A 576,716-nucleotide genomic window follows, 5' to 3' on the forward strand; every position below is an offset into this window, starting at 1 on the left:
ATAGCATGGCAGAAAAAAACATTCCCAATGCACTTGCACAATCGCTCCCGAATATCTTAGTATAGGAGTCTGCAACCTTTGGTCTCCAGAGGTTCTGCAACACATCTTCCATCATCCATAAACACAGTCAAAGGTTAAGGATCATGGGCGACGTAGTTCAAAACATCTGTAGAACTGGAGGTTGCAAACCCCTGCAATAGTGCTTTGTGTACTGAAGACCACATTGCAGCCATGCAAATGGTGTTGGGGTGGATTTGACATGATCAGTGTAGCCCCATTTCCTGACCAAACGCCAATTCCCCACTACCCAGTAAATTTGCCTCTTGCAGTTGAGCCTAGACTCTTGTCTGCAAGATTGTAGCTTTTCAGAACACAGAGCACAATGCATGGATGCCTCTGTCCATGTTCTCTTGATTCTTTCCATATTTAACAGGCCTGCCCTGCAAACAAAATGTGACAAACATTACTTACCGATTACTAGTCTTTCCGTGGCTTGTATCTACTTAGAATTATATTGAAACATTGCATAGGCCCCCCATCTAATGTTTGGCTCATCTTGTTTTTTAAAGTCGAAAAACGTGGCGTAGACAGGGGCATCCTATCACACTATCCCCATCCTATGTGTAGGGCTTTTCTGCCCCAGTCTTTTTTTTAAACAATGCTGGCAACTGGTTTAGTTAACATGGAACGTAAAGCGTATTTCAGAGAGAAGTGTGGGCGAGTTCTGAGTATCACGTTTCTTTATGGATGGTGACAAAAGGTGTGTCTACTGGCAAAGCATAAAGATTGCTGACCCTTACTGTGGAAATGGGTATTAGGAAAGGCACCTTGTATGCCAGAGGCGCAATTATGCATTTTAGTATGGATTCAAATGGTGGAAGCATTAGCCTATTTAACAGACTCAAATCATGGCTAGGAGCTAGGCTCTAGTCATCAATCGGTTTGACTCCTTCCATGTAGGTTTTAACTATCTGGACCCAACAACACGACCCCGTTTGTGATGTGATGTATTTCACTTAGGGAAAAAGGACATTTTCGCTGGTTAAGCTGTCCCTTTTAAGGAACCTCTAAACAACATTTTGCGACCCCCATTGTAACCTTTTTGGTAGATGGTCATATGGTAGCCCATATGGCTCATAGGACAGGTGTAAATTTAATCACCACATGTTGGCCTTAGGGTGATCATATCACCCTACATTGGTTTTAAGAGCAGGCTTGTGGCAGCTGTAATTTAGTTTCGGCTTCACCAGTGGTGCAAACCGGCTTGCTGCATTGGTAGCTCAATGTTCCTCATTGGTTATCATTTGGGTATCAATGCATTTCTTTTAAGTCCGCCTGTCTGCCATTTTGTGTTTGGGCAAGTCCTTGGTCTTGAGAAGCCAGGATCTGGGCCTTAAATTGCCATTGTGCACCCATGGGTCTCATTTTGAGTTTAGAACTGCACCCTAGATAGTGGTTTGGGCTGGTTCCGACCAGTTCATCGCCCTAGACAGGCTAATATTCATTATGTGTATGTGGGGGAACCCAGTTATTTGGCTTTATTTTAGGGCCAAACGGATTGGTTGATCAGCATAACCTTTGAGTGCCCTAGTGAGAGATTGTTGGGCTGGCCCAAGCCAGTCCAGTAATCTATGGGTTTATCTAGATGACCCCCCCTGACCCAAATCAGTTCATCCTACCTAACCCCCAGTTGTCCTCTTTGGCTCGATTATGGCTTCTGTGTTGGGACCCTCTCTGAGCCGTTTTATTGCTGCGTTCTCAAAATACTGCCTTGGTGTGGGAGGCTGCTGTCAAACAGTATGGTATTGGGGCACCAGTATCTGATCTCTCCTGTTTGTGATGCCTTGGGTCGGCCGCAGCCTTGATTAATTTGTGGGGCCATTTTCTGCTAGTTGCCTGCTGATCAAGCCCTCAGAACCTGCTTGGTTGGGTTCCTCCGCTCTCCTGGAACTCTGCCGTTTTCACTCACAATCCAAGAAAGGCCAATTCATCTTCTTTTGGGTCCTCTGGGTTGTCGTCGGTCCGGGTTTCAAATCCCTTTGTGACTGGGGCCTTTAAACCACTCTGCAAAAGAAGATCTTGCAGTCAATGGGTTGTTTGACTGTTCCCAAACTGTTTCCGGAACACGCATTTACTCCTGGACTGATGCGTTACTCAAGGTACTTACCTGAAAGGGTCCCTGGGGTAAGAGTGTTTCAGCAGGTCCCCCTCTACCACGTTCTGACAACAGTTGCAGTGGCCCGATACCTGCTTTTTGTCATCTTCCTGGGACATATATTTCATACATGCTGGCCCCTATGCAACAAAAAAGCTGCATTAGAAGATACCAGGACATGATGGGAACCCCTCCATATACAGGACCTACCTTAGGCCATACCAGACGAGGCCTGCTTATGAAAAACTGTACCCATGGTCGGCAGCGTAACAAATAATATTTAGAATGACAATTGTAGCATTTGAAGCTTTCAAAGCGCTCATTGGGCCTAAAGCCCTAAAATAGATGTCTCTTAGCGAGTGTGAGTTTTAAGTTGCTTTTGAATTATGAATATATGTAATATATTTCGAAGCTTGATGATTTATGTGCAAGCATAGCCCTTTGGTTCTGCCACACACAATCACATCCCATTTTATTATTTGCAGAAATAGCAGCTAAGGAAACGGCTGAACAAGCAAGGCTATGAGCGTTCCCCTAGCACAGCACGAAGGTGGTCTTACTCAGCAACAACTCAATGACGTAATCGAGACAAGTAGACTGCAGAGCACCAAGCTATGCTTTGCAGATTCCGTCTTGAGCATCTTGTCCTTGCAGCAACTGTCTCCAAACTAATTAGGCACCTTGCTTGCGTACAATTACATTTTACATTAGAATCTGAAGCATTGTTAGGAAAACGTTTTGAGGAGGAGCCAAGTAAACATGTTTTACTTACATCATAGAACATGAGGAAAGTTAAATGCCCGGGACCATATGGCAGGCAGAGACTGACGCACTGACCATCAGGTGGCACGGGCGCTAATTGGGAAATTACCAGCTGAGCTCTATATAAACCCTATGAAATGCCATTGGGAGAGAGGCTGCCTAACCTCAGATGGGACACGCTACCGAGCTGATGCAAAGACAGCAACATGAACAGGGGATGTTTCACTTTCTTTTGAAGTGTACATCTTAATTTTCTGGCGATTACTGATTTAGGGATGTTTTAATTCGCCGGCATTTATTTCTATTTCAGATAGGTGCTTAGTACACGGATATGTGGTTTCTATTCTTGCATTCATTTTAATGATGATAAATTACTGGTCATGTTTTCTTTCTTTGCAATGATTTAATGAGTTTCATTTTCATTGTTGCATTAAGTTGAATGACACTAGAATGCTAGTTTCCCTATAGTAGAGATGGGACTTGATTAATACACTACAGAAGGGGTTTGTATTCTTGAATGTCATTACATGTAGGCTTGTATTCTGAGAAGTGAAATTGAATTGGTTTCTTTGACCTCAAAAAATGATTAAGCTTTTTCTCATTGAAAAGTGTGGCATTCCCATGTGGGAGTAAACTGAGCAGTTAATAAACTTGTTTTTTTTAGATGTTTTCTGCTCATGAATGTGGCTTGATGAAGGTATTACTTGTACCCTGTGAGAAGGTCTGGTTGATCTGATTTGCTGCAGAATTATTGAAGAAAGCAATGAAATATTTTGCATAATAAAACTTATTCTTATATATACATGCATTCGTAGTCATTTTTGATTTAATGAGCATAACGTTTTAAATGATCATGCCCTTCTGTTTTCTTCACTATTCCCTATTGAAATGTGTGCAGGCTCAGGGAGTTCTTGGGTACAGTGAGCACATGAATACACACTATTCTGAGGAATGTGTAAGGGTTGTACGTGCAATAATGTGTAATGCATATGCATAAGGTTCTGAGGGATCACATGCTTTGAGTTCCTAAGAGGTGAATAAACAAACTTACTGTTCCACTCATGTTTCTACCAAGTGCAGTAGAGCACAGTATGGTGGTGTGTAATCAGACGAGGCAAGAAGTTGTCCGAGTTCTGTTCCAACAACTATTTGCTACAGTTAAGGTGATAGGCTTTTACTGCTAGCATAGCAACAGATGGGGGTCGGTTTCCTTGCCCTACTACAGCCAAAACTCTTAAAATCTAGCACAGTGATGTATTTAAGTGACAATACCTGGGGACGCTGGGTCTTGAACATGGCACTGGAACTCTTCAAGATGGTATCACGATGACAGCCCTGGATCTCTTTGACCAGACAGAGGATAACCTAATAGATTTCTATGGGTTAGAAGATTTATGAAGGGTGTGGCAAAGATGACCACAGAACAGAGTCTATGAGCTCAGGCAACCAGTCTGTTCTCGTCCTCCATCCTCCCCAGGGGTGGCACCCGTCCCACAGAGATAAGAGGAGAGATCTGCAAGTCATCACTGTGTGACCAGGAATGCAGATCGCCATTGAATAAGGAATAAACACTGTAAATCCTAGGTGCATAATGAACTGACCCAAGATGGCCACCAACAACACAGCCACATTGAGAATGCACACGTAACTGGCAGAGGAGTTTCCATGGGCAAATCAAGCATGGGAGAACGCCACACAACCCCTAAAAACAGGAGCAACCACTTCATCAACATCCGCTTTGTCGTTGCAGAGGATTCACACACCAAGCCCTATGATTGAACACCCATAATTGCCAACATGACCCATTCCAATCTGTAGGTGTTTATCCAGTCCTGTTTCTTCCTTTACATTCTGGGATTGTATTTGTGTTATTGGTATAAATCATACCTCACACAAAATAAAAGACACTCTCCATTAAATACAATTCCCAATACGTCAATCCATCTAATGAAAATCTGCACGATACATATTTAAAAACATTGAAATACAACAGTAAGTATGCAATGAAGAAAAACAAAATGTATACATACTACAAATCTAAAAACCTCAACATGCCTCAATTAATTTAAAGATGATCAAGTCAAGTGTAATACTGTATCTAGAATTTCATTTACTTGTCGAAACACAAATTGCAATTTGGAAATTCTTTAAAAAATCGAACCAGGGCAATGATCATTGACTCTTATAATCCATTAATTTATCTCTCCCAACAACTTTGTTTAATGACCGCGGTTGTTGAGTGCACAAACGGTCATTAGAACTGTATCCTAAGGGATGTCAAATGAGGGCATTCCATTACAACAGGGAAGATATTTTCCAAGCAGTTCTTATCACACACTCTACATCTTAACTCGTTGGGCATACCCAATTAGAGGCCTAGGAACTCTAGAGTTGCTAAACAGTTTAACTGAAATTTCAAGTACCAAGTTCTAATCTCCATTCAAAGGAATTATTTCAAATAAGGTCTGATTTCCATCATTGTTGAGTGCCAATAAGATGTATCTCGATATAGTTTAAATCTCATTAGCACCCTGACGGGCAGAGCCAGGCAATCAGGTGGCTAGGAACGCGGGCTGAAACCGGCAATCTCAGCCTGCGTTCAAAGCCACCTGATGGCTGGCTCCCCCTCCTCCATCTTCCTCCCACCCTCCGCCTCACCTTTTTTTCCATTCCCACCCTCCATTTACCTCCTTTTGCGGTGGTGAGTGCCGCCGCAGCCACTCCCTTCCTTTTGGCTCCCGAAGGGCACCAAGGAAAGGGAAGAGGGGCTCCATACGGAACCAAACTTCCCTTTCCATGGCAGCCATCTTTTGGCATTCCCTTCACAGAACGAAAAATGTATTAGTTCCATACCAGCCCTTGGGCCAGGTGCTAATGGCGTTAAGGCACCTGCTCCAAGGGCTGCAACGGGTGGCAACGTCCCGGTGACCTTGTTATAGCCGACGGAACGTTATCACCAATTCCAGCCATTCGAACGGGTGCTTAACGCCACATTCAATCCCTGCCATCCGCAATCTTATCCCACCATCTAATCCGCCTTTATTTACCCATTTTGAGTCATCACCATTGAAACCTACCTCAAGCATAAAGCCTCCACAACACTTTCTAAAATTTCGGATGTATTCATTGGTTTTAGCTCCAATTATCTCAAACAAGATTAGACATAGGCTTGGACTCTCGATATTCTTAACTTTTATATACAACCCAATGCATTTATTCACATACACAGACCACCAGGATTGCAATTCCAATCTTATAATACTAATTGGAATGAATTTGGGTAAACCCAACACTTCTTTCCAGATGCTCCTCTCCAAAACATTTCCCTTTAGTAAAGGATACAAACTCAACTCCATATCAGACCAGAACAGTCACTTTCGTCCGATAGAAATAAATTAGTGGTAACTGTAAAGATACCGGTGGGGATTGTCTGTACTTCTGCTCTCTATATGGTAGAGGAGAGGCACAGAGGACCCCAGCCAAGATTCTCTATAAGGTAGCAATGGACGAGCAATCAAGGCCTAGCTTCTCACGAGGTGATGCAGGTTGGTTCTTAAGTACAGTGTAGTCCCCAAGCCCCCACAAAGGAATGGCCACACACTGTATTACTGAAAACAGTCTTTATATAATTAATATTCAAAGGTATGTACACTATCACAATAACTCACTTTGTACTCAAATCAACAATGGCAAATATATACAGTTCTAAAGTGGTACCACCAATATTATCAGACCTCATTAAAGTGCACTAACTATACTGTTAAAATGTCACACAGATCAATAAAAAAGGAAACCAGCAATAGAGAGAGGAGGGAAAGGAAGATGGTTGAAACAATAGGCAGAATACTGAGTCAGTTACCTAAACACAGTTCTGTGTGGAGATCCCCCCCACCTGGGCAACCTGTAAAATAAATATGTAACACAAGCCCAGTCCATATATTGCTCAATAGTCTTATTTCCTCCTATAATGTTTTTAACCCCCCAATGTACCTGGTAGAGCAGAGTTCTTCGAAGAAGCGTTGATGGATCCTTCTTGAGTGACCCCCTTTCAAGCAGGAGTCACGGATCGTCGAGAGGCGTCGAAAAAAGTGAACTTGGCGTTGACGGCGTCGATGAGAAGTTTGAGGGTGCTGAGACCACGGCGTCGATCCAGGCGGTGTTCGTCGGTGATGTCCTGCGAGGTTGAGGTGTGCGGGGCACCTCTGCGTTTGAAAGTTCTGGACCGCAAAGAGTTTCAGAAGAACTGTGGCCCAGCAAGGGCGTCAAGTCGTCAAAGTCTTTGTGGCCTTCAGGTGGCGGGAAACCCAGCGGCGGATTCTCCTTGGCGCGTAGGCGGCCTTGACTCTCTCCGGCAGGATAAAGCGGTCGTCGGTGCAGACAAGGGAGTCCTTTGATTCAAATGTATTTAGGCAAAGGAGCGGGCGGCTCCGGTCGTCGGCGGCACGGCGTCAAGCGGTCCCCTCTTCTGGGGCAACACGACTTCGACGGGCCTCCAGCGGTTACACAAACCTGCGAACCCTGGTCGACGGCAATGGACTTCGACGGTGGCGAAGTCCGGGTGTTTCACTTCGATCTCCTCAGCGGTCCGGTCTCCGGTCGGCAGCCTTTCAAGGGTCTGACTTCCAGGGAGCTTCGGCGAAGGTCAGCGGTGCTCGATGGTCCCTCGGAGCACGGGAAGAGGGCGCCTTACCAGGTCCTCTCTCGGATCAGTCTTCGACGAATTCGGCAGCTTTCAGATCAGGTCGAAGCAAATGCAACAGCAAGTCTTCTTCCAGCTGGGCGTCGAGGATCAGCAGTTCTAGTTACTCTTCAAGTGTAGACACAGCTTCTGAACAATTTCCAGTGGTGAGAGGTCCCCAGATATACTATTCTGTCTCTCATCCACAATGCTGGGTCACACTGAGAAGCCAATCATACAGAAGGGCATTCATGCAGTCAGCCAGCCAATCAGGCACACAGTGCATTCAGGCCATCCTCCTCCCTCTCAGACACTCACAACAAGGAATGTGGATTGGGACAAGTACCCAGCCATTCAACACTACACACTGCATTCAGGCCAGTTTCGGGCAGGGTTGTCTCAGTCTTTGTCACTCATACCAGAAACCAGACAGCCACAAAAAGAAGTGCATATTGGTCACACACTCCTTTCTCCCAGGTCACACCCATAGGGTGTACCCACAACATACAGTCACTGGGAAGGCTCCAGCCAGTCTGGACTGGACTTCACAACACCACCATACATGGAACTTCCACCCAACAGCCAGTCAGGGGGAAGGGACAGAGTCAGGGCTTCCCAGGACTTTGGGAAAACAAGGTAACAGGCTATAGAAAGCAAGAGGCCACAGGGGCCATCTTGTTTTCTATCAGGAATCAACTGATTCCAATGGTAGGGCCTGGGTATCCCAAAATGGAGGATACTCAGAGCACCTGTCAAATTAAGCATGGAGCTGCCACCAGCCATACCCTGCACCAACAGGTGCCCAAAAACATACATTAGGGGCACAGGGTTGTACCCCCACCCATGGGTGCCATAAGGGTATCCCATGGGCCTGTACACCAAACCAAAAACAGGAAGAGCTGCACTGCCAGGAGTCCCACATGGACTCCTGGCCAGAAAACAATACAGAACACATGAAAAAGGACTACAGGACAAGGACAGGGAGGCCCTGTCCTTCCAATGCATTTCCAGCATCACAGTAACATTGAAAAAAAGCACACAATTTGCTCTTTACTAATTTCATCAATGAGATACAGGCTTTCACTTCTGCCACCATTTTTTCTTTTTGTTTCTTAAGAAATCCTCTTAGAAAACGTGAGTCCCAGGTATGCAAATGATTCCACCTCTTGTATACTTACATTATTTGTGGTCCAAAAATATGGTTTTCTCCACTTATTACTTATCGTCATCATTAGGGATTTCTCTGCATTAATAACCAGTTTATTTTCCAATAAGAAAGTGGCTACCTCATTTAATGACCTCTGTAAGCCTGCAGGTGTGAAATCCAAAAGAATCAAATTATCCGCATAGGCTATGCAGTTGACTCTCAAACTGTTCAATTTAAAGGGAAAAGTGCCCCACTGCATACTCTCATCCCACAAATCTGCTATGTATAGGTTAAAACGTGTTGGTGCAATCACACAACCTTGGTAGACATCACCGCCCACTTGTATTGCACTTGATAAGTTACCCTCACCATTCAGCCGTAGTCTAATCTCATTGTTAGTATACAGCAGTTGAAGCATGTTAGGCAAGCCTTATTAGTACAATAAGTTATGACCTAGGCCCGCGGTCTCAATTTAGTCCATAATCTAACCCTATCGACCTTGTCAAATGCGGAGGAAAGGTTCAGGCTTGCCACATACTATAAACTCACTGTTGCAATGCCAGCTTGTGCCGTACAAGCAGAAACCACGGCTCCACTAATGATGGTACCTATCCCTTTCCTTTACTCAGTCTGTAAGGGATGAAGTCTGTGTATGCTCTACGCCCATTTCGTTAGATCTTTTAACACAAGGTGGACAGAATCTTTGGTGAAATGTCAATGGGAGAAATGGGACGATAACTTACAGGTTACTTACCTGACACCCTTTTTAAAATAGGGACAACAATGGCCTGTCTCCAAGTTACCAGTACAGCTAGAGACGTCACCATCGGAGTAAAGAAATTGTGTAAAATCTCTGCATAGCTCTATATTATTCTTTCAGACTATTTGTCATTCCATCGGGTCCAATAATTAGCAAGCTATTTAAACTTCCTATAGCCAACTTAATATACCTCTGTCAAATTCCGCTTTCCACCAATTTTTTACCTGGAAATTACTGCTTCCACATTACTCATAGAAGAGGAAAAGCAAGTGATCCAGTCTTTCTCCGGTACACAGGTAGATTGAGATTTCACTTGGATTTGGTCTTGGTTATTTAACCTCCACCAGATCTCTTTAGCATCTTTGTTTGCATTAGCATTCCCCGATTGTCCTTTATACAGATCTGGATTTTGTAAAACCGCAACCAGTTTTTGTAACTCTTATTGAGTTCTACATATTTCCTCCTTCTGTGCTTTCCAATCTAACTGTGGAGATAAGATTACCTTCTACATTTCTGCTCTCAAGACACGTTTCTTATAATTTATCATTCCATCAAAGTTCCGACCCTTATTCTCCGCAATTATCTTTTGCTTCCACCCGATTTCTGTAGCTGCCATCTCTTTCAACTTACTCAACATATTAGAAAATGCAGCAAGCGGAAATAGATCGGTTAGACCATTTCACTGTTTTGCAATGTGACTATTCACTTTCGTGGTATTCCTACAAAACTGAGTTAACCGATTCACCACTGTGCTAACCACAACATTCACACAAGCCGATTTAAGTTCATTCTTCTCCCCCACAGACCTACTAAATTTAAATTTCAGCATGGCATGGTCACTCAACTCTGTTTTAAGTACTTCAAAGCTACCAATATCACCGAGGTCTACATTAGGCAGAAAAATATATTCTATTGTTGATGTTGACAATGGCACAAACCAAGTCGGTTGTGGGCTGAATTCTATAGCAAAGTAGGAATTGAGTTGGCTAAATCCCCACCTCGCAAGTAATCGTGCCCAAATTATTCCCCTCTATTTTTTTTCCAGAACCTTTTATTTATATATATTTTCTTATCAGTTCAAATACATCACAATATTAACCAAAGACCAAAAAGAAGTACAATGCAGGCCCCATACGACCCAATGATTCAACTCCATAAGACATTGTGAAACCGTAATAAGTCAATATAACGAGTAATACAATAGAAATCAAAGAAAATAATCCAATAATACATTAAACTATATATAAAGTCCAACGCAACAAACTAACAACAGAAGACATTTTTTTTCCCATCACACTTCACTTTTACTTTCTTTGAGTTTCTCAAAGGGCATTTCAATTTGTGGGCAGGTGAGAGTGAAGTCGCTAGCCACAATTAGAAAACCCTTCTTACTATTACTGGCCAGTCAACTAAAACATTTTCCAACTTATTTACGACTGTGTCTGTTTATCACAAGAACTCTGGTTTCTGTTTTTGCTCTATAATCTACAGTACATGCTACCAAGAGTGCCCCAGTGACCGTCTTAACCTTATTAATAACCAGTCCTTGGACATTTTTGATTGCTGTCAAAAAAGCCCCCATAATATCTTACCCTTTAACGTTTTTTGCCATATTTGCATCAATAATAAAGTCTATGACAGGTATTACATTTAGCCAGGTGTCTTGGATCAATACAATGCCCTATTTAGCAAAAGAACCTCTCATTTTACTGTTTAGAAAACTATTATGTCCTCTTGAATACCAGCATAACATCCTACATTCCTCATTTCCAAATCCCTGCCTTTTCGCAGTGGTGGTCGCCAATTAAGCCCAACTGTCGAGTTCTTGGATAAAGGCCACCTGTCCCCAACTCTGTCGATCAATTGAACATTGGATACTCGTATTCACATTCGTGAACTCAGCTTGTTCTAGGGGAATAGGTTTTAAAACTTCTCTGAAGTATTTCTTCATGACCAACCTGCACCAAAGTTTTAATTCATGATGAGTGAATGTGAACTGCACATTTCCCTACACACTAATCATCAAACCTCTCTACCAATTTTAGATCTGATGAGAAAATGGAAAAGTCTAGGTATAGCTCTGAGCAGAGACAAAATACAAGACCTATTTAATGGAATATCTTGATCGTATTTAAACACTGATTCAAATAACAGTATCCGCGAGTTCTCTGCCATAGCCAGAGATGCTTGCCTAAACTTCATTTGGTTGTTGGCCCTCACAGGCGACTTCTCTGCCTCCAATACCACTCTACCATCTCTCTTTCTCCATTATACCCAGTTCTTAAAATTCCCCATCTCATCAGTTTGGTTCCTGATAACCACTGATACCACAGCCACATCCAAGCCCGCGTCTCTGCGGCCTCTAACACGGCCAAACTCTTTAAAATCTGAAAGGAGCTGGCCAATCCTTTTGCAGTCTCCACCTCTGCCATTTCCACCAGGGCCCTCTGTACGGCTCTGCTCTCACTTCACCACCAAAACTAAGGACGTCCTGTCCCTCCTCTTCCTCTACCTCTCTTGTTCCCCCTCTGGTCCCCTTTCCCTCTCCTCCTTTCTCCTCTTGCTCTCTAACCACACCAAACAATGTTATTAGACATGTCCGATCTATGAAAGTATTGTCCAAGCAGGTGCTCTCCTGCTCCTACAGAACCATTAAGGACCACAATGACACCCTCGCTCCAGCCTTGGCAGATTTCTGCAATCACTCTTTTGCTACTGGAACTTTCCCCTCTACCCTAAAGCACTCCCTTGTGCACCCCCTTCTTAAAAAGCCTTCTGCTGATCCTTCATGTCTGGCAAACTACTGCCTGATCACCATCACTGCTACACTGGGCAAACTTCTGGAAAAGCTGGCCATGTCCCAGCTTACTCTCCACACCTGATCTGTTGGTTGCCTCCATGGCAATCAGTCTGGCTTCAGAGCAGCCAAATGCACGGAAACTGCTCTCCTGAACACCCGTGAAAATCTGCTCACAAACCTCGATTCTACTTGATATCTCCTCTGCCTTTGACACAGTCAATCATGCCATCCTGATCAATCGTCTCCGTGAGAACCTGGGCATCATGGATCAGGCCCTGGCTTGGTTGTCCTCCTTCATCCTAGACTGACCCTCCCAGGTCCAACTTGGGTCCTTTCTCTCCACTGCCTCTCTTTCCACATGGTGTTCTCCTGCCTCGTCCCCTCTCGCGTACCTTCCCGACTGTCTATCCGCGATTCAGGAGTGGTGCACCTCCAACGATCTCTGCTTTAATGCCAGTAAAACAGAGCCTTTTCATTGGGACCCCTGCTCCCACTTTCCCTCTCTCACTCTGGAAGCCCTCTTTGGGCCCTCTTCCTTCACCTTCCTGTGAGGCAAAAAACCTTGCATCATCGACTCCACTCTCTTTCTCCCCTCACATCATGGACCTTGCCAAAAAGGCCCACTACCAGCTGCACCTCCTAAGAGGTATTCTTCCCATTCTCACTTTACCCCTGAAGCTCACCATCTCCAGAGCCCTGGTACTCTCTAGGTACTACTGCAACAGCCTTTTTATTAATCTGCCTTCATCTACTCTCCTCCCTCTGCAACTAATCCAGAACAGGACCGCAAGACTTGTCCTTGGCCTCAGGCCTCAGGCCCAGTGACTATCTCTCCAGCCCTGAAATCTCTATACTGACTCCCGGTGGCTGCAAAGATCAAGTTAAAGACCTGCTGCATCATCCACAAGGCTTTCTGGGGCTGGGGGCCCACACTACGTCCAATTCTCACTTTTTAAACCCCTTCCTTTACGAGCCCTTCGCTCAGCCACCTCCAACTCTCTGAGTGTCAGACGCTTCTCCAGGCAGAGTGGGGGGTAGATCGCCTTTGCAGGTGCCTCCCTCTCAAACTTCAGCCTGACCACATGAAGATCCGGAAATAGCTCAAGACCTTCCTTTTCGCTTCCGCTTTCTCTCTCCCCCCTGCTGACCTACCTGTCTGATGCACTGACTGGTTGCCTGACTAGCCTCAGAGTCTCACTGGGTACCAGGCTCCTCCAGTAGCCCCTGCACTGCCTCCGACCTTTCCACGCACCTAGGGGCTGTATCTGGAACACTACAGTCCCCTGACTTCTTGCACTTACCCAGAGTAGCGCAGCCCTGATTGCACTTCCCCCTTCTCTCCTCCTGGATTTCCTCTTTCCCTTCCCCCTGCACTTTGCTTATCACACTTGCACGATCTGAATGATACAAGGCCCAGTAAGATTGTTTATTTTGTCGTCCCTCAATCTTCCTTGTCTTATCAAGCCTAGAACACATATCGTCCCCGTCTTCCAGCCCACTATTCCTACTTCCAATCTCTCCAATAACTAGGTCTTCAACCTCCTCACTTCTTTACATGGGAGGAAAATCTAATACCCCCCACCCCCCAGCCCCCTTTCTTTTTATCCTCCAGTTCCACTTTTTTCAGGACTGACATCATTGCTATGCCCTGGATTATCATTATGTTCCTCATTACCCATAGTTCTACAAAGTCCAATTGTATTTGTGTATCCATAATTACTATTGTTTGAGACTATGTATTGCTTCCTTTCCTTAGTATATGGCAGCTGTTCTCTATGCTGCGTTGCACGTAAAATATTTCTCGGAAATTCTCGATCCTCCGTTTGTTCCGTTTGCTAACTTATGTTTTGTACCAAAATAGTTTTCTCTTTATGTGTTCCAGGGTGTTGGGAGTCTTCATTTTCCTTCATTAACAATAGTGCTCTTTACATTTCACTCCAAAGATCGTTCCTTTCTATTACTCCAGTTTGTTGCACGATTTCCCTTAATTCAGTCAAAATACTGGTGTTAGATGTTGATTCTAGAACTACTGTATCACACAGTCTAATAAATGGTTGTAGAACTAAATTCAAGGCAGCAAGAGAACTGCTACCTAACTGGGAGGAATCGGGATAGACAGGGTCTCCAGGAAAAGGTAAAGAGGAACAATCCCCCGCTGTTGTGCATTCATGGGCAGTCTCAGCACCAAAATTCCAATCAACCACATCCTCCATATTGCCTGGGATCTCAAACAGGTTGAGAGAGGCAAGAACATCGAAAAAGGTGCCTAGAATATCTACGTCCCTACCCTCATGCCTTATATGAGCAAGGTTTCACAAGTATCGCTGGATAAAGAATTCTGGCATTGAACTGTGTCACAGAAAAATAAGCCTCTCTCAGAAGAAATTAGCCAACACATGTTTCGAGCCTAAGGGCTCTAGAGGTCACCTAAAGTTACATTCAAAGCAAAGTCAGTTTCTGGAATAACAAATCAAATGTACTTCTTGACAAATCATAAACCGATATAAAGAAGTATTGGTAGGCGCTACGTTGTGTAGATGGCACATCTAGAGCCGAATGTCCTTTCAGACTCGACACTCCTCCATAAGTGACGTATTGGCTTGTCCCTCTGCCGGTCTCTCAACGTCACTTAAGACAGGCCCAGGGATTCCAAGGCCCTCATTCATTTCATTCACTGCACCCACTATTGCTGAGTCGGATAGCAATTGGACTGTCTGGCTGTATGTTTTCAATTTGCCCTTCGAAAAAAAATCGGTCATCTTTTCATGCTCCATAATTTTGGCTTTAGTCACCCTGACTGTTGACAGACCCCCAGACTTCAAATTTCGTACTACCTCTTTATCTAGGGGGGAGCAGGTTCAGTACTTCACAGGGATCAGCCGTCAGTTAATGGCAATGATCTTGATGAGGTCGGCTGACATATTGGGCAATCGAGTTGTCACCCGAGTTACATCCTGTAAAATGCTCTCTTGGAATACTGCAGGAATATCTAAAAAAATCTACTAGTTATAGAGTGGAGAGACTTAGAGGGTTCCAACTTTTTCCAGGAAACCTGGCCAAGAGAGCAGGTATTATTGCAAGGCTTTCAGTCCTATCAGATATTAGCCTCCAAGGGTGCAAGGGGACACCCAGGGGGGGCCTCCTATCTGGGTCGATCCATTATTGAACTGGTGTGCAGACTCTAGGCCAACCAATTTGTATGACCTCCAGCATGTGGTAGCGTCTACCAATGATGGCCACTACTATTTATTTTTCAACATATATAACAGGTCAAATGCAAGGTCCATTATTAATATGATCCAAGACCTGGCCAACTGTTATAAGGGTCAGTATCCAAGTAAGACTTGCATTATTGTAGCAGGTGATCTCAGTTTTACTCTATCTGGGAGGATCAGGATGTGGCCTGGGATATCCAGTCTTTGATTACTTTCGCCCAAAAAGGGTCCATAGATAAGCTATAGAAACATCACACATTTTATATTCTCTTGATCGGTGGGCTTGTATTGGGCGGTTTAATAATGATCAGCCAGCTGGCAGGACCTTTATTGGCTCTGGTGTTTCTACTTTGATTAGGTTTTAATTTCTGTAAGAGATTAGAAGAATGCGATTAGCTTTGCGATTGTGACAATAGGCCTCTTCTCTATACGATAGTACGTCTCAATCCAGCTCGTCGGCCCCTTCTAACCAAACATCAAATGTGGAGGAACATGCACAAAAGGCAGTTAAGTGGGCTTAATTAATGGAACTAGACATCAAACCATTTTGCCCCATATTGAAAGAATCTACAACGCCCAATGATTCTTGATGAGTTTGGGGAAATAGTTGCCACTATCTTTCCCGATGTTACTGTTCAGTATAGACTGCAGACACATGGATAGGCTTATACACCAGTTTATTTAAGATGAACAGCAACAGAACCCCAGCACAGCTTCCCCCCCCTTGCAGCTCGCCACCAACTGCTGTGCCTGGAATCAGAATTATAACATGCTGTATGGAGTGTTGGCTACACCACACTCCACACTCAACCAAGATACATCATAACAGTTACCTCTACCAGTTGTTTGGTTAAAAAGCATGCAATTACCAAGGTGGGATGGTACGACGATGATTGCAGAAATGCCAAACAAACATTAGTTGATAGTTTAAATTCGGGTTCGCCAACGGAGAAAGTGATTCTGCGTGCAAATAGAGCACTGTATAATAAGAGTAATTAGATGTAAAAAAAGAGGCGTTTTTTCAATTGCAGCAACAGGCAGAGATGTATATAGACGGGAATGATGGGACGGCAGCATTGGCTTCGATGTATGACTTCCGAAGAAGCAAACGAAAGACAGGTAGTGTTGGAATGCATGGGTGAATATTTGGTGGAGAAATGGAAACAGTTAATTGGGAAATTACCACCGCAGCGATTGTTAGATTTGATTGCATTAGCACGCTGTAGGGAGAGGGATGAAGAAGTGAGAGAACATGTATATGGACTTTTTGAACTTAAAGATGAATTAGATAATGATTATGCCAAAATGTTTGCTACACCTGGGTACAGGAGTAGGGATATCGGGAGAAATAGGAAGGAAACTGTAGAGCCATATATACAACGGCGACATTCAATGTCGTCAGTACAGAGGGGCGACAAATTAAAAGTGTGTATACGAGAAGCGTTTAGATGGATGTCGGATCCCAGTATTCCCACAATGGAGATACACAAAATATTTGATGAATATTCCATGTCCATGAAAAGAAAAGCACTACAGTCGATGGCTGAACATTTATTAGATAAAGATATAAAAAACGATAAGGCCAGCCCACCCGAAATAATGGCAGTATATAGAAGAGCACTAGAGCGAGGGACAGGAGAAACAGCCCTATCGCTGGATCTGGGAATATTGTTACACCTAAGAGAAGGGGGAGGGGCAGTAAGTGGGGCTATTCCTATGAGAGAGGTCCCACCTACCTTTGTGCCCAAAGTAGAGGTTCCCGCAGTGGGCAATGTAGCGGCGCAGGTAACACCAGCCCGTTACACCGGCCAATACGTGCATGTCCCCTTTTCCAGACAGGAGGTGAATAACAAAGCAGACGATTCCTGATATAAGAAAGAATCCTGCAGGGTTTTACAAGGAAGTAGAGTCCTGCCTGCAATCATCCGTGCTTACCATGGGTGACATAGACCTAATATTCCCGGTGATTCTGCCAGCAGACATATGGAAACAAATAAGGAAGGTGGATGACGCAACGGCCTTTGGCGCCACATGGGTGGACTTGATAATAGAAGACAGGAATAAAGCAGTTAGAGGAACACCAGGAGCCAACCTGGTAGCATTACCAGCACGTATAGTGCAGAAATTAAAAGAATTGTCCCAGAGAAAAGAATTCAATGGGACAAATTGACTGCATGTGTACAAGGCAAGGATGAGTTAGCTACAGATTATTTTAATAGATTTGAAGAAGTATTCACAGACTTCAGTGGGCAGGATGTGAGCTCGGAAGCATGAAAGAGGTTATTTGTTGACAAATATGTGAGGGGGTCAAAACTTCCAATCCAGGAGCTGCTAATGACATCAGAGAGTGCATGGCAAGCAAAAACGTTGGGCGAAGTATTACACATGGCCCAATATTATGAGCACAGAGTGACTGCGAGAAAAGAGAAAAGAGAGGGATAGGGTAAATCTGAAAACACGGGTACTACTGCAGCAAGTAGTAGGACATAATAGAGGGAGAGGGAACGCACAAGGGAGGAGTAATTTGAATATGCATGGGGGAACAGTGGGACCAAATCAGTGTGCGTATTGTAAGGAGGAAGGACATTGGCGAGCGCAATGTCCGCATCTACAGAATAGAAGTGGGTCTGGTCCGAGGAGACAGCATAGAGGACACCCAGGAGCGAACGGACCAAATAGGAATAATATGCAGCAGCATCACAATAACGGAGGTAATCAAAACCAAGGCCAAAACCAAAATGCCCCCAAACCAGAGTGAGGGACAGCAAAATCAACAGTATGGAAACCAGAGTGGGGGAAATAGAAGAGGAAAGAGTGGGAACGTTTTCGATACACAGCCAAACACGTATTACAGTAACAGTAATGATTACACATCGGATGATGTGTTATTTCCCCAATAGGACAGCCCAGGACAGGGGTCGGAACCAGTGTCTATCCCTGTGAATCAGGGAGGACCCTACGTAGAAATGAGAGTCGGGAATGAGGAGCACCGCTTTCTTGTAGATACAGGAGCGCAGAAGTGTTCAATAAACCACCACTTGGTTCCGGATATACCACTGTCAGGGCAAAAGAATGTTTCCGTAGGGTTCGCAGGTACACCCGTCATAAATACAGTGTCCAAACCAGTCCCAGTTACAATAGGACCATTTACTGAACATTGTCCTTTCCTTTTAACAGAAAATTGTGGGGAGAACTTGTTGGGATTAAATTTGTTGAAAAAACTAGGTTCTGTAATACATTGCACGGCAGACGGAGTGTTACTAACGATTTGGCCGCACGATGCCCCCGTGTCAGAATTAATGTCCGAAACTTTACCAGGGGAACTAAGTACTAACCTGTATATGGGCAATGCATGACAATGATGTAGGATGCTTAAAGATAGAGCCAGTAAAGTTCATTTTGAAAGAAGGTGTTACCCTACCGCGAATACCCAAATACAGAATTTCGGCTGAAGGTGAAATTAGGGGTAATCGAGGAAATTACAGGCAGTACATGCAACAGCCCGATTCTTCCAGTTTATAAAAAAGGAGGCAATGACGTACCATACCGTTTTATATTTTATTTGCGCGCATTGAACAAGGTAGTAGATCCACAATTTCCTCTAGTGCCAGATGTCACTACAATATTGACAATGATACCTGTTTCAGCAGAATATTTTAGTGTAGTGGATTTGAAAAACGCGTTCTTCAGTATTCCAGTGGACAAGGACAGCAGATATTTGTTCGCGTTCACATTAGGAGGGCGATCATTTACATTTATGCGGATTCCGCAAGGTTACACGGAAAGTCCAAGTATTTACAGTAGAGCATTAAAAGAGCAGCTAGACATGCTAGAATTACCCGTGGGTTGTGTACTCTTGCAATACATAGACGATCTATTATTAGCTGCAGACACAGAGGGGATTTGTAAAGAAAGCACTGTATTACTACTATCACACCTAGCGGCACATGGCCATAAAGCTAGTTTGAAGAAATTTCAATATAATCAAAAAGAGGTGGCCTATTTGGGCTACCTACTTTCGAAAGGAGGGAGAAGACTAACGCCAGAACGCATAGAAAGTATTTCTTGTATGCCTATTCCAAAGACACAAAAAGGAGTCAGAGCCATAATAGGCATGGCTTCATATTGCCGACAATGGATTGGTAATTTTGCGTTAATTGTGAAGCCATTGGTGAAAAAGAAATGGTTCTCCTCTTTCTGCTAATCCTCATTCTGCTGCGCCCTCTTCCTCGTCACCGTACCGCGTTGGAACGCGAGCAAACCAACTCCGAACAAAGCCGCTCACCACACAGTTGTCACAGGGGTGCGTGGGAGCACCCATACGCCAAGCATTGTCAGCAAGCAGCAACGCCAGGTGGGTCACATATTGCCGGTGAGGAGTGCTTAACATCAACATGAGTACAGCGGCAGATCAGGCAACATCCAGCTCGCAACCGCCACCAGCGCCAGCAGTCACAAGATCCACAGCATGGCGCATGCCACCCCCGTTCTCCATGGCGCCCCAAGCAGACAAAGGAGCAAGGTGGGTGGAATGGCTAGAAGACTTCAACAACTTTATTGAGGCTGCTGGGGAAGAAAACTCTCCTCGCTTACGCAGCATGTTCATAAACACAGCAAGGGGGGAGAAATAAAAACATTAATCAAAACCATCCCGCCAACGGAAATTACCGACTTTGATGCCCTCATAGCTGCCCTGAACAAACGCCTTGTCATTGTCCCCAACAGAGACTATGAAAGATATGTTTTCAACCAATGCTCACGGCGCAGCGATGAAACAGTGGATGAATTCCTTACGAGACTCCGCGTCAAAGGTGCACACTGCCAATTTGACGCATTTTCGCTTGATGAAGAGCTTCGACTCAGGGTAATTGAGGGCTGTGTGTCGTCGACACTGCAGAAACAACTTCTAAAGAAACCAGTCGCTATCGAAGAAGTGAGTGAAATGGCACGCATACTCGAACGAGTGGAAAAGCAAGCCACGCACATGGCCAGCAGCGCCACTGGAAAACAGGACAAGAGTGACATAATAGCTGCGATTCACGCTGGAAACTTCAGAAGTTATGACAAACACCAATCCAAGTAACGTATCGACACCACGTATGCAGAGACAATGCTACAGGTGTGGGATGGCATTTCCACACGCGGGATCCTGCCCAGCTCACTCCCAAAAGTGCGGCAATTGCGGCAGGGAAGGCCATTTCCAATCCGTATGCAGGGAAGGAAAACCATTTCCCACCCCGCGTGGGGGTCCAAGCTCGCAGGTAAGGCCAGCCCAAAGATTGTACACAAGCCCACCTCAACAGCCACGGTTCGACCAACAGGGTCCAAGGAGATACGTCTGTGTGGTAGAAGAAGTATATCCAGACGAAGACAGTCAGGAATATGCGCCACAAGGACAAATTGCGCAAATAATTGATGAATATGATGGACCGCCAGTGGCACACTGCGAGCCGTCAACTGAACTTCAGAGAGACTATGAATATGACAATGCATATGATCCATATGTCCATGATGAGTTCGTCAATCTGATAATGGATGAACAGGAAGCCCTGGAGGCACCCAGAATAGCAATAGACATTTGCGACAAACAATTCTGCTTTCTGATTGACTCAGGGGCGACAGTGAATGTCATTGGAGAAAAAGAATTTCAAACACTCTGCAACAAACCAACGCTAAACTCGTCACTGTCTAAAATTTACCAATGGGGTGCAGACACCCCACTGCAGAGTATTGGATCGTTCAAAAGAAGACTTACGTTTGCTGACAAAATTGCCAACAGTGTGATTCATGTCATCAGAAGCCCCACCAAACGACGATGTTTGCTAAGTTACAAGACAGCATCTTGCTTAGGACTAATCAACATACTAGTCCGAGAAGGAGATGTCGTCAGATCGTCGGACGGTCAAGTCACACAGCAAGGACAAGTTCGTGCCATGACGTCCCATGTCAACTCAGTCATCACCAAGGATGACATTGTCAAAGAATTTCTGCAACTGTGTCAAGGCCTAGGCAAAGTTAGGGGCCCACTGATAAAGCTACACATTCAACCGGTTCCACAACACCCGCGCAGGGTAGGATTTCACCTACAAGAGGCAGTGTCAAGGGAGCTAAACCAATTACTGTGAGATGATATCATTGAGCCTGCCACAGGACCGACCCCATGGGTATCCCCCCTTCCAATGGTCCCGAAAGAAGGTGGCCGCCTGAAAGTATGCGTAGACATGCGAGTAGCCAACACTGCCATACAACGGGAGCGATACCCTGGACCCAAGATCGAGGACATGATAGTTCAGCTAAACAAATCAGTCCTCTTCTCCAAACTAGACTTAAACCAGGGATACCATCAGTTGGTACTTCATCCCGGGTCTCGGCCAATTACCACATTTGCATCACATGATGGATTATTCCGCTACAAGAGGCAAAATTTTGGCATCTCCTCGGCGGCCTAAATTTTTCATGAGACTATTCGACAAGTCATACGTCCTGTGAAAGGGACTCTTAATTACAGTGACTTGACAAACCTTCCAAGATAGCCGATGTCAGATCATTTCTAGGGATGGCTGGATACTGTGCTCGGTACATCCCGCACTTTGCTTCCATCACTGAACCCCTCAGGCGCTTGCTCCAAAAAGACGTTCCTTTCACATGGTCCGAGGAATGCCAAGCAGCGTTCGATACCACCAAACACTCCCTGACAAGGCAAGGAAACTGGCATACTTTGACCCTTGAAGGCAAGCGTCCCCAGACAGCACGATCCTCCCCGCAATGAGAGACAATGAAGGACTCTCCCAAGATGGGAATAAGGCCAAGACAGAGTGCGGGTGAGCGTAAATGGGAGTTTATCAATCAGAATAGGGCATGCAAAGAACTCTGCAAACTCCGAGAGCGCTCTGTCTGACAATCGCAAAGACAGGCGTATATATTTACAAAAAACGTCATAAGAACCTACACACTATAGGGGGCACAAGTTCATGGGGATTGGGTGGCGACGACTAACTATAGGTGCTGCTGTGATGTGGTTGGCTTTGGCTGGAAGACGTCACTGGGCAGCCTCGTGGGTTGGGCTGGGCCTGGCAGGGTGGCAGAGTTCATCCAGGCGGTGTTGTGGGGCCATCGCGGCCAGTGGCAGAGATGAATGTCTTCTCCTGACTTATTAGCCCTAGGCCATGCACACCGCAGTCATTCAAGCATTTTTTGGTATTATCTTCTTTAGTAAATCTTACAATAGGTTATACAACAGGTTAATGCAACACAGGAGGAATGCACCTTGTGAGGGGACTGGAGGTAATACGTCAGGGCATGGTTACCAGTGTCCTGTTGACCGGGGCCATAGGTCGAGGGGCTAAGCTTCAGGGCCTGGGACGGGCGGTACATGTCTTTCTGCCTTGTTAGAAGTTGTTATGGATGTTCCGCTGTGTGTTGTCAAAGTGTTGGGTGTCTTGATTGCACAGGGCCATAAGTCTAAGATGGTCCGGTGGGTTGTGAGGTTTACGAGGGGGCGCGTGTGGTCAGGCAGAGGTTTACTGCTGTGCTGTAAATAATGCATGTGGCAGCCGGTGGCCTTGGGTGCTACAGAGGGGGTTACAAATCTATGAAGCGACTCCAGTCTGGTTGGGGGAGGTAACGCGGCGCGGTCTCTGCTCTCATGCCTTGGCAGCCTTCGTAGGGTGGGAGGGGGAATGGCCTTGCACGTATTTCACAAAGGTATCTCCCTCGTGTGTTGCCGTTTTAGGTAAAGACATCACAAACATTTGAACACTCTACAGTACTTATTCAAAACATTTTAAAACATGCATTTCAACTTTGCTGGATGTGTCTCGATTATACCCAGTCTGAACACTGTATTCGTACACTATGTTTTAACAACTACAGTATTTAGTTATGTGCATATACAGTTGCAATAAGTGAGGTAGTAGTCGGGTTGGTGGAGTACATAGGAAATGATTCGCCACTGTACGTGACGGTGGTGGCACATAAGGGGCTTAGACATACACACATGACAAGTGCATTTCTTGCGCATCCTTCACATGAGTTCCACAGTATGGTTACATTTCGTTTTCTCGTGTACTCTAGCAGCATTAGTTTAGTTATGGCGCGAGCCCATGGGGTGTAAGTTTCCCAGTAATACACGTAACAAATAGATTCCTGGTGCGTTCCATTATTATTAGCACCCAACTGCAATGGTGTGGGCTCACCATCGCTTATATCATGGAAGCATGATTTCTTGTAATTCTACATCTTACAGGCTTTTGTACTATAAAGGATTTTGTGGAAGAAAGCATCCTTTGCAAGTAGTCTCAACATTAATATATAAAGATTGTCTGTCATCCAATGACTATTTTACTGTTCTTTTCATTGCTTAGGCCTGCTGGCCGGGTCATGCTGGGAGCGAGGATACACTGCGGGAGGTGAACTGTTACAATGTTAGTGTATTACATTAGCTTATGTCCGTCTTATTCGTGGGAACGTGCTCGCAGCGGATCTGCCAGGGTGCTGCGGCAACAAGGACGACTGAAACCCTCCAAGGGTGGGGGCCGCGCTACAGTGCGCTGAGCTCACACCATCTTTATCAGACAAAATGGTTTCTAGGCCTAGCTAAATTTTAATACATGTGGGCAATTAATACGTGCGGGCAATGTCTCCAGTGGGTGAACCCTCCACCACCTGGGCCCGGGTGGCATGAGGGGACGCCCAAGAGAGCCATAGTCCTCACCTGGGGAGAAAGCGTAGGCGAGGGGGGGTCTTCTTGGACCAGTCCTCCCCTACATTTCCCCCCTTTCGTTACTTAAAGTAACGAATTCTTCAAATCTTCTATCCTCCTACATTCTGCCTCGTTCATCACCGCCTCATCCCATGCAGGAGTTCCTTTGATGGGCATCCATGCTCTGCACACCCCCCTTAAGCTCTCACCTCTCCGGGCGTATTCATCTGGGGTACACATTAGATATATGCACCCACCATCTCCTTCCAAATCTACCCAAACTTCCTCATACCATTCTAGTATACGGGGCTCTTTGATGGTGGTGTGCCACAACTTATCTACAATCTCTTTATCGTGGTACATAGGCACCAGTTGGTACTTGGGCGAGTTATCTATCCCTGTTTGTACTTGTGCTTCTTGCATCGTTTTTATTGTACCGTGTGAGTTGCCCATTGTCACCATCATCATTGCACCATTTGGTACTGCATTAGCACAAACTCGAAGACCCACCTGGCACAGGCAAAAAAGTAGAAGGAGGAACACAACGGCTGGTATTAAAAATTTCACAGTTGTTCCAAGCCATGAGGGAACCCAGGAGAAGATGTTGTCGAACCATGTACTCGCTTCTGCTCCGCCTTCCATTTTCATTTTTTCTCCTAGGTTGTGGACTGCTTCAATCACATGGGACAGGGAGCCATTCTCTGCGTCTTCAGAAGGTACGAAAGTGCAGCAGGCACTTCCTATTTTTCGGCAAACACCACCGTCCATCGCCGTCAATAGGTCCAGGACATACCTGTTTTGCATGGTCATTAGTCGTAAAGCTCTTAGTTCCACTTTGATAATGTTGAATCCTTCTTCAGTGTCGTTCGCCAGCTGAATCAATTCCCAGCGTGTTATCTGGAGCCATTTTGCGTTTGCCCTTGCTTGGACACTTGAGACGAGTGAGGCAAAAAATGTTTCTGCTGAGCTGAATAATCGATATTTGTCTGGGATCTGAGCCAATAGTTCTGATGATGCCTTTGATATGTAATTTGATGCTCGCCTGTTACGGGTCAGCACTTCTTCCTTGTTTCCAGAAGACAGGACATATATTTGTGTCTCTGCAGTTGGTTGAGCCACACTCTGCATGCGTTCCTGCGTCCCATCGACGTGGCTTTCTGGTATCACCATTAGGGCTGAGTGCAGAGTGGCCATCGAGCAGCTGCCACTCCATGACTGGGGGAGGTGTAGGTATGCCTGCTTGCCGCACACCCAGTACGTGTCCATCAGGGCCGCTGTCCCTTTCCTCAGGTCTGGGATGGTGAGGGTCTTGTTGCAGTTCTTGTTTGTTCCCATGGGGGTTCTCCCTTCTCCTTTAAAGCACAGTTTATAGTCCATTTCGCTCTGCAGTTTGAACGGCTTTTCAATGGCAGTTACCCAAGTTAGTTTTGAAATGTGTTCTCTCCATACTGGTGTACAGGTTTCCTCTATCCACTGCAGTTTATCTGGTGCCACACCTCTTAGTGCTTCCGCTTTGCACAGTACTTCTTCATCCTTCCGCTTGTTGTCAGAAAAAAGTGTCCCTTCTATCACAAAAAATGGTTCTTTCAAACATACTACTCCTGCCGTTTTTGGGTAACACGTTTTCTCGTTCTGCAGCATTTGAAAAGTCACTTCGTGTGCCTGGAAGGTGTTCTTAATCCTGCACAGCGTGAGATGAAGGAGACATTGGGCATCCACAATAGGCAACTCTTTGGGTAACAACACTTTGGGTGTACCTGATGCATGGGGGATGAGGGAACAGACATAACAGCTTTCGTTTGTTGTCTGTTTAGCTGTGGCACTCATGTCTGCATACCACTTATTTGTTTGATGGGGGTGTCGTGGGTCTTCCATCTCATCTAGACCTAGCCCATAGTACTCATCGTACTTTCTCCTCCCTGCTTCTCTCTTTCGCCTGTTGTTCTTGTTACTCATGTACTTCCCACCCCCCTGGGCAGTGGACAAACTAGACCCCCCTTTCTCGTTCCCGCCCCCCTTGACCCATTCATCATATAATATTTTGTGCATTTCTAGTAGCTTTTCGTCTTCTTTCCTGACGTTATCTGGCAGGTTGTTTTCTGGGATGGGGGCAAGCTGGCTGGTGGGGGTGTTATACAACCATGATATGGCAGACGGGTTTCGGTCATTGAGACTGTGGGCATTGTAAGTGGATACCCCTGGTGGAGACACTGTGTTGCTCTGTATTCCACCTTGTGGCTTTTCTCTTTGTGAGGTCACAACACTGGATGGTGTGGTATGATACCCCCACACAAGTTTAGTTCCGTCCCATATCAAAAAATCACCTTCCCTGGTATTGACACCTGCAGTTGCATTGGGCCCGGTGGTACTGTTACTTGGTCCAGTAGTGTTGTTACTCCCTCCCCCCTCGTACATCTCGATAGAGATGAACGCTATAAACCAATATGTAACCAGGCCAAACATTATCATAAAAAACAATGTGATGCATACTGATAATCCACACTCATACGAATATCTACATCTCTCATACTAATTCTCTCATTCTACTAATTCTATCCGTTGCAGGCTGCCCGTTAGATGCCATGGAAGCTCCTGTTTGAGATATAAAAGTGCATTAAGTGCATGCATGTAAACGTTTGCTGGCACCATCTGTGCCAATACATTTGACGGGGAATGGAAGCGGGTGGGGATGCGGGGGAGGGGTATTCACAGACAAGGGTATATACAAGCTATAATATTATTATTTAATTAATTACATACCACTCAACAAGATAAAAAAAAGAAATCACACACATTTTTTTTTTTTTTTTTGGAATATCCTTGTCAGTCATTATTTCATTCAATTCCAGTGCTGATATTATTCCATTCAAGTCCAGTGCTGACACACACACTCACGCAAGTCGATATTTAGACATCCTACTCATTTGCATCGTTTGCTGTTGTCTGTGCCTCCTCATCTATCTCCTCGTGTACATTGCTGTATGCTTTTCGTACGTCGGTCAAGTGCACCCAGTACCGCAAGCCCTTTACCTTCACTGCTGTGGGCGTGCAGAATATTACTTCGTATGGGCCATGGAATCGTGGTGCATTCCACCGACGCACAAAGCTTCTAACATAAATTGAGTCACCTGGCATCAGCTGTAGCTGTTGCTCTGGCACCGTGACAGATCCTGTTACGTTTCCCTCTTCTCTAGTGAAGGGTGGGGAGAGTTGCTTTGATATTGCGCGCGCTGCCCTTGTTAATTTTCTTAGATAGTCTGTGAACACATCTCCCAATATTGCGGCGCTTCTGTGAGCATCTGAGTGTTCGCGCAGTGGAGAGTGTGCTGTGTTCATTCGTCTCCCAGTCACGATCTCATGCGGGGACAAATGGTGGTCTTTGCTTGGCTGATTTCTTAGTTCAAATAGCGCTAGGGGTAGACAGTAAATCCAACTTTTCTTCAATGAGAAGCATAGTTTTGATAACCTGCCCTTCAACAGTCCGTTCATCTTTTCCACTACGCCATTACTTTGGGGATGATAAATCGAACACAATTTATGTTTTATACCCAATAACGTGGTAACTTCCTTGAAAAGTTCATTCACAAAGTGAGAGCCGTTGTCTGAGCGAATCACGTCACAAATTCCCCAGCGCGGGAACACTTCCCTTACTAGGAACTTGGCGGCGCTTTTGGCATCAGGTCGCGCACATGGTCCCGCTTCCACCCACCTTGAAAATGGGCACACAACCACGATCATGTACCGCGCGCCATTACACCTTTCCCCCATGTCTGCATAATCTATATGCAGTTCTCTGAAGGGGCCAATGGGTTTTGGAATTGTTCCCCGGAGTGTGCGTAATGTCATTCCTGAGTTGTATATTTGGCATGTTGTACATTCCATTGCCAATCGAGACACATGCTCCTGGAGACAGGGCACAAACCATTCTTCCTGTATTTCTGCTGCAATGTGCTGTTTAGTGTTATGTGCTGGGAAGTGCAGTTGTTGAAATGCAACTTCTAGTAACTGCAGTGGCATTACCACTTTCCCTGAGTTATTTTGCCGCCATAGTAGGTCTGTTCCCGATTGGCTGCATCCCCGTTTTGTCCACGTCAATTTTTCTTCTGCACTCGCTCCTTGCTGTAATTCTAGTATTTGTGATAAGGACATCATGTTGTACCCTTCTGACAGTTCTTCGGTTGTTGTGGTTTTGATCATAAACTCACCTGTGTCGTATTTCTGAAAATAGGAAGCCTCCTTGGCGGCAGCGTCCGCTGCCGCGTTCCCTAAAGACACAACGTCTGAGTTGGATGTATGGGCCTGGCACTTCACTATTGCTACAGCAGTAGGGTTTTGTAGGGCCTCAATTAATTCTTTTAACAATTCTGCATGCTGCACTGGTGTTCCGTCTGCCCGTCTGAATCCCCTACGGCCCCATCTTGCTAGACCTCCCTGTACTGTCGTCGTCATGTAAGCTGAGTCTGTGTATATTGTTACTGCACAGCCCTTTGCTGCGTGTAGTGCTTCTATGAGCGCAATCAGTTCTGCTGCCTGTGCGTAGTAATGCGACGGGAGGCGGTACTGTACTAGTGTTTCAAACTCACCTTCTTCCAATCTCACTACCGCCATGCCAACGTGTTTTTCTCCCGTGTCCATATCAATTGATGCGGATCCATCCACAAAGTACACTTCCCCCTCGCTGAGAGGGTTTTCACACACCACTGTGTCCTCCCCTCCTTCTCCTGTGTGGGTTGCGCAGTCGTGATTTTGCATATCCTCTAATGTGCATTCTTCTGTAATGAATGTGGCGGGGTTTACTGTTTTACATCTCACTATATGGATGTTGGCGCTGGACAATATAATCTCGTATGCTGTTGCCCGCTGTGTGGTCAGTGTGCTTTTTGATCTTTCAAGTATTGCAAATAATGAGTGTTCCACAAACAATGTCACAGGGCACCCCATTACTATTGTGGCACTTTTCTCAATCGCGAATGCGGCTGCTGCGAGTGATTGTTCGCACGCAAAATGACCCTGCATCACGGCATCCAAAGTACCACTATAGTAAGCCAGGGGCTTGTGTCCTAAGGATGTCTTTTGTGTCAGTACTGCTGTCATAAGTGTTCCTTTGCAATGTGAAAATAGGTAAAATTCGCATCCATAATCAGGGTTTGCTAGTACTGGAGCGCTTGAAATTAGCTCTTTCAGTGATTGGAACGATGCGCTCATTTCTTTTGACCATTTTATTTTTACATTCTCCTGTTGTGCTTCTCTCAGTGCTTGTAGGAGGGGCCTGGTGTATGCTGCATAATCTAGTATCCATGCTCGGCAATAATTGCACATCCCCAAAAATTTCTGCATATCTTTCACTGTTGCGGGCTCTCCTACTGACCTTATTGCCTCCACCCTGTCAGGGATTATTCTCTTTCCGTCTTTTGATATGAGCTGTCCCAGGTATAGGACCTCAGTCAGGCAATACTGTAGCTTCTCCCTGTCTACCTTGTACCCTTTGTTGGCTAGTAAAGTCAGGAGCGTTGTTGAATCTTTTCTACATGTTGCTTCGTCTTGTGCACACACCAATAAATCATCCACGTACTGAATAATCGTACTCTCTACTGATAGGTTTCCCAAGTCTTCATGCAATATGCGGTTGAATATGCTCGGGCTCTCACAGTATCCCTGTGGCAGTCTGCAGTGTTCATATCTTTTTCCCCCCAGTGTGAACGCTGTAAGGTATCTACTCTCTTCAGCCAGGGGTATTGAGAAGAATGCGTTTTTCAAGTCCACTACTGTAAAATGTGATGCTGCTTTTGGTATACTGCATAGTATTGATGCCGGGTTCGGGACTAGAGGGAACTCTTTCTGGATTACATCATTGAGGGGGCGTAAGTCCTGTATCATCCTCCAAGATCCCCCTTTCGCTTTTTTGATTGGATAAATACATGTGTTACATGGGGAGTTTGAGGGCACTATTATCCCTTGTATTAGTAGTGCCTTTATCGTTTCTTTTATCCCTTCTTCAGCCTCACGGGACAATGGGTACTGTTTGACTCGGGGTAAGATAGCTCCTTGTTTTAGTTTTATTATCACAGGTTGTACTCCGTGCAACAGCCCTACATCATGGGGGCCTGTTGTCCATAAATTGTTTGGTATTAGCCTCATGTCGTCATCAAAAAATGACGGTGGTGTTCCTACCACTGCCATCAATTGGACGGGGATCTCTCTGGCTTGGATCAAAATGTCACAGGGCATCGCTATTTCCATTACTATCTCACCATCTGCTTCTGTGTCTGAAAAGAGATCCTCATCTGTTACCTCGCGTAGGGCGAGGTTGGCGTTTGTACACAGCACTGTGCGCCACTCACATCCTTCTCTGTCCATTCCAATCACAGCGATCCGTTTCGTTGATACCTGCACAGCGTGCAAATCCAACGACACCACTGATCCTGGTGCTGCGTTTGGACACACTATGCGGCGGAAGAGGAACTCTGCTGGAATCCTCCAATCCATGCTTTTTAGCTCGGGAACTATAAGGGCCAAAGTCTTTAGCCCTTCAACAAACATCTCTTCATTCTGTGGCAGCCCTCGTATTTCCTGTGTGGTTGTGTAGGCTTGCACTACCAACATTGCACGCAAGGGGCATATCCCGGGTGTAGAACACACTATTCCTCCTTCGGTAAATGATATGGTCATGTTAAGTTTACTCATAAGGTCCCTTCCCAGCAAATTTATCGGGGACTGTTCATAATACAGTAAGGGTGCCTTTACAGTCTTGCCCCCTACGGTTACATCTAAAACTTCTGTGTAAGGAACTTCAATTACAGCCCCAGAGAACCCCTGCATCTCTAACTTCCTGTTAGATAACGGGAACCGGCCCTCCCTGACACATGATTTCTCCGCTCCCGAATCAACCATGAATACAAATTGCCCGTCTCCTATCTGCGCCCCTATCAATGGTTCCTCTGCGGCACTGTGGGTGGTAGATAGAACTGGACACGCAAGTGTTCTCTGTGGGCTGTCCTATGCGGGGTGTCTCATCGCCCCCCCTTCATTAAATACATTACCTGAGACCACTGACATGCCGTTGTAAGGTGCTGGTGTGGGGGCCCCGTTTGCTGCTGTCGCGAAAGGGTTGCCTGGTGTATATTGCATACTGTCGTTGTTTTGCATGTTTTGTGGGTGGTTCTGTATTCTATATTGGGGTCCCTGTTGCTGGCCGGCATTACCTTGGCTTGGGTTTCTTAGTTGTTGTGGTCCCATTGGGAGGCCATATGGGCTTCCCGGGTGGGGGTGGCCATATTGTTCTACCTCTTGGAACCCGTTATTGGGTCTGCTTCTGCACTCTAGAATAGTGCCCCCATCGCCCGCAGTTCCAGCAACTTCCTTGTGCACCTCTAGGGCCCTGCCATCCATTTCCTCCCATTCCCCCATACCCCGTTCCGCCTCCTCTTCGGCCCCTGTACCCACCTCGTCCCCCTCGAGGGGTCCACTCTTGCCACTGCGGACCTCCACCTTGCTCTTGCTCATTCCACTGCCGCTGTCCTGCTCCCGCCCAATTAGCTGCCATCCTTCCTTGTATTGCTATCAGCCCCTCCTCCTCATCCTCTCCCTCCCTGCTGTGTGGGAGTGCGGCTACTGCCGCTGCGACCTTCACCAATTTTGTCTGTACTAACTTTGCTTCGTCTGCCAATCTTTTCTGAGCTACCTCCCTCTCCCTTTCCTTTATTCGTTTACAATGGTGTACTATTATGCTCTGAATTTCTGGCCATCCCTTTGCTTCAATACCTGCTATCTTGTCAAGCGCTTTCTGCACTTCCTTTGGGAGCCCTCTTTTTATAATGAAGTCAAATAAAGAAGTCGATTGATACCAAGGCGTGCCCGTTTCCGCTCTCCACATCTCTTGGACCCGAAAAATGTAATCCATAGCCTCCTCCCCGTCGTTCATTGTACACTGCATCACGGACTGTAAGTCAGGTGTATCTGGAAATGTTTCACGTAAGGCGTCCCACACCCTAGCCCGTACTGTGTTAAAGGAGGCCCCATCATGGCGGTCGCAATCTAACGTTACTCCCGGGAAACCGGCTTTAACCCATACTCTTTCAGCCTGGTCGCCCACTGCTGATACGAGCAGACTTTTCACATCTCCTACAGCTAGGGGTACTCCAGCAGTATGTTTTTCAAAGGCGTATATCCACTTACTTGCCCCTCCTGATAACGGGGGCAATAGCTTTAATAAGTTGGCTTTGTCCATTTGTGCCCATGGGATATAGTTAGGTCTCCCTCCTCCTCTGTGTATCAACGGGAGCTGTAGCTTCCCTTTCTTTATGGCACCCGGACCCGATGTGGGTGCTGATGCTTCTAGTGATGCCATTTTCCCCACTCTGTTCCTTAGTCGTCCCGACCACTCATCGTCCAGTGTTCTCACTGAACATGTGCCATCCCCCCCTTCGCTTCCCTCTCCCATAGCCATGCTCAACCTGTCACTTTCTTCTAACTCGTCCCTTATATCGCATAGTAATTCCTCTCTATCCCCCATAGGCCTTTCATCATTGTCAGGATCTCCCTCACGTGTCTCTATTTCAATTATTCGGGTTGGTTCTTCCTCAATTCTGAACAGTATCTCACCTTTCTTCCACCCCTCTTCGGCTCTTCTTGTCTCGCCTGGCGCTCTAGACGTGCACCCTGATCTAGTCGCATTAAGTGCTGTTTGTCCGCACATGTCTTTTATTCTTGAGAGCTCATCTTTTGCTATTGAGAGTCTTGACTGTAAATCATCTGTGAGTTTCTCTATGTCCACCCTTTGTGTACTCGCCTGGCCTCGCTCCCTTGTACTTTCATATGGTGGGGGTGCAGTGGGCCGGTGGGGTGTAGTAGTTGTCGGGGGAGGTACATACGTTGGATCACTGTATCCTTCTGCGGGTACAGGTTTTTTTAATATCGGATATAAACTTATTACCTCTACTGGTGGCGCTACACCTGGCACTTCTTTGATATCTTTATGTATCATCAGTGGATTGTCTGTAGTGGATGGGAGATCAGGGTTTGATGCTGGCGCTTTAGGCGGTGGTACCTCTTCAAATAACCGCCAAAGATCTAATATTTCCCTCCTATTCTGCATCTGCTTCCCTCGGTACTTCAAGAAAATGCATGTCATCACCATATCCAGAACGCTTTTGTCAAATGACCCTCCCTCTGGCCATATCTGGGGTAGCCCCTCTCCCTTCAACTCAGTTACCCATTGGTCGTGATATTTCTTAATCCGCTCCGCGTACCCTGGAAGACTTTTACAAATATGTGATAAGGGTGTTTCAGCCCCCATTTCTGTGTGCCCTCCTAGTGCTTATGTGTCTCTGTGTGTCTGCAACTCCAATGTGAATGTAGTATCAATATTATTTTTCGTATTCTACTTCACATTCAATGTTATGCTCGGTTGGGCTTTCCCTCCCTTGGCTGCACAATACAAAACTGACTGTACACAATTTCTACTTTGTTCTCTTTGGGGGACACATACAAGAGCAACCCATCATTTATTTTGACAATATCAACCCGGAAATGAAAAAGCACCCACTCACGTCACTGTATCAACGTTGCCTTCAAAAAGTTTTATCCGGTCACACTTACCATGACCATTTAACAATTATACATTTATAGCCGTTTTACACATTCGCAACATCAAAGTCGTCCTCTGACATATACGAGGTGCACACACCTCTTGGTAGCATTCAATTCACCATTCGAGCTTCCCTCCCTTTCCTCCCTAGCCGGCTGTCCCTGTCCGTCTCACTTAGATAGATGGATGCGCATATGCATATATTTATATATTTAACCTGCTCTCCCCCCTTCTCGTAGGACCCGTTTCTCTTTTACTTTCTTCCCGGGTTCGTGCTGAACTTGTTTTTTTTTTTTTTTTATTATTCTCCCCCTACACTTAAAGAAAAAGAAAAGAAAGAAATAATAGCGAGCACTAATATATTCTCAGTGTCCCCTTTTGCTGAACACTTTTATCTTGTATTTCACTTCGTCATATATTCCCAGTACTAGTCAATATAGCACTATGCGGCGCCGCCTTCCACCCCCTTTCGGAGCTAGGTTCCCGTCACTTCTATCTCTTATTCACCTCGTGATCCTAATGGCCATATGCAAAGAAAAAGAAAAGGAAATTTTATAATAATCTTTAGTATCCCTTCGTATCCCCTTTTCGTTCCCTGTCCTACACTTCTCTCCCCGCTCCCTTTACAATCGCTCACACTCAGTACTCACGTGCCCGTCTTGAACCGATAGTCTCCGAAACTGGGTCCGTCCAGGCAGTGTCGCCGTCAGCTCAACAGTCAGCCCCGACTCCGGCGAGCGGTACTCAAAGGGGATTTTTCAACCGGGATCCCGTACCCTTTCTCTATTGAGTGCGCACTTCTTAGTGTACCGGTCGCCGTTGGCGGGCAGCCTCCCGGAGCCGGCTCACCGTGCGTATCCCTTTTCGACCGGAGATTCTCGTGCCAAAAGGGGACGGTTATAACGAGTTTAGGAAGAAATAATATCACGCTATCGGGGTCACCACTGAAGGCAAGCGTCCCCAGACAGCACGATCCTCCCCGCAATGAGAGACAATGAAGGACTCTCCCAAGATGGGAATAAGGCCAAGACAGAGTGCGGGTGAGCGTAAATGGGAGTTTATCAATCAGAATAGGGCATGCAAAGAACTCTGCAAACTCCGAGAGCGCTCTGTCTGACAATCGCAAAGACAGGCGTATATATTTACAAAAAACGTCATAAGAACCTACACACTATAGGGGGCACAAGTTCATGGGGATTGGGTGGCGACGACTAACTATAGGTGCTGCTGTGATGTGGTTGGCTTTGGCTGGAAGACGTCACTGGGCAGCCTCGTGGGTTGGGCTGGGCCTGGCAGGGTGGCGGAGTTCATCCAGGCGGTGTTGTGGGGCCATCGCGGCCAGTGGCAGAGATGAATGTCTTCTCCTGACTTATTAGCCCTAGGCCATGCACACCGCAGTCATTCAAGCATTTTTTGGTATTATCTTCTTTAGTAAATCTTACAATAGGTTATACAACAGGTTAATGCAACACAGGAGGAATGCACCTTGTGAGGGGACTGGAGGTAATACGTCAGGGCATGGTTACCAGTGTCCTGTTGACCGGGGCCATAGGTCGAGGGGCTAAGCTTCAGGGCCTGGGACGGGCGGTACATGTCTTTCTGCCTTGTTAGAAGTTGTTATGGATGTTCCGCTGTGTGTTGTCAAAGTGTTGGGTGTCTTGATTGCACAGGGCCATAAGTCTAAGATGGTCCGGTGGGTTGTGAGGTTTACGAGGGGGCGCGTGTGGTCAGGCAGAGGTTTACTGCTGTGCTGTAAATAATGCATGTGGCAGGCGGTGGCCTTGGGTGCTACAGAGGGGGTTACAAATCTTTGAAGCGACTCCAGTCTGGTTGGGGGAGGTAACGCAGCGCGGCGCGGTCTCTGCTCTCATGCCTTGGCAGCCTTCGTAGGGTGGGAGGGGGAATGGCCTTGCACGTATTTCACAAAGGTATCTCCCTCGTGTGTTGCCGTTTTAGGTAAAGACATCACAAACATTTGAACACTCTACAGTACTTATTCAAAACATTTTAAAACATGCATTTCAACTTTGCTGGATGTGTCTCGATTATACCCAGTCTGAACACTGTATTCGTACACTATGTTTTAACAACTACAGTATTTAGTTATGTGCATATACAGTTGCAATAAGTGAGGTAGTAGTCGGGTTGGTGGAGTACATAGGAAATGATTCGCCACTGTACGTGACGGTGGTGGCACATAAGGGGCTTAGACATACACACATGACAAGTGCATTTCTTGCGCATCCTTCACATGAGTTCCACAGTATGGTTACATTTCGTTTTCTCGTGTACTCTAGCAGCATTAGTTTAGTTATGGCGCGAGCCCATGGGGTGTAAGTTTCCCAGTAATACACGTAACAAATAGATTCCTGGTGCGTTCCATTATTATTAGCACCCAACTGCAATGGTGTGGGCTCACCATCGCTTATATCATGGAAGCATGATTTCTTGTAATTCTACATCTTACAGGCTTTTGTACTATAAAGGATTTTGTGGAAGAAAGCATCCTTTGCAAGTAGTCTCAACATTAATATATAAAGATTGTCTGTCATCCAATGACTATTTTACTGTTCTTTTCATTGCTTAGGCCTGCTGGCCGGGTCATGCTGGGAGCGAGGATACACTGCGGGAGGTGAACTGTTACAATGTTAGTGTATTACATTAGCTTATGTCCGTCTTATTCGTGGGAACGTGCTCGCAGCGGATCTGCCAGGGTGCTGCGGCAACAAGGACGACTGAAACCCTCCAAGGGTGGGGGCCGCGCTACAGTGCGCTGAGCTCACACCATCTTTATCAGACAAAATGGTTTCTAGGCCTAGCTAAATTTTAATACATGTGGGCAATTAATACGTGCGGGCAATGTCTCCAGTGGGTGAACCCTCCACCACCTGGGCCCGGGTGGCATGAGGGGATGCCCAAGAGAGCCATAGTCCTCACCTGGGGAGAAAGTGTAGGCGAGGGGGGGTCTTCTTGGACCAGTCCTCCCCTACACCCTGCATGGCACACTGAGATAGTGGTAGATGTCAGTACGGTGGGCCTGGGTGCCGTCCTAGCACAAACCAGTGGCCAGGACACTCACCCGAGGCACATTGTGGCATACGCCAGTAGGGCTCTAGCTCCGCCAGAATCTGCATACTCTCAGGCAGAAAAGGAGAGCTTGGCAGCCGTCTGGGCATGCAAACATTTCCATAACTTCATCATTGGCAAAAAGTTCACATTAATCACAGACCATCAAGCCTTGCTATCACTGTTTGGTAATCCTCGCACGAAAATGCCCCCCAGGATTGAGAGATGGGGCATCCGTTTACAGGAGTATGATTTTGATATCATCCACCGACCAGGGGGTGAGCACAACCCTGCAGACTACCTCTCCAGGCACCCGGCGGACAACCACACTCCACGGCAGGGCGACGTGGAATATATAAGTTACGTCACCGCCAATGCACTACCGCCCGCCATATCCATTGAGACTGTCGCCGTAGCGTCAGCAGCAGATCCGTCATTGGCGCTAGCGATCAGTTTGACGAAAAATAACAAATGGAAGGACTTTCGCAGGGCAGTCCAAAACCACCCAGGAGCAAGCCGGGATGAGATGGAGCGTCTGGCGAGAATACACACATAGCTAGCAGTGCAGGACCAGTCCATCCTGCTACGAGGATGCAAGATAGTCATTCCCGCCACACTGCGGGCAGAGGTCATCAAGACGGCGCATGAAGGACATCGGGGAGCGGAGAACACGAAACGGCAGCTAAGATGCAACGCGTGGTTCCCCTTCATGAACGATATGGTCGACTGGTGGGTAAATAACTGTACAGCATGCCAGTGCACAGCAAAACCTGAACTGCCGGTACCACTTAGAATAACCACGATCCCAGAACATCCTTGGGAAAGAGTGGCAGTTGACTTCTATGGTCCACGGGAGGAAGGAGACTACCTACTGTTATTCATTGACGAACACTCAAGATTCCCCATTGTGAAACTCGTCAAGTCAACAGCATTTGCTCACGTCGCAGCCACATTCAATGAAGTCTTCAGCGATTGGGGAATACCAGATGCACTTAAGTCAGAAAATGGGGCTCCTTTCAGTGGTCATGAATTCGGGGTATTCGCAAAGCACATGGGATTCCGCCACCAAAGAGTAACACCAAGATGGCCGCAAGCGAATGGAATGGCGGAAAGGTTCATGGTGTCTATCAAGAAGACCATGCAAAGAGCACGCCTGGAGGGAACTGATCCCCATCAAGCGCTATGTAGAATGTTACGTGACTATCGCAACACGCCTCATGAAGCCACCGCCAGAACTCCTGCGGAGCTCATGATGAAATATCAAGTGAGAACCAGGGTCATCAACAACCCAGCAAGGAAGCCCAAAGTAGACCACGAAATTATCAGAAGAGATGAAGCGGTGAAGGAGAAAGCTTGTGAACAGACTGACAGGAGAAGGAGAGCACGATCCAAAGAATTCCAAATCGGAGATGAAGTGTGGGTACAAAGGGCTGTAACAAAAAAGACAGATTCGCAGTTCGCACTCGAACCGCTTCAAGTAATTGCGGTCAAAGGAACAATGGTAACTGCGACGAATGGAGAACAGGAAGTGACCCGCAACAGCTCAATGTTCAAGCATGTCATGAAAGGTGCAGAGGAGAGACCACTTCACGAAGAACGCGACCCGGAGGATGGAGACATTCAGGATGAAGCCTGGGTTCCCCTCGGATCATAGGTTCAACGCCATGTTTACCCCGAGGAAGACACCGCGAGAGCCGCGAGGCAGACCCCAGAGGAATGTGAGGAGGCCTCCCAGGTTAGTGGAGGAGTGTTAACTATGTTGCCACAAGGCCAAGTTTATGTTATTTAAAAGGACATCTATGAACGTTACTTGAATGGACATTTGTCCAGGGGTGGTGTTACGGGTGAGTGCCGTTTAAGGCAGCTCACTCGTGAGGAGAACGTCATGGGCGGAAGTGACGTACAAGGAGGGAGGAGACTGCCGTGTGAGGCACTTCCAGTTGGGCATCGTAATAAAGAGGTTGCCAACTCCCTACGCTGGTGTCCGTGGATTTCTTTGGGGGATTCCAAGCCCCTACAGTTGCTCCCATGGCCATAACACGACGATTCAACGGTACCGGCTCTTTATGTCATCGCGCCACGGCACCAGGTTGCCTGTGGCAACTCGTAACATTAGGGCACCGGATGCCATGGTAACTGCTTTGTTCCAAGGCAGCGCAGACGTCCAAAAAACTAGCAAGCAAAACTGGCTTCCCCCTCACTTCACACTGAATCCCACGCTTCAGAGTGCACTTTCAATCCAGCACTGTGTCTACTAGGTCAGACACACTGGCTTTTTGCATCCCCTGTAGAAATGTGCATCGAGTTTCACTCAGAGCACGCCAGCCACACCAGATACATAACACGCATATTTGTGGGTTCCCTTTTTCCACAGGCAGCACTGCTATCCACCTCTGAGAACTAGCACTGTCTACACCACTTTCATGGTAAAATAATATTCACTTTTGCAGATAATCGGTAGTTTTCTGAGCACTTTTATGAAGACCTTATTTTCCGTCTGTGGTAGGGAGAGATTACCGTATGACCTGACAAACCATAAAATATCACGCAGCATCCTCCCCAAGGGTCGGCATTTACAACAGACCTGTGGTAAGAGGTACTAAAACATCTACTCTGTTTTTTAATAGTTCACTTGTTAGACCCCATCTATTTTAGTGAGTAGACCATACGCCTAGCCTAACAAAACTCTTTATTAAACGCACCATTATATTGCAGGCGTTTTAGAGGCTCTGTTCCTCGAATCCGCACCCAAATCTGGCCCAACCAGCTTACAGCTTTCATCCAGGCGTCCAGGGATTTTAGCAACCTCCTCTAGCCTTATCCCCAGGTACAGAGTTGTGCTCATGACCATCTATAATCAAGATAGGTTTATGTTAAAGTATTGACTTTCTGTTAAAATCATAACATTTGTGCAATGTTGTGTATTTATAGAGCCCGCTCCGAAGGACACACTGTCCGAAATGCATCGGCAAGGGTATCTGCACCCCAATAACAAAAAATTAAAAATAAAAAGATTTTCACCCACAACATTATGGGTCTATCATTTATTGTAGAAGTCTTGTAAAAAAATGTTGTATTTATTATAATATGCAGTAGTATTTACTACACCTACTGGCGTACCCAGGTCTGGTGACTATCTCACCAGACATTTGCTCTGTATTCTGTGATTCAGTGTAGTATCACTGTAGATGCTTGGCAACATCAGTTTATGAATGATATATTTGCCCATAGCCCTAGGGAAGGGAATCAGCATCGGCTCACTCTTGGGTTGGACGATTTCATCTCAGCCATTAAGTCCCAGACTGGGGAGAGGGCAAGGTTTCTGGTCCTATTCGGGTGCCAATTGATTTGTTTAAAGATGAATTGGACATTTGGTCCAGTACTGTTGAAGTTGTTTTCAGCATGTATTGATCTGCACACAACAACGGAGTTGTGGCTTCAAGCCGAGATTGTGCCAGTTTATAAAAAGAGCAACCGGTGAACTATCAGCAAATAGCACTCTTGGATAGTTCTGGCAAACTTTTTGCCACAGTCATCTTAAAATACATCCAATCATGAGTTGAAGAAAACAACATTACGCTTCAGGCAGAATTTCAACAGAAGAGTATGGTTGATCAAAGTTTTGCTTATACAGAAGAACACAGTTCTGCGCAAAGTTAAATTATATGCCGTCTTGGTCAATCTTAAGACTGCATTTGATGGTGTGGCGGATACTAGCCAAAAGGTACATGCAGCACTGCCTTATGGCCTCCATACAATCACTTTATAGTAACAGGAAGGCGCTCGTTTGCTTTCGACTAGCAGGCGAGGTCACACCACAATTCAATGTTGTAGAGGGGCTGAGACAAGGGTGTGTCCTTGCCCCTCCTGTTTTTGTATTTTCATAGAGGAGGTAATTTTGGCTCCACTTAAGGACTGTCAGGATTCCCGAGGATGGGCCCTGAGAAATGTCATGTGCTCTTCTTCACGGATGACAGTTTTATTGCGAGCGTTGCCCTGGCGTCATTCACAAGGAAGTGTGGAGAGTTGAAGTTGCTCTTAAACATACACAAAACCAAGGCAGTGGCTTTTAACCCAAGATTCGCCAAACAACTGATTGATATAAGGGTAGAAAACTGCAGATGAGAACAGGTCAAGTATGATTATTTGGGGACCCACTTCCATGAGAATGGTTTTGGACAGCACTGCTGGAAAAATCTTGTGCCACTTTGGTAAAAACACACTTTTTTAACCGAAATGGGGGTCAATTAGACCTGCAGTGGAGCTGTGTAAAAGGGAAAGTTGTAACTTTAGCCCTTTTGGGGCAATGTGAACCAGGCAATGCTGGACAAAGTAGAAAATAATTTCTTAAGGACAGCAATGGGAGTAAATTTTTGGTTTGTTTTAGACGCTTCCACGCCTTTCTCCTACCCCGCTCGCCCACTTCCTTCCTTTCGCCTGCCTCTGCTCCTGCCCACCACCCTTCTTATTGGCAGCACAGTCTCCCCTGTGACCTGGAACACCTCTTCTGCAACACTCCTAGTGCAGCCTTGCCGTGGGCAGCCGGCGAGGGTCTAAGGCAGAGGGCCGCTCTTGTCCAAGCAGCTCCACTCAGTGTTCGCCTGGGAAGCCTGCCGCAGTCAACCAGCAGCGACTGATAAGGTAAGTGTGGTGTGGGTGGGCAGTGCAGCATTACTGCACTGCCGTAAAACCCCTCCACTTTTCTTACCCTTACTTGCATCTAGCCTAACTGTGTAGTATTAATTGAGAGCACTGCTAAAGTTTGAAACAGAGTATTTAATTAATTTTGTTGAACATAAGTGAGTTTTACTTTCTAGGCGCTTTTGTTTCCCTTGCTTTGGTCTCCTTGAATCTAGTGTTCTAGTGTTTGTTATCCTCTCTATTGTGTTCCTTAAATCCAGATACACTGTCCAATCACTGTTTGTTTGACTCGAGGTGCTTTGTCGCCGGCTGTGTTCCTTTAAATCTAGGTGTGCTTTATTAAAGCTAGGTGAGTCACCCCCACCCCGTGTTTTTGGATTCTTGGTGCATTTTCCCCGGCTGTCTTTTAAATCTAGGTACATTTTCCGCCATCTCCTTTAATCTAGGTGCACTTTCCCACCTATGTGAGCTTTGAATCCAGGTACATCTTTCCCAAATGACAGACTCCATGCCTCACACCACCAAAATCAGAGCAGCATGCTGGCGCTCCAGAAAGCCTAAGAATGTCCTACCCTGCCAACCTCCACCCTTGCCCTCAACTAGCCCACCACCCATCTTACACGCAGCCCCTAACCCCCTTCAACACTCCCAGTTAAATGCAGCACAACCCCACGTTTCCAACCGCCCCCTTCTCCAGCCCATCTGACCTCAACACAGATCCTGGAGATCTAGAATTGAAAACATTGACCCCCCTAGTCTCTCACCATCTCTCCTGCCCAGCCCCCCCCCCTACGGATTTGCCTCCACTCTCTCATCCCACATCTCCCGCACATCCTGCTCCCGTCCAACTTACACTTCCCATCACTAAGTGCAGCAAAGGCCACCTTGGCCATTACACCGACCTGAATAGCCGCCCCCGCCCCACTCTCCCACACCCCAAGGGCACACAAACAACACAAAAGGAGCATGGCCTCAGCTGCCTTAGTCCCCCACCTCGCTTTTACCATGCTCCTTCCTAGAGATCGCAATCCTTGCACCCCCCCACCATCTACAGCTACCAAATCTCACGACCCGCCCCTACCCTGTCCTAGCTCTATTCATCTCCTCCCCAAAAATCCCTGACCCCATTTGCCCTACTACCACTCCTACGCCCTCCTCTGGACATCCCATCCCTTCCCTTGCTTCCACCCCTCTCCCTGTAGCCCCTTGTTCAACAACACACTCCATGACTCTTCCAGCTCACACCTTTCACCCTTCCAGCTCACCTTTCAGCTCCACACACATACCGACCCCCACTGCTACTAGGAACACCTCCCACCCAAAATCTAAACTGCTTGCTTGCCTACTCATCAACACCAGGTCGATCTCTGAAAACAAATGTAACATCTTTGACTTTATCTCAGGCGAATCTGCATCACTGAGACCTGGTTTGCAGACGACTACGAACCTATTGCAGACAAGGCACCTCCCACCCCTCCCTGCGCTCCTGGATACAAACTGATTGTTCAGAACAGACCCAGAGGAGGGGGGCTAGTCATTCTACACAAACACCAGATTCCAATCCATTTTAAGGACACCTTAGCATGCAGCAGATTAAGAAACTCTGCTTGTGAAATTCCAATTCGTCCCTGCTACCTCCCACAGCTTTCTACTCATATACAGACCCCATTGCTACAACAGGACCTTCGCAGACTCTCTTAGTGATGCACTATCAATTACCTCCATCCAGCATCCTGCTCTCACCATACTAGGAGACAAACATCTGGTTTGACTCCCCCCTCAAACCCTATGACCCGCTCCCTCACAGATAACCTAGAAGCTCTCAACCCGACAACTCAATACAGTCCCCACTCGTACTGCAGGCAACACCCTATATGCAGTTTTCAGCACCACTAACCTCATATCCATGCTGCCTGCCCGCCACCCCCCCTAATCTGGACTGACCACTCCGAAATGTTCTTCTCCCTCACTCCCAGTTCCACATCCCATCATCGCCAACCACTGTGCCCCTCACCTGACTCTGGAATAAAGTCATCATCACCCTGCATCAAGCAAATTCCTCCTCAACTCACTCCCAGTACATTCTCTCTCCAGAAAGGCCCCCCTCCATCAAACTCTTCAATCACTGACTCGCCAGTGTCTTCACCCCCCTCACTCCAACAAAACATTTCTCAGAGACCAGGCCCAACCCCCAAAATGGTACACCACCCACCTCAAATCTATCAAAACTCAAGTACCGACTGGAGCGGACTTGGAGAACCAACTCCACCCGCCCCCCCCCTTCCCCAAAAACAAGACCTCCCTTGCAACACAGAGCTTACCAGTCAGAAATTAGAAAAGCCACACAAAAAAAAACCTACTATGGTAACAGAATCTTGAATCCTCAGAACCCAAGCAAGAACTGCACAGAATTGTATCTGAATTGAAGTTGCCAGGTTGCTCAACCCATCTCCCTCCTAACTCCCCAGCCCTATGTGACGCCTTATCCGAACATGTTTACAACATCACTATTGATAGTGCCATTGTTTCTAAAATAGCAATGATGCCCTCTACCTCTCCGCTCTCCATTCGTCCCCAGTCCCAATTCCCTCCCAATGCCAACCTTCTCCTCTTTCTTCCCCATCTCACATCAGGAGCTCCTCACACTCCTAGCGCAAAGCCGTCTGTCAGGCCTCTCCTGGAGACACATGCCCACCCACACTCCTCAAGAACATCCTAACATCAAGCTGTGCAGGCAGCATTACACGGTCAATCCTTGACCAATCCCGCACCTCTTGAAACTTCCCAAACATCTTCAAAACCTAGATCAAACCCCTCCTCACAAAATCCACGCTCGATCCACTCATTCCGCAGAACTATGGCCCATTTCCCATTTCCAACAAACAATTTATTGCCAAACTACTGGACCACAGAGCATACAAGCAGCTCTGCCTCGTCACAGAAGCCAACAACCTCCTTGAACCAGCCCAATCAGGCTTCAGAACCCTCTTAGGAATGGAGACCTCCCCGGTATCCGTTTGGAATGACTTAAAAAGAACAGCGGGCGTGGAAGTCTGCGCAGTGCTCATCCTTCTTGCCCTCTGTGCCACATTCAATACCATTGACCACACAATACTCCTAGACATACTACACTCCTTAGGAATCAAGGAAACCGCTCTCGCCTGGATCGCCTCCATCTAGAATCACTCGCAAATCTTGTTCCTACCCACTTTCATCATCTCTCGCCCAGTACTGTAAGGGGTTCCTCAGGGAGCATCCTTGTCTCCCCTCCTCTTAAATATCTATTTCCCCTTGTCCCCCCAACAACTTCCACTTCAGTGAAAAACCTTGGATGCACGCTGGACTCGAATGTATCCCTCTCCCAACATCAACTCAGTATCCAGAGCTTGCTTCTTCCACCTATGCATCCTCAGGCGAATCGTCTCATCTACCCACACCAAATCTCTGCCATCCTCACCATCATTCTCTCCTGCTTAGATTATGCAAACAGCCTTTATCTAGGCACACCAGCTTTCCAGCTCAGGAAACTCCAAAGAATCCAAACCACAGCTGCCAGGCTCCTCATTGGACTCTCAACTAGAGAACACATTAGCCATACACTTCTACACTGGCTCCCTATTGATCGACTGAATACCTTTAAAGCCATGTACATCACTCACCGTGCCATCCACAACAGCAGACCCGAATCCCCCAGGATAACCTCCTTCTCCATCCAAGCTCCTACCATCTGGAACTCTTTCCCTCTCCACATCCGCCGCATTGACAACCACCTCGCCTTCAGAAAGGCCCTCAAAACCTGGCTATTCCCTATCACAACTTGAATCCTCCTCTCTTTGCAGTCCCATGACCTTCTCACACATAAGCACTTGACTCAGACTCACCAAAACATCAACAAGTCTCGCTGCAGCAGATATCGGCAGCTTTCCTGTCGGCCCGCCCAACTAAACTCAATCACAACCTATTACGGCAGACAATCACATGTCAGTCCCCAGACTTCCTTCAATCCAACTGGTGCGCTCTGGTTACCAGACAACACCTGACAATCTGAGGGGGACATGTATTTTCAAAACATTTCTATGCACTTTTTCCTTACATTGAAAAGTTTCTGGATAGCCGGGCAGGCCTTGAAATACGCCTTTGGATCACATCCTAACTCCCACCTCGGGTGAATACCTAATGGGCCTGTACTGGTAGATCCTGTCCAATCGAATATCAAAACGGGGCTTGCCCAAACACTCAGAATGTTCGACTAGATGGATCACTGGAGGTAGCAAATGAGCTGCGCCCAGTTGGATTGCGACGATAGGATGTGTTATGCACTTCGATGGATTGTCCCATCTAAAATCGAAGGGGCTTACCCAAGCACTCAGAATGCTCAGTTAGATGGGTCACTAGAGGTAGAAAATGAGGTGCGCCTAGTTGGATTTGAGAGATAGGATATGGTATGCACTAAGATGGATTTTTGAGGGTAGGAATGGTGCATTTGGGCTCGAAATTAACAGCCTTTTCCACCAAGAACAACCGTGTAAGTGACTTCAATTAGCACTCCAACTAATTCAATGCTTAGTATAGGATGCCCAATGGAAGCCCTTATTTATTTATTTTATTTTTTATTTATTTATTTATTTGTAGAGCGCCGAACTGCTCGCAAGCATCGGGGCGCTTACATGAAGGCGTAGACAAATAGTGAAGACAAACAATATACAGGACGATTCATTACATATAGGGGTTGTCCATCAGAGGTCGCAAAGCCTTATCTCGAATTACTTAAAAAAGCAAGGTTTTAAGTTTTTTACGGAACGAAAATAGATTTGATTCCAGTCTAAGGCTAGTCAGAAGTTTGTTCCAGAATGCTGCTGCACGAGTGTGGAAAGCTCTTACTAGACCTAGTTCTTTTTTGAATTTTGGAGTTGTTATCAGTCCCTTGGCTTCAGATCTTAATGTTCTGGTAGGGTTGTAGGGTGCAAGTTTGGTCTTAAGTTAGGCGGGTGCTTTTCCATAAAGGCATTTATGGGTTAGGCACAGGGACTTGAATTGTACGTGGTCTTCCATTTTCAACCAATGTAGGTCGCATCTGGCTACGCTGATGTGATCTCTCCTTGATTTTAGTTTGATGACTCTTATCGCCTGATTTTGAATCAGTTGGTACCTGTGTAAACTTTGCTTGCTGGCACCAGCAAGGAGAGCGTTGCCATAGTCCAAACGTGATAGAATGGTGGCTCTGGCAATAGTGGCGCAATTTATTTCATTGAGAAGGGGTCTCATTGCTTTGAGGAGACAAATGTAGTAGTTGCAGTTTTTGCTGACATACATGGCTTGAGCATCTGCATTGAGTGTAGCTTCCAGCATCATGCCAAGTGTTTTCACTTTACCAACTACTTCAATGCAAGATTCCTTGATTTGAAATGCCTTGTAGTCGGATGTCAGTTTAGCGCGAGCCCGAGTAGATCCAAATACCATTAACTCGGTCTTGTTGCTATTGAGGCACATCCAGTTATTGTTCATCCACTCTTCGATATTCTTGTAGAGGGTGTTCAATTTAATACTGTCTTTAACATAGTCACCGCTCAATTCCATGACTAGCTGAGTATCGTCAGCGTAGTTAGTGAAAAATACTTGAAGTTGTTCTAGTAATTCACACAGGAGGCGTATGTATATATTAAAGAGCAAAGGTGACAAGCTGGCACCCTGGGGAACTCCACACGAGATGTTATGTTCGATTGAGAATTTGTCTCCCCAATGGACGCGTGAAATTCTATTCTCCAGGAAGGAGGCGAGCCAGCTTATTGCTTCTTTAGAGCAGTTTGCAGTTTTGGCTAGTGCTTGTTGTAAGAGATGGTGGTCTAACAGATCAAACGCCACACTTCGGTCTAAAAGTACTAGTAATCCTGTTGTGCCCTTATCCATAATTCCAGCATTTTTGTTTGTAGATCCATCATTGCTGTCATTGCTATGCACTGCTCTAAAACCAGATTGATGTGGATGTAGTAGCTCATTTTTATCTACATATTCCTGTAGTTGAGCTGTAGCTATTTTGTCCATGACCTTAAGGGTGAAGTTGCAGTTGGTAATGGGCCTAAAATTGTTGGGGTCGCGTAGGTCTAAGTTGGGTTTCTTTACCAGTGGAGTAATGGTTACTTATATATTTTTATGTCAAAGTTCTTTAAATCTGGATGATGAACCCTTATATAACGCCCCCTCTTTGGGTCTCCCTGACCTCACTGAGCCAAGAAGTAGGTTTGTTTTGCAAACTAAAAGGTTTATTTGAAGAATTGAACAATATATATATCACACTTTTATGAATAAAATAATATCTCAATAGCACACTTATGAATATGAACGGTAATCAGCAATGGGTATTACAATATCAACAATCTCTTTAATCAGTTAGGAGTAGGAATAGGAGGGATAAGGTAGCAGAGAATACCTTATATGATTCAAGGAAATGCAATGATGGGAAAATGCAACACAGAAATAAACTTGATATGGTTTCAATACAATATGATCACTTTTTCCCCTGTGACCTCTGCGACTACTCACTCCCCCCACTATGCAATATGAAGAGATGGAAATGAGGGCACACAGGTTTCAGGAATACAATCAAGAATGAAGTTCAATCCCAGTTCCCCCAGCAAGCTTACACAGGTCAAAATTGCTTTTGAATGTGATTGCAATGAATGGGAAAATATGATAAAATGATTTTAATTCACTAAAAGGAGATTCAGCACTAGTGAGAGTTACTTTGGATTGGTTCAGGTCAACACAAGCGATGATTCATGAATGATTACCGGATTGAAAACGTAATTCAGCAGTTGAAAACAAGAAACAACTATTCTGACATGTGGTGAAATGGAGCTAAATTGCAATCTGCTGCAACTTTTCCGCGTACGGGAAACGCGATTACAGCAAAACTATATAAGAATATATAATATGGGTTTGTTAGAAAGCTTAGGATTTTAGCTTCAAAACAACAGTTAAATTTCAGTTCTAGGACATGCGGTTCAAAAGTTACAGAGGTTCTTGTGAAGGTAGATTTTTAACACTAAAGAGTCTATGGAGCCGCAAACTACACAACAGCCCAGCCACCTATCCAGAGGCGCCTCTGGATGGTTTGTCTGAACGAGACGATTGCCTTTCTCCAGAAAATATATATATTAGCACTAAGATGATTATTGCTACAATTAACAAGAATTATGTGGAGGAGAGGAGAATTTAGGATAGACAAAACAGGTTCTATAATGCAGTTCTGGACTGATTGAAATGGATGGAATGGGATTACTTAAACTAAGAGATTGGTTATGTACAGTTCTAGACTGGATACTCGCTCCTATGGCTTTGGAATGGAGTGGGCCCCGTCAAAGATCTGGTCAAGTGTTTGGCTGGGATTCTCTCTCGCCACCGGACAGGTCTCAGGCACTCTGGTCTCAGCACGGCACTGCGGTCTGCACGGTCTCTTGGACTGGATCTGACGGGTTCTGGATACAACTCTGCTTTCTGTGTCTGGATCTTGGTTCTAGCACAGGGTCCTTAGCTAGAAGCAGAACAGCTCAGCTAGGCTGTTGGATTTTGGTTGGGCCCCGTGGAAGTTTAGGGGTTAGAAACAGGTTGCAAAAGATTCTGAAGGCCTGCTGAGAAGGGTTCAGCTTGTGGTTTAGGCCGCTTTGCTTCAAGGTTCTAGAGTCTCTGTCTGGATCTTCTTGCAGGGTGCTTTGCCAAGAAATTAGTTGAGTAGTGGAAAAGTGTGTGTGTTCTATCGGTCCTCCGCAGTCCCTATTTATGCATTTCCAAAGTGGGTAGGGAGGCCGATTCTACAATGCCCAACCCTCTAAGGATCTGATAGGTTAGAGGATTTCCTGTCCCCCTGATTGGAGAAAGGAGCAGCGTGTCATCATGTGTCACGTTTATGGTTTAGGGGAAAACACTCCCCTTTGTCTCTGTACAGTATATCTTATTTTTCATAAAACACATATTTACAATACACAACACGTGTTAATATTACATAAATCACGACAGATTAACTAAGGTACATTTCTGTTCAGCTCTCATCTTCCTAAGAGCTTTGGTTCAGAAATGACCACTTTTTGCGCTTTTGGTGGGTTTCTCAATATTAGTTCTGCACCAATTTTGAGACATGCACACCCCATCTGAGCACATTTCTGTACTTTTTCAGGTTCCTGGCATAAACATAGTAGCTACAATATGAATAATGCCGGTGTTTGGTCTCAGAACATCACACAGAGTGCAGCTTAGTGAGCAAATTATTCATTTTACCAATCTCAAAGTTTCACATTTTGGTCAGTTCCGTGCAATTTGTTATAAGAATTTTTCTAAAACATACATGTGCTGTGCTTTCTGAATCCACACAATCGTTTGTCTCCAACTCCAAGGTCTGGGCTGACTCAGAGGTCACATGTCCTTCTTCCTGCTAGCAGTTTGTTGTCTGTCACACCCGAATTAGCATTTTCTATTCAGCCCAAGGATTCCTTTGTCTGCACTGAGAGCAACAGGCCAGGGTGCCACTCCCAGTTCCATTTGACACCAGCCTGTCAATCTCTTAGCCAAGGGCAGGGGGAAGTTCCTTTGTCCAGGGAGAAGGTGTGGAATTCATTTGAACAGTGTGGGAAACTTTTAACTCTGAAACCCAATGTCCAAAAACTGTCTCATCTTATAATACAACTCACATTTTTCACAAATACATCAAACCATTTCTTGCTTCAAGCCTTTTCAAAATATGGTTTTAAATTGTATCCACCTCTTAGGCTTCTGATAGCAAGTATTTCTTTGGCATAGTTCAATGTACAACTTTACACAAAATGGTTTCAAAACGCCAGCTTCTTGTAGAGGTGAGTAACGGTATTACACCCATTTTGACAGGTTTCTTCCAGCAAGCAATCCTCAAAAGTGGACTTTGTTCAGATATAGATACACTTCTGTGGACCTTTTATTTATGTAGATTCTTGCGGGAGAATGATGTTGACCACCCAACAAGGAGGTTGGATCTTTTTGGGTGGTTTGTGAGCCATGATTTGTGCAAATTTTACACCAAATAAAAACAGATTTTTGAAACCACCTCAGTTTCTTTTGCAATGATTTTGTTCTGTGAGCAGCCAAATGATGGGTTTTGGCAGTGGTCTCCTGTGTTACCACTGACATAGGCAAAAGTGGATGGTGGCCTATTTTTCAGGTTTCCACTGCACACTTTCTGGTGATTTCTGGCGAGCAGCATGCTTTCCGGCGGCCATTATGATGTTTCTGCTGCCAGCAATGCACAGTGATGTTGCAGGGCTTGGATTAGTGGGTTAAGACATCCCACAACCGTTTGGAGGCCATAGATCTGAAAGTTCTTAATCTGGTGGCCCAAATGAAGAAAATCTGTTTCCAGTATTGCAAATTCCCTCTCCTGCTCCTTATTAAATTTTATATTGGTAAGGTGGTCCCGATTATTACATTTGGCATGGAATGTAATCTTTTGGCCTTTGATATTGATTGGGGCAAAGTAGAAAGTAAAATCTGGGGAAAAATCCTTACCATACCAAACTGTGTTCCTATTTCCTGTCTAAGGTTTGAGCTGGGCCCTATTTCTCTTGAAGCATGGATGGAGTGGAAATGGGTGTCAATTTATAGGCTTAGTCTGGTCCCTCCAAAACGTTCTTGATATGATGAAGTGCCTTTAGCTCTACATAATTCCACCCATGCGTTCTTGAATAAGTTAAGACTTGGATGCAATGAGACGCTGGTTGCTGCAGATACCAACATTAATATTCTTATCTCAAAACCATTGAAAGCAAAGGAAGCACTCCACCGGATGGATTGGATCAGGAATAGTCAAAATGAGACTGTACATTTGTCATCATCTATGGTAATTGACAAACCGAGATCATGTGTACCTAAATATCTAATGAAATTTCCCGACTCATTTGTCCAGATGGATTTCCTGAGATTAAGACTCAATCTGTTACCGACCAATGAAACTCTGAATGTTCGGTATGCTGAAATGTATCCGACAAATGTTTGTGATAAAAAGGGAGACTAACGTTACGCAAACGATTTGTCATCTTTTCATGGACTGTTCAGGAACTTGGCCTTGTAGATTATTAAAATTTCAAAGATTTGTCCAGGACCCTTACTCACTTGCCTCGGACATGCTTTGGGACAGGTTGATTTCGGGGTCGGAAGTTCTTCTTACGCTGGAAGTGCCCACGCTCTTAAGAACTTCATTTGACTGCTAACAAGGGAATTAAGAATGCTAGACCTTTACCAGATTAGGGGTAAAGGCAAGTCTTTTAGGAAATGACAACTCGATTTACGATTTGCCTTTTTTCTTCATGCTTATGTTATTTGATCCTTTTTTTTTACGGATTCTAAAATTGAACATTTTTAAACAAAGTTTGTGATGTTTGATTTTATGTTGAATTGTGTAAAATTCAATATTTCTTTTTTTGACGTAATGCACAATAAATAATTTTTAAAAAATGGTGCTGCACCAAGATGGCTCTTGGGAATATGAAACAGGACGCATTTACAATGTTTTTAGAGGTGGGAAATCCATCATAGGTCTTATACGAGATCCTTACAATACCTGCAAGGCCATGCCATAGGGCTGGACCAAGACAAGTGCGTAGCCTGGCAATACATCTAATCAACACATGTGGTTCACTTACAGCATTACACCTACATGGTTTAAGCCCACCCATGATGCTCCAGGATTAGCAACCCCCTTTGTACGTATAACTGCTTAGGTTAGCCTTTGGAACACACATTGGTTATATGCTAGTATTCCTTGATATCAGGCTTATTGTATTACTTGGTTAGCGTCTGTAGAACGTGGAAGACATGTAGTAGCTATGGCCATTTAATTTACTTGACCATAGCACTCAGGGAAACCCATTAGCCTGGTCCTTTCCATGGTAGCATGTATGCCTCTACTAGAAGGTGCTCTAGGACAACCAGCCCATCGTCCTTGGAGATTTAGGGTTAGCCGGTCCATAGTGGCAAAAAGAAATCTTGACACAGCAACATCAAATATAAATCCTTCCGAGTTGAAGTTCTTTATAAACGCACCATTTCCATGGACATCTTCCACAGGCACAGCTGCACATCCACACACACTAGAATGCAGCTATTGTATGACAAATTTGGTCTAGCTGGCCACATAACTTTTCAAACTGAAACACCAGACTTGCCTCAACACCTCTGCCATTAGAATACAGCGACAACCTACAACAAATTCAGTCTAATTGGGTACACATCGAGTCTCCTGCACTAGTGCTCGGTCGTGACCACCCTCCGCACCCACGTATGTATGTGACCTCTTGGGCTGCTCACTGGAGCCTAGCCAGCTCTCCTAAGTCCTAATTTTGGCCAAATGCACACATGCATAAGCCTCCTCTCTTAGAACTTTCCCATACCTGGAATTCGGTCCCGGGGGGTGATCCTACCACAAAGCGTCTTTAGGTTACACAAACAGGAAAAGGTGCTATATAAATGACAACTACAATACAATACATCCTCAGGTTATCCTGGGGAACCCCGAATGACAATGCATTACTTACTGTAAAAGCATTTCTGATGGTTGTATTTGCTTAGATTCACATGCTGTGCATAGTCCGACATCCAGTGGTCACTGCAGAGTATTGCATCTTGTTTTCCGTAGTTGAAAAGGGGACGTCGACAAGGCGTGTCTGTAACACTATCCCTATAGTGACGTGCAGTGTACCCACAATCCCTCACGCGTCGTGGTCCCTCTGTTTGTATTTCTTCTACCCTGAGGGAGCCTATTAGACGTGAGTTAGTACAGAAAAGAGAGATAGAAGAAAGTCTATGTTCCTTCCATCCGAGCGGGGAGGAAGGGTGGGCGCATGTGAATCTAAGCAGATACAACCATCAGAAATGCTTTTACGGTAAGTAATGCATTGTCTTCTGATGTGTGTTAATCTGCTTAGAATCACATGCTGTGCATAGACTAGCAAGCAGTATCCAGAGTTGGAGGTGGGTTGTGAGAAGGAACAGTAGAAAAAAGATGTCTTAATACTGCTTGTCTCACCTGGGAATCAGCTCTAGAGTGGGCATCTAGACAGTAGTGTTTTGTAAAGGTGTGAACAGAACTCCAGGTTGCCGCTTTGCAAATGGACTCAAGAGGGACATTTGCAATGAAAGCTATGGAAGCCCCAGTGCTTCGAGTGCAGTGTGCTCTTGGCTTTAAGGGTAGTTCTCTCTTAGCAAGAGAGAAACAGAGAGTGATGCATTGTACAATCCATCTAGAAATAGTGGATTTTGAAACTGTATCTCCTTCTCCTCCTGCTGCCACCGAGACAAAGAACTGATTAGTCTTTCTCAATGCTCTAGTTCTTTCCATATAAAACATCACGGCTCTGCGAACATCCAGTGTTTGCAGGCTCTTCTCACCTAAGTTTGAAGGATTTTGAAAGAACGTTGGTAGTTCTATTGATTGGTTGACATGGAATTTAGAGATACATTTTGGCGCAAACCTAGGATGTGTGCGTAGAACCACCTTATCCTTGTGAACTGTTACAAAGGGGTCTAGTACAGAGAGCGCTTGTAGTTCACTTACTCTCCTAATGGAGGTGATAGCTATTAGAAAAGCAGTCTTAAGAGTGAGGTCTTTAAGTGTTGCTTTGTGCATGGGTTCAAAGGGAGACCCCATGAGCCTGGTTAGTACCACATTTAGGTCCCATCCGGGAGCGGGATTAGCTATGGGAGGGTGGATCCTCTTCACTCCTTCCATGAAGGCTTTAATAACTGGGACTTTCCACCATGACACTAAGTTGGGAAGTGGTGTATGCGGAAAGTGCAGCTAAATGGACTATAATAGAGTTTAACACCAAGCCTGAGTCTAGTAGGTGAGTCAGGTACAGAACAATTTGTGTGGGAGAGCAGTCAAACGGGTTGATGCTCCTTCCCCTACACCAGATGACACATTTTCCATTTGCTAGAATAACAGTGACAAGTGTTGGGCTTTCTAGCCTCCCTGAGAATGTCCATGCATCTCTGCAGGAATTGCAATTGTCCAAATTCTATGATCTCAGGAGCCAGGCTGCTAAATTCATGGTCTGAGGGCATGGATGCAGTGTCCTGCCCTTGTGCTGTGACAACATGTTGTACGGGCAGGGAAGTTTCACTGGAGGAGATAAGGACATATCCATCAAGTGAGCGAACCAAGGCTGTCTGGCCCACATAGGGGCCACCAGTATCATGGTAACTTGTTCCTGGTGCATCTTGTGCACTATCTTGTTGAGAAGGGGAGTCGGGGAGGAAAAGCGTAAACAAATTTCCCTGACCATGGTATCGATAGACCGTTCCCCTTGGATTGGTTCTGGGGGTACCTGGAGGCGTAATCTTGGCATTGGGAGTTCTCCAGAGTTGCAAACAGATCTTTTTCTGGGAATACCCATTGTGTGAAGACGTCGAAGACGATGTCTTCGTGTAACCGTCATTCGTACGCGGAGGGCAGAGGGAAGTCTCTGCTGAGTTTGTCTGCTAGCAGATTGAGTTCCCCTGGTATATGTTGTGACAGTAGGAACATGTGTTTGAGAGCCCACTTCCAGATGTTCGGGGACAGCTTGGACAGTCCTGGAGAGTGAGTGCCCCCTTGCTTGTTGAGGTAGTACATGGCTGTGGTGCTGTCCGTGAGGACCATCACTGTCGTCCCTTGCAGGTGTGCCTGGAAGGCTTTCAGTGCCTTGAACACAGCTAGTAGCTCCAGTAGGTTTATGTGCTTGGATGCTACGCTCAGAGTCCAAACTCTGAGCAGTCTGATGGCATAGGTGAGCCCCCCATCCTGTGAGGGATGAGTCTGTGGTTAGAGTGGCTTCCACTGCGGGGGTGGCGAATGGTTTCCCTATTACCAGGTTTTCCTTCGCCCACCACTGTAGCGAGAGAACCAAGGCCTGCAAGACCACCACTAGATCGTCCCATTGTCCGCTGGCCTGACACCACTGGCTGTTGAGCCACTCTTGCATTGGGCGCATGCGCGCGTGAGGTACCAAATAAATACATGACGCTATCATTCGTAGTAAGCACATTGCTTTGCGTACCATCACCTCTCGACCGGCCACATATTGAGGTATTTGAAACAGCATGTTTTGGACCCTCTCGTTGGAGGGGAAGACAAGCCCGTCCTTTGTTCGAATTAGAGCCCCTAGGAATTGTTTGATCTGGCTGGGGTCTAAAATGGACTTCTTCTCGTTGATGGAGAAGCCCAGTTGAAACAAAAGGTCTACAGTCTTTTGGGTATTTGAGAAGCATGTTTCGTAAGAATCCCCTGTTATGAGCCAATCGTCGAGGTAAGGGTATACTGGGATGGACAACCTGCGCAGGTGGGCCGCTACCACTGTCAGTACCTTCGTGAATACTCTTGGCGCTGATGCTATGCTGAAGGGTAGCACTCTGAACTGGTAGTGTTTGCCCTCTATCATGAACCTGAGGTATTTCCTGTGCGCTGGCAACATTAAAATAGGAGAATATGCATCTTTCATGTCCAGTGTTGTCATGTAATCTCCCTGTGAAAGCAGGGAGATGACCTCCTGTAGAGTCACCATACGAAACTTTTGAGGTTTGACAAATTTGTTCGCTGGGCACAGATCTAGTACAGGGCGCATGGTAAAGTCCTTTTTGGGTACAAGGAAGTACACTGAATAAATACCTTCCGTTACCTGGGATAGAGGCACGACCTCTATAGCTCCTTTTTTTAGTAGTTGGTCCACTTCTTGAAGAAGGATGGCGAGGTGTTCTGGCCACATGCGTCGTCCCCTTGGGGGTCTGTACGTAGTGGGAACTGTTGAATTCTATACAGTAACCGCGGGCTATGGTTGATAGTACCCAGCGGTCTGATGTTATACCCTCCCATGCTAGAAGAAAGGATGTTAACCAGCCCCCGACCGGCGAAGCATGGGAGGGGACCTGAATCTTTGAGTCATTTGGTGTTGGTGGCTTGGGAACCTCTAGGGGTGGGACCCCAACCTCTTCCCTTGTCACGACGTTGTCCTCTTTGTTTGTATTGTCCACTGGTGCCTTGGTTAGAGGACCAGTTACCTACAGAGTATTGCTGCTGCTGTTGCTGCTTGTAACGCTTACCTTAGGCTCCGCGGGAACACCTCTACTACTCTTCTCGGGGTGCGTGGTTCTCTCACTACTTCCCTGTTTAGTGTTCTATGAGCTGAGAATCTGTGGAATTGAACAACCAGTCAAAAGTAGAGTCTAAGATAACTGTGAATGATCTCCTCACCAACCAACACTCCTTCCCACTGAGCTCGCCCTGCTTACCTCTTTTTATGTTTTGATGAACTATCCGTCCTGCATCTGTGCAGGGGCGCAAGTCTTGAAGATGGGATTGAATGTTAGCGGGAAAAGGAACCAACTCGAATGGAAGGGCTAAGGGAGTACTAATGCCTCAGGAGGTAAGTTGTATGCTAGAAAAGGTTCAATGACAGAGACGCTAGGTGCCAAGACCATGAGGAGAAAATCACTTCTAATCTGAAGGGAATGTCACTGAAAACATTTACTCGAGAGAGCTTTGCTCATACACACAATGGTAACAAGACACCTATCAGGCAATGCACCAAGCAAATTATTTTCCTCCTATAACACCAGAGGGACTCAGGGAACCAGCAAGATGGGACTCTAAAATATACTGTATGTTCCTACGTGTGTGTGTGTGTGTGTGTGTGAACAAACCATGTAAAACAAATGAGCTGCTGTGACTAGACTGCCCAACTACGGAATAAACAATTAATGTGCAATACCACAGCCACAGTAAAATTCCTAGTGACGCGAGCGACTAAAATGCTCGCTACTAACCAAAAAGGCTGACTAGAAAACTAGATGCCAAAATAATGCTTCACAAGAAACTGTACTTGCGGTGAGATGAAACACGGGCAGCTTCTCCTGTTAATTCCTCACAGAAGAACGCTCCTCCTCCCCAGACACTCGGAAACTGTGAACTGACGGAATTCAAGTGGGAACTAGGAATCTACAACAAATGTGAACTGAGAGTGACACAGGCACAGGAATTTTCAATGACAAAAGGGAAAACGAAGGGCAAGAAATTCCTGTCAGGAACGAGCTGAGGTAAGCGTCCGCTAACAGCAAGAGGACGCGAAGCGCAGCTCCACCGAGGGGAGGGGCTTAAATACTCGCGGAGCCTGTACTACTGGAATGCTCCGCAGGATTCAAGGACGGCCGCCTGGCGGCCATGTTGAGTAAAGCGGGATAGTCTGAATTACAATTGGCCACTGGGTTCTCCCTGCTCATAGCCCAGGAATGATACACAGCAGCTCAAGACCTTTTGGGGGAAGTTCTATGGAACGGTCCTGTGATCGTGACACTGCTGCTGCTGGCGTTGGCCTCGAAAAAAGCGTTTGTTGCCATAACCACGTTTGTTGGGAGGCCTCGAAATTTGGTCTAGGGTTTTGATGGTGTCAAATTCCTTCTTTGCGGTCTCTAGTGCCTCATCCACCGCCTTACCAAAGAGGTTTGCATCTTCTATAGGTTTGTTAATTAGAGATGCTTGTGTTTCAGGTTTAAAGCCTGAATTACGTAGCCATGCATGGCGTTTGAGGAGGATTCCTTGGACTAGGGAACGGCCAGCCGTTTCTGCAGCATCCAGAGTATTTTCAATGATGCTTTGGTTGACTAAGGTCCCTTCAGTCACCGTGGCTAGAAGCAGAGTACGTAGGGGTTCCAGTATCTCCTCAATGTCCTTACGTAGTTTGCTCCATTGTGCATCTGCGTAACTTGCCAGCAAAGAGGAGTTGTTGGCAATTCTTGCGGAAAAGGCAGCTGAGGCTGTAATCCTCTTTCCTAGGGCATACCATTTTTTATCCTCTTTATCTGGTGGTGCCTCGCTAGTTGACAGCGGGACCTCTGCTCTCTTCCTAGTATTTGTCACCACTAAGGAGTCTGGTATTGAGTGGCCCCTGATGTATAACGGGTCCGATGGAGAAGGACTAAATCATTTTTCTATCCTCGGGTTGACCGCTCTGATCAACGTGGGAGTGGATAGTGAAGGAATAATTTGTCTCTTTATTGAGGCGAGAAGGAGAATGGTTTGGCTGACAGGGGGTTTCTCCTTAATGATCTTTTCTACAAAGTCGATGTCAGGAGAAGTTTTCCCGGTCTCGATCTCGAAATGCGCTGCTGCCTTGCAAAGTAGGTCATTAAAGGTAGGTTGATCGTCTATAGGTGACGTATTCCTAATAGGCGAGTCCTTGGGTGGGGACAGGTTTATGCCGTCATGGTCTGAAAACTCTGATGGGGACTGCCAGTGCTGTGAAGCGCCTTCTTCTGGGTCTTCTCCGAAGCCGCCCCCCCCCATCACCCATATCCGGGTTGTCTTCAAAACCTTCCTCCTCTAGGTTTTGTTCCCCTTCATTGCCTAAGAATTCATCATCCTCCTGAAAGTGGGGGTCCTCTCCAGTGAGGTCATAAATCTACATCCTCTTGGGGGGGATCAAACAGCCTAGGGTACTTGGCCCTGGGATCCTCCTGAGGTCCCTCTCTTGATCTCTTAGGTGTTGGAAGGTTCTGAGTCTCCATAAACCTCTCCATTCTGTCCATACAGAACTGGAGTCTCTCTAGGGTTTCGTGAGGTACCCCAGAGCGGTCTAGGTGGGTAAAAGGGAGGGCCTTCTGTTAAAAAACGCTTCGACCTATCCCATAATGTCGACGAAAGGTTCCCCTCGCCTTCTGAAAAGCTTTCTGGCAGGCTAGGAGTCCCTCTTGACGGAGGGGGCAGTTCCTGCCTTCCTTCTGACCTCTTCGGCGTCTCCCGGGCCTTATGAGCGGTGATCGACATTTCTTTCGCCGTCCGTCTCTGGCTATCGGTGGAAATAATCCGCGCCAGGCTCTCGACAACTAAACTGTCTGTCGAGGGTACCTCCGGCGTCGACGTTACAGGCGTTTAGTGATAGCGTCCTTATCTGGGGGTAGCCAGTCGCTAGTCGCGTTTGCGGTTGTGAGGGTGGCTTAAGACTCTTACGGTCTGAGGAGGCCGCCGGTAAGACCTGCGTCTCCGTTGGCACTAATGGTCTCTTCATCTTCGACGATGAAGAGCCGTGGGTTTATGGGAGTGTTTTCTGTGTGCGTCCTTGTCCCTGGGGTGTTCATAAGCAGGGCGTGAGCCGAGCTTGTCAGGGCCGGGGACAGATGAGGAGCGTGAACGCTTACGACTTCCAAAACGGACGTCGGGTTGTCATATTCCTCGTCACTTTCGGCGGCGGCGGGTGATGAATCAGACCTAGACATGGCGTAGGCTGCCCACCTTTTGACCCTGCAGTCTTTTAAAGTCTTCGGCTTAAGGAGCTGACAGGCCGCACAGCCGTCTTCTTTGTGGTCGAGGGGCAAGCAACGGTTACACGGTTTATGCTCTTCTTTCCAGGTAAACTTGCCTTTGCAACGCGGGCAAAACCTAAAGGGTATCCTCTTCATAGCTGATGAACCGATTGCATCTGACAACCCCCCCGAAGGAAAGGGAGGGGAAAGGGCAAGGCATTCTCAAATAGAAACAATAAATGTTCCACGACCCCACTCTCCCTACTGTATTTGGCCGTCGAACGCCGAACAACCTCCTCTGTCGAAGGCACCGCCGTCGGAGATCTTGATCGGCGGTGAACAGCTTTGCAGCTACGACGCCGAAGGAGGGATGTAAGTAATAATATAAGAAAAGAACGACCAAAGGTCGAATAAAGTTTTTGCAATGTCTATCGAGGAGTTCTGCGTAAAGGCGACCAATATCTGGGCAGAAAAAAACAATCTGAGGGACCTCAACGCGTGAGGGATTGTGGGTACACTGCACGTCATTATAGGGATAGTGTTACAGACACGCCTTGTCGACGTCCCCTTTTCGACTACGAAAAACAAAATACAATACTCTGCAGTGACCACTGGATGTCGGACTATGCACAGCATGTGATTCTAAGCAGATTAACAAACATCAGAAATGAGGATTCACCTTGAAGTGGAGCAATGTCCCATAGGATACATGGCCAATATGAAACATGTGTTCTGATAACGGTTATGGTTGATTGTGTATTGAAACAGTTTAATCCACTTGTTGAGTCTGGAAGGGGGTGTTTACCATGGATGGCACACATTAAGACTTCCCTTTGTGGTTTAGGGGACCGTGATCTCTGGGAGCGACCAGAGCATATTACTAAAGTTAATGCTGGTCACGTGAAGTGCCTGCTCGTGGAGCACTTTAGTAACTGTATGGTGGTAGAGTGCCAACGTTTGAAACTGTGTCAAGGTTATTTGGGGAACAAGCAGGAAAGTCTTTTTTTAAAGAAAATTTTGTAATATTAGATGGAAATTTTAAACGGTTCATCAATTGTATTCTGTATGTACTTTTATGGCTCTGACTTCTCAAATTGTATCTTTTCCACCCTACCACGCATACACAAGGTAGTCTTGTGACCGTATTCCGCAGCACAAATCTTTCACTCCAGTATAATTCTCTAATCAGCTGTCAGGTGTGTCACTTACCTAAATGTTAGGCCGGCTCAGCTTCACTGGTCAAACTGTTTCAACGGCACTTAGCGCCCATAGTGCGTACCAGAGTTTTAAGGTCTCTTTCCTCTTCCTGTTAGCGTGCAGCAGGCTGAGAAAAAAAATAGGAGGGACCACCAGTAGTCAAGAAGATTCTCTTCAGCAAACTATGTCCTCGGTGAACAGAGCAGGAAAAGACGCAACCACAGCCCAACACAACACTGCGTCAATTGCACTTAGCACAGGGATTTGCATTTCAGATTTTTCCTTTATAAAATTCAGACTACAGGTCCCAGAATGCAAAGAAAAAAAACAGGACTGGATAAGTACCTACAGAGTAGAATGGGTCAGGTTATCAACTATGGACATCGCGCTAAGGGGGGTTTCCAGGCAACCCTAGCAGTTAAGCTGCTCTCGGAGGTGGGTGAGGCAATAGCAGGAGAGGGCCGTCCCGTGCCATGGAACACTGGGAAGCCCAGGTGGTTCGCCCATTCCTAGAGGCAGGTGAGGCAGAGGCAGCAGCCGCCAGAGCGCACCAGGAAGCCCTAGTGATTAGCTCGCTCCTGGAGGCTGCAGGTAGAGGGTGCAAGAAAGTGAGGGGAGCCAAGCAGTCAATATATACAGGCCCATGCATGGAATCCTCCCTCACCCACCCTCCACATAAAGAGCTTTTTAGGTGGCATGCAATTGAAGGGACGGCAGTAATTGATATTGCATCGCCACATACAAAAGTGGGCAGGATAAAGAGGCGAAACAAGGCAGCAGAGCAACAAAGGTGAAGAGATGGCAAGTAAAGGACAAGAAGGGAGATGAGGAGCAGAGACGCAAGGTGCTAAAGAGAAAATCTAGAGAAGGAAAAAGTAAGGAGGAAGAATAAATGGTGTACGCCAAAAAGCGACAGCAGCATACGAAAGAAGACAGTCAGGCAGCAACCGAGAGTACCAACAGAAGAGCCAGAATGCCACTACGTGGTATCTAGTCATAGCATCGAATGCCTTATCTAAAAAAAGTGTAGAAAAAAAGCATCTAATGCAGTTTTTTTTTTTTTTTTAAGGTAAAGGGTTTATTTTAATTGTATTGGGTTTTTAAAGGTTAAAAAAAGGGGATTGGGGGACTCCTGCCCCCATTAAAAAAAAAAAAATGCATTTGATGCTTTGGCATTCGTTGCTATGACTATAAACCCACTATGTGCCAGCGGACAACATTCTGCACTATCACAGACGCATCCCCCCAGGACACCTGTGGGACAGGACGCAGGTGGCCAAAAGGAGGCACTAAATGGGGGAAGCACTAACAAAACAAACTTTTTGAGGCTCCCTACTGACCCTCAAGGATGAACAAAAATAAACGCTATGCAAGAAAATGAGGAGGGTAAGAGAAGATCGTTTAACAGCGATTGCAGAACATAGTGAAGGGATTGAGCGTTTAGGGGGCTGGGTAAATGAGCTCTTGAGGAGGGCCACATATAGCCAAACGATCTGGGAACAGAAAATGCGGCCACAGTGAGGATGCTGGAACCAGCGGTGGAAGACTGACAACCTAAGCGTGAAGACTTCAAAAATAGCTCTAAACATGAGAAATATCAGACCACGGCTCAGAGTTGCAGAATAAGAAAGAGTGCAGGATCAACCGACTCCGCTTAAGGATGCAGAGTCAGCAATAGATAGGGTGTCACAGTCTCAAAATTAACCCAGATTGGCCCCAAAAGGATATACTGGTGAAACTCCACAGCTACTCGACGAAAGAAAAAATCCTTGCAATGGCACAGAAAAAAGAGCAATTTTCTTTATTTACGTGCATATGGTTAAACAAACTTTCACACGATTAAAAACACAATAAAAAACATCAAATTAAAAATCATCAAATCACATTTAGATCTCAGTTAAATCTCATTTCTTTTAAATAAACAAGTTAAATAACTCATCGTTTATTAAATTCGTTAAAAAAACAGAGAGAGGGATCCTACAAAACCCTTTCCTAAATGCAGTCATATTATGGACCGCGGAACCCACAATGATCTCACCAACGTGACACCGACTTTAGGGGGTCAGTTTAAATTTTACCAACTGCCATACAGGAAATACAGCAGCCATAACCATCAACGAAGCAGCAGCAAAAATCCTACTCCAACTCTGGTCCGATCGGTAGTCAGTAAAATTGGCATACGCCTTTCCACACAGATGAGTCAGTACCATGCATTGTGCAGGGATATGTTGAGATGTTTCAACATGAGAATTACACAGCCTGCATAGTCGTTCTTCTCAGGGGGTTCCCCCCAGACACCATTATTTACCACAACTGGTAGAACCTCCAACCTTAGGTAAAGAAGGAAGCGTGCAAGTGATGCATAACGGACAATAGTAAAATATTTACTAAGATATTCTGCAAACTCACGCTGATGAGTGTAGCCGACATATTTCTGAGTGCCAGCCAAGTGAGGTAGAGATTGAATTCCATCTATTTTCCTAGTTTTCTCCACATAGCCGGACAGATGGAAATCCAAGGCGGACTCTTGGCAGTTCGCTCAGGCCAATCTCAACGAAGTGGTGACCAACAACAGACGCCATATCCTTAAACCATACAATGCGCGTGCACCTCTGAGCATGTTCAGTCGTTTGGGCAATTAGAGAAGTGCTCCCTACTGCTCTATATCTAATGCTAGCCAAGAAACGACAAACCCACACCTTCCACAATTAAATTAAGGACTGGAGGCCCAACTCCAGTGTAATTGCCTAAACGGGTACCGCCCTGGTAGTCCCATAATGGACCGCAGTATTCTTGCTTCTAACTTTGTCAACCAGGACAGAGCACTTTCCGGATAGGTTTCCAAGGTGTATAAAATAACCAGTGTTATTGAAAGCTTATAGGCCCGGAACATAGCCTCAATCAACTCCCCCTACCCCATGATTATTAATGACCCGCTGGATGGTGCCCTTTTCTCCAAGCCTGCAATGAACCTTTTAGTCAAATGGGTCAGGGGCATGGTAGTCCTAATGTTTATGCCCAGGTATTTATATTTTTTGACCTGTTCTAAGATCAGGTTCCCGAGCCACCTTCTAAAGGATGGCTGACCATATGCTTTTTTCCCCAATGGTTATTATTTTAGATTTATTACCATTTATCCGCAGCATAATGGCCCAAAGCATCCAAGGACCGTTGTAGGCCTATTGCTGTACGGTCCAAGATTTCAATATCATCAGCGTAGACCATGGAATGAATAGCCACATTACCAAAATGAGGTGTGAAGTTATTTACTGTAGTCCGTGTAGGGGCACAATCAGACACAAGGGTTGTAAAACATGGGGGCAAGAACGCACCCATGCTTCAAACCTCTATTTGTGGGAAAAGAGTGGGATAGATATCCTTTTTGAAATAAACAAACCCTAACATGAGTGTAATTATATAGTGATTTAAGAAAATAGGGAATGGGAGGATCAATATCCCACCGCCTCAGCTTATCCCACAACTACTTTGATGAACACTATCGAAAGCGAAAATCTATTAAACGTATATACAGTGTAGACTCTCAAGAAAGCAGTGCATCTGAAATCAGAGTCTGCAAAACCCAAATAGAATGTAATGTGCTGCATTTCTTCCTGAAACCCATCTGGGTCATGTTCGGAAGGTCATTATCTTCCACCCACACTGTTAAAAGGTCCAAGAGCAAAACCGAAACGATCTTTGAACTGCTGTCTAACATGGCCAGCAGTCTGTAGTTTTCCGGCAACTGCCGAGGTTCCTTTTTGTGGACAGGAATTAAAGTTGACTGGTGCCAAGACCGGGGCAGTCCACTCGTCTCACAAATATGGAGAAAAAGTTGGTGCAGGATTGGCCCAAAAAACAAGGGTCACTCTTGATTTATATTAGGTAATTCGTCCGGGCCAACTGCTCTAGAGGATTTTACCTTCATTAAGATATTAACCAAGTCAACCTTCTGGACTTGTTTCCATACCAAGGAGCCAACCAGTGTTTATTAATGGATCACTCGGGGAGTGCGTCTTCATCCCAATACTGTCATTTTACAGGGCTGGCCCAAGCTATTTCAAATACACCTGAAATGTAAATTGCAGTCAAGCCTGCAGGCAAGTTCTTATATGCCAAAACTTACTAGATTCACCTGTCTTAATGAGCTGGTTCACGAATTTCCAACCTACACAGGCTTCTTTGCTGGATCGATGGCCGCAAAGCCAAGCTTTATACTGAGATTTCAGTTTGCTACAGATAATCCTCTTAGTAAGTTCATTCATATTATAGTTTCTCTTGATCGATCGTATAGACATGCTCAGTTCCCTTTTTTTCCCTAAACACACAGACACCAAAAAGGTACCCTGCCCTTATTCAAAAAACCGCTGACATGCATATGACTACGAGCTGTAGGGCCATAAAGCGTTGCCATGTTTTCCAGCTGCCAGTCACAGTCACTCAATGGGTCCCTCCCCGATTTTTCCAAAGTGTCAAGGGCCAAATTAAAATTGGACATATCAGCTGCTGTCCAGCACAATCGATTACCCTGGGTATTTACGGTGGGGTTAAACCATTTTTTCCATGTCCGGAGGTTTAATTATCTGGCATTCAAATTCAAAAATGGCATGAACGCTCACAGAGGGAGTATAGAGAGTTCTGGAAGATAGCTATTAATTACCGGATTCACAAAAATAAAATCAATAAAACTATTGCAAGACCCATTTGATCAGGTAAATATCATTATCTTTTAGGCATCAAAGGTAGCTGATCAAACACTGCCAGCGTTTCATACCATCTTTCACCTCTAAACACCCAAGGTACCCTGGCACCCCCCCTCCCCCCAGGCACACCAGAGAGGGCACGGAAATCTGCATTTAAATCACCAGATACAATAATCTCACCCTTCCGGTGTTGGAGAAGTTAAGGTCTAATGATATCAGAAAGTGAACCACACAATCAAAATTTTAAGTGAGCACCCCGAGGGTCATAAAGCGTAACTGGAGGCGTTAGGGGGAATTTTCGTTTTGGTGCCAATTCCATTTAAACGTAGAGACCCCCAGCTCTTTTTCTTGACTTTTTACTCGAGAGTGAGTGGGAACTTTTTCTCACTCCCCTCATGTGTTTTCCGGACTATGACTTTCTATGTTCCGTACTGTTTTATGGAGTCTGGTAAACTCCATAGGCATCTGCTTTTACACTGACACACACCACCTTTTGTGCAGTGCCACTGAGCAGTCCCTTGGACTTCTCTTAATGTTTAACTATATTTTCTTGGGGGAACCCAAGAATAGTAAGTAGACCCCGGTCGTACTTCACTTTACTTTAATTTACGGGTCCAGCACACACCACCCGATGTGGAGTGCTGGGGGTTTACATAGCAATTCCTATAACACATTCGTCATGTAACATTTTGTTACACTAACTCACTTGAATGGCTGGTGGCAGTTTTTTTTTTTTTTTTTACCTTCCTAGTGACATGTAGCCAAGGGCCGATACCTCAGCTACAGTGCTGCACACAAGGGTGACAACGTTAGATAGAATTGTACGCAGTACCCTCTGGGACCACTACACACAATTAGGACTACAGGTGTTAGCCAAACCAAATAAGTCTGTACCACACTGTTTTTGGTAGCGAGCTGAGCAGCCAGGCTCATCTCAAGAGTGAATGTGAGCAGTACAAGTAGTTACACATAGGACTTTCAATTACAATGGCTCAAGTAGACACTTATACTCAAGGTTTCTTTGTAAAAACACTTAGTAATTTATTACACAATCATTTAGAAAACATTTCACTAGAAGGCAACTTAATATTATATACCCATACACTTCAATACAAAACTGTAAGCTTTTGAGACAGTTTGAGCTCCCCGAAATAGGAGCCAGATGGCAGTTCAGTTACTTAGCAGTGAGCAAAAAGGACAAAAGTAAGTAGAATAGATCACATATACTTTCTAGGCAGTGCAAATAGTTTCAGTTCACCAGAGGAGTTCAATTCAAGTCAATAGGCCAGGCCAAAGTAAATGGACTAGTTGGACTAGTGTTCTGGATACAAAAGAGCAGTTCTGGTATTAAACGGTAAAGTCTTTGCAAAAGTTCTCAGAAGTAGTTTAGACGAAAAAGGATAATTGGTCGGGTCACAAGCTGATTAGGCCTGTAAATTGGGAAAGTTTCACGAACTTTCACCGCGAGAGTGCCATTCTCTCAATCGGGTTGGCACAGTACCTTTGTATGAAGAAACAAATGTTGCTGTAGTCGTGGTTCCTGGCAGGTCCTGCAGATCTCGCTGTTCCTGTGCCTCAGTCCTGGGGACAAGAGGGAGGATGTCGGGGGACTCTGCACTGCACGGGATCGTTGAAGAAAGCAAACAAGATGGAGTCACTTCAGTTCCAGTAGCTGTAGATTCAAGAACACAAATTAGTGTCCCTCTCCCTGGTTAATCCTAACTAGCCTTGAGAATGGTATCCAGGTGTTTTATGAGTTGATTGGTCCCACCAACTCAAAGGAAGAAGCCGTCCTTGAAGGAGCTTCTCTGTCGAATGGAGTTTGGCAATTCGGACCTTCAGCAGGGCTTCACCGGGCAAACCAACAGTCCAGGAGTTGCAGCAGCTGACCTCTTCCAGCTCGTCTTCGGTTCTTTGGTTCCAGTGGTGGACTCTGCTTTCCAGTCCAAGAGACTCGCCTTTGAACAGTTTTCTCCCTTTCATTCCAGCCTAGCTGTCACTCACCCAGGAGGGTGGCTGTCCTTGCCAGATGGTCAGTCAGCCAATCACGCCAGAGTGCATTTGGGTCTCCTAGGAGACTAAGCACAGGGAGTTTCGGGCACCTCCCTCACTTCCTGCCCACCCCAGACACTCGGGCGCCAGAGGGAGTCTTCAGTCCTGAAGCCCGCCAAAGGCACAGAAACAAAATGACCAAACCTGGTTTGGTGCGCAGAGACAAACACTAGACCCTTTCCAAAAAGAAACGGCAAAAAAAGAAGACCGGGCCCTGTTTAAACAAAGGGCTTAAGGCGCCATCTTGAAAAACATGGCTCCCTTGATGTTTAGCTACAGGTGTTCGTGGTCGGGAAAAATCATGGTAGTTCGTTGTAAAACCACTGCCACCAGCCTTTTCAACAGGAAAGGGTCGCATTTGACTGCTACATGAGTATTTAGACCCAGGGGATACTATGTAACCCCTCCAGCACTCCATTGTAAGATGGTGTGTGCTGGGTCTATGACTTTGGAAAGACTAGTAAAGTCAATTTCACTTTACATTCTCTGGGAAACAGTTTATCCCAGAGAAGGTATTTAAACCTTTAGGAAGTCTAAAAGGACATCCCTGTGTCACTGCACTGAAGGTGCTGTGTAACACACATGAAAAGAGGATGCCTATGGAGTTATCTAAAACCCCATAACCAAAAGAAATAAACAGAAAATAGAATTAAAAAAAAGTTCATAGTCCCAAAGTTCAGCAAAAGAGCTGGGGGTCTCTAAGGTAGAGGGAATTAGCACATTTATGAGAATTCTCCCTAACAATTTATCCCAAAATGGCCCGGTCTTTTTGCCATTTCTTGGTAGTTTCTTCTGGGCATTTACTTTGTTTAAATCAGGTTCGAGTCCTTTGTGTGTTTTGCTTTAAGCAGGCATCAGCTCTGAAGTTCGCCCAGGCTCCAGTGTGTATGGAAAGGTATGAAGTGAGGGAGGGTCCCGAAAATTCCCTGTCCTTTGTCTCTAGGTGTGCCTGACTGAAACCAATTCAAATTGGCCATCTGGCTGTCTGGAGGACAACCACCCTGCTGGGTGATATACTAGGGCTGTGAATGAATGGGAACTTGCATAAAAAGCAAGGTTTTTGGGACTAAGAGCGGAGTTGACCACTGGAGGACAACATCCGAAGCACAAGACGAGAGAAGACGCCAGCAGCACCCTCCATGGACCGCAAACTGCTAGTGAAGCTCTGCAGCTGTGCTGACCCAGTTTTCGAATCAACAGGGAAGACCGCGAAGGACAACTTCCTCCCTTAGGCTGGTGAGGCCAACTAGCCGAGAGAAACTATTTCGGCCCAACCCCAACTTGCTGCGACTTTCCAAGGCTGCAGAAGCCCAATACCCAGGGTACCTCAACCACGTGTGAGTGCATTGTCTTCCGAAGTCTAAATCCAGACAGATTTTGTGGGCATCCAGAGGACCCTACAGAAGCAAGAAATCTGCGTCCAGAGTCCCCTCACCAGAGTCCAGGACCGAGGGATCAAGGAAATCCTAACCAGAGCTTTTCGTTGGCACTGAGAAAAAGGCCAACCAACAACATTAGAGAGGCAGAGGGAGGTATAGACCGCCAAGCAATCCCTCAGCAGAAGGGGAAATACCCTCTACACAACAAACCCAATAGACTTGTGGTTTAGGCCATTCGTTATTAAGGGTAAGACATTCACCATTCCTGCCTTACTTAAGCCATCAAAAACAGTTGCATCAACCAGAGTAGTAAAAAAATACATATTTTAATAATTATAATATACAATTAAGAACACCACATGGTGCTAGTGCGCCAAAATTCCATAAAGCAAGTCAGCAAGTCACTGAGAAAAAGGTGCCAAAACCACAAAGACACTGAATCAACGGAAATCCATTGCTGCGGAGTTCCCATCTCTATTGCTGCCGCAGGAGCCCTCCAGACGTCCTCCCTTTCGTCACCACGACCAAGAACATGGGTCTGCTGCATTGCATCTGGAACACACTTCATTTTCAAGGTACTGTGGGGTTTGGGTGATTTTATCCTTTTACCATTTGGGGTCCTTCCTATCTTTGGGAGTGTGATTTACCCCTACACTAAGCTGACTTCAACTTACCTGCATTGGACTTACAGCTTGTGCTTTCTGAAGGTGACTCTTCTTGAGTTGCTGTGATTTCTCTTTTGAACACTGACTATTTAAGAAATTGTTTCCAAGAAGAGCATCAGAACTTTGAATTTGCCCATTGACTTTGGCTGTCCTGGCTCCCTAAAGGCCTCCTTCTGAACCTATTTGCTTTGGCAGTGCTTGTTCCTTTAGAGGTTTTAAATGTTAAACACTCATCCCGTTGGGAGAATCTAACTGCTCTTATAGCCAAGCAGTCTGTTCTGAATTAACCACAACCTTTCTTTCCTTAAAAACTCAATACTGCAAAGGTGATACTATACCGACCTCAAATGAAGTCACCTCCGGGTGCTGGAACATGTCTAACATGAATGAATTACTCACCTGCTTTATTGTTCACTTTTATAATTGCATCCTACCTTGGGATTAACGCTACAGCTAATTACTGCTTTTGAAAGAATGCTTTAAATATCTGTAAAAATAAATAATTTATTATATAACTAAGTGTGTACGTTTTTAATTGGATACTTGTATTTACTGGTTTCATTGCACAGCTCTACAGCTCACATTACCCCTCTTAAGATAAGCCAGGCTGCTCAGTCACACAGTACTACAGGCCTATTTTAAAAGGTGGGTTACCTAATATGTCCTGTGTAGTCCCACACCAGTGGACTGCACTAATTCTTACCAAACAGTAGGTCCTCTACCGAACAAACGGTTCACCAATTCTACACAAAGTACATTATGTGTTTTTATATTCATAATTTCTTTCAAACCTAATGTGTTTCTTGCCCCAATGCAAAGACCACCATTAGGGCGATCAGCTGTTGGTTTCGGAGTGAGGGGAAAAGAGTAGCATAAAACCATCAAGCGTAAAGGGGGCAGTCAACCAAGTTTCTTGGAGAAAATATAAATGTGCATTGTTCAATGTCCCAGATGCCATGTCATTATACAAAAAGGAGTGGTGCCCATGGGTATTCCAGAAGATTAAACCAAAAGGTATTTTCATGATAAATAAGTTGTCATTGAGGAGACCTCAGCACCTTCAACCAGGTCCCAGGTACTCGCTTATTCACCGACCAAAAGGTGGTCTCATCCCTATGAGAGCCAGTCAGAGTTCTTCTGCTCATTTTAACCTCCTTCTCTAAACTCCCAGATGGGTGAAACACAGAAAACTCAAAACCCAAGGCAAAGAATGAATTAGCCTGTTTACAAATACACTCCACCACCATGGGTGAAACCAATGCGGCCACCACCCAATTCGTGATACTGTGATATTTAGGTAGTTCCAAAGCCTCAATATCCTTCGAGGTGATGTTACACAGAGCAGGAACGAAGTGTAATACATCCAACAACCAAGCAAAATTAAGAAAGGGGCTGTAAGCCAATGGGTGTCTCTCGACGATCTTAATATTATTGGCATCCCCATACCAAGAGGGGTCTAAACAAGACGATGGCTGGTCCTTTTTAGAATTAAACAGAGTTCCAGGATGAATAATTAACTGCCTAGGTTGGAACATTCCACTCAGTGGAGAAGCATTCTCTGAGTGACATCACAGCAAAACAACATTGTAATTTCTCAGTGGTAAATACAGGATGTAAACAGGGAATCTCCCCTCCTTTCACCTTTGGGAGATGAGAAGCATCACATAACACACCTCTATCTCTTCAAAACAATAATAACACTCAGAAATTCTATAAAGTGAAACTGTTATTCCCTAACGTTGAAACCTGCATCAAGGGAACACTCGAAATAATCACATTTTGAATGATAACCATTTCAGGCAATACAGATATTATACAGCAATTGTTTATTTGTATAGCGCTTACACTCAAGTGAAGTGCTTCATAGCGCTTCAAGGCGGGAAGGGAACAAGGGGATATCGACGTCATTCTTATGGCTTGAAGACTCTGAATTATCTAACAGCAATAACTAGGATGCGGGGGTGGGAGGAGCATAAGACAAAAAGGTTGGTCCACCTAAGGGAGGGGAGTCAGCAAGGAGATGAGCTAGAGCTAGAAAAGTTGACAGTTTATGAAACATAAGATTGTTGTGATGACACTTAAGTAGCACCCCATGCAAGGAAGATGCAGAAGTGTATGAGACAAAGCGGAATTGGAAGTTGCAAAATTGCAACTTCACCAGAACTGAAAGAGGGAGCCGTCCCCACCTACATCGGTATTCCAACACTGTAGTGCAGGAGGCGTCCCTTTCCACAACTGTAGTGTTTCGGAGATATACAAGCATACATGTTCAAAGTACGTAATGTAGTTAACCAACCACAGCACATTAGCAAGAAATAACAGAATTCGTATAAGTACACAATTTCAGAAGCTGTGCTACCCATACATGAGAATATAATTTGTAGCAATCCAATTTGGTCAACTGGGTACACTTAAATAAGTAGTTGAACCCCATTACCGAACCCAATGGGTGCCACATGTTCATGATGGAAGTAACATATTAACCTTGTTTAGCTGTAAAGGATGGCAATATCATTAAAGTACTTGTCACGTGCGATGACACCAACAACAATCTTCCATAATGATAATCTTTTTTAGCAGTTGGAATGCCTCCAAATTTAAAACTGCCCCTCATTAATACAGTTACCCATTTAAAATACCAAACAGATGGTTCTGGAAATAATATGAACATCACCACAGTACAGTGAAAATGATTTAATGAATAAGAAAATATGATACAATAAAAAAGTGTATTATTGTAAGGTAACTACGGGTGAGGAAGGCATCACAACTTATACCCCAACTGTGTAAACTACAGTTGACCTTGGAGAAGGGTGGTTTGAGGGTGCCTATCAATTGGCCCTGGTGACAAACCCTGACTGAAATTACAAAACCGAATCCAAATGAATGGGTTTGTGCTGAGTCTAGTCATGCTGGTCCCTTGCTGCCTAGAGCTTTGTTGACAACTTTACCAAAGAAATATGGGAAGATTGATCTCTTGACAAGAAGTCTATATTATTCTTGGAAAAGTTTGAATGACTATTTGGGATTTGACGCGTTAAGAGATCCTAATGCCTCTATATGGTTGAATCCAAGTATTAAGCTAGAGGGAAAGACTTTGTTTTGGCTTGATTGGTTCCTAGCAGGTGTCCATTGGTTGGGGGACCTTTTTGATAATGGTAAATGGATGGTGTTAGGGATTTTTGATCAAAATTTGATATTCCGAATTTCAGCTTGACTGATTACCGTAAAATCAAGAAAGCAGTTGGTGAGATCGAATTACAAAAGAAACTTGATGTGGAATTGCGATGGCGTAAGTCAAAAGTGGGCGAGTGTGGACTGGCGAGTCGAGTATATGGTTTGACTGTGGGGGAATATAAAAGTACCGATCAATCGAGGATGGAATAGGGTATGAGAATTGGGTGCGACATTGATGAGGTTCATTGGTCGCGTATGTGTGACAAGAACAAGTTACTCTCTTACCTGGTAACGTTCTTTCGATGGGATGGTCCGCGACGTATTACATATCCATGACAGTAATCACCACAGCTGTGCTGCTTCGGAAAATCATCGGCGTCTACGTCGATGATGTAGATACGCCGTCCTCGAGGACCTCCTCCGACGGCACCAGATATTATAAGTAGGACGCACGACGCCCGTAGCCTCAGTTGTAGTTTTTTCCCCAGAACGTGTGGCACCAATCTTCTCTTAAATGTTAAAGATATTTGTACCGCGCACCGTCACCAACGGAATTGGTACCCAGGCGCTCTGGCGGATCTGTAAATGATAGGATGGGTTGGGGTGGGTTAGTAAGGTGAAGAGGGAGTAGGATAGTGAGAGCAGTGGTGTTCTGTTGGCAGCTTCAACTCTGTAAACACCAGATGCTGAGCTTTGGTGCGGGTATTGGATCGGTGACAGGCCGTGTGTGCTGTTGGTCCGGCTTATGTGTTGTTGCAGTGTTGTGAAGTGCGTGCGGCTTGTTGTGCGAGAGATGGTTGTGCAAGTTTTTTGAGTGAGGTAAGTATGAAGAGTTTGAGCTTATATTGGTTAGTGGGTTACCCGACCTTTGGCATGCTAGCATTTGCAATTCTGTCCCAGTGTGGCACCAGTTGACCCCCACAACTCTCTGGATGTGGCGCAGGCCAATGTTTAGAATTCTATCTGGGTGTGGGCATGCCAACATTCACAGCCCCATCCAGATGCGGCGCAAGCTAACGTCTAGAGATTTGTCCAGGTGTGGGCATGCTATCATTCGCAACCCTATCTGGATGCTACGCAGGCTGGTGTTCACAATTCCAAGTGTGGCACACGCCAACATTCAAGTTTCATCTAGGCGTGGGCTTGCTATCCTTCAATCAACCCCGTCTAGATGCGACGCAGGCCAATGTCCACAATTCTAGGTGTGGCCTGTGCTAGTCTTCAGGTTTCGCATAGGTGCGGGCATGCTAACGTTCGAAGTCCTATCTAGATGCGACGCAAGCTAATATTTCACAAATCTATCTAGGTGTGGGTATGTTGGCATTCAGCTTTCACCTAGGTGTGGGCATGCCAACATTCATGGTCCTATCTAGATGCGGTGCTGGCTGATATTCTCAATTCGGTCTAAATTTAGACATGCTAATATTCACAATTCTATCTAATAGCGGGCATGCTAGCATTCAAAGTCCCCTCTAGATGCGACGCAGGCCAATGTCCACAATTCCATCCAAGTGTGGCCATGCTAATATTCTCAATTCTAAATGAGTCTGCCGGTCTGGATATGGTGCGTCCGGTACACGCGAGTGGGTGAATCACTTGAGGGCTTTCGTCTGGGTCTAAGTATGTGTTCAGTCTCTGGAGCCTTCCTTTTGTGGCTATTTTCCATGATATCTTATGCTCTGTCGATTGGTTAGTTCTTTGGTTTGAGTGTTTGTCCAGATTGAGAGTGGCCGGGATCTGAGTTATTTTCATTGTTGTTTAAATGTCTGTGCATTCTGGTGCGTCTCCATTGTGGTTACCCTGTGAAGAGCCATGATGAGGAGGATTTTCCTGAATGCTAGGTGGTTTGTTGTGTTCCATATATTCTTAGGTAGGTCATTCCAGGTTTTGGGTGCCTGATGGGAGAGAGAGGATCCTCCTACTTTTTTCTGTTGTAGGGTTTTGGTTCCAGGCGTATGTCGGTGCTTGATCTTAGTGTTCTTGTTGGTTGATGTAGGCGTAGTTTGTCGCTTAGGAATTCTGCGCCTTGTTTGTGTATTGCTCTGTGCGTGATGCACATGGACTTGAACTTTATTCGTTGTTTTAGTGGTAGCCAGTGTAGTATTTTTAGCACAGGTGTGATGTGTTCTCTTCGGGGTAGCTTGAGGAGGAGTCTGGCTGCTGCATTTTGTATGCGTTGCAGTTTTTTTTAGAAGTCTTTCGGGCATGCCCAGGTATAGGCTGTTGGCATAGATCAGAGCGATGATGATAAGTGTTTTGTTGGCGAACGACAGGAACGGTAGAATCCTTCTTGCTGCTCGCAGGAGGAAGAAACATTTCTTGATTACCGAGTTTACTTGTGGATCTAGAGTGAGATTGTTATCCATCAGGTCCCCTAGGTTTTTTACAGTTGATGATGGTTCTAGTGTGGTGCCGAGCTCTCTTGGCCAGGGGCTGTTGGGGGATGTAGATTATGTCTCCTCCATTTTTTGAAACGATCATTATCTCCGTTTTGCCAGGGGTGATTTTGAGACGGTCGAGGTTCATCCAGTTGAATATGTCACGAACGCAATTCTCTAGTGTGGCGTTTTCTCCTCGAGTATCTTGTATGTTGAAGATTATTTGAGAATCGTCAGCGTAGTATATCTTCTGCCAGTATGACCACAGAAAGCCTTGCGGAAACGCAAGCTGCAATCGCAAAATAAATTCTGTAGCGGGGTAGGCAGGGAGGGAGCGATATGGAATATGTCGGACGATCCCATCGAAAGAACGTTACCAGGTAAGAGTGTAACTTATTCTTCGAGGGGATTGGGTCCTCCGATGTATTCCATATCTACGACAGACTCCCAAAGCAGTACCAACGTAAGGAGGTGGGAAAAGAATTTAGAATATACAAATTAAGAATGCCCGATCAAATTGCAGAGTAAAGGACCGCCTTGCCAAAGGCCAGATCCTGCCCATGGATGGAATCTAGGGAGTAGTGACGTACAAAAGTATGGACCGAAGCCCAAGTGGCTGCTTCACAGATGATATGAATAGGAACACACCTCTGCAGGGCAGTAGAGGCAGCCATACCCCTAGTAGAATGGGCCCGCAAGCCTACCGGAGGTGCCTTACCCGCCAAGCTGTAACATTCAGAAATTGCCAAGATAATCCATCTAGACAAAGTCTGCTTAGTGACAGCTTGTGCCAAACGCCTTCCAGCGTAACCACTAAAGAGCTGCTCGTCCACTCTGACCCGGTACATGCGTGAAATGTAGAAACTTAAAGCTCTCCTAGGGTCTAACCTATGGAGCCTCTCCTCGTCCTTGCCAGGATGTGGAGGAGGATAAAATGCCGGAAGAATGACCTTATGGCCCAAATGAAATTCCGACACCACCTTCGGAAGAAAAGGACAAACTCTAAGGACAACCCTGTCCTTATGAAACACAGTGAAGGGTGGCTTAACTGAAAGTGCCTCTAACTCACTCACTCTGCGAGCGGAAGTGACCGCAACTAAAAATACAGTGTTAAGAGTTAGCAGTCTCAAAGGGCAAGAATGTAAAGGCTCAAATGGAGCACCCATCAGAAACTTGAGAACAAGGTTCAAATCCCAACCGGGCACCTGGAAAGGTGACGGAGGGAACACATTAGTGAGCCCTTTCAGAAATTGAGAAATTAAAGGAATTTTAAAATAAGAACACTCCTCAGACGAGCACTTAAATATGGACAGCGCCGCCAGGTAACCTTTAACGGTACCCACTTGCAGGCCCTTGTGGGCCAAAGAAAGCAAAAAAGACAGAACCACAGGAATGTCACATGAAAAAGGATCCACATTCTTAACCCTGCACCAGTCGCAGAACTTCCTCCAACGGCAACAGTACAGGGACTTTGTTGCAGGCCGTCTGGCCGAAAGCAACACCTCCATCACGTCTTCAGGGAGGTCCCAATCCTTATACCTCACCCTTTCAGAAGCCAAGCGTGATGGTTGAGGGATCAGACCTCTGGATGGAGAACCTGACCCCCCTCCCGTGAGAGCAGATCGTCTCGGTAGGGAACCGAACCTGCGTAACCTCCGCAGCACTTGCAGGATGACGGGGACCGGAGGAAACGCGTACAGCAGTGGGAAGGACCACTCCACCACGAACACGTCTCCTAAGGCTCCTCTTGGAGGAAATTCCCGCGATCAGAACCTTTCGCACTTCCGGTTGACACTGGAGGCGAAGAGATCCACTTGAGGGGTCCCCCAAAGGATCTCCTGAGCCAGCTCCCACTCGCGAGAGATCGCGCTCTGCCTGCTCAGAGCGTCCGCCATCTCGTTTTCGTCTCCGGCCAGATGGACTGCCGAGATCAAAACTTCCTGCTGGATGGCCCAGAACCAGAGCTGCATCGCCTCCTTGCACAGAGGAAGTGAACCTGCCACCCTTTTTGTTCAGGTAGTGCATGGCCACTGTGTTGTCCATCAGAATCAGGACAGTCTTTCCTCGCACAGTCGGCAGAAAAGCCTTCAGGGCAAGCCCAACAGCCCTCAGCTCCAACAGATTGATATGGAGTCTGGATTCCGAAGACCAACGACCGCTGACTGTCAACTCGTTGGCATGAGCTCCCCATCCCGTGAGGGATGCGTCTATCACGACCGTCTCCTCCGGCCAGGGAAGCCAAAACGGAGCCCCCTTCATCAGATTGCCTTCGACGGCCCACCACATAAGGTCCTGGGCGACCGAGGGCGGCACCTGAACGGGGTCCGACATCCTGCCGGAGGATTGTGACCACTGCATCTTGAGTGCCCACTGCAAAGATCTCATCCGCAGTCGAGCCTCTGACACCAGAAGAATGCAGGATGCCATGAGGCCGAGCAACCTCAAGAACTCAAACGCTGGGAGACTCTGGGCATGTTGAAACATGTGCACCATCTGCTGAATGTGATGAGCCCTCCGATGTACTGGAGCCGCTGAGTTGGTGTCAAGTGGGACTTCTTTAAGTTGAGGGAGAAGCCCAGCTTGTGGAGGGAATGGCAGGTGTCGGACAGATGATCCAGGACTTGCTCGGGAGAGCGCGCCCTGATCAACCAATCGCCCAGGTAGGGGTAGACGTGAATCCCCCCTTTCCTGAGATGCGCTGCCACCACTACCATGAGCTTGGTGAAGACCCTCGGGGCAGAGGTCAATCCGAACTGCAGGACCCGAAACTGAAAGTGCGAGTCGCCAACCGCGAACCTCAGGTACTTCTTGTGCTTTGGATGGATCGGCGCATGAAAATAAGCACCCTTGAGGTCGAGAGACACCAACCAGTCCTGAAGTTGAAGGGCCTGGAGGACTTGAGAAAGAGTAACCATCTTGAACTGGTCCTTCCTGATGAGTTTGTTCAAACCGCGCAAGTCCATGATGGGTCTCAATCCCCAGTCTTTCTTCGAAATCAAAAAATAAGGGGAATACCATCCCTTGTTCCTCTCTGCTACAGGCACCAGTTCTATGGCGCCTTTCTCCAGCAGGGCTTGAATTTCCTGCGCAAGGAGCAGATCCGGACTCTTCAAAGAGAGATTCCCTGGTGGATTGTCGTGAGGCCTCTGCCGAAAGAGAAGACAGTAACCGTGGGCTATGATCTCCAGAACCCAAACATCTGAAGTAATGGCACGTCATTCTACAAGATGCTGCACCAGCCTTCCCCCAACCAGCGAACCATGGGACATGGCCTCATGACTGAGCTGAAGCTGCTGCGGCATTGCCTGAGGGCAAAGAGGCAGCTGCCCGAGCGGCCTTGGCACCTCGAGTACCTTGTTTTCCACCTCTGGCACTCCTACGGTGGCCCCTTTGACTAGCAGCTCCTCTCGCTTTACTAAAGGATGAGTAATAACGAAAGGAACCTCCCCTCCATTGCGGTCCCATAGGACGAAAAGGCAGGAGTTGTCGAACTGCAGTGCTCAACGACTTTGCTGCAGCTTTTGAGGTCTGCAACCTCTCCAGGCTCTCGTCAGCCTTGCTGCCAAAAAGATGTACACCATCAAAGGGCATGTTGAGGACTCTGGCTTGCACATCAGGAGCAAACCCGACTTCCGCAACCATGCAAACCTGCGTATTACGGTGCTCGCTGCCATGGACCGGCTGACGCAATCTGCCATGTCCAGACCCGACTGAACGGCCTCACACATGGCATCCTTGCCATCCTGTACCATAGCAAGAAAACCATCCCATTCGTCCCCTTCAGGAATATGTTCAGCCGCTAAGTAAACAGTTCCACAGAGTGTGCGTGAAACGTGACAAGGCACATACGGAGTTGGCTGCCTGAAGAGCCATACCCCCTGAAGAAAACACTTTCTTCGCCCAACCATCAAAACGCTTGTCCCTATCCCGAGGGATGGTAGGCTACGACGCCTACTTTGCTGGGGCCGTAGTCGCCTGCACCACCAAACTCTCCGGAGTGGGGTGCGTGGTCAAGTAGCAGGGATCGCTACTGGCTGGGCAGTATTTTCGCGGCAAAGACGCCCACTGCCGGGAGACTCTCCGGAGCAGTCCAAGCCGCCGCCACCCTTCTTTGCAGAGCCATATGGAATGGCAGTACCGGGTCAGTTGGCGGACCTTGGTCGAGGATATCAGTCAGGTCATCCTGCAGAAAATCCCCTGGTGGAGCAGACCACCCCAAGTACTCGGTGACCCTCGACATCAGGCACCGGTACGAGGACTCGGCATGGGCGCCAGGCTCAGGCCTACAGAACTCCACCTCCGGAGAGGTGTCCAGACCACTGGCGTCGTGCAGTGACTGATGCAGGTCTTCAATCTGGCTATGACCAGAGATAATCTCGTCTGGCACCGAATCAGGAACCAACCCATCTTCAGAAACCTCATCCACCTCAGAAATATATTCCAGATGGTGGAAAGAGGGCACAGAATAGGGGACAAAGACATTCTTTGCCTTGGCCAGAGCCTTTCTAGGGGGTTCCACCGTGCCACGGGGTACCTCCGACAAAACAGCCTCGAAAGGCATTGGGGCGTCGAGTGAATCGGCGTCGAGCGAGGCACCGACAGCATCGACAGCTTCGAAACAGGCCTCGAGGGCGGAGCCCCGAGTGTGTCCTTCGACAGCCTGGGCGCTGACTACTTCCTCGGAGGTGAAGCCTCGAGAGAGTCCCTCGACGACCTCGGTGCCATAGGCGTCGACGTCTTCTTCGAAGACTTCACAGGTGCACGCAGCCTCGAGCGCATCGAGGACCGGGACCTGGAACGGGCAGGACTAGAACGATTCCCCTTGTCCGAGCGGGAACTTTTCACGTGAATCGTGCCGACCACCCGAGCCCGAAGGCGTACGAGTGGTGTCTCTAGTACGGTCACGCCCGATCCCACTCGGAGGCGCGGACGGACCAGTGCCATGCGATTCAAGAATCGCCAACATTTTCTTACCGAAGGAAGCCCATTCCTCCGGAGTCGCATGCTTGGTGGGATAAGCAACCCACCGACGGGCAGAGTCCGAGGACGGGGAAGGCGACCGATGATGGCGTTTCCGTGTGTGCCTCAAAGAGGCAGAGGAGTGGCGGGACCTATTCCGGGACCGAGACCCCCTAGACTTACGACGACGATGCGGAGAGTCGCCCCTCGAATCGTCCGTCGAAAGCCCAGTGGACCTCGACTTCCGGGGCTTGGACATCTTACCGACCGACAGCTTCTTCTTACACTCCCGCAAGGCCTTGGACGTAAGCGACTAGCAGTCGACACAATCATCGGTGTCGTGGGCCTCCCCGAGGCACCAGAGGCAGGCATCATGCAAGTCTGTCACCAACATCTTGGACCCGCAGTCCCCACACTTCTTGAAGCCCGGACGCGGGGTGGAAGAAGAGGAAGACATCCCGATAAACTTCACAACGAACAGGTTCGAAGAACCGAAAGAACAGAAACTCCAAAGAGTGAAGGCGCACCGAGCACTCCGAAGCGAAAACGTTCGCGGAAAAAAACGGAACTGAGGCTACGGGTGTCGTGCGTCCTACTTATAACATCTGGTGACGTCGGCCATCGGAGGAGGTCCTCGAGGACGGCGTATCAGCGTCATCGTCGCAGGACGCAGAAAGATTTTCCGAAGCAGCTCAGCTGTGGTGATTACTGTCATAGACATGGAATACGTTGTGAGGACCCAATCCCCTCGAACATTAAACTATATTCGTTGAGACTGAATCACAGCAAATTAAGATCATGAGCAGGGTCTACTGGATGCCAGAAAAGTTAGAAAAAAGAGGTATGGCAGACAATTCAGATTTCTGGGCTTGCGTTCATGATACTGGTACATTGGAACATATGCTATGGGACTGCGCCAGAGTAAGAGGTTTTTGGTTCGAATATGGTAGAGTTTGCAAAAATGTTCTTAAGGAACTAGTTACTTATGATTTTGGAACATTGATATTGGGAATGTCGAAATAGAAAGTATATCGTGCCTCCTATTGTAATAAATATATTAATATTGGCCTACACCAAGCTGCTCGAAAGTCGCTTGCGAAAGAAATCTGTGTTGCATGGTCCTGACCTTAAATCCATGTAAGCCGCCATTTTAGGTCAAACCGCCATTTTAGGATTCGTTATGTAAAAGTCACCCTGTGAGCTAAAATGGTGGACAATGTCATTCCACAATACAACATGGCCGTCTTGACCTCTGTACATAGCTAATGTGTAATTTGCCTGCAGGCCACTTGTTGAGGTTGTGAACTGAGACCTTGTCCTTCGTTGACCTATATTGGTATATCTGCAGACACAATTATTGACCAGTTAACACCAAGAATTTGAGATATGCCTGGGAAATTGTCTACCTGCTTTAGGGCATTATTCCGCAGTGATAGACAATCTTTGGAATTTAGCCGTCCCGCACCACAGGAGGGATCGCCGGCATGTACTATGTACTGTAAGCATGGCATTGGAAGTATAGTATTTAATTATATTTGGCACAGACAAACCAGACATGCCTCCGAACTTCAGTGGCCAATCGATGGTAGTTTTGAGATCCCTCATATTGAATATTTGGAGTCAGTCTTGTTAAAGAAAAAGGCGACCTGCAGCATTTGATGTTTTGCAGAATTGGAAAAAAGAAGCGTTGCAACAACTTAAAGGTAGAGAGAAACATGACACCGTCATAAAACGAACACTGAAAAAGTGTTATATGACCAAGACAAACAGTCTGAGGTGACTAAAAATATGGATAGGGCTTTCTCACTTGGAATTCAGAAAATCTATCCTTCTAAAGATCTTCATATTTCTGATGAGTTTATTGACAAAATATTAAATGAACGAAGGCCTGGTGCCTCTGCGCCACCTCCGTATGTTCCTCTTCCCACTGCTGTACCTCTTCCTGCTGTTATTCCTGATCTTCCTGCAGTTCCTATTCCTCCGGTTTTTGTCCCTCCACAGCTCCTCCGCCTCGTTTTTATTGCACCAATTATAGTACCTCCATTGAATTTGCCTGCTCCCTCTCTTACAAGTGGTCCTGAGCAACTTGTAATCGATCGAGGTACAGGAACAACGGTTGTCACTCGCAATACAGTACCGCCGGAGAAGAAACGTGAGTTAATTGCATGGGCTAAGCATTGTATGTAGAAGGATGATCAAGCTAGCGTTTTTGCCACACTTTGTAATACGGATACTTTTCCTGAGAAAAATGTTTTTATTGAAGGTTTAGGGATTCAGTTATGTATAATGGGGGGGAAGATTAAATAATGCGGATGTTCCGCAAAGGTTAAGGGATCTAAACACTCTACCGCTTTCTAGGGACACTGTGGAGAAGGTAAATGAGCATGTCGAGAGGTTATTTGGGTATAGCAAGGAGTTAGAAAAGTTACAAAATGAGGATGATGAAGAGGAAGATATGTATGTACAGAAACGGTTCCTTCCGTGTCGTAAACCGATAGAGGAAATGCAAATTTGTAAAAAAGACGCGATTAGATGGATTTCAGACAAATATCGATAACTCCAGTTGCGGTATATGACACATATAGTCAATATACGTTAGAAATGCAGAGGAAAGTGATACAGGTAATGGTAGAATACCTACAGGATGAATGTGTAAAAAGGAAGATTAGTTGTCCCAGAGTTATTGAGCATTTATAAGAGCTTTTTCACTTGACACTTCGACTGCTTTAGCGCTCGACTTGGCTCTGTTGCTTAGTAAGCATTCGGAGTCGCCCATTTCTCAGTTGCCTATGAGAGAGGTTCCTCTGACATTTGTCCCGAAGGTTGAGGTTGCGGCCGATGCTTTAAATATAGTCGCTGTGAACATTCCTGCTCATTATGTATCACAGTTCGTTCACGTTCCGTTCTCAAGACAGGAAGTGAATACTATTAAGCAATCTATTCCTGATATTAGGAAAAATCCGACAGGGTTCTATAAAGAGATAGAATCCGTTTTGCAGTCCTCAGTTTTCACCTTAGGTGACATTGATTTGTTGTTTCCTGTACTCTTGCCCGTAGATTTATGGAAACAAGTTAGAACTATTGACGATGTACCCGGGTTGGGAGATACATGGGCGAATATAACAACTAGAATCGATGAGGAAAGGCCAGCTGGCAAAAGAGCGCAACAGGTGATATTAACTCTGCCTGATAGAATCGTTGCTAAATTAAAAACCATAATTCCCGAAAAGAGAATTATTTGGGACAAGCTTACGGCCTGTGTCCAAGGAAAGTCTGAAGGTGTTACCGAGTTCTTTAATCGGTTCGAACAGGTATTCTCTGATTTCAGTGGACAAGACTTAGGCACAGAGTCTAGGAAAAGATTATTTGTGGACAGATTTGTACGTGGATTGCTGCCTGAGATCCAGTCACAAATTATGTCTTCTGAGAGCGCTTGGCAGGCGAAATCACAATTATAAGTACTTCACATGGCTCAGTACTACTGTGTCAATAATGAAAAAGATAGGATTGAACAATGGAAAGGCGATTTAAAACCTAAAGTGCTATTGCAGCAAATTGTTAGGGGCCCCAGAGGGGGTAGTTCTCAGGTTAGATGTCAGTATGTCCCGCAGGGGAATGTGCCCTTGGGTCCTGTGAACATTAACCAGTGCGCTTATTGTCGTAGAGAGGGTCATTGGCGAACACAATGCCCCGTCCTTCAACAAAGGTCGAATACATTTGGTAATATGGGTAGGCGATCCAGAGGTCGCCCGGGCCTAGGCGGCCCTGGTAGAGGTCAGTTTACACAGGACCCTCAGCAACCTTTTTAGCAGGACAATCAGACTCCAAGTGTGAACACCAGGAACATATCTGATCATCCTTCCGCTGCATATTTATCTGAAGAGCTTCCTTTTGATGATATTCTGTTTCGTTAGGATTGCCCGAAGCAGGGTTTGGAACCTACACCTATTCCCGTCAATCGGAAAGGTCCCTACGTTGAAATGGTGGTGGGAAATAGGAAACATCCGTTTTTGATAGACACTGGAGCATAGAAGTGTTCCATTGATCCTTCGCGGGTTCCAAACATTCCACTGTCAGGGCAAACCAATGTTTCTGTAGGGTTTTCTGGTACACCAGTTTGTCCAGTTTCTATGCCAGTACCTATTTCTTTGGGTCCCTTTACGGACCAGTGTCCATTTCTGTTGACTTCGGATTGCGGAGAGAACTTGCTGGGGTTGAATTTGTTAAAAGAATTAAATGCAGTGATTTATTGTTCTTCTGATGGAGTGCGCTTGACGATTTCACCACAGCAATTTTCTATCTCGCAATTTTTGACTAGACCTTTGCCTCCAGAATTCATTGATGTACCAGAGAGCTTGTGGGCTGTCAACGACAATGATGTCAGTGTTTTACAGATTGAGCCTGTCAAAATAGCTTTGAAACATGGAATTGAGCTGCCACGCATTCCCCAGTATAAGATTTCGGTTGAGGGCGAGCAAGCTTTGAAATGTATTGTTTCCGATTTTGTGCATCGCGGGGTGATTGAAGACATTTCAGGAAGTTTGCGTAATAGTCCGTTTTTACGTGTACAAGAAAGGCGATAATGTAATTCCATTCCGTTTTAGAATTGATTTACGTGCCATTAATAAAGTTGTGGCACCACAATTTCCAATAGTGCCTGATGTAATGACAATCCTAGCCATGATTCCAGCTACAGCTACTTACTTTAGTGTGTGGACTTAAATAATGCGTTCTTTAGTATTCCTATACACAAGGATAGTAGATATTTGTTCGCGTTCACCTTAGGGGGACGCTAGTTTATATTTACTCGTGCACCTCAAGGGTATACAGAGTCCTAGTATTTATAGTAGGGCTTTGAAAGAACAACTTGATAGCCTTGAATTGAACTTTGCTTCAGTACGTTGACAATTTGCTTCTAGCTGCTGACTCTGAGAGTGCCTGTAAGGAGGGCACTGTGTTATTACTTATTCATCTAGCTAAGCATGGTCACAAAGCTTCGCTTAAAAAATTTAAATATTGCTGTCAGGAGGTCGCCTATTTAGGCTATCTCCTGTCAAAGGAGGGAAGAAGATTGACACCTGAAAGAATAAAACACATTTCTGGCATGTCTGTCCCAAATACACAGAAGGAAGAATTTTTCACTAGTGATCAAACCGATGTTGGCTTTGACGAAGAAGGGCATTTCTTCGCCATTGCCATGGAACGCGGTACACCAGCAGTCGTTTGACTTGCTTAAGACTGCATTATGCTCTGCACCAGTTTTGGGCACACCAAACTGTGAAAAGGCCTTTGTGTTGTTTGTGCATGAATGTGATGGATGTGCTTTGGCTGTATTAACGCAGGAATATGGAGGGAAGAATAGGCTGTGCGGTTACTTTTCTTCCGCCCTTGATCCTGTAGCATGCACTTTGCCAAGATGTTTGCTAGCTGTCGCCACTGCTGCTGCGTCTGTAAAACAGAGTGAGGGAATGGTCCTAGGCCATGATCTAACCCTGATGGTGCCTCACTCTGTAGATGTTCTACTGAACCGAACTCAAACGCAACACCTCACTTCTGCACGGTGACAAGATATGAATTGATCTTGTTTGCTCCTCACATTCAAATTAAGAGGTGTTGTGTCCTTAATCCGGCTGAACTCCTACCTTTTCCGCAAGATACTACTTGCGGCGATGAAGTACCACATGATTGATTGTATACGACCGAACAAGAAACAAAGGGTAGAATTGATTTGAAAGATACTCCTTTGGATAATCCGCCAGGAGAGTTGTTTTGTGACGGCTCCTGTTTTAAACTTCCGGATGGTACATCCACAGCCGCTTATGCAATCACTACATTGAGCACGGTTGTGGAAACTAAGAGAATCACGCATAATTCTGCGCAGGCCGCAGAGATTATAGCATTGACCCGAGCTTGTGAACTTTCCGAAGGGCTTGCAGTAAGGGATACATTACTCACCGTAATCGTATTTCTGATGCTTGTATCTGCTTAGATTCACATGCTGTGCATAGGCCGACATCTAGTGGAAGCTGCACAGTATTAGTTTTGTTTTTCGACGCTTGAAAATGGGCGTTGACACAGGGCGTGCCAGTAATACTATCCCTAGTGTTACGTCCACTGTACCCATGATCTCACGCGTCTAGGACCCTCAGATTGTATTTTTTCCTGACATGAGGTAGCATGAGGAGTAGCGCGAGTACAGATGATCCAAGCAGATAGAAGATAGATAAGACTACAAGCATCCATGCGCCTTCTCTCAGAGGGGAAGGAAGGGTGGGTCGCATGTGAATCTAAGCAGATACAAGCATCAGAAATACGATTACGGTGAGTAATGTATCCCTTCTGAGGCTTGTGGAATCTGCTTAGATCACATGCTGTGCATAGATTAGCGAGCAGTGTTAGAAGGAGGTGGGATTTGAGAAGGGTCATGAGCAAATGTCTTCGAACCGCTTGTCCCACTTGAGTATCTGTCTTGGAATGGGTGTCAATGCAGTAGTGCTGAGTAAAAGTGTGAATAGAGCTCCAAGTAGCTGCTTTGCAAATGGTGTCAAGGGGAACATTTGCAATGAAAGCCAGAGTGACCCCAATGCCTCTTGTCGAGTGGGCTCTGGGAGTAAAAGGCAAAGTTTTGTCAGAAAGAGAGTAACACAACTGGACACAGTTGACAATCCACTTGGATATGGCACCCTTAGAGACGCGATCTCCCTCTTTGCCTGTGGCTACGGAGATGAACAGTTGATCTGTTTTCCTAAGCAGTCCGGTCTTGTTTACGTAGTAAAGGACCGCCCTACGCACATCTAGTGTGTGTAGTTTAACCTCAGCCGAGCTTTGTGGGTTTTGGAAGAAAGCCGGAAGCTCGATGGACTGGTTTACATGGAATTTCGAAATAAATTTAGGTGAGAACCTAGGGTGTGTCCTTAAAACCAGCTTATCCTTATGAATAGTAAAGAAAGGATCCTGCACTGACAGAGCCTGAATTTCACTGACCCTTCTTATGGATGTAATGGCTACTAAGAAGGCAGTCTTATAGGTCAGGTGTTTGAGACTTGTTTTAAGCATGGGCTCGAATGGGGGTGTCCATGAGTTTAGATAGCACCACGTTCAGGTCCCATCCCGGTGGTGGGTTAGATATAGGAGGATGAAGTCTCTTTACTCCCTCCATGAAGGCTTTAACCACGGGTACCTTCCACCACGACACCTTGCTATGTGAGGTGGTGTACGCTGACAGTGCTGCCAGGTGTACCTTTAGTGGGTTGAAAACCAACCCTGCGTCCAGCAGGTGGAGCATGTATGTCACGATTGTGGAAGGAGTGCAATCAACTGGGTTGATTTGTTTATTCTGGCACCAGATAACGAATCTCTTCCATTTGTCTAAGTAGCAATGCCTCGTGTTCGGTTTCCTAGACTCTTTTAGGATGTCCATACACCTCTGTGGTAAATTGAGATGTCCAAACTATGACCTCAGGAGCCATGCTGCTAGGTTCATGGAGTTGGGTAGAGGATGCACCTTCTGACCTTGGTGCTGGGACAAAAGATTGTACCAGCCCGGGAGTTTGATTGGATCGCACTCCGAAAGTCTGCATAGGTGTGGAAACCACGGTGGTCTCGCCCACATGGGAGCAACTAGGACGGGCGTCATCAACTCACTGTTCATCTAGTTCACCACCTTCCTGATGAGGAGTTGGTGGAAAAGCGTACGCAAACATCCCTGACCAGTTAATCCACAGGGCGTTCCCCAGGGAGTCTGGTTGGGGAAACCTGGATGCGAATCCTGGGCACTGTGTTTTCGCTTGTGGCGAATAGGTCTATAGTGGGGAAACCCGACAGAAGAGATCCTCTACGATTTCTGTAGACACCATTCGTGTTCCTCCGGAAGGGGATCTCTGCTCAAAGCGTCCGCTAGAGAATTGAGATCCCCTGGAACATGTTGAGATGACAGAAAGATGTTCCGTCTGAGTGCCCATATCCAAATTTTCTGGGCAAGTCTGGACAGATTTGGCGAACGAGTCCCTCCTTGCTTGTTCAGGTAGAACATGGCTGTCGTGCTGTCCGTCCGGATCTGCACCGACAGGTTCAGTAGGTGGGGCTCGAACGCTTGAAGTGCTCTGAAAACTGCCAGAAGCTCTAGCAGGTTAATGTGATTCTTGGCCACTGTGTGAGACCAGAGACCCTGAGCTGTGTGGTGGAGATGGTGAGCTCCCCATCCTGTCAGGCATGCGTCCGTCCTGACTATTGCCTGTATCTCGGGATCGTAAAAGGGTTTCCCTTTGGATAGATTGTCTCTTGTCCACCAGTGGAGGCTTTGTACAAGTGTTGGCGGAACGACCACTAGATCGTCCCACTGACCACTTGCATGAGACCACAGTTTTGCTAACCATTCTTGCATGGGACGCATGCGCAGGCGCGCGTGGGGGACCAGGTAAATACATGACGCCATCATGCCAGCAAACGCATTGCTTTGCATACTGTTATCTGGCGACCGGTTTGATATTGCAGAATTTGCAGTAGTATATTTCGAATTCTTTCCTTTGAAGGAAAAGCCAACCCCCTCTTGAGTATTTAGAACAGCTCCTAGGAACTGCTTGGAGGTGCTGGGCACCAGACTTGACTTTCTCGTTTATGGAGAAGCCCAATTCGAAGAGGAGGTTGATAGTTCTTTGAATGTTTGTCCTGCAAATTACTGGGGTCTCCCCCGTGATGAGCCAGTCGTCCAGATAAGGGTACACTGGGATTGCCTCCCTGCGTAGGTGTGCCGCCGCCACCGCCAGTACCTTGGTGAATACCCTTGGAGCCGAGGGTATCCCGAAGGGCAGTACCTTGAACTGGTAGTGCTGACTGTCCACCTTGAAGCGCAGATATTTTCTGTGCGCTGGGAATATGGAAATATGAAAATAGGCATCTTTCATATCCAATGTTGCCATGTAATCCCCCTTTTTTAGGAGGGGAATTACCTCTTGGAGAGTAGTCATGCAAAATTTTTGGGGCTCGACATACTTGTTTGCAGGCCGTAAATCCAATACTGGGCGCATTGTCAAATTTTTTTTGGGCACAAGGAAGTAAGTTGAATAAATACCCTTGTTTACCTGGTGTCCTTTGCGAGAAGATTTTCGATCTCTTCGAGTAGGATCTTCTGGTGGTCTAAGGAGTGTATTCTCTGTCGTGGAGGGTGGTTTCGGGGACGCTCTAGGAGTTCTATGCAGTATCCTGCGGACATTGTGGACAGCACCCATCTGTCTGATGTGATCCCTTCCCAAGCTTGGGTGAAGATGGAAATGCGTCCCCCTACTGGGGATGCGCGAGAAGGGACCCTGAATGGAGCGTCACTGTTTTGGTGGAGGCTTGCACCCTCCTTTATTGGGACTGCATCTACCCCTACCACGACTTGTTACCCCTGCCATAACTCTGGGTAGACTGCGGGTTAGTGTTCCATGTAGTACCCTGGCCTTGGGAATAGTTTGAGCCTCTTTGGGAGTTTTGTCCGCGAGGCCGACGAAAATTGCCATTCCCTCTCTGGTGAGGGGGTTTGTTGGTTAGTTGCCCTAGGGACTTGAGTGTCTCGTACTCGTCCTTGGCATTCTTCAGCACGTCCTCGACCGCCTTTCCAAACAATAGATCCTGCTCCACTGGCTTATCTATCAATGATGCTTGGGTCTCGGCCTTGAAACCAGACTGCCGTAGCCAAGCATGCCTCTTGATGACCGTGCTTTCAGCAATTAATCTGCCGGCGTTATCCGCGGCATCAAAGGTTGATTTTAAAATGCAACCTGACATGGCTCTCGCTTCTGCCGAAACTCGTGCCAATTGGCTTTTTTAGGGTTCTGGGACAGAGTCTATGAGAGCCGCCACTTCTTCCCACTGGTGGCAGTTGTAACTAGCCAGCAGGGTGGTGGAGTTGGCAATCCTTGCCTGGTAGGCTCAAGTGGAGGCTACTTTCCTGCCCAAGCCATAAACCTTCTTGCTCTCCTTGTCGGGGGGAGCTTCGGACGATGACAAGGGTGTTCCCGCCCTCTTACGGGTGTTTGTAACAACCAGGGAGTCCGGTTTGAGATGTCCCTTTATGTACAGTGGGTCAGATTGGGCTGCCCTGAAAAGCTTTTCAATTCTGGGGTTTACTGCCCTAGTGAGATTGGGGTTAACAAGGGAAGGGTCTATCCTCCTTTGTATTGACTTAAGGATAGGGATGGCCTGAGCAACAGGTCTCTTTTCTCCCACTAATTCCTCTGCAAAGTCCCTCTCTTCCTGAGCACCTTGGGTGTTAATGTGGATGTGCTGTGCAGCTCTGGACAAGACCTCATTCAGGAGAGGCTGGTTGTCGACAGGGGAGTCGGTAATCGCGGGCTCCTTCTCTACCGGGGAATCTACCCTGTATGTATCTGGGTCGTCCTCCTCCTCCTCCTCCTCCTCCTCTTGGTCCTCATCATCCCCATAATAGCCTGTCCCAGTTTGTTCTTCGAACATGCCCACGTCTGGATCCTCACCAAAGGATGGATCTTCCTGATATTGAGAATAGGGCTGTTTATAGAAGGGGTCTGAAGACTGAGTTGGTGCTTCACCCGGGGCTTCTTACATGGGGGTATTGGATCCTTAGAGCCTGAGGGAATTGACCCTTCTGGGGTATAAGAAAGTGTCCCGGGTTTTTGGCGTAGAAATCTGCCAATGATGACATCCTCGACATTACTCTGTCTATGTCACCACTGGACCATTCCCTTGAACTGGGAATAACTCTTTCCTGGAGTGCTTTCCCTGTTTTATCCTGACTAGACCTACTGGTTTGAACAGGGGTCTTAGGGACAACAGACTGAGATTTGTCCTGACTAGACCTACTGGCCTGAACAGGGGCCTTAGGGACAAGAGACTGAGACTTGTCCGTCTGTTTAGGTGGAGTAGAATGTAGTTTAGGAGTGGAAGTAGGCTGGGACTGTTACCTTCGTTGTTTTCCCCCCTCCCTGCAGGTGGAAGAGTGTTTTCCCGATTTTTGGGACCTAGCAGAGCTTTTTGATGACTGGCGCCGGAAATCGGGGGTAGAGTCCCTGTCTCTGGAGAGTGTAAGGGATTCGGTAGCAGCCTTCACGCTGCCTGTAGACGCCGACTCCTGGAGTGCGGCCTGGGGGTAGAGGTCGGCGTCGTCCTCCGACAACCGAACCTCAGTCACTAAGGGGAGCGAGGCACTCTTAGCAACAGTGGAGGGTTGCCTGGTGTCATGAGGCGATCTTGAACGCGAACGCCCAGAGGACACTGACTCGGTGGACCGTTCTCTACGTGCCTCTTTCCGAGAACTCCACGTGCGCGTCGAGTCTCGGTTGGACCTTTGTTTGCTGGAAGTGGTGTGGGTAGCGCACGTGTCGCCGGGGGTCTTCCCCATAGCTGCCCTGCCGGACAACCTTTCGAGGTCGGGGACTTGCGCTTGGCTGTCCATTGACGCCACATTGCGCTCGCCGTCCGAAAGTACGGCGTCGCTGCCATCGCTGAAGGCACCCTCTGCGGCCATGGCCTCTTGTCACCTGGCATGGTGGGCCCAACGCTTTGTCGAACGGTCCTTAAGGGTCTTCGCTTTAAACCGACTGCACGCTCTGCAATTCACTTCAGGTGGTCCCTCGGCAAGCAGAGGTTACACGTGGCGTGTCAGTCAACCCAAGGATACTTGCGGTTGCACTTGGGGCAAAATTGAAAAGGGGTACCCTCCATACGCACCCTGTGGCAGCGGGCTGGGAGTGTAGGAATATAAGTAATGTACCTATATGAATCAGAGTGTAGGATATGTGCCACCCCCCACTCTCCCTACTTGCAGTGGACTTCCGAGGCCCGGGCCAAGGCCAGAGGCCTTCTGAGGCCCAAATCCGTCGCTGTAGTCAAACGGTCGAATTTTCTCCGATCCGGCGTCGAGTGTCGATGTTCGGAGACTCGACGTATAGGTGGAATAAACAGGGAAATATATAACAATATTTGCAAAATCTGACCAAGTCAGGGAACTCCGCTCAGTGCTTCCGACCAGCATGGCGGAAAAAAACAATCTGAGGGTCCTAGACGCGTGAGGGATCATGGGTACCGTGGACGTCACACTAGGGATAGTATTACTGGCACGCCCTGTGTCGACGCCCATTTTCGGGTTTCGAAAAACAAACTAATACTCCGCAGCTTCCACTAGATGTTGGCCTATGCACAGCATGTGATCTAAGCAGATTCCACAAGCCTCAGAAATATATATACTGATGGTCAGTATGCTTTTGGGGTGGTTCACAACTTTGGGAGACTTTGGTCAGAGAGAGGGTTCCTAACTTCGCATGGCACCAAAATTCAACATGGCTCCCTAATAGTACAACTACTCTCAGTGCTTGCGCTCCCTACTCAGTTAGCAGTTATGAAATGTGCAGCACATCGAAAGATTGTAGATGATATTGGAAAAGGGAATGCTTTCGCTGATCAGATAGCTAGACAAACTGCCATAGATCTCTTCACGGAGATGTAGGTTTCAAGGGAGACTGTAGATGCCTATGTGATGGATGAGGGTGTTGGGTCTGTACGGGATATCCAAGCTGATGCCACAATGGAAGAGTTTAAGAGGTGGGCTGAAGGCTTGGGGAAACTGGATGATGGGTGTTGGGTGGACATGGTCCAAGGGAAATGGCTTTTAACTGACGCCTATGTCATGATGATGGTTGTCATGTTTGTGCCCAGCAGGTTACGAAAATGTTAGAAAAAGTTTGGGCAAATGACAAGATTTCGAAAATTGCCCAGCACTATGTCCAGAACTGCACGATTTGCCTACAATGTGGGAAATGGGGACATCTACTCCAAGGGGAAGTTTTGGGCCACCTTCTATCCCCTTCGAAGTTATTCACTTTGATTTCATTGAAATGGAACGATGCAACAATCTAAAGTATGTCCTTGTGTCATTTGTGCCTTTAGTAAATGGGTTGAGGCTTTCCCTGTTAAAGATGCTACAGCCATGACCATTGCGAAAACCATTGTTAACACAATACTTCCCCCGGTTCGATTTGCTGAGAGTTATCTAGTCGCACAATGTGTCACGCTCACCTGATTCCCACGGAGGCGCAGGTCTGGCTACGAGTGCTGATGCTTCTTCAATGGTGAAGCGCAGGACTCTGAAGATGGACTCACTGGCTCGCAGGAATATTCCCCTTAGTGTCAGGAACGATGAGCTCTCCATCCTGCTTCTGATGCAGGGGCGCGTTGAAACCCAGTTACTTCACTGGATTGAGGTTTGATGGGAGTTCAAATAAGCTTGACTATTCAGGTAAGGCGCTGTAAGAGTTCTGTAGCAAGTTCAAAAGTTCAAGCTTAATAATAATGTTCATTGTCTTATTGCAGCAAGCGCTAACGCTTATGACTTTTTCCCCTTAGGGGCCGGGGTTCGGAATGCCGGAGATATGGCGCCGACCCGAAGTGAAACGTGCAGTTCCAGTAAATGACAGATAAGTTCTGGATGAGCGTTCGGGTAATGTCTTGGCATTCGCTCATTCAATGTCTTTGTCTTTTTACCCCATAGGGGCCGGGGTCCGGAATGCCAGGAAGCGGCAGGACCCGAAATGAAATGGGAATTACCCAACAGGTAAGTCTTAGAAGGAAACTGAGCTTTTCCTATTCCCTTCCTTCTCTCACCTTGTGTTCTTGTCTTTTTCTCTCTAGGCTCTGGGAAGTGGCTGCAGATCTGGATGATCGCTGCTGAAGATGGAGGTGCCCAGGAAAGGTGAGTGAAATGCAGCGCTGCAGCGATCGAAGCGAAATGCTTTTAAAATGATGTCTTCCCTTTCAGGATTGTTGGTGTGATGTCTCCGTGATGCTGCTTTAGCAGGTAAGGTCTTCTTTCTCCCCAATTCTCTCTTAGCAGGTGACCCAGGATGCTGACAGGCATGGCTGAAGTCCAGAAGCAGGAGCTGACACGGTGAGCGTCGAGCTGCGAGGAGCAGAACAACGCGAAGCATGAGTTGCTGATCGGGTGTGGTTTAAATAGCTTTGGAAGAAGTTCCAGGTATGTATCCTTCCACCGATCAGGTATGTATCCTTCCCCAACCACACCCAGGGGAAGTAGTCCCACAGGTAAAGCAGTTCCATTCAGGCCTCAAGAGGGCCTGGATGTAGCAGCATGGTCTGCATCAGGTAAGTGCACATTAAAACACTTGAACACATGTCTAGCTTTATGAGCCTGGCGCCTAAGGCTCCAGGTGCCAGGACTGTGTCCAAAGGGCCCCAGCTTGGGCCCGCTGGCACTTCCCTGGGGGAAATGATGCCTGCCTCTGGGGTTGCTGGGTCGGACCTGGCTCCTTGGAGGTAGGCATCATGACACAATGGTCCACATTTTGTCGTCGCTGTAATTCTACAGATATGTACAGCATTACGAATTGACAAACGGTTCCATTTGGCCAGACATGCTCAGAGCGCCGGACTAGTAGAAAGCCACAACGGTATCATCAAGAACAAGCTCGCCAAGACGTGTGCCGGCACCAAACTAAAATGGCCGGACGCCTTACCGATCGTGTTACTAGCAATGCGTACAACCCCTCAAACCAAGACTGGGCTCTCTCCATTTGAGGTGGTAATGGGGAGACCTGCCAATATCTGGAACCTTCCAAAATGTCCAACTTTAAAGAATGTTGAAAATGTACTACTTTCAGATTATTGTAGCCAATTGACTAAAAACCTGTATTGGATTTATCACCAGGTACGAGAAGCTTTACCTGTGCGATACGAGGGCCCAGGCCACGGCATACGGCCTGGGAGTTGGGTGCTCGTCAAATCATTTGAGCGCATCTCCTGCCTCGCGCCTCGCTGGCGTGGGCCATTCCAAGTCTTGTTGGTCACCCAGACAGCAGTGCAGGTCGCTGGACGAAAGAACTGGATCCACGCGTCGCACATCAAGAAACTTCCTCACCCTGTCCCACACGCTACAGAAGAAACAGAACCCCTCGCACACTACACAAATTTTGCACCCGGAAACGGCGGTTTCAAATTCAGCCCCTTCACTTGCCTCTGACACGTTGCATCCAGCAGGAAGTGAACACATTGTTTCTGGATCAATCGGTACCAGGAAAAGTACGATATAAGCTACGACCATGAAGATAGACTTACGGCACGGTTCGGCTGTGCATTCGGAGAAGGAAAAGAGTCAGAGGGCTTGCTTTTTGCCCAAATTTGAGAAAGGGGATTCTGTTGGCTGGGGTGGTGGAAGGACTAAGAAGTCGCTCGACCGGGAGGTCGCCAACAACAAACTTTGGAGTGTTTGTTTGAAGACTGATGCCCGCCACCGCTACCGCTCGTATGGGACTACAATGGACAAAATGCCTGGGCCCCAAAAACGTATTTCTGTATTCTTATATTTGGTTTTTTAATAGTCGCTGCCTTAGGATTATGGTACCTCAAGGAAACTCACTCTTTAGAACTTTTGTTGCCTACTGAAAGTCCACCCATTGTTCCTACTCCCTTTGTACATTTGCATACTTTATTCCCTCGGGATTCCCAGCACAGACAAAGGTACCACAATAACACTCTACTACTTATCATGAATGCTACACATGCCATTTTTAATAAATCCAACTGCTGGTCTGCTCACATTTACCGCAACACGGAGATAAGGGGCTAGGTTGGTATATTCATCCTTTACAGTTGACAACTGCCTGCTATGCTTCTCTTAGAGCACTGTTCTTTGGCCAATGGAATGATAGCATCTGTGGGAACTTTGATGGCACCAATTTGAATAGTTTTGAGAAACGTGTTTTGACTCACCTGGGATGCTCGCTTTTTGCTAATAGGAGTAAACCGAATGTTGCTTCTATTAGGTCTTCCGATAAACTGTCTCATCCTTTCCAATCTTTGATTTCCTTTAAAATGGCTCCGATAGGCAATAACGATGCCATGCCTCCTTCTTACACTGTTAACCATAGCCCCGATTCAGTTTCTTTTTGCATACAGCGGAATGGAACTGAGTCAATGGGAAATTTTCTAGGTTGTGCCAACGTTGCAAATTTGACTGGGGAGAACACCTTTGTATGTAGGCGAACCCGTCTACTTTGTCTGCGGTAATATAGCATTCCCATGGTTGACCAGGGATTGGCAGGGAACCTGTTATTTAGGGATCCTGTTACCTGGGGTGTTTATAGCTAGTACAAAAGAAGTTTCGAAGGCTCGTCCACGGCGGGATGGGAATGGCGACACCCCAGCACACGTCTTGGGAGATATAGCTAAATCAGTTGTGCCATTTTGGGGTCAGATAGCGAATTCAGAAGATATCAGAAAACTAGCGAGAGTACTGGAGAGAACCATCAACCAGACCACGGACATACTCTATAATATGACATTAGAACAAAAGGCGATAAGATTAGTAGCACTTTAAAATTGAATGGCATTAGATGTCATTCTAGCTGAGCGTGGTGGAGTATGCAAATTAGTGGGGTCCGCTTGCTGTGTTTTCGTACCAGATTCCTCCCCAACTATCTTCAAGGCAATAGAGAATCTGCACGTCCTTAGTTCCGAAGTGCATGTTCCCGAGGGAAACTGGGCTCTGAGCGCTTGGTTCTGGGACTTCTTGCAATCTTGGGGTTGGAAGGTACTTTTGGTCTTATTATTTTGGGAATATTGTTGTTTCTTTGTTCCTGTATTCAGTGTCTGCCTGGTGTTTGATGCTAGGGGGATGTTGCGCACAAGCGATAGGTTTGATAGGACATGAAGTGTCCCAGACAAGACTTCCAAAGAATATGTATTGAAGGATATTTTAGCAAAAGACCTAATGGCAATAGATATTTCCGATAGTGATTCAGGGTGCATGGACAATGATGCATGGAGTTATTTTCAATGAGATCCAAAGTAGTTTTTAGTACTTGGCATAGGCCAAGAGGAGGGTTTGTCCAAACAAAGTATATCGTGCTTCCTATTGTAATAAATATAATATTGGCCTACGCCAAGCTGCTCAAAAGTCGCTTGCGAAAGACATCTGTGTTGCAAGGTCCTGACCTTCAATCCATGTAAGCCGCCATTTTAGGTCAAACCGCCATTTTAGGATTCGTTATGTAAAAGTCACCCTTTGAGCTAAAATGGTGGACGATGTCATTCCAGAATACAACATTACGGTCTTGACCTCTGTACATAGCTAATGTGCAATTTGCCTGCAGGCCACTTGTTGAGGTCGTGAACTGAGACCTTGTCCTTCGTTGACCTATGTGTAGAAGGATTACTCGTGCAATGAAACTAATCCACAAGCATATGTTGCGACAATGTATTCAAATACTGAACGAAGAACATCTGTTTAACTACATTATATTAATGTTTAAGAAGGCCTGCATGGAAAACTTTAGAATACCCAGTTATTGCATACGCTTGTTGATACATGTATTAAAGGCAAACCAGTTATATGCGGTTATTGGAGACTTGGCACGAACCCTAGATTGGACATGTAATAAAAGGAATATTAACCCGAAGTGGGGCTGGACATCGCGCCCACCAAAGGTATAAAAAGCGAATGCATTCTAAGGTACAGCGTCTCTCACTGAACACACTGGAGTTAGTTGTGTTGTACTGAGGGTCGATAGCTATCTGATTTTGCTCTGTTTTTGTAACTGGATTCAGTGTAAAATAAAGTACTTTGTACGTTCCTTTGTAACCCGTGTTCGGTGTATTTCCTTTTGGGGTACTCAGCCTCGATATTTGATTTCTGTTTTCACAGGAAGTGGCAGGCTATTGGAAGATTTTTCTACATGTATGAAAAAATTGATTTTTAGGGGAGCAATGGTTGGAAAAAAATTAATACTTAGAGGCTGGAAGACTGCGATTCCTGTTACCATAGATGTTTGGATTGAGGAAATGCATAATTTGGCAGAAATGGAAAGAACTATATTTCGGAGAGAAAACATTTTCTCTATTTGAAAACATCTGGGGAAGTGTCCTTGAATTGTACTGATTAAATACATGTGATGTGAATCCTGGGGTGGGTGGGAGTACTTCTGTTTAATGTATATATGATAGGTTTCTGTTAAGTTATGTATGGCTTGTGATTACAGATTTGTGCTTTCATTGAAAATATTGTATAAAAAAAAAAAGAAAACATATACCCCATTTTAATTGTTAGAGCAGGAGGCGTCCCAAACCACATTGGTAGGTCTAATGTACTTATAAATGTTATACCATATTATATAAGCACTTCTAGGGAAATTGCAGGGCTAAACCATGAACTTTCAACAATATTAAATTGTATTATTGTACAATAACTACGGGTGAGGAAGACGTCCCAATCTATTCGCGCCCCCCGCCTTTCGCCTGCTGATTCTTTTCTCCATCGGCACCGTGCACCTGACCACCCTCTGTACTCTGGGCCCAGGTATCGGCTCACCCCGGCACCCTCACACACTGCCTCCGGGCCACCCCTTGCACTGGGATCTGTATTTGTACCCATACAGCCCGACCCCTTTTCTTCCTGCACTTATCACACCTACCCAGCCGGCTGCCTTCAACTCAGCACTTGCCACTTGCTGGTTGCACTACCATTGTCAATTGCCCTTATTTTAAACTATTATCGGTTTTTCCTACTCGCTCTGCACTCTCCTTTTCTCCCCCTTCCATGCACTTTTCCCCTCCCCCTCTCCATTCATTTGCGCGTTCTCAATGTCACTGGACCTAGTAAGATCATTGTTTTGTTCTCCCCCGTTCCCCTTCCCTTTGCCTTGTCGCGCTCTGAAACACTTGTGTATGAGCGCGATAGAAATAAAATATCAATACCCAATTTTAAACTTTATAGCAGGAGGCGTCCCAACCACCAGTTTCATGTACTCATAAGTTATAACCTATTATATGAACGCTTTGAAGGAAATTTCAGGGCTAAACTGGTAAATTCCGACACCATAATGCAGGAGGTGTCACGAGTGTTGTTCACGTGTATTTACGTGTATGTATAACATAATGAAAGTGGCAAAAAACGGTAATTGTCAAGTAATGGCGAGATTGCATAGCAATTATGAAGGCAATTTTGCAAAGTAAATCAAACACTATTGCCATAATTGTAACCCTCATCAATGAAGTGATGCATCATATTGCAATTTAAGCAGCAGGAAATGCCAATAAGAAGGCTGAGAACGGAGTCTTTACCGAGCCTCCTCAGAGCGCTCCCGTATCACCTACCCCTCCCATCAGTCATCAATGAAGTGATGCATCATATTGCAATTTAAGCAGCAGGAAATGTGAGTTGTTAACTCCGTTGTGATGTATGCCTTGGGATTCCTTCAACTGGTAAAACTGACACTCATCAGTACCTCTAATCACCTGAAATTCCTCATAGACAAGGTTGTCGGACATGTGTCCTTAGCGAATTGTGCGTCCTTGTCGGCAGCTCATAATGACACCATAATGTGGTGGAGATTACACACAGCAGTAAATGGGGATTCTGAAACAGAATGTGTTGTAACTGCCTAATTTTAGACCACGTTGACAATTGGAAAGCTCAACGAGTTTGCTTACTCACCAGACCAACTTACAGCGAGTCCTAAGCATCTGCCACTTCAGTAATCAATAGGAAACTTCAGAAACTGCTCAGGCTCATGAGGTATAACAAATAGAGAAAACCGCATAAGTTGCGACATCACAGCAAAACAACGTCGTCATTTCTCAGGGAGTAGGTAAATGCAGCATAACACGGTACCCTTCCGTGTTGGAGCTTGGAAGGACTCTGGTGCCTCAGTGTCTGCCTCCACCCCTCTCTCCGTAAGGCCAGACTTCCCGAGGCTCACAGCCCCATCCTTTGAGACGCCACAGCATATACTGCCAGAGCTGGGACTTTTTGGACTTGAATTACTTCCATGCAGTGCTTGGCTTTCAGCATGGTTCAGGGACAAGACAAGCTGAATTTGTAGATACTGGGGTGTGTACCATGGGGAACCGGGAATTTCACGCTGGGCAAAATTTTAATTAAGCGGTCCCAAACATTACATTAATTGTGTTATGCGTTCTCTAATACGACCTGTCCCTAGTTACAACGTGACTGGTGTTGGAGCATAGCTCCACCCTTCCACACCATCGTATTTTGGTGCGGCTACTGGTTCAAGGCCTACCTGGCCTCAAAGAAAGTGGTCAGTGTCATTAACGCTCCAACGCCTGTGACCTTCCCAATGGCGGAAATAAAGGAGAAAAAAATGCTGGCGCCGTGACTGAGGGGCAGTACAGGTACGTATACCCACATTGGGTAGGTTTTATTTTTTTGTATAAACAACTTTTAATACTCTGGATAAAGCACCAGGTGGCAGAATATGGTCAGCATTGACTGTAAACAGATCACAAGCATCAGATAAGTTACAACCGCTGCAGGTATTGTGAACATGATTTGAAAAGTTAGCTCTACCAGTGCAGCTTTGTCTTCCCCAGACAACCTTCACTTTGCTGTTCTCGTTAAGAAACTGAATAATAAAGACTGAACATTAGACTTGGGTATTTTGATGTACACAATTACTGCAGCTCTGTGCAACATCTACAATCAACAAAGAATCATTCAGCCTTTGGAAGTTGGAATAATGACTGGCAGTTGAAAGCAAAAGTTTACAAAATGGATTCTCCAAACCCACCACATTCACAGCGCTTCTGCAAGTCCAATCCACAAACCACACATGCAACAAATCAAACACAGACTCTGGAGGACAAATTGTGCATTCCTTTTATTTAAAAAGTTCTAGTAGTGCTTGTGGCACCTATACAAATAAAAAAAGAAGCAAGTCTTTACAGAAGTCACATACACAGGTATATAGGAGGGCTTGGGACATCTGTCACAGGTCTTCCAGTGTCATGTAGCACTAACGCATCACTACCTGTGCACGGCATGAGATGATGCGAATGGGAGGAAAGAGGGAAATCAGCGCACAGCAGCATTCAACTGCTTAGCAAGTGGAATGTGTACTCCACCCCCTGTCCTCCCAAGATGTGGGATCAATTGATTCAAAGGGCCCCCTCACCCCCTTGTTCCAATGCAATATTACATCATTGTTTTGAGGTTTTATAATTTGTATAAACGGGGTAAGGGTAAAGGAGTTACATCTCCGGGATGTGTACTGAGGGTTTCGTTTACCACGCTGGAGCAGTGTTGGCAAGACGTCTCATACGCCTATAGGGAGGAAAAGAGAAGAGGGGCAACGTAAATGATAAGGAGGATTTTAGACAAACTTTATTTTTACGGATTAAGTGCATGTAAATGGAATTGGGAAAGCTTTTGTTGGAGGGGCCCTCCAGTGAAACAAAAACCACACAATTTATTTTGCAAAATAAGACCTTCTGCACTGCCAGCCACATGACTGTGCACTGTGTCAGCACACACAGCGCCTGACTCAGGCTGCATATTTCTTGCTAACAGCCTCGCAAGGTTTTGTCCAAAGGAGTCATGAGCAGGAAGAATGCAACAGATGCTGTGAAAGTCATATGAATTCATACTCAACAGGTCGATACATGGATAAAACCCTCTAGTTGTGCAGCAGACCGGTCAATTGCAAAAAGTCACATTTTTTACCAAGCTGCCACCACCATCATCACACTCAAAAGCTATTCAGTGTTACAAGCTTACCTCAACAAGCTCCAACAGGAGGGGGCAGAATAAACAACTTTACAGAATGCATGGTTTCTAAGTTAAAGACTTGCTCTGAATTTTGCCCCTCATTCGACAACTCAGATGGGTAAAATCTAGTGGTCTACACTCATTTGGATGCCTGCCTTGAAGAGAGATATGCAGAAAGGTAATCGAACAGAGGTGCGAGACCACCATGACCCGTTGGCAAATCTAACCTCCAATCCTCCGCCACGACGCATTACTTCACGTACAATATGGGAGCAAATCTACTTATCCACTAATGTCCTCAACATGATCAAAAGCTACATTTTTTGTCAGGTACAAAATGTTAATAAATACCCCCCAACCCCCAACCCACCCGCAAATGTATATAAAATCGTTTTAGGTTTCCTCCATAGTTTGGAACCAGTCAAGTATTTCTGAGCCAAGACAATTTTTGGCAAACCATCTAATCTCAAAATACTGTGGCTCTAAAGTGCTTTGAAGCGGTTTGATTGGCAAGGGGAGACAGTTACTTATATATTTTTTTTTAAAAGGCTTAAAAACAGTTTCAAGTTCAAGAAAAAAAGGACGGTGACGTCATTTAACAAAAGAAAATAGCCAACCTCTTACTGGCCCCTACCTAGAAAAAAACGACGGGTGATTTGGCCAACAACTCTAATCCCCTAGTGGGTTTGAAGCACAACCATACTCTTTCAATGTACCTCTTCTTTCAAATCAGCATTCGTCCTGCATGTCACACCAATGACAAGGGTACAGATATGGCCTTTTATAACTAGCACAGTCTCCGAAATAAGGCCACCAAGGATTTGGCAAGAAATATGTGGCCATTGCATCGGTTTACACGCATTCCAGTCAGACGAGCATTTACATCAGGCTGGAACAAGAACCCTGGAATTTAAGCGTTTAGTGCTCAGCTTAAAGGAAAAGAAAGATCGTTGCCATGCATCTATATGTTCTGATACCCCCAAGACCTCACAGAAAGAACGCAACGCTTTGCACAAAATACTCCTTTCCTTACCTTCACAAGACTTCTGTCAGGACACAATTTAACGCACAAGTTGGACCAAATCTGTTGTGCTAGATGCTGTCATTTAGGGAGTGTGAACATACACAAACACGGACACACTTTTTTGCTGGTCAGCCATACCATCACTTTCCACCCACAGGACATGGTACTTTAGGTCATGCTTTTAATGGCAAGGGAAACTGGACCTGGGTCATCCCTTTTCCATGGCAGCAAAAAGACCAATTCACATTAAAAAGAAATCGCAAAAGTGGAATGGGGAGCTCATTTAAGGGAAGCCTCTAAAACTGTCCCTCTACAAACTGGTCAATGTACCTGTGGGGGGAGAAGTGGATTTGGCACGATAAAACTATTACTAAATGTTGGATAACACCCTTCGCCCCACTCACACGCACAGTAATGGCTGCAAGTGGATTTCTATTCATTAATAATGCATGAGCTGCAATTTTTATGATGTAACCTTGTTAACTCCCTAAATCAACCTCTTGCCCAAATGTTAGCAAAGGGTTCAAGCAGCTTGTCTCAATGTGAGACGGAACATACAGGAGAAATTTGGAAACCAAATAAAGGAATGTGTGAGGGGTACAAAACAAAGCAGGATTGGACTGCCACATTTTAAAGGGAAGGAAGGGGGCAGGAAAAGGCAAGGAACAGGCAGGGTTGACTGACGTGCTAATAGACTAGTGCAGCACTGGGAAAAATGCCCAATCCCACCAGCACAAACTTAATACATTGACAATCACTTGCAAGGTGCCATGATAATACTTAGAATACTTAAAAAAAACTTCATCCACAGAAGCAGGACATTTACACAGACACATATATAAATAGAAGGTTCCTTTCGTATTGTGCCGCATCAAGATGAACATCTTGCGAGTTGGCTCTCGAGAGAATAGATGCGGTGCCGTTCTATATTCTACCCCGGCGAGATGCCCGGAAGGAAAAGCGAATGAAACGACGGTGGCACCTGGTGTTTCTGTCCTGGTCACGAATCTTCTTCTCCATCTCGGCATCCGTCAATGTTTCCAGCAAGGGGCACCACTGGTCGGCATCGCCAGTGTTACGGATGGCGATTTCCACCGTAGGCAGCGGATTTTCACTATTGAAAATGGGACAGTCATAGATCAATGGACAAAGAACATTTAACAATCACAAACAGCTTAACATTCATCATATGTCCACTTAAAATTGCACGCATAGCTGTTGTTCAAGGACCCACTAAAGTTTGGGGAATTCAAAGATCAAAGAAAAAAGTATGATTGATTAAGCAATGGGACAATAAAAAACAATTAAAAAGATCATGCCTACCCTGGGTAGCTCTCACTCACTGCTCATCGTCCAGCGTCAAATAATTTATTCTCAGTTTTGTAAACTATTTTTTCTACAGAAAGAAAATAAACCGCAGCCACCTGCAGTTATTCTGGGTTTAAAAAGGTTTGGTAAAAACCTTCCACCGGAAATGGGAAAGTAGTAAAGTTCATTTGAGCCAAGTCACACATTCCACAAAATGCTCCAACTGACAGCCTTGCAAAATGTCAGTCTTGGGTTGATAAAGCTATGCATAAAATCGCCCTGCCCTCGTAGACAAAGACAATTTTGTGGAGAAAAAGGTTTGCATTTCAGTTAATTTGCATACCAACAATGCCTTGCTGTTGTGGCTTAGAACTGGAGGTGAACTTCCACAAGCCGCCCCCCCCTCGGTTTTCCCTCTTCACAAATAGTCTTATGAGCACAAAAACAGCCCGAAAAGCTCAAGACCCCAACTTCATAGAAGCTAAACGTGTCTGCAAAAATGTTGCAGATCAAACGCTTTGTAAAACAATACTCTACAAAAGCCAAGTTGCTGATTTCAAGTCCAAGTTATGGTAACAGCTGCTTGTTGAATGACGCAGAACACTTTTCGTAAACAGTCATAGTTTTCCTGCGCAAGTAAATTCTCTTAAAAATAGTCCCATGACAGCCAAGCTCGATATTTGCACCCATAAATGATTCGGTCTTATAGCTGATAAAGCATTTCCATGGTGACAATCAGGCTAGATAACAGAACCTCAACGGAGTTGCTTTTTTTAATCTTATGCCGATGCAACCTACTGAGGAACCATTGTGCAATGCCACAACATGCCTTAGTGTGCAGCGACAGCACGTGCATGGCATGAGTATCTCCTGGTCCCTGCATCTCGTTATCCAAAAAGCTAACCACATCACTTAATCCCCCTCAAGCCTCGAAGACAAGTGACAGAATATCCAATTAGTCAGCGAGGGGGGGTGTGGTGGTCTCCCAGCCAATAAGGAGGCTGAGAACGCAGTCTTTACCGAGCCTCCTCAGAGCGCTCCCGTATCACCTACCCCTCCCATCCCCATGTTCCACATCTTCAACCCCCATCCACCTCTGCCCCACAACCTTTTCCTGCCTCGTCCCTCCGGCACTGGGAACACTAGTGTTCACAGCGTGTCCCTGGCGCACAAATGGCCGACATGGAAAGGGAGAAGGGACTACCTGTAGTCCCCTTCTCCCAGATACATGGCGGCCATCTTGTTTGTAATTTTTTTCTCGAGTTGATGAACAGTTAATACGCAGTTTCTGAAATCGAGAAAAAATAAACTATTAGTACCCTGGTACAATGTGTCAGGGTACTAATAGCAATGGAACCCTCTGAAGGTGGCAGACCGGTAATGCCCTCCTCCCCCTTTTGGGTTCTGTTGCTTAAAGAACACGCACACAAAAAACAAGCCGGTACAGACCGAAGGATACTTTGGGGGACCACGCATTCCCTCTAGGTCGCAGATTTTACCATCCATTGTGGCTAAAGACAATGCAGAAATTAAACTAGTCCCTATTGTAAATGCAGTCTGTTATATTATGAAAATAGTAAGATCCAACACACAAACAAAAATTCACAAAAGAGCCGAAGTCGACTTAGAGAGTTGCTTGGAGTACTGAGATGTATATTTACTTTATGATTACAGTATGGGGCATCATGCTGGCAATGTATTAAAGTAATTACTTTAACCAGAAATGAGCAATGCATTTCTCTCACTTACTGATGTTCATTTTTTAGGGGTCAGCTGGCTCAGAATAAAATACCACTTGGGCTGCATGCTGTGGGACGTTCTGCTTGGTAGACAATTCACAGGTTTTGCCCCAGCCCCAATGGCGTTTCAGAAGTACACCTCTGCTAGAAATGATGTTTTCCCATAAGCAAGCACTGGTTGGGAGGATATGTGGTTTAGTAACTTATGTCGTAACGTAACCTTAACAAACTCCAGATTAACCAAAACAACGCTACTAGAGCGTCCCTCAACATTCCTAGATCTGCACACATTTCTGAAACCAGGAAGAGCCTACATTGGCTCTCAGTCGCCCAAAGGATATCACTGAAATCCTTGGCCCTTACTTACAAATGCGTAAATAACCAGGCCCCCCCACCTCCATCTACCTAGCCTTGCGATTCGCTCAGCATACTCCAACTCACACACTGCCCCACTATCCCGAGATACAAGCTTCAGACAGCCGGAGGCGCTAGCTTCCCTGTTTTGGCGGCCAAACTCTGGAACACACTGCCTCTTAGCATTAGAACCTTACCCTCACTTAACTTACTCAAACATAAAGCGAAGCTCTGGTTAGTTACTGCATCTGACCAACTGTCTCCACCTCAGTATGCCCTACCTCTATCTCCGGCCAACTTGCACTATTCTTGTATTCTACTGCCTCTGCTCATGCAAATGACTGACTGTAACTGGTAACAGTAACCGCGCCATTCCTTTATGTACTGTCTGAAGATATGCGCCCGGTTGCCCTCGGGGCTGGTGCGCTATACAAATAAAATAAATACAAATGTCAGCAGCTTTGGTTTTTGGTTACTTGGCTTCTAACCATGGCTTTGCTACTAACTTTTGACAAGAGTGGGCACATTTCTTTAGCTCAGTTCCGTTATCTGCCGAATTGGGCATGCTTACAAATAAGCTGAATGCCAATATACAAGTATTACAAATAAATAAAAAATAATAGAGACACCACAGCATCTTATAACGCTTCTATGGTCAATTCGGAATTACAATTGATGTGTGAATATACTCCTTGCTTTGTATTGTGTACTCTTGACAAATATGCCTTGTGGTTTCTCCTCGCAACAAAACCCATTTTTTGTGATATATTACAAATGTTACTTTGCCAGGAATAATCTATGTGGTGTGTGCATCGCTTTAGAAGCACATGCTTTTCATATTTCGTCATCTAGTGACTGGTCGAAGTATTACAAGTTGCTTGGTTATAAAATGTCAAAGTATGTATTAAGAGGGGAAGTGACTAGTTTTTCCATATTGTTTACTCCAAGTCTAACATGCCTATGGAAAACCAATTGGGCACATAGAAGTGTAATGTATTTTGTGGTATGCCCTTCTCCTCCACTTAAGGAAGGTTGAGCGGACGCATGCAATTCAGAACAGATACAAGCACCAGAAAGACTATTGACAGGCAAGTAATGTTGGCCTGCTGAAGTTTGTAAATCGGTTTAGAGCCAGATGGTATGAACAGACTAACGAACAGTGAGTTTATGGAGGTGGGTGGGTTAATGGCATAGCAGAAAAGTTACGTAGCACTGCTTGAACCATATTTCAAACTGCTCATGTGGGTATTCATACAGTAAAGTTTTTCAAATGTCTATACTGAACTCATGTTGCAAATCATGCCAAGATGAACATTAGCATAGAATGCAAGTGTTGCTCCTGTACCTCGAGCAGTGTGCCACTTGGAGCTGTCAAACATTTTGCATGGTGTAGCAATCTTGTATACATCATACAATACATGAGGCAATATTGAATTTAGTCACCAGACTGCCTTCTTGCCCTGTAGAAAAGGACACAGCTATTTTCCATTGTTACTTGGTTTGATCCATGTAGAACATGACACTCTACCAACAGCGAGTGTGTGCAATGATAGTTCTGCCGGTCGTTTGGTTTTGGGGGGGGGGAGGGGGGCGAGCTGGGTATTCAATTTACTGGTTGATGTGAAACTTTGAAATTACCTTTGGTGAGAACTTTGGGTGTCTAAAGACTACCTTCTCTGTGTATTCTTAAAAAAAGGGTCATCTACTGACCAGGCCTGTGACTTGCTCTTCTGCTGTGGATGATGGCAATTAAAAAGGCGATCTTGTATGGGAGGGGTTTAAGCTAGAACTTTCGTATTGGCTGAAATGGTGCTACTAACAGCGAGTACAAGATTGTTTGGATGCTAACTGGGTGGAACATGAGCATCTTGGCGGGTGGATGGAGGGGCGGGCAAGTAGTGCATCCTTTAAAAACTGGAAAAATGGAAGACCTACTTTTACTCAGTATTGGGAAGGAAGAACAAGTTACTTATCTGTAACTGTTGTTCTCCAGCATGGGTCTGGCATGGATTCACATGCTCATTAATATTCGCTGTCAGGCCAGGAACCTCGGTAAAAGAAAAAACAGTTTCACTTTCACTTACAACCTTTCTCTCTCCTATAAACCAATCACTGAGCTTCGAGTCATACTGCCCCCAGCCAATGACTGCCCTCTCCCCAAGCCCCTCCTCTGGCAGCCATCTCCAGATTTGGTAGCATGTAAAATGGCAGTATGACCGAGAAGAGCCGCAGAGGGACAGGAGGGAGGGTTCGCATGCAAATCCATGCCAGACCCACGCTGGAGAACAACAGTTACAGGTAAGTAACTTGTTCTTTCTCCAGCATGGGGTCTGGCATGGATTCACACGCTCATGAATAAAGAATACATAGCAGTACATACACAACCACAAGAGGTGGCAAAGCTCAACAAAAGCAATTACTCTTACTTCCCCACCAGGCTCACCTTCAAGCGAACAGGTTGCGTAACACTGCTTGGCCGACCCTGGACTCCTCAGGAATCCCCGTCGACGCAGTAGAAGCTTGTGAAGGTGTGCATAGACCTCCACGTAGCAGCCCTGCAGATGTCAAGCAGGGGTAGACCAGACAGTACCGCCGTTGTCGTCGCAGCGATCGCTCTGGTAGAATGGGCTCTCGGACGGCCAGGTAGCGGTCAGTTTGCCAACCAGTGACAATGAGTGATGCAGCCGGAGAGCCACCTGAAGATGGAAGCCTGCAACAAGGCCTCCACATGGTTCAAAGGACAAAGTTCACAAAAAGTTGAGATGTCTTCCGGAAACTCTTCATGTGAGCCACATAGAACCTCAGAGAATGAGCCGCATCCAGCAAGTGCAGAGTCCTTTCAGCCGGAGACGAAGGCGTCAGAAAAAACACAGACAACACCGAAGGAATTCCGACGGAACCTTCAGCATGAAGGAGGTGTGTGTCCGCAGCACCCCTCTTGTATCGTGGAAAGTCGGATAAGGTTGCTTGCAGGATAGGGCCTGGATCTCACCCACTTTCCGGGTATAGGCGATAGCCACGAGGAAAGTCGTCTTCCAAGAAAGGTGCTTGATGCATAGGCTCAAAAAGGAGCCCCCCATGAACCTCTTCAGAATCACATTGAGTTCACACACCGGGGTGGGTGCCTTATCCCGGCGGGAACATTCCTTTAAGGAACTCTTCACCAGACCGTTTGACCAAAGCGAAGACCGTCCCAAAGACCTGGTGTAGCGGGGGATTGCTGCCAGATGCACCTTGATGGAGGCATGAGCCAGCCCACCCTGGCCAAAGACAATAAGTATGGAAGGACCTGCAGGGCAGTAACTCTCAGAGGGTTGATCTTCTGTGTCCGGCACCACATCGCAAAGCGCTTCCACTTGTGTCCGTAGCACTGAAGAGTCGACGATCTGGCCGTGGTAACGACCTCCCTGCAGTCCGCCAGAAGCTCGTACCCACCGAACTCTAATGCTGCAGGAGCCAAGCCTTCAGGTTCAGTGGGTCATGATGTAGGATTGCGCCGCCTCCTCTGGTGAGCAGATCCATGACCACTGGCAGCTTTTCTGGTGGTGACGTCGCCAGGCTAAGAATGTCCGGGTACCAAATCTGCCTTGGCCACACCAGGCCGACGAGGATCATCCTGCACCGGCACCGTTTGTGTCGATTGATGACTCGCAGCAGGAGGGACAATGGGGGAAACTGGTACAGGAACAGGCCTTCCCACGGGAATGAGAGTGCGTCTCACATGCTCATCAGCTGGAGGAACCTGCTGGCGAACCTCTGGCATTTGGAGTTTGTTGCCGTAACAAACAGGTCGATCCTGGACCTGTCCCACTTGAGGAAGAGGCTGTTCACTTGATCCTGCCGAAGCACCCACTCGTGGCAAGAGCATAGTTCCCTGTTGAGAGAGTCGGCGATGGTGTTCTTGACTCCCGCCAGGTGAAAAGGAATGAGGAACATTCCCTGGATGACGGCCCAGTGCCACAAATCCTGTGCCTCTGTGGAGAGCGCTGGGGACCTGGTGCACCCCTGCTTCCGGATGTAGAATATTGTGGTGGTATTGTCCGTGAAGACCCTCACCACCTTGCCCTGGAGGGACGGGAGGAACGACTTGAGGGCCCAAAACACTGCCCGCAGCTCCAGGACATTGATGTGGAGGTCCTCCTCCTCTGGTAGCCACAGGCCTCTGGCATGGAGAGGTCCGGTATGAGCTCCCCAGCCCTCCATCCAAGCGTCCGGGGTGATCATCTCCTAGTTAGGAGGGCTCTGGAAATCCGTGCCCCCTGCAATGTTGGAGCGCATGTCCCAGCACCTTATCGCGCTCCTTAACGCTCAACGGAACTCCTCATCAAGGACAATCTGGTCAGTGTAGCTTCCGGACACCTGGATCCAACGAGTGTCCAGGAATTCTGGAAGAGGTCGCATCCGCAACCTGCATAGTCTTATCAGGTAGATACACGACATCATGCCGAGCACCAACTTGATGGTCTGCACCGTGGTGATCTTCAGTGCTTCAGTGCTAACAGCCACTGCACCTTGCCCAGGATGGACGCCATCGAGCTGCCAGGCAGGAGACCGGGTTGAGCCTGGACCCCAAGAACAAAGAGTCTTGCGATGGAATCAAGCAGGGCTTCGGATAGTTTACGGAGAACCCCAGATCCGTCAGCATCCGGACGGTCCTCTCCGTGTGACGGCGATCTCCCTTGACTTGGCACGGATGAGCCAGTCGTCGAGGTATGGATACACATGTATTCCTTGCAGGCGCAGACTGGTGGCAGGCACTTCGTAAAGCCTCTGGGCACAGACTTCAGTCCGAAGGAAAGGGCCTAGAACTGGTAGTGCTTCCCGTGTACGACGAAGCGCAGGAACTTGCAATGTTTTTTATGAAAGGGGACGTGGAAGTATGCGTCCTCTAGATCCAGTGACGACAGAAGTCCCACTCCTCCAGTTGGCCGAGCATGTGCTGCAACGTGACCATCCTGAATTTTTTGGACTTGATGTACGAGTCGTCGTAGATCAAGAATGGGCCTCCAGCCCCCCAGTCTTTTTCTACTAAGTAGTATCTGGAGTAAACTCCGGAGCCGCTTTGGAACCATCTCTATCGCCCCTTTTTTCAACATGGCACGCACCTCCAGCCGCAGACGAGGGGTGGGTTGTTCCTACCGAGCCACCGGTGGTATCCGCAGACCCTTTGATGAAACTCCAAACAGTGTCCGTGGGCAAGAGCGTCCAGCACCCATTGATCGGTGGAGATGTTGCCCCACACGCTGACTAAGTGTGCCAGCTGGCCTCCCACCGGGGTACAGGTTGACTTCTTTGCCGGTTCAACCCTGCTTGGAGGTCTGCACGCCACCGTGGGAGCCTTGACAACGACAACCTCCGAAGGCCTCGGAACGACCCCTGTAAGCCTCTTGGGTCATGGAACGGGAGGACGATCCTCCGCCGAAACCTTTTGATCTGTCCAACTTCCCTCCTGAGGAACGAAAGGATGGGCGGTGCTGTTACAGCATGCCCAGGGCACAGGACGTCTCAGTGTCGTTCTTGATGGCCTGAAGTGATTAATCGATGGCTTTTCCAAAGAGATGGTCTCAGTCGAACGGCTTGTCCAGAACCCTCGTCTGGACTTCCTGCCTAAAGTTGGTGGCCTTCAACAAGCCACGGCGACTGAGGCAGACCCCATTCCCCATTTGGAGGAAACCTGTGTCCCCAATGTCCAGGGCCACAGTGATGGCGTGATCCAATGCAACCTCGCCCTCCTGAAGGATCTCCAGCGCCTCGACCCATTTATCTTCAGGGAGGAATTCCAGTAGCTGGGCCATCTTGTACTAGAACTCCCGGTCGTACCTGGCCAGGATAACTTTTGCTGCCTTGACTGTCATAGCAGCTGAGGACATGACCTTTCTACCCACGGCGTCCAACTTCTTCCCCTCGCTGTATGGGGGAACGGAGGCGGAGGATGACTGGTTGGATGACTTCTTCTGCGCAGCTACTGAGACCACAAGAGTTTGGTGATGGCTGTAACCGTAACACTTGGGTGCAGACTTCGGCACTCAGTATTTCTTCTCCAGCTGATTTCTTTTCACTGGGGCTGACCGAGGAAGGGATTTTTAGCAGTGACAGGCCCTCATCCCAGACGTCGTCCAGGAGGGGCACAACAAGAATGGTTTTCATTTTCGCCTCCCGGCGTTGATAAAGAAAGCCCTCTTTCGTCTCCTCCGGTGTAAGCTGGAAGAGTTCCAATGCGCGGGTGACCATGGAGTGGAATGAAACCACTTTGTCCGGGGGAGAAGTCCTTGGAGGCGGAGTCATGCCGTCGTCGTGTCACTAGGTGGGGTGTGAGGGGACACATGTGGCAGCTGGTGAGGCGGCACAGGGTGCCGCTTCCTTTTCTTTGGCGGTGGTGGGCCCGGTGTCAACGGTGCAGTCGGCATCCTCTTCTGTATCTCAGACACAAGTGTGTGGAGAGTTGAAAGAATGTCCTGTGACAAATCCCTTGGAGGTGGTGGGGTGTGGGGGGTGGGGGGGTATTATAGGGGGGAAAGCAAGCTTGCTGGGCCCAGCGCCTACGTTGTCCCTGCCATTATCGGCGTCGTGTCCCCCGTCGGGGACCTCCTCTACGTTCCAGTCGTCGGTCCCCCTCAATAATCGCCGGGACCGTGTGAACGGAAACCATGTCCTCTTCATCAGAAGAAATATCCGTGCCCTGGAGCACTTCCACCCCCCCCCCCTTCATTGTGCCCTGAGGTGTTGGTCTCTGACTTAGGGACGGCATCCTCTTTTCTGGGGTCTTTTCCACTGGTTTGGCCGAAGCCTCCCACCTGGGTGGAAGAGCCACTCGGCCGCCTTTGGGGCAACCTGGACCGGGTCAGCCACTTCTCGCCTTCGAAAGGGCAGCCGCCACCAACTCGATAGTTGAGGACGATTTAGCCTGCATCACTTGGGCCTTCACGGGCAGGTCAGACAGCTTACTCTGCGGGTTGGCCTGTCCAAAGAAACCTCCCTCCCTTCCTCCTCACCTGGGCCTTCTGTGGAGCTTTCTTCAGGATCCTTCTTCTAGAAGACTTTTGTTTGATGCTTCCCTTCTTGTCTTTTGACGTAAATATGGTCTCTCTCCTCGGGGTGCCACGCTGTCGGTAGGAAGGTCTCCAACAGCGTGGTCTCCCCTGGAGCTAGCCCCCCAAACAGGGAAAAGCCTCCTGGCTGAAAAACCCTGCAAGTCCAAAAAGATCACATTCTGGACGTGCAGTGGACTCGGGGGAAGCAATAACTATGACAAGAAGCCGGGTCCTTCCGAAGGCACAGGCAGAAAGAGCGGTGTGCAGCAGGCCAGAAGATGGTAGCAGTCAGCAGTGGAATAATTTGTAAGAGGAAGAGTCTGCCTTACAAAACTACTCCGATCATTCCAAAGGAAGAACGAGAGACACAGGAGTACAGGGTTTCAGAGAGAGCCAGAGAAGGAAGTTAGGATAGAAAAAAAGGGTCGGAAAAGGAAATCCTCGAGGGCTGGGAGGTAGAAGTGCAGAATGCACACCGAGAGCTAGGGGGACACAGCGAAGGATGAAAGACGCAGCGAAAAAACACCCTAGAGCGAAAAGAGAAGGAGGAAACGAGAAGACAGCACTAGGAGGAACCTGAGAGGCAGAGGGTCCCCACAGAGAAAGGGAAAATAAACACTAGAGGGGTGTTCACAACAAAGGCAGGCTGAGAGCAACGGTACAGGAGACAGCAATTGAGCGTAAGCGCAGAGAAGAATCCAAGGTGCAACGCACCAGACCGCTGTAACTGTCTGTATATGCCGTTTGGCGGCCATCTTGGAAAGAACATCTATACCGTTACCGCAACAACGGTAGAAACATGATGGGACATTCTAATGGTGCCGCCAGCGATCCCAGATCTTCCACAAAGGCATGACAGTATACCCACTCTTTCCTCGGAGGGCTCTCCGGCTTCCCCGGGTGGTGTCTGTGAAACATCCGAATACGAAGAGGGGCATGCATGTTCCTTCTTGGTTCCCATGTACGTTCCGCTTCAGAGTACCCCTTCCAGGGCAGCAAATATTGGAGCACACTTCTCTGATACCTGGAATCCACTAGATGGGAGCCTTCGTATTCTTCTTCAGGTGGAACTGTGACTTCAGGCTTAGGAGCCGTACGTTGGACGGGGTCAGATTTGTATTCCTTCAGCAAGGAAGAGTGGAAAACTGGGTCTATTCTTTTCATGCCTGTCGGAAGCCGAAGACGATAAGCCACCAGATTGATCTGAGCTTGTATAGGAAATGGACCGATGAATCTTGGAGAGAACTTCCCCCTTCTGATCCATCTAGGTAGGAACCTGGTGGACAGCCACACTCTGGTCCCCTTACACCAGGATGGATTCGGCTGTCTATCAGCGGGTGACCTCTTGTATCCCTTCCGGCTTTCCTCCAGCATCTCAATAGCCTGCTTGTGGGTCTGCTTAATGGCTTCAACTACTTGTTCGATAGAAGACACTTTGGTTGGGGTCGACAAATGCAAGGGAAGGTGTGGAGGATGGTACCCATAAGTACACAGAAAAGGGCTCATTCCTATGGCTGTATAAAGCGGGTTATTGTAGGTGAACTCAGCCATATGAAGGAATCTGCTTCACTCGTCTTGTGATGATACCCTGAAGAGAGCTTGCTGGATACCCATCTGTTGACATAGCGAAGACCAAAAGGAAGACGTGAACTGGGATCCAAGGTCTGACAACGGTGGTAGGGAGTCCGTGTAAGCGGACAATGTCTTTCTGGAAAACAGCCGCGGTCTGTGGAGCGGATGGCAGGCCTGGGAGCGGAGAGAAATGGGCTAACTTGAGAAGGAATCCACAGTCACCATGACGGCTGTGAACCCCTCCGAGTTGGGAAGGTCCACAATGAAATCTGTAGAGATGAGAGTCCATTATCGAGACGGCAGCCCTTCTTGCTGTAACAACCCGATGGGCCATGTGTTTTCCCATTGCACATGTGGGACAGACAGAGACGTAGACTGTCACGTCCTTTTGCTTTGTCAGCCACCAGAAGTTTTGGGATAGGAGTTCAGAGGCAGCCTTATGGCCTGCAGAAGGGAGGCTGTGACACCATGCCAAGGCCTGGTCTTGGAGGGTCATGTTCGGAAGATACAAGGCTTGCCCCTTTAAGTAGAGTCCATCCCTTAGTAGAAGAGGACGCTGTAGAGCGTGAGGTAAGACTTCTTGAGCAGTGCCGTCACGGACGTCTTGAAGAAAGGTGTTAACAACGGCGATGAATTATTTGCCTGCAAGCAGCATTTGGCCTCTGTATGGAGAATCTAGTCTTTCTCCGATACTGCGGTACTGTGCATCTGCCCGAGTGTTCTTGCCAGGTATGTAAGTGAGTATGAAGTCGAACTGTGAGAACTAGTATGCCCAGCGGGCACACCAGGTATTCCGACACTCCATTTGTTGGATAATCCGGGGATTCCAGTGATCAGTTCTGACCGAGAAGCGATGTACAGCTCCTTTTAGAAGATGTTGCCACTCTTCGCAGGCCTGATGTATGACAATCAGTTCCTTCTCTATCACAGAGTAGTTTAGTTTGCTGGTGGTTAGCATCCATGCATGATAGACTATAGGATGGTCCAGCCAGTCTTCCCCTTCCTGGAGAAGAACTGCTCCTATTGCTCCATCGGAGGCATCTGTTTCTATCACAAAAGGGAGGCTTTGGTCGGGTTGCTGTAGGATAGGGGCTGTGGTGAAGGCGTTCGAGAAGGACAAAGTCCTGTTCCGACCCAGGATCCCATAGAAAAGGTATGCCTTTCTTTAGGAGAGATGTAAGGGCTAAAACCTTGTCAAATAAATCTGCTATGAATCTTCAATAAAAGTTTGCCAGTCCTAAAAAGCGTTGGATATCTTTCACCGTCTTGGGGGGTAGGCCATCTCACGATTGCCTTGATCTTTTCAGGATTCATCTGTACACCGTTGGCTGAGAGGATATAATCCAGGTAGGATATGGAGGATACCTCGAATAGGCACTTTTCCGGCTTGGCATAGAGATGGTTGTGATGAAGGAGTCGGGACTTCACGAAAATGCCAACGGTGTTCAGCTGTAGAGTAAGAGTACACCAGAATGTCATCCAGATAGACCACTACTCTCACATGCAGCAGGTCAGCAAATAACTTGTCCATAAATCTCTGGAACACGGCAGGGGCGCTGACAAGTCCAAAAAGCATCACAGTATATTCAAAGTGGCCTAGGGGAGTCCCGAATGCAGTTTCCCATTTGTCGTCAGGTCTTATCCTTACCAAATGGTAAGCTCCCCCAAGATCCAACTTGGTGAAAATGGTCGCCCCTGAACCACTTCCAGGATTTCCTTGATCAAAGGCATGGGGTATCGGTCCTTGATGTGTTGGTTCAGGTCACAATAATGTATGCAAGGCCTGAGCTCGGTAGACCTTCGGTATGAAGAAAAGGGATGCCCCAGCTGGTGATTTGGACTCTCTGATAAGCCCAAGCTTTAGGTTGGTGTCCAAGTACTCCTTGAGAGCCTTGCGTTCTGGGATGGACAATGGGTACATTCTGCCGAAGGGGTTTCAATGGCGCAATCTTTGGCTCTGTGAGGAGGAAGGAGGTGATGTGCCTTATCTTCGAATACTTCCCTGAAGTCCTGGTACTGAACGGGCACTGAACCGACAATGACGGAGAACAATCCTCATGTACGCCTTCAAGGGGTACCGGCCGTGGAAGGTTCAAGCAGTGCGCTTGACAATAGGAGTCAAAGGTTACTGTATTGGCTGACCAGTCTATGGAAGGATTGTGGCGACGCAGCCACGGCATCCCCAGATTGATGGGGAAGTGGGCCGCCTTGATGAGGTCAAACACTACTACTTCCTGAGGCTGGAAGATAGTATCCTGAATGGGATGCGTCTCCTTGTTAATAGAACCTGAAGATAGTGGAGAACCATCGACCCCTTCCAACGGAATGGATCTGGTCTGGGGGCGAACAGGAAGTAGATTTTCTTCTGCCCAACTGATGTCGACGAAGTTACCTGCCTCTCCACAATCCAGCATGGCGAGGGCATTCCATTCACGGATGCCAGAGGACAATTTCACCTTCAACACCATTAGACGACAGTCTTCGCGCATCCTAATTGCTTTGGAAAGACTACATGGACCGATAGCGACCACCCCCGACCTATCCCTGTTTAGGTCCGGGGAGCAGCGTTTCCCAGCCACTGTGGCAGAACCTCTGGGCAGTTCCTTAGTAGATGCTTCTGGGAGCCACAGTACATGCATTAGCCAAGCTCCCTCCTTCTCTTCCGTTCTTCAGGGGTCAAGGGACCATGAGCTGCCCGCTCTGCATTGGCTCATCTCCTGAGGCAGTTGGGGGTCGCTCACCAGACGAGGATGGATTGGACAAGGGTAGCAGGGATACACGGTTTCGCCTTCTTTCTAGTCTTCCATGTCCCAGCCGGAACTCCATTTGCAGAGCGAGAGTGACTAACTCCAGGAATGTCTGGGGTTGCGCTGTTCTAGCCAGCTCGTCCTTAATTTCATCGCGGATTGCACGACGGAAAAGCGGCTCTTGTGCTGAATCCGGGCACCCCGCGTTAGCTGCCAAACGCTGAAAGGCAGAGACGTGAGTTTGAACATCTTGGGAGCCCTGATGGAGGTCTAACATGGCCTAGTAGGTTGAAAACTGGACCTCAGGTCTCTCAAACCGGGCTCTAAACTGTGTAATTAAAGGTGTTGCCCAGGACAGGGCATTGCCTGCCAAGTTTGATACCAAAAACCCTACACAGGCTCTGTCCGATTCATAGGCCCGAGGCCAGAAGGTGTAATGCATGAGACAGGCGTCCAGGAATTCCTTTAAGGTCTTCGGGTTGCCAACATACCTTCCAAAGGGCAACGGTAGAGGAGGTATATCACCCCGAGCCCCATCATCCCAGACTGCTATTTGTTGCCTTAATGCTACATTCTCCGAGCGGAGGGTCTGCACCTCCTCTGTCAAACCCTGAATGGAGGTGACCAGATCATGATACTGTTTCAATGAGGCCATAGTGTCCTTTTGGCATTGCACGCGGTCAGAATCTGAAGAAACCTTCCTCCTCACCTGGGTCTTCTGTGGAGCTTTCTTCAGGATCCTTCTTCTAGAAGACTTTTGTTTAATGCTTCCTTTCTGGTCTTTCTTTTGAAGTGAATAAGGTCTCTCTCCTCGGGATTCCACGCTGTCGGTAGGAAGGACCCCAACAGCGTGGTCTCCCCTGGAGCTAGCCCCCCAAACGGGGAAAAGCCTCCTTGCTGAAAAACCCTGCAAGTCCAAAAAGATCCCATTCCAGACGTGCATGGTGTGAGTCGGGGGAAAGCAGTAATGATGACAAGATGCCGGGTCCTTCCGAAGGCGCAGGCAGAAAGAGCGGTGCGCGGCAGTCCAGAAGATGCTAGCAGTCAACAGTGGAAGAACTCGTAAGCGGAAGAGTCTGCCTTGCAAAACTACTCCGATCGTTCCAAAGGAAGAACGAGAGACAGTACGGGGCTCCAGAGAGAGCCAGAGAAGGAAGTTAGAATAGAAAAAAGGGCTGGAAAAGGAAATCCGAGGGCCGGGAGGTACACGTGCAGAATGCACACTGACAACTAGGGAGACACAGCGAAGGATGAAAGACGCGGCGAAGAACGCCATAGCGTGAAAAGAGAAGGAGGAAATGAGAAGGCTGCAGTAGGAGGAACCCGAGAGGCAGAGGGTCCCCACAGTGAAAGGGAAATTACACACTAGAGGGGTGCTCACAACAAAGGCAGGCAGAGCAATGGTACAGGAGACAGCAATGGAGCATAGGCGCACAGAAGAATCCAAGGTGCAATGCATCGTACCGCTGTAACGGTGTACGTATATGCCGATTGACGGCCAAGTTGGAAATAACATCTAGACCTTTACCGCAACACTGGTAGAAACGTGATGGGACATTCTAATGGCGCCGCCAGTAATCCTAGATCTTCCACGAAGGCATGACACCTTCTCTGGTTTCTCTCGCAGCTTCCCAGGGGTAGCAGACTTCCTCTTCGACGAAGAACTGGAATGATGGCTGGAGACGGAGGCCGATGGAGAAATTGAGCGCGGCCGGCTCGTCACGGGACCAGCTTGCGTGGATCCCGACGAAAACGTACTTGCAGTGCTTGGCCTTGTCCTGGGCCCCCACGGATGGGGCACTCTCAAAGGACTTAAAAGCCCGCTCTGACTGCCTGTATCTGGGTGAGGCATGCCCCTGTGAATCACACGGCTAGAGGAATGGCATCGAGCCACGCCGCCAATCTGCTGTGCAGCTCCTTGATGGTGCGCTTTGTAAAGCCAAAACAGATCTCGCAATCCTCCTCCTTGTGCGTCGGGTGAAGACAAAGGCACAGGGAATGAATGTTCGCCACAAAAGCATTCCTCAAACTGCAGCTGTTGCAGAGCTTGAAGAGGGAACCCCCGTCCTCTTCTCCTCCGACATGATCCAGTGTGCAGTGTAGGCCCGATGTCCTATTGGAATCTTCGAAGAAAAAAAAAAAAAAAAAAAAAAAAACACTTGACGATTCGGTCCATGAGGGGCGATGAAAGATGCCGGCAAACAGATCCCTGTTAGTCGGATGAAGAAACGATAGAGTACAGTAGCTCAATCGAACAAAAATAGGAATTTCCTAGCAAAAAAGCACAAAAACGTAGAAAAAGATCTAAGAGCGGAACACAAGGTCTCCCAACACTTGGAGATAAGCCTGGCTGCTCAGTCATACTACCAACTTGTGTAGTACAGGCCTATACCAAAAGGTGGGTTACCTAATAACAAGAGGACAAGTGTGGTGTAGTCTCCCACAGGGTACCTACATCAATTCTTACCCAACACTAAGCTCTTCAAACATTCACATTCCCAGGTAGCTCAAGGGGTACCATCCGTCTTTTTGAGGGTCCTAAACCTCTTCATGTACTGGGAAGGTGTTTTCCAGAATCTGTATATTAATGCCAGTTTTACTGATTCATAATCCTTTCTCTCACTGGAACCCAATTCCATCACAGCCATTTAGGGGGAGCCTAGACAAGAGCCATGGAATTAAATCAATCCCACTTGGAGACCACAGATGTATTCAAACATACCCAGCCAATCCAACACATCAAGTTTAGGTTCATATATACTCACTGCTTCTTTGGGCAGGTGAGGCCTCTGGGACTAGCAAACCTAGAGGACCCTGAAAGGGAAGCAGAATCACGGGACATCTTTCATCTCCATTTCATGTTGCATCTCATTCTCTTAGTTTCACCTCATGATGTTTGGTTTCTGTTAGGCAAAAAATGATGTAGTAACCCTGGGGGAGACTACAACAACTTTGTCCTCTTGGTATTAGGTAACCCACCTATTGGTGTAGGTCTGTACTACACAAGTTGGTAGTGTGACAGACCCATCTCAAGAGGGTTACATGGGAACTGTAGCATCGAAATTAAACAATGGAAGTATCCAAATAATGCTTACACTTATTTTACTGTCAGTTTTAAAAAAAGCATTCTTTCAAAAGGGCAATGTGCAACAATAAAAAAACACTTCAAAATACTTTCTCAGAATGAAGGGAAAGCAAGTAGATATTCTTTAGAGATGCTTCATACACACTTCCTATACCCTGAGGTGACTTCACTAACTAGGACAGTAAAAGGCATGGATATATAACTTTTGTACTGCGGTTGGTAGAAAGGAAAGGTTAAACAGGTTCTCAGAGCATGTGAGCCCTTTTAAATCTCTAATGAAATCTAGATAAAAGCCTTTCCCAGCAATATTAGTTAAAAACCAATGTATCACCTATGAGGGACATTAAGAATCAAAGTCAATGGATTAGAAGAGTCTGCAGGAACCCAGGACAGCCAAAGTCTATGGAGCTGAGGCACTGCTTAGATAGCAAAAAGTTTTGCACAAAGTTGGAGAGTTTTGTTGAAGAAAATCACTGTTGGGTCACAAGCTGTTACACTTGTGAAAGTAATATCTGAAATCAACTCTAGAAAAGCAGCTCCTGCAAGTCTCCACTGAGAAGAGCAGAACTACAAAGAGGTAAGTACCCCAAAGTCAGAACATTACCTTTGGTTAGAAGATGATCCAGCTGATGCAGATCCTGTGTTCTTGGGCCTCAGTCGTGGGGACAAGAGGGAGGACGTCTGGAGGACTCCTGCACCAGCAATTCAAAGCTCAGCGGCAGCTACAGGCATTCTTCAGATCAGCAGCACTTAACGGTTTCAGCGCTCGGTAAACAACATCACTGTGGTTCTTGGACACCGGTTGGGCTTCCTTCAGTCCAGCACTCTGGGTCGTCCTGCTTCGGGAGGGTGCGTGTCCTGACCTAGGTCCTGATGTGACTAGGTTGTAGCCTGCTTGGTGTCTGAGAATTCTCCTTTTTATGCGTTAATTCCCTTCCATCATAGAGACCTCCAGCTCTTTTGCTGCGCTTTAGGACTTTGAATTTTTATCCTGAAGAGAGCTAGACCTTTTTCCCCACTCTCCCATGTATTTTGCATTGATTTGAACCCTGCGTTTCTTTTGGTTTTGGACTGAAACTCCATAGGCATCATCTTTTTGTATTTTGACACACAGCACCATCAGTGAAGTGTCACAGAGCAGTCCTTTGGTATTTCTCTATGGTTTAAATACCTTCTCTTGGATAAACTACTGTTTCCAAGAGTAGTAAAGTGAAACTGACTACTTGCCTTTTTCTCTTTGTAGACCCAGCACACGCACTCTTACATAGAGTGCTGGAGGGGTTACTTAGTATCCCCTTTGTCTACCTTCTTATGTAACATTTTTATGTTACCCTTTCTACAATTAATGGCTGGTGGCAGTTGTTTACTTTTTCCTAACATAATGCGTTTTTACAGCAGGCTGAATCCTCAGCTGCAGTATTGCACCCGTGAGTGCCCATTTTGTCACCATGGCCCAGTCTTCTTTTTTGCCATTCCTTGTTGGAAAGGTCCTTCTTGAGATTTACTCTGCGTGCTAAACCAGGCTTGGACCCTTTGTTCATTTTGTCTTTGACGGGATTCACTGGTGAAGCCCGACTCTTGCTCCAGCGTGTCTGGCAGGGCAGGAAGCAATGGAGGTTCCCGAAACTCCCTATGCTTAGTCTCCTTGGTTATAGGAATGCAGCCAAAGGTGATTGGCCAGCTGGCTGTCCTTGGAGGACAGCCACCCTGCTGTGTGAGGGACAGCTAGGCTGCGAATGATGAGAGAATTGCATAAAAGGTGAGGTCTTTTGCAAGGAAGGCTGTTAGGGAGAATTCTCTGTTAAGGCTAATTTCCCAAACCTAGTGAGTCCCCCAGCAGCTTTGCTGGATTTTTGGGGTTTATTTTTTTCTCCTGCTAAGAGTGAGACTCTTTTTCTCCCACTCTTAGACATGATTTGAGATATCCTTTGACTTTGTAATCTGTTTTATGGGCTATGGGTTCTTTTACTCCATAGGGTTTCATGTGGTTTTTGGTAAGTGTGTTACACAGCACCCTTAGTGCAGTAACACAGGGGTGTCATAGTGACCCCCAAACAGACTCCATACCCTGGAACTGACTACTGTCTCCCAGGGCATGTAAAGTCACCATTGACTTTACTAGTCTTAAATTGGGAACAGAACCAGTACAAACCATCATATTGTGGAAGTACTGGTGGGGGTAATTAGATTGCCCCTGGGTCTGTTTTTCGAGGGGGCACTGTGCAGTCCCCCCTCGTCGAGTTTCTGGCTGGTGGCAGTGGTTACCACGCAAAATATTCCACCGGAATATTTCCTATGGGATTTTCCCATTAATTTTAAACGCACCACTTTTTGGTGCAATGTTAAAGATACCGCCGGGTTATTTATTTAATATTTATTCCCCAGTTGGGTATTTTTGCCAGAACTCGGTGTTTTAAAATGGCGTTTGTGTTCGCCTCTGTGACTCCAACCCAAGTCGAGCCCTTTGTTCCACTTTGGGGAGGCTTCTCCACAGAAGCCTCCAAAAGTGGTGCCACTCTGTCTGGGTCTACAGGATGTGTAGGAGGGGGGGTTTAGGCACCCTGGACTGAGTTGCCGAGGCAACTCAAGTCGCACTCTTGTATGATTGGCCCAGTGGTGAGCCACCCGGCTCACCACGTACCATGTTTGAGTGACAGCTAGGACTGATGAATGGGGGTTTTCTGCATAAAAGCAGGGCTTTGGGGACTGGAACTTCAGAAGTCGCCACAAGAGCAAAGGATCCGAAGAGGGAGAAGCTGAGCCGACCTGCAACGACGACACCACCGGTGGAGCCCTGCTGAAACGCCTCACCACTTTTCCTGACGACAGAGGAGATCTTCATTCCGAGGAGTGTTCTTCCTTTCACTGGTGGGGATAACCAGTTTGCCCGCCTTTTCGCCCTCCCGGGTCACCTCGTGACCGCCTTGCCTGTGCCAAGTACCCCGGCAACCGGGATTCCACAATTTACCACTACCGTGAATAAAAGGGCAGTACCTTTTAACTGGAGAACTCCGCGGCTGGTTTCTTCCCTGGCAGTGCAACGACCTTCAGCTTTCCTCCACGTCCAGATCTTCTCTTCCTCTGGACAACACCGCGACTTGCACCCGCTGCCAGGAACAACTGCCCTCACTGGAGGATCCTCTCCATTTTAAAAGGTACTGTGTCCGCCTAGCCTCACTTGCAACGGTCTGTAAGGGGGTGTCTATTAAATCCTCGACTTACCACCTGGGCTGACCCTAGGCTGGCCAACTGAACTTTTCTGAGCTGAACTAACTCCTTTTTGAACTCTCTGCAAGACTTTTTCAAGCCTCTAAAACTGTGTGATCTTGGGCGCATTGGTGTTCTGCTCTCTCTAAGAGGGAGCCTGGCCTCTGAACTTTTTGCTCACAAGTAGACTTTGACTTTCCTGCCTTGCTGGGTGCTTCTAAAGTATTAGTGTTGTGTGCTTTTCTAATTTCTGCCTTTACCCTCCATTTTTTGATAACTTATTGGAGTGACATCTTCAGTTAAGTGCTCACCTCTGTCTGGAAATAAGTGGTGTTAACTAAGACTTGTCTAATAAGGAATAAGGGATGGATATATATTAATAGTGACTGTGTTTTGAACTTACTTACAATAATAGTGCTGGAGTGTTTCTAGAAGTGTGTCTTTAAATAAATAATTATATACTTTGATACCAAAGCTCTGGTCAGTGTTTGCTTGTGCTACTGTATTTTGGTACCTATCTTGTATACTCTATATACTGTCCAACTCTTCTTGAGAGAAGTTTGGCTGCTCAGCCACAGCTACCAGGTAAATCTGGGTGGTACAGACTGCTACCAATTGGGTTTACTGCCAACACCTGTAGTCCTAAGCCTTTTGCAGTGGTCCTTAAGGGAACTGCACAGGTTTCTGCCTAACAAAGGCACAGTCGACCACTGGACAAAGGAACCGAAGAGGAAACTGGAAGAGAAGCTTGCTGCACCCTCCTGGACCGTTGGTTTGCTCTGTGAAGCCCTGCTGCGGTGCTGAAGCTCCGAATTTCTTATCGACTAGAGAAGCCTGAAAAGGACGACTTCTCCCCTTGGGTTGGTGGGACCAATAGACACCAAGACGAACTTAACTGCAATGCCTCTCTCGGCTGGCTGCATTTCTTTGCTGCTGCAGGAACCGAGTGCCAGGGCACAGTAACACCTGGACGAGTGCATTGCCTTCAAGCCGGACCCGAGCTCCAGGAAGATCCTCTGGATTCCCTCGAAGCAGGACTAACCAAGCATGAGCCGCCTCAGAGTGCTGGACTCCAGTCCACAACGTGGCAAAGAACTGCGGTGGTGCTTTTTGCGAGTAGCTGAAACCGCAAAGTGCAGCTGATCCGAAGTGTGCCCATTGCTGCCGCCGCCCTTCACACCGCAGTGCGGGTGGCCCCAGAGGTCATCCCTCTTGTCCCCATGACTGAGGCCCAGGAACAACAGGATCTGCAGGACTACAACAGCAACAGAAGCCAGCTGGAATGTTTTCTTCAGATTCAAGGTACTGTGTAACTAGGGGTACTTACTTACCTCTTGTGTGTAGCTTGCTTGCTCTTACTGGAGACTTGCATTTGCTGCCCCTTGCAGAGTTGCTTGTATCTTTGCTTCGCACAAGACTCCCAGCTTGTGGCCCAACAGTCATTCTACAACAAAACTCTTTAACATTGTGCAAGACTTTTGTGCGATCTTCAGGAAGTGCATCAGCTCCCCTAGACTTTGCTCAATTGACATTGGCTGTCCTGGCTCCCTGCAGACTCTTCTTACCCTCTGACTTTGTGTAGATCTGTCCCTCCAAAAAGTCATACATACACCTTACTTGTATAGTTGGGAAAGGGTTAACCTGTATTTCATTGGGGGGCTAGGGGAGGGGGGTCTAAAGTGCTTACCTGTTTAAGAAACGTGTTAACCATTGTTTCCTTCCCTAACCTTTGTCATAACTTCTGTAGTGCATTTAAGTGTAAAAAGCGATATATTAATGTCAACAGTATCCTAGCAATTGAAGTCAAATCAGGGTGTAGGATGTGTCTGTATGCCATCCCAAGAGGGTATCTACTTACTTAAAGGAGTGTATTTTTGAAGTGTATTTAAGTGTTGCATATTGCTCCCTTCTAAAGATGGCTTATTTTAAAACTGACTTAAATTAATAAATAATTATTTTAATCAAGACACCTTTAGTATTAGTGTTATTTGAGTACCTGTCACTGAATCTCTATGTTATAACCCTACAGCTCACATTGACCCATTGAGATAAGCCTGGCTGCTCAGTCACTCTACCAACTTATGTAGTACAAGCCTATACCAATGTTGGGTTACCTATTGCAAGCTGGTGTAGTCTCCCACAGGGTTACTACATACAATCTTGCCTGACAGGGACTAGGCTGGCATTTTTGGCTGTGGGCTGATTGCCTGCTGCCCCGCTCTGCGGGGGCCATTGAAGGTTGTGGAGTAATTCAGGGTGTTCGTCAATGAAGTTTATAGAACAGGATATTCTCCTCACGACTAATTGTTCTGCGGTCCATTTGGAAGGAGCTTGGCAGCACGGAGGGAGCAGGAGTAGGTGGAGGTTCTGTGACATGGGTATGTTTATGATGAATAGCCCCTGCAAGAGTGGCTTCAGGGGTAGTGTAATCCCTTCAGTAGACTGACTTTAACTTGGAGCGTCCAAGATTTATGGTTTCGATATTTTGGCCCTTACGGTGTCGGGAATGTGTTTATTTTTTTATTCGCTCAATTTAGAGCTCTTTACGAGGCAGTCGACGCGTGTCAACATCCGGTCACCAGAACCCCATGACTACCCAGATTTAGGCGTAGTGTCAGAAAAGGACTTTAAATGTCTGTTTCGGGGGCCTGTCATGTGGTGATCGTGACGACCCAGAGGACAGGGAATGGTTGGACCTTTCCTTCGACACAGCATGTGGCTTATCGGTCGACGGCATGGTCGACCGTGGGGGGGGGTGTGCTTGGTGTGGTGCGAACAGGTAGTGATTGAGCCGCCGGGTGTCGTCCCCATAGCAGAACCATGATCCTGATCGCCCTCAGCGTCACTTAGGACTTAGGACGCTGCCATTGCTGGAGGCTCCCTCGACGTTCGTGGCGGCCTCGGCCTGCATGGTGTGGTGGGCCCAGCGTTTAGTCTTACAGTCCTTTAAAGTTTTTGCCCGGAACAGTTTGAAAGCCCTGCACTGTTCTTTGGCATGGTCACCAAGGAGGCAAAGGTTACACACTTTGCAAATCCTTCCAGGGAAACTTCCTATTACAGGACGGTCAGAATTTAAAATGTGCGTTTCCCATCGTGTATAAAGGATGGCAGCCTGGCAGAATAAATGGGAGAAAAGGGGAATTTCTCCTAGTGAGACTGGAATATGAACCTCCCCCAGTTATCCCTACTGTGGAGGGCCGAGGCCCGTTGGCAAGTTTGTCGAGATGGGAGTTGCTGTCGTCGACGGATGGTCTGGTCCTTGAAGCCGTTGCCGGATATCTTGCGGTAAACGGTTGTTGAGAGGACAGAAAGAAATACTAAGTTTAAACTTTTAAGAAGTAATGGCGTCAGCCAAGAAGGAACTCCGCGAAATGCATCCTACTACGATGGCGGAAAAAAACAATCTGAGGGGCCTCGACACGTGAAGGACCATGGGTACAGTGGATGTCACACTAGGGATAGTATTACTGGCATGCCCTGTTGACGTCCCTTTTCGAGGTTGTAAAACAAAAAATGGAATACTCCACGGCTACCACTAGATGTTGGTCTATGCATAGCATGTGATCTAAGCAGAGAATATATATATATATATATATATATAGAGCTATATGTAGAGATCAAGATATATAGAGATCTATAGAGGGAGGCGTCTGTTGTGACAACGGCCTGTATCTCTAGATCGCAGAGAAGGGTTTCCCCTTCGTAAGATTCTCTCTTGTCCACCAGCGAAGACTCTGTACTAGTGTTGGCAAAACGACCACTAGATCATCCCACTGACCACTTGCTTGAGACCACTCGCCAACCATTCCTGCATGGGTTGCAGGCGCGCGTGGGGAACCAGGTAAATTGAAGATGCCATCATGCCTAGCAAACGCATAGCTTTGCGGACCCTTATTTGGCGACCGGCCTGATATTGAGGAATTTGCAGCAACACATTTCAAATTCTTTCCTCTGATGGGAAGGCTAACCCATCTTGGGTATTTAGGACAGCTCCTAAGAACTGTTTTAAGGTGCTTGGCACCAGGCTTGACTTTTTCTCGTTGATTGAGAAGCCCAATTGGAAGAGGAGGTTGATTGTTCTTTGGATGTTTAAGCTGCAAATTAGGGGGACTCCGCTGTAATGAGCCAGTCGTCCAGGGTACACTGGGATTGCCTCCCTGCATAGGTGCGCTGCCACTACAGCCAGCACTTGGTGAATACCCTTGGAGCTGAGGCTATTCTGAAGGGCAGCAACCTTGAATTGGTAGTGCTGGTTGTTTACCTTGAAAAAACAAGAATCTTCTGTGCGCTGGGAACATTGAAATATGAAAATAAGCATCTTTCATATCCAATGTTGCCATGTAATCCCCCCTTTTTTAGTAGAGGGATTACCTCTTGTAGTGTATGTGGAATTTTTGTGGTTTGACATACTTGTTTGCAGGGCGTAAATCTCACACTGGGTGCATTGTCAGATATTTTTTTTGGCACAAGGAAGTAGGTTGAATAAATACCCGTTTACCTGGTTGACTGGGAAGTCTTCTATGGCGTCCTTTGCTAGTAGAACGGCGATCTCCTTGAGGAGGATCTTCTGATGTTCCAGCAAGTGTACTCTCTGTCACGGAGGATTGTGGGGGCGCCCTAGCAACTCTATGCAGTATCCTTTGGACACTGTAGACAGCACCCATCTGTCCGAAGTGATCCTCACCCATGTGTGGGTGAAGGTGGAAATGTGCCCCCTACTGGGTATGCATGGGAGGGTACCTGAAGCGGAACATCACTGCTTGTTGGGTGGCGTACCACCTTTGGCGGGGCTGCCTCTACCACTAGCGCGACCCCTCCGTTGCCTTCTGGGGTAGCCCTGTAAGGATTGGGATGGATTGTTCCCCCATGAGGTTCCCCGATTTTGGTAATAGTTTGAACTCCTTTGGCCCCGAAAGTGGCGAAAAATTGTTTCCCCTCTGTCCAGAGGGTTTATTGGTGAGTTTGCTAAGAGATTTTAGGGTCTCTTACTCATCCTTTGCAGTCTTTAAAGCTTCCTCCACTGCCTTGCTGAATAGTACATTCGGCTCCACAGGCATATCCATCAGGGTTGCTTGGGTTTCAGGTTTGAACCCTGACTGCCTTAGCCAAGCGTGACGCTTTCTCACAGTGCCTTTGGCGATTAACCTCCCAGCATTATCTGCTGCATCAAAGTTTGTTTTTAGCATGCAGCCTGATACAGACCTTCCATCTGCTGCCAGTTGAACCAACTGGCTCTTTAAGGGTTCAGGTGCAGAGGATACTAAAGCGGATACCTCCTCCCACTGATGGCAATTGTAGCTTGCCAAAAGGGTGGCGCTGTTGGCAATTCGTGGCCGATAGGCAGAAGTGGAGGCAACCTTTCTACCCAGAGCATATAGTCGTTTACTTTCTTTATCAGGAGGTGCTTCCGAAGAAGCAAGCGGTGCACCTGCCTTCTTTCTGGTGGTTGTTACGACCAGGGAATCAGGCTTTAAATGGCCCCTAATGTACAGGGGAACGGAGGGTGTGGCACATAACAATTTCTCGAATTGCGGATTAACCGCTCAAGTGAGATTCAGGGTTTGCAGCGAGGGATCAATCCTACGCTGGATGGATTTTAACAGAGGGATAGCCTGAGTAATGGCTTTGTTGCCTAGGATTTCTTCAGCGAAATCCATGTCTTCCTGGACACCCTGTGTGTCGATATGAAAATGGGCAACTGCCTTAGCCAGTACCTCATTGAGGAGGGGTTGGTTATCTACAGGCGAGCCATGCACCTCTCTTTAGGAACCAGGGAGTCAATGTTGTAGGCTTCAGCCTCATCCTCCTCCTGGTCCTCATCGCCATAATAAGACGCCCGTCTGGTCATCAACCAATTTAGGTTCCGTTTCATCACAATATGAATCTGGGTGGTAAAGCTCAACCACAAAGTGGTCTGTGACCAAGCCTTGAAACGGGGCATCAGAGTTGAGTTTCTTAGCAGGGGGCCGAGAGGACTCCGGTATTGCCTTGGATCCCGAAGGGACAGAGGTAGGAGGGGTGTTGGAGTAACTATGAAAGTAATTAGGGTCCTTTTCATAAAAGTCAGCCATGAATGACATCCTTCTCATGACCCCATCAAGGTCTACTGAGCTCCATTGTTTAGAGCCAGGAACAACAACAGGTTCTGGTTCCTCATCAGTGCCAATATCCCTGAGCAGTGGGAGAAATTAGTTTACTCTTAGTGGTAGGATCTGAGATCCTGGACTTCCCCGTTGATTTAGGGGCTTTATGCTTCTCTTTATGAACATGGGGTTCTGAAGATGTCTTTTTATGTTCTTTAAGCCCTTTCCCATGAATAGAGGAGGGTTTCCCAGTGTTTTTAGGGGCCTCCGAGGGGTTTGACGCCTTGTGTCGAGTGTCAGAGGTGGGATTCGAAGAGGGACGTCGAATCTCGGGTGTACGGTCAGACATCTCGCGTCTAGCCTGTGGAGGGTAGAGGGCGGAATCGTCATCTGACGATCGGGCCTCAGGGACTGACACCTTTATCAACCGAAGGCGGTTGGGCTTTGTCATGAGGCCAACGGGAACTCCCAGAGGAAAAAGATCTGTTGGACCGCTCTCGGTGTTGTCCGGTGCCGATCGCTGGACACGCGTGTCGAGTCACGGCCGGGGTTGATGTGCTTAGTGGAGGTTGCATGTGTATCACTTTTGCCACCGGGTGTTGTCCCCACAAAGTGGCCACCGGCCAGTGCTTCGGGGTCGGGGGCCTGCGCGCGAGTGTCCGAAGTCACCCCTTTGCCCTTGATTCGGCGGTGTTGCTGCCATCGCTGAATGTCCTCTCCACTTCCATGGCCTCTAGTTGCCTGGCGTAGTGAGCCCAGGGTTTTGTTGAGCCGTCCTTAAGGGTTTTCGGCTTGAAGAGCTTGCAAGCTCGACAGGTAGCCTGGGATGGTCTCGTGGGAGACAGATTGTACGTATTGTGCTTATCCACCCAGGGAAACTTCCCATTACACTTAGGGCAGAATTTGAATGGCGTACTCTCCATATGTAACCAAATGGCAGCGGGCGGGTATATGTACGAAAAGGTGGGAAAGAAGCCTGTATGATCACCTCCCACTCTCCCTACTGTACAGGGCCGAGGCCAGAGACCTTCCAAGGCCCGAAGTCAGACGTGGCAGTCCTCGACGACTGACTTCCTCAATCTTCACCGGCATCGATCTTCAGTGTACGGTGGAAGTGAAAGGGGAAGTATCAACGGTAATTGTTAACTATAAACGGCTAAGCGCCGAAGGAACTCTGCAACATACGTCTGACTAGTATGGCGGAAAAAAAACAATCTAAGGGTTCTACACGCGTGAGGGATCATGGGTACAGGGGATGTCACACTAGGGATAGTATTACTGGCACGTCCTGTTCGACGTCCCTTTTTGAGTTTCAAAAAACAAACTAATACTCTGCAGCTTCCACTAGATGTCGGCCTATGAGAATGCCAGTATTGATCACGAAAGCAAAAGTTATCAAGCACGTTAGCCTCAGATGGCCAACAACTGGGAACATAGGACACTGTTGATGAACAGTTTGATACAAAAGGAGGAATGTAGGTTTTTGATGCAGATTTGTTGACACACAAGTAGAGGTGCAAATATTTGATGGGGAAGTGGGCTATTTAGATACTAAACAGTCACTCTAGAACAGTGGTATTGCACTTTTTTTGCTGAGCCGACCTGGAGTAGGAATGTGGGTTATGGGCTCCCCAGATGCCATATCTGCTTCCGTTTTCTATTCAGTCACGGTACTCCCTATTGGAAGAGGTTTGTAACACCACCCCCTGACATTTGGGCCCGCTAGACCACTGCCCTAGAGAATTATGTAAGAATTTCAAGACACACGAAAGGTTAATGAAACTTCCACCCTAAAGAAATCCCAAGTTTAAAGGGGTTTAAACACCACCTGCGATTGAGCCAGTGAGGTCTGAGCGCAGCAGGTCTCTGGCACTACGCCAATGTACTAGGATTAGAAACTATTATGCAAAGCCCACCAGATTCCCTGGCACAATTCCAGTAATGCAGACATAGAAAGTACATTGCAAGCCCAACATTTTACTGCCAACGTACCTGAAGGCGTAGGTTTTCTGATGCCAGCTCAGCTGCCCACGAATGCTGTATGCGATGGTTGTAACAAACTCTCCACCGAGCCCCAGCTCAGAGCACAACTTCAGGGCAAATTTCTCTGGAGAATTCTCCCTTTCCGACATGTCCCACTCAAATTGGTCCACCAGTGATATGTTTCCAACATGGATATTTAGCTGAAACGAAATCCACAGAAGGTGCCATCACAGGAGGGTTCTGAATACCCCAGATACACGCGTCCTTCAGGTTTTCACATGCACTACAGTTCAAAGCATTTCAAAACATAGAAAAAAACAACAACGACACACAGTGTATCTTGGTGTTCTTAACTATTTGTTTTACTATGCACACTTTTACAGCACTGAATTGTCACTCACCACATCACAGTTGAGGACAATGTTTAATATCCTCAGAAGTAGAACTTAAAAGCCAGCAACCTCAATATCGTCTGCATTATAATTCCAAGCTACTGGTTGCCGATCCTTTGTGCAACTTTTCTCAATTGACTTCAATGGAGCTCCCCAGCATCCCTGCTTTTTGTCTGGATCCTTGCTAATTTTTCAGGGTCAGGGAGGCCCTTTTGTCACTCATCCACTTCACTCATTTATGTTAAGAGGAAAGCCCAGTGTTTACACGATGTGGTAGCTTCCTGTACGATTTGCTGGTTTTTGGACTATATTTTTCCCCTCAGCCTGGCTTAATCTAAAGCCTTACTAGGTGACTGTTAAATGTCCTTCTGACTCCTGTCATAGGGGTACCCCAATGGTGTTCCAGAGAGGGTAACCCCTCTGGTAATCATGCAACTAAGCTGGTGGTGGCTTTTTCTTGGTGTAGTATGGCATTAGGAAAGATTTCTCTTTTAGCAACGTTGCCACCATATCCTATGAACCTCCAAACATTTGCTTTTGAACCCAATCTGAATTCCTACAGGGAAGTGAAGCCTTCAGTTTCACTCCCCTGGCCTTTCGCTCTTTTAGTTATGCAGAAACTGATCAATCCATCAGACTATCAGTACTAGGAAACTAGGTTTCCCTTTTGTGTTTTAACCTTTGGGTAACTTTTTAACAGTGCACACAACTGCTTACAGTGCAGTGGGGATACATTTGTATCACCCTAGTCTTTAACACTTGATTTTCAGTTACCTTTATATGTGCCTAAAGACAAGCTGGTGGCAGCAAACCTATTTCCACAATTTTTTAATTCTTTTTAGTATGCACAGTTGAGTTTACCACATATGGCAACTATATGTAGCTAGTGCCCTAAAATGGGTCATGCCACGAGATATTTCGCGTGCTTTTTGGCCATATTGTTGTCTGGCCTTCTCAGGTCAGGAAATCCCATATAGGTCATGCACTTGCATGGGAAAGGTGCTGCTTTTGTGAGCTAGTGATGCCTGTGTGTGCTTGGACTAGGAAGTGTCCCATTCCACATCCGTGGTGCATGGAAGTCTTGGTGTGTGGCATGAGTGAAACCCACAGTGGTCCCTGATTGGACCACTGCTGGCCGTTTGAATGGTGCAGATCCTTACCATTGGTGGGCTTTAACATGCTTCCAGCCAGGATTTGGGATAAGAGGACTCCTGCAGCAATTTCTTTACACCAGCTTTGGAGCCAAGTATCCTGTGTAGACGAGCAACAGACTGAAGACCCGTGGACTCCTGAAGATACTCACCATCCCTTCCTGCGTTTGGCCTGGTGAAGCCCTACTGGACCACCTGATCCGCGAAGGCCCCAAGTGGGGCTTCAACCCTTGGATTGGTGCGACAATCAGTCTCGACACATTCCTGAGGATCCAGTGGTCCTGAGCAGTCATGTGCCCCTGGACCACCTGGTGGACTGACCAGCTCTCCAGTGGTCAACCTCAGTAGAATCGTTGCTGTTCGAACTCCGGTGGTCGCCAGCTCGTTGTATAAAAGTCGCATTCCTGACGAATTTCAGCCTCCAAGCTTCAAGAGATCTTGCTTTGGAAGGTCTTCACCTGCGACTGAAAGGAAGCCTGCTTTCACCTGTGTGCGGTAGCCGTCGCTGGAACTCACCTTCCCCTGTTTGGGGAAGTATCCTGACGAGGTCTGCATCAATGCCTTCTGCATTTCATCTTCGTAAAGTGTTGCACTCTACTCCTGAAACAGACCGAAGAATCCTTGCAACTGCAGCTACTGGGCACCTCTCACTGGAACCAATGGCGTGAAAACCTACATTCATCGACCCCTCAGTCGACCCACCGGTCATTTGGGAAAAATCGGAGTCCGAAGGTAAGTAATTGCAAACACATCCACTTCCCCCTGTTCTCCTTATAATAAACCTTAGAATAAACTTGATTATATCGCTTTTCGATAGTCGGATCTAAAAGCCTGCATCTAAAAGATAGGAATATTGTTTCATCTAGCTGTAACTTAGTATATTCTGGAATATTTTACGACCAATTAACTACCTTCATCAGTCAAGCTCCCAAAAAGAAGCTTTGTGATTTTTGGCCACAAAGCCCCCATACAACATAGGGATTGGACCAGTAAGGGTATAATTCTTGTGAATGGGTTTCATTCTTTATTTTTTTATTTGATTTAGTTGTCATAACTTTTCAAATTTTTGTCTTACATATTTACATCATACTTTTACTTTAACAAAAATACATACTAATTCAGATTTAATACAAATTTAACATTGATATTCATAAAAATACATTGTTTTCCCTTTAGTCCTATTGCACAAGCATAAATAAAATTCCTAGTTTTTTTTTTCATTACAGTCAATTTCCTGTAAAACAACAACAAAAGAAAGGGACATGTTATAGAGGAGCCAAGATCCCCCTTGTACTCATGGGCTTTGATGACAAATACAGACGGTTTCATTTTAATTATATTTACAGTCAGGTATCACTCTCTGTAGATATTGGACAATTGCTACCTGAACCCTTGAGCGCGTACTTGAAAACAAAATTTGCCACATCTGATCACTCGCCGGTTATCACCCCATCAAAATATCTTGCCTGAATTTCTTTTAGGGCTTCACAGTCTATTCAATGTTGAAGTTTCCCTTTGATGCCGCAACTTACAATGTCTACAGAAACCTTGATCACGAGACAATATTTTTCTTTTGCAAAGTACATCATGTGTTTTCCAGAAATTTAATCTAAACCTTAGGCAACCAGACCGCACTTTTTGTGAGGGGCTTTTCATCAAATAGCTCGCCATGACTCTTAATTTTTCATTCCAAAGAGGAATATGTTGAAGTCTTTATATTGGGCACACTTCTCCAAGTTGTTGGACCAATCTAGCCTATAGATTTTGGTTTTATCCGGGTTCGATATCAACATCTCTATAGGTACATCTGCATCCGCCAATTTATCCAGTAAATGATTTCACCACTCCATCGCAAACAGACCTCTAGATTTAATCAACTGATAGGATATTACTTCTAAAATGGTGTTACTTTTTAAACCCAGAAGACATTTGTGAAGGAATGCGCACTGCTTCCATAATGCATGTGAATACATGGATGGGAGACCAAGCTCATGGCGTATAATAGCAATAGGGACACTATTTGGGAGGTGCAATATCCGTTTCCAATAGGTCGCCTCTAGCACATCTCAATAGGTCCTTTTTTTGGTGTAAATCATTCCACCCCATATAACAGAATTGGGATCACCTTCATTTTATAAAACAATACTATATGGTTTAAGGAGAATTTCCCATTTTTATTTACTAGGACCCGTGATTGTGAAACAAGGTGCTGGAGTTTATTCCTTGCAGCAAGCCCCTCGACCTTCTTGATATTCCCTGATATTTGTAGTGGATCACATTTAATAAATGAGCATCTTGTAAATTCCATATATACCTCGAACTCTTTCCAATCCTCTTGCTACCACATCTCATGATTTGGGATTTTGCAGTGTTAATTTCGAGTTTGTACATACCTCCAACTGAACAAGCATTCGTTGGAGGCCTTGTGGTGTTTGTGATAGCAATACAAGGTCATCTGCATAAAGCAGATGAACAAGTTACTTCTTACCTTGTAACGTTCTTTCGACGGGATGTTCCTCCGACGTATTCCTCATCTTAGATATATCCTTCCAGCTCTGCTGGCCTCGGAAAATTTTTTCTCTCCAGAGGGCGCTGCGCGTCGACGTCCCTCGAGTCGATGACCCTCGACAGCCGCCGTATCGACGCTCGACGTCATCCTGCCTATAAAGGCCGCGCGCAGCGTCCGTTGCTCAGTTCCGTTTTGTAGCCCACAGTATTACTGTTTGGACTAGACTAATCACCCTGAAGGAGCGTAAGCTGCAACAACAAGGGAAGTAAAACTGCGGGGATGGATGGGAGGGTCGATGAGGAATACGTCGGAGGAACATCCCGTCGAAAGAACGTTACAAGGTAAGAAGTAACTTGTTCTTCGAAGGGATTGTGTCCTCCGACGTATTCCTCATCTTAGATAGGCTCCCATAGCAGTATTCTATATTCGGAGGAGGGAGTACTGACTTCACGCTGTCTTCTATTGGTGAATAGAATGCAGTACAGCCCTTCCAAACCTAGTCTCTTGACTAGAGGAGGAATCCAGATTGTAAAAACGTGTAAAGGTATGGACAGACGACCATGTAGCGGCCGCACATATGTCTTTAATCGGCACGCCTCTTTTGAGGGCCGATGAAGCTGCAATACCTCTGGTCGAATGAGCCCTAAGGTTTTGAGGGGGCTCTTTCCCTGCCAGTTTATAACATTCCAGAATGGCTAGAATGATCCATCTGGAAATGGTCTGCTTAGTTATTGGTAACCCCAGCTTGTGACCTGCGTAGCCTACAAACAGCTGGTCTGCCTGTCTTATCCTGGCTAGTCTATTAATGTAAAAACTTAAAACCCTCCTAGGGTCTAGTCTGTGTAACCTCTCTTCCTCTTTCCCCGGGTGAGGAGGAGGATAGAAAGATGGTAGGATAATCTTCTGAGAGATATGGAATTCAGAGACTACTTTTGGGAGGAAATTAGGCTTCACTTGCAGGACAACTTTGTCTTTGTGAAAGATTGTATGAGGGGGTTTACAAGAAAGAGCTTGTAATTCGCTCACCCTTCTAGCAGATGTAAGTGCTATTAATAAAACAGTCTTAAGGGTAAGGAATCTTAACGAACAAGAATGGAGAGGTTCGAAAGGTGTCCCCATCAGGAAAGTTAATACTAAGTTTAAATCCCATAGGGGAACTTGGAATGGTCTTGGGGGATAAACATTGGTTAACCCCTTTAGAAACTGTATTACCAAGGGTAATTTGAAATAGGATGGTTCCTCCGCAGTACGCTTAAAGATAGATAGCGCTGCGAGATAGCCCTTAATGGTGCCAACTTGAAGGCCTGAATTTGCCAAATATAGTAGGAAGGACAAAACCATTGGTGTACCACATGAAAATGGGTCGATATTCTGTTCTCTACACCAGCTGCAAAATCTGTTCCAACGGCAGCGGTATAAAGACTTTGTTGCTGGCCTCCTTGCCGAAAGCAACACCTCCATAACATCATCAGGGAGGTCCCAATCCTTGTACCTCAGCCGTTCAGAAGCCAAGCGTGAAGGTTGAGGGTTTTGATGTCTGGATGGAGAACCTGACCTCCCTTCTGTGAGAGTAGGTTCTCTCTGAGAGGAAGTCGAAATGGAGGGCAGATGGACAAGTCTAGACGGTCCGGGTACCACGTTCTCCTGGCCCAATCCGGGGCAATTAGGATCATGGTTCGCCGGAATCTTCTCAACCTCCTGATCATTTGAGGAATGACAGGGACCGGTGGGAACGCATACAGAAGCGGAAACTCCCAGTCCACTATGAACGCGTCTCCCAGAGCTCCTCTCGGAGGAAATTCCCTTGAGCAGAACAGGTCGCATTTCCTGTTTAGGCTGGTGGCGAACAGATCTACCTGAGGGGTTCCCCAAAGGGCGAAGATCTCTTGAAGGAATTCCTGAGCTAGCTCCCACTCGTGAGAGACTGTGTTCTGCCTGCTCAGAGCGTCCGCTGTCAAGTTCTTCTCTCCGGCTAGGTGAACTGCCGATAGAGAGATTCCTTCTTGGATTGCCCAAAACCAGAGCTGCATCGCCTCTCTGCACAGGGGTAGTGATCCTACGCCTCCTCTTTTGTTGAGGTAATGCATGGCCACCGTGTTGTCCGTCATTATCAGGACGTTCTTCCCTTGTACAACTGGCAGGAAAGCCTTCAACGCAAGTTTGATGGCTCTCAGCTCTAACAGGTTGATGTGTAGTCTGGACTCCGATGGAGACCAACGACCGCTGATGGTCAAGTCGTTGGCGTGGGCTCCCCACCCCGTGAGTGAGGCATCCGTGACTACTGTTATCTCCGGCCAGGGTTGCCAAAACTGTTCTCCTTTCAGAATGTTCTCCTGACAGGCCCACCACTGAAGGTCTCGAGCCACCCTGCCGGGAACCTGAAGAAGATCGGTCATTCTCCCTGAGAATTGTGACCACTGAGTCCTCAGTGCCCACTGGAGGGATCTCATTCTTAGGCGAGCCTCTGGCACAAGGAAAATGCAGGATGCCATGAGGCCTAGCAACCTCAAAAAGTCGAAAGCTGGGAGACGTTGGGCAAGTTGGAACTTGGTAACCATCTGTAGAATATCTTGAGCCCTCACCTCTGGTGGCGAGGCTTTTCCCAGGGAAGTATCCAGGATCGCTCCTATGAACTGGAGTCTCTGCGATGGTATCATTTGAGACTTCTTTAAATTGAGGGAGAAGCCCAGCTTGTGAAGGGAGTAGCATACGTGATTTAGCTGGATCTGAGCTTGCTCCGGAGAAACAGCCCTGATCAGCCAATCGTCCAGGTAGGGGTAGACGTGAATCCCTTCCCTCCTTAGACTTGCCGCCACTACCGACATTAACTTGGTGAAGACCCTCGGGGCGGAGGTCAGCCCAAAAGGCAGTACTCGAAATTGATAGTGAGTTGCCAATTGCGAACCTCAGGTATTTCCTGTGTTTGAGATGGATAGGCACATGGAAATAAGCGTCCTGAAGGTCCAGAGATACCAACCAGTCCTGAAACTGAAGGGCCTGGAGGATCTGAGAAAGAGTGACCATCTTGAATTTGTCTTTCCTGAGGAATTTGTTCAATTCTCGCAAGTCCAAGATGGGTCTCAGTCCTCCGTCTTTCTTTGGAACGAGAAAGTAAGGGGAGTACCAGCCCTTGTTCCTCTCCGCTACAGGTACCGGTTCTATGGCACCTTTCTCTAGCAGGTCTATAATTTCCTGCAAGAGGAGCGGATCTGGAGCTTTCTGAGAGCTGATCCCCGGTGGATGACTCTGAGGTATACGTAGGAAAGGTAGGCAATAACCTTGGGCAACTGTTTCCAATGCCCAAGCATCTGACGTGATAGCCTGCCATACCGTCAGATGTTGAGTCAACCTGCCTCCTACAGGTGTCCTGTGAGGGAAGTCCTCAGAGTGGTTTTGGGGCGGCTGATGCAGATGCCGATGGTAAAGAGGCACCTGCTGTTGCTGCGGCTTTAGAATATCTACCCCGTCCACCTCGGGTAGTTCTTCTTTGACCCCTTTGAGCCGGTCGTCCTCTACCTCTTCCGAATGAGGAGTAGAAGCGAAAGGACTTGCCCCTCGCAGAGGTTCCTGTGGGACGAAAAGGAGTCTGACGGATTGCAGCTCCTAGGGATTTTGCTGCTGCTTTTGAAGTTTGCAGTTTCTCTAAACTGTCATCCGCCTTTTTCCCGAACAAAGAAGAGCCATCAAATGGCATGTTCAAGAGCCTGGCTTGCACATCTGGGGCAAAACCCGACTTTCTCAACCAAGCGAACCGCCTGGTTGATGTACTTGCCGCCATTGCTCTGCTGATACTGTCAGCCGAATCAATGCCCGTCTGGAGGGATTCGCACATAGCGTCTTTACCGTCCTGTAGAATATTCAGGAACGCATCCCTTTCTTCTCCCTCCGGGATGCAGTCAGCCGCTGTAGAAGCACACTCCCAAAGTGTATGGCTGAACCTAGCAAGGGTGCAAGTAGCATTAACAGACTTTAACGCCATGCTACATGCTGAAAAGACTTTCTTAGCCATAGCATCATATTTTTTATCGTCCCTGTCCTGTGGGACAGTAGGATAAGCCGTCTTGACGTCGGTAGAGGATGCTGCTTGTACCACCAGACTTTCTGGGGATGGATGTTTAGACAAGAACTCTGGGTCTGTGGAAGATACCCTGTACTTTGCAGACAGTTTTTTATTTACTGCTGGTATTACATCTGGGGTTTCCCAGTTTGTCATGATCTTTCTCTGAAGAGCTTTATGAAAGGGCACCACTGGATCCTCTTGTGGGCCTTTGTCAAGAATATCCGTGAGGTCATCTTGCTGGAAAGATTGTGAAGGTGTAGACCACCCCATGAACTCTAATTCTGGCCATTAAGGCTCTGTAGGGGGTTTCAGCATGCTCCCCCGGGTCTGGTTTAGCAAAATCCACCTCAGGGGAAGTGTCTAAACCACTTGCCTCATGTAAAGAATCATGAAGATCCTTTAATCTGCGCTCTTCAGAGGAAAATTCCTCTCTAACTGGGGTTACAGGTCCCTGTAACTCATCTTGTTCTGACAAATCACCCTCTTCTAAAATTGAGGATATAGTTCTCAATTGTTCTGAATTAATAAAGGGAGTAAATCCCATTTCCAAGGCAGAGGGTGCTGAACTTGTCATTATTGGCCTCGAAAACGTCGATGTCGTCGACGCCGAAGGCTTCGAGCATGGCCTCGAAAACAGAGGTGGAGGCCTCGAGGACCTCGACAGAATTGGAATTTTACTCGACGCCATCGACGGCCTGGGAATCGTCACTGGATGTGTGGTCATCGTGACTTTTCTCGGCGTCGACGCCGGTGTCGAGGCCGGCGTGGAGTCGACAGACCTGTGTGTCGAAGGTCCCTTCGACAACGGCGTCGAAGACCTCGACGTCGACGGAACCTTCGTCGACGGCGTCGACGGAACCTTCGAGGAAGGTTTGGAGGTCATAGTCCTACTCGAGGGTTCGAGACGCGCTCGAGAGGTTTCTTTCGCCGGGTACTGCGACTCGCGGCGTTTTTGACCTTTGGGTCTTTCGACCAGAGCATCGCTCTCGGCAGTCTTCGAGGGGGTCGAGGCCGCTTTCTCGAAGACGCTCATCATGTTTTTTCTGAATTCCTCCCATTCAGCCCGGGAACTAAGTTTCGTGGGGCAAGGGATTCTTTTTGGCGAAACAGAGGAAGAGGAAGACGGAGAAGGGGATCTTCGACGTTTCCTCTTCGAGTGTTTCGATCTCGAGGAGTGATGAGACCCACTCCGAGATCTGGAGCGTGAATGGTGACGAGGAGACGAATGTCTCGACTTCGTCGAAGAAGAAGCTTTAAAAGTCTTACCTTTCTCCAGCTTCCCCCTACGCTCCTTCAGGGCCTTAGCTGTCATGGACATACAGTCCTCGCACTCCGAACAATGGTGTTCGGCTCCCAAGCACCACAGACAATTTCTGTGAGGATCGGTCAACGACATCTTTTTCCCACAATCTCGACATTTTTTGAAGCCGGATCGAGGGGTTGTCGGTTCCGACGAGGAAGCCATCGAGTAAGATTCGAATAACTTGAAGTAAATATTACTAAGAACTGAGCAACGGTATTCCGAGGCACCGAGTGGCGCGGAAAAACGGAACTGAGCAACGGACGCTGCGCGCGGCCTTTATAGGCAGGATGACGTCGAGCGTCGATACGGCGGCTGTCGAGGGTCATCGACTCGAGGGACGTCGACGCGCAGCGCCCTCTGGAGAGAAAATTTTTTCCGAGGCCAGCAGAGCTGGAAGGATATATCTAAGATGAGGAATACGTCGGAGGACACAATCCCTTCGAAACAGTATTTCCTGGTTACCAAGGCTCGGTGGATCCCCCATATAATCACTGAATACATCCCCCAGGTCTAATATTGGTTTCATTCTACTGCATCACTACTTACCTTTTTTTGTTGTCCAAGTTATGTTTGATAATTGAGTGCTGTTCGCTAGTTTCATTTCCTAGTGCGTTTTTGGACCTAGAATAAATGTTGTATATTTTTGTACTTACTTTGCTAAATTGAATTATTGTGTGCTTCACTATGTGGGCTTGTTGTGGACCCCTACACCCCATTCACAATCCCCTGAGAATAAGCCTTGACCACTGTACACACTTTCCTTGATTGGGTTTGGATAACCTCAGAGTTCACCCGTTCACTATAATGTTAGACCAGAAAAGCAACCCTATAGTCGAATGATACGTATATTATGTTGGCCAGAAGCCAAATCGCATCATGTGACAAACATCGCAATCCTAGAATTGTCAATGTAACCAAAGGGCGTCCATTTTGTGAAATGTCGGCCATTTGCTTTTTTCCTTTCTGTCAAAACGCTTTGCAAAGGTATTCTATGCTTTAAGACTCGCACACCGTGCGAGGCTACGGCTTGAGCGCTGAAATACTAACAGACAGGAATGTCAAACTGCAGAAATACATTGTTTTTCTCTCTCACTAAGTCCTTGAAGTCGAGCAGAAGCTGCATCTAATAAGTAAACCAGGTGCCATGTTGTCGTGCAAGCTCTGTTGTAAAAGGCAGTCAAACATGAAATATATTCTCCTAGTGGTGCTCCTTCGCAGAGAGTGGTATTTTCTGCTTCAGAAATATCTGACCCTTCGCTCATGAGCCGAAACACACAGATAACGTAGTAAGGAATGTTTCCCTGCTAAGAACACGATATCCTTGCCGAGCCAGAGCTCCATGCTCCTCATAACAGAAAGCGGTCTCTGCTAAAATAACTATGTTTAGGCTGAATGAAGACTTGTCATAACGTGTCATATTGTCAATCACTGAACCCTAGCCTGTATGAAATGTATGAGGGTGGGTCGAATTGCTTTAGCAAAGGATATTATATATATTATATATATATATATTATATTATATATTTGCTGTGTGCGTTTTGCTTTTTTGCCTTTTTTCTTACCATCATTAAAACTCGTGTCTTTACATTGATTCGAGTTTGTCATTTTTGGGACCAGCAGTATGTTTGGAAAACGAACCTCGCGTCCAACGTGTCACTTTAGTATATGGTTATTGTGCCTTAGTTTCCATATGCGGTCTTTATGGCCTAGCAAATATGGCGCCCGAACAGAGACCCTCCCACTAATGCTCCATCGTATACGTTTAAGTTCAAGGAAGGCAAAAACGAGTCGAGGACGAAGCCATCGAACCGGGATCGGAAGGTGTTCGGGGCACCCCTGTAGAAGTGATGAGACTCCTCCACAGATCTGTACAGAGCCGATCCCCGATTGACGAGCAGCGCCCAGAGAGCATCAAGGCGAGGGTCCTGAAACGAGCCAGATTGAGCCAGACACGCATTCACGACCATTCTTGGTTGTGTCTGTATACGAGCGAATTGCGTCCTGAGTGACGAATTCGTTGATCAGGTGAGTCGTGCCCTGATTCTTAAACGTCCTGATATTGGTAGAGAGTTGCACTTGCAAGTTCAAACGCCCAGGTTAAGAAAAGGGTAAGAATTAACCATGCCTGAGAAATTGTCTTCCTGTTTTGTGAGTTTTTTTTCACTGCGGTAGACAATCTTTGGAAACTGGCCAGGTCGCGCCACCCGAAGGGTCGACGGCACATGAAAAGTATATCAAGTATGGTATAGGGGCAATAGTGTTTAATGCGATTTGGCATACGCAGACCAGACGTGCATCAGACCTTCAGTGGCCTAATAATGGGAGCTTTTAATTAGCACGTATACGACACCTAAAATCACTATTGCTACGCAAAAAGGCCCGACCTGCAGCGTTCGATGTTCTAAGAGACTGGAGGAAGGAAGCTAATCTCCGTTTGAGAAGTAGGGAGAAACACGCGCGCAGATATAAAACCAAGGCATAAAATAAGCAGTGGCGCATAGCAATTTGCTATGCAATTCTGTCAGTTTGCTACTTAAATTGACACTTGGGTAGCAAAGATAGCTATTTAAGTTGCCCACTTCAATAAAAGCACAGCTCGCCTTGCATTCCTCTCTTCCCCCTCTTTTCTCTGTTCATTTCAAGTCCTAATGGAGAGAACGTGCAGCAGTAATCATCTCCTCCACTCAAGTGCCAAAGGCATGTGTGGGAGTGCTAGGCAAACATTTCTTTTTCAAATAATTGCAAGTCCAAAATAAAATCGGGATGCTACTTTTATTAACCTTTCTATATCCTGTCTGGCAAACACCAGTATGTGTCAACTTTATATATATATTTTTTTTTTAAAAGACAGCCATTCAATTCCATTCCTAAAATGTAGGTTGTTATATAATACATAATTAGAGTATTGCTACTGTAAAACACTGCATCATATCCATGCTTTATAGTAAAGTTTAGGTTAGTCTAAATTTCATCTTGTCGACTAGATTTCATTTTGTTGGGGAAGATGCATCATATTAACGAGCCAACACTTTTGAAAATGTACATGATCACATGATCAAAGGCTTTTGATGGCAAACCTAGTTCTGTGACCTGCAGGTTGCATACATCTTGCAACTTGAGCTCAACCCATGAGCGAGCCCATACTCCTTGACATTCTAAATTATCACCAAGTTGCTTTCTACCAGGTACCCTGAAATTGAGATGGCCACAAACTACAATATTCCATCTAGTTTGGTCAGTTCTTTGCCTACTACGCAATCCACTCTGCCTAGTCTCTTTCTTTCTTCTTACATGATGAAAACACAAAGCAAACTAGATGCCTATGCAAAGTAGTGATCAATAGTTCCATCCAATCTGCACATCTACAGATCTGTTGCAATACCAATCACTGTAGTTAGCCTCCAGAGCTCGCTTTGCTTTATGATAATGATTGCATTATGTATTGCCACCTGCAGGAGACAACTGACAGGATTACCATCCTTGACAGATTCGTCACTCAATTCAGACAGCTCTCCCTCGTCCTCACCTGATTCACTGGAGTGAGTCAGAATATCCTTGTCCCTTCTTCTTGAGCCTCGCTTTTATTTTTTAAGAGGTATGGTCTCCCATGGAGGGAATAGTGCCCATTTCCCTGAGGAAGCCAACAAGAGGAAAAAGGCCAGTCCGGCTAAATAAAAAAAATAAATAAAAAAAACCCTCTTCAGAGCGGGAATCCGATGGTCCGGTGTAGAGCGGATTGATAGATCCTGGTTCCTTCTGAAGTCGATTTGAGATCCTACCGTGGAGTTATATTGCAAGTAGCAGTACACAGAAAGTCCAAACTCTAATTGATCCATTTGGAAATAAATCCAGCCCTCTGAAGAGCAGGACATACAGAAACAGAAGGTTGGATCATGAAAATGGTGGGAAAAGGGAGAACCCGCAGAGACCGGAAGACAGGAGGGAGCTGCGATGCAGAGAGTAGCGCGGATGCTGGACAGTCCAGGTAAGCAATGCAGGAGAAGCCCCTGGGAGAAGCCACGCTGATCGGGACTCGAAGCGTGTGGATGAACGCCAGGAGCGCAGAGGTAGTCCAGTGAAAGGTGAACAAAAGAGGTGCTGTACGAGGACGGTGAGTGGAGAGAGAGCCAGAGAGAAAGATAGCAGCGCCAGCAGGGCTCAGAGGCAACCAGCGAGGAAAACTAAGCGTCTAACCCAAAGGGAATCCAGGGGTTTGCAACGTGCTGACCGCCAGATGCCGACTGGCTAAGGCAGCCCAGCGGCAGCCATGATTTGAGAATGACTAGACCGCAGATCAACAACGGCAAAGAACGTGCACAGTTCAATGGCGTTGTACTTTCAATCAGCTCCACAAGCGCCACTTACGTGACAACAGCTGACAACTGTTTTCAGGGCCTTTTTTATCAGATCTCTTTATTTGTGTCCATTCATGCAGCTAACCTTTTACATTTTACAGACACTCAGCGGTGGCGTGCAAAGTCTTTTCGCCCACTCGCATAGTCGAGAACATTTTATGAAGGGCGAGTAGCATTTGTAAGAGATCTTTTATTTAACATTTACTTTGCAGTAAATGTCAAACAAATGTTTCACTGTGCATGGCTGACCTCTGGGTAGCAGCGTTGTGCCAAACAAAGCAGGTTTGTAGTGACATGCACCATTGTACTCAAATCACATTTTACATGCGTTGTAGTCCATTGCTATGGGTTGAGTGCATTTCTCTTAGGTTGAATAAGGAAACTAAGTTACCCGACCTGCAGGTCTAGCTGAATTTGTAGGAATTTGCAAGGCCGGACTCCTCTAACTAATGTCTTATTTCAGTGGTACGCTAAACTGCTTTATTGTTGCTTATTTCATGTCTTGGGTACAAATAACGTCCGGTAACATTAACAATATTAGTCCAAAATTGCTAATCAAATGCATCCATTTGCTAATGAAGAAATGTTTAATTAGCAAACTCTGCTAATCAATTTTTGAAAACTAATTTTGCCTGGAAAACTAATGTAGAGAAAGCGCTAGACCATGATCAGCATCAGCAGACAGAAGCCATTAGGATCATGGACAGGGCTTTCCAATTAGATGTACAGAAAATATATCCCCAGCATGATTTCCATACATCAGATGAACTAATAAACAAAATATTAAATGAGCGAAGAAATGAACATCAAAGTACTGACCCAGCTGCACCTCCTCCTTATGTACCTCCCATTCCCGTTATTCCATCTGCACCTGCAGTAAGCAGTTAGTCTCCCCCTGTACCTGTGACATTTCCTCTATCTCACGAGTTACGAGCACGAGTTAGCCACTTTAGCAGGTAGTTCTACAGAGATGGGGCCTGCGCAAGGAAGTATTAGACTCGTAATACGATTAGCAAAGGAAGGAAAGAAGAACTGAAAGAATGGGCCGAAACTTATATGGATGAGGACAATGAAGTGGATGTGCAAAGTTCCATATCTGATCATAGAGGCCTTGGTGAACAGCAGGTATTAATAGAATGCATGGGGAATTATCTTGTGAAAATATGGAGTGATTTGACAGATACGCCGATACAAGCGTTGCGTGATTTGGTTCTTTCGAATTTGCGAGATAATGCGATGAAAGTACGAGAACACGTAGGCCGAATATTTGTGTTGAAACGAGAACTTGATCGATTGCATAAAGAATTATTGAAAAAAGATAAACCGCATATGTTGTATGTTTAGCAACGGTTTTTACTACCGTTGACACCTGTTCGTGAAGAGATGCGAATTTGTACGCGAGATGCGCTTAGATGGATTACAGATGCCGCCATTTCCCCAATTGAAGTGCATGATATGTTTAGTCAGTATACACCAGAAATGCAGAGAAAGGTATTACAGGTTATGGTAGAGTACCTACAGGATGAATGCATGAAGAATAAGATATGTTGTCCCGCTGATCTAATGACAATTTATAAAAGAGCATTTTCGCCTGAAATTGGTACGACTGCATTTTCACTTGATTTAGCTTCGTTGCTTAATAGACGAACGAATGTAGAATCGGCTAGTTTGCAATTACCCATGAGCGAGGTGCCTCCCAAGTTTGTCCCAAAAGTAGAGGTTGCTGCCGTTGGAGGAGCTCCAGCCCAAACGATAGACGCTCATTATATCGCACAGTTTGTGTATGTCCCTTTATCTAGGCAAGAGGTAAATACTATAAAGCAGACGATCCATGATATTAGGAAAAATCCGGCAGGATTCTATAAGGAAATTGAATCGGTTTGGAATTCATCTGTTTTTACATTGATTTACTGTTTCCCGTGATTCTTCCTGTAGGCATATGGAAACAGGTTTGAAATTTAAGTGACGCGCCAATGTTAGGTGAAACATGGGAGAATTTGACTACAATTGATAGAGAAAGGCTGGAGAAAAGCCACCACAAGTAATGTTGGCTCTACCATTGCGAATAGTAGAGAAGAACAAGTTACTCTCTTACCTAGTAACGTTCTTTCGATGGGGTGGTCCGACGACGTATTCCATATCTATGACAGTAATCACCACAGCTGTGCTGCTTCGGAAAATATTTCGGTGTCTGCGTCCTGCGTCGATACGCTGCCCTCAAGGGCCTCCGTCACCGGATATTATAAGTAGGACGCACGACGCCCGTAGCCTCAGTTGTCGTTTTTTCCCCAGAACGTGTGGCACCAATCTTCTGCCAGTATGACCACAGAAAGCCTTGCGGAAACAAGCTGCAATCGCATAAGAAATTCTGTAGCTGGGCAGGCAGGGAGGCAGCGATATGGAATACGTCGTCAGACCATCCCATCGAAAGAACGTTACCAGGTAAGAGAGCAACTTGTTCATCGAAGGGATTGGGTCCTCTGACGTATTCCATATCTATGACAGACTCCCAAAGCAGTACCAACGTATGGAGGAGGGAAAAAGAATTTAGAAGATTAAAAAGTAAAGACCCGCCTTGCCAAAGGCCAGATCCTTCCCATGGATAGAATCTAGGGAGTAGTGTCGTACAAAAGTATGGACCGAAGCCCAAGTTGCTGCTTCACAGATGTTATGAATAGGAGCACCCCTTTGCAGGGCAGTAGAGGCAGCCAAACCCCTAGTAGAATGGGCCTGTAAGCCTACCGGAGGGTCCTTAACCGCCAAGCGGCAACATTCAGAAATTGCCAAGATAATCCATCTAGACAAAGTCTGCTTAGTAACAGCTTGTCCCAAACACCTTCTAGCGTAACCTATAAAAAGCTGATCATCCACTCTGTCCCGGGACATGCGTGAAATGTAGAAACTTAAAGCTCTCCTAGGATCCAACCTATGGAGCCTCTCCTCTTCCTTACCAGGATGCGCAGGAGGATAAAATGCCGGAAGAATGACCTTCTGGCTTAAATGAAATTCCGACACCACTTTCGGAAGGAAGGGCGAACTCTAAGGACAACCCTGTCCTTATGACACACAGTGAAGGGTGGCTTAACTGAAAGTGCCTGTAACTCACTCACTCTGCGAGCGGAAGTGATCGCAACAAAAAATACAGTTTTAAGGGTTAACAGTCTCAAAGGACAAGAATGTAAAGGCTCAAATGAGCACCCATTAGGAACTTTAGAACAAGGTTCAAATCCCAACCGGGCACCTGGAAAGGTGACAGTGGGAACACATTAGTGAGCCCTTTCAGAAACTGAGAAATTAAAGGAATTTTGACATAAGAACACTTCTCAGACGAGCGCTTAAATATGGACAGCGGCACCAGGTAGCCTTTAATGGTACCCACTTGCAGGCCCTTGTCGGCTAACGAAAGCAAAAAGGACAGAACCACAGAAAAAAGGATCCACATTCTTAACCCTGCACCAGTCGCAGAACTTCCTCCAACGGCAACGGCACAGGGACTTTGTTGCCGGCCATCTGGCTGAAAGCAACACCCATCACGTCTTCAGGGAGGTCCCAATCCTTATACCTCAACCTTTCAGAAGCCAAGCGTGAAGGTTGAGGGATCTGATCTCTGGATGGAGAACCTGCCCCCCCCCCTTCCGTGAGAACAGATCGTCTCGGTAGGGAAGACTATGTGGAGGGCAGATGGACAACTCAAGAAGGGCCGGGTACCACGCTCTCCGGGCCCATGCCGAAGCAATGAAGATCATCCAGGAACCGAACCTCCGTAACATTCGCAGCACTTGCGGGATGACGGGGACTGGAGGAAACACGTACAGCAGTGGGAAGGACCACTCCACCACAAACGCGTCCCCTAAAGCTCCTCTTGAAGGAAATTCCCGCGAGCAGAACCTTTCGCACTTCCGGTTGACACTGGAGGCGAAGAGGCCCACTTGTGGGGTTCCCCCAAAGGGCGAAGATCTCCAGGAGAATCTCCTGAGCCAGCTCCCACTCGTAGAGATTGTGCTCTGCCTGCACAGAGAATCCGCCGTCTCATTTTCGTCTCCGGCCAGATGAAATGCAGAGATTGAAATTTCCTGCTGGATGGCCCAGAACCAGAGCTGCATCGCCTCCCTGCATAGAGGAAGTGACCCTGCCCCCCCTTTTTGTTGAGGTAGTGCATGGCCACTGTGCTGTCCATCAGAATCAGGACATTCGTTCCTCGCACAGTCGGCAGAAAAGCCTCCAGGGCTAGCCCGACGGCCCTCAGCTCCAAAAGATTGATATGGAGTCTGGACTCCGGAGACCAAGGACCGTTGACTCAACTCGTTGGCATGAGCTCCCCATCCCGTGAGGGATGCGTCCGTCACGATCGTCACCTCCGGCCAGGGTAGCGAAAATGGAGCCCCCCCATCAGATTGCCTTCGACGGCCCACCACAGAAGGTCCTGGGCGACCGAGGGCGGCACCTGAACGGGGTCTGACATCCTGCCGGAGGACTGTGACCACTGCATCTTGAGAGCCCATTGCAGAGATCTCATCCGCGACCTGGCCTCTGGCACCAAAAGATGAGGCTGAGCAACCTCAAGAACTCGAACGCCGGGAGACTCTCGGCATGTTGAAACTTGTGCACCATCTGCTGAATGTGATGAGCCCTCACCTGGGGAGGAAAACACTGCCCCAAGGACATGTCTAGCACTGCTCAGATGTACTGAGCCACTGAGTTGGCGTCAAGTGGGACTTCATTAAGTTGAGGGAGAAGCCCAGCTTGTGAATGGAGTGGCAGATGACGGACAGATGATCCAGGACTTTCTCAGGAGAGCGCGCCCTGATCAACCAATCGTCCAGGTAGGGGTAGACGTGAATCCCCCCTTTCCTGAGATACACTGCCACCACCATGAGCTTGGTGAAGACCCTCGGGGCGGAGGTCAATCCGAACGGCAGGACCTGAAACTGAAAGTGCGAGTCTCCAACCGCGAGCCGCAGGTACTTCTTGTGCTTGGGATAGATCGGCACATGAAAGTAAGCGTCCTTGAGGTCGAGCGACACCAACCAGTTGAAGGGCCTGGAGTACTTGAGAAAGAGTAACCATCTTGAACTTGTCCTTCCTGAGGAGCTTGTTCAAACCGCGCAAGTCCATGATGGGTCTCAATCCCCAGTCTTTCTTCAAAATCAAAAAATAAGGGGAATACCATCCCTTGTTCCTCTCTGCTACAGGCACCAGTTCTATGGCGCCTTTCTCCAGCAGGGATTGTATTTCCTGCGCAAGGAGCGGATCCGGACTCTTCAAAGAGAGATTCCCTGGTGGATTGTCATGAGGCCTCTGCCGGAAAGGTAGACAGTAGCCGTGGGCTATGATCTCCAGAACCCACACATCTGAAGTAATGGCACGCCACTCTACAAGATGCTGCGCCAGCCTTCCCCCAACGGGCGAACCATGGGACATGGCCTCATGACTGAGCTGAAGCGGCTGCGGCAGTGCCTGAGGGCAAAGAGGCAACTGCCCGAGCGGCCTTGGCGCCTCAAGTACCCTATTTTCCACCTCTGGTACTCCTACGGTAGCCCCTTTGACTTGCAGCTCCTTTCGATTTACCAAAGGATGAGTAATATCGAAATGAACCTCCCCTCCATTGCTGTCCCCTAGGACGAAAAGGCAGAGGTTGGCGAACTGCAGCGCTCAACGACTTCGCTGCAGCTTTGGAGGTCTGCAACCTCTCGAGGCTCTTGTCAGCCTTGCTGGCAAAAAGATATTCACCATCAAAGGGCATGTTGAGGAGCCGGGCTTGCACATCAGGAGCAAACCCCGACTTCCGCAACCACGCAAACCTGCGTATTACGCTGCTCGCTGCCATGGACCGGCTGACACAATCTGCCATGTCCAGACCAGACTAAACGGACTCGCACATGGCATCCTTGCCATCCTGCACAATAACAAGAAAATCATCCCGTTCCTTCCCTTCGGGAATATGATCAGTTGCTAACGAAATACAGTTCCACAGAGTGTGCGTGAAACGGGACAAGGCACACAGAGTTGGCTGCCTGTAAAGCCATAGCCCATGAAGAAAACACTTTCTTCGCCCAGCCATCAAACGCTTGTCGTCCCGATCAGGAGGGATGGTAGGGTACGACGCCTGCTTTGCTGGGGCCGTAGCCGCCTGCACCACCAAACTCTCCGGAGTGGGGTGCGTGGTCATGTAGCAGGGGTCGCCATTGGCTGGGCGGTATTTTCACAGCAAAGACTTGCTCACTGCCGGGAGACTCTCCGGAGCAGTCCACGCTGCTGCCACCCTTCTTTGCAAAGCCATATGGAATGGAAGTACCGGGTCAGTTGGTGGACCATGGTCGAGGATATTCGTCAGGTCATCCTGCAGAAAATCCACTGGTGGCGCAGACCACCCCAAGTATTCCGTTACCCTTCACATAAGGCGCCGGTAAGAGGACTCGGCATGGGTGCCAGGCTCAGGCCTACAGAACTCCACCTCTGGAGAGGTGACCAGTCCACAGGCGTCTTGCAATGACTGACGCAGGTCTTCAATCTGGCTATGACCAGACAAAATCTCACCGCATCAGGAACCATCCCTTCCTCAGATCCTTTATCCACCTCATAAATATAATCCAGAGGCTGGAATGAGGGCACAGAAAAAAGGACAAAGACCTTTTTAGCCTTGGCCACAGCCTTTCTAGGGGGTTCCACCGTGCCACGGGGTACCTCCGACAAAACAGCCTCGAAAGACGTCGATGGAATCGACATCGAGCGTGGAGACGATGGCTTTGACAGTCCTCGAGGGCGGAGCCCCCGAGCATGTCCTTTGACAGCCTGGGCTCCGATGGCGTTGACGGCTTCCTCGGAGGCAGAGCCTCGAGAGTCCCTCGACAACCTCGCACCGAAGGCATTGATGTCTTCTTCGAAGACCTCACAGGCTCAGACGGTCTCGAGGGCATCCAGGACCAGGACCTGGAACGGACATGTCTAGAGTGACCATGCTTCTCCGACCGGGACCTCAAAGGCGCCCGGTGAGTCGCAACGACCACTCGAGCCCAAAGGTGTGCGAGTGGTGTCTCTAGCACGGTCACGGCCGGCGTCTTACGACGGCGCGACGGAACGGAGCCCTACGACTGAAAAATCACCATCATCTCCTGCTGAAATTAATCCCATTCGGCGGAGTGGAATGCTTGCTGGGACAAGCAACCTGCCGACAGGCAGATCCTCGGACGAGGACGGGGACAGGGAAGGCGACCGGTGATGGCGCTTCCGTGAGTGCCTCGAAGAGGCAGAGGAACGGCGGGACCTACTTCTGGACCGAGACACACCGGTCTTACGCCGACAATGCGGAGAGTCGCCCCTCGAATCGTCAGTCGAAAGCCCAGTGGATCTCGACTTCCGGGGTTTGGCCACCTTACCTACAGAAAGCTTCTTCTTACGCTCCCGCAAGGCCTTCGATGTAAGCGACTGGCAATCTACACAGTCATCCGTATCGTGGTCCTCACAGAGGCACCAGAGGCAGGCATCATGAGAGTCCGTCAACGACATCTTGGACCCGCAGTACCAACACTTCTTAAAACCCAGCCACGGGGTAGAAGACGACAAAGACATCATGGATCTTCACAAACAAACAGGTTTGAGGGACCGAAAGAACAGAACTCAGAAGAACCGAAGCACGCCGAGATCTCCGAAGCGAACACGTTCGTGGAAAAAACAGAACTGAGGCTACGGGCGTCGTGCGTCCTACTTATGAACATCCAGTGATGTCGGCTCGACGGAGGCCCTCGAGGACAGCGTATCAACGTCATCGACGCAGAAAGATTTTCCGAAGCAGCACAGCTGTGGTGATTACTGTCATAGATATGGTATACGTCAGAGGACCCAATCCCCTCGAAATTGAAAACTGTAGTGCCAGAAAAGAGAATAGTTTGGGATAAATTGACTGCTTGTTTAGACTGTAAAGAGGAAGGAGCGACGGATTATTTTAATCGGTTAGAAATATTTGCAGATTTTAGTGGTCAAGATCCAAGTACTGAACCCGGGAAGAGATTGTTCGTTGATAAGTTTGTGCGAGGGTGGTTACCGAAAATCCAAAGTTTAATAATGACATCTGAAAGTGCATGGCAAGCAAAAACAAAGTGAAGTATTACATATGGCCCAATATTATGAGAATAGGGTAAATTCAGAAAAGGATAAGGAACTAAGGGACAAAGGGAATTTGAAAACAAGAGTAATGTTACAGCAAGTAGCGAACAATAATAGAGGTGGTGGGAACGCACCGTCTAGTGTCCAATTTGCATTAACGTCCAATATGCCAGGGGATCCAATAGGGATTAATCAATGTGCCTATTGTAGACAAGAAGGCCATTGGCGAGCACAGTGCCCGCATATACAGAATAGAAATGGGACTTTTCCCAGAGAAGACAGAATAGAGGTCGTCCGGGAATACAAGGACAGAATAGAAACCAAAAGGCGCCACAATTTCAGGAAAATCAGGGTAACCAGAATCAACAACGAAACAATACAAATGGTGGGAATGTTTTTGACAATCAGTCCAATGCATATTACTTTGGCGACTTTATATCGGACGATGTACTGTTCTACTAGGACAGCCCGAGACAGCGGTTGGAACCAGTATCTATTCCCGTAGACCAGAAAGGGCCCTGCGTAGAAATGAAGGTTGAGAATAGGGAGCACAGTCTCAGTAGGGTTCTCAGGTACACCAGTAATTAGCCCAGTGTCACAACCAGTACCTATAACACTAGGTCCATTCACAGAGTCTTGCCCATTTCTTTTGACGAATAATTGCGGCAAAAATTTGTTGGGATTAAATTGGTTGAAGAAATTGAATTGCGGTCATTTATTGTTCTCCTGATGGACTGTATTTGACAATTTCGCCACCAAAGACTCCTGTATCACAATTTGTATTAAAGCCACTACCGACTGAATTGAGTAAAAGTACCAGCTTGTATATGGGCAGTGAACGACAATGATGTTGGTTGCTTGAAAGTAGAGCCAGTAAAGATTGTTTTGAAAGAAGGAATTACATTGCGCGTATTCCGCAATATAAAATTTCGGTCGAGGGAGAAAAAGCATTTTAATGCATTGTATCAGATTTAATTAAAGGAAACGTAATTGAAGACACTTCTGGTAGTATTTGCAATAGTTAGATTCTTCCGGTTTACAAGAAAGGAGGTAATAATATACCTTACCGTTTTATAATTGATTTACGTGGAGTGAATAAAGTGGTTGATCCGCAATTTCCATTTGTCTGTGACTACAATTTTGACTATGATTCCAGCCTCTGCATCATATTTTAGTGTAATTGATTTGAAAAATTCATTTTTTAGTATCCCAGTGCATCCAGATAGTAGGTATTAGTTTGCTTTTCCACTAGGAGGACGTTAATTTACATTCATACGAATTCCACAGGGCTACACTGAGAGGCCAAGTATTTACAATAGAGCTTTGAAGGAACAACTAGATACGCTTGAATTACCAACAGGTTGCGTATTACTAGAATACATAGATGATTTGTTAATAGCAGCAGACACAGAAGAAATTTGTAAAGAAAGTACAGTTGCATTAGTGACACATTTAGCCGCGCATGGACAAAGCTTCGCTAAAATAATTCCAGTATTGTCGAAAGTAAGTGGCCTACTTGGGCTACCTCGTTTCGAAGGAGGGAAGAAGATTGACACCAGAAGGAATAGAAAGCATCTCCGATACGCCTATTCCAAATACGCCGAAAGAAGTCAGGGCTTTAATTGCCATAGCTTCATATCATACACAGTGGATTGTTAACTTTTCAATGATTGTGAAACCGATAGTGGTATTAACAAGGAAGGATGTTACCTTACCTTTGCCATGTAACATGGAATGTCAAGAAGCATTTGACCTGCTCAAAGCTGCATTGTGTTCAGCTTCATTTTGGGCATGCCAAATTACGACGAGTTTTAAGCTATTTGTGCATGAAAACAATCGATGTGCCTTGGCCGTTTTGACTCAGGCACACGGGGGGATGGGGGGTGGAGGAGAAATGGACCATGCGGCTACTTCTCTTCCACGTTGGATCCTGTTGCATGTGCTTTGCCGCGTTGTTTGCGAGCTGTTGCTCCAGCGTCAGTAAAACAAACGGAGGGAATGGGTTCAGGTCAAGCTTTAACCGCAATGGTACCTCATTCAGTGGACGTTCTTTTAAATAGAACACAGACGCAACATCTCACATCAGCCAGATTAACAAGGTATGAAATTGTTCTATTTGCACCGCATACACAAAGGTGTGCAGTCATATTTTCGAATGTAATATTTTCGAAAGTCAATGTCGAAAATATTAATTCGAAAATAATGTCAATTTTTTTCGAATAATTATGCTATGGTAAGTACTTATATGTATTTTATTAAGCATGTTTGAATTTTTTAAGCATTAACTTCGTAACATACTTTCAATATTAATTATATATTAACATTACAATAAGAATATTGCTAAAGTAGTTTATATATTAACTATACAGTTTAAATATTTATTGTAAATATAACAATGCTAATAAATAAATTATAAATACTAAATAGGTAGCAGTCTTACAATCAGTTTACGTTTTCACCACTAGATGGCGCCATTGTATTACAAATGGGAATGTGCATTTTGTTGATATTTGTTATCGATTTGTACGTAAGGTAGCGTAAGTCTACGTAAGCTTGGGTGCCATTTTTAAAGTCCATTCTAGAAGCGTTTCCGTCGCATTCGGGTCTCGTGTCTTCGTTCCTGGTTCTTTAGGATTTTGATTTTTTTTACCAGATTTCGTGGATGCAATGGATTTTTTCCTCTGGATTTCATGGATGTAATGGATTTTTTTCAGATCTATGGACTTTTTTTGTTGGACTGTTTTTTTTCTTGGGTTTTGTCGGAGTTTCACCTTTTTTTCTTCGCTGGATTAAACTGTTTTTGACTGCACATTGGGACTTTGCTTGGATGTTTTTTTAAATTATTTTATTTTCCTGTGGATGGTTCTGTACTTTGGGATCCTTGGATTTGTTTGGTTGGTGTTTTTGGCTACTGGTGGAATTCGCCATGGCGGATCGTTGATTCTACAAAAACGTGAGTATTTTTAACACTTTAAATTAAATGCTATAGAATCCAGGTACTTTATTTTATTTCATTTACAGATAAGCAAATGGGTATGAGTTGCGAGGGGTGGGGGGGGGTGACTGCGGGGTTTCGGGTGAGGGACGTTCTGGGTGGGGAATCCCCCCCATAAAAACAGTACTATTGATGTCACTTTACATTGGTATGTTAGCATTGTTGGTAGACTTTTTTTCGACTTTTTTTTTCTCGAATAATTGACTTTTCCTGTTATATTGTTGTTATTGTTATTTTGCACTTATATAGCGCCTTATATACCATTGGTATGGTCTGAAGGCGCTGGTAGGTTGAACGCCCTTGGGAACCGAAGTTCAGATCAGTAGAGAGAGAAGGGAGAGTCAAAAGGTGCGTGTGTGCACCGGATATGTGTGCAGCTCGTGCGGTACACGTGTAATAGCTGGTTCTTATCGGTCGGTGTGGTGGTTGAGAGATCAGGAGAATGTGTTCGTTCTGGCAGGATTAATCCGGAACGGATGTGGCTGCGTTAGGCCTGGGGAAAACGCCTGGCTGAGGGTGTGAGACCAGCAGTGTTTACATAGAATGATGTGGAGTAAGCGGCGGATGTTCGTATGAGAACAGTTATACCGAATGGTGTCATAGTATCCCTGTGTTCTAGTTGAGTGGTGATGTAAAGGAGAGAGTAAGCGTGGGGTGTGGTATGAATGGTTATATGCTCTTTCAGTGTGCAAACTTCAAATGCAACTTTCCCAGATAGGGTACTGGGCGAACTTCTAAGTTCTATTTTCCACAGAGAGGCTACTAGGCAAACCTTTAAGTACATTTTTCCATACAGAGGCTATTGGGAGCATTTCTAAACTCAATTCATCAGCGATGCTACTGGGCACACTTCTAAGTGTAACTCTTGCAGAAGTTATTGGGTACACTTCTAAATGCAATTTTCGCACAGCGTCTACTGGGCACATTTCTAAATTCAATTTTCCAGAGAGGTTATTGGCGAACTTCTAAATGCAACTTTCCAGAGTGTCTATTGGATACACTTCTATAATCAACTTTCACAGATGCTATTGGTAGCACTTCTAAATGCAGTTTTCACAGCGTGGCTAATGGGCACACATCAATGCAGCTTTCACAGAGGATATTGGGCGCATATCTAAATTCAGTTTTCCACAGAGAGGCTATTGGGCGCACTATTAAAATCCATTTTCATCGAGGCTATTGGGAGTACTTCTAAATTCAATTTTCCAGTGAGGCTATTGGGAACACTTCCAAATTCAATTTACCAGGCTATTGGGCACACTTCTAAATGTAACTCTTACAGAGGCTAATGGGTACACTTCTAAATTTCATAGAGGGTTATTGGGCACACTTCTAAATGCAACTTTCCAGAGTGTCTATTGGGTACATTTCAAATCCAACTTTCCAGAATGTCTATTGGACACATTTCTAAATGCAATTTTCACAGAGTGGCTATTGGGCACACTTCTAAATGTAACTCTCATGGAGGCTAATGGGTACACCTCTAAATTTCACAGAGGGGTTATTGGGCACACATCTAAATGCAACTTTCACAGAGTGGTTATTGGGAACACTACTAAATTCACAGCGAGGTTATTGGGCACACTTCTAAATGCAACTTTCCCGAGTGGCTATTGGGCACACTTCTAAATGCAACTTTCACAGAGGATCTTGGGCGCACTTCTAAGTTCCATTTGCCAGAGAGGCTATTGGGCACATTTCTAAGATTTACGGAGAGGCTATTGGGCACACTTCTAAATGAGACTTTCACAGAGGATCTTGGGCGCACTTCTAAGTTCCATTTGCCAGAGAGGCTATTGGGCACATTTCTAAGCTTGATGGAGAGGCTGTAGGGCACACTTTCTAAATGCAACTTTCATATGCTAACCTTCACAGTTCCATCTAGATGCGACGCAGGCCAATATTCATAATGCCATCTAAGAGTGGACATGCTTAACTTTCACAATTCCGTCCAGGAGTGGACATGCCAACGTTCACAATTCCATCCAAGAGTGGACATGCTAACCTTCACAGTTCCATCCAAGTGTGGGCATGCTAACATTCACAATTCTATCTAAGAGTGGGCATGCCAACCTTCACAGTTCTATTCAAGTATGGGCATGCTAACTTTCACAATTCGGTCTAGGAGTGGACATGCTAACCTTCACAGTTCCATCTAAGGGTGGGCATGCTAACTTTCACAATTCCATCCAAGTGTGGGCATGCTAACCTTCATAGTTCCGTCCAAGAGTGGACATGCTAACTTTCACATTTCATATGTATATGTTTTCAACTTATTTGTTTGACTTTTTTTTTTAACATTTTTGTATTTCGGCATTATTTTCTCAATATGACGACTATAAACCATATACAAATTAAGAGATGTTGCGCTTTAAATCCGGCCGAGTTAATGCCTCCTCCAAATGAGAAAGGGGATGAAAAACAATTCCCCACATGATTGCTTAATGGTTACTGAACTAGAGACGAAAGAATTGACTTAACTGACACCCCACAGAAAGAGCCAGATGGAGAACTGTTTTGTGATGGTTCTTGTTTTAAATTACAAGATGGCACATCAACTGCTGCTTATGCCAACGCCACACTGAAAACTATTATAGAAAGCAAACAAATCCCATATAACTCAGCACAAGCTGCAGAAGTGATAGCGTTAACAAGAGCATGTGAAATTTCTGCAAACCCCAATGTAAACATATATACTGATAAGTCAGTATGCCTTTGGGGTGGTACACGATTTTTGGTCAATTAGGGGCTAAAAGGGGTTTCCTGACATCACACGGAACCAAAATCCAACATGGCACTTTGATAGTGAAACTGTTGTCAGCACTTGCGCTTCCCAAGCGTTTAGCGATAATGAAATGTGAAGCACAAAGTAACATGTAATGTTGGAAAGGGAAACGCATTTGCAGACAAAATTGCGAAACAAACTGCCACTGATTTACACACAAAAATGTATGTCGAAAGAATAGAAGAAGTACCCTGCATGATAGAAAACGGAATTAACAGTTAAGGAAATGCAAGCAGAAGCTACTGTAGATGAAATAAAAAACTGGTCTGTGGGTCCAGCAGAATTAGATTCCGAGGGTTGTTGGGTGGACAAGCAAAATAACCGATGGATGTTGCCAAATGCCTATGTGATGGCTATGGTTACCATGGCCCACAGTCAGACACATATGTGCTAGAAAAATAATTCAACACCTGGATTCTGTATGGCAGAATCCACATATTAGAAAAACTGCTGAAAGATTGGCTCAGAATTGCATTACTTGTTTACAACATAACATTGAAAGGGAACAGTGACACGAGTAGGTAGTTTTGGCCCAGTCTATGCAATTTGAAGTCATTCACAGAAATGGAGAGGTGCCAAAACTATAAGTATGTCCTCGTGGTGGTCTGCACATTCAGCAAATGGGTAGAGGCCTATACACTGAAAGATTGTACAGCTATGTCCACAGCTAAAGCCATGCTAAAAGAATATTTTCCCCCTATTCGGGCTACCCCGTGTCACATGGTCAGACAATGGCCCGCATTTTATTGTGGCCGTGATATTGTAAATTTGCGCAGGTCTCCAAATTGATAAACAATTCCATTTGGCCAGACACCCGATGAGTGACGGTTTGGTAGAACGCCAAAACGGTATCTTGAAAAACAAGCTAAGCAAAACATGCGCAGTGAGCAATTTGAAATGGCCCGATGCACTGCCCCTTGCTTTACTTTGCATGTGAACAGCTGTACAGGCGAGGACTGGTGTCTCCCCTTACGAGATCGTGATGGGGGGACCAGCAAATGTATGGAACGTACCTCGATCAAAGCAGTTGAATACCCATTACTTATTGATTATTGCCAACAGTTGACTCAAAACTTGTGTTTGATTCATCAGCAGGTGCAGGTGCAGGATGCTCTTCCTGTCAGATATACAGGCCCAGGACATTGTCTGCAGCCTGGAGACTGGGCTTTGGTGAACATTTTTGAAAGAAAATCTTCACTTGCACCACGCTGGACGGGATCATTCCAGGTGCACAGACTACAGTCTGAGTGAATGGCCGCAAGCACTGGATCCACGAAACACACACGAAAAGAGTTCAGTTTCCGTTGCCACATGAGAAAGAGATTGATGATCCGGACGTCGAAAGAAAGACAACTGCACTAGATCACAAATATATCATCGCCAGTTCCCTGTCAGAAGTACTTCCTAAACCCAAGAAAGGTCTGGGGAGATTGTAACAAAGATCGAAAGGCCAACGTTGCCTCAACTTTGTCCGACTGCTGCCTCATCATCATCATCACGCAGTGCATCACAAGTTGGCACTGATCCTGCATCTGGGAATGAGAGTGCATTGTTCATCGATCATATTGTACCTGGAGCTGTAAGGTACAATCTACGTTCACAAAATCGGAAGTGATCAGCTTTTGTTTCGCCTTTGTTCCTAGCTCACGGATGAAGCTGGGAATGGAGGCCTAGGGAAAAGGAGCGTATGAGTTGTATCAAGTTGAAAGCTCTGACACGCGGTTTCCAGCTGCTACCATTGAAAGTGAAGAACCGTTGCAACCTAGCATGGACAAGCGGGGGCAAATGGCACGGACACTATAAAATTGATACTTGCTCTGCACTTTTTGGAGCTCTGTGCAAATTAATATTAGCTTGCTATCATCTATAATCTATTGTATATGTATTTTGTTCACATGTACTGATTAGAGAGGCCACATTTTTGTTTTAGCTTTACTACAGTTTTCTTTTTGTATCTTTCTTGCTTATGGAAAGGAATTTTAAGGTCGATTTTATACTATATTCTGTTGTTAGAAAAAATGTGAAAGGTTGATTGTATCAACCAAACAAATAAAAAAAATTAAAATAAATAAAAAGGCTAGCCTGGACAGGCCTGAACGTTTGTTGCTAACTTGTGTTGCTGTGGAGAACTTTCCCAGACGGACACTGAAAATCTTTTCCTGAGATAAACATTACAGACAATGCCTATATTCACTCCTGCTCCCTCCTGCACCAATGCTGTTGATGATATGGAGATAGAGATTAAGCCTACGCCAAGAAAGACTTGGTTCGGAAAGAATATGCTAATAATTATGATACCGCTTTGCATTTTGATTACACTGATCACAATATTTTGTTTGTTTATTTATTTGGTAATGCGCGCCAAACCTTTAGGTAGCCGGGCGCAACAGTGTACAAGAAATCAAGCTTATTACAATATACAATATTTGGCATGAGTATAAAGAACACAGGCTAAAAAACAAATATATGCAAGAATATATACAAACATATGTACAAGTACAAGGCATATATTGGGATGTCCGAGGCACTCTAGCAAGACTATCTAAACAGATGGATATATAATCAGGTTTATAGGTCAGACTATAAGTCTAGGTATCATATGGGCTAGGTAGGTAGGTGGGGATGCATGCTCGGCTATCTTAGTATGGAGACATACATGGAAGCAGAGGTTTGGTAGGGGCCAAAGTGGGAGTGGGCTGGGTTTTAGTTAGGTTATGTGTCATTGGCCCGCAACCATTTAATTATCTTGCGTCTATATTTAGGTATGGTTGTTCAATTCTGACGTTGAGCGGTAACTTGTTCCAGCAGTAAGCAGCTTTGACAGGAAAACTAGGCCCTCCCGCGGTCGAGCGTTTAAACCTGGGAGTCAGTAGTTTAAAAGGTGTTATCAGATCTCGTAGGTCGCATGGAAGTTTTCCTCGTGGTTTTTTCCATTAGGTACGGGGGGGGCTAGGTTGTTCAGACATTTAGAGGTGAGGGAAGCTGTTTTGAGTAGGATTCTATCTGTTATTTTTAGCCAATTAACCTCTTTCCTGAATTTGGCGACGTGCTCTCTGTGAGGTATGTTTAGTGCTGCTCTCAGGGCATTGTTCTGCAGTCTTTGAATTTTGTCTGTGATTTATTTGTTTGCTCCCGAGCACAGGGCATTGCAATAGTCTAGCCTAGACATGATGAGAGCATTGGCTAGAGTGATGCAGCTAGCACTGGAGAGGTACGGTCTGGATGCGCGGATGAGTTTCCAGGTGTAGGTGGTGGAGGAGGCGAGGGAGTTAACTTGCTTCTTGAGAGTGAGGGAGGAGTCCAGATAGAATCCAAGGGTTTTAACCACAGACATCACCTTGATAGGGTTATCAATGCTGAAGGATGTGTTGTTTGGGCTTAGTTTTTGGATATTGGTTTCAGAGCCTAGGATTAGTATCTCCGTTTTATCGTCATTCAGGCAGAGGCCATGTAAGGCCATCCATGCCTGAATGAGAGTGTATATCTTGTTCACCAAGGCTGAGTCTGCCTCGAAGTCGCCCCAAAAGGGGTATGAGGATCTGGGTGTCGTCTGCGTAATTCGTGTAGGTGACACCCAGTCTGTCCAACTTGTCAAACAAAGGCTTGGTGAAGATGTTGTACATAGTAGGGGAGACACAGGATCCTTGTGGGACACCACAGGTTATTTTGATGGGGTCAGCAGAGTCAGAGGTGGAGAAGACTCGCATAGTGCGATTAGCTAAGTAGGATCGGACCCAAGCTACGGCATCTCCGGTGAAGTTGGCGGCAGATTCGAGGTGGTTGCATAGGACTGCATGGTCCACCAAGTCGAAAGCTGCCGACAAATCCAGGAGGAGGAGCAGGGCTGTTTTTCCATTATCCTTTAGTTCCTCAATTTGTGTCTTGAGGTCTAACAGAGCTGTTTCCGTACCATGGAGTGGGCGGAAGCCGATTTCCGAGAACCAAGCAGGTGGTTAACTTCCAAGTAATCCTGGATTTGTATGTAGGCAGCTCTGTCTAGGATTTTAAGTAGAAATGGCACAGTGGTGATAGGTATGTAGTTGGTGGGGATAGTGGGGTCCAAGGTTTGTTTTTTGAGTAGTGGGAGGACCCATGATTCTTTGAGGTTGGTGGGTACAGTGTTGGATTTGAAGGAGGAGTTTATGAGCTTGGTAATGAAGGGAGCTAAGTCCCTAGCTGCGTCCTTTATTATTTGTGCTGGGCAGGAGTCGCCCTTGCAGTTTTAAGGTTTGAGGGACAGTATTATTTTTTCTGTGTCGATTGTGGAGAGAGTCTTGAATCTGAAGGGTTCGGAAGACTTATTCTCCTGAGGCTGGGGTATTTGTTGGTCCAAGGGTGACAGTGTGGTTTTTTTTTGTTGCAATTTTGCATTAAAGCAAAGAGATTTTATCAGAAAGGGCGTTTTGTATGTTGGTGCACCAAACTTTGTTTTTAGAGGCATTGTCTATAGGTTGAATAGGGGATTCCAGTTCACGGAGGATGGCGAATAACTATTTAGTATTAGAGTTAGCTTTCGCGATCCTGTCGTTAAGTCTTGGTTTTGATTTTTTCCTTTTTGTACAATTTGGCAAATTCAGTTAGGTTATTTTTGTTGTTTTCAGTAGGTGAGTGGCGCCAGATTGTATTCTTAGAGATTTGAGGTGGGGCGTAAACCAGGCATTTAGGTGGGTTTCCTGTTTAGCTTTGCGCAGTTTGATCGGGGCAGTTGCGTCTAGTGCTTTGATCATAGCATCATTGAAAGTATTTCTAGGGCGTCAGGGTTGTTGCTTTCCAATCCAGATAAGGCTGGAAGGAGGAGAGGGATAATATTTTCAGCAGTCATATCCTTCTTGCTTCTGGTCGGGAGAGGGGGAATCATGTTGTTGATTTTGGGGCCAAGGAGATAGAGTGTGGCGGAGAAAGTTATTAGAAAATTATCAGTCCATGTTTGTGGAGCAATATCTGTAATGCTGACATTGCAATTCAGTACAAATACCCAGTCGAGGGTCCTTCCTTTGATGTGGGTACGGGATAGGACTTTTTGATCAAACCCGTGCCCCTTGAGCAGGGCTGCAACTGACTTTGCGCGTTTATTGTCAGTTTCATTAAAGCAGAGGTTGAAGTCTCCCAGCAGTAGGGTTTGTGAATGGTCTTTGGTGTTGTTGGCTATAAGGCTAGTTAGATCGTCTTCGAAAGGTGCCTAGTGGAACAGAAGGTCTATATATCATCAAGTGGATTGAGAGCGTGCGATTATTAGAAAGGGACATTTTGGCTGTGAGTGTTTCACAGGAAGAGTAGGGGACTGATGTGGCAGGTCTGATGGGAAGGGTAGATTTGAAGATGATGGCTAGTCCACCGCCTCTGGCATTTGGCCTGTCAGCTCTGAGAATTTGGTATTTATCGGGCACTGCCAGCATTAGTGCTGGTCCTGCAGCCTCATGAAGCCAATAGGTCCAAGTTGTCATTATTTAGGTTGTCAGCAATTTCTCCGGAGTGGGCCACCACTGATCTCGCGTTAATGAGGGATCCTATTAGCGTTAAAGAGCTATTGGGTTTGGTTGTTTGACACGTTTTAGGTGGTATGGTATCTAGAGTTGTGTGGGTTTTAGTAGAGGTTTGAGCGCCGGTATAGGTGTATTGCTCGACTAATCGAGACACGTTTTTTGGTTGGGTATTGGTGCGTCTATTGGCATTATTCGGATGGTTTCTTACAGGTTCATAGATGCTGGGCAGTCTAGACCTGAGTCTCACGTTTCTATCCTTGGGAGGGCTAGTTTTGATAGTAAAGGCCATTATACTAAATATAGCGGTGGTGAGTATTAGGGTCAGGGAGACTTTGATGAGGCAGGTAGTGGACATTTCTGTCTATGCCAGGAGCATACTGTGTGCTGGCGTCTAGGTATTTTAGTTTGGGTAGCAGATACGTTCAGTATTATGTCTAAGACGCTAATGCCTAAGACACTCATGACTATGGGGTACAGTCAGCTAACATTCAATACATATACATTTAAATTGTAGAAATACAGTGAGGATGTTCAAGCAAGCTGGCATCTAGATTCGGTTTTAGCGCAAGAGGCCTAAAACACTAGTGACTGGAGAGCACAAAAGAGGGCTAAGGCACTAATGACTAGTGGGTACAGTCAGCTAACATTCAATAATTTTAATTGTAGAAATGCAATGAGGATGTTCATACATGTTGACATCTGGTGCGATTTTAGCTCAAAAAGTTTAAAACACTAGGGACTGGGAAGTACAGTGTACAAATATTCAGTACGTTTGTGGTATAGGAATGCGGTGGCATACAAGACCTAGGTGTGCTGACATCTATATATAAAGGTTTCAGGGTGCTAACATCAGAATACAATACTTCAGTTTAGATGGCAAGGCAGGGAGCACACTTATAGTAAGGTTGGATCGAGCGGCACTAGTGGAGCAGATCTCATTCCATGTTTTGTTTAGTCCATGCATTCAGATCGCGAGCGTTTAAAGGAAGGCATTTAAGAGTAGCATTATGAGGCAGAACGTGCAATTAGGTAGCAGGCATCACACAGGGTGTTATTAGGGGGCCTAATTGTACGAGGCAGGTCAGATCATCCTATACTGGTGAGGACACTTGCTGAGGGTAGTTGTTTGGAAGTACCTTGAGTTTTTTTGGTCCGGCGAGCAGAGTAACCGGCCGACGGCTGGGAAGGCGTGGACAGGCAGAAAGCCTTACTGCATCCGGCCTTGTTGCTGGAGGCCGGCAACGCCTGCTGGCTTGTGGATTGGCTGGTGAAAAAGGCAGGCGAGCCAATGGGGCAAGTCTGCAGCCTGGTGGAAGCTCAAGCCAGGAAGTAGCCAGCCTGGAGATTCTGGGCAGCCATCTTGGAATGGCGGTCGTGGCTACACATCAATGCAGAATTTTCGCAATTGCAGGGATAACGCGGATTACAGAGCGTTATGGAATCAAATGCGTCATTTAGCATCACGCGGGATGGTGCGCGTTTAAAGTAGCGCTAATGGCATTATTTTCGGATTTTTGGCGCGGCTAGAGACGAGCACAGGGGCCTACCTCTAATGTGTGGGGGGAAGCTCCTGCTTCTATCCCATGCGGCGGCGGTGCACTGCTCCAGCAGTGTTTGGGGCTCCTGCTCCCTCGATGACTGGTGATGTGTGGATCACAGGCTGGAACAGGAAGAAAGCCTTACTGCATTTTTGGAAACTGTCCATCCCTTAAACTCACTCCTGACCGCTACCAATTCTCCTACCATGAGCAGCCCAGTACATGTGCTCTCATACTCCCTTCACAAGAAGTGAAACATAGAAAAGGTATGATAATATATTATTGTTGATTGTGAATATGACCCATTCTATCCTGAATAGGTCCAATTTGTTGGGTCTGTTCCCATTTACCCCAGCACGGGGAAAGAGGAATGGGTTGGTATGTACATCCTTTGCCATTTAATACCGCCTGTCATGCATCATTAAGAGCGCTACTTTTTGGAAAATGGAATGATACAGTGTCACTGGTCAGTTTGATGGAACAAACAAATTATTATTATTTATTATTTCGTTTATTTGTTTAGTTTTAAAAGAAAATCTTTACAAACATTTTTTGTTGTTAAAATTACATAAGATTACAGGATTACAAATGTTTACAAGCAAACTAAAAACTAAAATTGCAATAATTACATAAGATAGAATTATAAAATTATTCACATTATATCCTACATTACATTAATATAAAATAAATTCTAAAATCCTTGTCACTAAACTCACTTTTCATTCTTACATAGTATTATTAAAACATCGTCATGGTTGTGTCAATTACAGAGCTCTAGTTTTATAATTCTATGATCTTAATATATGTGGGCGTTATGTTTTGACTTAACTGATTAATGTTCTGTAATCATCAGGTTACTGTCCAACTTTACAAACTTATTTTTGATACATTTCCACAGTTGACAAACTTATATGGACGGTCTCCAGATGGGTATTCAAACAATATATCCAAAAGGCATCACTTTTAATATAATCATAATTCTGTACCAGATGTCTTAAGTGTATCATATATTCTGTACTTAATTCAGGGCACTGTAGTAGAACATGTTGAGGAGTTTCCAAGTTGTTAGGCGTTTTACATATTCTGCATATTCTTTCCTCACGTGGGATTTTTTGTTGTGCCCCCATCGTTATTAACAGAGGGAGTTGATTAGTTCTCAAATTTAATCGAAATTGTCTCTGCAGGGTTTGGACATCTTTTTAAGTAGGTTTCTGCTTGTAAATATTTGTGCACAATCCCAGATACAAAATTATAGTTCTTTAATTGTTCTAGGTGTTCATAGTTTTTAGTCCAGTCCCACAATTTAATCTTATTGGTGTAGATCTGTTTCAGAATTGCATATGCAGTCTTTTTTATAGTATAATGGATGCCATTGGATTATGTTGAGGATGTTGTCGCATATGCTTTCAAATGTATCATTCCTTCTGGTTCTGTCATCTAGTAAATCCAGTAGTTCACATTGTGGAGATGTGTATTTTTAGATGCAGCGCTACAGTCTTTATCCAGATCGTACTTTTTAAGGATGTTCAACCTAATTCAAGACTGATATATTGTATAGGTGTACTTGGGCTCAGTTTGAGAAAACGACCCAATACATCTAGCCAGTCAAGTTTTTCCATTGCTAATGCCTCTAGCCCGTATAAAATCATCAGGCTGAAGCATTGTTTATATTGGATTATAATTCCTTCCAACGAGAACCCAGCCGTTTCTTTTGCAAATTTTACGATTAGCTCTGTACGTTTTTTCGTTTTTGTTTATTTTCGATTATATTTTTATAATCTCTGTCATTACTCATGTCTAATCCGAGATACAGATACGAATTCACATATTCTATTGATCCTATTTCAGTTAACATATCTGGATACAAAGCTTTTTTTGTGGAGAATGCCATTATTTTGGTTTTTCCCATGTTTATCTTTAATTTGTTTACTTTTGCGTATTTTATAAGTGATGTAAACATTTCTTTAATCCCATGTATAATTCATTAAGAGCAGGTTGTCAGCATAGATTAGGCATGGTATAGCTTTTCCTCCTCGCTTCGGGCAACAACCATGCACGGGGACTAACCAATCTGGAAGATCTGCCATGTACAAATTGTATAGTAATGCAGCCATCAGACATCCTTGACACACCCCACATGATATATCAATCGGTGCAGTGGTGCTGCCATATATATATATATATAAAATCGTACTCGCGCTTGTGTACCTTGATGTAATTGTTCTATCGTAATCAACCAGTTGGGGCATCCCCATTTCCGTATTTTGTTTCATAGTCTTTTGCGATCAACGCAGTCGAACGCTGCAGCAAAGTCCATGAAAATCACATATAATGTAGTGCCTCTCTGTTGTCTTGTATCACCAATACATGAGTCTAAGACCCTTAGATCATGTGCAGTGCCTGCTCCTGGTCTGAGGCCTGTGTGTAAAATGTGAAATCTCTTTACTATTGGCCCACTCTTGAAGTTTTTGAGAAACAAAAGTAGAGAATTTTCCAGAAGCATCAAGCATTGACAGTAGGCGGTAGTTTTTAGGTAGTCCCCGTGCCCCTTTCTTATATACCGGGAGAATTATTGCCTGTGACCATGTTTTTTGGTATTTGTTGGATCTTACAGACTTTATTAAATAATTCACTTAATATCACTGCCCATTCATGTGAGTTTTGTTTAAATATGGCATTGGCAATTCCGTTGGGGCCGGGGGCTTTTCAATCATTTAATTTTGTGATCGCAGATTTCAGCTTTTTGACAGTGAACTCCATAAGCCATTTTTCATTATTATTTGTAGTTCGATCTTCCATACTATTATTTTGTTTTTGTTGTAAGAAACTTACCCAGATGTTTCCTTGGATGGGGTTCACTGTCAGTTCACGTGTGTCTACTTTGGATTTTGCTAGTTTTGCCCATATATTTTTTGTGTTTTTGCTGGCTAACATTTTAATCATTACTTGCCAATCTTGATTTAGTATGGAGTATTTATGCTTTCTCAACCAGCGTTGGTAATAGCCTCTTATTATCTTTTTTTGTTCAATGTACTGATCGCAATTTAACCAAGATTTTTAGCTTTCGTAGTTTTTTTCTCATTTCCCGTTTTTCATTATGGACTGCCACATCATATGTATACTGGTTTTTCTAGCATAACATATGCTGCTTCATTTTATTTTCACCTGTTTTCTTAGTTAATTCGTAAAATTTGTGTTCTATTTCATCAGCTGATAATTGTTTTATTTCTGACAGTAACTTTTTGCAGAATATTTTAGACTCTTTTTTGATCTTTTCTAAATTGGCTCCTGGCCAGCGAATAGTAGTTCCTGCATGGTTGACAACAATGTTTTTGCATCCACTGGGATAATTCTCATGCAATTGTTTATTGATCTCTAGGATTATCATCTTGTGATCACTATTAGTCATAGGAGTAATTATCAAACTATGTGCTCTTTCAAGAATTTCGTTATTCCCAAAGATGTAATCAAGGGTTGATTCACTGTTTCCCTTCCAGGTATATGCTCTGGGTATATTATCCAGAGTCCTCCCATTCATCATTGAGAGCCCCCATTGTCGCAGAGTCATTATCCATCCATCGCCCTTGTTGTTCCAGATTTTTTGCATCATGATGCTCTTTTTCTTTACATTTTCATATTCTGCACATTCTCTATTGTCATTACATCTTGCATTCATATCTCCTCCTCCTACTACAATCATTTGGTTCTTTAAATTGATGTTCGTTGTTATTAGGGCGCTTTCAATACCATCCTTATCAGTCAGATTTGGAGGTGCATAAACATTTATCACTAGGAGATTCCATGATGTTCCTGATGCTTGATGTTCAAACTCTACAGCCAATATATTTTTATTTTGAGTATCATTTAGCAACTGTTTAGACCCAAGTTTCTGGCTCACTCCAATTAGACCTCCATAGGGTCTTCCCTTCGTGCCTTTACTTGCTAGTACCTGGTATATGTGATATCCCTCCATATACAATGGGCAATCTAGCCAGAGCTCTTGTAACAAATATGTCACAAGTACATAATAAAAGACACTCGGTCACAGGAAAAATTATGTGTTTAAAACCACGGGTATTCCAACTGGCTTGTTTTCCCTCGACTACAATAGAGAGAAGTTTGGATTTGACGGGTTCTGGAACCTCTTGGAGGCCTTCCTGAAGCAGGTTCCACTGATCGTCAGTATAACTTGCCAATAGCATGGTATTATATGCTATCCGCGTAGTGTATGCGGCAGCCGAGGTAACTAGTTTGCCTAGAGCATACAGCCTCTTGGATTCCTTGTCCGGAGGTGCCTCCCCAATGGCAAGGGGTACCCCTTCCCTTTTTAGGGTGGTAGTCACGACCAGAGAGCCGGGGATGGTGTGCCCTCTAATGTATAGAGGGTCGGAAGGAGACGTCCAAAACAATTTTTCCACTCTTGGGTTCACTGCCCGGGTTTGAGCTGGTGATACCAAGGAAGGAGCCAGCCTTTTCTTGATGGAATTAAGGAGTGGGATGGCTTGGCTAGATGGAGGTTTTTCCTCAAGGATGTCCTCTACAAAATCCTGCTCCGGCACAGCCTCTGGAGTAGAGATCTGAAAATGTTCAGCTGCCTTCTTCAACATAGAGTTCAAGGCCATCTGGTCATCTACAGGTGATGCCTGACGAGCTGGGGTGGACGGAGGGGAATGCAGACAAAACATCAGTGTCCTGATCTTGATGTGGCAGTGTCCATGGGTCCGTTCCCTCTTGCTGGGTTTCTTCCCAATTGTCTGTGGCACCCTGCTGCTCTTCATAATTCTGTAGAAATTAAGCTTCTTCCTCTTCACTGTAAATGTCCCTATAGGTGTCCATGTGGACAATGTCTTCGAAGGCTGATCTTCTTGATAGTGAGAAGAAAATTGAGGGTTAGGCTCTCTACGAGACCTTGGGGATGGATGATCAGAAAAACTGATAATTCTCTCCAGCCGATCCATACACCCTTTGAATTTCTCTCTAGTCCATTTGGAAGACCCAAACGGGCCTACGGGTGGAAAAACGTCATCTTCCGCCCCATGGTGCCTAAAAGAGTCTCTTAGGGTGTCGGAACGAGGCTCGTGGCTATCCTCATAAGTATCGTGAGAATCGGGTCCCCAAACCGCATCCAAAGGTTTTTTTTCCGCAGCTTGCCTCATGATTTTAGGCAGAACCGGGATAAGCCCCACTGCCGCCGTAATCCTCTCTACCCCCGAATCGGCACAAGATAATTGCTCTGATGGTCTATTGGTAGGTGCATTACCTTCCACGGTGTTAGAGGGCCTAGTGGTCGGTTTTTCGACTAGAGGCCTAGTCGTAGCTGTCGGGCCTACCGCATCCTTCGGGACCATCGCAGCGTCGGATTTCTGCGCTTCAACATGTGAAGTTTTTGGAGTAGCGCCCTTACTTGTTTTAGATTGCCAGGTCACAAGACGCTGCTGCAGATGCGGGGAAGGCTTTGGATCTGCGTGATCCGAGGAAACCATAGAAATTGTCGGCCGCCCTGTTGGCGCCCTCACCTTTTTCGACGAGGACGTCGAAACCGGTGTAGGGGTTGTATGCTTAGTGAGATGCGTTTGTACGCCCCTGTCGCCGGGTGTTGTCCGTGAAGCGAGACCAGAGTCAGGCCTTAAAGGGACGGGGACGGGCGTGGCAGACCTAGAAGTGTCCACCTCGAGGTCTATCACAATCCGCAACGGATGTTCGGTTATCCGAGGTGCCCCCAGCACTTTCAGCGGGTGTGGCGGTGGGGGAAGGGGGGGTTCCACCCACGACATACCGTAAGTGGCCCACCGCTTTACACGGCTCTCCTTAAGGGTTTTAGGCCAAAGGAGTTTGCAGGCCGCACATCGCTTTTCATCGTGATCTACGGGGAGACAGGCATTGCACGTCCTGTGTTCGTCCTTCCAAGGATATCTGACCCTACACTTAGGGCAGAACCTAAAAGGAGTACTTTCCATAGCCAAAGGGGAAGATGGCCAGACCAAAAGGGTGAAGAGGGGAAAGGAGGAAAGACACTGATAATATGGCCACCCCAACCCACTCTCCCTATTGTAAAGGTCGGCCAGAGGGCCCAACCACGTGGAAAGTCCGCCCGCTGGATTTTAGGCGCCGAATCCCACCGCCGTAGACGAATCCCCTGCAGTCTTCGTCGAAGATGTTCTTGTGACCGAAGTGACTTAACGGGGGAATAACCGACAAGTCGGTATAAGATAAACAATGTCTCTTCTGTAAGAGCTCCGCTATAGGGCGACCAGTTATTGGAGTGGAAAACAACAATCTGAGGGACCTCGGCGCGTGAGGGATTTTGGGTACACTACACTTCACGATAGGGATAGTGTTACAGACACGCCTATGCCGACATCCCCTTTCGGTCCCCGAAAGACAAGATGCAATACTCTGCGGTTACCACTGGATGTCAGACCATATGTACAGCATGTGATTCTAAGCAGATTAACAAGCATCAGAAGTGTGCTTTCCTAACTGTAAGAGTCGGGGGAATGTAGCGGAGCATTGTTTTTCTCCAAATTATGGCATTTTCCCCTACCTAGTTGTTGCCTGACCTGCGCAAGTCCCCCCTTCCTAAACTTGGAATTGTGTCTACTTTTCAGTCCTCCAATTCGGCTTTCCTACCCTTTTCTTCCATTCCCTCCAAGCATGTCTAATTGGCAAAAATGGCCAAAATAGCCTACCTCTCACAAAACTGTTGATAACCACATCAAAATAATTTTCTTTCGTTTCCACTCAACCTGTTCTTGAAAGCCAGACAATTGGGGAATTCAGCACAGCAAACCATTTCTAGCTCTTACAAGGAAATAAAAACACAGGCTTCTTTGTACATCATTTTATTGGCATTTTTTGAAAACACAACATTTTCCCCCTTTTTGGTTACTTCCTTTCACCCCCCTACAGCAACCTAGGATTACTGGGTGGCGTTCCGACCGCCTACATGTGGGGGAAAAAAAAGGGGCCGAATTTGGCCGAGATGTCTCATGTAACAAAAAAGTTACAAGGCATTGAATGGCGACATACCGAAATCACCAAAAAAGGCCTTGGCACTGGAGAGGGGGGTTGGTGGGGGAGACCCATGGCACTTAAAGGGTTAAACAAAAAGGTGTTTTTGCCACCAAATAAAAAATTCCCAATTGTCACCCCTCCTTACACATTGTATTTAAACAAGGGGTGCCCTTGGCCTCAACTGAAAGCCTGCACTCCCTAGACCCACACTTTAAACAGAGGGGTGCTGCATATCACTGGGGCTTGGGTTTTTGGTGTTGGGGAAAGATGTGATTTGAAAAAGTCAAACCAGATGTCTCCAGCATGGCATTGTATAATGTGCAACTTGTTCTGAAATCAAACCTGTACTTGTTTGAAATCTAAATCTTCTTAAGTCATATTTGCCTGTTTTTTTACGGAAAACAACCTCATTGTGTGCTGAGCTTTGTTTTGTGCCACAAAGAAGGTGGCTTGTCTAACATGAACAGAACCTCACTGAACCTATACTTTAAATAGACATTCTTTCTGTACACAGGCCTGGTTCTTGGCTCATTGCTGGAATGGGGGAGTAGCCACGGGGATCTATACGAGTGGGGCGTATATGAATGGTCCTGTATAATTGGGGGTAGGGGGACTATTGCTACAGTATGTAGGTTTTAATATAATCTTGCAGATAGATTTAAGATCAGGCAGAGAAAAAGATTCCCAGACGTGGAATATTTTAGATCATGAAAGGCTTGTTAGGGAGAATGTTAGTTCTGTGCTAAATTCATCCCACCTTAGAGACCCCCAGCTCTTTTGCTGGATTTAGGACAATTTAATTGTAACTCCCGAGTGAGTGGGATATTTTTCTCACACTGTTTTTTTTACCTGATTTGGATTTTGTGTTTTCACTGTTTTTGGACAAACTCCATAGGCATCTGCTTTTTGTATAGTTAGACGGCACTTTCAGTGTAGTGTCATTGAAAAATCCTTTAAATTTCTCTTAAGATTTAAATACCTTTTCTTGGGTGAGCTACAGATCCCAAGAATAGTCAAGTGAAAGTGACTTAACTTAGCTTTTATATTTGTAGGTCCAGTACACACCATCTTAAGTGGAGTGCTAGAGGGTTACTTAGTAGCCCCTCATCCCACTTTCTCATGTAACATTTTTTGTTAACCTCACTACTATAAATGGATAGTGGCTTAATTTTTCCTACAATTGTGCATTTCTACCGCATGCAACCCTCAGCTGCAGTACTGCACCCATGGGTGACAATTTTGTCAAAATGGCCCACCTCTTTTTTCGCCATTTTCTGTTTATGAGGACTTTTGGCTTTTACTCTGTGCGTTGAGACAGGTTCGAGCCCTTTGTGGTGTTTTGCCTTTGGCATGCTTCAGCCCTGAAGCCCGCCCCTGGCTCCAGTGTGTCTGGAAGGACAGGATGTGAGGGAGGGTCCCAGAACTCCCCTGTCCTTTGTCTCTAGGTGTGCCTGATTGAAGCCAGTCCTAATTGGCCAGCTGGCTATTTTGAAAGGACAGCCATCCTGCTGCATGATGACCGCGTAGGCTGTGAATGAACGGGAAATCTTGCTTAAAAGGAGAGGTTCTTGGGACAACAGGCAGAGTCCAACACTGGAAGAAACATCTGAAGAAGAAACCATAAAGAGAAGCCTGCTGCAACCTTGCCCGGTGAAGTCCTGCTGCTGTGCGGACACTTTTCACCTCAACAGAGAAGCTCAGAGGGAACGACTACTCCCCTTGGGTTAGTGGGACCAACTAACCCCGAGACAAACTCCACTTTGGCGCAATGCTCAACTTGCTGTGCCTCTCCGTTGAATGAGGTCGAATGTCCATAGTAGAGTGCAACGTCTGCTGCGGAACGAATCTGACCAAAAGCTCCAGGTGCATCCTAAGGTCCCCCCCATCAGAAGCAGGCAATCCCGATCCAGGGTGCCCTCACAAGAGTGCTGGACTGAGGGAGCAAGGAAAATCCAACCAGTGTCCATTGTTCTGCATCATTGCGGTTTGTGAAGCGCTGAAACTACGAAGTGCAGCTGAAACGAAGAAAACCTGTAGCTGTCGACGACCTTCGAGTACTACCACAGGAGCCCTGCAGATGTCCTCCCTCTTGTCCCCGCAACTGAGGCTCAGGAACCAGGGTCTGCTTGGATGAAGCAAAACAGAATCCAGCTGGGTCCCTTTCTTCTAACCAAAGGTACTTTTTTGTGCTTACCTTCTTGCATTAAGTCATGCTGTCTCACTTGAGATTTACACCTGCTTACGTTCAGTTAATTTCAGCTCCCTTTAACAGCTTGTGTCCCTAAAAGGGATTTTTCTGAACACTCTAACTTTGTCTAAGACTTTTATCCACGAAGTTCATCAGAACTATAAACTGTGTCCAAATGACTTTGGCTGACCTGGCTCCCTAAAAGCACTTCTAAATCCATCGACTTAGGTATTGCTTATCCCTCATAGGTTGTGGCTTGTTAAACACTTACTTCTGGGAAAGGCGTATCTAGACTCCATTGGAGGATTCAGTACATGTTGTGAAAAACTGTTCTAACCTTTTTATTTCTCTTAACCTTTCCTTTCTGCAACCCAGAATCTACAAAGAATATGGGTGTAATATATAAATGCAAATACTATCCTTGTGATTGAAGTCACCTCAGGAGGTAGGAGTAATATATTAAGCATATCTAAAGATTATTCACCGACTTAATTGGTTCTGAAAAGTAATTTCAAAATGTATTTGTATTGATATATGATATGATCTGGCATTTGTAACGCGCCTATACACAAGTGTTCAAGGCGCGACGAGGCAAGGGAGGGGTAACAAAGGGAAGACAGACAACGATCCTACTAGACCAGGTGTCATACAGATCGCGCAAGTGCAGGGGTAGAGAAGGGAAAAGTGCAAGGGGAAAGGGTGAGGGGAAAATGCAGTACAGGGTAGAAGAATGACAAGATAAATAATAAGGGCCAGCTGGTGGCAAGTGCAAGGTAAGTGCAGACAAATGCTGGGAGGGGGGGCTGTAGGGATGCAGAGACAGTCCCGCAGTGCAGGGGTTGCCAGGGAGGCAGTGCAAGGGGATAGTGGCTGGGCCGAGGACCGAGATCGGTGAGAGTGGCCCAGTTGCAGAATCAATGCAGTTTCAGTACGAATTTAGCAGGGGAGAGGGGGGAGAAAGCAGAAGCAAAGAGGAAGGTTTTGAGGTGCTTCCGGAACCGGAGATGGTTCTCCTCAAGTTTCAGGGATGCAGGAAGGCTGTTCCAGAGGGAGGTACCTGCCGCAGAAAGATCTACCCCCCAGATATTGTTACAATCTCTTGCCTTTTAAAAGAATGCTTATTTAAAACTGATGTTAAATAACCATTTATAACAAAGTGTGAGTGTTACTTGGCTACGTGTATTGACGGATTTCATTTGTACAGCTCTACAGCTCACATTTACCCCTCTTGACTGCTCAGTCACACTACCAACTTGTGTAGTATAGACCTATACCAAAAGGTGGGTTACCGAATACCAAGCAGATAAGTCTTGTGTAGTCTCACACAGTGTGACTGCACCAATACATACCTAACAAGCGGCAACATTGTAGAACGAGCGCTGGAACAAACATTATTGAACGCATGTGATGAAAGACTTGAGTAAAGCTAAATGACTGATGAATGTTTGAACTTGAGAAGGAAAGCTACGATACCGTCGACAGTGGTCCGGCACCCTGAATGTGCTCAATCAACTGTCTGTAAGATATCCTCCCAAGAAGTGGTAGAAACGAAAGTGGAAGATTGATCAGAACATTGTACAAAGTGAATCAAAGTAGGCCTGCATGGGTTTGAACAAAGCACATTACACATTCCATAGTCTTTAATTTTGATATCAAGAGGAAACTAGAAATTGAGACTGCATGGTTTGAGCCCGAACAAGGGAGACCAAATGTGAATATTGTGGAAAAGCGATCAGAGCCCAAACGAGGGAGATCCATTGTCCGAGCCCGAAAGAGGCAGACCAAGTGTAAATATTGTGGTAAAAGGGGTGTCCAAGTCTGAAGGAGGGAGACCCATGATGAATACTGAAAGCGTGAACTTGTGCATGTGAAGACCCTGATAAGAGTGGAACTTTCATATTTGTTTGTTACGACAGGCCCTCTGCGACAAGACTGTTTTTGTAAAGGAGACTTTAGCAAAAGCCCTTGATACCTTTGCTTTGAACTGAATCCTCGTGTCAAAGAAGCCATAGTGTGTTGCCTTGCCCAGTCTTGAAAAGGTGGGGAAGGGAAGCCGACCATCCTTAAATTTAGGTTAGATAGGCGTTCAACCAACCCATTAAAGTTTAACACCCTTGAACTGTGATCACTTGCGTCTGTCTTCACTGTTTGATACCATGCCTTCCTTACCACCACCCATTGTAATCTAAACCTGCCTTGGGACATTGGTCCTTGGGGCAAATCTACAAGAGAACAACAGATTGCTTTGCCTTTGTAAAACTAACTTTACGTACCTGCAATACTGAAAGACTTCTGGACTCGGCCATATTGAACCTTTTACCCTGCTTAACTGCCTTTCTTGCTCCACCCCTGGCCACTCGAGGCCCAGTGACCCAGCTAAACACAGACTCACATGAGATAGGGTTGGACTCTTTAAGACCGGCTGGATTTAAGTTATACAAAGTTAAACAAGTTTGGAAAAGTTTGCACATATATTTCAGATGGCTTTACTAAATAGTTTGTTATGAACAATACTATTCTAAAATTACTACAACTGTGGATTATTAGCTAAAGAATAATCCAAAGTGATCTTATATTCTCTTACTGTTTTAAAGTACTTACTTGGCCTATGAATTATCACCTCTGCATTAGTGAATATAATCAATGTCTATCCCAAGTGTATCAGTGTTTTCCTGAACTAAGTGCATCCCACTACAGCCCTCCTCCTTCCTTAGAATAAGCCTGGCTGCTTGCCATTCTACCACACCTTTGTATGGCTCAGGCCTAAACCAAGAAGTGTAACCCTGTTCACTTAAAGTGGGCTTTTCCAAGTTCCGTCACAGACCGCAACTTCTGTAAAACTGTTACGCTAACCTTGCCGCTGCGGTGGCGTTTGGGCACGGTTGCAGCCCTCCCTGAACTTGAATCACCCCCTTCAAGCCTCTCCCTCAGTAGAAAAGCTGTGAGCGGAGGTATGTGGTGATACCGCTCCTGTGAATTATGGAAGATAAGCTCTCCGTCCTGCTACTTCGAGCAGGGAAGCATCGAATGGGATCTAGTTCCTTCTCTGATCCCTGATAAGGATTAGTCCAGTCTAGCTGCGACTGTGCATCTCCTTATGATAAGTCTTTCTTGAGCCCTTATGATGCTGTTCGTTCTCTTTAATGTCTTTATATGTTTCTCCTATTTATGCCCGTAATAGTGTCTCTCTTCTGTTTACTTCCCTTAGATGGAAATGCAGCCTCAATGCAGCTGTGAGAGGAGGCCGGATGGAATATGGATGCTACCGCATTGTTCGACAGCAGGTAAGTGATGGTTTAAGGAAAAGCGCAATGTATGGTGAAGCGCAACCTTAAACTGACTTTTTTCGATGTCTAACCTTGTCTTCTGTTTTTCCTTGCAGGCGCTGCTGTCGACGATGGAGCGCGTCATGCTGCGGTGCCAAGTTGAAGATTTCGGCTTTCCAGAAAGTGTAAAAATGAATACTTGGTTCGCCGAAGAGATGTACCGGTAAGAACAGCTTCCCCCAGTTGGTAAGTATGCTGGCAGGAAGATGGATGTCCAGGAAGCAGGATCTTCAAAGGCAAGTCTGACCTCAGGCGACGGTGAGCGTTACGCTGCTTGCAAGTGCAGAATAACGCAAAGCGTTTGTCTTGAGGATCAGGGCAGCTTATATAGCTGAGATTGTGGGCACGCCCATTAGGGCCGGCTTACCAGCCACACCCTGCCACTCCTAGAGAGTGAGCACGTGCAAAGGCAATCCATTAGCAGCCGCACCCAAGAACACACTTGGGGCTACTAAATGGATGGAATGTTCAAGGTTAATACATCTGAAGTGCTATGTCCATAATAAAAGCCTTTTGGTGTTAAATGGATGTTCTTGTTTACTTTTGTTCATGAGCCAGGCGCCAGGACAGTGTCCACCCAGGTCTCCTATGCATGCGACCCCTGCATGCCTGTGCCCCAGACTTCATGACCATCACAAAAACTCTGCAACAAGGGGAACACTGAACAGAGGCTCAACTCCATGATGGGATAACTGGTGCAGTCCGATTTTGCCTTACAAGTTTATTTCCTGCACTAGAGGTACCAGTCTTGATCTGTTTCTTTCAAGAGGAATCGGGCAATTCAATGAGCTTTATAGAAAAGCAACACATGGTCCTGTTGACATTGACGCTACTGGGATTTATACTGCACATCACTGCCATTTTCATGGAGGGACATAAACATGATGCATATCTGGATTGCTTTTCATTTTAAATGGATTTGGAATTTTGACATAGTTTAATTAAGTGCTCCAAGACATCACCCATAAGTGGAGCCATTCCAGGGGGTGGGGCACCTCCATAATGGGTGTTAGAGCGCCGACATACCAACTTTATGAAGTAGGCTAAATCAGAACACAGTGAAAACCGGAGACCTCACACTGCTACAGCGTGCAGTGAGTACTCCTGGGTTGGCTGTGTTGTGGGGAAACATTTCCCTTGGGCTCATTAACCTAGCTACGCATGGGCAATGAATCCTGCAAGGCGGGGCATTTTGCTTCCCCAGCCTTGCATGGCCCACTGACCATGCAGGCTGAGGTACTGCAAACCTAAATGCTTAGGGGGAGCCTTTGCGCCTCCCCATGCATTAGAAGGGCCTGGGGCGGCCCAGTCCCTGCAGTTCCACTCTGCCCTCCAGGCAGGAAGCATTGATAGGGGTTTAACACAGCTCCCTGCCTGGAAGGTTTGCAGAGAAGGCCTCCCGGAGCAGCTGCAGAGTGAGGGGGAGCCGGTATGATTTTATTTAATTAAAAAATAATGTGTATGTATACGTGCTTGTATGCAAATTATTGTGTTTAGGTGTGAGGGTGTAATGCTTTCGGATGTGTTAGTTAATGAATGCTGCTGATTGCACAAGTATGAAGGGGAATGCTGCTGATAGTAAAAGTGTAGGAATGGGGAATGTATGCAAGTACATTTTTACTTTATTTTAAAAAACAAATCAGTCCTACTCACAAGTAAGTACTGGGACGAGGATGAGAGACATGGAGGTAATGAATGCTGGCGACAGATTAAATGAATGCTGTGGATTGCACACATGTATAAATGGGGAGTGAATGAGAGTGACTTTCTTAAAAGCAAATGAATGTTTGAATGCAAGCAAGAGCTGAACGGTTGCATGGCTGCTTGTGTGATGAATGATATGGCATTTATAACGCGCCTATACACAAGTGTTTGAAGGCGCAACAAGGCAAGGGAGGGGGAACAGAGGGAGACAGACAACGATCTTACTAGGCCAGGTGTCATTCAGATAAATATAAAAAAATACAAAATACGCCAGCTGGTGGCAAGTGCAAGGGTAAGTACAGACATCAGGTGTAAGTGCTGGTAGGGGGACTGTAGGGATACAGAAAAACAGACCCCAAGTGAGGGGGTTGCCAGGGAGGCAGTGCAGGTGTGCAACTGGCGGGGGAGGTGACCTGGGCCCAAGATCAGAGGGTAGCCCGGTAACAAGTGCAGTTTCAGTTTCAGCCAGGAATTCAGCCGGGGAGAGGAGGAGAGAAAGCAGAAGCAAAGAGGAAGGTTTTGAGGTGCTTCCGGAACCAGAGATGGTTCTCCTCAAGTTTCAGGGAGGCTGTTCCAGAGAGAGGCCCCAGCCGAGGAAAGATCTACCACCAACGCGTTGCTTGGAGAAGCGACCGACCCTGAGGGAGTTGGAGGCGGATGAGTGAAGAGCTCGACAAGGAAGATATTTAGGAAGAGAGAGTTGAAGGTATTGAGGCCCCAGAAGGCATTGTGGACAATGCGCAGGGTTTTGAACTTAATCCTCACAGCCATTGGAAGCCAGTGCAGAGATTTAAGTCCTGGAGAGATACGATTCCTGGGCTTGAGGCCAAGGACAAGTCTCGCAGTCCTGTTCTGGATGAGTTGGAGGGCGCAGAATAGAAGCACGCCGATTTAGAAAGAGGCTGTAGTCAAGCCTGAAGAGAACCAGAGTTCTGGAGACAGTGAGCTTCTGGGGGAAGGAGAGGAAAGGAAGAATACCTCTGAGGAGGTGCAGCTGTAGTGTGACTTCTTAGAGACGTCAGATGTGAGGAGAGAAGGAGAGTGTAGAGTCAAAGTTGACCAAGGTTTTTAGCCTCGCAGGTGGGAGCAGGCAGAGGGCCAAAAGAGGCCAGCCAGAAAGTGACAGGAAAGGAGGGAGCGGATGTGCCGATGAGGAGACTCTCAGTCTTACTGGCATTAAGGCAGAGATCATTGGCGGCACACCACTCCTGGATAGCAGACAGAGGAGTGAAGGAAAATAGGTGGATGAAGATAGCCTGAAAATGAACCGAGTGTCATCCGCATAGCACTGGAAGTTGGGGCAGAGAGCGGCAATGCAGGGGGCAAGAAGTGCCAGGTATTGGTTGAAAAGCCAGGGAGAGAGGTTAGACCCCTGAGGAACACCACAGATAGAGAAAGAGGAGAGGAAGGACCCAAGTTGGACCTGACCGGTGATACCTTGTTTATCACGGAGACGGTTGAGCAGGATGGCATGGTTGACCGTGTCAAAGGCAGAAGAGAAATCAAGTAAGATGAGGACACAGGGGGTGTTGGAATCAAGGTTAGAGAGCAGGTCTTCACGGATGTTCAGGAGAGCAGTTTCCCTGCTTCTGGCAGCTCTGAAGCCAGACTGATGATCATGAAGACAACCAACAGATTCAGTATGGAGATTGATTTGAGAGATGTCCAGCTTTTCCAGGAGTTTGCCCAGAAAAGGAGTGATGGAGATCGGGCGACAGCCGGGCAGGACGGGACGGCAGAGAGTTTAGAAGAGGGAGCACAAGGGAGTGCTTCAGGGGGGATGGGAAGTCTCCAGTGGCAAAGGAGTGGATGCATAAGTCGGCCAGAGCAGGAGCTAGGGAGTCAATATGGTCCTTGATGGTTTTGAAGGAACAGGGGTGAACCAGTTTTGACAAGACTTTCATAGAACGGACTCATCTGGGGAGAACAGGGTAAAGGCAGAGAAGGAGGGAGGAGATGAAGAGCAGGGAGTCGAGGGAGGAGGGGGAGAGAAAGAGCAAAAGGACATGATGTCCTGCGTTTTAGAGATGAAATGAGAAGCCAGAGCCGTGCAGAGGGCCTGGGAAGGGACAGGAGAGGTAGAAACGGCAGCAGGATTGTCCAGTTCCTTGCAGATTTTAAAGAGTTTGTCCGAGTTGTTAGATGCCGCAGAGATGCAGGCTTGGATGTGAGCTCTTTTCTTGGTGCAGACAGAGAGCCAGTATTGCCTTTGGAGCAGGCAGCAGGCTAGTTTGTCAGAGATGTACGAGAAGTATGCCATTTCCTCTCAGCAACCCCACACTTGCGTTTGAGGGCGAGTAGGTCTGAGTCGTACCAGGAGTTGCACTTAGTTTTGGGCTTCAAGCGGATCCTCACGACAGGGGCAAGAACATCGAGAATATCAGATATAGCAGAGTGGAGCATGGAAAGGGCTGTGTCAGGGTGTGTGTCAGCCAAAGCGGGGGGTGTGGGAGGGGGTGAAGCAAATTGGCAGCGAAAGCCTCAACTGACACGCGCTTCATGAGTCGGATGAGCGAGAAGGTGGGTGGCTTGGCCTGAGGGGTAGAGAGGGTGAGCTGGGAGGAAAGGAGAACGTGATCACTCCAGGAGAGAGGAGTGGTGAGAGGGATAGAAAGGGGAAGGTCTGAATAGATCAGAACATCCAGAGTGTGCCATGCAGAGTGAGTCGGCCCCGAGGGGAGATTAGAGGGTGAGAGAGCCACAGAGGTCGCAAAAGAGTCCTGAGGAAGGACAAGGAGCATCCAGGTGGATGTTAAAGTCTCCAAGAAGGAGGAGTTGAGTGGTCGAGACCAGGAGGGAAGAGGAGAGCTCCACCCATTTAGAGAGGAAGGAGGAGATCTGACCAGGTGGCCGATAGATAGTAGCCACAGTAAGTGAATGGCTAGGGAGGGGAGTGGGGGGAGGAAAGAGATAGAGAAAGAGAAAGAGAGAAAGAGAGAGAAAGAGAGAAAGAGAGAGAGAAAGAAAAACTGCAGATGAGGCATTTGAAAGAGGAGTAGGCCTGCGTAGGAATAACAGAGGCAGGAATCCACTCAGGAAAGATCAGGCCTTCACCCCTTCTGAACGGTTGGACCTGGGCGCGGAGAGGATTTTGTAGCTGTCAGGGAGGAGAGTGTCAATGCTCGTGACAGAGCTGGCTGTCAGAGGAGTGTTTGACAGCAGAGCGAGAGTTCACAGTGGCAATATGGAGAAGGTTGCCACCCTTTAAAGATTTCCGGGGAGGGGTACGAATCAGAGGTACGCCCTGCGGAGGTGTAGAAGAGGCCCACGGGGTGGGCAGAAGAGGAAGGAGAAAAGGGCAAGGTAGCCAAGGAGGAGGCAGCAGGGGGAGGCAAGGAAGCTGTGGCTGGAAGAGAGGGGGACAGCAGGAGAAGGAAGAAAATTGATGAGGTGCGGGAAGAGTATCAAAGAGGAGAAGAGTGGCCCGAGGGCCTTGGACCAAGACGGTACCGTTCAAGTAAACATTAATGATGACCTTGGAGGAGTGGAAGGAGGCCAGGAGGGCCTCCCATCAGGTGCCACCATTAATGGGAGGAGAAGAGAGGAGAAAGCACAGAGACCATATGAAGAGTCCATAAGTCTGGCGAGGTAACGACAAAGTGGATGTCGGTGAGGGTTTACCTAGAGGAGACACTGGTATAGGTCTCAGTAATAGGGAGTTTAGAGCAAACAAGGCTTCTAAATTACCCCTCTCCTAGTCTACCTTTAGAAGGAGTCAGAAGAAACAAACGCAACTGGATAGATATCTAATTTATCTGTCCAGGTAGTTATGCCAAACAGGTAATCATTAAAAACACATTTTAATCTACATTTAATTCAATACAAAATCGTGCTGTCCAAAAGGCATCACAAACATTTAACAAGAGTTTTCTAAAAAGAACAATTTCAGAAAAAAAAAACAGTCCAGAATTATCACATTTTTATACCAATCTTGACTTGTGTTAGTAGGTGATATTCATAATTCATCACATTGACAACAAAATTTGTTACCAAAAACTAATAATGGCAGGGGAGAACTCTTAATGTACAGCGTCAGTTGAAAGTTCGTTTGAGAAAAAGACAGCTTAGTTTGGGTTGTCTGTGGGATGTCTACATATGCTTCGGCTGAACAAATATTGTCAACACCTTCCCTGGTGTTCCGCTGTTTCTATTATAGCCCTCTTCAGGACGGTATGTAGTTATTGGAGAGTTGACAAAAAAGTTCAATATCGATCCCCGATGTGTCAGATAATTGTTGGAAACTAAGAAATTCATAGGATTGTTTAGGTCGATAAAAACATTTTAAAAGAAACTGAATGGCAATTTTCATTTAGTGTAGAGGTTTTTCTTCTACAAAAGTTTATTCTACTGACCTTTTTTTAATCATAAAGTGGTTAGACTAGAGCATTTGTCATTTGCACCAGGATGTCACTTCCTTCTTGGTGATTGTATTTTGTGCGTTGATGGAAATCCTGTTTTCATGGTTTATTCTGGTTGATAATTACTCAGAGGTTCTTCAAAATAGTTGTGCGGGACCTGTTGTAAGATAGAACCCCCGTTTTATGTTACTGTGCATCTTTTGTTACAAATTTCAGTTGCCTAGAAAATAGTTTTTCTGCATTATCTACTGACCTGCATAGATCCGGCGGACTTTTTGAAGATTGCCGCGACGTTATTTGAGTGGAGATAGGGCTGGAAAGTCCACACTTAAGCGGATTAGAGTTCGAGGGAACTCCCGTCTTGCCTCGCTGCTTCCTCTGTTTTGGAGACACAGAAGGACGATGTTTCAGTTATGTTAAACGATCGCCTCACGAGTGGATATGCACTCGGACGCTTGCGGGCATACACAAAATACCTCGTTTGGAAAAGATTGTGGCCCCAATCTCACTTTTTTACCTCTCTCTTCGCATTCGATCTGTGATGGAGAGATCTTCCGAGATCCTTGTTCTCGAAATGCCGGCGTTCAATCTGAAAGTCCGGCGTTGTTGCTATGTATTGCAGTCGGTCGCTGATGACGTGGGCACGTATTGATGTGCTAGGTTAACTGAAAAAGGACTATTTTATCCTCCATCCGCCATGTTTAATGAGTGGAATAGCATGGGTTTGTCCACACTTGGCTGCAAGGCCGATATTTTTGACGAAGATCTTTTCAAAGAAAGTTCTTAAGGAGGAAGTTCTTTAAAAGAAAATGCCCCATTCCACTGCGGAATTCAAGCCATTCTTTACTGTGTCAAGGTCATAAATCCACTTCTGTTCACATTTGCAAAGTGCCAAATCGCGGTCCCCCCTCTCTTTCATATTTGTATTACTTGGATGATGAACCAGAACATTTCAAATTGTTTATATTTAAAACTTATGTAATGAGCCACCAGTGGTTTGTTTGGAGTTTGATTCCTGATATTACATCCATGTTCTCCAATGCAAGTTTTAATTTGTCTTTTGGTTTTTCCAATATATAACAAATGGCAAGGACACTGGATGGCATACACAACCCATTGTGAAGCACAGTTGGTAAACGTTCTCAAGTGCCAGGGTTTCCCTTTTAGCGTGATGCATTTTAAATTCTTGGTTAGGGAGCATACTGAGCAATTGCTACATTTAAAATGCCCAGTGACCGGGGGGGGGGCGGTCCCAGAGTGTTCGCTGTGTTTCCGTGTTGGTGTTTATTTTTGGGTACGTATGGACTAAGTTGTCTCGTAGGTTGTATTGTCTTTTGAAGGCAAATCTGGGTGGTGCTGGGGTAAAATCTTCTGTTTTGATGATGCGCCAGTTTTTCAAAACTGCTCTCGTAAGTTGTGGCTAATGGGGCTAAAAGTGGTGACACATGTAATTTTATCCACTTTGGTTCTCTCCACCGGATGTATACAAAGGTCACGATTTCTGTTTTTGTCTCTTTTGTATGCCATGTTTATTTGTTTTTTGGGATATCCTCTTTGTTTTAGCCGTCGTTTCAATTGTTTCCCATGGATTTTATAGTCTTCCAGACTGGTGCAGTTTCTCCGGACTCTTAAAAATTGACCTATCGGTAGATTCGCCTTCAGGCTCGCCGGATGGTAGCTTTGAAACTGTAAAAGAGTGTTTTTATCTGTTTCTTTTCTGAAAAGATTGGTGGTTAATGCCCCATCGTTTTGTGTTCTAATTTCTAAATCCAGGAAGGGGATCTTGATGGTATCATGTAATATTGTGAAACTGATGTTACTGTTGCATTGATTGAGCCATTGGTGAAATTCTTCTAGGCGTCTTCTCCATCGTCTCCGCCATAGATTCAATCTTGGAACCCCTATCCATATATGTTGATTGGTTCTTAAGACCCTACGTGTTGGAAATGAAATCTTACATAAAGAACACTACTAGTATGATTAACATTCTGGATAACATTCAGATTGAAAAAGACAACATCTTAGTCACCTTGGATATGGTGGCCCTATATACTAGTATTCCTCAAATAGAATGCCTGCAAGTGCTTGAACAGTACCTTAACCAACGGACTATGAACAGCAAAACTGTCCCCACTGCCTTCATTCTTGAATGCGCAAGATTGGCTTTAATGGAAAACTATTTCCTCTATGAAGAAGTATTCTACAATCAACGACACGGTACCAGTATGGGGGCGACTTTCGCACCAGATATTGCCAATCTGTATATGGACACAATGGAAACTAATTCGATCTACAACCTGAATAATCCGTATAAACAGAACATAAAAGCTTGGCACAGGTGTATAGATGACTGCTTTATGGTATGGAGAGGTTCATCCACTCGCCTAGAGGAATATCACCAGTGGCTCAATCAATGCAACAGTAACATCAGTTTCACAATATTACATGCTACCATCAAGATCCCCTTCCTGGATTTAGAAATTAGAACACAAAACGATGGGACATTAACCACCAATATCTTCAGAAAAGAAACAGATAAAAACACTTACAGTTTCAAAGCTACCATCCGGCGAGCCTGAAGGCGAATCTACCGATAGGTCAATTTCTAAGAGTCCGGAGAAACTGCACCAGTCTGGAAGACTATAAAATCCATGGAAAACAATTGAAACAATGGCTAAAACAAAGAGGATATCCCAAAAAAAACAAATAAACATGGCATACAAAAGAGCCAAAAACAGAAATCGTGACCTTTGTCTACATCCGGTGGAGAGAACCAAAGTGGATAAAATTACATGTGTCACTACTTTTAACCCCATTAGCCACAACTTACGAAAACCAGTTTTGAAAAACTGGCACATCATCAAAACAGAAGATTTTGCCCCAGTACCACCCAGATTTGCCTTCAAAAGACAATACTACCTACGAGACAACTTAGTCCATACGTACCCAAAAATAAACACCAATACGGAAACACAGCGAACACTCTGGGACCAGCCCCCCGTCACTGGGCATTTTAAATGCGGCAATTACTCAGTATGCTCCCTAACCAAGAATTTAAAATGCATCACGCTAAAAGGGAAACCCTGGCACTTGAAAACGTTTACCAACTGTGCTTCACAATGGGTTGTGTATGCCATCCAGTGTCCTTGCCATTTGTTATATATTGGAAAAACCAAAAAGTCAAATTAAAACTCGCATTGGAGAACATGGATGTAATATCAGGAATCAAACTTCAAACAAACCACTCATGGCTCATTACATACGTTTTAAACAAACCATGTGAAATGTTCTGGTTCATCATCCAAGTAGTACAAATATCGAAGAGAGGGGGGGACCGCGATTTGGCACTTTGCAAATGTGAACAGAAGTGGATTTATGACCTTGACACAGTAAAGAATGGCTTGAATTCCGCAGTGGAATGGGGTATTTTCTTTTAAAGAACTTTCTCCTTAAGAACTTTCTTTGAAAAGATCTTCGTCAAAAATATCAGCCTTGCAGCCAAGTGTGGACAAACCCATGCTATTCCACTCATTAAACATGGCGGATGGAGGATAAAATAGTCCTTTTTCAGTTAACCTAGCACATCAATACGTGCCCACGTCATCAGCGACCGACTGCAATACATAGCAACAACGCTGGACTTTCAGATTGAACGCCAGCATTTCGAGAATGAGGATCTCGGAAGATCTCTCTATCACAGATTGAATGCGAAGCGAGAGGTAAAAAATTTAGATTGGGGCCACGATCTTTTCCAAACGAGGTATTTTTTATGCCCGCAAGCGTCCGAGTGCATATCCACTCGTGAGGCGATCGTTTAACATAACTGAAACATCGTCCTTCTGGCTCTCCAAAACAGAGGAAGCAGCGAGGCAAGACGGGAGTTCCCTCGAACTCTAATCCGCTTAAGTGTGGACTTTCCAGCCCCATCTCCACCCAAATAACGGCGTGGCAATCTTCAAAAAGTCTGCCAGATCTATGCAGGCCAGTAGATAACGCAGAATAACTATTTTCTAGGCAACTGAAATTTGTAACAAAAGATGCACAGTAACATAAAACGGGGGTCCTATCTTACAACAGGTCCCGCGCAACTATTTTGAAGAACCTCTGAGTAATTATGAACAAGAATAAACAATGAAAACAGGATTTCCATCAACGCACAAAGGCAATCACCAAGAAGGAAGTGACATCCTGGTGCAAATGACAAATGCTCTAGTCTAACCACTTTATGATTAAAAAAGGTCAGTAGAATAAACTTTTGTAGAAGAAAAACCTCTACACTAAGTGAAAATTGCCATTCAGTTTCTTTTAAAATATGTTTTTATCGACCTAAACAATCCTATGAATTTCTTTCATTTCTTATTTTCCAACAATTATCTGACACATCGGGGATCGATATTGAACTTTGTCAACTCTCCAATAACTACATACCGTCCTGAAGAGGGCTATAATAGAAACAGCGGAACACCAGGGAAGGTGTTGGCGATATTTGTTCAGCCGAAACATATGTAGACATCCCACAGACACCCAAACTAAGCTGTCTTTCTCTCAAACGAACTTTCAACTAACGCTGTACATTAAGAGTTCTCCCCTGCCATTATTAGTTTTTTGTAACAAATTTTGTTGTCAATGTGATGAATTATGAATGTCACCTACTAACACAAGTCAAGATAGGTATAAAAATGCGATCATTCTGGACTGGTTTTTTTTTCTGAAATTGTTCTTTTCATAAAACTCTTCTTAAATGTTTGTGATGCCTTTTGGGCAGCACACAGCACGATTATGTATTGAATTAAATGTAGATTAAAATGTGTTTTTAATGATTACCTGTTTGGCATAACTACCTGGACAGATAAATTAGATATCTATCCAGTTGCGTTTGTTTCTTCTGACTCCTTCTATAGGTAGACTAGGAGAGGGGTAATTTAGCAGCCTTGTTTGCTCTATATACGTGGTCCCTATACTGCTTAAATTCCCCTAAAACAAAATATTTCGGGATCTACCCAATTTTTTCCTCCTCTTCAGGAATAGGGAGGCCTGGGTTGGAGACCAGGATATCATTTTTAAACTTTTTTAAACTGGGTATGAGAATGAGCAAGTGAATTTGGTGTGCATGTGCTTGATGGGCGAGTCACTGAATTCGGCAGGGCGGAGTGAAGGGAGGGGTGCGTGCAGCATTTACACACTGGGCATTTATGATGAAACGAGCATAAATGAGATTACGTGGCTAGACTGGCATTTTGGTGCAGCCACTCTAGCCATTTCATACTATGGCATGGCATTTTTAAGTGGCCATCTACGATAAAGCGCACACAGTGCTATTACGTGTCTAGACCGGCCAACATTACTGCAGCCAGTTTGGACAGGTTTCATTTTAATGTACTTACTTGAGAATACTGCCATATTTTGGCAGAGACAGCTTGGACAGGTTCTCCTTTAATAGCCTTACTGGCATTATGCAAAAAGCAAACACGAGTGTGTTCCTATATGGGAATACTGGCATATATCCGTGCAACTAGCCTGGACACGTATGGGCGCATTCCGCATGAACATGGTTCAATATTGGCATTAATTGTGGTAGAAGACATCATGAAGAATGTGCTGGGAAATGCTCCTGTGCACTGTTGGTGACTTGCCTTTTTTCACAAGTGCCCATACAAAACCGATTGCATATGGTCAGTTTTTACCACATTTTTTTACAGAAAGTGTTGTATAATGCTCCATTTTAGCCCATTATTCTAACTTTGTAAGGATTTTAGGGGAGGAGAGGAAACCTGCCCACCCCAGAACTCCTCAGGCCTGCTCGCTACGCTCCGTCGCTTTCACAAATTTGTGCCAAACATGTATGCCCCTCCAATTTAAAAAAAAAGTCAGCAGACGCCACTGAGCACTTTACTGCAAGTGCTTCTTTTTACAATGCCTTCACAATCAAACTGGATTCACTGCACTACCTTAATTATGACCCGCTGATCAGACTGGTCTTCCAGGATACTGTCCGTCGGGTAGGACTCAATTTGCTGCCTGATGGCTGAAGCAATGGCCGGGACGAAAGTAAGTGGATTCAAATCCAGATCATCACAAAGAATCTCTGCAAACATTTCCGGCGTCATTAGTTTCTCTGAGAGGAGTAGAAAGAAAAGTGAAATGTACATGCTGCAAGAAACTGTACAACCATAACCACAAAATGAAATAATTAAAAGTTAAACCATCCCCAATAACAGTTGTGCAACTTTTGACAGTTTTAAAATGAGCCCAACCTTCCTGGGGTTTAACATTTTTACTCCGAATCCTCACTATGTGCACATGGTGTTCAGAGTATGTGTCAGAATAACTCATTTTGAGAGATGGATACAAAATAGACAAATCAATGTATTGTTTTGGGCTGTGAAAAAAAAAAAAAAAAATACACAATTTCACCTAAAATGTTAATGTTTGGTTTATTAATTACACTCCATGAATGTATAAAGTATTTTTTAAGTAAAAAAAGTTTTACGGCCAATTTACCATACCCAACTTAACAGGCTTTAAAAAACAAAGGGATGGACTTCATTACTCACATTTGATCCCTGACCCCTGTGTCAATTTCCAATTTAATCAGGTATCAATCACCCCTGCCCCAGCTTCCATTAAAATAAAAAAGCCTTTAAATAAAAATGAACAAAATGGAAGAAAAAAGGCACTTATGATATGATGGGTTATTTATAACGCGCTCAATACCCAGAGGTTTCTAAGCGCGGACCCGGAGATTGAACCTGTGGTGCTCGTAAGGCGAGCACATTGCCCCCGAGCTATCCTCCTGAGACAATGCAATATTTCTTCTGAATCATGTCAATCTTCATTCATTTCAGTGACATACGCCTATGTGCAGAGTGTAGCGCGCAGCACACAAGTGAAGGTATTCAATGTTTATGGGCAACAGTACCCAAGTAGAAATAAACAGTGTTTATGAATATCAACGATGATACCGATTGCGAAATACATACATCGGCTACTGAGATGAGGAATAAGTTACTTACCTGTAACTGTTCTGGAGCATGGGTCTGGCATGGATTCACATGCTCATGAATATTCCCAGTCAGGCTGGGAATCGTCGGTAAAGAAAAACGTTTCGGTTTCACTTCTTAATGGTCTTTCTCCTAACAACCAATCACTGGTCTCTGGGTCAGTGTGCCCTCAGCCAATGACTGCCCTCTACCTAAGCCCCTCCCCTGGTAGCCATCTTCCGATTTGGTAGCATGTAAAGTGGCAGTAGGACTAAGAAGAGCCGCAGAGGGGTAGGCGAGAGAGGTCGCATGTGAATCCATGCCAGACCCATGCTGGAGAACCACAGTTACAGGTAAGTAACTTGTTCCTTCTCTGGCATGGATTCACATGCTCATGAATAAAGAATACCTAGCAGTACACACATGCACAACCACAGGAGGTGGCAAGGCTCAACATTAAGCATCTTTTACCTCCTCACCAGGCTCACCTTCAAGCAAACAGGTTGCGCAGCACTGCTTGGCCGACTCTGTACTCCTCGCTGGAATCACTGTCGATGCAGTATAACTTCGTGTAGGTGTGCGTCGACCTCCACGTAGCCGCCCTGCAGATGTCTAGCAGGGGCACACCAGACAGTAACACCGTAGTTGCGGCGATCACTCTGGTCGAATGGGCTCTCGGATGGCCAGGCAACGGCCGGTCTGCCACCCGGTGAAAATGGGTGTTGCAGCCGGAGAGCCACCTGTAAATGGAAGCCTTGAAGAGGGCCTTCCCATAGTTCACAGGGCCAAAGTTCACAAAAAGTTGCGACATCTTCCGAAAATTTTGTGCGGTCCACATAGAACTTCAGCGCTCTAGTCACATCCAGCGAGTGCAAAGTCCTCTCAGCCGGCGACGAAGGCGTTGGGAAGAATACAGGTAACACCAAGGGCTCGTTTAGATGAAAGTCTGACGGCACCTTGGGCATGAAGGAGGGATGCGTCCGTAGCACCACCCTTGTCTCGTGGAATGTCAAATAAGGTGGTTTACAAGAGAGGGCCCGATCTCTCCCCCTCGTCGTGTGGAGGTGATGGCCACAAGAAAAGCTGTTTTCCACGACACAAATTTCAGTTGTGCTGAATGCAGAGGCTCGAACTAAGGACCCATGAGCCTAGTCAGCACCACATTGAGCTCCCACGCCGGGGCCGGAGCCTTCCCCGGCGGGAACGAGCAAAATAGTCCTTTGACAAACTCCTTGACCAAATGATGCGACCATAAGGATGATCGTCCAGGAGATATGGTGTAGCGGGAGATAGCCGGCAGCTGTCATGGCCACCAGTCATGGGGCCATTCCTTTCTCATACCCGGGGTCCCATTGGACCCAGTCCTGGCACCTCTGGCACCAGGCTCATCTTAAAGTGTGCTCTGCACACTCTAGGCCCAGGGCGTGTGCAGCTGTGCAGGGCGTGGCCAAGGATCAGAACTAGAGGGCACGTGCTACAGGCCCAAAGAAGGCCAAGGTGGGGTTGGTAGGCGGAGCTAAAGGGAGGGGCCTGAACCAGCCTATATAAGGCAAGCCCATCCACGTGCCCTTTGCTTCGCGTTATTCTGCTTCCAAGCAGCGGAACGCTCTCCGCTGTACTCACCGCTGCCTCTCTGGATGTTCTCAGCCTCATCCTGAAGATTCTCCCGAGAACGCTTCTTACCTGCAGTCTTCCGCACATCTCTGCGAGAGTCTTCCCTCCAGCTACTCCATCGCTGCAGACACGTCTTACCTCCTGACAGCCGCTCCATCTCCGGACGCGCATCCTGCCTTTTACCAGCCTCAACATCGCTGAGCGCAGCGCACTTCTTACCCGTTGCCAGCCGCTACACTGCTGAGCGCTCCAGTCACTACACCGCAGAGCGCACCTCTCACCTGCAACTCATCGCGGCCTGTGCCGGACTCTTCTGCTTGCCTCCAATCCATCATGATCGGAGTCAGAGACTTCCTTCTGAAATCTTCATCGAGGAACTGGACACCATTCTTCGTCAGTGGCCGACATTATGAGCAGTGCTCCAGATAAGATTTTGAGGTGGGAGTATTTTACGCATGATTTTTCAAATTAGAGCATAAATGCAATTTCAAGAGTAAAAATGAATTTTCTCCTCTGCAAGAGAGTAAAACTTATCCAACACATACGTTATGGGTATGAACACATTTTAAAAGGGTGCATGCTTTATTGTGTTGCTCGCTTAGCTGTCACAGATTTGGTCTTTCAGTTGGAAATTCTTCATCATGCATAAGAAGGCTATGCTGCTGACAAAGGAAATGCTACAGTGCCATCTAGTGGTGGAAAGTATGTTTTTTTAAGGAATCAATCAAAGCGTACACGGTACACAGTACAAAATTAAATGATCCGTATTTGCCATATTTACATGCGTAAAAGGGCAAGATACGCACGTTAACTGGTAAGCTGTCTATGAGGAAACAAGAACAAACAGGTTAGGACTCTCATGCATGGCCCCATAATACAAGAGACTAACGCTCCCTTATAAAGACCATCTTACCGGTCACTGTTGGAACTCCCATCAGCCTCTAAGGTCTCCGGATTCTCTCCGATCCAGATTCTCTTCCAGCACCTATGGAAATGGAACGAGACATTGCAAGAATTACTTTTAAAACGGAATAAACACTTTAATCGAACGAACTATAATCATACCAAAGACTTACCTTATACGTGGATTGGTTGCAGCTGGTCTGGATCAACACCCCCACGGACCAGTGAAGTAGCTTGATCCATTCTACGTGCCCCTGCTAAGGAAAGCAGGACGGATAGCTGTTCATCACAAAATGACAGGTGAGCGTCAATGGGAAAGTGCTTGCCCACCGTATTCTGGCACGAAATGGCTGGGGGGAAGTCACAATACCCCCTCTCCATACTAATTTCCCCTCCTCTTCACGCAGGGGCAACACCCAGCTCCAGAGCCGCAGGTCCATCCGTTCTCAGAAGGGGAAGGTGATTTCGAGGAGCCAGTTCGAGGGAGGGCTCCAACCACGCCCCAATGCCCCCGCGGAAGCCAGGTGAGCCTAACACCAGATGAACTTTGATGGAAGCGTGGGCCAGTCCTGCCTTGGCCAACAACGACAAATATGGAAGCACCTGCGGAGCAGTGACTCGTAGAGGGTCGATCTTCTGGGTACGGCACCAAACGGCGAACCTCTTCCGTTTGTGCCCCTAGCATTTCAGAGTAGACGAAGCTCTGGCCTTGGCAAGCACATCCTTACAATCTGCTGGGAGATCGTAGCCCCCAAACTCTAGTGCTGCAGGAGCCAGGCCTTCAGGTTCATTGATCCCGGGTTGTGGTGCAGAATCCCACCTCCTTCCCTTGCGCGAAGATCTGCGTCCGCCAGAAGCTTGACTGGAGGGTACGCTGACATGTCCAGAAGGTCTGGGTACCATATCTGTCTCGGCCATACCGGTGCGAAGAGGATCATCCTGCACCGGGATAGTCTGAGTTGATTCACTAGTCGAAGCAGCAACGGAAGAACGCATACAGAAACAGGCCGTTCCAGGGGAAAAAGAATGCTTCCCCCATGCTCCCCACCAGGGGAAACCTGCTGGCAAACCTCTGACACTTTGTGTTCGTCGCCGTCGTAAACAGGTCGATCTGCGGATTGCCCCATCTGCGGAACAGGTGATCCATTTGGTCCTGCCGAAGCTCCCACTCGTGGCAAGAGCACAGCTCCCTGCTAAGAGGGTCGGCAATGGTGTTCTTCACTCCTGCCAGATGAAATGGGATGACGAAATGGGGTGAACATCCCCTGGGCTACGGCCCAGTGCCAAAAGTTCCTGCGCCTCTCTGGAGAGCACCAGGGATCTGGATTCCCCCCCTGCTTCCGGATGTAGAACATCGTGGTGGTGGTGTCCGTGAAGACCTGTATCACTCTGCCCTTGAGGGACAGAAGGAAGGACTTGAGAGCCCAAAACACTGACTGCAGCTCCAGCACGTTGGCGTGCAACGATTTCTCCGGCAGCCACAGGCCTCTTCCATGAACTTCCGGAATGAGCTACCCATCCTTCCAGGGAGGCGTCCGTCGTGACCGTCTCCTGATGAGGTGGAGTCTAGAGATCCACACCTACGGATATATGCAATACCCACCACCGTATCGCTCGACAAACTCTCGTCAAGTGTGATCTTGTCCACGAAGAGCCCCCCACTTGTATCCAGCGGTTGCCGAGGAACTCCTGCAGCGGACGAATCCATAGCCTGCACGGTCGAGTAGGGACTTGATGGATCTCACCCTTGCGACCTTCAGCGCCAACAGTCGTCGTGCCTTGCCCACGATGGCCGCGATCCTCTCCTCCGACCTAGGCGCCAGGCACAACACTGTTGAGTCGTGATCCCAGAAACAGTGCGTCCTGCGATGGAGTCAAGCAGGACTTCGCAAAGTTTATCGAGAACCCCATGTCCGTCAGGAGTTGGACTGCCTTAGTCGTGTGGTCGACGGCGATGTCCTTTGAGTTCGCCCGGATGAGCCAGTCGTCCAGATAAGGGTAGACATGGATCCCTCGTAGCCGCAGCTGCGCCACCACCGAAGCCAGGCACATGGTGAAAACCCTTGGAGCCGACTTCAATCCGAAGGGGAGGGCCTTGAACTGGTAGTGTTGCCCTTGAACCACGAAGCACAGGTACTTGCTGTTTGCCTTGTGTGTGGGGATGTGAAAGTAGGCGTCTTCCAAGTCCAGCGACAAGAGGATATCCTCCTCCCCCTCTTCCAGCTGTCCCAACACATGCTGAAGAGTCACCATCTGAAACTTTTGAGACCCGATGTACTTGTTCAGACGGCGGAGTTCTAGGATGGGCCTCCACCCGCTGGTCTTCTTTCTGATAAAGAAAGAGCGAGAGTACAGTCCGGAGTCTCTGGGGGACAAGCTCTATAGCCTGCACTTCCAGTAGAAGCTGAGGGACGTGGTTTTCCTGTCTGGCCACTGGTGGTAGAAGCGTACACTTCCGTTAGAACTCCATAGTGTGCCCGTGGGCCAGAGCGTCTAGCACCCAAAGGTCGGTGGAGATGGTCTTCCACATGCTGACGAAGTTCGCCAGCCAGCCTCCCACCGGAGTGCTCGGGTGAGGGCCCGACGCCACGGCCGGTTCAATCCTGCTTCGCTGTCGGAGTACCGCCTTGGGAGCCTTGGCGATGACGGCAACCTCCGCCAGACTTGGCGCGGCCTCTAAGACTACGGTTGGCCGAAGTACCTCCACCAAATCCTTTGGAAGATCCCTGGGATCTGCTGTCGAAAGGACGGCTGTCATTGTTAAAGCGTGCCCAAGGCATGAGCCGTCTCAGAATCGTTTCAGTATCCGCCTTGATGGTCTGAAGAGACTCGTCCATGGTCTTCCCAAACAAATTGTTCCTGTCGAAGGGCATGTCCAACACCCTCGACTTAACCTCCTGGCGGAAATTCGTGGCCCTCAGCCAACCCCGTCGACGAAGACAAACGCTGTTGCCCATTTGGCAGAACCCCCTGTCGGCGATGTCCGTGCCTACAGTGATGGCATGGTCCGATGCCAACTAGCCTTCATGCAGGATCTACAACGCTTCTGCCCTCTTGTCGTCGGGGAGAAAGTCCAGAAGGGGAGCGAATTTGAACCAAACTCCCTGTCTTAATGCACCACAATGGTGAGGGAGTTGGCTGCCTTGATAGTAGTAGCCGAAGTGATGACTCGCCGTCCCATGGCGTCCAACTTCTTCCCCTCAATGTCGGGGGGGGGAGGGGAGGAGAGAGGAGGAGGTCCTTGAAGAGGACAAGCCCGAAGACTTCTTCCTTGCTGCCGCCAAGACCATGGAGTCCGGAGACAGCAGGGACCTCAAACACCATTTCTTCTCGTACAGGTCCTTCGCCGGGGCTGAGGAAGGGTTCTTCATGAGGGACAGCCCTTCGTCCCAAGAGCAGGAGCGAAAGCACAGTTTTCCTCTTAGCCTCGCGGCGCTGGAATAGGAAAACCTCGTTCTTCTCTTCCGGGACCATTTGGAAAATCTGAGGCCCTGGAGATCATGGCGTGAAGCAATCCAATTTCGTGGGGCGGTGAAGCTCTGACAGTTAGAGATCCCCCAATCCGCCGTCTTCATCCATACCAGTCGTCGCAGTGTCCAGATCCGTATCATCCCTCGGAGCGGGGAGGGTGGTGAAGAGTGGCAAGGAGGAGGCGGGTGCACCATCCTCTTCTTGACTGGAGGTTCCCCAGTCAGGCCAGGCGCCGCAGATGGGGCTGCCGGTGCAAGGGGCATCCTCGTAAGTATCTTCGATCACATCGTGTGTAGTGCCGTGAGAATGTCTACCGAGATGTCTGCCAGTGGTTGTGGAGGTGGTCGCTGAGGCAGCTGAGGTGGAGACGGCAACGGCGTTCGCGGTTTGGGCTGGTCCAAGCACACGTCCTGCTGCTCCTTGTTGGGTCTCGTCATCACCTTCGTTGTCTCCCTCGTCGGGATCCTTCGCGTAGGGTCCGAATTCGACGTACCGTTCCTCCTGGATGGTCCGGAGATTGGAGAGCTGCTCCTCACAGAAGCTATCCGTGCCTTGAAGGGCTACCGTGCACCCCGACAAGGGGAGACAATTTCGGTGAAATAATAGGCCTCATCTGTTCCTGTGTATTTTCGATGGGCTGGAAAGAGGACTCCCTCCAGGCCGGCAGGGATATTCTACCCTTCGAGGTTGTGCTGTGTGTAACCGCTATGCCGCTTTCGCGAGGGACACCACCATGCCTTTGATGGAAGACTGGGCCTTTGCCAGAAGGATTTGGGCCTTCAGGACCTTGGTCGAGTCTGAGGCCTTCCCTTTCGGGGGAGGGACCGAGCCCCACTCCCCTTTGGTCTTCTCGTAGGGCCTGTCCGGGACTTCTCCAAGAGCTTGCCCGGATGGTCTGACTGCCTCTTCTTTGAAGATCCTGAATGCTGGCTCTTGATTGAAGGCGCCGGATATGTCGCACTTGCCGTGGCTGCCGGGGAGCCCGTCACAACGGCGCTCCTGGTGGCAGTGGACCTGCAGTGCTTAACCTTATGTTGGTTCCCCGTGGGAGAGGCGCCCTCAAAGGTCTTAGAAGACCGCTCGGCTTTCTTCTTGTGGCCAGAGGCGGCAATGCTGCTGGGACTCACCCAGAGCAGGGGCCTTGTCCTGTAGCCACTCCTTCAGACGCATGCGCCGATTGTTCATCGTGCGGGGCACCATCTCCTGACAGAACACACAGTCACCCTCCACGTGCGTCTGGTCCAAATGTAGGCAGTAGAGGCACAGGGAGTGCTCGTCATCTAAAAAGATATTCCGCAAGCCGCTGCCTGGGCAAATCTTGAACAGGGGCGTCGAGTCCTTCTCCTCTGCCATGTCCATCGGTGTAGGCCTTGAAGAAGCTTCTGGAATCCTACAAGAAATTCGCCCTTGAGGGGCGCTGAAGCATCCGAAAACGGGTCCCCATTAGTCGGATGGTAGTTCGATGGAGCTTGAGGCTCGATTGACCGGAAAAATAGAGTAAAACTCTTAGAAAAAGCACAACACGCAGTGAGAGCTAATTACGAGGACTCCCACCACTTGAACGTGCAGTAAAGATCTGAAGATGGCTGCCAGGGGAGGGGCTTAGGTAGAGGGCAGTCATTGGCTGGGGGCAGTATGACCCAGAGACTAGTGATTGGTTGTTAGAGAAAGACAGTTCAGAAGTGAAACTAAAACAGATTTTTTCTTTACCGAGGATTCCCAGCCTGACAGAGAATATTCATGAGCATGTGAATCCATGCCAGACCCCATGCTGGACTGGAGAAAGGATTTTTTTTTTTAAACGTATTGTCGCGTTTTGCAGTTTTTACCTTCTCCCAAACCCAATTTGAGCCAAGGTCCCCTCAAGAATAGTTATTTGTACTTTTTATAAAAGAACAATTAAATTGACTCTTTTTAGTATAGCTAGTTAGAGAAATGTAATGTCCCCCCCATTTAACCCGTAGGCACATAGTGTTATGTTCACGTGATTTATACCACACACAGCCATTTTCATGGTCACCAAGGTGCTCAGGCAGATTTGAAAGAAAAAGGGAATGGTGGTTGCTTTTAATTTCAGTAAGGAAAAAAATAAAAATGGTCACTGTGTGTGGATTGCAGCTAGGTGGATTGGGTCAGTGGGCATTGTTCACTTGAGTCAATATGAGATGTGTGTTCTGTAGTATAGGGTGGATTGACAGTGTTGTGATTGTATGGACCTTACAACGAGTTGGGCGTTAGCCCATAAATGCGGCGGTAATGGTGTTACTGCTGCATTTAAGGGTCCGCCCAAACTCCAGTCTGGCGTGTTTACCCCCAGCTTAAAGTTTAAGCTGGTGGTAAACACAGCAGAAAAGAAGTAGTTACTTACCAACTGTAACGTTCTTTCGACTGGACGTTCCTCCCACGTATTCCTTATCTTTGATAAATCCATTTCCAGATTGCTGGACTCCATTTTTATTTCAATAGAGTGTGCTGCACGTCGACATTCCTCGAGTCGGTGTCCTTCGAAGGCCTCCGTAAAGGCGCCAACGTCACCATAGGTATAAATAGTCTCACGCAGCGTCCGTTGCTCCGTTCCGTTTTGAGGTGCTGCATTTGTCCAGGATGAGATAGCTAGTCCCCTTGAAGGAGCGTCAGCTGCAATTATAAGGGAAGTTTTACTGCGGGAAGGATGGGAGGGGCGATAAGGAATACGTGGGAAGAACATCCAGTCGAAAGAACGGTGCAGTCGGTAAGTAACTTGTTCTTCGAATGGCTTGTGTCCTCCCACGTATTCCTCATCTTTGATAGACTCCCAAAGCAGTAATGAAAATTGGAGGTGGGAGTAAAATTAATATGGTCAAAGTGTGCAGAGAGCAATACAGCTTTCCAAAATTTAATCTCCTGGCTAGTGGAGTAATCTAGACTGTAGAATTTGGTAAAGATATGTGCCGACGACCATGTGGCAGCCGCACAGATGTCTTTTTTTGGAACTCCTCTCTGGAGAGCCGACGAGGCTACAATACCCTGGGTTGAATGAGCCCTGAGGTGTTGAGGAGGGTCTTTTCCTGCCAATGTGTAGCACTCTAGAATAGTTAGAATTATCCATCTTGAGATGGTCCGTTTGGTTTTTGTATTTAATTTATTTATTTAAATAGCGAACCTGGGACATCCGGGCGCATCACTTTACATGACAGATTAACAAACATGACATAACAGTAATTTACAGTATAGAAGAAGAAACCCAATTACAGTCATATACAGATTCTGTAGTCTGAGGAGCAGAAAGGCAGAGATAAGCAGGCCCGATCGCAAAACACAAAGTATGTACAGGTAGGTATAAAAACCGTTACTTTACAGGGTATATACATAATCAACTTTATACAGTGAGGCAGAGAGCAGGCTGGTAACTAGAGGGCACGTTAGTGCTGGGAATGGTCTTGGGCAGACAGCCATACTTTGGTCTTGCTCTTGAAAGCAAGGAACAATGGTTCAGCTCTAAGAGTTTGGAAGCGAGTTCCATAGTTTCTCAGCCATGACAGGGAAGCGGACACCTGATCTTTGTAGCTTAGACAATTGGTCTGGGCAGTTCTGAGAGGACTGTTGGAAGTGTGGTAAGCAAATCAGCAGGCCAGGTAGCTGGGCGCTCGGTTGGCGAGGCATTTGTGCGTCAGGGCAAGTGTTTTGAGTTAAACTCTTTGTGATACTGGGAGCCAGTGGAGGCTTGGTGATGGCTAGGCCTAGTTTATGTCCTGCATAACCTACAAAAAACTGGTCTGCTTGCCTAATTCGTATAAGTCTGCTGATGTAAAAACTCAAAGCACGCTTTGGATCCAGCCAGTGTAATCTCTTCCTCTTTCACTGGATGGGGAGGAGGGTAAAATGAAGGCAAGGTTATTTTTTTGCGCGATATGGAATTCTGAGACAATCTTTGGGAGGGAATTAGGCTTCACTTGAAGGACTATCCTTGTGGAATATAGTAAGTGGAGGTTTAAAGCTTGTAGTTCGCTCTCTGTACTGGCAGAAGATATAGCCACTAGGAAAACTTTACTTTCAGTGGCTGTGTCTTGTTTCAGAAATGGCGAAAAAAGAAGACCGGGGACCATTTTAACAAAGAAGGCTCAGCGCCATTTTGAAAAACATGGCTCCACGCGATTTAACGTTACCGGATCTGCGAACAGTTTGCGGTCGGGGTAAATCATGGTAGTTCATTGCAAAACCACTGCCACCAGCCATTCTGAGAGGAAAGGGTAACATAAATGCTACATGAGTAACTGGACACAGGGGATACTAAGTGACCCTCCAGCACCCTATTGTAAGATGGGGTGTGCTGGGTCTAGAAATGTACAAGTGAGGTGAATTTCACTCCACTGCTCTGGGAAACAGTTGATCCCAGAGAAGGTATTTAAACCTTGGGAAATCTGGAAGACTTCCATGTGGCACTGCACTGAAGGTGCTGTGTGACAATTGTAAAAGATGATGCCTATGTAGTTGGTTAGACGCCATAACCAAAAAGAAACCGTGTATAAAATCACTGTAAAATACATGAGTTTGGGGAAAAGGGTCACACACTCTCCAGGTTAAAAAATCAACTCCTCAAAATCCATCAAAGTTGTTAGGGGTCTCTAAGGTTAAGGGAATTAACACATTTGAGAATAATCCCCAACACTGCCATTCGTGCCGACCTCTGCCCGAGGGTCTTCACCAAGCTAATAGCGGTTGTGGCAGCAAGTCTAAGAGCTGTGTTTCGTGGGGCAGGTGGCTCTTTCTGGCGAATTGGAGGCAGAAGAGGAGGGCGATCTCTGGCGCCTCTTCCTGCTGTCTCGATTTAGATGAGTGGTGAGAACCACTACGAGATCTCGAGCAGGAATGTTTTCTCCTTCGACAAGGAGACTAATGTCTCGACTCACCAGAGGACAATTTCGAAGGGGTAGAAGATTTAACAGTCCTACCTTTTTCCAGCTTCCCCCTATGCTCCCTCAAGGCTTTCACCGTCATAAACCTACATTCCTCACACTCAGAGCACGGGTGCTCTGGGCCCAGGCACCATAGGCAGACCCTGTGAGGATAGGTCAAAGACATCTTTTTACCATAACCCAAGCATTTTTTTTAAACCAGATCGGGGCTTCGATGAAGCCGTAGATTGATGTTTTTCTTCACAGAAATTCTATGGTTTTTTTAGATTCTCTGAGGAACCAAGCGTTACATCTCAGAGGTTTATGAAGCACGGAAAAACTGAACTGAGCAACGGACGCTGCGCAAGACTATTTACACCTATGGTGACGTCGGTACCGATACAGAGGCCTTCGAGGGACACCGACTCGAGGGATGCCGACGCGTAGCGCCCTCTACTGAAAAAAAGATTCTGAGGCCAGCAAGCTGGAAATGGATTTATCAAAGATAAATACTTGGGAGGACCCAATCCATTCGAAATGCCAGTTTTCGGTGCAATTACTGCACAGTAATTGCACTGAAAATTCCCCAATGGACCAAATGGGGAACGAGGAGTAACAGTCACCGTGATGAGGCCCAGTGAGATGTTGGTGGAGGTGTTGAGTTTTGCAGTTTGTTGGTGTTTGGGAGTTGTCGTATCAGTGTGCTGGTGTTGTATTTGGTCGGTTTGTGGTATGTGCAGGAGTATTGAGATCATTAGTAGGGTTAATGAGAAAGGGGTGATCCTTGTGTCACTGTTGCGTAGCTTGTTAAAGCTGCAATCTGTTGTGTGACGTTAGGCCTTGCTTTAACCAGTAGACCAGTCTGCTTGTTAACGTGACCTTGAAGTCCCAGGCGGGACCTGGTAATGCATGTTGTACCACTTAATATTGAAGAGGAGCGCTTCTCAGACTATGGCTAGGTGTTTTAGATCTGCAAAATCCATGGTGCGTTTTTCTTGGGATGCGAGTTTGAGTTTTGTTGCAATGCATGAAAAGGCTGATCCACCGTATTTAATTTGCAAATAAGGTTTGTGTTCAAGTATTATGTCATTGCTAGATCTCAGGGTTGATTTTGGTCCATTAGAGATTTTTTACTCTTGTTGGAATTCTGTTTCTTGGCTGTGAATTTCCCTGTGGAAAATGCAGTGTGTTTTTAAACAGATCCTTTTGACTGGTAACCAGTGACGTGCCCTCTTTTGTGGAATCTTAGGAGGAGTCTTGCTGCTGCGTTTTGTATTCATTGCAGTTTTTTTGTCAAAGTAGTTGGCATTCCAATGTAGAGGCTGTTGCCAGAGTCTGGGCATAACAAAGATGGTGTGGGGGAAGGCGAGACAGGGTAATATCCACTGCATAGATGGATAAGTATTTCTTCACTACTGCGTTGATTTGGGGTTCCATTTGTCAGTCGTTCATCAGATTCTTGAGGTTTTTAACTACTTTCAATGTTTCTAGTCCGCTTCCCATTTCACTGGGCCACAGTATATGCTTTTGTATAGAATGGCTATCGGGTGTGATCAATATCGTCAGTTCTGTCCTGTTCGAGTTAAAGGGAGTTGCTGTTCATGCATCCATTTAGAGGTTCTAAGGGTTTGGTCTATGTCCCTGTTGGTATTGATTTTGCAGATGATTTGAATGTCAACCTCATAGTTGTAGCATGTTCCATGACCTATGACAGTCTCATGAGTGATGTCATTTAAATTGTTGCAGAGTAGTGGCGAGAGGGATGAGCCTATGCAACCCCAGAGGTGAGGGAGCAGGATTTCTGTTGTTGCTTAACCCTACGTCTACGATACTTTTGAGGATTGCGTGCTAGACTGTGCCAAGGCTGCTGAAAGGTCCAACATTATCATCAGGCAGAAGTGATGTTGGTAAATCGTTTACCATTCACTTCCAAAGCAAAGAACAAGTTACTTGGCCCTGGTAACATTCTTTTGACTGGATGTTCCTCCCACATGTTCCTCATCTTGGATATTCATATCTCAGCAGCTTTGCTGCGTCAGAAATAATTTCTCGGCAGAGGGCGCTGTACTCGATGCTGTGGTGTCAATGTCCCTCAAGTGTTTCCGTCGACGTCGTCAGCAGTACAAACAGCTCGTGCAGCACCCGTTGGCTTCAGTTCTGTTTCCACATTCCCCTCAATCGAGGAATTAACCAGGCGTACCCCAGACCGCAAGCTCTCAGGAAACGCAGAGTGTAATACATGTAAATTGTACAGCGGGGTAGGCTGGGAGGGGCGATGAGGAATACATGGGAGGAACATCCAGTCGAAAGAAAGTTACCAGGGGTAAGTAACTTGATCTTCAAATGGATTGCGTCCTCCCACGTATTCCTCATCTTTGATGGACTCCCAAAGCAGTGACAATTTGGAGGAGGGAGTACTAATTAATCTAATCCTTAATCGAATGGAGGACTGCCTTTGCAAAAAAGACCTCCTTGAGTGGAAGAGGAGTCCAAGCAGTAATGCTTGACAAATGTATGAATTGGCGACCAAGTAGCCGCTGAGCAGATGTCATTTATAGGGACAACCCCCTGGAGAGCCGCTGAGGTTGCCATGCCCCTTGTGGAAGGAGCTCGAAGCCCTTCCGGCAGTCCTTTCCCGCAAGTCTATAGCATTCTCCAATAGCCAGCATAATGCACCTGGATATGGTTTGTTTAGTCACTGCAAAGCCCAATTTGGGGCCGGAATATCCCCCAAAAAGTTGATCATGGCAAAATGTTGCCATGCTTGCCATATTAAAGCTTCAAACCCTTTTTGGGTCCAGCCTATGCAGCCTCTCTTCCCCTTTGCCTGCATGAGGAGGATAGAAGGTTGGCAGCGTGAACTTCTGCGACAGATGGAAGTCGGAGACTACTTTCGGTTGGAATGATGGTTTTACCCAGAGTTATAGAACATAGTATGAGGATGCTTGCATGAAAGGGCCTGCAACTCACTCACCCTGCAGGCTGATGTTAATGCAACAAGTAGGGCAGTTTTCAAAGTTTAGAGCCTTAACAGGCTTGAATGTAAAGGCTCGAAAGGGATATAAGTTTGAAATTTCAAAATCAGGTTTGTATCCCAAGCCGGGACATTAAACGGAATCGGGGGATACACATTGGTAAGCCCCTTCAGAAATTGAACAATTAAGGGCATTTTGAAATAGGAAACCTCTTCAGAGTAGCGCTTAAAAATGGAAAGCGCCGCCAGATATTTCTTTATGGTCCCAATCTGGAGCCCCACATGGGAAAGGATCCATACTCTTGTCCTTGCACCAGTTACTGAACTTATTCCAACAACACTGGTACCAGGATTTGGTTGCTTGCCTTCTGGCCGAAAGCAATATTTCCATTACGTCATCCGGAAGGTCCCAATCCTTGCATCTCAGCCTTCCAGAAACCGTGCTTGAAGGCCGAGTGTTGGAGGGCAGATGGACATGTCCAGAAGGTCCGCGTACCACGTCCTTCTGACCCAAACCCGGAGCAATTAGGATCATGGATTTCCCAAACTTTCTCAACCTCCTGATGATATGAGGAATAACGGGGACTGGAGGAAATGCATAAAGGAGTGGAAATTCCCAGTCCACCACAAACGCGTCTCCTAGAGCTACTCTTGGGGGGAAATTCCCATGAGCGATACAGTTTACACTTCTGGTTGGTACTGACGCAAACAGATCCACTTGAGGGGTTCCCCAAAGTGTGAAGATCTCCTCAAGGACTTCCTAAGCTTGTTCCTGTTAGGGAGAATTCTCAGAAATGTGCTAATTTCGCTTCAACTAAGAGACCCCCAGCAACTTTGCTGGATTTTGAGGACTTGTGTTCTTTCTCTGGAGAGTGTGTGAGTCGGTTTTCCCCCACTCATGTATTTTGATGTGTGTTTTACTCTTGTGTTCTTTGGTTATGGAGTTTTAGATAACTCCATAGGCATCATCTTTTTATTGTGGTGTCACACAGCACCTTTAGTGCAATGGCACAGGGGTGTCCTTTGGACTTCCCAAGGTTTAAATACCTTCTCTGGGATGAACTACTGTTCCCCAGAGAATGTAGAGTTACATTGACTTTACTAGTCTTTTTAAATTCATAGACCCAGCATACACTATCTTCCATTAGAGTGCTGGAGGGGTTACTTAGTATCACCTATGTCTAAACACTCCTATAGCTGTCAAAAACTACCCTTTCCTATTGAAATGGCTGGTGACAGTGGTTATGTAACAAACTTTCATGATTTTCCCGGTAGCCCAAAAAAAAAAAAAAAATTAAAAATTACAAAAATAAAAATCAGGGCCGCTATGTTTTTCAATATGGCGCCCAAGACCCCTCTGTAAAAACAGACTCTGGTCATCTTTTTTCACCGTTTCGTTGTGGAAAGGTCCTTCTGGTGTTTAACTCTGCGCGCCAAACCAGGTCCTTTTGTTCGTGAGCCTTTGGCGGGCTTCAGGGCTGAAGTCTGCCCATGGCGTCCGAGTGTCTGGGGTGGGCAGGAAATGGGGGAAGTGCCCGAAACTCCCTGTGCTTGGTCTCCTAGGAGACCCAAATGCACTCTGGCATGATTGGCTGGCTGACTGTCCGGAAAGGACAGCCACCCTGCTGAATGAGTGACAGCTAGGCTGGAATGAATGGGAGTAAACTGTTTAAAAGGCGAGTCTACAGGACTGGAAGGCAGAGTCGACCACTGGAAAGAAAGAACCGAAGACTAGCTGAAGAGGACGGCTGCTGTAACCACTGGACCGTTGGTTTGCCCGGTGAAGCCCTGCTCAAACTCTGAATTGCTAGAGCTCCATTCGACAGAGAAGCTCCTTCAAGGACGGCTTCTTCCTTTGAGTTGGTGGGACAAATCAACTCAGCAAACGCCTGGATACCATTCTCAGAGCTGGTTAACGTTAACCAGGGAGAAGGACACCAGTTTGTGTTTGGAAACCACAGCTACTTGAGCTCAAGTGACGCCACCTTGTTTGCTCCGACAACGATCCCGTGCAGGAGTCCACCGACGTCCTCCCTCTTGTCCCCGCACAGGAAGAGAGAGATCTGCAGGAACTGCCAGGAACCAACGTCTTCAGCTATATCTTTTTGCTTCACTTTAAAGGTACTGTGCCATCCGGTTGAGAGATCCTAACTCTCGCGGTGAAAGTTTGTGAAACTTTCCCAATTTACAGGCCTAATCAGCTTGTGACCCAGCATATCTTTATCATCTGAACTACTTCTAAAAACTTTTACAAAGACTTCTCCATCTGTACCAGAACTGTGCTGCCCTATCCAAGAACACTAGACTATTGACTTTGGCCTGGCCTATTGAATTGAACTGACCCTCCTGGTACATTGAACCTTTGCATTATCAAAAAAGTGTTTTTCTAACCCTTTGTACAAACCTATGCTTTTTATTCCTATTAAAAGTACTGAAGTAGCATTTGGCTCCTTTTTCAGGGGAGCTCAAACTGTCCCTACAACTTAGAATTTTGTGCTGTAGTATATTGGTGTTTAATATTAAGTTGATTTCTACTAGTGAATGTCTTCTAAAAGACTGGAAATAAATGTTGAAGTATTTTTACCAAGAAACCTTGAGTGTAAGTGTCTACTTGAACCACTGTGATTGTGATACTTCTGTGTAACTTCAACTGCTCACATTCCCCCTTGAGATAAGCCTGGCTGCTCAGCTCGCTACCAAAAGTGTGTGGTACAGACTTATACCAAAGGTTGGTTTTTGCTTACTCCTGTAGTCCTAATTGTGTGTGGTGTTCCCAGACTACAAAAAGGAGGCCCTAGTCATTCTTACAGTAGATCACCTGAAAGATATGTATAAAGTTAGGAACCTGGCTGTTAAAGGAAAGAAAAAAGAATTGATTGAAAGATTGTTGGAACACCGAAGATTGAGAAATTGGGCTGTAACCCCCAATGTCTCACCACATGTGGATAATGTTGATGAGGAAAATGGTGATGTAGAGTGTAACTTTAATATTATTGAAGAGGCAGAAGAGTCAGATGTGAGTCCCACTGCCCCTCTACCTGCTCTTGGTCCTCAACCTTTAGCCACAGGGACCCTACCAGGTCCAGTACTGAGTCCAGAATGTGTCTCTCTTGAAAAGATGAGACTTGAGTTAGAATTGAAAAGGCTCCAAATTCAAACTGAAAACAAAATCAGGCTCAGAGAAATGGAATTGAATCATGCACTTGAAATGAAGAAATTGTCTCTTGAAAATGGTTCTCTACCAGAGTCTTCTAGGTTTTCCAGTCCTAAGAGGCCTTGCATGCCTAAAGAAGCTGCGAGTATGTATGAGGTGAGACATGATATTTTGGATTGGTTGGCTGCTTTTGAGGGTTTCACAGTGAATCAGTTGATCCCTTGGATTTTGTCTAGGCTCCCTCAGGTTGCAGTTGCAAATGATGCTGTAATGGAGGTGGGGGAACTTGAAAGATTGGAGTATGAAAATGAATAGCTAGATTTGGGAGAACCCCTTCCCAGTACCTGAAGAGGTTTAGGACCCTCAAAAAGCATGATTGTACCCCTTGCGCTACCTGGGTGTGTGAATGTTTGAAAAACTTAGATGGAAATCTATTTTTGTTGGAATCTATTTTTGATGCCTTCTCTCCCGAGCTGAGACAGCATTTGCCTGACTCTAAGGAACTTGATCCAAAGAAGTTAGCAAAAGGTGCTGACTTGTGGGTTGCAAACAGGTCAACTCACAAGGATTCTGGGGCAACTCAGAAGGAGGATGAGGAGAGGCAGCACAAGAAAGATACAAAAGAGAATTCCTATACCTCCAATCCAAAGGAGGACCCCAAACATAAGAAGGGTAAGCCACAAGGGAAACCAAACCAGGCTAGTGAAACCTCTGGTGCCAAACCAGAGGGAGGTCAGCAGAAACCCTCTTTTGTCAAGACATTTGGAAAATGTTATGCTTGTGGGTCTACTGACCATGTGAAAGGGGATCCCAAATGCATGGATAAACCTTCAGGGATGCACACTGTCTCCTTAGCCTTCTCCCCAGAAGAAGAAGTACAAATGGCAAGTGGAAACTTTCACCTACTAGCTGAGGAACCCATGAAAGTCTCAGCCAGTGTTTCTTTAGTGTCCCTGGGTCTGTGGGAAAAACAGAACTTAGATGTCTATAATTCCATCCCAGACAATACTAAAAAGTATTATAAAGACAGTGTTCTTGTCAATGGTCAGGAGACCCCTGCCATTAGAGACACTGGGGCCAGCAGTACTGTAGTGGATGAATCTTTTTTTAAAGTAGAGGATGTTGCTAATGAGGAGAACCATCTCCGGTTCCGGAAGCACCTCAAAACCTTCCTCTTTGCTTCTGCTTTCTCTCTCCCTCTCCCCTGCTAATTCTTCACTAAATTCTGCACTGAATCTGAAACTTGGCCACTCTCACCGACCTCGGTCCTGGGCCCAGCCACTCTCCACTTGCACTGCTTCCCTGGCAACCCCTGCACTGCGGGACTGTTCTCTGTATCCCTACAGCCCCCTCTTCCCAGCACTTGTCTGCACTTGCCACCAGCTGGCCCTATTTATTTATTTATCTATTTATTTCTATTCTACTTACCTTGTACTGCACTTTTCCCTTCCCCCTACCCCTGCACTTGCGCGGTCTGAATGACACCTGGCCTAGTAGGATCGTTGTCTGTCCTCCCCCTGTTTCCCCCCTCCCTGCCTCGTCACGCCTTGAAACACTTGTGTATAGGCGCGTTACAAATGCCATATCATATCATGTCAATGCATCCAAATACCTCACTAAGCTTGCTGGAGGCCCTGTTCAAATGCTTCCACAATTACCAACTCTCATCCAGTGCAATGCCATGACTGTAAAGATACCAGTTAGTGTGCAGAGTGAGGGGACTGTGAGAGTCCTGTTGGGGAATGACTTAAAATCTCTAGGACTTGTATCAAGCACCCCCAGGCCTCCCAGCAAAAGGAAACAGGAGCAGACAAGGAGGGCCAGGGAGAGTACATTAGATGTCTCTGCAGAGGTTGTTGTAGAAGAAACTAGAATACCCAGCCCATAGGAGTTACGGACTGCAATTTCTAAAAAGAAAGAGCCAAAGGGGAAACCCAAGGTCTCCAAGAAGAAACCAGAAATCACTCCTGTGCTTCCAACAAGTACATCCCTGAGACTGTCCAAAGTCACACCTGTGACTACTCCACCAGCTGAGGCCGAGTTTGAGAACCAACCAGGAAAGGTTGAATCAGCTGCTGAGGAATCAGAGCTGGAAGAAGACCTTGCCCCTGTTGGAGATCCGGATCCTAAAGACCATCCTGAGCTGCAGTTTTACTGGCAGAAGGTGGCCCCTGTAGGGCTGACTTCAGCAGAGGTCAAAGAGTGTCCTACTCCTGAAGGTCTTCGCCAACAGGCAGCTTCTTAAGCTGGACGGGCAAGAGCCAGGGAAGCATAGGTTATACTGGGAAGATTGCCTCTTCTACAGTGAACCAACTGAGTCCATCCGAGGGGACTACAGAAGACTTGTAGTGCCTCTAGAGAACAGACTACTGTTCCTACAGTTAGCCCATGAGATCCCTTTGGCTGGTGACTTCAGTTTCAAGAAGACCAAAGAAAGGCTTTCTCTCCATTTCTACTGGCCTAAGTTGGGGTCTGAAGTAGATACATTCTGTAGGAGCTGTCACACCTGTCAGACATTTGGCAAGAGTGGAGCCAAGAATGTGGCACCTTTGTTGCCTCTCCCAGTGGTGGGAGTCCCTTTTGAGAGGGTAGGAATCGACATTGTTGGTCCCCTAGGCCCTCTGACCTCTTCAGGCAACCGATTTATTCTGGTTGTAGTAGACCATGCTACTAGGTATCCTGAAGCCATACCTATGAGGACTGTTACAGCTCAGGTGATTGCTAAAGCCCTACTACTTTGTATTTTTACCAGGGTAGGTTTTCCTAAGGAAGTCATCTCTGGCGGGGGATCTAATTGTATGTCCCACTACATGCAGGCCATGTGGAAGAACTGTGGAGTGACTTCCAAGTTCTCAACTGCCTACCACCCTCAGACGAATGGATTGGTAGAGAGGTTTAACCGTACTATGAAGAGCATGATAGGTGCTTTAGAGGAACCCCTTAGGAGAAAGTGGGACTTCTACTGTCATGCCTTCTCTTTGCGCTTATAGAACGGCCCCTCAGGAGGGAGTTGGATTTAGTCCCTTTGAGCTTCTCTATGGTCATCCAGTTGGAGGTCCATCGGCTCTAATTAAGGAAGGGTTGGAGAGTACACTTTCCCCCAAGCCAGTGAGAGTCACTGACTATCTGTTAGGTCTCTGGAGGAGAATGACAGACATGATGACAGAGGCATCAGATAACTTAAAAGCAGGTCAGGCTCTGGTGAAGCATTGGCATGACCAGAAGGCCACCATGGTTGAGTTTAGTCAAGACCAGCTAGTTTTCGTCATGGTTCCTACAAGGCAGCGGGGCCTTACAGGACAAATGGATAGGACCCTTCAAGATTGTGGGAAAATTTGGAGAGGTCAACTATCTGGTGGACTTAGGCAATCCTAAGAATGCCCCCAGGGTCTTTCACACCAAACGTCTAAAGGCTTATGTCAGCAGACCAGAAGTGGGAGCTTTGCTTCTAGCTTCAGCTCAGGAGGAAGAGAGTGAACCTCTACCTGATCTCAGGGGACAACCTTTAGATGAGAAAATAGAAGGAGTTAATCTCTCTGGTGCATGTGTCCCTATCGCCGGGATGAGTCTTCACCCATAGCACTGCTGGCGACATGCTTGTGGTGGTCAGGAACGGACACTGAGCGCGAGGGCTCCACAGTTAGGTCGATAGCCGTGCCTGCTGACAGATTCCTGGTCGTAGGCGGAGTAGTGACACTCGGCCTGCATTGCGTAGGCAGCCCACCATTTCCTACGCCTGTCTTTCATGGTCTTAGGTCAAAAGAGTTAGCAGGTGTTAAAGTGAGGCTAGTCGTGATAACGCTGCAGACACAGATTGCATCTGCGATGGGTGTCTTTCCATGGGAATTTGCCGCTGCAAGACGGGCAAAATTTAAAAGGCATCCTCTCCATAGCAGAGGGAAACTGCAGCCAGACCAAAGGAAAGGGGTAAAGAAAAGGCAGTCTCAAGAGAAGTCAGTACGAACAGGGCCCCACTCTCCCTACTGTAAAGGGCGGGCCGGATGGACAAAGGCATGTGAAAAACAGTTGCCGAGCAGTCAGGATGGATCGTCGGCAGACAGGCAAACAGCTGTCGAGTAGTCGAAGGCAAGCAAACTGCCAAAGAACAGGAATCAGCAATATAAAACTCTTACAAGCTCTACATTATGTGCGACAGACTAGTTAAGTGGATAAAAACAATCTGGTGGGACCTAAACACGCGAATGATTTTGGGTACACTACACATCACATTAGGGATAGTGTTACAGTCCCGCTCATGTCGGCGTCCCTTTTCGATCTTTCAAAAAAAAAGGATGCAGCAATACTCCACGATTACCACTAGATGTCGGACTATATGCACAGCACGTAATTCTAAGCAGATTCACAAGCATCAGTGGTACAAGACACAGCCTACTCGTCCCAGTGGAACATCAATAATTCATACATATAGAACCAAGTCTAATCCTCCCAGTGAAGACATGCCTCAATGGAGACAAAACTGAGATCAGTCTCATAGGTCCCCAGGAAATCCTGCACAAACTCAACCGAAAATACAGTAACTTCATCATACACAACAGCACCATCCCCGTCTCCTCCTCAGTCAAGACCGTTGGGGTCCATCTAGACTCCACCCTGTCCATGAACAAACAGGTCAGTGCCATTGCCTCTGCCCACACCACTAAACGACATCAAACCATTCCTTTACAACCAAAACTGCCTCTCTATCGCCCAAGCTACCATTGGTGCCAAGCTAGATTACTGTAACCTCCTCCTTGCAGGCACCTCAGCCAAAAACCTTAACCGGCACCAAATTGTCCAGAATAATGCGCTCACAGTCAGCACTTAATATCCCCAATAGAGATCACATCACACAAGCCAGACAAGAAACCCACTGGCTCCCGGTTAAAGAAAGAATTGCATGTCTTATACTGTCTGCCCCCTCTTACCTATCCGAAACAATCAGCAGAGCCACCTCCACACTCCTGAGAAGAACACACCACGCACACCAACTGCGCATCCCGCGCAGCAAAAGGGCTAACGCAGGGGGTATAGGCTTTCCTCACATAGCCCCTAAACTCTGGAACGCCCTACCCAACGACCTCTGTGCTGAAACGTCCCTCACTACCTTTCCAAAAAGGTCTCAAAACTACTCTATTCAATTGACACTCCCACTGCTGCCTGTTGAACTCTGAATCCCCATTGTATTGATCGTAACCAAGTATGTATAGCATAACAGACCATTTGGCAATTAAGCCTGTTTTTTTGCTGGTCTCTAACAGTTATGTTCCCTGTAACCAGATTTGTTTCACCTGTAACAGCGCCACGATGCCTGCGGGCTGTTGCGCGCTTTATAAATGTTAATAAATAAATATATTCGTAGATGGGAGAAAAACAGAGATTCAGTCTACTCGTCCCAGTGAACAAAAGGAACTGAATGAACTGAGTCAACTGAATAAGAACAGTAGAGGACCACAGCATTCAAGTACAAGTGAGGGAAGCAGTAAAGAGACACTGCAAGTTGCCAATAAGGATCAAAACCCATTATGTTCAAGGAAAAAAGGGAAGGTACTAGGAGGTAGAAGAGTCCCCTAGAACTGGTTCAGGAAATCACCAAGGACCATTTAAGAATAGGTTAATGAAGCTGAGAAACTTCGTCCAGGAGAAGGGAGTCATTCTCCTGAACCTCTTGTTGTTTTGTTTAGTGGTAGGGTCAGTACAGATCAGCTTTGGGATAGAGAACGGACAATTGCTTTGGGCGAGCACCAGAGTTTTGCGTTCAGTAGGAAAATCCTTTAGAATAGGAATAGACAGGCCTTTTCTTATAATTTGAATAAAAGAAATACTGTGAAATGCCACCACTTGGTCCGTATCCTTCTCTTGACCTACCACACATACCTGGTTTGTGAAATTTTTCTGGATGTTTTCCTTCAGCCCACTTCAGCTATTTAGTGTATACTGCATACTCATCTGTGTTGTCATCAAAATTGGTAGGCAACCCATTTTGGTGTTTCTAAAACTGCGATGTATATATGATTGATGGTTATTTTATTTACAGTGTTGATTTTACTGTTTAACAAACAGTATATTTGTATACGTACCATAGTGTACCCCTATCCCAACAGATTGTGCGGGCTACATGTACTTCACACCAAGCCCACTCCCACCACACACCCCCTCCTCACCCCCCCATTCTAAGCCTACCTGCTGAGCTATGTTACTATTGCGAGTTGGTCAAGGATTTCAGTGTAATTCAGTAGCACAATTAAGTCGCCTTTTCAGAATCTTCCACAAGAGTAAATCCTGAAAAACACTCTTTTCTACCACAGCTACTTATGACATACAGTTTATGCATTTGACTACTAAAGCAAACCCACCACACGCTAGGTTTATGATAGGTCATGTGGACCGCCAGAGAGGTGGCGGTCCACATGAGGAGGCCAAGGCGAGCAGGGAGGAGGCCCCGTTTAGAAGGCGTGTTGAGAGGCTGGGGTGGGGGATGGTAGGGCAAAAGGGGAGTTATGGGGGCTTCGAACAAAATGATGTACAGCAGCGATGGGAGGGGATAGAGGAACACTAGGGGGTGCAGTGTGAGTTGAGGAGAAGGGGACAGGAAAAAGGGGGGGGGGATTTGTGGGGAACTCCCTCCCTAAATATAAGACAAGTGAAAGGAAGCGAGCAGTGCAAGGCCAGAAGGTGGGTTGGAGGCATTTTGGAGGGGGCAGCAGAAAAGCGGGCATCAACCATTTGGATGGAGTGGGAGGGGGCATAGGGTGTGGACCAAAAGCCCAGTCAACCACCCATGGGTGATAAATAGGACTTTTAAAAGATGTAATAGCAAAGGAGTACAAAATGCTACAATACATTAAAATAAACTAAGCCGGGGGCGTGGCCAGGTGGCAGCAGAGATGGAAGCATAACTCCGGAGCTCCGTGAGTGGAGATAATTCATCCTAGCTTGAACATGTAAATTTAGATGCTGCAATCTTTATACACTTCCCTTCATGTCATCAGCACTGGAGTAATGTTTTAATAATAATTATAGGCTCATTTGCTGCTGCGTATACTCTTACTGTGGTGCCAGTGCGTGCCAGTGCTTGTTGCAGGTGACAGCTTTTGATCCGCGCCTCCTCAGTTGTCATACTGCCCGATTCCTCATGGCATCCAACTGTTGAGTTCACTGAATTATTTATGGCGGAGGCCTGCAGTTATCCAGCTCTGCCTCGAGGAGCCATTAGCGAAGGTGAGAGCTGCGTTCTGTTTGTGACAACGGGTCCAGTTTTCAACAAGACGCTTTCTACAGCTGAGCTGCAGTTCCTCAGTCTCCCTCCAATAACACACGCATGCTGATAAACACCTACACCTTATCTGCTGTGGCAGCTACTTCAAGCTAGCTCGCCGTTTGTGTTGACCAAAGGGGTCCATCTCTTCCTTTCCTCACATGTGGTTTTCTCCTCACGTCACACGGCCTGTCAGTCACTCCAAGCTGCTTCCAGTAGTGAGGCCTACTCAGCACTGACACCGGTGGTGAAATCAAATATTGATTCTTGCACACAATTTGAATTATAAATTCATTTTCCTCAACTTCTACTATACATTAGTACCCGGCGAGGGTCAATCAGAAAGTAACAACCATTCTGATTGGCCCTCACCAGGGATTTACATGACCGGGAATCCCTTGGCCAGGATTCTTATCCTTTGTTCCCGGCGGTGGGCATGGCAGCCTCTCGACCAATAAGGATGTTCAAAACGGGGCAATCCCCGCTCGAGCCTCCACACGGCTGGAGGCTGATATTGTCTCCCGTCGGGGATTCAGGTATGTTTTTTCTTTCTTCCACCGCCCACCCCTCCTGCAAACTATCCCCCCTCACCCCCACCCTTCCAACCCCACTTACCTTCTTTTTTTCTCCTTTTCCGGGAGTAAAAGCGATGGCAACACTTCTGACTAATGCCCTCGGGGCTTATTGCTTAAGTACCTTTACCTCTAAACATGACTAACATTGCTGCAACTGCGCCTTAACTGACAAAACAGCACTACATTTCTGCATGGAAAAAAATCTTTGAGGAAGTTGGCAACATCTGTTCGTCCATTTCTACTCCAGCTCCTCAAACATACAAGATGAAATTAAAGGCTTCAAAAACGACATTACATAGACTGGATGAAGCAGAGGAAAGAGTTGCTTTTGTAGAGAATAGGGTGGAAGGTCTTGAGAACATGCAACTAAGACTTACACAATTAGAGGAGGAAGTCACGGAATTGGAAGACAGAAATCACAGAGAATCTATGGTTCTATGGGATCCCTGAGAATTGGAAGGAGACGACCCCATCAATTTCCTTATCAAATGGATCCCCTCTGTTTTAGGCATCACCTTCTCACCTCTTTTGGAACTGCAACGTGCTCATCGGATAAGACCGCGTTCCACCAACAACAAAACCACTCCTAGACCCTTCATTGCATTCTTCCTAAGACACCAACATGTACGCCAGACTCTTCTTGCGGCCAGGAAGAATTCCCCCACCTTTTTTCAGGGCAACAGAATATTCATCTCTTCTAACTTCTTCAAGATCAACCAAGCCAAGAGGAAACAATTCTTTGAAATGAGATCTCTTTTGAAGTCCCTAGACATCAGATATGGAGTTTTGGATCCTTAGAGGATGATATTTACCATTCCGGATGGCCCTACCAAGGACGTTACGGAACCAAACTATCTTTTCAAATTGCTCCAATCCCTCCCAGCTACACCGATGAATTCAACCTCTCCTGACTCCTCACTCAGTTTCTCTAAGCCGGATCCACACCTACTTTCAGAAAGCCTAAGAATCAACACATCAAGATGACCCCAAAACTTAGCAGAAGTTTTTATTCAATTCCTTTTGATTCCCCTTCTACTTCTATTTAAAGAGATAAATCAAGATCTCCCATTAAAACCACCGATCACATTTTTCCAACTCTTCAATCTTGATTGACATTCTACTTCTAGAGTTTCTCTTCATTATTCTAATATTTCTACTTTTTACCCATTGCCTAACCATTATATTAACATGTAATTGCATCATTTGCTGTTTCATCTGTTCATGCTATTACCTTTTCTCTATATCCTCATCTCCTGCTCGTTGCTCCTTCTTCTCCCTCGGTCCGTCTCTGTACTCTGGTATCCCCCCAATTATTCTGTTGAATGCGTTCAAACTAAACACACTTCGCCTCTTTTTCATTCTATTATGTACATTCCAACACTAATTCTCATCTTACTGGCTCTTCTACATTTCTCCCTCATATGTCCTAACCCCATCCTTTTGTTCCTTCCCTTGTACATTAGTGATACCACTACCTGTGATAATTATTGTTCCATTGCTTTACTAGGTTTAATAAAATCGCATATAGATTAATTTTTATTATACTCTTTGCTTCTGTCATTATCAACCTTTCATTGCAAATGTCTATTAAGGTTATTACGTGGAATGTCAAAGGGTTAAGTCATCCTATTAAGCGCAACAAGATAATTACCCAGCTTAGCAAAACTACAGCTGGTGTTTGTCTCCAGGACACTCATCTGAGCTCCGATAGCGAAAACCTTAAAATGGAAGCCGCTTGGATCAGTCAAACATTCTTTTCCAATGCTCTAGACAAAAAAAGGTGGCGTTTCCATTTTGATCAATAAACACCTCAACTCTAAGTTGCTTAATAAAGAAAAAGATCCTGACGGTCATTGGAACATAATAGAAGCTATTGTTAACAACCTACCGGTACCTATACTTAATATTTATGGTCCTAATGCCCCCAAACCTCCTTTCGGATCTAATTATAATATAAAACTGGCTCATAAGATCCCAGACAGACATATTTTATGTGGTGATATGAACCAGGTTTTTGATTTTACCCTTGATCGCAAATCTACTTCAAATTTTGGGAACTCCAAATCCCTCTCAAATTTCCTCAACTTATTACAAAACCTTAACTTAATTGACTCTTGGCGCTTTTGTCATCCAGATACAAAAGATTATACTTTCTACTCTCCCCCCCTCACCTCCCCACAACCCCTCTCCCCCATCAATCCCTTTCTAGGTAGACAATATTTGTGTTCACTCTTCATTAGCTCCCACTATTATTAATTCAGAATATCGGCCCTATAACCATTTCTGATCATGCTCCTGTTTCTACTACCGTAGATTGGATACCTATAAACAAACTCTCTCCTAGATGGAGATTTAACTTATTTCTACTTAAAGATAAATTCTTCATCGACAAAACAAACTCTTCTTAAAGAATTATTTCGTAACAATCGCCCTGAACTCACCTCCATGCATAATAACTGGGATGCTTTCCAGGCCACCCTTCGTGGGTTTATAATTAATTTCTCCGCCATTAAGAAGCGAGTGTCAGAATCTGGCCAAAATACACTAACATCAATTAAAGATCTTGAAGGGTACTATGCTAACCCTGACCCCAATATTGCAAAAGTTCTTATGAACAAACGCATTGAATTTAACAAACTTAGCACTGATAAAGCCGCTAATTCTATACTGCGTTCTAGATCCAAATTTTACAGTGGATCTAACAAATTAAAGGAAAATGTTAACATCCTATTTAAAATAAAATGAGAGGAAAAATCACTCATTACCCACATTATCTCTTCCGATGGCAACAGACTACCCAATCAAAAAGAAATAAATGCAGCCTTTCTAGAATTTTACTTCAAATCTTTATTCCTTTGATACCTCCATTATGACTTCCGAAATCCACGCCTTTTTTGGAAAAAAATAAAAACATTTCCTTAACCCCTTCAGTGCCAAGGGCGCGATATCTCGTCCTTGGAATTGCATGCGCAGTGCCAAGGACGAGATAGCTTGTCCTTTTTGGCACCTTGTTTTGCAGGGATCGCTCAAAACTGTAATCCAACCCCCGGGCTATGTGAGGGGGAGGTCCCCCCCTCACTGCCAGGGGACTGGATTACCTTCAGTTTCACGTTGGCGTGCGTAAAGCACGTCAGCCTGAAACAAAGTAAAATCACTGCAGCAGCCATTTTCGGCTGCTGCGGTGAAGAAGGCGAGTGCCCTTCTTTGTCAGCCTCGATCTCTGGCTGTATTTCAAGCCGGAGATTGAGGCGGGTATCGTTGGAAAGGGAAGATTCTCCCCCCTTCCAACGATACCCATTGTGTGGCATTGCTGCTCACGGATCGGGCGCAGGGCACGGGATCCGTGGGCAGCAATGTCACTGGATCAAAAGAGATCAGTTTGTGATGCGGCGGGAGGGGGAGCTGCTTACTAGGTAAGCAGCCCACTTCCCCCCTCCCCGTGGCCCCAAAGCATGGGGCCACAGCACTGGAGACCCCTGGGGGCAGATGATCACTGCCTCCAGGGGTGAAAATGAAAAAAAAATATAAAAAACAAAACGAAATCGAGGGAAGGGGGGAGGTGGGAAGGGATTTGGGGCCCTGGAACCCACTGGAGCACCACGGATAGAGGAAAACGTGGTGTCCTTGGAAAGGGGCGATTCTCCACTTTCCAATGACACCATGTATATGACGCATTGCTGGTCACGGATCAGCGCAAAGCGCTCGATCCGTGACCAGCAACCCACTGGACCACCAGGGATACGTTTGTGACGTGGGGGGGAGGAGAGGGAGCTGCTTACTAGGTAAGCAGCCCCCCCCGGCCCCAAAGCATGGGGGCACATATGTGCACAACCCTGGGGGCAGATGGCTGATCATCTGTCCCCAAGGAAGGGGGCAAAAAAAAAAATAGAACGGGGATGGGGGGGGGGGGGGGGGGTGGGGCCTGGGATTTTTTTGCCCCCATGAAATGGTGGTGGCCCTTCCCCTCCCACACCAAGTGGAAAGGGAGGGGCCACCCCTTGTAGCCCTCCCTGGGGGCAGATTTATGCCCCCAGGCAGGAGTACATGAGGTGGCCACCCTATCCAATTGGGGGATGGGGTGAGGGCCACCAGGAATTAGTGTGCTGGCCCCCCCAAAGGATGGGGCCTGCAGGTTAGGCCCCCCCCGGGGGCAGATGGCTGATAAAAAAATAAAGGTGTGGGGACGCGGGAAGGTAGACCATGTGTTGTTGGCGGTGTGTTTCGGTGGGTGGCCAGAGCGAAATGTCTGAGAATTGTCTTTATTTGCAGCCAATTTCAGAGACATTTCCCTGTGTCCACTCACCAAAACACGTTGCCAACAACAGATGTCATACCTTCTCGCGTTCCCACAGGTGTCCTGACGTAAAAAGGTACCTCACATGCGTGGGTGCACCTACCGGGGGTGCAAAAGGAAAAAGGTAACCCGCTGGTAACCCTAAGCCTTTCGCCACAGCACAATTTGTTCATGTGGGCTAGCTACAGATTTGGGCCTAGGGTGTCCAAGCCACCAAGGAAAACTGCGAACCCTATGCATTTCTGAAAAGAGGGCACCAGTAGGACTCCACAGAGGTCCAACTTGCGCAAAGCGAACCAGAATGTTTTACCCAGAAACCCTGACAAAGCGAAAAATCAGAGTTTTTTCGGCACATTTCAGACTTTGCCGGGGCTTCTGGGTAATACATTCTGGGCCGATTTGCGCAAATCATACCTCTGCGGATTCCCACGGGTGTCCTCTTTTCGGAAATGAATGGGTTCCCCATTTTCCTTGGTGCCTTGGACACCCGAGGCCCATATCTGTATGATGTCCCCGTCTGCAGAGTGTGAAATTCAGGTGTGAAAACAGACTTGGGGTTACTTGTGTTTTAGGCTTTCCCCTTTCCGCCCAGGTAGGTGCACCCACACATGTGAGGTACCGTTTTCATCTGGACACCTGTGGGAACGCAGGAAGTTATAACATTTGTTGTGCTTGTGTGGTTTTCATACCGTTTTGACCCATTTGCTGGTGCCCTTTGTCACACAACCCTTTCATTTCCCAAATGTGACCTACATTTAGTCGCAGCTATAGGCACCATACACTTTTGTAACCTGCACAAGTCACCTAACCTTGAAAAGGTCTGCCTGTGCCCTTTCAAAAAATGTATGCTTGCCGTTCCTCACCACATTGGTTTTCCTGATTTACACATGCCAAGTGCGTCTGTTCAGGCCGTGAGCATAAAACTCCTGTGTACCATGGCTCAGTGTTTGGTTTATGGTATTGCTTGTTTTGTAAAACACTACAAAAAATGTGTGCTTTCCTAACTGCAAGAGTCGGGGGAATGTAGCAGAGCATTGCTGTTCTCAAAATTCATAGAAGCCATTGCCGTACCAAGCCAACCATGTCCAACATATACCTTTTTTTTCAGTCATTTTCCCGCTTTTCCCCCAATCTATGGCATTTTCCCCTACCTAGTTGTTGCCTGACCTACGCAAATCACCCCTTCGTAAACTTGGAATTTTGTCTACTTTTCAGAAATATATGCCTTTCTGTCCTCCAATTCGGCTTTCCTACCCTTTTCTTCCATTCCGTCCAAGCATGTCCAATTGGTAAAAACTGGCAAAATCGCCTACCTCTCCCAAAACAGTTGCTAACCACATCAAATATTTTTTTTTCGTTTCCACTCAACCTGTTCTTGAAAGCCAGGAAATTGGGGAATTCAGCACAGCAAACCATTTGTTCCTAGCTCTTACAAGGAAAAAAACACAGGCTTCTTTGTACATCATTTTATTGGCATTTTTTTTTAAAAACCCAACATTTTCGCCCTTTTTGCTTATTTTCTCTCACCCCCCTACAGCAACCTAGGATTCCTGGGTGGCATTACGGCCGCCTACATGTGGGAAAAAAGGAGCTAAATTTGGCCGAGATATCTCATATAACAAAAAAGTTACAAGGCATTGAATGGCCACATACCAAAATCACCAAAAAAGGCCCCGGCACTGGGGGGAAATACCCATGGCACTTAAAGGGTTAAATCCCATCGACCTTTCCCCATATCCTTAGCAGAAGTTAAGCAAGCCATATTAGATCTCAAACCCAATAAAGCTCCAGGTCCCGACGGTTTCACTGTAGACTTTCATAAAACATTTATCGATCCCATTGCTCCAAAACTTTTACAATTATACTTATACTTTATAGAATTTGGTCAAAGCCTTAGTTCCTTTGGCAAGGCACTTCTTGTATTATTCCCTAAAACCAATAAAGATCCTTCTCTTGTTAAAAATTACAGACCCATCTCACTTATCAATTCCGACTAAGATTTTCGCTAAAATCCTGGCTACCCGATTAGAAAAATAACTTTAACGTATTAACCCGGATCAATCTGGCTTTATTAAAGGCTGATATGCTTCATCTAACACAAGACTCTTATTTGATATCCTCTCTCACTCCCAGAATTTGGACAACCTCTTAACGCTAGACGCAGAGGAAGCCTTCGATCGTGTATCCTGGACCTTTATGTTCCATTCCTTAAAATGGCATGGCTTTTCTCCTTATTTTATTAATCTGGTCTGCGTATTATATTCTTCCACTACAACTCGAATTCTCATTAACAATTCTCTCTCCTCTTTTCAAATAAAAAGAGGTACTCGTTAAGGATGACCCCTCTATCACTTATTATTTAACCTCGCCTTAGAACCTCTCCTTCAAAGCATTAGAACCAATTCCAACATCCCAGGTATTTCCATTAATAAAATAGAAATCAAGCAATCTGCATAGGCAGACGACATTCTACTTTATCTTTCTAACCCTGCCTCCTCCATTCAGAATTTAATTTCTACTATTAATGAATTCTCCATTGTCTCAGGTTCTAAATTAAAGGTTGACAAATGTGAGATTATGCTGCCCACTAACGCTTGTAAGCCAACTGATATCCCTTTGTTTGGCATGTCCTGGCAACCCTCACACATCAAATATTTAGGCCTCTACTGCCAAAGATATTCATACCACTATTATCCTTAACACCAACCTCTTAATACATAGAGTAACAAAAATGATCTTGGGATGGTCACCTATCTTGTTGGGGTCGTCTTGATACCATAAAAATGATGATCAGCCCCGCCATCTTCTATTTTTTTTATCTGAGGTCCCTGTAGCAAATCACACTAGTTTCTACAAAAAACAGACACCCTACTTCTTAAATTTCTTTGGAACAATAAAACACCACGTATTGCGGTCAACTAAGACCTCCTAAACCTTTGGGTGGAATTACGTTTCCTAATTTCCAACTGCACCATAAAGCCTCCGCCCTAAAGCAATTAAATCTTTTTTTTAAACTATGAATCCCATCTTGAAAACGGCCCGTTGTGGATCAGTATAGAAGCCAGTATTATTTCCCCCCTCTAATTTCCCATTTCTTAATCACTTCCTCATGGCCTAATGTTACCTCATTTCCTTCTCTGCACTTTTTAAAATCTATTTGGAATAAACTCCCTGCCAACTCTTTCTTTGAAACCAGTATAGGTGATATTTTTCCCTGGTTCAATAAACACAGCTACTCCAGATCTACCATCACTACCATTTATAATTGGTACTCATCAAAAATTAAAACATATCAAACTACTCCACAATTCCTTAGAAATCCCTTTTGCTCTAATATGTACTCACTACAACATCCCTCAATCCGACCTTCCCTTATAGACAACCCTTAACAGCAATAGCAATAACTAAATTACCCAAAAGTCCCCCACCCCATTTCTGACATTTTTTAACCAATAACCCTTCCATTAAGGGAACAAAATGTTATGCATTCCTAAATGATTCCCCCCCCACCCCTCCCAACATATTAAATTTGAGTATTACCAGGCAATGGGAAACTGATTGGAACTTCAGCCTACCTCAGATTTCTGGACCCAAATATGGAAAATGTGTCACTCTACCTTGATAGCTGCTAATCTTACCCAAACCCATGTATTCATGCTACACCGTGCTTCTCTTACACCCCAGCTAATTGCCAGAGATACAAATAACTCATCTAACAATTGCTGTCTTGTCATGAACCCAATGCAGATTTTCTCCATCTAATTTTTTAATGTAAACGCACTACTGCTTTTTGGACTAAAATCTGGTTACGTCTGCAAATGATCTTCCATTTCACGGAACCTTTGTCTCTCGCCAACCTTATGATTGGCTCTATTATTAACACGACCAGAAGACAAATTGAATCTCCTGCATTATTTAACTTATTTGTCAGTATTGCTTTTCACAACATTACATGTAACTGGAAGAATGCTTCAAATAAATATTACAATATCTGGTGGAATTCTATCTGCTCCACCCATCGGATTGAACAATGTCATGCTTTTACTAATAACAGTTTGGTCAAATTTAACAACAACAAATGGAATGTATTTGTTCAGTAACTCAATAACCCTAATTAAGCTATATCAATATTTCATTCGCCGATGTCCCCTCCTGTTTCCTTCCCCATTGTCTTCTGTCGTGTTTTGTTTCCTCCGTCTGTATAACATTAATCAATCTAAAATGTTTTAACTTATATTAAAGGTGATCATCAATCTTTATAACTTTCTGTGCTCCAAAAAAGAGCAAAAGTTAATTTGTTAAAACAAAATATGATTACCATATATTGTTACTAATCTGTTCATGAATTCACTTAATTAAAACTATTAAACAAAAAAAGAATAAACTAAGCCAAAGTTACTCCCAGATAAGAGAAAAAGCTAGCAATAATGGGGATCCAGAAAACGGGGAGATCTAAAAGTCGAGCAATACTTACCATTCATGTTCCATGTGAATGCATCTCGTAGCTTCTGCCCATCAATCTCCATGTCCAGTCGTATTGGAACAAGGACCTCCGGCTGGGAAGCATTTTCGTGAATCACAGCTGGATCATGGTCATCAAAACTTGGGATAAAGAAAGGTATTAAAGAAATGGAAAGCAGAAACCTGAAGCAGTCTGTTAAACCATTTGAGACGGCATAGGATAAATGTACAAGATAGATAACAGGAGAGGCAAATGACCAAACGTTTCTGAAGAATACAAAACAAATTAATCTGAAATATTTGTCACCACGACCTGATCAGTCAACCCTTTAACCGGAATCCAGGGCAACATGCTTTCTAAAAGCATGAAAAGTAACCTTGGGGGAGTCTTGCATATTAAAGCAATAGAAACAGGATGATATACGTGCTTTTCTCTGATCACAGGAGCATGAGGGTCCAACTCTAAAAAATGTACCTTGCAGGGGATCCAGGTGAGAGGCTCTAAAACATTTTTAAGTAACAAAAGTAACAGTTACAGTACGGTTCAAAGGATTTATAAACCAAAGCATCAAGAACCACATTTCAGTCCAATATTGGGTTAGTAGTACTTATTGAGGAGGGAGTTATGAATAAAACCCTTGAAATTAGTCTTTGCTACTAAATTGTAATAGGAAAGTAATCTCTTTGCAAAATCTTAGAACCAGAAACAGGTTCTAAAAAAGCTTTACAAGCATTCACTTAAATGCCCATAGAACAAAAGAAACGAAAGGATAAACCTATCCAATAAATATTTAACAAAACTGATATTTGTCCATTGTTAAGGGCAAATGCTCATATTGTACTTTCGTAAACATGTTTAAGATTGGATAATTGATTTATATTGTATTGGTGAAGATGTCCATACACAGGAGACCCTCTCTGACCACGATGGAGGGGGGTGTGTTTGGGGGAGACCAATCATTTGCCATGGTAAGCTGCTTAATAGTTTAAGACGAGGGAAAGTGTATCAAAATTGCTTTGGCCCAATTATGAAGTGTTCCCTAATGAGACCTTGCCTCCGACTAGCCAACTTGCATAACTTGGGTATGGAGCATTCCATTTAGGATTGCTCAGCAGTTTAGGCGATCGCTGCAGAGACTAGCTAATTACAGGTCGCAGGTTCAAATCCCGAAAGGGCCAACTCAGCCTTTCGAGTGTGGTAAACAAGAATAAACTTAAACTTCAGTTGGGTAATAGTAAATGTATAGAAGGGTAATAATTGTATATCAAAATGTTCTATGCATAGCACACGGAGGAAAGCGCTATATAGATATATAGAGAAATTGTTTGTTGCAAGCAGATCTATTGGTGGGGAACTGTCACATGCGGATGTAAATTCCAATCATTTGAAACGTAGTCTTCTGAAAGGATCCCTACTCGTATTCTATTCTTCTGCAGCATGCACAGCATCACAAAATTAAAATGGCACAATTAACAAACTTTACTGCTAGGACACAAAGTGGTTTACAACAAGTATTTTTGTTTACACCACACACTGCTGTAGTGATGTCCATATAAAAAGGTAGTCTTATGCTGTAGCATTTCAGAATATCATTGAGGGGAAAGGAAAAAAGATGAGACTGAATCATGAGTTTCAAGATTTCCCCAATAAGACACCATTGGTACTACAACAAAGCTAAAGCAGAATGGACTGGGACCACTTGAAGGACAGGGTTCTAGAGAGCAACATTCCTATCCTTGAAGAAGCCTGATACACTGGGGCCGACTATGCATATCACAGTACTCCCATCAAATGCATTTTTAAAGGTTAGCTCTAGCCTGCCTAACAAACTGGAGGGAGCAACAAGATAAAGAGCAGTATCATTAACCACAATCAATTTTGTGATATTTCTGCTGTGGAAATGATAACCTGTATTAAATTGCTAAATGCTTATCCTGTTCAGATCCCATAAAGCACAACATATATTACATAATTTGCGCAAAATACATTGTTGGCTTTTGGATCAGAATGAAAATACCACACTGAAAAGATTGCTCTATGACGATTTTCATGCAGCTAATAAGAAGGAAAGACTGCATCAGTTAACCGCTCAATTAAGGGCAGATAATCCACTTTCCTTTTGGGTGCAAGTGGGTGATGCCAAATGCGGCCAAAGTATTCCCATGGTTTGTTTGCCGTCTCCGTCCTATATAGCATTCCACCAATGAGGTTTTTTGCCAGACCCTTACATGACAGGCTCTGTACCGGCGTAATCATCCAATTATTATGTGCCCGATGCGGTGGGCGGTGGTTATTCCCACCTCTAGAAGCGGAATACAGTTACGAGTTGGCATACATTTGCTGGCAGATACTAAAACATCCCGAAAGAAAAAATCAAGAGTCCCTTTGTGGGCTGTAGAGGGAGTGAAGGCAGGTAGAAAACAGCAACTATTTCACTCTAGTTTTCCTGCTCTGAATATTACTATCTAGTTATAGCTCTTACCACTGTGGGTTGGGCAAGATAGTGGGGGAAATTGAAGTAGTGTAATTCTGCAGAGAGAGAAAGGTTCTGGCCTACAATGCCTGCAAGCATACAAGGGGTAGGTAGCAGCGTTATTAGGAGCGAAGGGCTCAAAATGTACACTTACAAATGGATTTTAATGGGCCAGAAATTGAGGATTTATGGCCATGTGTAATGTCTGCAGATAGAGTGTGAGAGGTCCACAGGGCCAGACCAAGTGTAGGCATGGGAAAGGAACTTGCCAGACAGCTGTCAGGTTATTAACTGCCCATTGATGGTAGCAGGTGCAAAATGTTGCGAGAACCTGGCAGTGCCTGACAAATACCTTATATTTATGCAGAAGCCAACACTGTTGGCTTTGCCACTGCTTGTGTTTAACAGGACTTTGGTGAAGGTTCGCACAGAGTGCTTGCGCTGGATAAGACATTTTTATCACACCAGTAGCGATACAACTCCAATTAAGCTATTAACGCAAAGAAGTCAGCTTTGAAAAATCACTGGCAGACACTAGAGTGCAAAGTTTGATAAGGCTTAATTAAACCAGGCCCATAGAGTTCCCACGAGGAGGTGTTTTGGGCGTGAAGGGGGAGGAACTGGGTGGGAATAGCCACAGAGATTAGCATGGCCATGTACCGTCAACGAGTGGGAAATAACACCTACAAGCTGTGTGGCCCTCATATGCCATTTCTCCCCATCTGTAGTCTGATGCAATAGTTTTGGCTTTTATTTAATTATTGAATATTTGTAAGGCGCCTATACAACAGATGGTGTTTCAAGGTGCCACAAGACAAAAAGGGGCTGGGGGAACAAGGGAGAAGATACAATAATGGTCCTACTAGACCTTGTGATATTCGGATCATGTAAGTCGAGAACAAGAAGTGCGAGGGGGGGGGGAGTGGGGAATGCCAGTCTGTGCAAAAACAAAGTGCTAAGGTGGGAAGGGTGAAGGGCCGAAGTGCAAGTGCTAACAGGAGGACAGAGGGCAGGTGCCAGGCAATACAGGTAACAGCAAGGCAGGGGGGTGGAGGGGGGGGGGTGTAGCCCTGTAGTACTAAGAGGGAACCAGGTAGCCAGTCACTGAAGTAGAAGGAGTTAGCAGGGGAGGGGGGAGCGTGAAGGAGGAGAAAAGGAGTGTCTTGAGGAGCTTCCGGAAATTAAAGGCGATCCGGCTCATGCCAGAAGAGCAGGGAGACCATTTGCAGAGGGAGGCTCCTGCGGAGGAGAGACATCTTTCCCCCACTATTTGCTTGGAGAAGAATCTGATTCACAAGAGTTGGAGCTAACAGACCGGAGGACTCTAGCAAGAGGGTATTTAGGGAGAGAGAGATGGATATAGCGGGGTCGCAGGCTCCAGAAGGCCTTGTGAATGATTCAGAGGGTCTTGAATTTGATCCTAGCAGCAACCGGGAGCCAGTGGAAATAAATTAGGGCTGGAGAGATGTAGTACCTGGGCTTGAGGCCAAGAATAAGTCTTGCAGTCCTATTCTGGATCAGTTGAAGGGGACGAAGGGAGGATGAAGGAAGATTGAGGTAGAGGCTTTTATAATAGTCAAGCCTAGAGCTAATAGCCCAAACGAATTAGGGAATATATGCCAATCGGTAAATGAAACCAAAAAGAAAAACAAAGAAATTATTTTTATTTGCATGTCCACCTTCACAGTGAATCCAGTTGTTCCAATGGCACAAAAGGAAAATTATGACGCAATGTAGGTCAAGTGCTGAGGGGATGGGAATGAGGTAGAGCAAAAGGTCAAAGGAGTTGGGAAGATGAGGAGAGAGGGTGAAGAAAAAGAAAAGTCTGCAGTGTTACACATCTGGGGGACTGCAAATAGTGGTCAGCACTTAAGATTATTAAATAATTATTTTTAAAACCTATTTTTCCGTATTCAATGCAACACTTGAAGTAAACTATGCGCACACCTTTCAGCACCCCAAGCCACACAATTACCCACCACGAATAATGGGGAATAGAAACTACGGAACAGAGTTTGACATTTCCGGCTGGTTGTTAGATCCCAAGACCGATTCTTCCCCTGCCGGCCTATAAGCCTGCTAGATCTCTAGGCCCCTTTTCTTGCCCGCAGATTCAATGCTATACCCTTAACAAGCACTACCCAATGATTATGGTGTTAAAACTGATTTTTAGAATCTCCCCTATCGACAGATTCTGAGAGGCCACCCTATTCTGATGAACAGGATAAACCCCATTGTCTACTGTGCGAAACCAGATAGTGTCTCCCGGTCTAAACCTCGAGGATCCGTTATCCAGATGTCCAGGACACAGCCACTGCTACTGGATCCAGTTCCTGGGGGTGGACCAGTGAGGGAGGTTCACCTGGATGGGGGCGGGGTCCTTGAGGAGTCCGAGTGGGACACCAACGGGTGAGAGGCGGTATCCCCCTTCCTTTGACACCTTTTCCCCCCATCCTCTAACGGAAGACATTCAAAAACACTGCCCCCCTCCCTTTTTGCGACACAAGCACTGTTGCACCACACAATAGACTAATATGCAACCAGTTTACCCGACATGTCCCAACTCGAGGGTCAGGCAATTAACCTGAACTACACACACCAGACGGCCCTTTCCTTTCCCCTAGGGATAAAAGGTGGAGCGAAAAAGCACAGTACGAGCACGGCAGACAGCACGACGAGACGGCTAGTCAAGCGCAGCAGTTCAAGAGAAGGAGAAAGGCGGCAGGAATCGAGAGGGTGGCGAGGAAAGAATTGACCTTGCCCTTTTCGTCCCAGACCTGCAGAACCTTCGTGGAAGGGAGCCTAAAACCGCGAACAATAGCACCAGTGTCGTGAAGCAGATGTTAGCAGTACACAGGGCACGCTTACGCCGATAAGCATGAGCGAGGGAGGCTCCCGCGCCCGTGGTACCAGCCTTGACTCCAGAGAAGCCAAAGGCCAAGCGGTTCATCAGAGCCGGTGAGTCAAGGGGAGAACCGATAAGAAACGGGCTGGTTGAGTGAGCAGCAAAGTGCACGTTTAACAAAGTACTGTAGAAGTGTTGGAGACTAGCTACAAAGGGGAAACCATCACCACATGGGTGCTAAACTAAAGAGACTCTGGTTGATCCCCATCTGAACAAAACTACAATTACCAGAAGGCCATAAAAGGACCAGGGAAATAGGTCAAAGTGGTCATACAGAGGGCCAAGCAAAATCCCTGTACAATCGAAAGACTGATCTACAAGCAGTGTGAAAGAAAGGGAGGTGAATCCCACCAACATTGAACTGTGTAAAAAGGAGAACATTGAAAGTAAATAGGGGTGAGCCACTATCACCCTGATCGAGAGCCACAATAAACCCAGTGAAGGGAGGCTAAAAATCAAGAGGGGTCAGAGGCCGGCACAGGGAATCCAAGGGTGAAAAGTCATCACCCCAAGATTGAGAAAAGTGAAAGCAAAAGATAAGAAACGGCCAGCGTTACCCCGAAGGAGGGATGCCAGAGAAAAGGGTCCGAGCCCAGCAGAGGGAGATCCAGGGGTGAAGCTATCATCCAAACTTCAACTAAGAAAAGAACTGAAATATAAATTAAGGAATACGATATGTGAAGGGTCAGCGCCCAGAAGAGGGGAACCAGGGGCAAAACCATCACCCTATATGAACTGTGGATAACAATTGAGAATGGTCAGTGCCCAGAAGAGGGGAACCCAGGGTTGAACCATCATCACCCTAAAAGAACTTTTATTTGGTTAAAGGAATTTTTGTTTTGTTATTTTTTAAACACCTCACGCACCGAAGGCGAGAGACTTTCAAAGGAAACAAGACTTGGCCATCAACAGTCTTGAGAACTGTACTCCAAGCTCCAAACTTACCCCGTGCTCAAAACGTGGGGAAGGAAGGACTAGGCTACCACATCCCGTCATATTATTGAAGAACTCTTCCTTCTTTTCTTGAGAACTATCCCACACCCCTTTTTGTATTAGCCGTGAGGTTTGACAATAGGTTTCTTATAATAGACCCTTTTATTTTGACACAACGCCACTAGGACTGCCTTATTTTTCATTTGATGGTCGACGCTTGCTCCCATCTTACTTGTAGGTTCAGATTAGGCTTTTGTTCCAACCAACATACAGCATTCATTTATTTATTGCATTTGGTATACGCCCAAATCCAGAGGTATCACGGCGTAGGTTACAGAAAGCTTTACATCTCTGGTTACAGTGAAAGAATAGTTACACAACAAATAGCAGAAAGGTACCAAAAGTATGAATACAGAAGTTCTTAGAGACACAGCAGAAAACTATTTACAGCAGTTGTCGGCACAATTACAGGTCAGGATAGAGCAAATCTAGTCCTAGTCTTTATTAAAAAGCCAGGTGTTTAGGGATTTTTTTGAATCTTCGGTGCAAAGGTTCGATCTCAATGTCACTGGGAGGGAGCTCCAGGTTTTTGGGGCTGAGAACTGAAAGATCCTCCCCCAGCCCTCGTGAGTTTGAAGCGTGGGACACAGAGTTGGGAACTGTTATTAGATCTCAGTGTTCTTGTCGAGGAGTTTGGCGTTACTGTGTTGGTAAGATACACGGGGGCTGACTTGGCTAGGCATTTGTGTGTGATGCAAAGAGTTTTGAAGAGAATTCTTGCCTTAGTGAACTTCCCTTCTAATCTTTGAGATATGGTCAGATTTTTTGATGCCAAGTGCTGCTCTCAGCACTTTGTTTTGTAGGAGTTGTAGTTTTGCGAGGTTTGTGTTGGATGAGACTGGTAATAGCACATTACAGTAATCTAATTTAGACAATATTAGTGCACGGGCGAGAGTAATACAATTTTGTGGGGGCAGGAATTGTCAACTTAGTGTAATTAGCTTGGCAGTGTATGCTTTAGCTGTTGAGTATTGGTATGCTTGGTCAAGGTTAGATTAAAATCTAGGTAAAGACCCAGGGTTTTAACCTGATTGAGAATAGGAATAAGTGTGCCAACAATGGTAATGGAGGAGTAGTCAAGAAATTTGATTTTGGAAGGTGGGCCCACAATGAGGATCTCCGTCTTTTCGTCATTGAGGCAGAGGCTATTGACTGCCATCTAGTTCTGGATAATGGCGTAGATTATTTACTAGAATTGTGTCTTGCTCATGGTTCCCTGTAATGGGGATCAGGATCTGGGTGTCATCAGCGAAATTGGTATGGAACAAGCTACTTACCTGCAACTGTTGTTCTCCAGCATGGGTCTGGCATGGATTCACATGCTCAAGAATATGCCATGTCGTCAGGCTGGGAATCCTCGGTAAAGAAAAAAATCAGTTTGTTTCATTTCTTAACTGTCTTTCCCCTAACAACCAATCACTGAGCTCTGGGTCATACAGCCCCCAGCCAATGACTGCCCTCTACCTAAGCCCCTCCTCTGGCAGCCATCTTCAGATTTGGTAGCACGTAAAGTGGCAGTAGGACCAAGACAAGAGCCGCACAGGGGCAGGCGGGAGGGTGCGCAAGGGAATCCATGCCAGAACCATGCTGGAGAACAACAGTTACAGGTAAGTGACTTGTTCCTTCTCCAGCATGGGGGTCTGGCATGGATTCACATGCTCATGAATAAAGAATACATAGCAGTACACATGCACAACCACAGGAGGTGGCAAGGCTCAACATAAGCATCTCTTGCCTCCTCACCAGGCTCACCTTCAAGTGAACAGGTTGCGCAGCACGGCTTGGCCGACTCTAGACTCCTCCCTGGAATCACTGTCGACACAGTAGAATCTTGTGTAGGTGTGCGTCGACCTCCATGTAGAAGTCCTCCAGATGTCCAGCAGAGGCACACCAGACAGGAACGCCGTAGTTGCAGCAATCGCTCTGGTTGATGGGCTCCCGGACAGCCAGCCAATGGTCGGTTTGCCAACCGGTGACAATGGGTGATGCAGCAGGAGAACCACCTGGAAATGGAAGCCTTGGAGAGGGCCTTCCCATGGATCAAAAGGCCAAAGTTCACAAAAAGTTGCAACGTCTTCCGGAAACTGTTTGTGCGGTCCACGTAGAACTTCAGCGCTCTAGCCACATCCAGCGAGTGCAAAGTCCTTTCAGCCGGCGGCAAAGGCGTCGGAAAAAACACAGGCAACACCAAGGGCTCGTTTACATGAAAGTCTGACGGTACCTTGGGCATGAAGGAGGGGTGTGTCTGCAGCACCACCCTAGTGTTGTTAAAAGTCAAATAAGGTGGATTACAGGACCTGAACCTCACCCACCCGTCGTGCAGAAGTTATGGCCACGAGGAATGCTGTCTTCCACGACAAGAAATTCAGCTGAACTGTATGCATAGGTTCGAATGGAGGACCCATGAGCCTATTCAATACCAGAGGGCTGGAGCCTTCACCGGCGGGAACTGTCAGAAGAGTCCTTTGACAAACTCCTTAACCAGACGGTGTGAACAGAAAGACGACTGTCCCAGAGATCTGGTGTAGCAGGAGATAGCCGACAGATGAACTTTGATGGAGGCATAGACCAGTCCTGCTCTGGCCAACGACAGCAAATATGGTAGTACCCGAGGAGCCGTGACTCGTAGAGGGTCGATCTGTGCACAGCAACAAACGGCGAACCTCTTCCATTTACGTCTAGCATTTTAGAGTAGAATATGCTCTGGCCTTGGCAAGCACCTCCTTGCAGTCTGCTGGGAGATTGTAAACCCCGAACTCCAACGCTGCAGGAGCCAGGCCTTCAGGTTCAGCGATCCTGGTTTGTGGTGCAGAATTGTGCCTCCTTCCCTGGTGAGATGATCTGTGACCACCGGAAGCTTGACTGGAGGGGACGCTGACATGCTGAGAAGGTCCGGGTACCAGATCTGCCTCTGCCACGCTGATGCGACGAGGATTATCCTGCACCGGGACTGCCCGAGTTGATTGATGAGTCGAAGAAGCAACGGAGGGAACACATACAAGAACAGGCCGTCCCAGGGGAATGAGAATGGGTCCCCCATGCTCCCCGGCTGGGAAAACCTGCTGGCGAACCTCCGGCACTTGGTGTTCGTAAGTTCCCACTCGTGGCAAGAGCGCAGCTCCCTGCTGAGAGAGTCGGCGACGGTGTTCTTCACTCCTGCAAGATGAAATGGGATAAGGAACATCCCCTGGGCTATAGCCCAGTGCCATAGGTCCTGCGCTTCCTTGGAGAGTGCCGGGGATCTGGTGCCCCCCTGCTTCCTGATGTAAAACATTGTGGTGGTTTGGTCCATGAAGACCCACAGCACCTTGCCCTTGAGGGACGGAAGGAATGCATGAGGGCCCAAAATACTGCTCGCAGCTCCAGCACGTTGATGTGCAACGTTTTCTCCTTCGACAGCCACAGCCCTCTTGCGTGAAGACTTCCGGTGTGAGCTCCCCAACCTTCCAGGGAGGAGTCTGTCGTGACTGTCTCCTGATGCGGTGGGGTCTGGAAATCCACACATCCGGACAGATGTGAGTGAACTCCCCACCACCTTATCGCTCAACGGAAGCTCTCGTCGAGCGTGATCTTGTCCTGGATGGTTCCCGACACTTGTATCCAACGGTCGCCGAGGAACTCCTGTAGTGGATGCATCCGTAGCCTGCATAGTCTGATAAGGTAGATGCATGATGAAATCATGCCGAGCACCGACTTGATGGTCCTCACTGGGGAGACCTTCAGTGCCAACAGCCGTTGCACCTTGCCCAAGATGGCCGATATCCGTTCCTCCGACGGAGATGCCAGGCATAACACTATTGAGTCGGGATCCCAGAAACAGTGAGTCCTGTGATGGAGTCAAGCAGGACTGCATAGTTCACCGAGAACCTCAGATCCGTCAGTAGGCAGACAGTCCTCGCCGTGTAATAGACGGGAATGTCCCTTGAGCTGGCCCGAATGAGCCAGTCGTCCAAATAAGGGTAGAAGTGGATCCCCTGCAGTCGCAGCTATGCCGCCACCTGCACAAGGCACTTGGTGAAAACCCTTGCTGCCGACTTCAATCCAAAGGGAAGGGCCATGAATTGGTAGTGCTTCCCTTGAACCATGAAGCGCAGAAACTTGTGGTGCCCCTTGTTAAGGGGGATGTGGAAATACGCATCCTCCAAGTCCAGCAACGACAGAAAGTCCCGCTCTTCCAGCTGTACGAGCACGTGCTGAAGAGTGACCATCCAGAATTTTTGGGACTTGATGGAGTTGTTTAGTCGACGGAGGTCGAGAATGGGCCTCCAGCCTCCTTTCTTCTTTTTCACGAGGAAGTACTTCAAGTACACTCTGGAGCTCCGCAGCCGCTTTGGGACGAGCTCCATCGTGCCTTTCCTTAGCATGGCCTGCACCTCCAGCAGCAGCTGAGGAACGTCATTTTCCTGCCAGGCCACGGGTGGAATTCAGGGACACTTCAGATGAAATACCAGGGTGTGTCCGTGGGAGAGAGCGTTCAGTACCCAACGGTCGGTGGAGATGGTCTTCCACGTGCTGACGAAGTTTGCCAGCCAGCCTCCCACTGGGGTGCAACTGTGGGGCCCCGACACCACAGTCGGGTCAATACTGCTTGGCTGTCAAAGGGCCGCCTTGGAAACCCTGGCGACAACGTCCTCCTCCGAAAACCTTGACACTGCCCCGGTTTGTTTCCTGGGCCGAAAAACGGGATGGTTGGCAGTAAGAAGAGAAGCCCCCGCCGAAACCTTTGGAGGATCCTTGGGACTTGCTGCCAACGGGGCGAAAGAATGGCTGTCGCTGTTGACGAGTGCCCAAGGCATGAGCCGTCTGTCCGTTTTGATGAGACTCATCTACAGCCTTCCCGAACAGATTGTCCCTAACGGCATGTCCAAAACCCTCGACTGAACGTCTTGATGAAAATTGGTGGCCTTAAGCCAGCCCAGACGACGAAGGCAAACACGGTTGACTATTTGACAGAACCATGCGTCAGCAATGTCCGTGGCCACCGTGATGGCGTGGTCCGACGCCACTTCGCCTTCCTGCAGAATCTCCAACGCTTCCGACCTCTTGTCGTTGCGGAGGAAGACCAGGATGGGAGCGATCTTGAACCACAGCTCCGGGTCGTAGCGCGTCACGATGCCGAGGGCATTGGCAGCCTTGATGGTAGTCGCTGAGGAGATAACTCGTCGTCCCATGGCATCTAACTTCTTCCCCTCGCTGTTCGGAGGGGTGGATGCCTGCCGAAGAGGCGCCCGAAGACTTCTTGGCTGCTGCTGACACCACAGAGTCCGGCGACGGTTGAGTCCGCAAGCACTTGGGCGCAGAGTCCGGCACCCTGTACTTTTTCTCAAAGCGGTCCCTCTTTACCGGGGCCGTAGAATGGTTCTTCATGAGAGACAAGCCCTCGTCCCAAATTTCAACCAGGAGTGGGATCAAAAGGACAGTCTTTCTCTTCGTTCTCTGGAACGAGCTGGAAGAGCTCCAAAGCCCTGGAGATCATTGCGTGAAATGAGCCCATCTCGTCAGGCGGGGAAGATCTGGGAGGTGGAGACGGGAGGTCCCCCAACCCGCCGTCATCGTCCGTACCCGCCGTCGCCATGTCAGGGTCCGTCTTGTCCCTCAGGGGAGCGTGGGTGTGGGGAGAGGGAGGCGTAGGGTAAGGAGGTGGAGGGTATACCTTCCTTTTCTTGGCCTGTGGCTCCCCAGTCGTCACCGGCACCGCAGGTGGGGCCGCCGGTGTAACAGGTATCCTCCTCTGTATCTTGGAGACCAGAGTATGCAAAGCCAAGAGACTGTGCACTGAGATGTCTCCAGGTGGCCGCTGAGGCTGGGTGTGGCAAATGAGGTGGAGGTAGGACCGGTACCTGGTGCATAGGCTGGGCGCCCAGGCCTTTGTCGCATTGCTGTTCCTCGTCGCCTTCCTAGAAGGTATCCTCGTCGCCTTCGTCACCCTGGTCAGAACCCTCGTTGGGCCTGCTCCGGACGTTCTCCTCCTCCTCCTCCTCCCGGGTGGTTTGGAGGTAGGTGAGCTCCGCCTCTGAGGAGCTTTCCGTACCCTGGAGGACCACTGCACCCCCTGCCCCCCTTCTCTGCCACCATGGTGGATAGTTCGGGGAAGTGACTGGCATCTTCTCTATGGGCCGAAAAGAGGACTTCCTCCTGACCGGGAGGGACACTCTTGCCTTCGAGGTGGTCCTGCGGATCCGCCACGGCAGCCTTCGTGAGAGACGCCACCACCCCCTCGATGGAAGGCTGGGCCTTTGTCGGATGTACCTGGGCCTTCATGGACAGGACCGATCCCTTGTCCTGCTTGGCCTTGGTCGACCCTGCGGCCTTCTCCTTAGGGGGGAGGGTCAGCGCCCCGATCCCTCTTGGACTTCTCTGGAAGGTTGGTCTTCGACTTCTCCTCGAGTTTGCCTGGATGGTCCGACTTCCTCTTGGACGAAGATCCCGAGCGTTGACTGGTGATTGGAGTAGCTGGAGATGCCGTACTCGCCCTGGCCACCAAGGAATCCGTCACAAGGGCGCTCCCGGTGGCAGTGGACTTGCGGTACTTAGCCTTCTGTTGAACCCCCACGGGAGGGGCGCCCTCAAAGGTCTTAGAAGCCTGCTCAGCTTTCCTGGAAACAGGGGAGGCATGCTGCTGGGACCCACCCAGAGCAGGGGCCTTGGCCTGCAGCCACTGTCAGCCACCTATGCCGATCGTTACGCGTGCAAGTCACCATCTCCTGGCAAAACAGTCTTCCTCCACGTGCGTTAGGTACAGGCAGTAAAGGCAATGGGAATGCTTGCCATCCGAGAAGACATTCCGGAAGCCGCAGTCGGAGCAAAGTCTGAACAGGGGGGTTGAATCCTTCTACTCAGACATGGTCCACGCGGCCTCGGCATGAAGAATCTTCTGGAAGCCTCCACAAAGAAACTCGACGAAATTCGCCCTTGAGGGGCGCTGAAGAATCCACAAAAATTGTCCCCGTTAATCGGAAGGTTTATCGATGGAGCACAAAACTCTTCCAAAAAGCGAAAAACACAATAAAAGCTCGAGAGCTCAGCACAAGGACTCCCAACACTTGAACACATTACCCAACCTCTATCTGGTTAGTATGAACAGCAAGACTTGAGACTTAGAGGGCGTGAGAGTGGTGAAGTGCCCAGTTACGCACACAGAGTACTCTTAATGCAAGTTAGGCAAAGTGTACACACATTTGTTATTAATTTAGGCCTTAGAAAACACCATCAATTAAAAACCACAGGTAAGCAACACTAAAACATTCACAACAAATATATAAATATTCCCCTTGGTGTGCTCTGCTCAGAGCATTAACACTTTACTTTTAATCACAAGTGTAGTAAAGCAAGTGAAGAAAGAAAACTAGATAAGTAATCAGGAGACTTTGTTAACCCCTTTCTTCTCATCACATTAGTTCTCAAACGTAATACAAAACCTTAGAACTAAGGTTCGAACCTTAAAATGTCCTTCTCTAGCTAGAAAAGAAAGGGTCTAGACTGAGGTAAGCAAATAGGTGTGCAAACTCACCGCCCTGTACTGAGATTCACCTAGGGTCCACTGTAGGAGTGAAATCCATGGGCTGGATACTCCGGACACTAACTTCGGGACCAACACTTCAGCGACAACCTCAGGGGACACCCAGGTGGTGAGCAGCAATGGCCAATTGAACAGAAGACCCTTGTGGCAAGAACAAAGAGGTTAGTCCTGCAAGGGCACCTCTTCGTGATGGAGAGCTGCAACTTAACTTCAGCGAAAGGCTTCCTGTTCTATGAGCGGAGGATCGGAGTACTCTGGCTAGCCCACAGGATAGTTCCAGGACTGTTCAGAGTTCTTCCAGTGTATGGATCATCGAGCAGAGGTAGGAACTGGTTGTTCCCAGTGGTCATTGGTTTGGGGGGGCTTGGTGTGGGGGTTTGAAGCACTGATGAAGGTGTTCGAGATCTTCAGATAGAGGGCTTTGCCAGCAAGTGAAGAAACAGCTGCTGGCTATCTGCCAATGATGAGCTTCAGGTCTTCAGCTGACTTCTCGTTCTTAGGGATCTAGGCTTCAATAATGATCTGAAGTGTGTCTGTAGGAGTCGTCCTCTTATCCAGGCTAGAGTTGACCCCAAACCACCAATGACAAGGATGTGCACCATTCAAACTGGCAGGGGGCTAGGTCCAATCCTGGATAGCCTCTTGCCCAGCAACTAGACACCTGCCTGCAACATGCAGGCACACAAAGGCCGCCAATTTACCCACGAAAGTTGGAGCTTTCTGTCAAGGGTTTTGACCCATGTTGAATCAATAGACTGGGTAGATGTGGGGATGAGCTGTCGCCGCCCACATTCAAACCAGAATCCAGGAGAACTGCGCAGTTTGCGCACACCAAAATGGTCACCTAATCTGCCACCCACCAGTGCAAAGAAAGATGTTTAAAGCAAAGGCCTAAACCACAAGCTGAGTTCTCTTCAGCAGGCCTCAAAACCAACCAAACTATTCAACAGTCGGGCGAGCTGTTTGAATTCTTTGCCAAGAACTTTTGCAAGAACCTGTAGCAGTATCCAGAAAACAGTGCTGTATCCGGAACCAGAGAGAACCACAGACCAGACCGTTGTGAGCAGAACCGGTGCCTGACAGACCCAGAGAGCAGAGCTGACCCAGATAGCCGGGACTTCAGAACCACCCGCCGGAAGTCCCGTCCAACCTGACCAGACCTTGACGGCTTATTTCAAAAATATAGTGCGAGTACTCACTGTGCCAAAACCAATCTCTTAGCTTAAAATAATCTAATCCAAACTATTTTAACCTATTAGAACTGCCTCCTAGAATCGTGTCATTCTGTCATCTTTAAACCTGAAAACTGTCATCGGTCATTCTGAGCTTTAAAATCCGAACTACCTTTACTAAATCGGACGTATCTCCGGAACAGTTTGTGATAGAAGCGAGAATTAACTTTTATTTTGAAGCTGGGATTCTAAGCTTTCCAACAAGCTCTAAACCGACTTACTACTCCCTACTCATACTCCCTCCGTAATTGCGCTTGACGCACGCGACTAAATTTGCCACGATTTGACATTTTGCTTAATTTCAGCCACGTGTAAAAAGATTTGTCCTTGCTTTCCTTTGCTGAAATTCGTTTGCAACCTGACAATCATTCATAGAGCATTGCTAAAGTGATCCTGAACTAATACAAAGTAGCTGTCACCCACCCTGAACCTCCTATAGGGAATTAAAAGCAATTTTAGCACATTTCCCACTTCATTGTCATCACATTCAAAGCATTTTGGGCCTGTGTTTAAAACTCCTACCTGTTTTCCTCTAAGCTTGCTAGGGGGCAACTCAATTATATTTGATTGCATTCCTGAGAACTGTGTGCTTTCCTTCAATCTCTTTACATTGCATAAAAGAGGGGGGGTGAATTGTCAAAGAAAAGTGATTACATTGTCTTTTGTTGAAGTCATATCAAGTTTATTTACTGTACTGCATTTTCATTCATCATTGCATTGTCCTTGAAGCCATAAAAGCATTCTCAGCTACTTTATCCTCTCTATATCGCATCTAAGCCATCAAAAAGAGTACCACCGTCACATTATCCATTGTTGATCACCATCATCGTCACAAGTGTGCTATCAAATATTAATTTACTATAAAAGTGTGATATATACATAGTTTAATTTTCAAATAAACCTTTTAATTTGCAAAACAAACCTACTTCTTGGCTCAGTGGGGTGAGGGGGATTCTAAGAGAGGGGTGTTATTATAAGGTTGTCATCCAGAGTAAACGAACTGGACATAAAAATACATCAATAAGGGCTTCCATCAGCATCCCAGACTAGGCATTGCCTTAGCTGTAGTGTTGTTGAATTGAAGTCGCTTACAAAGTGGGGGCTCGGAGCCGGGATATTCTGGGTTAGATTTACCATTTGTGCAGCTTAATACAGTGTGCCAACTGACCGGATACACATATCCGGTTAGATCACCAGGCTGTTTTACACTGTGAAAGCACCCCTCGAAGGAACACTCTATGGAAACGGTCGGTTTTGCAAAATAAAATACAAGCTTCTGTAAGTCAGGAAGGAACACAAATTCCAGAATGACGACACTGGTAGACATCAAAATTGCCAGAGAGCACTTCTTACATAAGCTATTAGTGAGAGGTGAATTGACTGAGCAGGGCCAGGATGTGTGGTTGCAGGCAATCACACAACAGGTCACTGCAACTGGAGTGATATCTGGAGAAATCAGGGTCCCTTACATGTGGCCCTGAGTGAACTATACATGGCTCCTAAAGCTAAAGATGAACACGATAAGATGGTTAGGATAGCGGCATATTTCTATCTATATATGGGAGCCATGCAGGACAAATGTGCTGAAGGTCAAGATCTGGCAAATAGGCAACAGATCGCATTAGAGAAGGCCCAATCTGACCTGGTCTCTTCTGAGCAGAGGATGCACAGAAGCCAGGAGTCAGAAAAAGAGAGCAGACAGTATCTCATTAAAATCAAAGAGGACATGTGTATACTGCAACAGGAAAAGTCTGACCCGGATACCAGATTTCTGGCCTTGTAGAAGGAGTACCAAGAAGGTTTGGACTCCCTAATGCAGACCCAGAAAAAGCTGGAGCAACAATTAGATTTCAATAGGGCATGTGCTGAGCAGGTAGTTACCCTGCAAAGCCACCTAGATAGGGAAAAGGCAGAGAGCAATAAACTGATCCTGAAAGACCTGGATACCCAGGCAGAGTTTGATCAGGAGCGTCAGAAAGCTGGTGGCCTTCAAAGGCAAAGTGACGACCTGGCGGCACAGATGCAGACTCTTAGTCAGGAAAGGGACACCTTAGGCCAGGAAGTCTGCCATTTAAAAAGAAAAACTGAAGAAAATCACTTGGCCCTCCAGGGGCTGGGTGACCTCCAAAAAGAGCATCAGAACTTGTTAGGGCACACCAGGAGGGTGGAAGAGGCTCTGGCAAGAAAGGAGCAGGCCAGTAGGGATGGGACTCAGGAGGTAACCCTCCTGCAGCAAAGACTGGCCCAGTACTCCAGGACCAATCAGGAGGCACAGAGAGAGAATGAGGCTCTCTGCCAGCACAATGATAGGCTCCAGCAACAGGTAGCCATGCAGGAGAGACCGATATAGTAAGGCCTTAACTGAGGAACTGAAGGCGCAGGCTCTTGCATTGCAACAGGGAGCAGGGGCGGATAGAGATGAGGTTCGCTGGGAAAGGGATGGCAGATTACTATCCAGCCAAATGTATGGAGCTCATAGGCCAGTATCACCCAGGAATGGATGGGCGGGCATCCGGGTATGGGCACCTAAGTACAGTGCAATTTAGTGGGGAACCCCAGGAGAGTAGGCCCACTGAGGGCATCCTGAAAACCTCTGCCCAGTTAGGTCAGTGGGGGGGGGGGGTACCCATCAAATCCTGGTAGCAAGGAGGGATCTGAAGACTCCTCCGAGCGTCACAGGACACAGGAGACCAGGTCCCCACATTCTGCCAGCTATTCCCAGGCTCGCAGAATCTGGGAAAACCTGGAAGATCAGACGGGCACCTCTGGGAGCAGTGCTTCTGAATCAGAGGATGAATGGACCAGGGTTACCCGAACCAAAAAGGCCAATAAGGTGAAAAGGGCCTTGCTTAAGGACACCTTAAAACAGATTAAGGCAATCGGGAGAGTCATCACGCCTTATCATAAGAACGCCAGGTATTCTGTTTGGGAACACTTGTAGCTCTAGGAGCAAATGGAGACTTTCCATTTGAAGGACAGCAGTAGCTGCATCCAGTACGTCAAATGGACATTCTCCCCTGAATACTCCAGTTTCTTTGCGGGGCTGGAGGACCAAAACCATTCAAGATGGTCCACATATAGGGCGGCCATCTTGAAACCTTTTTCTGTACATAGAAATCCCCAAGAGGCTCGCAAGGCAGCCTACAATTTGCAATGTGGGGAGGATCAGGCCCCCCAAGAATTTGTGCAAGAATTAAAGCATGCCTTTGCGCAGACCACCAAAAGGGTGCGCACGGACAGCAGAGAATTCATCAAAACATTTTTCCATACTCTTACCAAGTACATAATGACCCAGCTCGTGAGCGATTTTCACAAGAAAAGATCTTTAGACTGGGTCATTGAGCAAGCCACCCGGATCTATGAGATGCAGAAGCCCATAGGAAATAAAAGTAACGCGCAGAAAAACCCCAAAACCAACAGCACCCCTGCTGCTGCGGAGGTAAAGGTTGCCCCAGTTTTAGATTTGGAGATGGGGTGGGGGGGCCTAAAAACCTGCCTGCGCAGAATAACTAACACCAGAAGGCCCTTGGGCCAGTCACAGACAGGGAGTCAAGGAGGTAGTCCCACAAATGGGGTCCCTCGCTCCCCTGATTATGTAAGTCCCCGCTACAAGGGAAACCGACCCATCCTGGGTTATGTGTGGACTCCTCCAGCCCAAGGGGGGGGATCCAGCCAAGCGCCTAACCCAGGGAACTTCCCTCCTAACTTCCCCCAGGAGGGCAGAAATTCACCAAATCCAGGGCAGAACTTTTTCCCCAGGTATCCACCCAATTTCCAACCCCAAAACCATCCATCCTTCTTTCCCCAATTCCCTGAGCCCAGACAACCTAATCCGGGAGAGTGGAGGCCAAGGGTGGAGTGGTACCCAAATCTTCCCAACCCAGGGTATTACCAGAGAAGGTATAGCTACCCTTCCCGGGAGCAGCCCAGGGGAGAAAACCGGACTTCGTATCAGCCTGAGCGGGATTCCCAGTTAGAGCGCCAGGTCCAAAACATGGCACGGGATCTGGGTCACATGCTGAGGGCGCAACAGAACCCTCAGATGAGCATGCCACCACAGAATGCCCCAAACTCTGGGCCTGGTGCTCCAGAACAATGACGGGGGCAGAACCCTGATAACCCACCGGTTCCCAGGGAGGAGGCACAAGGGGAAGGGGGGTGTAAAGCCTTGGAGGAAGCTTCCTTCCCAACTTGTAAACAGCCCCTGGAAAACCAAGAACCGGGAACAAAATCTCCTACCCCTGAAAGTCTGCCACCCAAGGAGCAAAGAGGAGGTAGGAGAAACAAAGTACCCAAACAGACCCACTTTGTGGAGGAGGTAAAGGTCTTCCAATTTGAGGGAGAGGGATCCCAAAAGGATCCTGGGAAAAGGATCTTCTCCTTCAGAGATGGGGGAACTCCTCCCAAGGAAAAATGGGTCCCAAGAGATTCCAATCCAAACTGGGTAGATGTGGGGATTGAGCTGTCGCTGCCCATCATCCTATCCCAGAACCAACAAAACCAAAAACCCCTGGTTCAAACCCATCCTGGTGACTGCCTCCCAAAAGGCAGGGGCGGCCCAGAACCCGAAACCATTTCCAGTTGCCAACTTTTTCTTTCAGATTCCCCAGGCTCTCCACATAATTCTGGCCAAATCTATTCGCTAGCAATGTCCAAAACCAGAAAATTAGCCCACCAGTTGTCCAAAAATGTGCATTATCTGTGCCCCCTTGAGGAGGAGGGAAGATACTATGCCCCGGTACAAGTACAGGGGCAGGGTACAATTTCGGCACTGGTGGACACTGGATCCCAAGCTACCCTTCTGTCCAGAAGGACCTTTGATGCACTAAATGTAGGAAGGGGGATAATTACCGTATTCCTCTCACCCCTCTTCCTGGACAACTCCAGAACTTTGACAGTAAGGAAATTCCCGTCGAGGGGACTGCAGATTTGGACATCAAAATTGGGCGACACAAGGTGAAACACCGGGTCATAGTAGTGACTCCAGAGGGCACCCCTCGTTTACTAGGGAATGACCTCCTGAGAAGGCTGTCACCCCTAATAGATTGCGTAAAAAAGGTCCTCTGGACCCAGACTAGCCGACCAATAAAATGAAAACAGAGTGTCAACCATGTTAAACGGCACATGCCACATGGTTGAACAAAAATCTGACCAAGTAGAATTTCACTTCCAGAACAACCAAATTCCAGACGTGACAGTAATAGCAGTAGGGCAACAGACTTCAACCTTCCTTCCAGTTTAAGGTGGTATTCCAAACTGCAAGGAAACACTCAAATTCTTTTCTTATCCACAATCAGACACTCCAACTCCTATAGTCCAGAAAGATGTGAAACCAGCTCAGAGCCTGGCTGATCTTCAGCAAATTGGAGAGCAGTTCATCCCTGTTCAGTTAAATGACGGGAAGGACTCCGTTCTCGCTCGAGTGTGTGTGAACATTGGTAAGAGCTTCATCAGCGAAGCCATGTTCCGCCAACTCCCAAAAGATCCAGCCATTCCCACATTCAAACTGATAGACAAATGGGAAATGGACCTGGAAGCACCTAATTCCAAACATCTCCTGCCAAGCAGGTGTATGCTCAAAATCTCCATTGGCAACAAGAGCATAGTCCATAATTGTTGGGTCGTGCGGGACGTCACTGCCGCCTTTTACTTAGGCAGTGACATTCTCAATCGCTTTGCCATTAGTTTGGACCTAACAAACTTCAAAGCTTGGTCCTGATTAGCGGATAATCCCATGGGCTTTAATGATCCAGAAAAAGCATTTAGGTCCACTCAATTGCTACCTTATGCAGTTGAAATTCAGCTTAAAGAGGAAGTCACCATCCCAGAAAGGACCCGACAATTCTCCCTGGAAGTGAAAGTTAAGACAAAAATTGAAAAACCCTGATGCTTATATTCATCTAAATGCTTCTCTCCAACAGCAAGGGTTGGGGGTAAACCCAACACCATTAGTCAACATAGAACATGACACCATTCCAATAGAGGTGGATAACAGCGACTTAAAGAGTATTACTCTAGCCGCAGGCACCATTATTGGAATGGCGGTTGATGACCGACATTTCTCCATTGATTTAGGATATCAACTGTTAGGCCCAATCCCCAAGGACTGTGTTGACAGTGACAGTGATGACAATACAACACCAGACAGGATCTGTACCCGGCATGGGGGGGGGGGGGGGACTTCCTGGTGTACACTTCTTGCCCTTATGGTAAGGAAGACGTGACTTGTGACTTCAGAAGGGATGAGGTGATTTTCCAGGTCCATGATGGCTGCCTTTCCCACCTGAAGCCTCCAGTCCAAATCAGCACTCTGACCAGGGACTTCTCCACCCAGCGGGAGGAGGCCGCTGAGATAGCCAAACCAGAAGTCTTTCCAGGCTTCAGGCAGATGGTGGAAGAGAGAGTCAACCTAGCTGATGCCTGTGTGACTCTGGAACAGAAGCAAAAGTTGAAACACCTTTTCTTGGATTTCGAAGATCTCTTTGCGGTAGACACATATGACTGTGGTCGCACCGACATCCACACAACAACAATTTCCACGGACCCCGGAATGACTCCAGTGTTTGTGAAGCAATATCGCTTGCCTCTCGCATCCATGGAGTCCCTTACTGAAATAATTAAGAACCTTGAGTCCCGGGGAATAATCCGTCCAGTCCACAGCACTTTCAATATTCCGGTGCTGGGAATATTGAAGCCAAACGGCCAGTGGAGACTCTGCGCCGACCTTAGGGAGCTAAACAAACGGGTCCATACTTCCCGATGGCCTCTGCCCTACATTGACCAAGGGCTGGCCCAGATCCAGGGGTCACAGGTATTCACTGCAATAGACCTGACCAATGGATACTGGACCGTGCCCGTCAGTAGTGAGGACCAATACAAACTGGCTTTTACCTTTGGGGGCCAGCAGTACACGTGGACCCGGACTCCCTTCGGATACCTCAACTCCGGCAATGAATTCAACATTTTCCTACATAAGGCCATGCCCGACCTGGGTGCGAGGGGTAACCTGGCTTATGTAGATGTCCTCATCAAAAGTTCTGTTATGTTCTGACACAGTTAAGGGCCGCCGGAGCAAACCTTTCCTTTCAGAAAGCACAGTGGTGTAGAACCCGTGTTAATTTCTTGGGGCATGAGATTACTCCTCAGGGTCCCTGTCCCCAAGAAAAGAAAGTGGAAGCACTCCAGAAATTGAAGGCTCCCACAACCCTGCGGGAACTAAGGAGCCTCCTTGGACTGACTAATTACAGCAGAAAGTTCATTGAGGGCTACGCAGAGATCACCAGACCTCTGATTCATCTTTTGAAGGGGGTGGAGGGTCAAGTGGGAATGGGGTACAGAACAATCTGAGGCAGTAAGACAACTCAAGAGAAGGCTCTCACAAGCGCCTTGCCTAGCTTACCCGGTCAGAAACAAGGAGTTCTTCCTGGAGACAGGGTTCTCTAATACGTGCTTGACGGCAGTATTATACCAAAAGCATGACAAGGTCAATAAAGTAATCTCCTATGCGAGCAAAACTTTATCCTCTGTGGAGGAAACATTCAACGATTGTGAGAAGGCACTCCTGGCAATGGTGTGGGCATTGAAGAATTACCGCCCGTTCATCCAGGGGGAACACATCATAGTGGAGACTCCACACCAGCCTCTGCAATATCTCCAAAGTGACAGAATCCGGGCCGGAAATGTGAGTAATTCCCAAATTACTTCCTGGATTCTGTCAATGCAAGGCTTTCCTGTGGAGGTCAGATATGGCCAAAACAATAAGAGTCCCCTCGCGCAAGGTCTGGCTGACTTGCATGATTGTGCCAGAGAAAACTGTCTCGAGGACGCAAGTCTAAAAATCAAGGACAACATGGAGGCATACCTTAATTCCCCACACAAAGTCTTTGAAGAAGACAAGTGTGAGGGAATGCCCACTGTCTATGTGGATGGATGCTCTTACCATGTTGACAACAACAGGGAGAAAGAACTGGTGGCCGGCGTAGGGAATGCATGGGTGAAGGAGTTTCCAGAACCCTCCGCTGGGTACAAAATTGGTCCCCGAAGTAGTCAGGTGGCAGAGTTGATGGCTGTGCATCAGGCCATCCTCACTGCTATCCAACATCAACTCCACGAACTGGTCATAATCACAGATTCGGATTATGTACGGAACGGGTTTGTGGAGCACCTGGTTAATTGGAAAACCAGAGGCATGTTATGTGCCAATAACAAACCCTTGAAACATGGGAAGTTAATCCAAAACATTGATGATCTGGTCACCTCGAATGGGATGACCATCTACTGGAAAAAGATCAAGGGTCATTCCAAAAGTAGAGGGACCAGACAAAACTGGAAATGACTTAGCTGATCAGCTGGCCAAAACCGGGGCCATCCAAGGGGATCTAATAGAAATAGAGTCCCTGTTGGGGGAAATCCAGGTCACTGCTATCACTAGGTCCCAGACAAATGCTCACAATGATCTTTCAACTGCACAATGGAGTAAGGATACCCCTGATGCTGATTTAATTAGGGCCAAAAGGGGGATCCAATAATTGGTAAGTTTTACCAACACATTGAGGACCCTGAGAACTTTCCCCTGACGGATACCGATTACATAGGGAAAGAGGACCTCGGAGTGTTGATGAAATGTCCAAAGACGTTCCGAATCCAAGACGGTTTGTTGGTAAGGAAATCCCAAGCTGGCCATGATCAGTGGGTGGTCCCTACCTCATTCCGAAGCCTGATGTTAAGTCATGCCCATGATGCGGCCACCGCCGGTCATAGGGGGTTTCACACAACACTGGAAATCAGGAGAGGTTGCATACTGGCCCCACATGGGGCAGGACCTCGACCAATACTTGAAGGGGTGTCTTGTGTGTGCACAATTTCAGCCAACATCCGGGCGCCTCTCCAAAAGAGGGGGATGACACTGCCATGGTCAGATTGGCAAATCGACTTTGTAGGCCCTGTGATTCGCTCGTCTAGAGGAAACAAGTACATGTTGACGGTTACATGCTTGTTTAACAAGTGGGTGGAATGTCTCCCGGCCCCAAACTGCAAGGCAGAAACAGCAGCTGCCCTGATGATTAACCACATCTTTTCCCGTTTTGGTCTACCTCAAAGGATTGAGTCAGACAGAGGTAGCCATTTCACCAGCGAGGTAATGACAAAGATGTGGGAGATACTGGGGGTCAAAAGGAAGTTAAATATTGCTTACATGCCAGCTTCTTCTGGAGCAGTGGAGAGATACAACTGAACCATTGTGATCATCTTAAAAAAGTTTGTGGCAGATTCTGGGCCAAGTTGGGATATCCGATTACCTCTGGTCCTAATGGCCATCAGATCTACCCCTTCATCTGCAACTAAAATGTCACCATTTGAGTTGATGACCGGACGCAAGATGGTGCTTCCCCAGCATTTGCTCTACAGGACCCAAGAGCAGACACTGATAAATGCCTCCACAACTCATGAGTATGTGGAGAATTTAAGGAAACACCTTCAGCATGCTTTTGCCTATGCTCAGCGGAATCTAGAAAGATCAGCCGATAGCATGAAGACCCACTACGACCTGAAGACCACCATGCAGGAATATACTGTGGGAGACCGGGTTTATTTATACAATTTCCAAAGAAACCAGGCCAAACAGCGAAAAGGTTTGCCTACATGGAAGGGACCGTTTGGAATTATAGACAAAATCTCCCCTGTAGCCTACAAGATACGCATCCCCAAAGGCAGTTTGGCAGAGGGGGAAGATAAGTGGGTCCATATAAATCAGCTAAAGTGTTGACATCCAAGGCACACTCTGCAACAACTGGAGGAATCCTCTGGAATCCCAGAGGGGGCCGCCCCAGATCAATAAAATCTCCAACCCTAAAATATTCCACAGACCAAAAATATAGTAACCTAATGTCAATATTTCCTGTTATATCTTGTTTTTTAAAAATAATACTGCAAAATGTATTCGGATGTATAAAATGTATATGTTCGCCACACCATTAATAGTGGTGGAGAAATGTCCACAAATAGGTATTGCCGCTTTTGCTTTATCATCCTAGGAGAGATGAAACCATGGAGACTGACCAAGGAGAACGATCCGGGGACCGGGAGCAGAGATCCGAGGGGTCCAGGGTACCGCCCAATATTCCCATCAGGACCGGCGAGGAGAACCGATCGATCCAACCAGATGGAGGAAAAGATGCTTAACTGTGCCATCTACGGAATTGGAAGAAGATGATGCAGACATACCAGTGCGTGGATCAAAAACATCCTTTGCACCAGACTCCCCCTCGACTCCAAATCAAAGCAGTCAGGCGGGGGAGCTTGTCAAGGGTTTTGACCCATGTTGAATCAATAAACTGGGTAGATGTGGGGATGAGCTGTCGCCGCCCATTATTCTATCCCAGAACAAACTAAATCAATAGACTGGGTAGATGTGGGGATGAGCTGTTGCCGCCCACATTCACGCCAGAATCCAGGAGAACTGCGCAGTTTGCGCACACCAAAATGGTCACCTAATCTGCCACCCACCAGTGCAAAGAAAGGTGGTTCTGTTCAAAATCCGTTTTTATTGATGTCAAAAAGTTGCTAAAATCATAGGCACAAGACCACTCTAAAGATACAACCTTGTGGGGGGTTCCACATCACCACTCTACTGTAAGGATGCCATCAAAACAATGTTAAGCAAGGATCCTGTACTATCAAGCAAAAGACCACCCTATTGAAATGCATTAATTCAAGACAGATCCCAAAAATGGGTGCAGTACCAGCTTTGTCCACAAACCGGCGCTAGCGGTCTAAACTCTGACAGGAGAACTGCTACTTCAGAAGCTAATCAGCCTCCTGAGACAGCTGGAAACTTCAAAGGCCCGCTGGGTAATTAAAACTCTTAACCACCTGCTGTTCCCAGAGACAATCTGATTGCATTAACAGGCCAAGAGGCTGGGAAACCTTCTCACCTCAGAGACCCACACAACAGCCCAGGAGATCACATGGACATGCTAACCAAAGGCAGAGTGGCCCCCTGGCTGCTGACCTCAGCCGACACAATAGACCCTTGCACTTAATTGGGGTATGTTGATTTTCAGTGTGGACTGTAAACAGAGCCCTGCCTGGGAGAGGAGAGACATGTGGTACTCCCAAGTTTCTGGGGGGTGGGCTCAGACACTTTTGTGGAATCATATTGCAGCAAATATATGTTTAAGTTAAATGCTTCTAAAATATTGTATTAAGCTTACAAAAATGTGCAATTTGGAGAACCTCAATCTAAGAAATGTACCCACAATTCAAGACATGATTCAACTTTGTACCATGTTCTGAAGCGAAACCCCGCTATTTATTGATATTACAGACACCGGGTTTATGCTAGAAACCTAGTAAATTATTGGAATGTGTGTAGAAGGAGGGTGTACATTGGTGTAATTTTTGATACAGATTTAACATATGTAAACCAATTAAAAACGAAGTTAAGTTGTCATTTTTTAATGCAAGCCCCCAGGAAGATAAGAGTCGGACAAGCATGGACCATAAGGAATCTGTAATATGTACATGTAATTTCAACAAATTGTGTATCTGGGAAATATGTATTTGGATCAGAAATAGATGTGTGTGCACATTGACAAGGGGAGTGTCTTTCTGTAAGCCATAAAGATGACACAACCCAGCTCCCCAATCAAGGGAGAGGAGGAGGACGTGGCCAATGATAGATTGCGAGGGGCCGGCTCAGTTATGTCCATGCACACACCCACTTGTAGAACACATAAAAAGAGACTGCTGGGACAGGTAGAGACACTAAATTCCCATTTTCTGCGGAGCACGCTGACGGACGAATTCACATTCAGAACTCCAGAGACCTAGACTGACTCCAGCTAGACAGAGACCAGAACTTGAGAACTCTGACTCCACAATTTAAAGCAATGGCCTAAACCACAAGCTGAGTTCTCTTCAGCAGGCCTCAAAACCAACCAAACTATTCAACAGCCGGGCGAGCTGTTTGAATTCTTTGCCAAGAACTTTTGCAAGAACCTGTAGCAGTATCCAGAAAACAGTGCTGTATCCGGAACCAGAGAGAACCACAGACCAGACCGTTGTGAGCAGAACCGGTGCCTGACAGACCCAGAGAGCAGAGCTGACCCAGATAGCCGGGACTTCAGAACCACCCGCCGGAAGTCCCATCCAACCTGACCAGACCTTGACGGCTTATTTCAAAAATATAGTGCGAGTACTCACTGTGCCAAAACCAATCTCTTAATTTAAAATAATCTAATCCAAACTAATTTAACCTACTAGAACTGCCTCCTAGAATCGTGTCATTCTGTCATCTTTAAACCTGAAAACTGTCATCTGTCATTCTGAGCTTTAAAATTTCAAATCCGAAAAACTACCTTTACTAAATCGTCCGCATCTCCGGAACCGTTTGAGAAGCGAGATTTAACTTTTATTTTGAAGCTGAGATTCTAAGCTTTCCAACAAGCTCTGAACCGACTTGCTACTCCTCATACTCCCTCCGTAATTGCGCTTGACGCACACGACTAAATTTGCCGCGATTTGACATTTTGCTTAATTTCAGCCACGTGTAAAAAGATGTGTCCTTGCTTTCCTTTGCTGAAATTCGTTTGCAACCTGACAATCATTCATAGAGGTTTGCTAAAGTGATCCTGAACTAATACAAAGTAGCTGTCACCCACCCTGAACCTCCTATAGGGAATTAAAAGCAATTTTAGCACATTTCCCACTTCATTGTCATCACATTCAAAGCATTTTGGGCCTGTGTTTAAAACTCCTACCTGTTTTCCACTAAGCCTGCTAGGGGGGAACTGAATTATATTTGACTGCATTCCTGAGAACTGTGTGCTTTCCTTCCATCTCTTTACATTGCATAAAAGAGGGGGGGTGAATTGTCAAAGAAAAGTGATTACATTGTCTTTTGTTGAAGTCATATCAAGTTTATTTTCTGTACTGCATTTTCATTCATCATTGCATTGTCCTTGAAGCCATTAAAACAATTTTCAGCTACTTTATCCTCTCTATATCGCCTCTAAGCCATCAAAAAGAGTGTACCACTGTCACATTATCCATTGTTGATCACTATCATCTTCACAAGTGTGCTATCAAATATTAATTTACTATAAAAGTGTGATATATATATATTGTTTAATTTTCAAATAAACCTTTTAATTTGCACAAACCTACTTCTTGGCTCAGTGGGGTCAGGGGGATTCTAAGAGTGGGGTGTTATATAAGGTTGTCATCCAGAGTAAACGAACTGGACATAAAAATACATCAAGAAGGGCTTCCATCAGCATCCCAGACTAGGCATTGACTTAGCTGTAGTGTTGAATTGAAGTCACTTACATTTCTCTGTTAGGTAAGATTTTGTAGAGTCAACTGGTGTGGGCATTTATAAGACTTATCTGCTTGTTAATGACCCAACTTTTAACATAGGCCTGCACTACACACGTCGGTAGAGTGGCTGAGCAGCCAGGCTTATTTTAGAAGGGGTACTATAAACTGTAGAGCAATACAATAAATTCAGTAACCACAAGTAAACACTTACACCCTTAAAAGTTATATTAAAATGTATTTATATGTACACAAAGCAAATGAATCACACTAGGTTCTGCAGCAACTAATAGTAACATCAAGTAGAATTTGAGAATCAAGTTATTCAAGTAGAAACAATGCAGGTAAGTAAATTCTTTCGGTGCTAAACATTTCCAGCACACGGAGTGACATCAGTTAAGGTCCGTAGTAGCACTTATGGTTAACCATACAATATTGAGTTTGGAGGGAAAGGGTGTTAGAGTAGAACAGAACACTGTAGCACTGTAACAATCTTTTCTCCCAGAGGGATGTCCTGGAAGGTGCTGCTGCTGCTTCTTCGGATTTGATGTTCCAGTGGTCAACTCTGCCTGTAGTCCCAAAACCCTTGCCTTATATGCGAAATCCCATTCATTCACAGCACTAAGCTGTCAATTAAATGGGAGGGGGTGGGGTTCATCCTCTAGGTCAGCCACCCGCCCAGTTGGAACGGATTTCGGCCAGGCATGCCTACCAACTAAGGCCAGTGAAGTTCGAGCTCCTCCCTCACTTCCTGCCTTCCCAGTCACTTGAGCCTGTGCGGGATTCAGGGGTGAAACCTGCCAAAGGCAAACACACACAATGGACTCAAAACAGGTCTAAACAAGAGAGTAAAAGCCCAGAAGGAACTAACAAACGAGAAGTGGTGAAAAAAGAAGACAAGGGCCATTTTGGTAAAATGGTCACCCATGTGTGCTGTACTGCAGCTGAGAAATCAGCCTGTAGATACATTGCACAAAAGGTAGTAAAAAAGAAACCACTACCACCGTCCATTCAAGTTAGTTAGTGTAACAAAAAGGTACATGAGAAGTGGCATAAGGAGCGTACCCCCCAGCCCCCAAGCATTCCACATACGGTTCTGTTTGCTGGACCTACAAATTAAAAAGGTAAGACAAAAGTTGACCTACTATTCTTGGGAACAGTAGTTCACACAAGAAAATGCATTTAAACATTTAGAGGAGTCCAAGGGACTCCTCAGTGGCACTGCACAAAGGGTGCTGTGTGTCACTATATAAAAAGCAGATGCCTATTGGGTTTACCAGACTCCATTAACACATAAGGAACACAAAATAGAGGGGGAAAGGCATGATTGGGTGGCAAAAAAGGCCCACTCAACTCAGGTTAAAATCAAAAAGGTCCCTGATTCCAGCAAAGGGCTGGGGTCCTTTGCTAAAGGGAATTAGCACAGAACTGACCTTTTCCCTAACATTCTCTGAGAAAGGGATTACTATATATGGAAAGTCCAGGCAATCCAGGGCAGGAGGCGGTCAAAGGACAAGCAGCCCAAAGGACAGGCGAAAATCTTGCGGCACTGCCATTTTAGAGTAAATGTTACTCTATTTGGCATTAAGCGGGAAAATACAAAGTGCACAAGACAACAAATAATACAATGTAAAAGTATGCACTGCCAACAGCACATACTGGGCACATCATGCAAGTAACCACAAAGTTACAGAGACACAAACGTTTCCTACCAGATTTCACTGAAAGTGATCTGTGCAAGAAAGGAGAAAGTTTACAATGCACCAATAGCCATAGGGCGTGATCAGGGCCCCAAAACAGATGTACATAGTAAGATAGGTGGAGCCAAAAGGCTTCACTTACCTCCAAAGTCAGGAAAGGATCACAACAACAGCAAAAATAAGGTCCCCAATGTTTTATGGAGGGAAAGCAGCAAAATGTAAAATCTGGTGTTGGGGCATAATTTCATATTTGGGGATTATGCTGCATCTTTAAGGACCCCTAAGCTTTTTAACCCCATTCCCTTATTTTTACAATTGCTGACCTCTTTTCGTCAGATGCAAGGGTATATGGTTATTCGTAACCCAAAATGCTCACATGGTGTGTTTTTTTTTTTTTTTAATACAGCCACTTTTCCCCACGTAAGGGTGATTAAATAACCCTACATTGGTTTTCGGGGGCAAACTAGTGGCACTGTTAGGGAGAATTCTCAGAAATGTGCTAATTCCCTTCTACCTTGGAGAGCCTACAGCTCTTTTTGCTGGACTTTAGACTTTTAATTTCTAACCTAGAGAGAGTGAGACCTTTTTCCCACTATGTATTTTTCTGAGATTTCGACTCTTTCTTTTGACTTTGGAGTCAGACAAACTCCATAGGAATCATCTTTACAGTGGCACAGGGAAGTCTCTCATATTTCCCAAAGTTTTAAATACCTTTTCTTGGTGAAACTACTGTTTCCAAGAGCAGTGAAGTGAAATTGACTTTACTTACATTTTGTAACTTTCCAGACCCAGCACACACTATGTTACAATAGGGCGCTGGAGGGGTTACTTAGTTTCCACTTTGTCTAGTTTCTCATGTAACATTTTTATCTTACCCTTTCTACAATTGATGGCTGGTGGCAGTGGTTTACTTTTTCCTACCATTGTGTGTTTTTACTGCGGGCTGCAATCGAAGCTGCAGTAAAGCACACATGGGTGCCCACTTTGTCAAAATGGCCCTGGTCGTCTTTTTTTCACCATTTCTTGTTGGAAAGGTCTTTGAGATTTACTCTGCGCGCCAAATCTGGTTTGGTCCCTTTGTTCGTTTTGTCTTTGGCAGGATTCACCGGTGAAGTCCGCCTCTGGCTCCAGCGTGTCTGGCAGGGGCAGGAAGTGAGGGAGGTGCCCGAAACACCATGTGCTTAATCCCCGTGGTTACAGGAATGCACCCAAAAGGAAATTGGCCGGCTGGCTGTCCTTGAAGGACAGCCACCATGCTGTGTGATTGACAGCTAGTCTGCAAAACCTGCATAAAAGGCAAGGCTTTTAGCTTGGAAGGCAGAGGCAACCACTGGACGAAGGAGTCCGAAAAAGAACTTGGAAGAGAAGCCTGCTGCAACTCCAGGACCGTTGGTTTGCCCGGTGAAGCCCTGCTGCAGCTCCAAATTCCCCTCAACTAAAGAAGCTCTGCAAGGGCGACTTCTCCCCTTCGGTTGGTGGGACAATCAACCCCAAAAAGAACTCGTCTGGACATCCTCTCGGAGCTGGCAGTACTTCCATTGCTGCTGCAGGAACCGATTGCCAGGAAGATGAACACCAGAATAGAGCGTCTCGTTTTTAAGTCAGACCCGAGCTACAGGAAGATCCTCCGGACTCCCATGAAGCAGGACTGACCAAGCCTGAGCCACTTCAACAGAGTGCTGCACCAAAGATGCAAGGAAAATCCATTAAGGTATCCGAGAACCGCGTTGGTGCTATTTGCGAGAGCCGCAAAGTGCTGCTGATCTGAAGTTTGCCCATTGCTGCCGCTGACATTCAATAGTAGTGCAGCAGTCCCCAGACGCTGTCCCACTTGTCCCCACGACTGGGGCCCTGGCCTACACAGGAACAGAAGCCAGTTGGAACCAATTTCTTCAAACCAAAGATACTGTAAGACTAAGGGGACTTACCTATTGTTGTGTAGCCTTGCTAGTTCTCTGTTGACACTAGTCTTGGTTGCTTTTGCAGAGTTGCTTGCAGCTTTGTCCCTCACAAGCCTCCGAACTTGTTGCCCTACTGCGATTTCATTTTCTACAAAGACTTCTAAAGCATTGTGCAAGACTTTTACTTACCTGCAAGAAGTGCTTCAGCTCACCTAGACTTTTGCTCAACTAACATTGGCTGTCCTGGCTCCCTGAAAGACTTCTTATCCTTCAACTGTGTGCTTTAACTACCCCTCAACAAAAAGGCACACATTAAATAACTTGTGGGGCTGGGAAAGGGTTAATTTACTTTGCATTGGAGGTTTCGAAAGTGCTCACCCGCTTAATATTTGTGACCCATTGTTTTATTCCCTCATCTCTCTTTTGACACTCCACTCAGTATTGCTCTAAATGTGCCAGTGATATATCAAAGTTCACAGTGTCCTAGTTATTTAAGTCACCTCAAGGTGTAGGAATTGTTTGTGTGCCATCCCAAATGGATATCTAGTGATTTAAAGAAACAGTGTGTATTTTGAAGTGTATTTTTGTGTTACATATGTGTGCTCCATTCTAAAGAAGGATTATTCAACTGACTGTTAAATAACTTAATTGTTTAATCAAGAAACCTTGTGTGTGTTTATTTGAATAACTCACTGTGAAACTGTGTTACAACCCTTCAGATCACATTGACCCCTCTTGAGATAAGCATGGCTGCCCAGTCACTCGACCAACGTGTGTAGTACATGCTTATATCAAAGGTTGGGTTAACTATTGCCAAGAGGACAAGACTGGTGCAGTCTCCCACAGGGATATCAGGTACTATTATCCCCACCAATAATATCGCCATATATATGGTCTGCCATAGGCGATATTATTAGTGGGGATAGTTTGTGGGGTGAATGGGACAGGGTGTTGCGGGGGTGTCCCCCGCAGGTTCCATGGCTTAATAGTGGCGCAATAATATGGCGATATTCATGCGGGGATATTAACACATGGAACCCCCACAGGGTACTGCATACAATCTTGCCTAACACACTGCATTGGTAGCTCAATGTACCTCGAGATAGCCATTTGGATACTAACATTTTTGTTCAATCCTAACCTCTGCCATTTTGTGTCTGTCATCTCTGCACAGTGAAACCACACGGCGGTCTTACAATGGCGATTGTGCACTCAAACTCTCTTTGAGCACAGCCCTGCACCCACTAAAGTGGCTGGTTCAAACCAGACCCCTAGCCTCAAACATGTTCAGGACATCCTGCAGGGGTGGTCCTGGGTGTTTGGGGTCTTTTGGGGGGGCCAACCCGTTTGGCTGGCCACTTTGTTTGGAACCCCTTTGTGGAATCTGCATTCTGGCTTACTCCAGCCGCTGACATCTAGGGGAGACCTTGCCCCTATTTAACGGTCATTTTCAGGATGGCAGAAGCTTACTTACATATTGGAGGATATTTTGAAGCCGTTGCTGAATTTGTGGGACAAGATCCGAGATACTGGCTAGACTCAACGTCCAGGGCTAGGCTTTATCTCAGACTTTCAGCTCTATGTGCTTCCTGGGCCTTCACTGTCCTCCAACTGGTCCTGGCTTTCAGTGCTTTTCCATCCACTTTCACTTTTTTACTGCCTGGGTCATGGAGGCTGCCATCACCTAATGGGACTCAAATACACCACCTCATTTGCTTGTATAGGACGTCCTGTGTTGCCCCCACTGTTGTCTTCTTCGTGAGACACATTGGTGGGCTGCCTTATTTGGTCTTTCAAGCCCCCAGAACCAGGTTGGCCAGTTCTTCCAAGTTCTTCCAAGTTCTTCCAAGTTCTTCCAAGTTCTTCCAAGTTCTTCCACCCTCCTGCAGTCTCCTCGGTTGTTCCCTTCACTTCTGCTAGTGGGCGTCGAGTTGTTTAGTCTTACTACAACCAACATGAGTAGATGCGTGTGGGCATTTGACTGGTGGGCTTTCTTGATACTTCGCCCGCAGAGGCACCCGTGGTCTAATATACCTGCGGGTGTCTTCCAACTGTGTTTACCCCATTGACTTACATTGGGCTTGAATCCTGCTGGGCTGTGTCTCCTTCCAGGGATGCTGGGTCTCAAAACCTTCCCTGGATCTCTTTAAGAGCGTTTTCTCTGGTGTGCCCTGGGGTTGGGTTGCTACTAATGGAAAGATTTCTCTTTACTGCGCCTCTCCCATCTTTATGGAACACCCAAACCTTTTGCTTTTATTTTTGATTATGACCTGTACCTTTTGCAGTGCAATGAAGCCTTAAGCGTCACTGCACTGGCCTTTGCTCATATGTTATGGGGAAACTGACATGTCCTTCAGGCTGTCAGTACTGAGATACCTGGTTTCCCTTAGTCGTGTTACTACTTTTGGTTACTTTGTATCACTTGTGGTAACTTATTGTACAAAGCAGCTTACACTGCAGTACAATGGGGTACACTTTTAGTTTTACCTAACAATCGGAGGATTTCTGGTTACTGTAGGTGTGCTAAAAGGATAAGCTGGTGGCAGCAGTGACTTTTCATTTTAGCCTCACCGCATTTGGCTACTAACTGACTACTGGTCAAACATGGCCGTGCCATGCGATTTTACCGATTTTACCGTTTGCCTTCTTCATCTTTAGCTTTCTTACTGGCCTCAGAGGCCAGGAAAATCCTTATAAGGACTTGCAGTGCCCGGGAAAGCAGAATCTTTTGGAGGACTGTGTGTGTTTGCTGGCAGGATGTAGGCTGGGACTGTCTGGTCCCAATCCACAAACTGGCTTTAGTGCGCCCGAGTCATAAACACGTGTGTTCCTGCCAGTGGTCCTGTCATTGGCTAGTGAGGGTAGCAGCTCTTAACTGCGAAGAAACCGGAGGACCGTCGGAAGAAGGCTTGGCAACCAACTTCTGCTGCTGTCCTGGAGAAGCCCTTTCTTACTGAAGATCCTGAGCAGTTCTGCAAAGGATCTGCAACCCTTGGAGTGCAGGGAGCATCCATTCCCAACGTCTGCTGGGTACCCTGCAACAAAGAGCCTTTGCAAGTTACCGGGATTGTCCTGTGGCTGACCAGCTCCGAATTTGGGCTACCATGGTGCCGGCGTCACCATTCCAAAATTTTGACCTTGAACATGGGGGATCCTCAGTTGGCCCTACAAGACTCACTTCTGCGAAATGTCGGCGTCCTAGCACCAAGGGGACCTGAGATAGGAGGGAAAGTCTGCTTCCGGAAGTGAGCCCCTTTGCGTCATAGTGCTGCGGTGACGATGTCTGGAATCAATTACCTGACCAGAGTCCAGTCCTGAGAGGGGTCCTGCATCAGGTTTTGCTGCATTCTTCAATAGAGTCCTTGCAAAAGTGAGACACCAACGGGAGATCAGCTAGAAACTGCAACCCGTGCAATTCGAGGACTGAAACTTTGGCTGGAAAAGCAACCTCAGACTCTCTTCCTTAGTCCTGCCAAGTCTGGGGAAGAATCGGAGTACGGGGGGGTAAGTTACAGAGCTTCTTACCTACCCCTATACTCCCATTATAAGTCAATGGGACTATAATAAACCTTAATTCTAACACTTTTGGCTTTGCCATTACTTCGCTGTGCAAGACTTCTGAAAGTTGGGGCTGCTTCTGTTAGCTAGTTTAACTTGTACACCAACCTTAAGAACCCTCCACTGGACCCCAGAGGCCCTACCTGAATGTTTTCCTGCTTCAAAAGATTCTGTGTAACTTTGACCTGAACTATTGGGCAAAAGGGCCCGACTACTTAGGGCTGGACAATTTAAGTTAGGGATCATTCTCTGTGGACCTGGAGTGTATAATAAAGGTATTGGGTAATCTAATCGCAGCAAGAAAGTCGCCCAAAAAATAAATAAATAATTAAAAAAAGAATCGCAGCAAAAATGCTGTGGTTTGACCCGGTAAAGGTGTACCCCATTATACCATTTATGGGGAGCAGGGCATCCTTTACATGATTGTGGCGGCAAAATCACTGCATTTTTGCCGCAATATTTTGTATTCACTGCCATTTTTGCCACCATTTTAAGACATGGAACCTAATAATATGATGTGATGTGAAGTCGGATTTAAAACGCACCTGTACACAAGTGTTTCTAGGCGCGACAAGACAAGGAGGGGGAAGAAGGGAGGACAAAACAACAATCTTACTGGACCATGTGTGAATCAGATCGCGGAAGTGCGGGGAAGGGGAGGGGGAGTGCCAAGGGGGAGGGGGAAGTGCAGTTAACTCACAAGTGCAGCCAGGAGGTGGCTCATAAGTGCAGAGAGAAGAGACCGTAGGGTTGCAGATACAGACCCTTAAGTGCTGGGGAGCCCGGAGGCAGTGCGAGGGCAACTGGACATTCAGGAGGCTGGGCCCGAGTTCAGAGGGTGACCAGTACGCGGAGCAGTCCGGTGCATCAGCAGGGGGGAGGAAGAGAAAACAGAAGCAAAAAGGAAGGTCCTGGTTGCTGTCGGAACCAGAGGTGGTTCTGCTCAAGTTTGAAAGAGGCAGGGAGGCTGTTCCAGAGGGGGGGGGGGCCCAGCTAAGGAGATAGATCTGCCCACAACTCTCTGCTTGGAGAAGCATCTGACCATCAGAGAGTTGGAAGTGGATCAGCGGAGAGCTCGAGCAGGAATATGTTTTGGAAGAGAATGTTGGAGGTAGAGCGGTGCCAGACAATACAGAGAGTCTTGAAGTTGATCCTTGCAGCCACAGGGAGCCAGTGAAGAGATTTCAGAGCTGGAGAGATACAATCCCTGGGCTTGAGGCCAAGGAAAAGTCTTGCAGTCCTGTTCTGGATAAGTTGTAAAGGTCGAAGAGTAGAGGCAGGAAGATTTAGAAAAAGTCTGTTGCAATAGTCCAGCCTAGAGAAGACCAGAGCTCAGGAGACAGTGAGCTTCTGGGGGAAAGGGAGAAAAGGAAGATTACCTCTGAGGAGTTGCAGCTGATAGTTTGACTTCTTAGAGACAGAGATGTGAGGAGAGGAGGAGAGGGTGGAGTTGAAGACACCAAGGGTATTAGCCTCACAGGAAGAGGGCAGCCAGAGAAAGAGGAGAGGGAGCGGGTGTCCCTATGACGAGGATCTCAATCTTACTGGCATTAAGGCAGAGACCATTGGCAGCACACCATTCCTGAATTGCGGCCAGGCAGTCTGGTATGGGAGAAGAAGCAGAAGTGGCTAAGGGGAGATTGAAAGAGAGCAGTGTGTCATCTGCATAACATTGAAAATTGGAGCAGAAGGTAGCGATGCAGTGGGCAAGAGGTGCCAGGTAGTGGTTGAAGAGCCAGGGAGAGAGGTTAGACCCCTGGGAAACACTCCAATCAGAGAGAGAGATAGAAGATGGAAAGATACCAGTTGGACCGAAGAGGGTCGGTCGGTGAGAAAGGAGGTCAACCAGGCCACTGCCTGATCAGTAATATCAAGGTTGTCCCGGAGACGATTGAGCGGGATGGCATGGTTGACCGTGCCAAAAGCAGAGGATAGATCAAGGAGAATAAGGACAGAAGGGAGATTAGAGTCAAGACTGGAGAGCAAGTCTTCAAGGGTGTTCACAAGAGCATCTCTGAATACATACTGGTGGTCATGGAGGCAACCAACAGATTCAGTATGTAGATTAAGCTGGGAGATGGCCAGCTTTTCCAAGAGTTTTCCCAGGAAAGGAGTGATGGAGATCAGGCGATAGTTAGCCGGAGAGGAAGGATCGGGAGAGGGCTTCACTAGAAAGGGGTGCACAAGAGTGCTTAAGGGGGAGGGGAAGTTCCAGTCGCAAAGGAGTGATTGCAGAAATCGGCCAAAGCTGGAGCAAGGGTGTCGATGTGGTCCTTGTTGGTTCTGGATGAGCAGGGCAGAACATGGTTTGATGAGAGCATAAATCAGACTTGTCTAGAAACATCGCCAGGGGTGAACAGGGGAAAGAGGAGGCGGCAATAACCATACCTTTCCTTTGCAGGAGTTTGTGTTGAATATTATGCCCTTTTAATAAGTGAATGTATATATCTATTTTACCAGTGTTGTGTGATAACTACTTGCTTGTAGTCATTTTTCTATAGTGTGTTTTGGCCAATAAATAATAACTATTTTTATACATAAAGGAAGTGTAATTTGTGATTCTCGTTGCGTGACCTCATTGTGGACCCTTTACAAGCTCACCACCTCTGAAGAACTTAGCCTAGACTGCCTGTCACTGCTACCTGATCTGGTTTGGTTACAGCTCCTGGTTGGCCACCTATACATGTGTTCACCAAGCCAGAGCATAGGAAAAAAGTCCTAAAAGCTACCATCTCTGCACCTGTGGGGTAGAACTGGGACTCGCTTTGCTTTTCACCACAACCACAGATCTGCCTACTGACCTCATCCTGTATTTTATATGGAACAAAACATAGCTGAAACTTTGCAGAAAGTGGGTTTTACATATTTTTACCTGGACATTGACATGTTTCCTGGGTTCCACACCCTCCGCCCCTCCTAGAGTTGTAGGTCCAAAGACTGGTATTGTAGCAATTGCCCTTCGTTTGCATTCCACTCCATGAAATTTGAAATGACATACAATCATCAGAAATAAGATTATGGTGAGTAATGTATCTGCTTAGATTCACAGGTTGTGCATATAGTCCAACATCTATAGGTAAGATTGCATCTTTTTTTTTTCTCAGAAGGTCGAAAGGGACGTCGACATGGGCGTGACTAACACTATTCCTAATGTCACGTGTAGTGTACCCAAACTCATTCACGCAGCGAGGTCCCACCAGTTTTTTACTGCCGTGCGGGAGCCTTATATTCTGCGCAAGCAAAAACACAAGAGAGAAGTTGTAAGAAGTCTATGTTCCTTCTACTCTCAGAGGGGAGGAAGGGTGGGCGCATGTGAATCTAAGGAGATACAATCATAAGAAATACGATTACAGAACGTAATGTATGTCTGCTGATGCTTGTGAATCTGCTTAGAATCACATGATATGATTGGGTATTAAGCGCGATATAAATAACCTGAGGTTTCTAAGCACGGACCCGGGGATCGAACCTGTGTTGCTCCGTGTCATCCTGCTTGTAAGGGGAGCACGTTGCCCCCGAGCTATCGTCCTGAGACGCGCGCTGTGCATAGACTAGCAAGCAGTACCCAGAGATGGTGGTGGGATGTTTGAAGGAACAGTAGCAAAGAGATGTCTTAGCACTGCTTGTCCCACCTGAGAATCAGACCTAGAGTGCGTATCTAGGCAGTAGTGTTGTGTAAAGGTGTGTACATAACTCCAGGTTGCTGCTTTGCAAATGGAATCCAGAGGAACATTTTCAATGAATGCTATGGTAGCCCATGTGCCCAGAGTCGAGTGAGCTCTAGGCATGAAGGGTAGATCTCTCTTGGCAAGAGTGTAACCGTGTGATGCAGTTTACAATCCACTTGGAAATAATTGATTTAGAGACAGGGTCCCCTTTTCTACCAGCTGCCACTGATATGAAGAACTTGTTTGTTTTCCCTAGTGGCTTTGTCTATTCCAGATAGTAAATTACCGCTCTCCTCACATCCAGTGTTTGGAGGCTACTTTCAGCCAGGTGGGTAATTCTATGGACTGGTTTAACTGGAACTGCGAGATAAATGTGGGCACAAAGCGTGGGTATTTGTGCAAAACCACCTTGTCTCGTGACAAAGTGGTCCTGAACTGAAAGGGCGTGCAGTTCACCAACTCTCCATATAAAGGTGATTGCCACTAGGAAGGCAGTCTTGTATCAATCAGGGGGCTGGGTTGGAGATTGGGGGGGGGGGGGTGAAGTCCCTTTACCCCCTCCATAAAGGCTTTAATCATAGGAGTCTTCCACCACGAAACCTTGCTCTTGGATGTGGTGTACACCAAAAGAGTGGCTAAGTGGACCTTCAGAGAATTGAAAACTAGTCCTGAATCCAACAGGTGAGTTAGGCACAGCACAATATCTTTAGGAGAGCAATCAATAGGATTGAAGCCCTTGGTATTACACCAGGTAACAAAGCACTTCCACCGACTGGAGCAGCAATGTCTGGTGGTAGGTTTCCGTGCCTCGCTGAGTATGTCCATGCATCTCGGAGGGAGTTGAAGGTGCCCATACTCTAGGGCTTCAGGAGCCAGGCTGCTAAATTGAGTGTTTGGGGGCATGGATGTAGTGTCCCTCCCCGATCTTGAGACCGCATGTTGTACAGGCATGGCAGTTTCCTGGGAGAGGAGACTGAAATTGCCATGAGATGGGAAATCCAAGGCTGGCGGTCCCACATCTGGGCTACCAGGATCATTGTAACTGGTTCCTGTTGCATCTTATGCACTATTCTGTTGAGAAGGGGAATCGCAGGGGGAGGAGGGGGCGTAAGCAAATCTCCCGTACCATGCTATCCAAAGACCGTTCCCCTTGGAGCGGTTCTGTGGGTATCTGGAGGTGTAATCTGTGCATTGGGCAATTGCCAGGGTGGCGAATAAGTCGATCTCTGGGAAGCCCCATTCTGCAAGGACGTTAAGGTAAAATGTCCTTTTGTAGGCGCCACTCGTTCTCTATGAGTACGGGGGAAGTCTCTACGGAGCACGTCTGCCAAAAGATTGAGTTCCCCTGGAACATGTTGTGAGAGCAGGAACATGAGTGCCCACTTCAAGATGTTCTCGGACAGTCTGGATAGCCCTAGAAAGTGAGTGCCCCCTTGTTTGTTCAAGTAGTACATGGCCGTGGTACTGGCCGTGAGGACTAGAACCGCATTTCCCTGGAGGTGTCTGGAAAGCCTTCAGGGCCTTGAACACCGCTAGTAGTTTCAACAGGTTGATGTGATTGGACGCTACTGCTGGAGACCAGACGCTGTGCACTCTCTTTTGAAGGAGGTGAGCCCACCCCGCCAGAGATGCGTCTGTGGTGAGAGTGGCTTCTACTGCGAGGGTTGTGAAGGTTTTCCCTGGACCACCACTACAGATACTGAACAAGGGCTGCCGAGACAACCACTAGTTCGTCCCACTGGCCTGACATCACTCTTGCATGGGGCGCATGCGCAGACAAGCATGAGGAACTAGGTAGACGCAGGAAGCCATCATACACATCAGTCGCATGGCTTTGTGTATGGTCACCTGGATACTAGCTACATAGTGAGGGATCTGTGTCTTGGACCCTCTCGTTGGAGGGGAAGACAAGCCTGTATTCTGTCCCAATTAGAGCCCCCAGAAATTGTTTGACCTGGCAGGGGGTGTTGGGTAAAAAATGGATGTAGTCACACTATGTGAGACTACTCAACACCCATCTGCTTGGCATTAGGTAACCCACCTTTTAGTATAGGTCTGTACTACACAAGTTGGTAGTGTGACTGAGCAGCCAGGCCTATCTCAAGAGGGGTAAATGTGAGTTGTAGAGATGTACAAATGAAATCCATAAATACAAGTAACATAATCAAGGTTTCCATTACAAATAGTTATTTAACATCACTTTTTAAATAAGCGTTCCTTAAAAAGGCAATTCATGTAACAAAGCAAATATACTTTAAAATTACTTTTCAGAATCAGGAGAAGTTAGTGGATAATCTTTGGATATGCTTCTTACACAATTCCTACACCCTGAGGTGACTTCAATTATAAGGGCAGTAATGGCCTTTATATATCACACTGGTTATACTTTGTAGATTCTGAGTTTGCAGAAAGGAAAGATTTAAGGAAGGAAAAAGGTTAAACAGGTTCTCAGTAAATGTGAGGACAACTAAATCTTCCAATGAAGTCTAGACAAGCCTTTCCCAGCAGTAACAGTTCACAACAAGCTTCCACATATGAGGGACAAACAATATCAAAGCCAATGGACTGGAAGAGTCTTCAGGGAGCCAGGACAGCCAAAGTCAATTGGAACAAAGTCTATGGAGCTGAGGCACTTAGATCAGAAACAGTATTGCACAAAGTTAGAGAGGTTGTAGAAAATCACTTATAGGGTCGCAAGCTGTTAAGCCTGTGAAAAGTGTTGGAATCATCTCTAAAAAAGGTAAGCCACTGCAATTCCCAGCTGAGAAAAGCACAGCTAAAAGACAATGAGGTAAGTACCCCAAGTCTAAACAGTACCTCTCATTTGAATAAGAGTGGTCCAGCTGGATTCGGTCTTGCTACAGCGTGTTCCTGAGCCCGAGTCGTGGGGACAAGAGGTAGGTCGTCTGGAGGGCTCCTGGGGTGGAACTTGGGAGGTCGTCAGCAGCTACATGCTCTTTTCGGTTCATCAGCACTTCGCAGTTTCAGTGCTTAGCAAACAGCACCGTTGCAGATCTTGGATACCGGTTGGGCTTCCCTCACTCCTTGGGTCATGTACTCTGGTGAGGAGACTTGAGCTGTGGTCGTCCTGCTTCTGGAGGGTCCTTCAGAGACTCCTGGAGCTTCTAGACAGATTTCAGATGTTTCACTCGACTACGGATTAGTCGACCCCTGACACTCGGTTCTTGCAGCAATGAAGTACAGCCAGTCGGGGAAGATGGTCCAGTGGAGTTAGTCTTGGGGTTAGTTGGTCCCCCTAACCCAAAGGGAGAGGTCGTGCCTTCCGGACCTGCTCTGTCGAATAGGGCTACACCGGTCAATTCAAAGGTCCAGTAGGATGCAGCAAGCTTCATTCACGGTTTCTTCGTCGGGTCTTTCTCCCAGTGGTCGACTGCCTAGTCCAAAAACCCTCGCCTTTTAAGCAGGTTTCTCCCATCCATGCACAGCCTAGGCTGTCAATCACACAGCAGGGTGGCTGTCCTGAAAAGACAGCCAGCCAATCAAAGCTGGTTGCATTCAGGCATTCCTAGAGACAAAGGACAGAAGCGTTTCAGGAACCTCCCTCACATCCTGCCCTTCCAGACACACTGGAGCCAGAGGCAGGCTTCAGGGCTGAAGACCGCCAAAGACAGACAAACAAAGGGCTCAAATCTGTTTCGAGAAGGACCTCACAAACAGAAAATGGCGAGAAAGAAGACCGGGGCATTGTTCACAATGCTTTCTGGGGTTGGGGGCTGCACTACTTATGACACACTCTTCCCAAATACACTCCTACTAGAGCACTCTGCTCGTCCTCCTCCAACTCCCTGAGAGTGAGCCGAACAGACTGGGGGGTAGATCTCTATCCTCTGCAGGGGCAACCCTCTGGAACAGTCTCCCTACCTATCAGTCTCAAGCTGAATTTGCTTAAATTCTGGAAAATCGTCAAGACCTTCCTCTTCTCCTCTGCCTTCTCTATACTTCTCGCCTGCTACCTCTACTCCCTACCTACTACCTCGTCCGTCTGCTCAGCTAGCTTGACTTGTTTCCTGGATCACCCGAGAGCCTTACAGGTCCCAGGCACCCACATCAGTCCCTGCACTTGCCTCCTGCCCCGCACTACTTGCTGGACTACGCACTTCCCAAAGAGATAAGCCTCTGTACTTAACTGGGCTAGGCGCACTTATCCCTTCTCCCATCCCTTGCACTTCCTGTCTGCGCACTTACACTTACTGAATGCACCCAACCCAGTAATTTCGATGTCTGTCTGCCCCTTGTCTCCCCTGTCCCCTCTAAATCCCCCCCACCACCTCCCCCAAGCATTGTGCAACTGAACCACTTGTGTTAGTGGCACATTAGAAAATTCCCAACCAACTTAACCACTCCCCTCTCCTGATCCACTCCCCTTACGTCAATGTCTACTTGTGTTCATTAGCAAGAAATGTCCTCCAATATGGCTGTTGAGTTATTACACCCCTCTTCCCTCCTTCCCTCACTAATTGTAACACACTTGCATTACTGTCAGTTTGTTATCCATGTACCCCGTTCTCCTCCCCTCCCTGCTTTCCCCCACTATCTGTTAACGCACTTGAACTAGCAGAAATGTCGACAGGCCTAGTATGCTTATTATTATTGTAGATCATTCGGGCAGTTCTTGAGATAACGGAGCCTATGCACTAACACCACAGACTACATTTCGCAATCCAAGGAAACTGGTGTACCGTGTATATCCCACCAGAATAGTCAAGAATACATATAAACGGGCAAGAAACATTCGTAGGGAATTTACCCTTGAGCAACACAAAAAAAACACAGGCAAATGATATCACAGCCGTCTTAGTTACTCCCAGAAGTTCAATTCAATAAAAAGGGAAATAAAAAAAGCTACCGGAAACAATACTCTCCCACTTCCCTTCTTTGCTTTGAAAAGGAGGCAAAATTTGAGGGATAAGTTAGTCCCGACGCTACCCCATCAGAATGAAGCACAGGAACAGATTCAACCTACACTATTGACTAGTGGACCGCCGGTAGGTCATCCCCATGTGGGAGTTATACAAAGTGTGCTCAAACTAAACTGAGCACCCAGATCGATATTGGATGGAAGACCCTCTGGGTGCAAAAAACATTCACCATTTGCAACAGTACTGAAGTGATCTATCTAATCACGTGCCCATGTAATCTTAAGTACATAGGAATGACCACACGGCACGTCAAGAAAAGAATGATTGAACATAATTCCGGTCTACGGATGGGGAAACTGTCGGCACCTTTGGCCCCTCACTTCGTGGAAAAGGGCCATGCCCCTGATGATTTCAACTGGACAGTAATTGAAAAGATATAGCTGGCCAGATGAGGCAGCAAATTCAACAACATCATACTGCAGCGGGAACAGAACTGGATCTAAAGATTGGACACATGTAATCACAGGCGCAACAAAGCAGTCCAATGGCATGACCTAGCACTGCTACCATGGTGAATTACAACCAAGATCAACAGCTCTTGATTACTTGCCCCGACTTACCATCACAGTAGATATGTCTGTGATGCCCATGCATATGGCCAACACACGATAGGCCCAACACTATGTGCCAAGGCCTTTGTGAACAAGTCTGCACGGTAAGACACTTTCTGCCACTCTGCCAAAAAAAAACTGACGGACCACATTGGATCCGGCATTCTATTTCCTCATTTATGCTCTAGTGAGCACTTGCCCATATTTTAACCACACAGTTGGACAATGTGCATTGGGCCATATATAATTATCAGTTTATCAGACTAACACCTATGACATTAGCCATTGTTGACAGCCAGCTGCTATAGCCAAACTTGGGGGACCGTCGATTCCACTCCAATATTACATTTCACTGTGCCCCGATTAGCTGTCCCACCGCATGATTCAAGCAGATGTAGCAGCGCCACAGCCATACTCAGCATGCAGCCATGTACGGCGTTGACGCGACAGCCAGGGACGCGCTTCCAAGGGATGGGCGGGACCATTATCAAACATCCCACATGACGTGTACTTGCACCCACTAGCCACGAAAGAGGAAATGTGTAGGTCCTGTTCGCATGAATAGCTGCCGAACGAGACCACTGCCACCAGCCATTAATTGTAGAAAGGGTAACATAAAAATGTTACATGAGAAACTAGAACAAGGGGATCCAAAGTAACCTCTCCAGCACCCTCTTGTAAAACAGTGTGTGCTGGATCTAGAAAGTTATAAAACTTAAGTAAAGTCAATTTCCCTCACTGCGCTTGGAAACAGTTTTACCAAAAGAAGGTATTTAAACCTTTGGGAAATCTAAGACTTCCCTGTGCCACTGCACTCAAGGTGCTGTATGTCACAATGTAAAATGTAAAAAGATGATGCCTATGGAGTTTGACAGACTCCAAAGTCAAATGAAACAGAATCCAAATCACAGTAAAATACATGAGTGGGGAAAAAGGTCCCACTCTCTCCAGGTTAGAAATTAAAAGTCCTAATGTCCAGAAAAAAAGAGCTGGGGGTCTCCAAGTTAGACAGGAATTAGCACATTTCTGAGAATTCTCCCCAACACTCGCCCCCCCTCCCAGACTAAGGGACAGGAGGATTTAATCCACTGGATGAATCTCCTTACTTCAGTCAGTCATATTTCTCTGGAGAGACCATCAGCATTTTGGTGATTACACCCTGGCCTGTGTTCTATGGTGAAATCAAACCCCTGAAGGCTTATTGACCATCTTAACAATTTAGGATTCTCCCCCTTCATCTGCATTAACCATCTCAAGGGTTAGTGCTCTATTTGAATTACAGAAGTAGATCCATACACGTATGGTCTAAACTTCTTCAAAGACCACACAATGGCAAAACATTCACATTTAATTGTTGTTCACCTTGTTTCACAGGCTTTCAGTTTCCTACTGATGAAGCAGATATGGTGTTCCCTGCCTTTCTCATCCCGCTGACTAAAAACTGCACTATTCCTCTATTGGAAGCATCATTTGTACAATAAAGGATTGGTTGTAGTCAGGAGATCTCAAGACTGGAGCTTGACAAAGGGCTTTCTTAAGTCCTTCAAATGCCTTGGTGCATTCCTCATTCCACCTGACCTTCTTGGGGAATTTGCGTGAGGAGATCACATTCAAGGGAGAAGCTATGGTCCCCATAGTTCTCAATGAAGTTCCTATAGTAACCAGTGAGACCCAAAAAGGCTCTCACCTGGGTTTGAGTAGTAGGGGTGGCCCAGTCTTGTACAGCTTGTACTTTGCTAGGCAATAGCCTTATTTCACCTCCTCCTACCTCATGTCCAAGGTAGACCACTTGGCTCTGACCAATTTGATATTTGCTTGCTTTTATGGTCAGATGGGCCTGCTCAAATGCTTGCAATACATATCCTAGGTGGTCAATATGCTCTTCCCAAGTGGGGCTGAACATTGCAATGTCATCCTAGTATGCCACGCAGAAGTCCTCCATCCTATTCAGAACATGATTTACGATCCTTTGGAAAGTAGCAGGAGCATTCTTTAGTCCAAAAGGCATAACCCTAAACTGGTAGAGGCCTCCTGGGGTGAAAAATGAAGTTCTCCTCAGCATAGTCTGTCAGAGCTATTTGCCAATAGCCTGATGTTAGGTCAAATGTACTGAGTTACTTCGCTGAACCAAGTTTATCCATCAGCTCATCTGTCCTAGATAAAGGAAGGGCATCAGTCTGGTGAATGCATGAAGAGCTCTATAGTCCACATAGATTCTCAACTCCTTGGGTCTGCCTTTGGTACTAGTACAACTGGACTAGCACATGGACTTGTAGATGGCTCTATTACCTCAAGATAAAGCACCTTATTAACCTTGCCCTTAATGTGGGTTCTTACATGGTCTGGCATTCTGTGACCCCTGCTCTTGATAGGGAGACAGCCACCAGTGAGTATATCATGCTGGCACCAAGGAGTCAAGCCTGGTTTCAGTGAAAACAGGGAGGCAAACTGATTCAACAGAACTTTGCACTCCTGTTGTTGCAGAGTCAGATCAGAAGAGAGAATTTTCCATCTAAAGTATGTCCCCTGAGAAGGTCAGGTAGAGGCTCACTCTCCTCCTCCTCTTGATCAGAGGCTAAAAGCAAAGCTCCTAGTTCTGGTCTGGATACATATGTCTTTAGGCGGTTAGTGTGAGAAACCCTATGGGCCTCCTTGGGATTGCCCAAGTCCACCAAGTAACTGACCTCTCCAAGTTTGTCCACAAGCTTGAAGGGTCCAATCCATTGGTCTTGGAAGGCCCTCTGCCTTGTAGGTACTGTAACTAACTAGCTGGTCTGGGGTCAACTCCACCATGTAGGCCTTCTGGTCATGCCAATGTTAAACCAGAGCCTGACCTGCGTTCAAGTTATCAGAAGCCTCTGTCATCATTTACGTCACTCTTTCGGAGAGCTAACACATAATCAGTAACTCTCACTGGCTTGAGGGAAGGAGTTCTCTCCAACCCTTCCTTGATTAGGGCCAATGGATCTCTAACCAGATGACCATAGTGTAGCTCAAAGGGGCTGAGAGCAACCACTTCCCGTGGGACTTCCCTATAAGAAAAGAGAAGGCATGGCAGTAGACGGTCCCACTTTCTTCTAAGGGGTTGCTCTAAAGCACCCATCATGCTCTTCATAGTTCTGTTAAACCTCTCCATCAACCCACTGGTTTGGCAATGGTAGGCTGTTGAAAACTTGTAGGTCACTCCACAGTTTTTCCACTTGGCCTGCATGTAGTGGGACATAAAATGTGTCCCCCTGTCTGAGATTACCTCCTTAGGAAACCAAAACTGGTAAAAAAAAAAAACAAGGAGGGCCTTAGCCACTGCCTGAGCAGTAACAGTCCTCATAGGTATGGCCTCAGGATACCTTTTAGCATGGTCCATCACAACCAATATAAATTGGTTACCCAATTATGTGGGAGGATCTAGGGGACCAACAATGTCAAGCCCTACCCTCTCAAAAGGAACTCCCACCAGTGGGAGAGGCACCAATGGTGCCACGTTCTTAGCTCCACTCTTGCCAGAAGTCTGACAAGTGTCACAGCTTCTACAGAATTTATTTACATCAGACCCAATCTTGGGCCAGTAGAAATACAGAGAAATACTCTCTTTGGTCTTCCTACAGCTAAAGTGGCCAGCCAGAGGAATCTCATAGGCTAACTGTAGAAACTGGGGTTTCACCGCATGAGGCACTACAAGTCTTCTGTAGCCCCCTGGGTTAGAGTCAATAGGCTCACTGTAAAAGAGGCCATTCTCCCAATACAGCCTGTGCTTCCCTGGCTCTTGCCCTTCCAGCTGGGAAGCATCCTGTTGGGGGAGTGCTTCAAGAGTAGGACACTCTTTGACCTGTGCTTAAGTCTGCTCTAGAGGGTCCACCTTCTGCAAGCAAAGTCTGCAGCCCCGGATGGTCTTTCAGATCCAGATCGCCAACATAGGGAAGGGCTTCTTCCAGCTCTGTTTTACCAGTAGCTGGTCCACCACTTTCTGGTTGGTCCGCCTACTCAGCCTCAGCTGGTGGAGGGGTCACAGGTGGAACCTTGGACTGTCCTCGTCCTTAGAACAGGTGTGGCACGTTTCTTCTTTCCCGCCACCTTGGGTGTCACCCTTTGTCTCCTTCTTTGGCTTGGCATTAGAAGAGTGTCCTTCCTGTGGACTGGGAGTTATAGGGACTTCTGTAACTTCCCACTGAGAGTCATCTAAAGTTGCCTCTCTGGCCAATCTAGTTTGCTCCTGCTTCCTTTTACTGGGATACCTGGGGGTGCTTGATATACCTCCAAAGGTTTTCAAGTCATTCCCCAACAGGACGCGCCCAGGCACCTTATTTTGTTCACTGACCGGTATTCCTACAGTGATATTATTGCACTGGATGAGAGCTGGTAGTATTGGAACCATCTGGATAGGGCCTCCAGCAAGTTTAGTGGGACCGGTGGGTGCCTTAGCAACATCCTCAGGCTTAAAATCATCCACCACTGTAATGCTGCCCCCATTGTCTCTAATGACAGGGGTCTCATGGCCATTTACAAGTACAATGTCCTTGTATTCTTTTGCATTATCTGGAATAGAGTTATACACATCTACATTCTGCTACTACCACAGACCCAGGGATACTAAGGAAACACTGGCTGAGACTCCAAAGGAGTCTTCAGCCAATAATTGAAAGTTACCACTTGCCATATGAACTTCTCCCACAGGGATGAAGGCAAAGGAGGCACTTGACACCTGAACGTTTACCCTTGCACCCGAGATCCCCTTTCACATGGTCAGTTGACCCACAAGCATAACATTTACTAAATGTTCTTTGGAATGGAGGCTTCTGCTGACCTCCCTCTGGTTTAGCACCAGAGTTTTCAGTAGACCGATTTGGTTTCCCATGGCGTTTACCCTTTTTCTGTTTGTGGCCCTCTTTGGGTGGTTGGAATTAGAATTCTCCGTTCCATCTTTCTTGTGCTGCTTTCCCTCATCCTTTTTGTGAGTGGCCCCAGAATCCTTGCGAGTGGCCCTGTTGACAACCCACAAGTCAGCAGCTTTTGCTAACTTTTTGGGATCAATTCAGCCACGTGATGTCTCAGCTCAGGTGAGCAGGTATCAAAAATAGATTTCTCATTCCTTCAAAAGGTGTTCACTCTGTACACCTTAACCCAACCACCTATGTTTTTCAAACATTCCCACACCCAGGTAGCCCAAGGGGTACCATGAGTTTTTTTGTTTTTTTGAGGGTCCTAAACCTATAAGGTACTGGGAAGGAGTTTTCCATAATCTGGCTATCTGGACTGGAAGACCTAGAGGACTCTAGGAGGGAAACATTTCAAGAGACAATCTTTTCATTTCAAGAGCATGTTGCATTTCCAATTCCCTGATGCTTGGCTTCAGCTTGAGCTTGCAACCTTTTAAATTCCAATTCAAGTCTCATTGTTTCAAGAGACACATTCTGGACTCTGTGTTGGACCTTGTGGGGTCCCAGTGGACATAGCTTGAGGCAAAAGGGCAGATTGTGGCAAAGAAGGGCTCCTATCCTGGGACTCCTCTGAAGATATTAGAGTTAGTCTCTGAGCTATCATTCTCATGATCAATTTGTACATTTCCAGAATTAGTAGAGGTTGTAGGCCTACTATTTACCCTTTGGTGATTCAACAACCTTGTAATCAACTAATTTTTCTTTCCTTTTACAGTAAGATTCCGACTTTGCACATTTCTTTCAGTTGATCTACTGTTAAAATTAGCACAGCTTCCTGCTTGAAGTTATCCATATTTGGCATGTTACAATTGCTGTTCTGATGGAACTTAGCCTTGTGGGGGTTTAGTTGGACACAAGAAAAGCAAAATACTCAATGTAATAACTCTACAGTAGAGCCTCACTGCCTGCCACCAGTATTAGGCAAGTTTGTATGCAGTATCCTGTGGGAGACTGCACCAGCCTTGTCCTCTTGGCAATAGGTAAACCAACCTTTGGTATAAGTGTGAGCTCCCAGCGCCAAAATCCTGCAGGAGCAGACGAATAGCCCACCAGACCCCCCCCCCCCCCCCAAACCAGTTCTCCCAGCAGCTGATATCAAAAACCTCTGAGGGAACCAGACCAGGGGAAAGGGGAATTGGAGAAAACAACAAATGGTCAGGATTCCTCCACTGATACCATTAAACTTCTGAATGACTCCGAACACTGGAAACCTGATGGCCTTTGCTTTAAGCCAGAAGGCAATTCTTAGAGAAAGAAAGATTTTCCTGATACTTGCTGCTCTTCTGCTGCTGCCATGCACTATAGTAAACCTCAGATTCATTTTCTAACCTGGCTCGTGGTTAATTCCATAACATTGTTTAAGAAGTTTCTCTGGTAGGTTCTGCTGCTCCCAGATGAATGCTTTGACTTTTTTATTTATTTACAAATGTGAAATAAAAAAAATTTAAAAAAAACAATTGTCCCCTCACATCATGAGGAAGTATTGTTATAACCTGTCTCAACCTGCTCTCAATGTTTTGGTCCTTGCACCGATTAACCCCAATGTTTTAACTTTTATTTTCAATGTGCTATTTGCTGCGCTTCGTGTTGGCTGCTTACAGGATTACACATGCTCTCTCTCACTTTCACTTTGCCTAGTGTGGCAACGTACTTCTGACTAAAACCAGAGCGTTCTTTTCAATAGATGCCGCACCGTCACGCTATGTTATAATTCGCCCGCTCTTCTCATTCTTCCACTCACCGCGTCAGGATTTCACAACTCCTCAGAACACCGCCACAAAAATCGCGCTCACTGCTGACCGCTGGCACCGTTATTCAAATCTTCCTACGCAACGCGGCTTCAGGAGACGCGCAATACAGCTTGTTTACACTCTTATCTCCCTCACGCCATAGCACGTCGCAAGGTTCTTTACTCTAATGCGACACAGCGAGCGTGCTACGAACGCACGCTCCATCAAACACTGCATGCGCAGACTAACCGAGATGATTCAATTTCTCAGCTGATGTAACATGCACACAAGTTCCGTTTTAGCTTCTTTGAATAAACCGATTCAGTTCAGCTCTCTTTACATTTACAAGCAACTTTTTACAGGTGAAGCAAGTCACTTATCTGACTGTTGATTCAGGCACTTCCTGTAATTGATCTTGTTAGGGGTTTTTCTCTGGTATTTTCCTATGGTTTACTGGAACTCATCAAGCTGGACCTCTCTTGAGCAGATCTTGAAAGGCAGTTTAGAACCTCTCCTGAGGTTCCAAACTGCATCACAATAGTCCTTGACCAAAGTCCTTGACCAATTACTGCTGGAAAGGTAGTACTCCATCTTGAGCTGGGACAATTGTAGCTGGCTGATGTGATGATTAGGTTAAGGAAATTAAATTTCAACCAATGGACCGTCCCTAGCAACTGCACTGTAGTGGGAATTAGTAACCCATAACTTAATGCCTTCTGCTACCCAGGGACCTGATAATAAGTATGTACTACACAAGTTGGTAGTGTGACTGAGCAGCCAGGCTCATCTCAAGAGGGGTCAATGTGACCTGTAGGGTTGCAACACAGTTTCACAGTGACAAGTATCCAAATAACACTTATACTCAAGGTTTCTTCTTGATAAAATAATTTATTAATTTAGCAGTTGAATAAGCCTTTAGAAAGAAGCAATTATGTAACACATATACTTCGAAAATACACACTCAATAAATCAGTAGATACCTTTAGGGATGGCACACAGACACTTCCTACACCCTCAGGTGACTTCAATAGTTAGGACACTGTGGACATGGATATATCACTGGTACATTTAGAGCAATACTGAGCTTGGTGTCAAAAAGGAAACGGTTAGTGAAAAAACAATGATTAACAAGTTTCTGAAACAGGTAAGCACTTTTGAACCCCCCAAAGCAATGAAGATTAATCTTTTCCCAGCTATACAAGTAAAGAATGTATTACTTTTTAGAGGGACAGCTTAAACACAAAGTCAGAGGTTAGAAGAGTCCATCAGTGAGCCAGGACAGCCAATGTCAATTTAGCAGTCTAGGGGAGCTGAGGTCCTTCTTGAAGGCAAGTAAAAAGTATTGCACAATGTTCTAGATAGAGAGTTTTTGTTGCAAAAGAAATCACTGTTGGGCCACAAGCTGGGAAGCTTGTGAACGGCAGAGCTGCAAGCAACTATGAAAGGTAGTAAATGCAAGTTTCAACTGAGAGCAAGCAAACTACACAGCAAGAGGTAAGTACCTTAGGTCTGAAGAAATTGGTTTCAGCTGGCTTCTGTTCCTGTTGTAGTGTGACAGATCTGGTTGCTCCTGGGCCTCAGTCGAAGGAACAAGAGGGAGGACGCCTCGGGACCCTGCACTACGGTTCGAAGGTGGGCGGCAGCAATGGGCAAAGTTTAGATCAGCAGAACTTTGCGGTTTCAGCTTCTCACGAATAGCACCACCGCGGTTCTTGGACACCTTGTAGACTTTCCTTGCATCTGGGGTCCAGTACTCTGTTGAAGTGGCTCAGGCTTGGTCAACTCTGCTTCTAGGGAGTCCGGAGGATCTTCCAGGAACATGGGTCCGGCTTTGAAACGATGCACTCAATTCTGGTTTTCGTCTCCCTGGCACTCGGTTCATGCCGCAGCAATGGAAGTACAGCCAGCTTCGAGAGGATTTCCAGAGGAGTTCGTCTTGGGGTCAATTGGTCCCACCAACCCAAGGGGAAGTCGTCCTTTGCAGGGCTTCTCTAGTTGAGGTGAATTCAGAGCTTCAGCACCACAGCAGGGCTTCGCCGGGCAAACCAACGGTCCAGGAGTTGCAGCAAGCTTCTCTTACAAGTTCTTCTTGCAGGTTTCTCCCATTCATTCACAGCCTAGCTGTCACTCACACAGCAGGGTGGCTGTCCTCCAATGCATGGGGCAGTACGTTTTGCCCACCCTGGGGCAGATGTGCACACTAATGTGTCTCTCTGCCGCTAGGAAAGGGACACAAAAAAAACACAAAAAAAAAAACATGACAACAACAAACTTGTTTTGGGTGGGGGGGACACTAAACCACCATGGGTGTTTTTAGTGGAAAGGGGGTTGGCCACGGGTGTCTTTTCGGAAGTGCAAGGGGTTCCCCGTTTTCCTTCATGGCTTCGACACCCTAGGCCCAAATCTGTAGGTTGTCCACAAGAGCAAAATCCTGCAACACCTGCTCTGCCGAAAGACTTGGGGTTACCAGTGGTTTTGCCTTTTCCCTTTGCACCCAGGTGGGTGCAGTTTTCGTTGGGACACCTGTGGGAACGCGGGATGTTAGGACATGTGTTGTTGGAGGCGTGTTTCAGTGGGTGGGCAGAGGGAAATGTCTGAAAATTGTGTTTTTTCACCAAATTTCAGAATTTGTCAGGGATTGTGGGTAATAAATTCTGGGACGATTCTGTGGATTCCCACGGGTGTCTTTTCGTAAATGGACGGAGTTCCCCGTTTTCCTTGGTGGCTTCAACACCCTAGGCCCAAATCTGTAGGTTGTCTTCCCCAAACCCTTTGGGGGAGACCAGTGGTTTAGCCTTTTCCCTTTGCGCCAAGATAGGTGCACCCACACATGCGAGGTACCATTTTCGTCGGGACGCCTGTGGGAAAGCAGGAGGGTAGGACATGTCTGAAAATTGTGTTTTTTTGCCAAATTTCGGATATTGCCGGGGATTGTGGGCAATACATTCAGGGTCCATTCGCGCAAGTCACACCTTTGTGGATTCCCACATGTCTTCTTTTCAGAAATGCATGGGTTTCCCCGTTTTCCCTGCTGGTTGCGACACCCCAGGCCCAAACCCGTAGGTTGTCCACAAGAGCAAAATTCCCAAAAATCTGCTCTGCCGAAAGATTTTGGGCTAGCAGTCACACATGTAGGTACTGTTTTCATCGTGACACCTTTGGGAATGCGGGAAGGTAGGTCATTTGTTGCGTTTGCGTGGTTTTCATAACGTTTGCTACCATTTGCTGCAGCACTTTGTCACATAACCCTTTCATTTCCCAAATTTGACCTACATTTAGTTGCTGCTTTAGACACCATACACTTTCGTAACCTGCACAAGTCACCTAGCCTTCAAAAGTCTGCTTGTGCCCTTTCAAAAAATGTATGCGTGTCCTTCCTCACCACATTTGTTTTCTTTACTTACACATGCTAGGTATGTCTGTTTAGGCCGTAAGAATGAAAAACCTGTGTACCATGGCTCAGTTTTTGGCTTGTGGTATTGCTTGTTTTGTGAAACATTACAAACAATGTGTGATTTCCTAACTGGAAGAGTTGGAGGAATGTAGCAGAGCATTGCTCTTCTCAAAATGCACAGAAGCCAATGCCTTACCAGGCCAACCATGTCCACCACATACCTTTTTTTCTGTAATTTTCCCAATTTTTCCCCAAACTATGGAATTTTTCCCCACATAGTTTTTGCCTGACCTGCGCAAATCACCCTTTCCTAAACTTGGAATTTCGTCTACTTTTCAGAAATGTATGCCTTTCGGTCCTCCCATTCAGCTTTCATACCCTTCTGTTTCATTCCGTTCACGCATGTCCTATTGGGAAAAAAAAGGCCAAAATCGCCTACCTCTCACAAAACGGCTGGTAACCATATGTAAATATATTTTTTTTTTGGTTTCCACTCCACCTGTTCTTGAAAGCCTGAAAAAAGGCTAATTCAGCACAGCAAACCATTTGTTCCTAGCTCTTACAGGGGGAAAAAAAAACACAGGCTTCATCATTTTATTGGCATTTTCTGAAGAAAAGAAATATATATTCTCTCCCTTTTTGGTTATTTTCTCTCACCCCCCCACCCCCTACAGCAAAGTAGGATTCCTTGGTGGTGACCGCCTACATGTGGGGGGGAAAAAAGGGGCCACATTTGGTTGAGATATCTCATGTAACAAAAAAGTTACAAGGGATTGATTGGTGACATACTGGGTGGGGGGGTAAGGGGATTTTTATGGGTTCCATGGCAGTAAGGGGTGAAGATCAGTAGAATTTAAGACAAATAAAAGTATAAAAAAGGGAGGACGCAAAGGTCCCCAACAACACTGCACATAGGGTGCTGTGGGCTGCAAAGTTCAACCTTCAGTGCAGTGACACAGTGAAGTCTTTTCAGATTTCCCAAAGGTTTAGATATCTTCTCTTGGATGAACTACTGTTTCAAAGAGCAGTGAAGTGAAATTAACTTTACTTACATTTTGTAACTTTCTAGGCCCAGCACACACTATCTTACAATAGGGGGCTGGAGGGGTTACTTAGTATCCCCTTTGTCTAGTTTCTCATGTAACAATTTCAGTAATTAATGGTTGGTGGCAGTGGTTTACTTTTTACTACCATTGTGTGCAGTTACACCAGGATGCAATTGCAGCCTTGGTAAAGCACCCACGGGTGCCCATTTTGTCAATATGGCCCGGTCTTTTTCCGCCATTTCTTGCTGGAACGGTCCTTCTTGACATTTACTGTGTGCGCCAAACCAGGTTTGGTCCCTTTGTTCGTTTTGTCTTTGGCAGGATTCACGAGTGAAGCCCGCCTCTGGCTCCAGTATGTCTGGCAGGGGCAGGAAGTGAGGGAGGTGCCCGAAACTCACTGTGCTTAATCCCCTTGGTTACAGGAATGCACCCATTGGCCGGCTGACTGTCCGGCAAGGACAGCCACCCTGCTGTGCGATTGACAGCTACGCTGGAATGAATGGGAGAAACCTGCATAAAAGGCAAGGCTTTTTGGCTTGGAAGGCAGAGTCGACCACTGGACAAAGGAATCCGAAGAAGAAATTGGAAGAGACGCCTGCTGCAACTCCGGGACCGTTGGTTTGCCCGGTGAAACCCTGCTGCTGTGCTGAAGCTCCAAATTTGTTTCGACTAGAGAAGCCCTGCAAGGATGACTTCTCCCCTTGAGTTGGTGGGACCAATGAACTCCAAAGTGAACTCATCTTGACATCCTCTCGGAGCTGGCTGTACTTCCTTGCTGCTGCAGGAACCGAAGTGCCAGGGAGAGGAACACCAAATTGGATTGTATCATTTTTAAGACGAACCCCTGCTGAAGGAAGATCCCCGGACTTCCTTGAAGCAGGGCTGAACAAGCCTGAGCCAACTTAACAGAATGCTAGACCCCAGATACGAGGAAAGTCCAGAGTGGTATCCGTGAGACCACGGTGGTGCCATTTGCTGAGACGTGAGGAGCTGAAACCGCAAAGTGACACTCAATAGAAGTTTGTCCTGTTCTGTCGCCGACCGTCCCGTTGCAGGAGTCCCCAGAAGTCCTCCCTCTCGTCCCCACTACTGAGGCACAGGAACTAAAGGATCAGCAGAGCCACACAGGAACCGAAGCCAGCTGGAACCATTTCTTCTAACCAAAAGGTACTGTACTGTCTAAGAGAACTTACCTCATGATGTTGTAGTCTTACATGATCTCAGTTGAGACTTGTCTTGGTTACATCTGTGGAGTTTCTTGCATATTCTACTTCTCACAAGCATCCCAGCTTGTGGCCCTACATTGATTCTACTTTTTCTACAAAGACTTCTAAAACATTGTGCAAGACTTTTACTTACCTGCAAGAAGTGCTTCAGCTCACCTAGACTTTTGCTCAATTTTTTGGCTGACCTGGCTCCCCGAATAACTACTTTCCTCTGACATTGTGTTTTACCTTTCCTTGCAGGAAGGGGTTAACTTACTTTGCATTTGGGGTTCCAAAGTACTTACCTGCTTCAGAATAATTGTGTGATCTCTTGTTGTATTAACCTTTTTCTTTGACATGCTCCAGAGTATTGCTCTAAATGCAACAGTGATATATCAATGCTCACAGCGTCCTAGCTATTTAAGTCACCTGAGGGTGTAGGAAGTGTGTGTGCCATCCCCAATGGTTGTTTGCTGATTTAAAGAAACTAAGAGTGTGTATTTGTGCGTTATTATATTGCCCCTTCTGAAGGCTTGTTCAAACTGACTGTTAAATAAAGTAATTGTTTAAATCAAGAAACCTTGAGAGTAAGAGTTTATTTGAATACTTGTCACTGTGAATCTCTGTGCAACTCCCCTCTTGCTCACATTGACCCCTCTTGAGATAAGCCTGGCTGCTCAGCCACACTAACAACCTGTGTAGTTCAGAGTTATACCAAAGGTTGGGTCCCTATTGCCAGGAGGAAGAGGTTTTTGTAGCGCATCCAAAGGGTACTGCTCCAAATCTTGCCCAACAGGCTGGAACAGAAACTTCACCTTTAGTGCCCTATTTTAGAGCAGACTTCGCAAAATGAGTTTGATGGGCGCTCATTGAGATATACAGATTAATTTCCGAACCATTTTTGTGATTGTTACAGATGGTCTAATTTTCCTTTGAGTAGAAGTTATAAATAAATCTAAAAATAAGCCCTTTACGATGTGCCTCTTCTTTCTGTGGTATTCAAATGTATGATACTTTCCCAGTGACCCTTTTTCAAGACATTTCCCCAGTTTCCCCATGACCTGGTGGCCTTTCACACTTTCGCTACCTACTTCTTTGATCCTCGTCTCTATATCCCTTTTCTTGTGTGCACCTCCGTCATACTTTTTCATTAGATCTGTGCACTCTGCACCATCCCCCGCCTACTCCCCCTCCCCCAAAACCTGCCCACCGGTGCTCCCTCTCCCTTCTCCCCGTGTTGCTTCGCTCTGCCCCCAACACGCAACACACCCCCAAGTACACTAAAACCAAAGCTATTTATTGGCTTGGTCAATGCTTGCTTCCACTCACCCTGAGCTGAGCAAACATGCTGCCATGGGTTTGGCCAATATACTGGGAGCAGAGTTCCAGATTTTGGTACTGAACAGAATTCACCAAAATTCGGTAAACATTTCCTGTGCCGATGCAAAATTAGAAAGGCAAAAGTATACATCTAAATTAACTTTCTAAAGCATCCATTGTTTGTGCCACTGGTCAGTCGCTAACCAGGGGTTAATTCATGTGCAGTACACCCAAGAATGTCAGAAGTTCTCCCAGGCATTTTCCACTAAAGAACAGAATACAATCCCATTCCAATATCTTGAAGAAGGACCAACTCCATCACATGTTTCTACATGTCCTAGTGCAGTGCTGTTAACTGGGTATTACAAGACAGAGGGTTACTGGTGAAGAGGTCAACCATATCCGACAACAGACAAGATCTGGGAGATACAACCCCAATGGAAAATTCATTTTGTAATTCTTGCCCCAGGGCCGAGTAATGATGCCCGATTGAGAGTTGGGGCACCCTCAATCTGCTTTCTAAGTTAATTGTGTTTCTATGAGCGGTCACGCTGAAACAGGAAAACACCACTATGGCCAAGATCTTCTCTGGCATGAAGAAGTGTTGTCAGATCTGGATGCAAATTTGTTCATAACCCTAGGATGGTTTATACTGATCTGAAAAAACTGGATGCGTTACGGCAGATTGGCAGTAAACAAAATGGTCCTCGCAGTTATACTGGTTCAAATCATCCAATATGTGGAAAATCAACTTGCTATCAAAAGATACATCGAAGACCATTTCCTGAGCCTCCAGAGCGAGGTATGAAGTTTGTAGCCATGCTTCCCTTCTCATGGATGCTCCTTAAGACTTTCCACTGGCATCACTTTCTGCTGCATCATTATATGATTGATGATGTAAGCGATTGAGCCAAAACGAGCACAAAGATTATTTCTAACAAAGACCTATAATAAACTACAGTTCTTAAAATATCCAAGAGCAGTGCTTGCCACTACCACCTGCCATTTCAATTGCCAAAGGACAAAGTAATTTCTTTCCTATAGCATCACATTCTTTGTGCTATGGGAGCTCCCCTTACCTAAAGCAGCCACCATAAACACATTGTACAGGTAGATTGAAAACTTGGCTATGTTACTATCAGAAGACCTGTATATAGAGTATCCATGCCTTGGAAGCCAAATAAATGCTTCCTGAAATGGAAAAAAGGATTGATGTCAGGTTTTTCAGACTGACTACATTGCCTCCACCACAAATAAATAAAAGCATGGATGCCCATGGATTTAAAAGACTCAGCCTAACGTTTTTCGACATGTGCATCAGGAAATGTTCTTGCCACAATTATTTGTAGTAACCAGGAGGCACTTGGTACTGTACCTCATCAAAAATAGGGAGGGGTACTAATGTAGAGGACTCTGGCAATGTATCAGAAGTTTATTTTTTAGAAATGAGAAAATCACAAAAGGAGCAAGTGGGACAGTACGCTTCAGAAGTGGAATGTGCCAATAGCAAAACGACCACCATCATTCATCAATATCACAGAAGTGGCAACTAGCAGCAATCCATTTTACATTTCTCTGCAAGGGACAACAGACATCCCAAAATGCCATGGACGTGGCTAAAGGTCTAGCTCTGTGACTGCTCCTTTTAATCTCCTCTTGCGCCTCCATCTCCATATAATGCTTAACTGCCACTGGAAGGCTCTACACTACCACATGCTAACCTTACCTTTCTCCTTGCTTCCAACAAATGCACTCTGCCAGTTTGTTCCTCCCCGACCACTTCACACAAAACGTACAACCCGGGGGTTCCCTTTTACAGTGACCTGAAGCTCGGCCATTTTATCGTGCCCCACAGCCAGACAAACCTCCAGATTATCGGACCGATTCACACACACACCGATTCAACTAAACCCCTTCTCTCTACTCAGCAAACTGGACTACTGTGTGAGCTTATGTCTTCATCTACCACTTGCTCCCCTCAGTCAAGTCCTCAACATCAACATCCTCATCATACTCCGATCCTACCTACCATATCCAAGCAGGATAGATCTCCTTGAAAAAGTGCATCCATGGTGCAATCTCCCACTACATCCTTGAATGCATGTCAATGTACTTTATCTCTCCTCATCTCAACTTCTTCTGTCTCCCCACTCCCTGTGCCTCCTCCCATGTTCAGTCCTTGTGTCTCTTTGCCCCCCACTCAACAGAAAACTCTGCCCCAGGCATTCAGTGATGTCTCTTCACTGTAACGCTTCAAAACGAAGGCTGAAACTTTCTCCTGCTAGAAGTGAACCCGCCTCTCCTATCAGGACAACACTAATTTGAAAATCTGTAAATATTGGCCTGAACGCTCCATGTTAAAAGAATTGTTATGTTCTCTAGTCCCTATCCGTCTCCCTTACACATTAACTGGCCCAAATACATCATGCAAACCAACAGTGCTTGTAAAAAGGCACCCCTTCCCTAGGGCTACCACTGCTCTCTGTAATTGCCTACTGTACTGTCAGTTCCCTTTGAGATGACCGTTAGGGAGATCTATCATGTTTATGCTTCATCCCCACTCATAGTGAGACCTCCCTCCCACCCCCCCGCCCAGCACTTTCTGCTGTACTTCTGGACCTTTGTCATTCTATCTTGAATGAGGGGAAGCCCCCCCCCCCCCTTCTCATTCATTTTCATTTGCTCTGACTTTTTTTTGGAACTCTGTTCTCTGGGTTGGACCTTTACTATGGAGTCTCCTTTCCTCCATATGTCTTTAAAGACATCTTTGTTAAACTTTTGCAGCACAAAGCTCCTCGTGGGCAGAGTTGCTGGGAGTCTTAGGGCTCTCCTTTGAGATGCTTTCTTTCTAACATTCTGGGGGGGGGGGGGGTCTGGGTGTGTCTGGGCTGCAAGGAGTTATTCACTCCCCTGCCCTTGGTCTGCCAGAGTGCCTGGATGGAACCAGTTCCCACTGGGGGGCTGGTTGTCCCGAATAGACAGCCACCCACCCCTTTCTGTTAAATACTGAAAGAGTTTTCAGAGGAGTGTGCGTTTCGAAAACTGAATAAAAAGGGAAGGTTCCAAGAGGTGAAAGGCAAGTTCACTACTAGAACAGAAGAGGCGAAGCTGAAGAGGGCCAGAGACACCTGCGGAACCCCCCCCAATCACTGTGAAGTGACCACTGCTGTCCTGACCCCCTTTTCTAATCGACAGAGCAGCTCCAAATGACGACTCCTTCCTTTTGGCTGGTGGGACCAACCAGCCCCAGCACGAACTACAAAATCGAGCCATCTCCTGAGGTGCTGTGCCTCTCCAGAGCTGCATAACGGGAAAACCAGGAAACCTCAGACCCATTTGCAGTGCAACGAATTTGCAAGGCGAATTTGCAAGGCGAATTCGTCCAGAACTTTGGTGAGCTCCAGAGGCACAATCCAACTCATCCAAGACTCCTAACCAGAGTGTAGGACTTCAGAAGCAAAGAGGATCGACCAGGCGAATACCGTCCTTTGTTGGTGCAGAGAAAAAGGCACCAAAAGTGCAGACTGACCAAGGAGACTGAAGAAATCCGTGCCAAGGGTCCCATCTCGAGACTGCTGGTGAGACATCCCATTAAGAGTCCTTTTCGTCACCAGACTGAGGAATCAGGAGACCAGGTCCATCGCTGCTGCACAGAGGAGAATCTAGCTACAAGCATTTGTTCCAACTTAAGAGGCACTGTGGGGTGAAAGGTAGAACTTGCCTTGAACCGAGAAGTGGCTCCAGTGTGACTGGCGTGCGTGAAGAGGTGGCTAGGGTGTCCACTCTAACTCCGACCCAAGCTTGCCAGCTTGTTTCCCTTAAGGGAGTCCTTTCGCAGGGTCCCCTTGTTGCGTTATATTGCGAAGTAACTTATCCTATAGACTGACAGTATCCTGAGAAACATTTGCTGTTCTGCTGCTTCTAAAGACTTTGGATACACTCCTACACTGACTTTGTCGTATAGTTAGAGCTTTAGTAAGCCTGAAAAGTGTCTCTAGAACGTTAATATCTGCTGTTGTGTGATTAAGCAACCTTTTTCCTTCCTAAAAGACTTTATCTTATGTGGTTTTGCTAACTAAATACAATTACTGCACATCTGTGAAGTAACGCGAGAGCGAGGTAGTACCGATAATACAGTGGAACCGTCATTAGCGTCATACTCTATAAAAATTGTAACCGTGAGCAATGGCCTTTGGAAAGTATTAAGAATTCCTACGTGTGTTGGTTAGCTAATTAAGTATGTGTAAATATAATAAATGTATGGAACAAGTTACTTACCTGTAACTGTTCTCCAGCATGGTTCTGGCATGGATTCACATGCTCATGAATATTCCCTGTCGTCAGGCTAGGAAATCCTCGGTAAAGAAGAAAAAAAAAAGAAAAAAAAAAATCAGTATCAGTTTCGTTTCTGATCTGTCTTTCTTAGTAGTAACCAATCACTGGTCTCTGGGTCATACTGCACCCAGCCAATGACTGCCCTCTCCCTAAGCCCCTCCCCAGGCAGCCATCCTCAGATTTGGTAGCACGTAAAGTGGCAGTATGACCAAGTCAAGAGCCGCAGAGGGGACGGAGGGAGGGTTCCCATGCCAGACCCATGCTGGAGAACAACAGTTACAGGTAAGTAACTTGTTCCTTCTTCAGCATGGATTCACATGCTCATGAATATAAGAATACATAGCAGTACACACATGCACAACCACGGGAGGTGGCAAGGCTCAACATTAAGCATCTTTTACCTCCTCACCAGGCTCACCTTCAAGCGAATACACCGCGTGCAGCCCGCCAGACCTCTTTACAGACGAAAGCAGGTCTCAGGCTGCCTCACCCATCCGTGCATAGAATCATTTACCACATGGAAAGGGGAAGAGGACCTTAAATAATGCAGACAATGCTGCCACTGCAAACTAGGAGGAACCTAACTGTGTGCCTCCCTAAGCCCTGAGGAATGTGGTGTAACCACATTCATACCACAGAAACCGGTCGGCTATTGGGAGACCTGACCTAGTGCTCCAGTAAATAGCACAGGCAGGGTCTTCCCTTTAAGGATCCTGAGAAACAAATATCAAGGACCCTACAAGATTCTTCAATGCTCAGACGCAAAAGAGGAACCCACTGGAGAATATAATGCACACTCTCCAGTCTTTTTAATAGACATTCCTGCACCTGCCTAACGGAAAAAGCTCATTAAAGATTTTAGAATTTCATCCGGAAAATGGCAGACACACATAGTCGGGAACGGCTTTATGTGTTTTTTAGCACGATAGAGTGTACTTACTTGCAATTGTGAGTTCAGTGACAGATGTATCCATCCCTACCCATTTCAATAAAAATACTGTTGGGTTCCTAGTGTGACCTCAACATTAAGCATTACAACAACCTCCTCAGCAGGCACACCTTCAGGCGAACAGGTTGCGCAGCACTGATTGGCCGACCCTGGAATCCCGGTAGACGCAGTAGAATTTCGCGAAAGCGTGCGTCAACCTCCACGTAGCAGCCCTGCAGATGTCCAACAGGGGTACACCAGACAAGAACGCCGTGATAGCAGCGATCGCTCTGGTCGAATGGGCTCTCGGACGGCCGGGAAACGGACAGTTTGCCAACCGGTGACAGGGCATGATGCAGCCGGAGAGCCATCTGGAAATGGAAGCCTTTGAGAGGGCCTTCCCTTGGTTCACAGGTCCAAAGTTCACAAACAGCTGTGATGTCTTCCGAAAACTCTTTGTGCGGTCCACGTAGAACTTCAGCGCTATAGCTACATCCAGCGAGTGCAAAGTCCTCTCGGCCGGCGACGAAGGCAACGGGAAGAAAACTGGTAACACCAAGGGCTCGCTGAGATGGAAGTCCGACGGCACCTTGGGCATGAAGGAGGGGTGCGTCCTCAGCACCACCCTCGTCTCGTGAAAAGTCAAGTCAAGTATGGAGGCTTGCAGGATAGGGCCTGGATCTCTCACACTCGTCGTGCGGAGGTGATGGCCACAAGAAATGCTGTTTTCCATGACAGAACTTCAACGGTGCCGAATGCAGAGGCTCGAATGGCCCACCCATGAGCCTGGTCAGCACCACGTTGAGCTTCCAAGCCGGGGCCGGAGCCTACACTGGCGGGAATGAACGGAACAGTCCCTTCATAAACTCCACCAGACGATGAGACCACAGAGATGATCGTCCCGTAGTTCTGGTGTAGCGGGAGATCGCCGCTAGATGTATCTTGATGGAGGCATGAGCCAGCCCCGCCTTGGCCAGCAACAGCAGGTACGGCAGCACTTGAGGGGCCATAATTCGCAGAGGCTTGATCTTCTGTGCACGGCGAGAGTTGAGGACGCCCTGGCCTTTGCAAGCACCTCCTTGCAATCCGCCAGGATATCGTACCCTCCAAACTCAAGTGCCGCAGGAGCCAAGCCTGCAAGTTCAGCGACCCTGGGTCGTGATGGAGGATGGCGCCTCCTTCTCTGGCGGGGAGATCCACGTCCGTCGGCAGCTTGAGTGAGGGGGAGGGGGGACGCTGACAAGTCCAGAAGGTCCGGGAACCAGATCGGTCTCAGCCACGCCGGTGCAACGAGGATCATCCTGCACCGGGACCTCTTGAGTTGATTGACGAGTCGCAGTAGCAACAGCAACGGGGGGCGGGGGGAGGGGACGGACACATACAGGAAGAGGCCGTCCCAGGGGAACGAGAAAGCATCGCCCATGCTCCTCGGCTGGGGAAACCTGCTGGCGAACCTCTGGCACTTGGAGTTTCGCCGTCGCGAACATGTCGATCTGGGGTTTGCCCCATCGTCGGAAAAGTCGATTCACTTGGTCCTGACGCAGTTCCCACTCGTGGCACGAGCGCAGATCCCTGCTGAGTACATTGGCAATGGTGTTCTTTATCCCTGCTAGATGGAAGGGCACCAGAAACATCCCCTGGGCAACAGACCAATGCCACAGATCCTGGGCCTCCTTGGATAGGGCTGGGGACCTGGTTCCTCCCTGCTTCCGGATGTAGAACATCGTGGTGGTGTTGTCGGTGAAGATCCTCACCACCTTGCCCTTGAGGGACGGGAGAAACGACCTGAGGGCCCAGAACACTGCTCGGAGCTCCAGGATGTTGATGTGGAGTGACCTCTCCTCCGGGAGCCAACTGCCTGTCGCGTGAAGATCTCCGGTGTGCGAACCCCATCCCTCCAGGGAGGCATCCGTCATCACTGTCTCCTGGTGTGCTGGGGTCTGAAAGTCCGTGCCCGCCACAAGATGCGCGCGGGTGCCCCACCACCGAATTGCTTGGCAGAAGACCTCGTTGAGCGGGATCTTGTCTTCGAAACTGCCCGCCGCTTGCATCCAACGGGCGTCAAGGAACTCTTGTAGAGGACACATCCGCAGCCTGCATAGGCTCACCAGGTAGATGCAAGAGGACATCATGCCGAGAAGGGACTTGATGGAACTCACCCTGGCCAGAGGCCTTAGCCGGGTGAATCAAGGCCTTCACCACCTTGGGCGCGCTTGAGGCCTTCACCTTGGGGGGGGAGGGAGGCGTCACTGCCTCGCTCCCCCTCGGCTGAATCCTTCGAGATCGAACGGGAACTCTCCAGAAACTTACCCAGGTTCTCGGATTTTCTCTTCCCGGAGCCAGAGCGTTGGCTCGTGGTTGATGGCGTCTATGAGAGTGCGCCCTACCTGGCAACCGAGGAGCCCAACCCTTCGGCGCTCCCGGTGCCCGCGGCCTCACAGTGCTTTGCCTTCTGTTGGGCCCCCGTCGCTGGGGTGCCCTCACAGGACTTAGACGACCGCTCGGACTTCTTCTCACCTGCTGGGCCCTTCTCCAGCCAGCTGGCGAGGCGGATCCGGCGATCCCTCATAGTCCGTTCCGACAAGTTCTTGCAAAACGCACAGTCCTTCTCCACATGCGTTTTGGCTTGTGAAGGCAGTAGAGACATCTCGAATGCTCATCCTCCTTGAAAACATTCTGTAGACCGCATCCAGGGCAGTTCCTGAACAGCTTGGATCCGGGCGTCGAGCTCCCCTTGTCCTGGGCCATGTCCACAAGGTAGGCCTCAGATCTTCTGGAATCCTCCAAGAAGCGTAGCTCGACGAAACTTCGCACTTGAGGCAAGTAGAAAATTCCGAAACGGGTCCCTGTTGATCGGAAGTAGAAACGGTAGAGCTCGAGACTCGACTGACCGAAAAAATGTGATTAAACTCTTTGAAAAATCGCAAAATGCAGTAAAAGCTCGAGAGCTATAGCACGAGGACTCCCAACACTTGAACGTGCGGTAAAAATCTGGAGGATGGCTGCCAGGGTAGGGGCTTAGGGAGAGGGCAGTCATTGGCTGGGTGCAGTATGACCTAGAGAACAGTGATTGGTTAATACTAAGAAAGACCGATCAGAAACAAAACCGATACTGATTTTTTTCTTTACCGAGGATTCCCAGCCTGACGACGGGGAATATTCATGAGCATGTGAATCCATGCCAGACCCCATGCTGGAGAAATTTTAATATAACATTTTATGTGCAATTGTTTCTTTGGACTATTGTATTTGGTGGGTTCAGTGTACTTACCTACAGCTCGCATCTTCCTCCTATGATAAGCCTGGCTCCTCTGCCATTCTACCAAGAAACATCGGGTAGTACAGACTCATACTAAGAGTTGGGGACCTGTATGCCAAGGGATGGTGAAGTCTTACCTCAATTGGACTTTAGGAAAACTCCCCTAGCAACGAAACTCTAAATCTGCAGGTGAAAAAAAGTGCCAATGTTTATATGTATAGCCACATTTAAGGGTGCAAACTGAAGTGATTTAGAAAGATCAGTTACAAGTGTAGATCCCCAGTATATGTGCCTTAATGTGCCAAAACGATTCCTCCAGGAACCAGACCTAGAAGATGTTCCAGCTGTACCAGCCGAACAGACCAGTAGACACCAGCGACTAGAGCACTTAATCCTGAAACATTAGTTCCTTGACCAGTTTTTGGGTGCACACTCAGAAGGACAGGGCACACAAGCACATTATTCACATGGATATTGTCCTACTGGTATCAGTCCAGTGGATGCCACTGGAGGTCCCCGCTCCTCCTGCAGCAAATGTACATCTGTAGGATGAGAAACTGATGCACACATGAAAAGGCACATGCTTTTCTCGGCTGAACTGAGTTTCCAGCTGCTGCAGCGTGCCCACCCTTGGGTTGGATGTCTTGAGTAGGCGCCCACTGTGTCAAAACGAGCTCATAGTAACATTCTACTATATGCTGGATCGAACGTGGCCTTAATTCACCAAAATCGCAAATGGTGCAACTGATCCACTGTAGTAGGCCTTCAGTACATCCTCCTCAGTGGCCGAGCGGACCAGCCAATTGCCAGGTAAGGGTAAACGTGGACACTGGCCTTTCGCAGATGCACTGCATGCTGCCAATGGCACCAGACATTTGGTGAAGACCATGGGCACCAAACTCAGTCCAAATGGAAGAACTATGAATTGGTAGTATGCCTTTAGTAACTCAACAGCAGAATCTTCAGTGCTTCTCTAGGATTGGAAGATGGAAATGTGTCTCTCAGGTCCTGAACACAGAAAGACCCACTTCCAGACCAACCTGATCGAGTTCTGCAATGCCATCATCTTGATAATTTCCCTGATAATGTACTTGTCCTGGGCACATAGATCCATGATGGGCCTGTGCCCCTTTTCTTTCTTGCGAATGAGGAAGTACCTAAAGTATGCCACCTTGACGGCAACATAGTAGCATCTGTTCAACTTCCTCCAACAGCTGAGTCCTTCTGGTGGGAATATTCGAAATTATGAATATCTAAAGACCCAATACTGGGGTTACTAAGAGATTGAAAAACGATTAACACAACAGGAAGGTGGTAAAGGGGAGGGGATAAAATGGTCCCCTCCCATGTTTGGTGGCATCGAACGTTAAATAAAAAAGGGAAAAGGCCAAAGCAACCTCAAAATTGGATGAGATGGCAGGAGGCGAAATTACCAAAATAGACATTTTGATGAGTACACATGCAAATAGCCAACATTAGTGGAAGATGGAGTGCTAAAACCATGGAGGTTTCCTCACAGTATTTAATCACAATCAGAGAATGGCACCAGTAAATAAAGTAACTGAAGCATTTTACTGCATTAGTCCCACCTCCCCATCTCAACAAAGCACAGTGTTAGCCACCAATCAGCAGACCACTTTTCCTAGGAGGAGATTTTATGAACTCCATACTTACCAAAGAGGAAACGTTCTCTTCTTATCACGACCCATTCGATTTCGGTTTATTGTGGTTGAGCAAGGAACTGCATCCAGGTGATGGGAACTGTTGGGCAACGTCGGAACCCATTGACTGTTCCTCTTTGCTTTCTGTTCCCTGGGAATAGAACACAATTATCATTCATTCATTGAATAGTTAATAATCCACAAAACTAAATATATTTTTTTAAAAATATTTAAAAATAAAAACACGTATTTAGATACAAAGCATGTATTGGATGAACAAACTTGGCCTCAACACACAAAGATGTCTGTAGAATTGCCAGTACAACACAGTAAGGATCCAAGAACACAACAAAATAAAAATACATTTGTAGACATGCAAGTGAAGGATTAATTTTTTTAAAGAATTCTGCAGAAAGCAACAAATATGCTCTGTGGCAGCCGTATTTGGTCAATACCTGGGACAAAAGAAAACTAACAATTCCAAAACAGTTGTGTATTGTCCCTTACAGGTTTTATTACGAAAAGGTAATGGGAACAAATGTCTTTTCCCAGCTTTCCCTCCATTGACACCCACACCTTTTTGCTACAACTGGATTTCTGCTGGGCTTTTGCAGGTAAGGAAGGCCTTTTTGCTTCACTCTCCTTGCTCGGCTAATCCGTTTGGGGGGGCCTAGAAAGCCCCCAACACCACCAGTGCATTGTGGGCAGGGGAGTTGTCTCCCTTTGCGGGATACATTGTTTTTAAGCTGCACACATCTTACAGTGTATCCCTTTAAGTCAAAAGTCTATTACTTTCATAATGCGTACAAGACAGGCTGGTGGCAGCGATATATATTTCTAATGCGTTTTTCATTTTTTTTCCTGTTCACTCTTGCATTTTAGAGTTTAATGCCACCGAGTACCATATACTCAAAATGGCCCTACCACACACATGTCCTGTCCTTTGGCCGCCTTCTTCCTGCACCCTCAATTGAGCAAATACCATATAAGATAAGCCCTTTCCAGGGCAAAACGGCAGTGTGAGCATCTGCCAGATGTGGGGGCTGGGACCGTCTAGTCCCAAACACACAGGACATGCATGTTGCGGGGCAGATGTGGGTCAAATGGCTGTCCATGGCTGGACAGCTCTTGGTTGGTGCAGATCCTTACAAGTCCTGGTGAAGCTCCATTTATATACCGTGATCACACGAAGACCGTCAACAGAGCTTTGGGCAGGTGGGACCAACCAGTCCAGACCCATGCACGAAGATCCTGCCTTCGGAAGCGTCCCAGAACCATCCAGACCAACTTCGTTCAGTGCATCGGTCCCCATTCTGAGTTTTGGCTTTGAACTTTGAAGGCAATCTTGTGGAACAAGACCCAACATCCGGCATCTGCTGCTCTCCAAAACAAAGAGGGGCCTTAGTGGAGCAGCGCCTTGCTCAGTGCCAGTGGGTCGCCCAATGCCAACTGATTGGAGTGTTATTTGCTTCTGCCACGTCTCACTCGTGTCTTTGGGGTCTCTGGTTGTCGTGCGACCTGCGATTGTAGTCGTCTTAGGGTACCTTAGTTGTCTAGCTTCAAGACATCTGGAAGCATCTTGCTGGAGCACCGAACCACCATCCAACCAGACCTAACCCGACAACTATCACTGCACCTGTGGCCCCCGGACACCCTGCAACCAGCCTTTTGGTTTTAGTTACTTGGCCCTACGATTCCGAGAACCCTAGTAGAGGCTTCTCAGAGAATCAGAGTAATAGGCGGGTGTTTGCATGCCTGTTTCCAACATCCTCCTCCCACCATAGTGATTGTGTGGGCGTAAGGTCCACTCCCCAACTCTCCCTTACCTGGTTAGGATTGATGGCGTTTAGGCCAAGTATCCTGCTCCCTTCCCCGGGCATCCGCTAGCGTGGCGGGATTGACAGACTACCGCTGAACTACTTGACTTGTTATTTTCTTCTTCACTGAAACGTTTTGGCTTTTCCAATACTTGTTCTTCACTTCTTAAGACTTCCAGCACCCTTCAAAAAGGTACTTGCCTGGTGTTCGGGAGATCAGTTGTATGCTTAATCCCCTCTACTAGCACCCCAGCCAGACCCCCCAGCACATTTTGCTGGACATCTGTACCATGTTCTTTTTCTCCTTAATGAGAAGAACTGTATCCGGTGGTTGGGTATTCACAAAGACCCTTTGCCCAGGCCTAAAGCGTGTGCACCTATAGGGAGTACTTTCCAAGGTCCCTGATAACTTTATTAGTCAGTATAATGCTTTTGTTGGTCATAATCAAAGATAGAACTGTATCTTCTCTTCTGCAGGGTCTGATCTGCATTCCCTCCCAACTGACTATGAAGAACTCGCAACAAGTAAGGGATGGACCGCTAAAACCCTGTAGCCATAGGAAATATTTCAAGTCTATGGCAGTACTGAATTGCTGGTGCTAAATAACCCTTTTCCTTCCCACAACAGAACATCTTCTGGGTGACTATTGGTTTACTCAACTGAAGTATTGCTGATGTTTTCCATTGTGTTGATTAAGTTGAATAGTACTTACATACCTGAATGTAACTGCCTTGTGTATATAAAATAAATGTCTTATTTTCTGGAACTACAAGTATGTGAGAGTTTTGGGTCTATGTATTTACTGAGTTTATTGTACTTCCCTACAGCTCCCAGCCTTCTCCTAAGATAAGCCTGGCTGCTCTACCAATCTACCAAATCTTCGGGTAGTACAGACTTATACTAAGAGTTGGCGCCTGTATACCAAAGGGATAGCTTTATAGAGGCCTACTAACCTTAGCAGTTAAGGAATTCTGAAGTGGTAGAGGCCTTATTTTTTTAAGGCAGGGTACATGTTACAATTGCTTTACATTGTGTTTGACTCACTTTGCTGCCTACAGTCTGTTCCAATGCAAAAATGTTTTTACTGTTTTCAGAGTAAGGTTCCAGTGATCTATAGTGAGATAGCTAGCAGTGAATTTGCTTTAGAAATAGTTCACCCATCCTATTTCAGTTGAATTCCCAACGGACCTATAATTGACAAGTATGTCGAGAGGTATCCACTCGGCTAGCCATAGCAACTAGGGGCGGTGCAAACCTATCCCTGCGTGGTTGAAGAGCCACAGGCCACAATCAGGCCACCTGTATTGACAGCATGGACTAAGCACCAAGAAGCCATGTTGCTGACGTTGTTAGAGACACCATGACATAGCAGCAAGAGATACAGATGACATTCCAATCCCCACACGACAAACGGACCAGCAGCAGAAAAGACTAATAAAGACTCATAATTCAGAGCTGCACAGCTCACATTCTCAGTCTCTGAACACGCGACACGGCCGAAGCAGAGAATGGACAGCGAGCAGCAGTGGGAAAGGAGCACTGAGCCCAGGCCGCCGGACACAGGAAGCGACAAGTGTGCAACAATATGCAACATTGTTGTACCAATCAGGAGAGAAATCTCATAAACTAAGGTGGTGTACACAAGTTGCAATGCAGGCACATAGTCATTCTTGTTACCTTGAAGAGGTATACAGCGAGCTGAGAAACATTGCGGATCCCAGGCCTGGGGACATCAGCTCTAGCCAAACACAGTTTAGTACCCTAGGGGTGGGTAGCAACGGGCAAGAACCAATGGTAAATCCACCCACACTGCAAAAATATTATAGATAGCAACTTGTGGATAGACCAGGCCAGCCACCTGACATGCGAGGGCCAGTAGAGTAACATCCATATAGTCCACTATAGGTGGTAGAATACTCAATACCCAATTGTTTGGCCAGAAAGGGCCCAGTTTGTGACATCATGGTGACGCCAGTGGGTAGTAAAACCGGTCTGCGAGTCGAGGAAGAGCCAGATGTGCATGGATTTTTCCTCTTCCCGTGCTGATCCCTGTTGGTTTTGTCTGTAATAAGCTGCAGTTTGAACTTGTCATTGACAGAGTCCTCGGTGTAGCCTGGGGAGGGTGTTGGGCCCTCCAAGTCCGCAGACTGGCATACCTGGAAGTCCCTCCCAACATTGGGCTTATCACTGAGGTTTTGTTGCTGCACGGGAAGAGGCACACAGCTCCGGAGAGGCCTATTCAGGCGGTGAGGCAAACATGACCCTTTGGGCCGCTGACCTGCTGATCACTGAGGGGGTACTAAGTCATGCACCATTTAAATACAGTAATCCGACGTCAGCTGTGGAAGGATGAGCTCCACCAGTGGGAATGCAAGAGGGGTTCCACCGGTAGTAGTGAGCATTGCTGGCACTCGCCTGGAGCAGCGGCGGCCCCACCGTGTCAACACTGCTGAGTCAGCGCTCACAGGGAGCATCAGTGTTAGGAAGAATTCTAATTTCTGTACTAATTCCCCTTCAACCTTAGAGACCCCCAGCTCTTTTGCTTGGCTTTAGGACTTTTTCATTTTAATCCTGGAGTGAGCAAGCCCTTTTTCTCACTCTCTCATGTGTTTTGACCTGGTTCGGATTATATTTTTCCTTTGTTTTTGGAGTCTGACAAACTCCATAGGTATCTACTTTTTGTATGGTGACACACAGCACCTTCAGTGCAGTGTCAAAGAGAAATCCTTTACATTTCTTATAAGGTTTAAATACCTTTCCTTTTGTGAACTACTGTTACCAAGATAGAAGTAAAATTGACTTTACTTACCTTCTCTTTGTAGGTCCAGCATACACCATTTTATGTGGAGTGCGGGGGGGTTACCTAGTAGCCCCTTATCCTACCTACTCATGTAACAGTCATGTAACATGTTTTATGTTACCCTCACTACTTTTAACGGCTGGTGGCAGTGGTTTAATTTTCCTACCATTGTGCTTTTCTACCGCAGGCTGAATCCTCAGCTGCAGTATACCACCCATGGGTGACTATTTTGTCAAAATGGCCCCGGTCGTCTTTTTTCGCCATTTTCTGTTTGTGAGGTCTTTCTTGGGTTTTTGCGCGCCAAGCCAGGTTTGAGCCCTTTGTTAGTTTTGCCTTTGGCTAGCTTCAGTACTGAGACCCGTCTCTGGCTCCAATGTGTCTGGAAGGGCAGGAAGTGAGGGAATGCCCGATTGGCTAGCTGGCTGTCCTTTCAGGACAGCCACCCTGTCGTTTGAGTGGCAGCCAAGGCAATGCATGAATGGGTGAAACCTGCTTAAAAGACAAGGTTTTGGGACTGAGGTAGAGTCGAGCACTGGGAAGAACACCCGAAGAAATTGTGAACAAAGCTTGCTGAATCCTCCTGGACCTTTGAATTGCCCGGTGAAGCCCTGCTGCTGTGCCGACACTCCTTTTTCTGATCAGCAAGAAGCTCCGGAAGGGATGACTTCTTCCCTTGGGTTAGTGGTACCAACTAACCCAGAGACTGACTCCTCTGGACCTTCTTCCCCGACTGGCTGTACTTCTTTGCTGCTGCAGGAACCTAGTGCCAGGGGTCGAGAAATCGTAGTCGAGTGAGACGTCTGCAATCGGGCCAGAAGCTCCAGGAGTCTAAGGACCCGTCAGAAGCAGGACGACCAGAGTGCGAGTCACCTCACCAGAGTGCAGTACTCAAGGAGTGAAGGAAGCCCAACCGGTATCCAAGATCCACAGTGGTGGTGCCGTTTACCACGCGCTGAAACCGTGAAGGGCCACTGATCCGAAAAGAGCCAGTAGATGCTGCCAACCTCCAAATTGCTGCCGCAGGAGTCCTCCAGACATCCTCCCTCTTGTCCCCACGACTAAGGCTCAGGAACCCAGGATCTGCATTGCTGCAACCAGACAGAAGCTAGCTGGACCACTCTTCTTCTAAGGGTACTGTTCCGACTTGGGGTACTTACCATAGTGTCTTTTGCTTTGCTCTTCTCACTTGAGACCTGCAGTAGCTAGCTAGAGTTGATTTCAGCTCTACCCTCCACAAGGCTAACAGCTTGTGACCCTACAGTGATTTTTCTTCAACAAACTCTCTAAATGTGTGCCTTAGCTCCATAGACTGTGCTTCAATTGACTTTAGCTGCCCTGGCTCCTTGTAGACTCTAGTCCATTTGACTGGCATTTTCTGTCCCTCACAGGTGATAACTCTGTTTTTAACTATTATTGCTGGGAAAGGTTTTGTCTAGACTTCATTTGAAGATTTAAGTATACTCACAGGCCCCGAGAATCTGTTTAACCTTTTTCCTTCCTTTAACCTTTCCTTTCTACAAGCATCAGAATCTACTAGCTCTGTACTGATTGTGGAAATGTATTTTAAAGTATGTTGGATTGTTACATATATTGCCCTTTTTAAAGAATGCTTATTAAAAATAGGCCTGGCTGCTCAGTCACACTACCAACTTGTGTAGTACAGTCCTATACCAAAAGATGGGTTACCCAATACCAAGAGGACAAGTGTTGTGTAGTCTCCCACAGGGTTACTACATCAATTCTTGCCCAACATCAGGACGCTTCCTGAAGGCAATATGAGCCCAACGTGTGAGGCGGCGAGAGCGACTAGGAACCCCCGGTGGAAGACACTGGAGCTCTTGGCATAGTAGTTCTCCAGGGAGATAAAATAATATAAAAAGGAGAACCCAAAGGGTTCCCAGCAACACTGCACTTAGGGTGCTGTGTTCTGCAAAAGCGAAACACAGATGCCTTTCAAAAAAGGTATGAGGAAAGCAAGACACCATCAAGTAAAGTAAACCATACAGAAAAGGGTTCCCATGATCAGAGCTTGAAAGAATGAATGGGGGGGGGGGAAGGTGGGGGGGGGGAAGCTCCCCTCATTGGGCTACAAAGAGCACACTGCAGCAGCCGGGAGACGGGACTCAGTGGGTGAGCCTGGGCTGCCAGTGCAGTGAAGCACTGGAGGCGGAACGCGATCGGCCATATTCGCCCAGTAGCACCCCAATCAGTGAGCTGCCTACACACATGGAGCGGTGAGCTCCAGAGGAACACCAAGGGGCAACAATCGCTTTGTGTGGGAACACGTCGCTGCAGCCTGCTGAGCCAGCCAGAATGGTACGGCGGCTTTGGCTTACAACCCACAGGCCCTACTGCAAGTTGGTAGAGTGGGTTTAGAAAGGCCCTGTAGATACCTGGGTTTGGAGGAGAGGCGAACTACGCCCATCAAGTCATACACTGTGTTGAATGTGCAAGGGGACTGTAGACACCACAGGAAGGTGAAGGTGCAGCTGTAGATGTAGGTGCAATGCGACCCAGCGCCTGCCTGCACTGAGCGGTTACAGAGCCACCCAGGGGACAGATTGAGCAGGGGGCTTCGCCTCCATTGCATTGCGTAGTGCACTATTGTGATTGAACCTGGATACCCTGCGCTGTTGCCCGCTGTTAGGCATAGTTTGAATGTAGTATCCTCTGTGAACACTACGAACAACTATGACTACAGGTATAGGCAAACCAACCTTTGGTATAACCTTGTACTACACAGTTTTGGTAGCGTTTTGAGCAGCCAGGCTTATCTCAAGATGGGAAATGTGAGCTGTAATGGAGTTAAAGATTCACACAGTTACAGGTATTCAAATAAACTCTTACACTAAAGGTTGCTTGCATAAACAATTAATGTATTTATTTATCAGTCAGTTATAAAGCCTTCTTCAGAAGGGAGCAATAGAATACTAACACAAATATACTTCAATACTGTACACTCCGAGTTTCTGGATCAGACAAGGCCCTTTTGGGATGGCCCACAGACACAACCTTTACCCACAGGTGACTTCAGTAACAAGGGTGCTGGGGACATTAATAACTTACTGTTGGCATACAGAATACTCAGTAAAAGGCAAAAGTTATTAGAACACAAGAAATTCAAATAGTCATAAGCAGGGGCAAATACTTTCAGAAAGCTCGGAGAAGAGTCATGCAATTCAATAGGCTAGTCCAAAGTCTTTGTATAGGATGCAGCACTTCAGTAAGTAAATGCAAAAGTCTTTGTACAAGTTCTTAGGAGTCTTTGAGAACAAGAAGAATCAAATTTAGGGCCACAATCTGATTAGACTTGTGAGTTGCAGAAATTATAAGCACTTCCACAGTAAGAGTTCTCTTAGGCTACTTTTTACAGTACCTTAGTAAACAAGAAAAAGATGCAGCGGAAGACTTCTGTTCCTGTACAGCTCTGCAGATCTCACTGCTCCTGGGCCTCAGTTGTGGGGCCAAGAGGGAGGACGTTGGGGGGGGGGGGGGGGGGGGGGGCACTCCTGCACTGTATTGGCACTGTCAAAGCTGGCAACCGGCAAACTTTACTTTCAGTGGCCGTTTCGCGTTTCAGCTCCTTGCGGTACAGCAAATAGCAATAAGCATGGTTCCTGGCTGTCAAGGGGGACTTTCCTTACATCTGAAGTCCCGCACTCGACTGAGAGGGGTCAGGCTTGGTCAGTCCTGCTTCGTGGGAGTACGGAGGATCTTCCAAAACCTTTAGGCCAGCTTACAAGCAACGCGCACAATCTGGTGTCCCTCTCCCTGGATCAACGGTTTCCTCCAGCAACTCTGAGGAAATTCAACCAGCTCTGAGAAAGGTGTCCAGGTGGCTTACTTGGGAGTTGATTGGCCCTACCAACTCAAAGGGAGAAGTCGTCCTTTGCAGGGCTTCTCCGTCGATGCAAACTTGGCGATTCGGACCTGCAGCAGGGCTTCACCAGGCAAACCAATGGTCCAGGAGTTGCAGCAGCCGTCCTCTTCAAGCTCTGATTCGGTTCCTTCGTCCAGGAGACTAAGTACAGGGAGTTTCGGGCACCTCCCTCACTTCCTGCCTACCCCAGACACTCTGGAACCAGAGGCGGATTTCACTCCTGAAGCCCGCCAAAGGCGAATGTACAAAGAGACCAAACCTGGTTTGGCGCGCAGAGAAAAACTCGAGAAAAGAAATGGTAAAAAAAGAAGACGGGCCCTGCTTTATCAAAGGAGGCTCAGGCGCCATCTTGAAAAACATGGCTCCCGTGATTCAACGTTACCGGAGCTGCGAACAATTCACGGTCGGGGTAAATCATGGTAATTCATTGTAAAGAGTAAAGGGTAACATTTGACTATTACATGAGTAGCTAGACATAGGGGATACCAAGTAAACGCTCCAGCACTCTATTGTAAAATAGGGTGTGCTGGGTTTAGAGATTTACAGGACTAAGTGAAGTCAATTTCACACCACTGTTCTGGGAAACAGTAGTTGATCCCAGAGCAGGTATTTAAACCTTGGGAAATCTGAAAGACTTCCCTGTGGCACTGCACTGAAGGTGCTTTGTGACAATTGTAAAAGATGATGCCTATGGGGTTTGTTAGACTACATAACCAAAAAAAGACACAGAGGTAAAATTCACACAAAATTCATGAGAGAGTGGGGAAAAAAGGCTCACTCTTTCCAGGTAAAGAAATCAAGTCCTCAAAATCTAGCAAAGTTGCAGGGGGTCTCTAAGGTAGAGGGAATTAGCACATTTTTGAGAATTCTCCCCAAAAACCCGCCGATGTGAGAGTGATAGGAGGTGGCTCTGCAGTATATGCCTGGATTATGGTCCTGATCTGCTTGAAGAGCACAGGTTGGACTCCGCCATGAAGGCCCGCTTCGAACACATAACCCGTGCACCACGGTTTAGGAAGAGGGGTGTACTGAACTCAAGCTGCTCATCTCCAGCCGACCATAATCGCTGAAACAGCACTGGGTGATGAAATCAAGGTCGCAAGCCAGTCCCACGGCGGCCTGTGGGAGCTGGGGGGGGGGGGGGGGGGGGATGTTAACCAGATTCACAGACACGCTCATGTAACACCAAGGCAGTCTTCATTGTCCTTTGGCCAGCAGGTATGGGAACGGGGAGGTGAAATGGAGCCGCATTACTCGGTGTCCCTGGGAGGTAACCAGCCCTCAAAGTGTCCACTACAGTGTTGTGAAGGTTATCTTGCAGGTGCTGTGTGAAGGTCTCCCTTCCCACTAGTTCAGGGTGTCTCATGTTCCTTACGCTGTGGTGCTGACCAATGGCAGAATAATAAAGTACTAGAGGTCAGCACAAATAGTTTTACTAATTGCAAACTGTTTGCGGGAGGAGTGGGAAGCAATGTGGCAGCACATGGGGAGGAAATGTACAAAGAGAGGGGAGACCTGTCTGCTCCAATCATTTTACTAACGTATGTTTAGCAATAGGGGAATGACGTATCTTAACAAATAGGTGGGAACTGCAAAAGACGCAAAGTTTGCAGTGCAACAGTTGCTAATGCCATGAACATTGTATTAGCAGTATCAAAATGGTGTCCGCTGTGTGACAGTTTGTCAGCTCTCATCAACCAGTTCCGTTCCACTGTTCCGTTTGATTTGTGCTCGCCCAGCTGTAATAAACAGTGTTATTTCTTGACTGGTGAGCACTCTTTTTTAACCACCTGTGGTAACGATCTACAAAACGTTGGGAGGACCCCTGGTAAATTTTTGGAGGCCCCAGCGAGATCCTCAGTTCTCTCGGTCAACTGGGGGTATTCGATCGCACTCCCTGGAGGAGCGGGTCCAGCGACCACAGACCTGATACACACGCATCACTGAGGAGGCCCTACAGACGCTGAGTTCTCAAAGGTCTGCCTTGTCCAGAGTGCTGCCCATGCTCAGGGGGAGAGTGAGTCCATACGGGAGGTTTGGTGCCGAGGGGCCTCCAGGATCTCTTGGACATGAGTGTAACCATGCAGGAAAGCACTGCATCGTGGTTGCATGCTCACGGCGGGGGAGGTACAGTATTTAATGGTCTTTAGGACGCAATCCTCAGGGTGGGAGGACGATGAGTCGTAATCGCAGCAGCAGTTTTTAGCACATACCACCATATAAGGAGTGGGAGTGGGCCCCCTGCATTAGAGCAGGAACGGTGCGTACTAAGTGGAGGACCCTGTTAGACGGGAGTTACGTGAAGCCCTGGCATTGTATAGTTGCGTCATTTGGGGAAGACAGGTGTTTTGTTTTGGAGGCATAGAGAGGGACATGAGTGTGATAGTTAGTGTTTGTACTGTCATGTGGTGTTGATTCATAGTGGAGGGATCAACATCGAGAGGTACCTAGTGTAGAATAGTGCGCTTGGCATTTTTGCTGTAGGCGACTGCGAAAGGAGTAGAAGTGGCTCAGCGCTTTTCATCACTAACATGAGCTTGTGGAGAAGGCTGTCGTTTACTAACCTGGAGTCGGTGGGTGGGCCGGGGGAGAAGGCCAGATTGAAAGAGGGGGAGGAGGCAAGTTATGGGGGAGTGTGAGTGCTGTGGGAAAAAAAGTGTACAAAGAAAAAGGAGGTGCCTGGGGTAATTGGGACATAGAGGAAAGACAGCTAGTGGGCAGGAAATAATGGGTTTATAAAGATGGCCCCCTGGATCATATGTGTAAAGCATTGCCCCAGTATCGAGATAAAATATTGAAATCTAATTTTCAGTGGATCGAGGAGACTGCAGGACAGTGTTTCCATGCGGGGCCCGGAGAAGGAACATTCAATAGTAGAATAATAGAAAACAGGTTTTCATATTCGCTAACAAAATACAAGGGCTCTGGAAATAGTACGAAGAAACAAAAATGGAACAAATAAAAAAAAGGACGAACGGCGAACAAATGAAGGGGACAGACCTCAAAAGGAAAGGGACGGACCAAGTTCTCTGCACCCGCCCTATGGTGTCTATATGACAATACGGCCTGCGACATGATTATTTAAACCCACAGCTGGGAAACCCATAGGGGGGACAAGGAGACAGAGAAAAAGAGGGCCAGAGATGCACGACGGGAGGAGGTACACAAAAGGGGGAGGGATACTTAGCAGACATAGAAAAGAATACATGACAGCAGGTGGATCCACTCTTCAATGAAGCAGAAGAACAAGTTACTTACCAACTGTAACGTTCTTTCGACTGGATGTTCCTCCCACGTATTCCTCATCTTGTTATAAATCGTTATCTCCAGCTTCGCTGCTTCGGAAAAAAAAATTCTCGGCAGAGGGCGCTGTGCTCGAGGTCGTGGCGTCGAGTGTCCCTCGACGTAAGCGATGGTATAAATACCTCGAGCCGCGCCCGTTGCTTCAGTTCTGATATATATATATATATATATATATATAACACCCAGGCGTGTCCCATGACCGAAACATTCTTTGTGAGAGGAAAGTGTAAGCAAACGTAAACTGTACTGAGGGTTAAAATGGGAGGGTCGATGAGGAATACGTGGGAGGAACATCCAGTCGCAAGACCGTTATAGTTGGTAAGTAACCTGTTCTTCGAAGGGATTGTGTCCTCCCACGTATTCCTCATCTTGTGATAGGCTCCCATTACAGTATCACATTTTTGGAGGTGGGAGTACTAATTTCAGTTTTCGTGGACAGAATGCAGAACTGCCTTTGCAAATAAACCCTCGTTAGAGGAGTCAGTGTCCAAACAATAATGTTTAAAAAAAGTATGCATGGTTTTCCAGGTTGCAGCTGCACAAATATCTGCTGCTGGGACTCCCCTCTTTAGAGCCGCAGAAGTAGCCATTCCCCTTGTAGAATGGACACAAAGCCCATCTGGTGGTTCTTTTCCCGCTAATCTGTAGCATTCAACTATGGCTAATATGATCCAGCGGGAAATGGTCTGTTTTGTTACAGATAAGCCTAATTTATGACCAGTATAACCCACAAATAGTTGGTCATCTTGTCTCAATTTAGCCATCCTTGAGATGTAAAAACTAAGAGCCCTCTTGGGATCTAGTCTGTGTAATCTCTCCTCTTCCTTGCCCAGATGAGGAGGAGGATAAAAAGTTGGTAGTACTATTTTTTGTGACAAATGGAAGTCCGAGACTACTTTTGGCAAGAATGAAGGTTTAACTTATCCTTATAATAAAAATAGTATATGGTGGTTTGCATGAGAGAGCCTGAAGTTCACTAACACTGCGGGTTGATGATAGGGCCACAAGGAGGACAGTTTTTAGAGTCAAAAGCCTCAATGGACATTAGTGCAGAGGCTTAAAAGGTATGCAAGTCAAGAATTTTAATACTAAATTTAAGTCCCAAGTTGGTACATGAAAAGGTATTGGAGGGTATACATTAGTAAGCCTTTTTAAGAATTGAATTAACGGTATTTTGAAATATGAAACCTCTTCCGAGGAGCGCTTGAAAATGGACAGCGCAGCAAGGTATCCTTTGATTGTTCCTATCTGGAGCCCCAGATTGGCTAGATGTAACAGGAAAGAAAGCACCATTGGGGTGCCACACTGAAAAGGGTCCACATCCTTGTCTTTGTACCAGTTACTAAACCTATTCCAGCGACATCGGTACAAAGACTTTGTTGCTGGTCTTCTGGCCGAAAGCAAGATTTCCATTATGTCATCCGGAAGATCCCAATCCTTGTATCTCAACCTCTCAGAAACCATGCGTGAAGGTTGAGTGTCTTGGCCTCTGGATGGAGAACCCGACTTTCCTCTTGCGAGAGAAGATCCTCTCTTTGCGGAAGACGTATTGGAGGACAGATTGACATGTCTAGAAGGGCCAGGTATCACGTTCTCTTGGCCAATCTGGGGCAATTAGGATCATAGTTTTCCTGAACTTTCTCAACCTCCTGATTACTTGAGGAATCACGAGGACTGGGGGAAACGCGTACAGCAGTGGAAACTTCAACTCCACTACGAATGCGTCTCCCAGAGCTCCTCTTTGAGGAAATTCCCTTGAGCAGTACTGATCGCACTTCCGGTTGATCGCAGTGGCAAACAGATCCACTTGAGGGGTTCCCCAAAGGGCGAAGATCTCCAGAAGGACTTCCTGAGCCAGTTCCCACTCGTGAGAGACCGTGCTCTGCCTGCTCAGAGCGTCTGCCGCGGTGTTCTTCTCTCCGGCTAGGTGAATTGCAGACAGAGATTCCTTCTCGTATTGCCCAGAACCAGAGCTGAATTGCTTCTCTGCACAGTGGCAGTGACCCTACACCTCCTCTCTTGTTGAGATAGTACATGGCCACTGTATTGTCCGTCATTATCAGGACATTCTTTCCCTGTACAGAGGGCAGAAAGGCCTTCAGAGCTAGTCTGATTGCCCTCAGCTCCAACAGGTTGATATGTAGTTTGGACTCCGATGGAGACCAACGACCGCTGATTGTCAAATCGTTGGTGTGTGCTCCCCACCCCGTGAGTGAGGCGTCCGTCACTACCGTTATCTCCGGTCATGGTTGCCAAAAGGACTCTCCCTTGAGAATGTTGTTGTTGTTGCAAGCCCACCATAGGAGATCCTGGGCAACTGCGCTCGGGACTTGCAGAAGATCCGACATATTCCCTGAGAACTGGGACCACTGAGTTCTGAGAGCCCATTGAAGGGATCTCATTCTCAACCTGGCCTCTGGTACTAGGAAAATGCAGGATGCCATGAGGCCGAGCAACCTGAGAAAATCGAAGGCCGGTAGATGTTGGGCATTCTGGAACTTCGTAACCATCTGCTGGATGTGGAGAGCTCTCACTTCGGGAGGCGAGGCTTTTCCCGATGAAGTGTCCAAGACTGCTCCGATAAATTGGAGTTTCTGGGATGGTATCATGTGGGACTTCTTGAAATTGAGGAAGAAGCCCAGTTTGTGGAGGAAGTGGCAGGTGATCGAAAGATGTTCTTGAACTTGTTCTGGAGAACTTGCTCTGATCAACCAGTCGTCCAGGTAGGGATATATGTGAATACCTCCTCTCCTGAGACTTGCTGCCACAACCGCCAACAGTTTGGTGAAAACCATCAAGGCGCAGATCAACCCGAATAGCAGAACTCGAAACTGAGAATGAGAATTGCCAATCGCGAACCTCAGGTACTTTCTGTGCTTTGGATGGATTGGCACATGAAAGTAAGCATCCTGAAGGTCCAATGATACCAACCAATCTTGGAGTTGGAGCCTGAAGGATCTGAGAGAGAGTCACCATCTTGAACTTGTGCTTCCTGACGTATTTGTTCAAGTTTCTCAAGTCCAAGATGGGTCTCAGTCCTCCGTCCTTTTTTGGGATGAGAAAATATGGGGAGTACCAACCCATGTTCCTCTCCGCTACAGGTACCGGTTCTATGGCACCTTTCTCTAGCAGGGTTAAAATTTCCTGCAACAGGAGCGGATCCGGAATTTTGATGGAGTTGACTCCCGGTGAATGATTGAGGCCTTTTTTGGAAGGGGAGGCAGTAAACCTTGGGCTACTGTTCAAGTGCCCAAGCATCTGAGGTAATGCCCCGCCATTCCTTCAGATGCTGAGAGATCCTGCCTCCCACTGGTGTTTTGTGTAAGAAGGTCTGAGGGATTTGGAGGCGGCTGCAGGAGTGGCTGAGGGTACAGATGCCGCTCCTGAGGCCGATTTTGCACCTGTTCCTCGTGCTCCACGAGGGAAGGTTCTTTTGCCCCTTTGAGAAGCCTGTCCTCTTCCTCTACCAAAAGAAGAGCAGTAGCGAAAAGAACGACCCCTCCAGGAAGATGAGCCTGAATAGGGTTTTAGAGGCTGGCGCAAAGAGGCGCTAAGTGATTTAGCTGCCGCTTTCGAGGTCTGAAGTTTTTCTAGGCTTTCATCAGCCTTTCTGCCAAAGAGCCTCGAGCCATCAAAGGGCATGTTGAGTAGTCTAGATTGCACGTCCGGTGCAAATCCCGACTTCCTCAACCACACAAATCTGCGTAGCACAACGCTTGCAGCCATGAATCTGCTGATGCTATCCGCAGTATCCAGTCCAGACTGGAGACATTCCCCCATTGCCTCCTTCCCGTCTTTGACTATATTCAGGAAGCCTTCCCTTTCCTCTCCTTCCGGAATATGATCAGCCGCCGCCGAAATACAGTCCCACAGGGTATGGGTAAACCTGGCTAGGGTACAGGTGACATTTGCCGACTTAAGTGCCATACTGCCTGACATGAAAACTTTACGTGCCCGGCATCAATTTTTTTATCCTCTCTATCTGGAGGAATAGTTGGATAAGCAGTTTGTTTTGAAGTAGATGCTGCCTGAATGACTAAACTCTCTGGAGTCGGATGTTTATTCAAATATTCAGGATCCGTTCCAGCTGGTCTATATTTTCTTGGAAAAGTGCTGTCTGCAGCAGCAATAGTTTCTGGTTACTCCCAGTTTCTCTACAGTCCTTTGAAGGGCTCTGTGAAAAGGGAGAACAGGATCTTTCTGAGGTCCCTTGACGATTATATCAGTCATGTCATCTTGTTCAAAAATGGTTAAAAAAAATGGGTGAAGTGATACCCCAACCCATATATTCAACTACCCTGGTCATAAGACCCCTGTACACAGCATCTGCCTGTTATGCAGGATCAGGTTTGGCGAACTCTTATTCTGGGGATGTGTCAACTCCACTGGCAGAATGTAGAGTATCACTCAGGTCTCATTCTAGATTCCTGGTCAATAAGTTCCTCAGGAACTTGTCTTGTACCATAAGTAACTCCCAAAGGAGAAACCTTGTCTTCTTCTGAAGCAGACTCTTCATAGATTGCTGACATAGATTTGAAAAAATCTGATCTGGGTAAAGGAGTGAATCTCCTTTCTTCCTCTTCCATCTGCTTCGAAGAAAATGGTAAATCCCTCGAAGTTTGAGGTTGTCTTCGAAGTTTTCGAAGATGACTTCGATAATGGCGTCGATGACGCATCTGGCTTTGGCGTCGAAATTATCGACGTCGAGGGCGTCGTTTTCGAGGGTCTTTCGAGGGGGTCGGGCCGCATTCTCGAAAACCTCCATCATCTTTTTGCTGAATACTTCCCACTTACTGGGAGAATCCGATTTAGTCGTACTACAAATTTCTTCGGTCGACTCTGAAGAAGATGAGGGAGAGCCATGTCTCCTCTTCATTTTCTTCGATGATGACGAAGAGTGTCTCGATCTACTCCTAGATCGAGAGCTCTTCGAGTGCCTATGTCGATCTGATTCCTTAGAATCAGTAGTTTTCTTCGGTCTTTTAGACAAAACCTTTTTTGAGGCCTCCCTCTCTACCGACAGTTTACCTCTCCTCTCACAAAGAGCTTTTTCGGTCATCGATTGGGAGGACCCGCAGTCGTCGGTTCAGTGACTGGAACCGAGACACCAGAGACAAATCCGGAGGGGATCGGTGATCGACATCTTAGATCCACAATCTGCACACTTTTTAAACCCAGTCCTGGGTGTCGAAGATGACATTTTCTTTCACAGAAAACAGAAGCGCGCCGTTCTCAATAGCGAAGTGATTGGAAAAACGGAACTGAAGCAATGGGCGCACCTCTAGGTATTTATACCATCGGTGACGTCGATGGAGTGCGGAGTACGTCGAGGGACAATCGACGCCACGACCTTAAGCACAGCGCCCTCTGCTGAGAATTTTTTTTTCGAAAGCAGCGAAGCTGGAGATAACGATTTATCACAAGATGAGGAATACGTGGGAGGACACAATCCATTCGAAAGGGTGACACAGGAGGAGGATCGAAGAACAAAAAAGGGGACAACGGAGGAATGGTTGTCAGGGAGGAAAGTTCCGACTCTGATGAGAAGGAGGAAGGCAAAGGAGGAGGAGATAGAAGGGGACGAGGGTAGTACAGCCTCAACAATGAAATAATAGAGGGAGAATGGAGCGGGTGACGAGTGAAAGACAGAAGGGGGAGAAACCAAAGAAGACAGCAGGACAGCGAAGAGAGTGGAAGGGACTTGTCAACTTCTCTCCGCAGTAGGAGGGGGAAAATAAAAGGAGGTCTGGCCCAGGCCACCAAAAGGGGGAGGAGCTACAGGCACGAGGACGTGACAAATGCTGCTGCTACAAAAGGGAAAAAAAGGCCACACATTATGTACCATAGTAGACCATGTATCAAGACAAATCTAATATGCAGCCTGCCCTCCCCCATGGCAGAGTCTAGCAAATGGATACAAGCGCTCGAGATAAAGACTTCTTGGGTGACATTGGCGATAGGGGATATGAAAAGCTTATTTGCTACCATAATAGTGTCCTATTATGGTAGCAAATAAGCTTTTCATATAAGGGACACAATATGGGAGCAGACGGAGTACAAGGGGATGAAATTTAAGCACCAAAACCCACAATGGGGCACCATTTAATAACTGTCGAGCACACGTGTGAGAAGTGCTGAGGAGTATCTATGTATCCCGACAGCTATGATCTAGGGATATAGTAATGGCTTCATTTTGGCACATAAAATGAAGCCGGATGACCACCCCACAAACTACATAAAACAGGTGCAGGATCTCTGGCTGCAGGAGATACGAGTGTATACCTTTGTTTCACCACATACTGGTGAAGGGGCTGCCAGCAGATGTCCAGGCATCATTAGATAATATTGTGGGAATAGAGGCAAAAGGATGGCCATCGATACAGGCAGCAATAGTACATTACTGTAAACAAAAGCAGGAGAGCGAGAGGCAGGCGGCAGAAAATGCTGCAAAAGCAGAAAACAAACTGGTACAAAAGAATCTGGCAAAGCATACAGTGGAAGGGGCAATGCTTGTGCCCGATGCTGCTGCAGTGGCTCCTGCCCAACAGGGAGTTTCACGCTGGCAACATGCCACAGCAAGGGGGTTACATGCAGCTGCAATATATGCCACAGTGGGGAGACCCACAGCAAGAGAGTTATATGCATGGGGGATTCTTATGGGGAGAGGGTACCGGCAACTAGGAAGAGGAAGATATAGAGGGGCAGGCTACAGGGCTTTTAGCCATGTTTTATATGCCATTACATGAGGCATCTTGCGCGTACCTGTCCTTTGTGCAACAACGTCAGGCGCAAGAAATACAAGTGGCACAACACCAAGCGTTGGTCACAGCACAGCCGCAGAAGATGCAGCTTCTCCGAGCCCAGCTGCACCAGGGACAGATGTTCGCGCAGCAGGGACCCCGCTGTAGGCACAAGGGGTACCAACGGATGGTGGACTAGTGTCAACAACTGCGACACAAACAACAGCAGTAGCTGGAGGAAGGACAGAACATGGTGCCCCACTACACCGGGGTCAGTGTGGTCAGAGGAAATCCTTTCCCACAGGGCAGCCCGCAGAGAGTCAGAGCGTGTCTAGTCCTAGCAGTAACTGACCGCCCCGAAGAGGAACCCGAGGTAGCAGTGAAAATAGGACCAAGAGAATTCTCATTTCTCATAGATACAGGAGCAACCAAATCTTTAAGAGGGTGGGATTCCAGCTATCAAACAAGGTGATGGATACGCAGGGCTTTTCTGGGGTGGTGGTGATGGATCCAGTAACAAAAGATTTACCACTAAAAAAAGGGATGCAACCCACCGTAGCGCCACTACTGTACTTCAAAGACACTCCTATCAATATAGTAGGGAGAGACTTACTCTGCAAGCTAAACGCAAAAATGTCATTCACGGAGAAAGGGATGGTGTGCACACCGCCAGGCATTTACTACACACAAGTGGCCACACTCCTTTTGGGGATACATGCTCAGAGCTCTCTACGAGGCCAGCCCATGTACTCAAGCATGTTTCTGTACTTCAACGTCATGGGGTCAAGATACTACTGGGATGGGTCCCGGGGATACGAGGGAAGGTGTTCCGATTGGCATCAGAATATCTGTTCAGACCACAGTGCAAGTAGTTAGACCTAAAGGGAACCACGCTTGTGCTACAGCTAGAGGAGGTAGTGGTGCACAAAGACATGGTGATCCTATGTGGGACAGAGACTAACATGGATTGGTGCACAGTGCCATGCATCGACCCAACAGATGAACAGCTGTACTCCGATGAGGAAGAGGAGAGAGAAAATGGTATTCCAGCTACAGATACCCTGTGCAGTCAAAGTAGTTGAAAAACTCGCACCAATACCGACACAACTGGTGAAAAGGAGAAGCAAACACACAGATGAAGACAGCAAAAGGGTCCCAGAGAAATTATGGGATCCATGTAATAAGGTCGCTGTGAAAAAGTAGTCCGGTTCTGGCGACCTTTTCCTGGCTAATAAAATTCTTTCCCCAAATATTCTAGGAGGGGTATAATTATATGTTATTACCTCCAGTCCTAGAATATTTGGGGAAGTGTTTGATAGCCTGGAGGGTGAATCATTAATGCATACTTTTTTTTTTTTTAAAGTCACCAGCCTGACTTTTTTCATGGCGACATTATTACCCAATACCAAATTATGGACCAAAGGGTTCCATAATCTAGGGGTACTGAAATGAGTTGGGGCGGTGAAGATAAAATTAAAGGAAGGGGCACTGCTTCCCCATGCAAAGCAGTAGCCACTGTCCACAGAAGTAGATGAGGGAATATACTCTACTCTACATGCATTATGGCAGCAGGCCATCATACAGATCTTTATCGCCATGCACCACGGCTATATACCAGATAAAGAAATCTAGGGGTGGGTCATGGGGATTTATTCGGGATCTAGACCCTCTAAGCGATGTAGTGGAGGCAAAATGTCCCTTGGTACCGAGCCCCGCTACAATATTGTGCAACATCCTGTGAGAAATCAGAATGTGTCTCACCCACTAGTCCCCGGATATCCATCATCCAGGTGGCTAGGACACAGCCATCGCTTTTGGATCCACTTCCTGGGGGTGGACCAGTGTGGGAGGATCACCTGGGTGAGGGGTATTTGGGGAGTGGGACACCAGACAGTGAGACACAATATCCCCTCCCTGTAACACCTTTGCCCCCATCCTACCAAGTAGGGTAATTAGTAACAATTCCACCCCTCTTCCACCGCCCTTTACAACACCAACACTTTCTCACGGACAGCCTGCAATGAGAGAAAATAAACTAACACCCAAGCCGTATACCCAACGTGTCCCAATACAATGGTCAGGCAATTACTGACCATCAAACACACCTGACTTTCATTCAGCTTCCCTACACGGATAAAAGGCAGAGCACGAGAGCACACTGAGGCAAAGCACATGAGGAAACAGCAGTTCCATGAGATGAGAAAGATGGCTAAACAGAAGAGGATTGCAAGGAGGGAAGTTCCCTTGACCTTTTTGACAAGAAACTGTTGCTTTCATGAGCCCTCGAGATTGGAAAGCACAAGTCCAGGAAAACAGGCTGAAAAATCCTGCATTGTGTCAAATACCCAGTGCCCTCCAGTGTCAATCAAGGCTGGGAGCATCACAAACCGTTGTAGTACTGTCCTTGGCTCCAAGAACAAAGCAGTGTCAGTGAAATCAACAGAGCCGGTGAGTTGGGCAGACCGATACAAGACCGGTCTGTGTTGAAGCCAAGGTTGCAAGCAGCAACATTGTATGGCGAGCGCTGGAACGAACATTGTTTGAAATACGTGTGATAAAAGACACAAGTAAAGTTGAACTGCCGATGACCGAGTGAACTTTGAAACAAAGATATGATACCTTTCACTGAGTGGTCCGGCACCACCTGTGAGCTCAATCGAAGGTCTCTAAGGTATACAATTGAAAAAGTGAAAGAGTTGTAGAGAAGTGTGAATCGAAGTGGTCTTGCAGCGGGTCAAGCAAAATCCCACGCACAATAGAAAGTGTTCGATGTTGATACAGTAAAGAAAGTTTGTGGCAAAGTCGATAAAGTTGGTCCGACCCGGGCAGAGGGTGGATCAATTGAAAGCTTTGTGTTAAATTGGGTCTGAACTCGGGAAAGGGGGAGCCGGTGTGAAGCTAAAATCACCAGAGAAGGTTTTGTGTTAAAGTGGGTCTGAGCCCGGCGGAGGGGGACCCGGGGTTAACAGAAAATCACCCAAGAATTTGTACGTGTGAAATCCTAAGAGGAAAGGAACTTTTGAGGTTTGTCGGGTTGCTTCAGGCCTATGAAAAAGAGACTGTTAATGCCAAAGAGACTTTGGCACAGAAGGCCATGATGTTGAAGTTTTTAACTGTACCCTCGTGCTAGAGAAGCCAGAGACTGGGCTAAGTTCGAGTGTGCCGCCTTCTCCAGTGCTGAAAACGTGGGGAAGTGAAGCCAACAACTTTAATATCCTGACATATAATTTCTTGAATACTTTTCTCTTGCATAGCATGGTTTCCCACACTATTTGTATTTAGAGATAAGGATTGGCAATAGGTCTATTAGTATAGGCCCTTTTATTTTGACAAGACACCAATATGACTGCGTTATTTTTTGATGGTCGTAATTTTCTCCCATCTTTAGTTTTAGGACTAGATGGGTGTTTTTCAAACCCTATTGAAGTTCAATAAACACCCTTGAACTGTGATCACTTGTGTCTGTCTTACTGTTTGATGCCATGCGTTCCTTACAATCCCAAACGCAAAGAACTACACAGTCAGAATGCCTTTTTCTCCATTCAACTGCACCCAGACTCAAGATACCCAGCAGCGTTCACGTATCAGAGGACCCTATTCAAACATACTAAGCTGACTAGGGGTATTGCGAGTAGGGGTGTCACGGTATTGATTTTTTGACGGTATAACCTTCCAATGAAAATACGGTATACCGTGGTTATCGCAGTATAGCACACACATGCTTAAACATTTACTTAAATTTTATATTGCTAGAAAAAGTCATCCAAATGTAGTTTGGTAGTCCAGTTTAACTGTCATAAAATACAACCTTTGCAGAAGTTTATATACCTATTACAGGAGGATGAGGCTCTGCAGAACAATGCAGCGTGCACTAGTACCCACTACTGATGCACTTTCGTTGTGTGTGCCCTGTTCAGTGCTTGTTCAGTGATTTGCTGTGCTCCTTCAACAAAGGTTAACATATAATAAATGGCATATTTTCTCACAATGCTGTGCAGTGAGAGCACTCAATGGGATTACAGTACCTGTCTTGTTCAGTCATTGCTAAGGGAGCTGATATGACTTAACCGACCCGTCTTTAAATGTTTTTTGGGAGCCACAGTTTTGACATGCTCAAGGGTGCGTCAGTAAATTACAAGCAGCTTTTTTTCGTACTACATTCTCCCATACGGCTCTGACTGACACCCTATTGGTCTGAATCCACCACGCTTAAAGTTGCAAAAATAAAGTTATCAGATAAACGCTACCCCACATCTTTTGCTAAGGCTGCCTTCATTTATTTGCGCATGTGTAAACTGTGCAGTACCCCGCTCTCACAGACCTGTACTCTTCTTATCAACAGGCTCTGAACCACCAATGCAACAAAAGTACTCTCTCTGCGAGGTTAAGTTCTGGCGTTTGGCGATGAGGCGTGTAATTCAATTTCAGACACTGGTGATAGCACTCTGAATTGGAGCTTTCTTCCTGGCAATCGCTCTATTATCTCGAAGTGGGTCAGTGTAGTGAACATGCAGAACCAGATCCATTGGTGCCAAATTTTGATTTTCACTACGGGAGCAGTAATCCCCCTGCCCTGAATACAAGCAAGAAAGCCAACAAATTGAGGGAATCTGACCCCTACCCAGGGGCGTCACTAGGGTTGGTGTCATCCCCCCCCAGGGGTGACACCATGAGTTAATGCAATCTAGTGATGCCACTGAAGGTACTTGTTATATTATAAACAACTAAACCTGCAGGTTCTGCCTAGTTGTTTCCCTTCATCCCACATTTGCTTTTTATTTCATAGCATTTTCACGTGGCTTCTAAAACTATTGTATGCGTGCCAATGCATCTCATTTGTGTGCATTTTAAAACATCTTTTATTTCAACTGTTCAATTACTTGAAGACAAAAAGAGCACGTTCTTATTGTTATGCAGGCATAGCCGTTCGTGTGTATGTGTGTGTGTTTGTGTTTGTGTGAGCGACAGAATATTTATGCACTGTGTACTGTAAATTTGTGTCTGTGCTCAGTGTTAGACACCACCGGAGAACAGCTGAAGGAGGGTGGGCACTGGGATTCTCTCTTCCAACCACCCCCCAGGGACCCACGTCCCTACGCTGTGTCACTCTAGAATACATTTTCCTGGAAAGATATCTCGGTGAATTGCGTGCCCACTGCAGAGGCGCAATTGTTACATGGTCCCAAGAGTTTCGAATCCTATCAGTGCAGAATCTGCCTTTTTGTTCTTCAGTGGTCGTTGAAATGAGGACCCTTGAGTTAGGTTAGCCGAAGTGAAACAAAACACGTGTTTCAGCACCAAATTACTAGTTTGTGGTGTGTGACTAAATGTCCAATATTATAATCTGGCCCAAAAAAGCCCAGCGCTCCTCTGTAGAGCTGTAATGTATTGCTTTGGGGAACCCCTTCAGCACCGCAGCTCTGCGCATTGCAGCGATCATTCTCGGTTTCTCCCAGCACTCTTAACACGAAAGCCTTACATGGTCGAACAACAGAAAGGCCAAGCCATTTGCACAGGATCACACAATGTCGTTCAAGTGGGGAAGGCAGGATTAGGACCCGGATCTCATGGATCCACATTTGGTAACAATAACAACCGCTAAAGCACACCTCTTCCTTATCACCTCTTGCATTATGCATACTTCAATTTAATGAAGACTTGCACCCAGTCAGTAAAGAAGGCTCTGGGGGCTATTCGATCTACCCCTGACACCAGCGTGAAAACGGAAAGAAAGAAAAAGATAGAGTTACTATATTTTAAGTGTGCTGGATAATAGTAACGCCTGTTATTTACAGCTCTACGAAGCCACAGTCTACTGTGTAGGTGCTACGTGAAATACAAGGTATTATTGTAAATAAGGCAAACCTCGAACAAGATGAAATGGTCATAATAAAATAAGTGAGATTTTTAATATGAACAACGCCGCCTTATTTTCGATAAGCCACCACCTTGTTAAATTCATATATTAATTAAATGTTTTCAGTGGACTTTGTACACTTACTTGGAATAAGATTGGGGTATCTTTTCCTTCCACCTTTTAGTTGTCAAGTTTAAAATATAGTCCTTCTCGGGTCCTGAGCCTTCGGACCTGCCTGCTCGGGGATGCTGTTGTACTTCAGAACCGTCCTGCAGGAATCCCAGCCCACTTTCTCCAGGCAGCTTTCACTGGTGAATGGGGGCTGCTGGAAAAACGAACCCTTCAATGGGGGTCAAAGCGTTTGTGGGCTGCTGAAAGTGGAGTAGAAGCACACAAGGCTTTCGTCTTTGTGTTTAGATTTTTGTCCAAGCTCTTTTTGCATCCAGTTTCAGCGTGCGCTTTGGTTTGTGCCATTTGTCATGCGAGCTGCTAGTGTTATCCCCAGCCTGTGTTGTGAATAACTAGTCTGTGGCTACTAGCACCAGTCGTACTGCTGCAGTCCATTTTTCTCCCTCCCAGCCTGGCGAGGTGGGGGTGATCTTTCGAGTGCATAGTGCTAGAAAGCCTAGCTTTCATTGCCCTACCAGTCTGGAAAGTTGTAAACCTACAACAAGAGGGCATTGGGGAATGGTTGCAAGTACAGGGTGCTGCTTTACGTTGCTCCTGGAATGGGGCAGTTTCTTCCCTTTGTGTCAAAAAGGCAGTCTGAATAAAGATGCTTTTCCTTCAATTGAAGCCCCTAGAATCGGTTGCGATGGAGGTATTTTCGTTTCTTTGGAAATTCTGGGTAGCGATGGTCGGTGCTACCTACAACTAGGCTGGTTCAACCATGATGTGGCGCTTCATTTACCTGTACCTATTGCCCCTGGAATTGTTTATAAACTGCATGCACAAGGTGTCATGGGGTTAAACGGTGACTGGACATAGTGCGGTAAAGTGTTAATAAGGGTGAGCCAGCATGCACCCTTTTCTCATGAGCGGAACACATGATGTGCAAAAAACCTGATAAGTGAGCAATGCTTAAAATGGGAAATACAGAAAAGGATTGGAAAATAAACCACATATTCATGCATGGTGTATTTAAATCAATCTTACTGGGTTATTCTGCAGCGCTGCCCTTCCCTTCTCTGTTCGTGGAGCTGCGCAGCCATGAAAGGAAACTTAGCAGCAGGGCTTGGCGCCGGTGAAGTGAAGATAAGAAGCCAGCAATAAAGGAGATCACTTCCCCCATGGCTTACTTTTGCTTCTTCACTTCACCCCTTCGGCGCCAGCCTGGAACGATTTAGCAGCTCCTGCAAGTGTCAGTGCCGGGGTCACGGTGCAGGCAGCAGGGATGTTTATCCATTACCATCTAAATTGCACACGCCCTGCCCAGGGGCCAGGGGAGAGATAGGCAAACAGAGCGTGCTACAAAGATCAGAGCACTCCCCTGCTCGTTTTCCAAGTGAGCATTTTTTCCTTCAGTATTTTACACGCCGCACGTTGTTAGGAAACCTCGGGCACTTTTCAAACTGCCCATTGCATGCATGCTCTGCTCAGTGAGCCTCTCATGTTGCTGACTGGTGGTCCGGACCTGCAGCTGTTATCTCGGACAGTTGGCGAAGTGTTAAACAGCAGCAACATTGGCTGTTTGTGTGAATTCCAATGCGGAGCCACTGCTTGCCACCACCTCCGTCTTCAGCGCAAGTCATGCTACTGAAGCTGCCCAGGCACACAGCCTCCCAGCTTGGGTGCCATAAATCCCACTGAACGTGTTAAAGACTTTACTCTGTGCGCAGCCAATTGTGAACACAACTGCAAAATCAGGGGAAGGCTTCACAGCAGGCCCCACGGTAAACCGGTGTAGATCAGATAACGGTTATTAGTTGTAAATGAAATGTTTCACGTTATTTATACCGGTATACCGTTACAACCCTAATTGCGAGTCATCTAGCATCTTCAACAGATTGATCCAGATGGACCCGAGCAATTTACAAATGCCAAGCACAGCAATCCAGTATGTTGACGATTTATTGATATGCAGTGAGATTGAGGAGTCTAAGGCGGATTTGGTACACCTCCTAACACTATTAGTAGACAAAGGGTGCAAGGTGGACAAAGCAAAACTGCAATACTGTCAGGAGGAGGTTGTGTACCTGGGACACATGATATCCATTGAAGGGCACAGGATAACACCAGTGAGGATAGAAGCAGTTCACTCAACAGCACATCCGCACACATTGAAGCAAATGCAGATGTTTCAGGTGTTATGCAATTACTGCAGGGCATGGGTCTTGATTACTCTACCTTCACGAAACCCTTAATGCAGGCCCTTAAGGAAGCACAAAAAGAGAAGAGCGAACTAAAATAGACACCTGAAATTAACGAACATTTTGTAGAACTTAAGGAAGCATTGGACCATGCGCCAGTGTTGGCCACCCATTACAAAGAAGTTTTACTTTTTCTCCCACTCAGATGGGTCGGTGATGATGGCGGTCCTCACGCAAATGAAGCCACAGGCACACAAAGCCATTGGCATACTACAGTGGAATGCTAGACCTTGTGATGTAGGGACACTTATGTGAACAAGCACTTGGGGCTGCGGCGTTCGTGATAGAAAAGGCAGCAACAATCACCATGGAGTGCCTTGTAGTACTGTACGTGGAGCACTCGTTATTTGCCTTTTGGGAAAAATTAAAGAGCACAACAACAACACAGAGGGCACCATGATATGCGGAAATGCTCAGAAACCCAGCCACTGAGGTGGTGAAGTACCATGTGGTCAACCCAGCAGCATTCATAGTAGAACCTGCAGAGGGAGGGGATTACATGCATGACTGCAGCACCAATGGACAGAATGGAAGGGAACATACAGGTGAAAGAAGAAATAGAAGGGGCAGGCGTGGTTTATATTGACAGGTCGTCAAATACAGACCGATATTGGAAGGACACATTATTAGAGCAGTGATGGTGTGCTCCAAGAAATGGGGAACATGTAATAGAGTCCCAGCAGCTATTACCATCGCATTATTCAGCACAGGCAGCAGAGTTAGTGGGAATGGTCAATGCGTTAAACATGATGAAAGGACATGCAGCTAATATATTCTGATTCAGCCAATGTAACAACAACAAATTAATGATTGGCACAGTGGGAGAGAAGGGTTTAGGAGAAGTGACCGGTCCCCTCCCTGTTCAACATGCAGAGCTACTTGCGCAATTTATTGAGGCACTGAAACTGCCAGTAGAGGTGGCCATGATAAAATGTGCCGCCTATACAGTTGAGCAAGACCGAATATCATTGTGGAACGTACTGGCCGACAAAGCAGCCAAAGAAGCAGCCTACCTACCTGAGGGGAGTATGAGACTGTACCCAGGGGCGAAGGGGAAAATGCAAATGATGGCAGCAGAAAGAAGGGTCAGGAGGAAGTTTAAATACAATACCCATTGTTCAGTTATAGAACTGCAGGTAGAGGCCCTGAATGAGGAAAAAGGCCTATGGATTTAAAGAGAGAGTTCCCTTTCACCAACTGACTTGGAGGCAGAACAGCACAGGGAAGCCTGTGATGCCCAGAATAATTGCTGAGTGTAGCACTAGAACAGCTGCACTTCCCTGGTATGTACCAAATTTACATGAGTGAGTGGAAGAGTTTATGGAAAATTGTGTGATTTGTCAGTTTTTGTCTGCCCATACCTAGAGGACTATAAGGGGGACGATACTGCAACCGAAAGGGCCCTTCAGGCACTTGCATATCGATTATGTTGATATGCCTCGTACAGGTACATGCTTACCGTTTGTCCCTTCTCACGTTGGCTTGAGGCAGGTGCCTGTGCAAAAAACAACGCAAAGTCAGCTGCCAAGTTCTTGATAAGGGAGTTGTTCTCAAGATGGCGGATTTGCAATGAGAAGGTCGGACAATGGCCAACAACTTGTTTACGGAAATAACACCTCCTGGGAATAAGACACAGGCTATGCACAGTGTACCGGCTGCAAGCGAACGGCATTGTTGAGAGACTAAACGGCTTGCTTAAAGAACGCTTAGCAAAGCTAATATCCTCATTGTGCCAAAATTGGCTTTATTGCCTCCCATTTGTGCTACCCAGTGCGAATAACCACTTGATGCACAAAATTTTAACTGGCAAGAGGATGCATGAGTTTGTCCCTCATGCACGTTCAATTCCGAATGCAAATACCACAGCAGAGGTTTTAGGAGAGGAAATGAAAAATTACCCATCTGAAATAACTGTCCTCAAATACATTTGCCGACGTTGTAGGACAGACTTGTCCACAGAGAGGAGGAATTTCCACAACCTATTCAGCTGATACGGTACTCATCCACAACGTTGTACGGAAGTGGAAAGTACCTCGGTTTTTTGGCCCCTTCGAGGTCGAATACACAACGCCCACAGCAGTAAAGGTGAAGAAAAAGAGGGCATGGACTCAGGTCACTGACGTCCGCAAGGTCAACAGCAGCATAGTGGAAAGAGACGGGGGAGTATCAGTCAGATATCATTGACCTTCTTTTCAGCTATACGAAAGCCCAGAAATGAAGGAGAAAAATAGGACAGAGCGCAATGGAGGGAATGGGAAGAAATCAAATGTTAATATGAAAATGACAGGGGTAGGATTGTTTTGGTGTGTCTTCTTTCTGTTCTTTGGTTTTTATTGCATAAAAGGCAATGAAGGAACACAAGCCGATAGCGTAAGGGGGACATGTACTAGAAGTAGTATATCCAAAGTATGATCTTGTTGGGGAGGTGGTAGACATGGCATGCTCCTCAGATGGACGGGATTGCCTAATAATTGGGGACACACTGGAAGGGTATGAGGAAGGAGGGGGCATGGACAGGGTAACAGTATCGATCAAAGGGGGGAAATGTAATTAACGTGCTGATTCAGCAGCAGACAGGGGGCACACCTACAAATTAACTGAATAAACAGGGTAGGCCGGGCCCCTTCTGGGACAGGGGAGGTGGGCGGGAACAAGGGAATCCTGGGAGCTGTAGTCTGCATTTAAATCCGACCCAGAGGGGAGTACCTTGTTTATGTCATCAGCACAAGAGCCTTGTATATACACACGTACAAGAAAGTAGAACTCCCCGAAATAGCGGAGGAACTGGAGAAGAAGACAACAGAATACTTCGAAAACAACGAAGGATCAGTGGACTGCCCAATCTCGCTCTGGGAGGCATATAAGACCGTCCTCCGCGGGGAAGTTATCTCGGAAGTCTCAGCCTACCAACGAAGACGAATCCAAAAGATCAAAGAGGCAGAAGCGCGCGTCCTGGAGTGCGAACAACAAACCCTGGAACACTCCACCCAAGAAGCTAAGGAAGATTTGGTCACCGCACAAGTGGCCCTTAGCAACCTGGCTCTAGACAATGCACGGACAGCCCATCAATTGGTCCGGAGCCAAATCTATGAACGAGGTGACAAGGCGAATAAGACACTGGCCTGGCTGGAACGGCACGAGCAGACCAAGGGACATGTGCGGGCAATTGAATCCCCAGACGGAACGCTCCTCACAGACGACTCGGACATTGTCGCAGCATTCGCCGCCTACTATGAGAAACTCTACACTCCACCGGCCGAGCACCTGCCTCCCGAACCCACATGCTACCTTGACCGGTTTGAGATCCCGAAGCTCTCTCAGCGCCAAACAGACCTCCTGAACGCCGATATCACTGTAACTGAGATACAAGAGGCGCTCGCACAGCTCCAACCTGGGAAGACCCCGGGTCCCAACGGGTTCCCTACAGAAACATGGAAATGCCTCGGCGGTTCACTGCCCGCCCACATGCACCGTATGTTTCTACGCAGCAAAGAGCTGGGGGCACTCCCCCCGGACCTCAGGAAAGCATGCATAGTCGTCATACATAAGCCCGGGAAACCCCCGGAGGAATGTGCCTCCTATCGCCCAATATCCTTGATCAACGGCGAAGCCAAGGTCCTTGCAAGAACACTAGCCAACAGACTGCTGCGGGTTATTGAGACCCTGGTTCACCCCGACCAATGCGGATTTATGCCCAACAAATCCACCCGCATGAACCTGCGCAGAGTTCAGTTGGCGCTGAGTAGAGCCAAGGAAATATCGGCCCCACTGGCCCTCCTGGCAGTGGACTTTGAAAAAGCATTTGATTCTGTGGACTGGGAGGCCTTGTGGGCAATCATGACTCGAATGAACCTGGGGCAAACATTCATATCGTGGGTTAAACTCCTGTATGCACACCCAGAGGCCACGGTAAGGGTGAACGGTAGGTCTTCTCGATCATTTCCCTTGGGTCGGGGCACGAGACAGGGGTGCCCTCTCTCCCCGCTGCTTTTTCTATTGGCCATAGAACCTCTCGCAATTGAGCTTAGGACCAACACTACTTGGACAGGGTTCGCCTGGCCGGGGGGGGGGAGAGGACCGACTATCCCTCTACGCGGACGACCTCCTCATATACCTAAGTAACCCACGTACTTCCTGCCCGATCGTCTCCCGCATCCTCAGAGAATACCAGCGCTTCGCAGGCCTCAAAGTAAACGAAACCAAAACCATTTACTTCCCGATCCAGGGAGGGGAGTCTGCGATCCCTGAAACCTGCCCATATCATGTCTCCATTAGAGAACTCAAATACCTGGGCATAAGACTCGACCCGTCACTGGGGGGGTTCCTACAACTCAATCTACAACCAATAATTGACCGATTCATTAGGGACACCTCCCACTGGCAATCACTCCCATTATCACTACTGGGCAGAGCGGCACTATTCAAAATGCTGACCCTCCCCAGACTACTGTATGTACTTCAAAACGCCCCCCATATAATCCCCCGAGACACCTTCGCACTCATTGACAGACGCCTTCGCACACTGCTGTGGGGAGGGAAACAATCCAGGATCGCCCTGGAGACGCTGCAGCGATCAGTATGGGAGGGAGGCATCGGTCTACCATGCATTCGCACCTATTATCTTGCAGCCCAGATTGGGGTGGTAAATGACTGGATACATGCAGACCCCACACTCCCCCACATCCGTCTTGAAATGGAGAGCATGACCCCACTAACCCCACTACAGACCCTGTACGCCACCCACGACCAACCCCCGTTGTTACCCAAAATGACACGTCACATTTGCCGGGCCTGGCGGGATGCGCACAAACTGATAGGCTGGAAAGGTAAACCAACACTATCTCAACCCCTATGGCACAACGCACTCCTCCCAGAAATAGTAAAGATGGGCCCCTTCGGTCACTGGTGCACGAAAGGGATACATACACTAGCACATGTGATACAAGAAGGCCACTTCCTTGACTTTGAGACCATGCAAGAGCGCTTCGACCTCGCACCTATGGACCGGTTTCGACATGCGCAAATGACCCACGCCATCCGCACCCAATTCCCTGACACGACGACCATACCCCCCTGTACTCCCATTGAGACTAACATCCTTCCGCAACGCATTGCCTTCAAGGTCACCTCCACGCTCTATCAAGCCCTTAACTCCTTCGGGGCGACGCAGCTGGACGGGCTCAAAGAAAAATGGGAAAGGGATACAGGTCACATAGAACCAGAGGACTGGGCAGAGGCATTAATGTCCCCTAGAGAAATAGGTATTGATTCTAAGCTCAGGCTTATACAACTGAGGATCCTCCACCGCACTGCCATGGTCAGATGGGGTGGACTAGATGATGGGACATGCCCTTAGATGCAAAACAGAACCGGCCACCTTTTACCATATGTTATGGGAATGCCGAGTCTTACAGGTCTTCTGGGAGAGCTGTACCAACACGATTTCTGCCACCCTGGCGACACCAATCCCCAGAGACCCCAAAATGATGCTGTTGGGAATCCGAGGTGAAGTGGATCTCTCAAAACATGATAGAATATTTCTGGCACTGGCACTTGGGGCAGTCAAAAGATTGATCGCGGCTAGCTGGGGCTCTGCCGACCCCCTATCGGTGAACCGATGGGGCAATGAGTTGGACAGATGCGCGGCCCTGGAGCGACGGATTTATAATGCACGAGGGTGCCCCCGCAAATTCCAGAAAATATGGGGTAAATGGCTGGACGCTAACTGAAATGTACCGAAAGAAATAGAAATGTACTATTGTTAACATTGGTCACCTACCATACCCAACGAATGTCTGATGGCTCTCGGCCCCACTGGGTTCCCTCGGCCTCTTTGAAAACTGCCTTACTGTCATGATCTGTTGTATGCCTTTGACCCATGCCTGTTTTGTTGTTGTGTTATTAAAACGTAATAAACAGAATTATTAAAAAAAAAAAAGAAGAAAGTAGAAGCCACAGGTAAACGCACACTATGTGGCACAGGGGGGGCTCCGCCATGAACGCCTGCTTCAAACACATGACCCGTGCCCCACGGTTTAGGGAGGGGGAGAACTGAACTCAGGCTGCTCATCTCCAGCCGACGACCATAAATTGCGGAGACAGCATTGGGTGATGTAATCAAGGTCGGCGAGCCAGTCCCAAGGCGGCCTGTGGGAGCTGGGAAGGCAACCCAATTCACAGACATGCTCACATAGCACCAAGGCAGTCTTAATTGTCCTTTGGCCAGCAGGTATGGGAACAGGGAGGTGGAATGGAACAGCATTACTCGAAGAGCCAATCAGACAGTAAGTCTCAGTGTCCCTGGGAGGTAACCAGACCTCAAAGTGTCCACTGCAGTGTTGTAAAGGTCGTCATCTTGCAAGTGCCATGTGAATGTCTCCCTTCCCACTAGTTCAGGGTGTCGTGTGTTTTTTCCGCTATGGTGCTGATCAATGGCAGAATAATAAATTACCAGAGGTCAGCACACATAGTTTCACTAAATGCAAACTGTTCACAGGAGGAGTGGGAAGCAATGTGGCGCTGCATGGGGAAGAGATGAGAGGGCAGACCTGTTTGCTCCAATCCTGTTTAACTAACGTATGTTTAGCTATAGGGGAATTACGTATCTTAACCCATAGGCTTCGTGGGAACTGCAAAAGAAAAAGACCCAAAGTTTGAAGTGCAACAGTTTCTAACGCCATGAACATTGTATTAGCAGTATAATGCTCTCATCAACCAATTCTGTTCCACTGTTCGGTTTGATTTGCGCTCGTCGAGCTGTAATAAACAGCGTTACTTCTTGCCCGGTGTGTGCTCCTTTTTCGACTACTTGTGATAACTATTTATTACGAAACTCTGGAGGACCCCTGGTGCAGGGTTATGATCTCTACTGCTCAGACCATCTGGGATCAGTGTCGTAAGCAGCGAGGTGGGAGCGAACTATCGGGGCATATAGAGACACTCATAAGCTGCAAGCAGAGTGACAGCAGCACCCCTGCCACGAGAGGAACAGTGGTAGAGACCACACAGTGGTGAAAATCTGTGGAGTGCCTGTAACCAATAGGTGGGACAGCTGTTCCTGGGTGACCCTTCACCACTGGACCCCATGCAGCCAAGATGAAATGGGGAGTCAATGACAAGGGATCGTCTGTTTTGTTACGACACAGTGTTGAGAAACCCCAGGGGTGCAGTTTGGCCTTCTTGATACAGTGAGACAACGAATCCTCTGATAGGTGAAAGAGTGGCGCATACCCCAGGCACCAGAATAGGAGCACTATGTCCAAATGGCACAAAACAGGGAAGCAGCAATCAAAGTTGCACTTTGAAACCCCCACTCAAGCAAATAAAGCAATGGAGGACAAAAGTGCATTCAATGAGATCAAAGCCATGTTTAACCAATTAAAAGCCAATATAAAATAATTGGATGGGAAAAGAAAAATGTGACACTCGTGTAAGGTACACCACATGCAGGTACGCATAGCAAGGGGAGAGATAGATGAGGTCGAAGGCAGAGTCTCTACAGTGGAGGATGAATCCTCGGCTACACCAAGAGAACTGGTACAGGTTAGGAAGGCTCTTAAGTAGCTAGCTGAGAAGAGGGAGGATCTTGAGCGCGATCCAGCCCTAATAATTTAAGAATTGTAGGAGTATCTGAGGCAGTGGACCAACGGTCAATGGAACCCTTGGTTGAATCCATCCTACGTGAGGAGCTTGGTGGCGAGGACTTCTTGGCAGTCTTCATAGTGGAGAGGGTGCATCCGATACCCAGTGGAAAGAAACGTATTACTGGAGCACCAGCTCAACCAATCATAGCCTGCATGTTGAATCATCAAGATAGTGCACTCTAACGCTCTTGAGCAACTTCTCGGAATCAGGCAAGCGTAAGCAGTACCCTTTTCCTCCACAGTACTTTGAGTTTGAGGAAAGTGTTCATGTTGGCTCCTCTACGATGTGGCAGTTCTGGACCCGACCTGTGTATTCCTTGGTCTGGTGACCAAAAGGCAGGACAATGGACAGTGTCTTCCAGCAGCAGTCTTGGGAAGGGGGACCTGTGGCACGACTGAACTATTTGAGTCACTCTGCAATTTTGGCACCTTTCAGCAGCACAAGCAAAAGGACACGGAACGCCCGATCAATCTTCTTCGCTTCCTGCAGTCCCACACTCTGGTGAGGGGATCTGGCCGACTTGGATCGGCTCTCTGGAGTCTTTGAGGGCTCAGTAATGATTTGGACCGATTCAGCCTTTCCACGATGATGCACCAGCTAATCGGCAGAAGGTCTCCTGATATTGGGGTTCCGGAGCTCTGGAAACTCACAGGACCTCTGGAGATGGGTCAAATCAAAGTTAGTCTTGGGACTGGTTGTTCCCACCAGCCAAAGGGAAGGAGTCATCCTCTTCGGAGCTCCTCTGTCGCATACGAAACGAGCTCAGGACAGCAGTGGTCGCTTCATGGTCTTGCAAAGGGTCTGCAGGCGTCTCTGGTCGTGTTCTTCTACGATTACTTCCATTTCCTGTGGTCGACTTGCTTTACACTTTACACTCCAGAAGCGTTACCTTTTATACTGTTCCAGCACACACACCTCTGCAATCTCTCTCAGCATTTTACAGAAAGGGGCGTTTGGCTGTCTCATCAGGACAGCTGGACCCCCCTGTGGAAGCTGGTCCTATTGAGGCACTCTGGCAGACAAAGGACAGGAGGGGGGAATACTCCTCCCCCACTTCCTGCCTGCCCAGACACTCTGGAGCTGAGGCGGGGATACCCATTGCTTCCTGCCAAAATCAAAACACACACACAGACCTCCCCTTCCCAGAATGGTAGAAGAAGGGCTAACAAGGACAACCACGCTAGTAATGGTGAAAAAAGACGGGAGGCTTCAAGTTGGTACTTTGGTGCCCCTATTATGCACTACCGAGGCTGTGGACCTAGCCTGCGATATAGAAAACAAACAATAGTTCGTAGAACACGTCCACTGCCACCAGCCATAACTAGGTGACTGTCTTTGTGACTATAAAGTCATAGGAGCAGAGGGAAGGGGGGGATACAAAGTATCCCTTTGCACTGCACTCCAAAAATCGAGTTTTGGGAGAGAGACACACCAAGTATCTCTCTATCCTTAAGAACTGTAGTTAAGGATATAGGAAAAAGAATCTTAAAGGGTCCCCAGGAACACTACCCATAAGGAGCTGTGTGCTGCAGTAGTAACACACAGATGCCTTTAAGAGCTATGGAGCCGACAGACTACATAGTACAGGTAAAATACAAAGAATAGAGTTCCAAAAGACAGAGCCCATAAGAATGAATGAGTGGAAATAGGCTCCACTCATTCAGTATTGAAAGAAAAAGGTCCAGAAGTCCAGCAAATGGGGGTCTCACTAAGAGAGGGGATGAAGCACAATCATGATACAATCATGATACATCTTCCTAAATGCTGTCTACCGCCTATAGTTTGCAACTGATGTTTGGTTTACTATCTGTCCGGCAAGAGGATGCAAATGTGGCAGCGCTGTCAGATGCAGAGAAAGCCTTTGATTCAGTCAAGTGGCCTTTTCTCTTTGCGATGCTGCGTAGGATGGGGAGGAGTTTGTTTCTAGGGAAGCTCTCATTTATACTACCCCTGTTGCAGGCATTAGGGTGAACGAAACTTTGGTCGCCCCACAGGGGGAGGGGGCACGAGAAAAAAGGGTGTACTCTCTCGTCCCTGTTCGCCTTGCCGTTTGAACCATCAGCAGAGCTCATTAGGGATAAGCATGTGCACAGACGGATACAGGTGTATAATCACAGGGTAACTTGGAGCCGATCATGCGGTGTGTTGAGGTTAGGAGACTTGTCCGGTTTGAAAATGTTGCGAAGTCGGTGCTCTTCCCGCTCACTGCGAGTACTGGTCAGTTTAACTACGGTTTTGGATGTGATGAGACATATGGTTTATACCAGATATTTGGGTATAGATATTGCACATCTCTGGAGACCTTGTACCAGCGCAACTATGCCAAGGTGCTGGAGCATACACAGATGGTGGTGGGTATGTGGATGGGGTTACCTCTCAATCCATACGGGAGGATATCACTGGTTAAAACGGTCTAGTTGCCCCGATTCCACTATGCATTTCTAAAATGTACCCTTGGCACTGCCCAAGTCATATTTCCATGAGACGCAAATCTGTTTAATTGAGCGGGTAAGCAAGCACGCATGTCCTTGTGAAAATTGACTGTGCCATTAGAGAAAGGGGTCTTGGAGCTACCTGACTTCAAGGTGTACTAGGAGGCAGTGCAGGTAGGGTTCCTAATATATTGGTTTGGAGTGGCAGCTGATAGGAGACATGTGGAGATACAAAGGGCCCTCGCAGCCCTCGAAAATCCCGATCCGTGTTTCCCATTGACCCGCGAGCAGGGGTTTATACGTTGCATGAAATGGATGAATATCTCCTGCTTTCGGGACCCCTTCCCGGAAAGGCGGTTCTTGACTGTGGAGGGGTTGCAAGGACAGGTCACACCCTTAGATTTATTCCTATATTTTAGGCTGAGAGACTCCCTGAAAAGCCTCTCCCCTCCACCTCCTCCACCCACCTTTCCACAAGAACCGGGGTTGGCATCTTTACTGGATGGAATGATTGAGGGCTGACATAGAATTATGTCCAATCTTTACTGTAAAATACAGGCCACTCAGGGGTGATCGGGCTGCTTCATATCAGGGGAAATGGGAGGCCTCGTTGGGAGGGGTTATAATAGCAGCCAATTCACTTTAAATTCCGGCACCAATTTTTATTTATTTTTTATTTTTATTTATTTGCGTTTATTGATTTTACAATTTTTTCAAAAAATATACATTCAACATCACTTTGTCCTATTCATCCAATGCCAGGATGGAAAACAAAACCCATTTGAAGTCCCTGTGTCCTCTTCATCCAAATAAAAGAAAACAAAGAAAGCCACAGAGAAGAACTGCATGGGAAGAATAGAAAAGAAAAAGGAACCACAGAGGGGAAAGTAGGAAGTTGATTGAGTCGATGAATAAATCGCAACAATGAACCTCTCTCAGTCCATCACAGATTTACATTTCAGGCAAATCTAAGATGATAGACTTCATCATGGAGGTTACAGCAATAGTTGTTCTCGTTTTTTCTCCGCAGATAAGTGTCCTCCAACAATCTTCCATGTCCATTGTTAAATATTCATTCAGTATTGGGTACAAGTATAATTCCCTCAAAGCTCCCCATCTTTTACAAGACATCAACAGACGTTTAATCGACTCAGTCTCTTCGGATGGTACACCAAACTGACATGTTTTGACAGCAGATCTTCCCTGAATGCGATTGGTTTCATTGGTTTTTAACAAGTTCAATCTCATTCTAAGGAAGATATTTCTGGATGCCCTGTCCAGGAATCTTTTTAAGTAACCTCTTCGATGATTCAGTTTTGTTGGAATCGAGAGTAAATTCACCGCTAGGCTACTTTGGCTTGCTTTTTCTGTTTTAATCCAGTCACGTTCGAAAAGCTTTTTCCTAATTCTTAATGGGTTAGAGATCAAGTCTTGTTCTGAGCGACCAATTTCCACGAGTGTTTGACGATTTATGACTCACTCATTTAATGTCTTGTTTGTACTTTTGGAAATTTCGTCATAGATCACTTCAAACATTTGTGCACAGAAGGCAGGCAAAGTTTTCCTGTACAGGTTTAACACCTTCCATTCGATGATTGCTTCTAATGATGTTAGGACAAGTTTGCTTCTAATTCTCACCGTTCCAGCTGAATTAGGTAAGTTTAAAATGGATCGCCAGAATTTGCCTTCTAGTGTTGGCCATATTTCAGATGGCATGTGAATTAGACCTTCCGCTCCATATGTTATAGTCGGGACCAACTTGTTTCTATAGAAAATGACTAGGGCGATCAGAGAATTTTACGAATCGTTTGTCTATCAATCGACCCTGTGTTATCAGGATTGTGATCTTACTCTTTAGGAATTCTTGTCCCAGTGACTCTATAGAGCTGTTATTAAAGATAATTCCGAGGTATCTGATGAAGTCCACCTCGTCAATCTTTTTGTCACCTAGAAACCAACTCGGTTTGTTCTTTCTCTGTTTAGAGTTTTGTAGGAAGATGATTTTAGCTTTACTTTCGTTTATCTTCAAGTCATTTTCAAGCAAATAACGATGGAGACTATCTAATTGCCTTTGGAGGCCTACTGCAGTTTTATCAATCATGATCAAATCATCTGCCTAGAGGAGTCTTGCTAATTATTTTCCCCAGTTTATGCGGGAATGATCTTATTGATGGTTCAAAATCTGGGAGATCAGAGATATAAAAGTTGTAGATGGCAGGGGCAAGAGGGCATCCCGGTTTAACTCCTCTCCAAGTTGGAATTGAATTGCTTAGGAGGCCTCCTCCGTTTAGTCGAACTCTAATCGAGGTTTCTGAGTATTATTGGATTAGGGGATCCTGAATTTCCTGAGGGCAATTTTGCTTCTGGAGTTTTTGCCAGAGTCTTTGTCTATTTACTTTATCAAAGGCTTGTGTTAAATCTACAGAGATGATGTATAGTCTGCGTCTCCATTGATTGCTTTGTGCTTTTAGGATGTTTAATAGCACAATATTCCGTAGAAAGCCCGTTTGGAGCGGGTCAAACCAGCCGTTAGCCGATGTCCAGCTATTGAAGTTGTTGAGTAGAAAAGATCCAAAGATAACGAGATTGGGCGGTAATTTTGAGGCTCATCCCTTTTGCCCTTTTTATAGATGGGCACGATCGTAGATGTCTTCCATGAGCTCGGTATCTGTTTTGTTCTACAGATTTTTATCAAAGACAGTTTTTATGAAGGTTGCCCAATCTTCCAAGTTTTCCTTTACTTACGCCGTCGGGGCCCGGGGCTCTCGATGTAGAGAGCTTTTGAATTTTTAGTTGCATCTTCTCTAAGGTAATACCCAGGTCCCATTGTTCGGCACTAGACGTCGTCACTGGGTTTAAAAGTGTTCCTACATCTTTGAATAGTCTTAGAAAGTGTTGTTCCCATTCTGAATCACTGACATAGTTCTGTTGTGGGTCATGGACTGCTTGTTGGTCTTCTTTTATTAGCTGCCAGAAATCTCTTGAATTTCTCTTTGCCAGGGCTTGAAGCATTTTCTCTGCATCATTCTGGAGAACTAGCCACTTACGCCCCGTTACCCAGTTTCTTTACTCTCGAACAGCGTTCTTGTTTGTTTATGTATAGGGCACCCGAAAACCCTTGGGTAGCTGGGCGCACAGAATAACAAGAATGCTTAGAACTTGGTTACAGGGTGCATATTACAGGTTGTTGGTAACAAATTGTATACAGTAATTATATTATGTACATTCTTTACATGTAAGGATGGAAAGGTAACAAATTATATACAGTAAATACATTATGTACATTTTACATGTAAGAGTGGAGGGGTATGTGTGTCATCAGGTCACAATGCTCAGGGTCACCGGTTTCAGAGGTCATTGCGTCGAAGCCAGGTGCGGGTATGGTGCCTGAAGCTGTTGTAGGGCTGGTCCCTTAGTTCAACTGTTAGGGCGTTCCAGTACTGGGCTGCTTGCACAGGGAAGCTATTACCTCCTGTTTTTGTAGTCGGAATCTAGGGGTTTGGAGGCAGAAAGAGTTGGCTGTTCTGGTTGGTCGTGCAGTGGTTTTTCTTATTATTCTATCCCTAAGGTATGGGGGGGGCTGCATTGTTCAGACATTTGAATATTAGTGTGACAATTTTGAAGGTGATCCTATCGCAAATTTTTAGCCAGTTGTATTTTCTCCGCACATTCAAGATGTGCTCTCTAGCTGGGAGGTTCAGGGCCATTCTGAGCGCGTTGTTTTGTAGGGTTTGAAGTTTATTGATGATGTATTTATTTGTGCCTGCATAAAGTGCATTGCAGTATTCCAGTTTTGAGAGGATTAGTGCATTGGCTAGGATAATGCAGCTAGCTGGTGAGAGGAAGGGTCTGCACGCTTTAATAAGTTTACCGGAATAGGCTGTGGATGAGGCCAGGGAGTTCACTTGTTTCATTAGGTACAAAGTGGAGTCCAAATAGAAACCGAGGGTTTTCACCTCTTTGGCGACGGGGATTATATTGCCATCGATATTGAAGGAGCTGTAGTTGGAATCAAGTTTTTTTAGGTTGTTGGGAGAGTCTAGAATGAGGATCTCTGTTCTTTCATCATTCAGGCAGAGGCCATGGGTTGCCATCCATGCCTGAATGAGGGTGTAAATGTTGTTTACTAAAGCTGTATCCGTAGTGAAATTGCCCGAAAAGGCGATGAGGATCTGGGTGTCGTCTGCATAATTTGTGTCGGTGACACCCAGTCTGTCCAATATGTCGAATAGAGGTTTAGTAAAGATATTATACATCGTTGGCGAGACACAAGAGCCCTGTGGGACTCCACATGTTGTCTGGATAGGGTCTGCAGAGTCTAAGGTGCATGCTTCTGTTGTCGAGAAAAGATTGGATCCAGGCTATGGCTTCACTTGAGAAGTGGGTGGCTGACGCTAGGTGTTTGCAGAGTACTGCGTGGTCCACTAGGTCAAAAGCCGCCGACAGATCAAGGAGGAGTAGCATAGCTGTTTTTCCTTTATCATTGAGCTCGTCAATTTGGGCTTTGAGATCTATAAGGGCGGTCTCAGCGCCGTGTTGCAGTCTGATGCCCGATTGACGAGTGCCGAGGAGTTGGTTGGTCTCTAGGTATTTTTGGATTTGGAGATAGATAGGCCACTCTGTCAATTATCTTCAGGAGGAAAGGGACAGTAGTGATGGGCCTATAGTTGGTGGGGATGGAGGGGCCTAAGGTTTGTTTTTTAAGCAGGGGGGAGAACCCAGGACTCTTAAGCTACTTGGGACAGTGCTAGATGAGAAGGAGGCATTGATGAGTTTAGTGACGAAGGGGGCAAGGTTTCTAGCAGCATCCTTGAATATCTGGGCTGGGCAGTAATCGCCTTTGCAATTGGATGGTTTTAGTGAGGCAATGATTTTTCAGTTCCATGTGTGGAAACTTAAGAATTTGAAGGGTTTTAGGCTAGGTTTGAGCGTGGGCGTGCTGGGTTTTCACTAAGAGGGAGCAAGGCTTTTTTTATAGCAATTTTTGTTTGTAGTGTTTTTACTTTATTAACAAGGGCATTTCGGATATTTGTACACCATTGCTTGTCTTTGTGTACGTTATCAGGTGGTGATATGGGGGATTCGAATTCTCGCAAGATTGCGAATAGTTCCTTTGTATTGGAGCATGCTTTGGAAATTCGGTCGTTATGGACTCTTTTTTTAGCTTGGATGATTGCTTTCTTATAATGTGTAGCGCACAATTTCAGTTTAAGTTTATTTTCAGCTGTAGGGGAGTATTGCCATACAGTTTCAAGCTTCCTTTTTCCCCAGTCTCAGTTCTTTTAGATGGGGGGTGAACCAAGTATTAAGGTGGGATTGTTGTTTACTTGTACAGTTTCAGTGGGGCGATGGTGTCCATGGCTATGGCCATGGTGTCGTCGTATATTTTAACCATGGTGTCTGGGTCAGAATCAAATGGCAAGGCATTGATGGTTGGGAGGAGCAGGGGTAGGATATTGTCTGGTGTGATGTTCTTTCTGGATCTAGTGGGAATAGATGGTGCCATTATTTTTTCCAATTCTGGACATCTTGTTAAGTGTTAAGTAGAAATTGATGAGGAAGTGGTCAGTCCAAGGCTGGGGTGTAATTTTAGTGATAGTAATAGGGCAGTTGGAGGTGGCTACCCAGTCTAGTATTCTCCCTTTGTCGTGGGTGGGGGTGAGGACTTTTTGGGTGAGGCCATGCCCTTCAAGCATGGTAGCGATTGTTTGCGCTCGTTTGTCATTTGGGTCGTTAAGACCTAGGTTAAGGTCGCCAAGGATCATTGCCTGGGATGACTTTTTTGTGTTGCCTGCTAAAAGGCTGGATAATTCCTCTTCGAAAGGGCCTAAGGGCCCTGGTGGCCTGTAAATGAGATAAATAGTTAGGGTTTGGCATGGGGGATATTGGTAATTTAGCGGACAGGAGTTCACAGGATTTTAAGGTGGGCAGTGTTGTTAACCTTACATTCAGGTTGGATTTGGCAATGATGGCTAAGCCAACACCTCTGGCGTTAGGGCGGTCTAGTCTTAGTAGTTGGTACTCTTTGGGTATTGCTAGGGAGAGGGCTGGACCTGCTGCGTCATGTAGCCAGGTTTCTGTGACTGCTAGGAGGTCAAGGTTATCTAAGGTAAGGTGGTCAGCTATTTCAGTGGCGTGGGCCACGACTGATCCAGCATTGATCAGTGCTCCGGTTATGGAGATTGTTTTAGGTAGACAGTCGGTGTTAGAAGTAACCGGGATGGGTTCTTTCATTAAGGTGCTGGCAGGTAATTGTGGTTTAGGTTGCGTTGGCAACCTATTAAGCTTCCAATTTAAGTTTCTTCGAGTTGGATCTAGATGCAGCTTTTTTTAAACGTCTGATTTTGCGTTTTTCTACCAGGTGCTCGTCATACCAATGTCGAGGTGCTTTGTGTAGCATTTTCCACATTTGATTTTTTAGTTTTAAAGTGGTCTAACAGGGCCACAAAGTCCACCTGGTTTGTGTCTATTGTCACCTTCTGACTACATAGTGACAAGGCATATTAAGTTGTTATTCATTTTAAGTCATCTGATTTCATCCGTAGACGATTACCTTGGTTGTTCGCCTCGGTATCGAATACCATCATTTGGCTTCGGGTTTCTAAGCCCTTTGTAAAGATCACTATTTTTAGTTTGGATGATCTTATGCGTTGTAATATGATTTGCCAATTCAACGGAGACAAACACGTGGTCGATGTCCGCAGCTTGGTCTCCTCGTCGCCAAGTTGGAATAGCGGATTTAGTCACTGGGCAATTCTACTCTGCAGAGACCAGATTCCTCAACTTCATAGCTGCACAACATAGTTTTCCTCTCTGTTCTCGCAATGGATTTACTTTGTGATCTGAGGCAACAGAATTAGGAGGACCGCATGTGGCTGTGGAGGGTTTTGACCCATGTGGAATCATTAGACGGGGTAAATGTGGGGATTAAGCTGTCGCCGCCCATCATTTTACCCCAGAACAAAAATAAATCATTGAAGTGGGTAAAGATGGGGATGCGCTGTCGCCGCCCATCATTTCATCCCAGAATCCAGGAGAGCTGCGCAGTTGTGCGCACACCAAAATGGGTTGCCAAAGGAAAAACAGTAGCGCCGGTTAGCTCAAAACAGCGCTTCAAAAACCACCCTGGTTTCCCTGAATGCAAGCTTCAAATGCCCATTTTAAACATTGCACATATGCAAAATGTTCATTGAACACCAGCAGACATTTGGCAGAAGGAAATTTTGTGTGCATACTAAATCTGGGAAGATGAAGAGCCCAAAACAATGTTTATAACAAGACTGGCTGAGCTGTGGATTTCAGCAGTTTAAGTAAATGTGGACTGAAAGACACTAAAAATCTAAATGTTTAAAAGAAATGAGTGACCTATTTCTGAGTGTCACAAAGGTTGCAATTGTTTAAATGTCATAGTTTTAAACTTAGAATCAGCATTCTAGCTGCATATGTAAAATTGTTAGTTGTATTTGAATGCAGAAAACTGGGGAACAGAAATGACATGTAGCTAAAAACTGGCTTAAAGAGATTGCAATTTTGCCTGGCAACTACCCCCCATCAGGAGTGAAACTTGAGTCACAGCTGTATTCCCAGGCCTATCTGCCTTTTGCTGGCCACACTAAGGATATGCCATCTCTCTGATAATTGAATTAAGGGGAGCCCCCACAGAATACAGGAGCTCTGAACAAAGCCCTGTCCTGACTCAGGCAAATGTTTTATTGGCGGGAGTCGTAAATGGAGCTTCCTCCTGGAAGGAAAGGGGAGGGGCACTGCCTGTGAGAGCAAGCTGGCTTGGCAGAACTGGAAAAACCAGAAATTCAACCTTGTGCTGGGGGGAAACCACACCCCTTTGGGGCCAGAACATAACTCTAAAAAGATGGAAAAGCGGAAAAGAGGATATTACTCTAAATGTATGCATGTTAAAAATCTGACACTTCATCAATTAATGTCCATACTCCTTGCGCACATGTGTGTAAATTTGGGTTAATGTCCGATATTGCAAAATCAGTTAAAAAGTGAAATATGTGCCATTTCTGAATGCAAGCCCCCAGGAAGAGCAGATTTGGACAGGGTATACCTCCTGTAATGCATGATGGGTGCATATGATTTTAAAACAATATGTACCTCTGCAAATATGTATTTGGTTCAAATCTAGATTTGTGTGCAAGTTGACAGGAGGAGTGGACTTTCTGCAGGCTGTAAAATGACATCACTCTGACACAACTTAGCTCCCCCAATCAGGGGAGAAATGAAAGCTTGGCCAATGATAAGTGGCGAGGGGTAGGGTCTAGTGATGCTGCACACACACCCATTTTAAAAACAGATAAAAGCAGACAGACAGGACAGATAGGGACATTCATTTCCATCTGCTGCGGGACGCTCTGCCGGAAAAATCCATACTTTGCCTCCATCAACCTTCAGAGAGCCAACCTAGAGACTTCAATCTATCCACCTTCAGAGACCCAGACCAGACCAGAGGCAGAGCAGAGCTGACCCAGACCGCTGTTAGCAGAACCAGAGAGCTGAACCGGAGTCCAGTCCAAAACCTGACCAGATCCGTGGCGAGGCATATTTCTAAATATATTGTGAGTACATAGTAGACCTGTGCAGAACCAATCTCTTAGTTAAAGTAATATAATTCAATCTATTTTAATCTAACCAGAACTGTCTCCTAGAAGTTGTACCTTGTCATTTTGCAAAACTGTCACTTGTCACTTTGAACTTTAAAATTTCAAATCTGAAAAACGACCTTTACAAAATCGCTCATATCTCCGCGACCGTTTGTCTTAGAGACTTGCAGTAACTTTCATCTGGAAGCTGAGATCCTAGGCTGTCCTAGGGCCCCAAAACGATAGTGATAGTCCTTGTAGTTCCTCTGTAGTCGCGCCCGGCGCATTCGCGAATTTTACCGCGATTTGCCAATTTCTCCACGTGTAAAAATCTGCTGCTGCTTGCCTTCCGTTGCAAAAATTTGTTTGCAACCCGACAACCATTATAGAGCATTGCTAAAGTGATCCTGAACTTATTCAAAGCATATACCACTCACCCTAAACCTCTAGAGGGAATTAAAAGCATTTTAGCATATTTTTCACTTCATTGCCAGCACATATAAAAGCATTTTGGGCCTGTGTTTTAAACTTCTGTAGTCCAAGCTTGCTGGGGTGAACTGAATCACATTTGATTGCATTTCTGAGAACTGTGTGCTTCCTTCCATTTCCTTGCATTGCATAAAGGGGGGGAGTGGATTGCCAGAGAAAAGTGATTACATTGTTTTGTTGAAATCATATTGAGTATTTTCTGTACTGCCTTTCATTCAACATTGCCTCCATTTGAACTCCATAAAGCATTCTCTATCACATTATTCTTCTGTCCCTACTTACCAGTGTGCTACCTTATCCATTTCATGTCAACTCCTTAGCGATTATAAAGAGGTGTGCTAGTGCCAGATTCTCCGTTGTTAATCTTTATCATATCAGATTAAGTGTGCTATTCAATGATTAATTTATTCTAAAGTGTGATATATATATCTATTGTTTAAATTATCAATTAAACCTTTTAACTTGCAAAACAGAACTACTTCTTGGCTCAGTGGGGTCAGGAGGATTCCAAGATGGGGGTGTTATATAGGGGTAGTCATCCAGAACGCATGAACTGGACATAAAGATATATCAATAAGGGTTTTCATTCAGTATTCTAGACTAGGCGTTGACTTGGCTGTAGTGCTGAATTGAATCCTCTTACATGGCGTTTAGGTCTCCGGATAAAAAGAATAACGGGATGTCATATTTCAATAAAGCCATGTCAACTGCTGATGTTATAAGTTCAAATCGCTATTGGAAATCAGCTCCGGATTCCAATAGCAATTGAAAATGATCAGGTTCTTGGTAATTTGCTCATTCTTTGATGGTTGCGTTGTTGTCCAATCCGTTCGGATTACCAAAAGCAAAAGGTTGCAGATCAATACCTCTTGGACAAAAAGACCTGAGCCAGACTGTATCGCTGTTAACAGCCCAGAACTGAGCCGACCCTTTGGTCCTCTCTTGGCTGGCGCCAACCTGATAACATAACCAGCCATAAATGGGGGGGTGCTCAGCCATGTTTCTTGGAAACAAAGGATATCAAACACTCCAAGATTTAAATCACTGGGTGTCTAAATCCTCTTGTATTCCAAGAACCTGTTTTCAGCTCGTTGGAAAACGTCCGAGTTGTAATTGTAAGCATGTTATCATAAGGACCACTGCTCTTGAGTTGCTATTCGATATTTTGGTGGACTTTTGAGATCCATTTTGATGACTTCTCATGAGTTTTGTCTTTACTCATATTTGCCTCGTCCACTGTGACCAATTTCCCTTCACCTGGTTTAGTAGGTTTAAACGTGATTTTTATAGGTAACCTACTTCACTCAATCTGGTTGTTTACCATATAGAGAACTTCTGAGTGTTGGTTTTCCAGGTCTTCAGTTAAAACCTGTGTAAGTGTGGTTGCTGGGTTCAGATTTTGTCTAAGGAATACATCTCTGGTGTGTTCTTTGTTATTTTCTTCTTCCAAGATCAGTTTTTTTGCGTTACTTAATTTAAGGTCTGGTACTTGGAGGTCCGAACTAGTTTTGATCACATGATTGGTGTCCTTTTCCATTGTTGCAAATAATTTGTCTTTCTGTTGTAATTCAGTCACCTTATCATAGTGTTCATAAGCTCTTAAATCGAATCCCAGCTTTCGGAGATGATCCGTTGCTTCTAAGAGTGAGTCTATCACTGCAGGAAATTTAATGTGCAAATAAACTGAGTCAGTAACATGGTTTTCTCCAAATTCCACAATTTGGATGTCATTCGTGGATATCAGTCTCAAATTCGGTACGCAGTGAAATAACTGCATAATGGCTTTACGATTCAGGATCATTGTTTTTTCTCCCCAGGATTCTAGTCAGCTTCATAGATCTCGTCTTCCATGATGGTTGCAGAGTATGCCCTCTCTTCATATATCCGTTTTCACTTGGTTCTGGTGTACGATCCGATCTTCTTTCTTTGCTTGTAAATGTATCCAGTCTTTTACTCGAGTCATGATGTCGCCTAGAAGGGGCCAAATTCTCATGCCCTTTAGGCCTCCGGTCATCCGTGTGGCGATGATATGTTTCCCCACTATTAGTCATGTTTTTCAACCAGAGTACCTCTATGTCTTGGCCTTTTTTCTCTTTTATAATCTGCTTCTGGTAGAGTCTTTCTATTTTTTCTGACAAGGTCCTGAATGGAGGGGTGGGCACACTAGGTGCCTTGTTTGTACAAGTTGGTTTGGTGTTCGAATTGTGAGAATCATGACTCTCGGTTCGATGTCTGTTGTTGACATCATTTGCCGCCTTCAGAATTTGTTTTATTGGTGTTACAGGGTTCAGTTCTTCAAGTTCAGAATTTTCGATCGAATATACCAAAAGGTCTAGCAAGTCAACTGAACCTTCCCGATTACATTTTACTGGTACAGTTGCCCCTCTGTGGACAGTTTGTTTTGGGAACCTCCTCTCCAAATTCTGTATCTTTCTGTGTATCCGTACCTGTCATGTCTGGGCCATCTCGGGTCTCATGTCTTCATGATGCCTCAGCGGAATCCGGTGCAGGCATAATCCCATCATCGCAGTCTAAGGTTGTAATTCGTTCGCCTCTGTTTTTCACATTCTCCAGGATAAAATATTCTTTTATGGTTTTATCTTGCGATAGTCCCAAAGGTCTCCGTTGAACTCCTGTTTGTGACATGGGGGAACGGTTCTTTTATTTCTCTGTTTGACGTTACCTCTGTTGATCGAAGTTGATGGATTCGATTGTTGGTCACTTACATTTGTCAAATCTGTCTGGGGGGCACTCTCAGTGGGTTTTCCCTTAGAATTCACAATGCCACCTTGTTAGGATTAACCTTCCTTTCTATGGTTCACCTTCTGTATGCTGTATGTATGTGGTGATGTCATTAGTGGAATGCATGAGCTAGCGTGGAGTGTTTGTGTATGGATGGGTTCTAACCCAGGCAGTTGATCTAAGGAAGCCTGGGTGGTGGGAGCCAGTGGGTTTCTCTCATGATTTCCTCCCATCTCCTTATGGACTTGATGAGACCTGATTTGTACCTGTAACTGAAGAACCTGAATAAAGCAACCATTAAGCATACCTGCAACTGTATCCTGATTATATCACTATGACCCAGACCGGGTCATAACAATTGGCGACGAGGTCTGGTCTTAGAGGGGACTGGAGATGGATGGACCCTGAAGGCAACAAGGCAACAGGTACCTGTGTGTGTGGTCCAGGATAAAGAGAAAGGAGATACTGCTGTGGGGGGTGCAGAGCAGGAGGGAAGCTCAAATGAGAGACTGTACAAGGAGAGGGAACCCACTGCCACCCATGGTCCAAGAAGAGTCCCACCACCCAGGGCTGAGAAAGTGACAGTGCCTTGGTAGGCGCAAGGACAGCCACCCAGGGCGGAGTAAAGCAGGCTGTACTGGATGCACCCAGGTTTCAGCAAGAGTGGCATCCAAGGCAGTAAAGCAGGCTGTCCCGGTAGATTGCGAAGAGAGTATCCTGCCAGGCACTATGCCTCCATTAGGCAGCAGTTCACAAGAGTAATGTTGCCCTTAAACTGGAGAGCGAAGTGGGGTCCCAGGGCAGAAGATAGAAAGGGTGCTGCGTCTTGAAGAGTGATCGCTGAGTGAAGTTGTGAATTCTGGAAGTTGCTGTTTCCACCGGCCGCGACAACCGAGGGGGCCGTTTGGAGCTGCGGAGCTCCGTGAGGTCTGGACGACAGAGGCTGAATGGTGACGTCATGCGAGCATCAGTAGGATATGGCAATCAGATGGAATGATCATTCTACTTACATTCGCGCTAGGAAGTTCGTTACGGTTGGTGTTGCTGGCGCTGATGATACGAGGTGCAATGAGGAGACTAGTGAGAATGAAGAGTGACTTTGGAGTAAGGCACCTTAAAAAAACGTCATAACGTGACCAGGAAGCGATCTTCGTTAAGTTTGTAGACTGTAGAGCAGTCACGGGGCAATTCTCGGGAGGCAGCCAAAACATATGAGGATAAGTGGGAAGCAGACCGCTAGGAGCGTACCTGTGTGGAGTGGCTACAATAGTTAACAGCTGCTCCTCAGTGGATTAAGCTGTTTTTGATGTCTAGTTGCTCCATCTATATGGTAAAAGATTTTTGAAGCTGATTTTTTATACTCATTATGGACGCTATGCAGCTCTCATTGTTTTGTCAAACTGATGAAAATGAAAATACCAAGGTTTTGAAAATTGCACTGCATCGTGGGGCGTAAATGACTAAATTAAGTGTTCTCTCCTGTACCTTAGTAATGTCACTTGAAGCATTACCTTGAACGGAAGGTTGTTGCGGATGTGTGGGTGATTGGAGGTGCTATTGTGGTTTAGGGATTAACATGTTAGTGTTTAACCAATTTTGAGGCATTGCAGGAGGGTCAGCTTTGGACTTTTAAAAATCACAATGAGTGTGGAGGGTTACACTCTTAATAACATTTGCTGAAATGTGCAGAGTGTATTAAGTTACATTCTTTAATCATATGACAAGGAATTCATAAAGGTTAGGTTAGATGCAAGTTTGCGTATTTGTGCTGATGACTGGGTAACAAATTGTGGGGTGTGTTAAAAGGAATTGATTTGTATGCTGCCTAATATGTAGTGTTTAATGATGTTGAGGATTTGCAGCTTGTAGCGTTGTGTCATGGATTGGACAACATGGATTATAGATTTTGACTCTACAGACATTACTTCAGAGTAATGTCAAATTGATGTATTTGCTTTTGCTAAGTGAATTGTAGGAACATGTTCTTTTGATACGAGTGTGGGTAGGGCCCTGCCCGCACTCCACGATTTTCACCTGCTATTAACCAACATGTTTTTTCTTAAGTGTTGAGTGGTTATGCTGCGAAACTGAAGATGCATGGCGTGCATGTAACCAGTGTGAAGTGTGTGTGCTCTGACTGGTTGTGGTTATTCTAGTGACTCCGCGGAGTCATTGTGTAGGTGACTAGTGGTAGTCTAGTCAAGTGGCTCAGAGGAGTCTTGATAGTGATTTGTGTGACTAGTGGTAGTCTAGTCATGTGGCTCGCAGGAGTCTTGATAGTGATTTGTGCGACTAGTGTAGTCTGGTCAAGCAGCTCTGCGGAGTCTTGATAGTGATTTGTGTGACTAGTAGTAGTCTGGTCAAGCGGCTGCGGAGTTGTGATGGTGAATTGTGTGACTAGTGGTAGTCTGGTCAAGCGGCTCTGCGGAGTCATGGTAGTGAATAGTGTGGCTAGTGGTAGTCTGGTCAATCGGCTCTGCGGAGTCTTGATAGTAATTGGTGTGGCTCTGCGGAGTCATGATAGTAATTTGTGTGGCTTTGCGGAGTCATGATGGTAAATTGCGTGGCTCAAGAGGAGTCAGGGTAGTGATTTGTGTGGCTCAGAGAAGTCAGGATAGTGTTTGTGCTGAGCCATGATGGTGAGTGATTGATTATTATTGTTTTTACTTGAAGTGTTGCTTCTGGGGTCATTCTGGATTTTGTTCTGGGTGGTTCTGGGAGCATGGCAACAGAATATCTTGGTAGTGGGGTTACCTGGTTGCTCTTAGTAGCCATGAGGGCTCGAGGTGTCTGGCCAACTCCTCGAGGAAGTATGGTGGTATGGTTGACTGGTTCTCCACTGGTTGCCTCTGTTCTCCATGTTGCTATGAATGTTGAGTGGTTGAGGATGAGTCAAGTGAGTGTGTTTTGGTTGATTGGAGGCGCCTGTCTCTTTAGTTGCCATGAGTCTACGGTCTGGTGTAGTAGGTTAGACATGTTCCTTGTAGGTGTGTAGCGGACTTCGTGCCAGCCCGTATAGGTGACCGTTTGTGCTCAGGTGTGGCAGTCCTGAGGTCTACCAGTGGCAGTGGTGGACGGGAGGTGTTTTGTTTCCTCAGGATGTGTATGGAATGCTGGTTAGTAGCCCAGAGGGGCAGGTCTGTGTTCCAGCGTGGCAGGCTGGTGACGGCGACGGGTGGAAGGTGATGCGTGATTTCTTGTAGGACAGAAGTTTTGTTGTTTAGTTGGTGGGGTGCCGCTACCTGATTGTTAGTTACGCCTGTTTGTCCAGCTGTTAATTTCTTGGTCTTTTAGAGTGACTGGCAGGGCATCGATGCTTGAGGCCCTTCCAATGGGTAGGTGTGATGATCGCTTTAGGTCACGGTGTGCTTGAGGTGTGAGACTGGATTGTTTGGGATTGCAAGGGAAGGAGGTGTTAGGATTAGTCTTCCTTTCTATGGTTTGTAAGGGAAGGAGATGTTAGGATTAATCTTTCTTGGCATGGTTTGTAAGGGAAGGAGGTGTTAGGATTAACCTTCCTTTCTATGGTTCACCTTCTGTATGCTGTATGTATGTGGTGATGTCATTAGTGGAATGCATGAGCTAGCGTGGAGTGTTTGTGTATGGATGGGTTCTAACCCAGGCAGTTGATCTAAGGAAGCCTGGGTGGTGGGAGCCAGTGGGTTTCTCTCATGATTTCCTCCTATCTCCTTATGGACTTGATGAGACCGGATTTGTACCTGTAACTGAAGAACCTGAATAAAGCAACCATTAAGCATACCTGCAACTGTATCCTGATTATATCACTATGACCCAGACCGGGTCATAACACACCTCTATGTTGTTTTTAGGTGTTTCCTCTTCTATAGTAGTTTGGGAGCACCCCTCCGTTTTTGAAATACTATTTTGATTCCTTTTAGTTTCCATAGCTAGCACAAATCGTTCCAGAAATTGGATTTTATTATTCATTGTTGCAATAATTGAAGTTTGATCTTATAAGCTCTCATGTATGGACTCCTAACTTGGTGAATGGTGCTAAAGCTATGGTCATTGTCGACATAATTGACATCAGATCAGTTTTCCTTGTATTCTCACCTGATGCTTGGTCGCTTAACCTCCTTGAAGTACGATTTTTTAATGGGGTTGGATCTCCCATAGTTCCAATGGAGGGTGGTCCCATAAACGAGGTGTTTGTTTTATTCTGTGTTCCACATTTATTTTGGTGTCTCGTATCCGTAACAGTGCTAGTTACATTTATCGTAGGTAATTCTCTTATTGGGGATATTTGAAAACTAACTTTTCTGTGTTGAGGGTGGGTCATTAATATATGGTGGAGGTCCAAAAAATCTTTCCCTTATGGTCCCAGGAGTGATTTCATAGGTTTTTACGCAAACTTCTCCTGAGTTATGTTTGTCTTGACCTAGTCTCCCATTCGTCACTATTGATTTATCTAGAATGGTGTTCGAGAGAGGTGAGATCTTTAAGTTATCCCGAATCCCGGCGTTGGCATAATGTGAACCGACTTTGGGGGTATCTTGCATCCTATTCCTTGGTACAGTTTGATCTTTTAGATAAGCAGATGGATTATTATCCAGATCTGGAGTAGACTCACCATGACCCATCATTGGAGAGCTCTGGGTCTGCAAAGATTGAACTTTAATAGGTTGGTCATTAACAGGCAGACTAATGGGATGTTGTATTTCCTTTTGCGTCTCGGTATTTACTTTTTGTCCAATGGGAGCAGATTGGCAAGTTATTTCTTTTACGGAACTGTCAGTCGCCATTTCCAATAGCTCCACATCTGAAACTTCATGGGATGCCAGAGATTCACTTTCTGCTAAATCTTGTAGTTGTTAGCTTGTGCTTGACAAAAAAGTTCACTAGGTTACCTGATACGAGTTTGTTTATGTACGATTTTCCTAAAAGTATGTGAATCATCTGGCGTTATAATGTTCACGTCACGTCAGAGTCAGTAGCTGAAGGTACTTTCCCCGTTTGTAAAGCGTCTTTTCTGTTGTCTTGGGAGTTCATAGAAGCTCTTTTTTCCTCTCATTTGCTCCTCTTTTTGCTTTTTCCTGTTAGAAACAGCTTTCCTTGCTCTAGTGCTAATTTGTTTAAGTTTCATACGCAGGATTTTAGGGTTCTTTTTCTCTCTTGTATTTAAATTGAGGTTATTTCCCATAGTTGGCTTTGTTGTCCCTTCAAGGGGTGAGACATTAGGCTGTTTCTCGGGCGCCTCTATTTCAGTTTCTTGCCCTACGAGCACAATGTCTGAATAGAGAGTTGGAATCGTTAGATGAGCTTCATGGTTCACACCATGAAAGCCGGTACCCGGGACAAGTCCGTTCACGTTGGTAAAACAACAGTGATGGGGGTCCATACCTTCAGTTAGATGTTGGCATGTATTAATCAGAGGAATCACAATAGGGAAGTTGCGTGGTACGGGGTGTATATCCACTACAACATTTTTGGGGGAATTTGGAGTTTCACAATCAAAGTAAGGTGTCATTGACGTCTCGCCATGTGTGCCCAAGTCCTCATTAACAGACAAGGACGTATCTTTATTATTAGTAGTTATGGTTAAGTGGTTCACCGTCCTCCTTTGTTTTGAATCCTCCTTTGTTTTGAATCCTCCTTTGTTTTGAATTTAGGGTGGGGGGGTGACTATTGTCTAAATTACCCCCCCACCCCCTACCTCCTCATTTGGCGTGGCGAGTGCTTCCAATATTTCTAACTGCTGATCAGTATGCATGGAAGCCTCCATATCACCTGTCAAATGTGAGTCCTGCATTGGGCGTTCAGCACCCCCCCCCCCGACAAAATGCCCTCCCCGTTCCAGTACCCATGCGTAGAGTCATCAAAGTCAGTGTTGGTACTCATGGATTGGGGGGCATTAGAAATGTTTACACTTAACCTCCAAGTGTGGGAGAGGAGTTTGCTGATCCGGGTCCCTTTCCATAAAAGGCTCCTCATGACGCCTCTTCAAGCTACTTAGGAGGCGGCCTTCTTCCATTTTTGGGTCTCCGTACGTTTTATCTCCTTTCCGCGTGCAGTGTCTGGTCGTCAGAATGCAGAAAAACCAGCGAAACCAGCGAAACCACAGACGGCCTTCTCGCAAAACGGGCTTATCGCCACAAGGGCGGGCCAATCTGACTTAACTCCACTTCCTGGAGTAGGCATGACCAAAGCCTTAAGGGTACAGCGTTCAAGGGTGCCCAGTGTGGCAGTGAGTGTGCACTGAGTGTGGCAATGAGGCAAGGCGGGGCAAGCAACGGCAGGTCCTTGGTGTCCTCACACAGTGTCCTCGCAGAACTCGCAGCCCACACAGACCAAACCAGCAACAGCGAAAACAGCAAGCCACAGACGCCCTTCTCGCACAACGGGCTTATGCCCCTGCGTTGTTGCATACAATTCACCCCCCCCCCCCTCACCCTCCCGATACCTCAGATGATTGTGTGAGCTGTGCAATGACACCGGCAGATTTTCCTAGCACAAAGTTGTCCACCAGTGCTGCGGGTCTGGGAGGGAGTGTTTATGACACTGCGCGACATCATAGGGGAGCGGGCAGAAACGAACCCAGAGGTGGCTCTTTTAGGTAACACCCGACAGATTGCCGGTCAAGTAAGGAAACTGGACGGGCTACTGCTGCTCCTGCCTAAGAGTAGAGTCACAATGTTGTGGGGTAGGCCGCGTCACCCTACTCCAGAACGGTGGAAAGAGGATATCCTTTATTGCAATGAAATGGAAACGGAATATAGTAGAGTGGTACATCCATGTGCTAGGTCCAAAGAAATGTGGGATCCTTAGAAAGAATACCTTATTTTTCAAGCCTGAGAGGTTATGTCGGGCTCTGAAGAAGGAACACCCTGAGGGATCATCGGTAATGAGAGAGATTTGATAGTTCTCATTTGCAGAAAGGCGGGGGGAAAACATATATATATATATATATATCTGTTAATGTGGAAATGCTGGAGCACACAGACGCACTGTTCGGTATAATGAATGTGTATATAACAATTGAGTATGAGCTTGGGATGGAATTGAGGGGGATGGAATTGAGGGGGATGGAGGTCGAGCTGAACCACTGTTCTTGTTTTGTATTGTTGCTAAGAGTTTTTTTTTTTTTTTTTAAAGAAGTAGTTACCAGTTATTTTTACATGTCTAGAGTGTGTAAAATGCCTAATAGATTATTTGTCTACTTTTAATTTAATTTGGCTGCTCTGTGTGTGGTTGAATGTGCCGTTACACCTCTCCATATATCTCCTGAAGTCTTGTCTTACTGCTAAAATGCACTACTTTCAACAGGGTAGTGCCAGTTACCCTGTTCACTAACTGGGGTGGCCTCTTAAAACCCACAAAGTGCTGGTTCTGAAATCCAGATCAAACGTAGCTACCAAGATTTCTGTAGACTAGGCACTTCCACTATGGGCACTACGATCCAATGTACACGCAAACCATATTTACAGAAGAAATTTGGTAATGGGTTCTAAAGAAGTGCTGGCATGCCAGAACTGCAATGGCACTGCCCTGGCATGAACCGGTCATTGCACAGAGAAGGGACAGTTTTAACGCCATTGCTATAGTGGTGGTTAGGTAATAAACAACTGGAAACGAAGCTGCAGATGGCTCATACAAAAACATCAGCGCTTGTAGACACCAGAGACAAGCAACGGGAAAGTGCACACAGCTTGAATGTTTTATTCAAGGTTTTAAGAATCTAAGTAGTCACACAAAGTGGGTGGCTTGAACGTGTATTCCATCTCAGATTTGGCATGCGGTCAAGGTGAAATGTTCACGCTTCCAAAAACAGCAACACTGTAGTATCGGTGATCTAGAAATTGTGCAATATGTTGGAGTAAATCCTCCCGATACCCCTCCCACTTAAAAGAGGCATTAAGGTAGCATCAGCATGCACATGCCTGTTGAGCAGGGAAGAAGCTTCCTGGCCTACTCAATGACATCTCTCAGTGCTACTTGGTTAGTGAAAGAATTGAGGTACCACACCGACATACAGCTTTGTACTTTGATAAACGTGCATCTGGTGCCAAGATGGGAGCATGTTAGCTTTTGTCAACAGTGAAAGTGATCTGCAAGGCAGATGCATTAATAGCGTGTGACTGATTAAAAGCTCATGAATTGTGCAATTCAGTCTAAGGAAACCATTTGCTAAGCGCTTGGAACTTGAGTCGAATTCAGCACTTGCATTTTGAAGAATCGGACAAATTACAGTTATTCAGTTAGAATGGAAACTGTATAAAGCAGCGTAGTGCGCATTGGCTGCGTGACATTTATACATTTGTGAGGATTGCAATATTTCTTAGCATCAGCATAGTTAACCCAGGCAAGACAAGGAGAGCAGTGAACTACTAAAGATAGAGAAGTCAATTACATAAATGGGTAGTAGCCGGGGACAGGCGGTAGTGAAGGCACTGCACTGCCTCGCTCTACCTAGCCAGAGCCTGTGGAGAGCAGTACTGCCCAGTACTGACCAACACGTTCAAGAAACCCAGAATTGCAGGGATAATATATTCCTCCAGCAATTTTGAAAATATAAACCACAAAATTTCCACCAAATGAAAGAGCAATTACCGGAGAGTGAAACCTTGTAGGTTGCAAACAAAATAGCACACACCGAACTGACAACGGTCCCTTTCTTTCTGTGACACTAAAGCTAGTCTGAATATTTATTCTGTATAGCCACCATTTTTCAGACCTCCCTATCCAGGTACATTCTACTTGCATACATCTGAATGCAATGGCATAGGTATACCAAACAATCTACGCAGTACTAGATCCCTTGGCTCAAATATCCATTTCCCCCGACAGCCCCGACTAGTACATACAAACGCACACTACTTTGTTGCAAGGCAAGAGAGGTCAGTCGGTTAGACAGTCAATTACAGAATTTGAAGAATAGGTATAAACGTGGGACCAGATTCTTTCAATTAAGGCTTAACCAGTAACTGCTCAGGCCAGTATGGATAACATCTGTACTACAACAGGATCAAGGAAACCTTTCGTGGGCACCCGACCACAAGCAGCCATAGACGAACGTCAGTGCTTCTCCAGGGCAGAAAGGTAAAAATTCTGGTGTTCCCTCGGCCACCAGAGAAATGAGCAACAAATCAGAATTGAAAGGAGACTTAAGATTGACTTAGCTATATACTGAACTTTTCAATAAAGCACTTTCCAATACGACTAATTATTTAGCCGCTCCTCTCTCAGCAAAGATGATGCCAGACAATATCCGAGTTTGGAAGACTAACACCAAAAGGGGCCTGTGCCGACAGTTTCATGGCAAGGCTAGAAAGTCAAGCGGAGGTTCTGTAGAGGAACCAAATTAAAGAAAAGCACAGAAGCCAACATACAATGTCTCAGTATAGGTTAATTAAACTCAAAAAATATTTCAGGAACAAACAAAAAAATCCAACACCATTGGGCACACTGAAGGGGTATGGTGGGAGTACAGCTGCTGTAATCACTCTACTTGGAACGGTGAATGACTGGAAGGCTTTGTGGACCAATGAACCAGCTGAGGCAAAGAGCCAATATGGCGTTCGTAACCAGTTCCACGGGCTATATCGGGGGGAGAACGACCCGGCAGCCCAAGTTAAAGTGGTGAGCGAAGCAAGGGTGTTTAACGAGGGCACCGGGACATTACCCTGGGTATAGCCCATAGAACGGATTACTACCGCCATTAGCGCCACAGGTTGCAAATTCAGTAACCCAGGATGCTGATAGATGGGCACGGAGTCTCGTTCATTCATGGAAAATACTATTCCAAGATGCCCGTCATAGAGATGGAAGGGGACGCTTCTCACTGAGCCCCTCTCATTTCCGTGGCGGACGGCAAAAGGAGACCCAAAAAACTAAAAAAGGGAGTTGGGGAGCGGAGAGAAGATGGTGGTGTAGGGAGGGGGAAGCAGCCTCGGGTTCCATGGAACGCGGGCTGGGATAAGTCGTTTCAGTCTGCGATCCACGGAACTGGATTGGCTGCGCCCTCCCACCCCGGGTGCTAATAGAAGGGCAAACGAGGAGGGGGAAGAGTGTAGTAGAGTGGGGAGTTGTGGGAGAGTAGCAGAGAATGGAGCGGAAAGTAGTAAAAGCAGGGAGGGAGAATAGCAGTGGAAGGGAGAATAGCAGTAGAAGGAAGAACTGAGGGACAGAAAGAGTAAATAAAGGATGAGAGAAAGGAGAGTGGAAGAGAAGGGTAGAGTAGAAGGAAAGGCAAGCAAGAACACTAATACAACAGCGTGAAAGTTAGATCGAGTGAGATCATACTTCTGGTGGAACCCCAGGTTAGAATCCACATAGAAAATCCCAGAGCGAGTAAGATAGATAAGGAGGTTGCCTTTAGACCCTAATCACTATCCAGCAAGATTTTATACCGTAGCAGTTACCAATCTCTAGCGACCACCTTGGGCATCAGGGACATCTGGGCTAGGATGGGAAGGAAACTGTGGGAAGACTGAGAGAAAGAGGGATAGCCCTTAGTTAGACCCTATTAAAAACACCTAATAACAACCCTTGAATCGTCTTTGAGTGTGTGCGCGTAGGACCCACTTAAGGAGTGTGCGTCTCTTCAGACAACAATGCTAATAACCAACCCTATTAAAACCTTACCCCTCTGCATAGATCTCTCTAACTAACTAAACACAAGCATACCTCTAAAATCACAGCAAACCACACGCACTTCACTACAACAAACCACATATAGCCTTACACAACAGAAACCGACCGGATACCACACCAAAAAGCTCAGGGAACGGTGTTAACAGAACTGAAGCTGCCAACAGCACATCGCAGCTCCCTTGCTTCTTCTCCAACTTTGTCCTACTAACATACCCCAACCGACTCCCTTTTTTTTCAGATCCACAAGAGCGCCAGGGGACCACTGCGGTGGCGATAGTGCGCGGTATTAATATCCTATTCTTAAGGCCCTCTGTGACAGATGGAAGACCTGGGCTCAGGCGGGTGTTCTATGGCTCACGATATATGAGTCGATAGGGAATCACAAGTCCTTTGATTTTTTTAAATTAAAATCCAAGTTTAGGAAATGGGAAAGGGACAGATATGGGAAGTGTGCGGCTCTGAATTCCAAGAGACCTTCCGAATGGAGTCTCATGTGGTGCTGCAGCGTCTAAGACAATCTGGGTTGCACGCTTTGTTGGCCCCATCAATCAATCACTGGTTGAACACTACAGCTGCTGTTGCTCTGGACATGTACAGGAGGCTGAATTTAAGACGCCATACGTGAGGAGATGTGGCCCAAAGCATGCACGAGCATAGATAAGATGAAAGTTGACTGCCAACTTAGGTTGAGCCAACAAAGTGCTTGTTTGAGTTATATTAGTCCCCTTTGAGGATACTCGGTATGGTCAGGTGAATATGACACCTGATGGGGTTGTGGGAAGGTTCACAGGTCCTTGGCGCATATGCTTAGTGAAAGCGATAAGATGGCTGGGTTTTGGGGAGAAGTAGAGGCCTGCATGGAGCAGATTATTGGATGGGAACTCCACACATATCCTTCATGACCCTGCTGGGGGGGTGTTTCTACGTAACCAGTCTTCTCATTGGATATAAGCTATGGATGTTTAGGTACCAGATTGCTGCGAAAAAAAAGATACTCACGGATTGGAAAGAGGATACTCGTTATCATCCTGTGACAAGTAATTGGAGGACAAATTTCGCTCTTCCAAGGAAAAGGTTTCCTACTACAACACATGTTTCGTTGAGAAATAAGAATCGGAAAGGCTTTTAATGATCTGTATGTTTGATTTGCAATGTCCCAGTCCTGTCCAGCTTTAACATCCCCGCTGTATTCAACTTTCCTATACCTCCAGTGTCTTTTTCCTGGGGGTTGTTGTCCCCTTATGAGTGTACAGTGGTGACTATTGGTTTTCCCCTACACTTTGCAAGGGTCAGCAAAAATATCCATAGTCCAAGATCTGCAGGGCTGGTTATAATAGCATGCATGCCATTCAGACTGCTGTCCTCCTAGACTTCTAAAATGCTAATGTATATATTTCCATTGAATGGAAACGCAGAGGCCAAGGAGCTTCAATAATCAGATAGGTTTCCATCCTTGTTTACATTTCTAAAATTGCATGCAATAAATACATGTTAAAACAAAAATGAATACAAAAAGGGGCGGAATGGTTATTTTGCTTCATCAGAGGTATAGCGTAGGGTTACATATGCAAGTCTTGGCAATCATGGCTCTCTTCAGGAGCAGAATGTCGCATATGTATAGCATTTGGGCGTTTTGTGGAGAACCTCAATGAGGCTGCCTAAAAGTGCTTGTCGTCCTTGTGTAGGGCGTTACAGTAGAAGGTTTGGACCACAAATTGATAGGGCCAACCAGATTGCCTTACAAGGTGTCTCATTAAGGAGTGACCAGGGCAGCGTTAGACCGCTCGGGCTCAGTTCCTTGGCAGAAGGGGAGGGCTGGAATTTGAGTGTATAGTACAGGCGTGGTTTGCTACACTGCGCATGCTTTTCTTTTGTTCATTTGCCTGTCCCCAAAAAAAAAAAATCTTTGCTTAGACAAAGCAACTAAACAATGTGTATGTATTATACCTAGTCGAGCATTACCTATAGGCGAAGCTCCCCATCCAACTCTTCAGAGGAGTGGCTGCCTACAGTTTTGGTGAAAAGAAGTAAAAAAGAAAAAAAGTTGAAATGTTGTTTTACAACTTGCAATTTGAGGCACAAACTATTATGGTCTATCTCTACCCAGCATCTAATTTCTAGGTTATTGCACTCCCTAGGCAAACCATGGTTTGCATCGCATATGGAAGTTAGATTTGTGCAAGGTTTTGCACTAGCTCCTCGGTCTCCAGGGTCAGCTCCTACCGGACACCCAGCAGCTACTTTCATCTCAGCATGACGATTCCTGCACATCCCAAGGTAATGGTTTTACACCACAATGAGAATGTGGACAATACATGATATGAAAAAGGACCGATTGGAGTAGGGCATACTACATCATCCCTGATCTACACAGATGTTTTGTTATTCAAACTAACAAAGACATTCTGGGAGTTGACCACCAGATCCTTACTCAACACCTCTCTTAGGCTGCCGCATTCTCCCAGAATGCCACCAATTGGATTCAGTCATTTCTGTCTGACAGGTCGACTAGGGTCTTTGCCCCTTCAGCGGCTGCTGACCCTATCCCAATCCAATGTGGAGTCCCCCATGGTTCCTGTATCTCTCCCACACTCTACATCTTCACTAAGCTTCTCTTTGACCGTCTTGACGATCTGGGTGTCAGCTACACCAATTACGCTGACGACACCCAGGTCCTCATCACACTCACTGGTTGCTATGAAGAAGATTTTGCAAAGTTAAACGAAATCTACCTAGAAATTCAAGCCTGGATGGCCACACAGTCTTTGCCTCAATGACGATAAGACGGAACTGCTTATCATAGGATCCCAGGCCCGCCTCAATAAATTGGACTCCAGGTACCAATCCTTCACCATTGATGGCAACATTATAAAAGTATCCAAAGAGGTCAAAACATTAGGTGTGCATCTCGACTCCACTCTTTCACTGAAAAAAACGAATAAATGCCACCATCTCATCTACCACTTACACCAAAAAACTCAATGTCTGCAGACCTTTTTTATCCTCCTCCAGTTGTGTCACCTTAGCTAGAGCACGGATATGGTCTAAACTAGACTATTGTAACACTCTTCCTGGGCACCACGACAAAGAATCTGAACAGACTCCAGATTCTACAAAATAACACCTTAAGATGCGCTCTTAACCTCCCGCGTAAGGCTCACATCTCCACAGCCAGCAAAGAAGCCCACTGGCTCCCCATCCGTGACAGAATTAAGTTAAGAACCCTTGTCATTACACACAAGTGCCTGTCACTGACTGCCCTACGCTAACTATCTGACAAATTCTCTAGACACAGCACTTCCAGACCTCCCTATCTGCACCAACTAAAGATACCCAAATTTAATCTAAAAACAGTAGGAGGCTCCAGTTTCCCCTGTTCTTGCAGTTAATTGCTGGAATACCCTCCCTCTCGCTATCAGATCGGAAGCTTCCTTCTGGCCATTTAGAGCCATGGTGAAATCCTGGCCCTCTAACATGTTGCCACTCATTTACGCACATTCCTGTCTCCACCAATTTCTACCGCACGACTTAACCATATCCTGAAACGGACCATCATGTAACCCGGTCCTCATGCTCGATTGTATTTGCTACTCTCACTGCACCCCTCTGTGTAACATTGAATGTATGTACCCTTTTTGTGTCGCGCAACAATATGTAACTATGTTGTCCACATGATTATGCGCCCAGCTACCTGAGGGTTCGGCCACGCTCTATAAATGAACAAACAAAGATGAACAACCCAATCCACCACTGCCCATTAGAAATCAATTCCTGGATGACATTGTATACCTTAACAGGGTCAAGACAAACTTTGGAAATCCAGTTCAAAATGCCATTTGGAAATCTATCCATGAAGACAGATAAACTTACTTAAAAACTTGCATATAAAAGGTCTCAAAACTCTCTGCAATCTAAAAACTGCTTTAACAAACTGTGCCAGGCCCAGCTAGATCATTACAATAAGAAATCTCGAAATAGCATCCGCGAAGGTCCTTATTTGATGTCGCATGAAGAGCGGCCTTAGCCATTATTAGCCTCAGATCCAGCAGATGTGTGTACATTAACATTATGTGCAGCACATCTTTATCGTGGTCTGACCCACAGGTGCATTTTCTGTTTTGTTTTTTAAACAATTTTATTGATTTTATTTAAAAACAACAACTCAAACCAAACTTACAGTGTATGCATAATGTCGATCACCAATAAACATACATTACTGTATTCAAGCCCACTATCTCCCTTTCCCTCCACCCTCCTCAGCCTACTCCCCCTCATTTCCAGTCTTCATCTCTTGCGGTAGGGATTCCTCTTCGACAGAACTCATTGGGTCTTTATCGCTTGGTCCATCACTCGAAGGCCCAAATTATTCAGCTATCAGTTGCCTCCAAACCAATAGAGATCCGGCTTCTTCTATCTCTCCTTTACACGCTTCCTGCCATACCACAGTTTCTGCCTCTGCCCACTTCTGCAGATCTTTCCACCACGTTTCCATTTTTGGTCTATGGCATGCCTTCCAGCCCATTGCAATCCTCCTCTTAGCTAGGACATACGCTAAATCTTTCAGTTTGCTCACATGTTTGAGCTTACGTGGCCTGGGAAACCCTCCCATCAAACAAGCCCATGCCGCATCCACCTTCATATGGATCCCTTTGTTTTCCATCTTCTGTGCTATTTCTCCCCAGTATCTCTCTATCAGTGGGCACGCCCAAAACATATGCACCATTCCCGCATTTTCCTCATTACATTTAAGGCACACTTGACGTCCGGCGTTTTTGAATTTAGCTATCTTTTGAGGCGTCAGGTATGCCCTGTGGGTTATATACAATTGTATCTGCTGTAATCTAGCATTTCTCTATTTTTTTTATGATATCCGTGTGCTCTCTCCCCCATCCCATCAATCATCGGGCCCCTACATCTTCCTCCCAGTCCAGTCTGAGTTGCACCACCTCCTTGTCCGCTTTGGACATTATCATCTCATAATCTGGATGTTTCGTGTCCCCCTTTTACCATGTCATATATCAATTGTGGCATCCGGTTCCTCCGCCAATGCCACCTCAGACCTTTAATTCGTTGCACCACCCCATGATACATAATATATTACCCCACACTCAACCCCATTAATTCCACCAGCTCCCCAAATTCCAGTATCTTCCCCTCCTGCCACATATCTCCCATTGTCACTATCCCCATCGGTTCCCAGTGCTTCCTAATCATTAACCTCAGTTGCTTTTCTCTCCCCACCACTGTGACCAATGGGGTCTGTGGGGAACACGGGGATGGCTTTTCCATCAACTGGCACGCTCTTCGCCACATCCCCCACCCAAGGCTCATCATCCCCAGGCGGCCTTCCAACTCCGATTTAGGCAGCCATATCATCTCTTGTAGAAAGTAGGGGGCGCAGTCCCTCTGAAACAGCCTGTGTTCTAAGGTAGGCTTGTCAGAGAGCAATTTAGCTACGTATTGTAATTGGCTTGCTACATAATAGACTTCCCAGTTTGGTAATGTAATGCCTCCTTTCTCATATAGATTTTGTAATTTCCACAGGGCTACTCTGTTTCTCATCCCGTGCCATAAGAATTCCCTGCATATGCCACTCAGCCTAGCAAAGAATTTCTTGGGTATTGAGTATGGGATGTTCGCGAAGCAGTGCAGTAATTTGGGTAGCGCCACCATTTTGAGCATCGCCCCTTGTCCCATCATTGCCAATGGGAGCTTCACCCAAAACTTCATGCTACTCTCCAGTTTCTTAACTGTTCTCTCCGTGTTATGCCCATGTTCAGCTTCTACCGTATGATATACATCTACCCCAAGGTATCTAAATGTGTTAACCTCCCACGGTATCTGTAGAATCGGCAAATGCTCTAACGGGAGCCCTCTATACCTGCCCAACGGAAACATGCAGGACTTACCTGGGTTCACAGTTATGCCTGATAGTTCTGCGAACCTCTCCATTACTTCTAATATATATTGGAGGTTCTCTTCAGGGTAGCGCAAGTACAGTAACATATCTGCGCACAATGAAATTAGATGTGGTGTCTCCCCAACGACAATACCTATCGCGTCATATTGCTGCCTCAAATAAATCGCCAGGGGTTCTACGGCTAAGATATATAACATGGGGGACCATGGGCATCCCTGTCTGGTGCCTCTCCCGAGTTGCCATCTTTCAGAAACTACAGCTCCTGTCTTCACTCTAGCAAGTGGTGCGCTGTATAACAGTTTGACCCTTTTGAGATATCCTGGTCCCATACCATAATTGGCTAGGGCCGCAGTTAACCAGGGCCATTTAACCGAGTCAAATGCCTTGTCGCGTCTAATGATATTATCGCCATCTCGCCTGAGTCTCCGTTAGCCTGTTCAATGACTCGGTGGAGTCGCCTATGGTTATTGGAGACGTTTCTATTCGGGACATATCCTGTTTGATCAGGGTGTATTATCTTGTTAATGACCTTCTTCAATCTATTTGCCAAGACTGCTGTTAGAATTTTGCTGTCTTGGTTTAACATCGCCAAGGGCCTGTAAGAGCCACAGTCACTACCAGGCTTATTGGGTTTGGGAAGTGGTATAATGACCGCTTCACGTAAAGATTCCGGTAATTTCCCCAACTTCATATGCTTTGTTTTATATGCTTTATAGAATTTGCTTGGGAGTCCATTAGTTCCTTGGGTTTTGCACGTGGGTAGCTGCCTTACTACCTCTTCTAAATCCTCTAGGGTAATCGGGGCATCTATCTCCTCCCTCTCCTCTGAACTGATCTGGGGTAGTCCGATATCTTCCAATGTATCTCGTATCTCTTCACTGTTGCTTCCTGCCTCATCCCCATACAGGTGTCTATAATACTCTGCAAATTCCTGGTTGACCCCCTCTCGTGTGTCTGCTATGCTCCCATCCCCTTTCACTATCGTTCCGATTGGGGGCTTAGGGGTCTCATTTTTATATAGCCATGCCAGGACTCTTCCCGGTTTTGTCCCCTTCTGCGTGTTGTCTCTCTATATACTTTTTATAGTTGAGGTTACATAGTCTTTCCCAGTATACTGCACATTTCTAGTGCAGGCCAAGTATCGTTTCCGTGTCTTCCTTGGTATTACCACCCCTTTCCGACACCCTTTCTAGCTCCTTTTCAGCTTCCTGCAATTCGGTCAGGATCCCATTCTGCAGTCCCCTAGACTTGGCTATAGCCATCCCCCTCACTACCACCCTGAAAGCTTCCCAGAGTGTGCCCGCTGTCTCAACGCTGCCAGTGTTTATCTCAAAATAACTTTATATCCTCTCGCATATCCTCCCTGAATAGGTTATCTTTGAGCGCCTCTGCATGCAGGCGCCACGTGGGTATCCTTCCACTCGGGGGTCGGTATTGCCACACTACCATCAATGGTGAATGGTCCGAGAGGACACTTGCTTTGTATTCCGCATGCATTATTTCAGTCATTAGTTCCTGCATGACAAACACATAATCTAGTCTAGTGTATAGGCCCTGAGGGGCCGCAAAGTGCGAATACGGTCTTTCCTGTGGATGGCGTAACCTCCACATCGACCAGCCCAAAATCTGCCACTAATGACTGTAATGTTTTTGCACCCGGAGTGGGTCTGTCTACCTTCGTGTCTGATCTACCTATTTTGGGGTTTAACACACAATTAAAATCACCCCCTCATAGTACAACCTCCCCCACGCTACCACTGAGTTTACCATACAGGGTTCTATAGTACGCAGCCGTGTCCTGAATCGGGGCATAGGTATTTACAATACATATCTCCCTATTTTCCACCAGCCCTTTAATAACCACCATCGGGCCGTCCGACTCTGCTGTTGAATGCAACAGCTGAACGGGACATGGGGGGCCACCCATGTAATTACCCCTCTTGCATAGGCCGAGTATGTTGCCCCTACTACCGTCCCCTTCCACTTCTTCCGTAGCACTTCCAATTTGTCCTGCGTCAAATGAGTTTCTTGTAACAAGGCCATGTCCACCCTCTATCTGCGCAGGTACATCATAACCTTGTTTCTTTTCAGATAGCTGTTGAGCCCCCTGACATTCCAAGTAACTATCTTAAGGTCTCCCATGGTTCATATCGTTTTTTCCCCCCGAGGCGTAGGCTCGCACCCCAACTGTGCACACTCCCCAACTGTAACAAAACTTCCCCTAACTATCAACACAACAAACCCCCCTCCCTCCCACCTCCCTAACCTTCCCCAACAACACCCTCCCCAACTGTTGCCCAGCTCCATCCCTGGATCTCAGGCACCCCGCATATAGCCCTTTCTGGCAAAAGCCTGTACTCGCAGCTCAGCAGGGTAAAGGTCGCCCTAATGGCCGCCTTCCTACTAATTATTCCTGGGGGGGTAGGTTGCCTTCGTCCCATCACTCCTGTAATTTTAAATTAACTGCACCTAGTGCTACCCAATTTACTTGCGCGTGTTGTTCGCTATATTCCAGTCCAACAGTGTTACAAGGTCCGTAAGCTACACAATACAGTTCAAATGTTCCGAAACCTCATGCTAGTACTTCCCTCCCGCTTATCCCTTCAGAGTTCTTGTTACATTCTCAATTGTCGTGCTTCTGGCAATCCCGTTCCTCGTCTTGCTCTGTGCAGCCCAGCAAATCTAGCCACTTCACTGCTTCCTCTGGGGTATCAAAAAAGAATGCTCTACCTTTGTGCAAAACTTTCAGTTTCACAGGGTACAAGAGCATGTACCCGATTCCAGCAACACGCAGTCTCCTTTTAACCGCCACGTAGCTATACCTCGGTCTTTGTACCGGCATAGTATAGTCAGGATATGCCGTGATGTTAGTGGATGCTCTATCGTTCCCCCTTTACGAAAATACTCCAGGATCTTCTCCCTGTCTTTATGGTTCAGGATTTTCGCAATTATTGCTCGCGGTGGGGGCTTCAGGCCGTGGCTTCCTCATCAGGGCCCGATGCGCGCGTTCAACCGTGAACCTTTGTGAAAGCTTATCTGCCCCCATCTCTTGCAGAATCATGTTCTCCACATAGTCCGTGGGGTCTTGACCTTCTTCTCCTTCCGGCAGGCCGACCACCCATATGTTGTTTCGTCTTGCCCTTCCTTCCGCTTCTCGAGGTTAGCAACCTGTTTTAGTATGTGGACCTCTTGCGCCTTATTTGTACTGACTTCCGTGTTAGTCTTGACCGCACCATTAAGGCCACTTGTCCTTTCTGCCAGTGCTCCGACATCCTGTCGCAGCAGGGTAACTTCGATCCCTACAGCGTCTTTTTTGTTCTCCAAGGCCGTGCAGAGATCTGCCATGGCCGCCCCTCCCATTTAGTGCTCAGTTCTGTTATAGCGGCCAGGACCTGATGGTTTTCTCCTACTGGGGAGCCCACCGCAGAGGCCGCCGCCGCACTTTGCGCCGGGGTCGAGGGAGTCCGCTGTGCTTTTGCAAAGGTCTCCATAGTAGGTTGCTTGCTCTTGGCCCCCACTCCTTTCATTGACATTGTGCCACCGTCTCAGCGCGGCTGGTTCCGGCTCTGCAGTGTTATCGTGCCTCTCCTGTGCAGTCAGGCACCGGAGCATCCACTTCAGGGAGTTGCAATATGTGGTGGCCCGAGAGGGCTATGTCCCCCCAGGTCTCCTCTTGATTTCCGTGGGCAATGTACCCGTAACCCGTTCCTGCCGGCCAGCATGCACACCCTCTCTGCCACCACCACCGTGCCCCTGACCTCCAGAGTTCAGTGCCGCACGCCCACTTCAAGGGGGGCCGTTGTACAGCTCTCATCCAGTCGTGCACATATCAGTACATCCAGATGGCGCTGCCTCATTGTTTGTCAGCCCCACTCTGCTTGCCGCACCTACAGACCTGTTCGCTTCCGCTGTTCCAGCCACCAGTTCCAAACCTGCTAGTGCATCCGGGGTAGGGCCACCACATCAATAACTTGTCTCCAGAATGCGCCCTACACAAGCGCCACTGTGTCCCAGATGTGCTGTAGCCCTATAGCAAGCTCATCCCCCTGTCACATCTATCCTAACTGCTGCTGAGCCTGCCCTGGGCGTCCCCCAGGATCACCACTGGAATTCGCTACATTGTTGTTCCTCCTCAACAGGCTTATCATGCCATCAGTGCACCGGATGGGTGGCCATCCCTGCAGTAACCATCTCTTTATTTATGGTTCTCGTGGTCCCGACTTCAGTTTCCTTGCCCACGTCGCATAGCGAACGCCGGCTTACAGAGAGGGTGCTCCAGCGGCCGCTCCGGACACTTCCTCTACGTCCCGGTTATGCCTTCGTTTCTCCAATAATGTTTATTTTACTGCCATTGCGCACGGTTCGCTTTCATAGCATCGTGGCGCTGCGCACCTATGCTCATTCTGCATTGCGCGACTCCCCTGCTAATCCTTGAAACCTCGCCACTTCGGTATGGCTGCGTATGTACACAAGTTCACTTTACTGGGAGCGGGCGCCCAGTGTCACGAACTTCATGAGGGCTTCCGCGTCTCTGTCCGTCATGGTAGATCTGTTTTTAATGGTATTTCTCGCCCGTTCTGGCCGATCTCCTGCCTTTTGCGTCTCTGCCACACTCGGGCTGCCTACAGAGGGTCCGTATCAGTTCACACGGCACCCTCCGTTCCAGCTGTCTTTCAGCGCTGCGGTGCAGGCAGACGCGCTCCACTGTACCTCAGCGTCCCGACAGGCGTGCTCCTTTCAGCCACTCTGCTATCCTCTCTAGCTCAGCAGCGCCAACTTAATTGCGCAATGGAGTCTCCGGTTCGGTGTCAGTCTGCACAGTCAGGGGCTCCTTTGTCCTTGAGTCGCGGCCATTTTGTTGCCGACCCCACGGCACTTATTGAATCCTTAAAAGCCTCATAACTTCTTACGTGTCAGTTCATTTGAACACAGCTGCATTTATTAGGGTCCTCTTTCCTTTCCGATTGCCCTGGTTTTATTTTTTTCGCTGGAAATAACGCTTAAAGAGCTTGCGGTCGTCCGGATCAATGCACGGATCCAGGAGCTCGTCAGAAGAGCAGCCTAGTCCATGGCTGCCAAGCCACGCCCCGGTGCATTTTCTGTTAGCGTCTAACCAGGATGTGCAGGCCGCCGTCCGAAGGTAATACATTTAGCCAAACAATTAGCAGAATGCGCCTAACCTTTGGTGCCTTCATTTTATTTAATATGCCTTTCGGGACCGTGCCAGAGTACAGTTTGTACCATTTCAGTGAAGGCAGGTTAACTATGCTGCTCTAGGACCCGTTTGCTTCTATTTCTCTTGCTCCAGCTTTCAACGGTGCCTTATGGTCCCCTTTTGTCAAGACTGAAATTGCTGTCACATTTCTGAGCCTTCACCTTCTTAACAGGGCTAACCCCTTCCCAAACCAAAAGTAATGGGTAGAGGTCAAGGGGCCCACAATTTCTTTAAGCGAGCATACTGTGTTGTCATTTGCACAGCCGTCTAAATGGACTTTCTCACCGCCAGGGTCTCTATACTGAACACCCCAAAGGTTTGCCTCTGAGCATCACCAGGGATGGAGGGTGGCAAACTAATCACCCAGCTACTGTGCACATAACCCCACATTTCACCACCGTCCAGCACCGAGGCCTGGGTTTTGCTCTCAAGCACTTTATAACACATACCTAGCCTCCCAGCAACATACTGTGGATAAAAAGCATGCTAGCCCCTCAAAATCTATGCTCTGCATGGTTGAGTGCATTAATTAATTGAAGGCAACCGCTGCCGTTGCTTGAAAAGGCGGCTCAGGTAGTTAAATTGATGAACTTGCTCAATTTTGTTCTCATAGACCCAGCTACATCTTTGGCCGCTTTTGCTGAATACCACGATCTTAGACAAGTACAGTTCAATTTCAGCTGGGGGTTGGACAGATATTGCTCAGAAAACCACAAGCTTTTTTGTAGCCTTCCTGGAATCAGGTCCATTAGGAGCATTTCATCTGCATAGAGGAGAAGGCTAATTTTTGTGCCACATAGGGCCAAGGGGTAGGGTAGGGTAGCCTGGTGTTCATCTGATGTAGGAAGAAGTCAGAAATTAAAAAAAGTGTTAAAAATATAAAGGGGCCAAACAACCCAGTTTCACGCCTCCATTGGTTGGAAATTGTTTGGTATGCTCCCCATAGGACCACCCTACCGTATCTGCATATAAAAGCTGTACTAATAGGAGATTCAGTGGTACCCCCTACCTGGTTAACTTATTCTATAGGCTCCTGCAGTCAACAGAATCGAACGCCTTAGACAGGTTCAGGTATGCAGCATACAGCTGACCACCCCTTACCCTTGTATATTTTCCCACAATGGTGTTGAGCAGAAAGCACGGGTCTTTTGACAAAACACCTTTCCTGAAACCGGCCTGGGCATCTTGTATTCTATTATTCGCTACTCCCCAGTCCGCCAATCTTATAGCCAGCAAAGTAGCGAAGTTTGCTGAAGGCGGTGGCCTAGAACAGGAAGGGTACTTTCTTAGAAACAGGAAAAATTGAACTTGTATTCCATTATGGCAAGGCCCTTCCAGAGTTTGCTGTTGCATTTAATAAATAAATAAATAAATAAATAAACAAACAAACCTAGCACAGGGGCCCACCATCCGATGGGGGTGATGCTTATCCCCTCACCAAGCACAGGGGCCCACCATCCCTGAAACCATCTGATGGGGTTGATGCTTATTCCTTTGGGCGGTGGCGCTTTGCCGCTCTTAATTTGCCCAATGCATTTTAAAATCTCTTCTTGGCTAATCCCTCCTGAAATACTATTAGGTCTCCCGATAGAAAGTGTCCACACTGCCACTATTGGCATCGATTGACTATAGGACCACAATAAAGTGCTTTAACCAGCCTCTGGAAGGATGCTGTTGGGGAGTAGATCTAGCACCCCCAACGTGGAAGGAAATACAAGCTTCAAAAGACCCTGCGAGGAAACACACAGGGTAAAGAAAGTAGCCCTACACATATCGAATTACCTATGTAGTACCAAAATGCACTAGTAACCATGATGCAGTAAGCAGTATCTCGGAGGGAAAAGTAAGCCCTAAGAGCAGACCTTGTACCAGAGTATAACCACATGTCCTTAACAAATAGAGTAGCATTTAACGTTAGTCAAGGAACCCTTGGGGGCACTCATAATTATAGCAAACAGTGAACCTTTTCACTAAATTAATGAACAATGCAAGTAGGCCTTGAGACTCCTTCAGCCATCCCTGAAGCATAAAGATCCTCATACCCTTAAAGAGAATATAAGCCAGGCTCTCGCAAAGAAGCACACATACACAAAGCTGTAACTTTCCACAGCCAGACTGAATGCTGCGCAGTGATTAGTCAAGGAAGGTGGTCAAACACATTCCCAAGTCTGAAGTTCAGTAGTGAGATCAAGCAAAAGCAACAAAGTAGTAACAGACCCCAGAGTTAAGCAACAGATACTGCAAATTGATTGGTTGAGACACATCAGCTTAGCAGGGTTCCCAAGTTCAAACTAGCCAAAACATTGAAACTTATCACAATGAAGGTCACAATCAAGGGTGAAACAACGAGCAGGGCAGAGCATACATGTGCAGAAAGGATGACCAAGTCGCAGCACCGCCCTCTGCAGGAAAAACCTCTCTGAAAGAGATCCAATCACTAAGACAGGAACTACACAAGATATCTTTGCAAGCAGAGTAGATTTGGTTAAAGCATGACTTTCATGTAAAAGTATGAATACACCCAACAGCACACACAAAATGCTATTTAGGTGAAGATTTAAAGTACTTCATTGCATATATATATGTGCATGTATATCATTGCAAGAGAATAAGGTTTGTGTACATGCTAGCCCCCAGTTTATAAGGTCAGAGATAGAGCCAATGCAGTCATGCACAAGCCATGATAAAGGAAGTGTTGGAAGGGAAGCGAGTAATGTTTCCAATGAGGAGTTGCAATGTTAAACTGTTAATGAACAGTTCATAACGGTTGGAACAATAAGTTGGTGCCAACCGATGCGGCTCTTTGGGAAGGGATGCAAAGTTAATAATTTTGTTGCCACTGTTGGGAAGGGGGAAGCCCCGTCCCACCCCCCGCTACGAGCTTTAGAGTGAAGCGAGATGCATTCGAAGCACTATGATGGGCCAGGGGGGGGTGGGGGGGTGCTGAAGGAACTACCTCCCAGTTTAATAGGACCATACTCCAATATAATCAATTATAGTCCATCAATATAATACACATATAGGTAGAAGGGAAGGCCTGTGCAGTAGATGCGGCATTGTATGCCCTAGGCTCAAATTCACGAGACCAGATAAATCCCCAGCCATGCCTGAGCTCTCATTAGGATAGTCCACACCCCTCAACCACCACGCCCAATTCCTTGTTCTAAAAGTGTTGCAGATATGTTTGAGAGGAACGTGCCCTACAAGGCTGCGATCACAGACCGGCGCCTGGTGTGCGTTCACACACTGGCCTAAGCATGACCCGGCCCATCCCCAGGCAATCACAAGTTATAGCCCATATAACTGACTAAAACAAGACCTCGGAATTCCATGGCAACAGGTGCCTTTTGACCACCAACCCCAAAGTAACAAGTCCTGAGATGTTCAAAGTGGACAGACATGGCACATCGTCGAAGCAACAATATGTTTGTATTGCGAGGTGCTGAGAGGGATAAATTATAGTTCAAAACGAGGGTGGAGACCTTGGAGCCAGATGGCGTGGAGGAGAGTGAGCGAAATGTGTGTGTGAAGGTTAGAGTGCCCCAGAACCTCCTTTGTGTCAGTCTTAAGGCCTGCCAAGTGCACAGTATGAATGATAAAACAAGTTGTATAGTAGGAGTGGAATGAATTTGTTTTCTGAACTTTGACGCGAGAAGATAAGCCCCGCAGCACCCACGTGATGGATGACGGGCGAATGGGCTTGGACCAATAGACAGGCATCCCTTAAGGATAAAGTTGGAACATGTATAGGGTCCAATCAATCAGCCGCGCAGGTTTTTACTTTATGTTGTTGCGTCATGACGCTTTGTACCTGGTTTCTGCTTGTACCTTTGTTCGGCAGAACGTTCTTGCAGCAGAGTTCTTTGCTGTTGCTCTAATTTGCGTGTGAGATTAAAACTTGTTATCCTTACAAGATCGACTTGGGCCTTTCTTCCCTAGCGGGTTGTATTCCCTCTGGTGTGAGCGTTTAGGGGCGTGCGTTGACCACACGGTCAACACCTCAAATAGGAATTGTTGGAAATGTATCAAGTCACTCACTCCACGAATACTCCACCTGGAACAGCCAGTCAACAATTTAGTCTAGAAGATACAAATTAAGATTATCTTGGTGCTAATTGATTAATAAGCTTACGTCTCAGTTTGGTCACAAGGGTAGGATAAGCCAATAGAGCCAGGTATTGTTTAGATTCACCTATAGTACAAATGAGAATATGTGAATAACCTGTAATATTTGTTAACATTTCTCTTCTGACATTTACTATAAATGCAGCAGTTTTCCGAGGCTATTGTGAATGTCTTGTGATAATTCCACAGCCAAGGCTGTGTGTAGTAATCTTTTGTTTTAGTCACATCTCGTGCCTTACTTTTTGGCTCATTGGACCGATTCTTATTATTTGGGACTTGCTCAAATTACCCTCACCAGTCTACTCGTCAGCCCTTTCCACACGCTGCCAGAACTCTGACATCGTTCTCCCTGGCCGCCCAGTCTGACATCACATGGTAAACTCAGGAACTCCGTTTTTTTACTTTTAAGCAGGCCATTATAATTTTGCTTAGTTGCAAAAGAATCCCAATGTTTTGTAACACTTTCATGATCTCAGTGGCTAAGCGTCACTTTACACATCTGCACTCTGAGTCGTACGATGAGCCGTCCCTTATACTCTTTTGGGGTGCCTGGATTCTCTGCTTCAACCAGTGCTTTCTTTAGGAAAGCAGACCGCAACCTTGTGCATCGAATACCTCGGGGGTAGTACCATTAAGGATTTGTAAATGAGTATTTGTAATACAAGGTTCCTCCAGTATACTGGCGACTTGTTCTTTATTGCATCTGCCATTCTGGGGAAGAATCTTTCACCCCTCAAAATAGAGGACGGTGGGTTTGGGGGGTATGGAGTGACTGACCACACCAGGGCTTGTGGTTATTCTCTGTGCCATTAATAAACTCGAAGCACTGGGCCCTATGGCTAGAGAAGCAATCGATTAAGCAATAGTCTGTGATGGAAGCCCTGGACCCCATTATAAAATGTAGGCCTCTGGGAAAGAGGGGCAAGGGGGTGCAGAAGTCGCATGGGAGTCTCCGGTTTATTTCCAAACAGTGATTACTCAAAGGTATCAATCAAAAGCCCCTTTAGATCATGCTTGCTGAACATTTGATGGCGCAATGTGCTTTGAGGAAATTTGGTGCAGTGTTCATTTAGGAGGGATGTACCTTTTGGCAACAAGCGTTTTGAGGCCCCCCCCCGCCCCACCCCACCCCCCCTGTGCATAATTGTAAGAACTGAGTTTTCCCTTCATTTTATATTGTTTTCGAGTTCATTATTGTATCAATGTCAATGTTTTAGTTGTACTTGAATCCTAAGTTTAACTTAGCTCTTCCTCACGGGGTCATGTGCCCGCCCAACAGTTCTGGAATGGTTCTCTGGGTCCCATAAAATATGGGAACGATGGCGTATTCCGGTGAAAAGGGAACCTCGTACCCTTCAGTTCCCATCCACTTTGACATCTGGCTGTAAATAATTCAGTGGCCTAGTGGTACTGAAATGTATCAAGCGCGAGAAGAGAACATGCTAATTCTGCCCGTTTGGAATGCGAACTGGAGATTCCACAGGTATCAACGAGCGTTCAACTAAGTGCGCCAACTTACATTCCTCTTCAAACATCCTGGATGAGATTTTTTGCAACAGTCTCTCAAAGTGTTCACAGTAAACCTGTGCATGTGTGGTTGCCCTACTACTCTGATAAATTCTGGATGGGAAATCTTGCTGAGTCCAACAGAAATGGTGGGGGAGCAGAGGGTAGCAGAGGTGGGGGTTATTTGTCCTTAATGCAGGTCCCTGAATGTTGGCATCTGAGGAGACAGAGAAAGAAAAAGGGGGGGTAGGGGTGAGTGGAAGCACAAGAAATGGACGTGAAGAAAACACGACCACATGACCCAGAATGAGAGCTTCTAGCTCCCACTTGCAACACCAAAGCACAGATGCTGTTGACAGATCATGTATGCAAGAACAAACGTGGACAAAGCAATGAACCCACAGATTGTTAATCCAATGATGCCAGTAAGAGCAGGAGGTGGCGAGTGACGCACTGGAGGCGACAGGTCAAACCAAGCAAGTCAAGACTGTTCAACTACAGAAAACAGACTGACTCAGTTGAGGAGAGAGGAATGACAATGAAGCATGCAGAGGGCGCCACAGAACCAATCACAGGGAAGGGAAGCGCACACTGGGGAGAAGTACAGAGGAGGAAGTTGAGGGGCAGAGAGCAACAGTGTTAAGAGGTCTATACGAAAAGGGGGATAAAATGTCGGTGCAGCCTGACAGACAATTACCTACTCGACAGCAAGGGACAAGAGTATTGAAAATGGCAAGGAATGAAGAAAAAAATTTAAAAAAACAAAATAAAAAAAAACACTGGGGTGGTACCCTTATAATTTACAAGACAAGCGAACACTGGGGGAGAAAATGTAGACCAAGTGAGAAACATTAAATGCAAGAACGTATGCATGTTGGGGGCATGCAGTCTGGTGTCCAGACCCTTGAACTAATATGCTGGGACGGGAATCCAGACCAGTAATGATAAACAGTAATAGTCAGGAAACAGGTGTGTGCTAGAAAAGTTATGTCTATTCTAACATTTACTGAATCAATAAAAAGCAATGCTTGTTGTGAAACCAAATCTATTGCAGGTTCAACAAACATTGAAGGAATATGGAGTAACGCATGTTGTGAAACAGTCTATTCCATGCCCCAAACTCTGCAGTCATCACTAGGTATTGCAGTAAAAACAGACTATTGGCGAGTCCGAAAAACATGGTGCAGTGATTTCATGTGGAGTGACGGGGAAAGTGACATTTTACCCTTCGTTGAAAGATTTCCATTTGAAAATGTACCACTGGTCTATTCCAAGCATAACATTTACTGAAGAACAAAAAAGACCGACACTAAAAAACACCAAATTTTATACGTTGGGAAACAAATCTAAATATCATGGCAGAAAAGTGAAGTGTAATCTAGACTGAATCACTGAAGAAAAATAAACTGATGCTATTGCTGATCGATGCCTATGCTAACTTTAATGAGCAGTAAAACCCTATGCATGTTGGGAGATTAAGGTTCCACTGACAACTATAACCAAAGACTGATTAAAACCATATTGCTCGGTAATCTCAATCTCAAAACAAGAGGAGAAAAGAGAACACAGAGCACAAGTCTGCAAGGGACGGACTGAAAACGCAGACATCACAATGAGGTGGAGCCGTTTGTTGCAGTGTTGTGGGAGTCAAAGTAGGCCTTTCTGATCCCAAAGATTGTAGAATTCCTGCACAAGCACTCAACCACTGGTTTCAATAAAATTTCCTTTTCCTTTAAAACAGTCTGTTTTAGGGAAAATCGTCACAGCGGACAGAGGTGCCAACGTGCCCGAGGTACTACTAGCCAAAGTTGGTACCCACAGGATCAGATTCACATTTGGAAATTATCTGCACTCTGAAACGACAATCAAGCAGGTCTACTCACATGTAAGCGGAAAACCACTTTAATTACATTCACAGAAGATTCCAATAGTCCTCTATTTAACATTTTAGGCGTTAGAATGTACAACATGAATCAGTGCACTCCTTTCATGGAGTGCAACAGCTCATCCACTGTTACCACCAAATGAACCGGGGAAAGCTTCTGGAAAGACCCTTCTTTGTAGCTGTTAGTCCGTGCCCCACTGCCTCAAAAAAGCCAAGAGAAACAATCCTAACATCCAGGAAATAATCAGTCATCTAGCCCACAATAGGTTATGGGTAGAGGGCCTCCGCAGGCATTTTGGGGCACACATAAATAAATTACTGCAATGAAGAATTGACAGCAAAAACACATAGAAGCAAAAAGCTAAAAAGGTTATTGGTTTTATCCTGTAACACTGCCAACTGCCATTAGAATAAATCTGGAATTGATATGATCAAAGTTTGAGATATGAAAGGATAATGTATGTGGTTGTTATATCAACAACATCGTGACTGGGTGCACACAGGAGAATAAAGTGGATCCCAAGTGAAGCTTTGCCCCATTCTACTAATATAAAACATGGCCCCCTTAAATTTGTGGGCATTGTTGGCTCTTTGGAATGTCTCGTACCCTACACTATCCCCTATGGGGGAAGAAAACTGAATGCCTCCACCCATCCCTAGATATTACCCGCTTCAAAGCTGAGCAAAGGGATTGATGACCCAGCAAAGATTGTGTTCGTTTGGAGAGTGCTGGCGAGAATTACATTCGGGTTAATGTCTAAATGTGATGGAGTGGCTTCACGTAATGCAGTCTTGATATAACCAAGAAATATATATAGCTGGGATTGGGCTTGCCTGTTTAATGTTTGTGGATGAACTATAATTTAACTGTACATTTCTATTTTTACATTAGGACTACGGAATTTTATTTGCAGTGAAACTAGCTTTGTGTGCTAGTTTTCACAGCGATGAATGATTCCTTAGGATATAAACATCCTCCTTGCATTGCCTGGGCACTGTATATTTTTGTACTGTGCGGTATCAGATCTGCATTTTAGGGCAATAGCACAATCCAGTTAATAAAAACAAAAACGACATTGTAAGCTAAATTAGAACTAGTAATTTGCACGGCAATGAATCAACAGAAAGCTCAATTCAATATCCAGGGTCCTCACAATATAGCATGGGAGGATTAGAATACCAAAATGTGATGAAATTACTGATACCCAACAATAACCAGAATAATAAACACCAGACAACCCTATTCGACAGTCCACTGTGCATTGAGCTTCATTATGTACACACACACAGCCAAACGGTATTAATTAATCAAACTTGAATGTACCCTGCAGGAAATCAACACTCTATGATGCTGCATCAAAGATAACTGGTTGCCTTCCATCAACAGTAACAAAATAAAGGCCATCTAAAAGAAGCCCTTTGAACCATGGTGCCCAAAAGGATTACACTACAGTCCCATTTAAACAAATGATATGAAACCAGTTGATAACACGGAAAAGGCTGAGCTATACAATTCACTAACAGACTAGATATCAAAAAAACATTCTCTTAAAGTTCATGAAAATTGATCATTTATTGCACAACATGCAGACAATCTGTTCAAAATTAATTGCCTGCTCCACAAAGTAGATAACATTTCTAACTAGTGCAATCAACCTCTCCGATGTCGATTGCCATTAGGTGTCATATGTAAAGAATCTAAACTTGACAGAAAAGAAAACATGGGAATTAGTGATTGAGTGCAGGAGAACTGTGACAGGGCTGGTAGACATCCAAGTCCCCTAAAAGTGCAGTCGAGACAATTACCTGAGGTAGGTTGGAGGTTCTGTGCTGATGGACACCGCTTTGTATTTTTCATCATTACCATCCAAGATCTCCTCAACCTCAGAAGCTTTCAAGAGTGTGACACTGGTGGCCAATGATGTGTAACCGTGATCTGGTCAGAGAAAGATCAAAGCGTTCTTACTATTAGCGTATTATTAGCAGCTGTCAGTCAGAAGGCAGCATAGAATTTACAAGACCATCACTAAGTACAATACATGCGCCATGATGACAAAAAACACCCTTAAGCAGCAAGATGGGCTAATGTCACTATCCTTGTGGCAGCCTCTAAAGTGTTAACGTCAGCAAACTTAAAAAAAAAATGCACATTCGGGGAAACCTATCAGATGCATTTACCGCAGATAGCTGTACAAAATAGTTTTAAAAGATACAAAAACAAACGATCATTTTCAGAACATATTGAAGGGCAAATTTAGGGTAAGACTACCTTAATGGTGATAGAGCAAAATAGAGCAAAATAAATGTACTTACATTTTTTACCGTGTGACGAGGCTACTATTTTCTTCCGTTCTTCTACAGATGCCAATCGCCTCCAAAGAGAGGGGTAACGTTTGTATAAGGAGCCTCGGAACATGCGCAGGTAGTTTCCCACCTGAAAGTGAAACGAGAGTGGTCCTTTTCAGGCAGTGCCTGGGTTTAAGATTCAAGCGTAAACTGAAAGTTGGAAAGAGAGGCCGGCCTTCCAAATTCTTAAACGTCTCACTAGACCTACAGGGCAAAAAAACTGTTTATATACTCTACCCAAGAGAAATGCACTCACCCCATGGCGATGGGTTACAAAAGGTTTACGTGGGGTTTCTGTAAAATGGTACATGTCACCATAAGCACACTTCATATTTGGTGCAATGCTGCCACCCAAAGTCAACCATGCGCAGTGGAACTTTTTTGCCAAGTCTGTTTGCAGTAAATGGCAAATAAAAGATTCAAACATCCCTCAAACATCCCTTCGCCAGCAAGGTCAAGTACCATGCAAACGGTACTCGCCCTTCATAAAATCCCCCCACCAATGTGAGTGGGCTAATACATTTTGCAAGCCCTGACTGACAGTTGACAAACGTCCAAAAATTGTGTTGCATACAGTGAAAAATCTTTGTCAGACGTATTTATAGCCCATCTTCCAGTCTGTTAGCTATCAGGAGTTACAAAAAGGGTAGCAGGCGCCCCCCTCTAGAAAGAACATGGCATGATAACCTGTTCTGTAGTTTTTTTCCCCCACTTTGACAGTCCGCAGCCATTGCTTTTTGCTCACTGTACTTTTCACAAAGGAGGAATAACGATTTGTATATCAGTCTTTGTCCTATCCAAAAGGGCAGTCTAGCACCGAAGTGCCAAGCAAACCTCCTTTGAACAGGAGCACCAACAGCAATCCCAGACAGGTTTTTCACCCTTGTTGTGCTTCATCAGTGAGGTGGAACTGTGTCTCTGAGCACAGTGAGCAAGAGGTCCACGTCTGGGTTCCCCCAGGTAACCTAGGGTGACCAATCCCAAGTACCTTGCAAAAATACAAAGTTACTTTTGATCCCTCAGGTCAACTCGTCCCATAAAAAAGACATAAATGTGGCATTAAATGTGTGTTTGGGAATGTGTAAACAGGAATATTAACAAATATCTAGATACTTAACCCCAATACTACATGCATTGATTTGTAGTGCAAAGCACAGTTTGAGGTAAATGCATTCAGAATGAGATACAGAAGTAGTATGGGCATTACAGCAGAATGCAATATACAACGGATACAAGGTTATAGTTTGTCTCATACAGAAGTTACATTTCCAGTACACTATGTACTAGATTCGCATTCACCTGAGCTAGCTCCTGCTCTCTGGGTTGCACCAGATACCCAGGAGATGATGTTTGCTCTTACTCACCAAATCTTTCTCTCTATCTCCTTTAGAATCCAAATAAAGTACAGCTCTGCTCTCTCTGCACAGCTCCAAAAGTCAAGTCCAACACGCAGAGTTATCAAACTGCCGCCTCATGGAACCAAATGGTTTCAGCATAAAATCATACCAGCGAAAAAAGCACCAATGTCCTGGTCTGCGAAGGACTTGCGACGACGGTTGGTTGGAATGATCCAATGCTAATCCTAATGACTAAAGTAACCCCACGAGTTACCTAGAAGAGTGAAAGAACTACATAAAGGCAGGGAAGATTAACAAGCTGCTACTGCGTCAGCGAATACGACCCCTTACTAACTCTAAGCTGGTAGGCGTAGGCTCTACGGTGGCTTGAAATATTAACACAACTTGACTAACTTTGTAAAAAATTGGTGCGAACAAGGTCTCCATACTCTGAAGCAATTCAAGAACATGATTTGACCAAAAAATATGTAAAAGTGCAAGCAATTTCTACACATCTCCGAATAGGAGGAGCTGCCACAGTGACATGGTTTTGATGTCCCACTGGGCCGACTCGTGCCTTTATCCTTCTGAGGGCACAAATGGTGCACTGCAACGTGGTTAATAATGGTAATCACTAATCCCTATTACCAAGCACTCAAACTGGATCCCAGATGATGATCGATTTGCCAAATATAAACATTTCTGAATTATTATTATATAAACATTGGGAGGCATTAGGAAAAGCGAGTCACCTATATTTTGGTCCTCAATAGCTTCTCCAATGGGTTAATTATAAAGGGGTAGAGGCTTGCACTTGGTTAATAGCAGGAAATTGGTAGGGTGGTGTTTACGGGCGCAACTGCGTAATAATGTACTCCGATCTCTACAGAAACAGGCATTAAGCAAAGCTATATTTTGGTGCTATACCTGCTCAACCTTTACAGGTCCTATTTTCTTATACCACCATTCATCGTCTGATGCTTTCTGCCTGAATTGTAAAAGTACCATTTGGGGTGCTTGTCTAAATAAGAAGGAAGTCTTGCTAAACCAGAAGCATGCAAACTGCAATCTTCAAATGTTTTGAACTAGGACTCTCTAATGTGTGTCTAGAAACAAAGACCGTTGACTACAGCACTAGCTCCCGGAGGAACGGGCATCCAGAACACAAAAAAACTCTCCCCTAAGAAACTCCCTATTCAATGATGTTCACCCCCATACAAAACACACCATGTTTACGAAACATACTCTTCCTGTACATAGGGTATGATATGTTCAATGCATACATCATGTTCCATGGAGGAGATGCCTGTGTCCGTTGGCAACTCAACTTGCACATGTGGCATCTCTTTTGTACTCCCACCCAATAGAGTACATGTCATTCCAGCTATGAATAGTACACAATTGTAGAGTGTGTATCTAACCCTCTGGTGTTTTATCTTCTTGTATTCTGTATGACTGCATGTTCGAGTGTCAGGCGATGTCACAAATGGGCACTGTGGAACCAAGGGTGTCCAAGGTATGTGTTTGAGGAGTGTCCGTTTAGCCCGCAAGCTAGAGTGAGTGGATGTTTGGTGGGTGCTACTACATTCTTACTCTAACTGCCTTCCAATGATGAAACCCAATTCCGTAACTGAAGAATCCTGAAGTAAAGCTACAACTGTTATTCCACACCAGCATCCCGATTTGCCTCTCAACTATCAATTCTACCCACGACTAGCTCAAGACTTCAAACCTGATTTGTGATCGTTGGACAGTGAAAAAAAAAAAGAAGAAGGATATTGATTGGAGACAGACAATATGTAGAGTGAGGGGGCTGACACTATACAGGAGCTTGTCACCATATGATAAACCATTGGGAATTATCCCCCCATATCTTGTGAAGTTTCCAAAAGCCTATTGGCGTTCCAAATTCCTGAGGTTTAGGTTGAACTTTCTCCGGACAGGCGAAATACGCCAAGCAAGATCTACAGTAAGTAATAACATTGATGGATTTTGTAATAAGTGTAAGATGGAGGGGGAACTACAAACAAGAGTGCATATCATATTGGGTTGTGGAACACTACAGGAGGAGAAGAAAATGCTGTTGGGGTCTTATGTCCATGATCTAAATGATTTGTTTCTCAGGCCATCAAGTGGAGAAGAAATTTTGATTAAGGAATCGTGAGACTTGTATATTCGTTTTTATATTGTATGTGTTTATTAATGGATTTTGTCGTTTATTTTAGGAATATTGTTGTGACTCAAAATGATAAATCATATGTTTTGTGGGGATGACAAATCCGTGGATCAATGTGGGCGCTGGTTGGATAAGTTAGTCCATAGGGTCACAGTTGTGCAAGTGGTTTATATTCATGGTCAAGTCAAGTATTTGTCGTTACATGTGTCAATTGAGTTACGAAGCGCTTTGTGAGAACTCTGACTACGCGCCGAACCCGGCACCGAATTGGATACCCAGCCCCTCTGGCGCCCACCACACCTGGGAGGATCAGACTACAGCTCACCTGAAGCCTACCCCGTGACTCAATTGGCCTTGAAAAAGACTTAGGTTGAAACGTGCGTCGGCTGTTTGCACTTTACCATGTCAAAAATGTGGCAATCATTGCCACAATGATGTTTTCTTTGGTGCCGATTAACCATGAAATAAAAAAACACATGTAACGACAAATACTTGACTCAACCATAAATATAAACCACTCGCACAACTGCGACCCTATGGACTAACTTATCCAACCAGCCCCCACATTGATCCACGGATTTGTCATCCCCACAAATCTTTCAACCAATCGGGAACCCTGGAGTTGGTCCCCAGATAAACCAGGATCTAGGCTGCAGGCAGAATCTGAAACAAGCAAATAGGAGGTGCGCAGGGGAGAGGGAGTCCCGACACCGATAACTCCAACCAACGAAAACGATAAAGTCAATGTATTACATTGATGAAATGGGATCAAATGTTACTAAAACAATTTAGATATTGAAATAAAGTATGTGTGTATTTTGTTAAGGATGCCTTGTGCATCCAATATCACTATAAAACACGTCTTTCACATGTTATCCCATCCATATTTGTTTGTATGCACATTTCCGGCTTGCCAGAAAGTATGGTACCCAATGCACCTATTGTAGAGATGTGCGGGGAACCTACAAGTCTGGCAGTTCAAACACCAGTGAATAAACAATCATTCAAACTTTCATAGTTGGTGAAGCGGGCACTATGAGCATAACAAGCACACCTGCCATCACTGCACAATGTGTAATCTTTCTTATGTTGGTCATTGGGGTGCACCTTAATACATGATCCCTGTCCCCAATGCAAGTCTCCTGCAGCCCCCACCTCTGATCTCAAAGCCCCCCTGATATATTAGTCCCAGTAACCCCTGCCCCCACACCTTTTCACCACAGTGGTCTCGCACAATCCATGTTTCACACAGCCACCCATAATGCATGGTATCTCGCCCACTTCCATCGCCACAACCATACCTATACCTGCAGGTCTCTCAATGCCCACCCACCCCAAAAAAAACACTATATGGAAACTACAGAAACTATACAAGTTCCCCTTTGTACCCACCAAGGTACTGTCTTTGTCCCAACACATAGTGCCCTCTTCCATAAACACCTCACTGTGTCCTCTTCCCAAAATCCCCTCCACAATGTTCAATCTCTTCAGGCCCCCTCTACACCGCTCCCTTCCCTTTATTTCTTCCCGGGGCTTCAGCCCCCAAACTCATCAACATACATCCCCCACTTCCTTAAAGGGGCCCACCCCTGCCCAGCCTTTGTCCGCTTTCCACTCCCCTCCTGGGCTCATAGATGGGGCGGCCACATCCGCACCTCGGAGCCGATCATGAAGAAGTCCCCGCCTTCCTCGAGCTGGAACTTGACGGGCTTCTGACCGAAGGTCTTGGTTAGCGCCATGATCATCCTGGCGGCCTCGGCGCTTCCAGGACCTGTTCTTCTCTGCCTCGGCGGTGGCCAGCGCGCATGCTCCGAGGCGCGCGCCCCCTGTCAACGGTACGACCGCGGCTCGTGACCTGTGCGCGCGCGCCGACTGCTTCGCAACAGAATGGGCGCGAGCACGGTGTAGCGGAGAACCAAACATGATCGAAACAAAAATAGGACTGGAAGGCGGCGATCCGGTAACCCAAGTAAATTATGACATTTACGGAAGGCTATAGATTTCCAAACACTGCAAAACCGGGAATACATTAAATTTCGAAAGGGTTCATTGTCTGGTGATTTAGCACATTAAAGCGATACTTGTACCTAGTCCGCGTTGAACTACCATAGTCTACTCATCTAATAATGAAACAAGGAGCCATTACCAATTTGTTTAAAATACATGCAGTTTAGCTCTAAAAATTGTAGTGATCCTCAGTTTCTAAAATATATTAACATCATTCCAACATGGCAACAGTGTTTGCCTAGAGCACGTGTGGTGCCGTCTTTATTATGCCATACATGCCAACATTCTGTGACCAAAAATCTGTAGGAATTGTAAAATTTCACAAATATTGAAAAAAATCGGTATTTATTGCCACTAAATCGGTAGGTAGTAGGACTGCTTAAAAAGCGGTATCATACTACCTAAATCTGTAGGGTTGGCAAGTATTTAGCAGGTGCCGGAGAGAGGGGCTCTGCGTTGTGCAGCTATGCTGAAGAAATAGCATATTGCACTTGCAGGCCGGTTAAAGTGACAAGACTCATGCAGGGCGGGGCTGAAACGTGCGGTTTCCCCCGGCTCCTGGCCCATGCTCACACCAGCCAGAACTCATTAAGAGGAGTGCCTCGCCATTGCTTCAGCGGCTCGCCCCAGCATGTAGATGACTGGCACCAGGGAGATGAGGTATGGTGAACCATGTGGCTGTTGATATCCAGAATTGCTGGAGCGGATCTCACGGCGCCTCTGACAGTCTGGGGAGGTTGCACTGGCGCACTGGTCTGCTAACTGCTGCCAGTAAGAACACACCATTATAAAAGCAGCAGCTTGGACACATCCCCACTGAAGAACGTTCCTCGGATTCTGTGTACATGCGCACCCTGCCACCATGGCTGAACAGGCTGCTAAATCCAGGCGAAAAAAAACAAACAAAAAATATATATTTAAAAAAACAAAATCTGTAGGCGGTAGGACTGCTTAAAAAGCGGTATCCTACCTCCTAAATCGGTAGGTTTGGCAAGTATGTTATGCTACACCTGTGATATTCTCTTAGAGATAGGTGACTGCCAGGGGGCATCCGTAAATGTTACAGGGTCTGTCACACCTGTAGTAGCAGTAGTCGCCGGTCCCCACAGAGGGCACATGAGAAACTGTTGCTCATCCGGGATTCGCTCATGCACTGGCGTGTCGTAGCTTGAAAGCCCTATTTATTCACGCAACAGAGTTTTTTCACTCTGTCGCTTGCTTCTTAAAGCAGCCACACCACACTCCTCCTTTTTCATAAGTACAGCAAAAGAACACTCATTAAACGTTCTTTGACATAACACAACTAGTCAAACAATAAAGAGTACTAGTGAACAAAGCTTAAAGTGTCCTCTTCCCTTATGCGTCCAGCACATAGTCATTGAGACGGGAAGGCCTTTTTTGTTTAGTGCGTTGGGGGTACCACCTGCCCCTCCCCAGCTCGATCTCCTATCACCTGTCATTTTGTCCTCACCTGCCTCGTGGTGAACACTGACATCACCTCCTTCGTCCGGTACCTTATCTCTCACACTCCAGGGTGTGGTGATCACCTGACCACCCTCACCTACTTTCTTGAAGAAACAGAAATTACTCGTCATGGTACCACTGTCATCAGAGGCGGTCACCATGGACCCTTTTACTTCCACCACGTTCATGGGCTTCGGTTCATACGTTAGCAAGAGTTTCCCCTGCGGATTCCGATTCCTCACAAGCATCTCATCACCGGGCACCAACTAATGTGATTGTAGACCTTTCTGACGGTTTTCACTGTCGTTCCTAGCCCTCCTTTCAATTTCAGTGGATGCTCTCTCTCTTCCAAATCTAGTAGCAGACCTCTGGGGCACCTTCTGAACAGCGCTTCTGTGAGTACTACTCCTGTTGAGCAGTGCAGAGTTGTTTGGTATTCTCTTAAGAACTGGTACAGGGCCGTTCTTAGACACTGTCCCTGTCCATGGGTAATACGAAATACCTTGTTGAGAGTTCCCATAAAGTGTTCTGCGTCCCCATTGGCCCTTGGCCACACCAGTTAGATTTTCCTGTGGTGAATGCTGCACTCCAACATGAACTGAGAAAAGCTCTTCCCTTGAAATGGCGGTCCATTGTTTGAACAGATCTCCTTCGGGAACCCATGCGGGGCAAAAACCTTCTCCAACACCGGTACAATGTGGTCAGATGCCACTGATTCCACAAACTCCACCTCTGGATACCCTGTCCACTGGTCGATGAACATCATGAAGTGCATGTCCCTCTCACTCGACCCAAAGTCAACATGTACGGTCTCCCATGGCTGGAAACTTCTCGGCATGGAATCGATCCATGGTTCATGTTGCACTGGGCGGCTGCCTGGTACCACACACATCTGACCACAAACTCTTCCACCCACCCCTCCAGATTCAGCAACCACATCTTCAGTGTCAAACATCTCTTCATTTTGGCTGCACCCTGGTGCCCCTGGTGCGCCAGTGCAATGACCTGTTGGATCTTGCCAGCAGGAATTACCATCTTCAGCCCTCTCAGTAGAAGACCAGAGTCATTGAATGCTTGTTCCTCTCTTATTTTTCACAGCTTCTCGAGTGTAACGCAGGCATCCTGCATCCTTTTGCTCAGACCTTCCAGGACCCCTTTCCACTCTGCCTTCTGTAGTTCCCCTCGAAGGAGGCGAAAGCATTCATATTGTTCTGACGCTGCTGTCAACTCCTGAATGGGCATAGAGTTTGGTGTGGCTGATTCAATGCTGACTCGAATTAACACCTCAGCCTCCTCCTCACCAGTTACTTGGCCAGCATGCCCTCCGAGCGGATATCTTAATAGATAGTCAGCCGTGTTATTCGCAGCTGGTCTGTAAGTCAGACGCATCCCATACTCCAGTAAGGCCAGCATCCATCTCTCGATTCTGGTGGTGGTTTACAAGACAACCCCACAATGATCGTAATGAGGAGCTTATGATCGGTGTCCACGGTCACAGGTCTCCCCAAGATGTACATTCGGAGGTGTTAACACCCTCAGAGGACCACCACAGTGATCTGAGAGTTCCTATGCTCCATTTCCGACAGGGTCCGGCTGGCGAACGCCACTAGTCTCACGTCTCCACTCGCGTCATGCTGGGTTAACACTGCCCCCAGCCCAAAAGGACTCGCATCTACAATGATTTCTGACACGATGAGTCAAAGAATGACATGGTGTCATTCGCCGTGAGGCCCTCCTTGACCTCGTCAAATGCTGCCTGTTCGAGCGGCCCCACTGCCAGACAGTGTCTTTCTTTGTCAGATTTCTCAGCGGCTCTGACAGTGTGGCCAAATTCCAGATGGAATGTCCGCAGTACATCACCATTCCTAGGAAACTGCGTACCTCTGATATCGTCTCTGAGGGCTTGGCATCCTTAATGTCTTTCACTTTCCTTGGGTCTGGTGATACCACCGCCCCCCCTGAAACACAAAACCAAAGAACTCAATGCTGGTCTTAAGGCATTCACATTTTTCTTTGTGAAGAGTGAGGCCTAACGACTTTATCCTTTCCAGAGTTTTGACCAGCTACCCCATGTGCTCCACCTCCGAGCCTGCAAACACAAGGATGTCATCACTTATATTCAAGATGCCTTCCAGATCTGCAAGAGCGCCCCAGATATTGTTCTGAAACACTTCTGCCGCAGATGACACCCGGAAGCTGAGACGCTTATAGCGATAGAGCCCCCGGTGCATGGTGAATGTAGTGATGTACCTGGACTCAGGATGGAGCATGACTTGTTGATATCCGGCCCTTAAATCCAGTTCAGAGAAGAAGCTAGCACCTTAAAGCTCTGCAACAATGACATCAATGGTGGGCGGCAGGTGTCATTCCATCTTGATCACATTGTTTGGCAGCCTCATGTCCACACACATCCGGACTGAGTCTGGCTGTTTGGGTTTTCTCACCACCACGATTGGTGACACCCATGGCGTGGGGCCCTCCACCTTCTCTATGATGTCCAACTGGACCATTTGATCCAGCACACTGTCCACCTGCTCCCTTAGATGAATTTGGGTCCTCCTATGTTTTAGGGCCACTGGGCGAATCGAGTCATCAATATGGATTCTGAAAGGGTCACCCACCAGTCTCCCATTGCAGATGAAGACATCAGCACATTTTTCCAGTATCGCTTGAACATCTTCCACATAAACTCTGTAGGCGAAACACATGATCCTCAAGGACCTGCGTGACCGTACAGCTCAGCAGGGTGTTATCACTGATGTCCGTGCTGAAAAATCTGGCCTTTAACAAGTTAGCTTTGTGCCCTACTTGTGAGATAAATGCCCCTTTCAACAGAATGGGTCTGTCCCCACCAAAACGTGAAGATGTGTGCCTTGGGTGGACTTAACATAGGGAGGTTTGGCAGAGCCTCATAGTGCTTTAGCACCATGACGTTGATGGAAGCTCCCTTGTCCTCTAGCACCAGTACTTCAGAGCTGTTGACCCTGATGACTCATCTCGGCTGGCGACTTGCTTTCGCCTTTACTTCACACACATTGGAGATGAAAAAAATGTTCTCTCCATCTTCCTCCTCCACCTCTTGTCCATTCTGGTCCTCTTCATGATTCATCAAGGCTGTGTTCTGGGGGTGTCTGGCCAGACATCCCGACACTGACTGGTCCTCTCTGCACCACTACTGAAATAGGTGCCTGGCACATGCATGCAAATTGTTTGGGATTTCCACACCGTCCTCACGCCCAGCCGTTAGCAGGACATTCCGCTGCGTGTGCGAGGTCAAACCCACACTGTGGGTATGGCGTGAGGGTTGGTGAGTCCAAACTTCTCTCTTTTGGCAGAGCTTTGATTCTTCACGCCCCTCTTGCACCTTGTGAGGACCCCACGGCACACACTTTGTCCATTTTCAATGCCGTATTGCCACATCCATTTTGAACGCACGTGTGTCTGCCAACTTGTGTGACCGACCCAACTCCAGTATGCGTGCCAGGGTCAGCCAAGGCTCTCTAAATACTTGATGTTGCAGTTTCCCAGAGGCACAACCTTGGATCAGCTGTTGGCATATCGTGCTCTCTTCATTGTCCCATGCACAGGTGGATCCGAGACGTCTCAACCTGCCATGGAAAATGTCCAATGCCTCATCATCCTTCTGCTTGGCATTGCACATGACAACCTCTCATAATCCAGGTTGGCGAGTGGCATAAAATGTTCTCTCAGGATGCATAAGCATCATCAACGGGTTGTAAGGTCTTGAATATTTTGTGGACAGCTGGGCCTACTTCATAAATGAGGATCAACACTTGACTCATCATTCACCTCCCCTGTGGCCTTAAACTACATCTCCAAATGTTCTATCCACAAGTTCCATCTCAGGCCCAGGCTAGATGGTGCATTGTCGCAAGAGACCTCTGTCGACTGGGCATTTGTACCCCCACCGGGCCCACTGCAGCAGCCGCAGCAGCATTTCCTTGACCTCCATCCATAACGTTGGCTCATATGGCACACAGTCGACACTAGGTGCATAGGCACCCCCAGGAAAGGGCTGCAACCTAGTAGTGCGTGCTTCTGGGGATAGGAGACTAGGTACGCCACCAAAATTGAGCCACCACTTTACAGCCAGCTCAAACAAGAAAAACTACAGTCTGACAAAAGATGCCCAGCAGCCACCCTCACAGTCTGGGGCCACAACACCCTGCAGATAGTACACACAAGACTACACTTCTGCCCTTGATGCCACTGCCTGGTATTGAAAGGGCAACCACCATGAGAAGTGACAAGCCACAGACACCCTCCTGTCCAAATATTACTGTTTCCCTTTCCGTTTCTTTTTTATTTAACAGAGAAAAAAAATCAATGGCATCCGTGGATGTTCCAAGAAATTCAGCCAGGAGGCGTACGTGCACTCCCTAGGGGAGCCGCAACCTCCATAGCTCAGGCTGACCCGAGTGTGCCTCACCGTTGTGCTTGCATCGGCTGTGCGACCTTCGAGTGCCTCATGATGGTGCTCTGCCCCATGCAAGCTTATTAGGGATCACAGCCACATAGGCCAACATCGAGGTTCGTTACAGCGACCTCCTCATCACAACTGTAAGAGGGCCTGTCGGGCCTGTAGTAGTGGTAGTCCCGTGCCACCACAGAGGACACGAGACATTTTTTCTCGTCCGGGCTCCACTCGTGCACTGGCATGCCGTAGCGTGAACACCCCATTTATTCATGTGACGGAGTTGCGTCACTCTGTCGCATGCTTCTTAAAGCAGCCGTACCACAGTAAAGGCAGCCTGTAATGAACACACTCTGCACCTAAATGTCCATAATTAAATGACTATATTTAATTGTCATGGGACTGCAAACATAAGGTACATAGTTTAGGTTTCCCAGTTCCATGTGGAATCTTTGAGCCAGTCCTGTATTTCTTCTCGCAGTGCATTCTGGGACGTGTAGGCCCACCCTGATAATAGGAAAAATGAAACTATAAGTTCCAGCATGCAATTGGAAGCAAAAAGTAGCACTGGCTTGAGGTGTCACACATGGAACTGGCAGACATGCCAACATTCAGCAGGCCCTGAGAGGGAGATTTCACCACAGCAATCGGGAGAATGGTTTTTCCCCATAGGATTGCATTGGGATTATAATTATTTTAGGCAGGATACAGTAAAAAGTAGCCTTATTTTTCATTTAAAAATCCAGAGTCTCCCACCTAAATTGGGAGGGTTGGCGTGTATGAACTGGGAAACTTGGCAGGGGGGCCTGGTGGCCCTCACACCCACGTTGGCTGCTGGGCACCTATGGCTGTGAGAATGGGGTTGCAGCAGACGAGAGCCCCCCAAGCTTTCAGGTGTTAGAGATTAGCCATTGGTAGAAGGCTAGGGCGCCAGAGGGCAGGAGCAGCACCCACCGCCATCCGAGGCAAGTATGAGCGTTCCGATATAAAGACGCTTCAGACGTGCTGGGTAAAGTCAATCATCTTTCTTAGCTCCAAGCTAGTAAGTTGCAGCTCCTAGCCATCCAGTAACCTACATCTCTCCCAGCCAAATGATTCTCCTGGAACCCAACAACCTGACAGGTGATGTCTAAGACTCCAAATTCCACCTAGCGCTCCATCCTTCTCGTTGGTTGCCCGCCCAAGATATAACAGACCTTCCTTCCTCCCTCATCATCCCTCACGTATCTCCACCTTTTCACCTTTGCAACCCTTCCTAAGTTCTATACTTGACTACCCCTGCTCCTCACAGCACCTCTCATTACTTTATCATCTTGTACCTGCTCACTATACAAACAATCATCTTTCCCTCCCACAGCCCTCTTCTTCATCCTTACCTAATCACCTACACATATGCCAGTAAGTTTGCATCCTTTCCTTTAATTCTTATGACTCAATAACTCTTCTTTCCTCCAGTCCCGTCTACTTCTCACATCTTAAACTTCAACCTCAGATGCTCTTGCTTCCTAGCCTTGGAGGCAAACTTCTTGTATTTTCCTTTCTGCCCCTCATCATCCCGAAAGGACTCGTTTCCGTCATCACATGAGGTGACAACCTGAGAGCACACATCCGCTCCTTCACTGTCTCCTTCCTACTTATGCCGAACAAACCGGCCAATCTTATCACATCCATAATGCACTTGCTATCCCTCTAAACAGCTCTGCTACATTCAGGAAGGCAAGGAATGTTCAATTCCACCCCTTTTCAAATACTATCCAAATACCTTTCCCACAAATTGACTCCCATTACCTGTATAAATGCTCCTCGGGTATCCTTCCCTTTCAAAGATTTCCTCCAAAAATTTAGTTACGACAGTCGCATGCGCTTCCCTGACAATTTTAAATTCGACCGACCTTGACAATAAATTCATTGACTCCACAATACATTTCCCATGACCACCTCCAAAATCCACAGGACCCAAGAAGTCAATTTCTAGCTCATCCTTTACACCGTTTGGCGTCTCTGCCTTGATTAAAGGTTGGGCACAAGCCTTTACAATTTCCTGCCTCTTCTCTATCACTCTTTCAAACACTGCTCACCAATAATTTTCTCTCAAGATTATTTTCTTGGTCCTTTCAACCCCTATATGCCCAGCATGGGCAACATGTACCAGTTTCTCTCTTAACATTCTAGGCACTACTACTCTACCCCACCGGTATAACAACCCTCCTTCAATACATAGCTCTTGTCTCACCTCCCAAAATGCCCTCTCCTCTCCTTTGAATCTCCATTTTTCTGGCCATTCCACTTCTACTCATTGTACTGCACACACTATATACCTGTCTTCCTTCATTGCTTCTTCGGAGTCAGCCCTACCAAAAACATATTTGTTTGTCACAAAGACCTGCTCTATTATCGCCTCTCACACTCCTTTTCCCTACTAGGTAACCTAGATAAGTGATCTGCCAGACATTTTACCGTCCCGGTATCAGTTCCATAGTAAACGCATAACTCTGCATCCTCGACACCCAACTGGCAGCACACCTTGACACTTCATTGAACCCTTTCGATTCAAATATTGCCTTTAGAGGTCTATGATCTGTCCTCAAAATAAATTCTGTCCCCATACGACATTTGTGAAACATCTCTATGACCCAATGACATGCTAAACCTTCCTTCTCCAATACAGAATAACGCTTTTCTGGTCCACGCAAATCCCTTGGCATGCACACTCACTCTTTCCTCACCTTGCTAACAAACTGCATCAGCACTGCTCCAATGCCCAGGTTACTGACTTTCTACCTGTATCAAACTGCTCCAAAACCTTTACCATTTCGATCTCCTTCTTTATTGCTTGAAATTCCTTTTCACATTAGTTATTCCATACAAACTGCTCACCTTTCCTCAATAACTTCCTCATTTCACATACTTTATCTGCAACATTCTTCACACATTTTTGGTAAAACTCTATCATTTCCAAAAATGAACACAATTCCGCTTTTGTTTGTGGAGCCTCTATTTTATTTTACTAATATAGTTAACCATATCTTTTTTGGGCCTTACACCATCTGATGTTATCTCATGCCCTAAATGTTCCCCTGATTCCTTCTTTAATGTCATCCCTCTCTCCTCTAAAATGTCCAGTACCTTTCCTAATATCCTCTCGTGGTCTTCCAAAGTCTCTCCAGAAAGAAAAATGTCATCTTGGAAACAGTGATCACTCTATACCCCATCAAACTATGTATACATAACTTTCTGACATACGGAAGACGCGGAAACCAAACAGCATCCTGTGTAACTGAAAAATGCCTTTATGTGACACAAAAGCAGTTTACCCAACTGTGGTTCCAAGTCCACCTGATTGTAAGCTGAAGCTATGTTGAATTTTGTGAAAATCTTCTCCTTTCCTACCATAGACAACAGCTCAGACATATTCGGAAAAGGGTGTCTTTCAACCACAATACATTTGTTTAGCTGCCTGAGGTCTACACAAAGACTCACCACTCTGTTTTTTTTACAACAACCAAATACGACACCCACTCTACACTACTTGCCCTTTCTATTATTCCCATTTTGCACAATTTGTTCAATTCTTAATTTACTCCTTTGCGAAAACACCAACGGAATAGGGTGTAATTTTGCAGCTAGAGGAATACTACCCTCCTTCAGGACAATTTGAAGTCTCATCTCTTTAATTCTTCCCACACCTTGCACAGATACACTCCCATAACTTTCTACATCTTTTATGACACCATTCTGGCCCACATGAAGAAATTGGTCACTCCTGTTCGTGTCTAAGCGAATAAACCACATCTGCTCCCGCCATCCTAACAACATTGCTCCCTTCTTAGTCACATACAGCTTCCCACTGCCTTCCTACCTGTAAGCTCCAGATCCACCACAAAGTAACCCAACAGCTCAATTTATCCATATTATAACCCCCCAGGTCTTATGTCCGGTGGTATTAAGGTGTCCACTCTTCCTTGTAATACCTCTTCATACACATCCTTCACCATAAGAGATACCTTTGCACCCACATCTGCCATCATATTCACCCATCCCCCATTCACACGAATTTCAGCTTCAGGACTTTCACAGTCTTTATCACAACCCTGACCTCCCACCATTTTTACAGTGATCATGCATCAGGATGCCTACATCCTTCTCCTGGAGTCTGTATAGGCTTTGGAGGCACACACAACTGTTCCAAGATGGCCACCGGATTCGCTGTGGTTATTGACTCCATCGTGCCCATTCCAAAATCAGCGCTCCAAAAGACACCCACTTCATCCACATGTCATCAGCATGATGACGCTTCGACTCCCCTGTGAATCCGGAAGAAAAGGAGACTATTCAGAGCAGCTCTCCATCGCATCACAATGCTTTGCCTACTCAAGCAGACGATTCTCCATGTAAGTTTCAGTCCTGTTTGTGCCTTTCCTTGGTCTTGCCTCCTCTCCTGTTTTCTTGGCTCGTCCTTCCCTTGCTACTCTGTGGTCCTCGTCATACCAGGTACTCACTGGGTACCTTCAACCTGCTCCTGAGTTTCCTGGGCTCTTCTCTGCTGCCGCTGTAGTCCATTGTGGAACCTTCAGTTGGACATCATTCCATTTCACGTAGAGAGAGACCGATAACGTTTTTTTCCGTTTATCGGGTTTTTCCTTCCCCCCTTACTTCATCCTTGCCATATGGACAGTCACCTTGCCTGGAGTGTTACTACTCCCATTCTAGCCAGGGTGGCTTCCGGGAGGGACAGTCCTTACCTCTAGCAATCCCAAATGAATAAGAAGCAAGAGGTAATTGCCAGGGTGGCTTCCGGGAGGGACAGTCCTTACTCCCAAATGAATAAGAAGCAAGAGGTAAGAACCTGTTGGTGAAATCATGTCAACATTCTCTTCACCATTTTCATCAGAGGATTTATATCACTCACCATTTACATATAACACAGATTTTCTAAAGGAACTCCCTTAAAGGTTTTTGCAGCAGTTTGCGAAATGTCCCATCTCTTGCATTTGGAGTAAAATACTTTCCTTCCCAGACATATCGGTGCATCCGCCAAATGGTTCCTGCTTCCACATCTGAAACATAAACATTCTTCTGCCAAATTTGCTCTACCTCCTTTTAGTCCAGAGTGATCCCCTGTTATTTCTCCTGTTCCCTTTCAGCAAAAATGACTCCTCTTCTTCTTCTTTTTAGATTTCTCATCAGACCCAATCGTAAGGACTTCTGGAGCAACATCATTGCCATTAGATTTGGTTAGCTTTGCAAAGCACGCCATTGAGTGCTCAACTCTTTTAGAAATACTTATGACCTCCTCCAGATTAGGGTCATCTTTCAGCCAGAGTTCTTCACAAATTCTATTATTGCTACAATGGATCATGAATTGATCATGAATGTGGTCATCCAACTTTTTTCCAAATTTAAAAGTCAAAGCCAAATGTTAAGTGCTGTAATATATTCTTACACACTTTTGCTGCTCTCCTGCAAACAAATCACAAAATTATATCACTCTAAAATTGTACTAGTCTTACAGTTAAAATTGGCACCCAATTTCAACATATCAATTTTCAGTTCATTCATCTCTTTAGTGTCAACAGTATCTGCTAAGTCTGGTAATGTTTTGAAAACTTGCTGGCCCTCATATCCTCGAAAATGCATCGCAAGAGATACCTTCCTGTCGATGGCAAAACTACTCCCACACACAGCCCTAACATAATGCAGAAAACCTTTCTTCCATTGTGCCCTCTTGAGTCTCGTTGGTCCAGGCAACGCCATAAAAATAGCTGCCACAGGCATACTTTGCATGGCCATTATTTAGACCACAGCGTTATTTGCAGAATCACAGCACATAGAAAGTATTCCTCCAGCAAAGACAGACACGCCGTCCTGAGAGCACACTCCGAACGAAAGTAAGTACAACCCTCTTTATGGCACAGAGGTGAACCTCACCCTGTTCCTCACAGTACCATATTCACCACTGTTTTCACTTCCTTGCGTTCCGCTCTTTATTCTTTTTCGCTTTATTAATTAACTTTATCAATTTCTGCTCACTCACTTTCCTTGCCCTAACTCGCTTGGCAACAAGTGGCTTCCTGTTGTCAGGAAAACGGGACGTTTCAGAAGTTAGTCCCTTCTCTCTGTCCTCTCACCAGGAGTGTGTGTGTCGGCTGTGTCGATGCGGCCCACTTTGCTTGGCAACATTCAACGTCTCAGTGAACGGCTTTCAACAGTACCTGCTTGGCCCCCAAATGAACAGGATTACTGGGTAATTACGGCACCACGGTTTACCACTCTGAACCCGTCATGCATGCTGGACGTGGTCCTACCTCCTACGCTCGTAGAACAGCTAGACCGTTCTATTCCAAATGGCGGTTGTTCGACACTTTGCCGGGAAAACGACGTTTGCACTTTTCACGTCGCTAACTCACGTGTATTCTGCTTCGTCACGTGAACTACGGCATTACGTATTTAAGCAGCGTGGAAACTTCACTCGCTGCTTCTGATCGAATCATTTGGCGTTGTGTAGCTGAACCTCCGGTCTGCATCCTTGCAGGTTACTACAGCTACCTTTTGGCCTTCTATAGCGTGTTTCCGCCACACGCTGAAATCTGGAGCTGTTTGGTTGCGTGTACATCCACACGTTGTCTTCAAACGCGGCCGGCCTGGGCTGCGTGAATCCTGTTCGCGTGTAATTCCACACGCGCACGCTATCTTCAAACGCGGCTGGCCTGGGCTGCGTGAATCCTGTTCGCGTGTAATTCCGCACGCGCACGCTATCTTCAAACGCGGCTGGCCTGGGCTGCGTGAATCCTGTTCGCGTGTAAATCCACACGCGCACGCTATCTTCAAGCGCTGCTGGCCTGCGTGAATCCTGCTCGCGTGTAAATCCACACGCGCACGCTATCTTCAAGCGCTGCTGGCCTGGACTGCGTGAATCCTGCTCACGTGTAAATCCACACGCGCACGCTATCTTCAAGTACGGCTGGCCTGGACTGCGTGAATCCTGATCGCGTGTAAGTCCACACGCGTATGCTATCTTCAAGCGCTGCTGGCCTGGACTGCGTGAATCCTGCTCGCGTGTAAATCCACACGCATATGTTGTCTTCAAGCGCTGCTGGCCTGGACTGCCTGAATCCTAATCGCGTGTAAATCCACACGCACACGCTCTTTTCTTCGCGGCTGTCCAGAACCACGTGTACTTTGTTTATACCTTAAAAGGAGCGCTGTTTCCAACTCCTGCACCTGTGTTATTAACAGGGGGATTGATTAATTTCTATACTTTACACTACGTGGGAAGGAAGCTTTTCAAGGATAATTGGAAGGTGACAGTGAACAGTACTTTGGACGCTATCCTGTGGTGCATCAACCCGGTATCTAGCGTGAGCCTCGTTCCGTTCGGGATAAGTCTCCCTTACTAATCTTCCCTTCCTTGTCGTTTGTTCTACCTTGGATTCCGCAAGAGACTCTTCTGGATTCATCTGCCCTAGACTCAAGGTCAGTGTGTGCATTCATGACATTTCCTATTCCATCATACCCAGGTTGGGGCAGTTATTCATGATACTTTATTTTGTTCTAGGCTGACTTCTTATACCTTACCCACGCCCTTTCCAGTGATCCATCGCTCTGCCTGTTTACCAGTCAGAGAGTTGTATCATTTGGAAGGTCTTAACTTGACTTCACAACTATCAAAACGCGTGAACAGGGATCCGGAAGACCCTACCACCTGTATCCTTTTAAGAACCGTATCCTTTTCAGTTAATACTTTGGTGCTTTCTGACAGAATCAGAAGCCATGGAGGGTACGGATCCTTTAGCTGTTTTGACTCAGTTGATCAGCGATTTGAGAAATGAAATGGTTACGGCACAGGACATGTTACGGCACCGTATGGACGTTATGCAAGACGCCATGCACGGTAGTCCTCAGGGAGCACAGGTTCCAATGGCCACTGCATCTGGATCTGGGACTATGACACCCCCACAGGAAACTATTAATGTGGTTATGCCCACTCAGTTTCCCTTGGCCCCTCCGGAACGGTTCACTGGTGATCCCAAAACCTATAGAACCTTCGTTAATCAGTGCCGACTCCATTTTCTTTGCCGTCCTACATCTTTTCCTGACCTAACCACAAAAGCAGCATTCGTGCTTTCCCATTTAGGGGGCACAGCTGCTGCTTGGGCTAACCCTTTGTTGGAAACAAATAGCCCTTTGTTGTACGACTGTGACGATCTCTTGGCTGCTATGAGTAAAGTCTTTGACATGCGTTATGCTACTGAAGCCATGGATCTGGAGTTACTTAATCTACAACAAGGCAATCAACCTCTTTTGCCTTACATTGCCCGGTTCAATCAACTAACGGCCGAAACTCAATGGCCTGACGGCAAGAAAACGGCTGTTTTCTACAAGGGTCTTTCAGAAGAACTGAAAGATGCCTTGTCTACAGTTCCGGTGGTTCCTACGGGATTCACAGAGTTGCTCGATTTGGTTTTACAAATCGATGCCCGAAGGAACGCTCGGAACGGAGAGAAAAAGCCCTTCATGCAAGCCTCGGGGCGTTCAGAGACACCGGCAGTCCTCTCGAATGACCCCGAACCCATGCAGATTGGCGTCGTGAGAGGCCGATTGTCCAATGCAGAACGAGAGAACCGAAGAAAGAACCATTTATGTATGTATTGCGGTTCATCCGAGCATTTATTGGCGACATGTCCTAAAAAACCCATCAAGCGTTCGGGAAACGCCAAAACTCGACAATAGCAGGAGTCCCTATGTCGAGTGTTTCATCATACTCCAGTACCATTCCTAAACACGCACCCGTAATTGTTGAGGTGACGTTACGTTGTGGGGAACGAGAATTGGTTTCCAAGGCCATGGTTGATTCCGGAGCCACCAACAATTACATAGACATCACATATGCCAAGAACTGTTCCATACCCCTTGTAAACAAAAACAAACCTGAAACGGTTAATACCGTGGACGGATCTGTTTTGACTTCGGGTATGGTAACCCAGGAGACGGTATCAGTTCAGATGACATTATCGAATAATCATTCGGAAGAAATCATCTTCGATGTCATAGCTGCTCCGCAGTACGAGATCATACTTGGTCTTGCATGGTTAACCCTTCATAATCCCGCCGTTGACTGGGTTTCGGGATTGCTCCAGTATCCTTCGATTCATTGCAATGAACATTGCTTTACCAGTCAGGAGGTGTCAAACAAGCAACACATATTGGCCTCCGTGGTGGGAGCTTCGACTATCAGCGTGGTACAGCAAAGCGACGCTACCATACCATGCGAATACGCTGAGTATGCTGATGTCTTTGACAAGGGCCAGGCAGAACAATTGCCTCCCCATCGACAGTACGACTGTCCTATTGAACTGATTCCTGGTGCCAAAATCCCTACAGGTCGTTTATATTCACTGACCCCAAAAGAAGACGTTGTGTTGAAAGAATACATTGACAAAGCTTTAGCGATGGGTTTCATACGGCCATCACAATCACCTGCTGCGTCTCCTCTATTCTTTGTTCCGAAGAAAGAGGGAGATCTAAGGCCTTGTATTGATTACAGGGCACTTAACGGCATTACCATAAAAAACCAATATCCTTTACCATTGATAAACGTTCTACTGGATCAATTAGGTACCTCCAGTTACTTCACCAAATTGGACTTGCGAGGAGCATACAATTTAGTTCGCATTCGTGAAGGCGACGAATGGAAGACCGCTTTCAAGACACGGTATGGTCTTTACGAGTATCTGGTGATGCCTTTTGGTCTGTGCAACGCTCCCGCCACTTTTCAATTCTTCATGAATGATATATTCAGGGACATAATGGACCAGTTTGTGGTGATTTATCTGGATGACATTCTGATCTATTCATCATCTTTTTCGGAACACGTCAAACACGTATCTACAGTCCTACAAAGACTCAGGGAGAACCTTCTTTATGTGAAAGCCGAGAAATGCGTCTTTCATTCACAGGAAGTGGAATTCCTGGGCTATGACATTACCAATCTAGGTGCTCGAATGAGCCGTTCCAAGGTGAAGGCCATATTGAATTGGCCGATTCCGCACAATGTCAAGTCATTACAGTCTTTCTTAGGCTTTGCGAATTTTTATCGCAGATTTATTCATTCCTTCTCCAAAACAGTAGCTCCTTTGACGGCATTAACTAGTTCTAAAGTTCCTTTCTGTTGGAACCCAAATGCCCAAGCATCATTCGAAAAGTTGAAAGAGGCATTTACCACTGCACCCGTGCTTCAACATCCAGATCCAGATCGCCAGTTTATTGTTGAAGCGGATGCATCCAGTGTCGCTACTGGAGCGGTACTCTCACAAGTTTGCACAGAAACCAAGGAGGAGCACCCAGTGGCTTTCTTCTCTCGCAAACTTACCCCTTATGAACGGAACTACACCGTCACTGAGCGGGAACTGCTGGCTATCAAGGATGCCTTCCGAGAATGGCGTCACCATCTTCTTGGGGCCAAACATCAGGTGTTAGTGTACTCTGACCATAGAAATCTTCAAGCATTCAAATCCATGAAATGCCTTACGGCCCGACAGGCCAGATGGCATGTCTTTTTTGCCCCATACGATTTCCAGGTCACATATCGTCCTGCCCGAGAACACGTTAAGTCGGACGCATTGTCCCGTATGAGTGAAGAGGCGAAGGAAGAAGCACAAGTACAGAATCAGTTGTTGGCAGATCATGTAATATGTAGTTGTTCTGTTCAACCATCCTTAAAAACCGAAGTACAAGAGTGGGTGAAGAATCATCCTCAAGTTATCCAGGATATGAATCTGGACGTACATAACGGTTTACCATTCACACAAGGAGTGCTCTACCTACCGACGTCTTCAACGCGGAATAAAGCCCTCAAGTGGAATCATGATTCCTTGATCGCAGCTCATCCTGGACGGAAGAAGACACTAGAACTACTCAAACGATGGTGCTGGTGGCCGTCCATGGCAAAAGACGTCATAGATCATGTATCTACTTGTTCTGTATGCATCCAATGTAAAAACACTCCTGGTAAACCAGTGGGTTTGCTCCGGTCCCTGCCTGTCCCTAACAAACCATGGGACATGATATCTATGGACTTTGTGGTAGAACTCCCACCAAACCAGGAGTTCGATACCATATGGGTTGTAGTGGATTATTTCACTAAATTGGCTCTTTTTGTTCCCTGTATTGGTTTACCAACCGCTGCTGTTCTGGCTAACCTATTCATCCAACATATATTTTGTTTCTTTGGTCTACCGTCAGTAATCATTACAGACAGGGGCTCACAGTTTGCGTCACGCTTTTGGAGAGCACTAACCTCTGCATTACTGATTGATGATAGGATGTCCAGTGCTTATCACCCTCAAACTGATGGACAGACCGAAAGAGTCAACTGCACTATGGAACAATATCTGCGGTGTCTGTGTCTGCAGTACCAATCGGATTGGCTCACGGTCCTGCCGGCAGCTGAATTTGCCTATAACAACTCCTATCATAGTGCCATAGGCACTTCACCGTTCTATGCGCTTTATGGACAGCACCCTCGATCAATACCTTTGGATTCCAGCTTGTCTTTGGATACTCCTGCCGCAGGCCGTACCTTTCGTGATCTGAAGAAATTACAGTGGAAAGTGAAGCAGCAATTGGAGCAGGCTAAAAGACGCGACAAGTTCTATGCCGATGCTCATAGAATACCCACACCCGTCTACAAGGCTGGTATGAAAGTATGGCTGTCCTCTAAGCACTTGAGAATTCCTGGCAAAAAGAAACTATTGCCTAAATACATTGGTCCGTATATAGTGCTCCAAGTAATTAATCCGGCTGCTGTCCGTCTGGCTTTGCCACAACGATGGCGAGTGCATCCCGTATTCCACGTGTCACTCATTAAGCCATGTTCTGAAGCTACTAGATTGCCTGTACGGCCTGTTGCTATTTCTGTGCGGGGTTCGGATGAATACGAGGTACAGGACATACTGGATATGAGACTACGTTCTGGTAGGCCGTTTTATCTGGTGGACTGGAGGGGCTATGGTCCCGAAGATAGATCCTGGGAACCTCTTTCTAATATTCATGCTCCTGCTTTATTGAAGCGTTTTCACACGAGAAGGGGAGAGGTTGCCCCTTTGGGGGATGGCACTGTCATGCATGCTGGACGTGGTCCTACCTCCTACGCTCGTAGAACAGCTAGACCGTTCTATTCCAAATGGCGGTTGTTCGACACGTTGCCGGGAAAACGACGTTTGCACTTTTCACGTCGCTAACTCACGTGTATTCTGCTTCGTCACGTGAACTACGGCATTACGTATTTAAGCAGCGTGGAAACTTCACTCGCTGCTTCTGATCGAATCATTTGGCGTTGTGTAGCTGAACCTCCGGTCTGCATCCTTGCAGGTTACTACAGCTACCTTTTGGCCTTCTATAGCGTGTTTCCGCCACACGCTGAAATCTGGAGCTGTTTGGTTGCGTGTACATCCACACGTTGTCTTCAAACGCGGCCGGCCTGGGCTGCGTGAATCCTGTTCGCGTGTAATTCCACACGCGCACGCTATCTTCAAACGCGGCTGGCCTGGGCTGCGTGAATCCTGTTCGCGTGTAATTCCGCACGCGCACGCTATCTTCAAACGCGGCTGGCCTGGGCTGCGTGAATCCTGTTCGCGTGTAAATCCACACGCGCACGCTATCTTCAAGCGCTGCTGGCCTGCGTGAATCCTGCTCGCGTGTAAATCCACACGCGCACGCTATCTTCAAGCGCTGCTGGCCTGGACTGCGTGAATCCTGCTCGCGTGTAAATCCACACGCGCACGCTATCTTCAAGTACGGCTGGCCTGGACTGCGTGAATCCTGATCGCGTGTAAGTCCACACGCATATGTTGTCTTCAAGCGCTGCTGGCCTGGACTGCCTGAATCCTAATCGCGTGTAAATCCACACGCACACGCTCTTTTCTTCGCGGCTGTCCAGAACCGCGTGTACTTTGTTTATACCTTAAAAGGAGCGCTGTTTCCAACTCCTGCACCTGTGTTATTAACAGGGGGATTGATTAATTTCTATACTTTACACTACGTGGGAAGGAAGCTTTTCAAGGATAATTGGAAGGTGACAGTGAACAGTACTTTGGACGCTATCCTGTGGTGCATCAACCCGGTATCTAGCGTGAGCCTCGTTCCGTTCGGGATAAGTCTCCCTTACTAATCTTCCCTTCCTTGTCGTTTGTTCTACCTTGGATTCCGCAAGAGACTCTTCTGGATTCATCTGCCCTAGACTCAAGGTCAGTGTGTGCATTCATGACATTTCCTATTCCATCATACCCAGGTTGGGGCAGTTATTCATGATACTTTATTTTGTTCTAGGCTGACTTCTTATACCTTACCCACGCCCTTTCCAGTGATCCATCGCTCTGCCTGTTTACCAGTCAGAGAGTTGTATCATTTGGAAGGTCTTAACTTGACTTCACAACTATCAAAACGCGTGAACAGGGATCCGGAAGACCCTACCACCTGTATCCTTTTAAGAACCGTATCCTTTTCAGTTAATACTTTGGTGCTTTCTGACAGAACCAAACCAACAACACTTTTTCGGTGTGGCAAAAGTTGCATGCCACATGCTTCACAGGCGCACAGCTTCACTGAACAAAGGCGGCTGCCGGGGGCTGCTGCACAGGTTGAGCTCTTCTCCAATGACATAAAGATGCTTCAGATGTGCAGCGTAAATTTGATCATCATTAATTAGCATGAAGCTAGTAAGTTGCAGCACCCAGCCATCCAGTATCCATCATCTCGCCAAGCCAACAGCTTCTCCTGGAACCCAACAACCTCACAGGTGGTGTCTAAAACTTCACATTCCACCAAACTCTCCATCTTTTTTGTTGACTGCCCACCCAAGCTATAACACTTTCAAGGCTCTGGCTCCACGTTCAGGGTGAACCTATTCCAGGGTGCCCAGCCTTTCACAAAGAAAAGAGAACTCTCCCTGGGTCCCACCAGCTTCTCTGGGATTGTTTGTGTTACCGCACTGAATGCCGGGGGGGTGCCCGTCTCTTCTGAACAGCACTCGCCCATCACCTCCAAACGGTACTCACCCCTCTCTTAGCACCGACTGAACCATGTTCAACTTCTGTTCATATGGAACCCTTCTCCACTTTGGCCTTCAAAATACTCATTTGAATAATTTCTACTACAATCAAGATCTGCACCTGCATTGGCTCCACCCGGGCACTCGCCCCACGCTTCCGTGCGCACTGTAGCGGCTGTCCTACTCATCATAGCTTAGACACCCGGCTCTCAGCACCGGCCACGGCTGGGTATGTGCATGATGCTCCAGAGCCATCGATTTTCAGGGCTAGTTGATTCAGCAGGTGAGTTGTTAAACACCCCTCAGAGGATTCTGACTTCATGTCCACCATCCTACGTTCTATATCAACCAACACCTTTTCTGGGGTCTGACGAGTGGCAGCATCAGGCGCCTTAACCCGGGGTTCAGTTCATCCCGCAGCACAAGCTCTGCTTACCAAAAGTGGCCCAATGGGCACTCACATTCGATGCCCAGATCCACGCCAGCAACCCAGGCTTCTTACCCATTTAAAGTTTGAGAATAGGTTGAGTCTGTTTCGGACACAAGACCTCTAATCATTCACTTTACCTGATGAAACTGGGGTTTCTGAGCGCCGGCTACACTGATGGAAACTTCTGAGGAAGCCATCTACTGTATGGTTTGATTAGTCTTTTGCCCCTATACCCAGGTCTGATTATCGATTTACACATCAAGACTGCTAGGGACCTCACCCAGAGTTTCCTCTGGCTTCATTCTGCCCAGGCTAGTTCACCATCTTTCGGGTTCTGTCACACACGCTCATGTTCGACCTCCCCGACAGAGCAGGCGAGACGGGCCAGTGGTGTGCCTGCAAATGGAGCCCACCTCATCAGGCGCATGCCGGCCCTGATCTGTTATTGCACTTCAGGGTTTAGTTCAGCTTTCAACTCGCACATGTCTTAGATCCCTGTTTTAAAATGGGTCGGTGGGTAACTGGCATCATCACACACCATTGGCACCCTTTGTGGGCCTTCTCACCCAGTGGCACAATGCAGCCGGGGGCACTGTGGTCAGTCCACCCCAGTGGACAGTCACACCAAGAGACCCCTGAGAGGGGTTTGGACAGTTGCTGGAGGAGGGCACAGTGGCGGTCAACCACCCTCGGCCCCACAGACATGGCGAAACCGCTGCCAGGGGGCTGTAACACTCTATGCCAGAGCAGAGAGCTACCTTCTTCCCGTGACTTCCAAGCCAACCCAGAGCCAGTTGCAGTGCACTGCCATGGAGTAAATGGGCCCTACGGGTGCCATGTAAACCCGGGTGGTGGTCCCGTGAGGGGATCTGACGTTCCTGTCGACCAACCTTCCCGTCATGTTGAATCCTCCAGGCAGACTGCCTAACACTGTCCGCAGGGTGAGCCTTGGTTTTAAAGACACAGGTCCCCTGAGCGACACTGGGGAGTTGGGTTTCTGTAAACTTAATTTCCTGTACCCGCTGCTGGGTGGAGATTCAGAGATGGACTATTCCCTCTTAACTCACCATTGATGAGGGAATCCTGATTAGTTTCTTTTCCTGCGCTTAGTACCCAAGCCCTGGATCTCCAGACACCCCAGTGTGTGCTTTCCCAATCTGTGCCGAAGCCCACCTGGGGAGAGATTACCCACTGGACGTGGTCGTGAGGCCTGCGCTCCAGGGCCGTTCCACGCAGGCAGCCATGGGACACCACAGACAGCCACACCCGACATGGCCAGCTGCCCCGGGGGGAAGGTATGATGGGTTATAGGCTGCCACCAACACTGGGGCTAGCCAGGCACCAGGCCGACCAGGCCGACCAAACCCCACAATTCCTGTAAATAATTTCTTTATGATTTATAATTTCTTTATGAAGGCAGAGTGACTACAAAAAGAAACTTTCTTTTTGAAGTCTGAGGGCCCTCACCACCCCATGGCATGAAAGACCAGAGGCTGGAGGCCTCCATGTCATGGGGTGGGAGGAGCCCTATGACTTAAAAACAAAAAAGTGAATTTTTGAATTCATTCTGCCTTCACAAAGAAAGGATTTCCGTTATGGTTCAGTCCTTAACGGAAATAATGGACCTCATTACTGAGCAATTACTGGGGTATTACAACCCCGGCGGACCTGCTAATTGCCCATTCCAGGGCGCCGGAAAAAATTCTTCCCCATTCCCATTCGATCCGCATAGGGCTCAATGGAAATGGGGACGCTGGATGCACCAACACCATCCGTGAATGGTGCTGGTGCATCCAACGTGTTGTGCTCGCGGGTGCCTGTGTGCCCGCCAGGTCAGACCTGGCAGTCAGAAAGGCATCGTGAGCACAACTGGTAGTCTGCCGGTCCGGAAACTATGTTACCAGCAAGCTTACCGGTACTGTAGTTCCCAGACCGGCAGACTCGTAATGAGGCCCAAACGAAGTCAGAGTGACTTCAAAAAGAAACAATGGGCCTCATTACGGGTTTGGCGGTAACCGTACCGGTGCTACGGGTAGGTTGCCGCCAGACCCATAATGATTTACCTGCACCTGACTTCCCAGTAACACCAGGGGATTACAACCCTGGCGGTCTGGGAAGTCAGGCGCCGGCAAATGGTAAGTTCCCATCCCCATTTCTATAGAGTCCTATCGGACTCAATGGGAATGGGGACCACGGAAGCACCGTTAATAACGGTGCCGGTACTTTCGTGAAAACTCTGCGGGCGGGTGCAGTTCTGCCTGCAGAGCTGTAACATGCCGGTCTGGAAACAACAATGCCGGTAAGCTTACCAGCACCGTTGTTTCCGAACCGGCATAGTTATAATGAGGCCCAATTTCTTTTTTTTGAAGTATTAGGGCTCCCTCAACCCCATGACGTGTGCATGTGTGAGTGTATGGTGAAAGGGTGCACACTTAAATGTATGGGTGGGTGATTGGGTGTGCCTGCATGGTGAAAGCGTGCACACTTAAATGTATGGATGGCTGCCTGGGTGTGCCTGTATGGTGAAAGAATGAACACTTAAATGTATGGATGGCTGATTGTGCGTGTGTGTATATGGTGAATGGTGTGTGTGCTTGCGTTCAGGGGTGCAACAAAACCTACATTTTGGGGGGCTAACCCTTCAAATGTTGGGAGAGGTGCTAACTTCATGGGCAGTTGGGGAGGAGCAAACCTATTTGTTTCGGGGCATCTAATTACTATATACATTTTAATGAGACTATTCTAGTGCAGCTTCAATGTTACAAGCAGTTAAGTCGCTCCAAGATTGAAAGCACCCACGTATGGACTGCTCTGAGAATGAGTGGTCTCCTGTTCCCTCTCTACCCTTCCAATCACTCCCCTGGCATGCAAGTATTAAACCCACATCACGATTTCAATTGCCTAAAAAATTTGGCATTTGAATGCAGGTACTAAAAATGAAATGCTTTATGTTAGTAATTGCTGGACTCTTGTTAACAGCGAAACCCAAGTGCGGTTTAACATCTTTGTCCTCATACACAAGTACTGGAATGAGGTAGAGATACATGGAGGTAATGCCTGGCTTAGCTACTTGTAATCTTCACTACTCCTAATCCCACTCTTCCTCATCCCAGTACTTACCTATGAGGCAAGGAGCCTCATATGTAAGCTCTGGGACAAGGAAGGGGGACGTGGAGGTAATTCTGGGACAAGGACCTGATTTTGGAGGTTGGGGTAGGGGCAGGAGGGAAAGGGGCTGTGGGGGGGCTGGATTGTGCGACAAATCATAATGGTTGTCCATGTCCAGGCTAAGCAGGCATGATATGTGGTATTAGTGGGTAGTGAGGCATTTTGGTGTAGCCAGTCTCGTCATTCCTCAGTTTGGTATGACTTTTTTTTAACTGGGTATTTCTGATAAAGCAGTCCTGCTAAGTGTAAATACTTAGCTAGACTGCCATTTGGTTGCTGCCAGTCTAGCCGTTTCTTACTGCGGCATTGTATATTTTTCTGGGCACCTGTGATCAAATGATACGATATGTCATTTATAACGCGCCAGTACACAAGTGTTTCTAGGAGTGACAAGAAAAGGGAGGGAAGGTAGAGGGATAACAAGACAATCTTACTAGGCCTTGTGTCATTCAGATCGTGCAAGTGCGAGAATGAGAAGTGCAAGGGGAAAGGGAGGGGGGAAGTGCAAGGGAGATGGGAGGGAAAAACACGGTAGCAATGCTCTGAGTAAGTGCAGCCAGGGCAGCACGGCTCTCGGTAGTGCAAGGAGAATAAGCGACTGTAGGGTTACAGTTACGGCCCATAAGTGCGTGGTAGGCCCAGAGGCAGTGCAAGGATTACTGATCAAGAAAGAGTATAGACTCAGTGTGACTCTGAGGACAGCCAAGAAACCAGTCAGTAGTCAGGTAGGTCAGCAGGGGAGGGAGCGAGAGAAAGCATAGAACAAGAGGAATATTTTGAGCTGCTTCTGGAACGTCAGGTGGTCCGGCTCAAGTTTGAGAGGGGCAGGGAGGCAATTCCAGAGAGAAGCACCTGCAGAGGAGAGATATCTACCCCCACTCTCTGCCTGGAGAAGCGTCTAACCCTTAGAGAGTTGGAGGTAGCTGAGCGAAGGGCTCCAGAGGGAAGATATTTTGGAAGAGAGCGCTGGATGTAGTGCGGGCCCCGGGCCCAGAAAGCTTTGTGAACCATGCAAAGGGACTTGCACTTGATCCTTGCAGCAACTGGTAGCCAGTAGAGAGCTTTCAGGGCTGGAGAGATACAATCCCTAAGCTTGAGGCCAAGGATAACTCTTGCAGTCCTGTTCTGAATTAGTTGCAGAGGGCGGAGAGTAGAGGAAGGCAGATTGAGAAAGAGGCTGTTGCAGTAGTCCAGCCTAGAGAGAACCACAGCTCTAGAGACAGTGAGGTTCTGGGGGAAAGTGAGAAAGGAAAGAGTCCCTTTGATGAGGAGCCGCTGGTAGTGGGACTTCTTGGTGATGTCCGAGATGTGAGGCGAGAATTAGAAAGGTTGTTTGCCTCGCAGGAAGGCGAAGGAAGAGGGCCTAAGGCGGGCACCCAGAGTGAGAGAGGGAAAGTAGGGGTAGGAGTCCCAATGAGAAGGATCTCCATCTTACTGACATTAAGGCAGAGATCGTTATAGGCACACCAATCCTGAATCGCGGATAGACAGTCAAGAATGAGTGAGAGAGGAGAGGAATCTCTGAAGGAAATCTCTGAAGGAAAGCAGAGTGTCATCTACATAACACTGAAAGTTAGGGGAGAAGGTAGAGATCAGATGGGCCAAAGGGGCCGAGCAGAGGTTGAAAACCAGGGTGACAGGATGGAGCGCAGAGAAAGGGACCAAGTTGGACCTGGGAGGGTTGGTCCAAGAGGAAGGAGGTCAGCCACTCAAGTGCCTGATACGTGATGCCCAGGTTCTCATGGAGTCGATTGATCAGGATTGATCAGGCGTGGTTGACCATGTCGAAAGCAGAGACAAGATCAAGGAGGATGAGGACAGAAGGAATGCTGGAATCAAGATTAGAGAGCAGATCTTCATGGTTGTCCAGAAGAGCAGTTTCCATTCCTCTGGCAGCTCTGAAGCCAGACTGATGATCATAGAGACAACCAACAGATTCAGTGTGGAGACTAAGCTGGGAGATGGCCAGCTTTTAAAACAGTTTGCCCAGGAAGGGGTGATGGAGATTGGGCAATAGTTTGTCAGGTGTTGTCAGAGAGAAAGAGAAGAAAGGAGGAATTGAGATAGAGATGGCCAAAGGGGGGCTGAGAGAGGAAGAGGGATAGGAAGAGGCGATGGAGGACAAGATGTCCTGAGTTTTATAGGAGAAGTGAGAGGCAGAGCCATACAGAGGGCCTGGGAGAGAACAGGCGAGGTAAATACCACAGCAGGATTGACCAGTTCCTTGCAAATTTTAAAGAGTTTGGCTGTGTTGTTAGAGGCCACAGAAATGCAGGCTTGAATGTGTGTTCTCTTCAAGATGAGTGTTATTCCTTTTACTGGCATTTTGGTGCAACCAGTCTAGGTATGTCTAAATGTGGCCAGGCATGCTTTACTATAATGTTATTTCGTGTCTACACTGGTCTACATTGTGCAGCCAGTTGGACATTTTTTCATTGTGGCATGGCATTTTTAATAGCAAAGTATTAATGTTCCTGTGCACTGTTGATGACTTGCATCTATTGGATTGGTGTTACCCTACAAAACAATTGCAAACACTCTGGCTTTTTAGCCAATTTTCTCAGAAAGTGTGCTGCATATTGCATTAAAACACATATTATATTTGTATCTTTCTCCTAGTGCAGTGTGTGGCATATCCCTTCAGCAGCACGTTCGTGTGTATTGTACAAGCGTGATAATCTAGACCGGCCCAGAGTGTGGCGCGACCCGTGATTTGTTTCTGAGTTGAGGGCGGCCTCAGCATGGCTTGCAGGGGGGCCCCCACATTTTGTGTTACGCCACTGGGTCTGTGCAACAGTCCCAGCTGCCCCCCCAGGAGGGACCTCTGGGTGATTGCCGTTCAAGCAACCCTCAGACAGTCGTAGCCCAGGAATACAAGGTGTGTTCGAAGTGTTGATGATCAATGTGTCCTGCAATTCACACTAATTCTCGCAGCTAGCTGTGTTCTTCATTAACCCGCAAGCCATGTGATCCATTGGCAACAGTCACAGGCAACTTTTTTCCAGACGTCGGCCTGACCTGCCGGTGAAGGAGAGGCTGGGGGGAGGCAGCATTGCCAATCCAGCCCACGCGGTGCAAGGGCCCGGTGCCCCGTCTAGCTTCCCCACTTGGGAGTCGACCAAGACCATTGGGGTTTTAAACAAACGGGTTCCAGGGACTCTGCTGGGAACTCGCCCACTGTCTTCTGTGGCAGCATGATGGGGCTTCCCACAGTGACGGAAGCAGACCCCTCTGCGGCTGGCCCATTTGGCGATCGCTCTGCCCCCAACCATGACCTCTCAATCTCCTTAAGTGGATGGAGAGGAAGGCTGGAAGTGGCAAGGGTGGTAGGGTGGGAACCGCTAGAGTCTTCAAACCCCAACCCGGTTGCACCGGCCGAGCTGCAGGTATGTAGATACCAGGGAATCGCTCACCCACGATGGTGGGTGGCCGGATCCTCGACACCTGCCTGTTGAGTAGGCCTGGGTGTGCCATGGGGTAGAGCTTGTCTGTTGTGTCGGGATTCATGCCCATCGGGAGGTATCCTTCAAGAACAGCTAGGTTTCCCTCAGCTCTTGGCTTCCGGCACTCAAGACTTCTCTTCTGACTGGGGCCCTTCGACAACACCTGCTGTGACGAATCCCAGGATGCTGTCCCTGCTTCCCTAGGGTAAGCATCTTTCCATGAGGCCAGGCAGGTGAGGCTGCTACCCAATAGTCCCCCTGGGGGTGATACTCAGCATGTGGATCTCATGGAAAGGGACCCCCCTGTGGGACTTGGGTGGACTGTTCTGGAAGAACACGGTACACTCAAATTACATCCACTGCTCCCTCACTCTCATAACGTACATCAAGCACTATAGTCCCCCAATACCTTCTTATAATCCTGTAGGGTAGAAGACTTAGCCACCACAGACAGTACTGGGACGAGGAAGAGTAGGGACTACCTATGTAAAGCATGTATAAAAACTGTGATGAAGAAGATCATAAGAAACCCACTTGTAAGTAAAGCCACTAATCCTGAGACGAGGAGGAGGCGCCGAGCAATGTAGAGGATTGCGCAGAACCAACTTGAGTGGTCCAGACAATGGGAGACCAGCCAACAAGTACAGAGAATAAAAAGGGAAGAAGGACTTGGTAACCGGCCAGTCCCTCCCTGCAGGAACCGCAAGTCAGAAGAACAAGTCACCTGACTGCCCGGGCGTGGTGAAAGCCTGTAAAGCTCAGCCTCCTTAGCAGTGTAGCCGCTGCAGCGTGTGCAGACCTTGCGAGAGAAGTCGATTGCAGGGCAGGGAATGAAACAACAGATGCGCACTGTGCTCATTCCTGAGACTCAACCAGAAGTTGGAAGGTACGAGGGATTTTAGAGAAGGCACTGGAAGCCATAGAAATAGGGTCTGGGACCCATTTGAGAACCAAGAAGGCCCGGAAAGCCAGAGAAACAGGGTCTGGGAAAAACGGGGAAGACCCATGAATCCAGACCAATAGCAACAGGGACCCATATGAGAACAAGTAAGGCCAGAGAAGCCAGAGAAACTGGGTCTAGACCCATATAACAACCGAGAACACCTGGCAAGCGGTTGCCAGACATTTGGTCGAAAACATTTGGTCGAATTACAATATGGTCGAATCAATTTGGTCGAAAAAATGGTCGAATTTTTTTTTTTTTCTTTTTTTTTGGGGGGCCCCCCCCCAACCCCTGTTTTTGGTGTTAAAACAACTTTTTTTACCTATTTTTACCTATACTAGAGCAAAAAAAAAAATATACTGTTAAAAAAAAATTCGACCTTTTTTTTTTCGACCAAATTCATTCGACCAATTTGTCATTTGATCAAATATATTCGACCATTTGACTGGACACCCTGGCAAGCCATAGCAATAGGGTATGGGACTCTTATGAGAAGCGGGGAGGCCAGGGAAGCCAGAGAAACAGGGCTGGGGAACCGTGTGAAAGCCAGAGAGGCCCAGAAAACCCACAAAGAAGGGTCTGGAACCCACTATTCAGAAAGGTGGACACCGTTGATTCTCCTTCGCCATAGTGTCTGGCAGGTTAGTGAACCAGACCTGTTACCCTAACAAGGCCAAGGGAAGAACCATACCCCCTGGCACTGTGAATTGTAAAAGGCTGAGAAGGTCAGAGCATTTGGCGCAGAGAGCTCTGCACTGGGCATCCCTTGCCCACCTCTCCCTTCCTGTGATGTAATGACGGTGGTGGTGAGAGGCTCCTTTGCCGAGCGGTGAGCAAGCCAGAAACAGCATAGAAGCAGAGCCGCAGCTGAGGCAAGGTGCTGGGGCGATGGTCTGCAAACGGCGTGGGCGTGAGTACAGCCCAACACTGCAGTGGGTACGACCAGCGGGTGTGTCCTTGGAGAAGGGAAATCCGTTTGGTACCCGCGGGGCAGAGGGTGTCGAGTGGGGAATTGGTGAAACACTGGCCCGGCCCGGGATTGGAGTCGCGGGTGGAGACCCTTTGACACTACAGTGCTCTGGATTCAAGATGAAAGGAGTAATGGCAGCATAGCAGAAGGAGTAGCGGGGAACGATGCATGTTGAAGGAATGTATGCGTGGTGGCCCTGATGACTGGAAACCTGTGGGTTCACAGGGGCATTATTAGTGATACACCCGCCTCCCCCTAATAGCGAGAGAGTGGCTTGGAGGGAGGAAGAGGCAATAGTTGAGGCAGTCATCCAAAGCGTGCTGCAGGTGGCCACGGCCCACAATCACGTGATCTTAGGTACATGCTCGAGCCCCCCACGACACAGTGTGGGCTTGGTGGAGATGGCTAAGGGGGAGGCTGCTGCAGGATATTCTGACATCATTATCAGTTGAAGTGCAAGAGGAAGTTATTGAGAGGAGCCTGGAGTTTCATACAAAAGCGGACGAGATCAGTGACAGCATCAGTGCATTTGGCACTGGAGTGGGTGAGGGTCAAGGTGGTGGTGCAGCAATATGGCTGCTATACTGAAAGTCATTACAGATAAGATCTTGTTACTAATTGAAGACGGTTCTGCATAGTGGCTCCCGAAAATAAAACCTAAGTGTATTTCAAAAGGAGCACTGTTTTGAACCTCAACGTGTTTTTTGTTATGTCAAATCCTGTCATGCCTGTGATACTTTTTCCTGTGCAAGCATTTACACCCACACCTGCACCCCTAATTAAATGGAAACTCTTGCTTGTAAAATGGAAAATGCCACACCAACTACAACTACTTTGCCATGGGTTGTGGAGCCCAACACTATTAACCCTGCAACGTCCTTGGAGGAAGCTGTGAGAAAGCTGCAGGTCGCCAGGGAAAGGCCATTGCCTTTTGTATCCTGTCCTCGTGGTGGATAAGCGAGGGAGGATCACCTGGCTGGAGGGTCCTCTGGGATGAGAGGTGAGACACAGTAGGCTAGCTTCTCCTGTAAAAAGAAACCCCTGTCCCTGAAGTAGTAAAAGGATATTGTTCATCTAGCCCCATTGCTTTAGAGCAGGTTAGGAATCAATATTATACTAACCGGACTAAACAAAGAAAGAGAAAAGGTAAATTTAGGATAAATTTAATAAATTTAATAATAAATCATGGTATCCCCCTTATCCTCACGTTGATCCATCTTACCTTTGCCTGACCTTCATGGGTCATTGCAAAAGTGTTTCACTTCCCTCTCCCCTTGAAATGGTTTATAGTGATTTCCTCGACAGCCAAACCATCGGCAACCATACCCTTGAAAAAAAAGCATAGACAAAAAAAACATTGAATGCATTTTTTTAAAATAATTTTTCTTAATGGGGGTTCCTCCCAACCCCCCTTTTTTGAACATTTAAAACCCATTTTTGCTCAACTAAACCCTTTACCATTGAAAAACATGCATTCAATGTTTTTCTCGATGCATTTTTTTCAAGAGTATGGTTGTCGATGGTTTGGCTGTCGAAGCAATGACTAGACCCTTGAAATGCATAAGAATACTGGGACGAGGAAGACGCCACAAGGAGCTATGAAGATTACCTCCCTTTACCATTCAAGTACTGACACGAAGAGGAGGCCCAAAGATCAGGCATGCCACAGAGACTCACTTCATTATGGTCGGGCAAGACAGGCAGGGCAAACCCTTAGCTTACACCTGCAACCTATTAAGCACTTACAGGTGTATAAAAACAGCAGTTGCAGGGAGCTAGTAGGAGAGTTCGAGGGAGAACAGCAGGGAAGCCTGTCTGACCCGAGTCACTCAGGACCAGCTGGAAGAGGATGATGTGCCAAGCCACTGAGGGGCTGCAAGCATAGGCAGCCAGAGGAAGCATAGCAGGGGAGCTGTACCTCCTCGAATCCAGAGGAGTCCATAGAAGGGAGCTGGTTGGTGTGTCATTCCCTTCCAAAGAGAGGCTTAGAAAATGCTTGTTCACCTGGGCTAAGGAGGAAGAGAGGAGTGTCTGAGGGGCAGGTGGTGAGACCCTGACCTTAGTAGAAGAAACCGATCACATGGTGAACCAAGAAAACACAACCGGTGAGTGAAAAGCAAGCAGCAACCCGGTATGTGTTTTCACGTGAGTAAATACAAAGTATACAGGTACACGCGTAAGAAAGAGGCTTTTGTAGAAACTGGAATCTTGTCAGCTTAACAATGAAGTGATACTTAGTCGCCGAGTGATCGCGTGCATGAAAACTCATAATGAAATGCTTCTGTATGGAATCGTAAGCCTCATCCAAAAGGGGAGCTGTGCGCAGACACGCAGTGGGAGCAAAATGTGAAATGTGAAATTCCTTGAGAAAAGGTTGACAGTGGAATTAAACGAATAAGATGGAATTGGTTGTTCCCTTAACCTGTAGGAAATAAGACTGTCTAAGTAATACTGAATATCGGAATTCACAGAAAGAATGTAAACTGAGCAGGTGGATTGTATATATTATGCAAAAGCCATCCTTGTTGAACTCTGCATTGAAACACCACAAGGATATGCATGTAGTAAGAACCACTGTAGTGAAATTGTGAAGCTGCATTATATCAATTGCTTATTATGTGACACTTTGAACTTTAAAGGAAGACTGAAAGCTCTTTGTTGCATGACCTGTAATGGGTGGGCCTGTGGTCTAAAACTGCGCCTTGACCAAGGAGCTGTTATTGAGAAGCAAAGGAAAGGCAAAGAGTAAGTTCCTGGTTGCGTGACCTGTGATGGGTGGACCTGTGGTCTGAAACTATGCGTTGACCAGAGAACCTCGTGATACTAAGTAAGGAAGCTTGCTGTGGTGAAAGCAGAAAACCAAATGCCACTAGACTTGGGGAAAGAGTCCTGAGTTGTGTAGGGGGGAAGGGAACACTAAGCATTTGGCATCCTGAAAATGGGTTTTCCTGGAGTTATGTTTAAGGTACTTTATTTACATGGTGACACTAAACCTGGGGGTGGGAACCCTAAGTGTTGGTGCCTTGGTACTGTGTTGAACCTGGGGAAGGGCAACTGAACTGTAATTCTGTTTGGTGTTTGAAGAACGACAAAATGAACTTAAAAAGGAACTTATGGACATCCCTGAAAAAAGGCTGAAGAAATGAGCCAGAGCTGGAATTGGCTCAAAACATTATGTTGGAATCACTATTTGGGTTTTTGGTTGATATCCCAGCACATTGTTTGCAGTAGGTGTGAGGGCAAGTATAGGATTTTGAACATATTGACACAGACTTTCTTAGTTTCTTTAGGTAGGGAAATCCCTGCATAGGATAGGGCAAGTTAAGCCTTTATCCATCCTGATTTTCACTTTAACACAGCATTGTACAACTCTGAATCTGTTGTCTGTGTCTCCTTCCATGATGCCAACCTCACAAAGCCCACTCTCTTATCAGCAAAATTCAACAATTCCTGGGATCATTTAATGCTCCTGCTAGTCTTGTATTTTTTGTATTTATATTTGTTATTTATATCGCGCACCGAACCCTAAGGTAACTGGGTGCTTGGGAGACTTAGGTTTTTCATACAGGGTGAGGCAGAAAATATTTACAATATACGTTATACATTTACATACAGGTAAAATGCCGGGACCCTAGTCACAGATGGGTCAGTGAGCAAGAATCAGTTGTGAGCAGGTTAAATAAACAGTGGTCAAATAGGCGATGGTTTATCCTGGGTGGTATAATCATCTTAGAGTGGGGGTTTGTTGCTCAACCAGTCTTTTATTTTAGCTTTGAAGGTGAGGAAGGAGGGTTCTTGTCTAATGGGAATGGGTATGGAGTTCCAGCGTTTGGTGGCTTGGACTGGGAAACTGGCTCCTCCGGCAGTTTTCAGGTTGAATCTTGGTACCACAAGGCTGTGAGAGTGGGCTGATCTGGTGGTGCGGGTGGGTTGGTGTTTACAGATTTTATCAGACAGTTATTTGAGGGCTGAGTTAGAGACGCATTTGTGTGTGATAGCCAAGGTACGTAGAGTGATTCTATCTCGGATAGGCAGCCAGTTAGCGTTGTGTCTGATAGCGGAGATGCGGCTAGATCTAGGTAGGCTGAATGCTGCTCTCAGTGAATTGTTCTGGAGGACCTGGAGTCTGGTTGTATTCAGAGGAACCTAGGAATAGTGTATTGCAATAGTCTAGTTTGGACAATGCCAGTGCTCTGGCTAGCGTTAGGCAGCTGCTAGTGGACAAGTACGATTTGCAGCTGTAGATCAGTTTGTTGGTATATCCTGTGGAGGTTGCCACGCTGCTGACTTGTTTTTTAAAGGACAGTGTTGAGTCAAGGTATACCTCCAGTGGTTTTATCTCTTTAGATAAAGTGATCACGTTACCGTCAATATTGAAAGATGAGTAGCCGGGGTCCAGTTTATTCAGTCGTGCCTGTGTGCCCACGATCATTAGCTCAGTCTTATTGTCGTTGAGACATAAGCTGTTGGTGGCCATCCAAGCTTGGATTTCCAGGTAAATATCATTCAGTAGTTTTGTGTCTTGGTCATAGCGTCCAGTGAGGGGGATGAGGACTTGAGTGTTATCCGCATAGTTGGTGTAGATGACACCCAATTTGTCTAAAGGATCGAATAGTAGCTTCATAAATATATTGTATAGTGTGGGTGACACACATGAGCCTTGAGGGACTCCACAGAGTATAGGTGTTGGGTCTGCTGAGGCTGAGGGGGAGAAGACTCTGGTGGTCCGATTGGAAAGGAAGGAGTTAACCCAATCTGAAGCATTAGTGGAGAATGCTGCAGGTGTAATGAGGTGCTTAGTGAGAATTTGGTGGTCGACGAGGTCGAAGGCAGCAGATAGGTCGAGGAGTAGGAGTATTGCTAGCTTGCCTTTGTCCTTCACCTCGTCCATTTGAATCTTGAGGTCAAGGAGTGCAGTCTCTGTACCGTGTCTGGGCCTAAAGCATGATTGTCTGAGGCTTAGTAGTTTGTTGTCTTCTAAATGCTTATGAATTTGGAAATAGGCCACCCGATCGAGGATTGACCGCTGGGGGGAGGGAAAACATTGTTCAAAATACCAATGACTCTGCCACAGCTGATAAGAACACTCTGTAATGCTCACATGGTATCCACGGGAGCCGCACCCAGTCCGGACTGCTTCCGCCCTTGGATCCCTTCCCTTGGACTCTTGTTCGGCTGAAGACCAGGTCTAAAAACCCAGGAGTTAGGTTTAGCTTGATTGTCTTCTCCAACCCGGAACCCACCTCCCTCATGGGCCCCAATTAACCCCCTTAGTGCACTTCTCACCTTGCCTTTCGATAAGGTGCGCTCTCCATCCTCCCGTTCAGTGCAGGGGTGCATTGGAGATGGGCACGTCGCTGCCTAGTTGCTTCACTGGTGCGGGCCCTTCAGAGTCCAGACCTGCTGCGACTCCGTTGACAGTTTGTCCTTTATTTTATAATTGTCTCTATTCATGTCTTTCCACTGTTTGTAGGTCTGGATGAAGTTCTTGTGATTTCGTGCTGCCTGAGTTGTGCACGAGATGGTAAGTGAAGGGTGGAGCGCGGCGCTATGTGCCTTTCTTGTGCTAACCTGTTTATTGTCTTTCTTGCAGGCCGCGATGCTGATCCGGACTGTATGTGCCGAGAAGATGCAGAGCGGTGAGTAGTGTTGAGCGAACCGCCTACTGGCACTCTGTGTAGTAATTTTTTTTTTTTAATGTATTTTATTGGCATTTGTACAAATACATATGCTTGGGTAGTCAACTAATAATAACATAACAAACAAACAAACAGTTAACCAACACAGTCTTCGTAGTGCGATATATTATTCTTGACAATGTGGGTGAGGAGGGGGGCCGGTATCCAGCATTTCAAAAGTCATGAGGGGTTGAGTTTCAGGGGTTGTCATTCCTGGGATAATTCTCAGTCAAATCTCTGATAGGGGTGTGTTCTCAGGGGGGTTTACTGTATGTCGCGCAGCAGGGCCTTCCATGATTCTAGGGTGTTGTTGGCATTATCGCCGCCTGAGTTGGTTCCATCTTGCCAGGCTCTGGTCTCAGCTTCTGTCCATCTTTCCAGGTCTTTAAGCCATCGTTCATCACTCGGGCCCCCTGCTGATTTCCATGCCATTGCTATTGATCTTTTTGCAAGAATGCAGGCTAAGTCCATTAGTTTGACCAGGTGCTTGTATTTGCTCAGTCTGGGATGAGCTCCCAATAAGCATTCCTTTGGGTGCCATTCATATCTTGTTAGCTCCGCATTTGTGCAGGTGCTTTTCACCATGGACCAGAGTTTCGCTGTTTTGATGCAAGTCCAGAACATGTGGATCATGTCAGCATTCTCATTTCCGCACCAGGGGCACTCCGGAGATGCTTGTTTATTGAAGGTGGCAACTATTAGTGGGGTCATGTACATTCTATATAAAACGTTTAGTTGGACTTGTTTGAATCTAGTGTTTCTTGACACCTCTTTGGGGTATAGCAGTATTCGCTCCCATTCACTATCGGATAGTGAGATTTCCAATTCGGCTTCCCATTTTTGCCTCAGCAATGCGCTTTTCAGATTGGATCTGTCGTTCAGTTTGTTGTATAAGCGGGAGACCGGTTTCCAGCCGTCTGCTAGGTCATACATTTCTTGGAGGAGGGGATCTGGAGCGGGTTCTTCTGGCCGGACAGTCCATTGTGTTCTGGCCGTCTTCTTAAGGCGGTGGTACCACAGAAATTGGCCACTCGTGATTCCTTCATTAGCTTGTAGCGATTCAAGTTCTCTGAATATGCCTTCTTCGAAGATGTCCCCACATGTGTAAATTCCAGCTCCTTTCCATTTTCTGGCTGTCGCAAGGTCCGTCTGGGTTTTGCAGGCGTCCACCAGGATGGGAGTATTGGGATTGTAGGGGTGTTTCAGTTGTCGAAGGAAGCCATTTCTAGCCCATATCTGCCTGCCCAGAGTAACAATCATATCATGGGGACTTCGGATGATTGCTTCATCGGATTCCAAAGCATTTCTTTGGGGAATAGCTTGGAGGTTACTTGTCGCAGTAGTCCAGCTTCGGCAGACGGGTCGTCGGAGAGCCATTTTGTCACATGGCTGAGTTGTGCAGCTAGATAGTACCTTTGGAGGTCTGGTAGTTGTATCCCTCCTTCCTTGTACGGGAGCGTAAGCGTGGGTAAAGAGAGCTTGTGTCTGGATGACCCCCATATGAAGTTCTTGATTAAAGATTCCAGTTTTCTGAAGAAAGGAGGTCTGATGTAGTAGCAGACGTTCATGAAGTAGTATAAAAATCGGGGGAGAACTATCATTTTGACTATTGCTGCCCTGCCCATCACTGCGAGCGGCAGCTTTGACCAAAAGTTAATGGATTTGCGAAGGCCTCTTACTGCTTTTTCCGTGTTATATTCATGCGTGAGTGCAGGGGTGTGACGCACGTCAACTCCTAGGTACCTAAACCTCTCCAGTTGCCATTGTATCCCAACGTCTGGTAAATCGGACTTGTCCAAGTTCCTGAGACTAGCCAGTGGGAACGCACAGGATTTTAGCTTGCTGAATGTTATCCCGGAGTATTGAGCGTAATTTTCTAGGATGTCTAACGCAACTTGTGCATTAAGCTGAGGGTCTTTCAGGTACAGGAGAACGTCGTCCGCGTACAAGGATATTATGAAGTGATCACTGCCCAGCCTGATGCCCGCGTCGAAGTGCTGTTTCCTGAAGTAGGCGGCTACTGGTTCCAGGCCTAGAATGTATAACATCGGGGACAGTGGGCATCCCTGCCTAGTGCCCCGCTGTATCGCCCAAGCTTTGGACACCTTTCCTCCGGTCTTCACTCTTGCTACTCGTGAGTTGTACAACACCTCAACACATCTCACAAAGCCCTCGCCAAAGCCGAACTCCCTTAAAACCTCCAACAGCCATTCCCAGTAGATGGAATCGAAGGCTTTTATGGCATCTAGCGATAGCACTGCTAGATCTTCGTCCCTATCATAGGTCTCTGCCATGATGTGCTGGAGTCTCCTCAGGTTTGCCGTGGTATTGCGTCCTGGAACGAAACCGTTCTGGTCCTCATGAATCAGGGTTCCCACCACCCTCGCCAGCCTCTTGGTCAGGATCGTGGTCAGGATCTTGCAGTCATAGTTTAGCATTGCAATTGGGAGGTATGAATCATAGTTGTCACTAGATTTGTTGGGCTTAAGTATAGGGATGATAATTGTTTCTTTCATGGAGTTGGGTAGGATTCCATTTTCGTATGCCTCCATATACACCTCATGTAGTATCGGGGTGAGGGTCGCTTCATATGCTTTATAAAATTCTGGTGGAAGCCCGTCACTCCCGGGGGCCTTGCATTTAGCTAGTGATCTGATTGCCTCTGTCACTTCTTCTGCAGTGATTTCCGCGTCCAATAGCTCTCTTTGGTCTTCCATCAATCTTGGGAGCTCAATCTCCTCCAGGGTAGCTCTTATGTCCTCCACCGGTGTTTTAGTGTCATGTGCGTACAGTTTAGAGTAGAAATCCGCAAATGCACAGTTGATATCCTGTTGCGTCCTGGTGGTTGTCCCCCTTTCATCTGTTATCTCAGTTGGGAGGTGTCTTGGGAACTCGCGTTTACATAGCCAGGCCAACATTCTACCAGTCTTGTCTGCATCTTTGTGTGCCTAAGCTATATAAGTCGTGTAGTCAAATTTAGACAGTCTATTCCAGGCAGAAAGACATTCCTCGCAGGTTCTTTTTAGTTCTGTCTCAGTGTCCGGTGTGGCGTCGATTTTGGACTCCAGGTGTGTAATCTTGTTTTCCAGATCCTCCAGATCCGATTTCAGATGTCTACGGATGTCACCTGCTTCGGATATGACCTCTCCCCGTGTCACTACTTTCATGGCTTCCCATAGCATGCTCCAACTTGTCACTGAGCCTTTGTTGATGTCTAGGTAGTCTTCCAGCTTGGTACCAAGTTCCTCCTTAAAGGATAGTTCCGGGACTTTTTTTTTATTGTCCCTACGGTTCGGCCATGTGTTTTTAAGCATAACTCGGTAGATCGTAGAAAACTTTCCTATGGACCTTACCCGACTTTTCGTCCATTAACGCACTCGAAATCAGCCGCCATTTTCTGATAATCCTATCATTTCCCCCCATCGTCCTGGCTCACCTGCGTTTGCGGCACTAAATCAAATCCCCCGCCCCTGAAACAGACTTTATCAAAACATTCATATTCCCCGCCTCTATCCGTGACGTGACTGTGCTGCGTAGGCAAACGCGCCCAGGCGTCTTCTACGCGACTCCACACAGAACCCGGAAACCAACACAGATTATCTCACAACACAGCGCGCCACAATTCGCAATATGAAACTGTACTTTTAAATCAAACCGCAAGATTGTAAATTCGGTAAAGTACATTTATTTGACATCAAATGTTTAGAGAATATTCAGCGATTTGCATTTTTATTTGCTCAGGTTCCAAAAAGTTCGTTTTGAGGCACGCGATGTTCCTTTGCTGTACACAGGGTCTTAGATCATCTCACAATACAGCGCCACAATTCGGAATATGAAACTGTGGTTTAAAAGCAAACTGCAAGATTGTACATTTGGCAAAGTACATTTATTGGACATCAAATGTTTAGAGAATATTCAGCGATTTTCATTTTTATTTGCTCTCGATCCAAAATAGTTCGTCTTGAGGCAAGCGATGTTCGTGTGCAGTAAACAGGGTGTTGGTTAACGGTAAAATAAGCTCTTCGGTCGCACTGATAATCGCATGGCTGTTCCAACAACGAGGCACTAGGCCACCACAACGGTCTGTATGTTGCATCTAGCCGTTAGTACCGCGTAAGGGCATACTTGTACTTGGCGATCGTCCCATAAAATGGTCAGGGTGGTAACGTTGTTCACGCGGAGAAGCAACTGGCGGTTAAAAAAGCCATCCGCCGGTGTCTGGTACTCGTGACACATGCAGTAATGCATGATGTACCTGTTTGAAAAACATAAACAATGAAATTAGTCTCACCATCAGATCTTTATTAAAATTATTCATTTTATATATTCGGTCGGGAAATTATTTCATAGCTAGGACAGTGCAACTGGGTTTTAAACGTCAAGAGGGGCCTGTAGGATACTGAGACAGTCCATCAGTGCAGGGGTTGACAGGGAGTGCAGGTGGAGAGTGGAAGGGCCCAGGGCCGAGATCGCAGACAGTGGACCAGTTGTAGCAGGGGAGAGGGAGAGAGAAAGCAGAAGCAAAGGTTTTGAGGTGCTTCCGTAAAAGTAGACGGTTCTCCCCAAGATAGTGCGCGGTACAAAACAATATGCCACATAGAACGAATAAGTACAACTTAACCCGTCTTTAAAGCTACTGTATAGTAATTAAATTGCGGTATAAACTCATCTAAAGAGTTACTTACATTATATTTGCATTTTCCATTGTGTCTGTGCGTAGGGCAGCCCCGAAATACCACTCCTTCTATGCCGACGTTATTTCTTCTAATGAACGAACATGAAATGGCTTTCGTTTCTGAAATTATATTCATTATCGTTTCTTACGTGGTCCCGGCCTGTCAAGGTCAAAATACAATAGAACCTTATACTGAGTCGTGGGCCATTCTGGCACCCGAGAAAAAATCAAAGCAGCTGACCTTCACTTTGAACGAGCACACATTCCTAGTTAGCTACATTCAGTGTAAGGCATTCTCACAGGACTTGAAATTTACACTCCAGCTTTGCATTTTGTCTGCGTGCTTTGCAGCCCCACAGAACCATAAATACGGAGACATTCTATATTTTTTGAAAAATGATTTATATTACTGTTTGGTTTAATTTAATGCGCAAATGAACAAGGTTGGATAGATACACATATTCAATGGGCCTGCGACATGAGGAGACTCGAGAGAACAGACAATCAAATTACAATCATTTAAACCGTGATGTGTATTTCTCAATGAGTTCTTCTTTAGGTGGACATGGAACAGAGGCAATGTTGGGTGGCAATGCAGTTGTCCCCTGCACAGGTTCGTTCACAACTCCATTTATGTGCCTATCTAGGACGTCAACAATAAGTTTCTCAATAAACTCATATTGCATATCCTCAAACACTGGTTTGATCACCCATTGTTTACTTCTTTTAGTGAAGGCCTTATTGTAGCGAAGCGTCCCTAAAGTTCCGGTCGTCCTACTTTGTTGACGGCCAACATTATGGTTATGTGCCAAGACCGCTAAAAGAGTCCGATTTATCATGCCCTCCATGCCAAAATGCAATCGTTTTGGCCTGTACTTTAGGCACATATTGTGAAACACCTCCAAATCTCCTGTGTGGCAGAATTCTGTGAGTCCCCTCAAAGCTTTTGTTATAGTTTTATCAAATACAATCTTTTCAATGGCTTTGTGAGTGGGTGATGAAGGAATCAACCACTTCTTCTTCCGTGCCTCCTCTGTGGACAAATGGCCATGTTCACAATTGTGGAAATGTTGGTTCGTGTTCCATCGGTGAACGTTCGTACAGTGTGGCATTACTGACCGCCATTTTTCCAGTAGAATTTCCAACGACCCTCCACATGTTTTTGAGCTCCACCAAAGATGGTTGCTGATTGACTTGGACCACTGTGAAATACCTTGCAATTCTTTTTTTTTACCTGCAGCCGACAATTTTTTATTGATTGATTTTGCAAGATGCCAAACGTCAAATTGGTGATTTATATTTTTGTACTGTTCTCTCATTGTCTTGGCAATTGAAACGTGTCTGTCCGTGGCTATCAGGTCGATCACCATTCCCCGCGATTGTAGTTCTTGCAATGATGCTACAAAGCCAACTTTCTCCATGGCCACTGAGGATGTACTTTGTGACACCTGCACGACCACCGAACTCACAATTTTCTTACTTTCCATGTCCTGAAAGTGGTAGGTGCAGTACTTGGCTGAAAATCCTGGGCTGTCGCACTGTCCATCACCGGCTAGCCTGAACCGTTTGCCCGCGAATGTACTATCAATAGACATTTTTTCCATTCTCCAAGCTTCGCTAATGGCTGGAAATAGATAATCGGTTTGGTATTTGTAGAACTGAGTTTTCGCAATGAAATGGATTCCCACAAACTGAAAGAAAGACTCTAATTTTTTAAAACTTGAACCACTAAAAAGTGCAGCCGCTGCACAAAGTAGATTGCCTGCTGGCAGTTGTCCCAGCATAGGTTGTGCAGACCATGAGAAAGGATGATATTTTGTACAGGTGGCATGTATTTTAAGGTTAGTGCCTCGAATTGCACGAGTCACATTAATGAATGGCTCCCCACATACTTCCCCACCAACCGAATGCCCACATTTCATCCGAATAATAATATCAATCAAACAACTATCGAATACAATGAATTTGGCCTCTTTCCTTATACTGTCACTCTGCATCCCAGCTGGTTCGGCCTGTAACGTTGAGGACATGTCACTCACATGAAAGGTAGAATCTCTGATATCGTCTTCCGCTATGTTCAGTGATATTGATGGTGTTTCATTGTCGTCCACTTCATTCTCTTCCATTGCAACATCTGTTCCTTCTCCGGAGATGGGTGAATAAAACAATTTCTTCAACTTTCTCGCGGTCTTAGTTTTTGCGGGTGTGGATTCTGTGAATTGATCTCCGACTGCATCCGAACTACCAGGAGGACATTCACTATCAATGGCTGGTGGTGGTATAGCTCCGTTGTCAATCACTTCATATTCTTCCCATTGGCACGATGCATCTCCAGTCTCAAGTCCCTGCCAAAAGGTTTGACAAGCAACATCTCTCGTTCGCTTCACTGTCTGTGTAGATCTAGTTCGTACACCCACTCGCAACTAGAGGACAGATTGGAAAAGGGATGTTCAGTTTAAACACAACTTACAGTATTGAACTATTAACAGTGAAAAACAACATAATATAGTGACCAGGACACTAACCTTCTTTTGCTTTCTTTTCTTTGAAACCTTCTTGCCTCGAACTTCAACATCAGGACGCTGTTGCTCCGACTCGTGTGTGCATGTCTCCACTTCCTCTTGCGCTGCAACGACTATATTTTCATGATAAGCACATCCATCACGCACTGACGCTCCATCGACTCCCTGAAACATAGAACTTTCATTAGTATGTATAATAATATCGAAAACACAAAATGTACTTGGGGACCAATACCCACGTACATCTCAATAGCAAAACACGAATGAACGCTTTGTGTAGAACATTCAAACGACAATTATTCACGCATTGTTGATCTAGTTAGATGGAACTGTCAAGATCCATACCTCGGGCTCCTCATAGACTTCCGTTGATGATATTATTGAAGATGATGCTTCAGTGACTCCCTGAAACACAGTAATTGCATTAGTATGGTTTTCTATTTTGATAAAAAGAACAGAAACTTTGTGCAGGCGTGAACGGCTCATCTAAATAGACCTGCACAAATGATCAGTTGTCTAAAATAAATAATGGATATGTAAATATGATTCGATTTGCTCGATCGTTGGAAGTGTCACCACCCAGAGATCTGCATCAACTACTAGGGGTGATGTTCTTGTAGAAGAAGCTCCGTCATCTCCCTGAAACATAGTACTTGCGTTAATAAAGAAGGAAGTATAGCGGATGTAATCACGTCATATGATTTTGCTTGATCGAACTGTCAGTATCCATACCTCGAAATGCATAAGAACATCAAGGGACGATGTAACTGCGGTGCACACTTCTGCAAGCTGTTGCGCCGACCCGTAACTGCACGCTCCCCCTTCTTCTTGGACTAATGCTCCATCGACTCCCTGAAACATAGGACTTTCATTAGTAATGAACACAATATTGAAAAAAGAAGACACATAGGAGGGCGACGACAGAAGGACATATCAATGGCTAAAAACGAAAGAAACATTGTGTGTAACAATCACGCTACAAGAATGCAAGATCTGATGATCTCCATCGATGGAACTGTCCTGAAACGTACCTCGAGCATCTGAGTGACATCAACGGTAGTCGTCAATACGTTGGACTCCTCAGCATCTCCCTGAAAGACAGTACTTGCATTATTTTGGATAACAATAATTATAACTGAAAACAAAGACTAGAGGACGAGTACAAGGGTGTACCATTAGGTAAAATAATTACACGATAAATTAAAACTATTGATTTACATGCCTAAAACAAGTCAGTGGCAGAATAGCCAAGTAAGATTACCCGATAGGCGCTTGAAGTGGCTGATGACTGCAATAACGACACGGATGGAGAATCTTCCGCCTTCATATTGAGTGGATACATAAATGGGGAAATTATTGTTAGCTAATGCTACACACTACCGCAAGGCCGAGAGATAAATACGTAAACTTGACTCACCAGTGGAGGGATGTGGACGAATAGAGTGGGAATAGCGGTTGAGAGCAATTTTCGCCTCGCTCGCGGTGTGTTCTTCTTTATTAGCAATGATGTGGAGTACATGTCAGAGCTAAAGTGCCTGCTGCAGATGCGGTATCGATCACCCCTCTTTTCCGCAAAGACTTCTAGGACTCTACTTTCAAGCTCAGACGGTGGATATCCGCAATATCGGACCCATTCTCTTATCTGATCTATTGTCTTAGGGAAAACATGCATTATAGTACCTTCAGATTTATTATGGGTCTTCGAAGGGCAACCGCCAATGGAACAGGCAGGCATTGTGGAAAGTTCTGAAAAGTAAAGATCAACAATTCTCTATGAATACCAATGTGTTAAAAAATTAAATGACACATAAAAGGCTCAATGCAAGGTTCGTTTTGGTTCTTGGAACTATACACGTTATTCACATGCAGATAAGTATTTGAATAACTTTAAAAAAAATAGAAAAATAATTTGACTAAACTCAGAACATGTGACTAGTTCCTTGCATGTACTGTCTTGAACGAAAAGAAATTGGACGCAAAATGATTATGGTACATGGCCTTACCTTGACGAACAAACAGTTAGATTCCGGGATCAGAGTAGTTTCTTGTCGTAGAACAGGGAGCAGTTCACAGGTTGCAAACTGACGAGTTTCCTCGAAGTGGTCACGGAAGTTCACAGAGACGAAGAGCAGATAACCAGCACCTTCACGGGTTGACTAGCAAAGCGCAAAGAAGTTCTCATTAGAAATATGAAGTGGGTTATAAAGAATTCGAAACAGGGGTGTGTTTGTGAATGAATGACGTGTATATGTCGTGGCATTATGCGGTTTGCAGGGGGCCGTCCAGCGTGAGGGGTGATGCTTGGCAGGAGACACGGGGTCTGGAGGTAGACATGGGAACAACAACCCATGCTCTATAGACCACTTTGAAGTGTACATGGTCTTTGGCACCTCTTGGCCTTTATCGCTCCCTGACAGCTCCACTTGCCAGCACAAGTACCCCGGTGCGAACTGCCTTTGATAGGGCGGGGGGTGGATTGGGGCGGTGGTCGTGCAGACAAAACACAGGAAGACTCGTGAATGGAGACACACTTATGTGGATTGCAGGGGGCCGTCCAGCGTGAGGGGGATGCTTGGCAGGAGACACGGGGTCTGGAGGTAGACATGGGAACAACAACCCATGCTCTATAGACCACTTTGAAGTGTACATGGTCTTTGGCACCTCTTGGCCTTTATCGCTCCCTGACAGCTCCACTTGCCAGCACAAGTACCCCGGTGCGAACTGCCTTTGATAGGGCGGGGGGTGGATTGGGGCGGTGGTCGTGCAGACAAGACTCGTTTGCCGCAGGGCCTCACCAAGGAGAGGCCATCTAACTGCATGTAAGAGGCAGGCTGCAGGATCTAGTGCATGGAAGGCAGGGGGGTGAGTTTATAAATACCTCACCCTCCCAGGAGAATATATGGGTGCAGTTCACCCTGGAGACCCTGGATGCCTAGGCAGTTAGTCAGCAGCAGGCAGGAAGACTATTCAATGGAGACACACTAGATTCATTTAAAAAATCAAAACAACCATTGTTAAAATATATGTTGGGTTTTATTTTAGATCTTAATTTCAATTGAACATAAATAATAAACATTACACATTGTAAAGTTGCGGTTGCAGCACATCCAGGGAAAATCCGCGGTATTGTCCACTGTCGCTGGGGAAATGTTGTCTAATGGCAAGTACCGCACAGGCAGGTATTACTCTCCGAACGCGGTGTCCGAGCCTCCCGTGAAGCCACCAAGTGAAGCAACGATAGGCCACCAGCCTGTACCACCTGTGAAAATGAAAGATGCAAACTGTATTAAAATGACAACTTTCTTATCACTGTCGATTCAGGTAAAAAATGTCATTCTGCTTTGAAAAAAATTCTATCTAGAAAATGCACAAAATGGAACCAATTTACATGCATTCGAATGATGAGACGACCATGAAATAGTAGTGGCATCACTGACATCACAACCAGAGTATACTTACTCGTTACTCGGATTACGCGGACGAACAGTGCCGCAAAGTTCGTGCATAAGCACCATCATCATCCTCAACACGGTCCGTGAGAGGCAGGCTTCCCTGAACTCTGGCAGCTCGGTGATGCATTGCGGACTTGGCTCGCCTTCCGAAATGTAGGCCAGGCATCCCGAGTTTTCTCGGCAGCAGCAGTTCTCCTCCTCAGTTGGCATTAGCTCGCACCGATTGCACGTGCACCAGGTGGAGACGCCGTCCATGCGACATGGTCCAGGCTCTTCATCCGTTGACTGGTCCTCCCAACTGCCGTCCGAATCCCCATCGTTTTCGCGTGCTTGCCTTTCCAGTAGTTCTTCCTCGGTGTACTCGGGCTCGTACATATACGGCATTATTGTAGCCATTGTGTGGTAAAGAAAGTAAAATAATTTACAGAGATGGTACAGGTGTTCACAAGGCCGAGAAGCGGCGAAGGTAGCTGACCAGAGCACAGAAACGAGTCACAGAATACTCAAAGTAACACAGAGAGAGTAATGGAATCGAAAATCTGCTGCTGTGTGTTGTGAAACGGTGTGTTTATACTTATTGAGGAAAGAGGCGTCCTGCCATTTCCATGGCGACACGTCATTAGCTGAGGCGCAGCGATTGTTGACACGAAACGTGCTTTGGCGTTGGGAAATGGGCGGTACGCGTCTGCTGATGTCAGGCTCAGGGGCGGGGGATTTGATTTAGTGCCGCAAAAGCAGGTGAGCCAGGGCGATGGGGGGAAATGATAGGATTATCAGAAAATGGCGGCTGATTTCGAGTGCGTTAATGGACGAAAAGTCGGGTAAGGTCCATAGGAAAGTTTTCTACGATCTACCGAGTTATGCTTAAAAACACATGGCCGAACCGTAGGGACAATAAAAAAAAAGTCCCGGAACTATCCTTTAAATGCATGGTCAGTGAGTGCTGCCGGTGACATTCTCCACAACGGGATCGGTGGTCTGGGTCCTCTGAGTGTCCATTGCATAACCAGCGGAGAGTGGTCTGATATAGTTCTGCCTAGCTACATTGTGGAATCTACCTGTTGAGCCAGTTCACAGTCTATGAGCAGATAGTCAATCCTCGTGTGGACCTTGTGTGGGGCCGATTAATAGCAATAGCTCCTCTCTGTGCGGTGTTGTTCCCTCCAGATGTCCACTAGGTCGAGTTGTTCCATTGTGGTGTTTAGCACATTGGTTGCAGTGTTATTTCGGTGGCGGGGGGGCGATCTGTCCATAACTCCTTTCCTGATACAATTGAAATCGCCTCCCCATATACATGCTCCTTCTCTACGGAGAATCATTTTGGTACTTAACATTTTGAGGTGTGAAGGTATTCCGTGTTGTGGTAAGTATGAGTTTACCAGGCATACTGTAGTGCATTTGATAGTTCCCCACATTATTAGGTATCTGCCCTCTTTATCGGCTTCGTAGTCCAGTAGCTGGAAGGGCACGGTCGAGTTTACCCACGTGAATACTCCTCTGGCGAACTTGGAGTAAGGTGCCCATCTTCCGGTCCCTCCCCATCTCTCGGATAGTTTAGCTGTGGATTCTTTTGTGAGATGGGTCTCTTGAAGCATTGCTGTCAAGTCCTTTTTCCTGCGCAGGTAAGAGTGGATCCGATTCCTTCTCAGATATGTGCCCATTCCCCTCACATTCCACGTCAACACCCTGAGTTGGAATTCCATTGCGTTGGTACTTTGGTCTTTTCATTCTGGTCACCCCAGATTTCACGGGGCGGCCACTCCCTCAGGCGGTAAGGTTTTTTGCCTGGGTTCCGGCGTTCTCTCATCTCCGGTCCCCAAGGCCTTCTGGTCCCATGCCACGCCCTCCTTGGTGTTTTGAAGACTGTGTAATTAACAGAACGCTTAACAAAACTTGAACTGGTGCGCCCAGCAACTACATGTTCCTTCTGGTGCTCAGGCGCTCTCGTGCCGTCTGGACCCATCCGAGTGTCAGGCACGAGTGAGGTCGGTCAGGCAACTGGCCTGTCCTGAACTGTTCGTCGGGGTATGACTCTGTGCCTGGCGTGGGCCAAGCGAGGGCCGCATCTATGCAGCTAACTGTTTTGTGGTTTACCTTCTCTGTGTTTATTTGCCTTATGCCTGCGTTGGCTTTGTGAGTCATGGATCCTTCCATTTCTCAAGCGCCGACGAAGGTGATTCTTCAGCTTTCCGTGGGTTGGGTGTCTTTGCCTTCCGCTAGGTTGTTGTCTTACAGTCACATGTTGGCGGCTGCTGGTGATTCCAAAAATATCGCCCTGCCCTTGTAGATCACCTTCAGTCTGGAGGGGTATAACAACATATATTTCAGATTCAGTTGCCTGAGCCGAGCTTTAATCGGCATGAATGAGTTCCTCTCTCACTGGACCTTCTGGGTGTAATCGGGGTAGATGGCTATTTTGGAGTTCCCACGTTCAATGGGTCCCTCTTCTCTAGAGTGCCGCAGGATGGTTTCTCTGTCCTGGAAATTGAGTATTTTAGCGATTATAGGGCGAGGATGTGAGCCCGGTGGGGGTTGTTTTTGTAGGGATCTATGCTCCCTCTCGACCGAGAATCTTTGTGTTAGCCTTTCAGCACCAACCTCTTGCTGTATCAAGGACTCTATGTAGGCTGTCGAGTTTGAGCCTTCACTTCCTTCTGGGACCCCAAGTATTCTGACGTTGCTACATCTGGCCCGGCCCTCGGCCTCCTCGGCTTTGACCTCAAGTATGGCACCTTTCTTTCCAGATCCATCACCTTAGCTTTCAATTCCGTTGCGTCATCTGACGTTTCTTTTATGGTTGTCTCGACAGTCGTCACTCTTTCAGTTAAGTTGCGGGCATCCTGGCGCATGAGTTGAATTTTGGATTTAAACTCCCTGATTCTGGAGTCTATAAATGTCCGTAGGGATGCGATAGCTTCCAGCACCTGGGCTTGATTTTCGGAGGAATCAGCCACTTTTGCCTGTGCAAGTTCAGGGGTGGAAGGACTTGGTTGCGGAGGGGATTTCGTTTTGGTGGATACGTATGTGTCCATGGTACCTGTTTTCCCCTTATTTCTGGCAGCCATGGTGAGGGGTGTGCAGGGGCGCTGCTCGATCCAATCCAGGGGTGGCGGCGTCAGCTTCCGGCGCTGACCCGGAGGGTAGTCCAGGCCAGTCCACAGTGTGTGGGGACTGTTCACGTGGGTCCCAGCACCCACTGTGCTTTGTGTAGGTTGTTTCCAGGAATCGGCTAGGAGATAGTGGATGAGGGTTCCCCTGCAAAGACCGCACCGGCCTGGTGAAGTTAGTGTTCAGGCTCTTGGGGGAGCTTTTGTAGTTCCAGGGGCGGAAGTGTCAGCACCCGGTGCTGATCCGGAGGGTAGTCCACGCCAGTCCACAGTGTGTGGGGACTGTTTTCGTGAGTCCCAGCACCCACTGTGCTTTATGCAGGTTGCTACCAGGGATCAGCTAGGAGATAGTGGATGGGGGCTCCTCTGCAAAGACCGCACTGGCCTGGTGAAATCAGTGCTCAAGTTCTTGGGGGAGCATTTGTAATCACGCCGGTGGCGCGTCGCTATAAACCCATATGCTGGTAGTGTTCGATGGCTTTGTTCCCCCTCCCGCTGTTCTCCTCACCTCTGGTTCTCCGTTGCAGGAGGCAGGCAAGCACCAGGAATGCGTGGCAGGTGGGCGCCCCCGCACTCACGGGGTCCGTGTGTCTCCTCCCGGCGTCGCAGCATTGCTCCTGGTTTTCCGCTCCCGTGCGGGCCGCCCCCCAGCCACTTCGGAGGTCGGAGTCATGGGCCCGTACCCAGTCTCCCCGTGTGGGAGCACCTTCTTGTCCCCCCGGCTGGCTGGAGCACCCACGTGGCAGGACTGGAGCTTTGTTGTCGTCGCGGCATCGTGAGTTATTCCGCTGACGACTAGTGCAGTGTCGAGGTAAAACGAGCCCGGGCGGGGAGACGGGCTCCTCTCTGGTCGCGGCTCGCCCAGAAGCTGGCCCCAGTTTGTGGACCGGCGCTGCTGTAGAGGCGATCAGTGTTTCTTTCAGCTGTGTTTTCAACAGGCGGCCGCCATCTTGGGTCCCACCGGCGGTAGGGAGGGAGACCTTTGCGAGGGGGATTCTATGGGTCTGGAGGCCCGAACCCAGATAAAAACTGCAGGATCGTGTCGGGGGCTGGTTCCCCTTCACTCGGAACCGGTTCTCTTCGTCTCAGGTGTAATTTCAGACAGGTGAAAGGATCCAGATGCGGCGTCTCGGCCGGAGCACGGTGACTCAGCCTCTACTCGCCATAAGCTCCAGGCCACGCCCCCCCACTCTGTGTAGTAATCAGTCCTTTCTTTTCTTCTTGCAGGTGGTGGAGGGCCCCGAATGGTAGTGGACCCAAAACGAGTTCAATTCAGGTAAGCGAGCGCCTTTGCTGTTTTTTGATGTTGAAGAATAAATGCTTACTAATGCTACTTCTCTGTCCTTCCCCCTCCCCCAGGTTGCGGCATCCTTGATGGAGCGAGGTTCGCCGAGATGCTGGAGTTCGGGTTACTGGAGCAGAGTACGAGAGCAGGGCTCGCTAGGAGGTAAGCGAAGGCTAAAGGTGTCTTGTCCTTGTTCTTACAGGTAATCGAGTCTGGCGTGCGGAGGAAGATTCCAACAGACTGCGGTGAACGTCACTCTGCGACTAGGAGAGCAACACGAAGCATGTTCTGTAACTTGGGCGTGGCTTATATTGCCTGCAGGTATCCAAGATGCCTCTAGGCCTGGCCACACCTAAAATGCTAGACCGCATGGCTCAGTTATGGAACTGAGACATGTGGGGGCTTCCATGTTGTAAAAAGGCCATTATGGACCCTAATTCACTGGCTTTCCACATGAGCCTGGCGCCAAAGGTGCCAGGACTGATCCCAAGAGAGTCTGGGGGGACATGACAAGGCCCTTGAGGCCATGATGGAGGTTCCTGGTGCAGTCCAGATGACCTGATGGCCAGGGGTGGGAGTCATGACAGCACTCCCCCCGCCCCCAAGCCGTCTCTCAGGGTGGTTCTCGCATCTAGCTTGGTGGGATAATCACGATGAAAACGCTGCATCAGTTCCAGGTTGAACTGGTTTTAAGAGTGACACATGGAACACAGGATGAATATGCATGCCAGCCGGCAAGGCCAGTTTAACTGCAGATGGGTTTATAATAGCTTTGATGGTAAAAGACCCTAGATATCGTGGCCGAGATGTCTGGGTTCCTTTTATAGGCACATGTTTTGAGGCTAACCAAACTTCGTCTCCTACTTGGTAGTTTGGGGCCCTCTCACGACGTTGATCTGAGTACTTCTTTTGGCGGTCCTTGGCTTGATGTAAATGTTTGACGGCACTTGTGAAGGCCTGAGAAATGCTGGTATGCAAGGTTTTTATGGCTGGCATTTCCAGAGTCGTTGGAACGTCCAGTTCGGAGGTGTGTGGATGTCTGCCATATATTGTGAAAAAAATGGGGTCTGTCCCGTACTGCTGTGCAGGGAGTTGTTAAACGCATTCTCTGCTACCCACAGCAAGTCCTTCCAATTTCCTTCCACTTGATGTAGCATGCAGCGCAGGTACTGTTCGAGCGTTTGGTTCGTTCTCTCTGTTTGCCCATCCGTTTGGGGATGGTGGCTAGTGGATAGCCTGATGTCAATTTGAGCCATTAAACAGCATTTTCTCCTGAAGTTGGACACAAACTGGGTTACTCAATCAGAGATCAGCACAGACGAGAACCCATGAAGGCGTATGATGTGTTCGAGGAATACCTTCGCCAGGCTGGACGCATTTGGGAGACCTTTAAACGGCAGGAAATTGGCAATTTTTTAAAACAAGTCTATGACCAGTAGAATGGTATTTTATCCCAGACTGGATGGTAAATAGGTGATAAAGTTGAGATGTAAAGTATGCCAGAATGCTGGCGGAATTTCCAGTGGTCTGAGGAGTCCAGCTGGTTTCTGCTTGGATGATTTATTTTGTGCACATACGCCGCAAGAGATGATGAATTGAATAACATCCTTACGCCACGTGGGCCACCAGTAACTTCACTTTACCTTGGCTAGAGTTTTAGCAATTCCAGGGTGGCCCTCAACTAGGGAGTCATGATACCCTGAGATGACCTGCACCTGAAGCTCTTTCTTAGGTAAAAACAAATGATCTCCGAAGTACGGTAGTTGGTCCTTGATTGTATAGGGTTCTCCTCCCGAATCCCATTTTTGTAGCAACTCGAGAGTCATCTCGTGTCGGATCGCCTGCCGCAATTCGTCCACAGCCATCGTGGTTGTAATGCCCAGGAGCTTGTCACTCGGGATAATAGCCACAGGATCGGGGGTCGTGTATACCAGTTCATCAGTACCCATGCAGGAAAGGCGTCGGCTTTTCCGTTTTTGATTCCGGGTTGAAAAATGATCACATAATCATATTCCGCGAAGAAAAGGGCCCAGCATAACTGTCGTGAGGATTGGGCCTTGACAGTTTTTAGGTATTGCAGATTTCGGTGGTCTCTTATCACAGTGATAGCGTGCCTGGCACCGAGAAGATAGTGTCGCCAGGCCTTGAAGGCTGATTTGATGGCTAGGAGTTCCATGTCCGTGATAGCATAATTGAGTTCAGGTGGTGAAAACGTACGGGACCAGATGCTACAGGGTGCGGCTGGCTGGTTTGTGGGTCCCTTTGCGAGAGAACTGCGCCCATTGCCATACTGGAGGTGTCTGTTTCCACCACATACAGCAGATCCGGATGAGGGTGTCGTAAGATCGGGGCGGAAGTGAATCTTGGAAGGCCTTTTCTGCCTCTTCCGTCCATAGCAACTTCTTGTTGCACTTCCTCAATAACGATGTGATTGGATGCACTATTTGAGAAAATCCTGGAATAAATTGGCAGTAAAAATTTGCAAAGCCCAACATGCTCTGGGTTCCTTTGAATGAATTTGGAGCTGGCCAGTTTAGAATGGCATCAACCTTATGTGCGTCCATTCGGATTCCCTTCGGAGTGAGGATGAAACCGAGGAACTCCCCCTCAGTGACATGAAATGAATATTTTTTGAGTTTGGCATAGAGATGGTGCTGGCGGAGTTTCACAAGGACGGAACGAACATGCTTGACGTGGTCTTGTTTTGAGGCCGAGTATACTAGGATATCGTCTATGCATACCAGAGCACAGACATCAATCAGCTCTCTCAAGACATCGTTCATGAAATACTGGAAGGCAGCGGGGGCGTTGCAAAGGCCGAATGGCATTACCTGGTATTCGTACAAGCCATATTTGGTGCGGAACGCGGTCTTCCATTCATCTCCCTTTTTTACTCGATCGAGATGATATGCTCCTCTAAGGTCCAATTTCGTATAAATTTGGGCATCTTTGACTTTGTCTAACAATTCCGAAATAAGTGGCAGGGGGTAATGATTTTTAATGGTAATTTGGTTCAGTGAACGAAAGTCGATGCAAGTCCTCAAATCTCCTTCTTTCTTCGGCACGAAGAATAGGGGAGATGCTGCTGGTGATTTCGAGGGGCGAATAAAACCATTAGCCAGGTATTGCTCGAGGTAGGCTTTCAAATGTTGGTTCTCAGATTCCATAAGTGCATGGATTCAACCACAAGGGATTTGGGGTCCTGGTACCAGAACGATTTTGCAATCATAGGGCCTGTGTGGCGGCAAGGTGTTAGCTTGTTCCTTTTGGAACACATCTTGAAAGTCCTGATATTCACTCGGTAGAGTACCGATCACACCCAGGGTTATTGCTGCGGTTCCACTGACTGATGGGCTGGCAGTTGTTGACTTTCTTCCATTGTAATAGCAAGTGCGGGTACAGCCTTTGGAAAAGACCAGTTCTCGCAGGTGCCAATTTATAAGCAAATTGTGTGCAACCAACCACGGCATCCCAAGGATCCCAAGGATCAACCGGAACTGAGGTGCCTTGATGAGGTTGAACGCAATAGATTCCCGGTTGCCATCCTGACACAGAAGGGTTAGAACTGTTGTGCACTGGGATACTGGGCCGGAAGCGATTTCTGAACCATCTACGGTGGTCACTGTCTCGGTGGTCAATTTAGGGCGTAGAGAGAGCCCCATCTTTGCTGCAAGATACTGGTTCATATAATTCCCAACTTCTCCGCTGTCGATGTATGCTTATACAGTTTGCATCTTAGACGGTTGTTGGTGGTTGGGAGGTCTGTATTTGACTTTCTTCGCTTGACAGATGGACCCCTACATTTGCCAGGCTTGGTAGTTTTCCGACTCTTCGTTCGTGGTTTCCTTATCCGTGGCTCCCACGGTTCTCCTTGGTGGCTTTACTGGACACTCTTTGAGAAAATTACCTGCTTTTCTGCAGTATAGGCATAACTGCTGTTCCCTTCTCTTATCTCCTTCAGCATTGGTTAATGGTGGTCTCACCCCTCCCAATTGCATTGGTTTCACCGAGTTGCCTGTCACCCGTGCAACCTGGTCTTTGGGCCGCACGAACATAGGGCGAATATCTTGCCTGCTCCGATCTGCCCTTTGGTCTTACAACCTGTGAACAAGTTGAACTACAAGGTTGATAAACTCCCCACAGTCTTTTGGCGGATCCACCACTTGGGCAAGTACGTCCTTTAGCTCCCCCTGTAGGCCCCGATGAAATAGCGTGGTCCTCTTCTCTTCCATCCACCCTGCTTCGACCACAAGCTTGCTGAAGGTCGTTATATATGTTAATAATCTTGGTTTCCTTGACAGAGAGACAAGAGTTTGTTATCTACTGCCTGTCCATGAGTACGACGGGTGAAGAGCTTTTCCATCTCTTGCTGGAAACTCCCAAATTCACGTAACAGAGGGTCATCCTGACTGACAAAAGGTACAGACCAGTCTGCAGCACTGCCACTCAAATAAGATAACACGAAGGCAACCCGCGACTGATCCTTAGGGAAGGCTCCAGGTCTGCAAAGGAAATGGAGATGACACTGGTTCATGAAGGTGGCATATCTCCTAGGGTCCCCCGTGAAACGCTCCGGTGGGGCTAACGGAACTGCTCCTGGAAGAGTGATTTGTACCGGATTGATCGGTGGTGTTGGCATTGATGAAAAGTTCCCTGGCAATGGAGCTTGTCTGGCCTGTGATTGGAGAAGCTGTCTACCCAGCTCATCAGTGCGTTCCTATGACACTATCAATTCCCTCCGCAATGCATTCGTCTCCTGCCTGGCTGAATGCACTTCCGCGCATAACTTCCCCAACAGCTGATCAGTTTCTGAGGTTTCCATGACGCCCAGGTGGATTGTGTTTTGTGAGTCTTCGCGTTCTGTAACGGTCACCTGGTATCCACGGGAGAGCCACCCAGTCTGCACTGCTTCCGCCCTTGGACCCCTTCCATTGGACTCTTGTTTGGCTGAAGACCAGGTCTGAAAACACATGAGTTAGGTTTAGCTTGATTGTCTTCTCCAACCCGGAACCCACCTCCCTCATGGGCCCCAATGAAACCCCTTAGTGCACTTCTCACCTTGCCTTTTGATTAGGTGCGCTCTCCGTCCTGCCGTTCAGTGCAGGGGTGAGTTGAAGATGGGCACGTCGCTGTGTAGTTGCTTCACTGGTGCGGGCCTTTCAGAGTCCAGACCTGCTGCGACTCCGTTCATCAGGTAAGTGTGTCAAGTAAGTGTGTTGCTTTGACAGTTTGTCCTTTATTTTATAATTGTCTCTATTAATGTCTTTCCTTTGTGTGTAGGTGCGGATGAAGTTCTTGTGATGTCGTGCTGCCTGAGTTGTGCACGAGATGGTAAGTGAAGCGCGGAGCGCGGTGCTATGTGCCTTTCTTGTGCTAACCTGTTTAGTGTCTTTCTTGCAGGCTGCGATGCTGATCCGGACTGTATGTGCCGCGAAGATGGAGAGCGGTGAGTGTAGTAATCAGTCCCTTCTTTTCTTCTTGCAGGTGGTGGAGGGCCCAGAATGGTAGTGGACCCAAAACGAGTTCAAAGCAGGTAAGCGAGCGCCTTTGCTGTTTTTTAATGTTGAAGAATAAACACTTACTAATGCTGCTTCTCTGTCCTTCCCCCCCAGGTTGCGGTTTCCTTGATGGACGAGGTTCGCCGAGATGCTGGATGTTCGGGTTACTGGAGCGGAGTACGAGTGCAGGGCTCGCTAGGAGGTAAGCGAAGGCTAACGGTGTCTTGTCCTTGTTCTTACAGGTAATCAGGTCCGGTGTGCAGAGGAAGATTCCAACAGACCGGAGTGAATGTCACGCTGCGACTAGCAGAGCAACACGAAGCGTGTTCTGCAACTTGGCCGTGGCTTATATAGCCTGCAGGTATCCCAGATGCCTCTAGGCCTGGCCACACCTAAAATGCTAGACCGCATGGCTCAGGTATGGAACTGAGCCATGTGGGGGCATCCATGTTGTAAAAAGGCCATTATGGGCCCTAATTCACTGGCTTTCCACATGAGCCTGGCGCCAAAGGTACCAGGACTGACTCCAAGAGAGTCTGGGGGGACATGACAAGGCCCTTGAGGCCATGATGGAGGTTCCTGCTGCAGTCCAGATGGCCTGAGGCCAAAGCCAGGGGCAGGAGTCATGACACACTCGCTCACCTAATGAAGATAAATGAGGATGGGATAAAGATTTCTGCTGACCTACCAGACCATGGGGGACATCCTAGCAGCCCGCCCAACCCTCTCCGTCGAACATTGTTGGATCTGCAGCCACAAGGCAGGTTGATGTTCTTGACATTCCTGATATTGACACCACCATTTCTGTTAGTGCGACTCCAGCATTCCCAGTTACACTTCTTTCTAGCCAGTGCCTGCTGGAGTATCATCAATCTCCTGTTGTCACTGATACTATCATGCAAAGCGGGGGGTTTATAAATCCATTTAGGACAGTCACCCCCGCGAGCCATGGTTCCTACTAAGCAAACTCTTGGTTCGCATGGCCCTCAAAAGGGGGCACCGATGGGTGGAGACAACTTGCAGACTGAAAACAGAGGAGATTTGTCTAATTGGATTCTGGCCATGCCAACTGGGCTATCTGGTGACGCTGCATTGGACATCTGAATATCTAGTTCTCCAACCCTTGTGAGCGAGCTACAAAGTACACCGACAGATTGGCCGAGCGATCAAAGAGTGCCAATGCAGCATTGTTCTATACAAACTCTTGATTCTTAAGAATCTAGTTTTATCTTTGTTTGAAGTTGTCAGGAAAGCAGTGTACAAGAGGGGACTGCCACACAGCCCAGAGCGTCGAGAAAGGGCCCCAAAAATACCAGTTGAAGTAGGATTACCCCAGTGTGAAATAAGTAACAATAACATCAGAATCCCTCAGGGCGGCAGGGGGCTCCCTAGTGAAAATAAAGCAAGCACTAATCTCATAAGGGACCAAGCTGACAAAGGCTCACACCCATAGCATCTCTAAGTGGCTGCGATTCTATTGAGAGCACACAACAAATTGTTCCCCCTCCATTTACACTGATTCCTAGTCCGAAGATAGATGGAGCACCCACTCAAAATCTCAAATTGACAAGGTAGCAAGCAGGATGATTTGTGTCCCAATGACCCCCATCGCCAAATCCAGCAGCCCAATTTCAGTTCGAGCAGGGATGTTAATATATTTACACAAGGTACCCAAACTGGCCCCTTTTCAGCACGACCATAAGGACCCACTCCTAAACAAATGCATACATTGGATCCAGGTTTTAAGAGGATGCCTATTTATACCCAGGGAGCAAATTGCAAGCTGCACTAGGACTTGTCAACAGGGGGAAATGTTTTTGTCTCTGTTAAAATTGATTCTAAGGACTGAGAAACCTGAAGGTGTCTCCCTGCCTAAACCTCAGGATCTGTCATCCAGGTGGCCAGGACACAGCCATCGCTATTGGATACAGTTCCTGGGAATGAACCAGTGAGAGAGGATCACCTGAATGGTGGGGTCTTCGGGGAGTTGGAGTGGCACACCGATGGGTGAGATGCAGTATATCCCCCTTCCTTTAACACCTTCTTCCCATCCTCTCACGTAGGACATTCCAAAACACTACACCCCATTTTACACCACAAACACCTTAAGGACAGCAGACTCCCACTAGAGCCGTGTACCTCACATGTTCCAATACCTGGGTCAGGCAAATTAACACCAATCGCAAACACCTGACGGCCCTTTCCCTTCTCCAAAGGGATAAAAGGTGGAGCCTACAAGCAAAGTACGAGCAAGACGTATACGACAGGCAGCTTGAGGGGACGGCTAATAAAAGGCAGCAGTTCAAGATAAGGAAAAAGGCGGCGGAAGGCAAGAGTATGGCAAGGAGAGAGACAACCTTGCCCTTTTCACCCCAGGCCCGCAGAACCTTTGTGGATAAGAATCTGGCACCACATCCACGTCCTGCTGCAGATGCCAACGGTACATGGGGCTAGCCTATGCTGATAAGGCAGATCAGAGGAGACTCCCATGCCCGTGGTCCGGCCCTGTCTCCAGAGAAGCCAAAAGCCAAGTGGTTCATCAAACCCAGTGAGTCAAGGGGAGAATCAATAAGCGCCGGAGTGTGTTGGTCAAGAATTGCAAAGTGGCAAGTTTTGAAAAAAGCTAATAAACTTTAAAGGAACTGTTGGATGTGTAAGGGGGATACCAGTTGCAAGTGAAAGCGGCATCGCCTGGGTACTAACTCGAGAGACTCTGGTCGAGCCCCATATCGAGAAACTACAGAATCCAGAAGGCCATAGAAAGGCCACCAAAGGAATGCAAAGTCATCATACGTGAGGGTCGAGCAAAAGCCCCATACATCTGAAAGACTTTGATTGGTGAATTGGCGTGAAAGCAAGGGAAGTGAATCCCCAAATTTATTACCATATAAAAGGAAAGAGAGAGAACATTGAAAGTGATGGGGGTGAGCCACTATCACCCTGCTCAGGAGTCATAGTAAATCTGGTGAAGGAAGGCTAAGAATCAAGAGCGGTCGGTGCCTGGCAGAGGGGGACCGAAGGGTGAAAAGCTGTCACCCCAAAAGAGGAAAGTTATGAAATGGCAATAGTGAACCCGGAGAAAAAAGGACGCCGAAGGAATGACCTGTTTGATAAGAGACTAAAAAGGGTCCGAGCCCGGACGAGGGAGATCCGGGGTGAAGCTAAACTCAACAGTGGCAGTCGAGAGAGGTCCGAGCCCGAACGAGCAAGATCCCAAGGTGAAGCGTAATCCAAGGGCTGGCAGTCGAGAGAGATCCGAGCCCGACCGAGGGAGATCCGAGGAGTTGAGCTATAACCCAATGGTTTAAGGAGAAAAGAAAAGCAAAGAAATACGAATGAGAAAGGGTCAGCCCAGAAGAGAGGGACACAGGGGTGAAACCATCACCCTCTGTGAACCTTTGAAAATTGGAATACAATTGACAAGGGTCAGTCCAGAAGAGGGGGTCCCAGGGGTGAACCCATCACCTAATGAATATTGGGAATGAATTTTCATTTGCTAAAGGAACTTTTGTTTTGTTGGTTATTTGAACATATCAGGCCCCGAAGGCCAGACTCTTTCTAAAGAGATGAGACTTAGCTATTGACGGACCTGAGAACTGCCGTTCGAACAGTCATCTTGTGCTAGAGAAGCCCAAGACTGTCTGTCATTGGAACTGTCATCCTGTGCCAGAGAAACCTGAGACTGTACTGTGCTCCACCAGCTCCCATCCTACCCTGTGCTAAAAATGTGGGGAAGGGAGACCCAAGCCAATGCATCCTGACTTATTATTTTAGAACATTTCTTTCTTTTCTTGAAACTTAACCCCCAAACCCTTTGTATTTAGTGTAAGGAATTGGCAATAGGTTTTCTTAGTATAGGCCCTTTTATTTGACTGGACACCACTAGGGCTGCCTTATTCTAATTTGATGGTCGACACTTGTCTCCATTTTAGATGTAATCTTAGATTAGGCATTTTTCCAACCCAAATGCCATTTTCATTGTTAAATAAACACCCTTGAGCTGTGATCATTTGTGTCTGTCTTACTTGTGTCACCGTGAGTTTCTCATAGGACCGAGGCTTGCTGAGTGGCATACTGAACTTTTACAGGAGATGTTATCATCCGGAAAATATCCTTAGATAAAAATTGCAGCAGTGGCTTGCGCTCTCGAGAGCAAATGCTGTCCCATTGGGGAAAAGGTCAATGGGTGATGCCCTATGGCCCAGATTCCTTCGGCAATCGGTGTGCTAATGTTGCAAAGATAGTTCTTCGATCTATGTGAAGCAGCCCCAGTCATGAACTGAGCCCCCAATATGACAAAATTAGCCCACTGGGTCACTGCATAATTTCTAATATCTTTTAAATCTACTATGAATTAATTGTATTCGTTGACATATTTGTAATGCTTCATATTTTGTGAAATACTTTTATGGCTCAATGCCAAAATAAAGTAAATGATGATGATGAGAATGCCAGGGGAAGAGCCATACCCCCTGGCATTGTGAACTGTGGAGGCCTGGGAAGGCCAGGAGAAGAGCCATACCTCTGGTACTGTGAATTGTGAAAGCCTGAGAAAGGTTCGGGGAAGAGGCATACCCCCTGACATTGTGATTTGTGCAAGGCAAATAGAAACCAGGGGAAAGAAGTCAATCACCATGGTGTTTGTGAACACTGTGATAGAAAACCAAGAGAAGGGAGGCACTCTTTTGGTGACCAGGGTTCAAGTTCAAAAGTTTGAACATTTGCTTTATTTGGGAATAGACAGCTTTTATTTGCTAATCTGGAACTTTGCGTGCTACACTTGAAAAGAACTGGGGAAATGAGTTTTCTTTGCTATCGTTGAAAATAAAAGTCCATAGCCAAGACTATGGCCCTCATCACGAGTTTTCAGGTAACCCGTCTGTACTACTGCCAGGTTACCGGCAAACTCGCCTTACCGTTACCGTGTCAGAAGCACACAGGGCAATAGATATATGTTGGAGTACACACTGTAGTTTTGGGGTAACTCAGGAAGATATAGCATATAGGATACATATAGGATGTTAGCATATAAAAGAAACAGGGTACATACCAGGCTGATCTTGTGGAGACAGGTAATCACAGGAATGGTGGGGCAAGGAGCTGGCTGAAAGCAAAGTGACACAGAGAGAAAGAGAAGACAGGCAAATATACTGGGTAGCACAGATTGATCAGACTAAATGGTGTATGGAAATATGATAAGGAGGTTCCATGAGATTAGGGAAAGCCCCTGGGACTGGTACCAGCAGATTACACTTAACAACAAACATGCAGTAACGTCATGGGTAGGATGTGCTGATGAGATGGTTGTACTCAGTGTAAGGGTAAAGCTGGAGATCATATACTGAGACAGGTAAGACTCCAACAAACTAGACTAAGGCAACCAAAGTCTTTTCTTTATTTGATCTTAATGGAGGCCCACCCAGGGGTCACACTGTATACGGATACAGAGCTGAGACACAACAGTGGACCAATTTGCTATCAAGACAGACAAGGAGAGTGGATAGAAATAACCAAGTACAGATAGGCACAGAAAAGAAGCAAAGAGCAGAAACTGTAAACAGAGGCTGTAAGCAGAAGCTATGCAAGTACTACTTAATACGCAAACATGAACGCTGGCATAGAGGAAATCATGGACCACAAATCAGAATAGTTATCAGGGACTTAGGCAAGGAAAGTTGTCACATATAAACTTGGAAACCTAGCATTCTAGAAATATCATGAAACATAAAGATTTAGTCATAGGAAAGGTAGTCAGTCACTGCCAACTCAGTGAATACATGGTTCAAGATACTCAGTGCACTAGTCGTAGACAAGAGCACAAGAGAAAGGGTTACTGCCAACTCGGCAAATACGTGGTTCATGAAACTCAGTGCACAAGTAACAGACAAGGGAAGATGTTGCTGCAAACACGTGGTTCAGAAAACTAAATACACTTAAAAGCAGGTACTTAAACTATGGACAAGAGTCTTAGCAAGTAAAGCATGCAACTTTGATTGCAAAGTGACATGAGCAGGGATCTTCTTTGCCAGAAACAAGATGAGCCCGTGAGCTGGGGGTGGTGGGTGGAGGGAAGGGGTCTGCTCACAGCAAAACAAGGTTTGAAGAAAGGCAAAATGCCAGATCAAATACTTTCAGAAAAAGGATTAGCTTTAACAGCAAACAAGACGGAAACTGGAAAGCAGTTATAGCAGGTAAGATTTAGTAACCAAAAGCAAGATAGCACAGAAGGTTAAAAAAACTGCATGTAGCAGGCCCTCCAGGTAAAGGCAGTTGATAGAACACTGAGTAAACCTCAGAGTGAGCCTATGCAGCCCTCCCAGCCCACAGCCCAACAGGGTGGAACTGATTGCAGCCTGAGGCAGCTGTGTCCATTTAATAGAATCTAAACCTCCTCTCACGTTAGTGTGGTGGATTATTGATTCTATTTCCTGAGAGGAGGCCTCATATTATGCAAGTTTAAAGCCCTTGCATAACGTTAACAGAAACTTGCTCAATATGTTTATGATAAAAGGTCTTGAACGTGGACTCTTTGGACCAATCGGCTGCCTTTAGAATGTGTTGTAAACTTCCCCCCAGGACAGCCGCCTGAGAGACCATGGTGCCCCTTACTGAATGCGCCCCAAACAAAGAGGTATCGATACCGGCCTCCCTCATGACCAACTTTACTCACCTTGCTAAGGTGGCTGGAGACACAGGTTCATGCGGCTTACAATAAGAAATGAGCAGCGGAGAGGAACACGCCCCACAGTCTACTGTTCAAAACATTTTAAACTTTGAACCACACACAGTTTATGATCCCCTGGAAAAGAGGGATAAGAAACTGAGGAGATCACACAATTAGAAACAAAGAACTATACCCCTTGAGGGGAATACATCTTATTATCTACATCCAGCGCCCTGATATGCGACACCCTCTTAATAGATATGAGGCATAACAACATAGCAAGCTTGGAAAAAAGCTGTTGTAAAGTTAACCCCTCATTGTCAGGCCAAGACTGGAACAACCTTAACACTACATTAACATCCCACAAGACCGAATATCTATCCTTAGGCAGGTCCTTGATGCAAATGGACTTGAGAGCTTTACGCACTATAAAATGTCTACCAACAGGTTCCCCTTTCACCAGGACATTCCCAGCTGAAATGGCTGATCTGAACCCATTCATTGTCGTCTAGGCTTTGTATTCCTTAAGCAATTCCACTAAGAAATGAACCACCTCTACAGGAGGGTTAGAAACTTGATTGATTTGTTGAGCCACGCACCAGCCCACCCACTACACCAGGCTGAGCAACCGTACTTGGTGGAGGCTGCCCATGCGTCTTTGAAGATACACAAAATGTCCTGCGAAAGTCCTTAGAAGACCCATGAACAGCTGAAATCTTCCAGGTCATAAGGGAGAGATGTTCCTGATGGACCAGATCATGGGGAAGACCCACCGGGTCCGCGATGATGTAGAGATGAAGAGGGAGAAGCCGAGAAAATCCACTGCTAACTCCAGGAGGGCTGGAAACCAAACCTGAGAGGGCCAAAAGAGTGCTGCTATTATCATTGTTGAGGACTGTCTGCAAACTTGTACAAGGACTCTTGCTATAATAGCAAAAGGAGGAAAGGCGCAAGTCATCTCTTCTGAACAATCTGAAGAAATGCATCTGTCGCTAGGGTGTTGGAAACCGGCCTTCAACTGCAAAATCAAAGCACCTGACAATTGAGTCTGGAGGCAAAGAGATCTATCTGGACTGGACCCCAGAGAGAGGGGATGGCAGAAATGACACTGCTGTCTAACATCCAGTGGCTTCTGTCCTGAAGATGCCTGGAGTTCAAGTCTGCCACTGCATTGCTCGACCCTGGAAGATACTCCACTTTCAACAAAATGTTTCTGTTCAGGCAATAATGTCAGAAATCTCGCGCGAGATCTGCCAGAGCTTTGGAACGGGTACCTCTTAGATGATTGATATAACGTACTGCCAATGCATTGTCCATCCGCAGGAGGACACAGCAATTCCACTGATCCTTCAGAAGCCGTTTGACTGTAAAGGATCCCACTAAGAGTTCCAGACAGTTGATATGCCCAGACCTCTCCTGCTTTGCCTACTTTCCCCCAGTGGACACATGCTCTATCCTGGCTCCCCAGCCTCCCCTGCTGACATCCGACTCTAGGGTGATGTCTGGCGATGGACCAACAATCGCTCTGCCATTCCAGGGCTCTATTTTGGCCTCGGGAGATAAAACTACTAGCTGGGAATACGAGAGATTCCTGTGAAGATGTATGGCCTTCAGATGCTGCAATGCTCTGTAGTGAAGAGTGGCTGGAAAGATAGCTTGGATGGACGCTGATAGCGTACCCACTACTCTGCGTAAGTGCCTGAGGGAAACCTTCCCTTTTGCTATGAGATCCTGTATCTCCGTCCGGATTTTGGACAGTTTGCTGTCTGCAAGGAGGAGGATGCATTGCTTGGAATCTATACTGAAGCCCAGAAATTGGATACATTGCGTAGGAAGGAAAATTGACTTCTTTGCCTTTATGACAAACCCCAGCACTTGGAGGAGAAAGACAGGGATCGCTAGATTTGATTGAAGCGTCTGAAAACTCTGGGCCATCAGGAGCAAGTTTTCTAGATAAATGATGATTCTTATCCCCTGGATCTGTGGTGGGCTATGACTGTTCTTATAATCTTAGTGAAGCACCAAAGGGCCGAGGAGGGACCAACCGAGAGAGTGGCAAACTGCTACATGCAAGCCCCCCACTGAAACTGGAGATACTCATGCTGGGGAGGACAAATTGGAACTACCAAATATTCATTGTTGAGATCTATCTTGACCATCCAATCTGCGTGGAGAAGTGTATCCCTGAGAAGGTGAATACCCTCCATCTTGAAGTGGTGGTAAACCACAAAGGAGTTTACGGCTCTTAGGTTTATGACCGGATCAAACCTCTCAGTGGGTTTTGGAATTAGAAAGATCATACTCTGGAATTGGAATGCAGTGAAGTTGGCAGGAACCACCACGCCCTTGAAAATGACGTCTTGGACCTCTGCGTCGACTGCCCTTTGTTTGAATTTGTCAAAAGTGAGGAGTGCTGGACAGGCTAATTGCCATGTAGGAGAGTATAATTCTATGTGAAAACCTCTTACTGTTTGGAGAACCCAAGTGTCTGATGTGGGAGCCTCCCATTGAGGAAGATACGTTGACAACCTTCCCACAAACCTTTTGGGAAGAAACATTTAAAAAATGTGGCATTACCTGGAGCTGTCCTTGCTCTACCAAAACCTCTGTCAGCACGTCCTCTCCATTGGTTCCCATCTCTGGGAAAAGAAAGCCTCTTGGGCACCTCTTCCAGAGGATGAATTGTGCGCACCCCTGGTGGCATATTGTCTGGGATGGGACAAGCCCTGAGAGGGACGGGCAGAGGAGCGGGCTCTACCTCTTCCAGCCCTGTCAAAAGCCTTTGGGGCAAAAACCTTTCGAATGTTGACCTACGCTTTGTCTAAAGCCGTGAAGGTGTGGACATATGCCAACAAATCTTTCATAAACCTCTCCCCAAAAAGGTTTTCATGAGCTTTTGGACCTTCCTCTCCCTTTGCCATATTCAACAGCTTAGAGTCAATCCTCAATAGAAGCACTTTACGTCGCTCTCTGTAAATGGAGGCATTGGCATTGCCGAGCAGGCAAATAGCCATTTGCACCCTGCCCCTCAGGGCATGCACATCCAACTGAGAGTTAGAGAGTGCATCATCCTCTGCATTTCTAAAATCAGTTTAAGGGACCTATGAGAAACCGAAGTGTCTCTCACTGACTAGTCCCTTGGGATCTATCATTCAGGTGGCCGGGGCACGGCCATCGCAATTGGATCCAGACCCCGGGGGTGGACCAGTATGGGAGGACAACCTGGATAGGGCGTCCCTGGGGAGTGGGGCATCCGGAGGAGAGACACAGTATCCCTACACACATTTCCCTGTAGAACACCCTCATTCTATATACTATCTAGGAAGCTTTTCCTCCCCCCTTTCCTACACACTCTGCTTCACGGACAAAACGCTTCAGAGAAAGACAGACTCACGCACAACCAGTCCCTTCGACATGTCCAAATACCAGGGTCAGGCAGAGTCAGGTACTTAATCTTGATGACTTGCACCTGAATCCTGTTCCCTTTCCCCAATGGGATAAAAGGCGGAGCATGAGAGCACCTGAGAGTCAAGGCAAGAAAGGCGAACAGAACCAGCAAAGCGGCAGGACAACAGATCCCGTGAAATTGGATCGACTATGGAAGCAGGGCAGAAGGAGCCAAGAGGTGAGAGAAGGGCTGTGGTCGGGCCAGCTGCAGAGTGAAAGTTGCACAGACTTTTCAAAGGAAACCTCCCCGCTAATGCCCAAGGTGAAGGTGGGCCCTCCTTCGGGTAAACGTCAGAGTTGGGAGGAGGCGAGTCGTGCTGTGCGCATAGCCTTGGCTTTAAGGAAACCATGGACAAATGGTATCGAGCGCTAACGGTGAGTGAACTAAGAGACCGGCGGGCGTTATCGAGTGAAAGATACCAAAGCGTTTGATGAGGTGCGTAGGGTTTTGTGAAACCGCGAGCGAAAATACATTGTAACCAGAAAGATAAATGCAGAAGCTGCACGTGTCATAGCAAACCGCAAGGGAAGCCTGCAAATGTGTTTAAGACTGAAATATGCTAAGAATAAATGAGTGGTCCGGTAATAGAATATTACCTTCTGCACATCCAGAGTGAAACTGTTAGATTGAAAGTAAGATAATTGGAAAGACTGCGAATACCATAAGGCCTTATGAGAGGCCAACCAAAGTAAAAGAAAGTCAAAGTGGTCATACTAAGGTGCAAGCAAAATCCTTGTACAATCGGAAGTCTTTGATAAGTGGGAAATAAAGTGAGCAGTTGTAAAGTAAAGCTAAGTGAACTATGTTGTAAAGGTAAGTGTGAACCCAATAGAGGGATGCCAAGAGATCAAAGGGGAGCGAATCCTGCATTGTGATGAAGTTGCCATGGCAAGTGTGAACCCGACGGAAGGATGCCAAGAAAGCAAAGGGGAGCGAATCCTGCATTGTGATAAAGTTGCAAAGGCAAGTGTGAACCCAAAGGAGGGATGCCAAGAAAGAGAGAGAGAAGAGTGAATCCCGCATTTTATTAAAGTGACTGAACAGTGGGGTAAAGACAAAGGTGAACCCAATGAAGCGAGTATCACGAGGAAGCCTGGGAAGAGGAGAATCTCACATGGTGAAAGCTTGGTAAAGTCTTGTGACGCCAAGAAAAGGACATTGATTCGAGGGATACTGCTTTTTCTGAAAAAACTGTTTCCTGATGCCTATAGACTCAAGGGGTGCCCATAGTCATGCCACTGTTCTGCCCTGTCCTGTGATGTAACGTGGGGAAGGGAGTACACTAGCTCAGCAGTCCTGAACTATCGAAACCCCTTTGGACATTTCAGTTTGACTACACTCTTTTGTTATACATGTTACTGTCCCACACCCTTTTGTTATATAGAGTAAAGATTTGGCAATAGGTTTTTTAGTATAGGCCATTTTGTTTTGACACGACCCCACTAGGACAGCGTTTCCTTTATTTTGATGATTGTAGCTTGCTCCCATCTTAGATTTAGGCATTTTCTCACCCTTATACTGTTTAATTAACACCCTTAGATTGTACTCCTTGTATCTGTCATGCTTCTGATAACGATGTCTTCCTTATAGACCCAGGATTTCCAGTACTCTTGACACCCCTTTAAGGCCTTATCGACCCCTTTTTTAGGATCTTTCCCTTTTTTCGATAAAAAACAAACCATAGACTGATCAATTTCCGAGGTAAGGGCTCCCTTATCGGGGAGGACTGGCCTGGGTTATTTGGAGCAGAGCCTATTCCTGTCCTCCATGGCAAGTGCCGCCTGACCCAATGCCTAAGGAAGGCGGAGACAGCCCCTGACGGGTGCCACTCAGCTGATCTGGGTTGCTGAATGAGGGCAGGATCGAAGAACGGAAGGCCGCTCTCAACTAATAGCAGGGCACCTGTACCCTGGTAAGGATCTAAAGGGACACCTTTCTTCTTACACCGCTTGGGCGGGGAATACGAGTCCTCAGAGGAATCATGAGAGGAAGTGGACATGGACGAGTCCCCAGGAGCTTGACTCCCCCAACTGGCTGACCCAAGATGGAAGGGAAGGGAAAGACCTTTGTCAACCAACTTATGCTTTAGAGCCCTCCTATGGGACATTTCTTGGACAGTGGAACTAGAACCCTGATCCGCCAGCGCTCCCAAATGTTTGGACTTCGTTTTGCATTTGCAAGGCCACTGAGAAGGAAGCGAGGACCCTGCGTTAGAATGGGGGTGGAAATTTGCTATTCTATTAATAAGCCTGTCAGAAAATGAGGCTTGTAGTGTAACGGTCAATTAGCGCACAATCCATAGTATCTTGAATGACCCTGGTCACTAAATCAGGGGCTGAAAGGAACCCCTACCCAAACCTTTCACTTTTATTAGAAGGCCTAACCTGCATGCTTGTATCCGCAGAATAAGGGCCCGCACCCACCTTAATTGCTGCCATTTGCCCCAAAGTACCAGGATTTAAAACAAAAAACTCAAGCCAATTTGAAGAAAATTGCCCTTTTACGAAGAGAAAAAACAGTCTAATGTGGACAAGAAGTAGACTAAATGCAAATGTAAAGGCCAAATCTGCTTGACGACTGAACCTGAGGCACACAGCCTGACACACCGTTGCTAGGTGTGAGGCCTATATGTGCTGGAACGCGTGTTGCCCCACAAGGAGCAACCTCGCTTGAAAAACAGGCAGCGAAGCCTAGTGCGCCAAGTAGGCATTCAGGCAAACAGGGAACACATCTGACACAGGAGCGCAAGTAACAGGGGTGGGGCGAGGGAGGGTGGGGTTGGTTGCAGGAGACCCTTGACAAGCTCTGTTAGTCCCCGGTAACTGGAAAAGTCATTTGCTATGACGCGAAGCGGACCACCCTTTAACAGGCCTTTGAAGCGAAAACTTGACACCTGCCAAGCGAAATGCTGACTGCCGCCTTACAGCACACAAACAGAGCAATATCAATTGCGACACAGACTATGGGCATCATTCCGAGGTTGGCGGTAAGGGGTTAACAGTGCCGGTAAGGGTGCCGGTGCCGTTAACCCCTTACCGCCGCATTACGAGGTCCTTTAGCGGGTCCTGCTAAGTGCGGCTGGTTTTACCAGGCGCCCTTAGTGGGAGCCGCTAAAGGACCAGGCAGCTAACAAAGGGCACTGTTATTAACAGGCCCATTGTTAGCTCCCTCCCCATTCGCATTCGAGCCCCATGGGGGCTCGAATGGGAATGGGGATGTACCGGGTCCGGGTTCCTTGAATGAGGAATTACTAGGTCCTCCAAGGTTGGAATGACCCGGTAATTCCCCATTCAGGGAACCCGGACCCGGTATGCAGTAAGGGGGTAGCCATGGTGCTAATAGCACCATTACTACCTCCAACCTCGAAATGACCCCCTATATCTCACACATGAGAGGAAAAGTATTAAATAACTACACCCAATAGCTACCAAAACAGAGTTTAGCACACAACTACAAGGAGGTGACTTAACTTGTGACACCAGCAGAAAAAAAGAGGCCGTCATTGTTAAGGAAGGGCCTTTTATGATGGGGCCTGCTTACCTATTGGTTGCTGCGGGAGCATGACCTGTCCACCATCTTTGATTGCAGTCTTCCCCATGGACCTATGTTGATACATGAATTTCTTTTAATTTTTGTGTTTAATGGTTAAATATATCCTTTAACGCTGTTAACAAAATCGCATACATGGTAAAAAAAAGGAAAAAATGACTCTATTAGTTTAAATTCCATCAATATTAAAAGACAGCCAAAGAAACACAGTTTTAAGATCATTGCTATCAAATGTACTAAAAAACTGCAACTAGATATAGAATTCCCAAGATTCAATCAATTCAATTAATTCATAATTTCTTGCCATATGCAATATACTGTGAAGTTCATGACCAGATTCTATCCAGCATATAATAACGACCAAAATTGGTTTGTGCAAATGAAATTCATATCTTGTACCAATTTCATATAACCTTTATCATAAATAATAAGGAATGCAATACAGTTAGTCAGGAGGTGCATAGCTGTATCCGGTTCATTTCCACATAATCTAAAGAGACGCTCTTTGTAGGGTATTTTAAGCCATGCACCTCTATTTACCATTGCTGGTAGCTGGTTCAACCTTAAACATATTATGAACCTTCTCACTCTATTATTTTGTAAATTATTTATGTAGGTACATGCCAAATCAATTGGAAATGCTTGTTTAGAATATATTGCGTAATTCGATTTCCCAGATAAATGGGCTGGGCGTATATCTCTGTCTCATATTCTTGCCTTGTTTTTTATTACAATACATTTAGTGGCAATATTCTCACAAGTCGCACAGGAACAACCAATTTCATCCAGGAATGCAACAATTTCTTTATGCCAATGGCTTAAAGCAGGATGTCTACACAAAGTACCCGAATGATCTAGGAAGTAAGAATATATTGAATTTGAGTTATCTCGATTCATCATTAGCTTTATAAAAAAAATGACATCCTGCAATGATCTTTGGGGCAGAGAGAGAAATTAGGCCCAATTCAAAGCAAATAGCTTCCATCGGTACTGCTTGTGACAGTCCCAGAGGGTTCTTCCATAGCCTTTTTTCTAGAACATCTAACCAGGCAGTTTCCTTTGCAGTAAAGAGTTCAAGGCCCTCTCGGAATGATGCAAGAATTATACAGCTTTACACAACCCTTCATGGAAAAAACACCTGATTTTGAAATTAAAGATCTAATTGCCTTAAACTTAGCGATGTTTTTTCTCATTATAGATTTGGAAGTAAGAATAACTAGATAACTCATCTATTTTCATATTTTGAATAGCCCAGTTATATATTTTTATATTTCTATGATTAGATTTAAAAAGGGATGGAACTGACGCTTCAGGGGTCAGGATAGACAGCGGATGGGGAAATGGTAAGTATGTGGGGTAGGGAGTATGTATTGGGGGAGTGGGGAACATAGATTTGGTAAGTTTGACCGCAGTAAAATTGCATTTGTGGCGAAATTGACTACGGTTAATTCCACTGCGAACAATTCTGCCACAATTCTGCCACGGTCAAACAACCCAGATCCGTTAGACTTACATTTCCATCCCCAAACAAGGATGACATGCTTTTCTTTTTTCTAGCATTTCACAGAGATGGGCCCTTTAACAGTCCATCTCTCTGAAACATTGCTGAGTGCATCTTTGCACTCCTGTCCAGAACCTCCTGAAATGTGCAGGTCCCCTTTGAGAATAAGGTGACCTGCCCATTTCTAAAATAGCACAATGAAACAAGCGCATTTTCTGCGCTGATTTGCGCGACTTTTTGAGCATCTGGCACAATGTAGCATCAGTGGGAAACATGTCCATAGTTTGGGAGGCTTTGTAAGGTTTCATGAGGGGCTTGTGCATTTCTCATGAGGCAGGAACCTTAAAGAACTTAAAGAAAATAAGAGGAGAACTGGGAGAAATTGAGGGTAAATAGGTAAAATAGAAAAGTTGGACACTGATTATGTGATGTATCATCATGAAAGAATACTTGGGGAAATTAAGAACCATCGTATGGCCTTTCAAGATCTCACAAGTAGGGAGGTTGGATTCCTCGAAACTAATAAACAAGCCAGGAAGTACTTGGAAAAGATAGGGCAGAGTGACTTCGTATATCAATAGTATGTTCTATTAGTACTACAAGGATTTATATACTTCTAACGCAAGACCAATAAATGAAGAAATCACAGAACTCCTGAATAAAAGAGAACTTGGTCAATTGTGCAAAGAACAGGCAGAAGGTTTAAATGCAGACATTACAGTAAGCGAAAATATCAGAGACAGCCAAAGCACTCCCAAATGGAAAGGCCTCGGGCACGGATGGCCACATTGTGGAGTTTTACAAGACCTATGTAGATATCTTTGCTCCCTATCAAATTAAGATTTATGATGCTTTTCTGGCTGACAGTGTGCTACCAGAAACAACCAGGACGGCATTGATCACTTTGCGACTGATGAACCGGGCGAGCCGTGCAAATCATACAGACCACTATAATTACTTAACAACCAAATTACAATTTTAGCTAAAATTCTTGCTAGTCGCATCCAACAGCAAATGCTGAATCTGTTCAAGCCAGATTAGGTAGGCTTTTATCCCGGGAAGAGCCACACAGCATTATTTAATGAATCCTGCAGGGTCATCACTGACCCCAGCCTAAAACCTGGCATTATGAGGGAGGATCACATGGGAGGAGGTGGCTGTCGGGGTGAAGTGGTGACTCCCTTGAGAGAAACGTAGTATTCTTCTCTTTATGAGGATGATGATCCTATAATTCCCAAATACTTAATGACATGCCATCATTGTTAAAATCCAAAGAACAGTAGAAAATATAGAATAAATAGAAAGCCATCATTGTTAAAATCCAAAGAACATTATCTGAGAAACCACCTAAACAGAATGGGGGTAATTCATAGAATCAAGCGCACAAGTGGCGCACGCGGCTGGCGCACAGCGTGCGCGTGCGAATCCCTGCGCCAGCCGTGTGCGCCAAAACCCATTTCCGCGGACAGCGTATTCATGGATTCCAGCCACCAAAACCAGCCGTGGCGCACAGTGGCGCAGCGACCTTGCAGCAGCGCCAGTAACGCCCCCAAGAACGCCTTCCGCGCAGGGAAAAGCCATCAAAATCCCCAATCCAGCGCAAAGGGCTGCGCTAACCCTGTACCAGCACGGCAAGCGGGCTACGTGTATTTCAGGGGTACGCGTGAAGTTTCTCACACGATCGGGCCTGGGGGAGCGTGCTACGTGTATTTCAGGGGTTCGCGTGAAGTTTCTCACGCGATCGGGCCTGGGGGAGCGTGCTACGTGTATTTCAGGGGTTCGCGTGAACTTTCTCACGCGATCGGGCCTGGGGGAGCGGGCTACGTGTATTCCAGGGGTCGCGCGATCGGGCCTGGGGGAGCGGGCTACGTGTATTTCAGGGGTTCGCGTGAACTTTCTCACGCGATCGGGCCTGGGGGAGTGTGCTACGTGTATTTCAGGGGTTCGCGTGAACTTTTTCACGCGATCGGGCCTGGGGGAGCGTGCTATGTGTATTTCAGGGGTTCGCGTGAACTTTTTCACGCGATCGGGCCTGGGGGAGCGGGCTACGTGTATTTCAGGGGTTCGCGTGAACTTTTTTCACGCGATCGGGCCTGGGGGAGCGGGCTACGTGTATTTCAGGGGTTCGCGTGAACTTTTTCACGCGATCGGGCCTGGGGGAGCGGGCTACGTGTATTTCAGGGGTCGCGTGAACTTTCTCACGCGATCGGGCCTGGGGGAGCGGGCTACGTGTATTTCAGGGGTTCGCGTGAAGTTTCTCACACGATCGGGCCTGGGGGAGCGTGCTACGTGTATTTCAGGGGTTCGCGTGAAGTTCCACACACGATTGGCCTGGCCGCGTGTATTTCAGGGTTGCGTGGGAAGTTCCACATGCGATTGTCCTGGGCGCGTGTATTTCAGGGGTGCGCGGGAAGTTCCACACGCGATTGTCCTGGCCGCGTGTATTTCAGGGGTGCGCGGGAAGTTCCACACGCGATTGTCCTGGCCGCGTGTATTTCAGGGGTGCGCGGGAAGTTCCACACGCGATTGTCCTGGCCGCGTGTATTTCAGGGGTGCGTGGGAAGTTCCACACCCGATTGGCCTGGGCGCGTGTATTCCAGGGGTGCGCGGGAAGTTCCACACGCGATTGGGCTGCGTGCGGGTATTACAGGGGTGTGCACAAAGTTTTACACGCGATTTCAGCAGGGTACGTGGATTTCAGGGGTGCCGGGGAGTCCTACATGTGATTTGCCAGTGTGGGTCCTCCAAGGTGTTCCCTGTACACCCTCCACGGCCCCTGCAGGCAGCCCACACCACAGGGGACTACCCTGCATCCCTGGTCATGTCCCGCAGGCAGCCCACCCAACATGGGCATGCCCCCCAGCAAAGGCACATGTCTCCTTGCACCAATGATCACCAACTCATGTCCCCTTGCACCCCCACCCAGGCCCCCACCCATGTCTCCCAGCACCCCCACCTCCCCAGTCACCAGGGGCAGCCTCCACCAGGCCCCCACCCATGTCTCCCAGCACCCCCACCCCCCCAGTCACCAGGGGCAGCCTCCACCAGGCTCCCACCCATGTCTCCCACCACCCCCACCCCCCCAGTCACCAGGGGCAGCCTCCACCAGGCCCCCACCCATGTCTCCCAGCACCCCCACTCCCCCAGTCACCAGGGGCAGCCTCCACCAGGCCCCCACCCATGTCTCCCAGCACCCCCAACCCCCCAGTCACCAGGGGCAGCCTCCACCAGGCCCCCACCCATGTCCCCCACCACCCCCACCCCCCAGCAGTGCAGGGGCACCCACCACCAGGCCCCCACCCATGTCTCCCAGCACCCCCACCCCCCCAGTCACCAGGGGAAGCCTCCACCAGGCCCCCACCCATGTCTCCCAGCACCCCCACCCCCCCCCAGTCACCAGGGGCAGCCTCCACCAGGCCCCCACCCATGTCTCCCAGCACCCCCACCCCCCCAGTCACCAGGGGCAGCCTCCACCAGGCCCCCACCCATGTCTCCCACCACCCCCACCCCCCAGCACTGTGGGGCACCTGCCAGCAGGCCCCCACCCATGTCCAACTCATGTCTCCCACCACCCCCACCCCCCAGCACTGTGGGGCACCTGCCAGAAGGCCCCCACCCATGTCTCCCAGCACCCCCACCCCCCCAGTCACCAGGGGCAGCCTCCACCAGGCCCCCACCCATGTCTCCCAGCACCCCCACCCCCCCAGTCACCAGGGGCAGCCTCCACCAGGCCCCCACCCATGTCCCCCACCACCCCCACCCCCCAGCAGTGCAGGGGCACCCACCACCAGGCCCCCACCCATGTCTCCCAGCACCCCCACCCCCCCAGTCACCAGGGGCAGCCTCCACCAGGCCCCCACCCATGTCTCCCAGCACCCCCACCCCCCCCAGTCACCAGGGGCAGCCTCCACCAGGCCCCCACCCATGTCTCCCACCACCTCCACCCCCCCAGTCACCAGGGGCAGCCTCCACCAGGCCCCCACCCATGTCTCCCACCACCCCCACCCCCCAGCACTGTGGGGCACCTGCCAGCAGGCCCCCACCCATGTCCAACTCATGTCTCCCACCACCCCCATCCCCCAGCACTGTGGGGCACCTGCCAGCAGGCCCCCACCCATGTCTCCAAGCACCCCCACCCCCCCAGTCACCAGGGGCAGCCTCCACCAGGCCCCCACCCATGTCTCCCAGCACCCCCACCCCCCAGTCACCAGGGGCAGCCTCCACCAGGCCCCCACCCATGTCTCCCACCACCCCCACCCCCCAGCACTGTGGGGCACCTGCCAGCAGGCCCCCACCCATGTCCAACTCATGTCTCCCCCCACCCCCACCCCCCAGCACTGTGGGGCACCTGCCAGCAGGCCCCCACCCATGTCTCCCAGCACCCCCACCCCCCCAGTCACCAGGGGCAGCCTCCACCAGGCCCCCACCCATGTCTCCCAGCACCCCCAACCCCCCCCAGTCACCAGGGGCAGCCTCCACCAGGCCCCCACCCATGTCCCCCACCACCCCCACCCCCCAGCAGTGCAGGGGCACCCACCACCAGGCCCCCACCCATGTCTCCCAGCACCCCCACCCCCCCATGTCCAACTCATGTCCCCCACCGCCCCCACCACCCAGCACTGTGGGGCACCTGCCAGCAGGCCCCCACCCATGTCCAACTCATGTCCCCCACCACCCCCACCCCCCAGCACTGTGGGGCACCTGCCAGCAGGCCCCCACCCATGTCCAACTCATGTCCCCCACCACCCCCACCCCCCAGCATTGCGGGGCACCCTCCACCAGGCCCTCGCCCATGTCCCATCCATGCCCCCACCACCCCCACCTCCCAGCACTGTGGGGCACCTGCCAGCAGGCCCCCACCCATGTCCCATCCATGCCCCCCTGCACCTGGGTCCCAACAATCCCCAATCATGTCCGTAATGGCCATCCTCCCCTGCCAAAAGGCCCAACCAACTATCACATCCACCCACATATCAAAGGCAATTACATGTTACACACCCAATGTAAATAATGCAAATGAACACATGTCTGTCACACACAATGGCTGCAAGTGAATGTTAAAACACCCAACATGACATGCATGAAAGGAATGAGATGATACGACACATTGAAGGATGAAAATAAAAATGTATTGAAAATCAACAAGAATGGAAATGAAATAAGAAAAAACACAAAGCAAAACAACAAAAAGAAGTTGAATGTCCATGAAATAAATCCAAAAAATCCAAAAATCCATAGAAGAACTATATACAAGACAATCCCGGGTCCATGAGCCCAACCAAATGAAACCTAACTATGTCAACTAACTAAAAACTGAACTATATACAAAAAAGTGGCGCATTGTCCAATCTCAACCAAATAAAAAAAAATAATGATTCAAAGGAAACCTACCACTAACTATATAACTATATACAATGGCAGCAGGCAAGTCCTGCGGCTCACTCAGTGATGTTGCTGGCCAGGGCATCATCGAACTCCATGTCGATGTCCTGGAGGCGGGACTCTGTCCTGGCCCCGAGGTCTCGCAGGGATAACCCCATGTTCACCTCAAACTCCCTGCGAGCTTCCTCGAGGCACTCAGCCCGCCTCAACGCCCGACGCATGGAGAACTCCGCCCTGACCATGGTGAGCCGCTCCTCTTCCGCCCGCTGCCGCTCCGCACCTATCCGCTGGACCAACTGCTCCCACACGGAAGACACTACCATCCCAGGGTTCTCCTGCCCTCCGGCCGATGCCTGCCCCTCTGATCTTGATGGCCCCGAGCCATGATGCCTCCCACGTCGAGCCTGCTGCTGCCTCCAACGCCACTGCCTCTGCCAGCACGACGGCATCCAGGATGATGGAAACCACCGACGCCGTCGTGCACGTGCCCTGCCCGATGATGCCGTCACATCCTACATCTGTTGGGGTCCAGTTGCTGTGTTATCCACCCCTGCTGGACCTCTGACTCCCGACTGTGGCAGGGATGGGATCCCCACCGAGCTGGCTGCATTGGTCAGGGCAGGTCCACAGGGGGCCCTGGTGGCATCTGGGCCGGAAGACGGCAAGGAGAACGACTGGCGTATAGTCTCCACAGAGGAGGAGAGGGCCGCCAGATTGGCCGACACATGCAGGAAACCACCAAACATGGCCAATCCCAATTGGGCCACGTCGGCACGGTGCTCTTCGTGATGACGTGCGTGCTCCTCCTGGAAAGCACGCACGGCATCACGAATCACAGCCGTGCGCATCGCGACCCCAATCAGGACCTTCTCCACACGGCCAGGGGTCCCCTCGTCCGCAGGTGGAGGGGAGTCAGATGACATGGACATCCCCTCTACCTGCGGACGGGCCTGGGACGGGGCATCCCTGCTGGTGCAAGGTGGTGCACCCACAGGTTCAGGGACAGCGACATGCACAGGCCCCTCTACGGTGACCTGTGCTGTCTCCTGCCCCTGCCCCTGGACTGCACCACTTGCACCAGCAGGGATGCCCCCACCAGGCCCCATGTGCGCCTCAGTGGCGGCCTCCTCTTCCTCTGTGGAAACCACCAATCTGGATGGCTCCTCGCCGTCTACCGCCGTAGCAGGCCCCTGTGGGGGCTCACCCACCCCTTCCGCTGCAGCCGTGGGGGCATCCCCGCCGCCTTGCTCCACAGCGCCGTCTCCGCCCTCTCCTTCACTAGCCGCTGCGTAGAGGGAGACATAGAACACAAGCATCAGGGTACTGTACAATGGTCCCCTAGACAGGAAGCAATAGCAGATGAGTGCCACTGTCAAAGTACACTTCCATCATGTCACACCACAACACATGTGTCAGTCCAGGCAAAACACACACAGTGACAGTCATGGTGCGTGCCATGGACATTTCAATGCATGTCCAATGGACTCTCGATTCATGCAATGTAATGGGACTCACATGCATCATGGGTCATGCCTATCACATGCACACACTTCACCTCAGTCACATCCATCTGGCCCCGTACACCCCAATCACAGTGCATACAAGGATGACTAGGCTGCATCAGTGAATCTGTACATTGTCACAGACATGTGTCATGCATCCATGGCACTCACAAGTCACAGACACGCAGGTCAGGCACACAGACATGGATACCACATATGTATCTGGCATCAGCACCCATCCCTCGCCCCCACCCATGTCCAGGAACAGAGACTGCCATGCTCTCATGTGTGCAATCTGCACAGGGCTCCCCATGTCGCATTCAAACACATGCAACAACCGTGCGGTTCACACATTACAGGTCGCACATGCATTCCCATGATGTCCCTGCACACATACATGCGTACATGGCCTATGTCACACATGCAGGCAAGTATCAGACAACCAGCACACTGCAACATGCCCTGTCTCACACAGCAATGCTTGGCCACTTACCGCTCAACTCCAGACGGGTCTCCCTCTCAAGGACCTGGGCGTGGAGCGCTGGGTGTGCGCGTTCCAGGACCCTCAACTGGATGGAACTCATGCGGCCCCGGCCCCCCTCCACGAGGCGCCGGGCCTTCATGAGGGTCCTGGACCTCAAGTCCTCCCAGCGCTTCTTGACCTTCTGGATGGTGCGGGTTGCCACCCCCTCCGCGTTGATGGCAACCACACAGTCGGCCCAGATCCTATCCCGTCCTTCCCTGTTGGCGCGGGACGATCCGAAGAGGGCATCATACTGCCCCAGGACTTGCTCTACCAGGACACCAACTTCGGTGGCACTGAAGCTGGTGCCCCTCTGCCCCTCTGGCCGGGGGTTGCCACTGGGGTCAGATGTGGATGTGCCCGACATGGCAACCCCAGGGGCAGGAGTGGGTGGGCAACTGGGTCCTGGGGCTGGGCTGTGGAGCGATGTTAATCGAGTCAGGAGTCTTCTGTACCAGCAGGGGTGGACACAGCAACTGGACCCCTGCAGATGGCTGATGTGCAGGCACCAAATGGCAGGGCACGGTGGCAGCAGGCAGGCAGGCAGCAGCAGATGGCATGTGGGAGGCTGCTCGGGGCACTGGGGGGCAGTGATTCGGCCTTCTGGGCAGGAGCGTGGTCTTCCGTGTGTTTTCGCGTTGCCAGCTTGATACGGAGTGATTTGGCACGTGAAAAATCTGCATGTCAGCGTGTAATTCGAGGAAAGGCCCTTAGCGCGTAAGCGCGTCTGCACGCATACGCATTTTCATTGGACAGAAGGCCCCTCAAGTGCAAGCGCCCCTGTGACGTGACGCATACAGACGTGCATGCGCATTTCAGCGCGCGTGAAAAACTGCACGTCCGCGAGTAATACGAGGAAAGGGCCCATGCGCGTAAGTGACGTGACGCGCGCAGGTTTTTCCCTCATTGCACGTGATGACAGAACACACGTGGATTTCCACCAATCGCGTGTGAAAGTTCCCGGCACCCCGGAACACACGTACCCAGGCTAATCGCGTGTGGAACTTCCCGGGCACCCCGAAACACACGTACCCAGGCCACTTGCGTGTACGCACACTCCCCTCCGATCACACGCGATGACACTCGGACCGTATCCGAACACGGGAAACACGCGCACGGCCAAAGACGTGCACAGGCGTCAACGCGTCTGCCACACGAAGGCAGGCGGAAGCGTCCCCGCGCACAGCATAAAAGTGCGCGAAACAACAAACGCGTAAATACAGCTACGATGAATGCCCCATTTGTCGCTGCACTGATCGTGGGACACCGCAGGAGGAGGAGAATAGCCAGGGAACGCATTTTCGCAACACGGACAAGCCTTTTTGGGATGCCTGACGACCAGGTCTATGGCAGGTATAGGTTTCCACCCCATATCATCCTAGACCTGGTCAGGGAGTGGGAAGATGACCTCACATCCCCCACCCTTTGCTCCCAAGCATTGAGCCCCTTGGAGAAGGTGCTCAATGTCCTGCATTTTTTGGCCACTGGGTCATTTCAGCGGACCACTGCCATAGTGGGGGGGGTCTCACAGGCCACGCAGTCACGCTGCCTACACCAGGTACTGGCAATCATGACAGCGCGCCCCTCAGTCCGCAGGCACATATACATGCCCAGAACACCCGCAGAAAGGCAGGCCGTTGTCCTGGATTTTTTCAGGGTGGCACACTTCCCCAAAGTGCTCGGTGCCATAGATTGCACCCATGTGGCCCTACGTCCACCTAGGGCCATTGAGCACATCTACCGAAACCGCAAGCACTGGCATTCCATCAATGTACAGGTGGTATGTGATGCAAAGGGAATCATCACCTCTGTCTATGCAAACTACCCTGGCTCCACCCATGACAGTTTCATATACAGAATGTCCGCCCTGAGCCGGGCCCTGGAAGCTGGGCAGCATGGCGACACATGGCTCCTAGGTCAGTACAAATGCCCTTGCACATGCATGCAAGTCACACACAGACAAATATCCAAACCCTAATTATCTCAACTATTATCATCTCCCCAGGGGACAGTGCCTACCCTCTGAGCAACCACATGATGACGCCAATCCGGAACCCCACCACACCACCCCAGGTAAGATACAACGCCGCCCATATTGCAACCAGGGGCATAGTGGAGCGCACATTCGGAGTGCTCAAGTCACGTTTCCGCTCCCTTGACCGCTCTGGTGGGCAACTACTCTATGCACCACCAGTAGTGTGCAGGATCATTGTGGCAGCATGTGTCCTTCACAATGTTGCAACACGGCAGGGCGTCCCGGTGGACATGGTGGTGCCCCCACATCCCCAACCACAGGCGCTGCCCATGGGAGGGGACAGGGCACGTGGCGAGGAAGCCCGGACCCAGCTTGTGGCCACATTTTTCACCTAAACTCCCACCCCTGCGGAGTGCACACAGGCCTGGCACATACCAGGTGACAATCGATGATGACAAAGAGACAGTCAACTGTCACAACCTTACCACCCTGAGATAGTTGCCATGGAAGTGCCACATCGTCTGCATCCCTAGCTACTTAAACACAAGCTATCCTGTGTGACCAAAAGGCACACATATGACATATGACATGATATGGGCCATACACAAGTATTCCAAGGCGCAATGAGGCAGGGAGGGGGGAACAAGGGAACACAGAGAACGGTACTACTAGGCCAGGTGTCATTGGGATCGTGCAAGTGCAGGGGTAGGGGGAATGGGAAAAGTGCAAGGGGAAGGGTGGGGGGGAGTCCAGTACAGGGGAAGTAGCCCGAAAAAATAATACATAGGTCACCTGGTGGCAACTACAAAGGTGAGTGCAGACAAGTGCTGGGAAGGGAGGGCTGTAGGGATAGAGAGACAGTACTGCAGTGCAGGGGTTGCCAGGGAGGCAGTGCAAGTGGAGAGTGGCTGGGCCAGGGACCAAGGTCGGTGAGAGTGGCCCAGTTGCAGCTCCTGTGCAGTTCCAGTGGAGAATTCTGCAAGGGAGAGGCAGACAGTAAGCAGAAGCAAAGAGGAAGGACTTGAGGTGCTTCCAGAACTGGAGATGATTCCCCTCAAGTTCAAGTCAGGCCGGAAGTCTGTTCCAGGGGAGGGCCCTGCTGCGGAGAGAAATCTACCCCCAGCTAGTTGCTCTGAGAAGCGGATGACACGGACATGCAAGGTGTGCATCACACACACCTGCAAACCAGGCCATGGCCATCACTGTCATGTCACACAAACCCTCCCAAACATCAACATGTCATGGCACGCAATACCCATACACCAATGCAGTAACGATAAGGTACACATTGCCATAAATGCATAAATGGCATCGGACACTGCTGCCTGACCCGGAATCAGATGAAATGACAGACCAACAACCTCCCACCCAAAATAAGTCATTTCCAAATGCATTACAACAGTCGTGGACGTAACATCACAATGAATGCCTGTCTACATGCACATCATGCATTGCAAAATCAACACTGCAGCTCATGTGTGCAGTGTCCTACTCCTGCATCACACTGCTCAGCGCACAGCACAGTGAACAGCCATTGTGTGTGATGCACACCCTGAGCATCACATCTAAGTGACAGACCATGTCAAACATCAAATCAGGCATGTACTGGATCCATGATCGGTCACTGAACATGTGCTGCCGGGACACAGTGGGCACCAGAAGGCAAACAGTGTACACATGGATATGCAAGGGTGGGAGTACATGTAGTGCATCAGAGTGCAAGTGTGTGGTTCTGCAAGGACATGCACTCCACATATGCATGTGCACTCAAGTGACCATCAGTGTTCCCTACACATCACATGTGAACATCCACCATGTGTACACCCCAGCATGTCAAACCACAACTATCCCCTCGCACCTGAAAGGAAAACACAACACATGAACAGGCATTGATCAGCAGAACACAACATGTACATGGGATACCACCATTACTATGTCAGAGTTCCCATCACACTGCAGGGCAAGGCAACAATCAACAACAACCCCCCCCCCCTCACAAATGACCATGACCCACTGAACAACTGCACCTGGGTCATGGAGCCCCCAAACCTCAATTCCACCTGGCCACAGGATCACCTTAACCCTTCGTCACCATCTCCCACCTTGTGTGTAAAAAGATGCCTGAACCCTCAGAATACACACTCATTTCCGAAACACAAAATCCAAGGCATGAAAACGAACCCAAACACCCTCCAGTAGATGACTTGACGTAGCAGTACCTCACAAGGGCCAAGTACTACCACAATGATGCAACAACCAAGGTAGCACAGCAAAACAATGTCACGACAGGATGTGAGACATGTGTGGTACATGACATAGGATGATGCACCATGAATGGATGTGTACTGTCAGAGGTCCCCTGTACAGGCGCGGGAGTGCCACGAAACAACCACCCCCACCATGTCCCGGGTGCCTGCAAGGTCAAACTCACACAGGCCCCTGAGACCCTGTTGGGGAAGGAGGTTCAGGGATATGCAGTCGGGACAGGTGTTGACACACTGGATGACTGGAATGAGCGGCAGGAGAGGGGAGGTGGAATGACACATGAAACTAGGGAATGCACGAAAATTTACAACCTGCATGAACACATACACAATCCAAACAGACTTGGACATCATTGTCATGACCTTCTGTAGTCCAGGCTCAGGAGTGGTACGAACCAACCACCCCCTCTAGGGTTTTGGTGCCTGCAAGTTCGGGGCTTACACAGGCATCCGCAACCCCAGTGGGGAAAGAGGGTCAGGGAACGTTGCTTGGATAGGCACGGGAAGCAGGAACACCGGGTAGAGGGTACAGGTTTCAAAATTGCATAGGATCACGGGTGATTAGGGAGAAAATAACATACCAAATTGAAGCACACATACATCCATGTATCAGTACACTCCTCAGCAAGCCTTTGCAGAGCAGTTTGTAAGAAAAACAACAAGACACTTAGCTCTGGTTTTGAGTGCTGGCCTCCTGTCTGCGCACTCTCAGGTCCGGTTACAGGAGCACTGCAATGCTGCAAAGAGAGACACAGTCAACAACCTGTACGTGCCAATTGCACAAAAACACAACACCAAACATGCCCCATAGCAACGGACTACTCTACAAACAGACAATCTGTGGTTGATGCTTCGTACCCATATATAACATCACCCCTGTGACGGGTCATACACAGTCAATGCAGTAAGGCAGCCGCTGCTGGGTGCGTGGCAAATGGAACACCAATGTGTCACAATTCACACAACATGCAATGTTCCCTGGGTAAGCAGACAGACCCATATTGCAAGCCATGACTACAGAGCAAGTTGTGTACCACCATGACCGAAACAAAGTTGGCAGTGCATTTATCATGAAGTACGTGGAAAAGACATGCACTGCACCCGAGTATGTCCCTTGCTGCATGTCCCTGTGAGCTGCCCCTTTCCATGTCTCGGAAGGCTACATGGTTGATACAAGTGGCTCAATGGACCTTGGTGTACCTGAGGGTATGTGCCACTGCCCCTGCATGTGTCCCAGACAACCCTACTATCAGCAGCCATCAGTCCACAAACACATCTGAGCTGCATTGTGTGCTTCAACACCAATATTCGTCTAAGCTCACCCTCAGTGCTGTGACTAAGCCTGCATGTGCAACTCGCCTGGTGCAAGCTTTGCTGTGTCGTGGCCCCCCTGTGATGCTCACCTTGCCTGGAGTTTCTTGGAACATGTCAGCAGTACTAGGATGTGGGTCTGCAATCACTGTGCCTCTGCTTCTGCACACATGTGCATGTGTGCACCAACAAACGGGTCCAGAATTCCGTCGTCCAATGGGACATGTCTGCTGGCAAAGGTGCTCTGGAGGCTCATCCACCTGCAGAAAGGGCATGTAACACATGATTAATGCTTCAAAGTCATCTGTGTGTGTCTCATCAGGCATCTCATTACTTGACCATGTCAGAGAGTCACATCACAAATCACACCATCAGTCCGTCTTTCACCTCCAAAGTGTGGAACACTATCTACAGCATGAATTGCTACAAGCACATGTACAGGAAAGAAAAGAAACATACTACACAATGCATAGCAATCAATGTCCACATTAATCATGATACACCCCATCTAGCAAAAGCTGAACAGTGGACAATGACACCTAAATCATCCCCACTAGGGGTGTCAACACAAGTCACACAGCACCAGACATGCCACAGATATGACAGTCCAATGCCCTTGTGTAAAATGCTGTAACACCGAACCATCCTTGCGAGCCCATGGATAAGGGAGGCAGGAGTGGCATATGTGAGTCAAGGAACCCAAGCAGCAAACACATACACAAGACAACCGTGAAGGGCCCAGCTGGAACAGACAGTGGATGCCTTCAAAAGCCACAAAGCACTGCACCGTCACATGAAAGCACAATAGACTAGCAATTTTAAACTAAATCAACTATTAACTAATTACACTAACTATGGAAAACCTACATTACCTATTTAAACTAACTATCAAACAGAAACTTAACTAACTAAACTAGAGGAAAAATCAAAAATGGCCACATACGACCCGGGGGGGAGGGGAGGCACCCAGGAGGGGGGAGGTACAGGGTGCTGCTCAACATCCACATGCGATGATGCTGAACCAAAAAAAAATCCTCCATGGGCTCAACGCCTGCACAGCACGACCTATGTGGGAGATAGATGGTCGTCCGAGTCTGGCTCATCCTGGAAAGGAGGACGTGGCACAGTAGCCTGGCCACGCCTAGCCGCAGCTTGCCCCTCGTCGGCAGCAAGTCTGCCGGACGGGTGAGCCTGGTTCTGTGTGGCGATGTGACGTAGGTCTGCATGCAGAACCTCCCGTGATACACGTGCTTCCTCTTGCAAGGTAGCACGTGTAACACGGAGTTCCTCCTGCAAGGCCTGGCTGGACAACCGCTGCACCTCCCGGCAAGCCTGTAGCTCAGCCGAGATGGTACACTCAAGCTGTGCAAACCTCTCCTCTGCCCGCTGCCTCTGGGACATCATAAGGACACCCAGAGTGGATCTGAGGGAAGCATACTCCTCCCTCAAGGCATCCATGTGCGCCTCTGCGTGAGCAGCAATTGCTTGACGCAGAGACGACATTTCTGCCTGGCCTGCCCTGTCTGAGGCCGCCATGACCAGCCTGAGCGAGCGGGCCGTGGACCGTGCCGCCTGCTGCTGGAGAAGCAGCTGCCTAGCAGGGGGGAGCACAGATCGGGCCACACGCTCCATGCTCTCAGCGATGTTCTCCATTGCTGCCCCCTGCCGTTCGGAATTGGCAGTCATGTCTTGCTCCCACTCAGTATACAGCGGTTGCGCGCGGCGACCGCGTTGCCGGGCTTGACCCCTGCGGGACCCAAGGACCGGGGGTCCTCGCTGTGTTGGCACCGCGTGCGGCTGCACGACTACATGCCCCCGTCGACGTGATGTCCCAGGCACATCAGTGACTGGTGTGGAGGGTGACCCTGCGTCCCGATCCACCACGGGCGGAGGAACCAAGACTGTCTGATCCCTCAGTGCAGGTGTCGCAGACAGAGGAGTGTCCACATCAGAATCACTCACACCTGACACATGGACTTGATGGTCATCCAACTCAACATGGACGTCAGAGTCGTCATCAAGGCTGGACTCATAGGCAGCCAGAGACAAGATGGACTGCAGCACTTGGGGGTTTTCGTGGCCTACCACCCCACGACCCCCACTAGTGCCGGGTTGATGTGGCGTTAGCAACCCTGTGTCTGGCATGACAACACCATCCTCTGCCTCCATTGCATCATCACCTGAAAAATAGAGAGGAAAAGGTCAATACACATGTCAGAAGCACATGACACACACACACACCGACAGCAAAGGCATTAGGCAGACATGTGACACACAACATATGACCTGGCATGCATGTTGGGTCTACTTTGAATAGCTTCAGTGATCAGACCTGTTGAAAGGTGGCAGTTTCCATGGAAGTGGGTCTATGCAGTGCAGTAAATGTGTACGCCACTCACTACCTACATGTACAAGCACTACATGGTGTGTGCCAGGAAATGTGAAGGCAGTGCAATGTCAAAATCAGACATCACGTGCATTGTGCATTCAATGTGTACCATGTCCAGAAGCCAAGCACCCCTCCACCCCAGTACCAAAGCAGGGATGCCTATCATGGTATCAAAAGGCTGACCATACACCTGTGTATTGACAGGCAGTGTTGACTGGCATCAACAGCTTCATGTGATTCACATGACAACACTGCAAATGATGCTGGGACAGTGGGCAGGACACATGATGGAAACTCCGGAGGCCGCCCACGTGTGAAGAAGACACAACAAGAGTTGGACAGAGTCATTGGCCATTGAACAGGCTGAGGCCTGTGAGCCACACAGATTGTCAGAGCCTAAACATGTGTGCAACATGTTTAGGCTGGGACATCATAAGGATGTGATGAGATGGCAGGCAATGTATGTAACCAAGGACTGACATTACAGTGATCATCCAGTCAAGGACACATAGGGGCATGCGTGCAATGCACATGGAGCATGAATGGGCCCTCATGTCCCTGCGGGACATCTGACCCATGCACAGTACAAGTGAGATACCCTGCATCGAGTACTAAGGCTGTACGACATGGCATATGTCTGGCAGATTCTATGCTGGAAGTTAGCATCTACACAGGACACATGGACAAGAAACTACACATTGGCAAGATTGGAGCAGACCAGTGCAAAGGTGGAACTGGGGTGCAGAGTGGCGGAGGAGGGGCAAGGGAGCATGCCTACATGGATTCCCGCATGCAGGCAGAGGAGACATGCATGACGGTAGCATTGCATTACTTGCAAATCAGAACCATGTACACGTCACATGTAGCAGCAATCATGCACAACACATCCCACAAGTGAAACACACACGTCCTCAACAAACACGCATCAACACTCACTGGACTGGGCATCAAAGTCCAGCTTCTCTCCCACTCCTTCGACCAATTCAGGTGGTATGAACTCCGCAACGAGAGCCTCATGCGGAGTGAGTTCTTCCTCCTCTGGTGCAGGCCCACCGCCAGTCACCAGAGTCAAGTTGTAATTTGAGGCACGCTTGGCCTTAGTGCTGCGCTTGATGTCATTCCAACGCTTTTTGCACTCCTGCGCCGTCCGCACCTCATGGCCGAATGAACTGACATGTTCCGCAACATGCTTCCAGTGGGTGTCACGTTGGGCAGCCGTGGTCTGACTATTGGCACCCACTAGCATGTCACGGCTGTGGCCCCGCACGTAGTCCACGAGGAAGTCCAGTTCCTGCTTACAGAAAGGCTTCTTCCTCGACGTGCAGGAGGTCGTGGCTGTGTGTGGGGTCCCAGCCTGTGCTGCAGGTGCAACCTTCCTCCTCTTGGACTGTGGCGCAGACCCTGGCTGGCTAATGCCGCCCTGACCAGCATGGCCAGTGGGTTCGGTGGATTGAGCCAAGGGAGTGGCAGGTGGAGGGATGACCAGAGGCCTGACTTGTGTCAGTGGCAGCTGGGTGCCCACTAATGGACCCTGCGCAAGAGCATCAGCTGTGGCAGGGTGGTTGGCCGCAACGGTCCTGGTTGGCAGACTCACAACCGGGGTGCTGTTGGGTGCATCTGCCCCTGCACTTGCCAACACCCGGCTGTTCGGGGCAGCAGATGACATGACTGCCCCAGGGACACGTGTCTTGGTCTGAGCAGACCGGCGTGCCCCTATGGTTTCCCCCCTGGCCTGTTGGAGATCTACCAAGGGCTCTTCAAGTGCCAACGCAGCCTGCGCTGGCAGACCCTGAGCCTGGGTGGCGGTGTCCACAGCTGCACCTGCAGCTACCACCACCCTTGGGCCCGTGGCAGTCGATGGAACGGACTGCCGGGTCATATGGGTGCCAGTGCCAGATGCAGGAGCTGCATCCCCCGGAACCACAGGGGGTGGTGGCATGGCTGCACCGACACATGGCACAACATTGTGCTCAAGTGGCGCACCCCTGCCTCTTCCCCCTCTGTGGCTGCCCTGGACACCCTGGAGTCCCCCTACTCCCTGGTCACCACGGCCACGTCCCCGACCACGCCCGCCATGAGGAGTACGCCCAGCTGAGGCGCCCCTCACCTTTGGTGGCCTCCCAACCATGGCACAGATGTAGTAGTGCTGGCACAGATGGAGTGGTGCCAATGGGAGGTGTACACCACAATTGACCTGGGCAATTGGGGTGAAGGGGGTGGGAAGCAAGATGTTAACAGATCCCCTGCACCTGCAAGGCTGTATGTGACCCCGGTGATGTGGTGACGGGTCACGCAACGCTCAGGCACCCCAAAACTGCAGTAAAACCGTGCACGCAACCCTGCAGCCTACGTGCGTGGATTGAACCTCCCGCAGTACGCGGTGGCACCCAGTAACACGAATAACGCTTACGCGTGGGACACGCAGGCTACTATGACATCAAAAATGGGTGCGATACACAGGGGCACCCGCAGTGGGAAAAAGAGCGTGTGTGACTCACCGTCTGACTAGCGCGATGCAGAAAAACACGCGTAGCCAATACCCCCGCCAAAAGAAGAGATACGTCCTTGAGAGCTGTGAAGTTGTGATGGCGCGCGAAACAACAGGAAGCAGCAACACACGTCGGTCTCCACGAAAGGCACGTACAGCGAACTGCTGGGCCCGCTCACCTTTAACCCGTGCTGAGGGAAACGCACGCGCGCGTCACGTCACTTACGCGCATAGGCCCTTTCCTCGTATTACACGCGGACGTGCAGTTTCCACGCGCGCGCTTACGCGCATGGCCCTTTCCTCGTATTACACGCGGACGTGCAGTTTCCACGCGCGCGCTTACGCGCATGGCCCTTTCCTCGTATTACACGGGGACGTGCAGTTTCCACGCGCGCGCTTACGCGCATGGCCCTTTCCTCGTATTACACGCGGACGTGCAGTTTCCACGCGCGCGCTTACGCGCATGGCCCTTTCCTCGTATTACACGCGGACGTGCAGTTTCCCTGTGCGCTTACGCGCATGGCACTTTCCTCGTATTACACGCTGACGTGCAGATTTTTCACGTGCCAAATCACTTCGTATCAAGCTGGCCACGCGTATGCACACGGAAGACCACGCTCCTGCCCAGAAGGCCGTACTACTGCCCCCCAGGGCCCCGAGCACGCTCCCACCTGCCATATGCTGCTGCCTGACTGCCTGCTGCCCACGTGCACTGCCATTTGCTGCCTACACATCAGCCAGGGGTGCTGTTGCTGTGACCACCCCTGCTGGAACCGAAGACTCCCGACTGGGATTCCATCGCTCCACAGCCCAGCCCCAGGACCCAGTTGCCCACCCACTCCTGCCTCTGGGGTTGTCATGTCGGGGCAAACACCATCTGTGACCACTGACAACCCCCGGCCAGAGAGGCAGAGGGGCACCAGCTTCAGTGCCACCGAAGTTGGTGTCCTGGTGGAGCAAGTCCTGGGCCAGTATGATGCCCTCTTCGGAAGTTCCCACGCCGACAAGGAAGGACAGACTCGGATCTGGACTGACATCGTGACTGCTATCAACGCGGAGGGGGTGGCAGTCCGCGACTTCCAACATGTCAGGAAGCGCTGGGAGGACTTCAGGTCCAGGACTCTGAACAAGGGCCGGCGCCTCTTGAAGGCAGCGGATGCCAAGGGGCGCCGGGGCCACTTGTCGGGAGAACAGATGAGGGTCCTGGAACGCATATCCCCAGCGCTCCACGTCCAGGTCCTAGGGAAGCAGACCCATCTGGAGTCGAGCGGTGAGTGTACATGCATCCTGATTGTGAGCAGTGCGTGTGGTGATTATTCGGTAGTGTGCAGGTTGCACATCTGTTTGTATGGGGTCGAGTATGGGTGGGGGTGTACAGGGCCGTGGGGCTGACACATGCGAGGGCTGTGATGTGTGAGACATGGATGGTGCTTGTGTGTGTAGGCTTGCATGCCAAATGCAGTTGTGTGGGCACACATGTTTGGATGAATGTGTATGTGAGTAGACATGTCCGTGATGTCACGCATGTATGTTGTTTTCGGCTGCATGTATGAGCACTGTGTACATGTGCATGTGTGTGTATTTGACAAGGGTGCAACAGTGATGCCACATGGATGCATGTGACAGCGGTATGTGGAAGCCTGATTGGCAGATGTGACATGGATGGCCGTCTGAACAGTGCGACACTTGGCAGGGGTGTACACATGCATGCAAGTGTGGTGGTGTGTGTACATGTGTGGTGCACTTCCTGTGTTGCATGTGATGTCTGGCTCCCCTTTGGCTGCTCATGCTGTTGTATGTGTATGGATGGTGGTGGCAGTTGCGATATGGCTGTGGTATGGCTCATATGTGCGAGTTGTAATGACATTTGTGTTGGGGATTGTGAGGACCTGGTGGAGGCTGGCCATGGTGGCTGGGGGGTGGGGGTGGTGGGAGACATGGGTGTGGGCCTGGTGGATGCTGCCCCTGGTGGCTGGGAGGTGGGGGTGGTGGGAGACATGAGTTGGACATGGGTGGGGGCCTGCTGGCAGGTGCCCCACGGTGCTGGGGGGTGGGGGTGGTGGGAGACATGAGTTGGACATGGGTGGGGCCTGCTGGCAGGTGCCACACAGTGCTGGGGGGTGGGGGTGGTGGGGAACATGAGGTGGACATGGGTGGGGGCCTGCTGGCAGGTGCCCCTGGTGACTGGGGGGTGGGGGTGGTGTGAGACATGGGTGGGGGCCTGGTGGAGGCTGCCCCTGGTGGCTGGGGGTGCAGGGGGACATGCGTTGGGGGGGAGTAGTGCAAGTTGACATGTGGGTTGGCTGGTGGGCATGGGCATGGTGGGTGGGGTGCCTGCATGACATGTGCTGGGTAGGCCCCTGTGGTGTGAGCCACCTGCAGGGGCCGTGGAGGGTGTAGAGGGAACACCTGGGAGGACCCACATGTGCAATTCAAGTGTGCTGCTCCCCGCGCACCCCTGTAATACACGTACCCTGTTGATATCGCGCACACCTGTAATTCACGTACCCTGATGGAATTGCGTGTGTAACTTCCCGCGCACCCCCGAAATACACGTACCCCGCTCAATCGTGTGTCACTTCCCGTGCGCCCCCGAAATACGCGTAGCCCGCTCCCCCAGGCCCGATCGCGTGAGAAAGTTCACGCGAACCCCTGAAATACACGTAGCCCGCTCCCCCAGGCCCGATCGCGTGAGAAAGTTCACGCGGACCCCTGAAATACACGTAGCCCGCTCCCCCAGGCCCGATCGCGTGAAAAAGTTCACGCGAACCCCTGTAATACACGTAGCCCGCTCCCCCAGGCCCGATCGCGTGAAAAAGTTCACGCGAACCCCTGTAATACACGTAGCCCGCTCCCCCAGGCCCGATCGCGTGAAAAAGTTCACGCGAACCCCTGTAATACACGTAGCCCGCTCCCCCAGGCCCGATCGCGTGAGGAAGTTCACGCGGACCCCTGAAATACACGTAGCCCGCTCCCCCAGGCCCGATCGCGTGAAAAAGTTCACGCGAACCCCTGAAATACACGTAGCCCGCTCCCCCAGGCCCGATCGTGAGAAAGTTCACGCGAACCCCCGAAATACACGTGTCCCGCTCGCACAATTGCTGTATGTTGCCACTTTTGTAATGCGCAGGGACGCTACCGCCTGCCTTCGTGTGGCGGACGTGTATCGGCTTGTGCGTGTCTTTCGCTGTGCGTGGCTTTGCCCTATTCGGTTCCATGAATACGTGTGGTTCGGGTGCGTGTGGGCGTTCCCTCTGCTTCCCTGCAGTACATCCCCAGTTACGCCCTTGTTTTCGCAAGTTGTTCCCCATTCCGCGCGTTACGCCCCGTGTTCCACCCACTTTCTAGTGTATGCGCAGAGGATGTGCGCTTTCACTGTGCGCGTCGCGCACGTCTTTCGGGATGTTGCAGTGACGTGTGTGCGCCATGCAGGGGTTTGGCGCACATCCCGAGGAAGACACGCGCAGGTACTTCCATGAATCGCACGCGTGCGCCTCTTTTTTTCCGCTTGCGCCTGCTTGCGCCTGCTTGCGCGTGGATTTTCAGCGCACGTTTGTTCCATGAAACGGCCCCAATATGTCTGACCCCTTAGGAATCAATAAGTCACATGTAACATCCCCTGAATGTAATGATTCTGTCATAGGTAAAAGTCCTGAGCATAATATCACGGTGTATCACATTTAAGTAACATCCTCTGTCTAAGACAACTTAAGTGCAACCAACAACTGAAACTATATTGCCTTAAAAAGGGTGAACAGGTTATGGACTGCAGCTCCCATAATACCCATGGTACTGGGACGTGGAATAGGAGGGAAGAGTCAATGTGGAGCAGGAAAAACTTTAAATCAAAGGTGCAGACTAGTTGTTCTAATGATTATCAGCTGTGCAGGAGATTTTTGGAAAACCTGGAACCCAAATTGCCACAAGCCAAGAGAGATTGAAGAAGAGACAGAAGGGCGAACATGATATGATATGATATTATATAGCATTTATAACGCGCATTTACACAAGTTCTTCAAGGTGCGACGAGGCAAGGGAGGGTGATCAGAGGGAAGACAAAGACAACGATCTTACTAGGCCAGGTGACATTGAGATCGCACAAGTGCAGGGGAAGGGGAATGGGGAATAGTGCTGGGGAGAGGGGTCAGTGCAGTACATGAGATCAACAGTAGAAAATATAGAATAAATAGAATGCCATCATTGTTAAAATCCAAAGAACATTATCTGAGAAACCACCTAAACAGAATATGTCTGACCCCTTAGGAATCAATAAGTCACATGTAACATCCCCTGAATGTAATGATTCTGTCATAGGTAAAAGTCCTGAGCATAATATCACGGTGCATCACATTTAAGTAACATCCTCTGTCTAAGACAACTTAAGTGCAACCAACAACTGAAACTATATTGCCTTAAAAAGGGTGAACAGGTTATGGACTGCAGCTCCCATAATACCCATGGTACTGGGACGTGGAATAGGAGGGAAGAGTCAATGTGGAGCAGGAAAAACTTTAAATCAAAGGTGCAGACTAGTTGTTCTATTGATTATCAGCTGTGCAGGAGATTTTAAAATGGTGCACCTTATTGTGCACGGGAGTGTGATAGGAGAGGAGCAGGCGGTCACAGCCTGAGGGGAGAAGCAAGAGCAGAAAGTCACGGAAGACGAAGAGCGGTAGACGAACTCCGAAACAGAGCCACCGTAGCAAGCCGCGCTGGTGGAGGGAAACGGCCACAGGCACCCGCCTGGAGGCGTCGCATACCGGAGGAGAGAGACTCCGGTGGAAGGCAGCGGCTACCAGACCCGATGAGACACGGTCTGGCAAACCGACCGAAGCTCCCCTGGTGGCTGCGCAAGAGGCAGATGATAGTGCCAAGGAGAGACTCTTTGCAAGTGAGGCAATTGGGCCGGTAATGATGCTCCGTTACAGGCACACGTTCATCCTGTGAGTCAGCCAAAAGGAAATGGGGCCCCTGGGACACATGGTGAAGCCAAAGGACACTTGAGGAAACAATTTGAACTCCTGCCGGGTAGAACCAAAGGGCTAAAAAAAGGGTACAGTTTATCATGCATGAGATGTCAGTTTGGGGAAACCTGGGACCTACATTGCCACCAGCCAAGAGAGACTGAAGAGAAGATAGAATGGCTAAAAGGATACAGTTCTCCACACATGAGAAGTCAGTTTTTGGAAACATGGAACCCACATTGCCATCAGCCAAGAGAGACCGAAGAGGAGACCAAAGGCCTAAAAGGGTACAGTTCTCCACACACGAGTCGTCAGTTTTAGAAAACCTGGAACCCAAATTGCCGCAAGCCAAGAGAGATTGAAGAAGAGACAGAAGGGCGAACATGATATGATATGATATGATATGATATGGCATTTATAACGCGCATTTACACAAGTTCTTCAAGGCGCGACGAGGCAAGGGAGGGGATCAGAGGGAAGACAAAGACACCGATCTTACTAGGCCAGGGAACATTGAGATTGCACAAGTGCAGGGGAAGGCGAATGGGGAATAGTGCTGGGGGGAGGGGTCAGTGCAGTACATGAGATCAACAGTAGAAAATATAGAATAAATAGAAAGTCATAAGTAAAAGGTGCGGCCAGCTGGTGGCAAGTGCAAGGGTGAGTGCAGACATCAGGTGTCAAGTGCAGGTAGTGGGCTGTAGGGATACAGAAACAGTCCACAAGTGCGGGGGTTGCCAGGGAGGCAGTGCCGGTGTGCAACTGGCGGGGAGGGGACCTGGGCTTGAGATCAGGGGGTGGTCAGGCGACCAGTGCAGTTTCAGTTTCAGCCAGGAGTTCAGCAGGGGAGAGGAGGAGAGAAAGCAGAAGCAAAGAGGAAGGTTTTGAGCTGCTTCCGGAACCGAAGATGGTTCTCCTCAAGTTTCAGGGGAGCAGGGAGGCTGTTCCAGAGGGAGGCCCCGGCCGAAGACAGAGATCTACCACCAACTCGTTGCTTGGAGAAGTCACTGACTCTGAGGGAGTTGGAGGCGGATGAGCAAAGAGCTTGAGAAGGAAGATATTTAGGAAGAGAGAGTTGAAGGTATTGAGGCCCCAGGCCGCAGTAGGCCTTGTGGACAATGCACAGGGCGGCAGGGAGGTTGTTCCAGAGGGAGGCCCTGGCCGAAGACAGAGATCTACCACTGACTTGTTGGTTGGAGAAACGACAGACTCTGAGGGAGTTGGAAGCGGATGACCGAAGAGCTCGAGAAGGAAGATATTGTCACAATCACTCCCTGGGTCAATCGACTCCTCACCACTATCCAAAGTGACCCTTATGCCCTCCTGCTCACCTGCCGTCTCTTCTTCTGTTTGGAGTCCAAATCTCCTTCTTCTCAAAGCCTCTTCTCTGGAATGCAGATGGGGTCTGCCTCGAGAGGAAGCCACCCTGCCCCTCTGACTCGGGGCCTAGGGGGGCCCCCGAAACGGGGCAGACCAAGGAAGGGGAAAAAGCCAAAAGGCACAAAAAAACCCTCTTGGGTGAGTACGATGACAGGATGCCAGGCCAAAATGATTGGAATGAGAGGACCCAACAGAATGAAAAGCCTACCCAATGAAGGTAGGATGGGAGTGGTGAGTAACAATCAGACAGAGAAAGAAAGGGAAGAAATGTTGGAGCTACGATAGTAGCGAGGACGGAGGGACTGCAGAGGAAGAGGGAAGCCAGAGAGGAATGGGAGTAGCCGATATAACAAGGCTGGACAGCACAAAACCACAGGAGAAGGTAGCGGGAGAAGGGTCGAACAGAGAGGAAAGGACTGGAGCGTACCAACCCGGAAGCCTAACGCGAGTAGGTTGCAACGCGCGGGCTTCGGGTTGGCGCTCGTAATAAAGCGCGCCGCTGGTCCGACAGCGGAAAGCTGGACCGCGGCTGGAGAACGTGCAGCGTCGTAACGGCCATTTCAATGGCCGCTCCAGCGTCTCCACAACTGCCAGCGGCCGCGGCCGCCGTGCGTGACAGTATGCCCCCCTCCAGATCCGAACCCTCCGGGCTTCCCAGGATGTGTTCGGTGAAAACTCTTAAGCAGTCGAGGAGCATGTACATATGACTTGGGTTCCCAAGAATCCTCTGAACTGGGATAGTTCTTCCACGACACAAGGTATTCCAATCTGCCTCTACGATATCTGGAATCTAAGATAGCAGACACCTCATATTCTTCTGGTATAGACTTGGGATTACCCACTATACCTGTAGCTTTTCTAACAGGGGTGCTCGAATCAACTGGACGGAGTAGGGAGGAGTGAAAGACTGGGTGTATCCGAGACATGGACTTGGGAAGTTGTAATCTATAAGCCACTGGGTTAATTCTCTTGATTATTTTAAAAGGTCCGATAAACCGGGGGGTTAGTTTGGTCGGGTGTACCCATCTAGGCAAATATCTAGTGGACAACCAGACCCGCTCTCCTTCCTTCCAATCAGGACCTGGTAAACAACCTCGATCAGACACATCCTTATACCTGCGTCTGGCAGATATCAAGCTTTGTTGGGCGGTAGTGTGGGCTGTGGTTATTTGATCTAAGGTGGATTCGATGGTGGGTATATTAGTGGGTGAGAAGAAAACCGGTAGAATACCGCGAGGGTGGAAACCATAAGAACAAAAAAAGGGCTGAGTCCCGTTGCCGAGTGAACAGCGTTGTTATACGCGAATTCGGCTGTGGGCAGAAGACTCACCCAATTGTCCTGATTCTTATTGACGTAACATCGGAGGTATTGCTCCAGAGAGGCATTAAGGCGTTCTGTCTGACCATTAGTCTGAGGATGGAAACCGGATGACAAGGCCCTCTCTATACCTAACCGTTGACATAGGGCGCCCCAAAAGCGAGAGGTATATTGAGTGCCCCGGTCAGAGATGATCTTATCAGGCAGACCGTGGAGCCTAAATACGTCCCTAAGGAAAACTTCGGCCATTTCAGTAGCGGATGGCACTCCTTGCAGCGCTGAGAAATGAGCGAGCTTGGTAAATGTATTGATGGTAACCATAAAACATGTCAATCCCTGGGATCGGGGCAAGTCTACAATAAAGTCTGTGGATATTTGGGTCCATGGTCGGCTTGGCAAGTCCGGTTGCATCAGCAACCCATAGGGCTTGTGAGTGGAGTTCTTACTTCGGGCGCACACCATACACGACTTACAATGTTGCTTCACGTCGCGAGAAAGAGAAGGCCAAAAAAAAGAGCGAGAAATCAACTCTAATGTACCTTTGACACCTCTATGTCCAGCGGTAACATGGTTGTGACCCCATTCCAGAACCTTCAGTTGTAAGGACTTAGAGGGAATGTACAAACGCTGTCCCACCAGTAAGAGACCTTCAGACCAACGAAGTTGAGGGTGTAAGCCACCCGGCACAGTGGTTGCCAAATTAGGTTGGGTTGCTGTCTTAACCTCTTGAAGGAATGACGCGATTATCCCCACTATCCGGTTCCGGGGAAACATAGTATGACTAAGTGAAGAAGAGTGATATTCGGAAGACTGATGCCTCGACAAGGCGTCTGCCAAGCTGTTTTGGGTGCCTGGAATGTAGGTGATAGAAAAGTCATAATGGCTGAAGAAATGAGCCCAGCGCACCTGCCTTGAGTTGACACATTCCATATTCCGGAGAATTTTCAAATTCTTATGATCAGTACGTAAAGTGAATGGATGTGAACCGCCTTGAAGTAGGTGTCTCCACTCCTCACATGCCACCTTGAGAGCCAGAAGTTCCTTTTCAATCACAGAGTAATTCTGTTGACTTGTAGATAGTGTTTTAGAAAGATATGCGATAGGATGTTCCAGTCCATCTTTGAGTTGAAGAAGTACTGCTCCTAAGGCGCTAGCAGAAGCATCAGCCTCTACTACAAAGGGCTGATTCTGATCAGGTTGGGATAGAATGGGTGCGGAACAGAATCTCCCCTTTAGATCAATAAAGGCTTGATTGGCTGTTTCCGACCATTGAAATGGCTTGGCATCTTTCTTAAGTAACGAAGTAATGGGCAGCACTATTTGCGAAAAATGTCCGATAAACTTCCTATAGAAGTTGGCTAGTCCTAAGAACCGTTGGACATCTTTCAAAGACTTGGGTGGAGGCCAGTCCATGATGGCAGACACCTTCCTGGGATCCATGGTTATGCCTTCATGGGATAAGATATAACCCAAATAAGGAACAGAAGACATATAAAAGAGGCACTTCTCAGGTTTAATCAATAAGTGTTGAGATTGTAGCCTATGCAACACTGTCTGAAGATGCGATGTATGTTCGGAGGAGGATTTTGAAAAAACCAAGATGTCATCAAGGTAAACTATGATATAGATGAATAATAGGTCAGAAAACAGGCGATCCATGAAACGCTGGAATATGGCCGGAGCGTTAACCAAGCCAAATGGCATCACTCGATATTCAAAAAGGCCAAACGGAGTCCGAAAGGCAGTCTTCCATTCATCCCCATCTCTTATCCGGAGAAGGTGGTAGGCACTCCGGAGATCTAATTTAGAGAAGATGGTCGCGCCCTGTACAGCTTCCAATATGTCTGCTATCAAAGGCATTGGATAACGGTCGCGTACTGTGACCTTGTTCAGACCCCGATAGTCAATACATGGCCTTAATTCTGAGGAATCCTTTTTTGGTATGAAAAATAAAGAGGCTCCAGCCGGTGATTTGGATGGACGAATGAGGCCATTGGTCAGATGAGAGTCCAAGTAATTTTGAAGCGCCCTCTTCTCCAATAGAGACAAGGAAAACATGCGACTAAACGGAACCAGGGCATCTGGCACCAGCTCGATGGCGCAGTCTTCCGGCCGATGCGGAGGGAGATCCAAGACAGGTTTGTCTTTAAAAACTCCTTTGAACTTATCCAATTCTGAGGGAATTTTACAAACTTCATGTACTCCTTCTTGTTGGGGGGTAAGGACTTGTACCAAATCTTCTGAGGCATGGAGTAAACAGTTCTGTTTACAATATGAGGAGGTAAAAGCCAGGGTGTTCTGTGCCCAATCGATGAGCGGGTTATGCCTCCTTAGCCAGGGAATTCCGAGGATAACTGGAAAATGGGCTGCTCGTATTAGGTCAAATTGTATCTGTTCCGAATGCTGGAGAATGCACGCCTTCAAGGAAACAGTGGAATGGGTGATAGGCCCCGATGACAGGGGAGAACCATCAACTCCTTCTACCTTCTGGACCTCTTCCAGTTGCAGCAGAGGGAGACCATGTTTGTGTGCCCACTCGGTATCCATAAATACCCCTGCGGCGCCACAATCCAATAGCGCCATGGTGGTGAAGGCTTTTGTCGGGGTTTCCAATAGGATGGGAACAGCCATAAGGCGAGAGTCCATGGTGGTGGAATGAGAAGCTACAGTCATCGTAACATAGGGACTTGTGGTCGGACCTCGGGTACTCGTCCCTTTCAGTTCCGAGGTCGATCGTTTCCCGAGCGTCTAGGCGGGACTTCAGTACAGTTCCGAAGCAAGTGGGAATTGGATCCACAATACATGCAGAGGCCCGCATCTCTCCGACGTCTTCTTTCTTCGGGTGTCAAAGAGGATCGTGCGGACCCAACTTGCATTGGTTCCTCCTTATTACTGGAGTGAGACAGTGAGGGCATTGGGTAGGCACTAGGTAGAGGGGTGACCGACGCTTTCTGCTTCTTCTTTTCAGCCTTGCGTTCACTAAGGCGGTAGTCGATCTGTGTTACAATGGAGAATAAGTCCGACAGGGTAGTGGGACGGGCTATCCTGGCCAGCTCATCCTTTATCTCCTCCTTCAATCCTCGACGGAAAATTGTATACTGGGCCCTTTCTGGCCAACCTGCCTCAGAGGCCAAACGTTTAAAGGTGGAGAGGTATGTCAGCAGGTCACTGGAACCCTGTTGCACATCCAATAGTTCTTCTGCCGCCACATGTGTTATCTCGGGTTGTTCAAAAGTCTGGCGCAGTAAGGTCAGAAAACCCCCATAATCTCTGATAATAGGGTTGTTGTTGGTCACAAATGGGGTGGCCCAAGCCAAGGCATTACCGATCATGTTAGATATCATATACCCCACTTTGGCTTGATCATTAGAGAACATCAGAGGTCTGAAGGCAAAATAAATGGAATAGGCTTCCAAGAATTCTTTTAAGCGCTTTGGGGTGCCGTCATATTTGCCTGTGGATAAGGTCATAGGCGGTAAGTCGGAATCTCTAGCTTCCCGATGAGAGATCATCTGCCTCAGGACAGCATTATCTGCCTTTACATTCTGCAATTCAACATTCATGGCCTGGACCGCAGCCACTAATTCTTGTATTTGCTCGGGGGAGGCCATACTTCTTCTTTGGCGTTGCAAACTGTCACAATCACTCCCTGGGTCAATCGACTCCTCACCACTATCCAAAGTGACCCTTATGCCCTCGTGCTCACCTGCCGTCTCTTCTTCTGTTTGGAGTCCAAATCTCCTTCTTCTCAAAGCCTCTTCTCTGGAATGCAGATGGGGTCTGCCTCGAGAGGAAGCCACCCTGCCCCTCTGACTCGGGGCCTAGGGGGGCCCCCGAAACGGGGCAGACCAAGGAAGGGGAAAAAGCCAAAAGGCACAAAAAACCCCTCTTGGGTGAGTACGATGACAGGATGCCAGGCCAAAATGATTGGAATGAGAGGGCCCAACAGAATGAAAAGCCTACCCAATGAAGGTAGGATGGGAGTGGTGAGTAACAATCAGACAGAGAAAGAAAGGGAAGAAATGTTGGAGCTACGATAGTAGCGAGGACGGAGGGACTGCAGAGGAAGAGGGAAGCCAGAGAGGAACGGGAGTAGCCGATATAACAAGGCTGGACAGCACAAAACCACAGGAGAAGGTAGCGGGAGAAGGGTCGAACAGAGAGGAAAGGACTGGAGCGTACCAACCCGGAAGCCTAACGCGAGTAGGTTGCAACGCGCGGGCTTCCGGGTTGGCGCTCGTAATAAAGCGCGCTGCTGGTCCGACAGCGGAAAGCTGGACCGCGGCTGGAGAACGTGCAGCGTCGTAACGGCCATTTCAATGGCCGCTCCAGCGCCAGCGTCTCCACAACTGCCAGCGGCCGCGGCCGCCGTGCGTGACAGATATTTAGAAAGAGAGAGTTGAAGGTATTGAGGCCCCATGCCCCAGTAGGCCATGTGGACAATGCACAGGGTCTTGAACTTAATCCTCGCAGCCACTGGGAGCCAATGCAGAGTTTCATTCCTGGAGAGAAACGATCCCTGGGTTTGAGGCCAAGGACAAGTCTTGCAGTCCTGTTCTGGATGAGTTGCAGAGGGCGGAGAGTAGAAGCAGGCAGATTTAAGAAGAGGCTGTAACAGTAGTCCAGCCTAGAGCGAACCAGAGCTCTGGAGGCAGTGAGCGTCTGGGGGAAGGAGAGGAAAGGAAGAATACCTCTGAGGAGGTGCAGCTGGTAGTGTGACTTCTTAGAGACGTCAGAGAAGGAGAGTGTGGAGGACTTTTCTCCTTGCATGGGATATATGTTTGGGGAAAACTAGAACCGGCAGTACTATTAACTAAGAGACTTTTAACAAGAGACATACGGCATAGAGGGCACAATTCTACACACATGAGATGTCAGTTTGCCATTCTGATAAGAGTATTCTGGTAGAAGATAAGATCTTGGAAGATTTGGGACACCATCAAGTAACCTGGATTTTGAAAGGGGCCATAGTGGCTAAATAGCTAATACTATGAAATTGGAAGTCGACTGGATTTCCGACATTGGCCTCTTGGTTGGAAGAAATGTTTTCATTATGCAACATTGAAAAACTGGTGTTAACTATGCAGAAAAAAGAAGCTGTTTTTCAGCAAATTTGGGGTGGTTTTTTAAATTTGGAGCTGGATTGAGCTAGGTACAAGAGAAGAAGTTGGAAGATAAAATAAGTACATTTTTTATTTCAAGTGTATTTATGATTATATTTATGTATCTATATATTTGCTGAAATTTATTATAAGTCATTTTGGGGAAACATGGAACACACATTGCCATCAGCCAAGAGAGACCGAAGAGGAGACAAAAGGCCTAAAAGGATACAGTTCTCCACACATGAGACGTCAGTTTGGGAAAACCTGGAACCTGCATTGCCACAAGCCAAGAGAGATTGAAGAAGAGACAGAAGGGCGAAAAGGGTATGGTTCTCCACGCAGGGGATATCAGTTTGGGGAAACATGGAACCGGCAGTACTATTAGCTAAGAGAGTTTTAACAAGTGACATAAGGGCAAAGAGGGCTCAATTCTACACACATGAGATGTCAGTTTGGGGAAACCTGAAACCCACACTGCCAAAATCAAAGATATATTAACTGTTGTGTGAAGTAGAAACCATTCCCGGCAGGAGAGTGAACTGGGAATAGAACAAGTTGTTTGAGGTAGAAATTATTTTTGGCAGGCGAGAAAACCAGGAGAGGAACAGTTATATAAAAATTAAACCATTCCTGGCAGGAGAGTGAACCGGGAAAGTAACAAGCTGTGCAAAGTAGAGAGCATTCTTTGCAGGTGAGTAAACCAGGGAAGAAGCTGGTTTTTAAAGTAGGAACACTTTGTTGGTATAAAGAGTGTGGTGGAGGAAACTATTTGCTTTATTAGTGGGATGAACTATTGTATAACAGGAGAGACTTACTTTGCCATTCTGATAAGAGTATTCTGGGAGAAGATAACATCTTGGAAGATTTGGGACACCATCAAGTAACCTGGGTTTTGAAAGGGGCACTAGTGGCAAAAAAGCTAATACTATGAAATTGGAAGTCGACTGGATTTCCTACATTGGCCTCATGGTTGAAAGACATTTTTCATTATGCAACATTGAAAAACTGGTGTTAACTATGCAGAAAAAGGAAGCTGTTTTTCAGCAAATGTGGGGTGTTTTTTTTAATTTGGAGCTGGATTGAGCTAGGTACAAGAGAAGAGGTTGGAAGATAAGATAAGTACATTTTTGATTTCAAGTGTATTTATGATTACATTTATGTATCTATATATTTGTTGAAATTTATTACATCAGTTTTTGTTTGTCCCGGGAGGATAGCTCAGCGGCAACGTGCTCACCTTGGAAACAAGACGACATGAAGCAACACAGGTTCGATTCCCAGGTCGGCGCTGAGAAACCTCCAGGTATTAAGCGCATTATAAATACACAACTAAGAGACACATGTTCCTGTAACAGCACCTCGATGCCCCCGGGCTATGTGAGCGCTTTAAAAATGCAAATAAATAAATATTTATTATAATTATATAAAGGTAGAGTGCCTATGTAAATTGTTATTTTTCTTTTCTTTTTTTTCTTCTTTTTTTCTCTTTTTTCTATTTTTCTTTCTCTCTTCTTCTTTCCTCTTGTCCCTTCTTCTCCCTTCCCTGCTAGTACTTGAGTTTGGTATTTTTTGTGGATTGTTTGATTGGGGGGAGGGTTTTGGGTTAATTGCTGTTGAATTTAGAAGGGTTAAGTTTAATAATTTGAAAATATTGTATGTTTACTTGCTTGTTGAAAAAATTGCATAAAATTAGTTCCAAAAAAAGAGTATTCTACAAGAAAGACTGTTGTTATATTCTTTGGAGTGATCATTTTTGTCATCTTGAAAGGAATTTGCTGTGAAAGAAGCAGTTGCTTTGGTTTTGAACCAGTGTTCAGACATTTGTTTGGCCAATTTGAGAGATGTTTGGGATGTAAGAGACAAGTTTTCTTGAATATTGTTGAAACAGAACTTTTTCAAAGGTCTTCCTGAATTGATGCAGGGGAAGAGAGTCCAACTTTATTGGAGCTATATGTGAGGGGTCAGCAATGCAGAGACTCCAGACTTTGTTTAGTATTTTCAAGGTTCAACATTTTATTTTAAGCAAAAACAAACAATGAACTGTAACTAAACCTACTCTACCAGGGGATTCCCTACCTCATCAAGGTTCTAGGGGAAGAACCTCCTAGCATTCAAAATACTAACCCTCACACTAAACAGCATCAACTTTTAAATAAACATGCAAACAACATAAAAGAAAATGACCAAATAACCCGTGTCTTGGATGACTTCTACTTTTCCTGAGCAGATCTTGCTCCCAGAAATATCCCAAAGTCAATTCTTCCACAGAAAAGAAAAGTCTTGAAAAGTTCCAAAGAAACAAAGGCTCCCACAAATAAAAGTCCTCTGCTAGCAGTTCTTCTGTGCTTGATTAAACAATCCCCCTTTCCAAGGTCCACAAAGAAAACAACAGTACCAATGGGATTCCTGGATAGTCTCTCTCCAGGAAAAGATTAACAAAGTTGAAGACAAAAGTACCACTTCTGCTTAACAACTCGTTTATTTGCAACTGCCGCGGCGTCTACTATACACAGTTTTGTCAGGATGCTTTTGCTTAGGAATTGCTCTCTCTCCAGCAACTCCCTGGTGAAACTGTGAGAGCAGGCTCCATTGCCCCACAGTTGACTTTTGGCTTCTGCTACAAACAACGACCACAGTTCTGCTGCTCTGCTGCTACTGCAATTTGTAAGGTTAGGCAACTTCCACAAGACTTCTGCGACCTATGCCGTTTGGCAAGGCACTCTTCTCTCTCATGTGGTAAGAGAGGGCAGCCTCTTTGCCTTTCCTTCCACCTTGTAGCTACCAACCATAATTATTCTACTACTGCTACAACTGTAAAATATTTAGGCAACTTCAACAAGACTTCTTCGACCTCTACAGGTTGGCAAGGCACTCTTCTCTCTTGTGTCACAGGAAAGGTCAACCTATTTGTCTTTCCTTCTGCCTTGTAGTTACCAACTACAGTTATTTTGAACAAGTATACAGTCCCCTTCTCCAGCTTCAATGACACGCTTTCTTCAATGACACTACATAAATATGAAATTGAAGCAGTGCTTATGCAAAAATCATTTAATTTTTAATCCAACAATTGTATATAATACTATATAAAAACAACTTCATATTTGAGCAAATGTAAATGACAAAATACAGCCATTGGGTATCTGTGGCACAAGCCTTTGCTGGTCTTGGGAGGATAGCTCAGGGGCAACGTGCTTGCCTTGGAAGCAAGATGACACAGAGCAATACAGGTTCAATCCCTGGGGCCGCGCTTAGAAACCTCTGGGTATTAGGCGCATTATAAATAACCAATCATATCATCCGTGCATGATAAAATATGAAGTGGAAAACATGTACAGCTGCCACTTTCAAAGCTGTGTTACATTATGTTTCACGTCTAATGTTGACGTTATAATGATCTGGACTGCGACAGGAGATGAGTTGCTTTCATTCTTTAACTATTTAAAAATAATTTATTCTCTTTTTCCTAACATTTGTATGCATTACTGCCACACTCATTTACCGTTAGTGCCACTATGTGGTGTAAATTCATTGCAGGCTTAAGAGTTGTGTAAGGGTGTTTTAGTCACCATTTTTAGAGTCCATAGGACACCATTGGGATTTTGAAGGATTTACTATGGTGGGAATTCCATGTGCAGTAAATCCACATGTTTTTGGAGGTAATGGGGGACTGGAGGTAAATCCTCCACTGTTCCTCTGAAGCTTGGATTTGGTGGTGTGGTGAGCTTGTAGAATGCGTGGGGGGAAATCTGTTACCATCATTTTAGCATCATTGTTCCCTACACTGCTGCGCTTGTTAAGAGGCCAATTGGTCAATATCTAGAGATCACACTAAAGAGAAATGATGGGATGTTTTTTCACAAGGTTTTTTACTGCCGAGTTTGTAACGTAAAAACTCATCGAAATTGTAACGAAAAAACTCATCGAAATTTTTAGGGGGGTTGGAAAAGAATATATATGGGGTGTGGGTGTTCGGGAACAGCAAAATAATTGAAGGGTATGGGGGGCAAGTGGGTGGAAACCCCCAAAAATATTTGATTAAAAAACCCAGTTGAAAACAAATCCCACAATGAAATGACATGGAACCAAAAAAATTATTCAAGCAAGTCTGCATGAAACCCACTGATTGCAGCATTTTAGTATTAGCCTCCAGCCCCAGACTTCCTTTTGAAAAAAGAGCTGCCAGGGCCACAGGGGTTATGAGCAAAGAAAAGCACCAAAGCTGTAGATCAACTGCCTGTCAGTCTGGATTCTGGATTCTGGATAAGGTGGAATCCAAGGTTTGTAACAGGGCTGACACCCAGATATCTTCACAGAGGCCAGAGATTAAGTTAGGAAATTGCATAGTGTTGTTGGAAAATTCAGGATCTGATGCCAGTGGGGTTAATCGAGAATACTATGCAGTTTATTTTGTTTTGCCTCCGGTACCACACGCTGAGGAAGCATTGGTTGACTAAATTATAGAGTTGCCGTGATATATTTACGCTGGAAGATAGGGGTAAACTTTAATATTAGCCACCAACACCCAGAGGGCTTTCAATTATGAAATAATCTGATTTTAACAAAGTATTTCCAATGATGTTGGCACAGGGTTCTGCCGCACACCAAGAAGTACACCAAGACCATATGTTGGTATTTAACATCTTTGCTTGGGATTTAACTTTCGAAGGGCCAACATGCATGAAAGGGAATCTTCCCAAATAAACAATGTTCAGTGTGATTCTCTCCAATATGGAATTTAGTCTGTTTCCCTCAGAGACTATCCCGTAGCCCTGTGCACAACATCTCTCCCGGTGTCTGTGGGTGCTTAGGATTTTTGGGCCTCTATCTCCGGGTGTCTGTGGGTGCTTAGGACGTTTGGGCCTCTGTCTCCCAGTGTCTGTGTATGCTTAGGACTTTCGGGCCTCTGGATGAATTGTCCCAGTTAGTACAGTTCAAGTGGGGTTTCTTCACATCTTCCTACCCTTGTGGAATCCAGGGTGACTGGAATCATTCTTCAATGTTATATCTAGATGTGTTCTTTCCGGGGTCCCATAATCAAAGTCTCGCTCACATGCAGGTTTTCGCCTTGCCTGAACTGTACCCTCTGATTAGTGGTGTAGCCAGAACTTTTCATTAGGGTGGGCCTGCACATTAAATATGTGAGCCTACAGCAGGGGTGCTCACAAAAAAATATGTATATATTCTCTGAAAAAAGCTTAGTTAAGGTGCAGTTAAATTGCATGAATTTAATGCAACAAAACTCTTGAAATTCAGCAGATGTGGGAAGTCATTGCTCAGCGTGCTTCTGTTGATGCCCCCCATAATGCCATGTCCCCTATAATGCTGTTTTGTATGTCATTGTGAATCCCTTCTCTTATAATATGTATGTGCTCATGGGCTTTGCAACGGGAACGCGCCGAGTTAAGCTGGTCATGGCTTCCCACATCCGCTGAATTGCAAGGGTTTTGTTGCGTTAAATCTGCGCACTTAATTGCTCCTTAACTAAGGTTTTGTTAGTGAATTTCAAGGGTTTTGTAATACCATAGTTTTGTTACGCGTCACTAGCCATGGACGGCTCCACTGTATATTTTAAAATACTACCGTGCCACTGGCCATGGCCAGCAGCCATGGCCAGTGGCCACAGCCGAAGCCTTTTCCACTCTACATACTCCCACAATAGGCTTCTTTGGACCCACTAGGTGGACACGGCCTTTGGCCATGGCCACTATACATGTCTTTCGGGCCCTGGCCAGTGAGCACGGCCTTTGGCGAGTAACAATGTGGTACGACCTTGACGAAAATGGCCAAAATACATTAGATATACGAAATATGGCTAACAAGTAATCGGAGAATAGACTGAAATATTAATGACACAGAAATCAATGCAGCTGCAACATGGCTAATAAGTAACTATATAGCTTAATCAGCGAAGCGGACAAATGTATACCACTAAGACATTGGAAAAGAGTAGATACCATGAGTAACATGCTCACTACTAAAGAGTAGCCAACACGTGTTGGCTGTAGGAATAAACTATTTGTGACATCATAAGTTGAAGAATTATTTTTAATTAGATTTAAATTGCAATCTTTTTATAGATAACAAAAGCCAAGTGTGGTTGTGTTGAGGGTATCCTGGCTGATGCTTGGATTCCTTGTTTGATACATGCAAACTATGCATAATGTGCATACAATTGGTGGATCAGCAAACAAAGGCCGTACAAGCCCTTTCAACAGATGCTTCGGAAAAGCCCCCAGCGTGGGTCTGAGTTGGGAATATTTGGTTGTTCATGGCCTTTTCTTGTGTTTGGCGCAGCAAGGCCCCGCTGCTTTCCTGTAAAGTGCAGGGTTCCATGTGGGAAACACCTTTCAATATGGATGTGCAACTCGGGAACATTCTAGAATGAATATCGAACATCCTGCAGCCACAGAACAGTAAAACCTAATGGCAAGATGTGCATGTAATCCTATGACCAGGCATCATTTCCAACCATTGAAATCATTAAATTGCATTTAATTAATGAAACAGGCCTGCCTGGTGCTCGGGTGGTTTCATTTCTCTCCTGCTCACTGTGAGTTTCGTCTGACCCTTTTAAGTATTGCACTTATCAGTAGATTGGAAGCAGTAGTCTAACAACGCATGGAAGGCAGCAGCTGCCCACTCCACACTCACCCCCTCCCCTGCATATAATGGAATGTCTCTCAGGCTACAGTCTATCTACACCACTGACCCTGATTATGTATTGTGTAAACGCAAAAACACGTACCCCCTGCCACCACTGAGTGAATGACAGTGGTTTTCCTTAAAGGAAAAGGTATCTCTTTCTATGCTGAATCTTTGGGTCTGCTCGGAGAGAGCTTCAGGCTCTCTGACTTGGGGAGGGGCTGTCTTATTGTTGCCCTGGAAGATCTTACAAGGGCAGAGGCGTTGCTAGGGGGGGCTAAAGGGGCTATAGCCCCGGATCTTTTGGTTGTAGCCCCGGATGGAAGCTCAGGTGCTACAACCAAAATGCTAGCTAGCCCCGAGTCCCACCAGTCCTGACATTAGCTTAGCCCCTGATCTTTTCCCGACCTAGCAACACCCCTGCACAAGGGGGTTGGGCAGCATCAAGGCTTTTAGGGGTGTCCACTCTTAATTGACTGATGGTGTGGGAAGAAACAGCCCCCCCAGACCTGGCCTGTACCGAGGCACTGGCATTGTCCTTTGTCATGTGAAGGGTAACAAGGCAGGGTGACCATGGGGACCTCTCCATACCACCCCAAAGCCCAATATTCACTATCTTGGAATGGCATCTGGCCTCTTGAGTGACCTCCTTGGGGGTCCCTGGAACCAGGCAGCTGACTTGATCACAACGTGTAACTGTTATATTCCTGGTTTTGGATATGGCTCTAAGCAACAGGGGCTGCATGTGATAATTTTGATTTGGACTATGTAAGATCTCTGCTGGTGTGTATGATGTTCTGTTTTAACACAGGTTTTACATATGTTGTATCAATACTTTTAAGATTTAAGCATTTCACACTTCATCTCTGCGCTTATAGTATGAAGTATTATTAAGAATACTTTCGCTAATGTAACTAGATCAATCGCATTTTAATCTATTTACATAGATACGTCTATTTATAGAGTTCCCATAACTCACCTTGCTTTTTATGGGTACGAGTTGTTCTCTTGCACATGCATCAAACTTAATTGGTGAGGGTTTTATGACCATTTTAATGTATCTTTTATTGGGACGTTTTTATGTATTGTGCTTAATCCAAATAAAGTTATTTGGTTTCATGAATTTTCTTCGGCCCCTCAAAACAGCCAAGAGTGATTCCAGAACACCCTATTTTAACGACCTCAAACATTGCACATTGCAAAGTCTGCAGATAATAATAAATAGAGCACCAATATTGTATAGTCTGATGTGATTCTCATAAATGAAGATGCATTACCTCTTCCCTTTACTTAAATGAGGTGCAATAGGCAAAATAGCATGATTCAATGCTTAAACTGTAGTCTGTGTAGCAATAAGCTAGCCAATAATGCCTTCTCTATTCACTTGCGGATATACTGTACGTCTGTGAATTACTTGTTTTACTGATTATGACATTGATATGTTGACCTGCTCTTGTACTCAGGAGACACCCGGCCGGCTCACATAGCCGAGGATTGCTCCAAGAGTACTTTAAGACGAGATAGCTGCACCTTGAGATGGATGGGGGTGCAGATGTATTACTCCAACACCAATCAATAAGGACAACTCAATGGTTTGGCAAAGGGAGTCTGTTTAATGACAAGTACAAAAAACGGGGAGTCATGGAAATTAGCAGTGATGCGATCGTCCTTCTCGTTTCAACTCTAATGAACTTCATAAAAAACACATTGTTTATACTGAAAATTCATCATAAGTGACATATAACACTTCAAAAGTTAATAAGCATTTCTATTGGATAGGAAAAGGTAACTTTAATATAGGTGCTATATCTGTATATGGTAACGGAGCGAGGGGATTCGGTAGATACTGTCAGGTGGGCGTCTAAGCCCTTCCTTCAAAATGACTACTGTAGACGTCACCAAAAGTACGACGTCCCATTGGTTCTACTAACTATAGGACCCTAGATTGTGTGGTCCATTGTGATTGGGTTGGCACCAACCCATGCATAAATTTCCACTTTACTTAGCAGCACGCAGAATGGTCAGCCAGGTGTAGGGTGCCCCATCAGCTACTCAGCCTTCATCCAATTAAGGTTACAATCAATCATCACTTCAACAACAATGCGTCAATTATATTACTGTGATTGGCCTCGAAACTGCATCTTCTGCCTGAGAAAGTTCCGCTATCTTCTCCTGGGCCGATGCCACGCGTAGGTGTGAACTCGCGCTTCTCCTCGCTCAGATGGTCACTCGATGCAGACACCGTGAATTTGCCTAGTTTCTCTCGATTTGTGCATTTAATTCTTATTCGGCTTGCCACCTGCCTACGCTTCCTTATCTTGACCTTTCAGAGGCAAGATATTCTGTTCTTAAGTTTCAATTAGACGTAGCTACTGTTGGTTCCTTCTATTGGTATGACCATGGCTCCTTTGGCATGAGTTGCATCTGCTGAGGTTCGATTCAGCCGTATCTTCTCACTTTGCTAGAATATGAATCTTGTCTTGTTTGGCCTCTAGTAACCTGAGTTCATTCTGTTTTTCGTGTAAAGTGGAATCGCACTTATAATACTGTGTTTCATTTTGAGGTAGATTATGTACAATGGCGCTTGCCGTGCTATTCTTCTACTTAGCATAGCAAGCCGCACTGCTTTCTTAGCTTTCTTGCGGTTTCAAGCATATGTACATGCGTTAGCTTGTTGGATATCTTCATCCTGCTTACATCTTAACTCTCTTATGCTTTGATAGTTTTCTATAACCTTAAGCTCACAATCACTTTTCTCGTGGTGTTTCGTCGCCTTTTGTCATTCTGGGTTCATCATTTGTTCTATCTGTGGGTTCGTCCGGGCTCTTGTGACGTCACCATTTGTCTTCCATTAAGACCTTTTTTGTTTCTTCGCGACGGTACTTATGCAATCTTCATTTCGTCTCATTTGTTGGTAGGGTTTTCTCAATGGATACCTTACTGCCCATGGTTGTCTGGGTATTGGTACTTCAATAGGTGTTACTTTTCTGATGGGTACTGGGCAGAGCCCAACTGCGGCACTCTGCTGGTTTATTTGCTCATCATTCGTCACATATTTTGGTGTGAATGTTCCTGGTACTTCAAAATGGGCAATGGGAGTGCAGGCTTTATTTGGGACCTCCTCTACACTCTTGTGGCCTTAACCATATGGTCAACTCAAGACACTGGACAGAAGATACAATTGATCATAGCAGTGGGTGATTCGTGTTCTTGTAGATTTGGACACCCACAGCAGGTCATTTTACGACAGCGTCCTCCAAGGACGGGTGTCCCTGACCCCAGGATAGTAGATAAAGAAGGCTGACAACACTATCTAATTTTTGGCTAATACTAGGGAGGAGATTTACACCAAATTGCTGATCACTGGAGTCCTTTTGAAGTAGGCAGGCAGTTACAGTAGGACAGAGGAGAGGGTTACCAAGGAGAAGTTTTCCACCATCTTGGATTCTTCCAGGGCTCTAAGCGGAGACAGCTGATGATGAGACGTGGTATTCCCTCCTTTGTCGTTCACCTACCCCATCCTATTTTGTAGGATTTTCCGAAGTCCCAGCTCCCCCCTTTTTATACAAACACTGGGCAAAGGAAGAGGGTGACTGAGATTAACCAGATTAACTCTCTCACATTGTACTGGACATGTCCCGTTAATCGGGTCAGACAAAGTCAGGCACTTTACACTAAGGGCACACACCTGATGCCAGTTAGCTCTCCTGACACGAATAATAGGCAACACCTAAAGAAACACTCTGAGCGGTACAACGTCCTTTCATCGCGGGATGTTTTTTCCACAAGTTTTTTTACTGCACATTTTTTATCGGAAAAAACCCATCTAATTTTTTTGGGGGGGGTTAAAACATTATATATATATGATGTTGGTTTTTGGTAATAGATATAATCTGAAAGGGAATGGGGGTTGGGTGGTACCCCCCCCAAAAAAAAGATTGATGTTTTTTTTCAATAAAAAATTTGCGGTAAAAAACCCAGCAAAAAAACATCCCACGATAAAATGACATGGAACCCTCTGAGCAAGGCATAATACGAGGACGAGCAGAACTTCCAGGGCGAATGCACACCTACTGGAGCAGAGCAACAGACCAAGGGACTAGAGCAACAGACCGAAAACCCCAAGGGTTCCCTACTGGAGGTCATTGCCTCCGACAGACAGCAAAAGACACATGGAGAAGGCCATATCCCACAAGTGAAGATTGCATTGTGTTTCAAGGACGCCAGCGACCTTCCTGGGTGAACGGCAGAGTTGGGAAATCAAGGCCAAGCCTCAGGTACTTACCTTGACTCGTGAAATGGATATGGCAAAACAAGAAAGAAGCACACACAGCCAGTGAGCTGGCAAGTGACCAGAGACACCAGTGTTGTGTTAAAGCGAATGAAGTGGCAACATTATATCACAAATGAAGGCTGCACGCGTGTGGATGAGACACGAAGAAAGGCAGACCTGTTAATGAACTTTGAAATAAAAGACAGCTGTGAGATCAGCGATACTAAGTAACGGAGTGGTCCGGCGAAAAGAAGTAGCCCATTTGAAAGTCTCTGTGAAAGGTACATTGTTTGAAGCTATAAAGCGAACAAACACCATAAGGGAATTAAGCGAGAGTAAACATGACCTTTGAGTCGAAGTGGTCCTGCGGTGGTCTGTAAAGAGAGCCACGCACTTTGAAAGTCTTTGACATCCGAATGGGGTCCGAGCCCGATTGAGGGAGACCCGAAGGACAATAAGCTTGGGGAAGGGAGCCCCCCCGCAAGTTTGTGTTGAACTGTGACATGAGAGGTCTGAGCCCGACGGAGAGGGGGCCTACGTGGTCTGTGTGCTGTAAGGTCTGACCCTGACAGAGGGGGACCTTTGTGAACTTTACGTTGGAATACAATTTTGAAAGTCAAGAAAGAGACTTTAATGTGGAAGGCAAGGCGGGCCTCAATCCATGATTTGGAACTGCTTAGAGTGTCAGAAACTAATCCAGAGTGTGTAATCCTGCCTACAAGGACAACCTTAGTCTGTGAGGTTTAACCTGTGGAGGAGAGCTGGTCCAGCTTGTACGCAACAAACCTTCCTTTATCACTGACTACTTTCACACCACCTCTCCTCCTGTAGACCTCCTTCGTATCAATTAAACCTGTATTTCTCCATCTGACAGTGCCTCCCTGGCAGCCCTACACGACACAAACTATCCTTCATTCACTTTCCTTGTCTGACTGACAGAGTTGGAGGCGTCAGACCCCTACTCTCTTCCCACCTCAACACCACACAAATCTCTGATGCCATGTCCTTTCCTACTTCTTTTGAATTCATCATTTATTTTATTGCTCCGCCTCACTCAGTTCATATCATCTCCATCTGTCGACCCCTCCTGGTCCAATTTGACCATTCTTTGATGAACGTTTGCAGCTCCTTGATTCTCTTTCCACTAAACATCATCTCATTGTTTTAGGTGACTTTAACCTTCCCTCTCCAACCACGTCTAAGAAATCTGAACTTCAGACTTTTTTGGCAGCATACCCTCCACTCTTTCCATAACCTACCTACTCATGCAGGGGGTAACTCTTTGGATATCTTACTCATCTCACCCTCTCTCTCAGCTGCTAAAACTACTGTCACACCATCCGTGTCTGATCACTACATTGTTTCCACCACAATCTCCTTTCCACTTGCCTCACCTATTACTAAAAGGAAATTTAAACCCTCTGCCATTCCTCCCTTTCTCTCTGACTCACATTTCTCAGTCCCCACCTTCACACATGATGCCTCTTCCACTAACTTTTCCTTCTCCATCTTCCAATCCCTACTATATGACTCATTCTCGTCTCACTTCCCACTGCTAACTTTCACCCCTAAGTCTCAGCAGCCTCATTCATGGGTCACCCCATTCATATGCTGTCTGCGCAAAGACATTCATCGGCTGATGCACAAATGGAGGCAGACCCACTCACAGGAGGGCTTGCAATTCTACCACTCTGCGCTCAACTTTCTCAAGTCCTCTCTTTATAGAGCAAAAAGGGAATTCCACCTCACCCTCATTGACTCTCACTCTAACTATCCTCGCCGGCTACAGGGCACCTTAAATACACTCAACTCCACTATCGCAGCGAATGAACTAGCTGAATACTTTGCTGCCAAAACCTCCAAAGGTAGACTCCCTCCTGAACTTCCTCATACTCCCTCCTCCTACATTCTATACCCCTCCTTCTCCACCATCATCCTCTGCCTCTATCCCCTACTTTAGTCACACTAATTCTGCAAAAGTCCTGTTTCTACTGATGAAAGCTAACCCCTCTTGTACCCCATCCGATCCTCTTGCTCACCAGTAGTCAAGCCTATTTCCCCTTTCGTGACCTCTCACCGCACTGAACTCTTCAACCTGTTCTTTGACTCTGCTTGCTTTCTCTCAATTTTCAAAAAAGCCACAGTCATCTCTCTCCTAAAAAAGTGGAGGCTGATCCAAACTTACCAGCCAACTTTTGCCCTGTGTCTCCTTCCACTCTACTCTAAAGTACTCAAAAGGGTTGTGTTCAACCATCTTACAGATTTCTTAGACATCCACAACCTTTGAGGCCCCCTACAAACAAGTTTCCGCCCCTGTCACTCCATGACACTGCTGTTATGAATGTCTCCAACTTAATCACCTCTGTTAAGCACTCCAACGTATGCTCTACACCTATTCTTCTTAACCTGCCCACTGCTTTTGACACTGTCAATCACACTGATCTCCTTACTACTCTCTCTTTTCTTGAGATTCGCAATTGAGCCCTTTCCCAGATTGAATCCTACCTGGCACCTTGCCGTTTCTATGTCTCCTGGAATATCAGCACCTCTTAACACATTCCTCTAACTCTTGCTGTTCCACAGGGGTTGTCTTTGGTCCCATCCTCTTTACACTGTACACCTCTGCTCTTTCGGCACTTATTTCCTCCTTTTGGTTCTTGTACCACCTCTTTGCGGGCGACACCCAAATCTTTTTCTCTTTTCCAGAACTCTCTGTAGTAGTTGCTCGCGCCTCCGCGAGCTGTTGTCAAAGGTTCCACGCGAGGACTCTGTTTTAGCGGAAGCCTGCAATAGGGTGAATACTCGCCCGAACCGAATGAGGAAGATTCCAGCAAAGTACAAGGATTTTGTTTTAGAATTTGCAGATGATTAATATTGAACTGTAGATAATTAGCATTCTTCTATATATGTCTTTTCATGCATATTTCCTTATTTCTTCCTTATTTCCATTTCCTCATTGATGTCCGTATTTGATGTATTTCCATTCGTTGAGGTTTACAGGGGGAGATGTGTAGTAGTTGCTCGCGCCTCCGCGAGCTGTTGTCAAAGGTTCCAAGCGCGTGGAATGTTTATTAGTTCCACGCTCGGGGCGGCGGTTGGGTTTTGAAAGGAAGGAGCTGGGAGGTGATGGTGGGTTACGGTGTACAGGTTTGAAGAATAAACATACGTTCACTTACCTGTTGTTCTACGTTATTACACTCTCCTCTGATCTTTCTTTCAAAATTTCCAACTGTCTCTCTGCCATTAAATATTGGATATATTTGCACTCTCTGATGTTATACGCTACCAAAGCAGATGTACTCTTCTTCCCTGCCAAATTCTCTCATCTTTTCCCCTGCCTATCCAGTTCTCACCTGACACTCTCCCCTACTCTTCTTCAGCTAAAAAACATCTGTGTCATCTATGTCCCTTCTCACACCTTCTCTACTTCCATCATAGTACTTTCATTCTAGGCTTAGGTGTCAAGCGCTATAGAAATGCAATACAAATACAAAAAAACAAATACAAATCTGTGCTGGATTAACGCTGCCTTCCATGGCGCTGCTTTCATTATTAAACCTGTTGCCGGATCGCCAAGACTGATCTCTGTGTACCAACGCTGAGGTGAACAACGATCATGAGTGTAAAACAAAGGATAATGGGAAGAACCTTGGACAAGGCAGTGCTCGATTTCTATCAAGGTTCGAATTATTGATGTATTCTGCAGTTCTCGCGTTAGAAAAAGTGACGTTTGTGTGTTTGTTTGTTTATTTGTTTAGAATGCACCGGAGCCCGTGGGCAACAGGGCACACACATATACGACACAGACAACACAACAGCTTACAATTTACACAAACGATAACGTCTTAAGATGTTTCCTGAAGATGGTCATATTTTGTTCCATACGCATCTCAGCAGGCCAGCGCTTCCTGTGCCGTGAACAAGCTTCCATTACCTCTAACTCGTTTACATCTAGGCTGAGTCAGTAACATTTAGTCCTTGGACCGGGTAACGCGTTTTTCAGGTATCAGACGTTCTTTCAGGTATTCTGGCGCTTGTCCATATACATATCTGTGCACGATTGTACTCATTTTAAAGCATATTCTGGCCTCTACTGGAAGCCAACACAACTCCCTCCTATGTGCAGAAACCGGGTCCCGTCTTGCCGTGCCTTTGATAATCTGCACAGCATAATTTTGTAGAGTCTGAAGCTTTTTGATGCAACCTTTACTTGCTTCAGCCAGTGGCGCATTACAATAGTCGATACAGTAACCATGAAAACACCTCTTGGTGCTACCCACCCATTGTGTCCTGCTGCCATCAATAGGTACGATTTTGTTACATCGCCATGCTTTTTGTCCCAGAGTTTTTTGCCAAATACTTTCGGCTCAAAAATCTAATTGAAAAATATGGGGGGGTATAGGGTAAGGGGATATAAGTGGTAGGGGAGTGTGGGGAATAGGTACTAGATAATAGACAAGGGGGTGATTGGGGGGAACCCCCCAAATAAAAAGAAAAATAATTCAATTAGTTTTGTCAGATGAAATCATTCGTCAAAAAACTCCACAAAAAGAATCCTGTTGACCTTCGCACCCACCAATATGTTTTATGGATTTTTAGCAGGTGCCCTCAAGACGGTGTTTAAAGAAGTTACTGCCACAATGACCGCAAGAAGGGGTAATCCTGCCAGGGGAGAAATAAAGATGCTGATGGGTGCAATAGTGATCCTTTTTGGTGTTATTAGTTTCAGTCACATGCAATGCAGCCCTGTTAGTGCCCTTTGGTGTTGGACACTGTAAAGTCTGCGATATCCTGCGTCACTCGGACCTCCGGGACAAGGCCGCCGAAGCGCGCCATGCTGCACTGGAATAAGGAGGCAGAGACGGAGCTCCTCAACTACACATCTTTATTGCCCTCCTCCTTACACTGTCGCCTCCGTTCTGGCTCCCACGTCACTTCCCTCCCCACACCCTCGTCCTGCCTTCCTAGAGGTCAAACTACACTTCCCGACACTACATGCGCCCCAATTTAAACACTGACAACATAACTCTAAGAACTTTAACCAATTTCTTCAATGAGTCTGCAGGTCCCCCACCTCTGCCGTCTCCCGCGGGGTGACCTGTTCCATTTCATCCAGCCCTGATGCCTGTGAATTTTCACCATCCCCATGATATAATTCGTCCGATGCATAGTCCCTTCCTTCCTCCTGTGCTCCTTGTCGTGGTGCCTGATGTATCCCTGTCAGTCTTTTAAAGTGCAACAAGTTCCTGGTCACTTGGTGCTGGTCCCCTTCAGCGGTAACAAGGGAACCCCTCTTCATGGTGATGATGAGGGGATCTTCATGGAAGAAGGTGCCACCTTTATTGGTCCGAGTATGCTTCACAACCACCACATCACCTAGAGCAAAGGTGCAATGTCTTGAATTCCTCCTGCCATCAGCGTAGGCTTTCATCCTTTCTTTTGCCTCGGCATCTCTGTTCCGTATCTCCTGGTCCCCTTTGGGAGGCTCAGAGGCCCTTTTGTGGTGGGTAATATGGTACGGACACTCCAACCAAACAAGACTTCAGCTGGGCACCTCCCTGTCGAGCTGTGTGTGGTGTTTCTATAGTCCCTCAGAAGTTGATGCGGCACCTGCTCATATGGCTGTCCTGTTAACTGGGAGATCTGTAGTGTGCGCTTCAGGTTGGTCGTAAAGTGCTCAATCACGCCATTAGCTTGAGGCCACAATGGAGTCACCTTCCTGTGTTTAAAGCCCATGTATTCTGTGAAAGCCTTGAAGTCCTGACTCGCAAAAGGTGGCCCATTGTCTGATTTCACCTGCTGGGGAATTCCATATGCTGTGAAGATTCTGTCTACCATTGGGATGATGTGGTGAGCTGCTGTGGATGACACCACTTGTGCCTCAGGATACCTGGAGTATTCATCCATTACTGCTAAGACATATTTCCCCCCTTCCATTGGGCCAAAGAAATCCACAGTCACTTCCTCCCGCACCCTCCCTGGTAGTGGTGACATAATTAGTGGTTCAGAATGTCTGGTGGGGGTGATTAGGAAGCACGCAGGACAGTCCTGTAGTAAGTCTTCCACCATCCAATCGAATTTTGGAAACCACACCTTTTGTCGCAGCATTCTCTTCATCGAAACGATCCCACAATGTCCATGCGTGTGCTAAGTCTACCACCTTGCACCTGAGCTGACTCGGTATGACAATCTTGTTTCCCTTTTAAATGTTTAGCTGTTCTATTTTCTCTACGGTATCAATGTATTTGTGGACCATTAGAATAGAATACATGAATGAGCCCCATTTCAACAACGGTCTTGAAGCTCATGATGCACCCTGATTCTGTGGGTGTGGAGGTCACGTGTATTGGTATACTCATAGATTGTGTCTTGTATCGGCAACATGCCTCAAACTGTCCCAAGCATTTTAGTAGAGTTTTCGAGCTAGACAGGTAGATATCCACTTCTCCTGGGTGGAGACGAGTACCTGTGGTAATGCCTGGTAGACCTGTTCACTGATTACATTGACAGTGACACCAGTGTCTTTGAGAAACTCAGTTTGTGTTTCGTTTAGATGCATTAGGAGAGTTGGGCTGTGCTTTTTGCATTTTGGTTTCCCAATGCGTAAAGATAGCCTTTCCATCTTTGTTCCCCTTCTGAGGAACTCTGCTGTGTGTCTGTTCAACCAGGTAACATATGTGGCTCTGAATTCGGCGTTCCAGTCATGTCTTGGAAGTCCGATATCGCCTACATTCATTCCCCGACCTACCTTCCTTCTGTGCCCTTCTCTGTCCCTCTTCTCTGGATATGTGATCCCGTCTCTTCCCCTCCTTTCCTCGCTGAAGAGTTTGTGCTACCACATGGGAGGTCTCTGTTGCTGTGGTGGTTGGTCTCCTGCGGACTGCTATTTTTGCTACTGACATTTTCTCATCGAAGTCCTCTGGCCAGGCGGCATATCAGCTTGAAATGGTTCTCTTCACCGCAGTCTGGCATCTTTGTCCAATCCCCGGGCACGTGCCTTTGTGCGGATCCTCGTATCCGCATTGATAGCAGAATGATTCGCCTACAGATCTGGATGCTCCTGTTAACTTATGTACACCTTCCTTTTGGGCTGTCAAAGGATTCCATTTTCGAGTCAATTGCCATTTCTGCCCTTGCAAGCATGAGAATCTCCTCCAATGATCTGCCTTTTGTAATATTTTTCTCCTGAATATCTGGGACTCATACCCTGCGATGATCTGCAATCGCAGTGCCTTTATGTTGGAATAGTGGGCAAAGTGGCAGTGCTTCATTTTGCTGCATGGCCTCATTACAAATGCATCCATCGTTTCCCGCTTCGTTTTTTTGTGGTGTGTGACAGATGTCTTTTGTAATCCACATTGGTATTGGGTGTAAAGTATCTGGCCAGAGCCGTCTTGAGATCCCGGATCATGTCAATGGAGTCAGCAGGGAATTTGTCTATGATGTCCCTTGTGGCCGGGCCTGCCGCTAGCTTCAGCAGGCATTGTTGACGTGCATCTTCCACTGGGCCAATCGCCCCTACATATAAATCAAAATCCCTGACCCACCTGGCCCATCTGGGTCCCATGTTGCTGGTGTCTGTGACATCAAATATGCCTGGCAATTGCACTGCCAGGGACTCTGATAGCCTCTGATGGCTTTAAGATTGTGGAGTCACTGGGGCCGTAGCTGGGATGTCTTGATCCGACATCTTGTGTTCTCACCATATAATCCCTTTCAGTGTTCCTCGACCCCCCTCCTTCTGAGGCTGACTTGATGGGCCTTGCTGCTTGAGACTCTCCTACGTGGTGTGGCCGCCTGGGATTGGCACGAGCACCGTTCCTGATGCCTCCTCAGGTTTCTTCCTAAGCACACCCTTCCACTCACTGGGTCCCAAATGGCCTCTCCTGTATATGGCACCCTGTGTGAGCGTGTGGCAGCAGCCTCCATCAGGCACGAGCCTTGCCGACACTGAGACCCTCCCCTGGGCCCCACCAATCTAATGGTACTTACTGTTGCAGCCCCGGGCTTTGATTCACCGTCCCTGAGTTCAGTGCCGACACCCTGACTCCGGTTCCATGTGTTAAAATCGCGGCAGAAATTGCTGTGGTTACAAAATATTGCGGCAAAAATGACGTGGTTTTGCCACCGCAATCCATGTAAAGGATGCGGGGGACACCCCCGCAACCCACTCCCCTTGAATGGTATAAAGGGGTTCACCTTTACTGGGTCAAACTACAGCATTTTTGCCACAATTTTTTGTATCAGCGACATTTTTGCCACGATTTTATCACTGCATACCCTGACTCCTTCCTGGACAACCAGGGACTGCCGGCTCCTCCTCCGTGTGCGCAGGTGAACTGCCATGAGCTCAGCCACACATGCCAGCAGTCCCTCATCGCCAGTATTAAGTCAGTGATATCCTCTGTCGCCGGGAGCAGGCTGCCGAAGCGCGCGAATTTGGAATATGGAGGCAGATACAGAGCTCCTCAAATACACGTCTTTATTGCCCTTCTCCTTACATTATCTGCCTCCCTTCCTGATAAAATATCAGATAATGTTAAACTCAGGACTCAAGTCCTTAAAAAAAGAATAGGGGGGGACTATGACGTACGCAATGGGAAGTGACATGACAGGAACTGAAAGTACCTATGCATATTTCTTTCAGTTTGTCTTTTCCAACTGAAAAAAGTGCACATTGCATTTAAACATTCGCCAAAAGAAAAGGTTTTCCTGTATTGTTGCAGGCTAAGTATAAAAGATGAGCACCTTTTATGTCTATGAATCTGTAATAAAACATGCCCTAAAGAGTAGATTACAATATAAGATATTTTTCAGCTGTGTGATAGCAATTTGTCTGTTCTAATTCTATTCAGTTTTGCAAACTGAAGTCTATATTTGCCTTTCTGAGTTCATGTTGCATTGTATTCAAATGAGAATGTCAAAGTATTCGGCAAGAGCCGGGCCGAATAGCTTTTTTTCAGCTGGAATTCGGCCGAATACTTACTCGAAGCCAAAGTTCGGTACACCCCTACTTTATTGTAGCACAAAGAGCATGCTCTACCACCATTATTTGTTCATCCAGCTTGCCTGCAACCTGCTGTAGGTAAAAGTTTTTTACTACCAGCCTTCATTGGTTTCTTCCCCGGCAAGGCTTCTTGGTTGTGGGTAGCTTCTCTTTTGACCATGGCTTCTGCCTGGTCTATTCGCTTTGATTGACCAGGGCTACATGTCTTAAACCAGAGCATGGGATAAGGTTCATGGTCTACCCAAGTACAGGCAGGCCCTCTCAAATAGCCGATCACCACCAACAAACGAAAGGCGGTTCAAAGGCATAAACCTGAATTCACCTTCTGTGTGGAATAACGTATATTAGTGTTCTTTGTTGGTGGCAAAAAGAGCAGCAACAAGAGTGGTTTTAGTAGGTGAAGATTGGCTGATGGACTGGTACTGCAATTCGTACAATGAAACAATGATAAGCGATGGCAAGCGGTGTAAAGTGGCGTGTAAACCAGAGAACAGCTGTGTCCCCCTGTCAAGTTTACACTGGGCACAAGTTTGGCTCGTAAATAATAAAGTATAGCTAAAAGAACATAATAGAGCAGTTACCATAGAAACCCACAGGCACCGAAGTGAAGAAGAATCTTTTTGAAACTTGCAGAGGAATCAGCCAGGACTCAGGGTTCAGGTAGATTGTGGAGCTTGCACAAGCTCACGCAAACTCACTCAGGTAAGTACTCCGAAGTCCGTCAAAGTTCTGGATCCTGAGAACAATGAGGTACTGAAAGACAGAGAAGCCAGCAGACTACACTGCAAAAGGCTCCATGCATCGTCTTCCAGCATAACCTGGGCATTTGTCCATTTGTTACGCCAACTTCCATCACCTTTGCTCATTCTCTTATGCCCCTTCCTATCCCCTCCAGTAAGATGCAGAATGAAACATGTTTTCTTTTTGGCATAAAAAGGCCACAGATCTATTTTCACACATAATAAACACAGCAAACAATAGTGAAAATAGCTCCAAAGGTGCAGCGACTGCTCCATATCCAAAACCTGCTTCCCCCTTTTTCCCAGAGTCCATAATAGGCACAACTTACACAAGCCCTTTGTGTCTGAGAACCGCCTTCCCCTGCAGGTGTTCCTTCGGCTGAGAGAGCGCCGTTTGTTGGGGGGAAGCTGAGCCCTCATTGCTACCACCAGACACCCCCGCCATTTAGGCTCCCAGGAGGCGCTGGTCTGAACGAGTGAAGACCCTTCCTTTCCTTTTATTTGCCCTTTGCGGGCTCCCGGAGAGCTTTGGCGCTTATTTGGGCTAAGACCTCCCTCCCTACCCCAGGGGGAGGAAGGGAGAGAGAAGAGGAGGGAGGCCCCTGTCCCGGTTATCGGGGTGCCTCCTCCATTTCGGCGATTGTACTCCGGAGACCCCCGACCGCCCATAGAGCCGAGGTTTGCTCTGAAGTACTTTAAGACGAGAAAGCTGCCCCCTTGAGATGGATGGGGGTGCTGATTTATTACTCCAACACCAATCAATAAGGACAACTCAGTGGTTTGGCAAAGGGAGTCAGTTTAATGACAAGCACAAAAAACAGGGAGACATGGAAATCAGCAGTGATGCGATCGTCCTTCTCGCTTCAACTCCAATGAACTTCATAAAAATCTTAGTATTTATACTGAAAACCCGTCATAATTGATGTATAACACACAAAAGTTAATATGCAATTCTATTGGCTAGGAAAAGGTAATTTTAATATAGGTACTATATCTGTATATGGTAACGGAGTGAGGAGATTGGGTAAACACTGTCAGGTGGGCGTCTAAGCCCTTCCTTCAAAATTACTACTGTAGAGGTCACTAAAAGTACGACGTCCCATTGGTTCTACTAACTATAGTACCCTAGATTATTTGGTCCATTGTGATTGGGTTGGCACCAACCCCATGCATAGATTTCCACTTTGCTCGCAGCACGCAGAATGGTCAGCCAGGTGCAGGGTGCCCCCTAGTTACCCGGCCTTCCTCCAAATAAGGTTACAATCAATCATCACTTCAGCAACTATGTGTCAATTAATTTACTGTGTTGGCCTCGAAACTGCATCTTCTGTCTGGCAAAGTTCTGATATCTCTTCCGGGGCGGATGCCAAGCGTAGGTGTGAGCCCGTGCTTCTCCTCGCTCGGCTGGTCACGTGCTTCCCACACAGTGAATTTGTCTAGTTTCTCTTAATTTATGCATTTGATTCTTATTCGGCTTCCCACCTGCCTACGCCTCCTTATCTTGACCTTTCAGAGACAGGATATTCCCCCCACCCTCGCCCCCCGCTGTAAATAGATCTACTTATTGTTCTAATGACCTGTTCATGTTTGTAAATATGCTCCTCTCACTTTTGTACCTGTTGTTATATTGTAAAGCGCTTTGGCTTAAAGCGCTATATAAATTCAATAAACATAAACATAAACATAAACATTCTTAAGTTTCAATCATATGTAGCTACTGTTCGTTCCTTCTATTGGTATGACCTTGGCTCACCTGGCACAAGTTGCATCTGCCGAGATTCGATTCAGCCGTCTCTTCTCGTTTTGCTAGAATATGAATCTCTGCTCATGCGGCCTTTAGTAACCTGGGTTGATTCTGCTTTTTCGTGCAAAGTGGATTCGCACTTATAATACTGTGCTTCGTTTTGAGGTAGATTATGTATAATGGCGCTTGCTGCACTATTCTTCTACTTAGCATAGCAAGCCGTACTGTTTTCTTAGCCTTTTTGCAGTTCCAAGCATATGTACAGGTGTTAGCTGATTGAATATTTCCATCCTGTTTACAGTTTAAGCTTCTTGGTATTTCAACATTGTTCTCCCTTTTAGGTTCAAAATGTCCTTATTCATGGAGTTTCATCTCTTTGTGTCATTCTTGGGTCCTTATTTCTTCTATCTGTACGCCTTTCCGGGTCCCCGTGACGTCACCATTCGTCTTCCATTAAGACCTTTTTGGTTTCTTCCAGGACTGTACTTATGCGATCTTCATTTCGTCTCATTTGCTGGTAGGGTTTTCTTAATGGATACCTTACTGTCCATGGTTGTCTGGGTATCGGTACTTCAATAGGTGTTGCTTTTCTGATAGGTATTGGGCAGAGCCCTACTGCGGCTCTCTGCTGATTTATTTGCTCATCATACGTCACATATCTTGGTGTGAACATTCCTGGTACTTCAAAATGGGTGACTGGAGGGCAGGCTTTATTCAGGACCTCCTGTACACTCCCCCCTCTGGGAGATCCATCGACCACTTTCACCTCTGTCTTTGGATTAAACTTACTTGATTCTTCTGTATTTAACTTCACTCCATCGCCTGGGTTAATTCCTTCTTCATCTTCTGGGTCTATACATGATGGTTTGAAGAAGTGTCTCTTTGGTGTCCATATTTTTATTACTCCTTTCAGGCTTCCTGCTGTTCTTACATGTTCGTCTTTATTCCATGTCATTAATTGACATTGTCCATGTGGGCTACAGTAAACCCATCTTCCCACATAATTTCTGTGTTTCCTGGGATAGAGAAACTTTGTTCCTTCTGGTGTTTGAATGCTGGTCTTCACAAAGTCTCTTATTTCTTCATCGGTCAGGTCTTTGGGCTTCTATCCTGGCTTCACATCAATCATGATCTTCATCCCTATGGCTTTCTTCGCAGTCTTCTGGCATTGCAAGATTATTATCTTGATAACACAAAACACTAGCAATATCATCACTAACAGGGCTCCCAAGAACTTGAATGCATCTGCCATCCATTGCGGGAACCCACAAGAATAGTGATCCAAACCAGCTGTCATCACCAACTTCGTCAGTTTCATTGATCATCTGGTTCTGCGGGTTTGTCAGCACACTTATGGCTTGTGTTAAGGTTCCATTCTCCTCATCGTGAGATGGTATAAATGTGCAACATGATTCTCTGATTTTTGCACAAACTCCTCCATCCATGGCTGTGATCATGTCAAGGACATACCTGTTCTGAAGAGTCATCAGTTGGATGGCTCTCAGCTCTTCCTTGATCGCATTGAATCCTTTTATGGTCGTATTGATTGTCTTCAGTAACTCCCATCTGGTTATCTGCAACCATTTAGTATGTATTCCAACTTGGATTCTTGACATAAAAATCGTTGTGAACACTGATGAGGTGAGGCTAAACAGCCTGTGTTCATATGGGATTGCATGAAAAGCTTCTTCCGATTTAGCAGAGAAGTAATTTTCTCTCTTCATCTGAGTCATCAGTTCCACAGATCTCTTCTTCCTCTGGTGAGCATCTGCTTTCGGGAAACTGTCAATATTCAGGTCACTTTTCGGGATCACTAATGCTGGAACGTGGACGTTCACTATTGTGCATATACTTCCCCAGTCTCTTGGCAGTCTGATGTATGCCTTGGATCCGCATGCCCAATAATTATCCATAATTACTGCAGTTCCATGCACCATCCCTGGAGCATCAAAGACTCGTCCACAGTTCTTATTCTCTCCCATCTTTCTAGTGCCATTATTCCTGAAGCAGAATTTTAGGCTTTCTAGTGGCACTTTCTGCAAGGGTCCTCCTCTGTCTTCAACCCATGTCAATAGTTTTGCAAGGTTCAGCCACAATGGCTTGCAGCCATTCTACACAATGACAACAGTTTCTTTGTAGAGACCAGTGATCACCCAGGCTCTGCAAATCACCACTCCTTTTTCCCACCCATCTGGTGAAAGCACTGTTCCCAAAATCTGCTTTTGGGCCATATTCTTCCACTTTTGAGCTTCTTCTGGAGTTTTTCCTTGCACATTTAGTCTCAGGTTGACTTCCCATCTTATTCCTGCTCCTTCAACTCCAGGCTTCTCGTACCTGATCACATGATTCCTAGTATGAGCTCTGTTTCTTGTCTTAATGTCTTGAACATAATCCTCTTCGTCAGGATAGGCTGTTTCAGTTGCCCATATTAATGAGGCATCACTACCCATGAACTGGCCTCTGGTCTTGCACATTGCTACGTGTGACAGACAGTGTGCTGTCTGGACATCGATTTCTACAGCTACGAAGATCTTGGATTTCCCCATGCTGTATGGTAGGAGTGCACAAACAAAGCATTCCCCTTCCTTCCAACTTCTTTCATATGCTGGTACCAAATGTTGTTTCCCAGATGTGCTGTGCTATCCAGATAGTTGTTGAGTTAGTTGTCATCTCCATGCATGCTTCTCTTGATTCTTAGTGTTTTCCTGTAGTTGGCTATGACTACTTCCCTAAATTTATCTGTATGGCTTTTTCTTGTTGGAGGATTCTTAGGCATCTCGGTCCATGGTGCAGGCTTCCTCATCTGTGCCATTTGAGTGGACAAGAGTCTGGCAGCTCTTTTCCTCTCTTCATACATCCTTCTCCTGCTGGTTGCAAATGCCCATAACAACCACCCTGATGCTGGTATGGTGTATGGTTGTATCGTAGCACTGGTACTTGTCCCTTGTGTTGGAACATATATGCTTGGCAATACAGTCTCTGCGGATTTGTTCTTCAGTTCTTCTTGTATTCTCCTTGCTTTGGATATGAACGGCCATGAAGAGTCTACCATCAGTTGTGTTCGTGAGATCTTCCTTGAGTTTGTCTTTGTCTCCATCAGTGTTGTCTCAGGGGTGTTTATCATTATCCTTTCTGTTGGTTTCTTCTCTGATTGCTCTTGTCTTTCCACAATGTATTTTGTGGAGTTTCTTATGGCAAGCAGTCTCTTCTTCTGTATTGTTTTGGCTTGTGGCTCTGCAGTCATTGACACTAGGCCTGTTTTGTGTGCATTCAGTGTTTGCATGTGTGTGGTTGTCAATAACCTTTCTTCATTCATTCTTTGCCGACCCTGTCTCCGGCTTTTCTGTTTGTTTGTTACCACAGGTGTGTGTGTATCATTGAAATCACATCCATTTCAAGTTCATTCATTCCTCCGTCAGATCTTCTAGGGACTGGAATGAATATGTAAGGTCCGGGTGCTTTTGTTGGTTTCATACATCATTAGGTGGGTGCACTGGAATTGGAAGACTTTGTGCACCAATAAAAAAGGCAGTTTTGATCGTTAATGACAGTAAAACAATGATGAATATGATACATAGATACATTATGCCTCTTTATGCCAGGCGGCAGCATTTACTTCCAGAGAAGCGTGGTCGTCTCTCCTCCTAAGGGAGGACCCGATTGCTGCTCGATCATTCGCCAAATGTCAATTTTATTGTATTCCCTTAACAATATCGTATGGCTTTTGAGTTCTGGGTTTAGGAGTGTCAGGTGCTCCAAAGTCTTCCCCCTCTTGCGGATGATGAGTTGTCTCTTATCTCAGGATACAGTTCCTTTGCTAGACTATGGGAAATATCAAATTAAATAACACTTCAGTAAGACCTTTTACTGTGCATGTTCAAAGTAAGTAAGCTCCCAGTCAACGCCTCAGATTTGCTTCGGTCCTGAGGACATATTGTACGCTGGTCAGTATGAAGCAATAGGGACAAGATAACAACAAATGCAATAAGTGAAGTCCTTGACACTGCTTCCTTGATCTGTCCCTCGGCGGAAGACTCTTTTAATCTCCTGAAATAGTTATGTTGATGATTTGAGAGCTCTATCTGTAACACGATTCCATGCAAGTGCATGCCCATCTGTCCAACATTAGCTGGGTCTCTGATGAATGTGAGGATGTCAACATCGATCGGTCTCCCCACTAGCTCTGGAAAGTCAGTGACTAGACGAAAAAGGACATTGTGAGCTAACCTGCTGTCTTCTAGTGATAGGGACCTCCGTCCTGTCTTGCTGAGTTTTTCAGGATTGTATGCTCTCTCTTTAATGTAAACAATGTCTGCACTGTCCGGTCACGTGGAGTGTGACTAGGATCACTATTTTATTTAAAAGTTGACTTAAATGTTCTGTATTTGCTGGGTCTCAAAGAAACATGAGTGTGTCTGTTGTTCTTCCGACAAGGGTTGGACAATCTTCGATTATGCGAAAGAACAATGTGTTGATATGCTCATTTATTTCCATCTGTGTTTGGGACATTTGGTTCCTTCTCACTGTACTCAGGAAGTAAGAGAAATTGTTCAGCAATAACAGTAAGCAGTCTTCTTATGGTCTTTTCGTTTTCAGGATCTTTAAGGAAGTTAGTGACATTGGTGAGTCTCCCCTACCAATGACGGGTATGATCTTAGCATGATCTTAGCACTAGATCAAAATAGGTGACCACATCCTTGGCGATGTCGTTACTGCGGGATACCATAAGTGATTCCGAATATGGTCACGGTGTGGAATGAGTCGGGATACTGTACTTAAGTCCAATGTAAGTGTCCTCGGTCAAAATTTGGCATATTCTTTTTTCATCAAGGCTTAAGTGTGCGTTAGTACAAAGTTCAAAGTTCACAGGCTACGTTGTGGCTTATGCGTGAAATTCTTCTTCTTCACCCTGCAACTAGGATGCACAGAGTGTTCGTTTTTTATGTCCTTATCCCATTTTTTTGCTTAGAGGAAGTGTCCAATTTAAGCCACAATTTGCTAAAAGTTCTTTGTCTTTGTTTGACTGGTCATGCGTCCTGCTTCCTCGTCATGGATCTCGTCTGAACGTGCTGTGGTTCTTCCCCGTCGATCATCAACTCCTCTCATTGGGGTGTAAGCAGGGGGCCTTCTACTATGTAGGGTTTGATATCACTGAGAAAAATCCACACTCTTCTGCCTTGCAGTTTCATTGCGGATGGAGTGCAGTCCTCCACTGCGAAAGGACCGTTGAATCTTGGCTCGCCTCACTTTCACTTTTTCCTTGTATGATTCCTTACAAGGACGGTGTCTCCAGGGAAGATGGATGGAACACAAAGTCCTTGAGCTGCGTCTGTAGTAGTATCTCCTTCTGTGTTCTGTGCTGCCCTGCACCCCTTTCGTCGTTGCTGCAGCTGCTCTGAAATTACAGTAAGGCAAGATGTCAAGCAGTTCAGATAGTTTTGCATCTCAGACCCTAAAATGTCTCCTGTTGACTGGGAATCACATCTAGCTCTATCTCAGGGTGTCAAAGGAGTTCTCATTCTTCTTCCTGTGGCTATCTCGTGTGGCGTAAGATGATGGTCAGAACCGGGTTGGTTCCGAAGTGCATACAGTGCCGAAGGAAGGCAGTGCAACCATCCCTTTCTTAGAGTCAGCTTCAACTTGGCTATCCTTTCCTTTAACAAGCCGTTGAGCTTCCCACAGATTCCGTTACCTTGCGGATGATACGCCGACGAGAACTTGTGCTTTATACCAAGCAGCAAGCTAATCTGTTTGAAAATTGCATTAACAAAGTGAGGGCCATTATCTGGTCTCATGACCTCGCACACCCCCCACCGGGGGAACACCTCTCTCACAAAAAATCTGGCCGCACAGGTAGAGTCTGGGTGTGTACATGGACCTGCCTCAATCCATCTAGAGAATGGACACACCACAACAATTAAGTATCTGTACCCGTTACATACTTGAATCATGTGGACATAAATGACATGCAAGTGCTGAAAAGGCCCAGTTGATCTTGGGTTGACTCCTCTCATTACTTTTAATGTGTGCCCAGCCATGAATTGCTGGCAGATTATACAGTTCAATATAAATAATGCAACGTGCTCAGCTAAATTCGGTATGAACCAGTCTTCAGCGAGCATTGCTGCTAGATTCTCTTTTGTCATATGTGCTGGATAATGTAACTGTAACGCTCACCTGGTATCCACGGGGACATCACTCAGCCTGCTCTGACCTCTTATGACCTCGAACCCTTCCCTGGAGGCTATTGGACTGGAGACTGGGCCTGAAACACAGGATTGGTAGAGTTTAACTCCCTATTGTCTCTGTGTGCTTGAACCCATTCTTCCCTGGGTCCAACCCTTCCCTTTGAACCACAGCTCACCTTGTTTTCTTGGATAGTGTGCTCTCTGTCCTGCTTTCAGCGCAGGGGCGCGTTGTTTGATGCAGGCTCATTGCTGCCTAGTTACTTCACTGGCAAGAGTCCGACAGGTAAGTATAATGAGTCTTTTGAAACGTTCTCTAACTTTGTTCCTTTCCTTCCTTAAATGGTGGCCGGCGTCCGGGGATGGCAGCGTGCTGCTGAGATGAATAGCGCTGAAGGTGAGTGAGAGAGCGATGCGCGATGCACCCCTTTTGTATTTGCATTGAACTGAGTACTTTTTCTGTGTCTTTTAGGTGCGGCAATGTTTTCAGCGTGGATGCCGGTTATGAAGAACAAATGCGGTGGGTAAGCGCGGCATGCGGCGCCTCTAGATGTTTCCACGCTAACCTGGAGTGTATTTTCCCTCTTGCAGATGGATGAGAAGTTCCGGAGACAGAGTTCCCCCAGAGCGGCTGGGATTCAGGTAAGCGTTTGAAGCTCGTACAGTATTTAAAAATAAGCGAAGATTTGCAGAATGCTTACTAATGCCTTTTTTCTGTTCTTTTCCCTTTTCCTCAGGAAGCGGCGTGCCATGATGGGAATGACACCGCTGAAGATGCCCCCAGAACAGAAGGAGTGATGAATGATGGGCAGAAGCGCCGCAAGGTAAGGCTGTTCCTAACGGTGTTCTTGTTCTTGCAGGAGCTGAGCGCAGAAGAAAGATGCAGGCCTACTAGAGACCGGTCCGAACACGGTGAGTGTCACGCTGCAGGTGCAGAAACCGCAAAGCATGTTTCTCAGCCTGGGTGTGGCTTAAATAGTCTCTGGGTATCCCAGGTGTCTCTGGGCTGAACCACACCCAAAAGACTAGACCGCACATGCAGTTATGGGAACCGAAATATGTGGGGGCATCCATCTTGTCCCCATCAATGCACTACAAGTCCAATCCCCAATGTTATCCTATGGGAGTGAGTGAGTCTGGTGCCACAAGCGCCAAGTCTGACTCCAAGTGGGTCTTTGAGAGATGGAGAGGCCCTTGAGGGACATTTAGGCGATCGTGGCCTGGCTCCAGCCTGACATCTTGGAGGGCTGGGGACATGAGGGGCAGGAATCATGACAGCACTCCCCCCAAAGGGTTTTGATAAAATCATCTAAGCAAGCGAGGTGCATGGATGTACTCACAAGGCTCCCATGTCCTGACTTGTGGACCATACCCCTTCCAGTCTACTAAGAAGTATAATTTGGATCTGACATACTTTGAATCTAGGATGTCCTTGACTTCAAATTCTGGCTCCCCGGCGACTACTACTGGCTGCGGTGGCGTTGCTACCCGGGTCCCAGGTTGAACAGGTTTAAGGAAAGACACGTGGAACACAGGATGAATCTGCATGTTTGATGGCAAAGCTAGTCTGACTGCCACAGGATTTATCAAGGAGGTGACGGTGAATGGACCCAGGTATCTTGGACGGAAAGTTTGGGCTCCTTTAATGGACGCGTGTTTAGACGCCAGCCAGACTTTGTCTCCCACTTGGTAGTTGGGGGCCTTTGCTCGGTGTTGATCAGCAAACTTCTTTTGGCGATTCTTATCTTGAAGTAGGTGTTCAGATGCCCTTTTAAAGGTTTGAAAAATGGTCGTGTGCAAGGTTTTGACTGCTGGCATTTCCAGGGTTGTATGAACGTCCAACTCAGAAGTACGTGGGTGCCTGCCATACATGGTATAAAAGGGTGTCTGCCCAGTGCTGGTGTGTAGGGAATTATTATAAGCATATTCAGCTATCCATAATAGGTCGAACCAGCTTCCTTCAGCTTGGTGTAAAATGTAACGCAGATACTGCTCGAGCGTCTGATTTGTCCTCTCAGTTTGACCATCCGTTTGGGGCTGGTGACTGGTGGATAGCAGGATGTCGATCTGGGCCATAGAGCAGCATTTTCTCCAGAAGTTAGATACGAATTGAGTACCTCGGTCTGAGACCAAAACTGAAGGAAACCCATGGAGCCGTACAATGCCTTCAAGAAATACCTTTGCCAGAGTGGAAGCATTTGGGAGCCCCTTAAGAGGAATGAAATGTGCCATTTTTGAAAATAGTTCCACGACCACAAGAATAGTGTTAAACCCTTGACTGGGTGGTAAGTCAGTAATACAATCGAGGGACAACATGTGCCAGGGTGCTGGTGGGATTTCCAATGGTTGTAATAGCCCAGTCGGTTTCTGCTTGGATGACTTGTTTTGAGCACACACTCCAGAAGATAGGATGAATTGGATAATGTCTTTACGCCACGTGGGCCACCAATATTTTCATTTTACCTTGGCTTGGGTTTTAGCGATTCCGGGGTGGCCCTCGATCAAGGAATCATGATAACCGGACATGACTTGTTCTCGTAGTTCTTGGTTTGGTAAGAATAAACTATTCCTGAAGTAGGGCAACTGATCTTTTATCATGTAATGTTCTTCCTGTGCACTCCACGCTTGTAATTGTTCCGGACTCATCAGGTTTTGGATTTCATCATGTAATTCTTTCTGAGTTACGGTTGCTGTGATTCCTAGGAGCTTGTCACTCGGGATGATTGCTATTGGGTCAGGGGTCTGATACCCTTGCTCTTCCACCCCCATACGGGAAAGGGTATCGGCCTTCCCGTTTTTCACCCCTGGTCGAAATGTAATGACGTAGTCATATTCAGCAAAAAAAGAGCCCAACTTAGTTGTCATGAGGATTGGGCCTTTGCCATTTTTAGGTACTGGAGGTTCCGGTGGTCAGTTATTACGGTGATTGTGTGTCTGGCGCCCAAGAGGTAGTGCCGCCATTCCTTAAAGCCTGACTTAATGGCCAGGAGTTCTTTGTCTGTGATAGCGTGATTGAGTTCAGGGGGTGTGAATTTACGTGACCAGAAGGCAACCGGGCGTTACTGGCCCATTTCGGGGTCCTTTTTGTGAGAGGACGGCTCCCATAGCCATGCTTGAGCCATCCGTTTCCACCAGGTATGGGAGATCAGGGCGAGGGTGGCATAAGATTGGGGCAGATGTGAATCTTGCTTTGAGTTCCTGGAAAGCCTCCTCGCCTTCTGTTGTCCACTGGAACTTTTTGGTGCTTTTCCTTAGTAATGACGTGATGGGATACACGATTTGCGAAAATCCTGGGGTGAACCGGTGGTAGAAATTTGCAAAACCCAGCATACTTTGAACCCCCTTGAATGAATTTGGGGATGGCCAGTTCAGGATAGCATCTATCTTGTGTACATCCATTCGGATTCCATTCGGGCTGAGAATAAAGCCCAGGAATTCCACCTAGGAGACGTGGAATGAGCACTTTTCGAGCTAGGCGTAGAGCTGGTGTTGACGGAGTTTCTCCAATACGGATCAGACGTGTTTAACGTGATCCTGCTTTGATGCGGAATATACTAAGATATCGTCGATGTACACTAGAGCACAGACATCAATCAATTCCCATAGCACATCGTTCATGAAGAATTGAAATGCAGCAGGCGCGTTACAAAGGCCAAAGGGCATTACTTGATATTCGTACAAGCCGTATTTGGTGCGAAAAGTGGTTTTCCATTCGTCCCCCTGTTTTACGCGAACAAGGTGATATGCCCCCCTCAGGTCTAGTTTTGTGTAGATTTGGGCATCTTTGACTTGATCAAGCATTTCAGGGATCAGTGGCAGGGGGTAGCGATTTTTTACGGTAATCTGGTTCAGTGTGCGATAGTCGATGCACGTTCTCAAGTCCCCCTCCTTTTTCGGTACGAAGAATGGAGGACTGGCTGCTGGAGACTTCGAGGGACGGATGAACCTGGTAGCCAGGTATTGGTCAAGATAGGCCTTCAGGTGCTGGTTTTCTGGTTCTGTGAGTGCGTAAATTCACCCACAAGGGATTTGTGCGCCGGGTATCAGGTCGATTTGGCAATCGTATGGTCTATGCGGTGGCAGGGTATTAGCCTGTTCTTTCTGAAAGACATCTTGAAAGTCCTGGTATTCACTTGGTAGGGTGCCGATTGCCACAGTCACAAGCGTGGAGGTTCTGGTGTCTATTGGTTGTTTCTCTTGCCGATAACATGTGTAGGCGCAAGTCTCGGGAAAGGCCAATTCTTTTGCTCGCCAATCGATTCGAGGATTGTGAGCTACCAACCATGGCATTCCCAAAATCAACCGGAACTGTGGTGCCTTAATGAGGTCGAAAACGATAGATTCTTGGTGTCCATCCTGGCACAGAAGGGTTAAAGCTGCAGTGCATTGGGATACTGGACTAGAAGCTATTTCCGTGCCGTCGACAGTGGTAACAGTGTCGGTGGTTGATTTAGGGTGTAACGGAAGCCCCATCTTTGCCGCAAGATCCTGGTCGATGTAATTCCCAATGGCTCCACTGTCTATGCACGCTCTTACTGCGTGCATCCGAGATGGTTGTTGGTGATTGATGAAGACCACAGATAGTGCAAAATGGGAGGTCTGTAGTTCACTTTCTTTGCTCGCCGAATGGTGGACCCCTACACTTGCCGGGCTGGGGAGTTTTCTGATTCCTTGTGGTATCCCTACCGTCCTCCACGGTGGCTTCACAGAGCACTCTTTAAGGAATGACCTGACCTTCCACAGTACAGATATAATTGCTGCTGTCTCCTTTTATCCCTTTCCGCTTTAGTCAAGGGGGATCTGACCCTCCCGATTTGCATTGGTTCTCCTGAACCTTCCGTTGTGTGGGCAGTATTGTCCTTTGAACGCACATACATAGGGCAAGGGTCTGGTCTGGTTCGATCTGCTCTTCGGTCCTGCAACCTATGATCCAGTTGAACAACAAGGTCAATGAATTCTGAGCAGTCTTTTGGGGGTTCACTACTTGTGTGAGAACATCCTTGAGCTCCCCCCGCAACCCCTGATGAAATAACGTGGTTCTCTTCTCCACTGGTCATTCTGCTTCAACTACGAGTCTATTGAACATGGCTCTGTATGTTAATAGGTCTTGATTCCCTTGGCGCAGGGACAGAAGTTCGTTGTCTAATGCCTGCCCATGAGTACGATGGGCGAACAGCTTTTCCATCTCCTGCTTAAAGCCCCTGAAGTCATGCTGCAAAGGATCGTCTTGGGCCACAAAGGGTACAGACCAGTCCGCGGCGCCACCACTCAGGTAGGATAGTACAAAAGCGACCCGTGATTGGTCATTTGGAAAGGCCCCTGGCCTACAAAGGAAGTGCAGGCGGCACTGGTTCATGAACGTTGCAAACCTCTTGGGATCCCCGTAAATCGTTTGAGCAGGGCCAAGGGAACTGCCCCAGGAAGGGTTATCTGAACGGGATTGGCTGATGGCACTGGCATCGAGGGCACGCTTCCCCGCCATGGTGCATGCCCTGCTTGTGACTGGAGAAGTTGCCGGTTTAAATCATCAGTGCGTTCTTTGGCTACTATCAGCACTCTCCTCAGGGTGTTGGTCTCCTGCCTGGCTGCATGTACTTCGGAACGTAGCTGCCCCAACATGTGGGCTAACTGGTCGGTTTCTTATGTTTCCATGACGACCAGGTGGATTTTGATATGAGGCTTTGCGTTCTGTAACGCTCACCTTGTATCCACGGGGACGTCACTCAGCCTGTTCTGACCTTTTACGACCTCGAACCCTTCCCTGGAGGCTATTTGACTGGAGACTGGGCCTGAAATACAGGATTGGTAGAGTTTAACTCCCTATTGTCTCTGTGTGCTTGAACCGCTTCTTCCCCGGGGTCCAACCCTTCCCTTTGAACCACAGCTCACCTTGTTTTCTTGGATAGTGTGCTCTCCGTCCTGCTTTCAGCGCAGGGGTGCGTTGATTGATGCAGGCTCGTTGCTGCCTAGTTACTTCACTGGCAAGAGTCTGACAGGTAAGTATAATGAGTCTTTTGAACAGTTCTCTAACTTCGTTCCTTTCCTTCCTTAGATTATGGCCGGCGTCCGGGGATGGCGGCGTGCTGCTGAGATGAGTAGCGCTGAAGGTGAGTGAGAGCGCGATGCGCGATGCACCCCTTTCGTTTTTGCATTGAACTGAGTTATTATTCTGTGTCTTTTAGGTGCCGCAACGTTTTCAGCGTGGATGCCGGTTATGAAGAACAAATGCGGTGGGTAAGCGTGGTATGCGGCGCCTCTAGATGTTTCCACGCTAACCTGGAGTGTCTTTTCCCTCTTGCAGATGGATGAGAAGTTCCAGAGACAGAGTTCCCCAGAGCGGCTGGGATTCAGGTAAGCGTTTGAAGCTTGTACAGTATTTAAAAATAAGCGAAGATTTGCAGAATGCTTACTAATGCCTTTTTTTCTGTTCTTTTCCCTTTTTCCTTAGGAAGCGGCGTGCCGGGATGGGAATGACACCGCTGAAGATGCCCGCAGAACAGAAGGAGCGATGAATGATGGGCAGAAGCGCCACAAGGTAAGGCTGTTCCTAACGGTGTTCTTGTTCTTGCAGGAGCTGAGCGCCGAAGAAAGATGCAGGCCTACTGGAGACCGATCCGAACACGGTGAGTGTCACGCTGCAGGTGCAGAAAACGCAAAGCATGTTTCTCAGCCTGGGTGTGGCTTAAATAGTCTCTGGGTATCCCAGGTGTCTCTGGGCTGAACCACACCCAAAAGGCTAGACCGCACATGCAGTTCTGGGAACCGAAATATGTGGGGGCATCCATCTTCTCCCCATCAATGCACTACATGTCCAATCCTCAATGTTATCCTATGGGAGTGAGCGAGTCTGGTGCCACAAGCGCCAAGTCTGACTCCAAGTGGGTCTTTGGAGGGATGGAGAGGCCCTTGAGGACCATGTAGGAGATTGTGGCCTGGCTCCAGCCTGACATCTTGGAGGGCTGGGGACATGAGGGGCAGGAATCATCACAGTAACTTTTCCAGCGCTATTTGTAATAGGGATACAGGCATTACTGGTTTACCAGTGCTGTCTTGTCACCACAAGCTGTCAGAGGGGTTTAAAGAACACCCTCAACAGTTCTTCTCTTCCTGTGGTGCCTCCACTTGGAGTTCCATTTGCTGTGTTTGCCCCAAATTACTGTAACTTTAAGGTGTAGTTCGTGTAACCATCATTCGTTCGTTGGCATGTATAACTTCCACTTCCATGATCGATTCACTTTTGATGCCATACGTTTGTCTTCCGTATCTGCTGCTTGATTTCCGCGTGAGATACAATCTGTCCCTTTCGTGTGGGCAGCGCATTTCATGACCGTTATGGCCACTGGGAGCTGTAGTGCCTTGATCAGCCTGTCCAATAAGGCTGCGTGCTGCACTGGCGTGTTGTCTGCCCCTAGGTAGCCTCTCCTTTTCCAGCACGCTAGGCTTGCGTGCACTGTTGATGTCACATACGCGGAGTCACTGCATACCATTACTTCCTGGTCTGCGTGATTCTCAATGGCGAGTATCAACGCCAATAATTCTGCAGCCTCTGCTGAATAATGAGATGGTATTCGCGCACTAAAAAGTACTCGCAATTCTCCATTTGCGGTGTGTTTCACCACAGCAACGCCAATATATTTTTGTCCGTCACTTTGATCGATCCTTGAAGACCCGTCAATGAAGACGATCTCTCCTTCTGCGAAGGCATTTTCTTTCACCCTGGGGATTTCATCATAAAATTCTTCATAGTTTGCACAGTCATGTATTGACTCTCCTTCAGTGACTGGCTCGGCTATGAACTTAGCTGGGTTCACTATCTTGCATCGGACTATTTTAACCGATGGATTTGATATGATCACTTCATAAGCAGAAGCTCTCTGAGATGTCAATGTGCCCTTTGGTTTTTCTACAATGGCAAATAGGGAGTGCTCGACGTACAATGTCATGGAGCATCCCATCACAATGGTTGTAGCCTTCTCTATGGCGAACGCTACGGCAGCTAAACTTTGTTCGCAAGGAAAATGACCTCTCATTACTGGGTCCAAATTCCATCTGTAGTATGCCAGGGGCTTGTACCCCAACGTGGTTGTCTGTGTGAGTACTGCCGTCATAACGCTGCTATTCGTGTGTGAGAACAGGTAAAAATTCCACTGCATAATTGGGAATCCCCAGAACTGGTGCTGTGCAAATAGCTCCTTTGAGTTCAGTAAACCCTTTTTCCATGCTCTCAGACCATTCAATCTTTTCTATCGTCACTTGGGCCTTCTTTAGGGCCTGAAGAAAAGGCTTAGTGTAAGAGCTATAGTCGAAGACCCATGCCCTAACGTAGTTGCATAGGCCTAGAAGGCTCTGCATCTGTTTTATCATGTGTGGCTGAGCCGTGTTCAGTATGGCTTCAGCCCTTTCTGGGGTCACTCTTTTTCCCTCATGTGAGATCAGCTGGCCTATGTACAGCACTTCTTGTTGAGAATATTGTAACTTTTCCTTTTTCAACCTTATATCCTTTCTCAGCCAGTATAGTCAAAAGCTGAACAGAATCGTGCCTGCATTGTTCTTCTGTTGTGCTGCAAATTAGGATGTCATCCACATATTGCAGGACAAAGTCCATCTGAAGGACTCTGTTAAAAATAGATGGAGACTCACAATTCCCCTGGGGTAGTCTCGTGCTTTCCAGACGCATCTGTCTGAAAGTGATTGACATCAGATCTTGTGATTCACAGTGAAACGGGATTAAGAAAAATGCATTTTTCAAGTCAATCACTGTGAAATATTTTGCCTCAACGGGTATGTTACATAAAATTGTAGACGGGTTAGGAACTAGAGGGAACTCAGCCTCAACAATATAATTTATTGGGTGTAAATCCTGGATTAGCCTCCAAGACCCCACCTTTGATTTCTTGATCGGATAAACCGAAGTATTGCATGACGACTCTGACATCACTAAGATGCCCTGTTCCATCATTGCAGAAATTGTCTTAAAAATCCCTTCATCTGCCTCCCCGGACATGGGATATTGTCATGCTCTTGGGGGAATTGCTCCTGGTTTCAGTTTAATTTTTACTCCTTCAACCCCCTTCAAAAGGCCTACGTCATAGGGTCCTGTGGTCCATACTGAGACAGGTACCTGGGCCATGTCCTCATCAAAATATTCAGGACGCTTTTGTGCCAACATCATTCTCTGAGGTACTTCTCTTTTGATCAATTTTACCCAAAAAGCGAGACTCACTTCCACCATTGTCTCTCCCATATCTGCTTGTTCTTCAAACAGATTGTCATCGGTGACGTCAGTCAATTGATATCCTTCTTCAATGGCAATTACTGCGCACCATTGTCGGCCCTCGTCATCATAACCGTCAATCAAGGCCACCCTCCCTCATACAGCAGCTGTGTGCATCATCAAGGGAAATACTTGTCCCTTTTCCTTGTGCATCGGTATTCTTGGCCTGAATAGGAATTCATCAGGGGTTCTCATGATTGTGCCTGCAAGGCCTGGCAATCCTGCCATAAGCACACGCATAATATATACGAATATTTCTGGCTCTAATGGTATAGCCCTCATGGCTGTGTGTCCTGCGTTCGCTCTGATCATTTTGCATACATTTGAATAGTGCATTCCTGGAGATTAACATATTATGCCCTCCTCCGTGAACGAGATTGTCATGTTTAACTTTGTCATTAATTCTCGACTCAAAATGTTCACTAGGGTCTGACGTGAATATATTAAAGGCACATTCATTTCACATTCTCCTATGGAGACTGGAAGTGCATTTGTGAAGGGAACACAGCTTGTAGCTCCTGTAAAACTCTGATTATTTATGGCCTCGCTGGACGAGGAAAACTTGCTTTCACGTATGCACGAGCGTGTTGCACCCGTGTCAAATAGGAAGGAATATTCTTTATCCCCTATAACGATATCCACCCTTGGTTCCCTGTGAGGGTCTGGTGTCACTGATAGGATAAAACACATCAGGGTTTCCAGTGAGCTGCCCTAGTCCATATACAATTTTGGCCCACTGTGTACTGGTGGATTTCCCCCATTCCCATTGTTACTTCCCATTCCAGGGTTCGTGGTCTGCCCTGTGCTCATCATCTGCGATAGTTGCAACAGTGCCTGTTGGGATTGTCCTTGTGGAAAATTCCCCATGTTCTGAGGTTGCAAGCCTTGTTGTGCTCCTGGCACTTGGTGTTGCACCATGTGATTCTGCGCAATATCCTGCTGTAGAATTGCAGATGGATTTGCCATGCTTGCTCCTGTTTCTTGGCCGTTCTGCATCATACCTTGGTTTCTGCATGTGCGAGCTAAGTACTCTGTCATTCCACACAACCAACATACTGGCGGTGGTCGGATCATTTGCCCGTTTGACATATCTTGATTACCATTTTGCATATTTTGAAAACCTCCTTGATTATTTTGGAAACCTCCCTAATTACTCTGCCATCCTCTTTCCCTAAATCCTCTTCCCTGGGGTTAAACCCTGTATTGTCCTGATTATTCTGCTGTGGGGTAGTCACCTGCTGCATGTTTGATTCAGCTGAACTAGTTATCATGGCTCCCTCAAGAGCATATTTTGACAATTTCTTCTGCACCAATTTCGCTTCCTCACCCTTATTCTTTTCTTGCAGCAATCTGCAATACTGTGTGATGGTCAGCTGTATTTCAGCCCAAGGCTTGGCCTCAATTCCCACAAATTTCTTGAGCTGTTTCTGTGCCGGCTCTGGCAGCCCTTGGCACGATATATGGTAGAACACAGGTATAGATTTCGTCCAAGATTCATAAGTCTCGAGTACCTATGCGGCTTGAAAATTCTGTATTCCTTCATTTTTTGTGTCATAATAGCTCCCATATCAGAAGTGTCTGGAGACAACATTCGTAGCGCTTTCCATACTGCGGCTCTAAAATTGTTAAATGGAGCTCCGTCATGCGCAGTATTAATTGTGGTTACACCAGGGTTGGCTGCTCGTGCCCACACATCATCTGCTCTCTCACCAAGTATGGCGATTAGGAGACACTTAATGTCACCTATAGCTAACGTGTTTCCTCCTGTCATTTTTTCTAACTCGTGTATCCACTTTCTGGCTCCCGATGTCAGCATTGGAAGATTGTTTTTCAAATTTTCTCGATCCATGTGTGGCCATGGAATATATTGTGGTCTTACTCCACCTTTCTCGAGCAATGGAAATTGGGATGCATAGCCCTCTCTCTCTTCTCTCATTGTTCCCCGTCTATTGCAGAGGTAATATTCCTGCATCACCGTCTGCCTGGCAATGTCCTGAGCCTGTCTACATAGGGCGGTGAAGACACCCCCCTCTGGCCATGAGATACTTCTTCATGTCGGTCAGACTGCGTGGCTGATTCTGATGCCCTTGGTGCAGACTCGCTAGTGTCTGACCGTCATATTCCTTTCTCTCTTGGAAGTCGTCTTTCACTCCGTCTCTCTGCCTCATTTTCCTTGCGCTCCTCCCTCTCCGAGTCGGACATTGTCTGTCCCCAATTCGTGCAACTTCTTGTATCTTCATTGTTTCTACCGATTTCTAATCTATCCAGGGATAGCTCTCTATTCCCACTTCTTTGGATTATATCCTCAGTGTCATAGAGTGCTCTCCAGGTGCTCATCTTCCCGCTCCCCTTGGGGTGTTTGTTCTATCCCCATTTCATCATATATTCTATCGATCGTTTCTCCAATGCTTCTGGTGTCGGAGTCATCTTCCATATTTGCCCTAGACGTGCCTGGTACTGAATCATACGCAGGAAAAAATTCTTCGAAGTCTTCCCAATCTACTACTGGAGCGGGTTTTCTAACCTCTCTCCCCAGATATTCAGGATCGCGTGCTCTCTGTTTCCGCTTACGTTCTACATCATCATCAAATTCTTTGTGCTTTCTCGCCTCTTCTCTCACTCTTTCTTCTTCCTTTTTCTTTTCATTTCTACGTTCATCTGCCCTTCAAATTTCCTCATCTCTTTGTCTCTTTATTGTTTTCTCTGATCTTTGCTGTTCCTGTCTGTCATGATCGGTTGCTGCTCTTTGTTTGCGATCGAGCTGCCTTTCTTGATCTTCGTGATATAGCTGTTCTCGCCTTTGCCTGTCTTTCTTTCTTATTTTTTCGTCTCTCAACTCTTTCCCTTTTCCCTTTCTCTGTACCTCATCTAACCTCATCTAACCTCTCCTTTTGTTTCATGTCATCAATGCCTTCGCCATCAAGTTTCAATAAATGTGTCCTCCCATCCATTCGTTTTTTGTGAATGCTATCTCATCAGTTCTATCTTTGTTTTCCTTCCATCTCTTCCCCTCTCTCTCCTTGTCGAGAGATACGCTTGTCTGTGCTTGATCCCTTCTTTCATAATCACGTCTCTCCTTGTCCCTTGGGTCTGTGGGGGTGATATCCTTATCCTTCTCTTTCCCTTGATTTTCATCACTACTATGCGTAGGTGACTCATATGCCGTGTTGCTATACCCCATGGCTGCTTTAAGCGCTCTCAGCGGGTATAATCCCTTGTCCTTACTTTCTTACCCTTTGTTTTGGATGGGGCCGGTGGCGCGGTAGGCGTCTCACCCCCCTCTGAGCATACATTAAGTATCCAATCTATTGGCGGCTCCTCTTCCTTTCCCTGTTAATACATTGTCCAAACTTCTAGAACAGCGAGGCGTTTGTCTAACTTTTTGCCCATTAATGTGGCGTGCAAATATGTCGTCATGTGTTGCAAGACAGCTTTAGATAAGGACCCACCCTGTGGCCATGGAATAAACATCTTGTGGGCGGTTCCCTTAACCCACCCTGTACTGTATTTCTTCAGTTTGGGTGCGTGTTTCGGCAACTGTTTGCATAAGTGTGTCAATGGAGTTATATCCTCCCGGCTCAAATCTGTTCCCTTTCCTCTTATATAACACTTGTCAACACTTTCGCATGGCTTAAACAGTTCCAACAATATGAGCGTACACCAAACACTGCAAGCTCCAATCCCGATTTTTCACAAAATTTTATACCTTCTATTTTACTCAAAAAACATCAATTCATATGCGATATCATCTCAGCTATTCAATTGCATAAAATTTAAATCAGTTTTCTCCAAGAAAGTTTTTTGATGTTTCACATCATAACAAAGAACATGTAAGACAGATGCTTGACAGACTAGACGAACACCAGCTCGTCACACACATCTCTGCCTCTAATCATTACCCCTTCATGGAGTCTAAACGTACCCCTTTCACAACATCTTTAATCGTCGTGGTAGTCTAATTGTTCCCCCTTTAGCTGGGACTCTGGGTACACTTTTCTTCTAGCCGCTTGTATTAAAAGCGTAGGAATAAGGCGAATCCTCTCACTTCTCGGGTGTCTTCCCCGGTACCCTCTCTCTTCTCGGGTGTCCTCCCCAGTACCCTCTCTCTTCTCGGGTGTCCTCCCTGGTAACCTTTATTTGCTTAATTATTCTCTAGTCATTATGCCCTTATATATATACATTCTTCTCTACTTCTAACTATATTTTGTTTCCCCACCTCCCACCGTTACCTTTTCCCTTTACTTGTTCTAAGGCATGCACATTTGCCAAAACATTCAATCTTCTTCACTCACCGTTCTCATGGTTCCTCTCTGGACCCTCGGGATCACTGCCTTCGTTACCGCCTTCTTTGGCTTTTCAACTGCTCAGCTGCCCGTAGGAATGGGAAGGGATAGCCTGGGGAACACAGGTCCCTTCAAACCATGTTCTGTAGTTTTTCTTTCACTACCACTGTCTACAGGGAGCTTCACAGTCTACTCGGCTGAATGGCAAAGGACTTGTGATATTGCCGAAGACCTAGAGTTACTTTATGTCAATGGTCAATGGGTGTCTTATTCTAATCAATAATCGATAATCGATAAACCATCAATCTCGGCTACAAAGTGTACTCTGGAGACCCCCGGCCAACCCATAGAGCCGAGGTTTGCTCTGAAGTACTTTAAGACGAGATAGCTGCACCCTTGAGATGGATGGGTGTGCAGATTTATTACTCCAACACCAATCAATAAGGACAACTCAATGGTTTGGCAAAGGGAGTCCATTTAATGACAAGTACAAAAAATGGGGAGTCATGGAAATCAACAGTGATGCGATCGTCCTCCTCGCTTCAACTCCAATTAACTTCATAAGAATGATAGTATTTATTCTGAAAACTTGTCATATTTGACGTATAACACTCAAAAGTTAATATGCAATTCTACTGGTTAGGAAAGGGTAACTTTAATATAGGTACTATATCTGTATATGGTAACAGAGTGAGGAGATTGGGTAAACACTGTCAGGTGGGTGTCTAAGCCCTTCCTTCAAAATGACTACTGTAGACGTCACTAAAAGTACGACGTCCCATTGGTTCTACTAACTATAGGAGTCTAGATTATTTGGTCCATTGTGATTGAGTTGGCACCAACCCCATGCATACATTTCCACTTTGCTTAGCAGCACGCAGAATGGTCAGCCAGGTGCAGGGTGCCCCCTAGTTATCCGGCCTTCCTCCAATTAAGGTTACAAACAATCATCACTTCAGCAACTATGTGTCAATTATTTTACTGTGGTTGGCCTTGAAACTGCATCTTTTGTCTGGAAAAGTTCTGATATCTCTTCCTGGGCGGATGCCAAGCGTAGGTGTGAGCCCATGCTTCTCCTCGATCGGCTGGTCACGTGCTTCCCACACCGTGAATTTGTCTAGTTTCTCTTAATTTGTGCATTTGATTCTTATTTGGCTTGCCACTTGCCTACGCCTCCTTATCTTGAACTTTCAGAGACAGGCTATTCTGTTCTTAAGTTTCAATTATATGTAGCTACTGTTTGTTCCTTCTATTGGTATGTCATTGGCTCTCCTGGCACGAGTTGCATCTGCCGAGTTTCGATTCAGCCGTCTCTTCTCGTTTTGCTAGAATATGAATCTCTGCTCATGCAGACTTTAGTAACCTGGGTTGATTCTGCTTTTTCGTGCAAAGTGGATTCGCACTTATAATACTGTGCTTCGTTTTGAAGTAGATTATGTATAATGGCGCTTGCCGCACTATTCTACTACTTAACATAGCAAGGCGTACTGTTTTCTTAGCCTTCTTGCGGTTCCAAGCATATGTACAGGTGTTAGCTGGTTGAATATTCTCATCCTGTTTGCAGTTTAAGCTTCTTGGTATTTCAAAATTGTTCTCCCTTTTAGGTTCACGATATCCTTATTCATGGAATTGCATCTCTTTGTGTCATTCTCGGGTCGTTATTTCTTCTATCTATACACCTTTCCGAGTCCCGTGACGTCACCATTCGTCTTCCATTAAGACCTTTTTGGTTATTTCTGGGACTGTACTTAGGCGATCTTCATTTCGTCTCATTTGCTGGTAGGGTTTTCTTAATGGATAACTTACTGTCCATGGTTGTCTGGGTATCGGTACCTCAATAGGTATTGCTTTTCTGATAGGTACTGGGCAGAGCCCTACTGCGGCTCTCTGCTGATTTATTTGCTCATCATACGTCACACATATCTTGGTGTGAATGTTCCTTGTACTTCAAAATGGGCGACTGGAGTTCAGGCTTTATTCGGGACCTCTTCTACACTGTTTTCCCGTTGCCACCTTCAGGTCTACACTTAAACGTCCCCCCCCCCACTGCTGCCGGACAGCTGTGCCCAGCCACCCAGCTCGAACAGCGGGAACAGCACAGTTCCGGGCACGCTCCGCTCAAGTGGTCGGAGTCGGGTTATAAGCGCATCCACTCTCTAAGGCTCTACCTTCTCAGTCTACGCCACACAAATGTCATCGACAGCGGAAACAGCCCGCTTCCAGGCCCGCCCAGCTCCGTCCAACATACATGCAAATATAAAGGCTGCTAAATGACTAAGGAAAACCATCCTGCCAGAGGAAAAGTAGAAATTCACAGGCATCATCAGACAGTGTAAAGTTATAAAAGCAATACCACAAGATGTGGTACCTTTTCTCAAATATTGTATAGGTGGGGGAAGAATGTTATAGCTTGCATGTTGAAAATACACAGCTGAACCAGAAAGCTGCTTCTTTGTCATTAAGTATATAAATAAGTGTCTAACAAAAAAGGCACGCATCATATGGTGCCTTAGTAACAGTAAAGATAAGACACACACATGAACTTCCATTTCAGTTTGCTGTTGAATTATCAGTGCCTACTTAAACTTGCAAAAAGTTCTTGGTGCAGCCTATACATGGTTCGGGTTCCTTGATATGAAGGTTATCCAGTTTGAGACAGCTTTAGCTAATAAAGTGAAATATAATGGAGGAGTACATGTATCACTAAACCTTGTGAAAAGAAGATGCATGTACTGTACTGCAGAGAATTTGGACTTTCTTTAGGTCACAACTGATGGAAAGGAGACTCTTCATGCAGCTGTGGCAAATTGTTATCAAGGATGTCATGACTAAGATGAATCACAGTCCATTGTAATTGTAATTTGTTATTAATACCCATAGGTTTCTAGGAGTGGACCCAGGGATCGAACCTGTGTTGCGTCTTGCTTCCAGGGCTAGGGCATTGCCCCTGAACTAACCTCCTGAGCCTTCCATAAGATTGTGCAATTCAAACATGCAGATCAGTTCACTACAGAATACATCCTGCTACGTGACAGGCTTCACCTCAACGCACAGCCATCACTGCCAAGGAGTACTGTTTTTAAGGATCCACTTATAACAGAAGAGGTAAGGATTTGACATAATTTCGAGTATCAGACTAGACATAGCAAATTCTAAAACATTCATGAGAGCACAGAATTTGCCCGTAATACAGATGATGATGCAATGGTTCCAGAATCCCAAAATGAACCTATGAAAATCCTCCTAATGGTGTTCCAATATGCACTATTTTCAATGCAGCGTTCCAAAAGGTGCAGAGGCAAATTACTGGCCTATGTGCTCTGCCACTCGTACCAGCTACTGAAAAATATTATCTAATTCAGTTGACTTTCTTGACATTTTTGGAAAATGCACCAAAAACTCTTAAGGGAACACTTTGAGAATGAGTTGTGAAATTAGATTTGGGTCCCTACTTTCCTGTGCAGCATCTCATCATGTCCCAACAGTGGGACTCATTGCGAGTGTTGTGGTTTTGAAATAAGGGGGCCGGTCGCACCATACCAGCACCCTACCAGACCGTCACACTCCAACTCTGTCTTCCAGCGACCTGCGGGCGCAACAGCCCCAGTAGGTGGAGTTGTCACGGAAGCACTGGCACCATTAGCAACCATGCCGGTGTTTCTGTGTCCCCATTTCTACACTTTCCGGTGCCTGATATCTTGGGCTGCTTGTCCCGCGGCACCGAGATAGCAAGCGGTCGGAAACGGTGTTACGGATATCAGGCAGTGGAAATGTTGTGCGAGTAGCACCAGCGGGCTACCGACAAACTCGTAATGAGGCCCAGTGTCTTCCTGATTGATTTATCTTATGGCCCATTGAAATGCACAGATGAATGCCATTACTCTTTTGTCCGGTAGTGCTGACATGTGGGTTGTCTGTTACAGCAGGAGCACTGTACAACAAACCATCAGGGGAAAACATGTTCGACGTGCCAAGGAAGGACGCAAACGCGCACTTGTTGCATTGCATGGCTGCTCCCTAGGCATGTTCTTCAAGAAGCATTCCTGCGCAGGAATTCTTAATAAGTATTAGAATTAGAAAACAAATGTATCAAAAGCTGCAATATTCAAGACCCGCTTGCAACCATGTAGAAAACAGATATATCTGATAAAAAGGAAATAGTTTGGGAATCTTCAAGGACAGACTTACCCAGCATTTAAATGATGTCGTATTACATGGCAATAGTGAAATCTTTGCTGCAAGCCATGAGGCCTGTTACATGTGGTGACTGGAATGCACACACTCAACCAGTGGACGCAATCATTAGGCATTTCTCTGCATCAGACTTTTATATCTCATTTATTTATTTATTTTTCTGTTTTGAAAGAGTCGGGTCCTGCATTATAGGAAGAGTCTGAAAAATGAAACTTGGTTGTGAGGAAAACAAACATTCCATTCGGCGCTTTTGGAGCTGAATAAGTGCTTGAATATCAAAACAGAGCAGCTTTGAAGGTTACTGGACACTTAGTAGGCATAAGACAACACCCTAGGACACTTGCACACTATTTTGTAACATTGAAAGTATTGGACCATATACTTGAATGGGCAGCATCATGCATCGCAGGAGTACCAGAACAAGAAGCAGGACACAAACATTGTTACAACTCGGGGAGGATATTGCATAAAGCAAATTCCTTATTGAACTTCAGCGGATTGGAAATCCATATTTACATATGATTTACATATGATGGACCGGAATTATCAACATTGCAAGACAAGGCTTCAGAGCAGTCTTTGTGAGCGGAGAGTGGTGTTGAGCAGTTGGCTCCCTCTGGCCATCAGGAAAATCCCAGCCACCATCACCATTGGGCACTTACCCATCGAACAACTTTGAAGGTGGCCCTATTGGAACAAGATATGCTCGGCTCTGGGCTGAGCACTGAGATCCCAGACTCCTACACACCTGCATCATTCTAATGCCGACTGGTTATGACCGTCCAACGAGGACCACATTTGACAAGCCCTAGGTGTCACACTGCATGGCGACTCAGCATAGGGCTTCAAAGCAAAGGGTCTAAACTCGGCTCTGGGCTAAGCACTGAGATCCCAGAATCCTACATGCCTGCATCATTCTAATCCCCACTGGTTATGACTGTCCAATGAGGACCACATTTGACAAGCCCTAGGTGTCACCCTGCATGGCGACTCAGCATAGGACTTCAAAGTAAAGGGTCTAAACTCGGCTCTGGGCTGAGCACTGAGATCCCAGAATCCTATACACCCTCCCTCATTCTAATCCCGACTGGTTATGACCGTCCATTGAGGACTACATTTGACAAGCCCTAGGTGTCACCCTGCATGGCGTCTCTGCATAGGGCTTCAAAGCAAAGGGTCTGACCTCGGCTCTGGGCTAAGCACTGAGATCCCAGACTCCTACACACCTGCATCATTCTAATCCCGACTGGTTATGACCGTCCAGCGAGGACCACATTTGACAAGCCCTAGGTGTCACTCTGCATGGCGTCTCAGCATGGGGCTTCAAAGCAAAGGGTCTAAACTCGGCTCTGGGCTAAGCACTGAGATCCCAGAATTCTACATGCCTGCATCATTCTAATCCCCACTGGTTATGACCGTCCAACGAGCACCACATTTGACAAGCCCTAGGTGTCACCATGCATGGCGACTCAGCACAGGGCTTCAAAGTAAAGGGTCTAAACTAGGCTCTTGCTGAGCACTGAGATCCAAGACTCCCTACACACCTGCATCATTCTAATCCCGACGGGTTATGACCGTCCAACGAGGACCACATTTGACAAGCCCTAGGTGTCACACTGCATGGTGTCTCAGAATAGGGCTTCAATGGAAAGGGTTTAAACTCGGCTTTGGGCTGAGCACTGAAATCCCAGAATCCCTACACACCTGCCTCATTCTAATCCCGACTTGTTATGACCGTCCAACGAGGACTACATTTGACAAGCCCTAGGTGTCACACTGCATGGCGACTCAGCATAGGGCTTCAAAGCAAAGGGTCATTTCTGTTTGGCCTGGTAGGTGTTAGGGACACCCATTCTGCCCGGTTTCCTTCTCCATCCAGTATAACATCCATGAAAAACCATCATGTCAATAAAACTTCCTACACCTGCGCAATCACTGTTATGACCTGCCACAAATAATGCATTGCTGTACCTTTTAAATTGCATTTCTTGGTCGCCTGCGGCCCTGGGGTATTTAGATAGCATTATTGATCGCCTACGATCGTATGTTTTTGAAGCTGCATTTTGGTCACATATGGTTCTGTGTTATTTTTATTCTATTTCTTGTTCACCAGGACTATGTGATTTTTTAAAATAGCATTTTCTGGTCACCTAGGACATGGTGGTTTTCGAGTTTTTTAAGTTGCATTCCTTTGGTCACCTTCAGCCTGTGTCTCTTTAACCAGGACCCAGAGGATTTTGAAATTGCATTTTAAAGTCGCCTCAGACTCTGTGGTAATTGAAATTGCAATTTCTGGTCACCTAGAATCCTGTGTTTTTTTAATTACATGTTCTGGTCACCTAGGACCTTGTAATTTTTGGGTCGCCTCTGAATCCTGTAGCGTATTAAATTGTAACCTAGGACCCTGTGGTTTTGAAATTGCATTTTATGGTAAGCTTATAACCACCATGGACCCTGTTTTTTTCAATTTTATTTTTTTCCAACTAAGACACAATGGGCCTCATTCTAAGTCTGCCGAGCTGGAAACAACGGTGCCGGTAAGCTTAACGGCACCGTTGTTTCCAGACCGGCATGCTACAACACTGCAGGTGGGTGCCGGCCAGTCCGGCAACATCAGACCTGCACCCGCCCGCAGTTCTGTTTTCACGGGAACACCGGCACTGTTAGCACCGGTGCCGCTGCTTCCCTGTCCCCATTCGAGAGGACTCCATGGGTATAGGGACTTCCAGAATCTGACACCTGACTTCCCGCGCCACCTACAAGTCCAGGTGGCACCGAGAAGTCAGGCGCCGGATTCAAGGTTTCCGGTCAGCAGCAACATGCGGGTCGCACCGGCGGGTTATTGCTGACCTCGGAATGAGGTCCAATCTTTTTTAATGGAATTGTTTGGTCGCTTACACTGTTTGGTCACCAGGAACCCTGCAGTTTTCAAATAGTATTTTTGGTTGACTAAGACCCCATGCTCCCCCCTAGAACTTCCTCCATTACCCTCTGACTCCCATGCTCTTGCCATTTCTGCTCTTCCTCCTTACTGTTATTTCCCTCTCCCTATCCCAGGGCCTCTGACCACCTCTCTTACTTTTCTCTACTGCCTGTACTCTCCTTCTACTGTCTGTCCATCTCCAATATCCACTCTCCTAACAAACACCACACAGGACGCTCCTCTTTCCTACATTCCATCCTCTTCAACTTCATCTACCCTAGATGGCTTCCTTCATCTACTCCAGCAACTACCTCTTGGTTGCTTACTCTGCAACCCTACTAACCTGAACCTGCGTCTCTGGAATGCCCAATCCCCCTCTCTTTCTCACTAGTCATTTAGATTCCCATCACCCCAAATTCTTGGTAATAGCTATCACGAAGCCTGCATTTCTCCCCATAACATTGCCAGCATCGCAGCTCTTCACACCAAATTTGCCTCTTTCTCTCACTCGCCCAGCCTCACCAAACAGAAAGCAGTGGCCTTGGTCTCAGGATCTGGAATACACCAATGACATTTGTTCCCCTCTTTGATTTCATGCCCTTTTCCTTCCAGCATATCACCGTCCTCGCTCGTAGTCCTCTTACTGTTAATTTCATCCACCATCCACCCGTGACCTCTACTTTCCTGATTTTGACCTCTTACACAAAAGGCTTCCAACTGATGTCCCTGACATCCTAGTGGGTGCTCTCAACCTCTCCAGTTTGTCTAAAGCCCAATAGTTCCAACTTGACCCTAGTCAATTAATCTACATAACCTTCCAACCCATACGCAAGGCAAAGCTCTCAATCTGATATTTCAATCTTCAACTAAGGTCTCGTCAGCTCCTAGAATATTACCACTCTCTCATTCCCTACACAATCAATCCTCCCCAGGTCTTGTAACCACCAAATGTTAATTTAAGCATAACTCTGTGGTCCTCCAACTCGAACAAGCCAATGTATTTCTCCAAACTCTCGCTCTGCCACTTGCTCACTACATTGAATTTGCCTTTTACTTAATTCAACTCTGCACTATTCATGTCTTACAATGATCACTGTCCTGCCCGCTCCTTTACCCCTTCCTGCCCACATCTTCAACCATGAATCCCACCAGCCATCCAACTGCAGAGTACAACCATGTGTCAATGCATACGGCCACTGGAGCGTAGATTCATTCCTACTATCATCGCTGCCTACAAGGACTACCCTACTGATCCTAACCATAGCTCTTGACATGGCCAGATCCACATGGCCTATTATATTAACCCTGTTTCATCACTTAGTTCACACACTCGCAAACTACCATGGGCCCTCCAGGACATGTCCTTGGCCCAAAGAAGAACTGCTCTGTTTCCTCTTCCCTCTCTGCCAATGAGTTTGCCTTCTACTTCCCCACTAATATTTTCCAAATACGGAGCACCCCATTGACGCTTCTATCTCTTCCATCCCTTCCCTCATTATCCACTTCTCCCACCTTCAAAACCCTCACGTCTGTATGCCAATTCTCCTTCACATTTGCTTCTGATCATCTAGCCATCTTTCACTCTGCCGACCTATCCTGAACCCTGAATGACCCCTTTGCACCACAAATGGTCAACACCCATCACCACCACTTACCTTCCTGCCTTATTCAAACACTTTCACTCTCTCTCTCTCTCTCTCTCTCTCTCTCTTAGTCTGCTATCTTGAGGTACTCTCACTTGCTGACCCCCTCCCCTTTTTTGTTCAAACATGCCATGGAGACGGCCCTCATCCATGTCAACAATTCTCTTACCAGTGCCTGCCACTCTCATCTCTACTCTAGTCTCATCCATGTAGACTTTTCTGCTATATTTGAAACTGGATCATCTTTCCCGCCTGCTTCAAGGAGACCATACCCCACTGGGTGTCCTTCTAGCTCTCTGCTCCTTCTTCATCTCATTTGACTCCAGCACCTCCTCCCCTGCATTATTCCGAGGAAGAGTCCTAGGCCTAATTCTCTTCACCCTACACACCTCTTCCCTCCTAAGGCTCATGTGTGCCTTTTGGCTTTACCTAGGACCTCTTTGCTGATACTCAGATATTTGTCTCATTCCTCCTCCTTCACTGCTGCAATGTCTGAACTCATAACCAACTGGATAACCACCATCCACCATTCTACGCTTCTTAATACTAAACTCCTCGAAGATTGAATCCATCTTCAACTCCAAACCCATTCTACTCTCCCCATCTCTTCCCACCTAACCTCCTCACTCTCTCACTCATTGCTCACATCGTCAGACTTTTTTTTGACAGCAAACGTAATATCTTCCAGTTCATCATGGCCAAAGTCACCAAAGCCAGACTCAACCTCCTAAACATTAGAGATATTTGCCCACATATCGCACACCACTGAACACAAACACTTACATCTACTCTGGTGCTTACAAAACTGGACTTCTCCTACGCATGTATGCTTTTGCTCCCATCAACAAAGTCCTCGACATTGAGAGACACCCTTTTCAACCTACCCAGATCATACTCCACCACACAGGATGAAGCAGATGATTCTTCATGCCATCACTGCCACAGAAAATGGCACTACAAAGCTCTATATATTTACACAGGACAGATGTTTTCATTCTTGCTTTAAGAAGGTATCCAAAGGCCCCCCTGAATCTTACTTAGCAGCTTCACCAAAACACATTATGTAGTTTTATTATGTGAATGTTGTAATATTTATAGCTTTTATTGCGTGACATGATTGGTGTGAAAAGTATTTATGTACTATATATAACACGCCAAATAAATAAATAAATACAAATATTTAAATTGCAGGGATATTCCAATTACTAGGCTCCTTGCCAGCTTCTGCATTACCTGCATTTCACGCCTTGTCTTGATCTGCTTACACAGCTACTTTGTTTGGGAATTGTAAAATGTCACACTAGAAAACATTTGTTATAGCATAGCATATGCAAAGAGCACTGCACCTCCCACTTGTGGGGTGCATTTACAGGGCCTAAGCAGAAATCCCTGTCACCCAAAAAAACGAATTTTAACATTGCCACGAAAAATGGCTGTGCTTCGCTTTCCCAGGCACATGTGTAGCGAGCATTTGAACACTTCACCAAGAACAGCTCTGCGTTTGCTTTTCTTTCATCTGAATAATAAGAAGTTATGCCCTGCATTAAAAATGGCTCTGCAGTTGCTTTCCGTGCATCTGAATAACAAAAAGTATGCACTACACCCAAAACGGCCTGGTCTTACTGTTAATTCACATGAGGGGCAAGGATGTCATCATTGCAACCCGACACAGCCTTTGTTTTCCCTTTCATGTGAACCGTAGCGCTCAAAACACTGCCAATGGAAAAAATGGCTTGGTTTTTCCTTTTCATTCCGTGTCAAATCAAAGACCCCTCCGCAGTACCCCTAAGTGTCAATGCATCAGCAGCAAATGCAAACCCACTCAAAAGGACAAAATGACAAATCAAAAGAATACCATGACCTACAGAACCGCATTTCAAACGTTAGATGAAATACAGCTTGGACACGTGTTCCAAATAAAGAATCTGGGCCTCATTACGACCCTGGGGCTAAGGGGTTAACGGCGCCGTAAAAGGCTGCGGCGCCGTTAACCCCTTAGCGCCTAATTACGAGGTCCCTTTGCGGCTCCCGACCTTAACGGCTGGTCTGGACCAGCCGTTAAAGTAGGGACCGGCAAAGGGAACTTGAAGGTAATTACAGTACCACAATTTGCGGAACCGTAATTACCGCCTTCTCCATTCCCATTGAGCCCTAGGGGTCAAAAATGGGAATGGGGAAGGGCCAATGGTGCATGGGGAATTAATTACTGCCCCGCCAACCTTGGAATGGGGTGGTAATTCCCCATTGCACCATGGCGGACTCGTTACAATACCGGCAGCAACCATGGTGCTAATAGCGCCATTGGTTACTGCTGGTGTTGTAATGAGGGCCTATGACTTTTAAAAATGATTGTAAAAGGAAACTTTGCTCGCATAGAAAATGTCAGTGAAATATGCTGTGGGTGGTGTGTTAAATAAAGCCATGTACATTATGTTCTCCCCCACAAGACTTCCATTACCATGAGGCTCAGAATACCAGAAAACCCAGTTTGGGGGCTCAGGCACAGAACTCAATTGACAGCCTTGCCTCCCACTGGAAATCACACTAATAAGTGAACCATTCCGCAATGACATGTGATGTGGCTGAGGGCGTGATGATTCTCTGCTCTGCCAGACTAGAAGGCAGTAGTAGCAAGGAGGACAAAGAAAGCAAGCATGGCCAGAGTTTGACCAAGAAGTGTGAGTTCCTCCAGCACCCACTCGCAAGGACAAACTGATACATTTTCAAAGGGTATAATAAAAGTCTTTTGTTGCAAGCTGAGCCAGGGGGGGGGACATTTGGCTGTAGGTGATGAAGCACCACCCTCCCATATGTGACAGATCCTCTAAATTGACAGTAAACAATTGATTCCTTTTAGGCATTTCTCCCAGAAGACAGAATAAAAAATAGTTTTGTTTTATGATATTTTTCCATGTGATTTCCAGGGGGTCCTGAAGAGACTAAGCGCATGTTCATAGGACTTTGTGGACTGAAATGGCCAGTAAAGACTAGTTTCTGGCTGATTTAAAAATGGTACAAATATGACAGTTGGTGGAAAGATGGAGATGGACATTATGAATATGCTTGATCATTTGCAGTTAAAACTATTATACATTATATGTAAATGACCAAAATGTGCCAAAGGGCCATGCTACCTCGTACGGAGTTGGCGATCGGCTAATTTCCTCTCAAACCACCACTCTAATGCATATGTCAGGGGTTAGTAGAAATATGAAGTTATGGAACATAACTGGGTTTTGTCAAAGAATGGCCAAGAGAAAAAAGAACTGTAATAAATGCCAAACTGACAGATGGTGCTCTCCCCCCTTGAACCAATCATGCCAGGGGGCGGAGAGAGGAATGGGAAACTGTCCTATCCGGGGGCAGGAGTAATTATAGAGCACTCCCTCTAGATTGTAAAATTAAGGATGCCATTTGGGCTATATAAGGGGGGACTGTACTAGACACAAGGACAAACAGACACACAAGAATCTGGGGAGACCGGAGAAGGAGGATGGAGAGAAGGCAGCTGATCCCATCCAAGAGAGTGCAGAGACCAGACCCCTTGCCTAGCTGTGCAGAGACCAGACCCCTTGCCTAGCTGTCCAGAGGTTCCTGGGATAGAGCTGACTTTCCAGAATCTCAAATCAAGGCTTACTTTGTAAGTAGCAAATAACCCCAGTCCCAAATTGCATACCCTTCTATTTTTGGAAAATTGCATCCCATTGAAAATCCCATTGAAAGTCCGAAATTGCCAGTATTATTCATTCACCTTCCCTTAGTAGAATCTATATTAGCCTGTGTATGTTAGCATATTCCTTGATTGATAAATCTTTCAGTTGTCTGTACAAAGCCTTAGTATCATTTTGAAATAAATCAATTAATTCTCCCATTGAAATTCACGTTCAATATTATTGCCATTCGAAATCAACAATCTTGTTGAGTGTTTTTATTAACTGGAAACTCATGTCTCTTTATCACAATATAATAACAGCAAATGCGACCACCATCTATTTCGACGCAAACAAACACCTTAAAAAAGCAAAGTCGAAACAGCTCTGTGGTTTGGTGGAAAAAGTGGGAGGTATGTTGCTCAGGCTGGACCATACAACAGAAACGCTCATTCAAAACCCTATGAAATTCAAAAAACATCTAGAAATGAATGATTGGATCCATACAATTGATGGAGTCAGGCACCTCAACCCCCCAAATCACTTTCTGAAGGTAGATAGAAAGCTTGGTACCATCCCACGCTATCTTCAAAAATTTCCTGAACAAAGGATAAGAAACAACTTTCTTAGACTCAGGCTGAATATAGCGCATACAGGGGAAATTTTGGCCTGAAGAAACCAGGATGATAAAGCAAAAAAACTTTGCAGGAACTGTGACTCTCCGAATCTACAATCTCTCAAACATCTGTTACTGGAGTGCGAACGCACCTGGGACACAAGGCTGTTGTTGCTGGGGAGATTTGTAACTAGAGAGGAGAGTTTAGCACAGGATTCATTTTGGGATAGACTGATCACTGGTCAAGAAATTATGCTCACAGATGCAATAGTCCAAGTCTTAGAAAAATTCTCCATACTTGTGAATTATTAATTCATAGGACTTTTAAGTGAGCTTAATAGACGAGTGTGACCTGTCTTCCTTTTCACCCCTGGTGCTTCGGCTCATCTTCTGTATGCCTATCATGTTTTAACTTGGTGTAACTATTTTTTGTTGTATCTGATAATTTTAGATAATGATCCTGTTTTGTAAAGGTTTTTTCTGTAAAACCAAAAACAAATAAACAAAAAAAAAGTTTTTATTACCTATAGTCCTTAAAGTATAGCCTCCACAGAATTAGTCTCTGTGTAAATGAAAATCGAATTTGCTTGTGTATTGTGTGCATTACCCCACAAACTTCTAACTTGCATCTTTCTATTAGAAAACCCTAACCATAGTCCCATTGAGAGTAACCCCATTTGACTATAATCCTATCTTTTATGTACCTCTGGCCCTGTCCTTAAAAACCGATTTCCGATTTGAAAACTAAGCCCCTTTCCTTAGCTATCTGTCATTGCCAATCCCGTGTAAAACAAATTTCCATTTGTCGCGTGTATTTTTCTTTTGCATTTGCTTTCTCCACAAAATTGATATCCTACCTTGTTTCCACGTTGCCGTGCTGTGCTGATTAGAAGTTTCTAAGCTTCCCTATCTCCTCAAGTGTAGCGACACAAATTTCCTTTCATTCTCTTCCACCGCAGTTGTGAGTAGCCATGCGAGTAATAAGGAAAAATCAGATTCTGCCGTTTCACTCCAGAACGGGTTTTCATTTCTTTTCTGACTTCCCATCTTGGGGTGATGGGCTCTATTCCGGATCCGATGTTTCTTCCTCTATCCTTACTCCTTGTCTTTGCCTTCCATTCAAAGGAAATTAAGTTTCCTGATGTTTGGGGGTGAGCGTTGCAGGGGGAGTGCTTAACCTTAGTGCTATCACTTGCTTTCAAACAGTTTTTCCTGTTTTGTCATTAAAGATCCATGTGAACTATGTTAGGATTTTGAACCAATTGTTCTGTAGGAATCATTGCATTTGTGTTGCCACTACATTGGTGGCTGTTGTAAAATTGTTTGATTTTTCTTTTTCATTAAACCATAAATTAATAAATATCTTATTGATATACACCGGCCAGGTTCCTAGTCCATTGTGACACGGGTGTTTGTGAAGGTTGGGTGCGAGACGGGTTGGGGGCCTACTGAAATAAAAGAACCTGTGGTTTATTAAAGATAAAAAGCGTTTTAATTGTGCGCCACATTCAATGTCAGGGGGAGGAGTCCCAGGCTGGAGTGGGCCGTGTTATAAAACCGTGACACACTAAACTAAATCTACACACATGACAGAACAACAAATGAGAAAAAAAAGATAGCTAAGGGTGGGGAGATCTTTTTGTAGGGGTGGCAATAGTGGGGTATCCCAGTATCCTGGGGCTCCTACTTGACTTGGTATTCAACCTGTGTTCTAAAAGGCCAAATGACGTCAATGCCCGTCTTTCTTTGTTTTAGTCTTTGCTTTAGTCTGCTGTGTGGGCTGGGTTCTCAATTTGGGCAAGTTCTCTTCATGGCCGCCGGTGTCTTCACTGATATCAGAGGCTCCCTATCAGTTCATGGACCTTGCCTTGGTCCCACTTCCCCCTTTTCTTTTCTTTTTTTCCCATTTCTTCCTCCTAGGTGTTTTGTTCGCCATGTCTCAGCTTCTCCATAAGATTCTCCTTTCTTTCTTCTTCATCTGGCGGTGCTCTGTCCCCCTTGGTGTCCCTCTACCCTTCTCTCAGGTCCACGCCTGTTCCAAACTTCCAGGCATCTTTGGGGTTTTCCACTTCTTCTCTTGTGTTTACCCCCTACCCTTTTTTCCTGGGGTGCTTCTTGTCTCCTCTAATGTACACACCCACATAGCTTTTCCTGAGCTGCCTCATTTTCCTTTCTGTGTCCTTCATGGGGTACTTATCTTCCCCTCCTGTTTCCTTGGAACTCCCCCTCCCCCACCCCCACTTCCTCTAAATGCTAGGGAGGAGCCTGAGAAACTTGGAAAGAAAAACCGCAGCGTTTTCAAACACAACGTTGTATTTATGTTTGCGGTCGCTTCAAAAGCGACCGCAAACATAAATACAACGTTTTTAAAGCTGCTGTTTTATTTCTAAGTTTTCCGGGCTCCTCCAGCCCGGAGAACTTAGAAAAAAAAACGCAGCTAGTGCTTATTTTTAAAAAAAAATAAATAGCACTTACTGAGATTCAGCTGCAGCTTTCCTGCTCTGGTCTCCGGTCCGCGTCCTCCGAGTCCCGGCACCAATGAAGGGAAAGCCTCCCAGCGGTAGCTTTTGTTTACTACAGCTGGCTGGCTTTTCCTTCATTAGTGCCGCAAAAGCAAAAGCCAGCACAGGCGGGCATCCATTTCACAAAATGGATTCGCCCATGTGCTTGCTTTTGCGAATTTTGAGCTTGAATAGCTCAAAATTTTCCATAGGAAGTTTAAAAAAAATAGTGCTAGTATTATTTTTTTTATATTGCCTATCTATTTTTTAAATATATTTTTTTACTGGACTCTCCCTTTAAGCCTCTTCTGGCCATGATTTCTGTTGTGTTTAATAAATTAAGTCTAAAACGCAAGTATTGCTGTCTTATGTATGGTGAAGGAAACTTTATCAAATAATCTGACATACTTCGAAATTTCTTGTAACCACACAATTTAGTATTGAAGTCTTTGTATGAACAACATTTTAATCTATTGCAAATCCAATCATATTGGTAAAGTTTTAACTTTGCACGATTTGGATTTGTCAGTAGGGTTTCCAAGGTTACAGAAGCGTCAGATAAAGCATCTAAAACACAGGTTCTCCACTTATGTGCAAAAAAATGATTATAGGTCACCAAGAAGTATCCAATGGTACTTAAAAGGTTATTATTTTTAAGACCCAACAAACATTGTCAAAAAAAGCTGCACATTTTCCACACTAATTGATTATAAAGTGATAGCAGTCCTAGCTCACATCTGATTATGGGCATTGGAGTGCAATTCGGTAATCTTAAGACTGATTTCCAAAATTGCGATTCGTATAGTTCCCATGTCTTTACTTGCATCACAATTTTGGTTTCAGCACCATATAATAGAATGGGGACTACCTTCGCTTGGTAAAAGGTCATAACATGATGGTATGAGAATTTGCCATATTTGCTCATTAATAGTGACGCTTGAGATTTCAAAGTTTGTACTTTGTACTTCAGCAATGTTTTATAAGCAGATTCGGACAAAATTGTTTTTTTTTATTTTTTTATTCATTTATTTATAATATATACAGGAATACAGAAACATAAAACAAGTCAGCAGGCAAAACTACAGAACAAGAATGTGTGAAAACAAAAACTAAAAAAAAAACCAAAAGAAATCATTAAACACGTTCCAGATCTTCTCATATGTAGACAATTTACATTTCAGTTTGTATATCAATTTTTCTGTCCTCGACAGACAGTGCATTTCTTGGATCCATTCCTCGAAGGACGGAGGAACCCGACCTTTCCATCCACGGAGAATCAATCTCTTGGCCACAATGAATGTCCTAAAGATCCACTTTTTCAGGGCTGAGCTGACATCATCCAACCCTGAATCATCACATAGGACTACCGTCCTAAAATCAAGAACAGACCCTCCACCAGTAATCCTTCCACACACATCACAGATCTTATTCCAAAAATCTCTGGCCCTCACACAGCTCCACAGCATGTGTTCCAGTGATCCAACTTCCTGAACACAACCCCAACAATCTGCACTGTCAGACATGCCTCTTTTATGAAGTGTTTCAGGGCACCAATACACACGATTCAGAATCTTAATGTGGCGAGACCTTTCACTCAGGTTCAGCGAACACAGAGAGACATTACCACACATATTCTGCCAAGCATCGATATCTATCTCAGACCCAATTCTCTCACTCCAAACTCTCCGCAAATTCAGACAAAATTGTGATATTTAAAGAATATTTATTCAGCAACAATGGTCAAAATTACTAACTGCATAGTGAAGTAACTCATCAAACTGGTCCACATTGGTCAAAAAGGTGGCCCATTTTGACTGGCCCACACTACCATTTTGCATTTTCGGTACATGTATTGCCCTATTGCCCTATAGGCCAGTCCGAGTCTGGTGGCTCTTCCATAATGGCGAGGGTGCGCCCAACCAGAGGCCCCCTCACCCATTGTGGAGGAGCTAAGGAGCCAGCCCATTGAAACAGTGAAACAATGAGCACTCCCTCGGCTGCTTTTTCCAGCTGAGGGAGTGCTCCTGGGCTGGCTGAACTGTCAAAGGGAAACACTATTTCCCTTTGATAGTTCAGTTTAGTTCCCCAGACGCGCAGGCTCACTGAGCTATGCAAGTGCTGGGGCGTTTTGCTTTGCCAGTATTGCATAGCTCATTGGAAATGCTGGCTGGGGCACTGCATGTTCGTATCTGCAAAGGGGCACTCCTGCACCTTCTCGCACATATGGACAGAGCAGCCTGGAGCAGGTCGTTTCAGCACCCACACGCAGGCCAATGCAGAAGGTACCTTTATGTTCATTTTCTTTTTTATTTAAACATGTGTATGGATGCGTGTATGCTTGTGTTATGGGTGAGTGTATGGTGATGGATGCGCATGTGAATGATAGAGTGATTTCTGCAGAGTTGGATTGGCCCCTCTGCCTTTCAGTCCGTGGCCAAGCCGAAATCGTCCCTGGGGAGTGGGGGCTGGTTTCTGGCTATGCTTGGGCCGGTATCGAAAAAAAAAAGAGAATGTTTTTTTTCCCTATTTTCTTTTTTTTCAAAAAGCCTTTCATCCTTCTTAGGTCGATAAATGAGTACCAACACAGGTTGTGTGATATTGTATGATATTTGTTCTATAAAAAAGAGCTTAAGCGTAAGTGCTATACAATAACATATTATCATTTGGCCTTCGGGCTCTGCTTGGATTCACAGTAATTTAGTGTACTTAGAAACAATGCTATTTGATGCCACTTCCTGTTTTGTCAAGGGGTGAAAGGTCGTGTTTCATCGCTTCCCGATTGTCAGTTTGGGTTGGGGTCAAATGACATCACTTCCAGTGATGTCATAAGAGGTCAAGGATCCTGAGACGAAGGGTGGGCCACTTTTTTGAGGCGAGGGGTGGGCCACTTTTTTTTGGGTGACCGGGCCTATTTCTTGTCCCAGTCCGACCCTGGATTTCTGTATCAATGTGTGTGTGTGTTAGTTTGTTTTGGTCCATTGAGCTTATTTTGGCAGGTGGTGTATAGAGGGGGGAAGGAGGTTTGTACAACAAAGGCATTTTAAAAATGCCTAAATGCCTTTGTTGCACAATCCCCCTACCCACCTGCCAATATCAGCTCTCCTTCTGAGGCGCTGTGGAGCCCAGGGGACAGGGATGTATTTTTTTTACTGGATTTCTATTATAGATGTCCAGTCAAAAATACCATGCTTTGCCCCTTGGCACCCTAGCGTCTTGCATGCACACATAATCATGTTGATTGTGTTAGGCCCAGTGGGACCCATGGGACAGGGATGGTATCTTTTTACTGGACATCTATGATAGATGTCCAGTAAAAAATGTCATGCCTGTCCCTTGAGCCCCCCAGCACCAATTGCAAACTGGCTATTTACCTATTTTTTTTTTAAAGTATGCCCTACAATGCAACATTTTAAACCATTATTTTTTTAAAAATTCACATGGGGAAACCTCCCCAAACGCCCCTTGATTGGTACGGGCTCCCTCATTACGCTCGGTCGCTATGGCATTTTTGGGGGAAATAGTTATGCCCCTCCACTTAAAAAATTCACCAGCTGCCACTGGCCCTCGGACTGTTTTGGGAATGGTATGGCGTATGCCCAGGGTGTGTGATGGGGTGGGGAAAGCCCAGGGACTGGGTAGGAGTGGGATGAGGGAGCCCAGCAACTGTGATGGGAGCAGGTGGGGGAGCCCAAGGGACTATACTGGGAGTAGGTTGCGGTGACGGCGCACAATACATAGTGTCCATTTGGCATTTCTGGGGGGGCCTGGCCTCCCCAAATTTTGCTCAGGGAGGGCCCAGGACAAAAACGTTTGAAGACCACTGCCCTAGACCACTGCCCTAGACCCTATCACTCTCTTTAGTAGGTTTTTGTAGTTTGCCACGTAGGATAATGTTAGTAATACGCTGGTCGAGATTTTAGTATAAAGGTGTGCTTTTTATGAAGTTCGTTGAGAGACCTTACTATGATACGTCCGATGATGTTCATTGTAAATCCTGTTTTAGATAATTGATATTAAAACAGTTATCTTTTTGCCAACTTCTGTTTCGTTTATTGGTGTTTAAGCAACCTCTGCATCCCCAATTCCTCTCAAATGTATTGCTGTAAAGGGCTGGGAGTTCTCCAGTTCACCTGATAGCAGCTTTGGGGTCTCCGGCAATATCGAACAACCTCTGCCATTCAGCTGGAAGGACGTGAAGCTCCCTGTGGATAGCGGTTAAAATAGGTTAAGGCTTGCACAAGCATTTGTATGACGGGTTCCCCAGTTTCAAATTATAACCCCTCCCGGCATCTACAGGAAGCTGAAAGGACAGAAGGCTGGATAGGCTGCAGAAGGAGGCATTGCGATCCCGAGGGTCGGAAGCCGAACGTACGAATGGTGAGTACAAACTGAGCAAGATGGAAAAAAGTATGAATGGGCAGTGGGAAAGGAGAGTGATAAGGGGAAAAATGAGTAACGGTGGGTTGGAAAGGGATGGTGAACTCAAGACGATGAACGTCAAGTTTAATGGGGATAATTGCCGGTCCGATAGCACAGTGAGTACTAGTGCTCGCTTTGACATCCGTGCAGCACCACACACCATGGGTAATAATAAGCAGCGCTCAGATAGCCGAGGGTTTGTAGCGCTATATAAATGCTAAATTATTATTATTATTATTATTATTATTATTATTATTATTATTATTATTATTATTATTATTATTGACTCAAGACGATAAGAGCATCGAGTAATTTAGAGAAGGTTGATTTGAGACGATGAGCGTCAAGCAACGAACCCTGTGAGACGAGGAGCGTCACAGTGGGAGACGCCCAGTTTCCTGAGTTTTAAAGAACGTCAGCAGGATCTATTCCCTAGAGCCCTGTTATGGGTGACGTAGGAGACAAACTTGTTTTAAAGAACAGTTTAAAGAGGGAAGATCACACTCAATCAGAATATTTTTTAGGGGTATAAAGAGGGTGAGTCTTGAAATATAGACTGATATATGTAGCCGGTCAAGTATGTCTGTTTGTTTTATGTGAGTATGTAAATGGTGAAAAATGTATGGAGACAGTGATGGATGAGGAAATTAGAACATGAGAAAGTTAATTAAAACTGTTTATTTATGATATTGTATTGATGGTGCATAGTGGCAACATAGAGTAAAAAGAGAAAATGTGATGTAGAAAGGATTGGAGCATGCAACGACTGGTGCCAGCTCATATTATGTTATTTCCTGGAAAACAGTATTATTTTTATGAAATTGCAAAGTGTACAGGTGAGTATTGAATGGCATTAATGACGAGTCAACACGAGGAGCATTGCTCCGTTTATACATTGCTGCAACCATAGACTTGAGTTCAAATAGTGTAGTGTAAAATGGAGACCACAGACAGAATGATCATGCCGTGACCAAAAAATGGATCGAAAGTTTTTATTTTGCAACACACATGATTGTATGTTGCGTACATGGGACGAAGTTAGATAAGCGACAAGCCAGCTCAGAGCTCTGGGAAGAATGAATGAGGAGGAGAGAGAATAGCCGCCTCCTATGAGTGGGATATTTAAACATATGCAAAGAGGGGGGTGAAGAGCCTTCTGCAGCTGGATCAATCAATAAAAGGGCAACCCTATGGTCAGGAGGGGACGACAAGCCAGAACGTATATTTGCAGCAGGAAAGGAAATGGGTTTGCTCAGGGTGAGACAGTGCAGTAAAAGCGAGCGCCGAGGATGCTACAAGGCTTTAGGATAAAACAGATTGCAATGACGTCGCTATAAAGATAGCTACGGCAGTCACCGATGCAGATGCAGCAGAGTGTAAGTACAGGACACTTGATGATTTTTTTTTAGAATAAAAGGGGTGTCACCGTTGACTTGGAACGTAAAACTTTTTCGTTCTCTTTAAGAAAGACACCGATGCTACGACTATATGTATACGAAAGAGGACATTTAGATGTTTGGAAATGTCACAAATATTTAAGACTTTATAGGAGCTGTAAGAAGAATTTATTTATTGAAGAATTGTTTGTTTTTATAGGAGAGTGTGACATGATTGTGTTATGGGTATTGTCAAGATAGACATTTATAAGTATTGTAGATTGAAATTTAGTAATAGAAAAGTTGAATTATAATAATGGTGGTTCATTAATTAGATTATGGTGTGTTTTTATATTAGGAATATTTTGATTGAGATATGATGGAGAATGCCAGTTTATTGTGGACAAAAACTTGTTGAATAAAGCTGAGGAGAGTAAAAGAGGAGCTTTGATGAAGGAAAGAAGGAACATTGAGTAGACTCCAGTAAGGATGACTAAACTATATTGAGGAATATACTTTTGGCTATATGCAAATGGAACTGATATGATAAAAATGTGCACGTGCAGAGACTCACATTAGGGTGGACCTCATGTGCATCAGAGGTGGATTTTTTGGACCTAGTTGGGGGGGTTACTCCCCCTGCGACCAAAGATGACAGCCATTGGGTATGCATAAAAAGGAGAATTCTGCCATGGGTGCAGCGGAAAACACTGGCAGAAACTGAGCAGGTTTATAGTTGTTTGTACTTTGAGAAATATTATGATGAACCGTTGAGGATATAGAGATATTGACAGTGGGGGAGATTCTCTATATTAACGTGTCTTCAAGAATCGATCAGAGTAACAGACTTTGTGATACAGGTGCCGCTGAGGTAAAACACAAGACTAATGGAGATGTTTGAACTATTGACAAGTGTATGACTACTGTTTCACTTTTCGGCACAGGTTGCTGAATTAGTGGCACTGATTGTCGCGCTTGGAGAAATCGCACAGACCAGGAAGTAACGGTGTACGGTGACTCTGTCTATGTGACGTTGACAGTGCATGCAGAACTAGCAGGTAGGAAAAGGAGGGGCGACCTCCAAGCGGGCAGCACTCCAGTGCAACACGCAGCGTTAGTGAATAGACCCATAGGAGCGACCACTGTGATTCTTAGTAGCCATTGTAGTAGGATGAAATATGTAGCTAATGTGAAAGGAGTAGATTTTATTTTATGTTTAGTATTATAAAGTGAAAATGAAGAAGTGAAATGAATGGTATGAAAGGGAGTTTTGTTATGATTGTATGGATAGGATGGATGTGAAAGAAAGAGTGGTAAGGATAAATGAGTATGTTAAAAACATTGTTATGTTAAAATATATTAAGATTTAGTTAGTAGAAATTTGGAAGGAAAAGCACCAAGATGAAAAGTATGGTGAACGCGGAAAGGGTGTTTTTAAGCCCTTATGAAGCATTGTGGTGACGAAACAGCAATGGTACACCAGTGATGTCTGAAGCCTTATTAAGGACGGTGATAGGATAGCGACACTGCCTTGTGCATATCAATAGAAAAGAACCACGCTGCTATGGGTGCGAGGAATGGTTTGGTTTGAATAAAAGTAGAACACGTTGCATTTTGTAGGTGAAGTGCACCGTATGTTAAAAGATTTACTACTGGGCACATGTCGCGCACTGATAGGAGAATTATTTTTGAAATAATGGGGGACCTTTTTTAGTACCCATGCCGATATTGCAAAATTAATAGATGAACCTGGGTATATGATTAATAAAAGTATGTCTTGTTTAGGGTGGACTGAAGATGGATCGTGCATACACGCCCAGATGCCACCTATGTGGTGAATCTAGAGGTTCACACAGTCATCATAGATAAGAATTATGTAAGGTAGTAAAGCAAGATAATGGTCCTTATTTTGTATTTTGTATGAAACCTTTGAATGGATAAGCTTGTTGTTCGGTATACAGCAAGGTTTCGTTGGCGTGTCCCATGCAGACAGACAGAGTTAGAAAGAAACTCAACAGCCTGCTTAAGGAGAGAATAGCCAAATTGGAATTGATTATGAAAGAAAGGATGGGTTGCATTGTCTATCACCGGCATTGAATGAGATAAGGAATTGGCCAGAAGTGGACCACCATCCTATCTCGTAAAAAGATAGTGACAGAGACGCGGATGAGGAAGTCCTTCACCCCTCCAGCTAGATTTAGAAGTGATGCCCAAGCAGCAATAGAATTGTTATGAAAGGAGCTACGTGTCTTTATTATGTGTACAACTTCAAGTATCCTTGTCATTTCAGATGAGCTCCAAATACAGGGGTGTGGGGCAGCACAGAACACAGAAGGAGATGCTACAACAACCAGAATTAAAGGACTTTGTCTTCCCAAATTTCTCACCAGACATCAGGTCATGAACTTTGCAAAACCTCACTAAGGAGAGGAGCGAGTTGCGCTTCCGGTAGCCGTCCATTAGGAGGGACGTGATTTCGCATGCAGCCAGGGTGCAAGATAAACGCACAGGGCTAGTCATCGTAAAGACATAAAGATATTCACTGAAGCATCCCATTCACCCCCAGCCCCAGCGAAAGCAATAATCGGAAGCAAGCATCGGGGAAGAACCGCAGCATGTGCAGACTAAATGCATGATGATGAGGAAGGATGCAGAAGCAGTCAAGTAGTTCAATGGACTGTGGCTTGTTTCAAGACACTCTTTTAGTCACTGAAAATAAGAGAGTTAAGGGATGTTATAGGATCTTAAGCCACCGGAGCTTCCTGATGTTGGACTGAGACATGCTTAAGTCTCGATCGCGAAAGCAAGGAGGTCAGATATGGAGTTCCTGTTTCGATAATTGGAAAAGGGAGCAGTATCCTGATTCGTTTTTTACTGAAATTCTTTTTTGAAGGGTCTATGGTGGTGCCCAATGAAAACATTGTAGGGAACATTTGAGCAAGATCTTCTGTTCACACTGTGCTCTCATCTTTCACTAAAGAGGAGAAGAACTTTGGTGACCAAAAATCCCTGCAGAGTCTTGAGAATGGTTAAAAAGAAGAAATAACTGCAGTAGTAATGACTGAACAAATTCTAAGGCTTCCTGAGTTAGTGGGGAAACGCAAATGCCCCTGACACCGGATAAAGCGCTTATATTGACAATTCAATTATTTTACTTGATAATTGATGAATTTCCATATGTTGGTGGAAGACGGACCGATGTCAGAACATTCTTGAGAGACCCGAGAAAAAATACAGTACTTTTACAATTCTTGAGAGACATCATAACGGAGGTGAAAGTGTATTCTGAGATACCAAGGAGTATTTAATGAAAACTGTCAAGGGAGAAAAGTCAATAGGCTGCTGATCGAGGAACTTTGTTTCATGCTCAAAAAGATCTTCATGTCGTCTGATATTAGACAGATTCAAGGTGTACGTCATTGAAATAATCCAGTCATCTGAAGCTGTTTGAGGAACTTTTTTGAGCCGAATCAGCAGATTCCGGGTCGTGTTACATGATGTTGCCCCAGTAAAAGGGTTTTCTTTCCGTAGTACAGTATAATGGGCAGCATCAGAAGCAACTTTATCATGGAGGGGCATGAGAGACGTCAACGATGTGAGAAAAGATGTTGTCGTCTTTCATACATGTGTGTCATTTACACCTGTGTTTTATTCATAGCGGTATTATTGTCACTTGTGGTACGCACAACATATTATGTCGAGAAGAAAGAGGTGAAAACTCTGCGGTATCCTCCTGTAAGAGAGAAAGAGGGTACAACTGTGGAAGCTACTAGGCAGCAGAAACCTCATGTGATTGTTCCCACTTTTAAGGTACCCATGAGAGCACTTGATCCTGTGATAATTGAACCTAGGTTACCCTTTGTAGAGAGGTCACGTATGGAAATATTTGCAGACCTTATATGGCCATCATCTGCTGCTGCTAGACAAAAACAGCAGGGTAGGGAGTGGCTTTTTGTACATTCCCCTATGCAGATAGCACATGAGAAAGCGTCCAGTCCATTGACACGTGCTCCATTGATTGTTCCAAGAAAGAAGAGTTATACTGAAACGCTTCATGAGCTAATAGTAGAGGCTCATATAAAAAGAGCAAGACCAAAAAGAAATGCCAAGAAGGAAGATTATGAGCTGAATAACTAGCTGGACAGTACAGCGCATTTGGGGAATAACATTTGGTATCATCATATGAAGGAAGTTGGAAGAAAACAGGAAGAATGCTTTGTATGTGCACTCCTGCCTTATAGTATGGGGAAGTCCAAGATCTTCATAGATCTTCATATTGAAATAGATGTTCAGACAGGTCATTGTCTGTCACACATAGCGCTCTGAAGAACAAGAGGCCAGTTCATGGGCCGAGATGCCTACCTCAAATGGCAAATGAATGGACAGATCCAGATGACGATGACTATGTCAAGGATACAAAGACAAGAAATAGGGCGCATATCAAGAATCATGTGATTAGGTATGAAACGCCTGGAGTAAAAGGGGCTTGAATCAGATGGGAAGTAAACAAAAGACTTGAGAGTCCAGGAAAATCTGCAGAGGAAATTTGTAGATGGAAGAATATAGGCCAGATGCAGATTTGGGGTTGAGTATTATCAACTGGTGGCTGGGAAGAAGGAATGGTTATTTGCAGAGCCTGGTTGATTATTGGTTGTTACTCACCAGACGTTGACATTGTGCATAATGGATGTAAGCCATTATGGCCAAGACTTGCTAAACTACTGGCCTGGGTCGAAGACAGAGGAGGGCCCTTGCATATAGTGCTGCTGGAAAAGTCAAAACTGTGTTTCAGAAACAATGCCACAAGAAATTTTGGAGAGAATCAGAATTGTGGACAAATCTTTTATGTACCAGGAATGAAAATTGGGACAGCATTGATCATGGATCACTATTGGGCATGCGGAGCCAAGGCATACATTTCTTTTTATTACTTTATTTTTGGTGTTTTCCAACAACTACAAACAAGACCACCCCAAGGCGGGTGTGTCAACAATTGCGCCCCTCAGTTCCCCCCTCGCCCTTCCCCCACCCGTCCACATTGGTAACATGTAAAGGATATTGTCTCTTCGTCGAGTCTCTTTATTCAGATCTCGCCGCCTCTAGTTGGATTTATGTGAGCACTTCCTTGAGTGGATTGCTGAGCTCGGGCTGGTGAGGCAGAGTCGTTGGGAGTAGAAAGTAGGTAAGCGACATATGGCCCCCAAATGTCCGAGGGTCGCGCGTGCAGGGATAATGTCTCAATTAACTCTGTCCCTACGTCTTGACAATAGAGTACATCTTTTAGCCAGTTTACCAAGGTGGGAACTGGTCCACGACCCCACGACATGGCGATTCTCCTGCGTGCTAGTATCAGTAGGACGCCTGCCAATTTCCTTGTTGTGGGTATCAGGTGTCTCGTCATCCGAGTAGTGCTACTGTGGGGGTGGGCAACAGATCCTCTCCGATTATCGCCGCTGAATGTATGCAGTTTTTGGCCAGAGTATAGTACGTTTGATGGAGGTAATTGAAGTGGATTTGTTTAAATCCAGTGTTTAATGCTACTTTTTAAGTCTGCTAGAGGATGAATGTCCAGTCATCTTCTGGTATCGAGGCTTGCAGGGATTTTTAGCATCTTGCTTTCGCGCATACACATATAGGCACGGTGTCCGCCAAGAGGGATTTGTATATCATAGAGACTAGCCTGCCCTCGCCCTGTGCCGAAATCTCATTGTGTAGAATTTGCCACGTGGGTGGTTGGTGTGGAAACTCAGAGAGGAACGTTTGGAGAGTGTAGCAAAGTCTAAAGTATACAAATGTGTCTAGGGATGTAACACTTCCCCTTTCTCTAGCCTGCTGAGGTGTTATGAAAACTCCTCCGGCGAACAGGTCTCCCAGTGTGTGTATATGCAGTTTGTCTGCCCATTGGTGAAAGACTTTTTCTGAGGTTAGGGGTAACCCTGGTGTGAACTTAACTGGTATGAGAGGGGAGAATCTGGTCTGAATGTCATATTTCTGGGCTATTCTTTTCCAAATCGCAAAGGTGGAGAGGACTGCGTTCAGTGTGCTGTGGGGCACCGGGAGCCGACCAATGATGACTGCTCTCAGTAGGTTGGGTGACACAAGGGCTCGTTCTATTTGGACATGTGGTCTAATGAAATGTTGGCGTGCCAGTAACTAAGAAATTTTGCCTGGGTGGCCCAGTAGTACAGCTCTAGGTCCGGGAGTGCTAAGCCACCTTTAGACACCGGTAGGATGAGTGTTGCGTAAGCCACTCTTGCAGGTTTACCTGACCACAGTAGTTCAAGAATTAAGCTCCTAGCTCTGTTCAGGAAGGATTGTGGTACTAGGAGAGGAATATTAACAAACAGGTAGAGGAATTTGGAGAGAATTACCATCTTTACCAACAATGCCCTCCCCCATAGTGTTAGCAGGAGTGATTTCCATCTATTCACTCTCTCTTGGAGTGATCCCATCACTTTTTCATAGTTATCTCGAAATATGTCTTGATGGTTTTGAGACATTAGGATCCTCAGATAGCGCACGTGGGAGCTCTCCCATTTGAACCCGTAGTCATCTGTAAACTCTCTGGTGCTTGGTGTTAAGGGGAATATGACCGATTTGGTGTGATTCATTTTTAGGCCAGAGAAAGCGCCAAACTTGACTACTTCATGCATAATAGGATTCAGGTTTTCAATTGTGTCTTGGATGAAGAGCACCACGTCGTCAGCGTAAAGGGAGATCACTAGTTTGTGAGGTCCAAGGGAGAGACCTCTCTGGAGTTGTCGGGTGCATGACCCCGATGCTAGGGGTTCCATTACCAATGCAAATATTAGGGCAGAAAGAGGGCAGCCTTGTCTGGTCCCTCGTTGCAGATCTATACAGGCAGATTTCTTCGTACCCAGGATAATGGAGGATTGAGGGCTGTTATATAATAGGGAGACCAGTTTGATGAAGTGGTTTCCTAGGCCCATTTGCCTGAGGACTGCGAAGAGAAAAGGCCACTCGACGGAGCCGAAGGCCTTCTCTGCATCGAGTAGGAATGCAATCGCTTGATGGGTAGAGTCAAGTGCTTCCATAGCTGCGAACAATCTTCTAATACCAAATGTTGTGTTACGCCCGGGGACAAAACCTGCTTGGTCTGCCAGTACCAAGCCAGGCATCAGGGGGAGCAATCTGGTGGTAAGGATTTTTGCCAGGATCTTGTTGTCAAGGTTGATTAATGAGATTGGTCTGATGAAGCACAGTCCTCGGGGGGGTTTGCCTGCCTTATGTAAAATTATCACATTGGTCTCTCGGAGGGTCTGTGGAAGGATTCCAAACTCTAGCGCCTCTTCATGTACGCGTAGGAGGAAAGGGGCTAGTGTGGCTGCAAAGACTTTGTAAAATTCGCCTGTTAGGCCATCTGGGCCTGGGGCCTTGGTGTTGGGTAGACTTTTTATGGCTTGTAAAATTTCTTCCGTTGTGATGGGTTCATTTAGGGGTTGTCGGAGCTCTTCTTCCACCCAGTAGAGCTCAGTGTCAACTAAGTAACTTCGTAGAGTCTCAGGGTCTTTTCTGTGTTTAGAGCTCTATATTTTTTGATAGAAGGCACAAAATTCATTGACGATCTCCTCCTCTGTGTGTACCAGTGTGCCTTGCGAGGTGCGCACTCTTTCCGCTAGGGTGGGTTTTCTATCCGCGGCTATCAGGCGAGCTAGGAGGGTTACGGGTTTTTGATCTTCTCCATATTGGCGGATTTGGTGTCCACGTCCTAGAAATTTCAGCCCCCGCTCTGCTGTGGCTCTAAACTTCAGCAGTTCCTCCTTAAGCTCCGCTTGGGTGTGCGGGTCATCTCTGGTGGAGCATATGAGTTCTAGTCTTTTCAGGCGGTCCTCGCTGGTGGCCAGTCCTCTTCTGATCAGCTTCAGGATTCCGTTCTCCTTTGCTATGCATACTCCGCTGATGTAGCACTTTAGTGTTTCCCAGAGTGTACCTGCCGATTTGACTGTGTCTCGATTGATTTCCAGGAATGTTGTGATTTCATCCCATAGCTCCGTTGCAAACACTTAGTCCAGTAGTGATCCTGGTTTAAATCGCCAGTGGGGTGTGCCACGTCTGACGTTGGGAAGATTGCAGCCGAGCGTGATTGTGGAGTGATCGGAGAACATTTTAGGAAGGATTTGGCATGCTCCCCATTAGAGTGGGCTTTGTGCGGAGACCAGTAGATAGCCAATACGTGAGCTGGCCTTGTGGACCGCAGAGTGGAAGGTGTATTCCCATGCATCCCAGTTCTTGTGTCTCCAAACGTCTAATAGGTCGTAGGCCCTGAAGATTTCTTGGACTTGGAGGCTAGCTTTGGACAGTTGAGTGGTAGGTTTTTGTGACTTGTCTTTCTGGGGTCTAACGGTGTATTCCGGTTGCCTCCCCAGTTGATTGTTGCAGGTCCTGCCCCCTCAAGATGCGACAGTACCCAGTCGAAGTTATTTGCTCCCTCTAAGTTGGGGGAATAGGAGTTTACAAAAATAAAACTCTTTCCCTATACGGATCCCCTTTACTAGGAGTGCTCTGCCCTCAGTGTTCTTATCCGACTTTATTAGGCTGAAGCCAGATTTTTTGTTAATGAGGATGGCAACCCTTCTGGCGTATGACGAATACGAAGAAAGGTACCTGTGACAGCCCCAGGTTCGGGCCAACAGTGTTCAGTTTCTGGGAGGAGGTGCGTTTCTTGGATCAGGGCCACGTCCACTTTGTGACTCTTCAGGTATTGTAGGATTTTCCGTGTCTTGGATGGGAGATTTCCTCCTCTAATATTCCATGTAGCTACCTAGAACTTGATGTGTAGCCTTCTTGTTTAGGACTATTTTGATAGTCTGTTCTGCAGGAATTGGTGACAGAGTTGTGACAGTCTGAGATATGCAAATGGTTTTTTCGTATTGGTGTGATGAGGAGATGGATCTTGTGGAGATTGTGGGGTAGGGTTGCGAGGGGAGGGGGCCCAGTAGGCACATTCCCAAAACAGTTCATACAAACCCTCCCTTACGCGGGCAACCCCCAACTTGCCTGTCCTTTTAACCTCCCTCACCTCTTGTATAGGAACATGAACCTAACAGAGCTGTGCCCTAGGAGCTAGTGTCCTCTCAAGATTGGAGTCTCCCTTGACCTTAAGGAGTTATGGTTCTCTGGCGTTGGCATCGGTTCTTGTTGCACCTGTTCTCTGGTTTCGACCTCACGGTGGGTTTCTCCATGTTCTGTCTCTTTGCGGTAGTGCTGGGTTGTTGTTGGGAGGTCTGCACCCGATTCTGTTCAGAAAGGAGTTGGCTTCTTCTGGTGAGTTGAAGAATTGGACTTCCCTGTTGTGTTGGACACGTAGTTTTGCGGGGAAAAGCATTGAGTAGGTCATTTGGTTGTCTTGTAAACGTCACTTGATGCCTGTGAAGGATCGTCTTTGTGCCTGGACAGTCGGGGAGAGGTCTGGATAGAAGTAGACCATGTCACTGTCATATTGGATTTCTCCCTTTTCTCTGCCAAGCCGCAGGATTGTGACGGTCTTTCTAATTTAGGAGTTTAGCAATGATTGGTCACGGAGTGGCGCCTGGAATGGGTCTAGTAGTAGAGATTCTGTGGGCTCTCTCTATGACGAACAATTGCAATAGCGCTGCTCTCCCGAAAAGTTCTCTGCCTATTTTTTCGACGTGATCCTCCATTTTGGTCTGAAGTTGCTGTTCTCTGACCCCGACCAGTCTTATATTATTGTACCGGGAGCGTCCCTCGAGGTCCTCATTCTTGGCGATGGTCACTTTCATCTGTCCTTCCAATTCCGCCACTCTCGCTGTTAGCGTTACGGCATTGTCTTCTAGATCGTAGAATCTTTGTTCTACTGAGTCTAGTCTGTCCCTGTGCTTGTCTAGGCGATGCTGCAGTTGGTCAACCTTGGAGGAAAGTACATCAATTTTGCTGTCGAGGTTGCCGATTCCAGCTTTCAGGTCTAACAGGATTTCCCGTATGTCCATGGTTGGAGAGATGTCTTCCTCCTGAGTCACATTCCCCAGGGGGGATTCTGGTTGGCTGCTGGGTTACGGGGTTTTTGTGGAGGTTCTGGGCTCAAAATTTTGTTTCTGTTGTGATCTATCAGATTTCCCCATAATGAGGTGCAGGGGTTGGGGTTTCAGCTCTGGTCGGCCTGGGGGGCGAGGAGGTGCAGATTTTTGTTCGGACTGGTCTGAATCAGGTTGAGTACTTTGCTACAGGGGAGTGAGGAGAGGGAAAGGAGGTGTAGTGTTGGCTGCTGTTGGTGCCCTCCAGACTGTGGTAGGGGTGATGGTATTATGAACTGTAGCGATGGGGTTCCTTATGTGGTAGGTATACTATTCCCCTGGTGGAGGCTCAGTCCTCGATAGAGCGTATTGACTGCTGGAGCAGAGGTAGTGGGTCGGCTGACCACTTTAGATGAGGACACTGCTTTCGGGTTGACGCAGAATATGGACACCGGGATGTCGGGTGCCACCTTCGTTGTATCTTAGGTTGCTGAGCGGGTTTTGTGCCTACGGGTGATCGCAAATCAGGATAGCCTCTTCACCTCTCAGTCATGTCCTTGCGGTCCTTGTCCCACCCGTGTTTGTGTTCCTCACTGCTGGGGCGATCTCATGTATGGTTCTGGTGGAGTAACGTCTGTTGATCAACAGGTTCCCCTAGTATTGTGATCAGCCTTGCACCTTTGCCATGGCTCGTGCTCCTTGAGGGATCAGAAGGTGGCCTATGCTATGTGATTGGACTCGAGTTCTCCTTGTCTGGCATGCATTGGTCTTGCTGTTGTCAGTGGCTGGCGCATTGCTTCAGTGCAGGCGATAGCTTGGCTTTCGTCTGTCTGCTCAATCCGCGCATTAACTGCAGGACTACAGTGGACTAGAGCTGTTGCCCCCGGGAGGAGGAGCTATTATATGTGACCACTTCAGTAGGTCAGAAGGCTAATCATTGAGTAGGGCTTAGCCCAAGTGTTTGTTATTGCCAGATGTGAATGTTGATGGCTCGCGGCGACGGGGTGGTTGTTGAGGTCCAGCGGGCTGCAAGATTGCAGCTCAAGGCATCTGTTGTGGAAGTACCAGGCCGCTGCTAGCTCCGCCACAGCTGTGCATGCCTCTCGGTTCTGTGGGGGGGTTTGCTGCTTCTCCCCTCATGTGGCGAGTGTTGTCTCCACTGGGGGTTGGGTGACGGCAGACGGGGAGCCCACGGCGCAGCTGCTGATGAACTCACTCAGTTCTACCTGGAGGGGGAGTGGGGGCGGTCACGGCAGCCTCTAAAACTCTGCCGGTGGGCTCTCCCGGGCGGCGCGCCTTCCACCGCTTCCCCAGTGCCAGTCTCTCGTGTGCCAACTGCGTTCCTGCCTGCCTTACAGAATCGGGAGCGGGGGCCCGCGGACCAGGGGTCGGGCCGTCCTCTCTCGCCGCCCTCGCTGTCAGCTTTGGCGGTGATGGGGGGATGCTCTGCCGGTGGGCGAGTCCCCATCTCGATTCTGTGCACAGTGCTCCGGCCGGGGGTGTCAGGTGGGTCTTCCCTTTGGTCCACTATTATTATTGGAAGTTTCGGACCACGACTGGGAGTTTACAGTGGCACAGACTCGCCTTACCACAGAGGGTGCTTGTTATCTGAGTCGCTGGCCTTGTCTGTTATGTTCTGGGGACCACCTACATCGGAGGAGTGCGGTCACCACCAGAGCCTCCCCCGGCCCCGCGCCAGTGCCGGCGTTCGGGTGCAGGGGGTCTTATACGCCGCTATTGTGAGAGAGCTGCAGGTGCTTATTCTTTATCTCCCTTTTCGTGTCGGTCTGGGCGTCTGCCTTCCAGAGAAGCCGTGATTTACAGGATTAATTTAGGAACCCCACGGAAGCTCACAGAGGAGCCGCCATCTTGGTTGGCTCTCTAGCACCCTCTATAGCCAAGGCATACATGAAGCTGCCCAAAGACTGGGGAGGAATATGCACCTTGGTGAATGTTCATGTTCCCAGCATTAGTGATTCCAAAAAGTGATTTAAACAGTGACAGTTTCCCGAAAGCAGATGCTCACCTGAGGAAGAAGAGATCTGTGGGGCTGATTAGTAGAATGATGAGGGAGAACTATTTCTCAGCCAAGTCAATAGAAGCTTTTGACTCTATTCCCTATGAGTACAGACTGTTCAGTCAGACTTCGTCAGTATTCACGATGATCTTCATGTCGAGAATCCAGATTGGAGCAAATACCAAATGGCTGCAGATTACCAGATGGGAATTGTTGCAGACGATCAACACGACCATAAAGGGATTCAATCAGGGACTGTGTAAAGGCCAGTATCCATGCACCTGAGGGAACAAAATTCCTGTATCCAAAGGATCATAAGAAGTATGTGGGAAGATGGATCTACTGCAGTCCAAATGGACAGTGCATGCTTATGCCCTGGAATAAGGATGAGCATGTGAAGACATCTGGATGCCTGAGGGGGGGTCATAAAGATATGACCCCCTAAAAAGCATTTCTTCACACGAGGATGTTTGGATATGATGGAGAAAGGAAGAGTGGTCAATGAATTGCCCAGAGGGGGGAGTGTAGAGGAGGAGCTAAGTATCCCCACCTCAACCACTTTGCACAGAATGCCTATATGTTGGAAACCAGAGTATGTGACCTATGCAGAACAATTGAAACAACAGATGCCAAAGGAAATCCTGGAGGCAAAGTTCCCGTTGAGAAAACCATACTTGCATTCAAGACAGTATGATGGCTGTTTAAACAAAATCCCAGAGGAAGCAGGACGTCTGACTGACGAAGCAGATTGGTGACATCATGCAAGAGTCGAGCTGACGTACATAGAAGAGATGCAGAGACGAGAGAATGCGGATATTCTATGAAGCATCAAGAAAGTATCAAAGATAAGCAACATCTTTGGCTCAAGATTTAGAGACTTATGCTGAAGGAACGATGAAGTTATTAAACCAGTTTACACGTGTACAAACGCAAAGAAACGCAAGCAGACAAAGTTTACATAAGGCTAGCTGGATACATAGGAACGAGTAAAGAATGGACGGTCCCACTATGAACTATAAGCAGACCTGAGCTAAAGGAGAAAGTCCATCTTTTCCACGTATGGTGCAGTTGGAAAATAAATGGATTAAAGGCGAATTTCAGAAAGGTCGTATTCGAATGAGAAGAACAGAAATTAGTTACAATCTTGTGAAGGAATGAACCTCCTGTTCAGAAGCTAGGAGAGAACAAAGAAGACGTCAGAGGCTCAATAGAAAATAGTCTTTTTAATACACTGAAAGCTCAATTTCGTGGTCTCCAGTCACGTGGGGAGAAGGAGTTGGATGTGCATGATGGTCACGCCCACGCATGAGGGCAGAGCGCGCCTCTACTCCCCTGTATCTTCCAGAGCAAAAGAATACTCCAAGGACAAGTTCAAAGGCTCTAATTGACAACCAGCCACTGAGGTGATGATGGATGATGTTCTAATTGATGGGAAGCAGATGTTTAAGACTAACTCACAAGCACCTGGCAGTCTGGTCTGCGTGCGGCTAGCGTGGGCTGAAGAATACTGACGGAGGTTAGAAGTCAACCAATGATAAGAGGATTGCGTGATTGGGTGTCCTATAATTTTGTAGCCAATAGGACTTTGTGCATTTAGTGACGTTCATAGTGACCTGTTCTGAGGGAAGGCCTTAGTTGCCCCACCTGATGTTTAGAAACCTTTCACCTTTCTCACGCCCATTAGACGAGTATGGATTGTATACTTAGATGTTCTCCTAGACCCTATCACTCTCTTTAGTAGGTTTTTGTAGCTTGCCACGTAGGATAACATTAGTAATACGCAGGTTATAAGTCACATGGCGACCAAACTATGGCCTATTCTAGAAGGACTATTTTGGAGAAAAATACTAAACCTTCCAAATGCTGCAAGTACAACAAGGATCAGAAATGAGCTTGGGTTATCGTCCCTTGCCTCAATCGTGGAATGGAATGCCTTGACTCTCTATAGGAAAACAATCCCACCATTCAGTGCACCAATCTTCAAGATCCTCTACGACGAAATGCAAACCAGCAAAAATGAGGTACTGAATACCTGGGTGTCAAACAGAAAGGCAACTCTGACAGAAATCGACAGCTCTGAGGAAGAATTAGTAGCAAACCCTTTGAGAGTAAAAAGAAAACTACTCGAGCTGGATTGTATTCGAACATCCAAAGAGGCCTCTAAAAGTACCCTGGCAAAAGACCTACCTCTAATTGAAATAAAATTGAATCTTGAAGAGATTTCTGGATAGATCTTACTGAGACACCTTCCTTCGAATGAGATTGAACTTGCTCAAAACAAAAGAAGTAAACTGCATTCGAGGAATTTCAAATTCAGAAGTCTGTCAATTTTGTTCACAGACTGAAGAAACTGAGTCGATCAAACACCTTCTAATAACGTGCCCAAAATGGATACCCGAAAGAATTAAATATTTGGCACCCTTAACAATGAACTTTCCATCTATAAGCAGAGAAACCCAAAAAAAGAAAGAAAAAACTGTGATCGCAGCAGCTTCCATGATGAATTTAATCATCCCAGCGTTGGAGTGAGAACCTGGACTGACTTAGAATAGAGACTTGTAACTAAATTGATCGGAATGGACGAGTAACTCCATAATTTTATAATTTTCCAATATTATTATTATGGTTCAGCATCACCAATCTGGAATGGCAACAACGAACATCAAAGTCAAGGATGCTTTTCTTCCTTTTTTGTAAAATGGATTGATTCAATTAAATAAAATAAAATAAAAAAATAAAAAAAATAAGTCACCTATGATGAGATTTTCATATGAAGGTGTGCTTTTTAGGAAGTTCATTGAGAGACCTTACTATGATACATCCGATGACATTGTTGTACTCCCTGTTTTAGATAATTGATATTAAAACAGTTATCTTTTTGTCAACTTCCTGAGTCGTTTCGTTAATTGATGTTTGAGTAACCTCTGCATCCCCATTCCCCTCAAATGTATTGCTCACGCGTCTTACAGGACTGGGGGTTCTCCGTTTTAAAGGGAAAACATAGCCCTTTGTTAAGATACCATAGAGCAGAGAGCAGTCCATCTGTTTACAAAGGGTGTGGAGATTTGGAAACAATTACCTACTTTATGAAATATAGTATTGGCAAAGAGAACTGGGACAAACAGCATACGTTACAAATGCAATAATGACTTGCGGGCGACATGGACCTTATATACATTGTATACATTACCTACAAGCAAAAAGCAAGAAAGAGGAGAGGAGAAGGGGGATGGATGAATAAGCGCAACATTGGAATCCTGTTGCCGACATTGCCAACACAGCGGGAGGGGATTAGATGCAAGGAGGTGAACAGGAGTTTGAAGTTTGCAGAAGATTAGGCATTTTAGAGATCCAGAGGCAGGGAGTTCCAGAGGTGGGGTGCAAGTAGATGCAAGGATTGAGTGAGTGCCAGAGCACAGGGGAGTTCAGGTGTAGAGTGGATGATTGGGAGGAAAGAGGGCGGGAAGGTGTGTGAACTGATATGGCTGAGGAGATGTTATTAGGAGCAAGTCCCTTGGACCTATACAATAGCATGAGGAATTTGAGTTGGATAAGGTGTTGCATGGAGAGTCATTGCAGCTGGTGCCTGTGAGCAGAAGTGAGAACATAACTGCTTTATTTGTGGGGTGCACGCTGTTGGAGCTAATATCTGGGTAGGATAAGTAGTGTGCGGGCAGCACAGTTGATGACTTTTTCAAGGATTAGGAATACATAGGTGGGGAATCTAAAGAGTAAGCTGGCACAGTATTCCAGTGTGGATAATACAGGTGAATTTATCAGATGTTTGGTGTTGGTAAAAGGCAGTAGATGTTGGATCTTTCTAATGTTTAGAAGTCTGAGGCGCGCAGCGGTAATGGTTCTAGAAATGAAAAGTGCAAAGTTGAGAAACGGGTCAAGGTGTACCGTCAGGCTGCGAGCACAGGGAGAGTACGGTAGAATGTCAAGGGGAAAGAGGAGATGAGCGGGGGAGAGACAGGCTGCTTTCTGCAATGACAATGACTTTGGTTTTAGTCCAATTAAGCAACATGCAGCGAGAGGCCATCCAACATCTGATATCTGATGGACAGTTAGAAGTATTGTTGTATAGGTCGGGCGATAGAAGGAGAAAAGAAAATTAGATTTGTTTGTAGTCGGTGAAGAGCTGGCACGAAAACCAAGAGGAAGCCAGGAGACGATATGTACTGTGTGAAGAGTAGGCAGTCTCAAAGCCGGTCCTTGGGAAACTCCAACCAGTAGATTGGTGCCTTGGGAAACTCCAACCGGTAGATCAGTGCGGTCAGATTCACTGTTCTTGCAGGATGCAGGATACTTCGGCGTGTCCAATGGTCTTCCAGGTTACCTTGGCGTGTCCAATGGTCTTCCAGGATAACTTGGCATGTCCAATGGTCTTACAGGTTACCTTGGCGTGTTCAATCATTGCTTTCAGGAGCTGAGCTTCAATGAACCAATCAGAATGTCTGTCTGATTTGTATTTTGTATCTTTACCCTGTGGCTTGGTACAGGCCCCTACAGCATGAAAAATCAATGGTGTTTGATGTGTGGGTCATTGTGGGCCCCGATTTCCCGTCAGTCATTTGACATTTGTGTAGAGGTCGCTCATGAAAAGTATAATTAAATAGTCTGATTATGCAAAGCATGTGAATTGATATATACAGTACATTTTTGATTTTCAGATGCCAGTACCATGAAAGGTGCCTTTTGTAGTTATGACATGAAATGATATGGCATTTATAACGCACCTATACAAAAGTGTTTCAAGGCGCGACGAGGCAAAGGGGGGGGGACAAGGGAGGACAGATAACGATCCTACTAGGCCAGGTGTCATTCAGATCGCGCAAGGGCATGGGAAGGGGGGAAAGGAAAAGTGCACAAGGGGAAGAGAGAGGGGAAAGTGGAATAAATATGATTTTTTTAAAAAGACAAATAAACAGCCAGTTAGCAGCAAGTGCAAAGAAGTGCAGACATAAGTGCTGGTAGGGGGACTGATGGGATACAGAAAAACCGTCCCCAAGTGCAGGGGTTGCCAGGGAGGCAGTGCTGGTGGGTAATTGACGGGGGCCGGGCCAGAGATCAGAAAAGGGTGGGCAGGTAACTGGTGCAATTTCAGTCAGGAAATCAGCATGGGACGGGAGGAGAGAAAGCAGAAGCAAAGAGGAAGGTTTTGAGGTGTTTCCGGAACCGGAGATGGTTCTCCTCGAGTTTCAGGGAGGCAGGAAGGCTGTTCCAGAGAGAGGACCCTGCCGAAGAGAGTGATCTACCACCAACTCGTTGCTTGGAGAAGCGACTGACCCTGAGGGAGTTGGAGGCAGATGAGCGAAGAGCTCGAGAAGGAAGATATGTAGGTAGAGAGAGTTGAAGGTATTGCTGCCCCAGACGCCAGAAGGCCTTGTGTACAATGCAGAGGGTTTTGAACTTAATCTTCGCAGCAACTGGGAGCCAGTGCAGAGATTTCAGTCCTGGAGAGATACGATCCCTGGGCTTGAGGCCAAGGACATGTCTCGCAGTCCTGTTCTGGATAAGTTGCAGAGGGCTGAGAGTGGAGGCAGGAAGATTTAGATAGATGCTGTTACAGTAGTACAGCTTAGAGAGGAACAGGGCTCTGGAGACAGTGAGCTTCTGGGGGAAGGAGAGGAAAGGAAGAATACCTCTAAGGAGGTGCAGCTGATAGTGTGACTTGTGAGGGGAGAAGGAGAGTGCAGAGTCAAAGATGACCCCAAGGTTTTTAGCCTTGCAGGTGGGAGTGGGAGGAGGGCCAAGAGAGGCCGGCCAGAGAGCTGCAGGGAAGGAGGGAGTGGGTGTGCCGATGAGTAGAATCTCAGTCTTACTGGCATTAAGGCAGAGGTCGTTGGCGGTACACCATTTATGGATGGCAGACAGACAGTCAGAGATGAGGGAAGGAGAGGAGGAGGAGGCCGAGGGTAGCCTGAAAATGAGCTGGGTATGAGAGTACCCCTTGAAAGTTGAGGCCAGCTAAAGGGCTTAAAGGAGCCAGACAACCAGTTCATCGTTTTTCGTCCATAAAGGCCTTACAGGTACAAGGCAACCTCCGTGCTGAAATGCACGCACTCTTATACCGTCATGCTTGATCGTATCTGCTCTGCAATGCTATGATGTATGCTAGACACAGTGATTTGTCTTGCAGGAAGTGACCTCAGAGAATCGGAGCCTCAACTTTCCAGACCATTCTCCCAGCAGTCAGTGCTCGTCGCCTGGGGGAAGTTTCTTCGATGCACAGGGGAACCCATCAAGTTCAATGTTTCCCAAAACAAGGAGGCCCCTACACGTTTTGCAGCAATCCCTTAAAAGGTTTATGTCAAGGAGTCACATAAGAACAGGCATTTAGAAAAGAGGTTGTGTTTATTCATACACATAGAAAACGAGGGCATTTTAAAAATGTACACATATTTACAGATTGTTTGGCGACCCATAACACGTAACACTGAACCTGAGACCTGAAGTACATGTATGAAGTCCACAGGTGTTCAGGTAATCCTGCTGAGAGCCTTTTTGGGGCTCCCTGGTCAAGCATACTGGAGCATAATAGATATGCAAATGGGAATCCCCCTATTTCACTACTAAATATCATTGCTGGGAGCACCCGTTTATCTTCTAACAGGAACCTCACTATTGCTAATGCAATCTCGGGACTATCACCCCTACATCACGCCCACGCCCTGGGTTCCCTGTTGCTGCCTCATTGCTTTTCTAGCCTTGCCAAAAACAGTGGATTACCATTGCTCCTGCCCCTCTTTTTAGCCCTGTGGTGGACCGCATCTGCTGCAGACCCGTCCCAGTTAGAGCCTCTGCTCCGGTCCCCTTGGGTGTACCAATGCAGCCTCACGTGGCCTCCTTTGCTTGACCTCTTCAGAATCATGTGGTTCTGTCACTTGGGGCTGTTTTATATTTCCAGTGCTGGAAACCCCATTGTTGCCAGAAGAGAAGCCATTACTCTACACACACCCAATGTGCTTTCCCCGCCTCAGAGGATCGCTGCCATCGTCTTTGGCGGGGGGGACAGGGCAGCTGCTCGGCTGGGCACACCGGAGCAGGAGCAGTGAGCGAGCTTGCTTGGAGCGAGGCAAGGACGCCGTGTATACGGCTAGGAAGGAGTTGCCGCAGTCGGACGCCGCAGAAGGACGGCTCCCTTCACACACACGGCGGTGCAAGGAGCGAATGGGCCGGCATAGAACTGCTACCATTCCTCTCGTGTGGCTTTATCCTCGTCGCCAGTTGTTACCTTTGGCTGACAGGCCTAAAAAGCGAGACCGGGCTATGGCGCGTGGTGCTCTTCTCAGTTCTTTATTAAGCTACTGCCCCTTCCTCCCCTGAAGCTCCTCCTGTTCCTCCTCTGACGAGGCCCCTCTTAAAGGGCCTCTACACATTCCCCCGTGACAGCAGTCCATCTACTTTCCCACTGGCAGACACACTCTTGTCTTCATTTGGTGGCCCCCCTCTCCCACCCGACTGCCTCGCTTACGTAGGCCTACCTGAGGTCCAATTATTTGAGGAAAAGTTTCAATACTGCTCCTCCTTGTATTTTATTTCCCAGAGAAACTTTTACCACATTGATTACAGGAAGTTACATAGTCAAGAGAGCCATAGTCCAGCTCAGCGTCCCGCGCCGACTGCTACGCCTCCTTTTATGACAATAAAAATACACATTTGTACAAACCGATACAAAATAAGAACATATTAGTGATCATAACAATATTAATAAGGTACATTATTGCATTAACGAAGGTACAAATAGCAACACACACTCGGAATAGCATCTTCAGCCTAAATCTCACGATGCCCAGGCGGAGGTAGTGCTCTTGAGGGCCAGGATCGGCAATGCTGGTAGTGCTCGCTGATGTCCGTGCTGGGTACACTGGTGGCCAGGTGATATCGCTGGGTAGGATAATTGAAGGATCACAGAGAGCTGCTGATCACCCAAATAGTTTATGAGCCTTATCATGGGCTGATGAACAGGATGATGCTTGTACAGTGGTGTCTGGGGGTGCAGCACCATAGGCCGAAAGAAAGTGCCATTGAGTGGCCGATGTAGGCAAGGATGTGGTCAACTGAGTTAATCTCGTTGAACCCATAGTCTCAGAGAAAAATTCTGTACCCTTATGCGTTGGAGGGTTAAAGCTGGTATCCATGCATGGCTTATCAATTGATATCAGGCAGTCCCAAGCGTAACTACTCTATTTGGTTCCTCTTTGGTATCATGGTGTTACTATTGTAGGAGCATATTTATCATCGTACATGCCCTGAACCAACATCAATCTTCCTAGCCGCTACCCGTCTTCTAGAAAGGGTCTCTTCTCGTGTTTAGACTCTCGCAGCTGTGGCCGGACAGATGTGTAAAGAAGATGATCTTCACATTCTCTGCCACCTTCTCATCAGGCTCACACACGTTACCTGGACTATGCACTATAGATCGCAAGCACCAATGCTGGTCGTGGTTGTTGGGGTGCAGCCACTGCTTGGGAATGCTATGATTCCGGGGCTGATGGAAGCAATAAGCCCACAGGGAGATTTGCAGAACTGCTGCCCCATAGTGCTTCATCCAGATGTTGCTTCCAGCCTAGGGATGTGAATGTGGGTTGAGGGCAGCATGTTGACACAGTCGCTACCTGTCATAACATGCAGATTCTACGGGACACACTAGATGGGATATGATACATGAGGCAGTTAAGCATCATCGATTGCCCATGGATTTTGAAGACTTGGAAGTAACAGTGCACCCTCAACCTCCTGCATACTATAATATAATGGAGGTAGCGACGCACCCTCAACAGCCTATGGGTGTGATACCAAGGTGGCAACAGAGCACCCTCAACCTCCTGCAGATTGTGATACAATGGAGGTACTGGGACACCATCTACAGCCTATAGAACATGATACAATGGTGGGAAGGAAGCACCCTCAACAGACTACAGACCATAAACCAATGAATGTAGCAGAGAACGCTCAAAAGCCTATGGACCAAGAGGGCATGGTGGCAACAAAGCACCCTCACCCTCCTGTATACCATGCAAATGGTGGCAAGATGGCACACTCAATGTTCTACAGTCAATGATCAAATGGAGGTAGCTGACACCCCCAACAACCCATGAACCATGATATCATGGTGGCAAGAGAGCATCCTCAGCCTCTTATAAACCATGATAACAAGGGAGACAGCGGCACACCCTCAACAGCCTATGGATTATGATATCATGGTGGCAAGAGGGCATCCTCAGCCTCTTATAGACCATGATAACATGGAGATAGTGGAACACATTGAACAGTCTATGGATCATGATACCACGGTGGCAACTAAGCACCCTAACGTCTTACAGACCATAAAGCAATGAAGATTGCAGATCATCCTCAACAACTTATGGACCATGATATCATGGTGTCAAGAGAGCATCCTCAGCCTCTTATAGACCATGATAAAATGAAGGAAGCGGCACACCCTCAACAGCCTATGGACTATGATATCATGGTGGTAAGAGAGCATCCTCAGCCTCTTATAGACCATGCTAACATGGAGATAGTGGCACACCCTCAACAGCCTAAGGACCATGATACCATGGTGGCAACAAAGCACCCTTAACCTCCTACAGACCATAAAGCAATGAAGATAGCGGAGCACCCTCAACAGCCTATGGACCATGATATCAAGGTAGCAAAAGAGCATCCTCAGCCTCTTATAGACCATGATAACATGGAGATAGTGGAACACCCTCAACAGTCTATGGATCATGATACCACGTTGGCAACAGAGCACCCTCAACCTCCTACAGATTGTGATACAATGGAGGTACTGGGACACCATCTACAGCCTATAGAACATGATACAATGGTGGGAAGGAAGCACCCTCAACAGACTACAGACCATAAACCAATGAATGTAGCAGAGAACGCTCAAAAGCCTATGGACCAAGAGGGCATGGTGGCAACAAAGCACCCTCACCCTCCTGTATACCATGCAAATGGTGGCAAGATGGCACACTCAATGTTCTACAGTCAATGATCAAATGGAGGTAGCTGACACCCCCAACAACCCATGAACCATGATATCATGGTGGCAAGAGAGCATCCTCAGCCTCTTATAAACCATGATAACAAGGGAGACAGCGGCACACCCTCAACAGCCTATGGATTATGATATCATGGTGGCAAGAGGGCATCCTCAGCCTCTTATAGACCATGATAACATGGAGATAGTGGAACACATTGAACAGTCTATGGATCATGATACCACGGTGGCAACTAAGCACCCTAACGTCTTACAGACCATAAAGCAATGAAGATTGCAGATCATCCTCAACAACCTATGGACCATGATATCATGGTGTCAAGAGAGCATCCTCAGCCTCTTATAGACCATGATAAAATGAAGGAAGCGGCACACCCTCAACAGCCTATGGACTATGATATCATGGTGGTAAGAGAGCATCCTCAGCCTCTTATAGACCATGCTAACATGGAGATAGTGGCACACCCTCAACAGCCTATGGACCATGATACCATGGTGGCAACAAAGCACCCTTAACCTCCTACAGACCATAAAGCAATGAAGATAGCGGAGCACCCTCAACAGCCTATGGACCATGATATCAAGGTAGCAAAAGAGCATCTTCAGCCTCTTATAGACCATGATAACATGGAGATAGTGGAACACCCTCAACAGTCTATGGATCATGATACCACGGTGGCAACAGAGCACCCTCAACCTCCTACAGATTGTGATACAATGGAGGTACTGGGACACCATCTACAGCCTATAGAACATGATACAATGGTGGGAAGGGAGCACCCTCAACAGACTACAGACCATAAAACAATGAATGTAGCAGAGCACGCTCAAAAGCCCATGGACCAAGAGGGCATGGTGGCAACAAAGCACCCTCACCCTCCTGTATACCATGCAAATGGTGGCAAGATGGCACACTCAATCTACAGTCAATGATCAAATGGAGGTAGCTGACACCCCCAACAACCTATGAACCATGATATCATGGTGGCAAGAGAGCATCCTCAGCCTCTTATAAACCATGATAACAAGGGAGACAGCGGCACACCCTCAACAGCCTATGAATTATGATATCATGGTGGCAAGAGAGCATCCTCAGCATCTTATAGACCATGATAACATAGAGATAGTGGAACACCCTCAACAGTCTATGGATCATGATACCACGGTGGCAACTAAGCACCCTAACCTCCTACAGACCATAAAGCAATGAGGATCGCGGGTCATCCTCAACAACCTATGGACCATGATATCATGGTGGCAAGAGAGCATCCTCAACCTCTTATAGACCATGATAAAATGAAGGAAGCGGCACCCCCTCAATAGCCTATGGACTATGATATCATGGTGGTAAGAGAGCATCCTCAGCCTCTTATAGACCATGCTAACATGGAGATAGTGGCACACCCTCAACAGCCTAAGGACCATGATACTATGGTGGCAACAAAGCACCCTTAACCTCCTACAGACCATAAAGCAATGAAGATAGCGGAGCACCCTCAACAGCCTATGGACCATGATATCATGGTAGCAAAAGAGCATCCTCAGCCTCTTATAGACCATGATAACATGGAGATAGTGGAACACCCTCAACAGTCTATGGATCATGATACCACGGTGGCAACAAAGCACCCTTAAGCTCCTACAGACCATAAAGCAATGAAGATAGCGGATCACCCTCAACAACCTATGGACCATGATATCATGGTGGCAAGAGAGGATCCTCAGCCTCTTATAGACTATGATAAAATCGAGGTAGTGGCACACCCTCAACAGCCTGTAGACTATGATATCATGGTGGCAAGAGAGAATCCTCAGCTTCTTATAGACCATGATAACATGGATATAGTAGCACACCCTCAACAGCCGATGGATTATGATATCATGGTGGCAAGAGAGCATTTTCAGCCTCTTATAGACCATGATAACATGGAGATATTGGCACACCCTCAACAGCCTATGGATTATGATATCATGGTGGCAAGAGAGCATCCTCAGCCTCTTATAGACTACAATAAAATCGAGGTAGTGGCACACCCTCAACAGCCTATAGACTATGATATCATGGTGGTAAGAGAGAATCCTCAGCCTCTTATAGACCATGATAACATGGAGATATTGGCACACCCTCAACAGCCTAAGGATCATGATACCATGGTGTCAACAAAGCACCCTTCACCTCCTCCAGACCATTAAGCAATGAGGATAGCGGAGCACCCTCAACAACCTATGGACCATGATATCATGGTGGCAAGAGAGCATGCTCAGTCTCTTATAGACCATGATAAAATTGAGGTAGTGGCACACCCTCAACAGCCATTGGACTATGATACCATGGTGGCTACAAAGCACCCTTAACCTCCTACAGACCAAAAAGCAATGCAGATAGTGGAGCACCCTCAACAGCCTATGGACCGTGATCTCGTGGTGGCGAGACAGCATCATCAGCCTCTTACAGACCATGATACGATGGAGGCAGGAGAGCAACATTAGACACCATAGCCCCCCAAACAGCTCATCTTGAGTTCTTTGTGTTCCACCGCTTCAACAATTTGCCAGAATGCAATGCTGCAGCATTTCTTGGGACAGCAGTTCGTTATCTCATCTTAACAAGTGTTGCGCAGTGGTCTCTCACCTTCAGGAACAGTATGTTCCACCCCAGGAATGGGACTATTTCTCAATGCATTTGTTTTTGGGGGTTCGTGGTCTGGCATGTTAGGCCTTGTATGCTTTGATGGAATGGGTTCATAACATCAAATGATTTAAGAAGGACAGAGTTCCTCCATCCACCACCCTCACTACTCAGTGGGTCTTGACCCAGGTGCCAATATTTGGCGGTGAATCCCTTTCCAGAACAGATCTTTGAGGACAGTGAGTTGTATGCAGGAATCACAAGCGCCCAAACCCCAGCCACATGTATGTTACGAAGGAGTGGCTAGTACTGGCGAGTCCAGAAAACAGGCCAACCTTTCTTTGTACTTCTGGCCAGAGGGGAAAGCCACAATCGTCCAATAGGGCAAAGCACCGCAGAGCACAGAAGTGGAAGTTAGTGTCTGGTGGGCACTTGCACCCAGTCCTTTGTTGCTCCCTTCATCTGAGCGAGTTGGCAGCGGTGGGAGCTGGGCAGTGGAAGAAGTCCTGGTTGATCTGGCGAGGGTAGCCCTCCAACACTTTCACGTGAACGGGGTCAAACTTCCAGTACTGCCTTCCCCTCACAAAGTACGCGTAACCTGCAGGGGAGAAAGTGCACAGGTGAAACAGACTTAGGGGGAGTCACATTCAGTACACACTGAACCACAGAAAAAGTGTGAACACTCACTTTACATGAAAACACGTAGTGTAGTAGGTTGATCAAGCTCGTCCACTGGTCTATTTCCTGTGTACAGCCCTCAATTACCTCAGTTTCCGCTTTACTAGTGTTCTCTTGTCTGCACCTGGTCTTTAAGCACCATCTTTTGCTGCCAATTATTCTACTGTGAGGCTGACCCTTTCTGTGAAAATATATCTTTCTAGGGCTATGTTTATGTATGTTTATGCTTATTTGTTTATATTGCGCTGGGGCCCGCAGGCATATCTGAATTTTCATGTTTGAGCCTCTGTCTTAGGGCTGGTGGCTTGAAGCATATACCATTTTGCCCACTGGCCTGTGGACTCCCTACATCAGGATTCTGCAACCTATGGCTCTCCAGATGTTTTGGACTAGAACTCCTGTGTTCCCTCACCATTGACGATACTGGTGAGGGTTGATGGCAGTTGTGTTCTTCGACATCTGGAGAGCACAGGCTGTAGACGCTGCTCTGCAGTCTTTCTTTTCCTTCTGAAACCATGGGATTCAGCAGGGTCCTCAGTATTTGAAAATAGCCCTCTACCTCTGGTCTCAGTACTGCAGAGGAGGCCTTCGGGACTGGGCCTGTTACTCCCGGTGTAGGGGTCGGCTTCAGAAGAGGCCAAAATACCCCAGACGAAGCCTTCACAACTAGAGAACCCTCCAGATGAGGCCTCCAGAACGGATCACAATGCTACAGGCGATTGAGGTTGTGCTTCTGTGTGTGCGTCTCAACATCCCTCCAATGGTGCTGTAACCTTGCTTAGCCACATTATGTCCTGCAATATGACAATTGTCTCTCTGGCTGGGCAGCAGTACAACCTCGCCCTCCATTATCTGCTCGGTGTGTGTAGTGTAACAAGAGATGACTGTCTTTGACTGACAAAATAACATTTCAAGTGACACTGCTTTGAAGCTGAAAAAGTGGACTTCGCGCATCGAGACACTGCCTTGTATAGCCTGTGCTTCATTCTGGGATTAGATTCCTCGATAAAGGGCGGATCTTCCTGTGATGTATCAAACCCAGAGTAAGGATTCCATTTGGTCGGGGTGTAGGCCAACACAGGCCATCATGCCAGGAAAAAAAACAAGGATGCCCATGTTGAGACCCCAGAAGATGACGGATACCCATCATTAATATTCATGAGATAAATTTGCATTCAATGATTCTAAATGTATGCACATTTTTCCTCATGAATATTAATGAGGGATATCCTGAAAACCCGCCAGGATTCAGGCACTCCTTAAAACCCGTCAGGATTCAGGTCCTCAAGGCCCAGAGTTGGACAAAGGGAACAGTATCTGCTAGCACTTCTCAATGGTGCTGCAAGTGTAGCCCTTATGCAGCAGTTATCTGGAGACTCCCGCAATTCCGGATCCGGGTCCAGAGACTTAGCCCTTACTTCTGGATCTGCCCTTTATTTTGACTATCTCGTGTGTTAGTGGCACAGTCTGCCAGCTGGTGGTAGTTATCTGGGGTCTCCTTGTTTTCCCTACATGCACATATCCTTCATCGGGATACAAATTACACTCCTAGTCTAGGGATTGTCTCATTTTGAGGTTCCTGACCTATTCTCTCACCCAGTGGCCCTTTAACAACCTTTTTACAGTGTGCAGGATCTTGCACAGGTCAGCGGGGGAAATGTGTACAGGGTGGATGGTCACTGATTAGGCTTGTGGGGGGATTGGTTAACAAATAAGCCTGGCCACCAATACAAAAGGGTCTCACAATCGCAAATTGGGTCTAATTACTTTTTGTCAAACACTGTTTGAGTGCTGTCTGGTGAAATATTCTTGGTCGCTTGTTTGGCCAATAGTGAGATTTCTAAGCACATTGGGTCAATAACAACCACTAGGTGACTAGGGCACTGGCCCATCAATTTGGCTCACGAATGTGGCCCAGATCGGCCGGCCCTTTAGCATTGTCCTATGGTACACGGGACAGTTCAAGTCTGGTTTCCATGCTAAAACTCCTTTCTGCTTACAACTCGCTCTCTCCTCCATGAATGTCTTTCTTGCGCCTAGCCCTGCTTGAGAGTAGCTTCCTTCTCCGTTACTGCCATATTGAAAAGGGAAGGAGACTGCCTGGTGGATAAGGGTGCCTAGAAGGTTTTCCTCGAAGGCCTAGCACTGCTCCTGAGACTATCCGGATCCCAAATTTACTCACTGGTAACTGACTGACAGCTCGAGAGTCATTTTTATGTATCTACAGCTTTGCGCCTCATCTGCCTACTACTAGCTACTAGGCAATGCTACTTAAACATTCGATGTACAAAAAAGGGCTCCCTTCCATTGGCTGCCCATTCGATGTACAAAAAAAGGGCTCCCTTCCATTGGCTGCCCATTCGATGTACAAAAAAGGCCTCCCTTCCATTGGCTGCTACTACTGGGCAAAGCCACTTACACATTCGATGTACAAAAAAAGGGCTCCCTTCCATTGGCTGCTACTACTGGCCAATGCCACTTACACATTCGATGTACAAAAAAAGGGCTCCCTTCCATTGGCTTCTACTACTGGGCAATGCCACTTACACATTCGATGTACAAAAAAAGGGCTCCCTTCCATTGGCTGACCATTCGATGTACAAAAAAAGGGCTCCTTTCCATTGGCTGCTAAAAGGGCTCCCTTCCTTTGGTTGACCGTTAGATGTACAAAAAAAGGGCTCCCTTCCATTGGGTGCTAAAAGGGCTCCCTTCCATTGGCTGCCCATCCGATGTACAAAAAAAGGGCTCCCTTCCATTGGCTGCCCATTCGATGTAAAAAAAAAAGGCCTCCCTTCCATTGGCTGCTACTACTGGGCAATGCCACTTACACATTCGATGTACAAAAAAAGGGCTCCCTTCCATTGGCTGCTAAAAGGGCTCCCTTCCATTGGCTGACCATTCGATGTACAAAAAAGGGCTCCCTTCCATTGGCTGAGACAGAAACGTTAACACTGCAGGATAATTCTCAAAGTGATCCTGTTCCCGTCTCAAGCAGTATTTCACTGAAAGAGTGATCACCAGCTGCTAATGACCTAAGCACGGATTTATAAAAGCCCAAAGAGGTGCCGAAGAATCTAGCTGTGGTGGAGAGGCTTTACCCACCAGCACACTTTCTTTCTAAGATTACTTTGGTCATTTTTTAGGGATCCATTCCTCATGCAGATTTGCTTGCCATTGGCACCTGCCAGCAGACCTCATCCAGCCAAGCTACTCCACCCTGGCATGACGGTTTCACTCAGCCTCGGACTGGCCTATAAGGCAATAGGCCGAACCCAAAACGCAAAAGTCTGGTGTGGGCCAGTTTTTGGGTCAAAGTGGGCCAGTTTGATGAGTTACTTCCCTATGCGGCTAGTAGTTCTGGCCAGGGTTGCAGAATACATACTCTTTAAAATGCTCAATTTACATCACATTTTATCCAAAAAAAAGCTCCACCATGAGTACTATGCAGGAATGAATAGCCATTTGCAACTGTGGCCCACTTTTTCATTGGTGCCGGAGACAATTTTATGGCCCAGTCGGACCCTGGGCTTTCACTATGTTTAAGGTGGCCTGGACTGGTATACAGTGATTATAACGAAATGAAAATAACGGCAAACTTTTATAACGAATAATAAATAATGAAAAAATATCGAATTAAGAATCTGGGTGCTGGTGTCGTATCCCAGCCTTGGACCTCAGGTATAAAGATGAACTTTGTGCTATGCGTAAAGTTTGTCGATCGGCCACCCTCTTCCCACTGGTGGAAGCAGGACTGGTGCGTGAGGTTTGCCGTTATCAGCTATCCCTACAGTCATATATCACCATATATTTTAAAGACCTTTGGCTTTCATTAAAAAGGGGGACTTGTATCACTATGAAAGCAGAGATTGCCCCTGCAGGCAGAGAAATGTCCCCAACGCAATGACATCCAACCGGAACGCAGTGCATATTGCCAGGGCCTGCAGCCTGTGGCTCTCTTGGTGCTTCGGACTACACTTCCCATGGTCCCCCACCATTGATTATGCTGGCTAGGACTGATCAGAGTTGTAGTCCAAAACATCCATAGAGCCATAGGTTGTAGACTACTGGTATATTGGTTGAATCGGAACGTTGAGAACACAATTACTGTGTTTAGGGTGCTGCTGTGTTTTTTCTTTACAGTGAACGTTGCTGCTCGTAACGAACGAGGGTAGTGTGACCAGATGTCCCGGTTTTGCCGGAACTGTGCCGGTTTGTGATGTTCTACCCCCCTTTCTCAAGATTATGTTCCCATTGGAAACTGCAGTGGTCCCGGTTTTTTGTAGTAGGTCTTCATGGCTGACAGGAAGGAAGGCACAATCTGGCACAGAAGAAATGCTGCATTTATGACTTAAGATAATGTTCGTTTGTGATAAATTAATATGTGTGTCTTTGAACAGTAACACTTAAACCCCATTCTCCTCCAAGTGCTACTGAAGTGGAGTGCCTTGACAGCCACTTTCAAGAGTTAGTTCTACTTTTATGCTAGTTGCCCTGTCCCTGTTTTTTACTTTTTAAATCTGGTCACCCTAAACGTGCGGCACTTAAGTTTGGTAAAACAAGACTGTAACTGCAATGAAGATGTTCCCTTTTGATTAGGGGACCCCTCTGCATTAGACACATCTGCTGCAAAACGTTTGCATTTTTGGTTGAGCCTATTACGTGTACGAGGTATCTCGTCCTTGGGATTACCTCCCTGTTACCAGCCTCCTCGGCACTTAAGGGGTTAAAACGTTAGAAGGCATTGTATGGCGATATACCAAAATCACCAAAAAAGGCCTTGGCACTGGGGGCGAGGGAACCCATGGCAGTTAAGTAAATGTGTAGTCATTTGCACTGCCCTTAGACTCAATGGGCTATGCCAGAAATCCCTGAAACAATGCTACCAACGTGTCCAGCTCACCCCCTCTCCCCTGCCCCCACTTACCATACTCATCCTGGAAGGCTGCGTTGATGGCCGGGGGCACTCCCCGCCAGTCGCCCATGCTGCGGGGGTAGACGTTGTCCACACGCCGGCTGCTGGGGTTGAAGCGCCAGTAGCTGCCCCCCCTGAAGAAGTAGGCTTTCTTATTCTGCTCCGGGCCCCACATGAGGGCCGCGCGAATGCTGGACTCGGCCAGGCCCAGCTCCTTGAGAGGGTTAGGGCCCGAAACTTGCCGCTCCCCGTCGTACACCCAATACTGGGATCCTGTGGAGTGATGGACAAGAAGAACGGTTGAAAAGCCCATTTTCAGGCCAGGCACAAACTCCATTGTCTTCAGCCACAAAGCACGATTTTTAGTTATTTATTTATTTATCTACTTCTAATGCGCCAAAGCCCGCGGGCATCAGGGCGCGGAGAGGGATCATGGAAAAGAAACGATGCAATAAGGGAGGAGTCACTGATCTGAATTATGAGAAAAGAGTCGTTTCCAAAGTTTTTTTTAAAACCTAAGAAAGTTTCTTTCACATCGTAGGCCATCGAATGGGTGAATGTTTGTACACAGGTTCCCTAGCTACCCATTGTAAAGCGGATTATAGCAGAGGCCCCGTCAAAGCACAGAGGCTCAGCTTCTAAAAACATTCACAAAAAACCAACCGTAGACTTCCGCGCCTTAAGAAACAGTCCCGGAAAACATCCTTTGTAGAATAAAAGAATGGGCGTATCCGGAGGAGGTTGCCATGGTTACAGCTCCCCCATCACCTGTCCAGTCTTGTGGAGTAGAGAGAGACAGAGGCTTGCCTCGCCGCGTCCTACCCTCTGCTGTTCTCAAGCCATGCTCACCTTGAAAGAACCAGATGTTGCCGGTGGGGTCTTCGAAAGCAGCGTCGATGGAGTCCGGGATGCCCTTCCAGTGTCGCGATGCCAACGCGGGGTAGCCGGACTGGAGTTTGCCACCCCGCAGTCGCCACACGTACTGATGCTTGAAGAAAAAGAGCTCTCCGCGGATGGTAGAGATGGCATCGAAATCCACTTCACAGGCATCAGGCTTAAAAAAAGCAGAGGGTGTTTGGTGTTAGTGATAGGGCGCGTGTTTAGCAGCTCTGCTGGCACACAATGGGCAGGGAGTTCACAGTGACTGGAACTCTATCGCAGAACCCCTCTACTGACATGGCACCAGATTGCCCCTTGAAGGCCTAATTGAGACACCTCAAGCAATAGTTACTTCTGCAATACCAGCACGGAGTCATCCAGCTCAGCTAATGCAATTCAACCCTGACCTTTTTCTCACCACGCACCTACACACAGCTTTGCTAATGCACCTCAACCCTGAGCATTCACTCCAACTCGCATCGGAGCATGACGAAACCCATGCACAGGTTTCCCAATGCACCTGCATCTTCTGCACGCGCTGGCATTCAGCTCTAGGGACTCACCCACACACAGCTCTGCTAAAGCACCTCAACCCTGAGCATGAACTCCAACTCGCATCGGAGCCTGACGAAACACATGCAGAGGTTTCCCAATGCACCTGCATCTTCTGCAGCACTGGCATTCAAGCTCTAGGGGTCACCCACACACAGCTCTGCTAATGCACCTCAACCCTGAGCATGAACTCCAACTCGCATCGGAGCATGACGAAACACATGCAGAGGTTTCCCAATGCACCTGCATCTTCTGCACGCGCTGGCATTCTGCTAATGCACCTCAACCCTGAGCATGAACTCCAACTCGCATCGGAGCATGACGAAACACATGCAGAGGTTTCCCAATGCACCTGCATCTTCTGCAGCACTGGCATTCAAGCTCTAGGGGTCACCCACACACAGCTCTGCTAATGCACCTCAACCCTGAGCATTAACTCCAACTCGCATCGACACATGCAGAGGTTTCCCAATGCACCTGCATCCTCTGCAGCACTGGCATTCAAGGTCAAGGGGTCATCCACACACAGCTCT

At 46.7% G+C, this 576,716-nt stretch overlaps 2 protein-coding genes and 1 pseudogene across 2 annotated transcripts in view; all 3 read right to left on the reverse strand.

Annotated features, from left to right (window-relative positions):
• Positions 1-100,929: 100,929 nt before the first annotated feature.
• On the reverse strand, positions 100,930-380,061 carry SMARCB1 (SWI/SNF related BAF chromatin remodeling complex subunit B1). Its single transcript, XM_069619921.1, has 9 exons — positions 379,808-380,061; positions 374,607-374,727; positions 374,100-374,229; positions 294,368-294,505; positions 225,801-225,928; positions 191,181-191,347; positions 131,978-132,168; positions 103,842-103,973; positions 100,930-101,391 (listed from the first exon to the last, which is right to left on the reverse strand). The coding sequence occupies exons 1-9, from the start codon at positions 379,895-379,897 to the stop codon at positions 101,352-101,354; spliced, it is 1,137 nt and encodes a 378-aa protein (XP_069476022.1). The 5' UTR covers positions 379,898-380,061; the 3' UTR covers positions 100,930-101,351.
• A 26,486-nt stretch (positions 380,062-406,547) lies between these two features.
• Positions 406,548-406,689, reverse strand: LOC138496196 (5.8S ribosomal RNA; annotated as a pseudogene).
• A 156,167-nt stretch (positions 406,690-562,856) lies between these two features.
• Positions 562,857-576,716, reverse strand: part of MMP11 (matrix metallopeptidase 11) — a 175,881-nt gene continuing 162,021 nt past the window's right edge. The window contains exons 6-8 of the mRNA XM_069619922.1: positions 575,602-575,806; positions 574,765-575,025; positions 562,857-569,760 (exon numbers count right to left, since the gene is read on the reverse strand). Coding sequence (XP_069476023.1) covers positions 569,621-569,760; positions 574,765-575,025; positions 575,602-575,806 — 606 coding nt within the window. The 3' untranslated portion in view covers positions 562,857-569,620. The remainder of the gene's footprint in view (positions 569,761-574,764; positions 575,026-575,601; positions 575,807-576,716) is intronic.

Source organism: Ambystoma mexicanum, chromosome 10, assembly GCF_040938575.1.
Source record: "Ambystoma mexicanum isolate Mex_15411 chromosome 10, UKY_AmexF1_1, whole genome shotgun sequence".
In the NCBI taxonomy this organism is placed as follows: Eukaryota; Metazoa; Chordata; class Amphibia; order Caudata; family Ambystomatidae; genus Ambystoma; species Ambystoma mexicanum.

Excerpts from the sequence above, each read along its gene's own strand:
- SMARCB1 (XM_069619921.1), bottom strand. The coding sequence starts at position 379,897 with ATGATCATGGCGCTAACCAAGACCTTCGGTCAGAAGCCCGTCAAGTTC. Across the intron at positions 374,728-379,807 it reads TCTTCATGATCGGCTCCGAG|GTGGGAAACTACCTGCGCAT; the intron begins GTGCGGATGTGG and ends TTTCACTTTCAG. Across the intron at positions 294,506-374,099 it reads GAACCTCCAACCTACCTCAG|GGAACAGAAAGCAAAGAGGA; the intron begins GTAATTGTCTCG and ends TTCTATTCCCAG.